This window comes from Lissotriton vulgaris, chromosome 10, assembly GCF_964263255.1.
Source record: "Lissotriton vulgaris chromosome 10, aLisVul1.2, whole genome shotgun sequence".
NCBI lineage: Eukaryota > Metazoa > Chordata > Amphibia > Caudata > Salamandridae > Lissotriton > Lissotriton vulgaris.
In genome coordinates, this window is record NC_141698.1 from 34,375,281 (window position 1) to 34,892,769 (window position 517,489).

General features: G+C 47.2%; 1 protein-coding gene and 1 pseudogene across 1 annotated transcript; both read right to left on the reverse strand.

The window, feature by feature from the left end:
• Positions 1-5,127: 5,127 nt before the first annotated feature.
• On the reverse strand, positions 5,128-255,102 carry LOC147684434 (chemokine-like protein TAFA-1). The gene is made up of 5 exons (XM_086942344.1): positions 254,287-255,102; positions 115,870-116,024; positions 40,097-40,237; positions 13,907-14,031; positions 5,128-7,204 (listed from the first exon to the last, which is right to left on the reverse strand). The coding sequence occupies exons 2-5, from the start codon at positions 116,012-116,014 to the stop codon at positions 7,187-7,189; spliced, it is 429 nt and encodes a 142-aa protein (XP_086798470.1). The 5' UTR covers positions 116,015-116,024; positions 254,287-255,102; the 3' UTR covers positions 5,128-7,186.
• A 222,612-nt stretch (positions 255,103-477,714) lies between these two features.
• Positions 477,715-505,753, reverse strand: LOC147684435 (uncharacterized; annotated as a pseudogene).
• Between the last annotated feature and the right edge of the window lie 11,736 nt (positions 505,754-517,489).

Here is a 517,489-nt window from a genome sequence, read left to right on the forward strand (position 1 = left end):
ACTGAACTTAAGAACTACCGCCCCATCTCGCTCCTCCCTTTCCCTGCCAAGGTCATAGAGAAGACCGTCAACAATCAGCTCGCCGCCTTCCTCGAGTCCAACGGCTCCCTCGACCCATCATAGTCCGGGTTCCGAGCCAAACACCGCACCGAGACCGCCCCCTCATCGCAGCCACAGACGACATTCGAACACTACTTGACAACGGAGAAACAGCTGCCCTCATCCTACTAGACCTCTCCGTAGCGTTCGACACGGTCTGTCACAGCACCCTCATAAAACACCTCAGCAACATCGGGATACAAGGAAAAGCATTGGACTGGATCATCTCGTTCCTCACCGGAAGAACCCAGAGAGTCCGCCTCCCCCCCTTCAGATCAGAGGCCACTGAAGTCATCTGCGGCGTACCACAAGGATCATCGCTCAGCCCCACCCTCCTCAACGTCTACATGAGCCCCCTCGCAGCCATCGCACGCCAACACAACCTCAACATCATCTCCTACGCTGATGACACACAGCTGATCCTCTCCCTCACCAAAGACCCAAACACCGCCAAAACCAACCTACACGAAGGGATGAAAGACGTAGCCGAATGGATGAAGAACAGCCGTTTAAAACTAAATTCAGATAAGACGGAAGACCTCATCCTAGGATCATCCCCCTCTTCCTGGGACGACTCATGGTGGCCACCGGCCCTGGGCACCGCACCCAAACCAACGGACCATGCTCGCAACCTAGGATTCATTCTAGGCTCCTCCCTCTCGATGACCAGACAAGTCAACGCTGTCTCATCATCATGCTTTAACATCCTACGTATACTCAAAAAGAGCTTCCGCTGGATCCCTACGGAAACAAGAAAGACGGTCACCCATGCACTTGTCACAAGCTGCCCGGACTACGGAAACACCCTCTACGCCGGAACCACAGCCAAATTACAGAAAAAACTCCAACGCATTCAGAACGCCTCCGCCCGACTCATCCTAGACATACCCCGCCACAATCACATATCCGATCACCTGAGAGACCTCCACTTGCTCCCTGTCAACAAGAGAATAACGTTCCGTCTCCTCACCCACGCACACAAAGCCCTCTACGACCTAGGACCCAAATACCTCAACACGCGCCTGACCTTCTACACCCCCACCCGCCAACTGCGGTCGTCCAATCAAGCCCTCGCCACAATTCCACGCATCCAGAGATCCACCATGGGAGGAAGATCTTTCTCCTACCTAGCGGCCAAAACATGGAATTCTCTCCCTACCCACATCTGCCTTACACAGAACCACCTATCCTTCAGAAAACAACTCAAAACTTGGATATTTGATAAATAACGTACCCCCTCCCTCAAGCGCCTTGAGACCCTTTGGGTGAGTAGTACGCTATACAAATTCTAACTTGAACTTGATCTCTTGAACCCAGACAGGGCAGAATATATGTGTTATCGATCACCACCTTTGAAAGACATCTGGCTTCTAAGATGATCCCGCCTATATCCAGGATGTTCAATGTTGACCAAGAGGCCTGGCGCCACGTCACAGTTTCAGTAGAATCGCAAATTTGACCTTTTATCACTGGGAAACAACGTACTCCTGATCCGTATTCAATATTCAAGACAATCGCTGGCAATGGAGATTGACCTCACGTGACTGCCTTGAACATCTGGTTTGGGTCCAGCCATCATGGACCAACTTGGGCCGCCGCGTTTGTATTGAAAAAACACACAAGATGATGGACGGAATGTTGCACAATGGCAAAACATTCACCCCAGTCACAGATCTGGGTTTAATCCATCGTTATTTTGCTCACCAAGCCACCACAGTTCAGACATGGCCATATGCAAATCAGTCTTGACCCTGTGCCTCATGGGAACAGTCCAGCCCGAACTGCCAAGCCATGTCTTCCCTGGACCGGAATCAAGCATCCTAGGACCGGTTTCTGGCTATCAGCCGTCTTCAGCCAGGATAGCTTGACTCCAGTGGCGTAGTGAGCACGGGACCCACGTCTGGGCATATCCTTCCCACATAGGGTGAACAGCAAAACACACAAGATTATGGTCTGAACTGGGGTTTGTGGAGTGCAAAAAAACGATGGATTTAGGCCCAGATCTCTGTACTGGGGCGAATGTATGACATTGTTCTGCATTCTGTCCATCAACTGTTGGTTTTGCATTTGTCACCCCGAGTGGGATGGGTATGCTCAGACGTGAGTCCCATGCTCTCCACACCACTGGAGTCAAGCTATCCTGGCTGAAGACGGCTGATAGCCAGAAACCGGTCCTAGGATGCTTGATTCCGGCCCAGGAAAGACATGGCTTTGCAGTTCAGGCTGGACTGTTCCCATGAGGCACAGGGTCAAGGCTGATTTGCATATGGTCATGTCTGAACTGGGGTGGTGTGGAGTGCAAAAAAACGATGGATTTAGGCCCAGATCTCTGTACTGGTGTGAATGTATGACATTGTTCTGCATTCTGTCCATCAACTGTTGGTTTTGCATTTGTCACCCCGAGTGGGATGGGTATGCTCAGACGTGAGTCCCATGCTCTCCACACCACTGGAGAAAAGCTATCCTGGCTGAAGACGGCTGATAGCCAGAAACCGGTCCTAGGATGCTTGATTCCGGTCCAGGAAAGACATGGCTTGGCAGTTCGGGCTGGACTGTTCCCATGAGGCACAGGATCAAGGCTGATTTGCATATGGCCATGTCTGAACTGGGGTGGTGTGGAGTGCAAAAAAACGATGGATTTAGGCCCAGAGCTCTGTACTGGGGTGAATGTATGGCTTTGTTCTGCATGCTGTCCATCAACTGTTGGTTTTGCGTTTTATATTCTGACATTATTCAGAGTGCTGCTTCTAATCCATGAACTGAGAAAGCGATAAGTGATCATAATGTGCCAATTCCCTGCCCTGGTTTGCATATTCACTATGGGCTTAAATTTCTCACTGAGCGGAGTGGTGATTTGCAGGTTGTCGCGGGGGATGTACCCTTTTCTACTACATGTGTAGTTTTCTCCGTACTTGTCGACTCCAGAGCAGCAGTGAGGGTGATTCTTCAGAGGTAGTCCATCGGTACGTATCCCATCCAGAGTTTTAGGTCTCTCCACCGAGAGGTATTCAAAATCCTCTGATGCATCATTTAACCCCTTCGCTGCGGCGGCTATTCCGCCGCAGTGCTAAGGGGTGGGGGGGGCGGTGGCGGTCCCATGCTCGTGACGGAACTGCTCCGTTACGGCCCGCGGGTGAGCTGTGCTTGTGACGGAACGGTTCCATCACGGCCCTGCCCATTCTTTAGAACGACAGCACAGGCGCGGAATTCGCGCCGCGGGGGCCGTGACGGAACCATTTTGTCACCAGCACAGCCCACCCGAGGCTCGTGACGGAACGGTTCCGTCACGAGCATGGGAGGGGTTAAAGCACAAAATAAATTCAGCAGAAATTAAAGAATAGCTGTTGACTTAAAGCACTAATAGGTGATTGTGCTGGGGTTTAGGTCGTGATTGTGGTTAGGGTTATGGTAGGTGTAATATTTTGGTCTAAAGTTGGTATTCAATTTCGAAACAGTTTCGGGTTCAGGGTTAAAGTGCAGGGCGCAGAATAAGAGTGATGTTAGGCTAATATCTACAGTAGAGGTGGGCAGAATTTGCGTAGTCGCGCTATGCAAAGCTCTGCGAAACGGTAAAAAATATCTGCGAGCACGTAGAGTTCCGCGAACACGCGGAATTGCTTGTTCTGCCCATTCGCGATGCTATTTTCCTGTTCCCGAAAGCTGTTTGCATGCTCGGGGACAAATATCTTGCAAACACGTATTTTGAAAATGCAAACAAGCAAAAAAATTCTGCGAAGCTGCGGATTGTGCAAATTTTGGCAATTCCGCGTTCTCCGGGGAAAGCGAAATTACCCAAATTCCGAGAGCGGAACGGAATTTACCGCCCAGGGCTAGTCTACAGCTATGATTAGGCTTACATCTAGGACTAGGTTTAGAGTTAGGGCTAGATTTTAATTTACGGTTTGAGTTAATCTTATATCCAGGGTTAGGTTTAGGACTAGATTTGAGGTGGCTTCAGGGTATGGCTAGAGGTCCGCTTGTATCTAGGTTCAAGGTTACGGGTAACTTTGACACAGCTTCAGGGTTAGTGTTTGCGTTCAGAGTTTAGGCCCATGATGTAGGATTCAGGTTAGAATTACGGCTAGAGTTAAGCGTATGTCTGTGGTTAGGTTTTGGGTTAGTGCTGGATATTGGGATGGTTTCAGGATTACAGTTTGGGTTCAGATTTAAGGAGCAAGGTGTAGGATTAGGGACACACTTATGGCTAGAGTTAACCTTATGCCTAGAGTTAGGTTTAGGGTGAGATTTCACAATATGTTCAGAGTTAGGGTTTAGGTTTAAAGTGAAAAGTGTATCATTATGATTCATGGGAGGAGTTCGTAATTTATTTGGAATAATGTTGAGCTGTTTACAATCAAATTATTTTTAAATTAGGTGGGATGCTATAGCAATGACGTGCACAAAGCAAAGCTTCCACTCGGAACGTGCCTAACAAAAAAAATGAATGTGTCCTCATGTAACGCAACTGGTGCTATGTAAAGCGCTTTGATACCCGATACCTTCGGTCAAATTCATGCTATATAAAACTCTGTAAAAAAAAAAAAGGAACACCTGTTTGTATTGCCTTTCCCAGGTTTTCATTCCAGTTCACCAGTTACACTTGGTTTCTGATGGAACCCATTGCAGCACAACGTTTTACGAAGAATGGCCCTGATACATACAGCCATAAATAAACAAGGTGCATTGCACTGGTTAAATAATCACACTGAAACCAGGCACCTCTGGACTCCAATTACCAGTTCCAAGATGCAACTGGAGTTCACCGGGATATTTTCCATGTGAGTGCCTAGATGCAAGAGAAAACATTTGTAATGGCCAACTGGAGTTTCTACAACACTTACAAAGCACAGTTGAGATTTCACAGCAGCCTCAGTCTCACCGCTCTGAGTAACACCCACAAAGACACTCACCTTTCCTCAATTTAACAAGAACATATTCCTTTTAAAGAACCACAAAGAAGCTCAGGAGCAATTTTATCAACATTGAAAAATAAAATAACAGAAAGCTAGAAGAACAACAGGTTGTGTCTTCACGGCGCCAGCGCTGTGGTTCGGAGTGCCGGCCTTGTGTGATCGCCCACACCTTCAATCTGATGCGTTGTGCATTGTTTCACTTTTGCAGTCCCAGGAAGAGCCTTCACTCTGAGCAAGAGGACCCCGCATCTTGCTGATGGTGGTAATGAGAGGGAAAGATCGACGACTCTTCGATGAGTGGCTCGACCTCATGCTTGTGGATCCAAGCAATAATAGTTGAGGGTCACCACATCTGTTATGATGTTTGTCCTTTGGTGACGAGAGCTCACCATTGTATGTCGCTTCGCTTGGCACTCTGTACCAGACCACCGTGTCCTCAAGCACGTCTTATAAATCTATCTTTTACAGTTTACGGCAGGGTTGGCAGGGTGTCTGCTCCTCAACCTGGTCATTCGGCCAGATGTCACAGTCCATAACAAGGCCCTGATGTCTTCTTGACACTTTGTGAACCATCGAGAACCCGTAATCAATTGGCATAATCAAGAACTTAGGAGACCCCCAACAACATCTTGGCTTTTCATTAACCTTCAAGTGCTAGGCATTGTGGCTCGGTGTCAGAGGTTGGGAAATCACTGCATTTCTCAACTTAACCTCAAACTTTTAAAAACTTGACTTAACGACGAGGTCGATGGACAACGACCAATACTTGACTTAACTGCTATCCTCAAAAAACTGATCGTACTGTGACTTAGTCATGAACCTTAAAGATCCTGACTACATATTGACTTAATTGTGACCTTAACCAGGGTCCTGAGGGAACTTAATATTTTTTTAACTGAACTGTGAACTTTCAAGAACATTGTCTTAACGAGGAGCTCAATATCGCTTTAACAAATTTGAAGATAATCAGGAATTATAGGAATCTTTAATGATTCATGAATTATTCATAAATATAGAAGACCATTTTATTTCATTTATTTTATTTATTTATTTATGAAGGGCAGCAATCCTCCCATAGGGATATCACTGCACTGAAGTAGTGGGCACGTGGTGGTCAGGGCTGTTACGGTAGATTTCTATATCTTAACATAACCAGGTGTTTTTGAGGAGTTTCCCAAATCATCACTTACCCCCAAATTTGATAGAACTTGGACATGTCTTGATCAGCCATGAACTCTAGAGATCTTGGCTCATTGTTCCCTAACCCATGGCGTGAAAGAACTAGGTCAAGTATTGAATCGCACAAGAACGTGGAAGACCATCGACCTGTCTGGACATAGAAAAGAACTTTACAGAACGCGATTCATCCCAAACTCAACTATGAACTTCTAAGAACCTGACCCTGTCTTGATTAAACTATGAACTTGGAGAATGTTGATGTGTGGCGAAGGAAACCATGGCTTCTCGCGTTGTCGGCTTACTACATTCTTCTTCGATAGATGGGGACAGTGAACTGATGCCGTCCTACAGCAGACTCCAACTCTACAAAGAGGTTGAAAAACACAAAAACAGGAACGGAGTCAATTGTGAATGAGTCTTTCTTGACTTGTATGTCACTTGTGAATAAATCTATGGCTTCTTAAGCAGTCCTTGAGCGTTAGAGGAAGGAACAGCCGTATGGATTGTCATTGTCCCGTTGAAAGATCCCTCAAACAGTGAGCCGGAAGGATAGTCCGCGAAGTTCCATCTGAGGCAAGGTACAGTTTAGACCAATCAGTGCAAAGTGAGTGGGCACAAAGGAAGCCTCGTCTTGAGCCAAACTCCGCAGACCCCTTTCTGCCAGAAGGCCCCTGTCGCGGAAGGGTCTTGTCAGATGACGGAGTCACTGGCTGGTTGGAGAAGAGTTCCTACCACTCGAAGAGAGAGAAGGGATTGGCCATGCTCTCCAACGAGGGCCCCTCTCACCAGAAGCCTAGAAGGTCCACACAGGCTTCAGTGCACTATGTAGGCAGGATTGCTGGTTTTGTTGAAAGGCACTTCTGTGTCCACGTCCCCAGGGGACCTCTGTTGTCCATGTGCTGTGGTGAGAGGAAAGTGGGGTTCAGAAGTGCTTTCTGAGTGTGCAAAGCCAGTGATGTCTCCCTGAGTACGTCTGGAGGAGGTCTGTGGATATCTCAGTATCGCGGGTGAATCTGCAGAGGGGTAAAGAATGTGAGAAAGTGTTTGTTAGAGCACTTTACAGAGGCAAGGAGAAGGTCTTTCATACAAACTGTGCCTGAAGCACTTTACCGAAAGAATGATTGGATCTCCAGGAAAACTATTCCCCTAAGACTTCAGAGGCACAGGAATCTGAATGGAAGCTGTACCCTGAAGCACTTCACGGATAAATACACCACACCAACCATATCCAAACACTGTACAGAAACACAGCACTCTTAAGGCAGGCTCCTGAACGCACTTTACAAGCAGAGACCTCACACTGCCGTTTTAAATATATTCCAAAGCACTTTTCCAGCTATGTCTACAAGCACTTACTATACTCCTAATCCTGTCCATATAAACTGTTTGCCAAAGGACTTTTCAAATAACTGTATCACCAAGCACTTAAAAAAAAACGAACTGTATCCCACAGCACTATGTAGAGACACATCCCCGTGCATATAAGGTGTTTGCCAAGGCACTTTTCAAACTAACTGTATTCTCAAGCATGTAAAAGAGTCACAACCCCATCCATTTAACCTGTATGCCAAAGCACCTCCCAAACTAACTACTGAATCACAAAGCACTTTATAGATACAGAACGCCCTCAATGTGAACTGTGTGTCAAAGTACATTTCAAACTAACTGTACTCCAAAGCACTTTACAGAGAGACCTCTTCATCTATATAAACTGTATCTCAAAATACTTTACAAAAGCACACGAATGTTACAAGAAACTGTTTCAAAAATACTTAAGGAGACAATATACCTTTCAAACATACAATGTCCGAGCACTTTACAGACAGAAGCACCACACCACCGCCTGCGAACAGCACTGACGCACTTTACAGACAGCACCCTTAATGCAAAGTCTGCGCCAAAGCACTTTATGACTTTACGGATACAATACTCCTTCTGTATAAACTATTTCAAACACTTTACAGACAGAAGCACAACACCATCTATGCAATCAGCACTGAAGCACTTTACAGCCAAAGAGTACCCTTAAGGCAAACTGTGCGCCAAACGGATACAATACTCCTTCCGTATGAACTATTGCAAACACTTTTACAAACAGAAGCACCACACCACCTTTGCAAACAACACTGAAGCACTTTATAGACAGACAGTACCCTTAAGGTAAACTGTGGCTATATGTAAAAGACGTTTGGTATGTGCAAACCTCAAATTACGATTCAGTCACCTGTTATCGAATTGCAATTTGATTTAGCGATTCAGTATGTGAGAGAAGTGTGTTTAGGACGTGCCTTCTAAATTGAAAATTGCACTGGTATGTATCAATGTTTTGCGGCCGAATTACGTTTGCCAAGCTTTCGTATTTTACCAATACCTCGGAAGGAAACTGTTTGCGAATGGGACGTCCTCTTCGTGAATATTGAAACAAATATATTTTAAGAGCAGGCAGTGGCCCCAAGGACCACAGCCTACTTTAAAAAGATTAAACGTAAAGATGTAATTATATTTTTTTTAAAAGCATCCTTTTTCCGTTATTATAAAGCAATTTCAGACGCGGTGGTCTGCTGACCCCAGCAGGCCACCATCACTGTGATGGCTGCAATTCCAAATGGGTCGCAAACTAGCACCTACCTCATTTTTTATTGATGAATTATGTCATTTCGCGATCCACTAGGAATCACTAATTAAAAATTCTACGTTTTTATACACTACCAATTGCCATTTCCAATTAGGAAACCGCATTCCCTTGATTCTGTACAGATGGCCCTTTGCATCTTCACTGATACACCGTCCCTTTTGTAGATACAATACTGTGTATGAGCAGAGGGCATCTTTCATACAAACTGTACTTCAGTCAAGTCAAGTCCTAAACTTAGGCGAGGGCGGAGAAAGGATGGATGTGTAACAGGCCAGGACTGGGGTGCACTGGCGGAGCTGCGTGTGAATGACACTGCATAGCAGGAGCTGCTGCAGGACAGGACTGAGGTGCACTGGTGGAGCTGCGTGTGGATGACACTGCATAGCAGGAGCTGCTGCAGGCCAGGACTGAGGTGCACTGGCGGAGCTGCGTGTGGATGACACTGCATAGCAGGAGCTGCTGCAGGACAGGACTGAGGTGCACTGGTGGAGCTGCGTGTGGATGACACTGCATAGCAAGAGCTGCTGCAGGACAGGACTGAGGTGCACTGGCGGAGCTGCGTGTGGATGACACTGCATCGCAGGAGCTGCTGCAGGACAGGACTGGGGTGCACTGGCGGAGCTGCGTGTGGATGACACTGCATCGCAAGAGCTGCTGCAGGACAGGACTGAGGTGCACTGGCGGAGCTGCGTGTGGATGACACTGCATAGCAAGAGCTGCTGCAGGACAGGACTGAGGTGCACTGGCGGAGCTGCCTGTGGATGACACTGCATAGCAAGAGCTGCTGCAGGACAGGACTGGGGTGCACTGGCGGAGCTGCCTGTGGATGACACTGCATAGCAGGAGCTGCTGCAGGACAGGACTGAGGTGCACTGGCAGAGCTGCGTGTGGATGACACTGCATAGTAGAAGCTGCTGCAAGACAGGACTGGGGTGCACTGGCGGAACTGCGTGTGGATGACACTGCATAGCAGGAGCTGCTGCAGGACAGGACTGAGGTGCACTGGCAGAGCTGCGTGTGGATGACACTGCATAGTAGAAGCTGCTGCAGGACAGGACTGGGGTGCACTGGCGGAACTGCGTGTGGATGACACTGCATCGCAAGAGCTGCTGCAGGACAGGACTGAGGTGCACTGGCGGAGCTGCGTGTGGATGACACTGCATAGCAAGAGCTGCTGCAGGACAGGACTGAGGTGCACTGGCGGAGCTGCCTGTGGATGACACTGCATAGCAAGAGCTGCTGCAGGACAGGACTGGGGTGCACTGGCGGAGCTGCCTGTGGATGACACTGCATAGCAAGAGCTGCTGCAGGACAGGACTGGGGTGCACTGGCGGAGCTGCGTGTGGATGACACTGCATCGCAGGAGCTGCTGCAGGACAGGACTGGGGTGCACTGGCGGAGCTGCGTGTGAATGACACTGCATAGCAGGAGCTGCTGCAGGACAGGACTGAGGTGCACTGGTGGAGCTGCGTGTGGATGACACTGCATAGCAAGAGCTGCTGCAGGACAGGACTGAGGTGCACTGGCGGAGCTGCGTGTGGATGACACTGCATCGCAGGAGCTGCTGCAGGACAGGACTGGGCTGCACTGGCGGAGCTGCGTGTGGATGACACTGCAAAGCAAGAGCTGCTGCAGGACAGGACTGAGGTGCACTGGCGGAGCTGCGTGTGGATGACACTGCATAGCAGGAGCTGCTGCAGGACAGGACTGGGGTGCACTGGCGGAGCTGCCTGTGGATGACACTGCATAGCAAGAGCTGCTGCAGGACAGGACTGGGGTGCACTGGCGGAGCTGCGTGTGGATGACACTGCATCGCAGGAGCTGCTGCAGGACAGGACTGGGGTGCACTGGCGGAGCTGCGTGTGGATGACACTGCATAGCAAGAGCTGCTGCAGGACAGGACTGAGGTGCACTGGCGGAGCTGCCTGTGGATGACACTGCATAGCAAGAGCTGCTGCAGGACAGGACTGGGGTGCACTGGCGGAGCTGCCTGTGGATGACACTGCATAGCAAGAGCTGCTGCAGGACAGGACTGGGGTGCACTGGCGGAGCTGCGTGTGGATGACACTGCATCGCAGGAGCTGCTGCAGGACAGGACTGGGGTGCACTGGCGGAGCTGCGTGTGAATGACACTGCATAGCAGGAGCTGCTGCAGGACAGGACTGAGGTGCACTGGTGGAGCTGCGTGTGGATGACACTGCATAGCAAGAGCTGCTGCAGGACAGGACTGAGGTGCACTGGTGGAGCTGCGTGTGGATGACACTGCATAGCAGGAGCTGCTGCAGGACAGGACTGGGGTGCACTGGCGGAGCTGCGTGTGGATGACACTGCATAGCAAGAGCTGCTGCAAGACAGGACTGAGGTGCACTGGTGGAGCTGCCTGTGGATGACACTGCATAGCAGGAGCTGCTGCAAGACAGGACTGGGGTGCACTGGCGGAGCTGCGTGTGGATGACACTGCATAGCAAGAGCTGCTGCAGGACAGGACTGAGGTGCACTGGCGGAGCTGCGTGTGGATGACACTGCATCGCAGGAGCTGCTGCAGGACAGGACTTGGGTGCACTGGCGGAGCTGCGTGTGGATGACACTGCAAAGCAAGAGCTGCTGCAGGACAGGACTGAGGTGCACTGGCGGAGCTGCGTGTGGATGACACTGCATAGCAGGAGCTGCTGCAGGACAGGACTGAGGTGCACTGGTGGAGCTGCGTGTGGATGACACTGCATAGCAAGAGCTGCTGCAGGACAGGACTGGGGTGCACTGGCCGAGCTGCGTGTGGATGACACTGCATAGCAGGAGCTGCTGCAGGACAGGACTGGGGTGCACTGGCGGAGCTGCGTGTGGATGACACTGCATAGCAGGAGCTGCTGCAGGACAGGACTGAGGTGCACTGGTGGAGCTGCGTGTGGATGACACTGCAAAGCAAGAGCTGCTGCAGGACAGGACTGAGGTGCACTGGCGGAGCTGCGTGTGGATGACACTGCATAGCAGGAGCTGCTGCAGGACAGGACTGGGGTGCACTGGCGGAGCTGCCTGTGGATGACACTGCATAGCAAGAGCTGCTGCAGGACAGGACTGAGGTGCACTGGCGGAGCTGCGTGTGAATGACACTGCATAGCAGGAGCTGCTGCAGGACAGGACTGAGGACTGAGGTGCACTGGTGGAGCTGCGTGTGGATGACACTGCATAGCAAGAGCTGCTGCAGGACAGGACTGAGGTGCACTGGCGGAGTTGCGTGTGAATGACACTGCATAGCAGGAGCTGCTGCAGGACAGGACTGAGGTGCACTGGCGGAGCTGCGTGTGGATGGCACTGCTTAGCAAGAGCTGCTGCAGGACAGGACTGGGGTGCACTGGCGGAGCTGCGTGTGGATGGCACTGCATAGCAAGAGCTGCTGCAGGACAGGATTGGGGTGCACTGGCGGAGCTGCGTGTGGATGACACTGCATAGCAGGAGCTGCTGCAGGACAGGACTGAGGTGCACTGGCGGAGCTGCGTGTGGATGACACTGCATAGCAAGAGCTGCTGCAGGACAGGACTGAGGTGCACTGGTGGAGCTGCGTGTGGATGACACTGCATAGCAAGAGCTGCTGCAGGACAGGACTGGGGTGCACTGGTGGAGCTGTGTGTTGATGACACTGCATAGCAAGAGCTGCTGCAGGACAGGACTGGGGTGCACTGGCGGAGCTGCGTGTGGATGACACTGCATAGCAAGAGCTGCTGCAAGACAGGACTGGGGTGCACTGGCGGAGCTGCGTGTGGATGACACTGCATAGCAGGAGCTGCTGCAGGACAGGACTGAGGTGCACTGGTGGAGCTGCGTGTGGATGACACTGCATAGCAAGAGCTGCTGCAGGACAGGACTGAGGTGCACTGGTGGAGCTGCGTGTGGATGACACTGCATAGCAAGAGCTGCTGCAGGACAGGACTGGGGTGCACTGGCGGAGCTGCGTGTGGATGACACTGCATAGCAGGAGCTGCTGCAGGACAGGACTGGGGTGCACTGGCGGAGCTGCGTGTGGATGACACTGCATAGCAGGAGCTGCTGCAGGACAGGACTGAGGTGCACTGGCGGAGCTGCGTGTGGATGACACTGCATAGCAAGAGCTGCTGCAGGACAGGACTGAGGTGCACTGGCGGAGCTGCGTGTGGATGACACTGCATAGCAAGAGCTGCTGCAGTACAGGATTGGGGTGCACTGGCGGAGCTGCGTGTGGATGACACTGCATAGCAAGAGCTGCTGCAGGACATGACTGAGGTGCACTGGCAGAGCTGCGTGTGAATGACACTGCATAGCAGGAGCTGCTGCAGGACAGGACTGAGGTGCACTGGCGGAGCTGCGGGTGGATGACACTGCATAGCAGGAGCTGCTGCAAGACAGGATTGGGGTGCACTGGCGGAGCTGCGGGTGGATGACTGCATAGCAGGAGCTGCTGCAAGACAGGACTGAGGTGCACTGGCGGAGCTGCGGGTGGATGGCACTGCATAGCAGGAGCTGCTGCAAGACAGGACTGAGGTGCACTGGCGGAGCTGCGTGTGGATGACACTGCATCGCAGGAGCTGCTGCAGGACAGGACTGGGGTGTACTGGCAGAACTGCGTGTGAATGACACTGCATAGTAGGGGCTGCTGTAGAACAGGACTGAGGTGCACTGGCAGAGCTGCGTGTGAATGACACTGCATAGCAGGAGCTGCTGCAGGACAGGATTGGGGTGCTCTGGCAGAGCTGTGGTTTTGGGTCGCGGCATGGAATAGCCAGTGTATAATGGGGGGTCAGGATTGGGGTGCAACGGCAGAGCTGTGTTTTGGGTCCCGGCATGGAATAGCCAGTGTTTGGTGTGTGTGTGTGTGGGGGGGGGGGGGCAGTATTGAGGTGCACTGGCAGAGCTGTGGATTTGGGGCCGTGCCTGTTCTGAAATAGCTGGGGATCAGGATTGGGGTGCACTGGCTTTCATGTCCTGGTATACCCAGTGGCTGGTGTGTGGGGGGGGGGGCTGAAAGAGCTCTCTGAAGGGGGGCAGGGCCCTCTCTCGGCAGCTGAGCGTTCCCCTGAACCCCATGAACGCTTCAAGGCGCCCTCCTTACCTTGGTTGTTTTCACCCGGTTGCCCTGAAAACACATCCAACCCGAGTTGTCCGGCAGGGTCTTGCACTCCTCGCCGTCTAGACACGGCTCCATCTCGCACCACCACTTCCCGGTCACGATGGAGGCTGAGGGGGGAGAACAGAGATCGGCAGCGGTTACTAACGCCGGCCCCAGGTCCCTGGGTGCAAGGGGGGTCACTGCGCTGCTAGACTTCTTGGTCAGTGGATTCTGTAGGGTAATGGCGCTCCTGGGAATACGCAGTTAGTGTATACTAGTGTACAATTATGATTGCGGTGCGTAAGGGTGGGAAGAGCCCGCCTCCTCCCCAATGTGCGGATAACCACTGATAAACCAAAACAACGGTCCCTTGCACAGGCCGACAGTATATATTATGTATCATTGACAATAACAATAGTGATATTTGCACAGTCTTTGGGGGCTGAGTGAGTCTTTCTGCGAGCACGCCGGAGGCAGCCCTGCTACTGAACAGAGGGTTTCCGCTTACGGCAGCAAAGACTTGGTTACTGGCAAGAGGGACTCACTTAACCCCCAAAGAGAGGTTTTATGACACCACGTCATCATTCTTCATGATGGATTTATGACTTCTACACACATGATCCACAATTAAGAAAAGAATTCTGGAATACACTAAATCATGGACATGATAGTCACTGTTGCCCTATACTGTGCAAATATCACTGGAGTACTAGAACCCATTCTGGGTCGAAAATGCAACCGGAACTGAGGATCCACACAAAGAGATTAGAGGCCTGAAGGAGTCGCTGCACACAACAATTACCCACACCGAAACGTGTTGGCTAAGGATCTCAAGATTAAACTGAAGTGACTGTTTCAACGGAGGAACAAGATTGTTTTTTATTATTGTCAATGATACATAATATATAGTGTTGGCGTGTGCAAGAGACTGTTGTCACTGTGCTGTTCATCACTCGGTGGATGTAGAGGTGGCAGGATGCATGTGTGCAGCAACCCTGGGTCACCAGCCCTGCCCCAGATTGAGCTCGTACGGGGGAGGCCTGGGCATGTGTGCAAGAGATGCCGCTGTGCAGTTCAAATGTGAATGGAGTTGGCATATGAGGCGAACCCACTAAATACAATCCACCCAGGGTATAGTTCAGAGTGCCAGGGACCAGGACCTTCTGTGCAAGAGACGACACTCTGCTCTGGTTGTACGTTATAGATGCAGGGACAGTCTCTTGGGCTGTAAAGATGCCATGCTGCGCCATACATGTGTCAGCCTCAGGGAGCTGTCTCTTATAGCATAAAGATGTCGCAGCATCATTTATATATTAATTTGTGCAGCGTGCTGTCTCTTAAGGTGTAAAGAGGCCAATGTGTGCTCGTATTTCCTTAACAGGTGCATGGCCTGTCTCTTAGGATGCAAAGATGTCATGCAGCGCCAAATATATGTTAGCAGTCGCACAGAGCGGTCTCTTCTGGAGTAAACATGTCAATGTGCGTCTCTTCTGGTGTAAAGATGTCACAAGGCACTGACAATATGTGAGGTACAGTGAGGCTGAGAGGCGGCTACTGCCGTCACTTTGTGTTAAAATAGGTGAAGAGAGCTGTCTCTTAGAGTGCGGGTATGTCACTGCTCCTTGGTGAAAGGGAGGCTCTGTCTCTGATGTCATGATGCCATCATTATAAGGCAATAGATGATTGGGGTTTTCTGAGATGTCATGGTGTTATGTTATGTCATTGTCTTTTGTATGGCACACATCCTACAGCTGGTATGGCTTCTAGGGTGACCAACTGGCGTGGGTGCAAATTCAGGAAGGTATGTGTAAAAATTCTGGACAAAGGGTCAACATTTAGGACAAAAGTTCAGGACAGAAGGTCAACTTTCAGGACAAAACCTCGGGACGAAAGGTACGTTTTACAGCCACATGAGAGTAAGTTGTGCAATAGTATAAAAGTAAGTAAATAGAAAACCACTTGCGTACAGGTCAAAATGCGTGTTATGTTAGGTTGAGACAATCTTGCACTTCACTTTTTTTGGTATGCACGCAGCTTTGAGCAACTGTGCCGGTCTTTTTGTGGTACTTCATATGATAATCTATTCATACAGTCACTGCACTGGGTTGTCCAGTCTGATATTTTGCTTACAACTCATAGTCCTGAGCAGGCATGTTTGGTGATAGACGTGGTCGGGAAGATCTATTCGGATAGACTTTGTTACTAGCATCTCATATCTGAGTGCCATTGTGAGATGTAAAGCGGCACGCATAGATGAACTAAAAGGAGGATTGCTGGTATCAACCAACTTTAGGAAACACATTATGGGTGTTTCAGCAAGTGGAACTTAAAATTTGGAATCTGATTTTGCTTATGGGGGCTTCGCAGAGAGTTGCACTAACTGACGGAAATCACAAAGGTGCTTTTCCCTGTAGCTTTCTTAAAGAAGGCACTGTCGATACACTATTACATAGTTTATTAGTGACACCTTGCCTATTGCTACAAATACAATTCTGTCCTTCCATCTGTGTGCCCATCCATATCCAAACCTTTTCAACCATTTGCAAACCTATCCGCCATCTATCCTTCCATCCTTCAGTTCACTCAATCATCCCCCATCCACCCTTTCACTCATCTACCCATCATCTATCCACCCTTTCGCCCAATCCATCCTTTCACGCATCCATCTACTCTTCCACCCATCCATCCATTCATCCAACCATTTACCCTTTACCCAAGCCATCCTTTCACCCATCATCCACGTGCATAGCGTGCTCTCTGTCTTTTTGGAAACCAATGACTTGTTACACTCCTCTCAATCTGGCTTCCGCCCCAATTTAAGTACCGAGACGGCGCTTTTGGAGGTGTCTGAGGCCATCAAGGAGGCTCTGGATTCAGGAGGTAAAGCCATGCTTGATCTGTCGGCGGCCTTCGACACCGTCCCCCATGAGGGGCTCCTCGCCAGACTTTATAACATCGGTCTGAGGGGGACGGTGTTCAGCTGGTTTACATCTTTCTTAGCTGGCCGTCGACAAACGGTCTGGGCCTCCCCTAGCTCCGCTGAGATGCCGCCTTTGGGAGTCGGAGTTCCGCAGGGTTCTGTGTTGAGCCCGACTCTTTTTAACATCTTTATGACCCCTTTGGCGGCACTGGTCGAGTCTTTTGGGGCCCAGATCGTCTCTTATGCTGACAATACCCAGCTCCTCTTTACGTGTAGGAAAGGTGAGGATTTCGACGGAGAGAGCATTCGGGAGTGTCTTGGGGCTGTTTTTAATTGGTTTCAGCAGAACAGCCTCAAATGTAACTCTGACAAGTCGGAGGTGCTGTTTTTTGGTTGCACCTCAGATCCTGACTGGCAGGTATGGTGGCCGATAGATATGTTCCCCCAGCACAGGCGTCCCAGTTGGCAAAAAACCTGGGAATTAAGATCGATAATGGTCTGACGCTGAGATCTCAGATCCTCGGTCTTACGGGCACATGTTTCGGCATTCTCAAGATGCTCCGGAAATTTCTTCCTCTGCTCACAGAAGAGCACAGGAAGATTACGGTGCAAGCCTTAATTGGCTCCAGATTGGACTATGCCAACGTCCTTTATCTGGGTCTTCCGGAATATCTTGTACAGCGGCTGCAGGTGGTGCAGAACTCTGCTGCACGCGCCATTTTTGGCCTCCACAGGCGAGCCAGAGTGTCCGGCCTTTTGCAGTCGCTTCATTGGCTGCCTATCCGGAAGCGGATAGTTTTTAAGGCTTTGACCCTGGCCCATAAGGCGCTCTTGGCTCGGGATCAAAATATCTTCAGCGTAGGCTTGTCTTTTACCGCCCGGCTCGATCTATGCGATCTGAATCTTTGTTTTTTGCGGCGGTTCCCCGAGTAAAGAGGGCCCGGATTGGGGGGCGTTCCTTTAGACTGAGGGCACCACAGCTCTGGAACTCTCTGCCATTGGCCTTACGCGGTACCTCTAATCTGCTGTCTTTCAGGAAGGGCCTCAAAACCTGGCTTTTTACTCTTTGATATGTTTCCTTCGCTGTTAATAAATGTTTTTATCTTTGTTATGTTTTCTTCATATGAGCTGCCAATATAAAGCGCCGGGACACTCCAATGGAGTAGCCGTGCGCTATAGAAATTAAATTTAACATAACATAACATAACAGACAGATGGACAAACTCATCTATGGATGCTACCTCAATAAAATAAAATCTGCCAAAAAAAAATACATAAGGCCACTAACTCAAATAAAAAACTGATTAAAACACTAAAGGAATTCACCATCCCTTCCTCCTGCCAGTCTGAAACTCCCGCCTCAGTAGACTGAGTGGGCAGGATGAGAGAAGACCGACACTTTTCATAACTTCTTTCCTAATCAGACTGACAAATATCCTCACAATGAACTCGATAGCAATCAGTTCCTAAAAACCTATCTAAAATCTAAAAACCTTAGCCTTTTAGATGCGTCGGACGCCCCCCGGGCGTTCGACGTCACGGTGGACGTGTTCGTCGAACTGTCGGGGGCCGTCTGTTCTGCGCACGCGTCAGATTCGGCCGCACCCCGGCGGAATGTCCACCACGGCGAAAAGGCTAAATCTCCTTGAAGAGTTCACCAAACTCACTAAAGATGATGTTAGTTTTGCCCTTTTGAGCACCCTCTGTATTATTGTATATTTGAATTTTCTGGTAGACAGTCAAAATATCGAGTTGTTAATGTCGATGTACCATAATATCGAGTCCAAAATATCGATGGTACGAAATGTCGAAAACAAAAATATCGTCGTAGAAAATATCGATTTATGTGTGTGTTAAAAATATCGAAGACATGAATGTCGGAATCAATAATATCGATGGTGAAAATATCGATAGTTAAAAATATCGATATGTTAAAGTGATGTTTTAAAGTATGTTAAGTAATGATTTATTTATATGTTGTTTATATATAAGATCATTTTTATATATAATTTTATTATTTTTAGTAAGAAGTCTAGGAGCGGGATGTAGAGTTTATAGGGGATAAGGGTGGGTAGTGTATTAAAAAAGTATAGTGTAAATATGGAATAATAAATTTCGCATTTGAAGTAAATTTATAAATTTGCGAAATTTTAATCAAAATATTTATAAATGCGAAATTTTATATAAAATTATTGAGTATTGTTAAATTATTTGTTCCTTGATTTTGGATATATATTAATAAATTGTGTAAATATATCTAAATATTTATTTGTTTACTAAATAATTGTATATTAATGTTAGGAGCGGGATGTAGAGTTTATAGGGGATAAGGGTGGGTAGTGTTTTAAAAAAGTATAGTGAAATTGTAAAATTTTAAATTTCGCATTTACTTTAGATTTCAAAATTTCGATATTTATAAAAATTGTTTGGGAGTAGTCGAAATTTGAACGAAATTTAGGGAGTACATTAAACATTATGAATAATTTTTGTGTATGTACAAAAAAGATTTTTAAATAATAAAATATTACATTACATATTTATATTATTTTTACTATAAATTTAGGAGCGGGATGTAGAGTTTATAGGGGATAAGGGTGGGTAGTGTTTTAAAAATATATAGGGTAATTATATAAATTAAAATTTCGCAATTTCATATAAATTTGCGAAATTTAAAAAATTAAAATTAATATTTCGATATTTGCGAAATGATATCGATTTTATTCGAATATAGTATTTATTTTTTAAGTTTGCTGTTGTTTATGTACTAAAATATATTTGTAATTATACTATTTTCATATATTTTCTGAAAATATTTGACTAATTATGTTATGAGTGGGATGTATATTTTCAAGGGGATAAGGGTGGGTAGTGTATAAACAAAGTATACTCTAATTATAGAATTAAAAATTTCGCCTTGTATTTCATTTTAGTTTCGAATCGAAATTTTAAATAAATATTATTAAAATACGAAATTATGAACACTATTATGTTGTTGTTCTAATTTGAGGTATTTTGTGTATGTAGTAAAAAGAATCAAAAATATATAATGTAGTAGATATTAAATAAATAAATGTATCATATTTTTAGGAGTGGGATGTAGAGTTTATAGTAGGTCAGGGTGGCTAGTTTTATCAAAGGTACATTTTGTGCGTTTAGGGTCTTGTTTTTGTGTATGTGCGAAGGGGTATTTTAACTGTTCAGGGTCAGTTTTTGGTTTGTGTGTAAAGGGGTAGTTTTAGGTTTCAGGCTCAGTTTTTAGTTAGTGGGTAAAGGTGTTTTGTCAGGTTTCAGGGTCAGTTTTTAGTTTGTGGGTAAAGGTGTTTTGTGAGGTTTCAGAGTCAGTTTTCAGTTTGTGGGTAAAGGGGTATTTTTAGGTTTCTGGGTCAGTTTTTAGTTTGTTGGTGAAGGGGTTATGTTAGGTTTCAGGGTCAGTTTTTAGTTTGTGGGTAAAGGGGTATTTATAGGTTTCAGGGTCAGTTTTTAGTTTGTTGGTTAAGGTGTTTTGTCAGGTTTCAGGGTCAGTTTTTAGTTTGTGGGTAAAGGGGTATTTTTAGGTTTCAGGGTCAGTTTTTAGTTTGTTGGTAAAGGAGTTTTGTGAGGTTTCAGAGTCAGTTTTCAGTTTGTGGGTAAAGGGGTATTTTTAGGTTTCTGGGTCAGTTTTTAGTTTGTGGGTAAAGGTGTTTTGTGAGGTTTCAGAGTCAGTTTTCAGTTTGTGGGTAAAGGGGTATTTTTAGGTTTCTGGGTCAGTTTTTAGTTTGTGGGTAAAGGAGTTTTGTGAGGCTTCAGAGTCAGTTTTCAGTTTGTGGTTAAAGGGGTATTTTTTGGTTTCTGGGTCAGTTTTTAGTTTGTTGGTGAAGGGGTTTTGTCAGGTTTCAGGGTCAGTTTTTAGTTTGTGGGTAAAGGGGTATTTTTAGGTTTCAGGGTCAGTTTTTAGTTTGTGGGTAAAGGTGTTTTGTAAGGTTTCAGCGTCAGTTTTTAGTTTGTGGGTAAAGGGGTTTTGTGAGTTTTCAGAGTCAGTTTTCAGTTTGTGGGTAAAGGGGTATTTTTAGGTTTCAGGGTCAGTTTTTAGTTTGTGGGTAAAGGGTTTTTTTTGAGGTTTCAGGGTCAGTTTTTTGTTTGTGGGTGAAGGGGTATTTTTAGGTTTCAGGGTCAGTTTTTTATTATAGGGGTACAGGGAAAACATAAATTAAGATTATTTTTAAATTAAAATTATTATATTAAATTAATTTTAATGCGATTACATTATTAATTTTTAAACATTTCATTTTTTATAGTAATTAATTAATATTTAATGTCCTGCAGTTACTTAAATTAATTGTTAATTGGTGTTGGAAGAGTAAATTTAATATGTTCTGTGTTCTGCACTTACTCTAATTAAATGGTGATTGCATTTCTAATTGTAAATTAATTACTGTTTTTGAGAAGAAATTACCGAAAGTAAATGGTTATTGGAGTCGGAATATTTAAAATTTAATTATGTGTATTTCAAAAATTGATATTATATGTATATGGGTGTATGAATAATAATTTTTATAACTTCAGTGTATAGTATGTTATTTATTTACATGTGGTATATAGAAATAGATATAACATTACACTTATAATACATTTGCAAAAATTCATAAAAATGATTTTGTCATAGGTAATACAAAATAATGACACCAGTTTTCTTTCCAGTAAATTTTTTTATTCAACACTTGAAATATACGAACATATATACATTTTATTAAGCTATGTTTGGTATACATATAAAAAAAAATGGAGGACAATGTCTTTTTATTAATCACATTTTATAGTAATTTTCTTGACAAGTACTTTTAATTTGTAGAGAAAAAATGGTTAGTTCACATAATGTAATGTATGATATTATACATACATAATACTATTATTGTTTCTTAATAAAACATCAACATGTGTAATGAAAAACATAAGTCACTAATTTTTAATACATATAGTGATATACTGATGATGATATTAACATATGAACACTTTTAAAATTATAATATAATATAAATATCCTAATTAGAACATGGACATCATCATCAATGATTCTTTTAACATTACAATATTCTTATGTATGATTATTATTATTAATAAATACGTTTTAATAATAACAATTTTCACATATTAGTCATATTGTAAACATTTAAATCTGATAAACAAAAACAATATTACACATTTAGTTATATAATAATTTTAATAAATATTACATTAAATATTTTTATTTTTTTGTACTTAATGTAATAAATATTAAAAGTATGTAATATATAATTAATATACAGGCAAATAAATTTTATATTCACAATATACTATACAATTTTTTAAACATTACACATAATTTCGAGCCATATTTATAACAATAATCGACATTTATTGTAGTTCTTTTCACAGTTACATATAATTTGGATCGTTTCTTTTGTAACCACTCTTTGTCTTTTTGCGTTATTTTGGTAAATGGAAAGTCGCGGTTGGAAACAGATTCACTTTTGAGTAGGTACGAATCTACTTTTATATTGTTAAAGTATTGTAAATTATAATTAAAGGTTATATTTTGGTATTTTGGGGTTGAGAATTAAAGTATGACTATTTACATATAATGGAGTGGAATCAATACGTATTTTCGGTCACGCATTTTTGAGCCATTTAAAATAGTTGGAGTCAATGAGTATGTGGTATAATTTAATGAAATTATAAATTAATAGGAATATTATCTTTAAATATTCCGGGATATTCGTTAGTGTTATGTCGGTGGGATTGTTTAGCTGTTTTTTTTTCTCGTATTTTGAAACAGCTATTTCCGTTTCCGATAATTTTTTTTTAAGGGAAAGGAAGTGTGTTTCAGTTGTTAGAACGGAGATGATTTACATTCTGCCTTTATATTTTGAGTTCGGTGATATATTTATCACACTTTAAGATAACAGTCGTTATTGTAAATGGCATTTAAATAGTCGTTTAATTTGGATGATGGATAGTTTTTGCAGAGTTAAAGAAAACATAATTAATGAATCGTTGGATTAAGTGTTTGATATTTACACATTGTATTGTCGGATAAAGGATTATCTTTATGATGTTCTATTTAAAGGTAAGTTATAAATTTATGTTCTTTTATTTGGATGGAAGCAGTTTTTAAAAACAAATATTGTGATATAATAATACATTTATTTAGTCTTTTTAGAATAGTGTTAAAAAATAAATTAGACTAAATAAATATTTTTTATTATATTAAAATATGTGTTTTTTTAAATTAAGGATATTGTTTGATCTCTATCAATTAATTTAGTTATAGCAATTAGTTCAATGTTTTGGCTATCATTTTTAAATATTCCAGTCCTCTTGTTGTAGGATATAGTTGGACTTGCTGTTGTAGATATAAATACATTTGAGCAGTTTGTCTAGAGAGTTTTGGTTTCAGTTGTATGACTGATTGCTGTATACGTAGTTCCTGAAAGCTTTGCTCTTTTTGTATAGCTGAGACTAGCTTGTGTAATGTGGGTGTTGTACGTCCAGTAGAAGAGAGGAAGGCATTGTGCCAACCTTCAACAGCATTGTTCGTTTTTGCTTCTTGGTTGAGTGTTGGTAGATAGACATTCCACCAGGGAATAGCAAATTTTGGCTGGCGTCTGTGGCCTGACCTATGTAGTCTTCCTACCCAGTTGTCCTCAAAGTAATCTAAAAGTGGGGCAAGTCTTTGCTCATTTTGGGTGTAGAAAGGACTTTCAATTAACAAATTGTAATGTTCGGCCACATCAGTTACTGGTACATATGCCAGAGCAATGAGATGTTTGATCTGGTATGCAAAATTTATATTTGTTGCATACTCAACACTAAGGGCAGATTTTTGTAAATGTCTCCAGAGACATTGATTGAAATGAAAATAACATCCTTGAATGGATGTGTGTGGGTACGTTTTCAAAATAGAATTAATCATAGCTTGCTCGAAGTCTATGATGATTTTCATTGGGAAGTAGTCAGAACTTTGTTCCTTTATTTTTTGTAAGATTTCCGAGTAAGTAGTGGCTTGTTTGTTTGGTAATAAACAATATATGAAGGGGATACAGGTATTATGATATTGCCCATGAATTGTGTATAACTGGTAGAAAGGTTTTGGGCATATAGAAAAAGTACCATCCATCATCCAAGTAGTACTTTCAGTTAATTTTTTTATATTGTTATTAGTTGCAAACATGATTATTCTTTTGTCCTTGCTATGATTGTCATAAAATATAAATGGCTCCTCATTATGAGTAATTACAAGCTCTGGCGGAATTATGACTTCTTCAAAAGTTTTTGGAGTTGGTATATTGGGTCTACTTGCTTTTTTTGTTCTTGCTATTGTTCTTTTAATGGTAGCAATAGATGGTAGCTGACCTCTTGCTTCTTTGGGAACTTTAGGTAGTAATTCTTTCAGAATTACGTTGGTAGGTAATTCTGATCTGGTACTGAATTCCTTGATATTTTCAAGAGTGGATCTCACTTCTATTTCGGAGATGTTTGGTGGGTGATTATGTTCAGTGGTATTTATAACACTAGTTTCCCTTGTTGTAGCACGGCCATAGCATTTATTGGAGTAATATTTTGTACACTTCCAATTCACTTTAAGGTCTTTTTGTTTCTCTTGAGTATAAATGTAGCCCATATAGCATAACAAAAATTTCCCTTTCTGAGAAGTAATAAATCTTGCATCATCAGTCATTCTTTACTTCTGGTATCTAGAAAAGTTAATATACAAATATTAATACAATATGAAATGTATAAAAGATTTTAAATAAAGCTAGTATTCTTCTAGTAATTTACTTACCAACAGTAATGTTCTATTTATCGAAAGTAGATGCTTGTTCAGTTAGATGTTGTTCTTGTATTGCCACGGTCTGTTGAGAAATAATTAAGTATGTTATAGGAAAAGTTACCACTTTTTTGATTGGTAACTTATTTTTTACGTTATAATGTCTCTAAAAATAGTTTTGTTTATTGAATGTAAAAAGAGAAATTTCCAAGATTATACTAACAGATGCATAAAAAGAGTCATTTTTATTTCTAGTACATTCTATAGAGTTTATAAAGACTAGTTATGTTTTATTTATGAACTTACCAAGAGAATTATAGTAGTAGCAGAATGTTTGTTCTTTGATGTGAATTATCTGTTTTTTGTACCTTTGAGTTCTGTTTAGAGAGAAAGATGATGAAAATTACTAATGCGTTTATATGTAATATAAATAATACACATTTGTTATAAAACATTGTTACTTAATTGCTAAAATGAATCGGGGATGATACATGTATTATGAGTAAAAGCACAAAAAACATATTTAAGAACAGGAAGATTATACTAACAGATGCATAACAAGAGGCATTTTATTTCTAGTACATTGCATAGAGTTTATAAAGACTAGTTATGTTTTATTTATGATCTTACCAAGAGAATTATAGTAGTAGCAGAATGTTTGTTCTTTGATGTGAATTATCTGTTTTCTGTACCTATGTGTTCTGTTTAGAGAGAAAGTTGATGAAAATTACTAATGCGTTTATATGTTATATAAATAATACACATTTGTTATAAAGCATTGTTACTTAATTGCTAAAAAGAACCGAGGATGACACATGTATTATGAGTAAAAGCACATTAAAACATATTTAAGAACAGGAAGAAAATATTTTTTACACAGCATTGTAACTTTTTTTTCCAAAAAATTCTGCCAGCACAATATGTATTAAGATTTACAGGCTAAGAAACAAAGTATAGAGTTTTAAATTAGGCCAATAGTTGGCTAAGAACGCTAAGTAAATGTTAAACATATGTAGATACCTTTTTTAAATGTAAAGTGTCCTGTATCTTGAAGTAGAAGTATAACTTGATTTGTTTGTAGAGTCTGTTTAAAGGTAAAGTACATAAAGAAATAACAAATTAGGTTACAAATCTTGGTCTATAATTAATAGACAAAAAAATTAGAATTTATTAACAGAGTTATATGATTACTTACTTGTAGTTTTAGGACGAATTTTCTTGAAGAGAAGAATATAGATGGTGCTCCCAAAATTGGCAGTATGTGGTCACGAAGAATATTTCCTGCAACTTGTATGGCTGTTTGTGATTGGTTTATATAGTCTATGTGTAATTAAGTTTGCCATCTGATTGGTCAGATATGTAAAGACGAGTTACTATTGGTTAGTTTGAATTTTTTTTAAGTAAAACATTTAAGATATATCTTCTTATATAGTTTATGTTAAGGAATTAAAATGATATATTTATGTAAAATAAAAGTCTTGTTATAAATAAAGTTTATGTAAAATGAGTACTAAGTATTAAATAAGTATGTTTACTAAGAGTTTATATACAAATTGCGTCAGTTAGCGAAAACATAATATTGTACACTAAATGTTACTTAATAATTTGAAAATACATTAGTGAAGTCATTAGAAATGTGTGTATTACTTAGAGAATAGATTTATTGGTGTTATATATAAAAAAAGGAGTATAATTTAGCTATCGATATTTTGATATTGACGAAAATAGTGCTATCGAAATTTTTGTATTCGATATTATTGTAGTGTGGTATATGTAGTATTGAGTGTCGATATTATGGTAATCGAAAATAATGCTAACGATATTTCTGTAGACGATATTTTTGTGCATCGATATAGTTTGCTCGATATTTTTGTAGTTTACATGTTAAGTATAGGGTGTCGATATTAGTGCTATCGATATTAGAGACTCGATGTTATAGTAGGTCGATTTTTTGGAAATCGATATTCTGTCAGTGATTCGAATTTTCTATCAATGAAAAAATATATTTTTTGACATTAATTGTTTAACCCCTTGGCCGCGGCAGTAATTCCGCCACATCGCTGGGGGGGGGAGGTGGGGCTGCGGGGCACTGCCATGCTTGTGATGGAACCACTCCGTCACAAGCCACGGGCGCGCTGTGCTTGTGACGGATTGGTTCCGTCACGGCCCGCCGGCTCAATAAAACCGCCGCACAGGCGCGAAATTGCTGCAGCATGGGCGGGGCGGCTGCGCCGTGACGGAACCACTCCGTCACCAGTACAGCGTGTCCGTGGCTCGTGACAGAGTGGTTCCGTCACGAGCACGGAAGGGGTTAAGGGTACTGAATTATTTCATGATTTCTCTGAATGGGATCTTTTTGAATCATTCGCAAGTCGCATATGTCTTGATTTTGAAATAGGAACTAGGAACCTGAACCACTGTAGCATTCACACTGCACTGAAGAAAGGCGCACTGCTCTGAAGAGAGGAGGCACGCTGCTCTTGAGAGGCACGCTGCTCTTGAGAGGCACACTGCTCTTGAGAGGCACACTGCTCTGAAGAGAGGCACACTGCTCTGAAGAGAGGAGAGGCACACCACTCTGAAGAGAGGCACACTGCTCTGAAGAGAGGAGAGGCACACTGCTCTGAAGAGAGGCACACTGCTCTGAAGAGAGGTGTACTGCTCTGAGGAGAGGTGCACTGCTCTGAGGAGAGGTGCACTCCTCTGAGGAGAGGTGCACTGCTCTGAAAAGAGGCACATTGCTCTGAAGAGAGGCACACTACTCTAAACAGAGGCACACTGCTCTGACGAGAGGCACACTGCTCTGAAGAAAGGCGCACTGCTCTGAAGAGAGGCACACTGCAATGAAGAGAGGCACACTGCTCTGAAGAGAGGCACACTGCTCTGATGAGAGGTGCACTGCTCTGAGGAGAGGTGCACTCCTCTGAGGAGAGGCACATTGCTCTGAAGAGAGGCACACTACTCTAAAGAGAGGCACACTGCTCTGAAGAGAGGCACACTGCTCTTGAGAGGCGCACTGCTCTTGAGCGGCACACTGCTCATGAGAGGCACACTGCTCTGAAGAGAGGCGCACTGCTCTGAAGAGAGGTGCACTGCTCTGAAGAGAGGCACACTGCTCCGAATAGAGGCACACTGCTCTGAAGAGAGGCACACTGCTCTGAAGAGAGGTGCACTGCTCCGAAGAGAGGCGCACTGCGCTTGAGAGGCGCACTGCTCTTGAGCGGCACACTGCTCTTGAGAGGCACACTGCTCTGAAGAGAGGCCACTGCTCTGAAGAGAGGCGCACTGCTCTTGGGAGGCACACTGCTCTGAAGAGAGGCACACTGCTCTTGAGAGGCACACTGCTCTTGAGAGGCACACTGCTCTTGAGAGGCACACTGCTCTGACGAGAGGCACACTGCTCTGAAGAGAGGCACACTGCTCTGAAGAGAGGTGCACTGCTCCGAAGAGAGGCGCACTGCTCTTGAGAGGCATGCTGCTCTTGAGAGGCACATTGCTCTTGAGGTGTACTGCACTGAAGAGAGGGGCACTGCTCTGAAGAGAGGCGCACTGCTCTTGAGAGGCCCACTGCTCTTGAGAGGCACACTGCTCTGAAGAGAGGCGCACTGCTCTGAAGAGAGGCTCACTGCTCTAAAGAGAGGCGCACTGCTCCGAAGAGAGGTGCACTTCTCAGAAGAGAAGCGCTCTGTTCTTGAGAGGCACACTGCTCTTGAGAGGCACACTGCTCTGAAGAGAGGCACACTGCTCCGAAGAGAGGCGCACTGCTCTTGAGAGGTACACTGCTCTTGAGAGGCACACTGCTCTTGAGAGGCACACTGCTCTGAAGAGAGGTGCACTGCTCTTGAGAGGCACACTGCTCTGAAGAGAGGCACACTGCTCTGAAGAGAGGCACACTGCTCTGAAGAGAGGTGCACTGCTCCGAAGAGAGGTGCACTGCTCCGAAGAGAGGCGCACTGCTCTTGAGAGGCACACTGCTCTGAAGAGAGGCGCACTGCTCTGAAGAGAGGAGAGGCACACTGCTCTGAAGAGAGGAGAGGCACACTGCTCTGAAGAGAGGCACACTGCTCTGAAGAGAGGTGCACTGCTCTGAGGAGAGGTGCACTGCTCTGAGGAGAGGTGCACTGCTCTGAAGAGATGCACATTGCTCTGAAGAGAGGCACACTACTCTAAAGAGAGGCACACTGCTCTGAAGAGAGGCGCACTGCTCTGAAGAGAGGCGCACTGCTCTGGAGAGAGGCGCACTGCTCCGAAGAGAGGTGCACTTCTCAGAAGAGAAGCGCGCTGCTCTTGAGAGGCACACTGCTCTTGAGAGGCACACTGCTTTGAAGAGAGGCGTACTGCTCTTGAGAGGCATACTGCTCTGAAGAGTGGCGCACTGCTCTTGAGAGGTGCACTGCACTGAAGAGAGGTGCACTGCTCTGAAGAGAGGCGCACTGCTCTAAAGAGAGGCGCACTGCTCTGAAGAGAGGCACACTGCTCTAAAGAGAGGTGCACTGCTCTGAAGAGAGGCGCACTGCTCTTGAGAGGCACACTGCTCTTCAGAGGCACACTGCTCTGAAGAGAGGCGCACTGCTCTGAAGAGAGGCTCACTGCTCTAAAGAGAGGCGCACTGCTCCGAAGAGAGGTGCACTTCTCAGAAGAGAAGCGCTCTGTTCTTGAGAGGCACACTGCTCTTGAGAGGCACACTGCTCTGAAGAGAGGCACACTGCTCCGAAGAGAGGCGCACTGCTCTTGAGAGGTACACTGCTCTTGAGAGGCACACTGCTCTTGAGAGGCACACTGCTCTGAAGAGAGGTGCACTGCTCTTGAGAGGCACACTGCTCTGAAGAGAGGCACACTGCTCTGAAGAGAGGCACACTGCTCTGAAGAGAGGTGCACTGCTCCGAAGAGAGGTGCACTGCTCCGAAGAGAGGCGCACTGCTCTTGAGAGGCACACTGCTCTGAAGAGAGGCGCACTGCTCTGAAGAGAGGAGAGGCACACTGCTCTGAAGAGAGGAGAGGCACACTGCTCTGAAGAGAGGCACACTGCTCTGAAGAGAGGTGCACTGCTCTGAGGAGAGGTGCACTGCTCTGAGGAGAGGTGCACTGCTCTGAAGAGATGCACATTGCTCTGAAGAGAGGCACACTACTCTAAAGAGAGGCACACTGCTCTGAAGAGAGGCGCACTGCTCTGAAGAGAGGCGCACTGCTCTGGAGAGAGGCGCACTGCTCCGAAGAGAGGTGCACTTCTCAGAAGAGAAGCGCGCTGCTCTTGAGAGGCACACTGCTCTTGAGAGGCACACTGCTTTGAAGAGAGGCGTACTGCTCTTGAGAGGCATACTGCTCTGAAGAGTGGCGCACTGCTCTTGAGAGGTGCACTGCACTGAAGAGAGGTGCACTGCTCTGAAGAGAGGCGCACTGCTCTAAAGAGAGGCGCACTGCTCTGAAGAGAGGCACACTGCTCTAAAGAGAGGTGCACTGCTCTGAAGAGAGGCGCACTGCTCTTGAGAGGCACACTGCTCTTCAGAGGCGCACTGCTCTTGAGAGGCACACTGCTCTGAAGACAGGTGCACTGCTCTTGAGAGGCACACTGCTCTGAAGAGAGGCGCACTGCTCTGAAGAGAGGCACACTGTTCTGAAGAGAGGCACACTGCTCTGAAGAGAGGCGCACTGCTCTTGAGAGGCACACTGCTCTTGTGAGGCACACTGCTCTGAAGAGAGGTACATTGCTCTGAAAAGAGGAGCACTGCTCCGAAGAGAGGTGCACTGCTCTTGAGAGGCACACTGCTCTGAAGAGAGGCGCACTGCTCTTGAGAGGCACACTGCTCTGAAGAGAGGGGCACTGCTCTTGAGAGGCACACTGCTTTTGAGAGGTGCACTGCACTGAAGAGAGGCGCACTGCTCTGAAGAGAGGCGCACTGCTCTTGAGAGGCACACTGCTCTTGAGAGGCACACTGCTCTTGAGAGGTACACTGCTCTGAAGAGAGGTGCACTGCTCCAAAGAGAGGTGCACTGCTCTTGAGAGGCGCACTGCTCTTGAGAGGCGCACTGCTCTTGAGAGGCGCACTGCTCTTGAGAGGCACACTGCTCTTGAGAGGCACACTGCTCTGAAGAGAGGCGCACTGCTCTTGAGAGGCACACTGCTCTGAAGAGAGGGGCACTGCTCTTGAGAGGCACACTGCTCTTGAGGGGTGAACTGCACTGAAGAGAGGCGCACTGCTCTGAAGAGAGGCGCACTGCTCTTGAAAGGCGCACTGCTCTTGAGAGGCGCACTGCTCTTGAGAGGCACACTGCTCTTGAGAGGCACACTGCTCTTGAGAGGCACACTGCTCTTGAGAGGCACACTGCTCTGAAGAGAGGTGCACTGCTCTGAAGAAAGGTGTACTGCTCTTGAGAGGCATACTGCTCTAAAGAGAGTCGTACTGCTCTGAAGAGAGGTGCACTGCTCTTGAGAGGCACACTGCTCTTGAGAGGCACACTGGTCTGAAGAGAGGCACACTGCTCTTGAGAGGCACACTGCTCCGAAGAGAGGTACACTGCTCTGAAGAGAGGCGCACTGCTCTTGAGAGGCACTGCTCTGAAGAGAGGCACACTGCTCTTGAGAGGCACACTGCTCTGAAGAGAGGCACGGTGCTCCGAAGAGAGGTGCACCGCTCTTGAGAGGCGCACTGCTCTTGAGAGGCGCACTGCTCTGAAGAGAGGCGCACTGCTCTGAAGAGAGGCACACTGCTCTTGAGAGGCACACTCCTCTGAAGAGAGGTGCACTGCTCTGAAGAGAGGCACACTGCTCTGAAGAGAGGTGCACTGCTCCGAAGAGAGGCGTACTGCACTGAAGAGAGGCACACTGCTCTTGAGAGGCACACTGCTCTTGAGAGGCGCACTGCTCTTGAGAGGCGCACTGCTCTTGAGAGGCGCACTGCTCTGAAGAGAGGCGCACTGCTCTGAATCCTTCATGGCTCTAAAGAGAAGCGCATTGCTAGGAGGTCAGATACCAAGCCCTGCAGGTAAACACTTGCCTCACCCCAGCAGCAGCTAAGTGAATGAAGCTTTCGGCCATCTTGGCTGAGGTAGACATTGGGTGCCCAGCCCTGCAGGCAAGGTGAGGGGGCGGATATTGTACACACTTAGACAGGAGGAGGTTTGATGCAGGGAGCTACTGACAGGCACAAACAGTACAAAGCTAAAATAAACCCCACCAGCGCGACGCCTTCTGCTCACTGGTGAAGTCCTGGTTTGAGGATGGGAGGATTCCTGCTCTGATTCAATACTGCATGTTTTTGAGCGAGGCACGGCTGGGCGCTTGCTGGGCACAGCACCCTAACATGTGATGTCAGCGGTGGGATGGAGTGCGAACGCGTGGTACCAGAGATTGGTCACAAGGTATATCAGCAAGGCTGGAAGCCCCGCAGTGATGCCCACACAGGCAGTAGGGCGCGAGCGGTGATGTGCAGAAATGTTCTCACTTCTCCCGGAGGAGGAGGGTGGCATGTGATGGAGCCCAGTCACTGGGATGGAGATCAACATGGTGGGCGGCAGACGCGGCCAGCAGGCTCTGCTCTAGAAGCGGTGCCTTTACCTTGAGGTCGCGACCTTGCAGTCGAAGCTGCAGGGTTTGCTGCACATCCTCTGGGTCTGGAAGCACAGGTACAACCTTCTGGGCCTTACAATTCTCACTCCCTTCCTCCCTTACCCACTGCACCTTAAAGGGTTGATTCAACGTGAAGTGTGACCCATACTGAACATTACTTAGAAGGTACCAAGGTGATGGGTGCAATGCTTGAATCAATCTTTAACCACTGGTGATTACTCATGGCATGTTGCATATGCATATTGGCCTTGTCCTCACTCAGAAAAAGGACACTTAAGCAGGAACTGCTAGGCCATACACCTTAAGTGGAAACAGAACTGACCACAGACACGTTTCAGCGTAGGTGGTCATCATCAGTGGTGCAGCATTGAATCCCTATTTCACAGTAATCGCAGCAACCAAGTCTGGGCAAGTCCAAGCCACATTCACCGACTCGCCTAGGCACTACATCATCCCCCACTGTATTTTTCAATTGATTTAATTAGCAAGTCAAGAATTGCAGAGCAGCAAAGCTTCCGCAAATCTTGAATCAGTCGAAGTGTTGCTGTTCACAAGTCAGTAACTTGCTAATTTAAACAACTTAATACGTGTACGCCCAACATATTCAACCAAGACCTTGGTTCAACACTTATTAACACTGAGTTAGAACCAGATATTCATTAAAGATTGAAACATTTTTAGATTTTAACGTCATGCCACAGGATGTCCCAAAATTGTTTTTGACATATATATACCTCGCACTCGTCCAGCAGTATGGCATCGCAGCGCTTTTAGTAGTCTAGGGATGACTTTCCAAATGGTTCTAGAGTTTTCATCAAGGGCTTGATGATCATTCAGTTGGTGCAGATGTGCAGTCGGTAGGGTGTCGGGATGTGCCTCTTCTATTTGAGTGCGTCACATGAAATTAAACCCGTTTTTGTAAAGCACAAACAATTATTCAAGGGTGTCAAGGCGCTGGGGGCTGTCTGGAAGATTAAGCAAGCTATTGCCCACAACCGCTCAAACGGAGCAAAAGTTCCTGAAACCGTGGTGAGATGTGTTCCCGCGCAGTGGAAAGCCCATCGCAGAGGTCGCGTGGTCATTTTTCAGTTGCTAATTGGATATTTAGATGATAAACTGGTACTAATGAGGTGAGCCTCAGATAGTAAAACCATGAGTAAAAATAACAAAATAATGAAATAATACTACCACAGAATGTGCGGTATTATGCAGCATAATTTGCCTTTTCTTGCCACATAGCTTGGTCCTCCATGCCGGATAATTTGGTGCTTCCTTGTCGCATATTTCCAGACGCCCTGAGTATAATGGTGATTAGTACATGCAATCGAGGGACAGCTATGCAAAGCTGAGGCTGCACTCAGTAAATGCAGAGAGCGCTCGCTTTGGGCGCGAGAGGCTTCTCTCGCCAGTGGCATAGCAAGGTTACCAGGAGCCCAAATGAAAGCAAGGGACATGGACCACTCTGTCTCATGCAGGTAGAAAGAGACAGCATGAATGGGATAATAACCAGGGCTTTAAGTGGGGGGGGGTCTGTGGGGGGCTGAGCCCCCTCAGTTTTTTGGGGGGTGCCTCGAGAGGAGGTTCTAGGGGGCTCTCTTTTCGGGCCTCAAAGGTCAAAGGTAGGGTGAGCAGACGTCCAGGTTTTTGTTTGGTGTTACTAGTGTAGCATTAAAAAAGTTAGTAGTTTGCATGGAAACCCTGCCAGCAAGTAATGCGGATTGCGAGAGAGGTTTCAGCGCAATGAACTTAATTGCTAGTCCAACAAGGGCCTCTCTTCTTGTAGAGACCATTTCTTCATGCTTATGGGTACAACTCAATGGTCCTCCATTTGAAACGTTTGACGCAAAGCTGTTTGTAAAGAGTTGGCTGGCAAAAGGTAAAAGGTCTGCTGAAGAAAATTGTTGTGAGAAACCCCAGCAAAATAGACACAGTGAATATCTTCAAGGGTTTTGGGAAATCCTGCAATGGATTTCTAAGTAATGTAAATAATTTTTACATTTTTTTTAAGTGTTTGGTATTTTATGGCTTATACTTAATAAATATACTTTTTATCCTTTGCTGGATGCAACTTCATGATTTTCTTAAGCACACAATGTTAGTTATCTTGATTTAGACCACGCCCCTACTCGGATAGGCCACACCCCATTAAGAAATTTGCCACACCCCTTTTGGAGCACCCTCAGGTTTTTTTCCCACTTAAAGCCCTGATAATAATAATGTTAAAAACAGATTTATAGATCGCTTGGCTACTCCATTTAAGTGTTCCATCGCTACAACAAAAACTACGCATGTGGAAGGTAAATAACATACGGTGAAGAGCCAGGGTTTTTGAAAAAAATATTTAAGGATGCTGTTGTCGCTCAATAGTCACATAAAAAAACCAGACCAAAAAGTATGAAACAGTACGTCAACATAAGAAAAAAAACTAAATTAAACATATCAAACGAAACCTTCTCAACTATACGCAGACACTTTATAAAACAATGCTTAAAATATTGAGACTAAACATAGAAAAAGAAAATAAAACAAAACATATAAAGCTAAGAAAACAAAACATAGAAAAATACAACAAAACATATAAAACATAAAACCAAAACAAATAAAGCATAGCAGATAAAATAGATCAAACATGTAAAACAAAACGTGTACAAAACAAAACATTTAATACGTACGATAAAGTGTTCAACATAGGCAGGCGGACTTAGTTTTCATTCTTTTCATATCTCGGAAAGAGGGAGTTATCAGGATGCCTGAGAGGGAGGTACTGTGCAATGAGAAGTGGTCCGATTGAGTGACCTTTGACCTGCATTTCAGAGAGCAGCGGTCAAATTAGGTACCAAATATTGGCTCCATAATAGCTCCTTGGTTGGACTTTTCATGATTTCGTTTGGCAGTCGGGGACAATGCTTGTACAATGTGTGATTTAATTTTTTTTTTCTTTTAGCAAAGTTGCCAGGGCGCCCAAGCCTGACAGATTTTAATATGGAGGTGCAGATGGCATGTCCTACCCTCCACGCGGTGTGGGCGGGGCGCGAGACAGGCTGTGCTAAATTGTCAGGCTCCTGGAACGACAGGAAGTCGCGTATGTCAGTTCATTCTCTTAGCTCCCCCACCTTCCTTCTTTGCCATGCCTGTCCCGGGCTCTTAAAGGGTGGTGCGGCGGCCCCTGGAGTCCCACCTTCATTCATACCAAGGCTGCTTCAACGTCCTATGCTAAATTATAAGTAACCAGTGAGAAACTGAACAAATCGCCACCATACTTAGAGCAAATGAAGGCCTCAATGTGGGCGAGGCCGGGCCGGAAGTAGAGCGGAGCAATACCTAAGCACTATTTTGGGTGACCTGGGTGGCTGCAAAAATAAGGTATTTCATGGGGACATTTTAAAAGTGATTCGATTTCCCTTTGCAGGTGGCCTCTGCTAGGACAACTCAGTCTCCTATTGCACAACTGGCAGGTGCAATGTTCGGACTTCTGCCTGACTTTGACGTCACTTCCTGGTGCAGAGGTAGGTCTCCCCTTGGATCAGTATGAGGGGGAAGGCGGGCAAGTAAGCCTGCCTTGTTGCACATGTCTCGCAAATAATTTCTGAAGCAGGATCCTTGAAAAAGCATCAGTCTGCACCTTGGCCCTGGCTGCCTGGCCCTTGCTGCCTGACCCTGACTGCCTAATGCTTGCTGCCTGACCATGGCTCCCGGGCCCTGTCGCTCATCAATTTGACCTGCGGGCTACTCACAGACAAGGGAGTAGCCAGAGTGAATGAATGAAAAGTTTTATGGGACTATTACTTTACAATCATATGCAATATTTCTTACATTGATAAAAACATAGTTAAACTTCTATCTGAACCACGTAAGAAAGTTATATAAAATGTTTTTTCAGCTTATAAAAGAATTTTTGGGTAGCATTGACTGAGAGTAAATGTCTGTTCGTTGTCTTGAGGGCTTCATGCAGCCATGTTGGAAGGAGAGGACGGCTCTATACAAGCCGCTGGGTTGTCCAACCGCCTTTGCTTTAAAGTGACCAAGTGCCTTGTACAGCATAATAAACTTAATATTGGAACCACATGGCAAGTCTCTTCCCTGCTTGTTTACTTGATGCTCCCGCAAACCACACTGGTGTCGTCAGGACCTTCTGTGACGGCGAGCCGAGCACGCAACTCAGACATATACTTCCCAAATTTAGCCAGTTCTGTTGGTACAATGCAAGAGAACATGTAAATGTACATGTATTTATATAGCGCAAATCACTGACCGAGGTCAGTATCTAAGCGCTTGCTTAGGGAACCCGTCCTAGTATTCCCCTGTGAGATAACCCCGGCAGGGTATCCACAAGGTGAAACTGTGAGATAACCCCGGCAGGGTATCCACAAGGTGAAAGCCAGGCATCCCGCCGCGAGGGGCCGTTGTGGAGATTAAGCAAGCTATTGCCCAGAGTGTGAACCCGTGAGTCGAGAAGGCACCGGAGCGAGAATTATCGAGTCCGTGGAATTTTTTAGCCCAAGACCCGCTGAGGTGGGGAATTGAACCCTGGTCCAGGCCGATCTCAGCTTCCGGGTTTGCCGCCTCTAACCCCTGAGCCACACTTCTCCACATAGCAGATACAGCTTCTTTGCACGTCCAAGCCCCTTTGGATAGACTCATCGGCTTTAACAACTTCTTACGTAGCGGCAGGAGACCAGGGCTACAGCACACCAAGTGCAGCTGGGACTCCTTTCTATACTTACAGATTCCGCACCTGGTTATAGACGCCAGGGATTTCCCTCTGGGATTTAATTGAAGGGGCACCAGCCTGGCCCATTGAATATCGTTTAAAGCCTTCAGCCCCAGTGCTTGCTTCAGGTAAAGCTCTATTCCATTCTCTTTGTATGATGTAGTCAGTCCGGAGAGGCCTCCCCTAGCTGTATAGTTTGATCAGCCTGCTTCCCGTGATAACTGCTGAATTTGTTTTTTGAGTGCATTTTTGATTGACACATAGCTTAGCCCTTCTTGACCCCAGTTTTGTGTTTCCAGGCCAAGTATTTCCACAGCTTTTTGCCCGTACGTTTTCCATGGGTTGGTTGTCCCTTCATAGATGGCTTTAAGCATGTTCTTTACATTTCCAATAGGTGCTTTCAGAACTTGGTAATAGTATTTCGCCTGCATTCCCAGGCGTTCATAGTTGTGCTGCACCATGCGAATCAATCAGGCTGTTGCGGGTGTGCTTTGCTCACTTGAATATATGTTTCTACGCCTGACGTTGTGATTTCTCAAGCAGCCAGTCCATTTTACCTGGAAATATCTGCTGTGCTTAGCCCGCTTTTGACCTTATCTCGCATTGGATGACTCTTCTGAATGGTACCATCGTTGGACTCTGTAGCTTCTCATGGAGTTTGCATAGAGCGTAAATTGTTGACTGAGCTTTTGAGTTCATTTTTTGTAGACGTGAAGTCGCTTTCCCTGAGTCGCTAAGCCGTACTCCCAGATAATTATATGATCTTGTGGTGGAAATCGTTTCGTTGCCCACTGTCCATTTAAGTAATGGTTTTTTCGCACAACGCCCAAAGACCATCACTTTAGTCTAGTGTGGATTTATGAACAGTTCGTGGGTCTTCTTGTAAGTATTAAGGGCATTTAGTCCCCTTTGTAGGCCAATTTTGGTATGGGCCATCATTACCAGGTCATCAGCTTATTGCAATATTTGAAATTTTTTGGGGCCTATTCCAGAACTTGCAAGGTTGGCATTTTGAAGCGTCCTCCCCAAATCTGCTGTATATAAATTAAAAAGAGTTGGGGGAAGAACGCCGCCCTGTTTTAGGCCCTGAGTAGTATCAGAGAAGCCAGAGAAAGAAAATACCCCCCTACTTTGACCTATATATGACAATTAATATGCGAGTAAAGTTCGCCACCCATCCCTACCCATGAGGTGGGGAAAATGTTCAGAAAACAGTGCAAAATGATGAGTACTGTTCTATGATTTTAAAGGATTTTGGCCCAAAACTACAAATTTACAAGCACTGACTTATTTCTCTCATTCACCCTTTCCATCTTCTTGAAATTATTACTTTTATGCTGGTTTTCTTCTATCTTTCTTTTGTTGTTCGTGTCCTTAATTCTTTCCATCTTTCCATCTGTCCTTCTTTTTCCATCTGTCCTTTTTTCTAGCTTTCTATCCCTTTATTCTGATCATGCTCCTGTCATTTTTTTGCACCGTTTTTGCATTTTTTTTGTATTCCTGCCTTTCGTTAATTCTTTCTTTCACTTCTTTCCTTCTATTATCTCACATTTCTTCTTTTTTGATTTAATTCTCTTTTTGGCTTTCTGTCTTTCTCTCCTTCATCTTTTCATTTTTTATTTGCTTCTTAATTTTCCTTTCCACCCTTCATTCTTTCTTTTCTTCCTTTACACTTCCTTTTTTCTTTTTTCTTGTTTTACACTTTTTCCTCGTATTCTTTCGCACCCTCTTTCCTTCATGTTTCCTTTTTCCTTCTTTCATTATTTAGATTTTCCTTTCTTTCCTTTGTGCTCTCTCCTTCCATTTGCCTCTAACATATATTTTCTTTGCCATTTAAATAATTTATCTTTCTCTCTGCGACCCTTTTATGCCACTTTTAGGTGGTCCTCTTCCCGCAGCGATGTTATTATTGTAGTTTATTCTTGTGGAATTTATTTGTTACTCCTTCTGACGTGCGATGATCTTCCGGCCAGAGATGAAAGAAGGAACATAAAACAATTTAATCTGCTCCATAAGCACCCCCGCTTAAAGCTGGTATAGCAGGTGGTTCACTACACCCTTGCACCAGATTATGTAGCAGGTGCTTTAACCTTTTGAACCTTAGCACATAGAACACAGGATATAGAACACGCCACTGACATACCGGTTACACAGAGATGCCTGTGGGGCAAACTGGACACCGGATAACCCAGCGTTAAAGCAAGCACATCCCAGTGGGGTGGAGAAAACTGCTAACCCCAAAGAAATCCTATAAGAAAATAACATTAGAGTCGTGAACTCAGGCCTTGAGTCTGTGAAGCGAAGCCGATGACGTCTCAGGGGCAGTGGCGTAACGAAAGTTGAGGGGGCGCCCCTGCAAGGTACATTGGAGGGCCTTTCGCTCGGGATTTAATCTGGAGCTCTCGGGCCCGAGTATTGTGCTGATTAAATGAAATTAAATGGAATACCAGCATTTGTAAAGCGCACAGCTACCTCCGGAGTGGTGTCCCGGCGCTAGGGCCGTCAGGAAGATTAGGCGAGCTATTGCCCAGAGTCACATGGTGCTGGGCTAACCTGCCGCCAGAACCGGGGATCGAACCATGAACCCCGTGGTCCGGAGTCAGGCACCCTGGTCGCTGCGCCACACCTCTTCCTGATAGGGCCCCCTGCAGCTAAGAGGCCCCCCGCACTGCGGGTGCCTGTGTTACGCCACTGCTCAGGGGATGAAAAACAAGGCCCAAAGAGACATGGTCCATGAATCATGTCAGTGGCTCATGAACCAACCACTGATTGTCATCAGGTAAGGCTCACAGGTCACCCTCTACGTCTCCTGATGACCATCACTGATGGTTCGCCAACCAGAAACTTGGATCACCGACCACAAACCTCGACGCCTCGTCAGGGGTAGGAAGCCCTACATAAATGCAATTTAAAAACATTGCGGATAGACATCCTTCACAACCTATTGCAAAGAAATTAAAAAATACAAAATATACAACATTTAAAAAACTTACATTAACTAGACAGCGGAGGTAGGAAAACCAAAAAACACTGACATTTGCAGGTTAGGGTTATCAGCACCACCACAATCATAACTTACTCAAGTGCAAACTGTAGCCAAAAGAAAGCATGCACTTGGAATGAGTTAGGGGTAGGTAGAAATATTATAAAATGCATATTAATATTTTAATCATCTCAGAGGCAGGCCGCCATTTTGTTTCTTCTCCACTCACCGTCCACACACGATGGCTTTGCTCGCGTTGTGCCGGCCACTTTCCCCGGCAGACAGGAACATTTGACCGTTTGCGAACGTTCCTCGATGCGGTTTCGGTTGCAGCACCGATGGGCCGCAATCACCTCACAGGTGCCACCGCCTGCAGCGGATGAAAAAAAGGAGGGGGGCATAGGCATGATAAACTACACCATGTGCACGACCGAACATGCAATAGAAATAGAGAAATAGTAAAGCAGCCAGAATTTCAACCATTCACTTTATAGGTGACATAGCTTTGTGCGTTAAACACCAAAATTCAGGTAACTGGGTCTAATCATTATAATTATTATGAGTTTTGTAATTTCAAGGCGCAAATCACATTTCTGTTTGTAAAAAAAAAAAAAACTCGACGTAAGAGCATATTAAAAGGCCTGAATTACTAAAAAAATATTCAAAGAAGAGCATGCGCAAACTTTTTTTCAACATTTTTTTAATATTCGGGGACTCCGCTTGGCACAAACGTGAAGAATGTCGGCGTCACTCTGGCAATGTGTGAGCTGACTGCTAGGGCCTCCAGGGATTGACTGATCTTTTTCATGAATTTCCTGTAGGGGGCAGTAGTTGCCGACTAGACGCAGTAGATTCAAAGTCACTGCCACCTGCTGGTGGTTCCTGGCATTGCACTACTGGAGAACCCCTGCAGAGCGGATTCGAATTGTCCACAGTGCAGCAGGTGGGGAGACTCAAGATGGGGATTGGAAGAAGCACTTTTATTTTTTTAACCAATTTTTATTGATTTTTAGGTCATAATAAGCACATTATGCAATATAATTGAGTATGGACGTTTGCACAAAATGCCCGATGCATTAGATATCAAACTCTGACAGGAGTACATGGTTCAATATGAAATAATATTGGTGTCAAACAAAGTAAACCAAGTAGCAGATAATAATGACAATGTGTATATTGATAATGTCTGCATACATTATGTCTTGCAGTCCATCCATGGGTGCATCCTGCAATGTCAAGCATATAAATGTAATCAGAGTCCAAAGTAGCCCATCTCATAGCCCAGGGCCCCCACTCCTCCCCACACGAGAAGTAGGAACAGCAGTCCGCCAACCCATCCGGCATTGGAAGATGCACTTAGATGCACTTCTTACTGGTTGGGGAGTTATAAGAGTAAGCAGAGGGCATTCAAACTGTTCTCTGAAGATCACACCTCAAATAAATGTTCTAGTTTATTTACTCACTTTGCCACTGGATTCAAGCTACATTGGCTGATGAGGGCTGTTAGCCAGAAACCGGTCCGAGGAAGCTTGTTTCCGGTCCAGGGAAGACATGGCTTGGCAGTTCGGGCTGGACTGTTCCCATGAGGCACAGGGTCAGACTGATTTGGATATGGCCATGTCTGAACTGGGGTGACAGAGTGGGCTAAAGAACGGTGATGGATTAAACCCAGATCTGTGACAGGGGGTGAGTGTCTGAAAAGTTCCACTGCTCCGTCCATCATCTCCTTGTGTTTGCCTAGTTTATTTACTGTCAGGCTCCCATCAATGTCACATCATGTGAAAATTCACGTGATCATGTGACCTGTGATTAGGGTTGCCACTTTTCTTAGAAAAAATACTGGCAACTTGGGTATGTGGAAAACCCACCTGTGATGCATTAGGGCGCAAATTTGATCCACGCCACCCAGCTGTGCACATGGCACGATGAGCCAGTAGACCCCCCACCGCTGCGAAAGAAGCCATGAATCACCTGAGGTTGTGCAATGTGGGCGTCGCCCGCCCCTGTGCAGCAGCCGCCACCTCAGCGACAGAGGTGCTAACAACGTTCACAGAGAGGACTCACACTTCTGGTGTGCAGAAGAGTCAGTCTTCTAAGAATAAACCTAACAGAGATGTGCTTGCAGGAGAAATGGTGCATCCTGGGAGGAGCCAGGCTATCAGACACACCCACTCCCAAGAAAGGGGACCCCGGCCCCAACATCAGTGGGTGAAAGGCAGGGCCAGTGGAATTATATGTTTCTGCCACCATGATGTTTTCCGCATAACTATGGATTTGCTGCATTTGCCACATAACCCAATATCTGCCGCATAAAAGGCATATTTCTCAAAAAAATATTTCTAGCTGGAACCTATCAAACATTACTAAAAGTGGAGCAACTTGTGTTGCCGCACAATGAGAGGCCCTTCTCAAAAGTTGACTGGTCCCATTTAAATTGCCTATTGCTTTATTTGATTGTTAAACTTTTCCTAATAAGGTGGGTTTCTTGCCCAGACAGCGGTAACATGTCAAAAAGAAAATGTAACGCAGTAATACTATCACAAAATGTTCTGCACTCCGCCGCATATTTTGCCTTTTTTTTGCATAATTGAGTCAATTCTGCCACTTAATTTCGTTCTCCCCTGTCACATAATTCCTGTGGCCCCTGATGTGAGGTCACCAGATCCCTGTGTCACCAAAGAGGCATTGATCCAGTCCTGGGCCTTTCTTTAACAAACCACTGTTTTGGAGTATGCTAGTTCAATTGGATTTAATTAAGCGCTTAGGACCACAATTCCCAGAGTGCACATGGTTGTTGAAAGAAATTTCAGGGCTAACAAAATCTGTCTGTCAGCAATGACCTTGAATCATGGATTCGCATGGCAAAGCAATGCCGGATTAAACCCTCTGGAGGCCCCTAAGCAGTCAAAATACCACCCCCCCATCACAAATTATTTTTTAATACCCAATCTGCCAGAAGATGAGCTTTTAAGAGACAAGTTTTATGTGAATCTGATGTCTCTGGTTTATGTACTTTAAGTTGTAAATGGGTACATTATATTAATACAGTATTTTCTCTATGGAGCCTTTAATGTAAAGTTTTTGTTTCTTTGAGTTGATTCATTTGTTTCTATCTTATGGAAACAATATTTAAGAAAGCTTGGTTGTAATTTTCTTTCATGATCAAATCAACATTATCTTGATCCGTTGTCGCGGGCCCCTAAATGGAGTGAGGTCCATAGACCGGTGCCTACTTTGCCTATTTGGTAAACGGGAAGTGTGGTAAAGGAACGTTCTTTACAGGAAAAGTAGAAACACCATTTCTTCGACTGTTCAGCACTTCATTGTGGCAACCAGGAGAAGCTATGTAAGTAAATCTGCAAAAGCGCTAGGATTCCTTCGTGAAACTCAGCTTAAGCCAGTGGTTGCAACACAGAGATGAAAACAGCAAAGTAATAATGAAAAAAGGTGACGCAGCGGAGCATGCACCACCCACCGCCATTTTGCCCTCAACTTCAATGTGTTGGAGATTTCGCACACAAAACGTGTGTGGACGAAATCAAAATGATCACAGGTGTAGATGAAATCAAACCAGGAAAACGTTCTACTTTTGTGGGCATGGAATTCAAAACGTATCACGCGTCCATCAATGGCATTAAGATCAGGTGCCCCAAACATGGCACCCTTTGTGCAGGTTGAGCTCCATGACTTATGTGAAAATGCCTCGGTTACTTACTGGTAATCTTCATTACTCTGAGTTCCGGCCTTTCTGGTCACTGTCTTTACCAGTGAACCATGACTGCGGAGAGGAAGGCGGACGAGGAGGTAATGCCCCGGTTGCTATGTATATGGGGTGTGTTAGATGTTGCATGCTTTCTACGGTTGTGTTCAGAATGGGCAAGTGGGTCTGGTGCCCTGCTGATCTCAGTGGAGAAGTGCTTTGTGTTGTTTCTGTGGGTGTATCTCAGTAGAGGTGCGGTCTTCTGAATTTAAGGCAACCCTGCGCCAGCAGTCTGGAGTCATCTGTCAGTTTGTTGTCTTGCTGCATCTTATATTGCACTGGTTGTTACTGAACTTTCTCAGGTGTTTGGGATGCTGGTGGTGAGTGTGTGAGGCTGATTGCCTTCATCAACGTGACTGATGTGTACTGGTTACTGATGTAGTGGTTTCTTCAAACCCTAAGCTTGGGGTTAGGACTGTTGTAAACGTTGGGCAGTGTGGGCACTGCCTCTGTCGTTGCTGATTAGGGCAGTACTATCTTGGTAACCTACCTAACTTGGTGTACCGTCTTCCCTTGTCTCCCTCTTCCTAGGTTTCTATCCCATCTCAGTCCCAACAGTATGCGCCTTTCTTAAGTTTCTTAGTTCAATGTGTGTTTGGTCGCCCCTTCCTCTTTCTGGGTGTTCAGAGTTGGATGCTCCAGGATGGACTTCTTATTCAAATCTTCTTGTTTCTGTTATTATTCAGAAAGGATACCTTCTAGTATGTTCCTTGGCAAGGGCTTCGAAGCAACACGTGAGGTCAAGAATGGAGACTCGGAGGTTTTTGGCTGAACAACCATTTGTTTGATTGGATGGTTCCCTCCTTGGATGAGGTGAGATGTCTGATCTCCCAGCATCTATTTGTGTCCAGAGGAGAATGTGTGATGAGCTTGGATGGTCAAAGCTATCTGTGGCTTAATGTGGGTAGCGAGGACTTACACAGGCCCTTCGGTTAGGATTAACTTTGGTGAGGTGTGTGCTTTGGGGAGATCTTTGGTGTCTTAGTCTGTTGTATTGGTCTTTGAAGAAAATGGGTATTGTGTCTGGGTATGGTTAGTGCTGTGTCACCGGGAGCGTTATTATCTGCGATGTGACACGTGTTAAGAGCGGGACAGACTGTCTTGTGTTTGCTGGGAATAGATTAGTGGGTATTTGGCTGTGGGGTGTAGGTTGAGTTAATTTCTGTGATATATCGCAGGACTGTTGAGCTATGGTTGGCCTTTGGCTGGGTGCTCTGTTAGATCTTGTTGTATGCCTAACGCTGGTTTGACTTATGTTGTGAAGTTTTGTAGACTTTTCCATGGGGTAATTTTGTGTTGCCTTGACATGTTTTACTTGTAGTAGGTTCTTGTGTTTATTGCATGGTTATTTTGAATGATGGAGAGGATTTATGAATGAAGCTTGTAGTATTTGGGTGATTCGTTATATTAGGTGTCTGGTTTTAGGATGGAAGGTATTGTGGGCGATGGCATAGGAGGTGATATATATGTTGTGATTGTATTCTTGACTGTATCATTTATTCATGGCCAACCTATTCCATCCTGAATATTCAGTGTGCATGACTGGGGTTGTTATTTCTGGTTGCGTCAAGCAGACCCTAGGAGCTGGAGGTTGTGGATACCAAGGAGGGACTTGGGTGTGTAGGTGTGTGCAGGGGAGTGAAGAGCTGATGTACAAGGGTACGAGTGACGAGGCGTGAAGTAGAGAGTGCCTGTAGGGTAAATCTTGGGGAGCTGTTTTTGGAAAGTATTGGGTGATGCTGTGTGTGGTGTTGCGAGCGACGGTGAGGTGTGGGTGGGAAGATTTAAAGGAGTGAGTTGGACAAGGTGTGGATGACAATATTGAGGTGACCTGGTGGGGGGCATGTCTGTGGGGAACGGTGCAGTGTGGAATGAGCTGTGTGGTGATTGGAGGAAGAGAGGTAGGGTTAGATGTGGGTACGGGGAGGTAATTTTCTAGGGCTAAGTTAGAGGAGAGGTTGTAGAGACGGAAGATGAATGAATGAATGGATACGCACGTATATAGCGCATGGCTACCCAAGGGCATCCCAGCGCATACTGTAACACCAATCATTCAGTAGTAATCAAGCAAAGAGAAAGGTCTTCAACTGTTTCCTGAACCTAAGATGGTCAGCTTCAAGGCGGATAGAATCTGGAAGCTGATTCCACAGCCTGGCCGCCAGTCCGGGACCGTTTGATCTTCGGAACTGACAGCATGGAAAATGATGCGTAGAGGACTATACTCACATTAACTCTAGGGTGCTTTGTAGTGGATTTGGGTACCGTGGGAGGTGAGAGTGATGTGAAAGTGAAAGTCCAGAGAGTGTTTGGTGGTTGGGCAGTGGGGAAGAGTGGAACAACAGGTCTATTTAGGGGAGTGAGCTTTGGTGCAGTGGATGGGGAGAGGGTACAGGTGGAGGAGTTGATAATAGATCGTGGGGTGGGAGGAAGTTGAAGAGAGTGGATGAGAGTGGTTCATTTGAAGGGATCATAGAGACTGTGTTAGGTGTGTGTGGTATCACAGGCTTATCCCCAGGGCTTAATTTGTAAAAGAGTTGGAGTTTTACTCGAACGTCTGTGTTCGCTGCTATAGAATGTCAGGGGTTCTTAATACCAAGGCTGCATAGTCTTGAATCCACCTCATGCCTCTTTCATCCACCACCAGGCACTCCCAGACCCTTTATCGCACTCTTCCAGGAACCTTTTCATCCCTGCTTTCACCCTTTAACACTGTTTTTTTGTCTTTTCCTTCCCCTTCGTTCCCCCTTCTGTGTTTTTCTCTCTCTTGCTCTGGAGCAAAGTCTGACGATGAAAAATAAGTGTCAGTCCCAAAAGATGAGTGCCCGTGGGCCACCTACAAACACCGGCTCAAATTAAACACTGCTCATCTCTTAGGTTTAAAGTTCGGACTTCAAAGAGCCACATTGAGATGGTTTATGTCCACTGAACATTTCCTCCCAGAATGCAATTTGTAGTATGCATACCAAGCAGACCATGTTGCATGTATGTGTCTCTGCAGGGGAAATCTGCCCATATTACTTGAGCCCCGTAATAATAATGAAGGCTCCCAGTTTTCTATTTTTACTGATTTTTACAGATAAATACAGACAGAAAACAATGTGTTTAAAAGAAAATACAGACAATTGGGTTTCTTGTGTATGACTCTCCACGCTGTTCTTCGTGAATTCTAGGCCAACAGCTGAACACGTAGACAGCATGGGGAGGTAAAAAATGGGATTAGATGTCCTTAAATATAGGCATAGCTTAACATATTCGTATTTAATGCTAATATGTACCTGTTGGTGTAGTGTTTTGTTATTTTTGGCTGCCTATTTTGCTAAAACGTGACAGGCATCTGCATATGAGTGCATGTTTATTGTTAAATAAATGTGGAAATAAACCGTTTTACAACTCCATGTGCTCTCAAAACGCAAAATAAATATGGATAAATACCAATAGGATGGGTTGAAAAATAAATATGGATAAATACAGATGGAAATGTAAAAAATATAAATAACTTAAATTTGGGAGCCCTAATAACAGTATGCTTGCTCGGCTCAGCAATAACATCAGCAGCCGTCAATGCATCTGGAAAGACCAATGTATACGTCACTGTATGTAAATGTGTATGGGTGTTTTTACGTATTTCGCATTCTACAGTGCAACGATCGAAGCGCTAAGGAAAGCCGAACTAGTGCTTTTGAATTTATGTCTGCTTGGTTGGTGCTACAGCTTCTGGTAGCTCAGTATTTTGTTGCTGGCAAAGGGCGGGTTTCCCATAGATAACAGAGTCAGTAGAATGCCCTTTACTGAGCCCTTGGGCGGTGGGTTGTAATGGTACAGGGAGCCAACAGGTACCTTGGCATCTTCCCCTCCCGACAATAGACAGGTGCAGGGGTAAATACAAATAAATGTAAATCAAGTACTTGTATAGTGCACAAATCACCCCCAAAGGGGTATCTCGGCGCTGGGTGCCGTTGGGAAGATTAAGCAAGCTATTGCCCAGAGTCACATGGTGATGGGCCGCCGCTGTCGCCGGAGCCAGGGATTGAACTGTGATCCCCAGCATCCAGCGTCAGTCACCCTGGCTGCGGCGCCACACCTCTCCCAAGGCTGTGAGAGTAGTACCCAAGCTACCTGAGTGTTGCAGTACTCCTGTTCACAGCACCTCCTACAGTGACGGGTGTTTCCCCATACATTAGCACTCTAAGGGTACTTTGAGGATATCTGATAAAGAATGAGACAATAGCCTCTCCCCATTCCATGGTAGCCAGGATGCAGGGTACCAGGTCTGAGATGGCAAGTTTAGCCTTTAAGGCGTCATTAAATCTGCTGGGAGCTTAGGTGGCCATGAATGCCATAGCCCATGGGGTGGAGGGGAGGTGAATGCAGTTGTTGAGATCTAATATGGTGTAAAACAACTTATTAGGAGAAAAATCAGACTGACAGCACATCTGAGTAAATGGGGAAAGGTTGCTTTATTTGGGAGCAGGTTTGGCTCACACCAAAAACATTCCTAAACTTTTCTGGACAATCTATATGCCCACCCACCCTTTACACCCCTGTTCCTTTAAACTCATTTCTCTATCACTTTAAATTGTTGTCTATCCTGCTGACCCTGGGACAAGGCTTACTTCTTGACCCAACTTTCCGTCTTTCTCCTCCTCTAATACTCATTTCCTTCCTTTACGTTTTCTGTCACACCACCACCAGAACCCCCCCTCACTGTCCACTCCTCTTCCAGCCCCCCAGAACCCCCATCAACTTCTCTAAATAATTACTGATGCTCAGTAGTGACAGGTGAATTCTGTTGTGCCAAAACTATACAGACCATTTAAACACTCCACACGTCTACCCACTCCTATCTTTTTCTTTAGCAGTACCCCTAAACCTTTCTAACTCCTCTTTCCTGACCCTATTGATTGCCGAGGGCCTTCAGTCCCTCTCCAAACTCTCCTAGGCAGCAGCTCTGTTCATAATGCACCCTTCAGTCCACACCCATTGTAATCCCGCCTCTGCCAGGGCTCTTTCAACCACCCTTGTTAGTTCCAGGCCCCTGGACTAAACCAAGTCATTTTTTCCCAGGTGCATCAAGACCATGTCTAGTCTGAGCCATTTCTCCCTCATTTACCATAACATGGGTATCAACTGACCCCACCCTGTAACCCCCAATCAGGCCACCTCACTACCACTTCCTCAAATTTCACTTCCATCTGCTGGCTACAGCACCACCTACCTGCATGCTCCCCCCCTCACTTCACATTGGAGGGCCCACAAACCCATCTCTTTCTTTCTTAGTTTTGTATTATCCAGACTGCAGGACAAAGAACCATATGAGCTTTCAATACTCACTAACCTCTTCCTGGCCTCAAGTAACCCCACACACAACATTTCTTCATGTCTCCATTCTCCAGTTTTTCTTCGCTAAATCCTTTGCTCACTGCTCCCGTTCTGAATGAGTGTGTCCCCACTTACCATCCTCCATGTGATACTGTTTAAAACAGCGGGCCTGTTGACAAACGGCATTTTGTAATACGTTAAGTAGTACAACAGTTCTACTTCTTACTATAAAATTCAATTCAAAAACCTCCACCTCTCCCAGCTTTTCTATGGTAAGATCCGCACACATATAAGATTCCGTCTTAGTAGTAAATGTGAGAGTGATCGGGGGAGTGGCCGGAAACTGGGAAAAACATACTACTAAATGGGAGGCTTTTAGAGAGAGTAATGGAGGGTTTAAGAGAGGGACAGACACCCACCTACAAAAGAGTAAGCCCACTGCTATTCACAAATTGCACTCTACAGTTACTACAGCCAACAAAAAGGACCCAAAATAGTAGCATAATGTACTTCAGCTGAGACCTTAAATAAGTCCATCACCGCACATGGCCAGCCACTGGTACAGCAACACTCGCCCGTAGAAAATGGAGCCAGGACTTACAATAGACCATTTGGCAGCACAGGCTCACAATTAAGTGCTATTGTCTGCTTATCCCACCGGGGAAACAGTCAATGATTGGATATTGCCACACCAGCATCCACTGTGTATCCTTAAATCAATTTTTATAGGGTTTTCAATTATGAACAAATACTCAAGTGAGTTGTTCTGCTTTGTGTGTTCACATCACAATGTGAAACCCTTCAGCACGTAATAATTTGCAATCCCAAAATATTAGATGAGGGCAGTTTCAGGTTGGTCCTGATGAATGCCACGGATGCTTTTGGGTCTTAGAGGCAAGACAACGTTGACCTAATCAGATTCTACAGATGAATAGGACCAGTGAAGTTGTCCTTTTTTCATAATATTAGCATGGAAGTCATTTATTTATAAATACCTTATGTTAAGAACTTCTATAGGTAATTTAACTACCCCATCTATCCTTTTTGTGCCTAATCTCCCACTGCTGTTCCTCAAAACACGAATAGAGAATTCACAGATGAGGGGGGTTTAGGAAGCCATAATGGTTTGTTTGAACTTTGAGATAAAATATCTCCATTAAGAGCTCTGTAAGGATTCCCGTCGGGTATTGCACCCCCCACCAGATGAGGTGCAGGTCCTAATGATGAAGTATACCACCTCGGAGGGTGAGGGACCCTGGATCCTAATAGGAGAAGCCCCGTAACCACAGGCTTTTCCACACAATTGAGCCCAATGTTTTTGGTTGACTGCCAAAAACAAGGAGACCTGTACAGAATTTCATACTTTGTCTTATTGTGTCATGAACTGAGAGGTTGTATGACGGACCGACCAACCTCTCTTCCCCTCTTTACATGTTGGATATAAAATAGAACCCCATTAGCAATAATCTTAAAATGTAATAATTTATTTTGACTAAAAAAAAAACATTTAATTTTCGTTTGAAAGATTACTCATAAATAAAAAATATTATTTTATAATAAAATATTCTACTGTTAAGAAATAAATGAAACTTTATATCTTAAAATATAATGAAATTAATTAACATGAATTATATACATACATTTTTGACAAATTGTAATTAATAATAAATATAAACATTTTACCTTGGATGGGACTTTTCAATAAATCTTTACAAAATAATTTTAATGTACTTAAATTAATTAAATATCTAATTCAAAATTAAGTTAATAATGATGTAACTTTTCATTTTATTCTACATTTAATAAATATATAAACTCAATACATAGTAATATTTAATTTAAACAGATTTTAAATAATAGTTTTTAATGTTTAATAAACGTTTAATATTTCCCTATTTCACTGTAGAAAGCTCTCTGACCTGGTGACGCAGAACTCCACCTATATGTGGAATGTTAGTAGTACTAACTTAACACTTGTAAATTTGGTTCCATCCCCTATTTCGTGTGGGGGGGGTCTGGTGGGGGAGGTAGAGAAATGTAGCTCTACACTTTGTAGTACATTTTCACTCGGAAATGGTAAATAGCCAAAAGTAGGACATTTACTACAAAGTGTAAGAGTACATTTGCATGTGCAGGTTTACTCATCTTTAAATTTACCTTTGTGAATAGATCCCATTATGATTTACACCCTTAAACACCACAAGAGTAGAAACAGCAGAAGTTAAAGGGCTGCTTTAGAAACCCCTAAAGAAACTGCTGATCTAGACTCCTCTCGCACTCCTGGGCTGAGAGTATATTCCCGTTGTCTGGCAGTAGGTTTGTTAATATAAATTATGTGTCAGGTTCTCAAGCCTTCAAAATGAATGGTGCAAAGATTTTCAGTATTCCAGACTAAATACCAATCAGCTATTGGAATATTCCCTCTGCCTTAATGAAAAGGAACTGTTTGAGACAATTTATTTTAATTTGGTTGCACCATGTGGTCGTGTCTTAGAAATATGATTTTGCTTCCCCTTAAGTATAAATAGGTCTAGGAAGTGAAGCCAAGGTCTCTGCAGGGGCCGGAACCTGAAAGCCACACTAACCCAGAGAATAATATCAAAGCAAAGGCAAAGCCACCATTTTGTTCTGACCTTTGATTTGTATATTGTGGGGAAGGCAGGGATGTAGAAATCCTATTACTCAACGCCCAGGACATATTATTTGGGGGTCAAGGGCGACTAGTTTTCATGTGTATTTTGTCATTGGGACAAGTACACACACAACCTTTGGCTGCTAGCTTGCAGTACCACATTATAGATCAAGGAATGGCATTGTCTGAAGGTGAGGTAATATTTGTTTCCATGTGTTAATGCTGCTCAAAACGAATATTTATGGTTCGTTAATGCAAAGCCGTTATTATTAGGGTGAGCACTCCAAGTAAATGGTGTTAGCTAGTACTATAACTATTGACAGTGGTTCCAGTATAAACATGTGTGCACATGTTTTCAAAGTTTAGCAATATGAGGTTATGTGTAATGCTCCCAGAATTCTCTCTGATTAGATGCAAATATTTGCAAAGCTTGAAAGCAAGATTGATGATTCTTTGCTTTCAAAATAAAATGTTCACAAAAAAATGCAAATAGGAAAAAACAATTTCGCTAAACTACTGTAAAATATTAGGTACCATTTCTTTGCAGCATCATTTAGCAAAATGTGTTGATGTCTGCTAGCATTTCCCAAAATTCTTCGTAATGGAAAATCCGTGTAACCAGTTTCAATAAGACTATGGGAAACATCAAAATAAACAAGCACTGGCAAAGCCAGTAGGTCTGAAATTGGTAGTCAGCCTTTTGGTTTTGTCAATATGTCTTGTTTTTTCATGGTTTTTGTAAAACCTTATTGGTGAGTGAGCTGCCGGGCCCTACACAATATAAAAAACATTGGCAAATGCAAAAATAGTTTTTAGGCCCAAAAACACACATTTGGTCAGTAGTTCCTACCCGAATAAAACTACTATGTCTGACAATATGCTCCTTGTGAAAGAGTAGATTGCTGTCACTCACAGTGAAGCCAGCCGATACAGAGAGACAGAATTTTGATAAACACAAAAGGTAATGGTTAACAACAGACCTAATTAGGGGCCCAATTATTAAAGAAGTCTCGAAAGTGCACCTATGATATATGTCCTTGTATTAAGTGCAGATTTACGGCTTTCATGAATTCACAAGAATTTGTAGAAGTAGGCCAAGACATAGCACTCCTAGAACATATTTGTGAAGTGCATATAAGCATGAGGAAATCTGCATGTGTAGATTTGCTCATGCAAAAATCTGTTGAGTGTTTGCAAGTTCACTTTCCATCCAACCACTTTATCCCTACCCTGAAAAAAGGTTTACGTCTGTCATTGTCATGAGCAAATTTTCAACTTTTCTCAGTATGGGAAAAGATTAGAGAAGATTAGACTCAAAAGGGCATTCCAACCCTGGAACTATTGCTTACCACTACTTTCAGCCCCAGTGTGTAGATCTGCGGAAACGTGGCAACACAAGGGGATTGCCAGCATTCAAACACTACTATGGTATGAGCCCTGGCATAATCAGAGAGGCCATATCAGAGCTATTCTATAATGAGATTGCTGCCATAATTTGTCGTCGCATCACATGGCACAAAAGGGCCAAGTGGATTTTGTCACATGACAAGTAGATTTATGAAGCATCTTGCCCCATGGGCATGTAGATATTTCGTTAAATTCCACACCCCTGGGGGAGGGGAGGGGACTGTAACCTTTGTCCAGTGTGTTTTGGAGAGGAGAATTTCAAGGATGGACCAAGGACGATCACAAGGCATTTAGGCAGCTGTCATATAATGTTATCGTAGACCTGCAAATGAAAACAAAAAAATACAATGGGAGCCCATCAAGTGCATAATGGGCACAGAGACTGAAATAAATTACCCCTACATCCAAAGGGAAAGAAGCACAGAGGAACAGACCTTGAGGGGGACACGGGTGCTCCAGCCAGGGAGCAGTTCATGGCAGCGGGTGTGAGGCAGCGGAAGTGGGCAAGGAGGAAGGAGATTGACAGAACACAGACAGGAACCAATGGCACAGCAGGCTGTACACAGACAGGAACCAATGGCACAGCAGGTGCAGGGTCTCCAGTAAGCATTGAGTTGAATGTGATGGCAGATGGAAGACTGGTGGTGGCACAGCTCAGTGCCACACTAAGAGGGTTGTGGATAAGAGAACATACAAACAATGGTGGCAAAAATGTCAGAGGCACCCTCTGTGATGAGGGATGCAGGTTTTCAGTCCAGGGGCAGAGATAAATTAGCATGTACCCTCCAACGCCTAGGACAGAGGTGTTCGACAGCTGGCCATCTTGTTGAGAGGAGATACAGAAGAGGAAGAGTGGGTGAGGCCATGCCTCAGGAAGAGAGTCACAAGGAAAAGACAGGGGGAAGTAAGAGATTTGCAGTCAGGCAGGGATGGTGGCAGAAGGCTGGCGGAGCACGGGCCGCTCCCAGATCATCGGTAGTGATAGTACACAGGATGGACCATGGCCCAAGAGTGGGACAAGGTGCCCTGTGTGAACGGGGTGAGGAGTGTCCGACTGAGAGGACGCATGGCAAGAGAAAAGGAGAAAATGGAGGCATAATACAGGAGGAAAACACAAGGACAGACAAACAGGGAATACAGGTACAGACAGAGGGACTGATGTGATGGACCAAGAAGGGCTTGAGAGATGGAGCAGGGGCAGGAACTACAGATGGGGAATCCAGGAGAGCAGAGGCGACACAGACAAAGGGATGGCAGGGTAGAGGAAGAAAACAACAAGAAGGGGCAGGGACCAAACATGAGAAATATGTGAGGCAGCCATAGATGTGGCCGACTGGCCCATTGGGCGGGGACACATCTTGTCTTAAGAAAAAAATATGGGCAAATAAATATATAGATACATTCAAGTGGCTACATGTTGAGACAATTTGTAAGGAAAAATTGAAGGCAGAAGAGAGGGAATTGGCCAGATGGCCCTTAGTGCAGCCTAAAGTTGATACTTCAGCAGTGACATCAGCTATCTACGCTGGCGTGATTCACGAGAAGTCACCGGAGAGTTGTGTGGCATTGTTCAAGTATCTAGATCAGATACGAATGACCAGTATCAGCTCTGGTGGTTTGACCCGGCTGAGGTGCGGTGATGAAGTCCAGTCGAGGAGGCGCGTGAACTTAGTGATGTCATGGGGCAACTGGACAATAGATTTTGTCTGCAGTTCATGATTCCACCAAGGCACACACTGCCAGTGCATACAGCGAGCAGCTTACCCGTTCCCTACCGGACGTCCCACCGCGGGTGAGCTGGGAGCATCGAACAGACCTGGCCCGACTGGATCATGTTGAAGTTTTAACAAAGGGGGCTGCTATCACTTCCCTGGTAAGTTAGGACACAAATGCTAGAAATGCAGAGGAAAATACACTGTATTACATACAATATGTGGGGGCAGAGAATGTTCAGGGGGAAGGAATGGGGTTGGGCGACAGGAGAGGAGTCCTGTGAAAGGGCAGCTACTCTGGTAGGGCATATAGGAAGAGAATTTGGCTGAAGCAATCCCCAGACACGTCATCCGCATCCTTATGATTGGAGGGACTAACTTGCGGATTTAGAATACAAGCTGGCCCAAAGGAGGGACCCTGGATGGAGAACTCAAAACCCTGCATAGGACGGATGGCCGTAGAGCAATTAAAACTGTCGACAGAGGGTTTGAAGGGACACATGGAGGGCCCTTTCAACATGGCTCCCATTGAAGATTTGTTGATAGCATCCCTTTGTTTAACTCTGAAGACGGTTGAGGGAATTTACCCTTTTACACCACCTCTCATGGTGAGAAAAGCGTTTGTTGAATGTCTTCATTGACCAAACTAGGAGCACAGTAAAATATTCTAACAGTGGTGCAGCAATGCACCGATACGGAAATGAGTTGCAGAAATTGGAATGGGAACATACAGACATAGTGGAGAGGTGTGGTGCAGTGGCCAGGGCAGCTGACTTCGGAGCACAGGGTTCACGGTTCGATCCCCAGCTCCGGCGGCAGCTCAACTCAGCACCATGTGACTCTGGGCAATAGCTCACTTAATTTCCATGATGGCCCCCAGCGCCTCGAGACCTGTAAGGGTGAGTAGTTTGCGCTTTACAAATACGGATTATACATAAAGTCAGTGTTCCAGCTGCTGCTGGTGGATCTGGAAGGCTTTCAGCTGCTGTGAACTCAGTTTCAAAGATAATTCTTCCTGGACAAGGCAATACCAATATGACGTTTGGTAGCCTGCGCTACCATTTTTGGAATGGGTTGTAAGGCAACTGGTGAGGTCTGAGCAAGTGCTGCACTACCTTGTAGGTCGTAGGCTGGGTGGACCTGACAGTAGCGCACAAAAAGCTCATGTGCGTGTTTGGGACAGTGGCAGGCACACTGTGGGTGCAGTTGGCCCAAGAAATACAGAGCTCGAGCTCCTGATTGATTTTTCTAGGAACTGAGTTGAACTCAGTGGCCACGGGATCCTGGTTAAGGCTGGGCGGCAAACTCCGCTCCGCCGGCGGAGTGCACTGAGTTTTTAGTTCCCCAAAGAGAAATTGAGCCGACTGGAGACCATGTCAGAGAATTGTTGGGGAGGAAAAAGTGTGGGATAAGGTTCATTCAACAAGCTTGAGGGTCCTTAAGACTAGCCTGCAGAGTCCTGGGCTGCTTATGTTCCTATTCAGGGGGGACATGGCCTGGCAGTTCGCGTTGGACTGTTACCTCTGAAACAGAGTCAAGAATAATTTGCATATGGCTGGGTCCAAACTGAGGTGGCATGGTGTGCAAAACTACAAAGGACTGGGTTGCGGTCCTGAGCAGTTACCAGTGACTAAGATTAATTCAGGCATTCCATCCACCACTTTTTTATATACTATTTAGTGAAAATTGGCAGAGATAGAATTTTAAAGAAAGTGTTTCTGGGCGATGGGAGCAGAGTGGGGAAGAACTAGGAAGATGGATCAGGAAAGGTGGACCACAGGAAGAGGGCGCAGGAGGTGATGAAGGGAGGCCAATAGCTGCTGACGTACTAAAGAGAGTCAGACTCAGGTGATAGATGCGTGTGCATGTGTTTGGAGATTTAGCCTATTTAGAGCAATATTTTCTGTCATGTTTTTTGGAGCATTCAGAGAGGCAGAGGTGGAACTTAGGGAGGCTTAATGTGGGAAGATGTGCGAATGGAGGATGACAGGATGTGTCTGCGGGTGCGTAAGTGTAAAGCAGATCAGAGGGCATGAGGGGAAGAGGTGTGGATAAGAGCATCAGATGTGGCAGAGATATGTCAGCTGAGACTGGTGGCGCTTTGTGCAGCTGAGAGAGATGGATGTGTGCAAGTTATGGTTGCATCGGGATGGCAAGACTCTGTCTGCCAGATAGGTGTTGGAAGTGCTGGACTGTGGGGCTAATTCACAAATGTAAATTTATCCTGGGAAAATCTACACATGTAAATGTACTCTTACATTTTGTAGCAAATTTTCTACATTTTGCTATTTACCACTTCCCACCCCCAAAGCAGGGGGGGAGCCACATTTATGAGTGTACATTACTACTAGCAACTTTTGACTAGTAGGCAGAGTTCTCCACCACTGGGGCAGAGATATCCTTGTGGTAAGGTAGCGGGGAAATTTAAAAAATGTATTAAACTTTAAGACAATTATTGGAAATATTTTAATGTTAAATATTAATGTAAATTAAGTTTTTATATTTATACATATAAATGTAAATTAAAATAAAAAATACTACAGCTTAATTTTGAATTAAATATTTAATCAATGTAAAATTATTTTTGCAGGTTTATTTTTATCCTAAAGTAAAATGGTCATATTTGTTTGTTATGTATTAAAAATTTTAAAATGTTCTGAGTAGAATTGTTTTAAGATACATTTATTTTAAATGTAAAAAAGTTACTAAATATATATTATGAAGGAAAATATTTTATTTTTGTATAGAACATTTTTGAAACCTAAATTACATTAATGTATATTTTTTTAAAGTTGAAATAAATTGATTTCTTTTACATTTATTTCCTATGGAATTCTATTAAGTCCCAGCATTCATTATTTTCTGTGTGAGGGTGTTGCAGTAGCAATGGTTGGCCGTGTGGTGCTGGACTTAATCCAGATCGTTGCTGGAGAATATTTACTATTGTTTTGGGTCTTTTGGCTGTAGTGACTTTAGAAGTGAAGTTTGTGAATAGCAAAGGGCTTACTCTTTTGTGGGTGGGTGTCTGTCCCTCTTGAATCCCTCCTTAGCCCTCCCTACACCCCCTTACATTTGCCTAAACCTCTGCCATTTAGTAGTAAGTATTCCTCCTTTATCACCCACTCCCCCATTCCCTCCCTACTGAGTGGTAAATTTTGTTGTGTGAGGATCGACCCATAGAAGAGATATGAAAGGTGGCGGTGGTGATTTCCACTCGTTGGTTTGTGAATTGCATTTTGTGGTAAGTGAGTAGTACTACTGTGATACTACTTTAAGTACTACAAAATGCAGTTTGTGAATCAGGCCCACTTTCTCGTCCAGATATCTTGACCCCAATCAGTTGCTGCATCCATCACAATCGGGCTTTCGTCCGGGATACTGTACTGAATCTACTCTGGTAGAGGTCTCTGATGCTATTAAACTGACTATGGACATTGGGATGACAGCTGCCTTGTTGTTATTGGATATTTCAGCAGCTTTTAACATGATTTCCCATCCTATCCTGATGCAACTCTTGCAGGACATCCGGGTGGGTGGGACCGTGCCGGCTTGATTAGGTTTCTTCTTATCGAGCAGTTGTCATACAGTATAGAGGCCGTCATTTGCATCAGACTCCAACCCTGCTAAGATTTGGGTTCGCCAGGGCTCTGCCCTGAGTCCAACAGTGTTATTGTCTAAATGTACCCCTTGGCAACCCTGGTGCAATCCTTTGGTGTTCAGGTTATCTGTTACTCTGATGACTCACAGATCCTCTTAACTTTGGACTAGAACATCTTTATCACTCAAAACAGATTTGAGGCGTGCCTGTCAGTGGTGTGTCAGTAAGTGCGCTGGAGTAATCTCCAAAGCACCATGACTAAAACTGAAGTGCTGCTTTTTGGAAACCTCCCCACCCCCTTCCCTTGGGGTGGTGAAGTCTGGCCTAGCTCTGCTCCATCTTCTCCAATTTCTGCCACAGTGGTGCGGCATCAAGGATGGACTGAAGTTCGATAACAACTTGTCCTTCAAGCCACAGTTGGAGAGTGTAGTTGGGACCTCTTTTGGCCTTCTTCAGGTTCTGCAGAAATTATTGTTCCTGCTCCCTGCTACTTGTCAGAAGATGGTGGTCCATGCCCTCATAACATCTCAGCTGAGCTATGCCAATGCACTATACCGGGGACTCCCTCGGTGTCAACTCAAGAGACTCCAGTTCGTACAGAATGCTGCAGCCCGACTCCTGCTTAACATCCCAAGGAACATTTCTATATGGGCCCATCTCACGAAGTTGCGTTTGCTGCCTATTCAGGAGAGAGTGAAGTTCAAGGGACTGGTGTTAGCCCATAGAGCTTTCTATGGCTTGGGCCCCAACTATCTAAGGGCCATATTACCAAGAAAAGGCAATACATTATCGCCGCTTTTATCTGCAGGAAACTGCAGCTAAAGTGGCGATAATGGGCTTGATAATATGCCCTTGTGAATTCCCATAGAAGCCCAGGTTAACACCAGAACCTGGGCTTCTATGGGAATTCACAAGGGCATATTATCAAGCCCATTATAGCCGCTTTAGCGGCAGTTTCCTGCAGATAAAAGCATCAATAATGTATCGTCCTTTCTTGATAATATGGCCCTAAGAGAATTCCTCATTATAATCCTTCTAGAACTTTACGTTCTGCTGATGCATTGTTGGATGTGGTACGTAAGATGAAGAGGAAGAGACGGGGAGGCTCCTCCTGTTCTGCATTGGCTGCTGCAGGTTGGAATGCCCTTCCGCTGCACCTTTGTACTACTAAGGATGTTGGTTCTTTTGTGCGTGGCTTAAAGACCTGCCTATTCAGTTGTGCCTTTCAATTCATGTTCTTCTTCAAGAGATCAGTGGTCAATGAACTTGTAACACCTGGACACTCTATAGAGTAGCCACACGCTTTACCAGAGCCATTTTGATTTGATTTGGTCTCAGCTGGGTCTGGCATTATGCTGCCCTAATATCAAGGAACATGTCTTACCTATGCTTTGCAAGGGGGGCTCCTCTTAATTCCCACTGAATGGTCCAGTCAGCGCCTGCACAGATCAACAGGGATTTGCACAAAGTCAGTCAGCACAGGAACCTGTTTTCAGTGTAAGTTACCAGCCTCAAAGAACAGAGAGCATCTTTGTGGCACTCTCTTCAAAAGCTAGGGGGAAAGGGTTGGGACAACATGATGTGTATTCATCCTACATGCCAGACATCTTGAAAACAACTCCATATTAGGTGTTACGGGAGGTTGGCACTGGCCTTCACACGAAGGCCCTCAAGTGGGTAGTAAAGTACCAACCCAAGCATCCCTCTAAGAGGTAAGTCACCCATCCATTATTACATTGGTGTCACCTTCTTGTCTAATGGGGAGGAGTCTGATTATTGAGCTCTTCAGGGACTGGGGTGCAGGGACATAGACCTCAGTCCAAGAGACACCAAAAACACAGGCGACTATGAACCTGGAGAGACCTTTAGAGACAACAAAGGAAGCTGCATTGAACAGCTCCAGATTTTAATCTGACATATTAATAGTTGTTTCGAATCTGTACAGAAATAAAGGCAGTGAAAACTCTCCATTGTTAGATACAAGTCTTATACCCTGGTCTCAATGTTGGTGTTGGTCCTGATTCTTGTTCTATTTGAAAGTTGATTTGAAGGTTGTCCACGTACATTTAGAATTTGCGTGATTCAATAATCTTGGCCAAGGATCAGAGTGACAGGGGTGTAGACCCCATATGAGCATGTCACTGTTTGAAGGGGCTGATCTTGCTTTATTAAGTCCTGGCGAAGAGTAAAACAGCATCCATTTCAGTGGATGGCTGGGACTCACGCGTGGGGCTTTAGCTGCCCCAGAAGAACTACATGGTTGCCATTGCCCTAATGTATTTGCTGTTTTCAAAAACGTTTGTCTCTTATTTTCACAAGTTTTGACTGTTTCTGACAAGTTCCAGGTGGGTTGAAAGTTGATAGTTTATCTCTCTTCTGGTATCTTCCCCATGGCAGGGAGGTGGATGCAAGGTTCTCTCTGGGGCACCTGGGCTCACGGATGGCGCCCGCAGCATTAGTTAAGGTCGCCATCGGCACAGTCAGTCTTACAAAGACATTCTTGTAAGATGTGCATCTGACCAGACTTGTCTCCAGGGCCCAGTCCCTCAGTTAATGTCCAGAACGTCTTGTGAGCAAGCACTCAGTTTTATTCCTGGGGCATCTACCGTTTATTCTGGAAGCGACATACATCACGCAGAAGGATTTCCAGAACAGTATGAGTTTAAAGTATCATTCTGTCGTAATAGAATGTCCAGAATATCGAATATCATGAAGTTAAGTGTATATATGGGTAAGTAGAGATGCAATACTCTTATCTCCACATTGATGGTGCATTTGTTTTCCATGTACTGCATGCATATATTTGAGGCATGTTTTGGAAATGTGCTGACTGCACCTCGTCTTGAAGGGCTGTAGCCAGGTGCACCGCTTGGAATGGTGAGGGCATTAAGAGGACAGGTGAATCACAGCCTATTGGTGGATTATGAACTAGTGACATTTTTAATAAACTGATGGATAACTTGGGGTGCTCCCCGAAGCTCTGCAGCCCCCTCAAATACATTATATTGCATCCATAAAAGCTGCATCATCTCTACCAATTCTGGGTGTTTTGCATTTTGCTGTGTAAGGAATATGCATGCTACTAGTGCTGGAGACCCTTGGGCAAGACTTAGATGTGGGACTAACATCTCACTGTCTCCAGAGGAATGTGAATGAGATCTCTCCCGGGGCACAAATATCTTCTTGTTAAAACATGGGGCCACAAAGGCCTGCTCTGCAGAAGTGGTAGAGCCCAGGAGCCCATCACTTTGCCCCAGATGGACAGGAAATGGCCTGGGCCGCCGTGTTGTCTTCCACTCAGGGGCGTAGCTTCAGGGGGGCTGTTAGGAGTGTAACAACTCCACCCCAATTAAATGTATCCTTTAATAAATAGTTGGGTGCAGGGGCTTTCAGTTGGGTATGGTAAGATGTTTGTTCGATTTCACATGGAATTTTTAAATACTCACTCAGACAAAGACACACAGACACTTTTGTCTCTGTTTTGAAGGTCTTAAAACATGGTTATTTTACAAAATACTGTTTTAAATACTCACAATCCGCACTGCTTTACCTTTCCACTGGCACTTGAGCCCCCCTCATGCGTTGCTTCCCATGTAATAGTTAACATGATATGCCGCTGTGATTGTCGTAAACTCTGAAGATCACCCCCCCCCCCCCCCCGTCTTACTGACCAAGCTACGCCCCTGCTTCTCCTTAGGCTCCCACCTTTGTCCAGCAGTTTCCATAATTGGGTCAAGGCTCAGTCAAAATGTGTCCTCCATCCTCTCCAAGAATTTTTGCCTTTGTGAGAAAGTTGGGAACCAGTGCACACTGGACTCAGGTGACACAGATGCAAGATGCAGCTACCCGAAAAGAGGACAGTATTATACAAGAGCAAGACAGGGGGACATAGACACTGGGTCAGGGAGCCTCAGAACTTGGATGGGGAAGACTCAAAACATTAAGACGGGGAAACTCAGCAAGACACTGAGACCGGTGGACTCTTTCCCTGCGCTGGTGCACAAGCAGGCTGCCTAGGACGCCCATGAGAGACACTCACCTGTCCGGCGGGATCTCTGTGCTGTGAAATAAGCAGCCTCTGTATTGACTCCCATTAGCAGCACTGAAGGTCTGCCAAGCAGGCACTGTAGCACCCTCCCTGCTATGTTGTTTCTTCAGAGAAAACAAACTCCCAAAGCAGGAGTACCTTTTCTCTAAACATAAGGTCGGGATGCAGAAGGAGTTGTTTCCCTGCATGTTGAGGCCGTGCTACATTTTAATGGCTGCGCCACCATGCTGTGGACATAGCCAGAGAATATCAGCTGGGAGCCATATCTTAAACAGGGGGTGTGACCATCACTATGACATGGTGGTCTAGTGGCAGACATGTTTCCGGGTCAAGGGTCACCATCAGCTCAGGCAGTGGAGTCTCTACTGACAGTAACCTGGTGCCCCCCCACTAAAAGAGGTGGGAAACAGCTGGTTTGGGGGGGGGGGGGATACATGTCCCCTGGTGTGTGGTGGTCCTCATGCTCCACCTAGCCCTAAATGAGACCCACAGTCCTCTCCCTCCTCTTTCATGTTCAGAAGCAAATACAAGGGTCGTCGGACAGGAGGACACCAACACTGGGACAGTGGAACCCAAACTGACAACACTGGTAAAGCCATCCTCCTTTCCAGGCACAATCACAACCATTCAGAGGAAACCCCTTTTACATCACACCGGAACCACTATTCACACACATGTGGGATCAAGGAAGATCCCCCAAAAAACCTTCTGCTAGTGCTCTTGCTGTAGGGAACCTTACAAGGGGCAGTACTCGATGTACAGACACAGACAGGTGTTAGGTGGGACTCACAGACATAGCCCTCCCCTGAGGTGCTGCTTAGGGCAGCCCCAAACTCTGAGCAAACATCCCATTCCCTAAAGATACATGTATATCAAGTAAAGTCACAGGAAAACCCATTCCACAGTAAACTTTCCCCACTAGAGACACACATTTGGGGTTTGTCGAAGGGGGCAGCACCCAAACCCTATAGCAGGCTCCCTCCTGTCTACCCGTAGGTTTTAGGGAGGGATTCAAGACTGGAACCTACACCCTTTCTGGACCTTCCTTTAGGGAGAGCAGGTCGAATATACACTTGATTCGCTATAGACCAGGGTGTTGGGGAACGCTGAAAGACCAAACCTTTCTACCCAGTTTTTTCCATTGGCCAACCCACAACTCGCACATGGATCTTCTTTTCAAGGAAGGAAGAGGTGTGGCGCAGCGGCCAGGGTGTCTGACTCTGGACCAGGGGGTTCACAGTTCGATCCCCGGTGCCAGTGGCAGGTCAGCCATGTGACTCTGGGTAATAGCTCGCTTAATCTTCCCGAGGGCCCCCAGTGCCGGGAAACTACTTCGGAGGTAGCTGTGCGCTTTACAAATTCAAGGTTATGAACCCAAAACCATCTGCTGGGGCGGTAAAGACGAGACCCTCCATCTGGAAGTCATCATTCAGTTTGGGAAACCCCGTCTTCAGTTGCTGGTCCATAATGCCGCCATCATCAACAATCTACGGCCCTACGCGGAGGACGGAGGATCCTTTGGGTGCCTTGGTGACTATACGCAGATGTCCACTATGCAGGCAGTTAGACCGGTCTCCTTGAGCAGAACTGAGCCCCACCTTATTCACTGCCAGAGAAGGATGGGCCTCAGATAGTTCCATGTCCTGATGAGCCCCAGACAAGCCATGAATGCCAAGACAGAGGCCAAGCTCTTCATAGGTTGATGACCCAAGGTGTAGCGTATATACCTAGTGATGGGGTAACTGTCAAGGTATCCAGCACAAACCAGGAGCTCAGCTTCATTTTAAAACTTGTCAGCCCATATTTCATGAACACAGATAGGTGTGCTGGATTTTCCCAGAGCCGGCATCTCAAAATCAGACTGAGCTGGACAGGATTCCAACTCCAGGCTAGACACCCGGATAGCAGCTCCTGCAGCAGGCAGGGTGTGGGGGAGGAGCTCAAGACAAAACCTTCCAGAGAAGGTGAGCCGAGACACCTCTACCAGTGAGCCCCCCCTGGAGGAACCATGCCAAGAATCCAGACTATAGAGGGGCATAACAACGGGAAGAGGTGGAGCTGCAGAAGGGGAAACAGACTGCAGGCGTCCACCTTTACTAGCATGGCTCTCGGGCATGCTTGAACCTTCGGTCACCACTTGCAACATTTACACTTAATGTCTCATGATGGTGAAACGGGGGTTAGTAGAACTTATTCCTAAGGGTACATAAAACAGAAGCCCCATAGCTCATCCAATCACATGGCCACTTGACAGTCAGGAGCGAAGATAGTCTGCAAGGCAAATCCTCTCTGGCAATAAACAGCGGAGAGCTTAGGTACCTTTTGGCCAGGAGGCCTAACGCTTCCAGGAAACACTCCCACTGGCAACTGGGTGGTCTCTGGTTCAGAGGCCATCGGTGCAAGATGATAGCAATACGGGAGCCATAGATAGGGAATTGCAGGGCAACAAGCAGCAGTATGGCACTTCTGTAGCAGTGACATCTGGACAGCCTAAGTGTGATGGGTGTGTCCAAACATGGCTCCCATGCTCACTGTGCCACAGGACTCAAGCTGCACCATACTGATGAGCTCCAGTAGGCTGAATCTGCCTGGGGTGGCATCAGTGCTTAATTTGAGCCAGTGGGCTCATGTGCTCGGCACCAGCACTTAACTGTCATCACCGGAACTTATGACAGTCTACCACATGGTGGCACTGTTTGTCTAAATTAGAGAAGAACACAGTTTATTAATTCAATATACATTAAAAATGCCTAATTCCTGCTTCCCAAGCCATCCGTGTAGCTGTGGGGGCCTGGAATAGTCTGAATTGTCACTCTTGTAGGGTGTGATGGTTAGTAGTTGTGTTAATTCTGTCTTTGGCAGGTCCGGCAGGGGCGATGGGAGGTGCAAGCTGCAGTGGCCTCCTGACGAGGGGCGTGGCCCTTTTTATTTTAATTAGGCACTGGGTTGCATGTGGCTGAACTGTTCCCATGAGGAGCAGGGTCAGCCCTGACTTGCATAAGGTGAGCCTTTCTCTAAAGTAGCGCGGTGGGTGAAAAAGGATGGATTGAAATGCGCCCGAGCCAGTGGCTGGGGTTAATTCAAGCATTCAATCCATCACCTGATTATTTGTTGGAGACGACATTCTGGAGTGGTGTGGCTCACTGGTTAGAGGCGGCAGACCCGGGAGCAGAGGACGGCCTGGGACCAGGGTTCAATTCCCAACGTGGCAGGGTCGTGGACCAGGGTCAGCGGACTCGATAATTCTCACCTCAGTGCCTACTCTAACCAGGGAACACACTCGGCAACTCTGGGTATTAGCTTACCTCATCTCCACAACGGCCCCCCACATACGTCGGGGATGCCTGGTTTCACCTTGGAGATACCCAGTAGCGACCATCTCACAGGGAAAGCCAGGACGGGTTCCCCAGCGGTCTATTGCGCAGAGATACTCCTTCGGGAGTCGATTCTAGCGCGTTAGAAACCTGCAAAATTAAATTAAAATTACAGGGTCCTTCTGTTATAGAGCCCTGGGCCCCCCATTCTCTGGGGGCCCCAACAAGAGAACAACTCTCTTCAGTGTCAGCAACACATAAACCTGTTGCCAGCCGAAGCTGAGGAGAAGTCAGGCTGCCCAGAAGTTGGCATCGTGCCAACCCCTAAAACAGGAAACAAAACCAGGAACACAAAGGCCACTGATGACATTTCTCCCAGGCACTTACACCGAGCATGTAACATAATCATGTTGCTCTTTTTAGCGACTCCGCTCTTGGCAGATGGATCACCTCCTCTAAATATATCATTTTAGCTTCCCCGCTTCAACAAATGGTGCATTCCAGAGCGGATGCGACATCCCAATGGTACCGGAAGACAATGGAATCCGCCCAGGATCACACCGTGTCTCCAAGTGAGGAAGCTGGGATTGGAAGCGTTGAACTTCGAGGCGGTAAGGACCAGGATGGGTTACTTGTGGTCGGCCACTCCTCACCAGGGATGTCAGCAGCACACACAGGATTTCAGAAGCCGCCATGTTCCCTCTCGGATTCATCCCACGTGCAGCGTCGGCAGGAGGCGGCAGAGCCTTCACACCTCCGAGAACAAAAACAACCAAACACGCAGAGCAAAAACATGTAAAAACCGATTAAAAAAGGCCCGCTCTGCGCATATGGAGATATATTTGGAGAGCGACGTGGGAGGTGTGAAGTGAAAGCAAGAAACAACAAATTCGCGGCGCAGCGGGCCCACCTTCGGAACCAGGGAAGGTGTGCTGGCACCAGCTGGCGCACGTAGCGCGCAACGTGCGCGGGCGCGCAAGTGCTGGCCAATCAGAGGAGGCCACCCGAGCGCCGTGGGCAGACTGGACTTTAGGGAAACTTTGAGCGCTTTCGTCTACATGCTGCCTGGAAACTGCAGCGTTGTCGAAGATTCAGCAACAAAGCATGCAGGCTGGGTGCTCGAAAAGGCTGGTAGGGCTGGTGAGGAGTCTGCCTTATGCAGGGCACAAGTCCTGAAAAAAGAAGTGGGGGACGCTGACGTCACAACAGGAAGTAACGTCACGAAACGTGGCTTGCACCATCAGACTCATTGCCCCCCCTCGCTCACCCCTTAGATGCGATTGCATCGGAGAAGCCAGCGCATGAGCAGCGTTCTGATTGGGCTCCGATCTCGCCCCAGAGAGGCCAAAGAGTGAATGTGTGGCTCCATTTGCTACAGTTATCGAGCTCCCGGTAAAATAAGTGGGGGGACGCCGTCCACCCACGTGGTACCTCGACTCGAGCCCTGTCCTTATGCAAGGATTACAGATCCTTGTCTCCGAAGGGCCGGAAAAGGTGGGGTGTGTGGGGAGATCAGTTGCGTCAAATCCTGCGCTGTAGGCAAGAATTCCTGTTCAGACAACAGGTAAACAAGAACCCGGGCCACGTGCTTCCATTAGAACCTCGATCAGGAACAATGCACCCGTATGGAGAGAAGCTATCCACAACCACTGCGAAAAGCTCTGGGGCTGATTTACAATTTAGAGGGCAGAGGTAAGTTATGTTATGTTATGTTAAGTGTAGCTTGTAAAGCGCACTGACACCGAAGCTTCCTGGCGCTGGTAGACAGAACAGAGTGAGAAGGAGGCAAAAGTAACAAAATCTACGTGGGGGTAGGGAAGAGATAAGTTTTTAGCATTTTCCTAAAGTTGGGAAAAGAAGAGCAGGATTTGATGGAGAGAGGGAGGGTGTTCCAGAGTCCAGGGGCCAACTGGGAGAACCGGCGTCCGCCGAATCTCTTAGTTTTGCCCCTGGGGATGATCAACAAGTCAAGGTGAGCGGATCGGAGATGGCGTGTAGGACAGTAAGGGTGGAGGGTAGATTTCAGGAAGGCAGGGGAAGGGCAATGAAGTGCCTTGAAGGTAAGACAAGCCACCTTGAAGGCAGCCCTTCGCTCGACTGGGAGCCAGTGCAAATTCACAAGCAAGGGTTTAGCTGATTGCCATCTGGATGTTCCATGGATCAAGCGGGCAGCCTGGTTCTGGACGATTTGGAGGCGTTGAGTCAGGTATTGTGGTAGACCGTGATAGATGGCGTTGGAAAAATCCAGACGGGAAAGTATCAGCGAGATAACAGTTTGGGTGAGTGCTGCCGGGGGAAGGAAATGGCGGATTTTGCGGATCCTCCGAAGTTGAAACATACAGGAGGAAACCACCGCTCCCACCTGAGCCCTGAGAGAAAGCTCGGTGTCAATGATGACACCTAGACTTTTTACTGTTTTTGCAGGGACGGGGGGGGGGCCAAACTCTGGAGGCCAGAACTGTGGACCCCAGTAGGTGGAACTGAGTCCAGGGAGTAGGAGCTCAGTTTTACCGGGGTTCAGCTTCAATTGGTTCTGGTTCATCCAGAGTTGGATATGAGTCATGGCTCCATGAAAAGTTTTGATGGCATTTGGTGAATTGAGGGGGAAGATGATCTGGAGATCGTCAGCGTAGTTATAGGTGACGATGTCCCATTTCAGAAGTGATTGAATAAGTGGTCGGAGGTAAAGATTAAAAAGGAGCGGGGAAAGGGAAGAGCCTTGGGGAACACCACAGGATGTGGGAGTTTTTTTTGCAGTGTAGGGGCCCAGGCGGACCGCCTGCGTTCTACCCGTAAGAAAGGACCTGACCCACTCAAAAGCAACGCCCTGGATGCCCGCCTGGCCGACACGGTGGAGAAGGATGTCATGATCCACCGTGTCGAACGCGGCCGACTGTCTGTAAGTCTGTCAGTATGGTGGAGTACTTTACTCCCACCATGCTGAGGTGCCTCTTCCTGCCATTTTTAGAGCTGTCCACCAGCCCTGGCGACACCTCTGGACATTGTCAGTAGCCACGATCATAGGAGTTCTTGACAATGTATTAAAAGTTTGACGGATGGCACAGTCAAAACAATGGTACAGCCCAGCAAACTTTTAACATGTTTTTGTTTTTACAAAGACAAAACCCAAAAGTGAGAGTTCGTTTTTGAAGTAGAACTCACATCCTGGCAGCTTTGTCCCATGGTGTGGTGGTCATTTAAGCATTTATACTGCACGCTAGGGCCACGTTTCTTGGGGCGGTAAGGAAGAGTAAAAACTTCCCACTCTAAATTGGGCAGGTGGTGGAAAGGCCAAACCTCTGGCACTTACCCCATTGGACGAAAATGTCAGCATCGGAGACAGAGACTAGTCTTTGACATAATGTCCGCCCGTCTCTAGTTCAGGGGGGCGTGGCTTCAGTTTTATGGTGACAGTATTCCGTCAGGATGTATGTCGTTACAACGCATACTTTTACAAAGCAACATCCATTACAACGCATTCCATTACAACGCAACCATTACAACGCATGTCACTACAACGTATGTCATTACAACATAGTCATTACAACACATACCATTACAATGCATACCATTACATTGCATGTATGGTAAGTATTGAATAGTGTAGGGGTAAAAATTACTATTCTAACTCCAGGGGGTGCAACAGTAGGGTAAGTGTTGGATAGTGTGGTATGCGTTGTAATGGTATGCGTTGTAATGACATGCGTTGTAGTGACATGCGTTGTAATGGTTGCGTTGTAAAGGTATGCGTTGTAATGGATGTTGCGTTGTAAAAGTTTCGTTGTAAAGGTAGTGCGTTGTAAAAGTTGCGTTGTAAGTGTTGTTTCCCTTCCGTCACGACAGAGTACCTTTTCCGCTAAACTCTAAATGACCCCTGTGACACGCAACCTACTGACATACAACCATATTGATTATCAGGAATGGATCACAACCATTGCCCCTACACTACAGCACGGCCACCGCTGGTCTGTAGAGTGCAGGGAATAAACAATACCCGCTCCCCATCACACCGTGAGAACTTGTGTTGTACCGCAATGTCTCTGGCTCACACACCTTGTTGTGGCACACCACTCCGTGTGCCCTCCTCCTGGTGTGTCATGAAGGCATCCTGTTTCTGCATCTCTCAAAAATACAAGGCATGACATTTATCAGCGCCTGTGACCACACCAGCTACAGGTCACCTTTACTAAAAAAAACACACTGAGCAATCACAAATTCTCAGCACTGCTCCTCTCAGCCCAATCACGGAGAAGTGAACTGGCAGCGATCTTTATAAAGCAAGAGGCGGAGTCTGTAGGTCTGGGCCCACAAGACAACATTTTTTTGTTTTTTTGATGGCAGCAACTTGACCCAAGGGCATTAGAGTGCTTTACAAGAGCCCCAGCTTACATTACACAAGCTCCGACCCTGCATTTTCCCCCTTTAATTTAGGGAGTGGGACTGAGAGATTAAATGATTTTGCCCAGAATCACAAGATGTTGAGCTGACGCCGGGAATCGAACCTGGTTTTGCAATTCTAAAGTCGGCATCTCTGGCTGTTAGGACACATAACATACACAGACTGTAGGAAGGACACAATTCCAGGCCAGTGACACACTATTCACTGGCCTGATCATGCTATTCACAGCACTAGTGTCAGCTCACAGCACCTGCCACAGAACACACGAGAAGGCAAGACCGAGACAAGCACGGATCAGGTTTATGCCTGGAAGCCACACATGACAATATTTATTAACACTCAGGTGAAGAAGGTGTGACAATGTAATGTTCTCATTGATGGGGATACAGTTTGAGAGAGAGCTAAAAATTCATCATGATTGGCAACTTGAATTCGGATTGTGTCATGTTCTGCCGTCGTTGAAAGGGGTCTTGCAATCAAAACTCTTTCTAGCTGCCAAAACCTTATTATTCTCAAATGTTCGTGCTTAAGGCACACCCTTGAACTCTTGACACCGGAAGTGAAATAAGAGGCACAGAAGGGAAGTCTCGAGAATCATCACATAAGCAAAAGTGTGCAGTAAAATGTTCCAATTTCTCTTTGGTCGAAAGTGAAATGAAATGCAGCCTTTTAACCTTTCACCTTTTCTGCTATGCGAGATCTGAACACGTCATGCCCTGTCCTCCTCTGACGTAATTTCCTGCTAGTTAAAGGGCATTCCACACAGTGGAAGAAAGAAACACGCGCGTGCTTATTACCGGTAAATCTAGTAGGAATTAATCAACATTTTAGTAGGAATGAACAACATATTTTGTATGTGAAGAAAAGTGATGCCCTCTCTCGTTACTGCTTTGCGATTTTGTGTGTTCTTGGTGGTGTAATCTAAAGCTGAATTGTTAGGTTTTTTTCAGTCAATGTTCCGTCTTTGCGGGTTTGCCTGTTCAATATTGTATTTACATATATTTTTATTGCGGGGCTCACGGGAACTTGGAGTCCCGCTCCGAGAAAGAACGCTCGGCGGACGGGGAAGAGTGAACAGAGCTGTTCCTGCCGGTGCCATCTGCCGCTCCGCCCGCACACGCAGCCGGTGCCAAGAGGCGGCTTATGGAGCAGAGAGGGAGGCATCGGTGGCACGGAGCGGCGGGGAGGGAGGCCTGGGTGGCACAGAGGACGGCCTGAGTGGCACAGAGAAGCGGGGAGGAAGCCTCGGTGGCACAGAGGGCGAGGTCTGAGTGGCACAGAGAAGCGGGAGGACGCCTCGGTGGCACAGAGAAGCGGGGAGGGAGGCCTGGGTGGCACAGAGGGCGAGGTCTGAGTGGCACAGAGAAGCGGGGAGGAGACCTCGGTGGCACAGAGGACGGCCTGAGTGGCACAGAGAAGCAGGAGGAGGCCTCGGTGGCACAGAGGACGGCCTGAGTGGCACCGAGAAGCAGGAGGAAGTCTCGGTGGCACAGAGGGCGAGGTCTGGGTGGCACAGAGAAGCGGGGAGGGAGGCCTGGGTGGCACAGAGGGCGAGGTCTGAGTGGCACAGAGAAGCAGTAGGAGGCCTCGGTGGCACAGAGGACGGCCTGAGTGGCACAGAGAAGCAGGAGGAGGCCTCGGTGGCACAGAGGACGGCCTGAGTGGCACAGAGAAGCAGGAGGAAGTCTTGGTGGCACAGAGGGCGAGGTCTGGGTGGCACAGAGAAGCGGGAAAAGGCCTGGGTGGCACAGAGGGCAAGGTTCGAGTGGCACAGAGAAGTGGGAAAAGGCCTGGGTGGCACAGAGAAGCGGGGAGGAGGTCTCGGTGGCACAGAGGGCGAGGTCTGAGTGGCACAGAGAAGCAGGAGGAGGCCTCGGTGGCACAGAGGACGGCCTGAGTGGCACACAGAAGCAGGAGGAGGTCTCGGTGGCACAGAGGGCGAGGTCTGAGTGGCACAGAGAAGCAGGAGGAGGCCTCGGTGGCACAGAGGGAGAGGTCTGAGTGGCACACAGAAGCAGGAGGAGGTCTCGGTGGCACAGAGGGCGAGGTCTGAGTGGCACAGAGAAGCAGGAGGAGGCCTAAGTGGCACAGAGAGGAATGCCTGAGTGGCACAGAGAGTCCTGAGTGGAACAAAGGACGGCATGGGTGGCACAGATCAGGGGTGAGGGGTGGGTGGGTGGCATAGAGCAGGGGAGAGTGAGGCCTGGGTGGTACAGGGAGGAAGGCCTGAGTGGTACAGAGAGAAATGTCTCGGTTGCAAAGATAGGAAGGTCTGGGTGGCACAGAGGGGAATGTCTGAGTGCTGTGGCAGCAGGGGGCATCAGTTGGGAGTGCCTCAGAGGCTACATCCTTGACTCCCACTCCCACCCGGGACTCCCGTGCCTGCCTTGCATCTGCTTCCATGAGACCACGCCCTGCCCGAGGTCAAAGGTCGGGTGATGTCACTCCTTGAGAAGTCATTAGACCTTGGTGATGATACTGTGACCCGACCATTGGTCAAAGGCTGCGATGTCCCTTCAGAGACTTCTATGGCGTTGGTGAAGCAGCGCCCGGGCTTCTTGGCGCACATAAAGCGCTGCCTCACCCATCTTGGTCAGGAAGACGTCTGCCGCACAGAGATCTCTATTGTAGAGATGTCCCACTGGGGTCTTTGTGGTACATCCTTGTGCTTTCAGGGGTGTCTGTGGGCACAGGGCCTGGGCTGCTTGTTAGTATGACACAGCAGATGACAGTGGAAAGGCACTCTATGCGCTACACTGTGCAGTTTACAGGGAACAGGTATTTCACAGGTGTGTTTAGTAGTTGTACACACATTATAAGTCAATGGGTGCCCCAAATTGTCTCTGACCGTGCAGGAGATGTCGTTATGTCATAGCTATAAGTCTGTAGGTACACATCACACCCATTTTATCCTCCCTCCGTTGGCTTCCCATCGAGGTAAGATCTATCTACAAGACTGCCTGTATCACCCACAAAGCCTTGCACTCCTCCTCTCCTCGCTACCTGGCGAATAAACTGAAACTCGCTGGAGGCTATAGACCATCACGTAATGCGGAAATCTATTGCTTGAACCTCACACTTTCAAGAAGGAAAGGTCGATGGCCCAATCCTTTTCAGGCAACTCAGTGAGAATCTGGAACTCACTTTCGCCGCAGCTCCGGACCACCACCTCCTCCCAGGCCTTCAAAACTGACCTCAAAGTTCTCCTCCTTCAAAGACACTTCCAAATTTAATTCACGCCCTCTCTATTATCTGAAGGAAGTCCTTCCATTGCAGGAAATTCTGTTCTACATGACTATAGAAGTGCCTTCCCAGTGTGTTCTTGTGGTTTGAGTGTCTGCCATTTATTGCAGTATTATACTTCTACTTGTATTGTGTACTCCTTTGTAACATGCGCATGTCACTTTCCCTCTAGTAATGTATCGTTTGCTGCCTCTTGTATTTTGTTTGCTTTTGATACATGCACAATTGCCACCATTGCCTCATGTAACGTAACGTTTGGTCTTGTGTTTTGAGTATCTGCCATTTAGTGCAGTATTATACCTCTGTTCTTTGTACGCTTTTGTAACATACACACATGTCACTTTTTTCCTCTTGTAACGTATCGTTTGCCACCTCTTGTATTTTGTTTGCTCGATACATGCACAATTGTCACTATTGCCTTATGTAACGTAATGTTTGCTTTTGTAACATGCTCACTTGTAATTTTTTCTCATGTATCACTACTGTTCCTATTGTGAAGCGCTCTGACACCTTCGGGTAAAGTCTATATTAAAACGCATAAAATAAATAAATCAAAATAATTAAAAATGTAACAGATGTTGATGAACTCTAGGAAGAGGGTAATAGGTCCAGGGAGCATTCGTATATGGTTGCAACAAGGGGGTTACTGGACTGTTCCTAAACGTGACTGAGGGAAAGATTAGTTGGCGTGACCAAAGGTGTGAATGTGACACCTAAGGGCATCCATTTTGTTGGATGGATTGGCCTCACACACCCCGAAGGATGTCATGCTTCATCATCGGCGGTTGCTCCTCGTCGGGGAGGCGGTGCAATCCCCGACGGGCTCACCTCAAAGAGGGGCTCTTTGGCGGAGATCTTTTTCCAACTGCCTTATGGTGAGGTGCGGGTGTGTGGGCAGGGTGGTATGTGATAGTGATAAAGGGATATTAAAATGTAGCTAAGGGTACCGGAATGAACTTTATTCAGGGGGTCCCTCGCTGCAGTTAAAAACAGGGGGCTAGCTCACTAGGAGTCAACGAGTAAATTCAGGTGAACCTAGATGGGGCTAGTAGTGCAAAACGGTCGACATGTTTCTCGCAGTGGGCAGTAGTAACCCGCGATTCATCAGGACCTATAAAAGGTGATTAACCACATGCTAGTGGTTAATCACCGAGCTCGGCGGAGAAGGGTAGGTCAAGCAGCCGGGGCGCAGGAGACTAGAGTCTTGACTATATGACTCATCCCTGATGCCTCATCCCGCCGACCCCTCATGTGGCAGTTAGTTCTTGATAAATAGGCATAGGACAACTCTCACAGAGGTAATATACACACAAACCCACACATGACACTAGCATGTGGTTAATCACCTTTTATAGGTCCTGATGAATCGCGGGTTACTACTGCCCACTGCGAGAAACATGTCGACCGTTTTGCACTACTAGCCCCATCTAGGTTCACCTGAATTTACTCGTTGACTCCTAGTGAGCTAGCCCCCTGTTTTTAACTGCAGCGAGGGACCCCCTGAATAAAGTTCATTCCGGTACCCTTAGCTACATTTTAATATCCCTTTATCACTATCACATACCACCCTGCCCACACACCCGCACCTCACCATAAGGCAGTTGGAAAAAGATCTCCGCCAAAGAGCCCCTCTTTGAGGTGAGCCCGTCGGGGATTGCACCGCCTCCCCGACGAGGAGCAACCGCCGATGATGAAGCATGACATCCTTCGGGGTGTGTGAGGCCAATCCATCCAACAAAATGGATGCCCTTAGGTGTCACATTCACACCTTTGGTCACGCCAACTAATCTTTCCCTCAGTCACGTTTAGGAACAGTCCAGTAACCCCCTTGTTGCAACCATTGCCACGGGCACACACTGTGACTGGACCTTCCACTCCCTCGAGTGGTAAATGGTGCCCATTGATCAAGTGATCTCCCTTCTCCCTTCCATTTAGAAAAAGCATTCGTATATGGTCAGAACCACAGGAATTGTGCAAATCTGCGACTTCTGCTTTTTTTGCATTAGGGATTTGCACCCTCTTTTTGCCACATATTCCATCATCTGTCGCATAATCTGCAGATTTGAATGAAAAAAATGTTTCTTGCTCAAACAGATCAAAAGTTACTAAAAACATGGCGGAATGTGTTCATGCACTTTTGAGGACCCTGTGCAATGGTGAACTGGTCGTCTTTCAGTCACTTATTCATGTTTTGCGTTATTGAACTGGTGCTACTGGGGTGATTTATTTGCACAGACAGTATTACCATGTGTACACATGGCAAAATAATGAAGTAATACTATCAAACAAATGTGTTGCATTATGCTGCATAATTTGCCTTTTAACGCCGCAGTATTTAATCAACCCTACCGCACGATTTCGTGCTCCCCTTCCGCATAATTCCAGCAGCCCTGCTTATGGTGTATGCAATGTCCCATTGCACTATCTGTGTGTGCAGCCGAGCCTCGCTCTCTCCACGGTGCAATGCAATGCTCTGGCGAACCTGCGCCTTCAGCACCCTGGACAGCGCGTGCACCAAACACCTCCCAGTGCGTCACGGAGCAGGGCGCGAGGCGCCGGACCGTACCACAGCCCTCAGCGGGGGTCCCCACCTGCCAGTCACTTGAAACGTCTACTCCCTCGGCCCTCAGAGCTCGTTGAGAGGCCCTTGGTGAGGCACAGGGGTGTGGTGCGCCTGCCTCCGAGGTCACAGCGGAACCCTCCGGATTCCTTTCACCCCGAGGAGAGACAGGGGTTCCTTCCCACTCCCCCCACTTTCCTCCCTGGTGAAACCGACCTTGTGACGTCATGTGAGAGCCTTATAGATCAGTGATCCATATGTAAATAATGCAGTGCTTGCGTGACACTAAGTGGGCTGTATGGTGCACGATGATGCATGATGGTGCACAAGGAGAACAGGTAGTGCACAACAGTAGTTTGCAAGACTTTTGTACTGATGGATAACTTTAAGGTACTCCCAGGGCACAAGTCATAAAAAAAGAAGTGGGGGACGCTCCAAGTTAGGTGGTGTCACCGGAAGTGACGTCACAACAGGAAATGACATCATGACATTTGCTGTCTCCAATCGGAAATGCGTGAATACCTACAAGATACTAGTAGATGTATAATACTACAATAAGTGGCAGTCACTCAAAACACAAGAACACACTATACACAGGACCCATTCCTCGGATTACACGGTCATTACAGACTCGGGCCGTAGGCACTACGGGCATCTGTCAGGGTCCCTGTAAGTGACATGCTCGGCGTGTTGACAGGCTGTGCTCTGAGGAAGCCTCGGGTGCATTTGAAAGGCTATTATTCGCGCGCAGGTGCAGATTCGGGTACCGGCTCCATCTTTTGGGCGGGGGGACGGCGTCCACCCGGTAAAAACCCCGTAAAATAAGGGGGGGACGCCATCCACCAGCGTGGTACCCTGACTCGAGCCCTGGGTACTACCCACAGATGATCGCCTAAGGTTAAATCGCACATGTGCAATGCAATACAAGGTATCACTGGTACGACCTGGGGCTGGATTAAATCTTTTCTGGAGGACCGCATGCAGCAGGTCTGGCTTCACCCGCCTCGTCCTTGCCGCCAAATGTAGACACGAGGGTCCCACAGGTTTCTTTCCTGAGTCCTCTCCTCTTTAATATTTATGTCACACCCCTAGTTCAATTGGCAGAGGATCTGGGTGCTAAAATCACCGCTTATGCTGATGGCACCCCGCTTTTGTTCACTTGGAGTAAAAATGAGGATTCTGTTGAAGCTGACCAAAAATACCTGACTTCAGTTTTTCACTGTTTGTCCTCGGCGCAACTCAAGTGCAACGAAGAAAAATCTGAAATCCTTCTCTTCAGGAAGTTTCCTCCCAATTTTAGAGAAACACTCTGGCTGCCCAGCTCAGCCCTACCGGTGTCGATTGGCCTCCCCGTGAAAAATCTGGGGATATGGTTTGAGGAGAACCTCCCCATCTCTACGTAGATTAAGAAGCCGGCCGGTATGCGTTTCGGGCTTTTAAAAACTCTCTGAAAATGTCTTCCTCTCCTGCCTAGAGCGGCAAGGGAAACGGTCCCCCGAGCCTTTATTCTATCTCGGATAGATTATGCGAACGGGCTGTATGCTGGCATTCCAGACTATCTGATAACTAGGTTGTAGGTAGTCCAGAATGCGGCTGCCAGGCTCCTTCTCAATATTCCTGATAGAAATAGTGTGAGACAATATCTGAGAGCACTCCACTGGTTGCCTGTAGCGGAGCGGGTGAAATTAAAATCCCTTGTTATAATATAACCCATCGTGCGCTTCACGCCTTGGGTCCAAGCTAGCTCCAAAACCACTTTTCCTTTTGCATTCCTTCAAGACCACTCCATTCTTTGCACCTACTTCTGGCTGTGGTTCCCCGGTTCCGGCTACAAAGAATGGGCGGCAGCTCTCTCATCGTGAAGGCAGTTCTGGCTTGGAATGCACTCCCACTTGCTCTTTGTAGTGTTCAGGATCTTGCCTGTTAAAAAAAATTGAAAACCTTCCTTTTTAACTAAGCTGACCATATACATCATAAGGCTCGTGCCGGGACACTCTTGTAGTATCCGAGCGTGGTAGAAGTGGAAATAACATAACATAATATGTATGCTTTCCAATAATATCACATGTATTTAACAAGGACGCATAGGCAAAGCACTTCCGCACATTGTTCGCACTTGGTTTAATTTGGTTCTAGGTAATGATGCAGCCACTGGCGGCCCTCAACATTTTGAACAGATGCCACCCCGAGGCTGGGATTGCACACCGGCTTGTGCATGTGTATTTAAACCTTTTCAAAGAGTTTGCCACCTGTGTGCCTGTCTGGGGCCTAGTTACTTAGGCTGTGGCTGGGCTGTTCTGAACTACAATAACCTAGTAGATAACGGCTACTTCTCAGTACATGGAACACCTAAGAAGCTACACTAACAGCAGGTGTCAAAGTGACTGCAGCAGACCTCCTGGGAGGCTCGGTTGGAAAATCACCTAAGTGAGAATAGTGTCAGAACTCACACATTCACTCATTCATCCACCAAAACATGCCTCTCATTGGGTGAAGTACCGGCTCCAGAGATCTGTCTGTGACCTACATGCCACACATGCCTTAACTGCGCATGTCCAGTGAGAGATAAAAGCTTCTACTGCTGCACCCTGTTTGGTTTGTTGTTTGGGAAATGGAAGATGGCACTTGTTGCCTTCTGCGAGAGAGGGAAGCTTGCTTTGCTACTGCTGTGCTGTCCCTAGTCTTTGAGAAGTGAAGCGTGCATTGCTTCTGCCTGCTTTGTACCTGTCCTGTGATGGGGTAAATGTGTTCTGATGGTACCCCAGCTATGCCTGTCCTCTGAAGGAGGGAAGCGTGCATTGCTTCTGCCTGCTTTGTACCTGTCCTGTGATGGGGTAAATGTGTTCTGATGGTACCCCAGCTATGCCTGTCCTCTGAAGGAGGGAAGCGTGCATTGCTTCTGTCTGCTTTGTACCTGTCCTGTGATGGGGTAAATGTGTTCTGATGGTACCCCAGCTATGCCTGTCCTCTGAAGGAGGGAAGCGTGCATTGCTTCTGCCTGCTTTCTACCTGTAATGTGAGGGGGAAGCTTGTTCTGATGGTACCCCAGCTATGCCTGTCCTCTGAAGGAGGGAAGCTTGCACTGCTTCTGCCTGCTTTGTACCTGTCCTGTGATGGGGTAAATGTGTTCTGATGGTACCCCAGCTATGCCTGTCCTCTGAAGGAGGGAAGCGTGCATTGCTTCTGCCTGCTTTGTACCTGTCCTGTGATGGGGTAAATGTGTTCTGATGGTACCCCAGCTATGCCTGTCCTCTGAAGGAGGGAAGCGTGCATTGCTTCTGCCTGCTTTGTACCTGTCCTGTGATGGGGTAAATGTGTTCTGATGGTACCCCAGCTATGCCTGTCCTCTGAAGGAGGGAAGCGTGCATTGCTTCTGCCTGCTTCGTACCTGTCCTGTGATGGGGTAAATGTGTTCTGATGGTACCCCAGCTATGCCTGTCCTCTGAAGGAGGGAAGCGTGCATTGCTTCTGCCTGCTTTGTACCTGTCCTGTGATGGGGTAAATGTGTTCTGATGGTACCCCAGCTATGCCTGTCCTCTGAAGGAGGGAAGCGTGCACTGCTTCTGCCTGCTTTGTACCTGTCCTGTGATGGGGTAAATGTGTTCTGATGGTACCCCAGCTATGCCTGTCCTCTGAAGGAGGGAAGCGTGCATTGCTTCTGCCTGCTTTGTACCTGTCCTGTGATGGGGTAAATGTGTTCTGATGGTACCCCAGCTATGCCTGTCCTCTGAAGGAGGGAAGCGTGCATTGCTTCTGCCCGCTTTGTACCTGTCCTGTGATGGGGTAAATGTGTTCTGATGGTACCCCAGCTATGCCTGTCCTCTGAAGGAGGGAAGCGTGCACTGCTTCTGCCCGCTTTGTACCTGTCCTGTGATGGGGTAAATGTGTTCTGATGGTACCCCAGCTATGCCTGTCCTCTGAAGGAGGGAAGCGTGCACTGCTTCTGCCTGCTTTGTACCTGTCCTGTGATGGGGTAAATGTGTTCTGATGGTACCCCAGCTATGCCTGTCCTCTGAAGGAGGGAAGCGTGCATTGCTTCTGCCTGCTTTGTACCTGTCCTGTGATGGGGTAAATGTGTTCTGATGGTACCCCAGCTTTGCCTGTCCTCTGAAGGAGGGAAGCGTGCATTGCTTCTGCCTGCTTTGTACCTGTCCTGTGATGGGGTAAATGTGTTCTGATGGTACCCCAGCTATGCCTGTCCTCTGAAGGAGGGAAGCGTGCATTGCTTCTGCCTGCTTTGTACCTGTCCTGTGATGGGGTAAATGTGTTCTGATGGTACCCCAGCTATGCCTGTCCTCTGAAGGAGGGAAGCGTGCATTGCTTCTGCCTGCTTTGTACCTGTCCTGTGATGGGGTAAATGTGTTCTGATGGTACCCCAGCTATGCCTGTCCTCTGAAGGAGGGAAGCGTGCATTGCTTCTGCCTGCTTTGTACCTGTCCTGTGATGGGGTAAATGTGTTCTGATGGTACCCCAGCTATGCCTGTCCTCTGAAGGAGGGAAGCGTGCATTGCTTCTGCCTGCTTTGTACCTGTCCTGTGATGGGGTAAATGTGTTCTGATGGTACCCCAGCTATGCCTGTCCTCTGAAGGAGGGAAGCGTGCATTGCTTCTGCCTGCTTTGTACCTGTCCTGTGATGGGGAAAATGTGTTCTGATGGTACCCTATCTATGCCTGTCCTCTGAAGGAGGGAAGCGTGCATTGCTTCTGCCTGCTTTGTACCTGTCCTGTGATGGGGAAAATGTGTTCTGATGGTACCCTATCTATGCCTGTCCTCTGAAGGAGGGAAGCGTGCATTGCTTCTGCCTGCTTTGTACCTGTCCTGTGATGGGGAAAATGTGTTCTGATGGTACCCTATCTATGCCCGTCCTCTGAAGGAGGGAAGCGTGCACTGCTTCTGCCCAAAATGGAGCTGCTGTTGCCCCATCTTATAAACAAGCATTTGCAATGCAATAGGTTTCCCATTTATAAGAGTTTGAGCTATTGGCATTGTAAATGACAATGCCTTTTATTTATGTGCTGTTTTAAAACAGATAAATGAAAGGCATTGTTATTTACAATGCCAATAGCTTAAACTCTCTCAAATGCGAGACCTATTGCAAATGCGTTTGAGCTGTACATTTTTTATGAAAGCGTTAAGCTAGAGCGTGTCCTGCCAGCAACAGCAGGTAGGACAACGCTATTTGAGAGAACAGTGCTCGGAGGCTGTAATTAAAGCTTACTGAGTAACAAAACGCATACCAGGGGGTGCCACCATGGAAGGGTACAAAATGAGACAAGGCGGTACTAAGGAGGGACTGCTAAGGGAAGTATGTCGTTACTACGCATGCTTTTACAACGCATGCCTTTACCACGCAGGTTTTACAACGCAAGTCGTTACAACGACTTGCGTTGGGGGGCGCTGGATAGTGAATAGTTTAATTTACTATTCCAACTCCAGTCCCCGTGGATAGTAGGGAAGGTTTTGGATAGTAAATTAAATGATTCCCTATCCTACAGCGCCCCCCAGCGCAAGTCGTTGTAACGACTTGCGTTGTAAAAGTTGCGTGGTAAAGGTACTGCATGGTAAAAGTTGTCTGGTAAAGGTACTGCGTGGTAAAAGTTGTGTTGTAAACGCTGTTCCCCCTGCTAAGCCTATTGACCAATGAACAGCCACAGTTTACAGTGGACAATACCACAAGCCAATGAAAAATATGGGTGGAGAGTGGGCGGGGCTTCAATTCCCTATCTGAACACAGCATGCCTCGCAGAGCAGGACATGCGCTGCCCAGGCTCACCCTAAAAACAAAGGATATTTTGAATGTACTTTCATAACATGCCAAGCTCAGTCAGAAACGTTTGTTGAACTCAGGGCAAGGCCTAATTGCAAGGCCCTGACCCAGAGACTGGTTCCAATCACAGCTTCCCAGCTTCACCAAACTGTGCGGCCCTGGACAGTTCCTTTTCTCCCCAGAGACTCTTTTTTTAAGTCTAAGGTCCTCAAGTAGAACAATCCCAAATACACTTTTTAATTTAAAAATGTATACTTCAGCTAATAAATAAAGTGGCAGTCAGAGGCATGTGCAGTAGGTCCAGGCTGAGTTAAGACGTGGTGGCCTCACCCCCCGCTGTGCTGCATTTCCCGACAGGTGTAGCACAGATGGGGCATCCGAGAATTATAGGAGTCACTCGTCACTGCCTTACTACCACTGCACTAATGGCACTGGTAGTGAGGCAGGAGACGCTTTGGTGCTGGACACATGTTTCGCGGTTTTATGGCCTATGCTTTCCCACTGGCCACACCAGTCAGCTGCGAGTGTGGCTTTGCAGCGTGTGCATGTCCTGTTTCATAGCCAAGGCTACGATTACGGTGACTTTCCATCCGAAACATGCTGATAGCTTTGCAGATAGCACATTGTGAGCTCCCTTCAAATAGAGGGGGGTGCGAAAAATGTATACATCTCCCCTCCACCTCGTCTAAGGTTGGTGAACATGCCCTATGAAGCAGGGCTTGTTTCACAATATTTGATGTGAGATACCTATATTCCTGGGGAAGACACCCGACCCCATAGGGGCAATTTTCAAGTACTGAAACATGTTGATGGAAAAGAGAATTTGAATCAGTTTCCGGGCCCTCCTGTTTTTAGTTGTGTGGTAGGGACGCACCAGTGAAAGCATTTTTAGCTCACCCGCATACAACTTTAATACAGGTTTTAGTTTAACAAAGGGAGAGCGTAAATATCGACATTAGTGACATAATTTCACTCAAACAAGGGAGCCCATGAGTAGGAGGCTATGCCACTAGTGAGGGGCATTACTCTCAGATGCCTCCCTGTGCTCGATGTGTAACCTGCGGATGAAGCGTGCCACACCACGGCCGGAGTGGGAACAGAAACCAGCCCTGGCAATTCTGCTCGACCGGCCCACGAGGAGGGGTGCTACTGAGAAGAAGGGCCGGGGGGGTGGGGGTTTGCTAGTGTCAAGTACTGCTGACGCTTATGTTATAGGGGGCTGATGTAGCTTTACTGCTGCAAAACCAGCTCCCAGTCAAAAAACTGCCCCCCAATGGGTCAAATACCGGCCCCCACCCTTCCGGGCCACCGAGAAAATGCCCGGTGCCCGCTATGGTCAGGCCGGCCCTGTACCTCACGAGGCAGGGGAGGGTTCATCATTTTACGTAACTACATGTGCATGTACGGCAATTCCAAAGGCGATTTGCACTTCTTACATGTTTATGTCTCTTTCAGGAGAGCGTACAGCAGTCCCTAACCTCCTCTTTACTGTGTTAGCTTCCGGAGTGGTACCCAGTCCTGCATGTGTGAGAGAACTGTGTGTGGTTCCTTTTGGATCTGCCACGTGTCCTTTGTATTAGGGAAGGCTGAGCTGCTGTCGAGGACTAACTAGCCGGACTAGACTGGGCTAACTAGTCACGCATGAACCTGTGAAACGTGGCAGCTATTCAGTAACGCCCACCCCTTCAGCAAGCCTGAGGAGTTGCTACCAAGCCCCTTGACGCCATGACGCCATTCTTCTAATTCTGAGATTCTCTGTTGAAATTGTCCCATAATGCAATAAATTATTAAATGTTAGCCTAGGTCTGGCTACCTTGTGCTCTAATGACATGTAGCCAGGAGCTACCCTAACATTCTGGGGCATGTTCTCTGGGTGTTTGCGTCTATTAGTTCCCTGCCTGCCCAACATAAGGTTTGTGGCGTATTAAAGCCGCTGCAGGGAGCTGCCTTAGCGCATCGCCGTTAATTGCCACAAGAGAGTGCTACATTACAATAAAATTGTCTTGTTTCTCAATGAAAGGGAGCGCCTGAAAGGCAAAATGTCATCTCTTAAAATCCTTGCCCTGGACCACGCCGAGGGTTGCTTGTGACGTCATTGATGCCTTGTGCAACGTATTCCATGCGAAGCTAACCCTTTCACAGAAAACGGCCTCCTTCCTGAGAAAGCATCATGGATTCCCCGGCCGGTACCATATTTTCGGCCACAACTCTTAGACACCTAGGGACATATGTACAAGCCCCTATCGCCACAACAACATCACTTTTTCCGACGTTCTGGTGGCGATAGGGCCATAGCCTTATTTACAAGGCAACGTTAAGCCACTTAACATGGCTTAATGCTGCCTTGTAAATAAGGCCCCCTTTCACACTATGCTTAGCATGAAAGGGGTGGGCAGTGGGTGTTACGGTGGGCGTTCCACTGCAACACCCATTTATTTTGACGCTGCCCCCTATGTACAAGAGCAGTGTACATAGGAGGCAGCAGCTAAATTAGGACCAGGGAAAACCAGGTCTTAACTTGTTGAAACGAGGGGAGAAATGCATTATTTTACCTCGTTTTTGCTTTTTCCAAGTGTGTTGCACAAGGCAGCACACATGGAAAAAACAAACTGCCATGGATTGTTTTTGTACAGGAAGGTCCCCCTTCCTGCACATAAACAATCTTTTTAAAGAATGTAATTTTGTATTTTCCATTTGCAGCATACATAGAAGTGACAAATGTAATTTCAAGATTGTTTATGTGCAGGAAGAGGGACCTTCCTGCACATAAACAATCTTCCCCTGCATGTAGACACTCCTGCAATATGCTGCAAGGGTGCCTGCGTTGGCGCTACACTGCTAAGTGTACTGCAGGGGGAAACGCAAGGCTGCACCATATTCTTGTAAATATGGTGCAGCCTTGCATTTCAGAAGTGGCGGAGTGAGGCGTTAAGCCATGACGGCTAACGCGTCACTCATCCACTTCCTCATACATATGCTCTATAATAGTGTGGCTCAATGGTTAGAGCGGCAGACACTGATGCAGAGGTCTAGCCCGGGACCAGGGTTCGATTCCCCGCCTCGGCGGGTCTTGGGCTCAATATTCCACGGACCTGATAATTCTCACCTCGGTGCCTATTCCAATCATGGAGTCCCACTCTGCAACTCTGGGCAATAGCTTGCTTAATCTACACAACGGCCCCCACAATGCTAAGGATGCCTGGCCTCCACCCTGGGGGTGCCCAAGAGTGGATGCCTCACAGGGAAAGCCAGGACGGGTTCCACAGCGGTATTCGTACAAGCGCCTTAAGACCCTTGCGGGTGAGTAGTGCGCTATACAAGTATCAATTTACATTTACAATCTCATAACCCGCCTCTTCTATCTAACACTCCGAGGCCCGTCCATCCGCGCCCTTGCTATGGGACTCTGCACATACATTATGCAGTGACGTGTGTTCGCGGTTGTAGATTCCTGGCCTCCCTTCGCAGGCAGAAAGCCCACGGCGCAGGCCTAGAAGAGGTCTGCCTTGGCGCAGCTCCAGGGCGCATCTCTGGGGAAACCAGCCGGTGCTCCCGGCCTGGAGCTAACGATGGCTAACCTCGTTAGGCAGGTGCCAAACCTAAGATAAAATACCTGTTTTCATTTGTGGCTGCCAGTGCTTGGAAAAATTGAATTAACACAGAGGATCTTGGAGTTACAGTAAGTGGTGTCAAGTGCACTAGAGTGAGGGGGTGAGGCCGTGGCAGTGCTGGGCGGGGGTGGGGTTCTGCAGTTCTGCCCCATCATTGATAAACCTGTGGACGGCAGGGCTCGAGTCAGGGTACCACGCGGGTGGACGGCGTTCCCCCACTTATTTTACCGGGAGCTCGATAACTGAAGCAAATGGAGCCACACATTCACTCTTTGGCCTCTCTGGGGCGAGATCGGAGCTCATTCAGAACGCTGCTCATGCGCTGGCTTCTCTGATGCAATTAAATATAAGTGGTACGCGAGGGGTGGCAATAAGTCTAATGGTGCAAGCCACCTTTCGTGACGTCACTTCCTGTCGTGACGTCAGCATCCCCCCACTTCTTTTTTTAGGACTTGTGCCCTGGTGGACGGTACTTCTGCTATCCAAGACATGTTAGTGAGGTCATGAGAGACATCTGGGGGAGGGGGATCTGCTGTTCTGGCCCATCCTTCACAACATTGATGGTAGCTCTGCTGTCGACAGTAGGTGTCTGTAAGATCTGGAGATGCAGCCGGGTTCTGCTGTCCATCTGAACTTTGATAACACCTCGACGGTAGGTCTGCTGTGCAACAAGGGTTTCTATGAGATCTGTAGAGAGTGTTTGGGTCTTAGCTGTCTGGTCCCATCCTTGACAACACCTCGACGGAAGCTCTGGTGTCCAGGGAGTGTTTCAGGAAGATCTGGAGAGACAGCTTGGCTGAGGGTTCTGCTGTCCCGTTCAAGCCTTGAAAACATCCCTACGGTAGCTCTGCTGTCCAAGGCGTGTGTCTGTGGGATATGAAGATATAGCTGTGTTCTGCTCTCTGGTCCCATCCTTGACAACACTTAGGGCCCGATTCAAAGAACTAATTTAGGACTCCTAACTTCTGTGAATACCGAAATGAGTAAGTGCCTTCTGTAAATACCAGAATGGTAGTAAGTTTAGGATTTTGTCTTAAGTTAGTTTTGTGAATCGGGCACCTCGTCGGTAGCTCTGCTGTCCAAGGCGTGTGTCTGTAGGACATGAAGATATAGCTAGGCTCTGTTGTCTGGTCCTGTCCTTGACAACACCTCGTCGGTAGCTCCGCTGTCCAAGGCGTTTGTCTGTTGGATCTGGAGAGAGAGCTGGGGGTTCTACTTTGGGGTCCAATCCTTGATAAAATCATGACGGTAGCTCTGCTGTCTAAGGTTTGTATCTGTAAGATCTGGAGGTACAGTTGGGTCTACTGTGTGGTTCCAGCTTGATAACATATTTTTGGGCATGTCGTGTAATTTCTGGAAAGGCACCATTCGCCCCGGCCTACCGGAGACCACCTTTAGGGATGAGACCTGAAGCCCAGTGGAGGACTCTGCCCGGTCCAGGGAAAGTCTATGCAGATCATACGAAGCTTAATGCGGACAGCAGACCTGTTGGAAGTGCACAATCCAGTAGAACAACACATAGGCTGTGGCATAGCAAAGGTGCCAGGGCCCTGGTGCACGCAAGAATAATGGGGCCCTGGTGCATGCCAGTGTGCCAGGGGCCCCGGTGCAAGCAAGGGTGATTGGGCCCTGGTGCACGCAAGGGTGCTAGGGACCTGGTCCAAGCAAGGGTGATGGGGCCTGGTGCAAGCACAGGTGATGGGGCTGTGGTGTACGAAAGGGTGATGGGGCCTGGTGCAAGCACAGGTGATGGGGCTGTGGTGTACGCATGGGTGCTAGGGACCTGGTGCAAGCAAGGGTGATGGACTCCAACCTCTGGTTTGCTAGCAAAAAAAACTGCTACGATTGCGGTGTGGTGGGCCTCTCAGACATCTCAGCTCCAGTGCCACTGCACCTGCTGCACAATTAATAACCAGGGCTCGAGTCGGGGTACCACGCGGGGCACGGCATCCCCCTACTTATTATACCGGGAGTTCGATAACTGGAGCAAATGGAGCCACACATTCACTCTTTGGCCTCTCTGGGGCGAGATCGGAGCTCATTCAGAACGCTGCTCACGTGCTGGCTTCTCTGATGTAATCGCATCTAGGGAGTGAGCGAGGGAAGGCAATGAGTCTGATGGTGCAAGCCACCTTCCGTGATGTCACTTTCTGTCGTGACATCAGGGTCCCCCCCCTGCTTCTTTTTTTAGGACTTGTGTCCTGGTTTCTGTCATTTGGTTCTAACAAGACCCACGCACGTACGCACGCACACAGGCACTCACACACACTGTTGTCCTTTCTGCCGCACTTCCTGCTTGACCAAGACCCTGTTGGAGGAAGCACCTTTACTCCTCTGCACACTCCTGGCCCCGCCCTCTTCCTGTCATCCGAGGGGGGCGGGTTCAGCTTGTAAATGGGCCCTCGGCAGCGTGAGGGGATCGGCAGTGCCAGTTCCTATGCCAGAGGCTGCGGAATGTGTCCCCTTTAGCGAGCAGTGGGTGAAGGCCTCTGGTGTCTGATGAGTGACACCGGCTCAAGTAAACCTGTGTTAAGACGGCGACAGGTGTTACAGACTGCTGTTGGAAGTCACCACAGACCCTTCGTGGCATATTTGGGCTGTCTTGAACTAATACTAGGAGTTCTGTCTTCACACGCTCACCTGACATCCCTCAGTGACGTCATGCCTTGTCACCTGCGCCCCCCCCCCAGCGGGGTCTTTCACTTAGCCGTGACGTTGGTGTTTGTCGCTGAACTCTCTCCGCCCCTCCCCGTGTTCGGTGGGACATGTGCTTTCCATGTGTGCCTAGCCGGCCGCAGACCCCTCTAGGGTCGAGTGAACTGAGAGGGAGGCACGTTTCCACGTGTTGAGGTGCAGAAAACAAGGCATTCAAGACAAATGTTGTGTTTTTCACAAATTGCATTTAATTCCAAATTCCAAATTGCATCGTATGTTTGTATGTGTTTTATATGTTTTTATTGCATCTTTTAAGGTCTCAAATGGCCGAAATAAAGAATTTTTGGATTGGATTGGATTGGATTGGCATGCAGAACTGTGCACGCAGCACATGTCACCATTATTTGCGAATGCCTCTGCTGACACGTGATGGCACATTGAGGCGAGATCTATTGGCTTTACCAATGCTTGTTAGATTTGTTCCTGCATTGCACACCTCAGGCAGCAGCGCGGCCTCCCCAGTTTTTGTCTGGGCCCCTCTGCATCTTCCAGACTCTGCCTTTGGCAGCAGAGCTGATAGGATCCCGAGCAGTTTAATATCTTGTGTCCCCCCCAGGGGCCTCTCCTGAGTCTGATTGGAGCCTTCTGTGCACATGAGAGCAGGTGTGTAGTCATACTGCCCTTCCTTTCAGTAACAGAGCTTCCTTTCCTTTCAGTACCAGGACTGCCTTTCCTTTCAGTACTAAGGCTGCCTTTCCTGTCAGTACCAGGGCTGCCCTTCCGGTCAGTACCAGGGCTGCCCTTCCGGTCAGTACCAGGGCTGCCCTTCCTGTCAGTACCAGGGCTGCCCTTCCTTGCAGTACCAGGGCTGCCTTTCTTGTCAGTACCAGGGCTGCCCTTCCGGTCAGTACCAGGGCTGCCCTTCCGGTCAGTACCAGGGCTGCCCTTCCTGTCAGTACCAGGGCTGCCTTTCCTTTCAGTACCAGGGCTGCCCTTCCTGTCAGTACCAGGGCTGCCCTTCCGGTCAGTACCAGGGCTGCCCTTCCGGTCAGTACCAGGGCTGCCCTTCCTGTCAGTACCAGGGCTGCCCTTCCTTGCAGTACCAGGGCTGCCTTTCTTGTCAGTACCAGGGCTGCCCTTCCGGTCAGTACCAGGGCTGCCCTTCCTGTCAGTACCAGGGCTGCCCTTCCTTGCAGTACCGGGGCTGCCCTTCCTGTCAGTACCAGGGCTGCCTTTCTTGTCAGTACCAGGGCTGCCCTTCCGGTCAGTACCAGGGCTGCCCTTCCTGTCAGTACCAGGGCTGCCCTTCCTGTCAGTACCAGGGCTGCCCTTCCTTGAAGTACCAGGGCTGCCCTTCCTTGCAGTACCGGGGCTGCCCTTCCTTGCAGTACCAGGGCTGCCCTTCCTTGCAGTACTAGGGCTGCCCTTCCTGTCAGTACCAGGGCTGCCCTTCCTGTCAGTACCAGGGCTGCCCTTCCTCGCAGTACCAGGGCTGCCTTTCCTGTCAGTACCAGGGCTGCCCTTCCTGGCAGTACCAGGGCTTCCCTTCCTTGCAGTACCAGGGCTGCCCTTCCTTGCAGTACCAGGGCTGCCCTTCCTGTCAGTACCAGGGCTGCCCTTCCTGTCAGTACCAGGGCTGCCCTTCCTTGCAGTACCAGGGCTGCCTTTCCTCTCAGTACCAGGGCTGCCTTTCCTGTCAGTACCAGGGCTTCCCTTCCTTGCAGTACCAGGGCTGCCTTCCTTGCAGTACCAGGGCTGCCCTTCCTGTCAGTACCAGGGCTGCCCTTCCTGTCAGTACCAGGGCTGCCCTTCCTGTCAGTACCAGGGCTGCCCTTCCTTGCAGTACCGGGGCTGCCCTTCCTTGCAGTACCGGGGCTGCCCTTCCTTGCAGTACCAGGGCTGCCCTTCCTGTCAGTACCAGGGCTGCCCTTCCTGTCAGTACCAGGGCTTCCCTTCCTTGCAGTACCAGGGCTGCCTTCCTTGCAGTACCAGGGCTGCCCTTCCTGTCAGTACCAGGGCTGCCCTTCCTGTCAGTACCAGGGCTTCCCTTCCTTGCAGTACCCGGGCTGCCTTCCTTGCAGTACCAGGGCTGCCCTTCCTGTCAGTACCAGGGCTGCCCTTCCTGTCAGTACTAGGGCTGCCCTTCCTTGCAGTACCAGGGCTGCCTTCCTTGCAGTACCAGGGCTGCCCTTCCTGTCAGTACCAGGGCTGCCCTTCCTGTCAGTACCAGGGCTGCCTTCCTGTCAGTACCAGGGCTGCCCTTCCTGTCAGTACCAGGGCTGCCTTTCCTTTCAGTACCTGGACTGTTCCTGTTTCCCTTCCTCCGCATCCTGTCCGACTGATGCCAGCTCCTCTCCTGAACAGGGGTCCGCGGTCCCAGGAGACGTGGGGTGGGGTGGGGGGGGGGGGGACGTTGGGGGGGGGGGGGGGGGGCGGCTGCGCAGGCAGGCTCGCCCGTGGTTGGCGCCGCCTGCTTCCCTCTGCTCGGCTCTCTCTCCCACTCCCCCCTCCCGCCCAGGCGGGCGCACAGCCTGCGGCACAGCTTGGCGGTGGGAAGCCCTGGCAGGAACAGCGCGATGCCACCCTGAGGGTGGGCAGCTTCAGGCAGGCTGCGGGCCTCGGACACTGCCAGGGAGCCGGGGAGGGGGCGCTGCTGTTCCCAGCTCTACGAGATACAGTGGGAGCATTTATGTAGCGCTTGCCTCCCCCGACGAGGCGCTGCAGATATGTGTGGTATAGAAAAGACACAAGTGTTTGTTCAATGGAATCAAAACAGATCAGGTGCAATCCTTAAACCAGACATCGACACCCCTATTACGTTGAGAGAACAGTGGGAGGGGTGTGTCATGATGGTGAGTGGGGCTCGAATGGAGACTGCGCCTAAAACAATCACCCTGGGGGATATGAAAACAAGATTCGTTGTGTTTAAGGTTTCAGACATAGAATTTGCATGAAAGAAGGGGCAAAACCTGTGGTTCATAGTTTTATATAGCGCGCACTCGACCCGAAGGAGGTATCGGAGCGCTTTACATGAGCACCAGTTGCGTTACACAAGGACACATTCCGTCTTGTAGGCACGGGGCGATTATGTGATTTGCCCAGAATCACAGGATGCTGAGCGTCGTTGCCGAGACTCGAATCAGTTCCACATCCACATCTTCTCCCTAATTCTTTATGCAGCGAACTCAGCAAAACCAATAGGGGGCGCTGCAAACTGTGCTTTCTGTTTCCCCGGAGTGGGTATTCATTTCCAGCTGCTCCTCGGATCGAAAACCAAAGAGAGGCCCCGCAAAAGTTTGGGCCCTTGGCAGCTAAAATGGCTGCAGAAACTGTCTGTGGGTGCTGGTCTTCATATTTTTCTCCATAGTAAATGGAGTTCTTTGAGCACCAGGCCTGGGATTTATTTTTTATCACTCGATCGGGTTTAAAGACTCAGTAGATGCGCCTTCTTTGGTTTATGATTTTAATAATCGTCAAAAATCAAGAGAAAGGGATACCTTGTTAAGAGTGGCAAAGGGGTACCTGGGAGGTCCTTGCCAATTTACAAGGATTTCCGATTCCCCTGGCTGGTTTTGGTTAAAAGTAGACAACAATACTCATTCAGCTGGGTGAGGAGTACAACTTCCTACGGTTGTAACAAATGTTGGGGCAGATTTACAAGCCCCTTGCGCCACTTTTATGTCATTTTGAACATGGGAAAATGACGCAAAAGTGGCGCAAGGGGCTTGTAAATCTGCCCCGTGCACTTTAAGAGCAGGTTCTCAATTCTAATACCAAACATGTCTTAGTCGACTGATGTTGCGAAATTTTGGGCAGCACAAGTAGATGACACACACTTTAGAAATCCAGGTTCACACCTTGTGAAATCTCTTTTTGAAGTGGACAGCTGTGAATCAACGCAATGTTCAGCGCGTTTCACCCAGAGCATCTTTTAGAACAAATTGGAGTGTCGTGGAGCCCTTTTAGTAGGATTAATGTCGCCACAGCAAACAACCCCCCCCAAATATATAGCAAAATATCCCCCCAAATGTATGCCCCTTACTCAGTGATTCGCCCGCTGGAACATGTGGGTCTGCTGTGACAGGAAGTCATGTCTTTTTTGTGACTACACGAGTAGCCACTTCATGATAATGTGACACATAATTGGAGGGGACGTGGCCTAATGGCTAGGGCGGTCGATGTCAAATCTGGGGAACGGAGTTCGAGTCTCGGCAACGACGTTCCACAGGTGGACAAATCACTTCATCTTCCTGTGCCTAACAAAAATTAATGTGCCCTTGGGCAATGCAACTGGTGCTCATGTAAAGCGCTCTGATACCTGATACTTCCGGGTCAAGTTTGTGCTATATAAACTCTGGGGGAAAAAGTTGTGGCTTGCCGGGGAAAATATGCCCTTGTAAATTCCCATAGCAGCCCAGGTTAGATGTATGACCTGGGTTTCTATTGGAATTCTATAGAGCATATTATCAAGCCCCTTATCGCCACTTTAGCGGCAGTTTCCTGCCGATGAAACTGCGATAATTTTATCGCTGAGTCTTGATAATATGCCCCATAGTCCTCTGGCCCGTGCAGCGGGTGTGCGCCCATCAGTGGAGGTACACAGCAAGCCTTGGCGTAGACCATCTGACAAAGGGTGCACCGCTAGGGTATGATAACAAGGGGGGGATGTGGCTCTTTTATTTCCACAGTGTTAGGGTTTCTGGGGATATAATCCGAGGGGTGACGTACTCTCATCAAGATGTTGTCAAACAATGTGATTAAACCTCTCTGTCTCTGGAATCATGGAGGGACTTTGAGTATCTTCATTCAACAACTAATGTAAGCCCTCAGGCTCATAAGGAAACTAGGGTTCCTGACTTGATGTTTTGTGTGTGTTTGTTTTTGTGTGTGTGTGGTATGTATGTGTTGGTGTGTGTGTGTTTTGTCTGTATGGGTGTGTGTCTATGTATGTGTCTGTGGTTTGTGTGTGTACGGTGTTGTGTTTCTGGTGTTTTTGTGGTGAAGTGTGGCTACGTCTGTTTGAGGGGATGTGCGTGACTGTGATTGAGCGGGGGTGTATGTGTTTGAGCGTGTGTGTGTTTATGAGTGTGTGTTTTTTGTGAGTGTTTGAGCATGTGTGTGTTTGTGAGTGTGTGTGTGTGTTTTTATGAGTGTTTGAGCCTGCATGTGTTTGTGAGTGTGTGTGTGTTTTTGTGATTGTGTCTGTGTGTGTTTTTTTGTGAGTGTGTGTGTATTTTTAAGAGTATGTGTGTTTGTGAGTGTGTGTGTTTTTGTGAGTGTGTTTGTGGTTTTGTGAGTGTTTGAGCATGTGTGTGTTTATGAATGTGTGTGTGTGTTTTTGTGAGTGTTTGAGCATGTGTGTGTATGTGTGTTTTTGTGAGTGTGTTTGTGAGTTTGTATTTTTGTGAGTGTGTGTGTGTTTTTGTGAGTGTATGTGTCTGTTTTCGTGAGTGTGTGTGTTTGTTTTTGTGAGTGTGTGTGTGTTTGTGAGTGTGTGTGTGTGTTTGTTTGTGTGTGTTTTTGTGAGTGTGTGTGTGTTTGTGAGTGTGTGTGTTTTTGTGAGTGTGTGTGTTTTTGTGGGTGGGTGTTTTTGTGAGTGTATGTGCGTGTATTTGTGAGTGTGTTTTTGTGCATGTGTGTGTTTTTGTGAGTGTATGTGTGTGTTTGTGATTGTGTGTTTTTGTGAGTGCTTGAGCGTGTGTGTGTTTGTGAGTGTGTGTGTGTGTGTTTTTGTGAGTGTATGTGTTTTTGTGTGTGTATGTGTGTGTTTTTGTGTGTGTGTGTTTGAGTGTGTGAATGTGTTTTTGTGAGTGTGTGTGTTTTTGTGAGTGTGTGTGTTTTTGTGAGTGTTTGTGTGTTTTTGTGAGTGTGTGTGTTTTTGTGAGTGTGAGTGTGTGTGTGTTTGTGTGTGTGTGTGTTTTTGTGAGAGTATGTGTGTGTTTTGTGAGTGTGTGTTTTTGTGAGTGTGTGTGATCTTGGCTTGAGCGTCGAGAAGCCATGAGGCATAGCTTGGCTCCGACTCCAAGCTTCCAGCTATGACTGTGCCTGTGACCTGAGCTGACAGTCAGTGGGTAGATTGCTAAAGAGCACACTCACACTGTGGAGTGAATCACTTCTAGGCACACTGCCTCCCTTAGAACAGAGGATGTGACAGGAAGCCGAAGAAGCCCTCTTTCTAATTCATGAGTCTCCAGCTGCCGGTGCCAGCCAAGGACACTTTCTCACAGAGGGGTGTGGAGAATCCCATCTGATCCTTTTTAATTCAAGCCTGGGCAGCTTATAAGCTGCTCTGCGAGGCATGCTGTATTCAGGTATGGACTTGAAGCTCCACCCATCTTTTTAATTGGCTCCTGTTACTGTCTTTTCGAAATCGTTGCTTTTGATTTATGAATAGGCTTGGTAGTCCCTCCTTAGTAACGCCTTGTCTGCATTTGTAACCTCTCGTGAGGGCTGGACATTATACTTGTGTTGTTACACGGTCTGTTTTATCTACAGTCTGTGAGCATCATTTTCTTTAATAATTTTCCCCTATTCCACCCACGACGTGCTTTCCTACAACGCACCATGCTGCCCACTTTAATATTTTTATTAGCAATGGCGTGGTCTGCTTTAAATATAGCGACCACGCTCCGGAGACTTAAAAATTTTTTTTTTTTAGGTGAAAGCACCCCATACTATGCTTTCACTTTAATGGTGTCCACGCCCCTTTCTTTAGACGCTGCTCGCTGGATTCAACTTGCAGCGATCTGCGTCTAAAGAAAGGGGTGCGGCCGCTATTAAAGTAAAAAAGCTCAGCATGGTGCGCTTTAAACAATAAAAAACATTTGTTTGGGAACTCTTAGGTGATTGACAGGAAGACTGCCAAGCGGAGCATGAAGCCTGGGAGAGTGCATACTACGGCTTACTCCTGGGGTGCTGCTTCTAGGCACATGTTGGAACCTACATTAAGGAATTCTGCACATCACCTCCAGCAAAAACCAAGCAAACAAAAGGAGGGTGTTGGCCCTTTCCCAGAAAACCCTACACCAGCTGTTGGATATCTTCCAGCCAGGCTGAAAGGACTCTCTTGTGTTTATCTATAACCGTGCCCACTTAAATTGTTACACAGTTAACAAAAACACAATGGACTGGTCTGCGGCCCATAGTATTTCCCAGTGGGTGAGACTTATTCAGGCATCCGTTCCACCCAACAATCACATTTTAGTTTTTCTGAGTAAAAGTTGATGTTGTCCAAGTGCCCTTATCGCACCCCTATACAGTCCTACTTCAAGCAGCTAAGAACCCCGGCCACTGTCCTGCCCCGTGCGTGTCCTTAATGAATGAAGCAAAGAGCCATCTTGGAGACATTGGTCAACTGCCCCCCTGACGCCCTCAGCCACCTTCGCCCCAACAGCTGTGGACCTGTCGTCCAGCAATCAATGAACAACAAAATGGTGTACAGAGTTCCCCCGGGAGAGCTTTAAGAAATTTGGCTCAACCTGTAATTCTCTCTCATAATACCTAGACATAGGGTGAAGAAAGGGTCTCAAGTGTGCAGTGTCGACCCATATTCCAGAATGAAGAGGCACCTCACACAGGCTATCAACAGGACCACAACTGTAGCCCCAGTCGATAGTTGTTCAGCCTCATCATCGGTGCCTTGCTCCTTCGGCGGGCTGGCGGTGCAATGCCCGTCGGGCAGCGGTGGAAGCTGCACTTTTAGTGGAGATCTTTAATTCTGGGCCAGCGGGTGTGTGCGTGTGAGGGGCCAGAGGGAGTGTAATAGTGAGCGTGGTGGTGAGTTTAAAAGAAGTCAGGGAAGTCCTGTTGGTAGACAATTTATTGGTCAGGCTTCCTGCTTCAGTAAAATGAAAAAGGGGTACTAGGGGGTGGCAAGTAATGGGACCAACCCGTATTCAACCCTTTGTGTGCAAATAGTGGTCAACATGTTTCACGCCCTAAGGGCGATTCTTCAGGACCTGGGTGCTCATAAATTACTTGGTTCCTTAAAAATTGATTAGGACACCAGTATACGACCTGAATTAGTGTCGTATCGTAATGGTTCCACAGAGGGGACTTTCTGGAACCTTAGTGTTTCTTCCTAGAAACCTCACGGGCCATCCAAGTGGGGCCAACAGCGAGATGAGGGAGCCCTCTAGCGTCGCTGCAGACAGGCTACTGCACCTACCCCTCCCACAGGACAACAAGGTCTGGACAGCCGCCGGCACGCCGGCTGTCCAGACCTTGTTGTCCTGTGGGAGGGGTAGGTGCAGTAGCCTGTCTGCAGCGACGCTAGAGGGCTCCCTCATCTCGCTGTTGGCCCCACTTGGATGGCCCGTGAGGTTTCTAGGAAGAAACACTAAGGTTCCAGAAAGTCCCCTCTGTGGAACCATTACGATACGACACTAATTCAGGTCGTATACTGGTGTCCTAATCAATTTTTAAGGAACCAAGTAATTTATGAGCACCCAGGTCCTGAAGAATCGCCCTTAGGGCGTGAAACATGTTGACCACTATTTGCACACAAAGGGTTGAATACGGGTTGGTCCCATTACTTGCCACCCCCTAGTACCCCTTTTTCATTTTACTGAAGCAGGAAGCCTGACCAATAAATTGTCTACCAACAGGACTTCCCTGACTTCTTTTAAACTCACCACCACGCTCACTATTACACTCCCTCTGGCCCCTCACACGCACACACCCGCTGGCCCAGAATTAAAGATCTCCACTAAAAGTGCAGCTTCCACCGCTGCCCGACGGGCATTGCACCGCCAGCCCGCCGAAGGAGCAAGGCACCGATGATGAGGCTGAACAACTATCGACTGGGGCTACAGTTGTGGTCCTGTTGATAGCCTGTGTGAGGTGCCTCTTCATTCTGGAATATGGGTCGACACTGCACACTTGAGACCCTTTCTTCACCCTATGTCTAGGTATTATGAGAGAGAATTACAGGTTGAGCCAAATTTCTTAAAGCTCTCCCGGGGGAACTCTGTACACCATTTTGTTGTTCATTGCTGCTAGGACGAGTGCATTGGACCCCCTTAAAAATTGTCCTACCCCCTTTCCCCCTTCTTTTGATATCACAGTCCAGCAATCAATCTCCTTGCTGGTTGGGTGCTTTTGGGATTCACACTTTCTGGTTGGCAGAGGCAATACCCTAGCTAGGAAGACCCTACCACTCCCATCAGGGGTGGGTGATTACACTCACTGTATAACCTGTGCTCACCCTTGGGTAGCTTGGCACTGAGTAGTCAGGCTTATCACAGAGGCAATGTGTAAAGCATCAGCACCGCTCTCACTCTCAATAAATGCCTTGAGCGTCACAGAACAGACTGCATATGTCATGTATGTAAATAACGTTTGCATTCAACACACACATAATAATTAACACCACATGAACATCATGTATTTCTGGGCATAAATCACATTTGGAATTATTACTAGCAATACTAGGCCCAACCATGTTCGAATGACATCAGCAATAGGCACACCTGGGAACGATCCCATTCAACACCCTCCAAAGCACCCTAATGCGGTGCAACATGTTGTCCACCACAGGCCCACCCTAGCCATTCGAATAATTTAATATCACACAGTTAGAGGGTGCACCCTGGGTCACAACAATATCAGAAATATGTAGAGACACAGAATTTTACAAATGTTTAGCAGCACTACGGGCCGAGGCCGCACGGGTAAAACCAATGTCACATGTAACGCTTTTTCTAGCAAGACATCAACATGCATTCAATAGCAACAGATCTTATCCATCCAGATCAGAATGGTTTTGTTGCAGGCCGGCAGTTAGCAACTAATACTCATTTTCTTACAGAAGCGTTAGATTATTTTCAAGTTAAAAAAGTCCCGGCTTTAATTTTATTATTAGATGCGGAGAAGGCTTTTGATTTAGTAGTTTGGTCAACTTTATTTGTTATTTTAAAACACTTTGGTATTCCTGCACAAATTATTAGTTTAATTCAAAATTTGTACACGGGTGCCAGAGCAAATATAATTATAAATTCTGTTATGGTGGGCGCAGTGTCGGTTGAAAGGGGTACCAGACAGGGTTGCCCTTTATCCCCTATCCTTTTTGCTTTTTTTATTGAACCACTAGCCATTGCTATCCGCGAATCTGTAAATATCCCTCCACCTATTACATCGATGGCAAAAATTAAACTCTATGCTGACGACATTATGTTGATAATCAAGACGGATATCCATTCTCAAACTGCTGCTTTGCAGCTCTTCGAAGAATTTGAGGCTCTAGGAGGATACCGAATTAATAAAAAAAAAACTGAAATTTTAGTATGTGGAGGAGGGGAGGTAGTTTTACACGCGGATTTAGCTGGTTGTATCAATCCAAGACCAAAACGATACTTAGGGGTTATGTTTTCTACCCTGGTTTCTGAGTTATATACGTTGAATTTTGACCCACTTGTCCGAAAAGTCCAATCTTTATTTACTAGGTGGGGCTCACTACCATTCTCTATTATGGGACGGGTGGCACTGATAAAGATGTCTGTTTTACCACTATTCAATTTTTTATTTTCAGCAGTCCCATGTTTTCTACCCGGTAGTCTTTTCTCCAAAGTAGAATCCCTATTTTCGAATTTCATATGGGCTAAAAAACGCCCTAGGATAGCAATTAAGATACTTTATGTAGATACTGAGCTAGGAGGCCTATCTCTTCCTAATCTTAGAGATTATTACAGTGCATATTTTGCTCAGTATTTAGAACGATTTAAATCAGAAAAGCAGAATCCAAGTTTATTTATAAAAAAAATTTTTGATAAAATTAGCCAAGAGGCTTAAACCCCTGTTCCTTTGCACATTCCTAAATCACCCAAACTGACTCGATACAAGATAATGTATTGGTTTTTTAAACGTCGAGATGCCCTTCTAAAAAAATATTCCCTTCCGCAGTTTAATTCTAGAACTCCTTTAAGGAACGCTTTAATTTTTATGAGAATTAATATCGGATCAGATATTGTTTATCAATGGGAGCAAGTTGGGTTCACCACTTTATTTGACTTTATAAGACAAGGGGCTTGGTTGTCGCCAGGAGAAATGCAACAATTAATCCCAGGGAAGTTTATGTTACTTAACTCATATGCTTCGATTTTTAAAGCTCTAGGGCAAGTGGAAGTAAGAATGATTGATTCTCCTTGTCAGTTGTGGGATGATTTATTTCTCATTTCTCAGAATAGGAAACCAGGAGCGTGGAAACGATATTTAGTTCAATATACTGATTTGGACCTTAGCGTAAAATGCATTAAAAAATGGCAAGAACAAGAAAATCATGTTCTTACTATGAATACTTGGAACCGTATAAATAAATTGAATTTCAGTGTTCTCCGCTGATCTAATTGGAGGAGAATGATTTTTTTTACTAAATGGCTTCTTTATCGAACTCCCGCTGTCATCTCAAAAATGTATACCAACGTTAGTGCTGTCTGTTTTAGATGTAAGCAACACAGCCCTGCTAATTGGTCCCACATTGCAGCTCACTGTACTAAAATTGTTCCTTTTTGGACTGAGATATTCGAATACTTACAAAAGTTTTGTGGAATTCAAACTGATTATAATGTTAAGTTGATACTTTATGGATATGACAGTGAACTCGAATTGTGTGGACAGTCGGTTAAATTATTATTTATTGTGATGGCAGTTGCAAGGTCGTTGGTTCTGCAGAATTGGAAATCAATTCAAGCTCCTCTGTTTAATATTTGGTTTCAGAAAATGAGAAATGTCAGAACAAGCGAATTTTGTTATGCTAAGCGAATTGGGGGGGTAAGGAAATTTGATAAAATTTGGAAATCTTTTTTTGAGTAATTTTGGAAGCTGTATTATGTAATCTGATTTTGAATAGTTTCAATGTAATATATGCATTTTTCTTTATTATTTGAATTCGATATAAAACTTCAATAATAAAATGTGTTAAAAAAAAAAAAAAAAAAGACATCAACATGCAAGGCAAACTGCCGGCCAGTGTTGTGAATCACAGACGGTCAACAGACTGTCATTTCCACACACACGCACTCACACTGCACACCGATATGTGGTGCAATGAATATCAGGCAGGTCCGTACATAATGCGCTCACACACATAAGCACCCAGCACCCTAATGCAGTGCAACTGATACCCAGCAGATCAATTGGTAACACACTGCAGACCCTGTGGCCCCAAACCTCCCTCCAACTCACCCAACTATGCAACACCCAAGTTGGAGACACACCGTCCTCCCCTCTGGGCACCAAAGTCACTCTTAGTAAGGGTCAGAGGGAAGCAGATGGGGCTAGACTGCAGGATTAATGAAGAGGATGTCATCAAAGGGGTTAGGTAGCCACTCGAGAAGTTCACCAACAGGATGCGGAGCAGAAACGGGCTGAGGGCAATGGTCGGTCACACCAAAGGGGTCCACAAGGGCCTTCCGGCAGCAGCCCAGTTCTGCAGAGCACTAGGGGGGCTACGAAGTCTCTTGACCCGCTGCCGATCATTCTGGGAAGCGTTCCTCCAGCCCAGTCAATCACATTCACCCCCAGCTCCGAGCTGGACAATGCTGCCTGGAAACACGATGCCGTTGGGGAAGGCCAAGTGAGGAGGGGGCAGTTGGTACGCCGCGGTGAGGGCCAAATGGGGAACAAGTGATGAATTGGGAATGAAGCAGAGGGGGCTCTCAGAAGGAAGAGGCACCCCTTCAGGTACATGTCGATCAGACTCACACCCAGGCATAACCTCTGCTCCATTATGATACGAGTCGCACCAAACCATTCCAGTCACTCGCAACGAAGAGGTGCAAATTCCGTACCTCCCTGGAAATGAGGCACAACGTCTGGTGCACGTCTATATTGGCTGCACCAGGAAACTCCTGTCACAATGCCTGGTGCTCGATGATATGGGTTGCACCAGACCGTTCCAGTCACACACAATAAAGAGTTTCTAATTCCATACCTCTTTGGAAATTAGGCACAAAGTCTGGTGCGCATTGATATTGGTCGCACCAGACAGTTCTGGTCACACACACAGGGGCAAGTTCAGCAATGCCTCACGAGGTGGAATGATGCACTACTATGGAAACACGCTCACCTCTGAGGGTTGCAACCTGTGAATCGGACACTGAACGCAATGAGCATGCAGTTGCTGTGTCTCATGAAAGAGATGTGGGACGATCGACAAAGCGAACTGCGCATGGCCCTGCAACCGGTGAATCCACTCACCATCAACAAGATGCCTATGTGTGCCAAGGTCCCCACAATGTGGGGCCACATGCATTAGAAATGGGCAAGACTTCAGGGCTCCTCACAAGTGTGGGAAGGTGGATACCTGACTATGGTTTTCCCAGATTTTTTGCCTAGTGTTTAGCTGGTTTTCGACTTATTTGGCCTGGGATCCTTCTAATCAGGGCCCCAGGCTATCTGCTCTCAATGTAAAATGGACTCCATGTACTTTAGGTACATCTCCAATTGGATATTGGGTCACCTTATGAGCCCCTGTACAGTGTACTATAGGTACCCTGGGCATTGGTGCATCCAAGGCCCACCAGGGGCTGCAGCATATCTTTTGCCACCCCTGGCTGGCCATCCAAACTGACACAATTGGCTGATCTCTCAGCTGGGGCAAGGTCATGAAATCACCCCTTGCTTAGATATAGTATTCCTATATCTAACCTTATATCTAGACACATATACACCTATAAGTCACTCCTATGGCAGGCCATAACAATCCTGGATGCAGAGTGCTTGGTTTTATGTGAGATGAGGCTCTAGTATGAGCTGAGCCTGTCTGCAGCTTTCAGAACCATGTCCTTATAGCTGTTCTAGGATATAGCCATACCATATACTCTTAAGTGCATTATGAACCTCGCGGTTAAATGCTAACTCTGGTTTGGCTTTATCAAAACATGTCGTGTAAGGTGTCATACGCTTTGGAATACTACCCCCTCGCCAGTTCTGTCGACAGGGGTAGCATTCCACCCTCTAGGGGAGAAGACATGTTGTTCCTGTTAATCCTGGTTAAAGTTAACCAGAGCCTCAGCATCACAAAATGGATGCTGCTGCCACAGACACAAGTCTGACCTCCTGCTGCTAGGAGTCCTTCCAGCGAGGGAGGCTTGGACAATAGGTTTCTTGTCTTGGGAGGTGCTAACACCACCCCAGACAGGCTATAGTATATTGGGGCAGGGAGGGCTAAATGAAATGAGACACTGCCTGGGGCACACAAGGTGTCCCATGCATAGTCCAGTTCAAACCGGTGCTGGGTCACTCTAGTCCCAGCTCTGGCGCGAAACTGGACAAAGGGAAAGGGGTGTAACCACCCCCTTCCCTGGTCCCACCCATAGGAGGGACCTAGCAGGTAATCCAGCCCCTAAATTTGGTATATAGGTCGGAGCTGAGTCCCAAGACTTTAAATTAATCCTGACTGAAACTTGAAACAAAACTCTGGACCTTCGACGTTCTACTTGAAGATAGAAGACTGAAGAATCTCCCTTGTGGTCAAGGAGTGACCACCCTGGACAAGCAGGCACCATCAAGTGATCAACGGTTTGCTTTGTCAACGCTCCCGCTGGAGCCCGAGCACAGAGCTTAACAAGACCCAGACTTCCAGACTTCCTTCAGCCCAATCCACAGCCACAGCAAAGCTGAGACCCGTGGAGGCGACGCGAGACGTGGGACCGGCCATCTTGGAAAGCCTGCGAATTGCTTTCCGTGCACTTTCAGAGGCACCCTCGAAGTTGTGCATTGGGGATTGAGAAGCCCCAGCCCGAGCACCAACTGCACTGAAGACCAGCCCTCCACACTCCGCGAGTGCGGCGTGGGGCCCTTCTGCATTTTCCCGCTCGACGCGTCTGTCCGGTCACTTGCCTGTTGGCTAGTGGCCTCTGCAATGATGAAACCTTGAATATACACCACTGGCCTGGTTGCTCCAGACTGGCCCTTGCTTCCCTGAAAAGGAGAAGTCCATCAGACCTTGCTGGTCTGACCCAGAAGCCATCTTCGATTCCTGTGTGGGTTGCCTTAGCCAAGGCTTGTTGACTTCAATCCGGAATCCGACACTGCCGACAGCGAGATCCTTTATGGTACAGTCCGTGCTCATCTCCTGGTTGTCGTTGACACCTCCTGCTCCATGTGGCAGCAGAGACAAGCTTGAGGACATCGCCAGATTGCTTCCCGACATCGCCTGGTTCCTACCTGGTTTCATCCTGGTCACTGGCTAGTGACCCAGACTCTGTCCCCTCTGCTTTCAGGTACTCTTCATCCTCGATCCGCCCTTGGATCCAACCGGACACTTCTCTCCTGGTCGCCTGCAGCATCTTTCTTCAAGGCTCCATAGGATTCAGTGACGAAACCCGACACATTTTGACACCTATGCACCCGCTTCTTGTGGGTGAGGTAACACGAGTACTCTGGTGCTCCTGTGGGTATTGACTATCCTAGTGTCTAAGTTTCAAGTAGCTTTCTCCTAGTCCATCCGGAATTGCCCTAAAAGAACTAGTTTCCAATTCTTTCGTTCTCATTCTAACTCCATGGTAACTTGCGTGTGTGTAAAGACTCTGCACACGCCTCCCGTGGGCCTCCTACTTCCTATCCTTTGGTAGTACAGTGTAGCCCCAGCGATTCCCTAGGCCCTAGGCCTATCCTTTGTTCGTGACGTGTTTCTTATAACACTATTTTAGTATATGGTCTGACGTGCCCCTAGGGTGCTACTGTATATTGTGCAACTAATTGTATGATAATTAAGTATCTTTTTATGTGCTTGTGCCTCTGACCTCATAAAGAGTTCAGAGGGGTTGTGTTAGAAATAAATACATATATATTTTATATATAACCTGTGTGGTGTCCTTTCATTTGGTATTAAAGGGGTTACATATGATAAAACAGCTGGCTTCACATGCCCTCTTGAGTTTAGCCTAAGACTGCTTTGTCCACGTTACCACTAGGATAGCTGGTCTATAAGGTTGACTTTACAACCATCGCCATATGGGTTGTTTGGACTGGTGCAAGGTGCTCACTAGAATAGTGAAGATCATATACCAGGCCAATTTCTCACAACAAGGCGATCCGGTCTCCATGCACAATTCCTAGTTCTGCACTCGCCGCACTATCAGTTATGATCCAGCAGACAATGTGTGCACTTGAGAAATCACTGCTCTTTAGATCTCATGGGTAGACATTGTGGGACCCACGTAGGAGATCTTTGATGTCCCTGAGACCTCTGAAAAGAACAGGGGGCAAGCCAACAAGCCCTTTGAGAGCACACTTCAGGGTGCCACACAGCAGCAGGTAGTCAGACCGGGCCAGCCACTATTCAGGAAGGGCGCGCGGTCCCTTTCAATGGCAGTAATCCTTGGGCACAACAGATTCCTCTGGCAGTGTGCACCACGTAGTCCCAGGTTCTCCGGTCCCCACAAGTGTATCTCTGCCCTGTTGAAGTGTGGCACCAGTAGTTCTACTGTAGTGTGTCTTTGAAGCTGGGGGTGGTTCAAAGGGTCTCTCTTCGTACCACAGATGTCTCCCCTAAATTTCAGTCCTGTCTGCCATGAGGCAGTGGAATGTAGATCTTAATCTTTAAAGGGGCCAGGATCTGGCTCCAGAGGCCAAGTGTCAATAAACCTCTTTCTCCAATCTATCCAGCCCGGCCCGCAAATGGCAGAGGTCACTCGTTCCAGTTGCATCGCCAGTGTTTTTTAGCTGTCTCTGTGGAATGCCCAGATGTGCTTCTCCAACTCCAGTGTGGACTGGAGCCACGCACAAAGACACACAACAAATTTTAGAGCAGAGAAATTCCCACTTCCTAGTAGTGACAATCCTACATAAATTATGACAAAGCCACATTTACCACTGGAAAGGGGTTGTCACTGCAAATCCAATACAGGAAACACTACGAGGCTGCTCCACGGCAATCCACTATTGCAGCCTGAGATAAATTTCAACCATTTCCCATGTTTGCCAATGGGTGGGAATAGCAAGCCTCAGAGGTAGTGAAAACACACATGGGTATTCCGCACTACCTGGGGATGGAACACACATGTGTACCTGCGCTGCCTTTCACCTACCACTCACTTCAGCCCTTAAGACATACTCTTGGGCGCTTGGGGTGCCCTGGTGGTAGTGAAAGGTCCTCTCAGGGTGGCTGGTGATTTGAACAGGCCAGCCTGAGTAGTTGCGCAATTGGCAATGCACAGACCTGCACTGGCAGGTTGACACATGCTTAGAAACACCATTGTGCAGCATATACATCAGTCTACAATGGCAGGTTGGACACATATTTAGAGACACCATCGGTGCAAATGCGCCCAGCAGCCTGCAATGGCAGGCTGGACACCTGTTTAGAAACAAGCTCTGTGCACATGCGCACAGACATGTGTTTAGAAACACCATCTGTGCAAATGCCCACACCAGCCTGCCATGGCAAGCTAGACACCGGTTTACAACCACCATAGGTGTGAGTGTGCACAGACAGGCCTGCCCTGGCAGACCTGATCTATGTTTAGAATCCTTGGGTAAGCACCACGTCCTAATGTGTATAGGAAGGGTGCGCACACTTTCACACTGCGTTTACAGTGGGAATGTGCTCCAGGCCTTAAGGCCACAAAATGGAATTCAGCCACACCCGGGAATTGTTCATCATAGGGCGAGGCGACTCCCTAGGTAGGGAAAACTTACACAGGGGTTCGTCCCTACCTGGGCAATGCCCACACAGATGTACCTACTCGGCCACTCACCTACCCCGGTTTGGTGGTAGTGAATGGCCCCTCAGTTTTGGCTATGGAGTGAGGGAGGCCAACGTGAGCATGAAACATTTTTGACAGGCTATTCTGGTGGTGGCACAATCAGTGTGCCGTCCCCCTATTAGCCAGTACAGTGGGAAAGTGCCCAGAGTCCTAAGGTCAGGAAAAACGAGTTGGAAAAAACAGGTGGACAAAAAGCAAAAAGGTTTAGGGAAAACCTCCTAATTATGGCCATGTACAACAGGCAGTATGCAGGAGCCTGGCTGTGCTGGTAGGTCTGGGTGCCGGTACACTACCAAGAGATGCCACTGGCCAGTCATCTGTTCATGGGAGGCCACATGCTGCAAGCTGGCTACCTTCAAACCACAAAGGCAGTGCACGTTTGTGCACTAGGAGATTTTACGGTAAAGTTGAAGGCTATGCACACACAGACGTGCACCGAGAGCACCCGGTTCACCTAAAATGCAATAACCAGGTACACACTTATAGCCAAGCACAGAGACCAATGAGTTCAACTAAAATGACGTAACTAGGCACACTTACAGTCATGCACACAGGCCACTACATTCACCTAAAATGCAGTAACTAGGCACACTCACAACCATGCACAGAAACCACAGGGTTCACCTAAAATGCCGTAACTGGGCACACTCACAACCATGCACAGAAATCACAGGGTTCACCTAAAATGCAGTGTTGGACATGGACCTTATTAGGGGAAGTCACCCCAAAATGTTTAGCTTTTCCCTCCTAGTCTTTGTCGACTCTCTACGCCTGACCATAGGAATCGGGGCACCTTCCCGCTGTATCCTAAAAGTGCTAAAGCCTAGGCAAACCATGTGCCCGGTCCGTCATTGCAGACTGGTGTGTGCTCACTAGCATTTATGATGACTAAACTCATGATCAAGCTGCTGTGTGTATGCACCCACATCTATGGTGCCCATGATTGCGTGTGCAACCTGCCACGCAGGCTATGCGCGCGACCTGACCTCTCAAGGGCCAACATAGGAACTAAGATTTGTGCCTGGTGACTGGATTGTCTAGTGTGAATCCCAGAAATCTTGTCCACACCTAAGGCATGTGGTTCCCAGATTACAGGAACCCTGACACTCTGAAGCATCTTGTTGGTGGTGAGTGGATTCACCGGTTGCGGGATCGAAGGTGACCAGCTTCGTCGATTGTGCTGCATCTCTCTCATGCAACACGTTGACTGCATGCTCATTGCATGTGATGTCAGATTCAGAGAGTGACCCACGAAGGTGTGGGTGTACCCGCTGTACTGCCGATTTCTACCTAGTGTGGCTCTGCTGAACTTGCAACTGTGTGTGTAACTGGATTGGTCTGTTGCAACCTGATCATTGTGCACCAGACGTTGTGCCTCCTTTCCAGGGAGGTATGGAATTTTCAACTCTTCGTTGTGTGTCACCTTGAAAAGAACAACGACCGCAACACCACCACCCTTTTGGACAACCTCGCCAACCTCGGACTTAAACAACTTGTCACTACCCCCACCCACATCGCAGGTCACACACTCGACCCTATCTTCACCTCCAGCAAACATGTCTCCTTCAGCCACACCACAGCTCTCCTCTGGACTGACCACAGCTGCGTTCACTTTACCTACAACAAGCCCACATCCAACAACCACCCCCAACCCACTCAGCAAAGAAACTGGAATAAAATCACCATCGACCAGATCTCCTCCTCTCTTCTTCAAAACCCCCCAGCCCACTCCTCAAACCCAGACCAAGCAGCCACCAACCTCACCCAATGGTTATCCAACAGCGCCGACATCCTAGCACCACTGAAAAAACGACAAATCAAACTAGGCAGCAAGAAGGCTCCCTGGTTCAACGAGGATCTTAAGAAATCCAAGAAACTCTGTCGATCCCTTGAGAAAGCCTGGAAAAAAGACCCAACCACCAGCACCAAGGACGCCTTCAAAAACGCCACCCGCATACACCACCAACTGATCCGGAATGCCAAAAAAGCCGCTTTCAAGGACCGTCTAGATAACAACGCCCACAACAGCAAAGAATTATTCAACATCGTCAAGGAATTTACCAACCCCTCAGCCAACTCAAACGACATCACCCCCTCTCAAGCCCTCTGCGACTCCCTAGCCTTATTCTTCCACAACAAAATTGCAGACATCCACAACAGCTTCGACAACCAACCCAAAGACAAATCCACCCTACCCCTTGCAGGACCCCCACCCCCCCTGAACATCCTCAATGACTGAAAGCCAATCTCCACTGAGGACACCATCCGTCTGATGAACTCCATCCACTCAGGATCCCCCACAGACCCATGCCCTCACCACATCTTTAACAAAGCAGACTCCATCATAGCACCGCACCTCCGAGACGTCTTCAACTGCTCCTTCAACTCCGCAACCTTCCCGGAAAGCTGGAAGCATGCCGAACTCAGCGCCCTCCTGAAAAAACCCACAGCTGACCCCACCGAACTCAAAAACTACCGCCCTATCTCACTCCTTCCTTTCCCGGCCAAAGTCATCGAGAAAGCGGTCAACAACCAGCTCGCCGCATTCCTCGAAACCAACAAATCCCTCGACTCCTCACAGTCCGGCTTCCGAGCCAAACACAGCACTGAAACCGCCCTCATCGCAGCAACAGACGATATTCGAACTCTACTGGACAATGGAGACACAGTCGCCCTCATCCTCCTCGACCTCTCCGCAGCCTTCGACACGGTCTGTCACAGCACCCTTTTACAACGCCTCAGAAACGTCGGAATCCAAGGAAAAGCACTGGAATGGATCACCTCGTTCCTCACCGGAAGAACCCAGAGAGTCCGCCTTCCACCATTCAAGTCAGAGGCCACCGAAGTCATCTGCGGTGTACCTCAAGGATCTTCACTCAGCCCCACCCTCTTCAACGTATACATGAGCCCCCTCGCGGTCATCGCACGCCAACACAACCTCAACATCATATCCTACGCCGACGACACTCAACTGATCCTATCACTCACCAGAGACCCTAACACTGCCAAAACCAACCTGCATGAAGGAATGAAAGAAGTGGCAGAGTGGATGAAGCACAGCCGTCTGAAACTGAACTCAGACAAAACAGAAGTCCTCATCCTAGGCACCTCCCCCTCCGCCTGGGATGACTCTTGGTGGCCAGAGGCCCTTGGAAAAGCACCCATCCCGACGGACCACGCACGGAACCTGGGCGTCATCCTGGATTCCTCACTCTCGATGAACAGACAAGTCAACGCCGTTTCTTCATCTTGCTTCAACATTCTTCGCATGCTCAAAAAACATTTCGCTGGATCCCCACCGAAACTAGAAAAACAGTCACCCACGCCCTGGTCACGAGCCGACTGGACTACGGAAACACCCTCTACGCCGGTACCACCGCTAAACTCCAGAAAAAACTACAACGCATCCAGAACGCTTCAGCCAGGGTCATATTAGACATCCCGCGCAAAGAACACATCTCTGATCATCTGAAAAACCTCCACTGGCTCCCCGTCAATAAGAGGATTACTTTCCGGCTCCTAACCCACGCACACAAAGCACTCTACGAAATCGGACCCAAATGCCTCAACACACGACTGTCCTTCTACACCCCCTCCCGCCAGCTACGATCCTCCAACCAAGCCCTTGCCACTGTACCTCGCATCAACAAAACCACCATGGGAGGTAGATCCTTCTCCTACCTAGCAGCTAAAACCTGGAACTCACTTCCCACTCACCTTCGCCTTACTCAGAACCACCTAGCATTCAGAAAGCAACTTAAAACGTGGATATTTGACAAATAATTCCCCATCCTCCTTCAAGCGCCTTGAGACCCTCTGGGTATGTAGCGCGCTATATAAATTTTTTGACTTGACTTGACTTGAATTTCAACGTGCACTGATCATAGTGCCTCATTTCCAGGGAGGTACGGAAATTGCAACTCATCGTGTTTTGAGATCTGAAGTGTTTGGTATGACTCATACCAATGTGCAACCGACACTGTGCCTGGATTGCCTGGGCATGATCTTTATCATTGTATACCTGTCGGGGTGCCTCCTCCTACCGATAGGCTTCCCTGTGTTACTCCCCATTCATCGGATGTTCCCTTTTTAAGGAAGACCAACAGCATTTTCCACACCTGACCTCTTCCCAAGACATCTTGGCACCAGGTAGTTGCGAGAGAGATTGACTGGGTTGTAGGAATGCCTCCGAGAAAGTTTGGAATTGGGGCAATAGACTGCGTGACTCAACTGTGGTTTGAAACCTGTGGGTGAACTTCCCACATGGCTGCTAAACTCCCCCTGTTTATTTCTACCTGTTAATTAAACTTGCTAGATATACACACCTGCTCCCGAGGACCCAGACTAAGTGACTATAGCCATGTGCGGCCTCGTGTCTGCGAGGCAGGGTTGGTTATTTACCAACCAGGGGTATAGGACAATCGGGTTGACCTTTAGGATGGAGGGAGGCTGGGGCCACGTAGGCGTGGGCGGAAAATCCGTTCCGCTCGCGGATTTTGCGGATTTTCGGGAAATCCGCAATCCGCGAGATTTGCGAATTTCCCGCAAAATCCGCAAATCCGCGAGCAGCGGATTTTGCTCGCACTGCTCGCACTGTTCGCGTGAGTTCGCGCCCCGCGAATAAGTGCAAAATTGCAGAAATACGATTTTAGCAAAACTGAAAGTAACTACTTACCAGGTTCAAAAGTTCAGGCTCATCATTAGTAGCCATTTCCTGGAGTGCTTCCTGAGGGGCCCCTCCAGAGTTCAGTTGCCAGTTGAAACTAGTATGTGACCCTGCTCTGAACCTCAGAATAGTTACACATATGCCACAAAGGTCCTGAATTACAGCTAAGGGAGACAAGCAGGAGCCAGGCTGGAAGTTAAAATCCATTAATCAGCCCCTAATTCATTATTGTCAGTTGGGGCAGGGCAGGTGTTGTAACTAATTTTGCAACAATGAAAGCACTTAGCAAGTGCAAAAGATCACTAATCAGGGCGCACTAAGGAAGCAGGTGCCAGCTAAAAAAATATTCTGTGACACATGAATCAGCCCCAAATTAATTCAGGTCACTTGAGGCAGGGAAGGTGTGCTTTGCTTTGCCGAAAATAATGTACACTGGACAACCAGAGGGTGTGGTGATGAAACAGAGGGTGGCATGGGTGGGCCAGAGGGTGGCATGAGTAGTCAGAGAGTGGCAGTGGTGACAGAGAGTGGCAGTGATGAAGAAGAGTGTCCCAAACAGGCTGGACACGTAGAAACAACAAGTTCGCGAAACTTGCGACCCGACAGGTAAGTTCGCAATTTGCGAAAGTGTACAAAACCCTCGCGAACTGGCAGAAACACGGGCGAACACAAAAAAAAAAAAATCCGCAAATTCGCGGGAATTCGCGGATTTTGCGGATTGCGAATCCGCAAATCCGCAAAATTCGCGAACGCGAGATCCGCAAAATTCGCTCATGCTTAGGGCCACGAAGTCTGCAGAGTGTGTATCCATTGGTGTTCTGGGTACCAGTGGCGTCGCATTAGATTGCTGAGTGCTTATGTGTGAAAGAGCGTTCCGTATGGATCGTGCTGGATACCGGTTCCACCTTAGAGCAGTGCGGAGTGAGTGTGTGAGAGTGGGAGTGATAGTGTGTGGACCGCCTGTGATTCACAACACTGACCTGCAGTGCCGCGTTATATGTTGATTTTGTGCTAAAAACACCATATATCTCATATTGGCTTTACCCGCGTGGCTCCGGCCCGCGGTGCTGCTAAAAATTGTTCTTGTTTTATGTACATACATATTGTTGTGACCGGGGGTGTACCATATACCTGTGTGGGACTGTATTATCAGGATTGCCAGGGTGGGCCTGAGGTGGACAGCATGTTACACCGCAAAAGGTTGTTTCCTCGGGGGGGGGGATTAGGAATTGTCCCCACATACATACTGTTGACATCATAATCATACGAGTGGACTTTGTAATGCTTGTAATAATTCCAAATGTTTTTTATGCCCAAAAGTACCCAATGTCGAAGTTATAAAGACTGAATATGTGTGTTTAATACAAACGTTTTTACATACATCCTGTGTGAAGTCTCCATAGTGACTCTCGGTGTATTTATCGTGAGTGACCAGTGTTGCTTTGCTTAACACATTGCTTCTGGAATAAGGCTGACTGCTCAGTACCAAGCTACCCAAGGGGGAGCACAGGTTCTACAGCGGGTGTATTCACCCACCGCTGACGGGAGTGGTAGGATCTGCCTGACTGGGGGCATCCCTTCAGCCAACCAGAAAGGGCTGTAACTAGATACACAGTCACAATCATGTACAAAGAACAAACACTGTGTTTTTAAGAAATGCAGAACTAGGCACACACAACCATGCACAGAGAGCACCAGGTACACCTAAAATGTACATCATGCCTCTGTAAAATGTACATCAGAAGCTGTGCTACATCAAGTAAACACCTCTCCCTTGTGAGTCACAGTAACCTGCAACCCAAGACTCAATCATAGGAATAACAGGCAGGGCAGATGGATCCACCCAACTGCTGTCTGTGCTCTCACTGCCGCGGCCCACGCTGTGCCGGTCGGTGTGAGGGAATCCATCGCTGCTCCGTCTCTGCTGTACTTATGTGTCTGAAGGAAGTTTGAACTACACTGCTTGTAGCCTGTCTGAGCTTTGGAAGGGAAGCTTGCACCAAGGCTGTCCATGTCTTATGCATTACGTGTGTGTGTGGGAAGCTTGCACCAAGGCTGACCATGTCATATCCATTGCATGTGTGTGGGAAGCTTGCAATAAGGTTGTTCATGCCTTATCCCTTGTGTGTGTGTGTGGAAAGCTTGCACCAAGGCTGTCCATGTCTTATGCATTACATGTGTGTGTGGGAAGCTTGCACCAAGGCTGTCCATGTCTTATGCATTACATGTGTATGTGGGAAGCTTGCACCAAGGTTGTCCATGTCTTTTCCTTTAGAGGTGTGTGTCAGAAGCTTGTGCCAATGCTGCTCACTCTTTCATCCATCACATATGTATGTGGGAAGCTTGCACCAATTCTGTACATGTCTTATGCATTACATGTGTATGTGGGAAGCTTGCACCAAGGTTGTCCATGTCTTATGCATTACATGTGTGTGTGGGAAGCTTGCACCAAGGCTGACCATGTCATATCCATTGCATGTGTGTGGGAAGCTTGCAATAAGGTTGTTCATGCCTTATCCCTTGTGCGTGTATGTGGGAAGCTTGCACCAAGGTTGTCCATGTCTTTTCTATTACAGGTGTGTGTCGGTTAGATTGTTACAAATGCTCACTCTTTCATCCATTTCATGTGCATGTGGGAAGCTTGCACCAATGCTGTACATGTCTTATCCATTACGAGTGTGTGTGTATGTGAAGCTTGCACTGAGTCTGTCAATGTCTTATCTATTAACAGTTTGCATGGCTCAAGCACTTCGAATTTAATGGGTTTAATCTTTGGTGATACTGTTTATTAGGTTCTGGGCGTGCAGTAGGGTATCACTTGCTGATCCAAAGCATGTCCAAAACATTGAGAAGTAGCGCTCCCCCCTAGGGAAGGGTCCCCGAGTTGCACTGCAGAATTCCCACTTGGGAAATTATCCAATTATTCAATCTTGGTTAAAAGCCACTGTGACTCCATTGAATTATCTTTTGATGTTATTCTTTCATGAATTCTCTCATTCACGTGTATTCACAATCATCAAATTGTAGCTTTTCAAACATACCTCAATCAACGGGTCAATCAAGCCCGGAATGCAGTGGGATAAGTCAGTGATTTGTCTTATCCATTGATCCATTGATCGACATATATATATGAAAAGCTACAATTTCATCAATGTCAATACGCATAATTCAAGAACGAATAAAATTAAAAGATAACTAAATAGTCACAGTGATTTTTAACCAAGATTTGATAATTAGCTAACTTCCCCAAAGGGAATTCAGCAGTGCAACTAGGGGGCGCTTCCCTGGGGGGGCACTAATCCTCAATGTCTTATCCATGACATATGTGTGTGGGAAGCTCACACCAAGGCTGCCCATGTCTTATCAATTGCATGTTTGTGACAGAACCTTGCACCAAGGTTGTACATGTCTTATCCATTTTCATGTGTGAGAAGCTTGCACCACCCTTCATTCATTACATATGTGTGAGAGAAGCTTGCACTAGTGCTAGTCACGATTCATTCATTACAGATGTGTGAGAGAAGCTTGCACCAGTGCTGCCCATTGTTTTATTCATTACATATGTGTGAGAGAAGCTTGCACCAGCGCTGCCCACACTTCATTCATAACATATGTGCCTGAGAAGCTTACACCAATGCTTCCAACTCTTTATTCAATTACATACAAGTAAAAGAAGTTTACACCAGTGATGCTCATGCTTCATTCATTACATATGTGTGAGAGAAGCTTGAACTAGTGCTGCCTATGCTTTATCTATTACATGTGTGCAGCACCAGTGCTGTCCATGCTTCATTCATTACATACGTTTGAGAGAAGCTTGCACTACTCTTGTTTATGCTGAACCTGCTGACCGAGGGAAGCCTGCACTGCCTCTGCTCATCCTGTACCTTTTGGATGAGAGCCAGGTGTGCATCGTTGATGTGCCCTCCATGTAAGAGGGAACCGCGCATTGTTCCTGCTGTACCTGTTCTGTGCATGAACAAAGTTTGCATTTTCCACACTGTACATGGTATGCATAAGGAAAGCATGCACTGCCTTTACCCTGTCTCTCCTGTGTGAGTCTGAGGGAAGCTTGCACTGCCTTTACCCTGTCTCTTCTGTGTGAGTCTGAGGGAAGCTTGCACTGCCTTTACCCCGTCTCTCCTATATCCTGTCTCTTCTGTGTAGGTCTGAGGGAAGCTTGCACTGCCTTTACCCTGTCTCTTCTGTGTGAGTCTGAGGGAAGCTTGCACTGCCTTTAACCTGTCTCGTCTCTTTGAGTCTGAGGGAAGCTTGCACTGCCTTTACCCTGTCTCTCCTGTGTGAGTCTGAGGGAAGCTTGCACTACCTTTACCCTGTCTCTCCTATGTGAGTCTGAGGAAAGCTTGCACTGGCTATACCCTGTCTCTTCTGTGTGAGTCTGAGGAAAGCTTGCACTGCCTTTACCCTGTCTCGCCTGTATGAGTCTGAGGGAAGCTTGCACTGCCAATACCCTGTCTCTTCTGTGTGAGTCTGAGGGAAGCTTGCACTGCCAATACCCTGTCTCTTCTGTGTGAGTCTGAGGGAAGCTTGCACTGCCAATATCCTGTCTCTTCTGTATGAGTCTGAGGGAAGCTTGCATTGTCGATACTGCACCTGTTTTGTAAATGTAAAGGATGCTTTCATTGCTGCTTCTGTGCATGCTTGGAGACAGGGAAGCATCCATTGTCCATGCTGCAGCTCCTCTGTGTGTCGGAGAAGCTTGCCAAGTCTAGGCTGTGCTCGTTGTGTGTATGAGGGAAGAGAGCTGGGTCCCTGTGGCACCTGGTCTGTGTGTTAGGGAAGCTTGCCGTATTCATGTGGTGCATGTCATGTATAGATGGGAAGCTAGCAATGTCTATGTGGTACCTGGTCCGTGTGTCAGAGAAGCTTGCCGTGTTCATGTGGTGCACGTCGTGTATAGAAAGGGAGATAGCAATGTCTATGTGGTACCTGGTCCGTCTGTCAGAGAAGCTTGCCGTGTTCATGTGGCGCACGTCGTGCATAGAAAGGGAGATAGCAATGTCATGTGGTACCTGGTTCGTATATCAGAGAAGCTTGCCATGTCAATGTGGCGCACGTCGTGTATAGAAAGGGAGATAGCAATGTCTATGTGGTACCTGGTTCGTGTATCAGAGAAGCTTGCCATGTCAATGTGGCGCACGTCGTGTATAGAAAGGGAGATAGCAATGTCTATGTGGTACCTGGTTCGTGTATCAGAGAAGCTTGCCATGTCCATGTGGCGCACATCGTGTATAGTAAGGGAGATAGCAAAATCCAGGTTGCACCTGGCCTGTGTGTCAGGGAAGCTTGCCAGGTCTAGGCTGTGCTTGCTTTGTGTTTGAGGGGGGCTGTTCCTGTTCTGTGCAGGGAATGCTTGCCAAATCAATGCTGTGCAAGTTGCAAGTATGAGGGAAGCTTACCTTATCCAGGTTGTGCCTGGCTGCTGTACCAGCGAAGCTTGTCACTTATAGGCTATGAGCCTATGTCTGCTCTGCATGAGAGGGAAGCTTGCCTTGTCCACACTGTGTTTCCAGTCCTGACAGCCTGGCACTTGAACGACATTCACATGATGCTGCTAATACCAAGAGGAAGGAGGCACTTACTGATAACAGGCAGTTGGTCCCCCGGAGACTGGTACTCATAGTGATGGTGCCACTGAGGGGCAAAGTGCAGGTTCTGGGCCCAGGCATCGTGGGTACCGAAGATGGCGCAGACTGCGAGACAGAGACCAGGGATCCACCGCCGCATGGCCAAGGGGCTGGAGAGAGAAGGACAGCAGACGGGTCAATGAGTGTCCACCAGGCCCTCGCCGACCTCAATGGCGGGCCAGAAAGAGCAGAGAGCAGTGCCAAGGCTTTTCTGCGCACAGTATTACTAAGATTATCCCAAATTCAGTCAACACAAACAATATAGCGTGCTCCCAAGGACAGGGACAGCCACTCTTGTCCCTAAATATGGACCAGAAACCCGATCCTACACACAAAAAGGGGGCAATGCCCTGAGCACAACTCCTCATCTAATCCAAAGAAGTCCAGTCTTCCTTCTTTTCATATGTTGATTTTATTCCTGAAGTGTGATAACATCTTCAGCTTAGATACATGTAACTCTCTTCTGATCCTCTCTAGCCAACACGTGTTTCGTCAGTTAGCGACGCCTCCCCATCTCTGACTTCTTCAGGGCGATTTCAATATCCACCAACAACGTTGCACAGTACATGTACCATATTCCGGGAAAGGCAATAAATAACTTCATAAAAACGATTCCAACGTCTAAAACGTCATGCATGTTGACTACGCCGAATCGCCAGGGTGAAGAGAACGCCCGTTCATCGAGGCAATAGACTACACTCTGTTGAATAATCGGTTCCGGATGAGGAACTTACAGAATTTGACGTTGGAATCGTTTTTATGAAGTTATTTATTGCCTTTCCCGGAATATGGTACATGTACTATGCAACGTTGTTGGTGGATATTGAAATCGCCCTGAAGAAGTCAGAGTGCGGAGGCATCCCTAACTGTCGAAACACGTGTTGGCTAGAGAGGATCAGAAGAGAGTTACAAGTATCTAAGCTGAAGATGTTATCACACTTCAGGAATAAAATCAACATATGAAAAGAAGGAAGACTGGACTTCTTTGGATTATATGAGGAGTTGTGCTCAGGACATTGCCCCCTCTTTGTGTGTAGGTTCAATGGCGTGCCAGTCAACCCCGCATTAGCCCCGGGTACTTCATTAGCGTCTCACTCACTCCCATATCACTGGCTTCATGCACTTCAGTAAAGAGTCACTCACTCCCGCATCACTGGCCTCATGCACTTCACGGAGCCTCACTCACTTCTTTATCACAGGTTTAGTGCACTTCAATGAAGCCTCACTCACTCCCGTATCACTGGTGTCATGCACATCAATGGAGCCTCACTCACTCCCCTATCACTGGCCTCATGCATTTCAGTTGAGCCTCACTCACTCCTGTTTCACTGGTCTCATGCTCTTCAGTGGAGCCTCACTCACTCCTGTATCACTGGTCTCATGCGCTTCAGTGGAGCCTCACTCACTCCCCTATCACTGGCCTCATGCATTTCAGTTGAGCCTCACTCACTCCTGTTTCACTGGTCTCATGCTCTTCAGTGGAGCCTCACTCACTCCCCTATCACTGGCCTCATGCACTTCAGTGGAGCCTCACTCACTCCTGTATCACTGGCCTCCTACACTTCAGTGGAGCCTCACTCACTCCTGTATCACTGGCCTCCTACACTTCAGTTGAGCCTCACTCACTCCTGTTTCACTGGTCTCATGCTCTTCAGTGGAGCCTCACTCACTCCTGTATCACTGATGTCATGCACATCAATGGAGCATCACTCACTCCTGTATCACTGGCCTCCTACACTTCAGTTGAGCCTCACTCACTCCTGTTTCACTGGTCTCATGCTCTTCAGTGGAGCCTCACTCACTCCTGTATCACTGATGTCATGCACATCAATGGAGCATCACTCACTCCGTATCACTGGCCTCATGCACTTCAGTGGAGTGTCACTCACTCCCATATCACTGGCCTCATGCACTTCAGTGGAGTGTCACTCACTCCCGTACCACTGGCCTCATGCACTTCAGTGGAGTGTCACTCACTCCCGTATCACTGGCCTCATACACTTCAGTGGAGCCTCACTCACTCCTGTATCACTGGTCCATGCACTTCAGTGGAGTGTCACTCACTCCTGTATCACTGGTCCATGCACTTCAATGGAGTCTCAATCACTCCTGTATCACTGGTCCATGCACTTCAATGGAGCCTCTCTTAATCCTGTATCACTGGTCCATGCACTTCAATGGAGCCTCACTCACTCCTGTATCACTGGTCCATGCACTTCAATGAAGCCTCACTCACTCCCGTATCACTGGTCCATGCACTTCAATGGAGACTCACTCACTCCTGTATCACTGGTCCATGTACTTCAATGGAGCCTCACTCACTCCTGTATCACTGGTCCATGCACTTCAATGAAGCCTCACTCACTCCCGTATCACTGGTCCATGCACTTCAACGGAGACTCACTCACTCCTGTATCACTGGTCCATGCACTTCAATGGAGCCTCACTCACTCCTGTATCACTGGTCCATGCACTTCAATGAAGCCTCACTCACTCCCGTATCACTGGTCCATGCACTTCAATGGAGACTCACTCACTCCTGTATCACTGGTCCATGCACTTCAATGGAGCCTCACTCACTCCTGTATCACTGGTCCATGCACTTCAATGAAGCCTCACTCACTCCTGTATCACTGGTCCATGCACTTCAATGAAGCCTCACTCACTCCCGTATCACTGGTCCATGCACTTCAATGGAGACTCACTCACTCCTGTATCACTGGTCCATGCACTTCAATGGAGTCTCAATCACTCCTGTATCACTGGTCCATGCACTTCAATGGAGCCTCACTCACTCCTGTATCACTGGTCCATGCACTTCAATGAAGCCTCACTCACTCCCGTATCACTGGTCCATGCACTTCAATGGAGACTCACTCACTCCTGTATCACTGGTCCATGCACTTCAATGAAGCCTCACTCACTCCCGTATCACTGATGTCATGCACATCAATGGAGCATCACTCACTCCGTATCACTGGCCTCATGCACTTCAGTGGAGTGTCACTCACTCCCATATCACTGGCCTCATGCACTTCAGTGGAGTGTCACTCACTCCCGTACCACTGGCCTCATGCACTTCAGTGGAGTGTCACTCACTCCCGTATCACTGGCCTCATACACTTCAGTGGAGCCTCACTCACTCCTGTATCACTGGTCCATGCACTTCAGTGGAGTGTCACTCACTCCTGTATCACTGGTCCATGCACTTCAATGGAGTCTCAATCACTCCTGTATCACTGGTCCATGCACTTCAATGGAGCCTCTCTTAATCCTGTATCACTGGTCCATGCACTTCAATGGAGCCTCACTCACTCCTGTATCACTGGTCCATGCACTTCAATGAAGCCTCACTCACTCCCCTATCACTGGTCCATGCACTTCAATGGAGACTCACTCACTCCTGTATCACTGGTCCATGCACTTCAATGGAGCCTCACTCACTCCTGTATCACTGGTCCATGCACTTCAATGAAGCCTCACTCACTCCCGTATCACTGGTCCATGCACTTCAATGGAGACTCACTCACTCCTGTATCACTGGTCCATGCACTTCAATGGAGCCTCACTCACTCCTGTATCACTGGTCCATGCACTTCAATGAAGCCTCACTCACTCCCGTATCACTGGTCCATGCACTTCAATGGAGACTCACTCACTCCTGTATCACTGGTCCATGCACTTCAATGGAGCCTCACTCACTCCTGTATCACTGGTCCATGCACTTCAATGAAGCCTCACTCACTCCTGTATCACTGGTCCATGCACTTCAATGGAGACTCACTCACTCCTGTATCACTGGTCCATGCACTTCAATGGAGCCTCACTCACTCCTGTATCACTGGTCCATGCACTTCAATGAAGCCTCACTCACTCCTGTATCACTGGTCCATGCACTTCAATGAAGCCTCACTCACTCCCGTATCACTGGTCCATGCACTTCAATGGAGACTCACTCACTCCTGTATCACTGGTCCATGCACTTCAATGGAGTCTCAATCACTCCTGTATCACTGGTCCATGCACTTCAATGGAGCCTCACTCACTCCTGTATCACTGGTCCATGCACTTCAATGAAGCCTCACTCACTCCCGTATCACTGGTCCATGCACTTCAATGGAGACTCACTCACTCCTGTATCACTGGTCCATGCACTTCAGTGGAGTCTCACTCACTGCCTTTCACAGGCCCGATGCACTTCAATGGAGCTTTGTTCACCACTTTTCACTGGCGCTGTGCACTTCAATTCAGTCTCATTCACTGCATGTTATTATCCTCAAGCACTTAACGGGGACCCTGCTGCTCCAGTATTACTCGCCTCAATGGCTTGAGGAAGCCCTCCCTCATTGCCACAGAATTCACATAGTAAACTTAAGTGGAGTCTCACACCTTCACTCACTCACACTCACTCACTTACTCCCTAACTCACTCACTCCCATTTCACAAATCAGTGGTCTCTGACCCTTCCTCTGACGGTGGAAGAGGTGTGGCGCCGTGGCTAGGGCGACTGACTCCGGAATCTGGGGATCACGGTTCGATCCCCAGGGCCGGCGGCAGATTAGCCCAGCACCATGTGACTCTGGGCAATAGCTTGCTTAATCTTCCCGACGGCCCCAGCGCCTAGAGACCCTTACGGGTGATCGTGCGCTTTGCAAATGTGGATTATCCTTCCTCTGCCACTGGTCTCAGACTCTCAGTAGAGTCTCACTCACTCTCATACCACTGCTGTCATGCACCAAGGCCCTGATAGTTAGGTGGAGGGACATTAGCAGATGTCTTTAAGCATTCCTTTCTCTCTGCCTTTATGAGCTGTTTTTCCAGCCCTGGTTTTCCTGAGTGTGAGAGAACCTAGACTCATTCTCCCAGCTGGGATTTCTGGCTGCAAAAATCACTTGAGGTTTTGGCTGCAGCAGCACCCAACCCCCATCCTACATTTCTTCTTTAATGGGGGAGCATGCTAATGCCCCTCCTGCTAGAGAAAAATGTCCCCTTCTGTCTCTTAATTTCACACCCCCTCTCTCACCACCCACCCCATAAACAGACCTGCATCTACATTTACCATCTACTCAGAGAAGGTGGTACATATATGCTGTAAAACCTTATGGAATGGTGAATTCTGGATGGGTTTGAGACCAAAATTATTGGTCCAACATGGTACTGCCACATTTCATGGGATCAACTCGGTTGCATGGTACTGGGCGATTTCACAGGGCGCTCATGCTAAAATCACATGTGTCATTATCGTGGTCCCAGTACCGTGCAACTCATAATCAGGGTCTAAGGGAACCCTAACCCTCTCCGCTGTCACTCGTCTCATACACTTCAGTGGAGTCTCATTCGCGTCTACATCACTCTCCTCAAACGCTTTAAGGGAGTTGCACACTAGCTCTCCCAGTGCCCTCATACTCCTCATTGGACTGTCATCAAGTTTACATGCTTGAGGAGGGCCCATCACTGGCCTCACACACTTCAATACAGTGTCACTCCCATATCAAAGACTCGTACTCTTCAATGGGGCATCACTCACTCCTATATCAAAGTATCATACTTTTTAATGGACTGTCACTCACTCCCACATTAAAACCCTCTCACAATTCTATGGCATGTTACTCACTCCTCTATCACGAACCTCATACTCTTCAATGCAATGTCACTCACCTCTGTATCACAAGCCTCTTACACTTCTTTCTAGTGTCACTCACTCCCATATCAAAGCCTCATATTCCTCTATGGAGTGTCACTCACTCCCATCTCAAATATGCGTACTCTTCAATGGTGTGTTACTCACTCCCATATCAAAGCCTCATACTCTTTCATGGAGTGTCACTCACTCCCACAACACAAGCCTCTTACACTTCTATGAGGTGCCACTCACTCCTGTATTACAAGCCTCATACACTTCAATGGTATGTTACTCACTCCTTTACCACAAGCCTCTTATACTTCTATGGAGTGTCACTCACTCCTCTATCAAAGTGTCATACTCTTCAATGGAGTGTCACTCACTCTCACATAGCAAGCCTCTTACACCTCTATGGAGTGTCACTCACTCCTCTATCAAAGTGTCATACTCTTCAATGGAGTGTCCCTCACTACTGTATCACAAGCCTCATACACTTCAGTTGAGGCTCACTGGCCTCATACATTTCAATGAACTGTCACTTACTCTCATACCAGAAGCCTCACATGCTTCCATGGAACATCCCTCACTCCCATATCACAAGTATCATACACTACAGCAGAGTGTCACTCACTCCCATTTCAAGAGCCCATCATTTCCAGACATCACCTTTTCCATTGAAATGGCCACAAAATGTGCAGTGGATCGCATTTTTCTGATAAAACTGCGTAGTGCACACACTATCAAGTGTGGAAATCGGCTATCAGCAAATATTTACCCTTTACACATCACCAAATAAAGTGTCTTGATTTGTTTTGATCCTATTAAAACTGTTTCCATCACACTTCAGAATGTTATCAAATGTGCCTCGTTAGTGCCTTCCTAATTGCTGATATGTTACACTGGTATTTTACGGGAATTTAACTGCTGTGTGTTAGGAAACAACTGACACCCTACATCCTTTCCTCTCTCAGTCCCTGTACCCAGCAACATTGTCACATGGGTCACTTTAGAAAACCCTCTCACTTTGCAGTCAGAGAAAGAAAAGTGAACACCAATCTCCATGTTAAAGGAACAAGCAGCAATTTATCTGACGGCGCACCCTGGCACCTGACTGGCCTCTGTCTGTGAAAGCACAGCAAACGTGACAAGATAAAAATGAAAATGAAAGGCATCTTTAGTGCTCATTCACCTTCTGGACTCCAGCATGCTTCCAGTGCCTTTCAGAGAGTGTCACTCACTCCATATCACGATCCTCATACACTACAGTAGAGTGTCAGTCACTCCCTTTTTATGCTCCTCATATACTTCAACGGAGTGTCACTCACTCCCATATCACGAGCGTCAAACATTTCACTGGAGTGTCACTCACTCCTGTACCATGAGCCTCATACAGATCAGTGGAGTGTCACTCCCTTATTACAACCCTCATACACTTCAATTGAGTCTCAGTCACTGGCCCCATAGTCTTCAGTGGAGTGTCATTCGCTCCCATATCACAGGCCTCATACACTAGAGATTGTCACTCCCATATCACGATCCACATATACTTCAATCGAGTCACACTCTTTGGGTTCATACACTTCAGTGGAGTGTGTCACCTACTCCCATATCACAGCCCTCATACATTTCAGTGGAGTATCACTCACTCTCAAATCACGAGCCCCATACATTTTAGTGGCGTGACACTCACTGCCATATAACAAACCGCATACACTTTGATGGAGTCTCACATTTGTATATGCTGCAGTGGTCTCTAGCACTGGCCTCATACTCTTCAGTAGGCTGTCACTCACTAGCTTCATACACTTCAGTAACCTCTTACTCACTGGCCTCATACACTTCATTAGTGTCTCACTCACTGGCCTCATACACTTCAGTAGTGTCTCCCTCTCTGGCCTCATACATTTCATTAGCGTCTCACTCACTGGCCTCATACACTTCATTAGTGTCTCACTCACTGGCCTCATACACTTCAGTAGTGTCTCCCTCACTGGCCTCATACACTTCATTAGCCTCTCACTCACTGGAATCGTGCACTTCAGTATTGTCTCACTCTCTGGTCTCAAACACTTCAGTAGCGTCTCACTCACTGGCCTCATACACTTCATTAGTGTCTCACTCACTGGCCTCATACATTTCAGTAGGGTAGCACTCACTGGAATCATGCACTTCAGTAGTGTCTCACTCACTGGCCTAGCACTCACTGGCCTCATGCACTTCATTAGTGTCTCACTCTCTGGCCTCAAGCACTTCAGTAGTGTCTCACTCACTGGCCTCATGCACTTCATTAGCCTCTCACTCACTGGAATCATGCACTTCAGTAGTGTCTCACTCTCTGGCCTCAAGCACTTCATTAGTGTCTCACTCACTGGCCTCATACACTTCATTAGTGTCTCACTCACTGGCCTCATACACTTCAGTAGTGTCTCCCTCACTGGCCTCATACACTTCATTAGCCTCTCACTCACTGGAATCATGCACTTCAGTAGTGTCTCACTCTCTGGCCTCAAACACTTCAGTAGCGTCTCACTCACTGGCCTCATACACTTCATTAGTGTCTCACTCTCTGGCCTCAAGCACTTCAGTAGTGTCTCCCTCACTGGCCTCATACACTTCAGTAGTGTCTCACTCACTGGCCTCATACACTTCATTAGTGTCTCACTGTCTGGCCTCATGCACTTCAGTAGTGTCTCACTCACTGGCCTCATACACTTCATTAGTGTCTCACTGTCTGGCCTCATGCACTTCAGTAGTGTCTCACTCACTGGCCTCATACACTTCATTAGTGTCTCACTGTCTGGCCTCATACACTTCAGTAGTGTCTCCCTCACTGGCCTCATACATTTCAGTAGGGTAGCACTCACTGGAATCATGCACTTCATTAGTGTCTCACTCACTGGCCTCATACACTACAGTAGTGTCTCCCTCACTGGCCTCATACATTTCAGTAGGGTAGCACTCACTGGAATCATGCACTTCATTAGTGTCTCACTCACTGGCCTCATACACTTCAGTAGGGTAGCACTCACTGGAATCATGCACTTCAGTAGTGTCTCTCTCTCTGGCCTCATGCACTTCAGTAGTGTCTCCCTCACTGGCCTCATACATTTCAGTAGGGTAGCACTCACTGGAATCATGCACTTCATTAGTGTCTCACTCACTGGCCTCATACACTTCAGTAGTGTCTCCCTCACTGGCCTCATACATTTCAGTAGGGTAGCACTCACTGGAATCATGCACTTCCTTAGTGTCTCACTCACTGGCCTCATACACTTCAGTAGTGTCTCCCTCTCTGGCCACATACATTTCAGTAGGGTAGCACTCACTGGAATCATGCACTTCAGTAGTGTCTCTCTCTCTGGCCTCATGCACTTCAGTAGTGTCTCACTCTCTGGCCTCAAGCACTTCAGTAGTGTCTCACTCACTGGCCTCATACACTTCATTAGCCTCTCACTCACTGGCCTCATACATTTCAGTAGGGTAGCACTCACTGGAATCATGCACTTCAGTAGTGTCTCACTCACTGGCCTAGCACTCACTGGCCTCATGCACTTCATTAGTGTCTCACTCTCTGGCCTCAAGCACTTCAGTAGTGTCTCACTCACTGGCCTCATGCACTTCATTAGCCTCTCACTCACTGGAATCATGCACTTCAGTAGTGTCTCACTCTCTGGCCTCAAGCACTTCATTAGCCTCTCACTCACTGGAATCATGCACTTCAGTAGTGTCTCACTCTCTGGCCTCAAGCACTTCATTAGTGTCTCACTCACTGGCCTCATACACTTCATTAGTGTCTCACTCACTGGCCTCATGCACTTCATTAGCCTCTCACTCACTGGAATCATGCACTTCAGTAGTGTCTCACTCTCTGGCCTCAAGCACTTCATTAGTGTCTCACTCACTGGCCTCATACACTTCATTAGTGTCTCACTCACTGGCCTCATACACTTCAGTAGTGTCTCCCTCACTGGCCTCATACACTTCATTAGCCTCTCACTCACTGGAATCATGCACTTCAGTAGTGTCTCACTCTCTGGCCTCAAACACTTCAGTAGCGTCTCACTCACTGGCCTCATACACTTCATTAGTGTCTCACTCTCTGGCCTCAAGCACTTCAGTAGTGTCTCCCTCACTGGCCTCATACACTTCAGTAGTGTCTCACTCACTGGCCTCATACACTTCATTAGTGTCTCACTGTCTGGCCTCAAGCACTTCAGTAGTGTCTCACTCTCTGGCCTCAAGCACTTCAGTAGTGTCTCCCTCACTGGCCTCATACACTTCAGTAGTGTCTCACTCTCTGGCCTCAAGCACTTCAGTAGTGTCTCCCTCACTGGCCTCATACACTTCAGTAGTGTCTCACTCAGTGGCCTCATACACTTCATTAGTGTCTCACTGTCTGGCCTCATACACTTCATTAGTGTCTCACTGTCTGGCCTCATGCACTTCAGTAGTGTCTCCCTCTCTGGCCTCATACACTTCAGTAGTGTCTCCCTCTCTGGCCTCATACATTTCAGTAGGGTAGCACTCACTGGAACCATGCACTTCATTAGTGTCTCACTCACTGGCCTCATACATTTCAGTAGGGTAGCACTCACTGGAATCATGCACTTCAGTAGTGTCTCTCTCTCTGGCCTCATGCACTTCAGTAGTGTCTCACTCACTGGCCTCATACACTTCAGTAGTGTCTCACTCATGGCCTCATACACTTCATTAGTGTCTCACTCACTGGCCTCATACACTTCATTAGTGTCTTACTCACTGGCCTCATGCACTTCAGTAGTGTCTCACTCTCTGGCCTCAAGCACTTCAGTAGGGTAGCACTCACTGGAATCATGCACTTCATTAGTGTCTCACTCACTGGCCTCATACACTTCAGTAGTGTCTCCCTCTCTGGCCTCATACATTTCAGTAGGGTAGCACTCACTGGAATCATGCACTTCATTAGTGTCTCACTCACTGGCCTCATACATTTCAGTAGGGTAGCACTCACTGGAATCATGCACTTCATTAGTGTCTCACTCCCTGGCATCAAGCACTTCAGTAGTGTCTCACTCACTGGAATCATGCACTTCAGTAGTGTCTCTCTCTCTGGCCTCATGCACTTCAGTAGTGTCTCACTCACTGGCCTCATACACTTCAGTAGTGTCTCACTCATGGCCTCATACACTTCATTAGTGTCTCACTCACTGGCCTCATACACTTCATTAGTGTCTTACTCACTGGCCTCATGCACTTCAGTAGTGTCTCACTCTCTGGCCTCAAGCACTTCAGTAGTGTCTCACTCACTGGCCTCATACACTTCAGTAGTGTCTCCCTCACTGGCCTCATACACTTCATTAGTGTCTCACTCACTGGCCTCATACACTTCAGTAGCGTATCACTCCCTGGTCTCATACACTTCAGTAGCGTCTCACTCAGTGGCCTCATACACTTCAGTAGCACCTCACTCCCTGGCCTCCATTTTAGTAGCGTCTCACTCCCTAGCCTCGTACACCTCAGTGGAGCTGTACACTCGTACAGAGCCACATACATGACACATTAGTGCATTGATCTTCCATACAAACGGCAAGATGTACGACCATGACAATTTGCTACTCGCAAATTGGGTCCGATTGCGAGTCGCAATTTGCGAGTCGCAATTTGCGAGTCGCAAAATGCCATGTACCACAGTGTCTGAGACACTGTTTGCGATTCCCATTGGGGTCGCAAATTGCATGCCTCATGAATATTCATGAGGCACTTGCAATTTTCGACCCTATTGGGAATGGCTGGGCTCCCAGGGATGGTGGCCTGCTGGGCTCAGCAGACCTTCATGTCTGGGACTGCTTTTAAATAAAGCAGTTTTTTTTTTAAATGCAGCCCATTTTCCTTAAAGGAAAACGGATGCATTTAAAAAAAGAAATTGAAACATTTTAGTTTAATTTTTTAAGGGCAGGTAGTACTATATTGTATATTTTCCCTGCATTTGCAAAGGGCCCCTTTCCATTTGCGAGTGCATTACCATCCTCTTGAAGAGGGCGGTATATTGCAAAATTGCGGTCGGAAAACATTCATACATGGGGTAGAGAGTTGCTATTAGGAAGGGTGCCCTAGAAACGCCCCTTCCTAATAGCGAGTCGCAATTCTTATTTAGCGAGTCGCAAATAAATTGCGACTTGCTAAATAGGAATTGTATATGGCCCTATTAGTTTTTGCATGCGCAAATGGCCCGCTAATCTGTTTGCACATGCAATTTAGGGTCGCACATCTGGCCCATAGTTCTGAACACGCACAACTATCAGGGTCATATGGGGCAACATTGATCAAGCCGCAGTGGTGTTGCTGCCAGCTGCAGGTCAACATATAATCCGCTTGTTAGAATGTGAGCACGAATGAGGAAGTCCCAATGACTTTTTGATGTTTTCGGGGTTCCTGGGCTCCCCCCCACCCATCCCCCCTCCCCCGCCCCCCTTCTCCCCGCCTCTCCTACAGGACTCAGTAATTAGAGCGCTGTCTGACCCTTAGAAGGATAGGCGTGTTTACTCAGAGCAGGTGGCAGGCTCAGGTGTCCAGGATCACAGAAAAGTCTGCTGTGAAGGGGGATTTCAAACCTGTAGAAAACTTAAAATACAAACAACAAAATGAAGAACTTTCGGTAGGACCCACTTTAGTGAGTTGGAGAGCAGACCAAGTGAAGGGCACCGAGCTGGCCTGTTCGAATTTTATATGTTCTTGTAAAGTTGAATTATTGAAATTTAATTTATTCTGAGCTTGAAAATGACATCCGATTTTACTTGCCCTGAAGAGCGTTAAACATTTTGAAGTAGGCGAAACCGACCTTCTACAAGTTTGTGTCGCGTTATTTGGCCTATCGGGACTTCAGCAAAGCGCACAGTGAAACCAAACTGCTCTGGTGCGTAGAGCCGCATAAATGATTTAAAACGAGAACGCAGCACGACTTCCTGCCGGGAGAGTGCACTCATTGGGGTCCACTCTGGCGTTATGCTGAATGAAGAGTCTGAGCGAATGTATGACATTACAACGCATACCTTTACAACGCATTTTTTACAATGCAACATCCATTACAACGCATTCCATTTCAACGCATGCCATTACAACGAATATTTAAAAACTACCTTTACAACGCATTCCATTACAACGCATACTACCTTTACAACGCCTACCATTACAAGGCCTACCATTACAAGGCCTACCATTACATTGCATGTATGGTAAGTATTGGATAGTGTAGGGGTAAAAATGACTACTCTTAACTCCAGGGGGTGCAATAGTAGGGTAAGTGTTGGATAGTGGAAGGGTACTATGCGTTGTAATGGTATGCGTTGTAATGGTATGGGTTGTAATGACTGCGTTGTAATGACATGAGTTGTAATTGTATGTGTTGTAGTGTCATGCCTGGTAATGGTTGCGTTGTAATGGCATGCATTGTAAGGGATGTTGCGTTGTAATGACTGCATTGTAATGGTAGTGTGTTGTAAAAGTTGCATTGTAAAGTTTGTTTCCCATCTGAGCACTAGGGTATTCAGTAATTGTGACTGCTGTGTACATCCTCACATAGGCAGATTATGTCTTTCATTTCTATGGACCTGACTTGCTTCTGTCCAGTGGTGGTGGGTCTTGTTTCTGTCCAGTGGTGGTGGTGAGCCACAATTGCTTCAGGGGGTCTCAGAGGCCGCCCCTCTTGTGAGTCATGGGTTTACTCTGGCACACATTGAAGAACAAGCAAACCTGAGATAGGAAGAGCAACAGAAGAGTTCCATCTCCGGCCAATCAGAGTAAACAGGGTTGACTGACAAGGCATTTGGACCAATAAGAAATGAGAGGACTGGGATTTTAAGGATGCCCTAAAGGATGGGTTCAGCAAACTCGTGCGGCACTAGAAACCCCAGAAAACCCTCAAACACAGCTTGGTTCAACGTCATCTCCATTAATAGACCCCCCTAGACTTAATTCTAAGGCTGTCTCGGCCAAGGCCCACTCTAACAAGGTCCACTCCTACCCACAAGTCCAAGAATACCCATGACAAGCCACCAGTTGAAATATCTCCATACATGTTAATGTTAACTGTTATTTATATAGCGCCTAATCACCAACAGGTCTCTTAGTGCTTAGACCACAAGGCAGAGGGTGCCAAGACAACCAAAAGTCTGGAGAAGTTCAGATCTAACCAGGAGTTTAAGGAAGGTATAAAAAAAGATTCTGCAGTATCTAATACTATTTGAATCACTTCTCATCACATTTAGGCACAAAGGCAATTCAACTAAAAGTCAAGTTACTTTCAGACGCAGTCGCATTCTAAAAGGTGAAAAGGCCAGCTATACGACAAAGGAAATACAGGACTAACCAAACATCAGTAGAAGTCCAGGCCTAGCCACGACGCAAAGAGGTTAAATGCTAGCTACATGTCCAAGGAAATCCAGGACTAACCAATGTGAACGGAAGTCAATATCACAGCGGATGGGCGGATCCTCCATCTTGAAAGCTTATAAATCCACCCCAGAGACGCCGATGTGGGGTGCTCATCCACGCGGGCCCATTCGCAGCAGGCAAGAACCATTTTGAACCTCATTTAACTTTAGATGGCGTTACTAAAATCTCAAAATGGTGGAAGTCCCCTGGCCCTTATACAGGACAAATCCAGCATAGATGTATGGGGTCCCAGGTCTCTATATCTTAACACACAAGATGATGGACGGAATGTTGCACATTGGCAAAACATTTACCCCCAGTCACAGATTGGGTTTAATCCATCGTTATTTTGCTCACCAAGCCACCCCAGTTCAGACAAGGTCATATGCAAATCAGTCTTGACCCTGTGCCTCATGGAAACAGTTCAGCCCGAACTGCCAAGCCATGTCTTCCCTGGACCGGAATCAAGCATCCTAGGACTGCTTTCTGCCTATCTGCCTTCATCAGCTAGGATAGCTTGACTCCAGTGGCGTAGTGAGCACGGGACCCACGTCTGGGCATGCCCTTCCCACATAGGGCGAACAGCAAAACACACAAGATAATGGATGGAATGTTGCACAATGGCAAAACATTCACCCCCAGTCCCACGGGACCCCTGTGGGAAGGGTATGCCCAGACGTGGGTCCCGTGCTCACTACGCCACTGGAGTCAAGCTATCCTGGCTGAAGACGGCTGATAGCCAGAAACCGGTCCTAGAATGCTTGATTCCGGTCCAGGAAAGACATGGCTTGGCAGTTCGGGCTGGACTGTTCCCATGAGGCACAGGGTCAAGACTGATTTGCATATGGCCACGTCTGAACTGGGGTGAGTTGGTGAGCAAAATAGCAATGAAATAAACCCATATCTGTGACTGGGGGTGAATGTTTTGCCATTGTGCAACATTCCGCCCATCATCTTGTGTGTTTCCCTATATCTTATAACTGGTTAACCTGCTTGGTCCTCCACCAACACCATCTACATGGAGTGGAGCTGAGATTGCAGCGACATTCAAAAGGGGCTCTCTGGATGATCCTGCAATCTATCACCCAATCAACCTGATTGATTCCATACAGAAGGATCAATGGTAAACATCTAGAGGGTCATTTGGATGATTGGATAAATGCAAACAATATGATTACTCTTTTTCATACTGAGGGAGAAACTGAGCACCTCTGACCAGGTGTTTCCACTTCACGTATTCATGGAAAAATATTTTACCAGGAGCAAGGAATCCCGGTGCATTGGGTTTGTTGTTCTAAAATGCACCTTCGCTAGTGTTCTTAGAAGCAGGTTTTATGGGTTGTTCCGCAAGATACTGACGTTCCACCCAATCAGGAGAGGCCATTGAGTCTAACAATCTCCTACGGTGGGAGCCTGATGGTAATTCCTCTAGTGCCTTCGCAGAGGGTTTCAATTTGTCTAATGCCCCAGAATGTGTCAGGATTACCAAGACAACACTATTATTTACAAATGCTGCTGCTATTATATCCAGGACCCCTAGCGGCTGATTGGGCTTAGGGAGGGTCTCAAAATTCGAGTACTTGGGGTCAGCTCGAGTGGCAAAAAGAAGTGGTGCCGTAAACTCAACAAGGATGCCGCTATCCTTGGCCAAAGAGGGGCATCCTTAAGGCATTCTTTGCTAGACATTGAGGAGTGGCACTTTTCTCGACCCATAACATTTTCAGCGCTAAGGTTGTCTGTGCAGCCACATTCTCAGAGGAACTGTTGGGACACATCAATGGAGAAAAATTGGCTACCATGGACAGCCTGTTCTCAAAATGGCTGTTTGACCCACCAAAATCTACCCCCACACTTCTTCTCTGTATGAATTTGGGATACGTTTCTACCATTTTTTTAATCACTCTAAGATTTTTGGGTTAGAGTCTGCAGTTCTCCGGCTCATACAATTTACAGAATATCTTGGATGGACCTTTTTGACGACCCTGGAGGTCTTCATCAGTCCTGGGCGGGTTTCGTACGCAATATATGCCCTTTACCACGATCGTCAACATGCCCACCTAACGATGTTACCACAATCCTCATGCTGATGGATCAATATCATTGGTGGTCTAGGGGTCAGCTGCTGAGAACCAAGGAGCAAACCCAGCTGGTTAATCAATATTTCCTATTGAAAAATGATTGAGCAGCTGAGTTATTTGTCCACTGGAGAGGACATGAAAAGTGGGTGATAAAATCACTCTTCATGAAATCCCGCCCTTGAATGCTACAGGTAGTCGATGTTTCTGGATCTTAGGGAGGCGGGCATAGAAACCGTCATCTGTGCTTCTTGTGAGCGCAAGACTAAAGTTGTTCCTTGCTTTTTCTTACTTTGCCTGGCTTATTAGGGTTATTGCAAGAAATGGCGCGTCCTCCTCTTTAGGATTGGGAAGGCAGGATTAGTGGATTTTAGAAGAGCTCCGAAATATCTGAAATCTTCTCCTTTTTCTGCTTGTTTTATATGCACTTTCCAAAAATTTGAACCCTTCCTAGAAAAGGTGCAATAAATGGATGGCATGTCTCTTGGTGGTAAAGCAGATGCTAGCTTATAGGCCCAGGACATCAATTGTATTAATTGAATTGCAGAAAATATTGCTAGCGAAAGACTGTGGTCTTATATTTCTCCTTTCCTGGGTCTTGTTTCAACCATGTACATTTATTTTGTGATATCTCCAAGTAAATCTATGTTATTGTGATAACTCTCGGATAACCCAGTGAGTGGGTTAAGATAATTCAATCAACTATTAGATTTAGTGCAATGGAACACTGCATGCTGACTGGTGGCGCCTCCACTCGGCATCTTCGTGTACATTGGTCTTCGGTATGAAGGCCATTGACGCAATTTTTATCCTATTGGTTAAGATTACAGTTCGTGTTATTGAACACTGCACATTGATTGGTGTACACACTGCATCTTCGTGTACATTGGTCTTCTGTGTGACGGCCATTGATGTAGGTTTTATGTTATTGGTTAAGATTACAGTTCGTGTAATTGAACACTGCATCTTGATTGGTGAATGATTTGCATGTTTGTGTACTTTAGTCTTCAGCATTAAGGTCTCTGGATGAAGTGTTGCCTCATTGGCTAAGTTCAGAGTTAGCACAAGTAAATACTGAACGTTGATTGGTGAATACTGTGCATGTTCCTGTATGTTAGTCTTTAGTGTGTTCTGTGAAGCTCCCTGGATTAAGTGTTACATCATTGGCTAAGATCAGAGTTAGCGGCATTTTGATTGGTGTAAGCCTTGCATGTTTGTATACCCTAGTCTTCAGTGTGAAGGTCCCTGTTAAGTGCTACATCATTGGCTAAGAGCAGCGTTATCATCATTTGTCGCTGGGATTCAGTGTGAAGGTCCTGTTAAGTGTTACATCATTGGCTAAGATCAGAGTTAGCGTCATTTTGATTGGTGTAAGCCCTGCATGTTTGTATACCCTAGTCTTCAGTGTGAAGGTCCCTGTTAAGTGCTACATCATTGGCTAAGATCAGCGTTAGCATCATTTGTCGCTGGGATTCAGTGTGAAGGTCCTGTTAAGTGTTACATCATTGGCTAAGATCAGAGTTAGCGTCATTTTGATTGGTGTAAGCCCTGCATGTTTGTATATGCTGAGGTCCATGTTAAGTGCTACATCATTGGCTAAGATCAGCGTTAGCATCATTTGTCCCTGGGATTCAGTGTGAAGGTCCTGCTAAGTGCTACATCATTGGCTAAGATCAGCGTTAGCATCATTTGTCCCTGGGATTCAGTGTGAAGGTCCTGTTAAGTGCTACATCATTGGCTAAGATCAGAGTTAGCGTCATTTTGATTGGTGTAAGCCCTGCATGTTTGTATATGCTGGGGTCCCTGTTAAGTGCTCCATCATTGGCTAGATCAGAGTTAGCGTCATTTTGATTGGTGTAAGCCCTGCATGTTTGTAAACACTGGTCTTCAGTGTGAAGGTCCCTGTTAAGTGTTACATCAATGGTTAAGATAAGAGTTGATTGACAGGCCAGGGGTACCCAGGCAGGGGGTGGGTGCACAGCCATGACCTTCAAAGGTCCCAGCTGACACAGAGGCGAGGGCCATGACCTATGGATCCCACATGGTGGAGGGTGGTGGAGAGAAGGGAACAGCCATAAATCCAGGAACAATGGAATCAATCCCCTTCAAAGCTGGGGTCAGAGGGTTGTCAGGCACCATTGTACTGAGCAGGACATACATCACGCGTGTGAATGCTTCTAAGAGCACCGGTCGATCCCGTCAGCTCCACCGCCCCTGAGGGAGCATCCATGTGTGAGCAGCAGTGATGCGCCACCATCCTTGTTCAATTTATCAGACATTGCTTTGTGTATCTTTTGTTTCATTCCTCTCCTCTGCTCTTCATCCTCTACAAAACACATCTCTCCCTCGAGCCCCTTCCCACCAATCAGAGGATAGGAAAAAAGCTAACCTTGAGTAGTGGGACTGAACTTTTTATTTTGCCATTCGTGCATTTTGTTAGGTTCCTTGCTTTACCTTCACCTGAGCAAGGGTTTTTGCACATCAAGCCATCATTCTCACTACAAGCGTCAACTAAGCCGCACTCTAATGAAATTCAGCTGAGCTGCAACATGATTGCAGAATTTTCTCTGAAAGTTTACATTTTGTGGGACTTTTCTACCCACAACACTACTGGGAAGGAAAAGACATTTCAAAGTAGTTCTTAAGTAGGCACATTTTGTTTACTTTGACAGATGTATGGAATAAATTGTCGCAGCTGTCACGAATGTGGAAAATTGAACAGTTTGCAAACTTACAAAGTTTTCCACAGGCCTTTGTTAAGGGTACAACTTGACACCTCTTACTCATAATAATACTGGACACTGTGAGTGAAAAGAGGAGCAGGGATTGTGTTGAGATTTTATTCCCCTCCTTCCACTTGCGAAACACTCCACAAGAGATGCAGCCCTAACTCGTGGCTTTTTGGGGTCTTACCCTGAGAAAGTTTCTGTAATTCCATCTGCTATTTATAAATTAACTTCCAGAGCCGAATGTGACCTCAAAAAGGTGGCGACGCCCCCAAATGGAACAGAATGGGGTGCACTCTCAGGTTCACCCTGAAAAACGTATTGGCCAACTTGTGTTTACAAGACATCTGGAAAACCTAGCATATTCGCCCACATGGAAGAAGGCAGCTCATTGGCCACAACACCTTCAGCATATGCCAGAGCCTGGGGTCCAATGCCAGTTAAAGGGGGGCATCACTGCAGTCTCTGACAGTTGCACAAAGTTACAAAGTGGAATATCAAGAGGAAACTAATTTTACTTGGATGTATGATGGTACAACGCGTGCTTTTACAACGCGTACCGTTACGACGCAGGTTTTACAACGCAAGTCGTTACAACGACTTGCATTGGGGGGCGCTGGATAGTGAATATTTGAATTTACTATTCCAACTCCAGTCCCCGTGGATAGTAGGGAAGGTGTTGGATAGTAAATTAAACTATTCCCTATCCTAGAGCGCCCTCCAGCGCAAGTCATTTTAACGACTTTCGTTGTAAAACCTGCGTGGTAATGGTACCGCGTTGTAAAAGTTTCGTGGTAAAGGATGTTCCCCATTTTACTTTGTCTTCAGAAATCTCCCTGGCTAGAGCTCCCTTCTGTCATAAATACACTTCAATCCTTCGGCACTCGGAAAAAGCAGTTGTTGTGTAACCTCTCTCCTGCCTCAACTCTGTCTCAACATCAGAGAATCTTTCCGACCTCTACCCCTCCCCCTCTCATGCTCCACACCATCCTATTGGAAGGACCCCTCTTCAATGCCCACTGTGCCCCGGGACAGGCACCAGGTATACTCTGGCCAACCCCGGTCCACCCGCCCCATGCTTGAGAACCTCTACCCTGGTAGCCGCCGCCTACTCTAACACATGCCCATAAAAAAGAATCAATTCCACCAGCTCCCAAGAATGAGGCTTTGATTGGGAGCACCCAGGTGGGGGTGTTTTACTTACTGAGCGCTCTCCATATTTAAGGGTTTGGATTGGATGAGATCTGATGCCAAGGAGCAGCAGGGACTTGACATAGAACATTTTTATTGTAGCAGCATTATCCTAAACATGAGGGGCTGGACTCAAGAGAGTATAGTGTGTGTAGGGGGTGGAGCAGAGACCACATTAGCCAGCCAGTGATTGGACAGAACAAACAGAGTTAGTTTTACATACACAATTCAAGGCGTGAGAAGGTAAAGTGACTCGCCAAGAATCCAACACTACGTCTGCTGGGGTTAGAGCCCCGGTTTCCTCATTCTAAGGCCATTGACTTTGCCACTGCACCATGTCTACGCCCATCACACTCATTAGAGCAAAAAAAAACAACCCCAATGACAAAGACGTGGACACAACAGCAGCCTCCATCTCACAGCCTTCCCCCACTCGCGCGCCTTCATCCAACCCTAGATTAGATGACCGAAGACAACAGCATCAAAGATCTTAAAAGGCACCTCCTATGAGGGTACCACAACCCCTATAGGCATCACTGACACACTCCGCGAGGACATGTTGCAAGCTGGCCTTGGCTCAGTGACTGACTCTCTACTCACATGCACCGCAGCCAGTGCGGCCTTTCCTACTACAAGCCAACAATCGAGATTGCCTTCTCAACTACCGCCCAATCAATCATCGCCCCTTCCTAGGGTAAATTACTAATAGGATGATGGCCCTCCAGTAATAAACCCATATGGACTGCCATCTCACCTCTTATCCCAACCTCCTTAAAAACCTAAGCCTTGAGAATGCTTCAGGGTGAAATAGCCAGAGCGAAACACGTGTCTGCGGATCATTTCATTATAAGCTGAGTGGTGGGTAAAACTTCTGCCATATTACATTATATATTAACCCCTGCATTCCTTCTGAAAGTAAAGTAGTGTCTTTTTTAGAGTACACAGATTCTGTTTTTGTCTTTGCCAGTATAAGTGGGGAGTAGGGTCTCACCTTGAGGGTTCCACCCAGCACCTACAGCCTTACTGAAGGTAATACCAGGAAACGCCGGTGCAGTGCCAGCCGCAAGGTCAGTGTAAGATTCTTACAACCACATTGACTTAGTTTTCTTAGTGGACATTTCATCTGCTCCTCAGTGGAACCATTTGATACTCCCCAGCAGCAGTCAAAACACCAACTCCTGGAAATCTACCCCACAAAATGGGGAGGGGGGGGGGGGGGTTGTATTATTAAAATCCACAGATTTAGGTCCCCTAACATTTTTGGGGTGTTTCCCAGCATATTGGGGGCCTTCTACCCTATGTGAAAATCATCCGCTCTTCCAGGGTGGTCCTGCCATACATGGCGACAAAGCTGCCACTGTAAATGGGGCAGCGAAACCCAATGGTCACCCATCTTGGCAGTCTTTAAACGGCATCATGGCAGAGATGGTGGCGTCTCCACTAGTGGGATCACCGCCAGAGGCACCGGTGAAGAGGCCACTGTAAAATCCTCTCTCACTGCCATCCTCCAATCCAGGCCTAAGCTCAGAATCACCTCTTGGATAAAGCGAGCTGCCAAAGTATGGCATGAGTTCTAACTTGCCGCATGATCCCAGAGAAAGAGGTGCCCGTTAAGGGACTGGGTGACAGGAGAGCAGGCGACGCACCCTATTGGAGTTGTCTATATAATATGAAGGGATCCACTGACTAGGAGGCCACTTAAAGTCCTTTTTTGTACATCTGACCCATTCTTGTGTCCTTCAGAAAGGCCCAGGTGTTGAGACGGTGAAGGTCACGGGACTGGTCTGCGTGCAGGGTAGGGTGACATGCTGCCTTGTACCAGGAGTGTCTCCCTTCCTTCTTCAGGATGCCAAATAGGCCTTTGTGAACATCCAGCAGATGCCAATGTGTCAAACTCTCCTTTAAGTGGAAACAAGGACTTATCGGCTTCCGTCGCCGCATACACTCCTTGTTCTCCCAGGAGGGGCCAGAGAGGGCAAGCTAGCTAAGGACCATGTCTGCCTCTGTTGTTTCCTATATGCTTCTGCAAGTCCAGGACAGGGGGTGGGTGAGGGGGCCTTTGTCCATCTCTATATAGAACTAGAAAAAGAAAGAACTGATGGAATGTCACCAATCGACTGTGAAAGAAAGGAGGTGCTCAGAGATGGGAGCGACCAATGATGACATGTTTTCAAGTGAATTTGTGATTCCTAATCGTTCATTGGCCAAGCAAACAGATGTGCCCTCGGATAAAATACAGCTGCCATGAAAGTGTCACATTAGACCAGTGCCTAGAGGTATCAGAATCCAAGCAGCGCTTCCTTTTGAGGTGTTCTGTTGTGCGCCAGTCCGGTTGGGACCCCTGCCATCCGTTTATCAAAGTACACAGAGGGGCATATTTATAAGGGTTTTGAATTGCCCATGCGCCACACTAGGGGAGAGGATGTAGCCTAATGGCTAGGGCGGTTGATCTCAAATCTGAGGAACTGGGTTTGAGTCTCAGCAATGACGCGCAACATCCTGTGAATCAGGGCAAATCACTTAATCTCCCCGTGCCAACAAAATAAATGTGTCCTTGTGCAACACAACTGGTGCTTGTGTAAAGCGCTCTGATACCTGATACAGTCGGGTCAAATTTGCGCTATATAAAACTATGAAAAAAAAGGGCAACTGAAACCTACGTTGGATTTACTAAGGCACGGAAGACCACCCTGCGTGGCCCCTTATGGCTGGATACATCCACAGCAACACAACACAGTGCTAATGGCTGTCTTGCAATGCACTGCACCCGGGAGGTGGTCCATGGGTGGAGGGTGGATGGATTCTGGTGCAGTTGCAGATTTACCATCAGTGGTAAATCAAGGAATGCGTGAAATTGCTTCGCGTCCCGAGGTAAGGCGAAACAGGGAGACATATCTTTGTTTCTCCTCGTAACTTCTTCTTTCTATGTGTGCTGCATTCTCCAGCCCACACGGAAAGAGGAATGTGCCTCCCAGGATTGTTGTGCAGGAAAGGATACCTTACTGCACAAAAACATCCCTGCTTACAACGCAGGCACCCTTGCACGATGGTACAAGGGTACCTGCTGGCACTGGGGAGCACACTGTGCGCCAGCTTTATAAAATGACAGGAATGCGCCCTATTATTTTAACCCCTTCGCTGCGGGGGATATTCCCCCGCTGTGCTGGGGGATAGGGGGGTGCGCACAGCGCTCACATGCTTATGACGAGCTGAGGTCGTCATGAGGCAAGGCACTCCTGTGCTCATGACGAGCTGAGCTCGTCACGGCCACACCCGTTCCCGCGAAACGCTCAGCACAGCAGGGGAATTATCCCCGCATGCGAGCGTTCCATGGCTCATGACGAGCTGAGCTCTTCATGAGGTACGGCGCTCCTGTGCTCATGACGTGCTGAGCTCGTCACAGCTGCACCTGTTCCCGTGGAACGCTCAGCCCAGCAGGGGAATTATCCCCGCATGCGAGCGTTCCACGGCTCATGGCGAGCTGAGCTCGTCATGAGCACCGGAGCGCCGTGGCTCATGGTGAGCTCAGCTCGTCATGAGCATTCAAGGAGTTAAATACAGTGCATTCCTGCCCTTTCACTATCACGCGCCGCAGAGCTGCAAATGACTTGCTGCGCTGCGTGATCATTTCATAAATATGTCCCAGAGTAGTAAAGATTTGCTGTGGCCGGAGCTCCCTGCCCGACTGTGGGCACCCCATAGTAATGAACTCATTAGCATTTATGTTGCAAATAATAGTAACATACCTATTTTAAGATCTTCATAGTAGGTGCTGATTACTGTTCTACTTAAGGGTAATAATTGTATCAAGGACAGGTGGTGGGCAGATTAAGTTAAAGCCTGCAAGGGTTCATTCTTACACTTTGAAGGTTACAGGCAGGTGCTTGCGTCACAAACTTACCCACTGAGCTGCTTTGCCTGGTTTGGAACTTGTAGACTGCTTATAATACAAGGATCTCTACAATCAACGCATTAGCCCACTGAGCTATCTTATTGGAATACGAATCTATGTTCTCCAGGCTATGCGCGTGCTGTGCAGAAAACCAGTGACACTCTAAGATATTTTATAACTTTTCAAAACCTATGAGCAGCAGGCTACACAGAGACCTCTGCAGCAAGCACTCGAACCACCTGAGCTGTCTTACAAGTTTTATAGCTTGAGACTCGCTAAATGCTCATCTCTTCACCGCTTGCCATCTATATTGGTTTTGTGCTGTGTTGATTGTGTGTGTGTTGTCTGACTTAATTTAGAAGTTTTGCTACTTCTCTTAGGTCGTGTTGTTTGAGGAGTGGCTTGTGCTGTTGGGTAGGCACTCATTTCCCAGTTGTGTATCTCTGGTGTTGTACTGTGTTCTGATTCTGGTGTCTTACTAGATATGAGAGGGGAGGATGAATGAGGAGTTGCTTAGTAACGCAGCGCCTGGATACCCCTTGGGTGATTAGCGCGCCCTACAGATATTAATTGATTGATTGATTAGCCTGCAGCCGCAGAAATAACCAGACACCTACATAGACCTGGAACCATATACAATGCCTGATGTTAAGATTTGGTCTGAGGCTTCTTGGTGCTTGATGTGTGGCTGTGCGAGTGCAGGGGTGTGCAGTGGACTGGTCGAATAGCTTTGGCGCCATGTGTGAAGGTTCAAGATGGTCTGAATAAGCTGTTCTGTTAGCTTCTGTGGGACATTGTTTTGTGCAGAAAGGGAATTGATGTTGGGACATCAAGGGCCCGATTCACAGAACTAACTTAAGACAAAATTCTAAACTTACCACTTTTGGTATTCACAAAAGTTAGGATTTTGTCTTAAGTTTGTTTTAAGACTTACTTAAGACAGACTTAAGACAAAATCCTAACTTAAGTCTGACTTAAGTCTGTCTTAAGACAAACTTAAGACAAAGGGCCATATGTATCAAGCCAAATTGACTTCGCAAACTCCCAAATTCTCAGAATGTCAGCATTTGCGAATGCAATTTGGCGTAATGGTATGTATCAAGAAAATCTGCTTGTAAAATAAGGAATCGCAAAATTTGCGATTCCTTATTTTGCGATTGCATTTAAGGAATTGCAGATTTTGCGATTCCTTAAATGCAGTGTAAGAAGCCCAAAAAAATCGCAAATTGGCCTTAAGGAATCACAAATTACCACCAACTTCTAGTTAGTGGTAAGTTGCGAATTCCTTGAAAAATGCATATTTTTGCATTTTTCAAAGTGCCATGTGACGCACATACATGCCCTTAGGGCATGTATGTGCGCCACATGAGCACCCATGCATATTTCAGGGGTGCAACAGGGTGTCCTTTGGACACCCCTGCACCCTTGAAAATATTCTCAATTTGCGATTAGCAAATTGCGAATCGCAAATTTTCCATTCATTCCTATGGGCCTCCTGGCCCATAGAAATGAATGGGAAAGTATTCCTTAATTGCGAATTCGCAATTTGCGATTTCGCAATTAAGGAATATTAAGAAATCGCTAAAAAATTGCGATTTTCTTGATACATAGTAATTAGCGATTCCGAAATAGGGATTTCTTAAAAATCGCTATTAAAGAATCGCTAATTACTACCTTCATACATATGGCCCAAAATCCTAACTTCTGTGAATACCAAAAGTAGTAAATTAAGGATTTTGTCTTAAGTTAGTTCTATGAATCGGGCCCCAAGTCTTTGCTAACTGCATTGATTTGCTGGCATGTTGCACGAGTGAATGCGCCAGGTATTTGGTTTCTCTTAGTTGTTATGTCGTATGTCTGGCAATAAGCCCAACTGTAGGGATGGTCAAGTTGGAGTTTCATTGACCAGTCTGATTTCTTTTCTTAATAACTTCTGCACCATTTGACAAATCCAAACAAAACTTTCAGAAGAAAAGTTAATCCGATTTGGGCTTGGCGTGGCGAGTTTGATGGGCATCCATCAGTGAGTAGAAAGGGGGTAAAAAAGCGACTTTCCAATTTTTTACCTCTCATTGCTCTCTGCTGCAGAACTGTAAGTTTAACAGACCTGCCCTAAACTTGGTATGAAAGCAGGCACTTCACCCAAGAAAGTGCCTACGTTCGGGTTGGTGTAAATCTGCTCAGTGGGGTGTTGGCAGAGAAATGTGAAAGTTGCACTTCAGATTTCAATGTTCTTCTTTTTGGAACCTCCTTGACGCAATATATTGAAAGGAAGGGACATGGGCAGGCGATATGCGGAGCCCTTTCCATGATGGTGTCTGTACAGGGACTGCTGCCTGAGGTTCGAATTTAAGAAGAACTTGAGTCTTTTCCTGTGATGTCAGTTCCTGTTTGAATCATATAGAATGGAGGTATTGATAAGTGATGGATTTATTGCAACACGCCCTCTCCCTTACTTTTCCATCTGTTCATTGCCAATTTGCTTCTGTTATTTCAATGATTTCCACTCCCCACAGCCAGAGCTCCCTCTGACCCTTCCAGAAAGACGCTGCTTTCTTATTTTCCCTTCCCTGATCTCAGGGACAGTCTTCTACCATGCTCATCTTCTTCTGCATGAATGTTCCTCTTCAATGAGGAGTTACTTGATTGTTAGGGAGTTTTTTTGCACTTTGTGACTTTTTGCTCCTATCTGGGACCCTCCTAAGGAGACACTTGACATCTTTCACGTGTACTATTCATTGCAGGGTTGTAGCAGGCCTTTAACAAGTGTCCATAGTGCCCAGCCCCTGACATTTCCTTGTTGTTTGCATGACAGCCTACTGCAAATACACCTGACATGATGACAACTAACTAGAGAAAAAATATATATATTAACCCCTCCCCGGCTGGTGACGGAACCACTCCGTCATCAGCCGCGGTCGCGCTGTGCTGATGACGGAGCGGTTCCGTCACGGCCCGCTCGGCACGCCTGCGTGGCGCGGTTTCCGCGCCTGCGCTGAGCGTTCCATTGAGCGGGCGAGACCGTGACGGAACCGCTCCGTCTAGAGCACAGCGCAACCGCAGCTGGTGACGGAGCGGTTCCGTCAACAGCATGGGCGTGCCGCTCGGCCCCCTGCCCCCTTAGCACTGCGGCGGAATAGCCGCCGCAGTGAAGGGGTTAAGAGGAATCTTTTAAAATAGTGCTAGCTGCATCTGAGCTATTTAATATTTTTGACACTTGACACACAATTACAATACCAACAGATGTGTGACAAATACCACAGTTTTTCAGCTGGCCCGCCACAGGCACCTCTATGTTAATCTGACCGCATCAACAAAGTTATAAATCCAATTTAGGCATAGGCTGGACAGGGTCACAGTAGAGCAAGGATGTAGATAGTCACTCCATCTTGTCCTATTTATTCAGCATGCAGAATTCTTTCTACTCCAGAATTTTTTTTTAATTGCTACTACAGATTAGAATTACAGACATGGATCAATCCAGTATTCGATTGATGACTAAGCTATATTTCTTGCACATATGAACAAGACAGCTTGGTAAGCTTGTGTTGTGACCTGTCCATTGTCCACTAAGTAAACCACCTTATCTCAATATGTTTCTACATTGAAAGACTTTATTGCATTTTAGGCTCTTGCACAATTCATTTCAAGTGGACAGAATTACAAATCCGATATCCTGTGGGCATTTGTTACAATACCTTCTGTGAGCATGCTGCCCTTTCCGTAGAGACATGCTTTCTACATATAATGTTGCTCGGACAAGACGTGAATACAATCTGTACAATCTAATTACAACATATCTCTTTCCATAAAGCAAGGCTGCCAGTGAACTTCATTAGGTGGGCTATTTGAGACATTCACTTGTGCTGTCATGGTATACATTAGGATAACAATGGTTGCAATAATCTCTTTTACTCTTAGGGCCAGATGTATCAAGGAACCAATTTGCGATTCTGTAATAGCGATTTTTAAGAAATCACTATTTCAGAATCGCAAAATGGTATGTATCAAGAAAAACCCTTTTTTTTCCGATTTCTTGATATTCCTTAATTGTGAATTCGCAAATTGCGAATTCGCAATTAAGGAATACTTTCCCATTCATTTCTATGGACCAGGAGGCCCATAGGAAGGAATGGGAATTTTTTCTCAATTTGCGATCTCAATTTTCTAATCGCAAATTGAGAATAATTTCAAGGGTGCAGGGGTGTCCAAAGGACACCCTCTTGCACCCCTGAAATATGCATGGGTGCACATGTGGTGCACATACATGCCCTAAGGGCATGTATGTGCGTCACATGGCACTTTGAAAAATTCTAAAATGTGCATTTTTTTCAAGGAATTTGCAACTTACCACCAACTAGAAGTTGGTGGTAATTTCCGATTCCTTAAGGCCATTTAGCAATTTTTTTTGCCTTCTTACATTGCATTTAAGGAATCGCTAAATTTGCTATTCCTTAAATGCAATGTCAAAATAAGGAATCTCCAATTTTGCGATTCCTTATTTTGCATTGGATTTTCCTTCATACATATCATTTTGCGAATTGGCATTCGCAAAGGCCGAAATTCTGCGAATTTCGGCCTTTGCTAATGCGAATTTCAATGATACATATGGCCCTTAGTTCCCACATGATTAACACTGTGAGGTAAGCATAACTGAACACCTCTCAGATGCTTCCCTTCAACTATAGATATACAATGTGTGGGTTTCTTTTTCCTTAGAGCTGTTGATATTATTATCACTTACAATGGTAGTGATGAAGCCACTTAAAAAAGTATACGAAGGGCCGAACCTTTGTTGAGTGTAGTCGTTTTAGACTGAAAATGCCATATGATGGAGCTCAGATCTAAACAAAAAAGGAGTATACCTCATTCCTTTTTCATGCTGTTTTTGAGCTAATACGGCCAAAGCCTATCATTTTAACCTATGTGTGCTTTTCATAGACATTAATGCCCAGATGCATCAAGCATTTTTGGAGTCGCAAACGGTGCGATTCCTTAAAATCGGCCGTTTGCGATTCCAAAAATGCTTTTTGAGATGCATCATTTGTTTTTGTAGAAAATCGCTAATTTTGCGATTTTCTAAAATGCGATTGCATTTAAGGAATCGCAATTTTGCGATTCCTTAAATGCAATGCATCATTTTAAAAAAAATTGTGAATTTTCAAATTGCAAGTGCAAATTACCACGAGGTTGAACCTCGTGGTAATTTGCAAAATTGTTTAAAAATGCACAAAAATGCATTTTTTAAACTGTTAAGTTACAGACACACATGTCCTTAGGACATGTGTGTATTTAACTTATAGGTAAAAGTGCATTTCATGGGTGCAGGGGGGGGTCATTTGGACCCCCCTCTCCACCCTTGAAATGCTTTGTTGAATTGCGATTTCAAATTGCGAATTCGCAATTCCCATTCATTCCTAGGGGCATTTCAGCCCATAGGAATGAATGGGAATTGCGAATTCGCAATTTGAAAATCGCATTTTTTATGCGATTCTGTAAAAATTGCGATTTTTACCGAATCGCAAAAAAAGTGCGAGAAAAATTATGCATACCATTTTGCAATTCCTAATTTGCGATTCGGTAAATTTCGCAAATTAGGAATCGCAAAAAAGTAGTTTGATGCATCTGGGCATAAGTGTCCATAGCATATCTCACTCACTTGAGTATTGCGCCATCAGTGCATTATTGTTTGTAACACCCTTGTAAATGTGTTATATATCAAGTTTATATAATCTCTGGATTGTACAGAAGTGAAACCATTGCAACTAATTCAAATGCCCAGAGTTCCTCCTGTTGGCATCATGCAGAACAGAACTAACAAACTGAGACATTGATTTAGTTATTTTAAATGACGTAGCTGGGCATTTATCTGGGCACCTGCTACTTTTAAAACAGCAAAATTCCTCTACAATGAACTTGAAGGACCTCCCACCCGTCTTGCTAATGTACTTCAAATGCCCAGGTTCCTAGATATGCATGGAAGCAAACACCTCCATTTCAAAATCCAGACTAGCCCCAGAACGACCCAACGCGGCACCCTCGCCTACAGACCGGCCGGACCTTGAACCGCGTTCACCACCCCCATCGTCGACTTCATCCTGCCCCACGCCGTCGCCTCCACGGACTACATACTCATCTGAGACCCCAACTTCCACCAGGAAAACCTCAGCGACCCCAACTCTGCCACCCTCCTGGACAACCTTGCCAACCTTGGACTGAAACAACTCATCACCACCCCCACCCACAAGGCAGGACACACCCCCAACTCCATCTTCGCAGGAGGTAACAACATCTACTTCAGCCACACCACGCAACCCCCCTGGATGGACCACTACTGCGTACACTTCCATGTCGACAAACCCACCACCCCCAAGCCTGCACCCCACCCACCGCGAAGGAACTGGAGCAAGGTCACTAAGGAGCACCTCAACTCCAACCTCAACAGCGATGCCCCCCCCACCTCGACAGACGCCAACACGCAGCCGCAGCCAAAGAACCTCACAGATGGATCACCAACTGTGCAGACAAGCTAGCCCCCCTCTGCAACCCTAACAGACAGGGCCCCAAAGAAGGCCACCTGGTTCACAGCTGACCTCCAAAAATCCAGACGCACCTGCAGACGCCTTGAGAAGAACTGGAGAAACGCCAAAGCTTTGGAAGATCGCACCACTTACATACATACATACAAGAATGCCATGACAAAATACCACCAACTCATTAGATCCAGCAAAAGGACCTCCATCCAAAACAAAATCCAGGCCAACTCCAGCAACTCCATGGAAATCTTCAACATCATTCAGGAATTCATCAAGCCCTCCGCCCTCACAGGACCTCTGCAACAAACTCGCTTCTACTTCTACATGAAAATTAGATCCCTGTACAACAACTTCAACAAACAGACTCCGGACACCAATCCCACTCCTCCCCCAAACAACGACACCAGCCCACCATCCTCTCTTGAACCCCAGTCACCACCAAAGACACTGCATCGACCATGAAAGGCATTCACTCAGGAGCCCCAACGGACCCCTGCCCTCGCACATCTTCCATTGCACCCGAACTACGATGCACCATCTGCGCCACCTTTGAAGCCGGCACGTTCCCCGACGACTGGAAACGTGCAGAGATCAAGCCCCCCCTGAAGATGCCCCAGCAGATCCGACGGACCTCGCGAACTACTGACCCATCTCTCTCCTCTGTTTTGTGGCCAAAGTCACCGAGAAGATCGTCAATGTCCAACTAACGAAATACATCGAAGGGAACTCCATCCTCAACCCCTCCAAATCAGGATTTCGCAGCAACCACAGCATCAAGACTGCCCTACATGCCCCCACATACGAGATCCGCACCCTCGTCAACCAAGGCCACACTGCAGCTCTGATCCTACTTGACCTCTCTGCAGCCTTCGACAGCGTCTCCAACTGCACTCTCACCACCAGACTCCACAACGCTGGCATTCATGGAACCGCCCTCAACTGGACCCGCTTCTTCCTCACCAGCAGAACCCAAAGAGTCAGACTTCCACCCTTCCTCTCCAAACCCACAGAGATCAACTAAGGAGTACCCCAGGGATCGCCGCTCAGTCCCACGCTGTTCAACATTTACATGGCCCCCCTCACTGCCATCGTCAGACAGCATGGATTCAGCATAGTATCCTACGCCGAGACCCAGCTCATCCTCTCCCTCACCACCAGACTCAGCTTCCAGGAAAGAAGGAAGGACTTTGTATCCTGGATGAACAGCAGCTGCCTGAAGCTTAACTCAGAGAAGACAGAAGTCCTCGGACCTTCCCCCTCTGCATGGGACAACACCTGGTGGCCAACCGCCATCAGCAGTCCCCGTACCCCCACAGACTATGCCGGACCTCTGCATCATACTCGACTCCTCCCTCACCATAAGCCGACAGATCACCGCCATTACCTCCACCTGCTTCAACACCCTTTGCATCATTCGTAAGACCTTCAAATGGATCCCCCCGAATCAAGGAAGAATGTCACCCACGCACTCTAAACCAGCAGATTGGACTACGGAAACACCCTCACCGGAAGAACCCAGAGAGTCCGCCTCCCACCATTCAAGTCCGAGGCCTCTGAAATCATTTGCGGCGTACCTCAAGGATCTTCACTCAGTCCCACCCTCTTCAACGTATACATGAGCCCCCTCGCGACCATCGCCCGCCAACACAACCTCAACATCATCTCCTACGCGGACGACACTCAACTGATCCTTTCTCTCACCAAGGACCCCAGCACCGCCAAAACTAACCTACACGAAGGAATGAAAGAAGTCGCCGAATGGATGAAACAAAGCCGTCTGAAACTGAATTCAGACAAAACGGAAGTCCTCATCTTAGGTACATCCCCCTCCGCATGGGACGACTCCTGGTGGCCGGAAGCCCTCGGAAAAGCACCCATCCCGACAGACCACGCACGGAACCTTGGCGTCATCCTGGATTCTTCACTCTCCATGAACAGACAAGTCAACGCCGTATCCTCTTCCTGCTTTAACATTCTTCGCATGCTCAGAAAAACATTTCGCTGGATCCCCTCCGAAACAAGGAAAACAGTCACCCATGCTCTAGTCACGAGCCGACTGGACTACGGAAACACCCTATACGCAGGCACCACCGCTAAACTCCAGAAGAAACTACAACGAATCCAAAACGCCTCAGCCAGGCTCATACTAGACATCCCACGCAACGAACACATTTCTGGGCACCTTAAAGACCTCCACTGGCTACCCGTCAATAAGAGGATCACTTTCCGACTGCTTACCCACGCACACAAATCACTCTACGACATCGGACCAGATTGCCTCAACTCTCGACTGTCCTTCTACACCCCCTCCCGCCAACTTCGCTCTTCCAGCCAAGCCTTCGCCACTGTACCTCGCATCAACAAGACCACCATGGGAGGCAGATCCTTTTCATACCTGGCTGCCAAAACATGGAACTCACTCCCCGCTTACCTCCGCCTCACCCAGAATCACCTAGCGTTCAGAAAGCAGCTTAAAACGTGGATATTTGACAAATAATCCCCTCCCCCTCCTAAGCGCCTTGAAACCCTCTGGGTATGTAGTGCGCTATACAAATTTTATGACTTGACTTGACTTGACCCTCTACACTTGGATCAACAAATCTCTACTCCGCAAGCTGCAGACCATACAGACCACTGCAGCTAGACTCGTCCTCGGCATCCCCGACACAAACACATCACCCAACACCTGTGAGGCCTCCACTGGCTCCCCACAGACAAGATACTCACCCATGCATACTAATGCCTCCACAACACCGGACCCCAATATCTCAATGAAAGAATCTCCTTCCAAGTACCCAAGAAAAACCTCTGTTCCGCCAGCCTTTCCCTCGCTGGAATCCCATGCATCTGCAGAGCCAGAACGGGTGGAAGAGCCTTCTCCTACATCGTGGCAAAGACCTAGAACGAGCTCCCAATCAACATCAGACGCGCCCCCACTCTGCACATCTTCAGGAAGACCCTCAAGACCTTACAGGTGAGTAGCATGCTTCACAATTCCCTGATTGATTGATTGATTGATTGAGCGCTTGGAAGCCCCTTAGAAGAGCAGTGCCACACAGGACTCGGGCAGTATCAATGTCTCAACTTTGGCATCTCAAACACCACTGAAGTTTTTTTAACTTGCACGTAGGAGATGCTATCAGGTCTGCCAGGGTAATCGAAGTCAATGACGATATACTGACTCATGCCACCTAATTTTGAACAACGTTGTAGAGACAAACAAAACTGGGAAAGAGTATTCATGCTCCCATACAACAAGGTTTGAGTTACTAAAACTGTAACTGTGTTTTTTCGGTATAAATTCTTGGTTGAGGAAGTTTCACCTGATCTGAAAAAAGTAAATGATCAGATAACAGCAGCTCCACCTCAGTGTAGGGTGACCAGATTTTGAAAACTAAATCCGGGACATTTTGTAAAAATAGAAGAAGGACAATAGTTTAACATCAGCCAAGGGGCACAGAATGACAGCGCTCATCAACATAGAAACACAGACGGGGTACTATGGAAATTAAACGCTCATTTTAAAGCCGAATATTTTACCTGCTTATTGAATTGCTTTCTGCTAATAGCTACTTGCTGATCCTGCCTTGAAACATATAAAAAGTCCCTCCCACTGTTTTCAGCCGGCCCTCTCTAAAAACCCGGACATGAGCCAAACCTGCTGGGACAGGTGGTGAAAGACGGGACTGTCCCAGCAAATCTGGGACGCCTGGTCACCCTACCTCAGTGTCAGATGTTCGCAGTTTCCTAGGGATGGTAACATAGAGCAGTTAATTCATAGGGAACTTAACCTTACTAATAAAATCAGTGAGAGAGCTTTTTAAAGGAGGCGTGTGGCATATGCGTTCCGTTCCGGAAAGGTGTTATCATTTATTAACATCAGAGTGACACACACTACCAGGGTCCGAACAGGCGCTACACGCGACACTGACATATTTCTAGTGTTGTAAAATAAGCCCCAACAAAACCCTCAGAAAAAGTGGTAGGTTGTCGGCCGAGGAGAGTGACCCCTTCATGTACTTTGCAGGGGGCCCCCTCAAGTTTCGTTACGTCACTGCATAGTCCAGGCAGACGCACAGCCTCCAGCAGGAGACAGTCCCACTCAGTTTGTCCTAATGACCCAACACGTTCTAACACGATACCAGGAAAGATCACACATCCTCGTTCCTTAACACTAATAAGCGTTGTCAGCTGACTCATCCATCAGGTTATCTGACCCCACAACCCTCACTGAGCTAGCTGTCGATGCCAACCCGACAGGGCTGGCTGCTGTCACTCTCCAGCAACAAGAGGATGAACTGTGGGCCGTTGTCGCTTCAGGCATTCGAACACTTACACCGAGCAAAGATCTTTTCACATCGAGAAGGAGGCAATAGCGATTTATTTTGACTGTCTACATGTTTCGCGCTATATAAAACGTTATAAATAAATAAATACATTTGTACTGGAACCAGCTGAAGGCGTGCAATGACCACAAGCCCCGAGTTGTGTTGTCCACAGCCCTTCATCCAAGCCCCCTACTCACATCGAAAAATGTATTTTACACATCTAGGAGTACTCTGTGCAGCGAGTGAGATGGTTACAGCAGGTGACTCGCAGCCAGACCCTCTAGGTCTCAAAGGTATAGTGGTGGACACTTTTAAGCAACGAGTGCCTCACTTTTGCTAAAGCAGCTACACATGGGTGTCGCGCAGATATCTGTTGAAATCTCACCCACCGATCTTCTTAAAACTATCATGATTTTTTTTTCACTCTGTGTGAGGACATCTTTAGTAAAAGGCTGAGGACTCTTGCTCAGCACTCCCTGAAAACGGTATACTTTGTGTCTACGTCGATCCTTCTCTCCTTTGCTAGACTAGGGCCCGTCCACACACAGGGACAGCCAGGACAATGATCACACAACAACAGCTCAGTGCCCCAGGGCCCTTCCGTGGCCCCACGGTATGGCATACATTCCAATAGACTTGATTCAGGCGGGAGACTACCGATTTTCCAAGCCAAAAATGGCTTTATTTTAGCTGTCTCCCGCCTGAAATTGCATTTTCTACAATAGAAGTCAATATGGAATTTTCATTCTCCCGATTTCTTATTTTAAATCTCCCACGTCCCAGTCCTAAAACGTTGGCATGTATGGTATGGTGTGCGGAGTGCAGCAAGGAAGCTCCACTGTCGGTAAAAGTAACAACAACAAAACATGAAAATTCTCCTTGTGTTTTCCTCCCTGAGCCCAGTGCCCCCCGCCCTCAGCCGTCACACTGTAGTCCCGTCTGGCCACGTGCAGCCGGCGGCCATCTTTCCGGCGTCACGCGCACGTTTGCCCGCGCGCCATCGACGTGTGAAAGAGGCGCGCGCCCCGGGCCTTTCATGAAAAGCAAAAACCATAGATATAGACACAGACACTCCGAGGCTCAAAAAGAAGAAGAAAAAAACATCGGGAAACAGAATTTAATTAATCAGCTAATTAATAAAGTAAGTGGATGTGATCTGGAGGCCCCGAGCAGCTGCAGCGAGATGGGGGGTGGACGTGCTGCTGTGTAAGGGCTTGTAGACGAGGGAGGGGGTATATGTGCAGAGCCGGGGATATCTGTGTGCCCACGCCGCATCCCATGCCTGCCCTGGACAGTGAGGGCTTTACATGTCACATCATAGCTGCCAACTCTTCAGATATGTGATATTTCCATGGCTTGAGTGTGTGTAGGAGTGACATCCCATTGCTAAATGTGTGACATGTCAAGTGACACTTTAACACAAGTTAAACCAAACTACGAAGTCTATTAAAACAGACTGACAGCGGAAATGATCCCCATTTGAGCATTAAAGGTCTGGAAAAGCCCTGTTTAGGGGCTAAATAGTCCAATGTGAAATCTCAGCTTCACCAAACTGTGGGATCCTAAGCAAATATTTTATTTCACTGTTCCTGCTTTTTCTTTATGGTCACATATTGAAGCGCCTTCAAATATGTGAGTCCGTGGTAAGCGCTGTACAAAAAACATTCTTGTGTTTTATTTAATGGAACGGGGCCAAACAATACTGAACTTTCAGATACAGCTTCACGCAAAAACTGATGACATATTCTTGCTTGGGAACAAAAATCCTTTAGATGACGCTGTGCAGAGAGAGAGAGAGAGAGACAGAGTCAGTCAGAGATAAAGGTAAAGAAAGGTAGGCAGAGAAGAGGAAGACAGGTTGAGATACAAAAATAGAGGTGGAAAACCGAGGACATTCATTTGCTCATGGGGCCCCTTGAAAGTTGGGGGCCCCGGGTAATGTCCTACTTTGCCCATGCCTTAAAATGTGTCTGAATGTGCTGCCTCTGCATGTGAGGCTCAGTTTGTCCATGCTTCTTGAGTAACCTGTGTGAGTGCAGGCTGCGGATGAAGCCTCAATGCCACGCTGCATGTTTGCATCGAGGCCTGGAGAGGCCTGAGTGCGCCATGATGCTGGAGATGCACGAATGCGTGTAGGGGGCTGATAAACCCCAATTCCACACTGCATGTCTGTGAGCCTAGTCATGCTGCTTGAGACGCTGGTGTGAGTGTAGGCTGCTGATGAAACCCCAATGAGAGGCCTGAGTGCGCCCATGATGCTGGAGACGTCGAGTGTGCGTAGGGGGCTGATGAAGCCTCAATGTAAATGTTGTAGTACTTGTATAGCGCCCGAATCACCCCACATGGGGTCTCTCCGGCGCTTGTACGCATACCGCTGTGGAACCCTTCCTGGCTTTTTCCCTGTGAGGCGCCCAGTCCTGGGCACCCCCAAGGTGGAGCCAGGCATCCTAGCGCCGTTGGGGCCGGTGTGGAGATTAAGCAAGCTATTGCCCAGAGTTGCAGACTGGGACTCAATGATTGGAATAGGCACTGAGGCGAGAATTATCAGGTCCGTGGAAATTGAGCCCAAGACCCGCCGAGGCGGGGAATTGAACCCTGGTCCCGGGCCAGACCTCTGCATCAGGGTCTGCCGCTCTTAACCTTTGAGCCACACTGCACCTGATGACTGTTTACTATGAGTCCAGGGAGGCCTTACTGCTGGAGAGGCCTCAGTGTGCCCACGCTGCATGTGTGTTGTGAGCCTGGTGAGGCTTCATGGGCCCACACCCATGTCAGTGAGCCTGGAGAGGCCTCCGTCTGCTTGTGCGCATCAACAATAACACACCGATCAAAATGGGGACCCAAGGGAATATTTAGAGACCTAAACTCTGGGAACATTCCCTAACAGTATATAACAGCACAAAAGTACCAGAGGGTCTGTAGATAGTGTAAGTTAATGGTGCAAATCACCGCCTAGCAAAAGAACTCCCTACCTGACTAAAACATAAAAATGGTGGTCTAAGACACCTAAGCAGGTGGTCAAAGATACCCATCAGTCACCACTCGGAACCGCCCTTCATCATTGGGATTCCTCTGAGACCATACGCCCAGATGTACTGTTCTCGGGAAGGAGGTGACCAAGCTGGTAAATGGTCCTCTCCGCTGAGATAGAAGGCAGTATGGTCTTACCACTTCCCTATAAGGATGAGTTATAAAAAGTGAAGAGACCACAAACGTGCAGTGCAAAAAGGAGAAAGTGAAAGAGATGAAAAAAGTGCATTAAAATTGGATGAGGGAGTACTGAATGATTTTATTCTGGTGATACTCGCTCTGCCAATATTAAAAATTGTCAAGACAGTTTCAAAATTAGCTGTCTAGAAATAGTACCAGGTCGACATGTTTCAGCAATGAGGGACGTATACACCCTCCCCACTAGGAGGGGAGGGCGGGGGGGAGGTTGGGAGGTGCCACTGAGCTCTTTGCCAGGGCCGGTTTCTGGCCTTTTTTGTTACCGAGCCTATTTTTGCAGCTATGCCCAAAACCGGCACCCACCCGTACGGCCCACCGGGGGGTTGCCCAGTGCCCGCTATGGTCAGTCCGGCCCTGGTAACGAAGCCGAGCCACAGTAATGCCACATTCTACAAGAGGTTTACTTAAAGATGAAACTTGGCCTTGCCTCTGACCGTGTGATGGTTGCGTTGATGGTTGTGTACAGATTGTGATAAAGTGTTACTTTGCAACGGTGTCTGCCATGCTGTCGAGAACGTGCTGAGAGTGCCTGGAGGCTGCAGAGTGGCCTCTAGGCTCACCTAGCTCCCTGGTTTAGTTACTCTAAGAGACCTGCTGTTGATTGTGCGCTCTATAAATCCCAGTTAACATAACATAACATACTGGTGCCTTGTAATCCCCTTCCCAGAATGCAACTCTGATGACTAGGCTATGGAATAAGGGATGTTCTAATGTGGTGAACTGCGGGTCTTGAAATCCACCGAAACCTGGCTTTCCTCTACCAGTTATGAAGTGTGAAGAGAGGAGTGTGAGTGTGGACCAATATGGTGTCTATTTTCATAAATGCATGAGTGTAGCCACCAATCAGGAGGGAGGGTTACAAGAACATTTTTAGTAAAACCACAATAGGCAAGCAGTATAGTACTTTTAAAAAATCATGGCAAGAACGGTTTAAAAAAAAAAGTATTACTATGTGAAACTGCATTTGAGGATGTTTCTTACATTGGATTCCTTCATCCAAGATCCATGATATAAATTGTCCTGGAGAAGGTGGGGCCCAGCGCCATATCCACAGAAACGCGTTGACACCCCGAACAAGGGTTTTTCTAAAAATTCCTTTATTGAACTGTGTTTTTACAAGTTGTTTTTAATTGTATTGAAAATTGTGTGCATTTGTGATGTGGAAATAACGAGCACTAGGCACTGTATTAAAAATTGTAAGGTTTATGGTCATAGCGTTCAAGCATATATAGCTTCTTTTTTAAAAGAACAAATAATAAAAAACTGATGAATTTTAACAAATAGTTCTACGCCAAACTATTATTACCTTTGTGGTTCTACTACTAGATGGGATGCAATATACTAATTCTTTGTACATGGGTAACTAAGAGTGACTGTGAGAGGGACAGTCCTTTCTTTGAATGTGGGGACATAGTGTCTCTCTAAATAACGACTAAAAACCCAGGGAATACCTTAATATTTGTTGTCTTACTCTACCCAGTTCCCTTGGGTCTAGAGGGTACTCTCTTTTCTTTATAAGATTTCCTCTACCAGTAACATCCCATGACACTGTCAACATTTGCTTCAAATCTTTAATGTGCGTAAATGTAATGTAAACAAGAGAGTAAGTGAACAGCCTGGTATTACTGACCCAACTACAGGGTCTCGTCGCACCCCGTTGTCTGTAATCTGTTTATAACACTACATCATATTACTCTGCCTTTGAGATGTTGCTTGGATATGTTCTATAAAGCGCTTTCGACTGAATCTTGGCGCTAAGTCTCACTTTATAGAAATATAAGTTCGTGGTGACCTTCCGCTTCGTCACCGGCCGGGCATTACTGAACCCTGCTCCGCAGACTGACCCTGATTACTGAACCTCGGTCCCCCACTGACCCTACTAACAGTTCCAGGGCCGCGGATGTCTTCCTAAGAGCCCACCCTCCTCCGGGCCACACCCGGCCAGCCCCATCCTCCGCTGCGGTGACGGACGGGCGCCCCCGAGCACGCCGGAAGTGCCGGCCGCCTCTCGTCGCCACACTATATATCCTGCTCCATTAGTCTCCGAGGCGTCTCCGCGGCCCCGGCGCCCCATGCGGGATGGCTTCCCGGGAGCAGCGGGCCTTGACGGCAGCCGCAGAGCTCCGGGGAGAAGATCTGATGGCGGCGCTTAGCATTTAATTAAACCCGCTGGGACCGTGGTCCTCCCGGGCGCCCAGGAGGAGGACGACAGGGAGGGAGCGGGGAGAGGCGAGCGGAGGGGGAGGGATGCAGAGAGAGAGGGAAGAGGAGGAGAGGGGAAGGAAAGAGAGTGCGGGGACTGAAAGGAGGAAGAGCGAGGATGGGGGTGTCGGAGAAATAAACTAAAGGAGGAGAGGGGAAAAGAAGGACACGGGTGTGTAAAAGAGTTGCACGAGATTTCAGAGAGAAAAAACGAAGGAATAAAAAGGGGAGCGGGGAAGAAAGAGGACAGACATTGAAAGAAAGGGAGAGAAAGTGTGTGGCACAGGATCTGAAAGAAAGATATCAAATGAGGAGCAGGCAAATAAACAGGACATGGTAGATTAGAAGAGAGGAAAAGAAAAGTGGCACAGGTTTTCAAGGAGAGGAAAGGAAAAGAGAAGAAAGATAGAACACCACAGAAAGAAAGAGAGGAAGAGGAAGAGGGTGGCAGGGGACTTGACAGACAAAAATAAAGGACAACAGGCGGAAAGGGTGACGAAAGGTGAAATAATAGAGAAACAGAGTGGCAGACCATTTCAAGAAGAGAAGGGGAAGGATAACAAGAGGGGAAATGGAGAGAGGACTCATAAGGGTAAAACTGTGGGAGAGAAAAGATTAAAGGAGAGAAGGAAGAAAGACTAGAGATGACGGGGTGCAGGAGAGGAAAAGAGGGGCATGGTTTCAGGGAAAGCAAAGGATGAAAGGAGAGGAGGGAAGAAAGGACACGACAGGGTGAAAGAGAGGGGGAGAAGAGAGCAGCACGTGATTTCAGAGAGAGGGAAGGATGAAAGGAGGACAGGGCGGGTGATAGAGATGGAGGCAAAGGAGTAGGGAGAATTTCAAAGATAGGAAAGGAAGGAAGAAAGGAAGGTAGAGATAAGAAGAAGAAGCAAGGGTTCCCTGTGGGGTGATAAGAAGGGGACAAGAGAACAAGAAGGAGATGAGAAGAGACAGCAGGACATGTGTCAGCGCGTGGCACCATGGGAGGCTCAGAAACCCTACCTGCGGCTCCTGCAACAGCTGCCAATCATCATGCAATCACTTCTAAACCTGCAGACATGCGGTTTATGAGTATGGCTCGGGGAGAGAAACGAAGGCTGGCACACGTATAAAGAGGGGAGCACGCAGGCTTCAGCTGGTACAGGAGTGAAGAAAACAGATGGGGAGAGAGAAGAATCCGGAGAGAGAGCTCGAGGAAGACAAGGGAAGAGCGAAGAAAGAACAGAGCAGCTCAAAGAGGGGGCGCGAGGGCGGCGACGAAGAAGAGAGAAGGAAGGAGTGCAAAAAGAAGGGGAGAGGGCTGAAGAGCGCGAGGAAGAGGAGCGAAGGAAGAAGAGGGAACGAGGAAGTGGAAATGAGGAAGGAAACGAAGAAGGACATAAAAAGGAGGAAGAGGAGACTTAAAAAAATGACCAATAGAGCCACAAAACAGCTTTCTGGGTTCATCAACAAGGCAGAGTTTGCCCAGAAAAGGCAGCTTGGGCAGTACTGCCTTCATACTCTGTCTGGTCCTCACAAACTTACCTGGCCACTCACCTTGCAGCATCTACGCAACATGCATTATTATTATCTCGCCCCTGGGTATACCCTTCCAAGGACTGTGGGGCATATTATCAAGGGGGGTTATCTCCGCTTTTTTGGCTTTAAAAGCCAAGAAAGCGGAGATAACATTATCTCCCTATTACCTAGCTGTCGCTAACACCAGTTAGCGACAGCTAGTAAGAGATAGCGACCATCTTGGGCCCCACTTTGCATGTCAGTGATATTTATCACTAATGAGATGCAAAGTGGGCGTGCCAAGATGTTAGCGACTGAAAACAGTTGCTAACATCGCTATCTCCTATTACCAACTTTTGGAGATATTTGTACTAAGCGCGAATATCTCCAAAAGCTAACACCTGCCCTGAGCAGTTCTTAGCCATGTTATCCAATGGGAGGTGGATAACATGGCTAAGAGCATTTGCTCGGTAATGCATGAATATCGCTTTCAGCGATATTCATGCATTCCGGCGATTTTTATCGCATTTGCGATAAACCTTGGTAATACCAAGGTTTATTTGCGGTAATAATCGCCGCAGCTCAGCGGTAAATTTTTGTCTCTAACCAAGCAATAGCGATAATTATCGCTATTGCTTGGTAATATGCCCCTGTGTCCCTTCTTGGAAGCAGTCATAGCCAGACACCAAATGCCGCCTTTGGTGCTACAGCCAGGAAACGCCTCCTTCATTTCTTGTCCACATGTTCACCCCTTTTACCCCTTAAGTGGAAACTGTTAGCCTGCTTTAAGGGCCCTGCAAACCAGGTCTTGTCGTCCTGCAGTAATAACTCTTCAAAACGGGCACACTATTCAGTTCGCATGTAAGACACTTAGGTTCCTGCAGCATGTGGTTAAGGTGCTTCCACAACAAATGCTGGCCTTTGCCGGTGTCCCTGTGGCTGCTTCCTGATGTAGGACGGATTGTATCATTGTTTTTAAACTGTGTTCCCTGTGAGAACATGTTCTAAAGATGTAACACAGTCATTATCTTAGTAAATGCGCTGCAGCCACTTTTCTAAAATGCTTCTGTTGACATCATACTCGCTTTACATCCTGCAATGACTTCAGTCAGTTGACAAAAAAATTATAATTCATCATTTACTTAAATTGCCATAGTACTAAAAAAGCACTTAATATAGGCACTTTGCACAGTTCATTTGGCACTTTTGAACGTTGTTCGATCTTAGCATGCCACAATGGGTTGTTCATCTGCCCTATTTGCGAGGGGTTTTAATGGATACATTGCACTATCATTTTAGCCCTTTTTCCTTTATTCTTGGTTTTTTATTGCATTTTAATGTGTTTATGTACATGTAATGGTTTTAATTAACTTGACATGATAATAAATACACTGAAAACATTAAAAAAACAAAAAAAACTTCTAAACCTACAGACATCACAGTTTATTGGTCTGGCTCGCAATAGAGAAAATCAGGCTGGCAAACATTTAAAGAGGGGGGTACAGAAGCTTCAGATGGTATATGAGTGAAGAAAACAGATGGGGAGAGAGACGAACATGGAGAGAAAGTGCGAGAAAGACAAGGGAAGAGCGAAGAAAGAACAGAGCAGCTTCATGAGGGGGGCGAGAGGGCGGTGCCGGAGAAGAGAGGGAAGGAGTGAAAAAGAAGGGGAGAGGGCTGAAGAGCGCGAGGAAGAGGAGCGAAGGAAGAAGAGGGGACGAAGAAGTGGAAGTGAGGAAGGAAAGAAAGAAGGACATGATAAGGAGGTAGAGGAGAGGGTAGGAGAAAAGCAAAGTAAGCGAGTAAGTAGGGGAGAAGGAAAGGAGTACGAGAAGGAAAGAAGGAAGAACTGACAGGACGGAGGATAAGGAGCTGGAAGGGGGGAGATGGAGGATAGAGAATCATTGAGAATAAAGGAGGAAAAGGGCGGAAGAAATATTAATAGGTGAAAAGAGCTGACAGAGTATGGAATAAAAAAGTAGGCAAGACTAAGAACGAAAGAGAGAAGAGTTTAGAAGGAAAGAGCACATGGGCGGGGTTCTCTCATGTCTGAGGAGCTGTGTGAAGGCTTCTTGGCACCGCTCACATCCGTTTCGCTGAAGCCGCTCCTGTCTTTGGAGCGCGCCTCGGTCCCTGGCAGACCGTCACTCTAACAAGATGAGCGCTTCCTGGCCCCGTCTGTCTGCCACCCTGTGCGCCACATTGTGTGCACCGCTCCGGCTGCTCCGCGCGCGACCGGCGTGCCAATGTGTGCTTCCGCCCCGGGCTGCCTGAACACAGAGCTCCGCTCAGGGTCGGACTGGCCATAGCAGGCACCGGGCATTCCCCCGGTGGGCCGCACGGGTGGGGGCCGGTTTTGGACCCCTGGGGGCCGTTTTTGCAGCATAGCTTCAAAACCGGCCCTGTACCAAATTCGGCCGAAAACCGGCCCCGGCAAAGAGTTTGGCGGCACCTCCAACACCCGCCCCCCCCTCGAGTGAGGACGGGGGGCCGGCCGAGAACTTTGCCAGGGCCGGTTGTGGTTCCCAGTCCGGCCCTGGCTCTGCTGCCCGGGCTCCTGTGGGGCTACCCAGGGCTTTAAGTAGGCCGGGACCTGCCGGCTCTCAGCACCGGCAGTTCTAAGAATCAGGTGTTGAGCCCTGTCGGGCTCTCCGTTTTTAACCTCAGGGTTAAAAACATATATCTTAGCTCTGCAGAAGTGCTGCTTTTGATGTAACTTTAAAGAAACTCTTTATAGTTCTTTCACAGTCTCACCATTTCAGAACGGAAGTTTTTTCAATATTCTATACAAAGGAGCACTAGTTGTTGCTTATTTGTCTTATGCAACTAAAAACCATTGACAAAGCCAATAGTCCTGGCTTGTTGTAGGTGTAATGTTACTTCTTGTATCATATATCTGGACGCAATGACAGAAGCAGCAAAATACCAGTCGGGCGGCACACTTTGCTAAGCACAGATTTTAAGCTTATGTGTTTTTAAACCACACCCTTAATGACACCAGCCACTCCCCTTTGAGAGGCCCGCAGTTTTTTCATCCCACTTAAAGCCCTGGGTTTTACCAGAACCATGCTGCATTACAGCCTGGGTGGAGAACATGCCCAGGCCCCCATTCCCCATCTGAGTGCCGACCCACGGCAGCCTGCATGAAGAACATGTAAAGTGCGCATGAGGGCCGACCAAACAGTCCTTGCACACTTAGGAGGGGGCTACCACTCCTCCCCTGCCCTGCAAGCAGAGCAGCTGTCACGCAAAGCTGTTGCAGAGGTTAAAATATTAATAATATTACGCAGGTGTCCCCAGATTCCAACACCGATTCAGGGGGGTCCCCAGGTTCCGTTAATGATTGTGTGGGAGTCCACAGTAGTAAAACAAGTTAAGAACTTTGCTCTATGCTACTTTAGGAGTCAAAATTGCGACTAGCCAAACCACAGTTCTCTCCAGCATGTGCATTAACCACCAGAGATATCTTACCTTCATCATTATTCCCTGAGATTTACCAGGCACATGAAACTCTCTGCAGCAGGTGCCTAACCCAGTAGGATATTTTACAATGCAGTTGTTTTAAAATGCCAACATATCCCCTTACAGCTGCTTCACCATCACAAGTCAATTTTTATGGCATATATTTTTTTATGAAACAAACTGCACGGGCAGCATCTCCCCTACAAGAGATATGTCCAGAGCACTTATTGACTTACAACATGAAGCGGGAAGTCTAGAAGACGGCATCTCTAGTGCAAAAAGGAGATATCTCTCCGAGCAGCTATTAACTTACACCATAAACCAGAGAGCGCTGAAGGTGATATCTATCATAAAATAAGAGACCTATCTCGGAGCAGCTATTAACTTATATCATAAAGCACTTACTGTGCAAGGTGATGTCTCACGCGCTAAGGGGAAGATCTCTGGGTATCTATTAATGCAATAATGTACTAGCTGCACGCGCTGACGTGTCTTGGAGCCCGTCCAGGTTTCCGCTAGCAACACAATTTATTCAGAACTCGTCTTATTCATCTCAGTTCCTGGCGGAAACGTAAACCTCGAGGAATTGGCACAATTCTTCTGAATTTCTGGTTCCAATACAAAGACCTGGAAACTCATGCCAAGATGGAAATCGACAACTTACCCATAAGGCTCCTCGGAGCGAAAGCGCTCATGGAGGAAGTGCAAGCACCGACTGAAATTAGATCGCGACACGAGAACCTCTAGGATGGATGAGAAGGCCTTCCGTCGGTGTAGGTATGAAATATCGAGTTACCATGATATTGAAGCCAAAATATTTAGACCAAAAGATTGATGTATGTGTAGGTTTACTATAGTTAACTGTGTTTTTTTTTCTTTCTCCTTTTTCTCGATTATTATGTTTATTTCTTTTGGTCCTCTCTACCAATTTATTGTGAAGCGCTCTGATATCCTTCGGGATCTTGTTCGCGCTATATATAAAACTTTATAAATAAAATAAATAAATAAAATATATATACATACATCTGGGCCTGATTCGCAAAGGGCCTCCTCACTCGTGGTTGAGGCCCCACACTCGTGGGGGAGTCTCCGCTCTTGGGGCGGAATCTGCACAGTGAGAATTCTCATTGTGGAGATTCCGTTCGAGCGCGGAGACTCGCCCACGACTGCGGGGCACGCGACAAGTGCCGAAGCTCTTTGTGAATCAGGACCATTGGCTGTAAGAGTAAAAAAACAGCAGGTTAGAGCTCAGACTCAGAAGACCTGGAGGAGAGTTCCAGAGTGTGGTGGCATCCCATGAGCAGGGCAGGTGTTGGGCATGTGAGGTTATAACTGATGGACTTTCAAGCAAGACAGTGTCTATGCTTTGTAGTCTCACTTGCCCCCCATATATTGTGAGTAGGTCAGTTATTTAAGAGGGTGTGTTTAGATGGGGGACCTGGAATGTTAAGACATCCTAGTTAGAATTTAGTTCATTTCTCTAAAGGAAGCTACTCGATTGCAATGAGGATGGAAACATGTGGTTATATTTTTCAATGAGGATATTGGTCTGGCTGGGGCATGGAGGGTGGTTGTGAGTGGAGTGAGTGTGAAGTGTAGCACCTATTAGTAATGCATTGGTAAAGTCCACTCTCAGTACAATCAGAGCTTGTGTTGCAGAGTTGATTGGATGACAGAATAGTTATCTTGAGAGCCTGCAGGTGGAAGTTTGCATCATTTGACACTCTATTTGTAGGAGGTATCAAGAAGTGGGGTGGGTCTGGAGTGAATCTCAGTGACACCACAACTGGGAGAGAAGAGGTGTGAAATCGGTAGATGTGAGTTCCCTAAGAATTTCTGGATCAAAGTTGTGTTCAGGGTAAAACATATAAGTTCTGTCTTTTTTGGGTTTAGGTGAAGAATTTTTTGTCGTGAGTGTTTGAAACTTGATAAACATTGATTGCAGATTGGTGCTATCTGGGATCGATGAGGTTTTAACATAGACCTATGCGTCATCAGCGTACACGTGTTCCATACTCTGATGCCTTTTCATGCAGATCTCATCAGTTCAATGTATAAGTTGAAGAGCATGGCTAGTGAGACTGAACCCTCAGGACACCAAAGTGGAAGCTGAAATATGGCAGCCAATTGGAATTGTAGATATATGGGGCAACTTTCTGCCCCAATGCCAACAGGGCAAGGCACTCTACCAGTGAGCACGCAATCTTGAACGATCATTCACGAACAATGAGGAAAATGGTTTTCAAGAGGGTGTTCATCCCCTTTCCCTATGAAGCCAATTGGAATTGCCTTGCTGAGAAGCGTTTTTAAAGCTAATAGGTCTCACCTTTATAGTGTCAGTACCAAGCAATTGAGTTTGGCGATGTTTGTTCGTAAAGCATAGTCAAAACATTTATAGGTAAAAGCATCTCAAAATACTGGAGGAAAGCGAACCTATATTTAAGTATCGAAACTGTACATTGAATTCAATATTTACAAACATTATAAAAGTTATGGTTTATTGTTCAAATAATTTTCATACAAGAAACCATGAACATAATATATGCAGCCTGTTGCTTGTGATCCAGCTTAAAAATAAGAAAGAGGACTAGTTGCAGATGCATAAAAGAAAATAACAGTCCTCGGAGACTGTGAAGAAGGACGTATCAGAATATCATGGAAAACGCTAGACAATGGCCTAAGGTGAAAGCCTATGCACTAAAACTAATGCTATGGAAAGAAAAGACATCAAATCAGAAGCGAGCACATTTGAATGACTAGAAAGCCATCCAATGATAGGCAGTGGGATGACCAGACAGCTAAACTCTGTCTCTATACAAGGCTAACAAGCATTTACAATGCAATATGTCTCACATTTGCAAGAGTTTAAGCTATTGGGATTGTAAATGACAATTCCTTTTATTTATCTGTTTTAAAAACAACATATATATAAAATGCATTGTCATTTACAATGTCAATAGCTCAAACTCTTGTAAATGCGAGGCCTATTTAATTTCAAAGAAGCAGCTGCCATTGTCCCAGGCTGCATGGAAAGTGAAAGTGTGCATGGCGCGCTGAATGTTGCAGGAAAGCATGTCATGCATACAGTAGGAACTATACATACATCAATGCATACATCAATGCTTAGGAGATTCATCGTCAATCCTGAATTTTTCAAAATCCCATTGTTCATGACGAGCTCAGCTCGTCATGAGTGTATGGAGGTGTACATCATGACGAGCTCAGCTCGTCATGAGCGTCCAAGGGGTTAAAGAAAATAGAGCTTACAGAGTAAATCAGACATACCATGTAACAACGGAAGTAAAAGGGCCAGTCCTCATAGGAAGTTACAAATTAAGGCAAGGCGGTACTAAGGATGTACTAACAAGCCTATTAACAAATCAGAAGCCAGCATTTACGAAGGACAATGACACAACCCAATGACAAATATGGGAGGAGAGTGGGCGGGGCTTCAAGTCCATATTCAAATACAGCATGCCTCGCAGAACAGCGCATGCACTCCCAGGCTCGACCTAAAAAGGAGGCAAACAGTTTCAGCACTGTTTCCTGGATTCACTTGCAGTGTTCCATAATGGGCAGTCGGCGCCCATGGTCAACTATATTGAATGATGATATATAATCTAACAATACCAGGAGACATGAGACTTCTCCATCCGGTATCCTGTGAATTGTGCCCAGAATTTCTCTGAGTTTGTAGATCTCGTGGTTAGGCGTAGATGGACATGACGCATAGTAAGGTGCTGGAGCATTGTCTCAATACATGAATTGAAATAAAAATCTTGACTGGGTGCTGACCTCTCAATTTATTCTTGTCGAAACTTTGATTATGCTGCTAAAATTGTTCACTTCTATTCTAGCCATAAAGATTTTTTATTTTTTTATGGAGGATTGGAGAATCCAACAAGCGTTTTAGTGCTATGAATTTCTCTCCTTCTCTCATTCAAATCATCTAGGAAATATGCTTGGCTGGGCTCCTTCGAAGTTGTTTTACTTAAATTGATCCAGGTAAGTTGACTCTTGAGGCAATGATTCATTGCAGTTAGGGAACATGTTGTTGACGTTAGTTAGAGGTGGACTCTTCCTGGTTTGACGCGGGTAGTGTTGCTGAAAAACATTGATGCTTTTAGGGCGGAACTTGCTTATGTTTACTCCACGGAATTCTACAGAGCTACATAAAAATTCTGCATGACCCCATGAAGTTCCATCTACCACTAATTAATAATATCAATGCCACGACATTGTTCACGCTAACCGAAAAAAGAGACACAAAAAATCCCCGAACTGAACCAAAAATAAGAATCCCAAACTTCTTTGGGGGTGATGCTGTGTGTGTTCCATATCTGTATAAAGGAAACCTTAATGACACGGCTCGGTGATAGTTAACCGCATCGTTGCTAGACTATATTCCCGCTGTGCGCTGGATTTCTCAAAATCCCATTGTTTGTGACTAGGTCAACTCGTCATAAGCACAGGGCAGTTAAAATCCTTGTCACAAGCATGGAACTGGTTAATGAAAAAAACAGACACTGTAATGTACATGCTGTATCTCCCTTGGAAACATTTCTATTGCTGGAATGAAAGCTATTAAAATTCATATCTTGGTCCGGAGTATATTACCCAATCTATAAAGAAATCAAAAGCTTTGTGTTCACAGATTTTAAAAGTAGCGTGAGAAATGATTAATGCAGTGGGAAGTGTTTAGCGGAGATTCGACGCCCGCACTGTCGGTGTTCATGTGAGGAGCACCAACTTCCAATCGTTCTTAGTGCACGTCTCACAGCATCGTCATATGAGGACACTGCTGTGTGGGGGCTGATATCGCTGAAAGATGGTAGAGGGAAAGTCACCACTCACCATCTCAAGAAATTTTGTCTTGGTGCCGATGTGCCTCTTGGATTCCAGGATGAACGGAACCAGCAAGGCGCCTCCCAGCAGCAGGGCGCGAACACTGCCGCCAACCAGAACCCCAAGACGGGCATCCATCCACACTCCATGCTCCGTCCTGCACACGCTGCTGCCTGTGACATGCCTCTACCCTTGGCTGAGTCACTCACCATAGTGGTGCAGCGAGAGCTGCTATGGGTCACAGGCTACATGGCCATGGCTTACCCCGCCTTACATTGGCTCCATAAGCACCGGCACATGTTGCTGATGAAACTGTACATCAAGGGCTGACTTTCAGCTGAGTGCAAGAAAACGTAAGATCTCAACAGCCATTTTAGAGTGGTACTTACTTTAAATTTAGTGAGATAACTCACCATTCTGGCACAGATCCATTTTAAATACCTCCTTTCTGTTATGCCTTTCAGAGTCAGGAAACATTGTAATAAGCTGAAAAGCAACTTTCTTATTGCCTTTGCAAGTATTTCAACTATACAAATCTGTTTTTTAATTTCTCGGAACTAAACGTGGAACTTACTACTATGAAGAAAAGTTTTTCTTTATGGGAGTGGGTTTTCTGTCTCATTTTAACTCTATTTTATAGTAGAGATATTGTTCTTATACACTGCACCATCCTATGGTGTCAGCCATCTACCGGCTCCTAATCGGAAAGTACTTGCAGTCCTTCTTTTATATCTTTAACACATTTCTTTTGTTAATGACCCTGCAATTCCCCGACAAGACCAGAGATAAATGGTCCATGACTGTGGTTCGTATACCTGACTCCCCAGACATTATCAGCACAATTTGCAATCAATAACTCTCTACATTTTATCGTATTTCTTTTTTTATTATAGACGAGATATTGGTTTCTGGTGGGCGGTAAACTCCGCCACATGCCAATTTGCAGAGTGGTTGCCACACTCCACTGTCCAAGCGGAGCGCGGAGTGGCAAACCTCCAAAACTCTACCATCAGAGCGGAGTTTACCACCTACCCCTACTTTTGTGTCCCCAATAAAGCCTAAGGTTTGAACAATACACTACTGGAATGTCACTAACGTTTTCTGCAAGAGTAAGCGGAGCTTTATTCAATTTGGAGGTGCAACCTGCGCACTGTTCTGTACTTGATGCGATAGGGCTTAGCAACTAACCTTTACAGGCAATTAGTGTGTGTGTGTGTGTGTATGTGTGTGAAAACAGCATCATCACATACTATGCAACACATACCATTACAACGCGGTCATTACAACGACCTTGCTGTTATATTGCGAACCATTACATCGCAAATCGTCACAACGACTTGCTGTAGAGGGCAGAAGGTGTTGGATTTACATTCCAACACCTTCTCTGCTGTTGCACAATCTTGAGTAGGAATAGTAAATTATGCTATTCCAGCATCTAGCGCCCCCTACAGCAAGTCGTTGTAATGACTTGCGATGTAATGGTTCGCGATGTAACAACGCAGTCGTTTTAACGACCGCATTGTAATGGCATGTTTAGTAAAGACATATGTGTGTGTGTGTGTGTGTGTGTGTGTGTATATTTGTTGGTCATCATGCTCACATGCTACTGCTCCAATCATCCCTAAAGCTAGCTCTGTTTTTATTGAGATTAGATACTATTTTTTTCCGTAATACGCCCTGTACCAACACCAAAACTGACAAACCTTCTTCGAAACAGAATTAAACACTGGCCAACGTACGATCTCCCATGCCACCCTCCAAAAACTCAACCATAGACTCCTGTTTGAGTTATCCGAACATTTAATTTTGCATGAAGCTCTGGAACTCAAACCGGGACTCCAAGTTCCTGATGCTATCCTAAAAGGACGGCATTCAATAGCTTGTAATTTTGCTGGCAGTGTGAACCTGAAGCAACTCAAGCCAGAGTCCCCTGAATTACCTTCCTGCCATTACAGACTGTGCCTGCCCATCACTTCCTTGCTGAGTCCTGTGGCAGGTGTGTGGTGCCAGTGTGCGTGTGCCTCTGCTCCAGTGCTGGCCAGCGCCCTAGGCGACTTTCTATAGAAGAGCAGCCAGTCTCTTGTGGTTCACAGGTCAGCATTTGGGTTTGCAGGTGTCAAACTCACGTCAGCGTGTCATCTGTATATGACATCACTGAGCTACAAGCAGCATGAACCGCTTGAAACGTATCGAGTGACAGAACATGGATATATACAGAAATAAAGAATACTGGAATGGAACAAAAACTTTTATAAAGAAACCTGGAAAATAAAACCTCAATAGAAAAATGTTCAAATAGCATTAAATGCGCTACAAAATGGAAACTACAATAATGAATACTATTAATGGAGAAAGTGTATTTCACATCCTTCAAATATCCTAACGGTAACCACAACTCTTTATCTTACCTTCATTAACAACAACCAGTTCCCTAACTATTACCTCTAACCCATACCCTAATCCAAACTCTAACCCTGGACCTTACTCTTAATCACAACCCTAACGCTGTCCTTAATCCTAACACTACCCAAAAACCAGACAATGTCCTTCACCATTACTATTGCTGATACCCCTTACACAATCCCTAACCCAACCCCCAAACCAAACTCTAATCCTGGCCCTTACTGATACCAATATCACCAACCTTTTTTCTAATGCCAACCCAAGCCAAACTCTAACCTTGGTCCTTACTCTTATAGTAACCTTGAAAATTGTTCGATATCTAATCCTAACCATAACCCTAAACCAAACTCTGCCATTGACCAGCACTATTAACAATACCTATCACTCAACCCGTAGCCTAATTACCCCAACTAAATCCCTAATGTTAACGCAATACCAAACTCTGATCTTGACCATGACTATTACCAATAGGTTTAACCCCGTCTCTAGTCCTCTCCTAAACCTTGCCATAAACATTGTATAAACTCCAACCCAGTAAGTGTATGTTACGTTGATGTTTTATTAATAAAGAGGTTAACTTTATTTTATTTTCACTGTTGCAACCTAAAAATCCAATTCCATGTAACGACTTTCTATTCTTATAATTTTGTTATTGAGGTTACTTTATTAAGTGTTTTAAAGAATGATATATATTTTCATTCTAAGTCCCCCTAAATTATGACGGAATATATTACCACTGACGCTCTTGTTCACAATACAGACTATTAAAAACTCATCTAGCGCCCACAGGTAAAAACACTCAAGTAGCAGATTCTCTCAGTCATTCACGCGCTATGAACCACTTGGAGTGCAGTCAATGCTCTAAAATACCCCCTCACTGCTAATAATGTTCTTGATTTTCAAGACATTCCCACTCATGCCTGATGCAGTATGAACCTGTTCAAACTCATTAAGTGGCCACTAACATTAATACAAATACAGACTGGTTCAGCTTGTCTATGTACCTGCTTCCATTATAACCCTCTCATCCCTCAACCATTCAATTTGGTTACCTTTGGAATCATAAAAAAACATAGTCCAACCCATCAACCTCTGGGAACCCTGCTGGGAAGACTGGTATAAAACAGAACCTTTGCCTGATTGACCAGCAAAAGAACCGCTGAAAGGGTTTCAGCCTATGAGGAAACACCGCTCAGTTTATTGGGTCTGGCTTGACAACACAGCTGCCTGCTAAGACGTACATAGAATGGGCATTGGGTCCACCCAGAGGGTTATTATTCTCTCACCTCACCCTATTGGCTGTTTGGTGTATCAATCCATCTTCTATAAGGTGCATGCTTTCCAGTGCCTGAGGGATTATTTCTCAACTCAACAGTATACCATATTATAGCTTATTAAATTCATAATTTCACTAATGCATTTTATACAGAAAGCAATCGTTTTTATTTTTGTTTTTTTCACTACAGCTGACTTTTTTATGTTTTATTCAGGCTTCAAAATGCAAGCCACGCCTAATGGCTTTCCCCATACCTTTTTCGGAGCTCCAGCCTGCCTATTTACAATAAGATGGAAAGGAGGTGGCGTTAGGGCCACTGCTGCTAATCTTGGAACTGGGTAACCAGGTCCGAGACCCAAACTCTGCTTCACATCCTACGATTCTGGGCAAATCACCTCATCTCCCTGTGCCAAAAAAAGAGAATCTGACCTTGTGTAATGTAAATAGGTGCCCACGAAAAGTGGTCCAATGTCCTTGGGCCGAGTTTGTGCACTATGAAAAGGCAACACAAAAAAAGTAAGCAAGCACAAGGGTAAGAAAGTTTTGAGTTTGGTTGGAGGTGTACACAGTAGTTGGGCCTTTTCTCTACAGAATTAGGGAAACTGGATGTGTACTTTTTCTGTGAGTTTTCATTATGGTTTGTTAGCTGTTTTTCACAATGAATATGTACCACAATCATTGGGGGTTATGCATACCAGTGTTTTTTTATGTCTCACCTAAGCAGCGCTTGCACTGTCTCTTCGAGACGTGCAGTATACAGGTATGGAGTTGAAGAGCCGCCCATTTTCTGCCCATCTTTTCAATTGGCTCCTCTTACTGTCCTTTGTAAATGCTGGCTTTTGATTCATGAATAGGCTTAGTAGTCCCTCCTTAGTACCTTCTTTTCTCCTTTTGTAACCTCTCATGAGGACTGCCCCTGTAATATATGTTGTTACTCTGTATATTTTATTTACAGTCTGTGAGCACTATTTTCTTAAATGACTTTCTCCTGTTGCATGCACGACATGCTCTGCTGCAACCGCTTGTCTTTTTTTAAGCATCGCAGCACCCCGCACTATACCTTATCTTATGTTTTTGCTTCAACAATGGCGGCCACATGACTAACACTGCACATGCCCTAATATATTTGTTTAATAATGCAGAGCGGCACAACACATTTTATTTAATGGTTTTTTGCAGCCGTGCTTTGTTATGTTTTTTTTCCACCAGTGCGGCAAGCTTCAGGTTCAACAATGGCGGCCCCACCTTTCTTTTCTCATGCATGGCTCGCTCAAAACAATCTTCACACTGCACACAGCGCGGCATGCTGCGCTTCAGCTTGCACAATGGCGGACATGCGGCTCAATCTTATTCTTCCTCTCCCATATCAGAGCCCCCGTTCCGCCCCCCTACACTAACTTAAATATGCACAGGAGCCACGCTTTAGGTTTCAGCACTATCAACTATTGTATTTGTAAATAGGAAAGAGGCAGCTGTGCTGCAACATAAAGCGAGGTGCCCTTGTTGTTTTTATGAAAGAGGGCGCCGCACTTTATGTTGTTTGAAGAAATAATAATCACACAACAGAACCAATTGTGTATCTTTTGTATAACTGCCCAGGTTCTGAGGGATACTGGGTTACCCCATAGTTACTAAACTAGCACTTTATGTTGCAGCACGGCACCCGCTTTTATATTTATAAAGACAATAGTTGAAAGTCTTGCAAATGCAAAACCTATTGAAGTGCAAATACTTGTTTTTAGATGTGTTACGGAGGCATGAGTTCTAATCCCAGCTTCTCCTAGTGATACAAGTAGTTGATCCTGGCTAAATCACATGAGCTTCCTGATCTTCAGTGCCCTTCATTTGTCAAACCAACTTAAATAGTTTCTCGAGCGCCATTAACCCCTTGGGCGCGGCCACGATTCTTCGCCTGTGCGGCCGTTTTAAAGAGTGGGCGGGTTCATGACGGCCCCCAGCCGTCCTTAGCACACGCCCACCGTGATGCATGACGGCTGGGGGCCGTCATTAGCATGGAAGGGGTTAATCAGTATGTAAAATTAATGAGCGTTTACTTTCAATGAGAAGTCACCTCCTTTTACAAATATAAAGGAACTATCCCTACTTGTGAACAAAGTTTGTCTGTATTGCACTTTTGAAAAGAAACATGACATGGGGCTCGGGCTCTGTTCTGCGGTGGTGACGCTGTTGAATGGAAATTGGCACACAAATGTTTCACGGTTTGCATTAAAAAAAACACTCTGTTTATCCGCGCTTCAGCGGCACGCCGCGCTTCAGCCTCAACAATGGCGGCCGTGCAGCTCGATCTTATTCCTCCTCTCCCATGCTGCAGCCCCCCATCCCGCCCCACCCCCTGCACTAACTTAAATATGCACGGATGCATGCCCTGCTTTAGGTTTCAGCACAGGCACTGCGCTTTATGTTGCATCACGGCACCCGCTTTTATATTTACAAATACAGTAGCTGAAAGTCCCCTATACTTCTACAAACCCAACAGCCCGCACCTAATATATATAACAAAAAAATTAAGTTATTGCACAAGTTACATAATTAGTAATCATTTAAATCATTATTATTAACTTAATAATTAATCATGAATTAATTAATAAGGTTATTATTACCTAACTTCACACCTAATTGCCCTATAAACCTAATATATAACTTAAAAATTATAATTATTACACAATTAACATAATTAATAATTAATTAAATATGTAATGTGAAATTAATAATTAATTGTTAATTAATATACTTAATTAACTTCCATCCCTACAGTCCTATAAACCTAGCAACCTGCTACAAAACTATAAATTACTATTAGTAATTAAAGTGGAAATTATAATTCACTTAAAATTACAAACTATTAGCAATTATACAAACACATAAAATCGATTTATGAACTAAAACACATAAAGATAATTCAAAAACGACATTTTTCACAGTTATATTATTAAAATCGATATTGAGAATGACCATATTCTTGACAACGATATTTCTGCATTACAATATTTGTGTATCACAATATTTTCTTTCCGATATTTCCTCAACTCTATATGTAAGGCTAGATGTTTTGTCCACGTACCACGGTTATAGGCTGACTGTAGGGTGACTGAGGACCGTCAGTGAGGTAGCGGGATTAGAATGAGTGATGTGACTGAATTACCACTGAGAGTCGAGGAGCTGTAGCTCACAAACAGCGGCAGGTAGACACCACCTACAGTTTGACACTGTAAAGGTGTTTATTTTAGTCCCTCCTGAATGCTTACCAACCATCCTATGAGGTTCAAAACATGACAACACGGAAGTGTTCAATGAACATAGAGGGTCTAAGGAAGGCTAGTCATGTGTACACCTGCCACAGAAGCCCCGAAGGAAAGCTTCCCTCAGAGTTGAGGCATGCACAGTTCCATATTTTAATTCTATTTTATATTTTATTATACATACCATTTTATGTTTCTGCTTCTCGCACTGCCAGAAAGCAGAAGGGTTTGGTTGGGGGCAGGCGGGTCTGCTCGAGGGTAGACGAGGAGTGGCTTGCCCAATGCTGCAGGCCCTGACTGTTTGGTCGGCCCTCTGGGGGCGACCAAACCAGTCATGAGCATTCTCCCTTTTCTCCATGTAAAACAATGGCCTCCCCATAGACACCTGTGTGGCCGGCGTCCCTACCAATCACAACGCTGCCATTGCAGTGTTGTGATTGGCTTTGGGGAGGGGATGGAGGCTGCCTGCTTCCTGATCCTGCAGAGGCAAGAATGAAGGAGCAGGCTGAGCGTTGAAGATGCGTGACCCAGGAAAGGTACCTTTAAAAAAAAAGATTATTTAACCCCCCCCCCCCCCGCCTCCACGGCCAGCTCTTTCCCTCATGATCACTCGCTTGTCCCTCGCGACCACTCGCCCGTCCCACCCACCCCGTGCGACCACTCATGAGCCATGCTGGCTGCGACTGGCTAAAAGCTGGTCTAATAAACAATGCCTGTGTCTTCTGGTGTCACTGGGGAACAATATTTATGAATGATGACAGCCCTGCAGGGCCTGTTAGGCTGTTCATCCAAACGAGGGTTAAAGAGTCACACAGCCCAGGCCAGAATGAACTGAATTCTGTACAATATACTTGTATATCGTATCTCACAGAAAGATGTCTGTCCTTGCGGAAAATAAAAAGAGTATTGGACCCCTGAGAGAATGTGCAGACATTACTTCTCAGTTAAACTACTAGATGTTGAAGGGAGCTGCACCTGCACACTCCATATCCTGCATTTCTTAAAGGGGCCATCCAGTGTACAGAAACAAGCAAGTATTGGCTGGAAGTTAAAATAAAAAAGCGCTATGACATGGCCAGCCCTGGCCACGTCAGAACACTTTTTTTTTATTGCTGGGGGGTGTGATGGAGCAAGGTTTCATACATAAAGAAACTTGCTTGTACTCAATCCCCTCGGAATAACATGTAATTTATTAATCAACATGTTTTGTATTACTAACAATTGCATTAAACAACATTTTAGTATCATGGGGAAGCTTCCCTATGTGCTTTTACTAACAGTAACACGAGTGTCTAAATATGGCCGTCGAAAATGCGGGAACTCTTCTGCACATGCGTCTGCCACATCTACGTGGTGTGACGTATCTCTGCTTTTGGTGGGAATTCTTGCAGCTGCTTACTAGTATTAAAGATGGCCGCTTCATGTCTCTCACACAAATGCACCTGCTCTTGCTCGAACTAAACTTTGTATGTTCTGCTTAACTATTAATGCTATAGTTAAAATAAAGTTATGGGGTTAGAGTAGAAATAAGTGGTATACAGTGCATTCATTTATTTTCGTATTCTAACATGTCTCTCTTTGACTTTATTAATAGCTCTTAATGGGCCTGAAGGGTGACTTGAATCGCCATATTGAATTCCCTCTGCGCATGTGCTAAGAACACTGAGAGACCTCGAGCGGTGGCATTGAACTCTTGCTAAAGACCGTCTTGTCTGCGATGCGCCTGGGAAACTGACCCCATGACCTGGAGAAAGGAAGACAACTTGCACATTTGTTCAACATTGTACATTAAATGAAATAATATTGCTGGGTGGAATAAGATCCATGGGAAAGTAAATTATGGGCGGGAACATTGATCAACGTTATTGAATAGAAATGATCTCATACTGGTAAGGTCTGATGACCTCTCCTCGCCTTTCTGAGCAATCAAATGAAGGGAATGAACAAATTTGCAACACTGGGGGGTGGTACTTTGCCCTGGAAATAGTACAACTAAGGTAGGCTCAGTTAGTTAGATTGTCCGACTTGTCACAGACCTGTCACTGACCCAATGTATGCTGAAGGAGAATCTAGAGCAGAGGGCTGGTTGAGCACTCTGTCAGAAGAATTGGGGTTTTCCTGAGGGAGAAGAATCGATTACCCAGTCGGGGTCCGAGAGTAGTAGGGATCATATCTCCTAGGCAATCTAGATTGCCTAGGAGTTATGGTCTCTACTATTTGTTCCCTGTCCTAGGAATTGAACTATTTACTGTTCAGGGGGTCCTTGTTTTTTCTCAATCGGGGTCCGAGAGAAGCCAAAGAGGAGTGTAACGCTGGCGTTGCACTTAGCTGAGGATACCTGTCCTGATCAGCACCTGTCCTGTCCTGTTGGCACCTGATTAGTCGGGAGCCTATTTCCTTGCCCAGCCCGTGGCCAGGGTTGGTCTTTGCATCCTTCTAGGTAAATATAGTCTGTGTGGTATGCCCTTGTACCGTTTTCCCTTTCCACCCTTCCCAGGTACCAATGCCTAAAAATATATCCCTTAAGTGTTGCAGAATTATTGCTTTAATAATTATTTTCTTACTCGAAAAGTCTTTAACTTCACTACTGTGGCTGTTGACTCATAAAATATTGCATAGATAAAGTGTTTAAAACTTTCCAGAGTCTGTGGTTATTTCATGAAGGCAAATGTTATTCTCTGCCCATTATGCTAACACCCTTGATCCTTAGGACTTAGAGCACAGGTGACAAGGATTGGTAAGTCATGGTGTACAGGTATAAGTCCTAAAAGTGAATAAAATTCTGATAGGCAGGAAGTTGAGGCTGGATTACCGGTTCAAGGTGTGAATGTTTATGGGCCCAGGTGAGTATGGTAAACTGAGCAGGTAATCTTGCACCATCAGGTGTAAAACAAAATGGATAGAACGGGTTGGGGCGACATGATGGGGAAAAATGCTATGATGTGGCCAGCGGTGTCCACTTCATTAGAACATTATTTTGGGCATGGCCGGAGAGTGGGGCCTCAAGGTCAACGGAAGGAGGAAGGGAGGAAACACTATGACCCGGCCAACAGTGTCGACGTCACAGCATTTTTTTTGTCATAGCGGGTGCTGGAGGTAACACGTACAACGGAAGGAAAATGTATGGGCAACCTGCACAACAGAAGGAGGGGAGTGCTATGACGCAGCCAGCGGTGTCTGTACCATAGCACTTAATTTTTTTTTATGGCTGGTAGACAATACAGAGAACGTTGGGGCAGGGCAACAAGGACAATGGAAAGAAAGGGTAGGGACAGGGCAGGAGGGACAACTGAAGGGAGGATGGGCAAAGGTAACATGGGCAACAGAAGGGATGGTAGGGGCCAGGCAACACCGATTAACAAAGGCAGGTGGGTGTGTTGGGGCATGCCAACACAGAGGACACAAGTAATGCGTTCATGCTGCAGGGGAGGGACAAATACACAAAGAGGAAGGAAGCCCACAGCAGCTGATGAATGAAAGCACACATATGAGAGTCACAATGTAGCCAACCAGTGGTAAGCAATGGGTGGGATCTAAGTCCACTGATAGAAAACAAAAGGCCTTGAAGAGACAGCATATGCGCTGTCCAGGCGAGACCTAACAACCACTTGTCTTACTGAGCCCTCCATCTCTGACAATCACCAACAATAGGCCTTGTAGAATGTTCTTTGTTTGTTGTTGAGATGTATTGTGACATCATTTTCCGAATGTTCCCTTTAAAAGCAGACAAGTTGAAGCTGTAACAACTGGAACAAAAACCGAATGGTAATCTGGTACAGGATCAGGGGTATTTATGGCACGCGTAAGTTATATTGCCTTGCCTCTGGTTAGGAGGAGCGTAGGCCGGAAGTACCTCGGCCAAGGTGACACTGGCCACATTGGAGCTTTTCTATCGAATTGTACAAAAAATGTTCTTAACTTTAGATTTTGTTTCGGTCTTGAACATAATTTCCTTATGGGGAAATGATGCCTCAAATCACCACCGTAAACTTTAAGATAAGCTTCCCTGGGGTATGCAAACATCCCCTGACAGATGAGGACTTTCCGTGCCAGTATGCCATGGATTCTAGTCGGGGAATTCTTCCAGAAGCGAGAGATGGCCTACCTGAGGGTTACCTTGGTGCCGAGGACTGCACGGTGACGGGAACTAACTTCAGATATCTGTGAAATGCTAGGGGGTTCTCTTGACCCAGTGAGGTGGTGGCTGTGAGTTATCCTAAACTCAGAGCTGACAGTTCCACCACAATACACCGCCATCTTCCCTCTGCACCCATGATTCTTACATGGCAGGTGTTTAATGGTACGCGTTTAGCGGTGGGGCTAAGACAATGCTAAAGTGAGCAATGTCCCGCTAGCCCATCCGCCCTTTCAGTAGTAAAGAGGGAAACACGATGGATGGAGGCTACTGCCTCCCTCTTCCTAGTTGTAAACTGGGCTGCCGTGCTTTTAGGCCAGAGGGTGTTCAGTCCCTTTAGCGGTCCGTATGTGACCCGTTAAGTAGCAGGTCACGAGTTAAGGCATTGTTATGGCTGTTGCTACTAGTTAAAGTTCCACTACTTCATACCTTTTAAAAAACAGGCCAGCTCATGCTTTTAATTTTGACTTTCTGTAACTTAGAGGTGCCAAGACTGCATTTAAAATGTTAAGAAACTTTATCTATACACATTGAAGCATAAACTGGATAAAAGAAGTGTCCTGAAAGCTAAAAACCCCCATGGAAATCTTTTAAATACCCGTCGACATTTCACAGAATGAGTTGCCGATCAAGACTGCCAGCTTCCAGAGGATTTAGATGTAGCCCCAACAATGAAATAAAAAGAAATTGTGCCAAAAGTGTCAATATACAACACAGTTTTCTGGACATCCGGGGTGTGGAATTTTATAATATAACTACTTGTCCAAGGGACTGGTTGAGTCAGTAATCTACCTATCCTGTAAGTAAGTCCACTTGTCCTTCCTTGTAAAATTGCAGAGTTCTCATATTTTAGATCTCTGATAACAGACTCTATGTTTATGCTCCGGGTCATATTGTGTCAAGGTATTGATTCTAGTGATGATCTTGTCTGATTTTGTCACCTTTTCACAAATATACCTCCAGGGGCGGGAAGTGGGTAGGAAGGGGTAGTTCCAGGGTTTAAATGCCCGTGCGCCTGTGCACACGCACAAAATAACATATTTAAGGGTAATCACCAACTCCTCCCCAATCTCTTCCTACAATGGAAAAGACTTGAAATATAATACAACTTCGAGGGGTGTGGGAAAAGTGAATTTGTAATCACTAAGCAGAATTTCACATCAGCAAACGTGGGTGTGTGTATGTGTGTGTGTGTATATATATCTGCCCTTGCAATAACTGAATTCACAAAACGTTTGCTACGATTTCCAGACCTACCTCTATAAGCTCTTGCAAATGTGTTCAGGTCTTAAATCTGTACCAACACATAGGACATATACCTGAACTCCACTTTTGGGCAGTCTTTCCCAACCTGGCCATCAAGTTTATTCTCATGTTCCCCATAATGTTATCAATAATGTTTTTACACTGATTGTCCATTAATAATCAGTTTTTAATATTGGCTTGCATCAAACATGTACTAAATGATGCCTCGGACAAATATCATTTAAAGTTGTACCATAGTTAGGAAAACATTTTTTAAGTTGCCAATTTGTTTTGTGTACATTTTTGTCATGCCCATTCCAATGGGCTCAGTTTGTTTCAGTTTCCAAATGTGCAAATATCTTTATAGTGGAACCAAAGTTAGTTATGTACGCTAAGCTGCCTGCTCTCTGAATGTCATAGCAGTCCTCACACTACTAATAAAGGTTTTGCATTAATGAATCATATATTCAAGTTTGAACATATGTGTGCAGACACAAACCTTGCCTTGCTGGCAGACAATGGCGGTGTGAACTGGCAGCTATAGGTTTGAGGCTGCAATGGGCTGAGCCTGCTTGGCCAGTGGACAAAGTAAACAAGGAAACTTGTTGCCATTGGCCTCACAAAGTATGTCTACAGTGTCATAGGAATTCCACACCCCGAGAGTAGGAGCCAGATTGACAGACAATGGAGAGATGCATCCATTGTAAACCGAATTTACTGGAAAATCCTCTATGGCGCCACACTGTCTACCCAAGTTAATCTGGTGCACTTGTATACATGTCTGCTGATTCTAAGCCTGTGAATTAGTGTTAGAAAATGTTCCACCTGCAGATGAGATATTTTGTGCATGCCGCTTCAATTTATGTGCTCACAAACTTTGTGAATCTGGAAATACTGACTAAAAAGCCAAGGGGCTCATTTATGAGGCCATGCGTCAGTTTTGCGCTTCCGATGCGTCACTTTTTGTGACGCATCGGCGGCGTAAAACATGCCTCCTGATGCACACTATTTACAAAGTGACGCATCTAATCAGATGCGTCACTTTGTTAACCCCTGCGCTACATTATACCTGCGTCAGGTATAATGTATGCAGAGGGGGCGTTCACCCGCCGAAAGCCTCGTAATAGTGACGCAGTGAAATCTATGAGATTTCACTGCGTCACTTTTAGGACGCTGTTGCGTCAAAATCTTGCGCCTGCCTCACAGCAGGCGTAAGACTGACGCAAGCCCTTTCACATGGGGCTTTCCCCATGTGAAAGGAAGCATTGCTGGAGTTGCGTCACTTTTGTGACACACTCCAGCAATGCGTCACTTTTGCACCTACAGATACGTCAGAAATACTGACGTATCTGTAACTCCTTGCGACATGATGCGTCATATTATAAATATGACGCATCAATCATGTCGCAAGGAGGGCGCAGTGAAAAGTGACGCATCGCTGTTTTCACGCAGCGATGCGTCACTTTTCATAAATGAGGCCCCAATGGTTTTACTGGACGTTCTGGAAACAAAGGCCGGTTCTATACCTTTGAAGCCTGGCACAGCAAGGAAGAGTGTTATTTCTCCACAAATCATGTATGTGTCTGTAAGAAAATTGTGACCATTGCAATCCTGGCAGATTTTAGACCTGGATATGGTGAAGTTTCCTCAGCCTGACATTGTCCCCTTCTCCACTAGGCCACAGTCAACCCTGCACAAGATGCTCTATTGCAGTAATCAATGCACCAATCACAGGCAGATCACCATCAATCCCAGAACATCCGAAGACAACATTGTTGTTTTTATTGGCGGCCAGCTTGAATGTTGCATTAGGGATATAAGCGATTGAGAAGATGGCGAATATTTAGACTAAAGTTAGCACGCTTTCGTCCAGTGGGCTTCTTGGTTCTGTACCTCAATGGCTTGTGAGTCAGTGGAAGATGTACATATAGCTGTTGCTCAAATCATATTGTTTAAAGTCATACGACAGTCAGGAACCAGGTGCACAACAGCCCCATCTCTGGCCGCTACATTATGGCACAGCGTAAAGAGACACCAAATAGTAACATTCAATCTGGTTTTTTCAGGACATCCACTATGCATAGAGTTGTCGACAATTTACATCTAAAGATGCTCAAGGAAGATAATTTGTATGTACGTCGTCATTGTGAAAAAACAAATGTGATCACTATTGTGTTCGATTAGTCTAGTCCTTTTTTCCAGGTTTGTTGTACCTTCTTTAACCTGGAATGAGAGTTAGTAAGCGTTGTGGTCAGCCATTCGTTTGCTGTAACAAAATGCAACTTTGAAAGCCTCAGCCATTTAGGCTGTACTAGAAATAGAGTTAGGGCCGAGGGCAGATTGAAATGCAAACTGAAGCCAGTGTGAGAGAGACAGTGGCTGCCGCTGAAGGGGCTAAACGTGGAGTTAATCAGGGAACAAAAGCAAATGAACTGAAGCATATTCAAATGCAGGAATTAGAATGTGCTCATTCATGAGCACGCTACACATTGGAGCGATATGTATTTTCATGAATACAGAATGAATTTTATTAAGAAAACTTTGGACAGCTTTCAGCATGGAAACAAAAAGAAAACAATCAGAAATTTAGGAAAACTCAATCAATAATCTTTTTTCAGTAACTGGTAAAGACAGATGAATTTTGGCTTTTACGGTTTATCAGTCAATTCTTGTATAGGCAACAGTGTCAAATAAGCAGCAAGGCAGTCTTCAAAATGCAGGAATCCAGTAAATCTGCCCTTTCACTGAAAAGTATGCATTGAATATAGGTCTTGTTAAATACCCTTTCGTCTCATGTGCTAGAGGATTTAGAAGATTCTTCATTTGGCATTAGATGGATCAGCAAGGATTTAATTAACAAAAACAGGGCTGAATAATAGAATTTGTAGATGACGCCATCCAATTACTTCAATCCACCATGATGCGAATATTTGGTGAGTTGTTCGCAGCTCGGCTCTCACCTCCTGTATTAACTACTACACAATATGACCCATCATGGTTTAGTAATGACATGGCTTAACCAATAAACTTGATGATGCCTCTTACAGTTGCTTAATATATCTCCTGTCTAAAACAGAATATGCTCTAAAGCTTCCTTGTTGACTGCATTCCACCTTAGAAGCTTTCATGCAACAGTCACCTTTGCTACAAAAAATACAACCCCTGAAAAAATAGAAACAAGTAACAGAGAAGAAGAATAAACACTTAGAATTAAACAATATTTGAAAATCTGAGTCAAAGACTACCAGGAAATGCATGGCTCATGGATATTAAGAATTTCAATAGTATTTTTAAAGAAGGCTGATAAAACATGGAATCCATACTTTGCTAGAAGAGTAACTCAGTTCTTTGGAAAATATTTATGTAAATGTTGTTTGGTAGGTTGTATGATGTGATAAGCATTTGCATAGCACCTTCTGCCGTAAGTATTGCACTGATGCGCTTTTATTAGGGCGCCCTTTTCATCAAAGCTTCATAAACTGAGAGTTTTCAATAAATACATTTCTTTTTTTTACCATTCCTTAAAAGCAGTCATCATATTGTAACTTTTCTCACAACGGGATCACATTTAACCAACCAAAAATAGTTGCTAACATATCACTAAAGCCCCCTTGCATAATTCACACCTTAAAAGATAAAATAGCGATAAATGATTCATTACCAATATAGTAACTCATCATACACCTTTGAGTCAATTCCTCTTGTCGAGTACAACCCTACGTGCAGATCGAAGCCTTTAAGAAATCAACTTCAACTGGCAAAAGACATACGCCAACATTATACTGACTTACTCAAAAAAATGAATTAGCCTCTCTGAGGGCTCGATTCACAGAACTAACTTAAGACAAAATCCTAAACTTCCTCTTTTTGGTATTCACAGAAGTTAGGATTTTGTCTTAAGACAGACTTAAGTTAGGATTCTGTCTTAAGTCTGTCTTAAGACACACTTAAGACAAAATCCTAACTTCTGTGAATACCAAAAGTAGTACGTTTAAGATTTTGTCTTAAGTTAGTTCTGTGAATCGGGCCCTAAGACATCTTTCAATGTCTGACCCACTCAAGCCTCCCATAGACTTAGGAGGGATGTTAAGGTCTCTCTTTAGCCATAGCATGAAAATCTATGGGTTCTATTTTAGTTTCCCAGGTGGACAGTATTCATCCAATAACCTTATATAGCAGATCTAGCTCAATTTGAGATCTTGACAAAAGCAACCACAAAAATGGTCTTTACTCAATTACTCTTCGCCAGGGCCCCCTGTCTTTTACAGCAGTTTCTAGACAGGAAGTTTCCTTGCTGTGTACTGTCGTTCCATCGAACATGCCTTTACATACTCGAGGCAAGACATTATCTCCATTGCATCCATTTTGCACACACGTGTTAAGACTTGACTTGACTTGAATCGCTTGACGTGAATCCCACCGCAAGCAATAAATAGCAGAACATGTCACTTTTACACAGTGGTTAATTTGTAAAGAAAAATAATAAGGGCTAGGGGTCTCGTTAGGAGGCAGTTTGCACCATCACATTTCTCCTGTTAATGCCACTTAAACCAGAACTAACTACCACCATGAAAGTGGGGAGAGGGTGTGGCCTAATGGTCAGAGCTGCTAACTTCAAAGCTGGGGAACCCGGTTTGAGTCGTGTTCGGGTCGGCTTCGGCTCAGCATGCTGTGATTCTGAGCAAATTACTTAGGGGCATATTAACCACGGCCAGCGATAATTATTGCTGGTGGTGCTTAGTGATAATTATATTATCGCAGGCTATCTCTGAAATGTATCGCCCTGGTTGTGCGTTATTAACAACGCGTTACCCCAGTGCAATAAAAATTCCAGAGAGAGCGAGGTTATCGCCCTTTTGCAGGGAACATCATTGGTTTTCCAGCAATGTTCCCTGCAAAACGGCGATAACCTTGCTGATACGACCCACAGGGTCGTATCAGCATAATCCACTCCAATGTTGGGGATAAGCGTGGGCGGAAAATCCGTTCCGCTCGCGGATTTTGCGGATTTTCGGGAAATCCGCAATCCGCGAGATTTGCGGATTTCCCGCAAAATCCGCAAATTCGCACGCAGCGGATTTTTTTGGCGGCGCGCGGCGTTGGTGATACAATTTTTGCGGCGCGCGGCGTTTATCATCGTTTGCCGAGTTGTTTTTTTCGATAGTTTGCGAGTGCTGCGCCATTTTGGATCTTGCTGTGTGATCCCGCGGGAATTGGCGAGCGCGATTACGTCATCGCGGCTTGCCAGCGAGAGTTTGTCAACGCGAGTACGGCGAGATCACGTCTCGCGGTACTTCGCAATTGCGAGATTTGAGATGCGGCGCGCGAAAATATAAATTTGCAATTCTGCACAAGAAATCCACCAGCAAGCAGCATAAACCTTCTAGAAATGATGATTTTTATGTGAATAACTCCTTAGTTTGACATTTGCCTGCACTTTTTTAGCGAGGAGTCCATTTTGGGGAGGGGGGCAGGGGGGTGGGAGGAAGGAAGTGCCCCATAGTCTTCAACTTCCTGTTCCTGTTCAGCAGGCTCCTCCCAGTGCTTTGTCCATCTCCTGGTCACTTTTCATTCGGATGTGGACCTGGAAGGATTACCTTTTGTGGATGCTGCTGGATCTTTGGATTTGAGGCCTTTTTGACTTTCTTTGGATCACTGTTGGATTAGAAATTTTACAAGTAAGTTTGTTTGGGGCATTACAGTTGCTGCAACTAAAATTTTGGGATTTTCGATTTTTGGGCTGTTTTGGGGCCTTTTCCCAGGGGTACTCAGTGGTGGGTGGACTGATTCTTTCTGTGGGTTGTCTTGAATTTAAACATCATGGAGGCCATAGATGAATTGGGATTGTGCTGATTTTTCTGTGTTTTTCGATTTTTTTTTTTTGTAAAATTTTGTGTTTTTCGATTTTTGACCTGTTGTTGGGGCCTTGACCAGGGGTAGTGAGTGGTGCATGGGGCCTAGTCTTTCTGTGGGCTGTCTTGAATTTAAACATCATGGATGGAATGGGATTGTGCTGATTTTGCAGTGTTTTTCGATTTTTGGGGGTGTTCATGGGGAGGGACATGCCATGTGGCTGGTGGCCATTTTGAGTGCAGCTACAGGCACTGGCCATGTGCTTGGCAGGCAAGTGGCCATTTTGAATGCAGGCTTTGTTGTTAGGCCTCCAACCATTTTGCCTACTTTTCAACCTTTATTTATGCCAGGGGTAGTGAGTCTTGCATGGGCCTAGTATTTCTGTGGGTTGTCTTGAATTTAAACATCATGGAGGCCATAGATGAATTGGGATTGTGCTGATTTTTCTGTGTTTTTCGATTTTTTTTTTTTGTAAAATTTTGTGTTTTTCGATTTTTGACCTGTTGTTGGGGCCTTGACCAGGGGTAGTGAGTGGTGCATGGGGCCTAGTCTTTCTGTGGGCTGTCTTGAATTTAAACATCATGGATGGAATGGGATTGTGCTGATTTTGCAGTGTTTTTCGATTTTTGGGGGTGTTCATGGGGAGGGACATGCCATGTGGCTGGTGGCCATTTTGAGTGCAGCTACAGGCACTGGCCATGTGCTGGCAGGCAAGTGGCCATTTTGAATGCAGGCTTTGTTGTTAGGCCTCCAACCATTTTGCCTACTTTTCAACCTTTATTTATGCCAGGGGTAGTGAGTCTTGCATGGGCCTAGTATTTCTGTGGGTTGTCTTGAATTTAAACATCATGGAGGCCATAGATGAATTGGGATTGTGCTGATTTTTCTGTGTTTTTCGATTTTTTTTTTTTGTAAAATTTTGTGTTTTTCGATTTTTGACCTGTTGTTGGGGCCTTGACCAGGGGTAGTGAGTGGTGCATGGGGCCTAGTCTTTCTGTGGGCTGTCTTGAATTTAAACATCATGGATGGAATGGGATTGTGCTGATTTTGCAGTGTTTTTCGATTTTTGGGGGTGTTCATGGGGAGGGACATGCCATGTGGCTGGTGGCCATTTTGAGTGCAGCTACAGGCACTGGCCATGTGCTTGGCAGGCAAGTGGCCATTTTGAATGCAGGCTTTGTTGTTAGGCCTCCAACCATTTTGCCTACTTTTCAACCTTTATTTATGCCCAGGGGTAGTGAGTCTTGCATGGGCCTAGTCTTTCTGTGGGTTGTCTTGAATTTAAACATTATGGAGGGCATGGATGGATTGGGATTGTGCTGATTTTGCAGTGTTTTTCGATTTTTTTGTGCTCTATAACTGAACTGATGTTCCTCTGTCTTCCATTTTTTTTAGGTGCACAAGACTCAAGAGAACCACCAGTGCCAGGAAGAAGTCCTGCAGCGGTGTGTGTGTGCAGCATAACGTCACGCGACGTCACGTCTGGCCTCAGACAACTCTACAATTCGTGCAACTGCGGCCTGCTGTCTGACCTGCTCTGAAGAAGATGGCCCCAAAGAAAGTTCTCCGTAGCTCCTCTAGCAAGAAAGTTGCTAGTAAGGAGCAGAAGAAGCAAGTTACCAAGGAGGCTGGTGTGTCACCCGCCACTTTTTTTGGGAGCAAAAAAAAAAGTACGCCTGCAGCAGCAGGATCTGCTGGGGACCAACCTGAGAGCAGCACCCCTGCTCCATTGGGTTCAGTGCCTCCACCACCACGCCAACTTAAGTCAAAGCCCTTGAGTGCTTCAGAGGCAGTCAGTGTACTTCTCCAATCACCATCGACCAGTGATGTTGGCTCATCGCAAGAAAGTAGCAGCAATGTCCCTGAATCAACACAGGTTGTTGTAACTCATCTGACAAGTGTTGAACAACCACAGCCGCAACAACAACACCATGTGCAAGTACACGCCCAAGTACATGTGGAAGGAGAGGCAGCAAAAGGAGATGCGCAAGCAAAGGTGCATGGACGTTCACAAGTGCCCACAATAGTTGTTCCTCCCGAAGTAGGGGCACATTTGGAAATCGACAATGAAGCTGAGGTATCATTGGAAGCCACTCCTCCTGATGATCATTCATTGTCTTCCACATCCCTAGCAAGGAAAAGATCAAGGGGGGTGTCTACATCTTCTTCAAGCCCACCTCGTTCTGGTGCAAGTGATCTGTCTTGGGAACCACGACAACTGCGGTCTGACAGTGAGGCAGAGGCACACCATGATCTGCCACCGGTACCTAAGCGTAAAAGGAAGGTCGTCCAAAAACTCAAACCTATGGAGTGTGATGAGGCTCAACAAGAAGTGACAGATACTGCTGGTGATGAAGCCTCTCACGATGACGACGAGGCAGTCATCACAAAGGTCACTGCAGCCCCACCGGGCATGCAGCAAAGAGACATTTTGACCCTATCCCGAGAAGCTGCTGAGCGTGATGATGATGTCGGCGAGGAGGCAATGGAAATGGAATCATTAGATTTGGAGTTAAGTAGTACACCAAAACCTACCGCTTCCATATTTCTTCCTCGCAAGAAGGTACCCACCTCGTCCTCGACCTCAATTCGTGGTGGTGAAAGTGCAAAACGTACTGAAGTTCGGCAATCCACATCCTCCACTTCATCTGTCATTAGCAGCAGGACCACCACCACCAGTATCGCCGCCTCCTCCGGCCCCCGAAGACATTTCAAGTCTCCAGTTTGGGACTTCTTTAGTGTTTGCCCAAAAAAGGAAAACGTAGCCATTTGTAGCCTTTGTAAGCTTCGATATAGTCGTGGTAAGCTTGGTTCTAACTATGGTACCGGAGGCCAGAGAGGTCATCTTGAGAGAAGGCACCCTGTCGAATGGTTTCCGCACCTAGAGGCGGTCAAGAAAGCCGGAATTGCACGTAATGAAAACGTTGATTTGTCATCTGCTGATGACGAGGAGGTAGAAGAAGACGATTCAAACACTTCACTTACACCCAGTTCCCATGTCAGCAGCACACCCCATGGGAGCCACACTAAGAGTGTGGGAGAGAGTGAGACATCAATGCGGAAAAGTTCATCAGCGAGCGTAACTGGGTCGAAGAGATCATCATCATCCCGTAAATCATTGGTCCAGGGCAACATTAAAAAGATGTTGTTTACAGAAGCGCAATATGAACGCAACCACCCAATGACCCGTCTGTATAACACTAAGCTGGCTAAAATGCTAGCTCTGGACCTTCTCCCTTTTTCTTTTGTAGAAGGGGTTGGTTTTCTAGAATTAGTGACAGTGCTCTGCCCTAAATGGAAGGTTCCTAGCCGGTTCTATTTTGCCCGAGTTGCGGTTCCAGCACTACATGAAGATGTTCTGAAGGTGATTGGGGCAGCTTTGCAGAAGAGTGCTGTTCACACTATACATCTGACAACAGACATGTGGACCAGTGGCGCAGGCGCTGATTACATGTGCATCACTGCACACTGGGTCTCTTTTTCAGGGGCTAAAGCAAAGCTAAACTCAGGTGTTGACACTAACATTGTTTTTAAAGGTGCTCGGAAACATGCAACACTAGCCATGTTTGGTTTGGAGAAACGTCACACAGCAGAAAACATTTTGGATGTCTTTAACACAAAGGTCCTTAACTGTCTGTCCCCACTAAAACGCAAGGTTGGTTATGTTTCCACAGACAATGGCTCCAATATAGTTAAGGCCATGAGGGACGGTTACTATTTCAGAGTGCCGTGTTTGGCGCACTGTATAAACCTGGTTGTCCAAAAATTCTTGGGTAATAAACGCAGTGCAGCGTACAGTGTATTGGAAAACTGCCGAAAAATTTGCAAGCATTTCAGGCATTCTTTTAAGGCCCGCAAGCAGCTGAGGAGCATGCTATATCAAAGTCAAATGCCAGTGAAAGCACTCATCCAGGAGGTGGTAACACGTTGGAACTCAACCTTCTACATGCTTGAGCGTCTGTATGAGCAGTATACGCAACTCGATCAATATTTCTTGAAAGAGGGTATAGAGGAGCTGAGGATGGGTGGGCCGCAATGGAACATAGTTGAAAGCCTAACACGCATGCTTCGTCCTTTTGAGGTCTTCACACGTGCAGTCAGCAAGGAGGACTCTAATTTGGGAAAAGCTATCCCATTGTTGTACATGCTGGAGGACCAACTGAAGGAGGTGTGTTCTGTGTTTCGAAAAGATGACAAAAAGAAAGACTCTTTGCTTCTGGCTGAGAAATTATTAGAGCTCCTACAAGGTGATGAACGTCTTCAAAAGATCCACTCAGAACAGCATTACATTTGTGCTACTATTCTGGATCCACGCTACAAAAAGGCGCTGGCAGGCAGAGCATTCTTTCCTTTTGCTGATGAAGATGTTACAAAGTACAAACGTTGGCTAGCCTTGTCAGCCAAGAAGTTTGAAACAGAACGGCTGGAAATTGAAGGAAATGGCAGTACATCAGCAGGCCATCCCCAGTCAAAACAATCCACTTCTGCACCTGTGGCTGTGGCACAAGTGACCTCTCAGCCGTTAAAGACACCGGCAACCGCATCATCTGCACGAAAGACAGCAGAAACATTGGAGGCTGAAGAGGATTGGCTAGCTCTGCGTGGGTTTGGTTCTCAAAAGGCCAGAGGCACAGCAAGAGCTACGCAAAGTGGAGGAACCTTGGAGGAGGACCTTGAGTCGATGGTGAAGGACTATCTGAATGACTCCACAGAGGTCTATGTTAATTCTGACCCATTGGCGTATTGGCATGGGAAAAAAGAATTGTGGCCACAGCTCACCAACCTGGCTTTAAACTACTTGTCTTGCCCACTCGCAAGTGTGTCTTCTGAACGGGTTTTCAGTGCGGCTGGTGGGATTGTAACTCCCAAACGGAGCCGCCTCTCGCCCAAAAATGTGGAGAGGTTAACAATGATCAAGATGAATCAGCACCTCATACCACCAGATATAAGAGTACGAGAGAGCGTGCCGGATGAAGAGGAGGTGGCCAGCACCATAGATGAGGGAATTTCTACTCTGTCAGGTGGCACTGACCTCACCCGGGCTGAATTCGCAGAGTATGATGACGAAGCCTTATTCTTATTCCTGGACCGTGATTCCGACTTCGAGCCCTGAAAATGAGACAACGAATCAATAACTTTCTTTTTCATCCTTATTCACTTTTATTCCTGTGTGTCTGTCTTTCTTTGTTGTGCACAGTTAATATAATTCAAACTTTAATCAGATAATCACAAAGACAAGCCCATCAGCAGAACTGTCTTCACTTGTTTGCTAATTTATTTGAAGGTGCCGCAGTCTGCATTCCTCAGGTTCACAAGTTCAGAAGAACATGCTCCTCTATCCTCCTCCTCCAGACTCCTATTTCCATCAAAGCAGAGGGCTGGTTTACGCCCAATGAAGAAAGACTCAGCACTTGTGGGGGTGTTGTTCTACCTCTTTGCAGGTGAGTTGACGGGTCTGGGGCCATTGCTGGGAAGCACTAAAAGTGGTTTGTGCCAAATCCGAGGCGGAAATTTTTTTGTGTTTTTGATGACTTGCTTGCCTTTGAGGTGCTCTTAGGGGGGGTTCCGTCTGTTTGTGGGTGAGTTTCATGGTCTGAGAGCATTGCTGGGACACTCTAATCTTGATTGCATTTGCTTTTCAGGAAATCCGTCGTGCCAACCCCGACTTATGGCCCAGCTACGCAGCGCGTTTGGACCGAAGGCCCAGAAATATTGCAAGTATGAGAGTTTGCTTTTGGCCTGTTTGGGGGTGTTATACTTCTTGGCGGGTGGGTTGCCGGGTCTTGGGGCATTCCTGGGAAGGTCTAATACCGGGTAGAAGTGGTTGGGACTAAATCCAGGCCGATTTTTTTTTGGGCTATTTCTGACATTTTGCTCTATGTAGCGTTTTCGGGGGCCTGTTTGGGGGGCTTCCTGGTGTTTGCGGGTGAGTTTCGTGGTCTGGGAGCACTGCTGGGACACTCTAATCTTGATTGCATTTGCTTTTCAGGAAATCCGTCGTGCCAACCCCGACTTATGGCCCAGCTACGCAGCGCGTTTGGACCGAAGGCCCAGAAATATTGCAAGTATGAGAGTTTGCTTTTGGCCTGTTTGGGGGTGTTATACTTCTTGGCGGGTGGGTTGCCGGGTCTTGGGGCATTCCTGGGAAGGTCTAATACCGGGTAGAAGTGGTTGGGACAAAATCCAGGCCGATTTTTTTTGGGCTATTTCAGACATTTTGCTCTATGTAGCGTTTTCGGGGGCCTGTTTGGGGGGCTTCCTGGTGTTTGCGGGTGAGTTTCGTGGTCTGGGAGCACTGCTGGGACACTCTAATCTTGATTGCATTTGCTTTTCAGGAAATCCGTCGTGCCAACCCCGACTTATGGCCCAGCTACGCAGCGCGTTTGGACCGAAGGCCCAGAAATATTGCAAGTATGAGATTTTGCTTTTGGCCTGTTTGGGGGTGTTATGCTTCTTGGCGGGTGGGTTGCCGGGTCTTGGGGCATTCCTGGGAAGGTCTAATACCGGGTAGAAGTGGTTGGGACAAAATCCAGGCCGATTTTTTTTTGGGCTATTTCAGACATTTTGCTCTATGTAGCGTTTTCGGGGGCCTGTTTGGGGGGCTTCCTGGTGTTTGCGGGTGAGTTTCGTGGTCTGGGAGCACTGCTGGGACACTCTAATCTTGATTGCATTTGCTTTTCAGGAAATCCGTCGTGCCAACCCCGACTTATGGCCCAGCTACGCAGCGCGTTTGGACCGAAGGCCCAGAAATATTGCAAGTATGAGAGTTTGCTTTTGGCCTGTTTGGGGGTGTTATACTTCTTGGCGGGTGGGTTGCCGGGTCTTGGGGCATTCCTGGGAAGGTCTAATACCGGGTAGAAGTGGTTGGGACAAAATCCAGGCCGATTTTTTTTTGGGCTATTTCAGACATTTTGCTCTATGTAGCGTTTTCGGGGGCCTGTTTGGGGGGCTTCCTGGTGTTTGCGGGTGAGTTTCGTGGTCTGGGAGCACTGCTGGGACACTCTAATCTTGATTGCATTTGCTTTTCAGGAAATCCGTCGTGCCAACCCCGACTTATGGCCCAGCTACGCAGCGCGTTTGGACCGAAGGCCCAGAAATATTGCAAGTATGAGAGTTTGCTTTTGGCCTGTTTGGGGGTGTTATACTTCTTGGCGGGTGGGTTGCCGGGTCTTGGGGCATTCCTGGGAAGGTCTAATACCGGGTAGAAGTGGTTGGGACAAAATCCAGGCCGATTTTTTTTTGGGCTATTTCTGACATTTTGCTCTATGTAGCGTTTTCGGGGGCCTGTTTGGGGGGCTTCCTGGTGTTTCTGGGTGAGTTTCGTGGTCTGGGAGCACTGCTGGGACACTCTAATCTTGATTGCATTTGCTTTTCAGGAAATCCGTCGTGCCAACCCCGACTTATGGCCTAGCTACGCAGCGCGTTTGGACCGAAGGCCCAGAAATATTGCAAGTATGAGATTTTGCTTTTGGCCTGTTTGGGGGTGTTATGCTTCTTGGCGGGTGGGTTGCCGGGTCTTGGGGCATTCCTGGGAAGGTCTAATACCGGGTAGAAGTGGTTGGGACAAAATCCAGGCCGATTTTTTTTGGGCTATTTCAGACATTTTGCTCTATGTAGCGTTTTCGGGGGCCTGTTTGGGGGGCTTCCTGGTGTTTGCGGGTGAGTTTCGTGGTCTGGGAGCACTGCTGGGACACTCTAATCTTGATTGCATTTGCTTTTCAGGAAATCCGTCGTGCCAACCCCGACTTATGGCCCAGCTACGCAGCGCGTTTGGACCGAAGGCCCAGAAATATTGCAAGTATGAGATTTTGCTTTTGGCCTGTTTGGGGGTGTTATGCTTCTTGGCGGGTGGGTTGCCGGGTCTTGGGGCATTCCTGGGAAGGTCTAATACCGGGTAGAAGTGGTTGGGACAAAATCCAGGCCGATTTTTTTTGGGCTATTTCAGACATTTTGCTCTATGTAGCGTTTTCGGGGGCCTGTTTGGGGGGCTTCCTGGTGTTTGCGGGTGAGTTTCGTGGTCTGGGAGCACTGCTGGGACACTCTAATCTTGATTGCATTTGCTTTTCAGGAAATCCGTCGTGCCAACCCCGACTTATGGCCCAGCTACGCAGCGCGTTTGGACCGAAGGCCCAGAAATATTGCAAGTATGAGAGTTTGCTTTTGGCCTGTTTGGGGGTGTTATACTTCTTGGCGGGTGGGTTGCCGGGTCTTGGGGCATTCCTGGGAAGGTCTAATACCGGGTAGAAGTGGTTGGGACTAAATCCAGGCCGATTTTTTTTTGGGCTATTTCTGACATTTTGCTCTATGTAGCGTTTTCGGGGGCCTGTTTGGGGGGCTTCCTGGTGTTTGCGGGTGAGTTTCGTGGTCTGGGAGCACTGCTGGGACACTCTAATCTTGATTGCATTTGCTTTTCAGGAAATCCGTCGTGCCAACCCCGACTTATGGCCCAGCTACGCAGCGCGTTTGGACCGAAGGCCCAGAAATATTGCAAGTATGAGAGTTTGCTTTTGGCCTGTTTGGGGGTGTTATACTTCTTGGCGGGTGGGTTGCCGGGTCTTGGGGCATTCCTGGGAAGGTCTAATACCGGGTAGAAGTGGTTGGGACAAAATCCAGGCCGATTTTTTTTGGGCTATTTCAGACATTTTGCTCTATGTAGCGTTTTCGGGGGCCTGTTTGGGGGGCTTCCTGGTGTTTGCGGGTGAGTTTCGTGGTGTGGGAGCACTGCTGGCTATATATACTTTACTTTGCAAGAGGTTTGAAGCAAATCCATGGTGGCTGAGGGGACTTAGGGCCTAGCTGCAGAGCGCGCGCGGAGTGATTTGGGAAATTTGTGAAAAAGTGACTAAGTCCCCATTTTTGTACTTTTGCTCTTTGGCTGTTTGGGGGTCTTCTACTCGTTTTCTCCTGGGTTGACGGCTCTGGGGCCATTGCTGGGAAGCTCTAATACCGGATAAAAGTGTTTTGGACCAAATCCCAGGCGGAATTTTTTTTGTGTTTTTGATGACTTGCTTGCCTTTGAGGTGCTCTTAGGGGGGGTTCCGTCTGTTTGCGGGTGAGTTTCGTGGTCTGGGAGCACTGCTGGGACACTCTAATCTTGATTGCATTTGCTTTTCAGGAAATCCGTCGTGCCAACCCCGACTTATGGCCTAGCTACGCAGCGCGTTTGGACCGAAGGCCCAGAAATATTGCAAGTATGAGATTTTGCTTTTGGCCTGTTTGGGGGTGTTACGCTTCTTGGCGGGTGGGTTGCCGGGTCTTGGGGCATTCCTGGGAAGGTCTAATACCGGGTAGAAGTGGTTGGGACAAAATCCGCGCGGAAAAGCCTTTAGTTTTGGCACTTTTTGTAACTTAGGGTTCGTTAGGGTTAGCCCTAGCAGCAGGATTGCATGTGTTTCGGGGTGTTCTAGATTTTTCAAACTGAGTTCTGGGGTCTTAGAGCACTCGTGAGAATGTGTAATTTTGGTTGCAAGTCATTTGAAGAAAATCCATGGTGGGAAAGGGGGGATTTGGCATAGTTAAAGAAAGCCTTTGCCACTATTCTTAACTTAGGGTTCGTTAGGGTTAGCAGTATTTCTATTGCATGTGTTTGAGTGGGGGGGATTTCGAGTCTTGGAGCGATGCTGGCTATGGCTACTTTTGCTTGGTTGCTTGCAAGTGGTTTGAATGCAATCCATGGTGGGTAATGGGTAATTAGGGTACTTCGGCCTACTTTTACTTTCAAAGTAAGTTTTGTCACCAGTTTTCTGCTAGGCCTCGTTTTTTGAGATTTGATTGGGGGTCTTCTACATTTTTGCGACTGGCTTTAGTAAGGGTCTGGGTGGGAGCACTGCTAGGAAGATCTAATTTTGTTCTAAAACACAGTTTACAGTACACCTAGCTTGAGGGGCAAGATCCGATACATTAATTTGCCCATACATCCTTCAAAAGGTGACTCAGAGTACGCACTTTCAAAAACATTGTACTGTCTACTAGGAAAAACAAATTGTGACTTTTTGCACTCCACAGCCTACATGCCTTATATTTATTTATCAGTGGTGTTGTAATATTATATCACTTCCTGTTTTTCGTTGAATAATTACAGGCCGGGTTTCAGTCTCTGCAATGGGGAAAAAAGGATGGAGTCAGGCTTCACAGTAGCGAGCCACAATTCAGCATCAGGCAGGCAGTGGACAGGGTGTCTTCTGGTGACCAACATCGATGGACGAAGCGTCGGCTGCAATGGAGGAGTGCCGCTAATAGGAGGATTTTTTTTCTGCGGGCAACTTACTTACCACTTCCAACAGGACCACTACAACCACATAGATACAGTATCCCTTGCCTTTTTCTCTGACTGTGACTGCATTTCTTGGCTCTCTCTCTGCTTCTACATTGATCCCTTAACACATCACTTAGTCCACTCCACTATCACATCTGCACCACACATAGTCATTTGTAAGTGCTCCTACGTAATTCGCAAGTCGCAGCACGCCCCAGGCCGTAGAGGACTGGGATGGCCCCAATGATGAAGCATGTCACCAAGGGGCAACCCTGGTGAGTGAGGGGACACCTAGAAAAAAAGCAATTTCTCCTTTTCTATCTACTATACCTTCTGTCAGGTTACGCAGCCCCTAAGCGCCTACCGTACTATGAAACTACATTTCCCATGAGTAGGCGGGAGACTTGCAGACTATTTAGTGAGACTATATGAGAGTACCCTTGTATGTTAGGACAGCACTTCACTGATGCCTGTCTTGTCTTCTGTTACAGGTATCCTTTCCCTGCTGACCCTACCTTTACCCATCCCACATTTTTTATTTTAGTTTGTTATTTTTCTCCCCCGCCTAATGCCTCGAACACCCTGTGTTTACACTTCTGGGTGTTGGTGACATTTGGAGGCGGAACCATATTTGCATCGACTGGATCACGGGGAGTAAACCTGACACCTTCCAGACCAACCCCATTGAGTGTTGTTGTGAATGGATTTATAGTGACCAGCAAGGCTCTCAGGTATCTGGCTACAGAGACCTTATGTTGAATATAGTTATCAATATTTCCACCCACGCCCTGTACTGTCGCATTCTTTCTTCCACAGTTGTCGAAAGTACTAATTACTTTTAACTGACATGCATGCAGTTACAGTAGTGTATGCACTTTCAAAGATTGAGGGATAGGTTTGTACCCAAAGATTTGTTTATGTTCACAATTGTTCGTCCATGCTGTGCTACTTTTTCTTGTCTCCCAAAACCTTTCCCAAAAACGCCCGTACCCATCCATTTTTCAAAGCCTAACCCTCTTCCCCCGGGCTGTGTGGTTTTGATTGATGTGTGACTAAATTACAGCAATAAATCCACACACTTGCTGGGGAGGATAAGGTGATAGCAACAGGCTGGTGAAGAAATCCGATGATATATTCTTACTCTGCTTGACAAAGACCCATGGCTAATGTCAAAGAACTTCAACCGAATTAGTTATACTTTAACATTTGTTAGGCTACAACGTGGCACTGTTCTAGTGTACTTCTGTCACCTGCTATATTCTGTATTGTACCTTTGTATTGCTCAGGAGGACAAACCAGATTTCATTTTCTTTTTTTCATAGGCAAGCAACTGCCACTGTGTCACACCAGTAGTACCACCGCTATGAGGAAATTTTATCCGCCCAGGATTGCCAACCTTATTTGCTGTTTCCCGTGGAGCCAGCCCTGGGCCTAGCCCTACTTGCAAACAGAAATTACAGGTAAGATAGGCGTTTGGTTGGAGGTAGTATAATGGAGTATTAGGAGAGACGAGAGATTTGATTGACGGTAGTACTACTAAAGTCCTAGGACTATTCAGGAAAACAAACTTACTGTTATGTTAAACCCCCACCCACCAGACTCAAAAGCAGTAAAAAACAGGTATGGTCAGATAAAGTTTCAAAAAGTATATTTTTATAGCCCTAACAAAAGAATCTCCCGCAAGACCCTCCCTAACCCCAACGATTGTCCTTCAAAAGTCCCCAAAAATCACAACTCCCAATTCCCACCCCCCAAAAGTCTCTAAAAAAGGGGTAAGGGACACTATGGCAGGGTGCTGTTGGAATTAGCAGCCAGGGCATCATGCTCCTTGCGGAGGGTGGCAAGTTCGAAGCGGAGGCCCTCCACCACGTTCTTATAATTATGGACCTCCTGCTCCAGGTAGGACAGTCTGAGGGATAAGCGGCGCCGGTGTGCCTTGCAAATCCTGTGAGGGGCAGCTGCTTTCTTTGCTGCTGGGCGGTGGCGTTTGGCTTTGGTAGCCCGGCTCCGTACCGCTGGAGCACTGCGCTGGCTGGCAGCCCGCACGGAGGAGGAGGCAGCTGTCCCAGTGGACGTTGTTGTTGTTCCAGACTGCGTCTCCTCCTCCTCCAGGGCCACCAGCCGCCGATATTCAGCCACAGTGGCATCCAGCCTCCGTTGCCGGGCCATTCGAGCCTGCTCCTTCCTCCTTGATGGTGTCTTGGATTTGGAAGGAGCAACTACATGAAAAAAGAAAGACATAGTCTGTAACCAATGCTCCTTAAGATTAACACAAAATGATTGAGCAGAAAGTTGTCACAGTACAAGTAGCAAATTGAAAGCACAGTGCATAACTATTGAGGACAGTATCTATGTAACCTCCGACTTCTTCATCCTTGCTCTAACATTAGTGGGAGTTTAAGGAACAAATTCTACGAGCACTATGGACTTCTATTACAGTCGACTATGACAGTACACCACTCTTATTCTTCTTCTTCTCTCTTGTTTAGGACAATTGGTACGTTATCTTATGCAAGCCGGCATAATGCCAGCGCAGTGAACTTGCACCCGAGAAAAACAGACGCACACCATGGTGAGTGAGACAGACTTGCGTTACTGTACCGGTCCAGTACATGCAGGTGGTGAAGCTCTTACTTTTCTATTACGGGTGGCACTGAGAATACTCTGTTAAAAGGGCTACTGCTTAATTAATTTAGCTTTCACCCTACAGTGCAAATGAGTATTAGAAAAGGAAAATGAAGAAGCTAAATTATCTGATTATCTATCACTTCACATGGGATGTATTTGATGACATATGGGATGACTTTAGGTGCTTTGCTTATTATTGAGTGAACAGTGATACCCCCACACATGAATGACGTACTACTACTAAACTAAAGTTATTAAGGGAGGTAGGGAGTGCCCATCGTAATAACTGGATATATGCTGTGCTTGCAGTTGCAATACAAACTACTGCTACTATTCATGGTAGTCTTTGGACAACGTTACAACTTCTTTTCCTTGCCTTTCCTACACTGGAACGGACGTGCGGGTGCGGTGTTACATGCTCTTCAAAGTAACACTTAGTTCATCCAGTGACCGTCTACTCTCTCTAGATTCACATATGCTATCTAAGAGTCAGATAGTACCATGAATGATCCAGGCATCCATCCATTCAAAGTATATTGCAGACATACAGTTTCTGTCTCACCCACCCAGGCTGTTCTCCTTCCACCCATCCTTGCTTCATCATTCACCCAGCCATGCACCATACCATTTTCTTACCTTCCCAGCCACCTCGGGGACCAAGCAAACACATATCATTCTTCTTTGCCAGTCATCATTACATTTCTCGTGCTTCCACACTTACTTACACCCTTCTTTCGCTTTTCGTTCATCCCATCCATCAAGTTCACCTCAGATCTGATTGGGATTCTTCTCGCCAAAAACTTCACAGCTAAGTCGAAGTACATTTAGAGGAGGCTACTACCTGCTTTTTTTATAATACACCCGTGCAGAAAGCACACTCTGCAGTCTTCAATCTCAATGACTAAGGAATGTATAGCTTACCTCTGCCCGCCACCACCGTGTGAACCCTCACAGGCATGTCCTTTTCCGGCACTTGCACCGCCTCCTCCCCAGAGTTGTCCTCCTCGTCCAATGCCACCACCTCCGCGCTGGCCCCGTCTCCAGATGTTCCACCTACAAAGTACATTTAATAATGTTAGAATACACCACTCACTACTATATAATATTTGGTCTAGGAGGAAGAAAGAAATGTGAAAAAAAGTGTACAATTTAATAATTTTTGACTGTGTACTCTAGAGTAAAAATGTCCCTTTTTCCAGGGAAGGCTGTTGTCTTGCTGCACTTTTTGGCACAACTGATGAATGTTTGCTTTTTACTTTTTAACTCGCACCACTTTTTCTCCTAACAGACAGAACCTTGACTTCTAAGAACACGAGCAGGATCAAGTTCAAACCAGGTGAGAGCTCGGCTCGACCACAAGAAATGTGTCCAATTAATCGTCAGCACTAAGCACTTTTCCATTTTCAGTTACACGTTCACTTTTATGACAAACTTGAATTTAATAAATGTGTTTACTTTTAATAAAGCTTTTAAACTTAAATAGACTCTGTGGTTTTTGGTCCTCCAGACTAGAGTGGATGAGCTAAAGGTTTTCGAATTTTTGCAAGCATGAGTCCGTGCCTCTGCCATCGGTGACTTTGGGAGCTAAATGACTCTGCCACACTATCTAGTCAGTAAGGAGATTGGGGGTTCAACTACAAAGTCTGTTATCACTGAGGTATGTGGAAAGTCTAACAGTTACAGCACCTATTATAATTGATAAGCTAAGCGATGCATTATTTAGTGTCCATAGTTCTGTTTGTGCAGATTTGTCCCTGCAACAGTAGTAGAATGGATTGTCCTATCCAAACCAAAAGTAAAGTAGTATCTTATTATTTCTTGGTGGTGGTCATTCACCTTTTTATTGTTGGCAATGGTCAAAGCATAAACATTTAGAATACTTGAAAAGACATTATGGACAATCCCAGAGGACTACACTCAGTGCATAGAGCTATTGCTGACTAGAATGGGAGTCCAATGGAAATGCCAAATGTGCAATCTTAGTTAGCTACACAGACAGACTAATAAGAATAATCTAGTAATACCACACGGAGTCATAGGGATAAGAATTTAGATCCTGTCTACAAGAAGATCAAAGACGATTTAGAAAAAATCGCATGAGGAACGCTAGGAAAAAATAAGTACTCTATATTAAAATTAAAACTTACTGGGGCCAGCAAAGGAGCCCTCGACTGCCCGGTCCTGGCCTGCATCGACAACAGCACCCTCCTCCTCCTCCTCCTGTGTCCTCCTCTTGCCCCTGGGGGAAGCTGATGTACAACATGAAAGAAAGAAAAACAGAAAACATGGATGATATTTATTTCTCAACCAAATCAAACATTTAAAAAAGAACTAACAAAGTAACAAAATATTTTTGCGAAATAGCAAATAGGGAACGACTCCACGGGATATATTATTGACCAATCTCATGTGGTCGACTACGTCATTACTTTAGTATTGCTTGATTTGCGGACCGTCGAATTGGAAACTACCCTATGTAACTCACTAAACAAAGTACTAAAAAGGTTTGCCTAGGATTGGCAGGCAGCAGTCCGCAGCACGCAAAGTGACAGCCAAAGTCCATCGTGATTGAAGATCAGCGACAACACTAAAGTTTCCTACTACATTCACCAGTCATTAAAATACTCAAACTATTAATCCACCACCACTATTTCTTCTTATCGCCATGTGTACAAAGGAAGGACTGGACTTGAGTCTGTAGGGGCTGATTTATAAGGCCCTTGCGGCTCTTTTGCTCCATTGTTGCGTGACTTTTGTGACGCAGCGACAGCACAAAAGAGGCGCAATGGTGCGGCGTATATTAACAACGTGACGCATCTGGGAGATGCATCACGTTGTAAAGCCCTGCGCCAATAGGGGTGTTCCGGCGCAAGGGAGGGCGTTCCTGCGCAGGAACGCATCCTAAAAGTGGCTGAGGGAAATCTACAAGATTTCAATCAGTCACTTTGAGGACAATGATGCGTGACTCAAACCCTGCGCCTGCTTGAAGCAGACGTACGGCTTGACGCAGCATTGGGGAGATAGGGCACCCCAGAGAATTGATGGAGCTGCACCATCGTTGCGACGCAACTCCAGCAATGCGCCACCTTTACGGCACAGATGCGTAACGCTTTGGTGACGTTTTGGGCCCATGGCGCGCCGCATTGTAATACGGCGCACCATGGGTGATGGTGGCGTGACGCACAATTACTGGCGCATCCCTGCAACTTTGCAGGGATGCGCCGGTAATTAAAAATCTGAACCTTAGTGTGTAGCATTGCGCAGTTCTTTCAACTACACTCATACATAATTTCACAGGCCAATGAAATGAACACAAAATCTAAAACAAATAAGCATAGTAGCAACACTACTGAGAAGGAGAGCAGTGTACCTGAAATGCACAGAAGATTTTGAAATAAAATGTACCTACAATGTAATGAGCAGCATTATTGCTCTTGGTAAAAAACAAAAATTTGCAATATAATAACACAGCAGGAGAAAACATAGTAGTAAAGACATAGCTACTACTACTCACCAAGCCCGGGGATCTCAAGGCCAAGGAGGTCGAGCAGATCTCGCTCACGGGTCAGGACATCCGTCCAGCGGTGGGTGGCCTGGTTGTAGGTGCGCCAGACCCGAGAGTGGTGGTAAATGGCCTGGCACACCTTCTCCCACCGCTTCCGGCGCTCCCGGGCCCCGTACCCGGCACTGATCTTGCCGCCTCCCATGATGGTCCTGGGGAGGCGGCGCTGAACATAAAAAATGAGTTGGGCCACCTCCTCCGGGGTAAAGATCTCCCGTGGCATCACTAGCTCCCCCCTCAAACGCCCGCACGGGAGCCGGACACGGGGTGCGGGACCCTTCCCCTTCTCGGGATGCTTCCCGGCTCCCTTCACCATGGTCTGGGCGGAAAGGAATAAAGAAAATAGAATAGGGAAGAGAAGAAAAGAAAAGAGTTTACAAAAGTAGTTTAAAATTAACCAAAAGTAGCAGTAAACACAAAAATATAGGGCTAGAAAAATAGAGGGATAGATAATAAGTAAAATAGATAAAAAAAAACTTCAAACAAGCAAAGGATGGCAGAGATTGACAGAGGATACAAAGACCATGCCCAGAACCATAGCAATGAATGAGAAACAAGATGGCCGCGCCCGTTCACGACCGCGCGGGTAAGTTCGCGCGAGATTTTCCTTGCGAACACGCGCGAGACTGTACTGGCAAACCGCGGACTTTGCGAGATTACACTTCGCGCCCGGAAACGGAAATACGTCAGGCAAACAAGATGGCTGCGCCCTTGAACGACCGCGAGGGTAACTTCGCGTCTTGCGCTACGAGCGGCTTGCAAAAACGCACAAAACCTTGCCAACTAACACGCCGCAAAAAAAACAAATTGCATATTCGCACGAATTTGCGGCTTCTGAATCCGATCTTGCGCGTGTTCGCACCCCGCGAACCCCGCGAAATTGCAGAAAAACGAGTTTTTCAAAAGTGAAAGCACTCGGCAGGGGCAAGAGTTCAAACTCATCATTAGTAACAATTCCCGGTAGTGCTTCCTGACTGGGGCCCCTCCAGAATTCAGTTGCTAGTTGCAACAATTGTATGACCCTGCTCTGACCCTCACAGCAGGCTCATACAATAGCTACAAGTAGGCCACAAAGAAGGTCCTGGGGAAAAAAAATGCACTGCAACAGAAAGCAAAATTACAGATAAGGAAGCAGGTGCCAGACTGGAATTTTAAAACAGTGACACATTAATAAACTAACCCCAAATTAATTCATCTGAGTTGAAGCAGGGATGGTGTGCTTGCTTTTCCCCCCCATAATCTACAGTAATGATGAACCAGAGGGTGGCATTGATGTAACAGAGGGTTGCAGTGGTGAAACAGAGGGTGCTGGGAACCTGTGATGATGAACCAGACGTAGAAACAACATAATTCGCGACCGTTGCGCGACGAAATGTAAGTTCGCAATTGCGAACTGGTACGAAACCCTCGCGAACTGGCAGAAATCCTTGCGAACACAAAAAAAAAAAAAAAATCCGCAAATTCGCAAGAATTCGCGGATTTTGCGGATTGCGAGTTCAAAAATCCGCAAATTCGCGAACGCGAGATCCGCAAAATTCGCCCATGCTTAGTTGGGGATAGGTAAGTTTGCATTTTAGCAGACGTTAGTTTTTGGAGAAAACAGCTGTTTTCTCCAAAAACTAACGTGTGCTAAAATGCTGGGGCATTTGTTAGCTGACCAAATCTTTATATATTAAACAAGATTGACTTCTTATTCATACTGCTGCACAGGCAACCACAATATGTCTCAGCGTGAGCCATACATTCAGCATGAAATGAGAATACAAACAAACACACATGTTCAAAAATGGCTCTGCTGATGTGGGAGCATGTTGCTCCTTACTTTTGGAAATTGGGAGTACACTGATTTCTTAATAGATAAACATGTAACCTTCATTTCTGACTGGAGTGTTTCCCAGTGTGAAAGAATGTAGATTTTAAATGGTGAGCATATCTTTGTTTTAACCTATCCTGTGTTTACAGCTGGTAATTGACCTTAATGAAAATGTGTCATTTTCAGTTTAAAGTCTCTCTTTAGCAAGAAAAGTAGAGCGCCCTCTTGTGGCACGCACTGCTGATGTCAGTGACGGGGACAAGCCCCCCTTCAGCAATAACAGTAGGGGGGCCTCTTATGGCGCCTCACGTCCAGTGGCACCAGGGAGCCCCCCTGCAAGGTAAGGTGAATGGTACTGATTCTCTTAATGCACTCCTGCTTCTGAGTGTTTTATTTGTTTGCAGCTGGCCAGCTCAATGGGGCCCCCTTTGAGGTGAAGGGTGTGAGCCCCCCCCACTTCACCGCGGGGGCTGCTGTTGCCTCCGTTACGCCCCTTAATCATGTCAAGGAATCAAGGGACTGACACTTCACCCTTTTCTTAGGGGCTTTGAGAAAAGGATGACCCATTCCAGAAGCCACACTGTCTGTATGGGAAGTAATATGGGACACAGAAAGGATGCTCCCTAGAAAGAGTGCCAGAGAACAAGAAGGAGAACCCAAAGGCATGAAAACTGCCAGGCTTAGAGTGGAGCTGACGGCCAGGACTGGAGCAGATCCGAAGTAAGGTCAGGACTGGAGCTAAACTGGAGAAAGAAGAGGATTAGAGCAAAGCTAGGGTAAAGCCAGGACTGGAGCAGAGCTGGAGTAAGAACAGGACTGGAGCAAAGCTGGAGCTGGAAGGCCGGAGCAGAGCTGGAGTAAAGCCAGGACTGGAGCAGACCCGGAGCTGGAAGGCCTGGAGCAGAGCTGGAGTAAAGCCAGGACTGGAGCAGAGCTGGAGTCAGGCCAGGGCAGGAGAAGAGCTGGAGTCAGGCCAGGACAGGAGAAAAACTGGAGTAAAGCAAAGCTGAAGTATGCCAGGACAGGAGCATACCTGGAGTAAGAACAGGACTAGAGCAAAGCTGGAGGAAAGCCAGGACTGGGGCAGAGCTGAAGTAAGAACAGGACTGGAGCAAAGCTGGAGCTGGAAGGCCGGTAGCAGAGCTGGAGTAAAGTCAGGACCTGAGCAGAGCTGGAGCTGGAAGGCTGGGAGCAGAGCTGGAGTAAAGCCAGGACTGGAGCAGACCCGGAGCTGGAAGGCCGGGAGCAGAGCTGGAGTAAAGCCAGGACTGGAGCAGACCTGGAGCTGGAAGGCCGGGAGCAGAGCTGGAGTAAAGCCAGGACTGAATCAGACCCGGAGCTGGAAGGCCGGGAGCAGAGCTAGAGTAAAGCCAGGACTGAAGCAGAGCTGGAGGTGGGCTGGAGCAGAGCTGGAGTAAAGCCAGGACTGGAGCAGACCCGGAGCTGGAAGGCCGGGAGCAGAGCTAGAGTAAAGCCAGGACTGGAGCAGAGCTGGAGGTGGACTGGAGCAGAGCTGAAGAAAGCAGGCCATGAGTACCAGGAGGGAAGACAGGGCTGGAGCAGGAGGATCAGGAGCAAAGAATCAAATAGCAGGCGCATGCCAGAGGAGCTGCGCCTCACTGTTACTCTGTTCGGATGCTCTTGGGGCACTGTTTCGAAAGGAACCACCTTGCAGGAAAAGGGTGGTCTCTGAACAGAAACCACCTGAAATGAAGGGTCTGATTCAGACGTGGACATCCTGGAATGGTGTTGAAGTTTGGTGGCCATCTTGGAGTGGAGTCTGTGTTTGGTCGCCATCGTAAAATGGAGTCTCCCTAAAGGAGACTTGCCCTGGAGCTTCCTATTAACAGCCATCCTCCTTGGTGGTCAAGTACCTTAAGGTATCTCTGATGTCAGTGATGGCGACAAGCTTCTCTGAAGCAAGAATAGTAGGGTGCCCTCTTGTGGCAATCTGTACTGTGGATCAGCCACTGCAGCGAGAATAGTACAGCACCCATTCGTGGCACATATCTGCTGATGTCACTCACGTGGGCAAGCATCTCTCCTATCTCTCTTCTATTCCGACCATCTCTACTGTCAGAAGTAATCCTCTGCCTTATTCCACCAGCCCCCCTCTTACAAGTACAATACCCCTATCACCCCTCATAGCCCTATCGCCCCGTCACTAAAACAGTCTCGTCAGAGTTGCGCTGTCTGCTGCACAACTGCAGATCTGCAATGAAACACAAACTGGAAATCTCTGACACCATCACCCTTCAGAATCTCGACGTGCTCTTCCTCACAGAGACCTGGTTCAATGACACCTCTCATTCTATGTTTGATCTTCTGCTACCCACTGACTGCTCTATCCTTAGAAATGACAGAACAGACAAGGTTGGGGGAGGTGCTGCAATCATCTTTAGAAACTCCCTGTAACTGAAGGCTTTTCCTAACAGCTCCTTCCGTACATTGGAATGCCTATCTCTTGAGCTTCCAATCCAACACTGCTCACCCCCAGATTTTTATTTTATTCTTTTTATTTTTTTATTTTTTATTAATACACCTTCATTTGTGCACTGAGGGTTATGCAAAGCCTGTAACCTACAGCTCACCCCCCAGATTTCATGCCATTTACCACCCTCCTGGTGGCTACTCTTCTTCTTTTTTGAAGGAATTCACCGACTTCATCAGCAACCAATACTCGCAAAGTGACAGACAGATCTTCCTGGGAGACTTCAATCTCCCCTGGGGCTCGCTGGAGGATCCCTCTGCTAGTAGGCTTGCCACCTTTCTCTCAGCAAACGACCCTATCCAACACTGCACTCAAACAACACACTCGAAGGGCTCAATTCTGGCCCTTGTTATATCTAAAGCAGACATGTTTACTATTGCTATCCCTATTCATGTAGACTGGTCTGACCACTTCCTGATCCCCTTCGCTCTTCACCTATCACACGCTATAACTCTTGGCAAACCTAAAAGGACTACTACCTGGTTCAGTAACACCAAAAACAGTGACCTTGATACTCTCTGTGATTCTGTTATGATATCACTTCCAAGGCCAGACCTGAACTTGGACGACAATGATCTCACCTCCCAATGCCTCTCAGTCCTTGCAGTCGAAATCGATAATGTCGCTCCTCTTCAAAGCAAAAGGAAAAGGTTTATTCCCTCAGCACCTTGGTTCAACAAATCCCTGTATGAAGAATGGAAGAGCCTGAGAATCCTGGAGAAACAATGGAGACAAGCTCCATCCACCACTAATCTTGCTACACTACATTCAGCAAGATCCAAGTACCACAAACACATCTTCCTTTAAAAAGCATGACACTACAAAACCCTCCTTGACTCAGCCAACAACAGACCCAAAAAACGTATCGATCTTTTAAAAAATCCTAACTGCTCTCCCCCAACACTCAAGCTGGAGGATTCTCCAACGAAAGAATTCGCTATATTCTTTGATGAAAAAGTTAAATCATTGGCAGATCAGGTCATTCATCCTACCCCCCTAGAGGAGCGCAAATCCTTAGTCATTTGGCAGAACTTTGATGCTATCTCTGAAGATGCCGTCCTCAAATGCATCCTCTAAACAAAGCCCTCCAACCATTCCCTTGACCCCATCTCTAGTGACATTGCCATTGACTTCTACACCCATAGTCTTTAATATTGGACCGGTCTCGTTAACCTCTCCCTCAGTCAAGGCTTCCTTCCTATTACCTTTACAACGGGACAGGTTACCCCTCTTCTTAGAAAACCCACCACTGATGCGAACGACCTCAACAACTTCCGCCCCATCACTAACCTCCCTTTTCCTGCAAAAATCACAGAAAGATGTGTAGCAAAACAACTTTACTGTCATATTAAGGACAATTCTCTTCTTGGCAACTTTCAGTCTGGTTTCATTCAAAACTGCAGCACTGAAACAGCCCTGCTGCAAGTGATTGACGAGCTGCGCATACTCGATTCAGGGGAGTCTTGTTTTTTTTTTTTTTTTTAAATTTTTGAAAACCTTTATTGAGCACGATGCATAAGACAAATACGGGCCTACAACCATCCGGCCGGCCTCGACACTTCTGTAGCTCGGTTGCAAAGTATACATCCACTCGGAGCACGTCAGCATGTAGAAGCTTACGATATGTGTTACAGTAAATCCACGTGCCTCAAGTGTCAGGAAGTAATAAGGTTAATTTTAAATAATTTTATATATAAGGAGATACAGAAGCTTAGAACGGATCAGTGTACAGTACATACATTCACGTAATAAATGGGCAACGTCCATCAGGAGATTCCACTTACAATTAACATATCTAAAATGGCGGCACAAATCCAGGATATCAGGATGACAAAACATAGTGAGGTGTGTCCCCCAGCCGTTACACTCCTAACACCAATCCCACCCACGATCCAGGAAAAAGCATATAGAAAGAAAAACAGAAAAAGTGAAAAAGAAGGCCCATAGAAACAAAAAACCAACCGATGAAGACCCCCCACCCTACACGCATGCCGAGGCTATGGCCTACCCCCCCCTTAGCAGTGTGTCTGTCGCCCCAAAAAGAGAACCCGAAATATAGAGTACAAGCGAAGAAAGAAAAGAAAAAGGTCCATAAATGCACGGTAGCACATAGGGAGAGAGAGAAGAATACACTACCCTACTACTCCCAGGAAAAGGAAAAGCGGGGAGGAGCCCACCCAGCAACCGAACCCCCGGCTTCCCTCACCGTCAATGTCGCCCGCGCCATACACAACACAATGACAAAAAACTGTACTCCCAGTAGATCAGAAGCATTAACACCCGGTACCTCAGTTCAGTACAAGTCCCCCCTCCAGCAGATGAAATAAACAACAGGAGAAATCGACAGTAACGTGCAGCAGAAAAACAGGACATTAAAGACTACTCAGCCAATATCACAAAACAAGTTTCAGTCCAGGTCCTCGCCAGCCGATCCAATCAATACGACATCAGACAATCCATCAACCCTGTCCGGACCGGCAGAATTTCTCCAGGCCTGTCCATTGCTGCGAGGCGCCAGTAACCAGGACAAAGAAACAAGATGGCCGCTTACGAGGAGAGGGGACAATGAAGACACCTTGTGCCGCAGAGTCCCAAACAGTGCAAAAACATGCCCCAGGGGCTCCAATGATAGGGGCAGCGAGGGGGACCGGTGACGAGGAACAGAAGCTGCCGGGCCCCGGTGGATAGTTTGTAGGCAGAGTCGTTGCATCGAAAGTAGAGGGTGCCCCTGCAACTGTAACATCGTCGATGGACTGACTCGGTACCTTGTAGCCAGGAGAACTCCTCACCGCCTTTTCTGCATTCGGCAACATTGTATCCCCTCCAGGTCGGAACAGGGGCGGCGGGGGATCATCCAGCCGGGCTCGCCCCACGTCTGGGAGCGCTTCATCAAGTCTCCGGACCAGTGCCCGGGCAGTGCTCCGTATTTCAGCCTTCAAGTCCATGAGAGCGGCCAGGATGTCGCCGCAGGTCGGGTCGCTCCTTGTCGGAAGCAGGTCCGCAGTAACACCCCGTTCACTCGATGCGGTCACCGGCACCAGGGCATACGGGCCTCCAGTCACTGCAGTCCCAGGATCAGCCAACGCCTCGGCAGGGAGAACAGGCGCCATGTCCATGCCTGCAGCGCACAATAAATGGCGATACGGGGTTGAGAGCGGCATCAGAGGAAGCAACAGTGTAGCCGCCGGGGGAACTCCGTGAGCAACTCGGAGGCAGCACAGGATGGGAGTCCTCCACGTTTCCCGTGGGTAGCAGCCGTCCACTACGGGGAAGACGCTCCAAGATGGAGACCGCCCGCGTCTCAATGGAGTGGCAGGGGAGAGCTAACCGTGGGGGGGCTGCAGCGTCGTCTACGCCACAAGCTGCGCGAAGGAGAGTCTGACCCAGTTGGAAGGGTCCGACTCCGGTCGTCCGGGCAGCGCTCTACGCCTCCATGGTCTGCAGCGGTTCGCCAGCTCGTCTCCCCATCCACGTCTCTCGGCGTCCAGCGGCGGCCATCAGCGCAGGGTACAGGGGGAGCGCCGGAGGTCGGAAAAACACCGAGTCTGCCACCAATTCCGCAGGTAAAGGTACCGGGAGAACGCCAGTCACTTCAGCGCCAGTATTTCACTGTGGTAGGACGGCGCAGGTCAGGATAAATGATCAGGATGTCCAAAAGAAACCAGACGGCTTGCGGAGCCGGGAGCTCAAGCGTCCGTCCCGTCCGCCATCTTGGCTCCTCCCGGAGTCTTGTTTTTTGATTCTTCTAGACCTTTCAACAGCCTTTGACACTGTCAATTACAAATCTATCCTTAACACTCTTCAATAGAGAACAGGTTTGGAAGGCACAGTGCTTAAATGGTTTGCCTCTTTTCTATATGACAGATTCAAAATGATCAAAATAGCGAACAGTCTCTCATCTCCATTGGCGGTGGGTCAAGGCATCCCTCTAGGCTCTATCCTTGCACCCACTTTGTTCAATCTCTATCTAGAACCATTGGGAAATCTCCTTAGTAAATCTGGGATCCTCTACCATCTCTATGCGGATGACACCCAAATCTACCTCAAGGTTTTCTCCACTCATGATATCTCGTCCCTCAACTCTACTCTCCACTCCATCCAAAACTGGATGTTAACTCATCAACTCATTCTAAATCCCTCCAAAACCGAATTCCTCCTCCTCTCTACCTCAATCTCTCCCCCTCCTGTTCAATCTGGGATGAATCAGCTGAATCTACTTAACAGTAAACCTATTGTTGTCGACAGCGCAAAATCCCTTGGTGTCGTACTCGACAAAAAGCTCAATCTTCTCTCCCACTTCAATTCCATTGCAAAGAATGCTCGATACCAACTGCGCCTGCTGTGGGGATTCAACGCTTCTCCCGGAGCAAGACATAAAAGCCCTGGTCCAATTGCTGGTTCTCTCCAGATTGGACTATTGCAATTCTCTTATTACTGCCTCCCCAAATCCCACCTTTCCCCTCTTAAATCCGTTCTCCATTCAGCGGCTCGTTTGATTTTTGGGGCCAAAAGAAGTGACCACATGAGACCCTTGTTGTCTTCCCTCCGTTGGCTTCCCATCGAGGCAAGATCAATCTACAAAACTGCCTGTATCACCCACGAAGCCTTGCACACTTCTTCCCCTCGCTACCTGGTGAATAAACTGAAAATCTCTGGAAGCACTAGACCGACTCGTAATGCGGAAAAACTACTGCTTGAGCCCCACACTTTCAAAACGGAAAGATCAATGGCTCAATCCTTCTCAGGCAATGCAGTGAGAATCTGGAACTCGCTTCCGCCACAGCTCCATACCACCACCTCTACCTGGACCTTCAAAACTGACCTCAAATCTCTTCTCTTCCAGAGACACTACCAGAACTAATACACGCCCTTTCAAGTCCTCCAAGGAAGTTCTTTCACTTTTGTAAATTTGTATTCTTTGCCTTTTACAAGCGTCATCCTATTGTGTTTGTGAGTGACTGTCTTCTATTGCGGTATTATACCTCTTCTTGTATCTCGTTTGCTTCTGTAAAATGTACTTTTGTAACATTCCTCATGTAATGTAAATGGTCCTATTGTAAAGTGCTCTGACACCTTTGGGTAAAGTCTGCGCTATATAACAATGCATAAATAAATACATCTCCTGAAAGAATGGCAGCGCACCCTCTTGTGGGATGTCACTGCTGACGTCACTCTTGTGGACAGCATCCCTCCTGAAAGAATGGCAGCGTACCTTCTTGTGGGACGTCACTGCTGACGTCACTCACTTGGACAAGGATCCTTCCTGACAGAATGGCAGCGCATCCTCTTGTGGGACGTCACTGCTGACGTCACTCACGTGGACAGCATCCCTCCTGAAAGAATGGCAGCGCACCCTCTTGTGGGACATCACTGCTGACATCACTCACGTGAACAAGCATTTCTTCTGAAAGAATGGCAGCACACCCTCTTGTGGGACGTCACTGCTGACATCACTCACGGGGATAAGCATCCCTTCTGAAAGAATGGCACCGCACCCTTTTGTGATACGACACTGCTGACATCACTCACGGGGATAAGCATCCCTTCTGAAAGAATGGCAGCGCACCCTCCTGTGGGATGTCATTCGCGTGGACTGGCTTCTCTTCACCCGGCCTGGCTAACAAATGCTGTTCCGCTGCCCATGGCATTGAATCGGATACTGGCGGCTCGGAAATGTTAACTGGAGCGTTTCCACCTCATGCCTTGTTCTCTGTTTCTGAGAATCACATGTGCCACCAGGGGCCAAAACTGAAAACCAGCGCTACAAGATGCCAGAAAAGCAAAGCAGCTTTGAACGACATGAAAGGTTCTGGAAGATCAACTCTAGCGCATGCACGAAGCAAGAAACGATCCGGGCAACAATGGATAAGGGGAACGTTGCAATGCTGGTGCTGTTGGACCTGTCGGCGGCATTCGACACAGTATCCCACAAGATCCTTCTGGACAGGCTTAGACAGCTGGGAGTGAAAGGGACCACCTTAGCCCGGTTCAGCTCCTTTATAGAAGGCAGATCACAGAGAACTCACTTGCATCCATACACCTCCACTTCTCGCCCCCTGATATGTGGAGTGCCTCAGAGGTCGGCTCTCAGCCCGACCCTTTTTAATATCTACCTCCCCCCCCCCCCCTCGTCCCTTTAGTAAAGCAACACGGTGTTGAGGTCATTTCATACGCCGATGACACGCAGCTTGTGTTCTCGTTTCAAGACTGCTCCGAGATCGCATTCTCAAACTTTAGGCAGTGTCTCATGGACATCTCAACATGGATGACAGCTTACTGCCTAAGCTAAACACGAATAAAACTGAGCTACTGTTTTTTTAATTAACTTTCCCTCCCTTCACTCGATCTCTGGTGGTCCGCAGAGCTCAACCCCCCTCCCAGTTCCGTCGGCAAGGAATCTGGGTACCACCCTGTCATGCAAGACCCAGATAAGCCATGTCTCCTCGACCTGATTTTGTAAAATGAAGGCCCTACGGAGATTCCTTCACTTCCTACCCATGGATTGCAAGAAACCAATAGTACATGCGTTGATCACGTCACAACTTGACAACACAAACAGTCTGTACTCGGGTCTGCCAGCGTACCGGTTTAGGAAACTGCAGATTGTGCAGAACGCGGCAGCCAGGCTTATCAGAAACATCCCACTGAGGCATCACATCTACCCTCATCTACGTAGCCGTCATTGGCTGCCTGTCAGGAGAACTGAATTCAAGGCACTGACGCTAGCCTTTAGGGCACTCAGTGATATCGGCCCTCAATACCTAAGGAAGAGAGTCCGAAAATACCACTGTCAGTCCAGAACCCTAAGATCTAACCTTCTTGAGCGCTGTGTCACCCCACACTTCTCAAGATCCAGATTAAGAGGCCGTTCCTTCTCCGTCAAAACTGCAACGTTGTGGAACTCCATGCCGGAACACATCAGAAAGAGCAAATCAGAACCCACCTTCCGGAAGCCTTTGAATGCGTGGCTCTTCAGCGTCCCTTAGCTTCTTGTGGTTCGGCAACTCTAACTCACCCTCCGCCAGCGCCGGGACACCTCCGTTGAGGGTAGCTGCACGCTTTAGAAGCTTAATTACATTACAAGCAAGAGGGCATCTTTAGAAGAATCAGTCTAAACAAGAAACAGTTTGGCCACCTGAAACATTTTTGATAGTATAAAAAATTGTAAAATATGCTTTGGCATCCATAAAAGCATATTTAACACAGTTTCATTTGCCACATATTTCGCCAAGAGCACTGCGTGCTGCCAGAGGAACCATGCCACAAATCGAGAATTGGGTCTGCACTATTCGCCTTTAATTGCAATTGTTACACACCTTAGCCTACTTTTCTAAGATGTTTACAAGACTTCACAAGCATTGCCAAAGCCAAAAGGATGACATATGGATGGTATGCAGATAGAGGAAGCGCAAGTTTTACAAACTTCTCATCTGTTGTTCTAAAGCAGAGACAAAAAGATTCTGAAAAATAAATGCTACAGTAAAAGAACGTTTCTTTATTTTCTGTTGCGCCCTTTAGTCAGATGCTTTTGTCAGCGCTCCCTCCCTGGTGCTGCAGGGCCTCTCTCTGCCTTATTATGAAAATAGTGGCCATCTTGGAATGGTAAAACAATGGTGGAGCATGGTGACTACCATTCCAACAGGGCCACTTACCTACAGATTGCAGATACAAAATAATGCCTCGGCCAATGGAGGTAGAACGACACACCCACAGGGCCAATAGAAAAATGGTGAGACTAAAATACTTCTCTGTGTTGAGCCAAGATGTGAATAACAGTTTCTCAAGCCAATGGCTGCAGTCACTGGGCCCAAAGAACTCAATGATTTAATGAGAATGACCCAAATCCCCTTAACATGAATATTTCCTACTATAGGGCAGATTTACTAACATTTTGCACAGGGTTTGCATCACAAAATGTTCATGTGGGATTTACTTTCTATCCCAAAACTTGTTCTGCGCTTGAAAGTCACATTAAAGAGGCGTTCCATGGTTGGTACTGGGCATTAATATGCAATCACCCCTCGTCTTTGACTCAACGTCATATCTACTGTAGGCAGGGCTTAGTGCCAAATAAAAACACATCTTTGAGGCGTGCGTTAAAAATGAAATGAAGCAGTAGAAAAAGACATCGACAAAATGAATGACGTACACACCTATATGTTCCACAACCTTACAAAAGACAAACAAAAGCCACTAAGGGAACTACGCAACCTCCAGCCAGTAATCATAAAACTTGCAGGCAACAGAGGCATGATCGTTATGATGCCTACACAGATATATCGGGATGAATGTATCCTACGGGTATACCCTACGGGTATGTAGTGCGCTATATAAATGCCTATACAATGTACAAGACTTCAATCCAATCCAAGAAAATACCAAAAACTTGAAAAAGATCCCATGGTGGACATAAAAGAAGATATTGCATTTATATTTAAGAACTCAACAGATGGATTTCCAAACAAGAAGCAGAGGGGCATATTATCAAGGGGTTTTATATCCGCTTTTTTGGCTTTAAAAGCCAAGAAAGCGGAGATCAAATGATCTCCCTATTACCTAGCTGTCGCTAACACCAGTTAGCGACAGCTAGTAGGAGATAGCGACCATCTTGGGCCCCACTTTGCATGTCAGTGATATTTATCACTAATGACATGCAAAGTGGGCGTGCCAAGATGTTAGCGACTGGAAACAGTCGCTAACATCGCTATCTCCTATTACCAACTTTTGCAGATATTCGCGCTAATCGCGAATATCTCCAAAAGCTAACACCTGCCCAGAGCAGTTCTTAGCCATGTTATCCAATGGGAGGTGGATAACATGGCTAAGAGCATTAGCTCGGTAATGCATGAATATCGCTGACTTTTCAGCAATATTCATGCATTGCGGCCGATTTTTATCGCATTTGCGATAAACCTTGATAATAGCAAGGTTCCTAAGCGATAAAAATCGCCGCAGCTCAGCGTTAAATTTTTGTCTCTAACCAAGCAATAGCGATAATTATCGCTATTGCTTGGTAATATGCCCCCTAGTTCTTATGGGAAAAGGATCCTTGGATACCATATTTTTACAATTATATATTACCTAAAGTACAGTTCTATATTGCCTAAAGAACAAAAATGGAAACACCCACCTCCGGGTAGACCCGTAGTGTTGGGCATTGGCTCAGCTCTAGAGCCCTCCCTAAGTTTGCTGAGCATTTTTTAAGACCTTTGGCCATGGAAATGCCATTATATGTAAAGGATACATAAAATATGTAATATATCCTAGAATCTATACCGTTCAATAAGGTGACATTCTTGTGACTGGATGTAGAGTCCTTGTACACAAGCATCCCTCAAGAAGAATACTTAAAGACAATAGAACACTATTACAGGCAAAACCTTGAGATTCCACTGCACCAGTTGAGTTTATCTTGGACTTTGCCCACATGGCGCTGACCAAGAATGACATTTTTTTATCTACAAGTCCATTGCCCTTTGATGTGCAGTACATATGTGCCAAGCTTAGCCTGCATCTTTGTCCATCATTTTAAGATAGTTAATATATATCATATCAGTAATGCTCTCCTCTCACACATAGATTATATTTTCATCAGCTAGAGAGGCTCCAATTAACATCCTGTGGAATTCACTAAATAGATCAACAGAATTGACCCATAGCTAAAATCCACCATCAATGTCAGTAAGAGAGAGTTAGCCTATCTGGGTCTTTTAATTAAGGCACAAAGTGATCATGTAATAGGTGAAGTGAATCACAAAAAAACAGAAATAAATATCTTACAAATATGTGGCAGCTTTCACCCAAGATCACTAAGAAGCAGCCTCTCAATTGAGGAATTCTTAATACGCAGAAGTAACTGTTCCAAACAAATCTGATTATAAAAGGCATGCAACTAAACTATCACAGAAACTTTTGGAAAAACAATATCCTTTGAAGATCATTAACATGGCCAACATGTGAGCCAGAAACAATTATAGGGAACAGTTGCTGGAAACCCATCGGAGAAAAGAAATTCTCAAACTCATATGTGTGACCACCTGCAGCATTCATGCTAACAAATAGAGAAACATCATCATCAAACCATTGAAAGACTCTTACATCAGGACAATTGACCTACAAAAAACCCATGTTCTTGTTTAGGCGTGGAAACTCCTTGAGAGACTACTTAATGCACACACGTCCAAGGGATCGCACCCCAGATAGGACCATTAGAACGTGATGGGATATGAATCCAGGGCTTGGCCATTACCCCTCTGGAGGATGTAACATACTACATCCTACAGAAAAGAAAAAGGTGCTGGGCGTGGGTCTGAAGACCTCTTGGGAATTAAAGAACTATGCACATTGTAACACAACAAATGTAGTATACATATTAATTAAACGTGCACGTGCAACCTGAAATATGGATAAAAGTTGACTAGAAGACCAAAACCAGGATTAATGAGCATCGGAGTAGTTTTCGCAGTAAAAAATAAAACCACAAAACCAAGACACAGTTGGTGGAAAAGCAGCACAGCGAGGATGACTTCAAGTTGTACGTAATTGATAAGGTGAACAATCCTGGGTTTAATGTAGAATACGAACTGCTGCATTTGGATCAAAGCTGGAATGATAGTTTGAAAATTAGTTTGCAAGGACTTAATGATGAAGTGTGCTGGGACCAAATGTAAAATATATGAAAACATCTAAAAAAACGTATTTGGTGCTGGCGCCTTTGCCATTTACGAACAAGCGATTTAGAAATTTCATTTAGCGTGTTTCTTTCAGAAATCATATTGATTGCTATAATAGATTTTAATATACTAATAAGTTGAAAGAACATTGTCATCTTATAAATACAGTAAGTCAAAGATAACACAGGAGGACCCCTCTAATTCTAGGGGGCTGCGAAGTATCCAACTAATGATACATCCTTTACTTGACTAATACCTATTTTTCACGATACATACACCATTCGTATTTTGAATCTTAAGACATAGGGTTTAGGCTTTGTATTATTATCCATCACCCCACGTAATGACAACAAACATCCAGTTACATCAGAATGATTATCTTTTCAGAACTGTTTCATCACACAACAATATTAGAGAATATTGAGTATTGTTCTAGAAAGAAAAATCATGGTACGTGTGACATCTGACCCATTGATTCAATTTCATTCAGGCATGTCACTGTTATACTTAATAAAATTAGGAAAGACCTTTTTTATCACCTTGCCAGTATATATTATTATATTTCTTGTTATCGAAACTACAATTCCCATAATCCACTATCCTGATAGCGGCACTAAGTTGACAGTGTTCCCCTTCCAGCTTAACCCTCAAGGTACAATAGTGACTACAATTCCCAAGATCCCCCTCAAAAGTTGCTGCTATGGGGTCATTTTTCATGGACACAAAAATCAACAGAAAAAAATCAATAGACAAAAGTCCACTGCATAGACGAGGGCAAAATTGGTAGGAAGACCGGTAGGAGGAGGACCTCTTCTGATGTTTGATTGTCTTTAGTTTTTTCTGCCTAGATTTAATAATTTTGCACTTTCACAAAGTCCCATTCCACGGTGCGGAATCGGTTAGACTTGTCCCAAAAACACTGATACAAAGAATCTGGCACTTAATACACACTTTACAAATAAACAAAAAAAGTGCTTGCTAGTATGAACCATGTTTTAACATTTGGCGTCAGCCGTTACTATGCGACACAGAAACACCCTTCTTTCTTATACTCTTGTTTTCATTGCGATCGAAAAAAGATTGATTTTTGTTTTCCAAGACACTATAATTAGCAGTTAAATTTACACTACAGAACACCAACAAGTAAATAAAAATAAAAGAACAGCTATATCGAAGTTGATGGTGTTAAATCTTAATTTTACGTATTTTTTTATTCAGTGTGTGACTGCAGGGAAGTGTCTCCTCGCCACGACCATGATACCCCGTTAACCCATAATAGGGGTATGTTAGTGCAGTGAATGTGCTTTTATCACACATGCATGAACACTCTTGATTTGCAATTAGCGTTTGCTTGCAGTGTGTTATGGTTACGATTACAGTACACCTGGCACTTTTAGTTGTGATATATGAGAGTTGTGGTGCTTACACAACACAAAACTGGTTTGCTGCCTCTACATACAAATACCTTGCCAGATACATTTTTTGGACTCCTTCAGGCTTTCAACCATGCTTTGAGAGTGTTTAGGCAGAAAATATTCAGGACAGCCCTGAAGAAGGCTGTTTGACCCATGTGGGAAGGATATGACTGAAACATGACAGCTATGTATACACAAGAATGAGGAGATAGTAGGTACAATGATTGCCAATACCTATCCATATTATTGTTGTTTTTAATCATATCTGGGTTACCCAATCAATAAAGGAGAAAACTCAATGGGATTACCCAAGATATTTTTAGAAATGGATCCTTATCTATATCTAGAACAAATGAATCAAGAACTCCCGACATACGGGTGAGTTTGTCGTGGTTTATATTATCCTTACCATGGTGTGGTTTGGTGCCGATGATGAGGCATGCCACGATTGTGTGGGTGAGGTGACCTATTCAATTACCTTGGCTACTTGAAGGTTCCTAGAGAATAACACTTAATCTTACTCTTCATTCCCAAAACTCTTTGGAGTCACAGGATTGGTCAGAAAAATTACATGCAAATGTCAATACCACACACTTAGTGGAATTCAGGGGGTATTCATGGACATTTTTAAGCTAATTCTCCACATTTACCTGAATATATCAATGACATCAGAAAGGTGAAAGTGTAAGTGTTACAGGAAGTATGAGAATAAGTGTAGAGGACTCAAGTTTTCACAGGGTATGGGAAGAAGAACAGCTTAAGGAAAATATTTTTAGTGTGAAAAGGAAAGATTTTAAAGGTAATTAAGAATGTGCCCAAGTTTTCTAGACGGTTAGAAGCTGCACCTGGATGGATAGGAAAGTTTACTAACTTTCCCAAACAGGTATAACTTATGAACAGATGTTGAAGAAACCTGTGACTGGCGTCCTTTATGGATTTCTTGGTAAATTGTGGCCTTTGGTTTGAGAGTCTCATGTTCCTGACTTCTTCACGCAGTTCCTTCTCAGGACAAGCTCTAGGAGTCTGACCTCATCCTCTCTCTGAAGGCCTATTTTAACTTGGCTACAATCAGATGTCCGCAGTGAGCTTGCATTCTCTCATAGCATAGGCCTGGGTGGTAAATTCCGTTCCGCTCGCTGAATTTGGGTAATTTTGCGTTCCGCGGAGAACGTGGAATTGCCATAAATTCCGCGATCCGCGGCTTCGCTGAATTTTTTGCTTGTTCCCGCTTTCAAAATGCGTGTTCGCGAGATATATCTCCCCGAGCACGCAAACAGCGTTCGCGAACAGGAAAAAAGCATTGCGAACGGGCGGAACAAGCAATTCCGCGTGTCCGCTGAACTTTTGCATGCCCGCTGAGATTTTTTACCGTTTCCCAGAGCTTTGCGTAGCGCGACTACGCAAATTACGCCCACCGTAACCCTGTTATTTAAAGACCATTCATCTGCACCATAAACCAAGCCGCAGCTTTTAGCCTTTCTGAAACATGTCATGCTTTAGACTTCTTGAGAAGATAGCCACAGCCAACAACTTGACTTTATTAGAATGCTTGCATGTCACTGGATGGGGTATTGGTCCTGCTTGTCAGCCCCTCCCCACCCCCTCGGCCCCCTTGCAGCTCAGAGACACTCCTCCACACTCAGCATCAAGATCACAACCCAGTGCATCTGATGTGGCCTGGAGAAGGCTGGCAACCTGCCACCCCCATGGAAAATGCCACATTATCAGGCGATTGCACGGCAAGGCTGTAGCACGATCCAATGCCATTTCCTAAAACTTTCACCTATAGCTAACTGGATTATTCTGTGTGTGCTTGTACCACCTTTTGCAATTCAATCTGTGCTCAAAAATATGTATGCTAAAGACAGAAGAACAGGAGTACTCCTGTTAACCCAGTCGAGACCCGGGTAAGTATGCATATAAAAAACAATGTCTCAACCAGTAGTCATTCACAAGGCAATTTAAACAAGATGAATTAATCAAAAGAAACGAAGGAAACGGCGTCGACTACCCAGCGTTATCTCTCGCTTTAATGTGGTCAATCTAAATAACTTAAAGCCAAACATTTATCCTGTATATATTTTCTTTTGTGTTATTGACCACCATTCTTGTTATATTTTTGCGTCATTCACGCAAATGTACTTCATCAGGCTTTGATAGACGGCATTTTGTACACGAACGGAGAATATGCCGGTATGGATAGAAGGCAATAATCCTTCGAAATTCAAGAACTAACAGACGCTAATGGAATACCGGCTTATATGAAGTACATTAGAAGATTGCTTCTGTGATCTTCAAGAGCTAATTCCAACCCTGATGAAGGCCGTTTTTGGGCGAAACTCCTTGTCTGGGCTGATGCATTTGATTGAAAATTTAAAGAATAATGGAAGAAAGGAGATTTCAAGACTCCTTGCACTATAATTTGGTGTGAACTGTGTGGATCTGAAGAGGCTGTTTATAATTTATAAATGTATTATACTTTACTACATGCTCCTTTTCATTATTTCATCTTTTTTTTACAGCATCATGCCATCCGGGGCCCATGTGAGCTCCTTGCAATGCCTGCTGGGACACTTCCAGACTATGCACACTCCCCTGGTGTCCCCAGGGCTCCTTCACAGTGACACACGCACCACATGGTCACTTCTTATGACGAATGGTGGTGGCTCATAGGGTGACCAACCGTCCGTAAATTTCACGGACAGTCCGTAATTTCGGCCGCCTGTCCGTTGTCCGTGAAGGATTCTATAACGGACGCCATTTGTCTGTAATTTTAACCGGCACTGGTTGGACCAACCTAAAGCCGGCACAGCTTCCACCCACCTCCCTTCTTGACTCCGATGCTGCTGAGGTCGGGTGTAACAGACTCCGATGCAATACCAAAGTCAGATACCCAGCAGCATTGGAGAGGCACAGCGAGATGGCAACCCTCACACCTTCAGCCCTTGCTGAGCTGTTAAGAGATGCTTCGAAGGTGAATGAGAGGGAGGGGCTGCAACTTCAGGAGCAGGGGCATCTATTCAGATGCAAACAGCCCTGAATGCGTCATGTCTCTGCAATTTAGAGGGGCCTCACACATTCCCTTTCTGCTCAGGGCCCCAAACATCCTAGAACCGGCCCTGATTACACCGAGGCAGCATGTGGTTCTCTTCACAGAGCGTAATTACTGTCACTAGATTGTAAGCAAACCTCGGTTCTTCAAATATGCAGTCTATAATGTAAGAAAATAAAGAAATGGCACAATCGCACCCACACTGATTGACAAAGTATGGAGGACAATCAGTTAAATCAGTTATCTTGGAGTATCTCCTTTAAGTACTGTTCATCACAGTGGGGGGCTAAACTAACATTTTGGAAAGAGAGCCTGTCTTCTCGTTGTCTTGTCCAGGACGGGGTGAGGAGCCCTTCCCCACCCTGGAAGAGACCAAGATGATACTAGAATACTGCATGCCCACCCCTATGCCCACCCCGGTGGATCACGCTCCCCCTCCTTTGATGGCTCCTGCCCCCAACCCCAGTGATGGCTCCTGTCCCCCCATGTGGTGGCTCCTGTCCCAGCCCCGCCTGTGATGGCTCCCACCCCCCACCTGTGGTGGATCCTGCCTCTGCCCTGGGTGGCTTCTGTCCCAGTCCAGGAATGGCTTCTGCAGCTCAAAAAGGCTCAGCTCAAAATTAATATGAAAAGGTGGGCGAGTGAGTGAGTGAAGGGATGGGTGGATGGCTGGAGGAATTAGTGAAAGGGTAAATGGATGAATGAAAGATTGAATAGATGGATAATGAGAGAGGATTGATGAGTGAGGGAAAGGATGGAAGAGAGAAAAGGTAAATAGCTGGATGTATGGGTGGAAGGGTAGCTGGATGGGTAAAAGGGTGGATGGATGAGTGAAAGGATAGATGAGTGAAAAAGTGGATGATGAGTGAGTGAGTTGGTGGATGGATGAGTGAAATGATGGATGGATTGATGAATTGATAAGTGCAAGGGTGAATGGATGGACGGATGAGTGAAAGGGTGGATGTAAGGATGGATGAGTGAGTGAAAGGGAGGGTAGATGGACAAAAGGATGAATAGATGAGTGAAGGAATAAAAGGATAAATGGATGAGAGAAAGGATGGATGAGTGATAGGGTCAATGGATGGATTCATGAGTGGATGAGTAGATGGATGGGTGGGTGGATGGATGGAAGGATTGCTAAGTGAAAGGGTCGATGGAGAGAGAAAGGGAGGATGGATGGATGACTGAAAGGGTGGATGGATGGAAGGATGAGTGACTGGGTGGATGGATGAGTAAGTGAAAGGATGGCTGGATGGGTGAAAGGGTAAATGGCTGGATGGATGAGTGAATGGATGGATGGGTAGAAGAGTGGATGGATGAGTGTACAGATGGATAGGGTGAAAGGGTGGAAGGATGGATAATGGATGGATGAGTGAAAGGATGAATGAAGGGATGGAAGAGTGAAATTATAGATGGAAGGATACAAGATGGATAGGTTTGCAAATGGTTGAATATGTTTGGATATGGCTGGGTTTACTTATATACTATTGCGCGACCTCTGATGTGTCTGTAAAACTTATCCAATTGTCCTGAAGTTTTATCCTGAATTTTGACCTCCTGTCCTGAATTTTGTCCCTTTGTCCTGAATTTTTACCCTCACCGTCCTGAATTTGCACCAATGCCAGTTGGTCACCCTTGGTGGCTCACCAGTGTGACGTTGCGAAACTGGGAGCATATGCAAAGTTGATGTAAAGTTCCTGTCTGTGACGCCCATCCAGGTGACTTGAGTTCTGAGACCTTTGCTGAGGTCCGAGACCTCCAGGGCTCTAGAAGAGTACATGAGCTGTACTCAGAGCTTGGCGTGAGCTGATGGTTGCTAGAGGTGTGTGTGTGTGAGGAGGGCGGCCACTCATTGTCAGGATTTATTTTTCATCATTAGACTTTGCCCCGGAACAAGGAAATAAAAGACAGAAAAGGGAAAAGAAGAAACAATACAAATATATTGATTATAGGGAGAACGCAGATAGGAAACGGAACAGCAGGAGGAGCGAGATAAAGGGACTGGAAATGCAGGGCAGAAGAAGCAGGAGGTGGAATCAAGACAGGAGGCCTTGGTGTTCAACTCCTTTTTTTTTTAAACAAATGAAGCTGTGGCTTCACTTGTCCACCCCCCTTCCCTCCCTCCCAGGCCGGGGCCTGCGCCTCTTCCGCGGCTGCCTCCTCCGTCGCTGCTCACCTCCTCGGGTGCTCAGTTACACATCAAGCATTGACACCTATATAAATACATGATGGCACACCTGCACGCGGCGGCGCGCGCCCTGCAAGTCTTGTGATGGGAGATGCCAAGACTGAGCAGTGGCGCGTGCAGCTGCTCTGTGCAGAGTGTCCTGGCCCAGGCCTGCCAGGAGGGTCCGAGGTAGGGGTCGCAGAGGAGGCGCACGCCCCTTCTTCACTGGGGGGGGGGGGGGGAGCTGGGCGGGTGTAAAGTGGCAAGGGCAGTGCCGGGTAATGCGAGGCCCGTGGTGCTGCAGGGCAAGGACGGACTCCCCGGGCCCTGATATGACGTCAGAGTGTAGGAGATGGGCCTCGAGTCCCCCTTCCGGACCCAGAGTTCGAGTCCAGGCTCCGGCACTTGTTGAAAGGTTGTGGGCTTCTGGGCACATCACTTGCCCTGCCTGTGCCTCGAGTTGTAGTCAGACACGGAGCGCTGTTGGCGCTGTCCAAGGGCTTGCGCAACGTTTACGCCGCCGTTGCGTGACGCAACGGCGCGGAAACGTGGTGCATCCCTGCGCCCTATTTACAACGTGACGCATCTACGAGATGCGTCACGTTGTACAGCACTGCGCCATGAGGAGGCGTTCCTGCGCAGGGGGGGGGCGTTCCTGCGCAGGAACGCCTCTTGAAAGTGGCTGAGTGAAATCTATGAGATTTCACTCAGTCACTTTCAGGGCAATGCTGCGTCAAAACCCTGCGCCTGCTTGAAGCAGGCGTAAGGCTTGAGGCAGCATTGAAAGAATAGGCCCCCCCAGAGCATTGCTGGAGCTGCGTCGCGCTTGCGACGCAACTCCAGCAATGCGCCACATTTCCGGCACAGATGCGTCACGCATCTGTGCCGTTTTTGCCCCATGGTGCGCCGCATCATAAATGCGGCACACCATGGGTGGCGGAGCTGTGGCGCACTGTGGCGCATGTTAACTGGCGCATCCCTCGGGATGCGCCAGTTAACATAAATCTGCCCCAGAATGCAGACAGAACCCATGAAACACGAAATAGTCTGACTGTTTCTGTCTATGTAACCTGTTTTCAACTGACTTTTTTTTCTTTTTTCAATATGGCTATTGTGGAAGTTTTTTATTATTATTTTATTGGATATTTGAATGATGTTGTTTGATGAATGTCTGTATTCTCGATGGATCTCGAAATAAATAAATATATATATTAAAAAATATATAAAATATATAAATATATATAAAATCATGAAATAGTGTCAGTGCTGTGCTTGCACATTGACTAGCTGGGCGCTGTGCTTCAATAAATACTGTCTGGCTTAGAGCTGTGATAAAGCATAGAATACTACGGGTCTGTGCGTCACAACCTGACGGACATAAATGAGAAAATAATGAATGCCGTGATCCCCTTACCCGGCTCTGGTATCCTCCCCCGAGCACCCCGAGACCCCTTCTTTCTAATTATGAAACCCCTGGGCGGCCGCCACCCCCGACCCAGCCTCGCCCCACCTCTCTCTTTAGTCATTCATCTACCCAGAATCCTTCGCGGCTCTCCCGCTCCTGTGGCGATGGCTCCCCGTCCCCGTGTACCGCCGCTAGCCGGACTTCCTTGTTTCTCGGCTTCTGTATGTCAGTTGTTCTCTCAGCTCACTCACATACACTCCTTCAGTTTAAAACGCCCCCTGTAAGCTGAGCTTTACCAGTTGAGACTTTTATAAAAAAAACTTCTGGATGATAACTTTGTAAATGTAATATCTTTTTAACTTTAATGAATGTAATTAATAATGAAATTATGTGTGCATGAATTGGAAGATTGTTTTTAACTTTGAGCTTTAATGGTTGTTTATTCAATCGAATAAAGCCTTCTGTGACTGTGAGTGAATCAGCTCTGTCTCTAGGGTTCTGAGTGGTCCCTCCCTATAGGTGGGTTACCCCTGCTACGGACCCTCATACACCCTCCCCCCCCATGGACATCATCTCCTCTGGGTGGTGTCTGAATTTGTTCCTGTGCTGTTGACAATCCTATCTTGTTCTCTCTCCCCGAGGACCCCCCCCCCCCCCCCCCCCCGTGAACCAAAGCCCTCGATCAGCCTAAAGGCATGACGCCAAGGGTGTCTCTCTGTTTATTCATGTCTCCTCAGCAGCTCCTACCCCCTCACCACCCAGGCATGCCTTTTTTTTTGCAGTTTTATAAAGCGCGAACTTGGCTCAAAGGCATCAGGGCGTCAGGGCGCTTCACATGAACACCAAATTACATCCCATAAAGTCCGATTTTTTTAGGTCTCGCGCCTGCGATGCATATGGCGAAGCCATATGCCATCGCGCAGGCGCGATACTATTGTTGCGGTGTCTGCTTCCCAGGAGATAGGAGATGTCACGCGCACGCTCTGGAAAGCGATCGGCGCCGGCCGCGCGCGCGCGTTTCCAATCTCCTGTCTCTCTGGGAAGCACACGTGGAGTGGGTGTCTGCAGGATATTTTTTCCTCACTCATCTGACTCTCCTCCAACCACACTGGGGCGTTCAACCAGTCACCTTTGCCTTCAATTTTTTTTTTACCCAGTTCAGAGGTTTCCCTTGTGCTGAATATCTGCAGATTCAGACCCCTTTAATCTGGCCGTCCGCATCCGCACATCCCCTGTCTAATCAAAACGCCATGTGCCGGTTCCAGCTTCCAGACATCCTTTGATTATGAAAGATATCTCTTTTTTTTATCTCCGGCATTCCGACAGACTCGACCAGATTTGCACCTTTGCAGCGCTGCAGCAGCCCCCGGAGAAAAGCACTGAGTTCTATTTGTCACCTGTGCCTATGCAGGCCAAGGCGGGTGGAGGGAGCCCGTTCCACCCGCTCCCTTTACAGAGGGGCCTCGCGCTCTTCGCCTGCGCCGGAATGAGGCTGAGGGATGACCCCGGCCCTGCACGGCAGATGCCTGCGTTGCGTTTACAAACAGGGTCGGATTGGCAACGCGGGCATTCGGGAAACGGCCGAAGGGCCGTTGTCTCAGTGCCCTCTGTGGGCCGGTTTTTTTCTCCCCTTTTTCAGTTCACAGAGAGTGCTCTCTGCTATCTGCTCTCTGTGAACTTGGGAAGGGGAGAAAAAAAAACGGCCCACATAGCGCACGGAAACAGAGACAGAAATGAAAGCGCTTCACTGTGTGCCATGCAGTGATTATTCGCTGTGGCCTCACTTCACCCCCTGCCCCTGAAAAGCAATCACGCCAAGGGTGGGCTGGGGAGCGGTGATTGTCTGCGAAAATCGGCCTCCCTGGGGGCCAGGTGTTGCTCAGGCCTTGAGCCATTTCCACCTCGGCCCCCCTGGGGCCCACGCAGCCGAGAAACGGTGTTAATCTTAACACCTCGCCCACAGCCCCTCAGATTCAGGGCACAGTGGGCGAGGAAGAATGGGTCTGGCTGTGGGGGCTAGGTGATGTTTTGAACTCCCACCATCTTCACCTCAGCCTTCCCCTGTCTACCATTGTGCTCCCCTGCCAAGACATTGCCCTGGGGCCTGGAGGGCTGGGGAGGGCTGATTAATTTACTAATTGCAGGGGCCATACTGCTGTTCATGTGCTCTTGAGCTAAGTAGGTTAGTAATAGCAGGGGCTTCCCTTCTTTTCAGGTGCTCCTGCACTGAAGTTCTTGAATAATTTTGTGACAGAAAGGGGCCTTGCTGTTTTTTTAAGTTGCTCAGCATGTAGGCCATTGTCACCTTGGGCCTGTGTCCTGCGCAAGAACAGTATCCTCCCACTTTCATTCCTTATCTTTGCATAGGCATAGGTGGCCTAACGCCAGAGTTGCAGAGATGGGGATTCAAGTTTGAATCCCAGGGTCTGCTCAACAGCCTGTGATTCTGGGCAGATCACTTCCTCGCCCAGGCCCTTAAATAAAAAATCAGATCATGTGTACTGTAATTGGTACTCATGAATAGAACTCAAATAGCCTTTGTCTTGGGCTGAATTTACACTACATAAAACTGTCAAATGGTAAGAAAATTATAAAAAATAACCATTTGTTCATGCTTTATGATTCTGCAAAGGGACCATGATAATTAAAGAGGACACTTTATAAAAACATGTCCATATTTTTAACACAGCTTTTCCGATACAAAATTTCCATTTCATGTGCCAGTTAACAATTTAACTCTATTTTAAAGGCCTAATCCAAAATGCAGACAAGGGGCATATTTCTCTATATGCCAAAAATATAATTTAGTAAGTTTTGGTTAGTTTTTTTTTGTAGTTTGTAGGTCATTCTGACAGTAAACACCCATTATCCCGAATCTTTCTTGCCGCATACCATCACTCCGCATACTTTTATTACGAATCTACTAGGACTCCGCAATGCCGGTATAACGCATGGCATTACATTTTATATGCTTTTACCACGCATACATTTACAACGAAACTCGTAAATGCATGAATGATAAAAGCATGTTTTTTTGTATATGTTAGGATAAGGTAAGTATGGGTATATAGGGTATATGTTTTGGGGTTTTGAGGTATATGTTTTAGGGTGATTGGGTATTTTAAGGGTTCAGGGATAGTTTTGGGGTACTGGGGTATTTTTAGGTTTCAGGACTAGGTTTTGGTTTTGGGGTACAGGGGTATTTTTAGGGTGAAGGGATAGGTTTGGGTTTTGGGGTACAGGGGTATTTTTAGGGTTCAGGGATAGGTTTGGGTTTTGGGGTACAGGGGTATTTTTAGGGTTCAGGGATAGGTTTGGGTTTTGAGGTACAGGGTATTTGTAGGGTTCAGGGATAGGTTTGGGGGTACAGGGGTATTTTTGGGATTCAGGGATAGGTTTGGGTTTTGAGGTACAGGGGTATTTTTTGGATTCAGGGATAGGTTTGGGTTTTGAGGTACAGGGGTATTTTTAGGGTTTGGGGTTTGGGGTAAAGGGATATTTTTAGGGTTCAGGGATAGGCTTGGGTTTTAGGGTGCAGGGTGTATTTTTAGGGTTAGGATGGGTTATGATTATGGGGTGCATGGGTATTTAAAGGGACCATGGTGGGATTAGTTTTTAGGGTATTGCACAACTTTTTCTGGTTGGTTGTGTTTTGTTATCATGCATGTGGGCCCCAGAACATGCTTCAGAGTTGGTGCTACATAATGTGTCTTACACATGGAGGACATGCGAAAAATTGTGAGGGATTGTTACACGGTTGGAATATTTAAAACCAATAGCACTAGTTGTTTGCAGGTCTCTTGTACCATGATTCAGAGAACAGAGTGTGTGTATTGCTTCTTCTATATAAGGAGGAAATTATTAGATTTCCTCCAATGGAATGGTGAAAATCCTCAGAACATCGCATTGGTTTTCATTGTTGCTGAAAGAATGGCATAAGTAAACATAACTAAAGCTACAATTGCAAACACAATGCCCGTATGGTTTATTGTGATATTGTGTGCTAGCTCACAAAACAACAACCAAATCACCCTTACCACTAAAAATGTGAGAAATAGGCAGGTTGCACACAGAATTCCACGTCAAATGTTGTTGCAATTTAATGTACACAATTTACCCAAGGAATGATTTTGCAGCATTATTCCAGATTGTATTACATTATGATATAGGCCTGAACATAGGTGCTCACAAACATTTTGCCAGGAGCAACAACATCTGGTCTGAGTTATGACCAAGAGCTATGTTGATACCAGATGAGTTGCAGTTGGGGGTAAGGTGAGTGTAAGGGAAGTGAGGCATATACATCTAGTTTCTGAATTGCACAATGTGATACCAACAACTTGGCATTAATACTGGTTTCGTATCTTAATCAGATCATGTGATCCTAGGCAATTGTTTTATTTCACTCCCCATGGCCCAGACTTTAAGGCAGCAACAGATATGAATAAAACTGTGTTTTTTGTATATAGACATCACCTGCTGACTGTGAAATAAATGTATGACTAGATTGTACAGATACATTTTTTCAGCATTCTTTACACCCCAGACTGCCTTTTCCTCGTTTGTGAATTCTTACTTTTGTTATTACATGTTCTATTACCAGAGATTCCAGTCTTACCCTTTCTCCTTGACTTTGTACTAGATTTCTGGTTTATGTGATGATTAGAGTCTAGGACATAGCTGGTTAGGAAAGAGTATCCAACGACATTGTGCAGGGCGTTAAGACTGCAAGTAAGTATTCAGTTATCTGAACAGCAGTGCTCCTAGTCTTTACCAGTGTTACTTGCTCTGTAAGCTTTAAAAGGCTTAATTTACTAAATATTTGTCTACAAATTAGACCTCAAAGAGTAACCAAATGGTGTTTCATGAAAGGGCATGCCCCTCGAATGTGGGCCACGCCCCTTAAATATAGACCACGCCCCTTAAATGTAGGCCACGCCCCTTAAATGTAGGCCACGCCCCTTAATGTGGGCCACTTTTTCGTCAGTGCCCGGGCCAAATTGTGATCCCAATCCGACCCTGTTTACAAACATTGTAAAGCGTGGCCGTTTAAAACTCCCCTCCCACCTAGCATTCCCTTTATGTCACTCACTACTATGGCTGCTGCCGGAAAGAAGGCAGCCTGCGGGCGCACGAGTTAATACAGAGGTTTTCATAATGCACTTTTTTTGCACAATCTCACTTTCTGCATGAGGCCAGACATTCAGGCTAGGAGACATGAGTCACTTCCAGACTCTTTTTACCATATATCACAGTGCCTTGAAAGCACAAGGAATCAGGCGAAGAGTCAGCTGGAAGGCACCCTCAGCCCCTTCACTGGGATTGCTGCTTCCTTAGAGGGTGAACGGATGCGATCTCACCGGCCGTAGCTACTGCTCTGGTTATCTAGATGTTTTACATTGGAAATGGCTTTAGATTTTAACTTTACTTGAAATGATTGAATTTAAAATATGAGTACTGATTTGCAGGAAAACTATTACCAGCCAGAGCTGTTATTTGTTCCTTGAGTTGGTGATACATTTTTTGCTAAAGCCAGCATGTGAATGTGCAGCCAATTAACTTGTTTTCATAAATTACAATTTCCTTATGTCTGGCATGGGTAGTTCAGTCAGTTCGATTTTCTATGGGTCCTGGAACAGTGGTTGTAAATCTGCATTAAGGGATAAAATCAAAACTACAAGTACCAGTACGACAGTACTTGTTTATTTGAGTGTTTCTTTTTTTGTTTAAAAGTTACATGGGAATTACTTTACCTAACAAGCACTTCACGTTTAAATGGTACTCTCCGAAGACCGAAGTAGGGGTAGAGTGTATTTATTTGGCGCAAGAGGTACTTTTTTCTGCTCTGGTTTGTGTCTCTGTGTAGCAGAGTTATGTGTACAGCGTTGACAAGCTCAGTGGTATGTTACATGAAAAGCGCATTAATCTGCAGAGCTGCCAGTGTTTTGTTCCCAGGTGTTCATTCCCGCTGTGGCCTCAACATAGAGACTGTGACCAGGTAGTAATATATGACAGGGTGACTTCAATAACATAGTGTGACATCACCTAACCTAAAATGAGGTTTTAGCATGAAATAAATAACACAGCATCATACAACTACACGCAACATCATTCAACTGCACATAATTATACTCTACACAATACCACCTAAATACAGCCCACATAAACCACTGTCACATAGCAACACTCCACATAGATACTACAGACTATGCCACACAATTCCAAGCAGCATAATTCTACTCAACTCTACAGTTTCACCCCACACAATTCAACTCCACACCTTTCCATTTCACACCACATAACTGGACCAAAACCACATCATTCAACTCAACAACACAATTACACAACACACCACATATATCCAATCCATAGCACAAAATTCCACATCATGCCACAAAATACAACACACCAAATAATTAAACTCCACGACATACCACACCACAACAAAAAATACCATTACACATAATCACACTTCATAACTCACAATCCCATTCCATATATTTCCAGTATGCTCAATAACACATAATTAATATCCACACAATTCCACTGCACACTATGCCACTGAATTCCACTACACAAATCCACTCCACACCACACAATTCCACAACTAACAATACCAATTCAACCCACATAATTCCTCTTCACACCACATGATTCATCCACTCCAAACAAAAACATATGGCTAAAAGACATTGTCATTTACAAGACCAATAGCTCTAACACTCACAAATGCGAGACCGTTGCATTGCAAATGCTTGTTTAGGCTTGTGGACGATTGAATGATTTGTCCAGAATCACAGGATGTGGAGATGATGCCGGGACTCAAGCCTGGTTTCCCAGCTCAAAAGTCGACAGCTCAGGCCTTAAGGCCATACCTCCGTCTCTCCCATCCCCCCCCCCCCCCTTCCAGGAACCTGCCAGTATGGCAGTATGGTTTACCACTAGACTGTAGCTAAAATGCTTTATCGCACTTACTACCACATCAGGAAAAAGTTGAAGCATCTCATCTTCCAAAGGCCCGAAACGGCCTGATCAATATATTGGTCATGAGCAAGGCTTCTGGAGTAATGCGGCAAGAGAGGACCAAATTATGTGGCAGAGATGACAAAATGATGTGACATGTAAAGGTGAATGATGTGATGTAATGCAGCACATCTTGAGGCAGTCTTACTTCATTAATTTGTAATTTTCACCCGTGCTAACACTGCCTTAGCAAAGGTTGACCTCGTTAGTACCATTTAAACACAGACATACAAGAATGAACTACTGACAGGTGACCAGTCAGTCTTTGAAAAGGGCCTCTCACTGTGGACAACACACGTTGCTGCATTTTTTTCAGGAACTATTGATCCATTTGAACTAGAAATATTTTGTTTGCTAAAATCTGCAAATGATGCACCAGGTGATGGATAAAGTGACAAATGCGGCACACCATTCTTATCCGAAAAACGCGGCAGCCGCAGCATTGCAAAATTTGGGTGGCCCTGGTTATGAGTAAACTGAGCTACTGCAAGTTATTCCCCAGGAGACCCCGCCCCATTCATACATTCCTGCTCTATGGCAAGAGCATCAGGTTTGTGATTCTGCCCAGAACGGCTCTCAGCTCACGTGACCAGCGCCATCTATCGGTCAAAGCAGGGTGCAGCACGAAAGTTACAATGAGAACATTTATAGAGCACTGTTAACCCCGTAATCTTATGTATCAGCAGATAACTTAAGGCCGCTTTATATAGCGCTCGTATAAAGCAGCAGGTATCTTAAAGTCATGTTATATAGCTCTCTAGTATAGCAGAAGATATCAGAAAAAGAACTGGCAGTGGAACCTAACAGCACCTTACCCGACTTTCAACTCTATTAAAGATGTCCCCACTAAACTAGGTGGGAGCTGTGTGCACACTGTTCTGGTTCCCAACCGGGACTCAAAAGCTTTTTCAAAAGAAGCAAAGGTGCACCACCCAAAGAAGCACTTATATCAACATAACAGAATCAATTGTCCATATCCAGACAGCAAAGATAGTCTTCGGTATTTCCTTTTTTTCTTTCTTTATTTTTGTCTCATTTCCATTCAGGATAAAACACAGTGTTCAACACAGCGAGCAGCCGACGCGTTTCGTCCTTATACAGGACTTCTTCAGGGCACTAAACTAAGATGGAATCGAATCCCTCTGAATGCTTGTAGGAGACAAGGGGGGGTTAGTTTCTCTTCAGAGAGCAGTTCCCCATCCAGCAAGGTATTGTTTTTGAACTGTTGCACTTTATATATCTGGGCAACAACGAATAACAACCACCAGCAGATCCACGTCCCACAACAATACCGTCTATTGTAGCCCAAATTCAATATACGTAGTTCGACATTTTTTTTTTTTTTAACGGTACAATTGCATCCCGAGCACTGTACGCATTCCCTAAATACAGGTCAACTCCTTGTGATATAAAATATTGTATTACACCTGGAGGAAAGAAATAAAATTCTATTTGGAAGAGTCATGTGACACCCTAAATATACTGTCACTCCACGTGGTTTGGGGCAAAAGCAATAAGAGCAACCACCTTACCCCAAACGAATCCAGTAAATGCGGGCGTTCCATTTCTGGCCAACTCAATAAATGTCAGTCAGCGTGGCATGTACATAAGGCCACGACGCTAGTCTTGCCGTGCATGCGGGCGATGTGGGACGGGTCAGCGAACCGGCAATCGGCTTGGTGTCACTTATGCACTTATGCACTAGACAAAAGAAATATATTTTGCCTAATCAGCTCGTGTCACTCATGCAATTATGCACTAGACAAAAGAAAACAATACTGTTCAAAGAAAGGCGAGAAAACGAAAGTAGCACTTCACTGGCAAACTTTGTAAAGTGGCTCTAATGTGTTGGGGGGTGAATAAAAACAATAGGGCCTCTTTGGGACTGCTCTGTCGTACTTTATTTAGTTATTGATTTCTTTTTCATATTTTGAACCTTTTTTTCTACTTGTCCCGAGGCTGCACTTTGGAACAGAAACATGTCAGAAACAGACATTTCCAGCAAAAGTATTTCTTTCTTTTTTGGATCCGTTTCACATGCAAACAAATTAACCCCTTGGGCGCGGCCTCGATTCTGCGCCTGTGCGGCACATTCCGATCGCGGGTGTGGTCATGACGGCCGGGAGCCGTCATCAGCACACGAGCACTGTGTGCCATGACGGCTCCCGGCCGTCATCAGCATGGAAGGGGTTAAGGAAAGTAGACTAAACAGAGGTGTAAGAGATGTTTATTAAAGTCAAGGTTTTCAGCAATTGAGGAGCAACAAGAGAGAGACATAAAGAGAGGGAAAAAGAGTAAGAGGAAGAAAGGGGGGCAGTGGCAGAGCAGGAGAAGTGGAGTGGTTAGTGCTCTTCCGAGTGGCTTAGTCATGCCAGCAGGTTTATCAAGGTAAGATTAGGAGTCGAAGTGCCCACTAACCATTCCACAGACTTAGTAATGTTTAATTCAGTCTCATATTTTCAGAATTGAAACATATTCAATTTTCAATTCTGATTATTCACAATGAAATCGTTTTGTATCTGATACTACAAACAAGCATTAGCAAACCCATTAGGTCTGCCTGGTTTTTAGCCATATGTTCATTGCTGCATGATATGTTTGGAGGCTATAGCAAAAAACTCAAGAGAAAGGCACCCAAATACTGCCTGTTAATGTTTTAACCCTTGCCCTTAACAGCATAGATCGCGTCTGTCAGATACGAAGCAGGTGACGAACGGCAGTGGATGGCGAGAGGAAGAGGAGACAGAGGGTAAGAGACGTTCATTGAAGTCACGGTTTTCAGCAAGTGAGGAGCAGCGAGAGAGACAGAAAGAGAGGAAAGAAGAGAAAGAGGGGGCAGCTGACAGTAGCAGAGCAGGAGAAGTGGACAGTTTGACCACTAATCTTACCTTACAAATTCTGCTGGGCACCCGGATCTCAGACGCAGCTGAAGCACGCTACTTTACGGCTTTGGGACCCAAACAAGCTAGTTTGCGTCCTGAGGTGGTGCTAGTATTGCATCCTCGGGTGGTGCGTGCAGCACGGTTGCACTTACACACACGGGCCAATCAGGGCCAGTCAGGGCTTTAAGTGGGCTGGGTCTCACCGGGTCTGAGCACCAGCAGTTTTTTTAAGGAGGCCTCGAAACGGGTCTCAATTGGGCTCTGTTTGGTGCCCTGGCACAGGCTGCCTGTTTTTTTTCTGGACTGCAGTGACCGCAGGCACATCGGTGCGCGTGCTCAAACTGCGCACTTCTCACTAGTGGGGGTTAATGCATGATGTCGTGCCAGGTGAGCGTTGTTGGGGAAGGGAAACCTTTAAAGAGAGTCATTTTCTCTTTGGATGTCTCTTCTCTTTTCGGAACAAAGGAGCAGCAACATTGTGGTGGTGTCACCAGGGCTTTAAGTGGAACCTTTAGATACAAGCCACAGTTGCTGCTTGTTTATCTTATGCAACTAACAACCATTGACAAAACCAATAGTCCTGACTTGTTGTAAGTATGATGTTACTTGTTGTATCAATTCAATTTCAATTTCAAAATCTTTATTCGGATTTCAAAAATCCATAAAAGCACACTTTAAAACAATTGACATTTACAATTACAGTTACAATAGGTGCAATAGACACTATAAGGTACATTATTAGTGCATTTACTACGTCGCGCATTTCAAAAGTGCAAGAAAGAAACAATAGTCATTAATAATTCATGAGTATTCCATACTGCTACGTGCATTAAAAATAACTTTTAAAAAACAGCTTGTCCGAAATATGAGTTCATCATCCTCCAGTTTTAAAAGCATCAAATAAGACTGGTTCAGGGAAATGGGTCTACATTTTTTAAAATATGGAGCTAAAAACCATTTAATGTATTTCATATAAAACTTACACATGAAGAAGAAATGTACATCATTTTGTTTGCTGGTGCCGTCACAGGGACACGGAGTCTTGTCAGCTACGGTGTGTCCCAGAGGAAAACAAAGTAAAATTTTTACCGTTCCTGCTTTCAGTCTAAACAATAAAGATCTTTCCCAGTAGCACATTGGTAGAGTCAAATACAACGGAAGTTGCTGGGTTAATAGACCATTGTTAATATAGGACACAACAGTTTGTTTCTTTATCTCTTCTGACAATCTTTTTTCCCTGTAACTGGCATACAGTTCAAGTTGGACTACCTTTTTGTCTGCCCTCTGTATACAGGATGGGTTTTCAAAGAGGTTGCCCCTGTCTATACTAGACAGACTCTCTTGTATGCCACGGAACCATGGGATCTTATTCCATTTATCACAAGCCAGACATTCCCTCAAGATGTCATGTGTTAGGCTAGCATATTCGTTTACCCAGATAGCTAGCCAAAATAATGCAGGCCTGGCTGCAATAAAGTCACTAATATAGGGTGCATTCAGCTCCGAGTGACAGATAAACCCTGACGATGAAATGGGAGCCCCCAGTAGCTTCCTACAGAGCCGGTTTTCTTCTCTTTGTATTGAGGGGGTTTTTACCGACCCCCAAATTTCGGCACCATAAGTTGCCACTGGGATGCATTGGAGCCTATAAATCTTTAAAATTGCTTTAGTTGCTCCAACTTTCCTCGGTTTGGGGAGAGATAAAATTGAGTTTATGGCCTTTGAGAACTTGCCTGTGGCGTGGGCAATATGCCCACTCCACAGGCCGTTCGCAGCAAAGACCATACCTAGATATGGGAAAGTTTTAGTTAGGAGCAACTTGTCAGCTCCTATTGTGATAGAATTTAATTGCTTAGCACCCGGCCCACAAGACATGATAAATGATTTTTTAAAATTTACTTTTAAATCCAAATTCCCCATATATGATGCGAAATCCCTGACTAGTGCCCGTAGGGCGTTGGGTGTTAATCCCATAAGCACAGCGTCATCCGCGTATAAAAGGCACGGTAGTTGCTGATCTTTAATTTTAGGGACATCTTGGGTAGCCTTTTTTAAGGAGTCTCTCAAGCCATTTATGTATATAATAAATAATAGGGGTGCTAAAACGCACCCCTGTCTCACCCCCCTCTCTACATTAATTGGACCAGAGAGTGTACCCTCCATGTCAATCCGTACTTGTGCCTTTGTATCTTTGTGTAAATAGGCAAGGAAGTGTACCAGGGGGGATCCAGGCCATACGACAATAGAATCGACCACAATTTTGACCTGTTTACCAGGTCAAATGCGGACGATAAGTCCATGAACGCCAAGTAAATGGGAGACGCCTTAGCAATATTATATTTGCTAATTAAGAGGTTTAAATTTAAGCATTGTTCGATGGTTCCCACCTTGCGTCTAAAACCCATTTGGCAACGGTCAAGTACCCCCATTTCCTCAGCCCAATCATTAACTCTATTATAGAGTACCCTACCCAAGATCTTTAAGGTATTGTCCAAGAGCGAAATAGGCCTATAATTTGCGGGCTCAGATCTTTCGCCCTTTTTATAAATAGGCACTATTATGCTCGTGGACCAAGTTGCGGGTATTGGGGCAAACGGTAAACTATTAAAAAGGTTGACAAAAATATTTCCCCAGAGTTCTGGGTTGTGCTTAATTATATCTATTGGGAAGCCGTCGGGCCCAGGTGCCTTGTTGCCAAGGCTCTGATTTATGGCCACGATGACCTCCCCCACAGTGATTTCTAAGGATTCCACTGTTCCTGGGGTATAATCCTCTAAAACCACGCCAGGGCTGGCATATATTTTAGAAAAATGCAATTCCCATTGCTCGCTTGCTATGGTACAGCTGGTCGGAGTTAATTGCTTACCCATATCCCGCATCTTTTTAACGGCAGGCCAAAAGGTGGTGCTGCTCCCCAGGGTGGCAGCAGTTGTTAGTGCCTCCCATTGCTCAGTTAGTAGAGCAGCCTTCCTTGAGCTTGTAGCTGTTTTATAATTTAGTCTAGCGGTCCTCACATCTGTTTTACTTCTCGGTTTACAGTTTAAAGCTCTACGAAGAGCTTTATTTGCTGCCGAGCAGTGACGATCGAACCACCTTGGCTCAGGGGCGGTTTGTTTGATAGGGACACTTAAGAGGGATTTAATAGTAATGCAGAGTTTAGAAAAGTCTTTTACTATTCTGCAATGGTTCCCATCATCCAGAGAACATGATTCAAGTAACGGACCATGGTTGCTTATGATAGTGTCCGTTACTTGTCCACTATTTACCCCCCGCCATTTTAACCTCAATTTGTTAGTTGAAACCGTAATATCCCTTGCCCCCAAGGATCGAACAAGGGCATTCGGGGGGCCTAAGCCAATGTTGACCTCTAGAGCGTTATGGTCCCCAAAGGCAGTTTCAAGGATGCCAACCTTATTAACTCTATCTGTTAAGTCAGAGGACATGAAAATATAATCCACTGTACTAGAAGAATCTCTTCCTCTAAAGGTTGGAATATAGTTAAGTGGCTCCTTTTTGTCAACATCCATTATATCTATTAGGATGTGTTCATTAAGGAAGCATTCTAATTCTTTGCCCCGTTTGTATGCCCTATCTATTTGTACATTGTTCGTTTTTGATGTTATGAACTTGGCATTAAAATCTCCTGCCAATATTGTCCTGGTGCTTATTTGATAATGGAACTTTTCCTCTATTTTAGATAGTTCTCCGAAAAGATCAATAAAATTCCTATTCGGAGTAGAGCTAAAATCATTATTATAAAAGTTAATAAGATAGTATGGTACCCTTCGAGTATACTCAATTATTTGAATATTTGGATTTTTTGAATGAATCAATTTTATGGATCCTCCTATGCTTATCTTAAACCCTGTCAGTAAACCTCCAATTGGGCGGCCAAAGACAGGCTTTCTGGCATTGATACAGTAGCAGTGGAAACCCTCTATATGCACCGCTGTTGTAGCCCAAGTTTCCTGGAATAATATTATATCATTTCCGGAAATAACCTTTAACCATTCAGGATCGGAAACCCTTTGCTGTAATCCAGCAACATTCCAGCTTATGATCTTAAACTCTTTATTATGCTCCTTTGGGTATTCACTACCTTCATGTATTCCCAAATCATGGGGTGTGGCACGTTCTTCTTTTCCATAGAGCACTGGTTGCCCCAACACACCCAATGCATTGACCAATCCTTGTACTGGTGTGGCATATATCTCATCTATTTGTATGCTTCCTGCCTGAGCTTCATTGATATTTTTGTCCCTAACACTGGCATCTAATAGGTTATTTTGAAATTCGAGTGGTAATGGGAGTCAGTCTACCATATCCAAAGTATTAAAGGCATCGAATCTATTGGATGTAGAGAACCCCCAAGTTGGATCCTTTACTAAATGGGGTCTTCGGAAATTCCAATGATTGTTATTATTATTTTGCCTATGGTTATTTCTCCCCCATTCTCCCCAGTTGTTTCTCTGTCCTACCTGGGTCCACCCTTCATCTAAACCACAATCATGATCATCATAGCATTGTTGTCTGGGATTTCCTCTTGGCGGGTAGAAGTATGAAAGGTGCCTTGTCTCAATGCCCTCGGTATATCCCTCATTAACCCAGGAACAAATATAATCCACTGTGCGAGGGTCGTTGAAATTAATAATAACACAATCACCTTGAACTCTCTTTTTTTCATGGCCAACCCAAGGTACTCTCCGTACTGTCAGGATTTTACTTACATAGTATGATGGTAAAGGCCTATTATTATTCAGCCAGTGTGTAACCTTGTTAAGAAGCGACCAAGATGGCTCATCTATATTATCGGGGGTCTCAGGTACTCCTGTCATCACTACAACATAGGGACTTGAGCCTGGGGGTAGATTGGCTGCAAATCGTTTATTCTTCCCTTTGTGCCACTCATTTCCCTTATTTGCCTCTTTGGCTTTTTCTTTCCCAATGGTGGAATTATCCCCTGCAGTATTTTTGTTATTGTCTTGGGGTTTTGCAGTTGGGGTTTGTACCATTGGTTTTGTTGTCAAGTTCTTAGCCATCGGGAGTGCCTTAGAATTAGTTATGGCAGTAGGGGGTGGATTAGTTCTTGGCGTTGGCTGGGGAATTTTTTGCTGAGGAGGGGGAGGAGGTTTTAGGGGTTTAGCTGGGGGTCCTTTAATTATGGTGCTTAATTCATTCAATTGTTTTTCTATTAGTCCCAGTCGTGTATCTATGGTAGCAAGATGAGCAGTGACAAGTTCCCCAACCTTCATTATTAATTGACTGTTGGAGGTACAATCTTTACACAACAGGGCTAGGCTGGGCATTTCCCCAGCACATACAGAATCTGCAGTCCCTTTTTTACTCCCTTTCTTAAGGCTGTTCTTTGCTTGGTCCTTCCCCTGCTTTTTCTGAACCTGAGGATTCCCCTTAGAACTAGGTACATTTGTGGCTAACTTTTGTGGCGGTAGTTTTTGTACAGCCCCCTCCCTCAGACCTCTCAGATTTCTTGAAGTAATAGTTGAGTCATCCAGAGTATTACTACTGGTAACTATGGGTATGTCAGGAGTAAGGTTAGGAACAGATCGGTCCAAGTTTATGTTTAATGTGTCATTCACGATAGAGGTATTTTCAATATTAAAGATGGCTTGCGATGCCTCAATCATAATTGGGTCTAAACCATTGGCAAGATTTACCAACGGAATGGACTCAGTTACAATATCTAACTGTGTGTTAAAGTCCTCTATCAGATCTAAATTTGGTGACTTCTCCAGACTCAGTTGTAATTCAGATAATGACTGAGTAGCAGATAAATCAACAGTGTTTGGCATGCTGTGTATCTCCACTATGGCAGCAGGTTGATTAAGTATTCCAGGATCTCGATGGGGTGTTTTAGCATTGGCTAGCAGACCCAATGATGACCTTTTTGCTTCTGCCAACTCTAAAGAAACGCGTCGATTTAATAAAGATATACCCTGGTCTATTGCATCGTTTGCTTTCGCAATAAAATTGTCAATGGGTCCAATCACCTTGGCTCCTCCAGCTGCAGTTTTGCTCCGGCTGCCCCTTGTGGACATGGTCGCCGTTTAAACAGAACAAAACAAAAGCAGAAAAGTATATGTTACAATGGATAATAAGTTATTACTTATCCTCACAAATCACAGGATCCTAGTGTAAGGGGGGTGGCCCGTCCCGTCCCCGGTCGTCCACGGACGGCCACAGACGGTCCCGCCCTTGTCCCGGGCTTCTCCCGCGCGCTCCCGCGCCGCGGGAACGCTCTGTTTGCTTTATAGTGCCTGGGATAGGAAGGTGAGGGGCGTATCCTGCAGGGAGAGCGCCCAGGTGTGTTGCTTGTGGGCGGGCGGTCAGGCGGGCGCTCCTGGGACAGGTAGTCCTGCGCCTCCGCCTCCGCCTGCTCGCAGCCCTCACAGGATACTTTGGTTCTTCTGCTCGCCCCTTAATTAATCCTTCACAAAGCGAGTTACGACGTGATATGCAGAAACGCAGAAACGGGAAGGTTTTTCTGCAAGTCTCCCCTGTCGATCAGCAGGCAGCAACCAGTGCGCGAGGGTGAAAGTGATCCCGCTGTAGCTCCAATCCGGCAGCCTTTTTTACTCCACAGTCAGTTGGGGGCGTATCCTGCAGGGAGAGCGCCCAGGTGTGTTGCTTGTGGGCGGGCGGTCAGGCGGGCGCTCCTGGGACAGGTAGTCCTGCGCCTCCGCCTCCGCCTGCTCGCAGCCCTCACAGGATACTTTGGTTCTTCTGCTCGCCCCTTAATTAATCCTTCACAAAGCGAGTTACGACGTGATATGCAGAAACGCAGAAACGGGAAGGTTTTTCTGCAAGTCTCCCCTGTCGATCAGCAGGCAGCAACCAGTGCGCGAGGGTGAAAGTGATCCCGCTGTAGCTCCAATCCGGCAGCCTTTTTTACTCCACAGTCAGTTGGGGGCGTATCCTGCAGGGAGAGCGCCCAGGTGTGTTGCTTGTGGGCGGGCGGTCAGGCGGGCGCTCCTGGGACAGGTAGTCCTGCGCCTCCGCCTCCGCCTGCTCGCAGCCCTCACAGGATACTTTGGTTCTTCTGCTCGCCCCTTAATTAATCCTTCACAAAGCGAGTTACGACGTGATATGCAGAAACGCAGAAACGGGAAGGTTTTTCTGCAAGTCTCCCCTGTCGATCAGCAGGCAGCAACCAGTGCGCGAGGGTGAAAGTGATCCCGCTGCAGCTCCAATCCGGCAGCCTTTTTTACTCCACAGTCAGTTGGGGGCGTATCCTGCAGGGAGAGCGCCCAGGTGTGTTGCTTGTGGGCGGGCGGTCAGGCGGGCGCTCCTGGGACAGGTAGTCCTGCGCCTCCGCCTCCGCCTGCTCGCAGCCCTCACAGGATACTTTGGTTCTTCTGCTCGCCCCTTAATTAATCCTTCACAAAGCGAGTTACGACGTGATATGCAGAAACGCAGAAACGGGAAGGTTTTTCTGCAAGTCTCCCCTGTCGATCAGCAGGCAGCAACCAGTGCGCGAGGGTGAAAGTGATCCCGCTGTAGCTCCAATCCGGCAGCCTTTTTTACTCCACAGTCAGTTGGGGGCGTATCCTGCAGGGAGAGCGCCCAGGTGTGTTGCTTGTGGGCGGGCGGTCAGGCGGGCGCTCCTGGGACAGGTAGTCCTGCGCCTCCGCCTCCGCCTGCTCGCAGCCCTCACAGGATACTTTGGTTCTTCTGCTCGCCCCTTAATTAATCCTTCACAAAGCGAGTTACGACGTGATATGCAGAAACGCAGAAACGGGAAGGTTTTTCTGCAAGTCTCCCCTGTCGATCAGCAGGCAGCAACCAGTGCGCGAGGGTGAAAGTGATCCCGCTGTAGCTCCAATCCGGCAGCCTTTTTTACTCCACAGTCAGTTGGGGGCGTATCCTGCAGGGAGAGCGCCCAGGTGTGTTGCTTGTGGGCGGGCGGTCAGGCGGGCGCTCCTGGGACAGGTAGTCCTGCGCCTCCGCCTCCGCCTGCTCGCAGCCCTCACAGGATACTTTGGTTCTTCTGCTCGCCCCTTAATTAATCCTTCACAAAGCGAGTTACGACGTGATATGCAGAAACGCAGAAACGGGAAGGTTTTTCTGCAAGTCTCCCCTGTCGATCAGCAGGCAGCAACCAGTGCGCGAGGGTGAAAGTGATCCCGCTGTAGCTCCAATCCGGCAGCCTTTTTTACTCCACAGTCAGTTGGGGGCGTATCCTGCAGGGAGAGCGCCCAGGTGTGTTGCTTGTGGGCGGGCGGTCAGGCGGGCGCTCCTGGGACAGGTAGTCCTGCGCCTCCGCCTCCGCCTGCTCGCAGCCCTCACAGGATACTTTGGTTCTTCTGCTCGCCCCTTAATTAATCCTTCACAAAGCGAGTTACGACGTGATATGCAGAAACGCAGAAACGGGAAGGTTTTTCTGCAAGTCTCCCCTGTCGATCAGCAGGCAGCAACCAGTGCGCGAGGGTGAAAGTGATCCCGCTGTAGCTCCAATCCGGCAGCCTTTTTTACTCCACAGTCAGTTGGGGGCGTATCCTGCAGGGAGAGCGCCCAGGTGTGTTGCTTGTGGGCGGGCGGTCAGGCGGGCGCTCCTGGGACAGGTAGTCCTGCGCCTCCGCCTCCGCCTGCTCGCAGCCCTCACAGGATACTTTGGTTCTTCTGCTCGCCCCTTAATTAATCCTTCACAAAGCGAGTTACGACGTGATATGCAGAAACGCAGAAACGGGAAGGTTTTTCTGCAAGTCTCCCCTGTCGATCAGCAGGCAGCAACCAGTGCGCGAGGGTGAAAGTGATCCCGCTGTAGCTCCAATCCGGCAGCCTTTTTTACTCCACAGTCAGTTGGGGGCGTATCCTGCAGGGAGAGCGCCCAGGTGTGTTGCTTGTGGGCGGGCGGTCAGGCGGGCGCTCCTGGGACAGGTAGTCCTGCGCCTCCGCCTCCGCCTGCTCGCAGCCCTCACAGGATACTTTGGTTCTTCTGCTCGCCCCTTAATTAATCCTTCACAAAGCGAGTTACGACGTGATATGCAGAAACGCAGAAACGGGAAGGTTTTTCTGCAAGTCTCCCCTGTCGATCAGCAGGCAGCAACCAGTGCGCGAGGGTGAAAGTGATCCCGCTGTAGCTCCAATCCGGCAGCCTTTTTTACTCCACAGTCAGTTGGGGGCGTATCCTGCAGGGAGAGCGCCCAGGTGTGTTGCTTGTGGGCGGGCGGTCAGGCGGGCGCTCCTGGGACAGGTAGTCCTGCGCCTCCGCCTCCGCCTGCTCGCAGCCCTCACAGGATACTTTGGTTCTTCTGCTCGCCCCTTAATTAATCCTTCACAAAGCGAGTTACGACGTGATATGCAGAAACGCAGAAACGGGAAGGTTTTTCTGCAAGTCTCCCCTGTCGATCAGCAGGCAGCAACCAGTGCGCGAGGGTGAAAGTGATCCCGCTGTAGCTCCAATCCGGCAGCCTTTTTTACTCCACAGTCAGTTGGGGGCGTATCCTGCAGGGAGAGCGCCCAGGTGTGTTGCTTGTGGGCGGGCGGTCAGGCGGGCGCTCCTGGGACAGGTAGTCCTGCGCCTCCGCCTCCGCCTGCTCGCAGCCCTCACAGGATACTTTGGTTCTTCTGCTCGCCCCTTAATTAATCCTTCACAAAGCGAGTTACGACGTGATATGCAGAAACGCAGAAACGGGAAGGTTTTTCTGCAAGTCTCCCCTGTCGATCAGCAGGCAGCAACCAGTGCGCGAGGGTGAAAGTGATCCCGCTGTAGCTCCAATCCGGCAGCCTTTTTTACTCCACAGTCAGTTGGGGGCGTATCCTGCAGGGAGAGCGCCCAGGTGTGTTGCTTGTGGGCGGGCGGTCAGGCGGGCGCTCCTGGGACAGGTAGTCCTGCGCCTCCGCCTCCGCCTGCTCGCAGCCCTCACAGGATACTTTGGTTCTTCTGCTCGCCCCTTAATTAATCCTTCACAAAGCGAGTTACGACGTGATATGCAGAAACGCAGAAACGGGAAGGTTTTTCTGCAAGTCTCCCCTGTCGATCAGCAGGCAGCAACCAGTGCGCGAGGGTGAAAGTGATACTTGTTGTATCATATATAGGGATGCAATGACAGAAACAACAAAATACCAGTCGGGCGGTACACTATGCTAAGCACAAACTTTTAGCTTATGTGTTTTTAAGCCACGTCCTTAATTGCACTGGCCACGCCCCCTTGAGAGACCCCCGAGTTTTTTCTTCCCACTTAAAGCCCTGGGGCCAGTCATGCTTTGTGTTTCGTTGTCCATTCGCTTTGGGCTGGCTGCCAATGGTGATAGTGTCGTGGTGATGCCGACACTGCTGAGGTGCCGCCCCAGCTTAAAAAATGCACACAACGGGCTAATAAATGCCCCAAAAGTAGCCACCCGCAATTTGTTTTTTTTACTTGTACAAATGGGAAAAATGTTGCCCATCTGTGCGAAAAATAGCCCAATCTGGCAACACTGCGCATAGGCGGCATAAGCGGACCTCGTGATCTGTTTAACACTGTTATCTCTCTTCTATTTCTACGAAGATTAACATTGTGGAAAAGAAAGGACAACAGTGTTCAACAGTGCAGGCTTTTCAGAAATGCGACTGGTGTCCATTTCAGAGCACAAATGGCGCCCCCTGACCTTGGCACCGGGAGCGGTGGCACTGCACGCACTGCCCAAAAGCTGGCATTGTCTTGGGGTGACCGGAGAAAGGGCTACTTAAGCAATGAGCCATGCCTGTGAGTGATTAACTGGTTTGATGGTGTGTGAGGCCCATTCTGTTATTTTTGGATTGTATATGAGGTCTTCCTAGGGACAAAAAGGTGGTAGAAGCCCAAGGGAAGGTGATCTCTTGCAGAGAGACGGCCATTGACCTGGTACCTTCTATAAGGAGCTCCACAAAAACGAATTTCGGAAATTGCACTCAATATATTTGTTGTACTACAATGACCATAATGCTTTCTCATTTGCTACTTAGTGAAACCTCTGGATATAATGAGTTGTGAAAGATTAACTGTATGACATATAACTACATGGTCCATACCAAGACTAGAAATAGAGGAAGGACTATTTGAACCATGAACTTTACCTGTGATTTGCCGGTTTGATGGTATGTGTGTGCCCCAGAAGAACACCAGTTCTGCATAAAATGTTCGTGTGCACGGAATGCTATTAAAACTGCAATTTCGTCATGGAATGTTGATAAACCTGCAGCCCTAAGTGAAATTGTTGTTAAAACTGCACCTGGGTGTGAAAAGTCATCAGAGCTGCCCTTCTATGTGGAAAGTTGTTTCAGCTGCACTTGTAGGTGGAATGCTTCTGGAAGCACCTTTTAATTATATGGTCTCACAACTGCACGTGTGCATGGAATGCTGTTAGAAGTGCACGCGTATGATGGAATGCTGCTGGAAGCACGTTTTTATTAGATGCTCTCACAACTGTTCTTGTGAAAGGTCATGGAATTCTGTTAGAATTGCATGAATGTGTGAAATGCTGCTAAAGGTGCACGCATATGTGAAATGCTGCTAAAAGTGCACACATATGTGAAATGCTGCTAAAAGTGCACGCATATGTGAAATGCTGCTAAAAGTGCACACATATGTGAAATGCTGCTAAAAGTGCACACATATGTGAAATGCTGCTAAAAGTGCACGCATATGTGAAATGCTGCTAAAAGTGCACACATATGTGAAATGCTGCTAAAAGTGCACGCATATGTGAAATGCTGCTAAAAGTGCACGCATATGTGAAATGCTGCTAAAAGTGCACGCATGTGTGAAATGCTGTTAAAAGTGCACGCATATGTGAAATGCTGTTAAAAGTGCACGCATATGTGAAATGCTGCTAAAAGTGCACGCATATGTGAAGTGCTGCTAAAAGTGCACACATATGTGAAATTCTGTTAAAAGTGCACGCATATGTACAATGCTGCTAAATGTGCACGCATATGTGAAATGCTGTTAAAAGTGCACGCATATGTGCTAAAAGTGCATGCATATGTGAAATGCAGTTAAAAGTGCACACATGTGAAATGCTGCTAAAAGTGCACGCATATGTGAAATGCTGCTAAAAGTGCACGCATATGTGAAATGCTGCTAAAAGTGCACACATATGTGAAATGCTGCTAAAAGTGCAGGCATGTGTGAAATGCTGTTAAAAGTGCACGCATATGTGAAATGCTGCTAAAAGTGCACGCATATGTGAAGTGCTGCTAAAAGTGCACACATATGTGAAATTCTGTTAAAAGTGCACGCATATGTGCAATGCTGCTAAATGGGCACGCATATGTGAAATGCTGTTAAAAGTGCATGCATATGTGCTAAAAGTGCATGCATATGTGAAATGCAGTTAAAAGTGCACACATGTGAAATGCTGCTAAAAGTGCACGCATATGTGAAATGCTGTTAGAAGTGCACCCATATGTTGTTAAAAGTGCATGCATATGTGAAATGCTGCTAAAAGTGCACGCATATGTGAAATGCTGCTAAAAGTGCACGCATATGTGAAATGCTGCTAAAAGTGCACGCATATGTGAAATGCTGTTAAAAGTGCACGCATATGTGAAATGCTGTTACAAGTGCAAGCATACGTGAAATGCTGCTAAAAGTGCACGCATATGTGAAATGCTGTTAAAAGTGCACGCATATGTGAAATGCTGCTAAAAGTGCACGCATATGTGAAATGCTGCTAAAAGTGCACGGATATGTGAAATGCTGTTAAAAGTGCACACATATGTTAAATGCTGCTAAAAGTGCACGCATATGTGAAATGCTGTTAGAAGTGCACCCATATGTTGTTAAAAGTGCATGCATATGTGAAATGCTGCTAAAGGTGCACGCATATGTGAAATTCTGCTGAAAGTGCACGCATATGTGAAATGCTGCTAAAAGTGCATGCATGTGTGAAATGCTGTTAAAAGTGCACGCATATGTGAAATGCTGTTAAAAGTGCACTCATGTGTGAAATGCTGCTAAAAGTGCACGCATATGTGAAGTGCTGCTAAAAGTGCACACTTGTGTGAAATACTGTTAAAAGTGCACGCATATGTGCAATGCTGCTAAATGTGCACGCATTTGTGAAATGCAGTTAAAAGTGCACACATGTGAAATGCTGCTAAAAGTGCACGCATATGTGAAATGCTGTTAGAAGTGCACCCATATGTTGTTAAAAGTGCCTGCATATGTGAAAGGTTAGAAGTGCATCCATACGTGATATGCTGTTAAAAGTGCTCCATACGTGGTATGTTGCTGGAAACATGTTTCAATTAGATGCTCTTACAACTGTACTTGTGCATTGAATGCTGTTAGTAGTGCGCACACATATGTGGAATGCTTTTAGTTGTGCACATATATGTGGAATGCTGTTATAAGTGCACACATATGTGGAATGCTGTTAGAAGTGCACACATATGTGAAAAGCTGTTAGTAGTGCACGTATATGTGGCATGCTGTAAGAAGAGAGTGCAAAAATGAAATGCTGTTAGTAGTACACGCATATGTTGAATGTTGTTAGAAGTGCACACATATGCGGAATGCTGTTAGTAGTGCACACATATGTGGAATGCTATATGTAGGGCACACATATGTGGAATGCTGCTAGAAGTGCATGCATATGTGGGATGCCATTAGAAGTGCACGCATATGTGAAAAGCTGTTAGAAGTGCACACATATGTGGAATGATGTTAATAGTGCTTGCATATGTGGAATTCTGTTAAAAATGCATGCATATCTGGAATGCTGAAAGTAGTGCACGCAATGTGAAATGCTGTATGAAGAGCTCACATATGTGGAGTGCTTTTAGAAGAGCACGCTTATGTGGAATGCTGTTAGAAGTGCATACATATATGAAATGCTGTTAGAAGTGTACACATGTATGAAATGCTTTTAGAAGTGCACACATGTGTGAAATGCTTTTAGAAGTGCACACATGTGTGAAATGCTTTTAGAAGTGCACACATGTGTGAAATCCTGTTAGAAGTGCACACATATATGAAATGCTGTTAGAAGTGTACACATGTATGAAATGCTTTTAGAAGTGTACACATGTCTGAAATGTTTTTAGAAGTGCACACATGTGTGAAATACTTTTAGAAGTGCACACATGTGTGAAATGCTGTTAGTAGTGCACGCATATGTGGTATGCTGCTGTACTGCACTTCTATTTGAACTGAAGCTCTGCATGAAAGGTTGTCTGCTGCAATGACCACTATGAGGAAAATTGTTTGTCCTGCACCTATGTGTGTCTGAACTGTTGTGTTCTATGTGGAATGTTGTTAGAACTGCACCTCTTTCTGGAATGTTGTTAAAAACGGTCTTAGATGTTGTCTTTGGAATGTTATTGGAACTGCATCTCTGCATGGAATGTTCGTAAAGGTGAGCTTTATATGTTGCATGTGGAATGTTGTTAGAACTGCACCTCTGCAAATAATGCTGCTACAACTGACCTTATATGTTACATGTAAAGTGTTGTTAGAACAGCATCTCTGCATGGAACAATGCCCAAACTGATCATATATGTGGAACAAAGGGTGGTGACTGGGAAAATTGGCACACACACAATACTGGCACAAAGTAGTTTTCTGAAAAGAGTGAATATGTTATTGTCCATATATCTTGATCGGTGCTCGGGAGGAGGGCGAGCCACCCAATCTTCATCAAGTGGAAAAGAAAACTTCTCCTCAATGTTAAATTAGAATCACCAAGCACTCAATGAGTCAAACGAGGCGCTGTAATTAGAATATCCACTGTTCTTTATTCGAACATTCAAACACTTCACATTGTTGTTAAGTTCCTTGCCAACACGTGTTTCGCCTGTTATTTAAATTTTAACAAGACTTCATCAGGGCCTTAAAAGTAATCTCAATGTACCCATAAATTACATTGGGTGCTGTATCCAGTTAGTGACTAAGTAATCTAGTATTCCAAAATAAATGTTGCAAGTGATTATGGTATATCGTCAATGCATCATTGTATCATAAAGAGACAATCGTTCCCGTCGTGTATCGGGTCTGTGGCGTTCAGCGATCTTATATGTGGAAGGTTGTTCAGCCTGCATAACTGTCTGAAACGTTGGTAAAAATGGCCATATATGTTGTATGTGGAATGTTGTTAGAAGTGCACCTCTGCGTGGGATGTTACTAAAACTGGCCGTGTATGTTGTATGTGGAATGTTGTTAGAAGTGCACCTCTGCATGGGATGTTACTAAAACTGGCCTTGTATGTTGTATGTGGAATGTTGTTAGAAGTGCACCTCTGCATGGGATGTTACTAAAACTGGCCTTGTATGTTGTGTGTGGAATGTTGTTAGAAGTGCACCTCTGCATGGGATGTTACTAAAACTGGCCTTGTATGTTGTATGTGGAATGTTGTTAGAACTGCACCTCTGCATGGGATGTTACTAAAACTGGCCTTGTATGTTGTATGTGGAATGTTGTTAGAACTGCACCTCTGCATGGGATGTTACTAAAACTGGCCTTATATGTTGTATGAGGAATGTTGTTAGAAGTGCACCTCTGCATGGGATGTTACTAAAACTGGCCTTGTATGTTGTATGTGGAATGTTGTTAGAACTGCACCTCTGCATGGGATGTTACTAAAACTGGCCTTGTATGTTGTATGTGGAATGTTGTTAGAAGTGCACCTCTGCATGGGATGTTACTAAAACTGGCCTTGTATGTTGTGTGTGGAATGTTGTTAGAAGTGCACCTCTGCGTGGGATGTTACTAAAACTGTCTGAGTATGTTGTATGTGGAATGTTGCTAGTCTGCACCTTTGCGAATAATGTTGCTACAACTGAACTTATATGTTGTATGTAGAGTGTTGTTAGATCAGCATCTCTGCATGGAATAATGCCCAAACTAATCATATATGTGGAAGAAAGGGTGGTGACTGGGAGAATTGGCACACACACAATACTGGCACAAAGTAGTTTTCTGAAAAGAGTGAATATGTTATTGTCCATATATCTTGATCGGTGCTCGGGAGGAGGGCGAGCCACCCAATCTTCATCAAGTGGAAAAGAAAACTTCTCCTCAATATTAAATTGGAATCTCAAAGCACTCAATGAGTCAAACGAGGCGCTGTAATTAGAATATCCACTGTTCTTTATTCGAACATTCAAACACTTCACATTGCTGTTAAGTTCCTTGCCAACACGTGTTTCGCCTGTTATTTAAATTTTAACAAGACTTCATCAGGGCCTTAAAAGTAATCTCAATGTACCCATAAATTACATTGGGTGCTGTATCCAGTTAGTGGCTAAGTAATCTAGTATTCCAAAATAAATGTTGCAAGTGATTATGGTATATCGTCAATGCATCATTGTATCATAAAGAGACAATCGTTCCCGCCGTGTATCGGGTCTGTGGCGTTCAGCGATCTTATATGTGGAAGGTTGTTCAGCCTGCATATCTGTCTGAAACGTTGGTAAAAATGGCCTTGTATGTTGTATGTGGAATGTTGTTAGAAGTGCACCTATGCGTGGGATGTTACTAAAACTTGCCTTGTATGTTGTATGTGGAATGTTGTTAGAAGTGCGCCTCTGCATGGGATGTTACTAAAACTGGCCTTGTATGTTGTATGTGGAATGTTGTTAGAACTGCACCTCTGCATGGGATGTTACTAAAACTGGCCTTGTATGTTGTATGTGGAATGTTGTTAGAACTGCACCTCTGCATGGGATGTTACTAAAACTGGCCTTGTATGTTGTATGTGGAATGTTGTTAGAACTGCACCTCTGCATGGGATGTTACTCAAACTGGCCTTGTATGTTGTATGTGGAATGTTGTTAGAACTGCACCTCTGCATGGGATGTTACTCAAACTGGCCTTGTATGTTGTATGTGGAATGTTGTTAGAAGTGCACCTCTGCATGGGATGTTACTAAAACTGGCCTTGTATGTTGTATGTGGAATGTTGTTAGAAGTGCACCTCAGCATGCGATGTTACTAAAACTGGCCTTGTATGTTGTATGTGGAATGTTGTTAGAAGTGCACCTCTGCATGCGATGTTACTAAAACTGGCCTTGTATGTTGTATGTGGAATGTTGTTAGAACTGCACCTCTGCATGGGATGTTACTAAAACTGGCCTTGTATGTTGTATGTGGAATGTTGTTAGAAGTGCACCTCTGCATGGGATGTTACTAAAACTGGCCTTATATGTTGTATGTGGAATGTTGTTAGAAGTGCACCTCTGCATGGGATGTTACTAAAACTGGCCTTGTATGTTGTATGTGGAATGTTGTTAGAAGTGCACCTCTGCATGGGATGTTACTAAAACTGGCCTTGTATGTTGTATGTGGAATGTTGTTAGAAGTGCACCTCTGCATGGGATGTTACTAAAACTGGCCTTGTATGTTGTATGTGGAATGTTGTTAGAAGTGCACCTCTGCATGCGATGTTACTAAAACTGTCCTTGTATGTTGTATGTGGAATGTTGTTAGAACTGCACCTCTGCATGCGATGTTACTAAAACTGGCCTTGTATGTTGTATGTGGAATGTTGTTAGAAGTGCACCTCTGCATGGGATGTTACTAAAACTGGCCTTGTATGTTGTATGTGGAATGTTGTTAGAAGTGCACCTCTGCATGGGATGTTACTAAAACTGGCCTTGTATGTTGTATGTGGAATGTTGTTAGAACTGCACCTCTGCATGCGATGTTACTAAAACTGGCCTTGTATGTTGTATGTGGAATGTTGTTAGAACTGCACCTCAGCATGGGATGTTACTAAAACTGGCCTTGTATGTTGTATGTGGAATGTTGTTAGAACTGCACCTCTGCATGGGATGTTACTAAAACTGGCCTTGTATGTTGTATGTGGAATGTTGTTAGAACTGCACCTCTGCATGCGATGTTACTAAAACTGGCCTTGTATGTTGTATGTGGAATGTTGTTAGAACTGCACCTCTGCATGGGATGTTACTAAAACTGGCCTTGTATGTTGTATGTGGAATGTTGTTAGAACTGCACCTCTGCATGGGATGTTACTAAAACTGGCCTTGTATGTTGTATGTGGAATGTTGTTAGAAGTGCACCTCTGCATGGGATGTTACTAAAACTGGCCTTAAATGTTGTATGTGGAATGTTGTTAGAAGTGCACCTCTGCATGGGATGTTACTAAAACTGGCCTTGTATGTTGTATGTGGAATGTTGTTAGAAGTGCACCTCTGCATGGGATGTTACTAAAACTGGCCTTGTATGTTGTATGAGGAATGTTGTTAGAAGTGCACCTCTGCATGGGATGTTACTAAAACTGGCCTTGTATGTTGTATGTGGAATGTTGTTAGAACTGCACCTCAGCATGGGATGTTACGAAAACTGGCCTTGTATGTTGTATGTGGAATGTTGTTAGAACTGCACCTCTCCATGGAATGTTGCTGAAACTGGCCTTGTATGTTGTACGTGGAATATCGTTAGGACGTTCCGAACCGTGCAGTGTAAATTGCAATGTTCTTAGAAGTAGTGCTGCTTATGCAACCGGCGCCATACAGAATGATTAAAGAAGTGCCGTGATACCACAAACACGCTATGAAGTGCAATGAACGGAGAACCTTCTTAGAAGTGCAATCATATGAAGAACGCTGTTAGAAGTGCAGTGAAACAGGAAACACTTTTAGAAGTGCAGTGAACAGGAAACACTTTTAGAAGAGCAGTGAAATAGGAAACACTTTTAGAAGAGCAGTGAACAGGAAACACTTTAAGAAGTGCAGTGAACAGGAAACACTTTAAGAAGTGCAGTGAAACAGGAAACACTTTTAGAAGAGCAGTGAAATAGGAAACACTTTTAGAAGTGCAGTGGGCAGGAAACACTTTAAGAAGTGCAGTGAAACAGGAAACACGTTTAGAAGAGCAGTGAAATAGGAAACACTTTTAGAAGAGCAGTGAAATAGGAAACACTTTTAGAAGAGCAGTGAAATAGGAAACACTTTTAGAAGAGCAGTGAAATAGGAAACACTTTTAGAAGTGCAGTGAACAGGAAACACTTTAAGAAGTGCAGTGAAACAGGAAACACTTTTAGAAGAGCAGTGAAATAGGAAACACTTTTAGAAGAGCAGTGAAATAGGAAACACTTTTAGAAGAGCAGTGAAATAGGAAACACTTTTAGAAGTGCAGTGGGCAGGAAACACTTTAAGAAGTGCAGTGAAACAGGAAACACGTTTAGAAGAGCAGTGAAATAGGAAACACTTTTAGAAGAGCAGTGAAATAGGAAACACTTTTAGAAGAGCAGTGAAATAGGAAACACTTTTAGAAGAGCAGTGAAATAGGAAACACTTTTAGAAGTGCAGTGGACAGGAAACACTTTAAGAAGTGCAGTGAAACAGGAAACACTTTTAGAAGTGCAGTGAAACAGGAAACGCTCTCAAAAGTGCAGTGATAACGAGAACGCTCTTAGAAGTGCAGTGATAACGAGAACGCTCTTAGAACTGCAGTTATAGGATACGAAGAAGGCTTTCAGGTCCAAGAGCTTCATTTCACGGCAGTTCTGCCAGTGGTGGCCAGCACAGGTAAGTGCACTGGGGCAGGGGTGGGGCAGGGTGGAGGGGAAGGCGACAGGCAAAGCGATAGGTCAAATTAAATAATTGTAAAAAAAAAACACTTACCTTGCGCTTGACGCGGCGAGCGCAAGGTAAGCGGTTTTATTTATTTTTTAATTTAACTTTACCAGGCGCGCAACGCCCATTGGGCTCAAATGGCTTCAGAAGCAAAGCCCTGTGTGTCACACTCCCACAACACGGCGCTATGTGTCACACTCCCACAACACGGCGCTATGTGTCACACTCCCACAACACGGCGCTATGTGTCACACTCCCACAACACGGCGCTATGTGGCACACTCCTGGAACGCAGCGCTATGTGGCACACTCCTGGAACGCAGCGCTATGTGGAACACTCCTGGAACGCAGCGCTATGTGGCACACTCCTGGAACGCAGCGCTATCTGGTACACTCCTGGGACGCAGCGCTATGTGTCACACTCCCACAACACGGCGCTATGTGGCACACTCCTAGAACGCAGCGCTATGTGGCACACTCATGGAACGCAGCGCTATGTATCACGCTCCTGGAACGCAGCGCTATGTGGCACACCCCTGGAACGCAGCGCTATGTGGCACACTCCTGGAACGCAGCGCGATGTGGCACACTCCTGGAACGCAGCGCTATTTGGCACACTCCTGGATCGCAGCGCTATGTATCACACTCCTGGAACGCAGCGCTATGTGGCACACTCCTGGAAAACGTAGCGCTATGTGAAACACTTTCAGAAGTGCATTGCTATGTGGCATGCTGGTAGAAGCGCAAAGCTGTGTGCCACACACCCACAACGCAGCGCTATGTGGAGCGCTCCTTGAAGTGCATTGCTGTATGAGGCGCTCACAGAGGGAAGTCCTGTGTGCAGTGTGCTACACTCCTGGAACGCGGTGCTATGTGGAACTCTTTAAAAAGTGCATTGCTATGTGACCTCCCCCCCCCCCCCCCCCCGCCCTCCCACCACACACACACAGAAACAGTCCGATGTGCCACTGTCCCACAACGCGGCGCTACGTGGGACGTTCCCAGAAGTGCATTGCTATGTGGCATGCTCGTAGAAGCGCAATGCTAAGTGCCAAACTCCCACAACACGGCGCTATGTAGAACGCTTTCAGACGTGCATTTCTATGTGGCATGCGTACAGAAGCACAGTCCTATGTGCCACACTCCCACAACGCGGCGCTACGTGGGATGTTCCCAGAAATGCATTGCTATGTGGCATGCTCGTAGAAGCGCAACTCCCACAACGCGGCGCTATGTAGAACGCTCCTTGAAGTCCGGAGCCCTTGGCCTCGCAGCGCTCATTCACACAGACATGCCACTTACCGCTCTGGAGCCGGGGTGAGAGTCTGGCGCGGGGTCCCCGGTCCAGGAAGACCTCGGTGCACGCGGAGCCCCTCCCGAAGCGCTGAAGTGCAGGGTCCGAGCGAGGGCTCAGGGCAGCATCTCCTGTCTCCGCTCTTGTCTCTGTGGTCTCCAGAGGAAGACCGCCCGGGAGTCTCTCTCCTGCCCGTAGAGACGGCCGGTGTCCAACCCCCGCACTGACCGGGGAGTTCAGGGCAAAATGGAAGGAGGAAGAGAGGAGAGCCGCAGAAAGAGGAGAGTGGTGAAGATTGGGAGAGGGTGGAAGAATCGAGGCGGAGAGAGAAGAGACGCAAAAAGAGAGACTGCTGCTAAACGAGGGAGAGGTGTGAGTGACAGGACGAGAGAAAAAAGAATGAACGAGGGACGGCGAGAGAGACGCCTGGAGACGGAAGAACACGAAAGAATGAGAGAGGAAGAAGCAACGGAGACGGAGAGAGGAAGGAAGAAGAGGGAATGTGGAGGGAAAGTGAGAAGAGAAAGTGAACAAGAAAGTAAAGGTGGATAAAGGAAAGAAAAAGGAGGAAACAGAAAACGAGAAGTGGAGGGTGAAAAGAAAAGGAGGGAAAAGAGGAGAGATAAAAAGAGTAGCAGTAGAAAGGGAGGGCGAGAAGATGGTTAGGGGGCGAGTTCTCTCGGTTCAGGGTGGTAAGACCCCCACAGAGGCACCGAGGACAGGCTCCAGGCATCCAGTGGAAGGGACCCGATGGATGCTGGCCGTGCCCTGTGCCAGGCGGTGCCCCGTGCCCCCTGCCGTGCCTCCCGTGCAGGAATGCTGTCCGTGCTGCCGGGCTCCCAGGGATGGCACAGGCGGCGCTCCCACGGTGCCAGCCTCCAAGAGCGACTTCCTGCTGCTGCCTGCGCGATCCTGCCAGGCCCCTCCCAACCACCTCTCTCCTTCTCTCTGACACCGCATCTCACTTCGAGCAGAGACATCCCTCTCCCCGCTCCCCCTCTCTCCCAAACTCCGGCGGCACTCCAAATGTACCCTTCCCTCTTCCCCTGCCCACCAGCCTCTTACTCTCCGACACTCACCATCTCTCTGCAAGCACTTCAACCCTCGCCACCTGTCTCTTACGCTCTTACACTCTCTCTACAAGCACATCAACCCTCGCCACCTGTCTCTTACTCTCGCCACCTGTCTCTTACTCTCTGACACTCTGCATCTCTCTACAAGCACATCAACCCTCGCCATCTGTCTCTTACGCTCTTACACTCTCTCTACAAGCACATCAACCCTCGCCACCTGTCTCTTACTCTCGCCACCTGTCTCTTACTCTCTGACACTCTGCATCTCTCTACAAGCGTATCAACCCTCGCCACCTGTCTCTTACTCTCTGACACTCTGCATCTCTCTACAAGCGTATCAACCCTCGCCACCTGTCTCTTACTCTCTTACACTCTCCCTACAAGCACATCAACCCTCGCCACCTGTCTCTTACTCTCTTACACTCTCTCTACAAGCACATCAACCCTCACCACCTGTCTCTTACTCTCTTACACTCTCTCTACAAGGACATAAACCCTCCCCACCTGTCTCTTACTCTCTGACACTCTGCATCTCTCTACAAGCACATCAACCCTCGCCACCTGTCTCTTACTCTCTTACACTCTCCCTACAAGCACATCAACCCTCACCACCTGTCTCCTACTCTCTTACACTCTCTCTACAAGCACATCAACCCTCGCCACCTGTCTCTTACTCTCTTACACTCTGCATCTCTCTACAAGCACATCAACCCTCGCCACCTGTCTCTTACACTATCTATGGAAGCACATCAACCCTCGCCACCTGTCTCTTACTCTCTTACACTCTACACGCACATTAACCCTCGCTACCTGTCTCTTACTCTCTTACACTCTACAAGCACATCAACCCTCGCCACCTGTCTCTTACTCTCTTACACTCTCTCTACAAGCACATCAACCCTCGCCACCTGTCTCTTACTCTCTTACACTATCTATGGAAGCACATCAACCCTCCCCACCTGTCTCTTACTCTCTGACACTCTCTCTACAAGCACATCAACCCTCGCCACCTGTCTCTTACTCTCTTACACTATCTATGGAAGCACATCAACCCTCCCCACCTGTCTCTTACTCTCTGACACTCTCTCTACAAGCACATCAACCCTCGCCACCTGTCTCTTACTCTCTTACACTCTCCCTACAAGCACATCAACCCTCGCCACCTGTCTCCTACTCTCTTACACTCTCTCTACAAGCACATCAACCCTCGCCACCTGTCTCTTACACTATCTATGGAAGCACATCAACCCTCGCCACCTGTCTCTTACTCTCTTACACTCTACACGAACATCAACCCTCGCTACCTGTCTCTTACTCTCTTACACTCTACAAGCACATCAACCCTCGCCACCTGTCTCTTACTCTCTTACACTCTCTCTACAAGCACATCAACCCTCGCCACCTGTCTCTTACTCTCTTACACTATCTATGGAAGCACATCAACCCTCCCCACCTGTCTCTTACTCTCTGACACTCTCTCTACAAGCACATCAACCCTCGCCACCTGTCTCTTACTCTCTTACACTATCTATGGAAGCACATCAACCCTCCCCACCTGTCTCTTACTCTCTGACACTCTGCATCTCTCTACAAGCACATCAGCCCTCACCACCTGTCTCTTACTCTCTGACACTCTGCATCTCTCTACAAGCACATCAACCCTCACCACCTGTCTCTTACTCTCTGACACTCTGCATTTATCTATAAGTGTATCAACCCTCACCACCTGTCTCTTACTCTCTTACACTCTCTACAAGTACATCAACCCTCGCCACCTGTCTCTTACTCTCTTACACTATCTATGGAAGCACATCAACCCTCCCCACCTGTCTCTTACTCTCTGACACTCTGCATCTCTCTACAAGCACATCAGCCCACGCCACCTGTCTCTTACTCTCTTACACTCTCTCTACAAGCACATCAACCCTCACCACCTGTCTCTTACTCTCTGACACTCTGCATCTCTCTACAAGCACATCACCTCTCGCCACCTGCCACTTAATCTCTGACACTCTGCATTTATCTATAAGCGTATTAACCCTCACTACCTGTCTCTTACTCTCTGACACTCTGCATTTATCTATAAGCGTATCAACCCTCACCACCTGTCTCTTACTCTCTGATACTCTCTCTACAAGCACATCAACTCTCACCACCTGTCTCTTACTCTCTTATACTCTCTCTACAAGCACATCAACCCTTGCCACCTGTCTCTTACTCTCTGACACTCTCTCTACAAGCACATCAACCCTCACCACCTGTCTCTTACTCTCTTACACTCTCTTTACAAGCACATCAACCCTCGCCACCTGTCTCTTACTCTCTTACTCTCTCTACAAGCACACCAACCCTCACCACCTGTCTCTTACTCTCTGATACTCTCTCTACAAGCACATCAACTTTCACCACCTGTCTCTTACTCTCTTATACTCCCTCTACAAGCACATCAACCCTCGCCACCTGTCTCTTACTCTCTGACACTCTCTCTACAAGCACATCAACCCTCACCACCTGTCTCTTACTCTCTTACACTCTCTTTACAAGCACATCAACCCTCGCCACTTGTCTCTTACTCTCTTATACTCTCTTTACAAGCACATCTACCCTCCCCACCTGTCTCTTACTCTCTTATACTCTCTCTACAAGCACACCAACTCTCACCACCGGTCTCTTACTCTCTGACACTCTCTCTACAAGCACATCAACCCTTGCCACCTGTCTCTTACTCTCTGACACTCTCTCTACAAGCACATCAATCCTCACCACCTGTCTCTTACTCTCGCCACCTGTCACTTACTCTCTGACACTCTGCATTTATCTACAAGCATATCAACCCTCACCACCTGTCTCTTACTCTCGCCACCTGTCACTTACTCTCTGACACTCTGCATTTATCTACAAGCGTATCAACCCTCACCACCTGTCTCTTACTCTCTGACATTCTGCATTTATCTACAAGCGTATCAACCCTCACCACCTGTCTCTTACTCTCTGATACTCTCTCTACAAGCACATCAACTCTCACCACCTGTCTTTTACTCTCTGACACTCTCTCTACAAGCACATCAACCCTCGCCACCTGTCTCTTACTCTCTGACACTCTCTCTACAAGCACATCAACCCTCACCACCTGTCTCTCACTCTCGCCACCTGTCACTTACTCTCGGACACTCTGCATTTATCTACAAGCGTATTAACTCTCACCACCTGTCTCTTACTCTCGCCACCTGTCACTTACTCTCTGACACTCTGCATTTATCTACAAGCGTATCAACCTTCACCATCTGTCTCTTACTCTCGCCACCTGTCACTTACTCTCTGACACTCTGCATTTATCTACAAGCGTATCAACCCTCACCACCTGTCTCTTACTCTCTGACACTCTGCATCTCTCTACAAGCACATCAACCCTCACCACCTGTCTCTTACTCTCTGACACTCTCTCTACAAGCACATCAACCCTCGCCACCTGTCTCTTACTCTCTTACACTCTCCCTACAAGCACATCAACCCTCACCACCTGTCTCTTACTCTCCGACACTCTGCATCTCTCTGCAAGCACATCAACCCTCACCACCTGTCTCTTACTCTCTGGCACTCTGCATTTATCTACAAGCGTATCAACCCTCACTACCTGTCTCTTACTCTCTGACACTCTCTCTGCAAGCATATCAACCCTCGCCACCTGTCTATTACTCTCTGACACTCTCTCTGCAAGCATATCAACCCTTGCTACCTGTCTCTTACTCTCTGACACTCTCTCTGTAAGCATGTCAACCCTCGCCACCTGTCTCTTACTCTCTGATACTCTCTCTGCAAGCATATCAACCCTTGCCATCTATCTCTTAGTCTCTGACACTCTCTCTGTAAGCATATCAACCCTTACAACCTGTCTCTTACTCTCTGACACTCTCTCTGCAAGCATATCAACCCTTGCCACCTGTCTCTTACTCTCTGACACTCTCTCTGCAAGCATATCAACCCTTGCCATCTGTCTCTTACTCTCTGACACTCTCTATGCAAGCATATAAACCCTCGTCACCTGTCTCTTACTTTCTGACACTCTCTCTGCAAGCATATCAACCCTTGCCATCTGTCTCTTACTCTCTGACACTCTCTCAGCAAGCTTATCAACCCTTACAACCTGTTTCTTACTCTCTATCACTCTCTCTGCAAGCATATCAACCCTTGCCACCTGTCTCTTACTGCTGACACTCTCTCTCTAAGCATGTCAACCCTTACCACTTGTCTCTTACTCTCTAACACTCTATATACAAGCATATCATTCCCCGCCACCTGTCTTTTACTCTCTGTACTCTCTCTACAAGCATATACACCCTCACCTCCTGTCTCTTACTCTCAGACACTCTGCATCTCTCTGCACGCATATCAACACTCGGCACATGTCTCTTACTCTCTGACAATCTCTACAAGCACATCAGCCCTCGCCACCGGTCTTTTACATCTCTCCTGCCCACCTATCTCTTACTCTCTGACACTCTGCATTTCCCTACAAGCATATCATCCCTTGCCACCTGTCTCTTACTCTCTGACACTGCTTCTCTCTGCAAACACATCAACCCTCGCTCCCTGCCTTTCACTCTCTGACCCCGTCTCTACAAGCATACCAACCCTTGCCACCTGTCTCTTACTCTCTGACACTCTCTCTAAAAGCATATCAGCCCTCGCCACCTGTCTCCTACTCTCTCACACTCTGTGTCTCTTCAGTAGAATGTCATCCCATCTCTCTTGCCCAACTATCTTTTACTCTCTGACACTCTGCATTTCCCTACAAGCACATAAATTCGTCTGTGACCGACCGGTAAATGGGTTTTCAGATGTAGGGGGCCTATATTTTACTGATTCTGTAAATTTACCGAATCAGTAAATTTACAGAATCGGAAAAATACCGAATCGCTATATTTACCGATTCGGTAAATCCACATGTAGGTGGCACTCCTACGAGTGCCACAGGCCCTTAAGAATCCGTATTTTACCACCCAATCCTATTGGGTGGTAAAATACCGAATTCAGGTGTGCATGCACACCTGTGCAATGTGACACACAGACATGCCCTTAGGGCATGTATGTGTGCCACATGGCACACAAGTCCGGAATTGGGGTGCTAGAGGGTGTCAAAGTGACACCCCCTGCACCCTTGCTGCAATCGGTAATGCCCATTGATTCCTATGGGCTTCAATGCCCATTGGAATCAATGGGCATTACCGAATCGGTATTTACAGAATCGGTAAATACCGAATCTTAACGATTCAGTATTTACCAAATCTGTATTACCTACATCCCCCGCTCTATTTTACCACTTCTTAAATACCGATTCAGTATCATTCGGTATTTAAGAAGTGGTAAAATTGAATTACCTACATCGGGCCCTTTATGTCTATCCAGTAGCATGTCATTGCATCTCCTCCTCTCCAGCTCCTCATCTCCACCTGTCTCTTCATCTCTGGCACTTTCTATCTCTCCAGTACCATATCATGCCATCATCTCCTCCCCACCTCTCTCCCACCCTCTTGTACGGTTTAGGGCCCTAGGCCCTCATGCAACAGTAAGAATGTTGCAGACACATATAGTTACTGTCTCGAACTGGCCCAGGGCACATGCACCCAGCCCACTTTATTAGCAGGGTCACCTGCCCTGTGACACCTGTGATGGATCGGTGTGGGGTGAGTGTGGAAGCCAGCCCTCAAGGGGTGGCTGGTGGTAACTCAGTATTTTACAAACACTAGACCGTGACCAACCGGACACTACATCCCTCCCAAACCTTATTGACGATTGAGAACAAGTCCAACCTGTGGGAGGAAAAAAATAACAAAACAAAAACTCCACTGAGCCTACTCAGGTTGTTTACATGACAGGATGAGGGGAGGGGTGCAGCTGGGAGCACCTGGCATCATGGCACGCCTCAGCAGTTTCACCAGACTCTGGACACGAATGGCAGTGTGGATGACGTCCGTCCGTCCGTGTTGTTACAGTTCACCTGGGCACTGTGGGTCCTGTCCCACCTGGTTTCACTGTGTGGAAGTCTATTTACAAAGTTCAGTGTGATGATGCATCTGGAGCAATGGTGGAGTCTACTGTTGGACAGGCCACATGAAGGGCCGCTCTCCCCCGGCTCAACCGGGCCCGAGCCCAGCCACGCAAGAGACTACACACCCCCATTGCACGTCCTCCGTCCCCTCAGGGACCCCTGCCCTCGAACATGTTAACCTCGTGGGTCCGATCCTCTGCCGGCCCACGCGCCCAGCCCGGGCCGCCATCTTGGACACTTCACCACGAGGCCGCCTGGCCCCCGATCGACCTCAACCCTGGGCCTAGCCGGCCTCAGACATTCCGGCACCACCCTCCACCCAGGAGGTGAGCGGGCTTCTTGGCAAGTCAATGGGAGAAAGAGGTGCCGATGGCTCTCCCCCGCCCAGTGCCGCTCGCCCATCGCCTCCCCGGGCGCTGGCTCCACCCCCCTGCTGGGTGTCTGGACTCCCTCATCCCGGACCTCCCGACCTCCAAGTGCGAGGGTCCGGACATCAAAGCACACCAGCCCTATAACTGGGGCAGCTCCAGAGCAGGAAGGCAGTTGTATCTTGGAGTCGAGAGACGTAAAGAGGAACTCATCCTGGACGGACTACTGGCGCTGCCGTAGCTCTGTCTTGTGCACCATCGTCCTGCCTGTTGGCGCTGCCACAGCCGTCGTAACCTTCATCTTCGTCGTCACCGGGACCTGCAGGCTCCGCCGCGGACCGTCGTCCTTTCTTCATCCATCTCGGGACCTGCTTGGCTCCTCCACGGCCCGATCATCTACCACGCCGAGCTCGAGGATTGAGAGCTATTTTGAACTTACTGGTAACTAAGACTGTCCCGCTACCCTTTTCCTCAGCCCGAGATCAGAACCGAGGGGACCCCTGAGTCCAGACCTCCTTGTATCATACTATCGTAACCTAAGAATTGCATATAAAGTCTCGTTAACCTTCAACCTTGTGTGGTGTCCGTCTGTGGGGGGGAAGTTACCTTTCTGTACAGTCGTTGGAGACGGCTCTCCCTGGAGACCTCTCCCCGTAATCTCGGCCGACCCTCCCGGTCCGTCTAACATTGGTGGCCAGCGGCGCGATCCGAATCACCGCATAACGTACAGAGAGTAGCTCACCCCACAACGAACCACAATGACAACTAAAGAAAGCGGATCAACTGAGAAGTTCCAAATGGAAAAACTAGAGGAGTACAGCCATCGTGAACTGAAGCAGTTCTGCATCGAACTAGGTATCGCTACCACCGGACTAAGCACCAAGGACGATTTTAAGCATGCCCTAGAATCTTGGGCAGAGACCGGGGATGTCGAAGCCCCCGAGCAAAGCACCGCGAAAAATACCAACACGGCCCCGGAAGGGCCAAGAACCAGTCTCTCGCAAGACGAGATCCAAGAAAGAGAAAAAACCCGACTACACGAACTAGAAATGGCCCGACTCAAGATGGACGTAGAACTCAAGTTGGCCGAACAAAAAATAAACTTAGAGCACCTGCGTCTCCGAGAAGAAAGAGAGGAGAAACAGAGGCAAAGGGAGCTCGAGGAAAAGAAACTGGCGTACGAGCACGAACGGAATCTAGCCGAGATCAACCTGCGCAAGCAAAATAAAGAGTTAGGGGTGCCCGACAGACCGCACACCCCAGGGACCACGGAGAAAAAAGTACACATCCCCAAGGATGTTGTCCGAGAATATTTTCGAGAAGACGACATCCAGCAATGGTTTAAGGCCTACGAAATCGCGATGACTGCGCACCGGATCGATAGAAACGATTGGGGAGCCGGCCTATGGGGCAAATTCCTCAATGAGGGTCGCGATACCCTGTTACAGCTCCCAGACCACCAGATGACCTCCTACGACCATATGAAAGCGGCCCTCCTCACCCGCTATGGCCTCACGCCCGAGATGTACCGTCAGAGGTTCAGAGACTGCACACGCATCCCGGGTACAACTTGGGTGGACTATGTAACGTACTTTAGCCGAGCCTTCGAAGGCTGGATCAGAGGGAACAACGTCACGACCTACGAGCAGCTGTTCAATCTGATGGTATGGGAGCACCTGTCCAACAATTGCTTCATTGAACTACGCCAACACCTCCTCGACAGCAAGTTAACCGATCCCCGGCAGCTCGCAGCCGAAGCTGACCGGTGGGAGATCACCAGAGTGGGCCGGAATGGGTCCTACGAGCAGAACAGGAACAACAATGGTCACCACCGACCCAGAGGAGGAGGAGGGGGCCAAGGACGAGGAAGAGACAACACTCCGGCCGCCCCCGCTACCAGCACCACCCCCCCGGCCAACCGGGGCAGCACCCCGGCGCGACCGGGGTATAGAGCCAATGTTACATGTCACCGATGCCAACGAGTCGGCCACTATGCGAACGACCCAAACTGCCCGCAGTATCAGAGTCCGAAACCCCGCCATGTGGCCGCCGCGGCACTAGGAGAAGAACAGATCTCCGAGGAGCAAGAAACAGACGAGCAAGAGTATCAAGAGTGGGAGCCAGCCGCCATGACTCTCGCGTGCTTAGGGGGAAGAGACATGGTCCCGCGGGTCCCCCTACCCGCTAACACCCAGAAGTACAGCCAGTGGGTGAGCATCAATGGACAACGGGCCGAAGCCCTTCGGGACACCGGGGCCAGTGTGACAGCCGTCCGCTGTCATCTGGTGACCCCAGAACAATATCTACCGAACATTCTCTGCCCTGTGCGATCAGCCGACAACTCAGAGAGTCTGTGTCGGATGGCCTGCGTCCCCTTTGAGTGGGGAGGGGTCTCCGGCATGTTGAAAGTGACGGTCCGAGACGACGCCCCCGTGGACTGCCTCCTCGGAAATGACCTGGAAAGCTCCCCGTGGGCAGCCGTGGAGCGAAAAGAACACTTGGGGATGTTGGGCGTCCCGGACTGGGCGTGCGTCACCACCCGGTCCATGGCCGCCCGTGCCAACCATCACCCGGAAGAACCAGAATGGCCGGCGCCACCTCCTCCGGTCGCCCCAGCCGAGACCACCGACCATGACATCCCCCTCGAACTTGCTCAACCCTCCGACCTCGCTAACCTTGACCAGTGGGCTCAAGAAGGGGGACCCACACAAGAACAATTTCGTCAGGAACAGAAGACCTGTCCCTCCCTCGAGGGACTCCGACAACAAGCGCTCGCCCAAAGCGCCGGGGATACCTCCGGAACGCATTGGGTCTACTGGGACAATGACCTGTTGTACAGCGAGCAACGAATCGCCGAGCTGGGGGCCAACCGAGTACTAGTAGTGCCCCTCCGCTTCAGAGACTTCCTGCTGAATCTGGCCCACGATGTCCCCCTGGCAGGGCACCTGGGACAAGATAAAACCTACAGCCGCCTGGTGACCCACTTCTTTTGGCCCAAAATGAGAAACGATGTGCACCAGCATTGCCGATCTTGCCCCACGTGCCAAGCTAGTGGGAAGAGCGGCCGCAAACTAAAGGCCCCCCTGCAACCCTTTCCAGTAGTCACGACCCCATTTGAGAGGGTCGGAATAGACATTGTGGGACCCCTGGACCCGCGTACAAGACAAGGTCATCGCTTCATCCTGGTACTAGTGGACCACGCCACCCGCTACCCTGAGGCTATCCCTCTCCGGACTGTGACAGCCCCAGTGGTCGGCCGGGCCCTGATGGGGATCTTCTCCCGTGTGGGGTTCCCCCGAGAAGTCGTCAGCGACAGAGGCACAAACTTTATCTCGAAATACATGAAGTCCCTCTGGCAACAGTGTGGGGTCACCTACCGCTTCACGACCCCCTATCACCCCCAAGGAAACGGACTTGTTGAGCGGTTCAATCGCACGCTAAAAGGGATGATCGGGGGATTGGAAGAGCCCCTCCGTCGCCAGTGGGACGTGCTGCTGCCGTGCCTCCTCTTCGCCTACCGGGAAGTCCCACAGAAATCCCTAGGCTTCAGCCCTTTCGAACTACTATATGGGCACCCAGTGCGGGGGCCGCTCAGCCTGATCAAAGAAGGCTGGGAGATGCCTCCGGCCAAGAGTCCCCCAGATGTCTTCAGGTACCTCCTCACCCTCCGCAACCAGTCCCGGCGGTTCAGAGACCTAGCAAAAGCCAACCTAGAGGCCAGTCAAGAGGACATGAAGAAATGGTATGACCAAAACGCCTCATCAATTGAATTCGAGCCGGGGCAACAGGTATGGGTAATGTCCCCCACAGAGCCATGCGCTCTCCAAGACAAATGGACGGGACCCTTCAAAGTAATCGAGCGCAAGGGTCCTGCCACCTATCTGATCGATATGGAGTCCTCCCGGAATCCGCTCCGAGTCCTCCACACCAACCGGCTGAAGCCCCACTTTGCACGAACAGAACTCAGTCTACTGATGGCCACAGACAATGGGGTTGAAGACGACTCCGAGCCTCTCCCTGACCTCTTGCGGGCCCAAGAGCAAGACGGCTCCATGGATGGGGTCAGACTCTCGGAGACCCTCACCAGAGAACAACGCCAAGAGTGCCAAGCCCTCCTGTCAAAGTTCGCCAGTCTGTTCTCCCTCACCCCAGGTGTCACTTCCTGGTGTGTGCACGATGTGGACACCGGAGACAGCCCTCCTATCCGCCACCGGGCCTACCGCGTACCTGATCGGGTACGGGCCTGCATCCAGGCGGAAGTAGCTAAGATGCTCACGCTCGGGGTCATCGAGCCCTCGGACAGTCCATGGGCCAGCCCGGTCGTACTGGTCCCCAAAGCAGCCGCCCCCGGAACCACACCAGAACTCCGGTTCTGCGTCGACTACCGGGGCCTGAATGAAGTCACCAGGACGGACGCACATCCCATCCCCCGGGCAGATGAACTGGTCGACCGAATGGGAGCTGCCCGCTACCTCAGCATCTTCGACCTGACAGCAGGTTATTGGCAGATCGGCCTCACACCCCGAGCACAAGAACGTTCTGCCTTTTCCACCCCCGATGGCCACTATCATTTTACGGTCATGCCCTTCGGCATGAAAAATGCACCAGCAACTTTCCAACGGCTCGTCAACCAGGTCCTGGCGGGGCTCGAAGAGTTCAGCGCCGCCTACCTGGACGACATCGCTGTGTACAGCCACCATTGGACCGAGCACCTCCACCACCTCCGAGCAGTACTGCAAGCCCTTCAGCGAGCTGGCCTTACGATCAAGGCCAGCAAATGCCAAATCGGACAAGGGTCTGTGACCTACCTCGGACACCAGGTGGGAAGCGGCCTAGTGGCCCCTCTACAGCTGAAAATTGCCGCCATCCAGAACTGGCAGCCCCCTATCACACAAACCGAGGTGCGAGCCTTCCTGGGCCTCACGGGCTACTACCGAAGGTTCGTGAAAGACTATGGTACAATAGTGGGGCCTCTCACCGAGCTCACATCGAAGAATTCGCCCAAGAAGGTGAACTGGACCCCAGAGTGTCAAGCGGCCTTTGAACAGCTGAAGGCCGCCATGTGTTCCGCTCCTGTGCTCCAGGCCCCAGACTACAGCCGGGAGTTCGTCGTCCAGACGGACGCCTCTGACCAGGGCATTGGGGCAGTGCTGTCTCAAGTGAACAGCGAAGGCCTTGATCAACCGGTGGCCTTCATCAGTCGGAGGCTCCTACCACGAGAGCAACGCTGGAGCACCATCGAGAGGGAAGCCTTCGCTGTGGTATGGGCCCTCAAGAAACTCCGGCCCTACCTTTTTGGTACCCACTTTCGGGTACAAACTGACCACCGACCCCTGCAGTGGTTGATGCATATGCGGGGGGAAAACCCAAAATTGATACGCTGGTCCATCTCTTTGCAAGGTATGGACTTCACCGTCGAACACCGGCCTGGGTCAGACCACGCCAACGCTGATGGCCTGTCCCGGTTTTTCCGCCTCGACGAGGAGAGTCCCCAAGAGGATGGGTAACTCTCCCCGCCTTCAGCTGGGGGGGACGCATGTTGGACAGGCCACATGAAGGGCCGCTCTCCCCCGGCTCAACCGGGCCCGAGCCCAGCCACGCAAGAGACTACACACCCCCATTGCACGTCCTCCGTCCCCTCAGGGACCCCTGCCCTCGAACATGTTAACCTCGTGGGTCCGATCCTCTGCCGGCCCACGCGCCCAGCCCGGGCCGCCATCTTGGACACTTCACCACGAGGCCGCCTGGCCCCCGATCGACCTCAACCCTGGGCCTAGCCGGCCTCAGACATTCCGGCACCACCCTCCACCCAGGAGGTGAGCGGGCTACTTGGCAAGTCAATGGGAGAAAGAGGTGCCGATGGCTCTCCCCCGCCCAGTGCCGCTCGCCCATCGCCTCCCCGGGCGCTGGCTCCACCCCCCTGCTGGGTGTCTGGACTCCCTCATCCCGGACCTCCCGACCTCCAAGTGCGAGGGTCCGGACATCAAAGCACACCAGACCTATAACTGGGGCAGCTCCAGAGCAGGAAGGCAGTTGTATCTTGGAGTCGAGAGACGTAAAGAGGAACTCATCCTGGACGGACTACTGGCGCTGCCGTAGCTCTGTCTTGTGCACCATCGTCCTGCCTGTTGGCGCTGCCACAGCCGTCGTAACCTTCATCTTCGTCGTCACCGGGACCTGCAGGCTCCGCCGCGGACCGTCGTCCTTTCTTCATCCATCTCGGGACCTGCTTGGCTCCTCCACGGCCCGATCATCTACCACGCCGAGCTCGAGGATTGAGAGCTATTTTGAACTTACTGGTAACTAAGACTGTCCCGCTACCCTTTTCCTCAGCCCGAGATCAGAACCGAGGGGACCCCTGAGTCCAGACCTCCTTGTATCATACTATCGTAACCTAAGAATTGCATATAAAGTCTCGTTAACCTTCAACCTTGTGTGGTGTCCGTCTGTGGGGGGGAAGTTACCTTTCTGTACAGTCGTTGGAGACGGCTCTCCCTGGAGACCTCTCCCCGTAATCTCGGCCGACCCTCCCGGTCCGTCTAACATCTACTTTCTTTAAAGGCGCCCTGGCTCGTGGAAAGCAAGCCTCCAAAAACAGATGATGACACTTCGATGCTTGGAGAGTTTTCCTTGGACGCTGCGATGCTTCTCGGTGCCCGTTGGCAGAGCAAATCTAGGCTTCCCTCTCTTACCATGATTCCCCTCTCATCCATGAGGCCCTTTACCCCGGCTTCCAAGGGGCTGTCTGGACTGCGCTGTAAGTCTCCCAAGCGGCGCAAAGGGGCCCCAGGGGAGCCACCTACAGGACCACATACAAGTCCGTCGGTCCGCCATGAGGAGGATTGTTCTAGGATCGGTGTACCCGTGCCATCCAAACTCTGGTGCACGGGCATCCACAGGATAGTCTTTGGGGTGACCAAGTCTCCATATGTGCTTTTCATGCTTCCCCATACCTGTCGTGGAGCGGCTGCAGACACATCTCTCTTGACGGGGATCCCCTCTTTTACAGGGAATATCTTGAAGCCTTTGCCCCTGGACTGCCAGGGGACTGTGTGGGCGGTGCGGGGCTTCTCATATGCCATGCCAGGGGGTCACTGACAAGCTCCGCACAGGGCCACATTCAAGCCTCTTGTGCAATTGCCTGGGTGAATGGTACATTGGTCAATATCGCTCTCTTCAGCAGGTGTCACGGTCACTGAGGCACCAAAGATGGCCTCTGGGTGGCTAGAGTCCCGCGGCACCAAAGATGCCTTGTTGACCTCTGGGTGTTTCACGGGCACAGAGCTAAGAGGAGTGCACATACCTCAGCCAACTGGGCTGTGCAGTCTCCAAGGTAGATGCAAAATCTCTGTTTTTCATTGTACCTACGACAATAGCACCGGCTGCTGAATATGCCTGCTTAGAACCAATGGCTGGTTGAGCTGAACCATCAGTGTAAATGAGACATTTGTACTCATCCAGTTGAAGAATGGAAGAAGGAAGCGGGTGAACACAGGTCACATGTCCCGGGCAGGCCCACTGTTGTTTTCCCTAGGTTAGCATGAGCACGGTCAGACTGTCCTCTGCTTTGCACACGTTACTCTATAGACATATTTTGCTTTGTGCCACACTGTACTTTCACCCAGAACACGCTGTTGTTTTTGTGTTCTGTTCTTTCCTGGGATTTAGTCTGACCATGTAGACAAGGTCAAACAACAATGCCCCTTGTTATTTTGTTGTGGTCAGGCATTAGCACCTAGACAAAACACACCAATGCAGCTGTGGTTTGGGAACACGTACTTTTGCCATATAGGTATGCACAGATAGGTAACATACACACTTGGAGCGGGATCATTCCAGGGAAGAGATCGTGACAGCACCTGAGATGTAAAACTTTCATCTGTGTATACTAAGGTACGGGGTCCGCTGGAAACACCCAGAGATCTTCTGAAATATAGTCATTTTTCTTCTGTAGAAGGGGATGGAGGTTAGGTTATACTGTTGTATATAATGACAGCTCCATTTATGATTTATGGTCTACTTTCTACGCTAACCGTATTTGTGTTAGACATTTTCCTACTTGTTGTGACACGTATACTGCATACTAGAGCACAATAGTTTTGTTGTGTCTCTGTCAGAATTTAGTGTGGACTAGTACGAGTGTGAGAGCGAAATGGCGTGTCCTGTAACCGCGATTCTTGAGAGGGTTGGGAGTATTATGTTTTGAGGTGTCTAATCACTTGCTCCGCTGTCAGTGAGTAGGTGGGCAAGAGAGACACAATAGCTAGTCGGTCCCGGGCTTATAGGTACTTAGGTGGTAGGAAGACTCAGTCCCTGCCTACTAAGGTTCCCTAATCCCGAGCATAGTGACTCCGCAGAATCCCTGCAATAGTCCTACAGGGAAAGGGACAGGAGCTGCAAGAGGTCCACGATGAGAAGACCTGTCATTATGTTATGTTATGTTAATATTTATTTATTAAGCGCTCGTACGCCCAAGGGCTTCATGAGAAGAAGAGTCGGGTCCTATAGAGAGGACAGGACGCAGGGAGGTCCCTGTGAAAAGAAGATCACAGAGAAAGGCCTGGTCAGGAGAGAGAGCAGAAGAGAATCCGTTCTAGGGCTAGGACATGACCAGCAAGGTCCAAGTAAAGTGCATGTCACATCGAGAGGCCTGGTCAAAAGGACGAAGAGAAGAATGGAAGAAAAGAAGACGGGAAGGAGAAGAAGAGTGTGGCACGAGGTCACAGTACTAGATTGCAAAGAAGATGAAGGAAGGAGAGAAAGGTGTTTACAGTTACCAGTGAGTGTCGACATCATTAAGTGCATCACTAGGACCATATAAGGATCACCGTACATCTAGAGCGGAGTGTAATTAGTCCAAAATTCTAGATCTCAACTCCGCATAATGTTCTACTACTCCGATGTAAGTAGGTACTTTATCCTTATCCCCTGGCATGTACAAAATTCATGTAATTTCTTTCCCCATAATTATGCAAGATTTCATAAAACTTACGTGAAATTTTGCATAATAACACAAAATGCAAATCTACATTTTGCTTCAATTATTGATAACGGATGCATTTCACACCCAAACGAATTGCACGAAAAACACAAACGCCACCAACAACAACCCCTCATGATCTGGTTTTTCCCATTGCTCCCTCACTCTTGCGCTATAATTTTGCTGCAAACTGTGGCAACATTTTGTGATGTGCCATAATGATGTAATTTTGTGAATTTTGTGTAACAAGCATAATGTGAACTTTCCGAAATTATGCCAATTACACAGCATAATGTAAATTTCGTCCGGGCCTATTCCCGGTGATAGCTCGGCATTTTGAGGTGTCCGTCATGTCTACAGCCACTTTCGTAAATATGGAGCGGCCACTGGAACACCCCTGGTATGACGTACGACTGGCAGAGCCATGTGATTAATAACAGCTTTGGGAGATGTTTATAAACACAGGCAGCCCCTTGCACCATGATAACTGTGTCAGTGGTCATCTGTACCTCCTTGTCTAAGGCACTGGTGCTCTTATGAACCAATCCGCAGGTAGAGAATGGTCAAGAGAGTTGGAGCCACAAATATACCACTAACTTACCATCTCTGAAGGGTAAGTTATCAGCCCTTTCAGGCTTGGCTCATTGTGTCCATTCACACCCTGATGCCAAAGATGCCTTCTTTGAAGTCCTAAATGCAGCTCTCACCCTCTATCCCACTGTGGTCCTTGGTGACAGCAGTGCCCTTGCACACTTACTGTCCCACCAGCTTCTTACCCAACCCTCAGGCTGCTCAACCTTTAACATGGCTTGGGAAGGTGGGAGGCAGACGCCATGTTCCTTGACCCCAATGACATCACAGGAGGAGACGCCATACAACCTACTGTATGGCAGCATCACAGGAAGTACCGTAACCCAACCTGATGACATCACAGAAGGGGACGCCATACAACCTACTGTATGGCAACATCACAGGAAGTACCATAACCCAACCTGATGACATCACAGGAGGTGACATTATACAACCTACTGTATGACAACATCACAGGAAGTTTAAAAGTAAAAGGAGAAACCCTTTTTATGAAAAGGGAGGGGTTAAGTATTGTGAAAACAAAAATAAGGGTTCCCTTTTCATGTATTTTAAATGAGGGACTTAAATCTCTAGGGGGTTCAGACCAAGGACAAAGGGTAAGCCATGCGTTGTATCTAAGGTTGCATAGAGATTGACAAATTTACATTCAATTACAAATTTCCTTTGTTACTATAATCTTAAAAACCAATACATCAAAATAGATGAGAATGTATACACCAAATGGGATTTTGCTGCAAAAATATTTTTATTATCTGTTCATTTAAAATCACTCAAAAATGAGCTGTAGGTGAGTCGCTTTAATCAATGGGCGATTCTCAACTGGTACAATAGTGTTGTGGTTTCTTTTTCTACGGATGTACCTCTTAGTAGGAGTGAGTTTTAGTAATTTCCTTCCACTACCGGGCCCTCTGGGTCAGATATAAATATTCCTGGATTTCATTTTTAAATGAATCCTAAGAAGGACGGTCGTTCCTTTCTTTGCCCACTCGGATTTTGGGTTTTTGCTCCTTAGACAGTGTCTTTTAGGTACCCGCTCTTTTTTAGCGGCGGTTTTTCATTAAGGGCAGTGATTCCTATTGAGTTTTTAGGATGTCTTCTTAGCATCGTACGGGCGTTTCCATGGACCGTCCTCCCGGACTCACCTACAGCTCATTTTTGAGTGATTTTAAGTCAAATATTGTCCTGAAGAAGGTGACGACTCAAATCACCAAAATGCTGCGTCGACATATTTTGTGTGATAAACTGTTGTATAAAGAATTTTTAATGTATTTTATGAATAAATGTGATAATTTTTAATACTCAAATTTGGTATGAACAGATAATAAAAATATTTTTGCAGCAAAATCCCATTTGGTGTATACATTCTCATCTATTTTGATGATGTATTGGTTTTTAAGATTATAGTAACAAAGGAAAGTTGTAATTGAATGTAAATTTGTCAATCTCTATGCAACCTTAGATACAACACATGGCTTACCCTTTGTCCTTGGTCTGAACTCCCTAGAGATTTAAGTCCCTCATTTAAAATACATGAAAAGGGAACCCTTATTTTTGTTTTCACAACATCACATGAAGTACCATAACCCAACCTGATGACATCACAGGAGGTGACATCATACAACCTACTGTATGACAACATCACAGGAAGTACCATAACCCAACCTGATGACATCACAGGAGGTGACATCATACAACCTACTGTATGACAACATCACAGGAAGTACCATAACCCAACCTGATGACATCACAGGAGGTGACATCATACAACCTACTGTATGACAACATCACAGAAAGTAACATGGCATTTGATGATGGAACATCACATGATGTGGCACCCATTAAGCAAACAACACAGACCTGGAACACTGCTCTGTGTTTCACAGCAGGAAATGATCACTACATCAATTCCAACATTTGGATCAAGGACTTATACTTTAAGAGTATGGGGCCTCTGCAACACATAGGTACACCTTTGCTTCTGTGGCTGATATCCGCTGACACTGACAGATCCCTTTCAGCCTCCTCCCTGCCACACACAGCCCTGAGCAGAGTGTCCAGCATCTCTCATCTGACCTGACCCCTCCCAGATGGGCTCTTCTGCCTCTTGTCCTGCTGGGATGAAGGATTGAGGCTGAGTAGGTGCTGTGAGAGGGAGTGCAACTGTTCATTCAGAGAGCAAGCAATAAGACAACATGGCGGGCTGCTGATGTGGAGAGAATAGGGAATAGCCCAATGAGGCTAGGAAGGCTGCCCATCTTCAAATATTGAGGAATAACACAATGGGGCGAAACGTTCATCATTGGTCAACAACAGGGAATAACACAATATGGCCGCCACTGCATATCTAGCAAGAATGAGGATAATAATAATAATAATAATAAAAACATTTATAGAGCGCCTGGCTGCACAAAACTGTGTGTCCCCGCGCTAACTGCTTACAATTCATAAACTGAGGAGGATGAAACCTGAGGGAGTAAAAACAGCAAATTATTTGGGGAATAGAAGAGTTTTCAATTTGGCCCTAAATAGTGTTTCGGAGGGTTCCATCCGAAGAGGAAGTGGAAGGGCGTTCCAATATTTAGTGGCCAAAAAACGGAAGGATTTACCTCCCATTTTGGCTCTCGTAATGCGAGGGAGTTTGAATTGCATCATTCCTGAAGATCTTAAGTCTCTTAACGGACAATGGATGGTCAGAAGACTTCTAAGGTAGGTGGGGCCTTTATTATGAGCTATACGATGGGCATAGCAGAGGCTTTTGAATCTAATTCTTTCCTTGACAGGAAGCCAATGTAGCTTGGTTAAGGCTGCTTTGGTAGATGTTCTTCTCGAGAGGCCTAGCACCATTCGAGCCGCTGCATTTTGAATGCATTGTAGCTGGTGTAGGCCTTTTTGATTGAGACCTATCAGGAGAGCATTTCCGTAGTCCAGGTGGGGAGTTATGAGAGCATGGACTAATGCTTTTCTAGCTTTGGTGGGAATAAGGTCGATAATTTTCCGAAGAACCTTTAGTGTGCCGAAGCATATTCCTGTAGTTTTATTAACTTGGGATTTGCCAGATAAATCCGAGTCTAGCATGATCCCTAGGTTTCTTACCGATTTAACGGGACTGGGTAATTCTCCCAGTTCACTGGGCCACCATGCGTGAGACCATATGGAGGTTTCCTTCCCTACCACCAGTACCTCTGTCTTGTCGCCATTTAAACGGAGACAATTGTTGTCCATCCAGGTGGCTACAGCCGCCATACAGTTGGAGAAGTTGGCGGCATAGTCTTTGCTGTCCGGTGTTAATTTGAACATTAATTGAGTATCGTCCGTGTAGCTTACAATGCCCACGCCAAAATTCTCTACAACGTGTGCCAGGGGTTCCATATAGATGTTGAATAAAGTAGGGCTCAAACTGGAGCCCTGTGGAACCCCATGGTTTACGCTGCGAGGAGATGACTTAAAGGGTGGGCAATACAGCTGGAACGATCTATCAGTAAGGAAGGATTCCATCCAGGCAAGAGCAGATCCTGTCACACCTAGATCCGAGAGGCGAGACAACAGCGTGGAGTGCAGCACGGTGTCAAATGCTGCACTGAGATCGAGCATGACCAACGCTGCCGTCTCGCCTTCGTCCACCATCTTACGGATGTATTCTGTGGAATACAGGACTGCGGATTCGGTGGAATAACCTGGTCTAAATCCCGATTGGGATGGATGGAGTAATGTTTCTCCCTCCAGAAATGCCATGAGTTGTTTATTAACTATTTTTTCAATAATTTTGGCACAGTACGGGAGAAGGGAGATAGGTCTCAGGTTTTTAAGCTGCGAAATGGGGATATTTGGTTTTTTCTTTAAAGGAATTACTTGGGCTATTTTCCAAGCCTCTGGAACCAGACATTCCTGAAAGGATAGCGTAATCATATGACTGATATGATTAATAAGTGTGCTTTCCATAATGTCCTTACTCCTTTTCTGCGGGCACACATCATTAGGGGATCCTGAATGTATTCCATTTATGATCTTAAGTAGATCCTTTCTGTCAGGTGTAATGAATTTGTTAAGTGTGAGATTGTGTGTACAAGGAGCTTTAATAGGTACATTAGTATTAGTCAAATTAGTAGATTTAGTAAAAGTAGAATGGATTTTCTCTACTTTTTCTACAAAATAATCTGCTATTTGTTCGCATATTTCCGAGGAATAAGTGTCTTGGGTATCTAGGCGTGAGGAATTTGTTAGTTCTTTAAAAATACAGAACATTTCCTTCCTAGGATTATTTGTAACCCTGGGCGGAGTTCGCGGAGTGGGGCTTCACGGTGCTACGCGAAGTGGGCGAGAAACTACGCCCACCTCCGCACTCCGCGTAGCCCCACTCCGCAAACCCCACTGGCCGCCAGCCCCGCCACCCGCCTCCCTCCCGCCCTCCCTAACTACTTTGAAATAAAAGAATCAAATAATTTAAAAAGCACTTACCTTGCCGCCGCTGCCCGCCGCGTCCCCGGGGCTCACTATCTTCCGTCATCTATACTAATGCGCATGCGCGGGCGGCCGCGCATGCGCATTTTCTCGTGAAAATGCGCATGCGTGGCCGCCCGCGGATGCGCATTAGTATAGATGACGGAAGACGGAAGATAGTGAGCCCCGGGGACGCGGCGGGCGGCGGCGGCAAGGTAAGTGCTTTTTAAATTATTTGATTCTTTTATTTCAAAGTATTTAGGGAGGGCGGGAGGGAGGCGGGTGGCGGCCAGCTACGCTCCGTCTGCGGGGCGTGCGTAGTGCCGCCTGGCTCCGCCAGCTCCGCAAAATGCGGAGTAGGCCGCACTACGCACACTCCGCAGACGGAGCGTAGCTGGCCGCCCACCGTCAATTATTTGCCTCCTCAATTCTGTTTTAAAGAAGGCACTCTTCTCTTCTCTTATCAATTTATGATATTCTTTAAGCTTAGTTGTGTATTCTTTCTTAAGTTCCAGAGTATAGCTTTTTCTCCATTTGCGCTCCACTGATTTACATTGAGCTTTAGCAAGTTGGAGTTTTTCAGTGAACCACGGCTCAGATTTTCTTCTTCTAACTGGAGGTTTGGTGGTCCATGGAGCTATTTTGTCCAAAGCTTTACTTTGCCAAAGTTCGTAATTGTTCCATGTCTCTTGTAAGGATTGCCCCATAACAAGAGGTTGTTCGTCTAATGAGCTTTTGAAACGGTCCGGGGTATAGTTCTTCCAATTGCGGCGTTTATGAGAATACGTTTTAGGAGGTACAGGCATAGTGAGACTAATAGGTATTTCAAAATTTATCATATAATGGTCAGACCATATTAACGGAATAGGAGGGAATATGTCGATCCCTTCCCAACTAGCAAATATTGGGTCTAGAAGATGTCCATGTTGGTGGGTGGGATTAGTGGACAATAATTTTAAGCCCAATGAGTTGAGTGCAGTCTTTAGTGTTTGTGCTTCTTTTGCATTAATATCTTCAAAATGAAGATTCAGATCACCTAAGATCATAAGGTTTTTATGTCTTATTGCCAGCTGGGTCGTTGCTTCTATAAGTTGATCACAAAAAGGACCCAAAGATCCAGGGGGTCGATAAATAAGTAAAGCTGTTATCGTATTAGATGCATCTAATTTTATGGAAAAAACACCGCATTCACTGTTAGTGATAGTTTTAGTCTGTAGAGTGCACTCGAACTCTTTTTTACAAATGAGTGCGAGTCCCCCACCTCGTTGTTTGTACCTGTCGATTCTAAGAGGACAGTAGTTGGGTGGTATAGCTTCTAAAATGTCGGGGGAGGATGACTCTTCTAACCATGTTTCAGTAAGGAACATTGTGTCAACATCATTGTTTAATAATAAGTCGTGGATTTCCGATTTATGCTTTATCATGGATCTGCAATTTAACAGTGTCATCTTCAATTTAACTATTGGTTCAGTGGTATTGTTTAATGTAGGAAGTGATATGTTACATATATTGCAGTATGCAGGTAGCACTTCAGGGTTTATGGTGTGGAAGCAAGCTTGAGAAATATTCTTACCAATAGTAAGGAGGTCCGTTTTGGTATAATGTATGCTATGCTGATCTGCGTCAGATGTTTGTTCTGTGCGAGCATGGAGTCCTGCCCCGCGCCCCGGTCGATCGCGGACGGGCGCAGACGGGCAGGACTCTGGCTTGACTCCGGCGCGCGATCGGCGCGCCCGCAATGCGCGTCCGCTGCGCGGAGCCATTGACGTATGGTTATATGCACTCGGTAGCGCGACGTGCAGTGTGAGCCCTCAATAGATGGCCGCTTTCTATTTCAATAGCTCCGTTAGTCCCCAATGATGACGGTCAAAGATTCGACCACACCCCCAGAGCAGGGCAAGAATTAAGTCGTCAGACTAAAGAGCAATGCAAATTTAAAAGAAGATCGCCTTTGCTTTGATGTCCGATTAGGCAAGCAGTCAATGCTCGAACAGAGACACGCTAAGGGGCTAAGGGGAGGGAAAGGACACACGGGGAAAAGGTAGTACAATTTAAAACAGCAGCGAGGTAATTTTAAAATAAATGATCCTCCCGGCTCAAGCCTCAGGAGTAAAGTGCAAGCAGAGAATAACAGGAGGAATAACAAACCATGCATGTCACTGTTCAAGGTTCTAAAGTGGAGGAATAACAAAGTAAGGTCATACAGGCTGTTCCCTTTTCCCCCACTCCAAGCTGGCAGGAACACACTGGGGAGTAAAGAAAATGGGGAGTAACCCTCAGGCCAATATGGAGCTCCTTGTGCTGTCTCCAGCAGGTGGAGGGCATATGCTTAAAGGTGTGAGGGCGAGGTGACCCGAATGGCGGGTGCCACCTCCCAAATGTCAGTGATTCAAGAGGTTTGTCAGGTACTCTGTTTCTATTGCAGACATGCAACCCATGCGTTGCACTGATCAACCTTTGCACACAATCCTAGCCTCCACCACATTCATGCATCACATTCAGGAGCAGGCTCCAGACCCAGCTCTGCCATGCTGCTGCATCGCTCCAGTTCCAGCCTTCTCATGGCTTTTTGCTCTTTTTCACTGCTTTCTCTTTGCCTATACCGTCTTTTGAGAGCCTTCTCACTTTTCCCTCATTTTCAATGTTTTGTCTTTGCTTTCCCCCCTGTTTTTTGCTTGCCTTCTCCCCCTTTTTCCTAATTTTCAATGTTTTGTCCTTGCTTTCCCCCCTGTTTTTTGCTTGCCTTCTCCCCCTTTTTCCTCATTTTCAATGTTTTGTCCTTGCTTTTCCCCCTGCTTTTTGCTTGCCGTCTCCCCCTTTTCCCTCATTTTCAATGTTTTGTCCTTGCTTTTCCCCCTGTTTTTTGCTTGCCTTCTCCCCCTTTTCCCTCATTTTCACTGCTTCCTCCTTGCTTTCCTATCAAGGCCTGGTGGTTCGAATGAGCTTCTGAGCCCTGCAAGTGCTTGGATACCCTGTTGGGTGATTAGCTGAGCTTTACAAATCCATATTGATTCATTGATTGATTAATCACCCCCTTCATAGACCCTTACCCTCAACACTGTCCATTTCACACGTACGTTAGCATCCAAGCATCTCCCATTCCACCAACATAACACCCATTTCCAGATAAAAAAACCCTCCTAACTCAATATATGAATACCTGAATTCAAGTCATTAAGACTTCTGGAAATCGCATTGTTTGGCAATTTTATTAATAATAATACAGTAGACGCTCAACCCCCAGTGTCCTTTTCAGGCTTTTACTGTTCGTCCTCAAGCTGCAGACCTGGATCGTGACAACCACGAGCACTGAAGACCAGAACAGTCGGGCGCCCGTCCAAATGGAGGTACTCAAGCTTCCAAACGTACCTCTCGATGTCGGTCATCTTCAGATCCAGGGAGTCCAATTTTTCCTGTAACATTTTCAAGATTAGATTAATACTCAACACCGTTCTCACCACCTCATCCTTTGTAGATCTTGATGGTGCTCACCACCAGCTCCAGTCATTTCCATTCCTTAGCCCCGCAAACAAAATTCATCCCAGTTGTCAATCGGCCAAGTGCATCCTGGCTTCATATGACCCTTCACTCCCCTGTTGATGACTCCAATCCCTTTCATTCAAGATCTTGACCTGTCTTTCCTTCCTCTTCAACCACTCTCTCATCTCAGGCTCCTTTCCAGACTTTTTTAAATCAGCCGCTGACGTTCGATTGACCAAACCCCCCATTGCTCACCCCTCGTTCATGTCTAATCACCAGGGCTCTACAAATGTGAAAAGGTTTGATTTTTCTAAACATTTGTGGAGGTGTCAGAAAACTTTGGGGCATATTATCAAGGGATTTATCTCTGCTTTTTTGGCTTTAAAAGCCAAGAAAGCAGAGATAAAATGATCTCCCCATCAGCAACAGGGTGCTAACACGCAAATTCGCATGTTAGCACCCTTTTTCACTACGCTTCCCTTTGCATCTCTAATGAGATGTAAAGTGGGCGTTCCAGAGAAAAATAATAGGAGAAATGTCTCTAAGCGACATTTCTCCTATTATCAAGCTTCACGCTAACCCTGTTAGAGACAAAAAAAGCAGCGCTAACAACGGTTAGCGCTGCTTTTATTACACCTGGTATTTTCCTGACTTAGCCATGATATCCTATGGAAGGTGGATATCATGGCTAAGTTTGTGAGCCCCTATCATCAAGCTAACGCCAAACTTCAAGAGATTATTGTTGGTTTTCCAGCGATAATCTCTCATTTGGCAGTTAGCGTGAGGATTTTTATCACCTCAGAGATAAATGTTGCTAATAGCAAGTTATCTCAGCGATAATTCCCGGCGATGCTTAGCGATAAAAAAATCGTTGCAAAGCCTAGTTAGCGATAAATATGGCTACTCGTTGGTAATGTGCCCCTTTGCATCTTCATCTACTTTCATTCTACTTTCCGAAGTGTTATGCCTTGGAGCCTGAGAATCCGGACTATTGAGTCGATTTGTTCACACAGATCCTCGATCTGTTGATGAAATGGTTCGGCAGAAAATAGTTAATGCTATTTTTCTCTGTGATGTCAGTGTGAACTAAAAAGTATACTTGGGTAGGAAAAATTCTGCAGACATTTGCATGCCGGATATGGTGATACAAAAATATTAGAGCCACGAAACCCACTCCCAGAATGATATTGTACTTGGTTGGTTTTCATTGGGAAAATAATGTAAGTCCCTGACGCCAAGTTTAGATGCTGTGTATTGCACCCAACAACACTTGAGGGATTGATATGTATCCGGTGTGATAAAGGGCTCCTATTCCAAGTTTTTGAGGAACAACATGAAGATTTTGTTGCTTGCCACATCAAAATTCCTATGTCTTGGTAAATACCGAATTAGTTGGCCTGTTAAATTCTGGCAGGTTTGAACCGCACCGGGTACTTATTGGGTACTGTAAATACTGCATGGGCGAAAGCAAAATGGCAAACTTTCTGAAAATTGGCAAAACTTTGTTGGGGAAAACTTTCCACACTCCTAGTAATTACCACAAAGCACTTAAATGCTCCTTTTTGCCTAAACACTTGTCGCATGGGTAGTAACCAGCTCACCCGCATCCTCTCCTACTTTTACCTCATGGAATCCGTAAAATTTGGCTTTCACAAATTTTCTATGACGTAAAAGACCTTCACACACATCTCCAACTTTATCACCTCTGCACACCACAAAGACCTCTCCGTTCTTATTTTCATCAACAACTCAGCAATGTTTGATATGGTCATGACCTTCGCCTCCCAGCGGATTATGGGAAAAAACATAAACATAGTTCTACTGCCCTGCCTCCAATCACATGTTTGCCAAGTGCAGGAAACAGTGCCAGCTCTGAACCATAGTATTCAATGCCACTCATGGAACAACTATTCGCCGCATCCTTCAACTAGCCACCCACCACACCACTGCCCACTTCGTACGCTCCACCAGCTTCTACCTTTTCAGTCAACGCATGCCCAGGTGTGCCCGCAAGGCCCTTTCCTTCAATGTCCAACGACTTGCCGTAGGGGGCGCGCTGGACTTAGGAATAGTATAACTTTTCTATTCCGACTCCAGTTTGTGCAACAGCAGGGAAGGTGTTGGATTGTATATCATACATCAGCACAAACCCTACAGCAAGTCGTTGAAACGACTTGCGATGTAATGGTTCGCATTGTAACAAATCGGTTGTTGTAACAACCGTGTTGTAATGGAATGCTTTGAAGTGTGGCTCAATGGTTAGAGTGGCAGACCCTGATGCAGAGGTCTAGCCCGGGACCAGGGTTCAATTCCCCACCTCGGCGGGTCTTGGGCTCAAAATTCCACGGACCTGATAATTCTTGCCTCAGTGCCTATTCTAATCATGGGTCCCACTCTGCAACTCCGGGCAATAGCTTGCTTAATCTCCACAACGGCCCCCACAACGCTAAGGATGCCTGCCCTCCACCTTGGGGGTGCCCAGGAGTGGACGCCTCACAGGGAAAGCCAGGACGGGTTCCACAGCGGTATTCGTACAAGCGCCTTGAGACCCTTGCGGGTGAGTAGTGCGCTATACAAGTATCAATTTACATTTCCATTCAGTGTAAACGATGTCCCCCGTTAAAACATGCGTGTTGTCAACCTCAAACATTCATGCACAGGACAGCCCTGTACTCCTCCGAGTCCCCACCTACTGCTTCGGACAGCGCCACCAGTCTCCTCAGTAATGGGACCGGAAATGTGTAAAACTGCTCTAAATACATATGAGAATTGTATATTATATCCTATATGAAGCCAGCGTTTTACCACTCAACCATCCAAGCTATATCTCTTCTTCAAATAAGTAATTGTGAGCAAATGTACCGCCTTGAAGCCATTAGAAGCGCTTTGTTTTGGGGATCTTCTGAAGACTCCTAGTTGGATAAGTACCCCGTCGATAACTTACAGGACCACATAACCAGTGCCGCGTGATGCCCCCACACTTCAGTGTGTACCTCCAGACTCACGGTGCTAGGACCCCACCACAGCTACCGTGTGTACATCTTTAAATACTGCATACACACTTAGAATCTCAGGTACACAACGTCTATTTTCTTTCGGTGCGTTTTTTCACGCTTGCACCTTGCACACCCGTCCCGCCATCATTGCAAACCCATTGCACTGTCCCAGGTTCAGCCGCCTGACCCTGGGTGCTCACGTGCTTCACCCCAAGGGTGTGCAGCGTGGACACAGATTATTTCTATGCTTGCAGGATACATTCTATGACTATTTACTGTATTTTATTATTTGTTGTGTTTTTGCGCTCCATATTCATCCTCCTGTTTTTTCGCTAGCTTAGTATTTTTTCTTTCGATTAAGAGCTTTGTATATCATCTTCACATAGATCTCTGTATGCTATATCTTGCCTTCCACTTGCGACTTGTAAAGTGCTCTGATACTCGCAAGAGTCTTGTTCGCGCTATATAAAACCTTCAAAATAAAATAAATAAATACACACATAAGACAGATTTACAGACATCAAAACTCAGTAAAATACGTTACATAAGCAATAGTTGTCATGAAAATATGAAAGATTGGAGCCCCCGAGCCCCAAGACAGCGAACATGAGTGGCTTCTTGTTCCTCATCGGTGTAACCCACCCTCTCCCCCCAGCTGTTCCTTACAGAAACATTAAATAACACTTTCTAAGATCCTAATCAATCATTGGTCCCAGGGAGCAGGAAGGAAGCAGACACAGGATGTAAATTATTCATCTCGTCACAGATTCCAACACTCGCTTCTTTTGTGACGAATTAAAAAGGATACACAGCAAATAAAGAAAGGCGTGGATTAAAAACACCAATCCTGTCGCACACAAAGGAGACAGCCCCCAGCATGGACACCCACCTGTCTGCACGCCTGCTCCCAGCTGATGCACAACCTACACGTCGCACATACAAATAGCTACACCTCCTGGCTGAAACAAACCTTACATAAGAGGATTGAAAGTGTCTTCCCTTAAAACTGGAATATTAAACCCAACACTGAGGGTTCACCACTGCTGCTCCTCAAGTATGACAGGTTCTGGCAGCCCTGAAACAGCTTCCACCCGGAAGGTCAGTCCTCTCTTTATCTCGCTGCTCTGCTTTGACCCTCTTACCTGTCCAACAGGACAAGAGTGGTGCCTCATCTTAGGTAACCCCTGCAGATCTTCACCCCCATGTCTCAAAGAGGGGGGACATCATGAACAACCCCCCCAGAGCTTATGCGGGCCTTCCTTGGAACCGTAGAGGGCACGCGGCAACTGAACGAGTGCAACACGGGCCATCCTGTCCTGCTAAACGTGTTTCAGTGTCTTGCACATGGTTGTTTGAACAAGGATGTCACGCTCGCCCTATTACCACAAATATCACTAAGACAAATCAGAACCTGACAGTGCAGTGCCGTAAGCTCAATTTTTCAGGTGAGATCACTTATAAACTTATAGAATCGCATCCTTGTTCTCTCTACCTCTAGTCAATTGGCAGACATTATTGAAGCGGGTTTATAAATATGATTTGTGTGAAGGTTTTTATAATACTGGCACATGCGCACCTTAATGTTTAGTTCTTTTATATCAGAAGACATTTTTGCCTTGAACAAAATGGATATCGAAATGCGGCCAGCCCCCATCCTGTGTTTTGCTGCTATAACAACATTACAGTACCGCCCTATAGACAAGCGGTTATTTTTACTGTTAGCTCATACAACATTTTGTCATCTAATAATTGGCAAGATTCAGTCTTAGTCACCTTCATCTTGGGTATCTAGTTCTTGGCCTATATGCGCTATCTCTTTACTTACACGCTCTGTCTTGAATTCTGTTTCCTCGAAGCCCACTCCAGGGTACTCCCTAATGTAAATTCAAAAACTGTTATGTTTTTTAAAAAATTTAGAACTATGACTATTGTAGTAATCAGAAAGAGACTTCTTGATGGTTAGATCCAGTTTATTCCTTGGAGACAGCTTACACAACCACCACGAACAGATGCACAGCAGTAACTGATAGTAGTAGAACATTGCACTCCCAAGGATCCCTAAGAATCCCCAGGTAGAAAGAACCAAAACAATTCTGAATAGAACATGGGAAGGGAAGAACAAGGATAAGAGGAGAGTAAAGCACGGAATGGAATACTACACACCTTCCCCCCTAAAAAAACAAAAAAAAAACAAAAAAAAAACTTAAAGGTAGTAATCATGCAACTTTACAGGAGTATGTTTTACACGAATGCTTTTCCTAAGAGAGGAATCATCATTAGGAATCACAGGACAAGGTATGGGAACATTTCCACTAACAGGATCGTCGACATGGCTAGAAGATGGTTCAGTGATCTGGCTGCTATTGTCAGGCATGGACGGACTGCAATTACCAGGCACAGGAACAGCACGATCAACACTTTGGTTCTCACAGTCAAAAGAGTTAAACAAAGGAGAAAAAGATGCATCATTTTGGTCGCACAAAGGCTTAGCAGTGTTACAATCATTAGAAGGGGATGGTGTAGAACAGGGTTCAGTATTAGAAAAATCTGAACCTTTACATAGAGAAATCCTTCTAAAATTCCATATTTTTCCATCCTCAACCCTCACAGCCTTTGAAAATACTTCAATAACCTTGCAAGGGTCTGACCACTTACTCCACTTATTGTCAAAAGCTCTGCCTAATTTCACGCGGACAAAATCACCTACTCTGACCTTCTGACCGGAGCTTTTAGTGGACAAAAAATTGGCTTTCATTCTTTCCTGATATCTCAAAACTCTGTCCTTAACACAAGCAGGATCTACAGAAGGATCAGCAGGTATCTTAACTTTCATCCACCAAGGCAGGAGTTTGGAACCAGGCTTTCTGCCTCTAAGCAATTCAAAGGGTGAAAACCCTGTGACGGAGTTGGGTGAGGTGCGGTAAGACAGTAAGGTGGAACGCAGGGTTTTTTTCCAGTCTAGATTGCTTTTAACAGCCAGCTGAATAGACTCTTTGATGACACGGTTAAAGCGTTCCGTCTGACCATTGGCTTGCGGATTATAATTCAACACCCTTTTGTGCACGATGCCGCACCTCTGGATGAATGACAAAAATTCTTTGCTTATAAATTGCGGACCATTATCCAATACAATCTCTGCGGGGATTCCTTCTCTGCAAAAAACCTCATCAAGAAATTGAATAATTTGAGTGGAGCCAACTTTGTCGACAATTTTTAGCTCTGGCCACTTTGAAAAATAATCGATAAGGACCAGGCCAAATACATTTTGATGGGAAAACAAGTTAAGAGGACCAATTATGTCAATGCCCAATTTCTTCCAGGGGCAAGAGACAAATTCAATAGGGGAAGTGGCAACAGACAAGGGTTTGACAGTCTTGTCACTTTTATCACAAGGGGAACATGAACGAACCCATTTGTCGACCATTCTGTCTACACCAGGCCACCAGTAGAACTCGCGGATGCGTCTTTTGGTGCCCGACATGCCCATATGGCCTTCATGGGCCATGGAAATGATTCTTTCTCTCAAGGAAAAAGGGGGAATGATTTTATCGCCACGAAAAACAAAACCTTGGTCGAACATAAGTTCATCATTTACTTTGAAAAAAGAAAGAATGTCCCCGGATAAGTATCGCTCTTGAGGCCAGCCATATTGTAAATGTCTGGTTAAAGAAGCAAGGTCAGAATCATTCGCCATGGCTTCCCTCCACTCAATTTCGGAAATGCTAGAAGAAACACCAGCTGGACCACAATCGTTGACATCATCGATATTAGAAACAACATCTGATTCATTGTACCAACTAACAGAGAGAATAGAGTTGGGTAGGGGCAGCCTGGACATGCAGTCGGCGTGCACGTTTAGCCGCCCAGGGACATATTCAACAGTACATTGAAATTCTTGCAATTTGGCTGCAAGACGTGCTAGGCGCGCTGTTAAGGTCCTGCCACCACCAGCTGCCAGCATATTGATTAGAGGCTTATGATCGGTTCTTAAACAGAACCTGGTTCCCCAAAGAAATTGCCTAAAATGTTCAGAGGCCCAGGTACAAGCTAGTAACTCTTTTTCAATTGTGGAGTAATTGAACTCAGCGCCCCGCAAGGTTCTTGAAGCATATGACACAACGTACTCTTCACCTCTGTCTTTTTGCATTAAAACTGAGCCTAAGCCAACATTGCTTGCATCCACACACACTATGCATTCTTTTTCTAAATCGAAAGGTCTTAGGAAAGGAGCATTAATAATTTCTAGTTTCAGTAACTCAAAAGCATGTTGCTGATCGCTATTCCACACAAACTTCGCATCCTTCTTCAATAACACCCTGAGGGGATGAACTTTGGAAGCATAATCTTGGACGAATTTGCTATAAAATTCTGTGAGACCAAGAAAGGAAACAAGTTGATCTTTGTTCAAGGGAGCAGGGGCTTTGGATATACTCTTGATGTGGTTGAGTTTAGGTTTGATCCCCAGCGCTGAAATCTCATGGCCGAGGTATTCGACCTGACTTTGTCTGAATTTACATTTCGATAATTTAAGTGTCAGCCCATAATCTTGTACACTTTTTAAAACTTTTACCAAATTTTTATCGTGCTCCTCAAAATTTTTCCCGTGTATTAGGATGTCGTCCTGGAAGGCGATTGCACCCTCACATCCTTCTAGAACTGTCTTCATGAGGCGTTGGAAGACGGACGCTGCACTAGCTAAGCCGAAAGGCATACGACAATACTGAAACAAGCCCTCAGGTGTAATGAAAGTGGTTAAAAATTTAGAGTCTTCGTGTAAAATTACCTGATGGTAAGCGCTGGTTAGATCTAGCGTGGAAAAAACACAGGCGCCAGCAAGGGTGGAAATGAGCTCGTGTATGTGGGGTAAAGGATGTCTGTCAATCCAGATCTCCTTGTTTAGGCTGCGGAGATCTACACACAGACGAAGCTCGCCGTTGCTTTTAAGGGATAAAACAACGGGCGAAACCCATGGGGATGACTCAACTGGTTCGATGATCTTTTTGGAAACTAAATCAGATAAGATTAACTTTAATTTATCATGGTAGGCCAAGGGTACATTTCTGACCCTATGCCGGACGGGAACAGCTGATTCTTTAAGGATAATGCGGTGTTTGAAATTAGCGAAAACCCCCAAATTGTCATTGAAAATACAGGAGAAATCTTTTTTTAATTGAGAAATAAAGTCATTTTCCGGAGGAACAACATAGACAGGGGGAGAGGCATTGGGATCAAGTTTGATTCCTAAATCAAACTGATGGGGCCAGCATAGGATGGATGCCCCTTTCGAGGAGACGTAAACCTTCCCCTTAGTAGTTCTATCTTTAAACCTGATCTCCGCCCACATATAACCTTCAAGGCCTATCTTCTTCCCAGTGTACCCTCCAGGGTGTATATCAGGTGGTAAAAGTTCCTTTGAGGACCAAAACTTGTCAAAAACATCCTTGCCAATTATGGTGTACCAGGCACATGAGTCGATAAGCATGGAGATTTCTACACCATTAATAAGAATAATGTCACTTGGAAAACCTTTGCACTCAGTATCACCAACACACAACATTGTATTAATTTCAGAGGGTTGTTCACAGTCATCATACTCCTCATGTGATAAGAGATTAACTTTCTGCGAGGACTTACACATTTTGGTGAAATGACCTGACTTTTTGCATTTCACGCAAATTTTGTTCCAAGCAGGACACCCTTTATAATTTCCCACGTGATCATTAGCACCGCATCTATAACAAATTATGGGAGACCTTCTTTGGAAGGGTCTATTGTCCCTGCCGAAGTTGTCCCTTTTTGTGGAATTGAAGGTAGGTTTCCTGTAATTTGAAGGATTCCTGACTAAAGAAACCTCAGGAATAGTTACTTTAGTTTTGGTTTCATGGCCTCTTATTTCGTTAACAAACAATTCCGATTGCTCAATACCTTTGGCAATGTTTAGGACAGCATTAAGAGAGGACTCAGTGCCCATCCACAAACGTTCCTGTATCTTTTTACTCTTGGTACGCATCATGATTTGATCCCTTAAAACTTGGTCAAAATCAATAGTTTCAAAGGAACAAGAACTAGCTAGAGTGCGTAGAGCAGCTACATAGGTTTCTATGGATTCATCTTCTTTTTGAATTCTAGAATAGAATTTAAAGCGTTCCATCACAGTATTAATTTTCCTTCCAAATCTGATGCTTAATTGCTTAACAACCACTTCAAAAACATTTACATCACCAGCACCAGTATTGTCAATAGGTGGTAGACTTTCCAATTCTTTGAGACCGGCACCACCTAGACAATTTTTTAATTTTGGGGGAACAGCCGTCTTCTTCTACCACATCTACATAAGCTAAAAAGGTTGGATACCAAAGGTCCCATTCTACTTTGGGATCACCAGCCGAAGGTAAGAAATGTGCAGGTGAAATTATGTTATTCGACATTTTTTCAAAATAGTATTAAAAACACCCAAAAGAAAGAAAAGTAGAAATAAATGTCACAGTTATTTGGTTGAATAAATTGTCAAAAACACAGTTGTATAATAATAGCAATGAAGTCTGGGGTACCTTCTCTTGTGAATGAAGATGCTCAATACAATTCCCTTGTGAACAAAACTGCAACCAGGATGTAAATTACAGAACACAATAAGGCAAGATACATAAATAACTGTGGTGCTGATCAATATGAAATGGTTAAATTACACAAATAGTTGTGGCGTTAAAAAGAATTTAAAAAAACGGGACTCGGATCGGAGACTGTTGTCATGGTGATTCAAGATGGTTGCTGGAACGCAGCGCTGTGCGTAGAACGACGCTGTCCAATGACGCAGGTACACGCAGAGGCGGCGTGTGCGGATGACGCGTCTAATCCAGGAAGACGGTGAAGGGCTTCCAGCAGCGAGTGGAGCGCACGCGAAGACACAGGTGAGACTCGTGTGCTTTTGAAAGATGCACTTCAATAATAAAGGCGTAGAGAAAGATAGAAATGCCACAAAAACACCAGCAGGACGGGGATTTCACACGGAGGTACAGCAGAGTAGGTATAAGATGAAATTCCCCAGGTTGTGAGCGCGGATCGCTCAAATTCTCAAGTATGAGGGAAGATACGCAAAACACAGGAAAACAGCCGCAGGTGCAATCAAGGCACATCAAGTGAGAAATACTGCCGCTGGTGTTATAATTTAACACATAAAGAATTTTAAAAGTACCTTAAATGAGTCCACACTGCAAACGGTGAACGCTGTCTCCAAACTGGATTTTCTTTTTTTTTTTTTTTTTTAAATAAACGAGGAACTAGACGGGTCCTGTTGAGCTTCAGGCTTGATATCCCATCCTCGTCGCCAGAATATGTAGTAATCAGAAAGAGACTTCTTGATGGTTAGATCCAGTTTATTCCTTGGAGACAGCTTACACAACCACCACGAACAGATGCACAGCAGTAACTGATAGTAGTAGAACATTGCACTCCCAAGGATCCCTAAGAATCCCCAGGTAGAAAGAACCAAAACAATTCTGAATAGAACATGGGAAGGGAAGAACAAGGATAAGAGGAGAGTAAAGCACGGAATGGAATACTACAACTATGTATGTACCTGCAATTAATAATGTACTTAGGTAGAAAAGTCTGTAAAAATCTGTATTAAAGACTGTCTATTCTAATTTTAATTTTAGATTAATTATATGACGGTACTTTCCTGACGAAGACACTTGGTGTCGAAACGCGTTGAAGAAACCGTCACTACTTCACCCTTACCATCATTTTTAAATTTTATGTTCATGTCTGTTTTAATGATTATGTATATGGTTTTTTAGAAAATATATGCATTTTTGTGTAATTTGTATTAAGAACATTATTAAATACTCTGATGATTTTTTATAAAAATCGTTTTTTAGTAAAGTGTAATTTTTAATTTGCTGGTTTTCATTGCACTATGGAATTTTGGTTTGCCTGGGGTTGGTACTTGTCATTATAAGTCAGCCAATCATGAGTCTCCTTTACTTACTGCCCTTCTTCTCAGTAGCGTAGCAAGAATGCCATGGGCCCTGGTGCAAGGAAGGAAAATGCTCCCTTTGACTGCTGTTGGGGTAGCATGGCCCGGCCGGACTGGTCAGCCGGGTAAGCGGGCAAACCCCGGGAGGCTGGAGGCCCAGGAGGCCAGTTTTGACACTTGGAGGCCGGTTTCAGCTCCTAGAAGTGCTGGCGTGTGTTACGCGATCCCGGCGGCAACTTGAAAGAATTTCTCTGGTTCTAGCGAGCATTAGCACGTCTGCACATTGGGGCCGAATTTATCATTTTTGCAGGGTTGTTTGAAGTTCCTAGTCCAGCCTTGTTGAGTAGTAACTAGTAAGTATATCAATTTGCAGGGTTCAATCTGCTCCTGAAGGCCCTGGGTCCCGGTGCCACTGCTCCTGCTGCACATTTGTAGACGGCCCTGCTTCTCCTCTTCATCTCCTGTACTACTAGGGTGAGGCTGCCTGAAGTTGCGGCAAAGAGTGGAAGAACACGTGGTCGACTGCTGGTAGTTGTGTGAAGGCCAGATATGGTCATAAACCACAACTCCTGTCAATCATCAGGTAAACGCCCACTGTGTGCTCTTCCCCTCACCCACTAGGTACAATCACCAAGCAAGCAGTGCTGGTCTATGCTAAACTTTCACACATTAATCCTAGCGAGCCCATTCATAGCACATATAACACATCAGCCCCCTGAAGGCACATTCCGCTGCACAACACCTGCAGACATCACAGGCACCATTGACACACATCAGCTGGGTGCAATATTCATCACAGCCCACATGCACCTTCATCGGGGCTGGACTGGAAACCAAACACAGCCCTAGCAAACATGTTCAAACCAGCCCCACTTTCTTCCTTCCTTCACTCCTTACATCCATCCGTTCCCTGACTGACTAATTCTCTCTCTCTCTCTCTCTCTCTCTCTCTCTCTCTCTCTCTCTCTCTCTCTGTTTCTCTCTGTCTGTCTCTCTCTGTCTGTCTCTCTCTGTCTCTCTCTCTCTCTGTTTCTCTCTGTCTCTCTCTCTCTCTCTCTCTCTCTCTGTCTCTCTCTCTCTGTCTCACTCTCTCTCTGTCTCTGTCTCTGTCTCTCTCTCTCTCTCTCTCTCTCTCTCTCTCTCTCGCTCGCTCTCTCTCTCTCTCGCTCTCTCTCGCTCTCTCTGTCTCTCTCTGTCTCTCTCTCCCCCCCTGCCTGCTGCAGCTAACCTCTAGGAGCTGTCGAAAGTGACAGAGGCACCAGGGGCAGTCCTGGGCTTTAAAATGCTGCCTCCTGCTCTTTTCTCCTTTTATGTTGTTTTTGGCTTAAAAATGCACTGCTCAGTATTGCTGTTGGACCATGTGGCCCGGCTTTTGTAAATTTGTCGCTCTCCATCACTTTGACTCACCCTTACCTAGAGCCTGTTACTCCTCCTGACTTTAATTCCTTTTCTTTCTCCATCTCTGTTCTTTGTCAGTGTTTTTACTGCAGCAATGCTTCAGACCTGTTTTGAAATGAGCTCAACTGGTTGAGAAAGAATACTTCTTTACCATATACACAGAGAGTAGCAGATCTGCCACGTGTCAGCACGATGGTGAACGTCCAAAGTGCCTAGCACTTACAGACCTGAGATATCACCCCAACACTTACATGTTAACCTATGGAGGCAACAGCACTGCAATGCAAATCTATGCATAACGACTGAATGCATGTGTTTATTTACTTGTAGTTTATATAAAACGCTAAAACCACAACATTTCCATTTCACAGTGACGCAGGAGGGAAGTAGCGAACCTTCACACCACCAGCCATGCTATTGGGGAGAGACTTAGAAGACGAAACAGGTGATTCAATAGGTGAAGTGTATGTCTGTATCTTTCTAAACGTGTAAGAGCCTTCAGGTAGAAGTTCCATGCTGTAAATGTGCCTGTCTGACCAGCAAGTAGGAGGCGAATATGCATGAGGGAGACCGCGGGAGAGGTCTTTTGGGGTCTAATAGGAATGGAAATACTAGGGGCCTGATTCACAAGAATAACTTACATTTTTATTAAGTTCACTATTGTTTGCTATTCACAAAGGTATTTTAGGAGTAGTAGCTTTACTACTGGCGAGACTCTGCGTATAAAAAGATGGGACAGTTCTATCTTATTTGCAGAGACTCTGCAGTTGTAAAGATACTACCCAAAAAACACCTTTGTGAATAGCAAACAATCGTAAATTTACTCAAAAGTGTAAGTTTACCTGTGTGAATCAAGCCCTCTGAGTGTAAGTTACTACTAGAAATAAAAACTATAGTAAGTCCAGCACTACACATGGCCAACCACTGGTCCTGCAACATCTTCTCATAGAAAATAATGGGTGTAGGGACTTAAAATAAAATACCATAGGAAATGATGTTCAATTAAATTATTTAAAAGAGTCACAAATATAAATAAACATACATTAATGTTAAAAACATACAAACATTAAAAAACTACATATTTAATATTTAGTTATAACATATTTTAATAATCTATTTTGAATTTAAAAAAATGTAACAAATTGTAATGAAAATATTGTAAGTAATTTTAGTTAATTCTAGACATCACTTTTAATAATTTTTCAAGCACATGAAAATAAATTCTTCATTCAGTGGCAATGATTTAAAATGTTACCTTCAGAAAAACATTTTTCCAATATAGTTCCATTATTTACAGTTTTGATTCAAATCAATTCATTAGTGCTGTAGTATTTTAAAAATGTTATTCTACATTTTATGTAAATATATAAAATGAAATTGCATTAATATGAACTTAAAAACATTTGATTATTTGTTTTTTGATTTAAATATATTTTTAATTTTTTTCCCTATGCTTTACCATGCAGGGATCTCCACCCTTTGCGAGGTGACCACACCAGCCAAGTTTCCTGTCAAAAGAGGTGCCATTTTAAGAAACAAGTTGGTACAAGTGAACAATGCCAAAGAAAGTAAAGAACATATGGGATACACCACTCACTGGTGGCCTCCAACTCTAGTGGGGCGGTACACATGTGACCAGTGCAGTGTTTTTAAAATGCAGTATACTTTAATGATCTTGATTTGTGGACACCTGGGATTCAGTCACTGCAGAGCTTATAGCACGAGCATATTATTTTTCCGAGAGGCTCTACTATTACACCAACAATTAAGGCAAGAATTTACAAACGTATATGCTACTTTAGTTTACCAACTAATTTTAAACATATTTTTGGGAACTATTTATTTGCAAAATCATAAATATGGAAGCTTGACCTTTTTTTCTCAGGAGCCAGCTACCACTGCTGACGAGAGCTAAAGCTGCCTAGTTCGATTCCATCTCATGCCACTTTCTTCCACCACCTCACACTTCCTGTGTCTTCATCTCACTCTTCCAGTTTCTTTAGTGTTCCTGCTTTTCCAGTTGGCCCCTATTTTCCTGTCTTTTTCTTCCTCCTTCCTTTTTTCTACCTTTTCTTTCTTTTTTTCGCTTTGGGGGCAAATTCGATGGTGAAAAATAAATCCCTGTCACCAACAAAGAGTGCCTGAGCCCACCACCCGCGACCACTGGCACAAATGAAGCGTTGACAATAGCAACGCGATGGCGGGTCTGAGAGGTAGGTAGTGCTACCGAAAACAAACAATTCATCGTGCAGTAATATGGCCACTCTATTCTGTACGCAAAAGAAATTGGTCTAGATTTCCTAGCACACAACTGTTGTGACGGCATTCTGCTGCGATGTGCACTCATTGTATGTGATGGCACAACCAGGCCACTTTGTTTAAAATATAGAGCACACAGGTATTCACACATACTGTGTACTGTTCTTGTCAAGAGGGAACTTCACAAAATCAACAGTGCGTTGTGGGCCAGACTAGGGCTTTCAGAAACTCTGAAAAAAGTATAATTCATTGTTCTGTGATAGGTCCAGTATACAGGCCATCCATGATTTTGGGATTTGCAAAAGCATCGCGAAATCTGCAGTTTTGTAAAATGGCCGCTCTCTTTACACATGCCTTCGAAATTCCTATTATTGGCGCAGTGTTGACTACAAAACCAAATAAAAGCACGGATCAGCGAGCTGGCGAGGCGTTTGTCTGCTCACCTGCTGCATCTCATCCCCCTGCCTGGAGGTGCCTGGAGAACACGGCTGCTGCTCGGTCCGCGACACCAAACAGCAAGAAAGTCTTGTCCCAGCCCGGCAGCTTACAGAGTTTCTCTGCTCCTCTACCCCCGCCCTCAGCACTCCCACCATCCACAGCCTGAAAGTGGATGGTGTGATTGCCGGGGCACAATTTGGAAAGAAAGTAAAAATTCGGGCCCGCGGGACGTTGGCATTGGCCTGGACCAGCTAGGGCACATTTTTTTTAAAAAGGGAAAATTCGGGGATTGATCTGTTCCTGCTGGATAGAGAGGGCAGAGTTTTGTGGAGTGTCAGTTTTAACTCACCATAAAGTACCGCAGAGGGTTAATATGCCTTCTGAAAAGACCAGATCTGTATTTTATATGGATAGCTGAGTGTATTAGTAAAGCCAGCCTTTACAGGCCCTTTATAGGGGCTATGGAGATATGAGGGCCACGTTTGCTGTGTGGTAGTGAGGGAATCAGATGAGGAGGTCCTGAATCGTGCCAAAAAGGATTAGTGCACCAGGCGCCACCAGCACTAAAGCCGGCACTGCCGCTGAGGACAATATTTTTTTTTTAAAAGAAAGAATTTGGGCCGGCCACCCTTGGGCATTTCTCTGACTCACTGGTATCAATTTTTGTTTTTTAAAAGAAAACACAAAATTTTAATTTTTGTGCTGCAAAATTTTATAATTTATGCCTCAATAATTTGATTATAATGCCAATTATCACCCCTAGCTTTCCTTATGCCAGAGAGCTCATATAAAGGGGTTAAAGAGGTAATTTTAATATACATTTAAAGTCATATACATTGAAGGTGGTGGGTAGATTCCTATATATTGCATCCATTAGATCACATTTTATTGCATGACAATAATATTGCATCTATTGCATCGACCTAAATATACCTTAAAGTAAGCATAGGTGTGTATAACAGATGAAAACAGTAGCTGATAGGATTACAGCGACAAGGTGGAGGTAAAATAGTAATAATATACTGATCAAGATGACGCAGTTGTAGGCCTGTAGTGGATGCAATTTTACTGTAGATCAATTTTCTCGTCCTTAAAATAGTGTCATACATCCAGCAGCCGCGGTCCGTGCAGGTAACAGCGGTGGGCGGTGGCGCCGCGTGGGGGGGGGGAGGGGGGGGGATTACGATGGACGATGCTGAGGGCAAATTAATTATTTATTTATTTAATTTTCCCTCTGCATCGTCCCTCGAAATCTCCCCCCACGCAGCTCCACCGCTGTTACCTGCACGGACCACGGCTGACATCCAGGTTGTCGTGATAAAGACACATTTTGTCTAACATGCAGGGAAGCCAAAGGTGTGAATCATTGTGAGATGTGTGGTCACGCCTTGGATAGAAAATCACATCACATCATGTGTTTCAACTGATGTGCTGCTTTCTAATTCTATGGAAGTGTCAGTTGTTTATATCAAAAACTGTATAATTTATTAAGAAGTTCCCCATACATGAATGCCTGTTTATCAGTTTTACAGGAGTTTGCAAATGTGCCCTCCATTGTCGTGATAGAGGTGCTTCACCCTTGTTAGAGGTGACAAAAGCTACAAATAGTATATATTTGACGGATTGTACGTAATGTGACCTCTGTTTTTATCATGTTGCGGTGCATGGTCAATGAAGAAGCATCACATGTCCACACACGCATTTAATGTTGTTGAGTGAATGCAATGAAATAGATGGAGGAAATGTGTTGTGGCTACACTATTCGCTAAAAGAGGGTCCAGATTACCAGCGGAGCATACTGCATTTTTCCACCACAAACTAATCACGTATAGGTAACGGGGGAGTTACATAATGCAGCTAGGTGAACGTTGCTCCTATAAGTTGTATATGGGTTAGAAACAACACTGAGACTATCAGTAAGTGTGGTTGTCATTTTAATTTCACTAGCAAAATGTGTGAAATTTCCAAATTTTGTGTGTGCATTTTGTTCCTAACCTTTGTGTAAGGAAAAGTTCAACTTGTGCGAGAAATAAGTCTTGCAGACTTCAGGTCATGTCCCCTCACCTGTGAAGGGCTGTCTGACAAGAAAACATCAACCGTGGGTACACGCTTCAAGCAATCTGTGGAGAGCTCCATTCCATTGTCACGAAGAACCTGGAAATACAATAACGTGAGGTATTTGAATCCCACTTTAATGCATATTTTCCAGCTATAGGATTTGCATCCACTGTCTAAGGCTGCACAACTGGTTTGGGTGAATTCCCGTTCAAATGTAGTTTTCAGGCTTCTCCTCAGACACAGCCTTTGTGCAAAGTGATGGTTCTGACAGCACCTAGCAATGGTGCTGGCTCCAGTCAGCAGTAGCCAAAACATGGGCACAATGAAGTGTGAGATCTCAGCACTTGGCTGTTATCAGGTTTCCTGAAGAGGAAGTAATCAGCGACAGGTAGAAGGATGGGCCTTGCCTATAAATGTCCTCACCTTGAGCAGAGAAAATGCAGTCCAACGCCTCAACCCTCCCACCTTCCAAATGACAGCGCTCAGGAAGAATTCATCAGCAGCGCTTTGAAATGAGGCCCTCATTGACTTTCAAAAGGTAGCCCTGCCTGCACCCACTGTCACGGATGTATGATGTTACAACGCGATCAAAACGATCGTGGTACATCACAACACATCTTTTACAACGCAAGTCGTTACCATGACTTGCGCTGGAGGGTGCTGGACTTAGGAATAGTTACATTTACTATTCCAACTCCAGCCTACGTACAGTAGGGAAGGTGTTGGAATAGACAATTAAACTATTCCCTATCCAACAGCACCCTCCAGCGCAAGTCGTGGTAATGACTTGCGTTGTAAAAGACGCGCCGTAAGGGCACTGCAGTGTTTTGACCTCGTTGTCATGGTTGTTTACCACTCTCACTTCAGTGCCTGGGCCTCCACCCGCCACCCACAAGAAGCAGGCAAAATGCCTCTCTGTCGAGGGAAGCGGTATCACCCGCCATCTTGTCTCGTGCTATAAGTCTGGGGCATCCCTAAAGGATCCTACTAGATGCAGTACTCGGACTCAAACAACACACAGAGTCCTTCGATCACACATGTCGCACACACTCACTGCACAAACACTTGACATGAGCACGGGATGTCAGTACAAGGTTCTGGGTTTCACATAGGAGCGGCGCTATGCATGAGTGGGGTCAGTAAGCTCGCCTCTCGTACACACAAGGAAAAAGGTCTGGTCACACTTTTGACACACAAACCCCAGTGAGAGGCCACCGACGCTTTATGTGATACACCCAGGGCATGGACAGTAGTCCACAGCCCACTAAGAGGGAAAGCTTAGTACAGCCTCCAGGTCACAGACCATGTCTGGACCTCGCTTTACCATGGACAGGCCTAGCCCGCTGAGCGCACACTAGACTAGGTTGATGCCAGGGCTAAAATAAAAGTGTGGCTACCAGCTGCACCTGCAGTGGGATACACCGCCCACTTGTGTACCGTCTGCACCAGCTTCGCGCAGCTGCTGGTTTTCTCTTCCTAGTTCGACAATAAAACGTCTATATTTTTATGTTGCGTGTTTTGTTGCAAAATTACCTTGAGAAATCGATTGCAGCGTCTCCTTTGTGACTTTTATAAGCAGCCATCATTCCAGGCTGAAGAGGGCAGAGGGAGGAAGGCGCAATCAATAAGGACATCTGAAGAGTGAAAAGAAATGAAAATAAAGATGTATTTCCTCTTCCCTACATTCATTTCCCTTTAAAATTGTGTGTGGGGAGCGTGGGGGGGGGGGGGCAATTATTTGTACTTTTGTTTACTGAGGTCTTGACACAAGGCAAGGGTGCCAGAGAGCTTCACATGTTGATAAACATAGTTAAAGATCCATACATGTACAGAAGATGTATACATGCATGTGATGGTAAAAGCTAAATTGCTTCCTTTTAAGGTCAGGCTCATCTGCAGGGTGTGGTGGGTGCAGCTATCTTGAGCTTGGATCAGCAGGCAACCAATGGATTCTTCTTCTCCGTGGTTTTGCCCAATGCCAGGGAGGTGCCCACACGTGCCTTAGTTGGCAGGGATTCAGGGACTGCACTTCTAGGTGAAGCTTTACTTACTTGGGAAGGTGACGGAAATGCCGGTCTTCCTTCCCCCTGAGGTATTTGCTTCCTCCAGTTACGGTCAGTTTCCGTGTGGCTTCCTGGGGTGTCCCACAAAAATGTCCATCACTATTTAAAAAATCCACACCTCACGTGCTCATCCACTGCGAGGCTCATTACCCAGCCACACCAGTCGTCTCCCACATTGATCATGCCACCGGTGTGCCACTTGCTGCTCATGGTGGTAGGGGTGGGGGTTAAACCCGAGCAGTACCCTGCGTTCGCACAGTTTTCCGCACTCCACAGACCATGGAGAATTCCGAAAAGCTCCACTCTGCTTCCTCGTCGGGCTCCCCAACATCAAGTTGGCGAATGAGGAAAATCCACCTCCCGGCGAGATTTTCCCTCACTTGTGCTCCCCACCATCAAGTTGGCGAGCGCGAGTGAGAATAATCCACCTCCTAGCAAGATTTTTCCTCACTCGCACTCCCCAACGTCAAGTTGGCCAGCGCAAGTGATAAAAATCCACCTCCCGGCGAGATTTCTCAAAGCGGGCGGTCGGATTTTTCAATGTGGGAGTTCGCGGGTGGTCGCGTCTGCTCACGTTGAAATAACTTCTGTTTGCATTGAGAAACTTGCCAATCGAGTAGGGAATCTACTAGAGCGGGAGAAAATAAGCAGCCCCTCTTGGCCTGTGCATGGTGCCATTCGTATTGATTTTTCAGCGCGGGACACACACCCGGCGCTGAAAATCAACGTGAACAGGCATGACCAACCGCACCCCGCCGCTTGCGGAGCTCCGCGTAGCACTGCAGAGTTTTTGGGTCACTTTGCCGAGTTCTGCGTAACTCCACGAACTCCGCCCATGCTTAGTGGTGGTGCAGTTCTTCTCGTAACAAATTCACAATCTTTCCGCCTGTCAACAATATTCTTCCACAATTGCGGTCAACCCCATGTGATCATGGAAAGGCGTTCTGGTCCGGGGCATGCATGTGACAACCAACTACATTCTGGGTGTTAAACAAACGAAATGCAAATACAAAGCATGCAATACAAAGAAAAGGTAGCAAATTAGGTTTTACTTGAGTGGAAATCTACAAAGACATATGATTTTTTGTTGTAGTTCATGAAATACCCCTTTTTAGGCAGTACTGCACAGAGATAAAAGGGTGTGGGTGTTCATGTTACGAGGGACGGGTGTCACTTAACCTATTAGTGGAGAAGTGTGGCTCAGGGGTTAGAGGCGGCAGACCCGGAAGCTGAGATCGGCCATGGACCAGGGTTCAATTCCCCACCCCGACGGGGGTTGGGCTCAATAATTCCACGGACTCGATAATTCTCGCTCCGGTGCCTACTCGACTCATGGGTTCACACTCTGCGACTCTGGGCAATAGCTTGCTTAATCTCCACAACGGCCCCTCGCGGCGGGATGCCTGGCTTTCACCTTGTGGATACCCTGCCGGGGTATCTCACAGGGGAATACCAGGACGGGTTCCCTAAGCAAGCGCATAGATGCCTGCGATGTGGGCGATTTGCGCTATATAAATACATTTACATTTACATTAGATCCAACAAGCTGCAGGGGTTGGAGTCCTGGGTGCCCAAGTTCCATTTGTTTCTTTGTGAGTACTGACCAATTTACAGGGCTCGGTAAGGTCACAAGCCCTAATAACTAGCTTCCAACCCCTTGCCTGCCCTCCTATGGACCTTGTCTCCCACCATGCTGCACCTATGTGGTCCTGGTGAAGGTCACGCTTCTCTTCCTCGACTTCCTGTCCTCTACTTCCTGTTCTGAACACTGCTGTCCTCCACTTCCTGTCCTTCCCCTTTTGCATCTACTTCATCTGCCCAATTTCCTGTTCACTTCACCACTTCCTCCTTTCTACTGCTTGTCCTCCACTCCTTGCCCTCCACTTCCTGTCCCAACCGGAAGTGGTGTTTAGTTTCTGGAACACCCATCTACTTCAGGGTCATAGGGTGCACTGATGATACCACAGTTCCTCTTCCGGTGAATCAAAGTGTCTTCTGTACTCTTGTCTTCTTGCCCCCGCACACCAGGAGCAGGTGCCATCTGGCTGATGGCTTTCAGTCCTTTGCGTCCTTGTGAGGTTTTGAGAGCTCCATACAATGTGTGTTTCCCATTAGAGGTATTGGTTAAGAGGTCAGAGCCCAATCCCATCTTTTAGGTTTGAGGCACAAGCCTGCTGTCCCCAGAAGCCTCCAACATGTAGACACAAGTCTTGGTTCCAGTTGGATTGCGGGTTCAAAGGGCGAGCCATTGGTGGGGGGCTCCCAGGATCTATGGCCATTCTCCTCTAGTTCTGAACTTGTGGTGGTCCACACACACCCACCACTAGCCACTTCTCGTCCACAGACTTTGCTGCTGCTATGAAGCTCTGTATAGTGCAGAACACTGCAGCTCCCATGTTGCAGAGTGTTGGCCAGCCCCGGTACAATACTCCTTGACTGCCGTGATCCACAGAGACCCCCACTCACCGAGACCGCCCTCATCGCCGCCACCGATGACATCCGAGCCCTGATGGACAACGGAGAAACAGCGGCCCTCATCCTCCTAGACCTCTCCGCGGCATTCGACACGGTCTGCCACCGCACCCTAGTACGGCGCCTCAGCAACGTCGGAATCCAGGACAAGGCGCTGGAATGGATCATCTCCTTCCTCGACGGGAGAACACAGAGAGTCCGCCTACCACCGTACAAGTCAGAGGCCACCGAAGTCATCTGCGGCGTCCCCCAAGGATCATCTCTGAGCCCCACCCTCTTCAACGTCTACATGAGCCCCCTCGCGGCCATCGTACGCAAACACAACCTCAGCATAATCTCCTACGCCGACGACACCCAGCTGATCCTCTCCCTGACCAACGACCCCGCCGCCGCCAGAGCCAACCTGCACGAAGGGATGAAAGAGGTAGCCGAGTGGATGACGACCAGCCGCCTGAAACTGAACTCGGACAAGACGGAGGTCCTCATCCTGGGCTCCTCTCCCTCCGCCTGGGACGACTCCTGGTGGCCTCCCGCCCTGGGCACCGCACCCAAACCGACAGACCATGCACGCAACTTGGGCTTCATCCTGGACTCCTCCCTCTCCATGACCAGGCAAGTCAACAACGTCTCCTCGGCATGCTTCAACATCCTACGCATGCTACGGAAGATCTTCTGGTGGATCCCCACCGAGACCAGGAAGACCGTCACCCAGGCCCTCGTCACCAGCCGACTGGACTACGGCAACGCCCTCTACGCCGGTACCACCGCCAAACTCCAGAAGAGACTCCAGCGGATCCAGAACGCCTCAGCCAGACTCATCCTCGACATCCCACGAACCAGCCACATCTCCGGACATCTGAGAGACCTTCACTGGCTCCCCGTCAACAAAAGAATCACCTTCCGCCTCCTCACCCACGCACACAAAGCCCTACACGACCAAGGCCCGAGCTACCTCAACAGCCGAGTCAACTTCTACGCTCCCAAACGCCACCTCCGATCAGCCAACCACGCCCTCGCCGCCGTCCCCCGCATCCGAAGAGCGACTACAGGAGGAAGGTCCTTCTCCTACCTGGCCACCAAGACCTGGAACTCCCTCCCTCCCGACCTGCGCCTGACCCAAGACCACCTCTCCTTCAGGAAGAAGCTGAAGACCTGGCTGTTCGAGCAGTAGCGGCTCCCCCCCCCTCCCCCCCCCCCCCCCAGCGCCTTGAGACCCTACGGGTATGTAGCGCGCTTTATAAGTGTCACTGATTGATTGATTGATTGATTGACTCACCTCCCTGTAGAGCAGTACAGCAGGTACTTTAGTAGCTAAGTAAGTAACGGACACTTGTTAGAGCACCCACGTTCACCTGACAGGTATCTGGGCGCTATGAAACCTTTCCAGGAGGCGTCCTGCAAATTTAGCTCACTTCTAAAAAATGTAATGAGTTTCAGTGGGATCTTGGAGGAATGGACGGTTATTGTGGAAGCAGTCAGGGCATCGAGAGCCATATTATCATGAAAGGGCGATACATTATCGCCGCTATTATCGGTAGGAAACTGCCGCTAAAGCACCGATAATGGGCTTGATAATATGCCCTTGTGAATTTCCATAGAAGCCCAGGTTCTGGTGTGAACCTGGGCTTCTATGGGAATTCTCCAGGGCATATTATCAAGCCCAGTATCGCTGCTTTAGCGGCAGTTTCCTGTTGATAAAGCGGCGATAATGTATCATCCTTTCTTGATAATATGGCCCCTGGTTCTTTCTGATCCCAGTCAGATTTAGACTCGCTCTAAGGGGAGCAGGGACAGAATTCCAGAGCTGAGCTGCTTTGACCTGGAAAGCTCTTCCTTCTGGTCAGACTCTTCTGAAATTCGGAAGGGGCGCACTGTTGTGGGGTGCAGAGACCTCAAGGGTGACTGGGATGAGAACCTTCACCCCACTAGCGCTGGTCTGATGGCAGAAACTGGGGGCCACATGTCTAGTAATTCTCAATCAAGGAAAAGAGCTGAGTCGTGCTCATGGCCTAACTTGAGCCGGTTCCCAAGGAGACTTGTCGCAAAGTGCACACAAGAAGGTCTTTTTAGAGAGAACCAGGACTTGGGGGCTCTAGCCAAGCGGGGACTGCAAATGCAGGCGACGTCATTATCCTACGTGTAGACCGCAGGCACTAGGGAGGGAAGCATGGGTGGGCTCACGTGTCAAGCTGCACAAGGCTTCTTGCCTTTTAAATTAGACTTTAGTGGGAGGAGAAGGGGGCGGGGCATCTGTCAGAACTAAGAAATCAATTTGCTACTATCTGCTTGATTGGACGCCAGTCCCCGGAGCCCAGCGGCCTGATTGAACCCCAGTGAAAGCGGTGTCTTCCCCCCTCTGCTCACCATGTCCACAATCTGTTTACGCATCGCGGTCCTCAGCGATGCAGCAAGCGCAAACTCCCACATTTTTCTGCGCTCCAATAGGCAGACGCTCCTTTCAGGTGCAAGCCGCTCAACTTTGGATCAGTCTGCCTCTGGCACTCAGACAGATGCAGGACCTTCTCACTTATAGAACATCTTTGAAAACTTGGTTATTTCAGCAATAGTACATGATTCTAGCTTTTGATAGCACACTGTCAGCCCTTTCAGGAGGTTTTTAGTGCTGGGACACTGTCAATATATGGCATTCTGCATTTGCGCCAATACCCAAACCATAACCGTCGAAGACCCACTGATCCAAACATGGACCGACCACTGTCTAATCCCTTTTACCCTAACCACCAATAAGAAAAGGTCTAACTCCGTCAATCAAAAAATCGTAGTCCCTATGCAAAGAGACTGGAAAAAGCTTGCGAACTCACCAAATCTTCTGCTTACCGCAGAAAAATCTACACCTTCACTGTCTGGAGACACAGGATCCGACTATAAAATATTTTGCAACTGGATCTCGGAGTGCTGTGGTACGGCCAACTCAGAGAAAGTCAGGAAAAAGCAGAACAGAAAATCAGCACCCTGGTTCTCCCCCGAAATTAAAGCAAAACGTACAGAGATCAGATCTCTCGAAAAGAAATGGCGTCGTAACTATGATCCAAAGGAAGCTCTTGCCTATAAAACCGCGAGGAAAATATACCACTCCATGATAAAAAACGCCAAAAAAGACCACTTTCTTCAAAGAATTAACCGGTCCAACAATAACCAGAAACAAATCTTTAAAATTGTTGACGAGTTCATGAACCCCAGAATCCTCAGGCAAGAAATACCACCCTCTCTAGCTCTCTGTAACAACATAGCTGATTATTTCGAACAAAAAATACTTAAACTCACCTCTGACTTCCCTGACCCCTCTGTACATCCCCCCTACTATGAAACATTACCAATCAACAACAAACCCCAGTTGAAAAATGTTACTCCTATCAGTCTCGACGAATCCCGACAAGCTATCCTCTCCAGTAAATCTGGTTCCCCGTTCGATCCATGCCCCCCAACGCTGCTCCACTCTCTGGTGGACACGGTAAACCCAACCATAAACTCCATCATAAACTCCTCCCTATCTACTGCAGCCATTCCGGCTGAATAGAAGCTCGCGGCAGTCAAGCCTCTGCAGAAGAAACCCCTACCTGACCCCACCACGCTTTCCAACCTTCGCCCCATCTCACTGCTCCCACTACTGTTTAAATTGACCGAAGCAGCAGTCAATAAACAGTTGACAAAACATCTAGAGGAAAACCACCTACTCCACCCCAACCAGGCTGGTTTTAGGGCAAAACACTCCACAGAGTCAGCCCTCCTACATACTGTAGAAACCCTCAAGATGGCACTGGACCACGGGAAAAAGGCCGTCCTGATCCTGCTTGACCTGTCGGCGGCCTTCGACACGGTCTCACACGCCGTGTTGATAGGCCGCCTGACAGAGTCAGGATTAGCAGGAACCACCCTCGAATGGCTGAAAAACTTTCTAAGCCATAGGAGACAAGTAACCGTGCTAGGAAACTACTGCTCGGATGAAAAAACGATAAAAACAGGGGTACCGCAAGGCTCAAGCCTGAGCCCGGTGTTGTTCAACCTCTATATGACCCCCCTGATAGAACTCATCACATCCTTTAACATCAGCACGATATCTTACGCTGACGACACCCAGCTTATCCTAGTACTGGATAACAACTCCTCTATAGCAGAGGAAAACTTACGAAACTGCCTGACGGCAACCTTTGACTGGATGCGAACAAACCACCTCAAATGTAATTCAGGTAAAACTGAAATCCTCCCATTCGGCCAAAACAATTTTTTCCCCCCTCAAATTGGTGGCCTCAAGACGCCGAAGTTCCCCCCAACACCATCACGTCGGCTCGTAACCTAGGGATAAGGTTTGATGAAGCACTATCTTTTAAGCAACAAGAAGGTACTGTGGCAGGGTCCTGTTTTAATATCATTAAAAGTCTTAGAAGATTCTTTGATTTCCTTCCCCTAACAGCCAGAAAGACTGTAGCAGTAGCCCTCATCACATCCCGCTTAGACTACTGCAACAGCATCTATGCAGGCGCAAACAGAGCTGTTCTGCACAAATTACAGATAGTTCAAAACGCCGCTGCTCGCCTGGTGCTACGACTACCCAGGAAATCATCTGCTTCAAAAGCACTCAAAACCCTGCACTGGTTGCCCATCCACAAAAGAGTGCTATTTAAAATCCTGCTCATTACTTTCAGAGCCTACCACCAGTCAGGACCGACATACCTGTCCCAAAGGTTTGGAAGATACACTCCCCCACGATCACTCAGATCATCCAACCTCAACCTACTTGCAGTCCCCAAATTCAGACTAACCACAAAAGGTGGTAAATCCATCGGAGTACTGGGAGCCAAGGCTTGGAATAAGCTCCCACCACAAATGCGCCTGATTCAGTCCGAAAAACTGTTTCGTAAAATGCTCAAAACCAGGATTTTCAATACCGAAGACTCAATCTGCTTAGCGCTAGTCTAAATCCACACTTTTACTCATAGACCAGGATCTATAAGTAGGATCTACCTTAGCAGCTGCCCTATTCTTTCTCTGTCGAGACAGTGATGTCTAGCGCCAAGATGCTCCTTGGAGTGTAAGCGCGCTCTACAAAAACCCATTCACATTCACATTCTGGTCATGTCCAGCCCTTTAAAGGGTCGCCTTAAATCTTCCCAGCAGATTGGAGTTCACACAGCACCTTGTAAGCACATGCCATTCCAGGACTGCTCGAGTATTCATCCTCCAGTGTCTAGAAACTGCTTTCTAGCTGTCTGGTGTGCTATAAGAGCAACACCACTTACCCCAAAAGGCACAGAAAAGGTGCAGGAAGTTGATATTTGCACAGCCACCTTTCAACACCTCTAGACAAGTACAGGGAATATGGTGGTGCTTCTAGTAGCCACAACCCTAGCCAAACACCTATGGTAAGTCCTGTCGGCAAACAAACAAATCACTGACAGAATATCGACGACCAGATTATCGACGACAAAAATATCGGACCCGAAATATTGATGTCTACAATATCGAATTCCTATCTGCATAATTGTAAGTACAAAATTAAAGAAAAAAAATATCATTGTAAAAAATATTGTTGTTTAAAATATCGTTTTTTCAAAATGTCAAAAAAATAATATAAAATAAAGTAAATATTACTTATAATTAAAAAAACATAGTTGCAATCATTAGAAAATGTTCTAATTCATAAAAAATATATAATGTTAATAAAGTTAAACATACACATGTATACAATGTATTATATAAATGTAATTTAACATATTAAAAAATAAATATTATAATAAATTATAAAATATTAGAAAAATATACAAAATTATAAATATATATATATAAAAATATATATATACATATACCAGTAAAATAAATTACATATATAAAATAATGTAATTTCTTTTTTTTAAAAATATTTTACAATTACATTTCACACTACATTCACAGCAACAGTAAACAAAAAGTTAGATAGCGGAGATGATAACATTACTATTCCCACTCCAGAATGTGCTCAGTATGGAAAGTGTTGGATAGTGGGTGGGAATAATTTACTATTCCCACACCAGCAAATAAAACAGTAGGGAAAGTGATGGATAGAGTATAAGAATGATTTACTATTCCCACTTCAGGAAGTGCAACATTAAAGAAACTGTTGGATAGTGTAGGTGTAAAAATTACTATTACCAGTCGATAGAGTGCAACAGTAAAGAAAGTGTTGAATAGCGTTGGCATAAAAATTACTATTTCCACTCCAGGGAGTGCAACAGTAAGGAAAGTATTAGATAGCAGAGGGAAATAACTTACTATTCCCACTTCAGGGAGTGTAACAGTAATGAAAGTGTTGGATAGCGAAGGAGAATAAATTACCATTCCATTTATCTCATACCAAAGGAAGGGAAAGATACCAAACAATGCGAAAACTATAGACCCATATCGTTGGTTAGCATAGACTATAAGTTATTTGCCAAAGCACTTGCTGCGAGGTTAGACCCTTTTTTACCAGATTTACTAGGCCCGGAACAATCTGGCTTTGTTAAAGGACGTTTTATATCTGATAATACTAGACTTTTATTTAATGTTCTATCTAAATCTCCACGCATCCAACATTCCTTGGCAGCAATTGCATTAGATGCTGAAAAAGCATTTGATAGGGTCGAATGGCCATATCTTTTTTACACACTCAAATGGTTTGGTTTTGGCCCCAAATTCATTTAATTAATTTCCTTCCTTTATTCTAACCCTCGGGCTGCAGTCTGCGCTAATGGTTTAATTTCTCCCTTCTTTAATTTAGCCAGAGGAGTTCGTCAAGGTTGTCCCCTTTCCCCGTTTCTCTTCAATTTAGCTTTAGAACCCTTCCTCTCTAAACTCCGTCAAAATCCGGACATATCTGGTTTTCAGACACCTCAGTGTCATATCAAACTCGCTGCTTATGCAGATGACATTTTACTTTTCATGTCTAACCCTACTGTTTCCGTGCCTGCTTTTCTCCAGGAAGTCCATCATTTTTCTCTGATTTCTGGTTATAAATTGAATAATGACAAATGCGAAATTTTACCCTTAACAAAATTTACCTTCAAACCTGATTATGCTGCTTCTAATTTTACTTGGAGTCCCTCTCATATTAAATATTTAGGTTTGCATTTTACTCCCCTAGTCGCAGACACAGACTCCCTTTGGCTTAATAAATGTATCCAAAAACTTACAGACTTAACCACTAAATGGCATCCCCTTTATTTGTCCTGGTGGGGTCGCCTCGACACCATTAAGATGATGCTGTCCCCCATAGTTCTCTATACCATCTCTAACATCCCAGTTCTTATCCCTGCAAAAGTTTTTTTAGGAAAATCAACTCAATCCTTTCTACTTTCCTTTGGAGTAATAAAAAACCTAGAATGTCCGCTCTTAGATTAATACGTCCTAAGTCAGAAGGGGGTGTTAACTTTTCAGATTTCCCCACATATCATAAGGCTTTCCTTCTGCGGCAAGCTTCTTTCTGGTTACGTGACCAGGATGACGTCTCTCCTTTATGGGTGTCGCTTGAGCGTCTCTCCCTTTCTCCTTTCTCCTTTGCTAAATACTTGTCTTTCTCTCGCAAACCACTCACATTATCTACCCCTATAATTAAATTCACTACTAGGTTGCTTTTATCCTCCACCCCTGATCCTCCTGCTACACTCACTGAGTTTCTCAACTCTACCATTTGGCATAATAAATATCTATTAATAAATAACAAACTCTTTTATTGGAAATCTTGGAGGCAGAAAGGTTTAATTTGGATTTTTCAGCTCTTCTCTAATTCCACTTTCCTACCCTTCTTGACTCTTAGTAGTTCTTTCAACTTGCCTGCTTCTTTTGCCAGCAAATATCTTTTGCTCATAAAGCGGTAATGGTACATCTCACCCATTTCGCACAACTCCCGGCCCACCATCCCCCTCTTACCCCCATCCCACGACTTCACTCCTTTTTACACACCACTTCCTGTCCCATTTCTCTGTGGGATAAAATTAGGACCAAACTTCGTAAATCATCTAGAGCAGCTAACATAACCCAAACTTGTTTCTTCATATACAATAGACTGCTCTTTACCCCACATACTTTGAGCAAGCAGTTTTTCGTTGTTCCGGACGTCTGTTGGTCTTACTCTTCCCCACAAGCTACTTTATTTCACATGTTATTGTCTTGCAAGATTGTTCATGCTTTTTGGGTACAAATTTGGTCCCAAATCAATACAATTTTTCATACTCATATTCCCTTTTCTTTTACCCACATCTTTCTAGGAAGTATTTCTCCATGTTCGGATGATGTTGAGCTTAACGTTAAGATTGTTGATTTACTAATAGCTGTTGCTTTCCAACAGATCACAGCTAATTGGAAGAATTTTTCAAACATTTCTTTTAAGGCATGGTGGTATATTTAATGCCATAATCAGAGACTGGATACTGCTTTTGTATTTCCTATTCATTTGGCAACAAAACGTTTGTACCTTTGGCTTCCTATCACTTTATACCTTGATGTATGTGCTAAACGTTCATTTCAATTGTGCCCAACTGAGCAAGAAGCCGCTAAGCCTTCTTGATTGACCTACACGTTCCTTTTTCTTCATTACCTGCTGTACTATATTTTTCCTGTCATTTGCTGTATTCGGATTATTATGACTCACTTGTTCCTTTGGAGTTTTCTGTAATTATTACTTTATTGCACTTCTTTACTTGATTGTTATTATTTCTCTTTTATATTGCTTTTCCCCATTGTAATGACACCTCTCATTTGATCAATACACTTTTTATGAACTGGAAAAAAAAATTAACAAGCATTTTGAAAACAATACAAAATACATTAATTCACACTATTAACACTACAAAAGTATTGTAAATAAATAATATAATAAACCATTTTAAAAAATATATAAAAATTAAATTACTTCACAGCCTACTCCCCTATCAACACACAACCTGCTCCTAAAAAAATAACACAATTAAGATATTCACCAATTAATTATTAATAATTAACAACAAAATAATAAATAATTAATATCAAATACATTTTAAAAATTAGTAAAATAAAAAATGTAATACATATATATGAATTCATAAAAAGTATTAATTATGTAATTATAATTAAATTACTTCCCACCCTATTCCCCTATAAACCCACAATCCATTCCTAATTTTTTTAATTTTAAATATTTACTAATACATTATTAATAATTACCTACCAATTAATAACGAATTATTAAATGATTACACACCGGCACGAAAAGGCAGTGAAAAGCTGCCATAGTACTCCCTCGGTCGTAAAGAGTCGCCCGGGGGAGTACTGAGGGATTTCCGGACTGCGGACGGGCTCTCTGAGCCTGTCGTCCGCAATCTTGAAATCCGAGTCGGATTCCTTTCTGACCGAGCCTATCGGAATGGCTCGCTCGGAAAGGGATCCGGCCGGCACTGACCGATTCAGTTGGAAGGGCTCCGAACATGGCCTAACCTGGCACCCGTGCCCTGACCAGACACCTCCGGGCCCGAACCTACCTGGGCACCCCTGCCCTGACCAGACACCTCCGGCCCGAGCCTACCTGGGCACCCGTGCCCTGAGCAGACACCTCCAGCCCGAGCCTACCTGGGCACCCCTGCCCTTACCAGACACCTCCGGCCCGAGCCTACCTAGGCCCCCCTGCCCTGACCAGACACCTCCGGGCCAGAGCCTAACCTGGCACCCGTGCCCTGCCCAGACACCTCCAGCCCGAGCCTACTTAGGCCCCCCTGCCCTGACCAGACACCTCCAGCCCGAGCCTACCTAGGCCCCCCTGCCCTTACCAGACACCTCCGGCCCGAGCCTACCTAGGCCCCCCTGCCCTGACCAGACACCTCCGGGCCAGAGCCTAACCTGGCACCCGTGCCCTGCCCAGACACCTCCAGCCCGAGCCTACTTAGGCCCCCCTGCCCTGACCAGACACCTCCAGCCCGAGCCTACCTAGGCCCCCCTGCCCTGACCAGACACCTCCAGCCCGAGCCTACCTAGGCCCCCCTGCCCTGACCAGACACCTCCGGCCCGAGCCTACCTAGGCCCCCCTTCCCTGACCAGACACCTCCAGCCCGAGCCTACCTGGGCACCCCTGCCCTTACCAGACACCTCCGGCCCGAGCCTACCTGGGCACCCCTGCCCTGACCAGACACCTCCGGCCCGAGCCTACCAAGGCACCCCTGCCCTGACCAGACACCTCCTGGCCAGAGCCTAACCTGGCACCCGTGCACTGACCAGACACCTCCGGGCCTGAGCCTACCTGGGCACCCCTGCCCTGACCAGACACCTCCGGGCCTGAGCCTACCTGGGCACCCCTGCCCTGACCAGACACCTCCGGCCCGAGCCTACCAAGGCACCCCTGCCCTGACCAGACACCTCCGGCCCGAGCCTACCTGGGCACCCCTGCCCTGACCAGACACCTCCGGGCCTGAGCCTACCTGGGAACCCCTGCCCTGACCAGACACCTCCGGGCCACAGCCTAACCTGGCACCCGTGCCCTGAGCAGACACCTCCAGCCTGAGCCTACCTAGGCACCCCTGCCCTGACCAGACACCTCCTGTCTGTCCAGACACTGCTATTGCACTCCCAAGCAGCCGCCTCCAGTTCTGCCCTAACCCGCTCCTTCCCCGGCTGCGCTCCCTTTTCAGATCAAACACCGGGCTCCCTGTGTGCATCGTCTCGAGTGTAACACATATTTGAACATATGCATTTTAAAGCGGAGTCATCTCCTCCCGGATGGCGGGTTGGCGCGCTTTCCTGTCAGGATTGACAGGTGCCTCGCAGCGCTAGGAGCACAGGGTGCTCGCGCGCGCTCCGGGGCCCCCACACATGCCCCCAACACACACATGTCCCTCCCCCGATGACACAGCGCGGCCCAAGGTTGCTCTTTTTGACTGCACTTGACTGAGAGTCAATAACATTGAATTTGGAAAACAAAAAACAACCTCGGCCTTCGGTCTCTCGGTTTCCAAAGCTACCTGCGCTTTCTTCCGGCTCACGGTCCTTGTCGGCTCTCCTCAAACGCCCCTCTTTCTACCACGCTCTCCCCGCTTCTCTTTCCCCAGTCTCTCTCTGAACTCGCATTTCTCCTCTCCCCTCTCCGAACTCGCATTTCTCCTCTCCCCTCTCCGAACTCGCATTTCTCCTCTCCCTCCCTCACTCTGGTGTTCAATGAGTACATGCCTTCTTTTCCCCCTCGCCCGCTCTCTTGTTTCAACCCAGGCTATCCATGTGTCCACGGGAGGACGGGCCTTTAAATCTATGTTTGCCTCAAGAGCTGCGGCAACAGGCAAGAACGAGCAGGGCCCTGGCCAGGAAGACGGTAGCCATAACTCGCAAAGACTCGCCCTTGGCGGGAGCTGCTGGCCGTCCTGCCTCTAAAGTGCTTTATTTCTTGAAACTCCATCACAGTTAGACTGCTGTTCATCATCACGAGAATCACCCCCCTGGGGGCCCCACAAGGGCCGCCTCCTTTTATGTGCCCATATAATATTTACCCGTTGACATGGTCAATAAAACACTTGCTAACCAGCCTGGGGAAGAGTGTAATAAACAGCGAAGAGGAAGTGACGTTTCACCGGCAGGGTTACCAACTGGCATGGGTGCAAATTCAGGACGGTGAGTGTAAAAATTCAGGACAAAGGGTCCAAATTCAGGACAAAAATTCAGGACAGAAGGTCAAAATTCAGGACAAAAGTTACGTTTTACAGACGCATCAGAAGAGGTCGCGCAATAGGTATGCAAGTAAGTAAATAGACAACCACTTAAGTACAAGTGAAAATAAGTTTATATTAGGCTGAGATAATTGTGCACGTCATGGTTTTTCAGTATGCGCGCAGCTTTGAAAAAATGTGCAAGTCTTTTTGCGTTAACAAAACTGCCCCCCCCCCCCCCCCCCCCCCACACACACACACACACAACCTTTCCAGCCTCCCAGGGAAACGCCCTATGCCCGGTCCGGACAGTCCGGCCTTGCTACCACCCTCCAATGGTGCCCCTCCTCTTCACATAGACCCTCTCTCATATGTATTTAATTTTTTTTATAGTGCTGCTCATCCCAAGTAAGAAGGACAGGGTGTCGGAGTGAGTTACATCACACACATGATATATAGACACAATGACTCATATAAATGTGAAAGTCAATCTATAGGGAATGTACTTAAGATGATGGGGGTTACAAAGTGTAATCATTCTTTCATCCATCATTCAGTCTTTCACCATTCACTTTGTCCTTCCATCTGGGTGCCCATCCATATCAATATTCAACCATTTGCAAACCTATCCATCATCTATCCTTCCATCCATCCATCATTCCACTCCTCTATCCCTCCATCCATCCGTTCACCTTATACATCCGCACACTCATCCATCTACTCTTTCACTCATCCATCCAGCCATCTACCCTTTCAACCCTCCAGCCATCCTTTCACTTACTCATTCATCCACCCAGTCACTCATCCTTCCACCCATTCACCCTTTCACTCATCCATCCCTCCATTCATCCTTTCACCTTATCCATCCGTGCACTCATCCATCCACTCTTCCACCCATCCATCCACTCATTCATCCAGCCATCTACCCTTTCACCCATCCAGCCATCCTTTCACTTACTCATTCATCCACCCAGTCACTCATATCCATCCACCCATTCACCCTTTCAGTCATCCATCCTCCCTTTCTCTCTCCATCCCTCTTTCATTTAGCCACCCATCCTTCCATCAGCACGGCGCCCTGAAAGATCACAGGCCTGGGGCATACTGCCTCCTCTGCCCTCCCATTTTGATGGCCCTTCACATTAGAACATGGAATTTTGGAAAGGGCTTTCATCGTCCACAAGAGAGATCCCACACACAGCTTCTCTTTCTTATCCATTGACAGGGAAACAACTCTTCGGAAGCTCCCACCCTCCCTACACCTATCCTTTGCCCCCATATGTGGTGGCTTCTGTGAGAGGCCGGGGTCTTTGCATACCCAGGTTCATCTATGGGAAGGCACCAGTCGGGGAGTGTGGGGTTTAAAAGCCTGGAGCACTGGCGTAGCTAGGGGGGTGCGGTGGGGGCGGTCCGCCCCAGGCGGCACTATTTTGGGGGCGTCAGCTGCGTGGTACTGGTGGCCAGCCCAGGATTTACTTAGGCACATAGTCGAGCAGCACTACACATGTCACATGTATGTAAGTGCACTGTGCAAGTTAGAATAGGACTGCACTTTTTCATTCAGTTTCTCTTAAGCGTTTCAATGGCCGACGTTGACTGAAGTGCTCCCAAAAAAGTCAAATATCCTCCTATGTTCGTCCCGCCTGTCTCTCTGCTCTCGACTCCGTCCTCGTGTGCTCTGGTATGCGAGGCTCACTCCCAGTGCCGCAATAAGCAAAAATTCAGTTCATTACATTTTGTGGACTAGCAAGAAGGACCCCAAACATGTCTCACGAGGAAACCGGAAGCACTCCCACAGCCACAGAGGAAAACCGACTGCTGGGTAAATAGAACAGGGAAAGAAAGAAGGAATGTTGGAAGAAAAGGGTGAAAAAAAGTAGGGATGATGGAGTAGGAGGATGAATGGATATGTGGATGAATGAGTGGGTGAAAGAAGAAGTGAATGATGATGGATGGACACATGAAAGTATAGTAAAGGTATGGGTGGATGGGCGAGTGAGTGAATGGATAGGTGGATGGACAAGTGAAAGGATGGCAGAACAAATGGATGAATAGTTGAGTGGATGAATAGGTGGAGGGACAGCTGAAAGGAGGATAGAGTAAAGGGCTGGATGAGTGGGCGAAAGATTCGTGAATGGAAGTCGTAGTGGATGGATGATGAATGAATGGCAGGGTGAATAGATGGGTGGCAAAGTGAATGAATGTATGGATGGATGGCAGATTGGATGGATGGCCAAGTAAATGAATGGATGCATGACAGCGTGAATGGATTAAAGGCAAAGTGACTGAATGCATGATTGGATAGCAGAGTGGATGGATTGATGAATGAATGGCAGGATGGATGGCAGAGTGGATAAATGGATGGATGGATGAGCAGATGGATGGCAGAATGGATGGATGGTGGAGGGGATTGATGCATGGCAGAGTGGATGAATGGGTGGTTGAATAGCAGAGTGGGTGGATTGATGGATTAATCAATGGCAGAGTGGATGGGTGGTTGAATGAATAGATAGAAGAGTTGATGAATGGATGGGTGGCAGAGTGGATGGATGGTGAATGGATGGCAGAGTGGATGGCTGAGAGGGTGAATGACAGAGTGGATTGATGGATGGATGAAAGAGAGGCTATGAGGATGGATGGATGGATGGCAGAGTAGGCTGATGGTTGGCTGAGTGGATGAATGGAAGAGGTAATGAATTGATGAAAGGATGTCAGTTGATCGATGAATGGCAGAGGTGATGGTAAGATAAAAGAGTGGAGGGTGGATGGAAAGAGAATGGATGGCAGAGTGAATAGATCAATGGGTGGCAGAGTGGATGGTTGGCTTTTAGACTGTATGGATGGGTAGATGGATGGCATAATAGATGGATGGCAAATTGGATGGATGGATAGATAGATAAATGGATAGAATGGGGAAATATTGAATGATGGATGAAAGAATTAATGGATGACAGAATCTAAAGGTGAAATCGTGGATGCCAGTAGATGGATGGAAGGGTGAAAGAATGAATAAATAGATGCATGGATGGAAGAGATAATGAAGCTGTTCTATTGCTATAGCTTTGCTCATGTTTCTAAATACTGTCGTTGTTTGGTAGAGTGTGGATGTAGAGTGTGGCCTATGTGGGAGTTGTTTTGGTGTTGTGCTTGATGTCTAGCGGGTGGTTTTACTGCTGTGGTCTTGTAGCAGCAGTTCAGTATGGAGAGGTGTAAGAGGAGGAAGGGAAGGAAGGGATACATTTACTTATGCATTTAGCTACCATTTTAGTGCTGGTGGGCCTTCATCAACTGAGACTTGACCTTCGAGGTTTGCTCTAGGCTTACACCGCAGTTTCACACCCTTTCTTATGCAGTGGAGTAGAGAGTGGCGTTGTAACTTAAACCCTGCCAATCCACCCCTGCTGCTCGCTGAAATTTTTCACCAGATCCACCCTCCCCGCCGCTACCTGCCATGGGCGGCAATCTGGGGGATAGCCCCGGGCGCCAGAAGCTCTAGCTACGCCTCTGGCCTGGAGGCTGTATAGCAAGCCCTCCCGGTCTACTCTGTTTGTTCCCCTCCCATGTCTGCACATAGTGGCAACTATTCATACGCCAAACCCCTTAAGTTAAGGAATGTCAAAGGTGCAGTCAGAAAAGACTAAAATATTAAATATGACGGACAAACAAATGCATCTTTGGTCAATTTGAAACTCCTGATAAGGACTCTGAGGTGGGTTTCGGGCTGGACTGAAATGAAGGGTGGCTGACTGGTAGCCTTTCTGTTTCAGCTCTGCTCCCGGGTTGGTCACGTCATGGGGTCATTTGCTGCAAGGCTGGTCATCAAGCTCGATCACGGTTAGGTCTACCTGGGATCAGGCATCAGTGTGTCCATTCCCGCACATGACCTTTATTAGTTGTACACGGATGTTGCAAGGTAAAGAATTGATCTCACTGTATGCGACGTCACCCGTCGCTCTGACCCGTAGTGCAGTTGCCTCCGTGGTACCACAGCTGCCAGGAAGGCCCATGCAAGTGCGACACGTTTATCTATTTTGTTTCCAGCCAATGAAACACTCCAATGCTGGGATCTTGATGCCCATATTTATAATGTTTTGGGCTAAAAGGCCAGAACTGGTTTAGTGTTTCATACATGACATGGGACCTTTCGACAGCTTTGGCTGGGTCTCGTCATAGGTTCTACTTTGTAAAAGCCCCGCCCTCCGTACACTGTCACTTTGAAGCCACACACTCACCACTGGCCTCAGAGCGCTACACTTTGCAACTCGGCGGTACAAGAACCACATTCCATGGGCCTTTCCCCCCAACACACGGAGGCATGCCCCCCAGAGTCCGGTGCTGTTCCTGCCCTTTACACCCCACTGTGGCACTCCGTATGCTTCGGATCAAGGTCCCCAGGAGCCCTGTTCTCCAAAGCCATGGCACTGCCGGCCTGCTCTTCCCAGCACTGCCCCCTGCAGGCCTATTCGTGTCAGTAATGTTCAGTCACTCTCCTCCTCACACCACCCGCAGAGGACACATCCAAATACCGCCTCGACAGCTAAACGGCCAAGCCATACCTGTCACTCACAATCAGAGGCGCAACGATAGCCACATTTTTCGGCGGGGGTTGGGTGGGGGTGGGGGGGGAGGTGAGGGCTACTACAAATTTCGGAGACGTGGTGGGGGGCTAATTCTTTCAGCAATAGGCAGGGAGTGTGGAGATGAAGGGGCGGAAAAAACAACACAGCCTCGTTAACGCGTAATTGGTCTTTTAAAGACCTGTGAAGTACTCAGGTGGGGCTATGTGTGCACTCAGAGCAGTGCGAGGCGCCCCATCAGAGCTGAGGGTTCTGTCAGGGGAACAGTGATGTTCCCCAAGCCAATGCCCAAAATTACGGACAAAGGGCGTCCGTAAAAGGGATTCTCACGGAACAACAAATTACGGACGGTCTGTGAAATTTACAGAGGGTTGGTCACCCTATTCACCGGCTGCTGGTACGGAAGGGCTCAGCATGGGTTGGGAAGCAATGACGCCCAGCACCGACTCTTCTGAGCCTCTTCTGAGCTGACGTTTGTCCTCTGTCAGTGACATAGACTGCCTGAGGTCGAGGGGTGCAGAGATGATGTCCAGTGAGACATCCCCACGAGCCTGCAGCATCCCTGGCCCTCCCAGAATCACAGGGTACCACATCTTCCCCCATCTAGCCCAAGGGAACACAGCTGGTTCCTTTGCACTCTAAGGACTGGGGTTGTATCCTATTGACCGTGGCTGACCACTCGGGATGTCAAAGATGTGAGGTCCCATATTTCTTTTAAACCACAGGTAGTCATGTCATAGCCCAAAAGCACCCTAAACTCAGCTAATATAATGCGTGACCCAGAACTCTGCTCTGCCAGGCTGTTTCCAGCCCAGTCCGAGCCAATAGGAACCTTTCTGCACCAACCAGATCAACGCAGTCTCCTCCGCGTGCTTCCTCACCCGTTGCATGCTCCAAAAGATCTTCAGATGGCTCCCCGTCAACACCAGGAAAACCGTCACTCAAGCCGTAGTCACCAGCGATATGGACTACAGCAACGTACTCTATGCAGGAATCACCACCCAACTCCTGAAGAGACTCCTGATGATACAGAACTATGCTGCCAGACTCATCCATGACCTCCCCAAACGGACCCACTTCACCACTCCCCTCCCCCACTTCAGGAACCTTCACTGGCTCCCCATCCAGAAAAGATGCCATTTCAATGTGCTAATACATGCCAGCTATAGGGCCCTCCACGACCACGGACCAGCATACATCAACCACCCGTTGAACCTTCACCGACACTTGAGACACATGCGCTCCACCTCTCCTTCCTCGCACGCGTTCACTGCATCAGCCGAAGCTACAGTGGAGGACGCTTCTTCACCCACCCTGCCGCCGAGTCCTGGAACGACCTTCACCGCCACTTCCGAACGTCATCTGCTCTCCTGGGAATTCAGAAAGGGACTCAAGACCTGGCTTTTTGACTGACCCCAGCGAGACTCTCGAGCCTGGATCCCCTCGCCGGTGATTAGCCACGCTTTGCAAATCCGGATTGATTGACCCAACTCTTTCCCTAGCACTATCCCAGCTGCTCTCCCTGGTGACTACCAGTGTTTGTTGGAGGGTCCAACCTCCCGCAGAGGGATGTATGTCGTTACTACGCATTCTTTTACAACGCATGCCTTTACCACGCAGGTTTTACAACGCAAGTCATTACAACGACTTGCGTTGGGGGGGCGCTGGATAGTGAATAGTTTAATTTACTATTCCAACTCCAGTCCCCGTGGATAGTAGGGAAGGGTTTGGATAGTAAATTAAACTATTCCCTATCCTACAGCGCCCCCCAGCGCAAGTCGTTGTAACAACTTGCGTTGTAAAAGTTGCGTGGTAAAGGTACTGCATGGTAAAGGTTGCGTTGTAAACGCTGTTCCCCCAGCGGAGCCGTTTTCTGCTCCATCTTGACCCTGGATGGAACATTGTATTGAAGGGCGGGGTATGCATATTTTGCAACAATCAGTAAACCCCAGCTATTAGTTGTAGCAGTAATGAAATGGCTCTCACCCATGGAGTATGCAGTTTATATTTCACCCTCCCCGCCTGGTCATCCCGAGTCCACAAGCATTCGAACTATCTCTGTAGCCCGTACAGTTCCAGACATATAGTCATCTTTAGGTGTGGTGGAACTCTAACCATACTATCCTTTTTCCAGCCGAGGGTGGTCAAGCCTGTGAGTGCCCTTAGTCACATGGGTGAGTCCATTAGTTGGTACCACCCGGCAACATGTTCGTTACTGCTGTCCCACTCTAGCTTCACCCGCTTCCTAAAACTTTCTATGCTTTAGTGTATTTACCTGGCCTTTGACTTGAACTCTCTCCCAATGGACATTGACTTCCAGACCCTGGTAGCCATCTTAAATCTTGGAAACGTCGACACTGAATAAGTGACTATGGAACCCTGACATTAGTGGACCTGGCTGAGACCCTGTCTGGGTGATGGATGTTCAGAACTAAGGAATGTTTGGATGGGGTTTTTTCTGGACACCCATCTGTAGGGGTTCAAACCCAGAGAGACAAAGACACCAATGCGAAAGGACAGCCATATCAAGTATGATACATACATCACATTTCACGCCTGCCGCCTCTTTCCTGTTGAATTAGACAGTGTCACTAATGTAGTAAAAACCCCTGGACCAGAGCTAGCCCCTCAAGTCATTGATTAACATTGTAGGTAAAAAGTTCAACAGCTCGCCTCTGTGTGAACATTGGTCATAGGATGCTGTCAGACACCTTTTGTGCAGCTACAGGTGAAACAGAGGCTACTGGGCCCGAACTGTGGTGGTTTAGGTCTTTTGAAACTTGCGTCCCAGAGTCCATCCTACTACGGCTCTGCAAACTGGGTCCAATGCTACTCTTTCTGCACGAAGTGCCCCTGTTCTGAGTCCAAGTGTTCTCAGGGAGGCAGCATAGGGGGCAAGAGCTCAGAACTCAAAACTTTGAGAACAATGGAGAGGTGCACTCCCTAGTTGGAATGACGTCAATAAAGAAGCTCAGCCAGTGTCTTCGTTGCAAAAAATATGTAAATCTTTATTTCAAACAATCCATTGGATTTGTGCAAAGCATCAGCCAACGCGTTTCGCTCAAAGGTTGAAGTTCTTCAGGGCAAGCGTAGCAAAGGGCAATTATGGTGAGTGTTGTACTTGTATTGCAAGGTTCTATGGGCCTGATCCAGCCCAGACCCTGTTCCGGAATACAATCTGATGATTTCCATCTCAACCAACAGACTCAAGACTGTAATGTCCAGCCCAGTGCTCGTGTTTCATGCAAAAAGAAACTACTTATAATTTCCCAGCTGAGATCAATGCTACAGAATTCAAAACCCTGATGCTCCTTGTTTGCAGAACATCTCACGGGTGTCACGGTACACTGAAATGTAGTGTCCATTTAAGGTAATAGACAATGCTGTCAGAAAAGTTCAGGTACCAGAATTACCAATACTGGCTGAAATGTCTGCATGGAATTCCCGCCATTACAAGTTAAACCGTGCGGAATGAGGAATAACTGTCGGCCAGTGTTCCACGCAAAGTGCTCAATTCTGGGGTTCAACACAGACATTTAGCACTTGGCCTGGGCATATAATTTAAATTATGTTGGCGTAATTCATATCATTTCAGAAATTTCTTGTTAGACTTGTCGGGCATAATTCCTGAAATGATGCTAGTACACAATGTTGCGTAGGTACTCTTCCTTCGGTGGCAAAATTATAGTGCAGGAGCGCAGGAACAACGCAAGCAACCAGAAAACGAGTGGCTGCTGTTCAGAGCAATTGTGCTATAATATTATTATGATATAGTACTAAAGGACGGATTCGCATTTTTTATAAATACTCGCAACTTTGCGTCATTTCCCCAAAATTTGGTATAATTATGTGAAAGTAAATGATGCGAACTTTGCGCACCTCTGTTTACCGCCAGCTCTAAACAGGTTCTAAACACCTGCAAGGGACTTCTGTGAAAGATGTGGCAGGAAGGGGGAGGCAGGTGGGGGATGGGGAAAATGTCTCTTGCCATGGGGAAGCCATGTTGGGCTGAGGGTCTGGCTGGGGCCAGGAATCTCCTGCGGGCCTTTCCCAAAACGATTGTGCTGACAACAATGTCTGGCGGGTCAAATATGGTCTGTGTATGCACGCCCTGGAAGGCCTGGGTATGGGAATGCCCCCCACTTAGATGGAGAGGAATTCCACATGGGATCAGGGCCTTAGCAGTGGGTGCAGGGCTCCAGTTGGAGGCTTCAACCGGAGGTATTTTATGGCTTCCTTTTCAAAATTGTGACTAACATGATTCCCTGAGGATAAAAAGGAACCTTCTCAGTCATAATGGAATTATTTTATGCAGGAAAAATAGGTAACATATACAAAATGATGGGGCATATTACCTACAAACAGCGATATTTATCGCTAAGTAGGGTTAGCGGCAAAATTATTATCGCCGCGCTTCACCGATTTTTATCGCAGAGATAACTTGCTATTAGCAAGGTTTATCTCAAAAGCGATAAAAAGCAGGCGAAATGCGTGAATATCGCTGACAATACAGCGATATTCACGCATTAGCATGAAACAGCTCTTAGCCATGTTATCCACCTCCCACTGGATATACAGGCTAAGAACTGGTATTAGCAGGCGTTAGCTTTTGGAGATATTCGCGCTTAGCGCGAATATTTCCATCGCTTTGCCTTTGTAGGTAATAGGCGATAGCGATGTTAGCGACTGTTTTCAGTCGCTAACATTTTAGCACCCCCACTTTGCATATCATTAGCGATAATTATCGCTGACATGCAGAGCGGGCCCCAAAATGCTCGCTATCGCCTACAAGCTGTCGCTAACTGGTGTTAGCGACAGATTGGTAATTGGGAGATGAAATTTTCGCCGCTTTAGCGGGAAAAAGTCCAGCTAAAGCGGCGAAAAAGCCCTTGGTAATATGCCCCTATGTTTTTATTTTAAACAACGTGCATATCTCTATAATCCGTAGCAGGAAATTCACAAAAATCAATATATGATTTTTTTTTAACTTAAAGTATGCTGATGTCACAGACAAATCAGTATGACAGCGCGGGTGGAAGCTTGGGTCGAGGTCTTTGTGTCTGTTACTTTTTAAAACATTTTTGATCAGTTTTATACAGCGTGAACAAGACCATTTCTGGTATCAGAGCGCTATATGTTGAAAAAATAATATAGAAGGTACACAGAAGTTACAGATAGAATCTTAGGGTGATATCACAAACAAGCCTATTTCAGGTAACTGGGCTCAGTAATATAGTTTACTTGTAATTTGTAGTGAAAGGAAGATCGGCAAAGAACATAGGGTCCGATTCACAGAACTAACTTAAGACAAAATCCTAAACTTACTACTTTTGGTATTCACAGAATTCACTTACTACTTTTGGTATTCACAGAATGCACTTACTACTTTTGGTATTCACAGAATGGATTTACGACTACTAACTTTACGTCCGCACCCGGGCCGGGTCCGGCCTGGAGGCGGAGCTTCCAACCTGGAGGCGGAGCTTGTGTCTTAGAGGTGGAGCTTGCAGCTCGGAGGCGGAGCTTCTGGCCCAGAGGCGGAGCTTCTGGCCCAGAGGTGGAGATTTCAGCCATGGCTAAATCCCCACCTCTGAGCAGGAAGCTCCGCCTCCGGGCCACAAACTCTGCCTCCAAGCTGGAAGCTCCGCCTCCGGTCCAGAAGCTCCGCCTCCAGGCCGGAATTTCCAGCCCGAGTGCGGACGTAAAGTTAGTAGTCGTAAATCCATTCTGTGAATACCAAAAGTAGTAAGTGCATTCTGTGAATACCAAAAGTAGCGACTGCATTCTGTGAATACCAAAAGTAGTAAATTTAGGATTTTGTCTTAAGTTAATTCTGTGAATCGGGCCCATAATTGGTAATGTCATAAAGATAAACAACATACTTGCTGTATTTTGATGTTGTGAGTGTTCTCCCGATTATAAGCCGGGACCAAAAAAGGCGAGAGCTCAACTTATCCTGGACTGTATAGGTAGTCGCAAAACCCCTTAATCTGGAGAGGTGGTGGGGACCGGTTTATTAATTTATTTAGCCGTTTTTGCTCTTCCCTTAGAGGGTGACAGAGTGTTCCTCAACAGAGGCTTATTAGACGAGGTATCATTGTAAATTGAGAGAAGGGATAAGAGGTCTATAAAAAAGTAGCCATCCATCATGCACCAATCAGCACACAACCAGATTATACAATAGTTGAAAGCAATGCGTTGGAAACAGTTTGAGGAGACATATAGGTGTAACAAATATTCAAGACTTACGTTCTTATTTAGATCTCACCGGATGAAATACTCTGTCACAAATATGAAGGATATCCCATCTGCCGTATTACGATTGCCATAGGATATAATACGATTGTAATACGGCAGACGGAATATCTGTTACGTTTGTGATGGAGTAGTCTCCTCCTCCAAGATCTAAATCAGGCCATTAGGGCCGGATTTAGAAGTCGGCGGAGGGAATACTCCGTCACAAACGTGACGGATATCCCATCTACCATATTACGATCGCCATAGGATATAATAGGATCGTAATACGGAAGACAGAATATCTGTCACGTTTGTGACGGTGTATTCTCCTCCTCCAAGATCTAAGTCAGGCAATTATGGCCTGATTTAGAAGTCGACGGAGGGAATACTCTGTCACAAACATGACGGATATCCCATCTGCCGTATTACGATCGTCATAGGATATAATACGATTGTAATACGGTAGACGGGATATCTGTCACATTTGTGATGGAGTATTCTCTTCCTCCAAGATCTAAGTCAGGCCATTAGGGCCTGATTAAGAAGTCGGCTGAGGGAATACTCCGCGTCACAATCGTGACAGATATCCCGTCTGGTGCATTACGATCTCCATAGGATATAAGGGGATCGTAATACGGCAGACGGGATATCTGCCACATTTGTGACGGAGAATTTCATGGCAAGACCGGAGGCTAGCATTATGCATAACCTTTTATTCCACCACTCCTTGCAGCACTTAGAAGTATTACATCACCAAAAAACAAACTTCTAGAACATAGAATGTTCAAAAACAATATAACACTGAACACAGCAGCCATCTTCCTCTTTTATTTAGCTGCTCCTTGCAGATAAGTACTATTGTTTTACTCTGAATTATTTCATTATCTAATTTGTGAAAGTATGAGTGTTTTATATATGGGAGTTTACTCGTTAAAGGAATGAGTGTTTTATGTTTTGAGGTTTACTCGTTTAGTTATATGTTGAGGTGTACGAGTATTTAAATGTATGTTTGAACGTGAGCGAGTATTTAAATGTTTGTTTGAACGTTGAAAACCCAATTTTCGGGTTGGAAGTGTATTTGTTCCGTTTCATTTGCGCGGTGGTTTTTTCGATCGGGAATATATATTTTTTAGGCTCAAGGTAAAGATTCGTTAAACGAGCTCGTAGGTTTAAACGAGCTCGTGAGGCATCTCGTGAGGCATCTTACCTGTCTGTCTCGCGTTGGCTCGAGCGAGTCCGCGAGGCGGGGGGGAGACGCTGCGTGTTGCGAGTGTTTCTTCTTGTTTTCTTCTTGAAGTTGGGGGTCGCGTCATCGCGCATACGTGCGTGATGACGTTTTTCGGCGGCCATCTTGGTTGAGGACTAGTCTGTATTGTGGCGTTTTCTTCGTGACGCGATCGATTGTAACTGACTTTGAGGTGAAGTTGGAGTCAGAAGGATCGCGGTTAGGAGGTCAATAGCGTTTTTTGTTGGTATTATGGAGGTTATTGTGGAGGAACAAGGAGAGGGGTCAGGCGAGCCTGATTTGAGAAAGATGATTCAGGATGAGATTAAGAGTTCAATGAAGGATGTGTTAAAAAGTGTTTTTAAAAGGAAAAGAAAACTTGACATTGATGAGGAGGAGGAATTTTGGTCAGTTAATGAAGATGAAAATAGTGAAGTTGTTAAAAAAGGAAAAAAGGCAAAGAAAGTTAAAAATGTGGATGTTGAAGTGAGGTTTTTAAAAGGATCTGGTGGTTCAAGCGCCACAAGAGATGGAGGTGTCCAGAGCGGCATAAAAGAGGGTGTCCTATGCGGCACTAAAGACAATGAGGAATCTTCTGAAGAGATTTCTGATGAAAAAGAGAGTGATGAGGATGAATTCATTCTTGAAAGTTATGATGATGATTGGGACATGGACAGTGATAAGAATGAAAAAGAAAGGAAGGAAAAGGGCTTGGTTAAAGATCCTCAGGGAGAGGAGATGTTTAGTCCAGATTTGATTAGACATCCCAGGAGTGGTGATTGGTGGCCTCTGCCACATGTTGCAGAGTTTATTAAACTATGGATTCGCAGGCCTTTGGAAAAAGAGGCAAGGGCGGTCATGAAGGCAGAGTGTTCTAGGCCTGTTTTGGATGGAAAGGCTTGTTTAACTCCTGATTTGGACCCTGATCTTATAAGTTTTTTATTTAAGATGGGTCGTGATCCTAGAAAAGGAGTGGAGAAGGCTCTGAAACAGTGTGAGGACAGGCTTTTGGACATACTAGGGCCCTTGGCTAGAATTCTAGATATGGCTGAGGAGGCAAAGATGAAGAAGGTTGCGGTGGATTTGGATCTTTTGAGAGGTTGGTCTCAAAGGGCGGTTTGCTTATTGGGGAACGCAAACGCTGCATTGATCTCTGAAAGAAGAAAAGGAATTCTTATGAGGATTAGCCCAAAGTTGGCTGATTTTTCGAAGAAAGAGCCAACAGATGATCCAAAAGGGTTTCTGTTTGGTGAAGGTTTAGTTAAAGGTGTTGGCAAATATGTTGCTACCTTTACAAGTCTAGATAAGGCCCAATCCAGTCTAAAAAGAGTCTTCAACAGAGGTGTTTTTGACAGGGCTGGGGGAAGGGGCCGTTTCCCTAGCCGAGGTTTCTCGAGGGCCCAATATCAGTCAAGTGGTAGAGCTGCGTTCAGAGGCTTCCAGTCTGCGACAGGATTTTTCCCGCAAAGAGGAAGAGGATTCGGAAGAGGGCGGCAGCCAAGGGGAAGAGCGCAATTTTCACAAAGTTCCTTCAGTAAGTATGAAGACGAATTTTGTTTTTTTCCCAGACAAGGTAGGGGGAAGGTTGAGATTTTTCGAGGGAAATTGGGAAAAGATTTCAACAGACAGTTGGGTTTTAGGCGCTGTGAGAGGCTATGTTGTGGAACTGGTGGAAAATCCAGTTCAATTGAGGGAGCCAAATCAGTTGGTGTTCGATGGAGAGCTAAAAGAGATTGTAGGGAAGGAGGTGTTGGAAATGTTAAGAAAAGGTGCAATCGAGGAAGTTTCAGAGGAGTTCAAGGGCTTTGTAAGCACAATATTTTTGGTGGAGAAAAAAGGGAAAGGATGGAGGCCGGTGATAAATTTAAGGAATTTAAATCAATTTGTGGTTTACAGACATTTCAAGATGGAAGGAATCCATCTGTTAAGAGATATTTTGCAGGAAAGGGATTGGTTGGTGAAGTTGGATCTGAAGGATGCGTATTTCACGATTCCGATTGCGGAGGAGAGTCGCAGGTTTCTTCAGTTCAGATGGTTGGGTCGCTTGTACCAGTTCTCTTCTCTTCCTTTTGGTCTGGCATCTGCTCCTTGGTGTTTCACGAAGGTTTTGAGGCCTGTGGCGAAATTTTTGAGAGAGAGAGGTGTTCGGATGATTATGTATCTAGACGATTTTCTCCTTATGTCCCAGAGTCAGGAAGAGTTGAAGACTCAGCTTTCGTTTTGTATGAATCTTTTGGAGAATCTAGGTTTTATAGTAAACAGAGAGAAGTCTGTTTTAGTTCCATCGCAATGTTTGGAGTTTTTGGGATTCAATGTGAATACTGTGGAGACAAGTTTAAGTTTGCCGGAAAAAAAGGTTCAGAAGATAAAGTCAGAAGTAAAATGTGTTTTGAAAAAAGAATCTGTGAACTTGAGAGCTTTAGCAAGAGTGATTGGTTTGTTTTCTTCTTCAATTCAGGCGGTTTTTCCTGGTCCTCTTCATTACAGGGCTTTACAGCGTTTGAAGGCGGATGCTCTAAGGAGAGGTTTGTGGTATGGAGATCAGGTTATGATTTCGGAAGAGGCTCGGGAGGAGTTGTTATGGTGGTTGGAAAATTTGGAAGCCTGGAACGGTCGTGCAATTTTTGGAATTTGCACGGATTTTGTTCTGGAGTCAGATGCAAGCCTTTTTGGTTGGGGTGCTTGCTTAGAGGATCAGGAGACTGGCGGGAGGTGGTCTCAAGAGGAGAGATCGATGCATATAAATGGTTTAGAGATGAAAGCAGGGCTCTATGCTCTGAAGAGTTTTGGAAGGAATTTGAAAAATTTCAATGTGTTATTGAAAATGGACAATGTTTCTGCTGTCCGTTATATAAATCGATTGGGAGGAAGCAGGTCGAGGAATCTTTCTCTGTTGGCGAAGGAGATTTGGAATTTTTGTTTAGAGGAGAAAATAGGTTTGAAAGCAGAATATTTTCCAGGCAAGAGCAATGTTGTTGCGGACTGGAATTCAAGGTTTTTAAGAGATTACAGCGATTGGATGTTGAATGTTCAAATTTTCAGGAGAATTGTAAAGGAGTGGGGTCCGTTGGAGGTGGATCTGTTTGCTTCGAGGTTGACTTTCCAGCTGGATCGGTTCTACAGTTGGAGGCCGGACCCATTGGCAGAGGAAGTGGATGCATTTCAGCAGAATTGGAGGAAGAATCGGTGTTACGCTTTTCCCCCGTTTGCAATGATTCAGAGGGTGTTGCTGATGGTGAGGAAGCAGGAGTGCGAGTTGGTGTTGGTGACACCGTTCTGGGCTGGTCAGGTTTGGAGGATGTGTTAATAGGAGAAGGAGGTATGTTTCATCCTTTGGTTATGGAAGGGGCGTTGAGCCTTCTTGTTTGGAGGATATCAGGAGAGAAGAGCAGTTCGGAAAGCTTTCGGAGCAGGCTCAGGACTTGCTCAATGAGTCATGGGCTCCAGGTACTAGGAAAAGATATTTGGGAGCATGGAAGAAGTGGTCATGTTGGTGCTTGGAAAGGGGTTTGGATCCCGTGGAAGCATCTGCCATAGAATTGGCTAATTTCCTGTCTATTTTGTTTGGTGAAGGATTGGGTTATCGGACAATTAATTGTTATAGGTCTGCTATTGCAGCTGGTCATAGTTTGGTTGGAGGTTGTTCGATTGGTAGGGAACCTTTGGTTTGTAGAGTTTTGAAAGGTATTAAGTTGAAAAGACCGCCTAAGCCTAGGTATAATGGTATGTGGGATGTTAATAAGATTTTAAATTTGTTTGAGAGTTGGCCAGCTAATAAGTATTTGAGTCTTAAGCAGTTGTCAGGAAAGTTAGCGAGTCTTTTGTGTCTTATTTCTTTCAGGAGAGTTGCTGATGTGAAGGCATTGGATATTCGTAACAGGTGCTTTACTCCTGATGGGGTCCTTTTTAGTGTTACTAAAAGGACCAAATGCATGTCTAGTTCTATTTTTTATCCTAGATTTTTGGACCATCCAAAATTGTGTGTGGCCATGTGTTTAAAAGAATATGAGGCTAGGATGAGTGAATTTAGAAGGGATGGAGATGAGTAGTTGTTGATTTCTTTTGTTAAGCCATTCAGACCAGTTTCTTCAGCTACAATTGCTAGGTGGGTGAGATTTTGTATGTTTGAAGCTGGCGTGAGTTTGGCAGAGTTTGGTGCTCATTCAGTGAGAGGTGCTATGGCAAGTAAAGCTTTTTTGTCTGGAGGTCGTTTGGAAGAGATTTTGCATGCAGCTGATTGGTCTAGTGCGGATGTTTTTGCAAAGTTTTATTTGAAACCTTTGGGACATGTGTCGTCTGTGGTTTTATCACAGCTTTGAACATGCATAATGCTAGCCTCCGGTCTTGCCATGAAATGTAGATTCTCCAAGTTTGTGATGAGAGAATCTGGATTTCATTAAAGACACGGAGGCTAGCATTATCCCTCCCTCCCTCCCCTTTCTTTGGGTGAGGTTTGGGGGGGTTGTTATTTTAGTCAATTTTAAAGTTTTTTGTTGGTTTTAAAAGAAAAAAAAAAAAAAAAGAGATGTGTATATATTTATATTTTATGTTGTTTTTCAGATGAGAAGTAAAGGTTTTTTTGGAAGAAGATCGGCGTGGAGTTGGAGTTTGTTTGGTTTCTCTTCAGGAGCAGCGTAAAAGAGGAAGATGGCTGCTGTGTTCAGTGTTATGTTGTTTTTGAACATTCTATGTTCTAGAAGTTTGTTTTTGGTGATGTAATACTTCTAAGTGCTGCAAGGAGTGGTGGAATAAAAGGTTATGCATAATGCTAGCCTCCGTGTCTTTAATGAAATCCAGATTCTCTCATCACAAACTTGGAGAATCTACATTCTCCTCCAAGATCTAAGTCAGGCCATTATGGCCTGATTTAGAAGTCGGCAGAGGGAATACTCCGTCACAAATGTGACGGATATCCCATCTGCTGTATTACGATCCCCATAGGATATAATAGGAGTGTAATACGGCAGATGGGATATCTGTCACATTTGTGATGGAGTATTCTCCTCCTCCAAGATCTAAGTCAGGCCATTATGAATTTGAATTTGAATTTAAAAACACTTATAAAGCGCACGTACACTGAGTCAGTTTCATGGCGCTGGTGAGGTCCCTGAGTGAGAGCAAGAAGAAAACTAATTACCAAAGGCCTGCTGGAATAGTAGCGTTTTTAGTGACCTCCGAAACTCCATATAGGAGGAGGCGAGTCTTAATGATAGAGGGAGGTCATTCCAAAAAGTAGGTGCAAGTACAGCAAACTTCTGCCCCCCTGCCCGCTTCTTCTTAAACCGTGGCGTAGTTAGTAAGGCCAGGCTAGAGGAGCGGAGGTCCCTAGAAGGAACATAGGGAGAAATTGCCGAGTTGATGAAGGCAGGGGCAGTGCCCGCTCTTGCTTGGAAGGTTAGACACCCTAACTTAAACCTAGCTCGTTGTTTTATAGGGAGCCAGTGTAGGCTCCTGAGCAATGGGGTCGAATGATGGGACCTGGATAAGCCAAAGACCAGTCGGGCAGCCTGGTTCTGTACCAACTGCAGGCGCTGCAGAGCATAAGCGGGGGCTCCATTGTAAATAATGTTGCCATAGTCAATTTTTGACAGGACCATGGCCATTAGGATCAGCTTTAATGCAGAGGTGGAAAAGAATCTGGCAACTTTCCGGATAACTCGAAGTGTGAAGAAACAAGAAGAAACCACAGAGTTAATATGTGAATGGAATGTTAATTGATTGTGAAGCGTAATCCCGAGAGTTTTAACTGAACAAGAAGGGAGGGGGGGGGACCAAGTGAAAGGGGCCAGAAAGAGGGGGACCAGGGGTTGGCAGCGCCGCCCGTCGCCACAAGTTCTGTTTTATCCGGATTAAGTTTTAACTGATTGATGTTCATCCAGTCTCGGATAAATAGCATGACGGACTGGAAACTGCCAACTCCTGAAGGGGAAGAAAGATCAAAAATAAGTTGTAGATCATCTGCATAGTTATATACAGTGACCTCCATATTCTGTAAAGCAAACACCAGTGGGAAAATATAAAGATTAAATAATAAAGGGGAAAGAGCAGACCCTTGGGGAACACCACAGTTGACATTACGCAAAGGAGCCGAGAAGGTGCCTAGATGAACTGTCTGAGTACGGTCCATCAGGAAAGACTCGACCCAAGCTAATGCCAACCCCCTATCCCCGCCGCCCTGACACGAGAAAATAGGATGCCATGATCCACAGTGTCAAAGGCGGCGGATAGGTCTAATAGGACCAGTATCTTGGGGGCGTTGGCGTCGAGCCCCTCCCTAAGTTGGTCCATGACCGAAATCACCACCTTCTCGGTTGAATGTCGTGGTCGGAAGCCAGCTTGACATGGGGCCAAGTAATTGCTGTCCTCAATAAAGGAGCTCAGCACCTGAGAGACATGTGCCTCAGCCACCTTTCCCAAGTAAGGGAGCAGGGATATGGGACGGTAGTTAGCTAGGGTAGAAGGGTCAGCCCCAGGCTTCTTTAAAATGGGGATGATGGTGGCAGATTTAAATGCAGTGGGGACTAAACCTTTAGAAAAGGTGTCATTTAAGACAGTGAGGGCGGGGGCAGGACAATCCAGGAACACCTGGGCCAAGATGCGGGCCGGACATGTGTCAGAAGGAGACCCAGATTTTACACGTTTAAGGAGCGGGGGAAGAGACTCGCTAGTTAGCTCCGGAATGTAGGTGAGACCCTGGGTGTTCTGGGGCGAGGAACAGTCTAATAAAGGGTTGGATGGGGGAGAATATGTGCTTTTATTTGTGCAACTTTATCAATGAAAAACTCATTCAGTGAGTTGCACAATGACTGGGAGGGTATGATCATAGGAGAAGGCCTGTCTGATAGGGCTAACTCATGGACAGTTGCAAAGATTTCACGGGGCTGGCATTCTGCTGTCAATATGCGTTGTGAAAAATAGTCTTTTTTGGCCTCTTGGATGGCTTTTTTATACTCTGAGAGTCGGGTAGTATAGTTGATTTTGCTGACAGGGCAGTATTTCAACCTCCAAGCCCGTTCTGCTTGACTGACCGTTAGCTTAAGTGCTTTCAGAGCAGGAGCAAACCACTTATTAGCATGATGGTGGTGGTTAATAGTAACCTTCTTTAGTGGGGCCTTTTCATCACGAAGATGGGTTAGCCAACTATCCAAAGTGGGCAACTGAAGTTGGGGAGGTGTATCAATGAGATCAGGGCAGGTGGCAATTAAAGAATCGCAAAATGCAGGAATATCAACACGATTCCAACTTCTAGCCCAAATGGTTTTCGAACCAGGGTTATGGCCTGATTTAAAATCGGCGTAGGGAATACTCCACGTCACAAACATGACGGAGATCCCATCTGCCGTATTACGATCGTCATAATATATAATACGATCGTAGTACGGCAGACGGGATACATGTCACGTTTGTGACGGAGTATTCTTTTTTTTTTTTTTTTTTTTGGGGGGGGTTCAAATCTGCTTTATTGGAATAAACAGAGTATGGTACACAGCTTGGGTTGCCCACATCCCGGAGGCCGGCAGCAGGAGAAGATGAACAATACACAGCCCAGAAGCCGGCATCCCGGGGGCCCGGCGGCACATTACAGACTTATATGACGCTGGATCCGCATCCGGTGATGTAGGACAAGTGAAGATGAGCAGCAGTCGAACAGATTTTTTTGAGCGAGAGAAGAGTCTCACTACTGTTTTGTAGATTGTAGAACAAGAACCAAAACACCCCAACCAGGTAAAAACAAAGAGGCAGTGTATGACCGTGTAGTAGTGACGAGTGATAGTGGTGTACTGTGGTAGTCCGGGCAGGTAGTGGCGTGTGGGGGAAATTGTGTCCAGAACTTCCTTCCCAGTGCCGTAGAAGTCAGCAGAGTTTCAACTTAGGAAATCGCAGGGTGTCTCGGGATATCGCCCGCCAGAGGTGTGAAATCGTGTCGTGATGGCGAGAGAGGGTGTACAAGCACAGAGAGGAAGAGGGGGCAGACCGGTCTAGGCAGGGCAACCCACATCATCAGGGAGTCCGTGGGGGCAGGCGGGCACACATAGAGAGGGAGGGCCAAAAGCCACATCGGGAGCTAAAGGTTAAGTACTGGGAGAGGGTCCAGGGTGCTGCGGAGTGACAGGTACGTCACCCGATTGCGCGTCTTCGTTTGAGCGCCTGAGCAGGTAGTGCACCAGAGCATCCCAGATGTCCCTGGGCCGGCATGAGAGAGGCAGTAGCTCAGCAAAGGTGGTATGCTGATCCTGTCAATATGTCAAATCCGCAAGCCAGTCCTTGAACTTGGGCGCCCATCCCCTGCTCCAGCGGCACGCAACACGCCGCTTGGCCAAGAGCAAAGCTGTGTCAACGAATTTTCTGCAATCTCTAGGCAATTGCATCGTGTAACCGAGGACGGCTACAAGAGGGTCCGCAGGGATCTCCTCTCCCACCATCTCCGCAATGGCCTCCATCACCTGTCGCCAGTAGCGGGCAATCTGGGGGCAAGCCCATGCCAGGTGAAGAAAATCAGCATGGTCGGCGCGACAACGCTCACAACGATCATTATCAGCCAACCCAAATCTATACTTCCGGACCGGCGTGTAATACATCCTCTGAAGGAATTTGTAGTGAATAATTTTCAATCTGCAGCTGGCAGAGATGCGGGAAGTCAGTGTACAGCAGTGTTTCCACTGGTCATCTGAGATGTCTATGGCAAGCTCCGCGGACCAGTGTAGTCGGGCAGCAGAGACCTGTACCGGAGCAGCACCGCGGATCTGGCGGTAGAGCCCAGAGACCAAATGGGTCCCGTCTTGCGATCCCAAGAGGAAGTGCAGCGGTGGCAGGATCGCAGGCTCATCGGGGTAGTCAGGCAGGATGGCACGCATCCCCGTGCGTAGCCGAATATAGTAAAAGAGTTCAAGGGGCGTATGCTCATGCGTTTTAAAAAACAGGTCAGCGGACTTGAAATGGTGCTCGTGAAACAGATCACCCCAGCAGGTGACAAGTAGTTTATCACAGAGTTGACAGAATCCCAGTTCTGATAACAAGGAAAGTTGTGGATGATAGGTGAGCGGTAGTCTGGGGGAGTAGGGCAGCGGGCATAACAGTCGCCTAGCGATACGGCGCCATGCATCTAATGTGCAGGAGACCGAGGTATTCGACGTAGTGATGGATGTCTCAGGACAGTGTAGCAGGCCGTTGAGCGGGAGTGGGTGCACAATCCAGTCCTCCACCGCTATATGCGGCATGAAGGGAGTAGGAGCCATCCAGTGGTAGGCAAAATGCGCCTGCGCGCACTGATAGTATGTTTCAAAATCGGGGACATCGAATCCTCCCTGGTCGTAGGAAAGGGTCAGTGTCGACCACTTTAAACGGGGAGAGTTGCCACCCCAGAAAAGCCTGCGCAGCTCCGTACGGAGTGTCTTGAAAAAAAAGGCACCAGGGTAGTAGGGGATATTAAGAAAAAGATATAGAAAGCGGGGCAATATCACCATTTTTATGAGTGAAGCCCTCCCAGCCATGGAGAGTGGTAACGTGATCCATCTATCGACGGAAGCAGTCAACTTGGTTATGGCTACCCCATAATTGGATCGTAGTGTCTCGTCCTTATCACGAGAAATACGAATTCCCAAATAACGAAGATCATCGCGGCACCATACCAACGGGTAATCAAGAGGGAAGGCGTGCACCGCATCCGTAAGAGGAAACAATTGCGACTTGGCCCAATTGATGTGAACACCTGACACCCCCCCGAAAAGGATGAATTCCCGAAGCAGGGGATTGAGGTGCATTTCAGGGTATTTGACATACAGCGTGATGTCGTCCGCATAGACGGACACATCAATTTGCCGCTGCAGGCATTGTACCGCTCCCGCTCGGTGTAATTGACGTAAGCGACAAGCAAGTGGTTCGACCGCAATAGCAAATAACAGAGGAGAGAGCGGGCATCCCTGACGGGTGCCTCTCGTGAATGTGATAGGTTGCGACAGCCGTCCATTAATCAGTACCTTTGCCGTGGGGTCCGTGTATAAGAGGCGAACCCAGGCTAGGAACATTTTAGGGAACTCCATGCTAGCCAGGACCGAGAAGAGGTAGGGCCATTCGTCAGAGTCGAACGCCTTGGTGGCGTCCAGGAACACAGCCGCCACTGGGACGTCAGGGTGGAGCGTGCGGAGCAGGGAGAAGAGGGTGCGAAGATTATGGGATGTGGACCTGCCCGCAACGAAGCCAGATTGGTCAGGCAGGACAATTCTGGTCATTAGCAGCGAAAGCCGTGTGGCCAGAATCTTGGCGAGGATCTTAACATCGCAGTTTAGGAGGGAAAGTGGACGGTAAGAGTCACAGGAGGAGGGATCTTTATCCGGCTTCAAAAGGGAGGTGATAACTACCTCGCGCATAGAGCAGGGTAGTATCCCATCAGCGAGGGACTCGGTAAAGACCTCTCGGAGCACGGGCGCCATAATGTCGATATAGGCTTTGTAGAACTCAGCTGGTGGTATGCCATTGAGCCCCGGAGCCTTACCATTTTTGAGGGACATGATGGCCTCGCGAACCTCGTCCAATTCAAAAGGTGCCGCAAGAAACTCCCTGTCCCCATCGCTAAGCCAGCACAGCGCCACGTCATTGAGGTATTCAGCGTATGGCGCGTCCACCTCTGCCGTTAATGTATAAAGTGAAGAGTAGTGTGTTGTGAAGACGGAGAGTATCGCATCCGATTCTCTGATGGTGGCACCGGACTCATCGGTAAGCTCTAGTATAGTGTTTTGCACCCGTGATGGTCGTGTGATCGCAGCAAGCACTTTTCCAGGCCTATACCCCTCACAGTATTTCCGGGCTACCCAGTGTTTACCCCGATACTTCGCTTCTCTGGCCGCCTCCTCCTCATATTTGGACAGTGTCTCTCTAAAGGTCGCGTGCAGGTGTGGGTCAGTGTCTAACGTCATGCGGAGCTCTAGAGCCCGCAGGTCCCTTTCCAGTGTGGTGATGGTGTGTAGGATATCACGCAGTACCCCGTGGCTTTTTGAGATGCAGAACCCCCTGATAGTGACCTAGAAAGCCTCCCATATGTGTTCAACGGACTCCACCGAGCCCTTGTTCCTAGGAAAGAAATCCTCAATCTCCTCACCCAGCTCAGTGCGAAATAAATTGTCGAGAAGCACATCAGGACGCAGTCTCCACTGTGGCCGCGGACTGTCCCACCCAGGAGTTTGGAACTGCAGCTTCACAGGGCTGTGATCAGAATAGGCTCTAGGCAAATGGTCCACCCCCAACAATTCTATAGCAATGTCCCTGTTAACCAGAAAGTAATCTTAGCGCGCCCATGTCCCGGTGTGTGATGTGAAGTGTGTACCCTCCCGTCCAAGGGGATGTAGGTGTCTCCAGGCATCCAATAGTCCACCCTCCTCCACCACTCCCTCCAATGCCTCCCTGGCCCTGGGCTTGTAGGAGCTAACTTTCAGAAAAGAACAGACGTCCAGAGTCGGTGGACAGTAAGGATGGTGTCTTATTTTAGTGTTGGACAAATGGGCATCACCATTAAAGATTATGATAATTATCAATACTCGAGGGGCATGATTACCATGGAAAAGGCAAAAAATTACACACTTATTGATAATGCAAAAGGCACACACTTATATAGTTGTTTATCCCTTTCAGGAAAATTACGTATATGCTAGTTTGTAGAGTAGACACGGGAAAGTGACAGATTCTTAAAAAGTTGATTCAGTTATCTTGAACCAACTACTGTGCATCTGGTTACAACACTACGACAAGTATTAAACAGTTTTTTTCATTAAAAGCATATCACCACATGTGTTTGGTAACAGTATATACATTTTATTACACTTTACAAAATATTAAAAAACACTTTGAAAACATTTAGCAATAAACATGATCATCACAATGTCTTGAATAAAATGTCACAGAATCAAAAGGTCGACGCGGCGTTTCGGCTTTCTCTAGTACACCTTCATCAGGACTGATTCTTGTTGTTCCAAATGGATTTATTATCCACGTGGATGGAACTAGTTGGTTCCACGGGGAGTCCTTTCTTTGAAAATTTGGACCACTGGTGGATTTGGCTTTGCTAGTGGTTATTCGCAAAGTTGCTCTGTCTCATAATCGTGGGTTAATTCAATTTCCACTGCTTAGAGATCGGCTTATTCTAGAATATGGTAGGAGACTTGATATCCTCCTTCTATGCCTTGAAAAGGCTCTGTTCTTGCCGTGTATTTAGCTGCCAGGAGGAGCCACCGTTTTATAAAATTGATCGTCTGGCACTGTTCTCCCGTGGGAGCCGGAGTACTGGCTGCAAAAAAACCCAAAACCTCTTTCAATTAGGTGAGGATGTTTGCCACACACGATAAATGTTTCGCGATTCTCCTCTTCTGTTTGATGATATCAATATAGTTGTAGTCGGCCTCCCTGCTCCTTCCTTCCTGGCAGCCCGTCCTTGTTCTCACCGCACGGCGTTCAGTGGAAATGCTTGTAGGAGCTAACACCATCCGCTCTGTCTAGGGGGGGCGCCAGGTTGAAATCACCACCCCAAATGATGTGTCGCGCCTCAACGGCAACAATCTTACCCCACAATGTGGAAAAAAAGGCAGGTGAATCAATATCGGTGCATACATTGATACAAATAAATAGACGTCATGGCCCACCCTACCCCACAACAAAGCATAACGGCCCTCTCTGTCTACCGCCTCCCCAAAGCGGTGAAAAGGCACTCCGCGGGCAATGAGCACCGCCACACCCCTTGCATAAGTCGAGTAGGAGGAAAAAACACGGGTACCAGCCCACTTCGACGCAAAAGAGGCATCACCTTGTCAGGGTCTGACAGAGGTGCCTGCCTAGGAGTTAGAACTACATCTACCAGAATGCCTTGCATGGAGTGGGTTGTCTTCAGAGAGCATAAAGTCCTAGGGAAGCCTGCAATTGGTGCTCGTGATTTGTCATATTGAATGCTGTTGTTTGCGGACGCCCTGTCCCCGCGGATCTGCTGGGAAGGCGTGGTTCGTTTTGCTCTGCGGCTGTGGAGCAAGTTTGAGTTGAGATGAGTGAAGACTGGGACGCTCGTCATCGTTTTGGCGTTTGTTACCCGCGAGGTGCGTGAGACGCTGGATTGCCCCCTCGGCGCTCTTGCGGTGATCTTGACAAGAGAGAAGCGAATGAATTAGGAGACGCAGGATTGCCCCCTTCGGTTCACTCGCATAAACGGTAATAGAACCGTGTTACAGATACCGGCTGGTGCTTTGTTTCTTCATAGGCGCGTGAGACGCAGGATTGCCCCCTCAGCGCCTTCGTGTTGTTCTTTCTATTACTCTTTAGGTGTGTAGGTGAAGACGCTTGGATATCCCCCTTCACCGCACACAGAGATTGTGTATAGTACATAGAGTCAATTAACGAAGTACAGGAGACGCTGGGATTGCACCCTCCTGTTGCTCATAAACTGGATATTTCTTGAACAATTCTGTCAAGCAGGAAAAAGCCGGTTGGCTACATTTAAGTTTGGTTTTTTCATCTTATTATTCAGGAACATTGGATGTTGTATATTCAGTTGGGTAAGAATCCGGGGAAGAGGCGGATCTTCCATTAGTCCAACTGAGAACACTTTACAGCTCCCCTTCTCATGGCACCTGGTGAGTGATTGTGGGTTGTATGAAAAGGAATCTTACACATGAGACATAGGGGGTTGCAGGAGGGCCTTAATTGTTGTTTCATTTTCTTACCCTTAGTCCGAGAAGGGATACAAACAAGGGAAGGGTCGTCTCCTGAGCATTATCAGGCGAGGGTCCTTATATGTACCAGTGAGATTGAACTAGGAAGACAAGGGAGTGGTAGGTTAACGTGTTCCTCTTATCGTTTCAGGTCCCTATCCTGGATGTTCCTGTTTCCTACCTATTTTCCATCGCCTGACTGCCTTGCACTCTGAAGGTTTTAATTGGAGTGCAGGGACGTCTGGAGGTGGACCCCATTTGAGCATCTTTCCGACCCTGAGGACCAGCAGCCGTGACACACCTCGCATAGGCAGATGCGTCTCCTGCAGCATGGCAACCTGCACATGATGTCTATCCAGGTAGGCAATAACATTTCTGCATTTTTTAGCATTGTTCAATCCTCGGATATTCCATGATAAACATGTCAGTCGCGCAGTTGCATTCAAAGCAGCCATGGACATAGCAATAGTAGAAGTGAGAGCGCCCGAGGGGGCCACATTATGAATCCACATCCACCCCCCCAGTACCAAGACACACACCAGGTTAGCAATTATACACACAGTCTAAGCAACGTTAACCTCATGAAATCCAGCCCCCCCCACCCACCCCAGCATCCCAATCATGCCAGTAGCCATGGAAGCCCCCACGCAGCCCTCCCACCTCCCCCCCAACTGTAGCAACGCAAACAGCCAAAAACGCAACAAGGCAATGGGGAACACCCGACAGAGGTACATCATAAAGCGCGCACTGCCACTATCCGGCCCGTAGCTCCAGAACTATACCGCCCTCAGTGGAGACTAGGCCCGAGAAAGTGGTCCTTGGTGCACGTTACCACTGGGGTGCAGGGTCCAGACAGGTCCATCGCTCTCGTATCACCCCAGCTATTAAAGTCTGAGCTGCTGCTAGCAAGTAGGTCGGTGCAGTGCATATGCAACTCAAAGTATGTAGGGTTAGTTAGTCATCGTGGTGCACTGGAGGTAGGTCAGCATTCTCCTGTTCGTCTGCAGATGCACGTTCGTCCCTGCGTGCCCTTCGGATCGTCTTCAGGAAATCCTCCGCTTTCTGCGGGTTGGTGAAAAAGCGTTGCTTGCCTTGGTGGGTAACTCGGAGCTTTGCAGGATACAAGAGGGCATAGTCTATTTGGGCCTCCCGCAGTTTTTTCTTCACTGGAAGGAACTTGCGCCGTTCATCCTGAACCATCGGTGTAAAATCGGGGTAGATGGTAAAGGTGATACCGTCGTACTGCAGTGATCTTTGAGTCCGAGCAGCTCTGAGGGCTGTATCGCGATCGCGATAATTCAGGAGACGAGCAATTATAGGCCTCGGTGGCAAACCAGGCTGGGGCATAGGCGCCAGGGAGCGGTGGGCCCTCTCCACAATGAACTGAGGCGAGAAAGCCTCCTCTCCGATTGAGCCTCCAAGCAATTTCTCCAGGTATAGCTCCATCCTACCCGTGGAGGTGGATTCCGGCACATTTGTAATGCGGATATTGTTCTGGCGGCCGCGTGCTTCTAAGTCCTCATTCTTTGCCGCTATGACGAGAAGTAGATTGTCCATTCTGGCCAGCTGCGTCGTGTGGGTTGCAGTGACATCAGTGTTGTCGGAGATCCTCTGCTCCGCAGTCGTAATACGCTCTTCATGGCGGTCGACCTTGTGGACTAAGGCGTCCAGTCGAGCCGTGACCCCATCTACCTTCTCCACAACGGTGGCAAAGCCCTGACGCATCTCCTGTATCAGGTTGGTAAGGTCCACAGCAGGGGCAGGAGGCGGGGTAGGCTGCGGAGATGGCGCGCTAGGCCCCAGGTTCGTCTGTGTCGATGTGGCGCTTTTACGAGCGCTGTCGAAACTCAGCTTGGGTTGGCGAGTCTCCCTCCTGGATTCATAGCGCTGCTTGGGGTATCGTAGCGCTTCTCCCAAACCTCTGACATCATTGGTATTTGGCTATTTGGATCTGCACTCGCTTTGTTTGCGCAGCGCTCAGCATTGCTCTGCTCGTGGTGTGTTTTCCATACGAGCGGTGATTTAATCATAGTTTGGCCAGATTTGCTTATTGCATTTGACAAAGGTGTGCATTGCTCTCACTTGATTCGATCTGTTGCTGTGCCCGTGTCCCAGCGCCAGCTCGCACTTCCCGGTCCTGGTGTTTATCTCCCCTTCCATTTTGTTGTGCCTGCAGCCCGTCCCTCCCCCTACGCTCACGCCTCCCACCTCCCCCTCCCCCCCACGAGATACCAGGGACGTCCCAGCTGTTGAACCTTTGTGACTTGCCTGACTCCGTGTGAGGCGGCCGCTCCACCCTCCCTCCTGGATTCATAGCGCTGCTTGGGGTATCGTAGCGCTTCTCCCAAACCTCTGACATCATTGGTATTTGGCTATTTGGATCTGCACTCGCTTTGTTTGCGCAGCGCTCAGCATTGCTCTGCTCGTGGTGTGTTTTCCATACGAGCGGTGATTTAATCATAGTTTGGCCAGATTTGCTTATTGCATTTGACAAAGGTGTGCATTGCTCTCACTTGATTCGATCTGTTGCTGTGCCCGTGTCCCAGCGCCAGCTCGCACTTCCCGGTCCTGGTGTTTATCTCCCCTTCCATTTTGTTGTGCCTGCAGCCCGTCCCTCCCCCTACGCTCACGCCTCCCACCTCCCCCTCCCACCCACGAGATACCAGGGACGTCCCAGCTGTTGAACCTTTGTGACTTGCCTGACTCCGTGTGAGGCGGCCGCTCCACCCTCCCTCCTGGATTCATAGCGCTGCTTGGGGTATCGTAGCGCTTCTCCCAAACCTCTGACATCATTGGTATTTGGCTATTTGGATCTGCACTCGCTTTGTTTGCGCAGCGCTCAGCATTGCTCTGCTCGTGGTGTGTTTTCCATACGAGCGGTGATTTAATCATAGTTTGGCCAGATTTGCTTATTGCATTTGACAAAGGTGTGCATTGCTCTCACTTGATTCGATCTGTTGCTGTGCCCGTGTCCCAGCGCCAGCTCGCACTTCCCGGTCCTGGTGTTTATCTCCCCTTCCATTTTGTTGTGCCTGCAGCCCGTCCCTCCCCCTACGCTCACGCCTCCCACCTCCCCCTCCCACGCTCCGCCCCCTCCACTATCCTTTTAAGACTGATGAGCCAACGCGCAGCGTCCACGCGCTACGGACACGCCGAAGGTGCGCCAAAGGTAAGCCCGTCTACGCCCGTCCGCGCCTGGACCGCGCCCAGCGCCAGTCCCTCTGCCCATCGCGCTCCCCAACCCTCCCGCATTACCTATGATGCCGCCTCCCTCCTAGCCCTCAACCCCGGCCGCTCCCCCAACTGCGTCCAAGCCGCTCCTGGACACACCCATGGACCATTCTCCTGCTTCTCCTGCAAATTCATCGGCTCCGACAACACCTCCGCTACGACCACTCCACAGATTCCCGACCCCAACCACCTTCAATGCATCCTTCTCAACACCCGATCGGTGCACAGGCACGCCATTGACCTATGGAACTTACTAGACTCCTTCTCCCCAGACGTCGCCTTCCTAACTGAAACATGGATGAACGCTTCCTCCGCACCAGACATCACCATTGCCATCCCTGAAGACTACAAGATCACCCGCAAAGACCGTACCACCCACACAGGAGGAGGAATCGCTATCGTTCATAAGAAATCTATCCGCATCTCAACCAGCTCTGACGCAAACCTCGCCAACTCCGAACACCTTCACTTCCAGATCCACATCGACCCCAAGACCACACTCAGAGGCACCCTCCTCTACAGACCACCAGGACCCCGCGCAAAATTCAGTGAAGACATCACGGACTTCATCACTCCTCACGCGCTCCCCTCCAAAGACTACATCCTTCTGGGAGACCTCAACTTTCACCTCGATAAGATCAACGACCGCAACACCGCCACCCTCGTGGACAACCTCACCAACCTCGGACTTAAACAACTGGTCACTTCCCCCACCCACATCGCAGGCCACACACTCGACCCCATCTTCACCTCCAGCAACCATGTCTCCTTCAGCCACACTACGGACCTCATCTGGACTGACCACAGATGCGTTCACTTCACCTACAACAAACCAAAACCCAGCATCCACCTCCAACCTACCTTGAAAAGGAACTGGAACAAAATCACCACGGACCAAATCTCCGCATCGCTCCTTCAACACACCCCAGCCCCCTCCTCCAACGCAAACGAAGCCGCCGCCAACCTCACCCTATGGCTATTCAACACCGCTGACACCTTAGCACCTCTGAAAAAACGTCAAAACAAACCTGGCAGCAAGAAGGCCTCATGGTTCAACGATGATCTCAAGAAGTCCAAGAAACTCTGCCGCTCCCTTGAAAAGGCCTGGAAAAAAGACCCAACCACCAGCACTAAGGACGCCTTCAAAAGCGCCACCCGCACTCACCACCAACTGATCCGAAAAGCCAAGAAAACAGCATTCAAGGATCGACTTGACAACAACGCCCACAACAGCAAGGAACTTTTCAACATCGTCAAGGAATTTTCCAATCCCTCGGCCAACTCCAACGACATCACCCCTTCTCAAACCCTCTGCGACTCACTAGCCTCATTCTTCCATAACAAGATTGCAGACATCCACAACAGCTTTGACAACCGACCCGGAAACCTTCCCACCCTACCATCTGCTGACCATCTTCCCCCCGTGAACACCCTTAACGCCTGGAACCCAATCTCCACTGAGGACACCATCCGCCTGATGAACTCCATCCATTCAGGATCCCCCACAGACCCATGCCCTCACCACATCTTCAACAAAGCAGACTCCGTCATAGCACCGCACCTCAGAGACGTCATCAACTCTTCCTTCAACTCCGCGACCTTCCCAGAAGGCTGGAAACACGCTGAACTCACCGCCCTTCTGAAAAAACCAACAGCCGACCCCACAGAACTCAAAAATTACCGCCCCATCTCGCTTCTTCCATTCCCGGCCAAAGTCATCGAGAAAGCCGTCAACAACCAACTCGCCGCCTTCCTCGAAGCCAACAAATCCCTCGACCCCTCACAATCTGGCTTCCGAGCAAAACACAGCACTGAGACCCCCCTCATCGCAGCAACAGACGACATTCGAACTCTACTGGACAATGGAGACACAGTCGCCCTCATCCTCCTCGACCTCTCTGCAGCATTCGATACAGTCTGCCACAGCACCCTTCTACAACGCCTCAATAACATCGGAATCCAAGGAAAAGCACTTGAATGGATCACCTCGTTCCTCACCGGAAGAACCCAGAGAGTCCGCCTTCCTCCATTCAAGTCAGAAGCCTCTGAACTCATATGCGGAGTACCTCAAGGATCCTCACTCAGCCCCACCCTCTTCAACGTATACATGAGCCCCCTCGCGGCCATCGCACGCCAACACAACCTCAACATCATCTCCTACGCGGACGACACTCAACTTATCCTATCACTCACCAATGACCCCAGCACCGCCAAAACTAACCTACACGAAGGAATGAAAGAAGTTGCCGAATGGATGAAACAAAGCCGTCTAAAACTGAACTCAGACAAAACAGAAGTCCTCATATTAGGTACATCCCCCTCTGCTTGGGACGACTCCTGGTGGCCGGAAGCCCTCGGAAAAGCACCCATCCCGACAGACCACGCACGGAACCTTGGCGTCATCCTGGACTCTTCACTCTCAATGAACAGACAAGTCAGCGCCGTATCCTCTTCCTGCTTCAACATTCTTCGCATGCTCAGAAAAACATTTCGCTGGATCCCCTCCGAAACAAGGAAAACAGTCACCCACGCTCTGGTCACGAGCCGACTGGACTACGGTAACACCCTCTACGCAGGCACCACCGCCAAACTCCAGAAGAAACTCCAACGAATCCAAAACGCCTCAGCCAGGCTCATATTAGACATCCCACGCAACGAACACATTTCGGGTCACCTTAAAGACCTCCACTGGCTACCCGTCAATAAAAGGATCACTTTCCGACTGCTTACCCACGCACACAAATCACTCTACGACATCGGACCAGATTGCCTCAACTCTCGACTATCCTTTTACACCCCCTCCCGCCAACTACGCTCTTCCAGCCAAGCCCTCGCCACTGTACCTCGCATCAACAAGACCACCATGGGAGGCAGATCCTTTTCTTACCTGGCTGCTAAAACATGGAACTCACTCCCCGCTTACCTTCGCCTCACCCAGAACCACCTAGCGTTCAGAAAGCAGCTTAAAACATGGATATTTGACAAATAATCTTCCTCCCCTTCCTAAGCGCCTTGAAACCCTCTGGGTATGTAGTGCGCTATACAAATTGCATGACTTGACTTGACTTGACTTGACTTGACTTGACTTGACTCTGGAGGCAAGTGATGGGCCAAGATGAGGGATGGCAGAGCAATTAAGCGCAAGGTCAGGTCCCGCAGGGAAGATGCAGCCAGCAATAGGCAGGAAGATCACAAGCTCGGTATGCCTCAATATGTAGCAGTAGAGGCGCCGTCAAGGAAAAGCGCTATGCAGCCTCCAAGCGCTAAGAGGTAGTAGTTAAATGTCCAGCCAGAGGCACGTGGTCCTAGTAGTGGGCACTCGCAGCACAGAGCCGGGTGAGGGAAAGGCCAGGGCATCTATAGCGACAGCGGGCAGCAGGGTCCAAATCAGAAGGGCAGCCAGTGGCAGTTAGCAGCAGGGTATCGTGACTCACTGGTTGGCGCCGCATAGGAGAGCAGCCACGCAGCATGTGCACAGCCAGCAGGGCCTCCGGCACCCGACGTGATATAGTGAGCTTCAGGCGAGTGAGGCGGGACGTGACAGGGGCACACCGCGCAGGGGGGCCAGCCCCGACCCCCGGTCAGCAGGTCCAGCGGTCCGCGCTGTACAGGCCAGGATCCGCGGCAATGCGGGTGACAAGCACGACAGTCCGGAGGTGCTGCAGCTCCACCCGCCGCGCCAGGAGCGTCCCCCCCTCAGCGCCAGCAAGGTGAGTCAGCGGAGGCCGGGGGAGGGGGGGACCCAAGGCGAAGTCCTCAGCAGTCGCCTACCTGCGCGGTCGCCCCCGCACGCCGTCCCAGGAGGATCCCGAGTGCGGAGTCCCAGTGTGGCCTGGAAGCCTCGTGGCAGTCCCCGGGGTCGCGTGACCGCAGCGGCCGGGTGTCTGTCTCCTGCAGCTTCAAAGCGAAAGTCGGGCAGATTTCAGCAGCCCGTAACTCCGGCTCCAGTGCCCGCAGCAGCTCTAAACTTGGATCGAGTGAAGAGTACAATGTCTGGATGTGGAATCCGGTCTTCTGGGGGTGATACAGCACCCCGTGGCGCAGGATCGAGGAAGGATCGATTACCAAGGAGCGGGAGCTGCAAGTCTAGGCAGCCATTCCGCAAGCGCGCCCTCTAGCGCCCCCCTTGTGACGGAGTATTCTCCTCCTCCAAGATCTAAGTCAGGCCATTATGGCCTGATTTAGAAGTCGGCGGAGGGAATACTCCGTCACAAACGTGACAGATATCACGTCTGGCGTATTACGATCCCTATGGGATAAAATGTGATCAGAATACAGCGGACAGGATATCCATCACGTTTGTGACAGAGAGTTCTCCTCTGCCGACTTCTAAATCAAAACGCAAGAGTTTTGGAATAATCAATAAACAAGAAAAGAACAATGACAGCGGAGGTATAGATTCTATAAACTTTGTCAGCAGTATACAGTGGTCCTGAAATTCAGAGTTTTATACAGTTTCAGCAAAGAGGATTTCTGACCAGTTATGTGCGTAAAGTAATTAGGTTGGACTTAATAGATGAACACCGGCGAAAATTGCTTTAAAACCACCGCATTAGCTGACACAAGGACGAATTATTCGCTGCCATCCTGTTTACTGTAATCATGTTGTAACAGCCTGCTCAGCTCTCTTGCTTCTGACGTACATAGCCTCCTTTTCATGTCTGATATGTCTAAGTGAGAATTCACAAATGGCTAGCTTACTCTCTGGAATGTACATTCTTTGTATCTTTTTGAAGATACTTTTTCCTTCTTTCCATGAGAAAAGCAGCTGCTGTTCTAAGTTTATGTTACGTGTGCCTCATTCCAAGAAATCTATGTTGAAAACCTATAAAAAAAAGTAATGGAATTGGGGTGTGGTTAGCAACAGATGTTCTTTACTAGGTGACGTGCTGTTGCTTTTATTAACAAGGTGCACTTTTGTCATTGTATCTTCCAGGGAGAGTGTAGGAGTGGTTTGTGCTCTCTTCTCTGACAGAGGCATCACTGAATATCCATGTCGGCTAGTTTCATCTTTTTCATCAAATGTTGTCAGAACCCCGTTCCCGGGACCACGGGGCACGCAGGCGTTACTGGGCCCAACTGAGGTGGTGGAGGCCTTTTACCCCTGGTATCCGAGTCCGACCTACCATGGATCCTGCTCCACTGGGTCAGACGCCCCCTTCTGCACCTGACTCTCGGCTGGGTAGCGCAGCTCGAGCATTCCAGGCTCCCTAAGGGGGAGCTCAGATACAGTTCAGTGAATGCGACTCATAACTCAACACGCGGACAGCGCGGCAATAAATCAATGTCCAGTCAAATGCTTGTCTTTGTATAAAAAGAAACATTTTTGTTCTAAGTCTACACGTGAAAAGGTAAACAACATTCAAGAAGGAATAGCACAAACACAGTCCCCTTCCTGCTCCAACAAAAACGCAATCCGTGAGACAGGCCTATTTCATGCCGCACATGCATGAGCCGTGTTTGCCCATAACAAGAAAATCAGCATTAGGGATCCAGACAACAATACAGTTCGACACTCTGGGCAGGGGTACACATCTCTCACCATGCAGAGGACTTTTCCATCCCAACAGATGTGATAGTTTCTCCGCTGATCCTCCCACTGAGGGAGGACAAAGCAGCAAATGGCTTAGAACCGCCTTTGCAGAAGGTAGTAACAATGATTGTGGCTCAGGTAGAAGGTTCACTTTCCATGTGAACTGCACCATCCATGCAGGATTCAGGACCATGCAAATGACAGAAATGCATGTCTCGAATACTGATGACCTCACATGAGTTATTTTTTCTTTTTTTGGAAATATGCATTTATGGAAGATTTAAAACAAGCATAAACATTTGAACAAGGATAGTAGTACACCATAAAATTGAGTATCAAAAAATTCATTTATCAACAATAGAATAGAATGATGGCAAACATGTAAGCCGATAAATGTCCAAGCAGAGTATAAGTATATAATTAGATAATATAAATATGTAAAGAGACCTCCAGTCAATAAAGCATAAGAAAGAGAATGAAAAAGGAAGAAGGAGAAAAAGATAATAATAATAATCCATATTTGTAAGACGCAAGCATATTACCCCTTAAGGTTTCAAGATGCTGGGGCCCGTCGGTGGGATGAAGTGAGCTATTGCCCAGAGTCACATGATGCGGATCTGTGCTGCCGCTAGCAATAGAACCGTGAGCTCCGCGCCCCCGGAGTCAGACGCTCTGGACACTGCGCCACACCAAGATATGCATAGAATCGTGTAAATATATAATAAATAGCTACAAACAGAATATCCTATAAATAGTCAATAAGAGTCATAAAATATATTAATAAATAGATAACATTGTATTACTAATGACAAACAGTTTATAATCATCAAATCTGTATAGATACAAATTCAATAAGTTAATTCAAGGAGGTTTTGAAACTTCTTCAGTAATAATGTCTAAAGATGTGTTCTGAAGTCTAATGTTGTTATAGGTGACCACTTCTGTTCTTGCAGAGCAAGAGGAGTTATATATGCTCTGTCTAATCTATGATTAAAACACACGCATACCATCACATTTATATTCGACATCCATGGCCTTTTTTTCCAATGTGAAGCTATTTGATAAACATCTACAGTAATAGATTAAACACTTTAGGTGGGTGAAGCACATTGTCCCACCCAGAGGAAAGAGTCCCCAAAAATATATTAGATACAGAATAACGAATGTTGACATTAAAAATCTTGTTAATATGCTTCCAAACACATAACCAAAATCTATGTGCATAAGTGCATTGGAATAACATATACTTTAAATCACTGTGTTGTCTGCAGGTGACCAGCAATTATCTTACGAGAGAAGCTTTTGTTTCCCTAAAACAACGGGTGTTATTGGCAGTCAATTATTGATTTAATAAAGTGTTGCTGTGGTATTTGCTGCTATAGGTGCCTTATGTAGTTTGTTCTATCTTCTGTTCCAGCAAACTATAGAATAACTCATGTGTAAGTCTTCTACTCATTGTACTTCAGAATAGATTTAATTTTCCCCTCAGAAGGGAAAAGTAGACGATTAAATAACAGGGTCGCTTTGTCGCGGGTTTGTAACAAAGACAACTTCCAGTGATCAGGAGAGTTTGGTATGATATCACGTATGAGCAGTAAAAGAGAGTCACTCATCTTCTGGAATAATACAACATATTTATCCACATAGGAATTTATTATTAAAAAGAGATTCTGCCGTAGAAAAGGGCATAATTTCATTATTGAGAATGAACTGTCCCACCAAGGTAAAACCTCTATCTCGACAAGACTTCCAAAAATTATTTTATTCTTCAATTTCATCTTTTTTGTTATACCACAAAGAGGAGTTCATAAGGTTTGTCTTATATGACATGGAATGACTTCTAGCCAACCAGAGAGAGAGAGAAAGTTAGGAGATTGAAATTTCCCCCAGGCGGGAGCCCATGTTGAGAACATGAAGCCAACGGGGAGCAAGTTAGTAAGTAATGTCACTGGGTTAATATTGTCACTGTCTCCATGGGTGGGGTTTGGCACCTCACTCTGTAGTTCATACCTCTCATTGGTTTACTAAAACAGTGATTTTCATACTTGCGTCATTAAATTCCATATAGTTGTAAGTGTGTGCCCCCCCGAATATCGAAACTACAATATCGATGGGACACAATATTGAGGACAGAATATCAAAAATAGAATATTGACAGGTAAGTAATTCTAGATTTTCTATACCTTACTGCACATATATGTGCCTATTTGATACATAGATCTTCAAGTTACGCAGATGTGGATTTAGGAACAGTAAAATATATACTTCCCTACATGCACTTACCTTTCGATATTCTGTCCTCGATATTCTTGTATCACAATATTGTTTGTCGATGTTCAGTAGAACAAACCTTGTACGGTTCCATAACCTAAGCCTCTCCTTGCTGCTCCTGATGGAGGCACTTGGCATGCCCACAACTTATGTTTCCACCATGAAATCTAAATCCATCCCTGGATGGCTGGAGGTGATTGTCAGGTGAACAGTCCCAAGACGTCAAGTGGTGGCCCAAGGGTTGAAGAGACAGCAGGAACGTGATGGATGGAACTACTTGAGTTAATCTGACCCACCAACATTAAAACCCCTCTTTGTGCCCCCGAGCCATCTCTTATAGGGTCAGCCGCTTCTCTACCAGCACTCCTTCCCAAGTCATTCTCTCTCCATCTCTCTGAAGACATCAGTGATGAACACCCAAAGTGGTTGCCAGGACACTCCTTGGAGTAACAGAGGGCCCGATTCAAAGAACAAACTTAAGACAAAATCCTAAACTTACTACTTTAGGTATTCACAGAAGTTAGGATTGTGTCTTAAGACAAACTTAAGACAAACTTAAGACAGACTTAAGTTAGGATTTTGTCTTAAGTCTGTCTTAAGTCTGTCTTAAGTTTGTGTTAAGACAAACTTAAGACAAAATCCTAACTTCTGTGAATACCAAAAGTAGTAAGTTTAGGATTTTGTCTTAAGTTAATTCTGTGAATCGGCCCCAGAGCTCTTTAGAATTGTCCTTTACATTACATTACATTGTCCAGCTTCATAGCCATGCACTGTCTAGAGAGACATGGCGAATATGTTTCATAAGCAATTTTAACCCCTCTTCGCAGGGCCAGTTTTGGAAAAACTCTGCAAACAATATCACATTTTATAAATGCAGGTTTTAGATAATATCTTCAGATACTAAGAAAAAAGGTACAATCTAGTAAAATATGCCCAGTCGTACATTTAACTCCAATGGACCAATCACAGTCCTCTCTATTACGCAAACAAATGTTTCCATAATATTGATAACAAAGAAATACAAAGGCGACAAATTCAAAATCAGGAAATGCCTTATTCAAGAAAGGTAATAATGATGAAAAATGATAAAGAACATTAGGACAATCAAAATTGGTTACTTTCAAAATGAGGGATTGTGTAAGGGTTACAAATAGGGGGACGGTTAGCATAAGGGAAAAGTAAGTGTTTTGGTAAGAGGCACTGTTACTAGTAGTGTTAGGATAAGTATGAAGCTAAGGGCGCAATCATAGTTAAAATTACTGACAGGTACTGGTGGGCGATGTGTGCTGAGTGGCACTCCGTGGAGTTCCACGGAGTTTAATTAAAACTTCACTCCGCTCTGCCCTGCCAAGTCCCTCCTTACAATATAAAAAGCCACTTACCTGCTCTCAGGCGTCTCTAGGCTGCCCTCCTTGCTGTGGACTCTCCTCATGCCACCATCCTCGACACCGTTCGCAAACCCCTACGTTTTATGTCTTGCGTGGAATGCCTATGCGCAGTCCACGCAAGACAAAGCGTAGGGGTTTACAATGAGGAAGGGCCCGATTCACAGAACTACCTTAAGACAAAATCCTAAACCTACTACTTTTGGTATTCACAGAAGTTAGGATTTTGTCTTAAGTTTGTCTTAAGACAGACTTAAGATAGACTTAAGACAACATCCTAAGTGAAGTCTGTCTTAAGTCTGTTTTAAGACAAACTTAAGACAAAATCCTAACTTCTGTGAATGCCAAAAGTAGTAAGTTTAGGATTTTGTCTTAAGTTAGTTCTGTGAATCGGCCCGAAGAGAACGGAGGCAAGGAGGAGAGACCACGGCGAGGAGCAAGGCAGCCCAGAGACGCCAGAGAGCAGGTAAGTGTTTTTTAAATGTTATTGGGAGAGGGACTTGGGAGGGTGGAGCGTGGTGCCGGGGCTAACTCCCATTTGCAACAGAGTTGGGGTTTAGCCTGAACTTTGCGTCCCCAACGGAGCGCAAAGTTGGCAAAATTCTGCAAACTCCGCTGGCGAGGGAGGTCCCTGTCGGGGATTAGTAAGCGAAAGGAAGCATGGGTAAGGGTTAGGATAATGGTTAAGGATGGGGAAGTGTCATTACTCAGTCATTGGTTTCAGATATATAGACCCTTATTACTAGTTTCCCAAATTAAGGTGTAGGGATATTGAAGGGCCGAAATCTCCACTTCCGGCGGGTATCTCTGCACCTAGAGCCGAGGATTTCACGACATTTTCTATAAAACGGGATGACGTATTTAAGGGGGAAGGTAAATGCCTCCCATTCAGAATTCTGAACATAGAAATGAGGCATAACATGCAGAATTAGATCCTTATTACAGTTTAGCTGATGGGTATCCTGTCTCAAACATGACGGATACCCTGTCCGCTTCACCACAAGTGCGTTCGAATACATCTGTCATATTTTTGACGGAGTACCAGTCCGCAAAGCTCTAAATCAAGCACTTGTGTGTCTTTTCCCTAAAATTACATTTTGGGAGGTTTTTTTAAGTTTAAAGAGCTTTATTAAAGAGTATATACAATGTAAAACATCAGTACATAAGAAGAAGGCATCAAAAAGAGTTAAGATTTAAAAAAATATATAACAACTGGAAAAACAACCCCAATAGGGGTAAATGAGCTTTACTAAGGGAAAACATTTTGGGAGGTTTGATCTACTGGAAAAATCGTGAGGGTGAGATAGCTACCACTCAATTTGTAATTCCAATATCTGCGCAAACTTGTGTTTCCACAAAGATCATAATTCCACCCAGAAGTTGTGATCAGTCCATAGCGGTCATTTATGGAGGGTGTGAAGGGACACCAGTCATGGAAGTTCACAATTCCCCCACTTTGGTTATTGTCCGAGATTCAACTTTTTTCCCATTTTCATGCGTTGTCAGCGACCAGAGGCCTATTACCAGGGCTCCAATGACAGTCAATGACTATGACCATAGCTCAGAGGTACACATGCAATGGAAGCCCAATCTGGCCAACCACAGAAGCAGCACAACTGATTTGTGGTGACCCATGCCATCAAAAGCCAAGAACTAGGACCAGAGCTCGGCCACACACGCAGGGCCGGCTTTAGCACTGGTTGCGCCTGGTGCGACAATCACTTTTGGCGCACCCACGCCTCCTGACCGCCTCCTCAGATTCTCTCCAAACCACCGGGCAAAAGTGCCCCTCATCTCTCCAATCATGTTATTGCTAAACACAGTGCCCCTCACCCTGAGGTCAGCGCCCCCTCTACAGGTCAGCGCCCAGTGCGGCCGCACCACTCGCACTACCCTAAAGCTGGCCCTGCACACACCCATCGTTCACCATTAAACACAAGTTGCAGCCAGTGCAGGGAACAGGGAGGAAAGACCTCACTCATGAAGTACTTCTTGGCAAAGGGTAGTTCATAAATTAGAAACAGAGAGCACTGACCATTAAGTAAGAGGCAAACTGATCAATATTTTATGATTAAGAGAGGAGTTGATGCAACACGAGGCAGATGAAAAGGTTTTAAAAGGAAGGGGAAGAGCAAGCATCTGAAAGATGGCCAAAGGCCCCAACAACATCAAAAAGTGCAACCAGGAAGTATGCTCTGGCGGTATGAAATACAAAGCAGAGAAAAAGTACAAAAACTCTTAGGGGCGCTTGTCCAAGATGGCGGTCGAGAGGGACATCTAAACACGAGCTCTGACCCGCCGCAGTTTTTATCCGCCTTCATCTCCCTCTCAAGTTGTGGCGATGGTGTGAGGGTACCTGTACCCCATCAGCAAAACCTGGGGGTGTGTGTCCGAACCCAGTTTGATGCCCTTTTCACCCCCGATGGTGCCCGTCTGGGGGTCACAACTACCTGCCTGAACGCTGAGACAGAAGATTGGGACATGCCAAGAGCAGCAGTGGGTCCTCCCTCATCAGGAAGGTCAAGCAGTGGAGCCTGCAGGAGAGGGCCCGGTTGTGAATGGGGATTGCACATATGAGGCACGTTGATCGGGGAAGACCAATGCCCCGATAAGCAGTGCCATGGGGTAGGGCTTGACCTCCGCAGACGCCCCCCTCCCATGCCGGAGCTGTGAAAGCAATGCTCATCTCAGGAGGCTGGGGTTTGGCCCAACAGACTGTAGCTCATTGTCTGTGTTATACGTTGCACCCCTTTAATGTTACCATGCACTGCTTACTCACCCGGCCCTGATGATGCATGGGTACCGCCCCATCAGTGTCGGCTCCTCCACTATGGCGGAGGAGCGTCGCCCCACTGAACAAAAGGAAAACTAAAATGATAATAACTATTGCTATTACCATCTTAGTCTTCCTTTGGAGTCAGTGGCTCTCGGGGCAGGGGGCGGCTGGACGCAGCAGGGGAGAGGAGTGCTTTGCACTCTTTAAGCGGGCATGACTGCCTGACCGGCCCTCTCGGGCTGGCCAAACAGCCATGCACACTTTGCATCTTTCCCACCGGGCTGCATTTTGTAGCCTGGTGAGGAACATGCAAAGTCTCCCATTCCCCGTCTGAGCCACGATCCATGGAGCTCGGACCAATCACAAAGCTGCATTGCAGCATTGTGATTGGCTCAGGGGAACCTGGGAGCCGGGTGCTTCCTGTTGCTGGCCAGGACTGCAGGAAGAAAGAAGAGGATGGAGAAGAGAGGAGAAGCGGCGACTGACCATTTCAGGTATGTTTTTTTTTCTTCGTCATAGTCCCTCGTCCCCTGTATCCACGCCCCACCCCCTTCCCACCGCTACTGCTCCCCATGTGACTGCTTTGGGGAACGAGGACAGTAGCTGTTCTTCTGACCAAGGTATTGTGTGCATATAGTTATTACTAAGACATGTGCTCCTCTGGTCCTACAGGTACCACTGCTGGTTCCTTTATCCAGCCACCTTTTAAACGTTATGGGCCCGCAACCCATTAACAGGTGCTGCACTGTGAGGGATGAAACTCTCCCTGATACCTACCCTTTTGCTGACAGCCTCCATTCACAAAATATTTGTGGCCTGACCCTGGTGCTTCCTTTCCAGTTGCACAGTGACACTAACCTTCCTGTTTTATCTTATGCTAGCTAAAATAAAGACATGGAAAGGAGGAGACGGTGTCCACATGCACACATCCATTGACTAGGCACAAACGCTGGTGCAGGCCCTCTTGCAAGAACACACCAAAGATTTTTTAGAACTCTTAGCAGCGGTCAGTAGCTTTAAGTCCACCCAGTAACCTAAAATGGACTTAATGATGGTCAATGTCAGATTCTTGAGAGAGGATCATGAGAAACTAAAAGACGGGATGCACCATACAGAAAAGGAATTAGTCACCATTCGCCCTTTTGTAACAGACTAGCAACAACAGATTGAGACATTACAGAAAGAAGTTGTACTCTTGAGAGCCAGGGCAGATGATTCCGAAGGCCGCTCATGGAGGAATAACATGAGGCTGGTGGGCCTTCCTGAGGGGGGGAAGCCTGAGTATGGACTTGTATCTGGAAACATGGCCGATGGAGGAGGTATTGGGAGGAAAGGTCTCCAAGTTCTTCTCAGTCAAAAAGAGCGCACAGGGTGCCTGGTGGTTCTCCTGCACCAGGGGCACCACAGAGCTAGGTGGCTGCGAGGCTCTTCAATTTCAGAGCTCGGGACTATATACTGCAATTAGCTTGTGCCAAAGGTCCCTGGTATGTCAACAACAGCTCTTTTACCATTTTCCCGATTACACCATGGATGTACGCAGACAACGGAATGCATTTTGCAATGTGAAACAGCGTCTTCACAACATGGATATCAAATATGCCCTGTTTTTCCTGGTAAAATTGGCAGTCATTTCTGGCGCTGAGCACTGTTATTTACGACGCCCAGGAATGCATGGTCCTGGCTCTTGCTGCACCAGCTCCCTGACTTGTGTTTTGCAGCAAGAGGTGTTCACCACACATGACTCATATGGCTTCCAGGGACTATACAATATTGAAATGGAATTTGAGGGGTATGGGCAACTATAGTAAGTGTCATAGGATCTACTCATACCTCAGGAGGCATAATGTTCAGTTTGCGTGTCTCCAGGAGACCTATTTAACTGCAGGGGAACTCACCAAGTTCTGTAAGCGCAGGTAGGGCATTGTAATATGCTCCACTTGCATACGCTAGGGGTTTTTACTCTTTTTGGCCTCTGGAGTACCATTCTTGAGCACATATTGGTGGATCCGGAGGGCCGGTATGACATCGCAGAAGGCACAGTAGTTGGTGAACCTCTCACACTTGTGGTATTGTATGCCGCGAATGTGGGCCAGCCTCTATTTTTTAGCTCTTTCACATTGGCTGTCCTCCATTCTCCGTTGTCCCCAAAATTCTGGTGTGGAGACGTTAATTGTGCCCCAGATTTTGCATTAGATAGGCCCACTCCCTCAGTTCCAGGTGCACAATCTCACACGAACACCTGACAGCCACATCAATGGGCTTGTAATATGCAGGTTGCTGAGGTTTGACGCTTCTTGTCCCTGCTTACCTGCAAAAATGTGTATTATTCTCCAATCAGGGACAGACTGTCTACCCAGGTGTTTTGGCATGCTGCCGAGTGATGTATTCGCGGCGGGGGCTAATTTCGTTGATGGAGACCTGCGTGTGCTTCGAAATAAACAAAGCAAAACGAATTTTGTTCAGCACACGCAGGTCCCCATCAACTAAATCAGCCCCCAGCTCGACAGCATGCCAAAAACGCCCGGTAGCCAGTCTGGCCCTGTCTCCCATACATGTACTCTCCATGAAAATAGACTTGATATATGGTAGCCATAACATTATCTGACCACTGCCTGTTGCTATTGTCCTTTAATTGTGGTAGACTTAACCCGGTGATTCCCACTTGCCGGCTTCAACCATGGGCACAGGTGGATACTCCATTTCGAACTCATGTGGGTAAACAGATCGAGAGATACTTTACAGAGAATGATGGTAAAGCCATGAACAAAGGGATTGAATGGGATGCATTTAAGGTAGTGTTGCGGGGGTCATCTATGTCCACACAGTTTGGCATAAAACGAGATCTTCAAATGGAGATGATCAATACAGAGGGCCACCTGCGGTCTGCTGAATGGGACTGGGTAAATTGGAGGACATTCGGTCCCACTGTAGGGAGGCCTCCCAGCGATTATCTACTTTTGATTACAAAGAGTACACTAAACATCAACATGCCTTGCTGGATAAGGTCTGTAGCTTACTGGCTTGGCTGCTGCATTCAGATCGCCCCCATAACATCATAGGCTCAATTCGCACACCCACGGAGACTGTAGTAAACTCTCAATTGGCCATTAACAAGGAATTTGAAGCCTATTACAGGGCGCTTTACCAAGCGTCCCATTGGGGGGGGGGAATCCCGATGCAATTACAGCATACCTACGCCCCCTTGTCATGCCCCCTCTTAGTACACTGTTGAGGCAGGAGCTGGACACTACCCTGAAGCTCAAAGAAGTCAATGTGGCCATCAAGCAGATAGCTAAGGCCAAAACTCCCGCTAATAATGGGCTACCCATAGATTCTATGCCTCATGCCAGGACTCCGTCGCCCCGCGACATTTGGAGATATACTGGAAAGCCAGAGACCAGGGCAGCTTATCAGACAGCATTCAGGATGCCTTTATAACAGAACTCCTGAAATCCGGGAGAGACCCACTTGAGGTGGCTTCCTATCATCCCCTTTCATTACTTAATCTTGATTACAAGGCACTGAGTAAAGTCCTGTGAATAGATTGACCCCCATGAGCTATTCAGTGATCCATTCGGATCTGAATGGGTTCATACGGAGCAGGAACACGTTTCTGAATCTTCGCTGGCAATTCAGTGTTATGAAGTGGGCATGTCCTACCGATACCCATAGGTGGATAGCCTCACTAGACTTTGAAAAGGCGTTCGACACCCTGGGGTGGCGTTATTTACAGGAGGTATTACTGAAACTAGGAGTGGGACCAGAGTTCTGCAGATGGGTACGGGTCCTTTATGGATGCTCTGTTGTCAGAGTGCTTTCCTCCAAGGCCATCTAGGATATGTTTGCTATTGAACGTGGCACTTTGCAGAATTGCCCCCGCTCTCCCTTGCTGTTCGCCACCTTGGCCATTGAGCCTGTATGCTTCGGGAAAAACCGCATATCTTGAATTACCCTATGGGTCACCACCCTAATATAGTTTCAATGTATGCGGACAATACCTTAATTTATCTACAGGATTCAAAATCGGCCCGGGGATGCTAAAAAAAAAGTGGCCCATATTTGCATACTGCCTTTCCTCAAAACACTGCTTCGGCGAAATTTTATTTAAAAAAAAAAGGAGGGGATACAAAAAAATGCACGGATTAGTTTGCAGTGGTGAAACACACCTGAAAACAAGTGAGGCCACTTCTGCTCAGGCCCCTTGCCCCGTTAGGTATGCATACATTAATGGGCCGGCCCAGCAAGAGAAAGGGAGCGACACCTCTGCCTGTTGCTAAATGTGAGTTAATGAGCGCTCATCTGCCTCCAAAAAGGCCACTCAGGCACCCACTTGGCCACTGGCTGTATCCGAACAACATCGACACCACCCAAATCTGCCCCCCAGACTGCTCAAAAAAGCAGCCCACAGTTGGAACTCGGCACCGGCCCCATGGGCGTTGCCCAAGTGCCCGTGTTACCAATCCGCCGGTGTACACGAAACTCCCGATTTATGTTTTCACAATTTAATTATTTACACCACACTTACCTTTCCCCGGACAGAATTGCAATAATGCACCTGGGTGCCTGAGCGGCATGCCCCAGATGTCAGCAGACTGGCGCAGAGTTTCTCCATATGGTGTGACTTTGCCCTGCAATAGTGGACTTCTAGCAAACTGTAACCTCCTATATATCTAGTATCACTGCCTCCATTTTGCCACGTGACCCTGTGCTCTGCTTTCTTCATTCCGGGGTAGTTACGTAATGAACCAAACAATTAAGAGGGTTTTAGGGTCTGGCCCTTGTATTGGCACAAAGACGTAAGGCCATGTCCTAGAGGGCGATGACAGCCCCTCTGATTACTACATGGCAGAAAGTATGTGATCCGTTGGGCATCTGCAGAGCTTTCGGTTCGAGTGGACAGGGGCGGCTCTAGGCTCATGGCGGCCCTGGGCAGGGAGCGCAGGTAAAGGGCCCCAGAAGAGGGGGTTACGGGCGGGGCGGAGCGCAGAGGCCAGTGAAGAGGGGGGGGGGGGGTCCGGGTGGGGCGGAGTGCAGAGGCCGGTGAAGGGGGGATGGGGTCAGGGTGTTTGAAAGTGGAACAGAGCCGGAGGCCGCCAAATCCCTTCCAGGGGCCGCCACGCAAATATGTGTCCATCCTCAGAGGATTATTATATTAAGGATATATATTGGCGTGGCGGTCCCTGGGGTTTGGTGGCCCTGTGCAGGTGCACAGCTTGCACATGCCTAAGGCCGCCCCTGGAGTCGATGCCAGAGCCCAAGATGGGATGTGTAAGCTCAAAGAACAGTGGAAGGATTATTTGACTAGTGTGAGTGCAATCCTTACCCGTCCTGAACAGCCCGAAAAGGCCCAGCCATGCATCCAGCGTTGCTGCCCTCGAGGTAGCCTGCCGCTTGAGTGATATTGCTTTTGTTTTCCTGGGAACTGGGTGGCAGAATGAGGGTAGTGGGTGTGGGTAGACGAGCGGTGTTGATTGTTTTGTTGGCCCTTGTTTCTTTCTTATTGGGTTGCATGGTTTTATGCTTGTGTTAACATAGGATAATGTTTATCCTTTCAGTGTTATATGGATATATTGCTGCACAGGACATCAATGTAAACAGTTAAGGTAACAATATTGATAATGTACAAAAAGAAAAATGACAATCAATCAACAAGGACCGAGGGGTTACTTGAAAGCAGAAACCAACTACAAGATTTACAAAAGTACAAAATGTGTTTTATTCATAATCAATTCAATAATAAAGAAATTCAATCATACAGTTTCAGTCATGTCTACAGTCATACTCTCATATAATCCACATAACATTTTAAAACAACGTATAATAGACAGACAGTCGTACAAAAACTTATATAGATAATTATTTTGATAAACAAACAATGTGGCACAATAATGTTTCACAGTTGTGTTCTACGCGCGTTTCGGCACTGGGGGAGTGCCTTCGTCAGGAAAGCCACAATATAACCAAGATGATATCCTATTTTCACGGGAATGGTCGCCCTGAATTGTCTCTTAATAGTATAGCATACAGTCTACTTGGAGCTGCATCAATCGCTACTTAATAGATTATTCATCGAATTTGGAGATCTAAAAGATGGATGCATCTCACATAACTCAGAGGTAGATACAATGATGTAATATAGAAAAGTCAAGTCGATAATGAAGAACGACAGTATGTTCTCAAGTATAACGTAACATATTAGGTCGATGAGCAAATATGTTGTGTAAAAAAGGAACCAAGAATAGGGCGATGATTACGATGTAAACGATGTCTATTATAAAGGGTAAATTTGAGAGTTGCAACATGTGCAGCGGATGAAATAATCCTCCTCACGCTTCGGTAGTGCGCTCGGAGCGGATGGTGGGTATGTGAAGACTGGTAAGAGAGTCTACCATGGTGGGCATCCAAAGACTGTTAAGAGAGTCTACCAAGGTGGGTATCTGAAAACTGGTAAGGGAGTCTACCAAGGTGGGCATCCAAAGACTGGTAAGGGAGTCTACCAAGGTAGGCATCCAAAGACTGGCAAGAGATTCTACCATGGTGGGTATCCAAAGACTGGTAAGAGAGTCTACCAAGGTAGGCATCCAAAGACTGGTAAGAGAGTCTACCAAGGTGGGTATCCAAAGACTATTAAGAGAGTCTACCAAGGTGGGTATCCAAAGACTTAAGAGAGTCTACCAAGGTGGGCATCCAAAGACTAGTAAGGGAGTCTACCATGGTGGGTATCCAAAGACTTAAGATAGTCTACCAAGGTGGGCATCCAAAGACTGTTAAGAGAGTCTACCAAGGTGGGTATCTGAAAACTGGTAAGGGAGTCTACCAAGGTGGGCATCCAAAGACTGGTAAGGGAGTCTACCAAGGTAGGCATCCAAAGACTGGCAAGAGATTCTACCATGGTGGGTATCCAAAGACTGGTAAGAGAGTCTACCAAGGTAGGCATCCAAAGACTGGTAAGAGAGTCTACCAAGGTGGGTATCCAAAGACTATTAAGAGAGTCTACCAAGGTGGGTATCCAAAGACTTAAGAGAGTCTACCAAGGTGGGTATCCAAAGACTATTAAGAGAGTCTACCAAGGTGGGTATCCAAAGACTTAAGAGAGTCTACCAAGGTGGGTATCCAAAGACTTAAGAGAGTCTACCAAGGTGGGTATCCAAAGACTTAAGAGAGTCTACCATGGTGGGCATCCAAAGACTGTTAAGAGAGTCTACCAAGGTGGGTATCTGAAAACTGGTAAGGGAGTCTACCAAGGTGGGCATCCAAAGACTGGTAAGGGAGTCTACCAAGGTAGGCATCCAAAGACTGGCAAGAGATTCTACCATGGTGGGTATCCAAAGACTGGTAAGAGAGTCTACCAAGGTAGGCATCCAAAGACTGGTAAGAGAGTCTACCAAGGTGGGTATCCAAAGACTATTAAGAGAGTCTACCAAGGTGGGTATCCAAAGACTTAAGAGAGTCTACCAAGGTGGGCATCCAAAGACTAGTAAGGGAGTCTACCATGGTGGGTATCCAAAGACTTAAGATAGTCTACCAAGGTGGGCATCCAAAGACTGGTAAGGGAGTCTACCAAGGTGGGCATCCAAAGACTGGTAAGAGAATCTACCAAGGTGGGCATCCAAAGACTGGTAAGGGAGTCTACCAAGGTGGGCATCCAAAGACTGGTAAGGGAGTCTACCATGGTGGGTATTCGAAGACTGTTAAGAGAGTCTACCAAGGTGGGTATCCAAAGTCTATTAAGAGAGTCTACCAAGGTGGGCATCCAAAGACTGGTAAGGGAGTCTACCATGGTGGGTATCCAAAGACTTAAGAGAGTCTACCAAGGTGGGCATCCAAAGACTGATAAGGGAGTCTACCAAGGTGGGCATCCGAAGACTGGTAAGAGAGTCTACAAAGGTGGGCATCCAAAGACTGGTAATTGAGTCTACCATGGTGGGTATCCAAAGACTTAAGAGAGTCTACCATGGTGGGCATCCAAAGACTGGTAAGGGAGTCTACCAAGGTGGGCATTCAAAGACTGGTAAGAGAGTCTACCAAAGTGGGCATCCAAAGACTGGTAAGGGAGTCTACCATGGTGGGTATCCAAAGACTTAAGAGAGTCTACCAAGGTGGGCATCCAAAGACTGGTAAGGGAGTCTACCAAGGTGGGCATCCAAAGACTGGTAAGAGAGTCTACCAAGGTGGGCATCCAAAGACTGGTAAGGGAGTCTACCATGGTGGGTATCCAAAGACTTAAGAGAGTCTACCAAGGTGGGCATCCAAAGACTGGTAAGGGAGTCTACCAAGGTGGGCATCCGAAGACTGGCAAGAGAGTCTACCAAGGTGGGCATCCAAAGACTGGTAAGGGAGTCTACCATGGTGGGTATCCAAAGACTTAAGAGAGTCTACCAAGGTGGGCATCCAAAGACTGGTAAGGGAGTCTACCAAGGTGGGCATCCAAAAACTGGTAAGAGAGTCTACCAAGGTGGGCATCCAAAGACTGGTAAGGGAGTCTACCATGGTGGGTATCCAAAGACTTAAGAGAGTCTACCAAGGTGGGCATCCAAAGACTGGTAAGGGAGTCTACCAAGGTGGGCATCCAAAGACTGGTAAGAGAGTCTACCAAGGTGGGCATCCAAAGACTGGTAAGGGAGTCTACCAAGGTGGGCATCCAAAGACTGGTAAGAGAGTCTACCAAGGTGGGCATCCAAAGACTGGTAAGGGAGTCTACCAAGGTGGGCATCCAAAGACTGGTAAGGGAGTCCACCAAGGTGGGCATCCAAAGACTGGTAAGGTAGTCTACCAAGGTGGGCATCCAAAGACTGGTAAGGGAGTCTACCAAGGTGGGCATCCAAAGACTGGTAAGAGAGTCTACCAAGGTGGGCATCCAAAGACTGGTAAGGGAGTCTACCAAGGTGGGCATCCAAAGACTGGTAAGAGAGTCTACCAAGGTTGGCATCCAAAGACTGGTAAGAGAGTCTACCAAGGTGGGCATCCAAAGACTGGTAAGAGAGTCTAACATGGTGGGTATCTGAAGACTGGTAAGAGAGTCTACCAAGGTGGGCATCCAAAGACTGGTAAGAGAGTCTAACATGGTGGGTATCCAAAGACTGCTAAGAGAGTCTACCAAGGTGGGTATCCAAAGACTGGTAAGAGAGTCTACCAAGGTGGGTATCCAAAGACTTGTAAGAAAGCCTACTCTGTGGATAGGCCGAAGGAGCATCAATATATAGATTACTAAAGGAATGATTTGAAACCCTCTAGTACAGTTCAGGGTTCGGGGAAAGAAGTAAAGAACGGGGAAGAGGAGCATGCGAAAATACAAACTTGAAAAATATAGACTGGAAAAGAAAGTCTTTAAAACATAGTCTGATAAGTTATATTTGTACGTCTGAGCTATGGCAGTAGATATTGGCTGAAATTGGTAGCCATGGCAATAGGGGTCTGGTCATTGACCATGCATAAAAGTGGAAGAAAGTTGAATCTTGTACATTGACCAAGTTTATGGAATTGTGAAACACCATGACTCCTCCATCGTTAAACATTATCCTAATCCTTACCAATATGCTCTTTCTCTACCTGCAAAAATGCAGACTAGATAACATTCCTCAAACTCAATTCCTATCTGTTATATAACTGAGAAAATGTATTATTCTAACGCCAGTCCGAGCATATTTTTGTGCAAGAGCACAATTGTTGGCTTTGGTGAATTGTACCATTTTTGTAGGAAAATGTATTTATATAATCTTTTATTTTGCTCTCTAACTGTTCTTCCGATATTTGTTTTTGCAGTTATATTTCTGTACTTACATTTTCACCCAATACCATTTTGTTTCAGAGATTTAGGATGAATAGGAAAGATTTAGGAGTCACCCCTCCATGTGGCCTTGATTCACTCGAAACCCGCACCCTCCAGGACCATCTCTTGAATTTCCATCCTACTGTTCCACCCTTCTCTCCTCCCCACCTCAACGTCATTCTCCCATCTCCTTTTCCAGACTTTAATGCTTTATCATTATACTTCTAATTCACCCATTAATTTCTTTGTGGAGTGGCTCATGCCTTTTGTATGTCTCAGGCAACTTTCAGGAGATTGCCAGCTCATTTATTCTCCATCTCTGCTGAGGGATAGCCCAGTGGCGACCAAGTTAAAAATGTGAGCACCTTTCATTCAAAGTTTCGACATAAATGTATCCTTCACCAGGTGAAGCTGACAAGGTGGTGGCATGTACTTGTGACCGGGCTGAGATAACGTGACCCTTGTCACCACCTCCATGTCAGGTACCAGTGAAGGCCAATCTTTAACTAAGGAGGCCATGAGACCCCATATGTGCTTGACGAGGAGACCCGCTAAGTGGTCCACCTCCACCACTAAAACTCGACGTTCTGAAGTTCTAACTCCCATTGACTGGAGCACAAATGGTGCCATGTCCCCTTTAACTGAAAGCGCTTTGTAGCTTAGAAGGAGCACAGGCCCTATAGAACAGCCACACCTAAAAGAAATGAACATATTAATAATGCAATACTTTTATTGTTCAGAGAATCATGGGTTTGATGAGAGACTGGATCTGATAAAGCTTGGATGCTCTCCAGTTGTCTGGATGTATCATGTTTGGGGGTGCTAATCTCCCATTCCTTCAGCTCCTTTCATACACTAGAACACCCTAACCTATCAAGAATTATACCCTCAGATGGAAATGTTGGGTTACTTCTGACAGCGGGTGCACATGTTCTCCCCTCAAACTGAAATTCTCTGTTTTTAGGTCGAGCCTGGGCAGTACATGCGCTGCTCTGTGAGACATGCTGTATTGTGGTAGAGACTTGTAGCTCCGCCCACTCTCCACCCATATTTTAAATTGGCTTGTGTCATTGTCCGTTGTAAATGCTGGCTTCGGATTCGTTAAGAGGTTTGTTAGTTCCTCCTTAGTACCACTGTGTCTTCATTTGTAACCTCCCATGAGGACTGGCCCTTTTACTTCTGTTGTTACATGGTATGTCTTATTTACTCTGTAAGCGCTATTTACTTTAATAAATATCTCCCACTGCAGACACAACATGCTTCCCTGCAACATTCAGTGCGCCATGCACGCTTTCACTTTCCAAGCAGCCTGGGACAATGGGGGCCGCTTATTTGAATATAGGGTGACCAGGCGTCCCGGATTTGCCAGGACGGTCCCCGTTTTTCACCAGCTGTCCGGTAGATTTTGAGAAATTTAGCTCATGTCCCGGTTTTGGAGAGTTGACTAAAAACAGGGGAGGTGTTTTTTAATGTTTTACAAAGCAGGGATAGTTAGCTGTTGTTCCAAGAAAGCAATTAATTCATAGGCAAGCTACTGGGTTTAAGAATTGCATCTTATGTATGTTCTTACTGCCTGTTTTGTAATTCTCTGCTGAGGAGCACTGTCATTCTGTGCGCTTGCTTGACGTAAAGTTATAGTCCTTCTTCTATTTTTGTGAAATTTTTCTTTGCTTTAAAATTCTGGTCACCCTATTTGAATAGGACTTGCCTTTACAAGAGTTTGAGCTTTTGGCATTATAAATGACAAGGCCTTTTATTTATGTGTTAACTATCAAAACAGATAAATAAAAGGCATTGTCATTTACAAAGCCAATAGCTTAAACTCTCGCAAAAGCGAGACCTATTGCATTGCAAATGCTTGTTATGAAGTGTGAAATAATGGGGCCAGACTGTTTAAAAGTGCTCCCAGTTTGGGCAGCTAAAATAACTGAGGAAGAAGGAAACACCTGGTTTGCCTAGGATCACACTTTTTGTGCCAACTGAGAAATTGGTGTTAAGATTACAGCTCCTGCCTCATGTTCCAACGCTAACATTTTATACTAGAAATCTTCAAACTGTGAGGTGAGCCCTTCCCTAGGAAGCGGGAAGAGATGACCGGGGTGCAGGGGTCTTGTAAGAAAGAGGTCTGAGGCTGCCTCGCTCACGTCACAAGTGTCTTTAACAACGACATGTTACTTTAAGAAATAAATGAAGGGTCGCTATTGTGCAGTGACTCCATCCCCCATGCGTCTCTTGCATTGAATGTGCTCCTGGTTATTGTGAGCAGCGCAGGTAAAACTGTGAACATTTGCGGCATTTTTCTATTAAAGTCTCCTGCAAACACCTCTAGAAGCGTTCGCCTTTCTCACCTGCTATTCAAATTACTTGCAGAATGCAATACTGTTGCATGAAGCATTATAAAATACATTGGGGCATATTAGCAAGAACCTCGTTAAAATTATGGCCGTTTTAGCGGCAGGAAACTGCCACTAAAATGGCGATAATGGGCTTCCTAATATGCGTTATAGAATTCCAATAGAAGCCCAGGTTAAATGTCCTGCACATCAAACCTGGGCTTCTATTGGAATTCTATAACGCATATTAGCAAGCCCATTATGGCTGTTTTAGCGACATGTTTCCTGCTGGTAAAACTGTGATAATTTTAACGAGGTTCTTGCTAATATGCCCCATTATTTTTACTGTTTTTATTATTGTTATTAAATGTTTGTTGGGAGAACTGAATATGAGCTCCCTACTACCGCTTCTTGTCTCCATTTCTTGGAGTAAATGCTCGACGTACCCGCTACAATTTTAGCTTATTCATGATACGTAGCATTTTACATATAATCGTCAGATAATATCAGCTGTTGTTTAAATCGGGGTGGGGGGGAGCACCAAATTAGCTGACTGAAATATGACAGTATATTTATACTATCATTTACTATAAAATGTTTAAAGTGCAGCTTCCAATCCAGGGGTAGGTAGGCTCGCTACAATACAGCAAAGACAGACAATATATGAAATACATACATAAATACATAAATTGAAGGCTTTTTCTTTAGACTCTTGACTGCTTCTCCTTTCTCTTAATACCTGTCTCTGAGAGGAAGAAGTGAGAGGCCCCTCCCCTTCCTCTGTCTGCCCCTCCCACTTCTGCACTTCCACCCAAGGACACTCAGATGGGGCACCTTTGAGGCTCATAACGCAGAGGGATGAGGCCCCCCGGGGTGGAGATAAGTAACACATACAAATCACGAGTGGCAGGTGCAGGTGCTAATTGGACCCCCCACCCCCTTTTAACCTAAGTGCAGATGAGCACATCTGTCTCTCCCAGGACAGTTCTGCTTCTCTCGGGACCCATCCTGTAGAACGTCATACTGCGAGAGCAGCCGTTAAGCATTGAGAGGGATATTGCCAGCTGTGGAAAGTGTTCAAAATGGCCGCCCTCCCCACAAGCAAACATGCCATTAACCACATACCCTGGCTGCTTTTTAGTTTGGAGCACAGCAGGTTTGATGTCAAATGCATACATGCCAACGCCCCCGATTCAGGCCGGAGACTACCGATTTCAAGGCTAGTCTCCCACCTCCCGAGTCCTGCATGCAAAAACCTAATTTCTCTGTGGGCTTAACCCCTTCGCTGCAGGGTGTTTTCCCCCCGCTGTGCAGGGGGGGCGCGTGGCGTGGCTGTGCTGGTGACAAGCTCGGCTCGTCATGAGGCACAGTGGAGCTGCACTCATGACAAGCGGAGCTCGTCACAACCACACCCGTTTTTGGAACGTTCAGTACAGCGGGGAAATAATCCCCGCGTGCGAACGTTCCAACGGCTGTGACGAGCTCAGCTCGTCGTGAGTACAGCTCAACTGTACATCATGACGAGCTGAGCTCGTCTGCAGCATGGATGAGGTTAAGCTGACAGGTCCTGGTATTGTGTAACTCGGAGTACACACTGCCAGTAACCTGCTCCTGCAGGCCAATGCACAGCACTTGCCTCACGCTCTCTCGGTCTACCATAGCGCTTTTTCCATGCTTCTGACAGGTAAGTATGGAAAAAATGCACATTTGGGTTTCTAATATTCGATCCGGCAGCAGCAGACTTGCAAAACCCATATATGACACTAACCCGATTCAGGCCCCAATAAAAATCAATGGGGGAAATACATTCACCAGATTTTTTTTTTTTAAAGAAATCTCCCACTTTTCTCTTCTAAAATGTTGGCATGTGTGAGCTGTTGGGGCATTGAAGGAGAAGCATTGTACACCCTTTGAAAGGAAGGGGTCAGTGTTGTCTACGCAGCAGTAGGAGCAGGGACTGAAAGAGGCGATGATACGTGGCAGGGACGTCATTGAGATGGAGGCAGGCCTGGCTCCAGGATTCGGGATCTGGGAGGTCCATGAAGAAGCATGGGTGGGCCATGAAGAAGCATGGGTGGGCCATGAAGAAGCATGGGTGGGCCATGAAGAAGCATGGGTGGGCCATGAAGAAGCATGGGTGGGCCATGAACAAGCATGGGTGTGCCATGAAGAAGCATGGGTGGGCCATGAAGAAGCATGGGTGGGCCATGAAGAAGCATGGGAGGTCCATGAACAAGCATGGGTGGGCCATGAAGAAGGATGGGTGGGCCATGAAGAAGCATGGGTGGGCCATTAAGAAGCATGGGTGGGCCATTAAGAAGCATGGGTGGACCATGAAGAAGCATGGGTGGACCATGAAGAAGCATGTGTGGGCCATTAAGAAGCATGGGTGGGCCATGAAGAAGCATGGGTGGACCATGAAGAAGCATGTGTGGGCCATGAAGAAGCATGGATGGGCCATGAAGAAGCATGGGTGGGCCATGAAGAAGCATGGGTGGACCATGAAGAAGCATGTGTGGGCCATGAAGAAGCATGGGTGGACCATGAAGAAGCATGGGTGGACCATGAAGAAGCATGTGTGGGCCATGAAGAAGCATGTGTGGGCCATGAAGAAGCATGGATGGGCCATGAAGAAGCATGGGTGGACCATGAAGAAGCATGTGTGGGCCATGAAGAAGCATGGGTGGGCCATGAAGAAGCATGGGTGGACCATGAAGAAGCACTGGTGGGCCATGAAGAAGCATGGGTGGGCCATGAAGATGAATGGGTGGGCCATGAAGAAGCATGGGTGGGTCATGAAGAAGCATGGGTGGGCCATGAAGATGAATGGATGGGCCATGAAGAAGCATGGGTGGGCCATGAAGAAGCATGGGTGGGTCATGAAGAAGCATGGGTGGGTCATGAAGAAGCATGGGTGGGCCATGAAGAAGCATGGGTGGGCCATGAAGATGAATGGAGTTGTATGGCGTTTGCCAGATGTGCGAGAGCTGGGTCTGGGCGTGCTGGATGGCCTTGCCATGGCCCCCTCTCTCTATTCACCTCACTGCCCCTCCTCCTCTCCCTCACCCTTCTGTCTCCACTTCTTCCTTCTCTCTCATCTTACATTCACTCTCCTCTGTGGCTTTGTCTCACTCTCTTCCTCACCCATCACTTTAATTCCTCCACATCACTGCCCGCTCTCACTCTTCCTCACTATCCTTCCGCTCTTTGCTCACCTTTCTACCTCTTCCCCTCACACTCCTTTTTATCTCCCTCTCCTCCCTCCTTCACCATCCCCTTTTTTCTACCTCCACCTCCTCTTTCTTCACCTTAATCTCGACTCTCTCCACCTCACCGTCTTTTGTCAGCGTTGACTGCTGCTTCCGATGGTGCAATCATTTCTGTACCTAAAGGAATCCTGTAATGCTTTTACACGAGTGTTTGTGCTTGTGTGGGTGTGCATCAGTGGACTTTGCACTCTGTCTGCCTTGTACCTGTTTTTCACTGGCAGCTCTCCATATGTTGGACAGCAGCACACTCAAGGCCCGATGTAGGTGGCAAATACAACGGCCGAATTCGGCCGTTTCCGACCGGTATTTGGCATCTTGAGATGTAGGGGGCCAGATTTTACAGATTCTGTAAAATACCGAATCGGTATTTTTTCCGATTCGATAATTCCCAGATGTAGGTGGGACTCTTCTGAGTCCCAAAGGCCCTACAAATTCGGTATTTTACCACCCAATCCAATTGGGTGTTAAAATACCGAATTCAGGTGTGCATGCACATGTGTGCATGCACACCTAGCCATGTGACAGACAGACATGCCCTAAGGGCATGTCTGTGTGCCACATGGCGCACATGCCTATTTTTGGGGTGCCAGAGGGTGTCAAAGTGACACCCCCTGCACCCTTGTGAAATTCGGTATACCGAATCGGTAATGCCCATTCATTCCTATGGGCTTCAAAGCCCATAGGAATGAATGGCATTACCGATTCGGTATTCGGTATTTACCGAATCGCTAAATACCGAATTCTTCCGAATCGGTATTCCAGCACATCTGGAATACCTACATACCGATTTTTAATTACTGAATTAGTAAAATTCGGTAATTAAAAATCGGTAAATCTATTCTACCTACATCTAGCCCTCAGTGCCTAATTTGTAAAACATTAAGTGCCAGGGCCCTCACCAGGAGCCACTGCAGCTTGCACCACCCATCGCCCCTGCCAACGACATCACCAACACAGCTACTGACTATGACACCCTACAAGTGCGACAATTGAGACGATTCCAGACCCCCAAAGCTGTAAGATTAGCAGGGGTGGCAGATAATAGTAATTTTAACATATATTGAATTCGTAAACCACTGTTGTTGTGCTCACCCTAAATCAGACGGACATCCCACCTTGTTGGAGACTGTCATAAGTGCCGGCGTTGCCAATTAAGTGCCAGTGCTGAGCACCGGAAACTACCTACTTAAATTAAGCACTGGCCGCACTACAAGCTTGTCAGAAATTGTGCTCAATATTCCACAAGCTACCCAATCTTGCTTGATATGTTTTTGTCGTAAATTTATTTGACATGTGTTCTTGTAGGATGCAGGATTGTGTCCCACGTTATTGCTGTGTTTGTATTTATGTTCTTTGATATTTTTTATTTATTAAATTGACTGTCCGGCTGGAGACTCGCATTATAGTACTGATTCAAGTCTATAATTATCCAACTTACTTAACTGTTTTGTTTAAGGACCACTGTTCTATTACTTAACTGATTCAAAGCACACGGCCTCCCGCCACCATCTCCTACACCCATGCAGAGCAGACCACCACCCACTCCAGCACCAGATCTCTCACCAGGAAAGCTGCAGGAGACCCGCCAGCACGTAGTAGTATGAAAGCAGACACCAGCCAATTGAACAGAAGAAGATGTATGTGAAACACCATCAGCAGCACTAAGTGAAACTTTCTCACGTGTGATCTGGATGGCGTGCCTGGTGAACTGCCCACACCCTTATTTGTGAGCTACCTTTTATTGGTCTTGCATCTTGCCTCAGGGTGTCAAGCTGCAACCAATGGCTCGAAAAAGAGGAAGGCGGCCTGGCCAAGGGCCTCGAAGTGTGGCGCAAGGGCTTCTAAATGACACAACAGAAGAGCCGGACTGAGAGCACAAACCAGCCCTGGTAATTTGGTTGGGGGGGGGGGGGTGATAGTGAGTGAGAAGACAGTTCTGCAGAAGTGCTGCAATATTGGCCCCCTGTAACAACAAGCATTTGCAATGCAATAGGTCTTGCATTACTGATAGTTCAGGTATTGGTGTTGCAAATAATAATGCAATGCCAATAACTCAAACTTTCAGTAATATGAGACCTAATGCATTGCAAATGCTTGTGTAGTGAGCCAGGAACCAGCATTGTATGTCTCAGTGCAGTACTGCAAGCTGCTCCTAGGGGTCCCTAGTGAGCAAGGCACCAGCACTGCATGTCTACAAAGTTGGAGTTATCTATACTACTATTATAAAGATAGAACACAAACCTTTTGGCAAGGTAAACTCGGGAACCACAGCGCCAATGCACACACCCAATACATTGTTGTAATCCTCAGGGTGTGCAGATGGACATAGGCTATAGAAAATGTAAAAAAAACGTAAATTATTATTATTATTTTTTTTTTAAAGTAGTGCCCTGAAAGTAGCGCCGGCCGCGACACTGACGGTCACGACGTAGCGCTGGCGGCAACGTATGTGATGACGAGGAGGAGCGGCGGTGAAGTGAGGAGCTCGGGGAGGAGCGGCGGCTTAGGTAAGGCTCTGGGACACGGGAGGGAGACGGTGCGGGAGGTTGGCCCGGAACAACTGCGGTAAGGCTCAGGGTCTGGGGGCAGCATTTCAGGCTTGCGTGCACTCCCGCCCCGGCCCCCGGCAGCCACGACATTGTCCGGGACACAGACAATGTCGTGGCGGGCGGGGGCCGGGGCGGGAGAGGACAAAAGCCTGAAATGCTGCCCCCAGCCCCCTTTTGCCCCGGGCAACGCTGGGGCGGGCTGCTAGTTGGCATTATAAATGGCAATGTTCTTTACGTAGTGATGTTCCAGGGTGCAGCACCATATGTGGCCAAAAGGGGTCCTCTTTTGGTCACATATGATTCTGCACCCTGCAGAAGAGATTGTAAAAGTCCACCCTACCCATAATGCATTTCATGCAAAACAGTACTACAAGTACATTCAAATAGCTATGTCCATATATAAAATTAGTAGCTTTGAAATGTGACAAAATATTCATTACATTCATTTCAGATTCGTTTGTACTCTGTGTGGAGCTGATGAAGGGACCTTTATAGATGGTCTTATATAAATGTGAGATGTTCTAGTGAGCGAAGTAACCACTGCCAGCCTGGCTTAGGACCAAGTGTGTGTCCTGCCTGAAGCCTATTAAGAAAATAGTGCCTTGAGGCTGTAATTAAAACCTAGGGAGTAACAGCACATGGAACAAGGGGTGTTCTTGTGGGAGGATACAAGAAGAGACAAGGCGGTACTAAGGAGGGACTACTAAGCCTATTGACCAATGAAAAGCCACCATTTACAAAGGACAGGGACAGAAGCCAATTAAAAAGATGGGAGGAAAGTGGGCGGAGTTTTATGCCCATAATCTGAATACAGTATGTCTCGAAGAGACAGCGCAAGCACTGCCTAGGTGAGACCTAAAAATGGTTCTCATCGGCCAATAATGCCCAGTGCATCCTACTGGCAATCCGGTCCTGCCTCTGGTAGGAAATGGTGCCCCTGATGAGTAGAAACTGAGTGAAAATGGAGGGGCACGAACCATGGGACAACCCTGCTTCTCTGTGGATGCCTCCCTCCCTGCAAAGGGGGTGGGGGGGGGAGGGAGCAGAGACCACACAATGTCCAACCACGGGGGCGAGGAGACTGGCAGGTGCACAATTTGAGAACGACTTTGAAGTAAAAATAGAAAGGCGTGTTTCTTCTAAACAGAAAAGCCTGCAGCGCCGTGCCAAAAACAAGCAATAATTTAGTGAGCGCAGCATATGTTGGGAGGCAGGAAATGACGACATTGTTTTACAACCGCGGCCACAACGCGAATTCACACCGGCGCTCACAGGGTCCGCTTACACCTCGCATAATTTATGAGTGTCTGATTTAAAATATCCTGTCCATAAATTATGTATGTTATTGTCTACGCTTAAAAGATATATGGGACAGCGTAGACCTGGCATTACACCTGCTTTTCTAACCCCGCCTTCTCATTGGCTCGTCTGTTTCCTGCGTGCACAAGATGAGGTAATTAGGCAAATGTCATGTTCTACTGTTTAAGGTTTTTCTATCCAACAACAAACATTTTTGCCCGGATTTTCTGTTGCTCTTCATTCTACAAATAAAAGTAACAACAGCAAAAAATAAAAAGTTAAATAAATAACTGTTTTATTTAATTCTGTATTTTATGTTGAGTATTTTTAAGCACGAGCTGGGAGCAGAGAAAAGTCGAACGGGATGCTGAGTAAGGGCAAAGCCTGGTTTGCAAAGGTGCCACGGAGAGTGTTAAGATTGTGAAAACAATTGAATCTGTGGAATATATTTCTAAAATGCTTCCCAGAGTTGCTCAGTTTTCCCGCGGTTGCAGGATTTACATAGCAGTTCATGGGCGATCGAGGTTCCAGAATTGATTACTTGAGAGCATATGGGGGCATATTATCAAGAACGGTATGATGTTACTTGTTGTATCTTATATCTGAATGCAAAGACAGAAACAGCAAAATACAAGTCGGCAGCACACTGTGCTAAGCACAGATTTTTAGTTTACGTGTTTTAAGCCACGCCCTTAATTACATTGACCACGCCCATTTGAGAGACACCCCCCCCCCCCGTTTTTTCATCTTACTTAAAGCCCTGCGCCTAGCCCTATATTGAAACCACAGCTATCCAAAGTGATTCACTCGATCATGCAGTAATAACGGAGACTGTGAAAGTGGCATCTCATAGCCCTAGAGTGACGTCATCCGTCGTCCAGAGACTCTCTTACCATCAGCTTAAATGCAATTAGGGAAAAACATTGGGGCATATTATCAAGGGGGTTTATCTCCGCTTTTTTGGCTTTAAAAGCCAAGAAAGCGAAGATAATATGATCTCCCTATTACCTAGCTGTTGCTAACACCAGTTAGCGACAGCTAGTGGGAGATAGCGACCATCTTGGGCCCCACTTTGCATGTCAGTGATATTTATCACTAATGACATGCAAAGTGGGCGTGCCAAGATGTTAGTGACTGGAAACAGTCGCTAACATCGCTATCTCCTATTACCAACTTTTGGAGATATTCGCGCTAAGCGCGAATATCTCCAAAAGCTAACACCTGCCCTGAGCAGTTCTTAGCCATGTTATCCAATGGGAGGTGGATAACATGGCTAAGAGCATTAGCTCGGTAATGCATGAATATCACGGACTTTTCAGCGATATTCATGCATTGCGGCCGATTTTTATTGCATTTGCGATAAACCTTGGTAATACCAAGGTTTATTTGCGATAAAAATTGCTGCAGCTCAGAGGTAAATTTTGTCTCTAACCAAGCAATAGCGATAATTATCGCTATTGCTTGGTAATATGCCCCATAGCTTCTGTTTTTTGGAGTAAAGACCCCAGAAACCTGGCACCTGCTGACGCCCCCCCCCCCACCGAGCACCATGCGAATTCTGTGAAGAATTTAGGTTTGATGACCGCCTTTCTTTGGTACCTCAGGTAAATGCTGTAGCAGGCGCCTGAGTTGGACTCTTGCTTGTCCAGGGAGAGGTTTTGCACTTTCTATCTTTCACTGCCAGGAACAGGTGATACCAGCTTGATCATTGCAATGCCTGCACCTGGGTGTTCCGGATTATCTCATTAACAGCCTAGAATGCAGCTGCCTGCGCTCTCTTGGGACTGCCTCTGAGATACCAGGTATCTGCTCACTTGCGGGCTCTGCACTGGCTTCCTAGAAGAAAGCGACTTCTATATAAGACCCTCGTTCTGGCTCACAGGGTCCGTAACCAGACTGGCCCCGGATATCTTAGGGCAAAGATTTGGGGGCATATCATCGAGGCGATATAAAATTATCGCCGCTTTTGCGTCCGTTTTTGGACGAAAAGCAGCGATAATTTTATCGCCTAATCAGCAAGGTCACGCTATGGCGTGAAACCTTGCATCACCGCCTGTTTACTGAACGCCCAGCTTTGCATCTCTAATGAGATGCAAAGTGGGCGTTCCTGCCAGAAATAACTGGAGAAATGTCGCTAAGCGACATTTCTCCAATTAACAAGGGGCTCGCTAACCTGCAGAGAGAGAAGCAAAGTAGTGATAATCTGTGTTATCGCTACTTTCCTTACGCCTACTTCGAAACTGACTTAGCCATGATATCCTATGTAAGGTGGATATCATGGCTAAGTATGCCTCGCCCTATCATCAAGCCAACGCCAAAGTTTGTGAGATTATCGCTGGGTTTCCAGCGATAATCTCACATTTGGCATTTAGCTCTTGGAATTTTATCGCTTTTGAGATAAGCGTTGCTAATAGCACGCTATTGCAGCAATAAAATTCCACGTTACCCGGCGATAATTATCCTAGCGCTAAGTGCGCTTAGCGATAATTATCGCCGGTGCTTGATAATATGCCTCTTGGTTCTATGCTACTTCCAGATGTCTTCGCTTCACCAGTACTTTTTGACCTATAATTCTTAGGATCCGACGATCTTGGGCCGGAAGCAGATCCTTCTGTTTTTTTAGGGTCATCTGCTTGGAATACACTGTCCCCTGAACTTCGGACCACCCAGGTATCTCTGTGTTCAGGGAGAAACTAAAGACCTAAAGACGTGGCTTTTTAATTTAGCTTAAATCTGCCTTGGTCTCCGACCTAGTAATTATGGAAGTGCAGAGCGCCAGGACACTCTTCGGAGTAACAGTGCGCTATACAAATGCCCTTCCATTCATTCATTCATTCTTAGAGTTCTGTGGTATCATCACAGAGACCGCTAGCTACGTCACAGAGCCCTCAATTGAAACCATGGAGGACTATTGTCTTGTTTTGGCAACTGAATAGCACTTCTCTACCCTTGGAGAGCCCAAAGCGCTTTCTTGGTGACCGAGTTAGTAGCGACTCCATGCTTATATTGTATCTAGCACTTAGTACCTCTGATGAGGCTTTGTAGCGCTATGACTTGATTCGGAGTAATGGGTGAAATGAAGCTGTTTGTATTGTGGCGTGTCTGGAACCCGCAGGGTGGGCTGCTGGAGCTTTGGGTGACGTCACAGGGCCCGCTAGGGCGAGGACAGAGGGCTAAGTAGTAATTACAGAAATGCTTTAGATGTCACAGAGCCCTAGAGTGATGTCACAGACCCCCGATAATGATGTCACAGATCCTTCTGCTAATGACAGAGGGCCATAAAGTAATGAGAGAAATGCTGATATCACAGAGCCTTATTGTGACGTCACATATCTCGATACTGATGTCACAGATCCTTCTGGTGATGACATAGGACCATAAAGTAATGAGAGAAATGCTGATATCACAGAGCCCTGGAGTGTCACAGACCTCCGATAGTGACGTCACAGATACTTCTGGTGACGACCAAGGGCCATATATTCATGACAGAACTGCTGATGACGTCAAAGAGCCCTAGAATGACGACACAGTCTCTTATGTGAAGTCCCGGGTCCTGCATTGCCCTGTAGCGTATATATGTTGTGTAGTCTTTTTCAAGCCCACTTAACACGATACGGCTGTGTGTTGCTCTGTTTATTAAACAGTCGCTTGTTATCAGCTGTTCTGGATTAGGGGAGTGAAGCCCCTCTCCCCCCAACTTCCGTCTGCCCCGCACCCTCCCCGAGCATCACTTATTTATAAAAGGAAACTGTAGACAGCAGAAGTGTCTGCGCGGAATCAGGTTAGGGGGGGCGCATGTAATTAACACATCTAAGAGGCTCCGTGAATGTATAATGCCACAGCTTCTCTCACAACTCTCCTCCCGTGGCAAGCCCACCCCGCCCGCCCGCCCGCCCCCGCTGCCAGGGGAGCGAGCCGCTCCCGTCCCCCCTCGCGCTTCAAGGCTTCGGGGCCTCGCCCCCCTGTACTTACAGGCGCTGAGGCTGCCTGCCTCCTCACAGGCTGAAGTAAGAGTGAGGCGGAGCGCTGCGGTAAGAGGTCTGAGCCTGTGAGATACATGCAACCTGAGGGATAGCTCTGCTGTCTGAAGCCTGTGAGATACACGCAACCTGAGGGATAGCTCTGCTGTCTGAGGCCTGTGAGATACACACAACCTGAGGGATAGCTCTGCTGTCTGAGGCCTGTGAGATACACGCAACCTGAGGGATAGCTCTGCTGTCTGAAGCCTGTGAGATACATGCAACCTGAGGGATAGCTCTGATGTCTGAGGCCTGTGAGATACATGCAACCTGAGGGATAGCTCTGCTGTCTGAGGCCTGTGAGATACATGCAACCTGAGGGATAGCTCTGATGTCTGAGGCCTGTGAGATACATGCAACCTGAGGGATAGCTCTGCTGTCTGAGGCCTGTGAGATACATGCAACCTGAGGGATAGCTCTGCTGTCTGAAGCCTGTGAGATACATGCAACCTGAGGGATAGCTCTGCTGTTTGAGGCCTGTGAGATACATGCAACCTGAGGGATAGCTCTGCTGTCTGAAGCCTGTGAGATACATGCAACATGAGGGATAGCTCTGCTGTCTGAAGCCTGTGAGATACATGCAACCTGAGGGATAGCTCTGCTGTTTGAGGCCTGTGAGATACATGCAACCTGAGGGATAGCTCTGCTGTCTGAGGCCTGTGAGATACACGCAACCTGAGGGATAGCTCTGATGACTGTGGCCTGTGAGATACATGCAACCTGAGGGATAGCTCTGCTGTCTGAAGCCTGTGAGATACATGCAACCTGAGGGATAGCTCTGCTGTCTGAAGCCTGTGAGATACACACAACCTGAGGGATAGCTTTGCTGTCTGAGGCCTGTGAGATACATGCAACCTGAAGTATAGCTCTGCTGTCTGAAGCCTGTGAGATACACACAAACTGAGGGATAGCTCTGCTGTCTGAAGCCTGTGAGATACATGCAACCTGAGGGATAGCTCTGCTGTCTGAGGCCTGTGAGATACACGCAACCTGAGGGATAGCTCTGCTGTCTGAAGCCTGTGAGATACATGCAACCTGAGGGATAGCTCTGCTGTCTGAGGCCTGTGAGATGCATGCAACATGAAGGATAGATCTGATGTCTGAAGCCTGTGAGGTGCATGCAACCTGAGGGATAGCTCTGCTGTCTGAGGCCTGTGAGATACATGCAACCTGAGGGATAGCTCTGATGTCTGAGGCCTGTGAGATACATGCAACCTGAGGGATAGCTCTGCTGTCTGAAGCCTGTGAGATACATGCAACATGAAGGATAGCTCTGCTGTCTGAAGCCTGTGAGATACATGCAACCTGAGGGATAGCTCTGCTGTCTGAAGCCTGTGAGATACACGCAACATGAAGGATAGATCTGATGTCTGAAGCCTGTGAGGTGCATGCAACCTGAGGGATAGCTCTGCTGTCTGAGGCCTGTGAGATACATGCAACCTGAGGGATAGCTCTGATGTCTGAGGCCTGTGAGATACATGCAACCTGAGGGATAGCTCTGCTGTCTGAAGCCTGTGAGATACATGCAACCTGAGGGGTAGCTCTGATGTCTGAGGCCTGTGAGATACATGCAACCTGAGGGATAGCTCTGCTGTCTGAAGCCTGTGAGATACAGACAACCTGAGGGATAGCTCTGCTGTCTAAAGCCTGTGAGATACATGCAACCTGAGGAATAGCTCTGCTGTCTGAAGCCTGTGAGATACATGCAACCTGAGGGATAGCTCTGCTGTCTGAGGCCTGTGAGATACACGCAACCTGAGGGATAGCTCTGCTGTCTGAAGCCTGTGAGATACACGCAACCTGAGGGATAGCTCTGCTGTCTGAAGCCTGTGAGATACATGCAACCTGAGGGATAGATCTGCTGTCTGAAGCCTGTGAGATACACGAAACCTGAGGAATAGCTCTGCTGTCTGAAGCCTGTGAGATACATGCAACCTGGGGAATAGCTCTGCTGTCTGAAGCCTGTGAGATACATGCAACCTGAGGGATAGCTCTGCTGTCTGAAGCCTGTGAGAGACATGCAACCTGAGGAATAGCTCTGCTGTCTGAAGCCTGTGAGATACATGCAACCTGAGGAATAGCTCTGCTGTCTGAAGCCTGTGAGATACACACAACCTGAGGGATAGCTCTGCTGTCTGAAGCCTGTGAGATACATGCGACCTGAGGGATAGCTCTGAAGTCTGAGGCCTGTGAGATACACACAACCTGAGGGATAGCTCTGCTGTCTGAAGCCTGTGAGATACATGCAACCTGAGGGATAGCTCTGCTGTCTGAAGCCTGTGAGATACACACAACCTGAGGGATAGCTTTGCTGTCTGAGGCCTGTGAGATACATGCAACCTGAAGTATAGCTCTGCTGTCTGAAGCCTGTGAGATACACACAACCTGAGGGATAGCTCTGCTGTCTGAAGCCTGTGAGATACATGCGACCTGAGGGATAGCTCTGCTGTCTGAGGCCTGTGAGATACATGCAACCTGAAGTAACGCTCTGCTGTCTGAAGCCTGTGAGATACACACAACCTGAGGGATAGCTCTGCTGTCTGAAGCCTGTGAGATACATGCGACCTGAGGGATAGCTCTGATGTCTGAGGCCTGTGAGATACACACAACCTGAGGGATAGCTCTGCTGTCTGAAGCCTGTGAGATACATGCAACCTGAGGGATAGCTCTGCTGTCTGAAGCCTGTGAGATACATGCGACCTGAGGGATAGCTCTGATGTCTGAGGCCTGTGAGATACACACAACCTGAGGGATAGCTCTGCTGTCTGAAGCCTGTGAGATACATGCAACCTGAGGGATAGCTCTGCTGTCTGAAGCCTGTGAGATACACACAACCTGAGGGATAGCTTTGCTGTCTGAGGCCTGTGAGATACATGCAACCTGAAGTATAGCTCTGCTGTCTGAAGCCTGTGAGATACACACAACCTGAGGGATAGCTCTGCTGTCTGAAGCCTGTGAGATACATGCGACCTGAGGGATAGCTCTGCTGTCTGAGGCCTGTGAGATACATGCAACCTGAAGTAAAGCTCTGCTGTCTGAAGCCTGTGAGATACACACAACCTGAGGGATAGCTCTGCTGTCTGAAGCCTGTGAGATACATGCGACCTGAGGGATAGCTCTGATGTCTGAGGCCTGTGAGATACACACAACCTGAGGGATAGCTCTGCTGTCTGAAGCCTGTGAGATACATGCAACCTGAGGGATAGCTCTGCTGTCTGAAGCCTGTGAGATACATGCAACCTGAGGGATAGCTCTGATTTCTGAGGCCTGTGAGATACATGCAACCTGAGGGATAGCTCTGCTGTCTGAGGCCTGTGAGATACATGCAACATGAAGGATAGCTCTGCTGTCTGAAGCCTGTGAGATACATGCAACCTGAGGGGTAGCTCTGATGTCTGAGGCCTGTGAGATACACGCAACCTGAGGGATAGCTCTGCTGTCTGAAGCCTGTGAGATACATGCAACATGAAGGATAGCTCTGCTGTCTGAAGCCTGTGAGATACATGCAACCTGAGGGATAGCTCTGCTGTCTGAAGCCTGTGAGATACATGCGACCTGAGGGATAGCGCTGATGTCTGAGGCCTGTGAGATACATGCAACCTGAGGAATAGCTCTGCTGTCTGAAGCCTGTGACATACATGCAACCTGAGGAATAGCTCTGCTGTCTGAAGCCTGTGAGATACATGCAACCTGAGGGATAGCTCTGCTGTCTGAGGCCTGTGAGATACACGCAACCTGAGGGATAGCTCTGCTGTCTGAAGCCTGTGAGATACACGCAACCTGAGGGATAGCTCTGCTGTCTGAAGCCTGTGAGATACATGCAACCTGAGGGATAGCTCTGCTGTCTGAAGCCTGTGAGATACACGCAACATGAGGGATAGCTCTGCTGTCTGAAGCCTGTGAGATACATGCAACCTGAGGGATAGCGCTGCTGTCTGAAGCCTGTGAGATACATGCAACCTGAGGAATAGCTCTGCTGTCTGAAGCCTGTGAGATACATGCAACATGAGGGATAGCTCTGCTGTCTGAAGCCTGTGAGATACATGCAACCTGAGGGATAGCTCTGATGTCTGAAGCCTGTGAGATACATGCAACCTGAGGAATAGCTCTGCTGTCTGAAGCCTGTGAGATACATGCGACCTGAGGGATAGCTCTGATGTCTGAGGCCTGTGAGATACACACAACCTGAGGGATAGCTCTGCTGTCTGAAGCCTGTGAGATACATGCGACCTGAGGGATAGCTCTGATGTCTGAGGCCTGTGAGATACATGCAACCTGAGGGATAGCTCTGATGTCTGAGGCCTGTGAGATACACGCAACCTGAGGGATAGCACTGCTGTCTGAAGCCTGTGAGATACATGCAACATGAAGGATAGATCTGATGTCTGAGGCCTGTGAGATACATGCAACCTGAGGGGTAGCTCTGATGTCTGAGGCCTGTGAGATACACGCAACCTGAGGGATAGCTCTGCTGTCTGAAGCCTGTGAGATACATGCAACATGAAGGATAGCTCTGCTGTCTGAAGCCTGTGAGATACATGCAACCTGAGGGATAGCTCTGCTGTCTGAAGCCTGTGAGATACACGCGACCTGAGGGATAGCTCTGATGTCTGAGGCCTGTGAGATACATGCAACCTGAGGAATAGCTCTGCTGTCTGAAGCCTGTGAGATACATGCATTCTGAGGAATAGCTCTGCTGTCTGAAGCCTGTGAGATACATGCAACCTGAGGGATAGCTCTGCTGTCTGAGGCCTGTGAGATACACGCAACCTGAGGGATAGCTCTGCTGTCTGAAGCCTGTGAGATACATGCAACCTGAGGGATAGCTCTGCTGTCTGAAGCCTGTGAGATACACGCAACCTGAGGGATAGCTCTGCTGTCTGAAGCCTGTGAGATACATGCAACCTGAGGGATAGCTCTGCTGTCTGAAGCCTGTGAGATACACGCAACCTGAGGGATAGCTCTGCTGTCTGAAGCCTGTGAGATACATGCAACCTGAGGGATAGCTCTGATGTCTGAGGCCTGTGAGATACATGCAACCTGAGGGATAGCTCTGCTGTCTGAAGCCTGTGTGATACACGTAACCTGAGGGATAGCTCTGCTGTCTGAAGCCTGTGAGATACATGCAACCTGAGGGATAGCTCTGCTGTCTGAAGCCTGTGAGATACATGCAACCTGAGGAATAGCTCTGCTGTCTGAAGCCTGTGAGATACACACAACCTGAGGGATAGCTCTGCTGTCTGAAGCCTGTGAGATACACGCAACATGAAGGATAGCTCTGCTGTCTGAAGCCTGTGAGATACATGCAACCTGAGGGATAGCTCTGCTGTCTGAAGCCTGTGAGATACATGCAACCTGAGGGATAGCTCTGCTGTCCGAAGCCTGTGAGATACATGCAACCTGAGGGATAGCTCTGCTGTCTGAGGCCTGTGAGATACACGCAACCTGAGGAATAGCTCTGCTGTCTGAGGCCTGTGAGATACATGCAACATGAAGGATAGATCTGATGTCTGAGGCCTGTGAGATACATGCAACCTGAGGGATAGCTCTGCTGTCTGAGGCCTGTGAGATACATGCAACCTGAGGGATAGCTCTGATGTCTGAGGCCTGTGAGATACACACAACCTGAGGGATAGCTCTGATGTCTGAGGCCTGTGAGATACATGCAACCTGAGGGATAGCTCTGCTGTCTGAGGCCTGTGAGATACATGCAACCTGAGGGATAGCTCTGCTGTCTGAGGCCTGTGAGATACATGCAACATGAAGGATAGCTCTGATGTCTGAGGTCTGAGGCTGTGATAGCTCTGCTTCCTGAGGCCTGCGTGATCTGTGAACCTGGTGATAGCTCTGCTGCCTGTGCCTGTGAATCTGTGTAACCTACTGTCTGAGGGCTGAGTCTTTATAATCTGAAGAATAATTCTGCTTTCTGAGCCTCGAGCCTGTAAAATCTGTGTCTTTCAGAGATAGCTCTGGTGTCTGAGGCCTCAGCCTGTGAGGCACGTGGTCCCCTGAGTAATCACTCTGAGATCTAAGCTCAGAGTCTATAGTCCTTGTAACCTGAGGGGTAGCTCTGCTGCCTGAGGCGGTAGTCTTTGAGATCGGTGTAACCTTTGGCACTGCTTTGATGCCTGAATCTGTGAGACCTGTGTAACAAGAGAGATAGTTCTGCTGGAGAGGCAGACACCTGTGTAACCTTTGCAACCCAAAGGATAGTTCTTGTGCCTGGAGCATCAGCCTGTGAGATTTGTGTAACCCAGGGGATAGCTCTGGTGTCTGAGGCCTGAGTCTGTGAGATTGGTGTAACTCGGAGGGTAGCTCTTAGCCAATGAGGTTGGTGCAACCCAAGAGACAAGTCTTTTGCCCGAGACATCCTGTGAGATGCATGTAACCTGAGGGATAGCTCGGATGTACATGGGGAGAGCTCTGACGTCTCTGGCCTGATCCTGTGAGATTCATGCATTATTTATTTATTTTATTTGAAAAGTTTTAGAAAGTGCGAACGTGACCCAAATGGGTATCAGAGCGTTGTACAAAGGAGCGAAACTGGAATGAGGAAAAAGCATGAGTACAGCATCATAGCGGAACATGTGAGGTACATGAAAAGCAACAAAGTCCTAGTGGAGCAGGGGAAAAACAAAAAAACAATGTTGAGCCAAGGTAATCAGCCCATCTTGTGGGACATTATAAAGTTCCAGAAGAGCAAAAAATCTAATAATGCGCGTGAGGTGCACAAAAATAGACCTTTTGAACAAAAGTATAAAAGAAAGTCAAACCGGAGATGGAAGTAGGTTAGGCCGGCTCCTGGACTGATGGTGTAAATGGTCATTCAGGAGTAGCCATTTGACATGTTTTTTGAATGAGGCGGTAGAGGAGTTTGATCTGATCTCGGGAGGAAGAGCGTTCTATATTCTTGGGGCAAGACCTGAGAAAGCTCGATTGTATGTTCTTTTCTCATTGAATTTGGAAGGTTTGAACTGTAGGGTATTAGAGCATCTTATGTTCTAACTCGAGCCCGATAGTTTAAGTTTTTTTTGTCAGGTAAACGGAGGTGTTGTAATGAATAGCTTTGTGCATCAGGCAAGCTAACTTGAAACGGATCCTTGCCTCGATGGACAGCCACTTTAGTTGAATTAGGTCTGGTGTGATGTGGTCATGTTTTCTGGAGCCCGTGATGAGTCTGGCTGAGAGTTCAGAGTGGCTCTAAGAGGTGCCAAACTGGCTTCTTTGGGTAACCCAGCTAGGGTCACCAATCCATATTTCAGGTGTGAGATAACTAGGGATTGGACTGCAGACTGAATGTCCTCAGAGGTAAGAATGGCTTGATTTTGCTTAGAGTGTTGAGATGATGATTGGCACCCATAATAGTGGCACTGATGTGATCTTGCATATCCAGGTATTTGTCCAGAGTTATACCTAAAGATCTTGCAGAGTCAACAACATGAGGGGTGCAGTTGAGCGCAGTAAGTTGTTTGAGCCAGTCTTGAGTGGGTGCAGAGTGATTGCGGGGGGGCGGGGCAATCAAGAGGAATTCTATTTTGAGGGTACGTAGCAAAAGATGATTATGAGTTAGCCATTGTTGAGTTTTTAGAAGCGCAAAATTCAGAGTGTGTATGTCATCTGGCGAAGTGATTTTCAAATACAATTGAGTGTCATCGGCATACATATGGTATTGAATGTTAGAGCGGTTCGGAATTTCGGAGAGTCGTTCAATGAAAAGGTTGAAAAGCGTGGGCGAGAGTGTGGAACCTTGAGGCACTCCAATTGTGACCGGGGTACGGGTTGTAAGGGAGTGGTTAACTTTGATTCTTTGCGTTCAGTTACGTAGGAAAGAGGCAAACCAATTTAAGACCGGGCCCGATAGCCCCATCCCTTTTTGAAGAAGAGCAATCAGGTTTTCATGTTTGACGGTGTCAAACGCTAAGGACAGATCAAGAAGGATCCTTAGACTGGGTACATTCTGGTCAAAAGATCTCAAGGGGTCATCAACGATGTGTGTTAGGGCTGTTTCTGTACTGTGACCCGCGCTGAAACCTGACTGGTCGATGTCAAGGAGCTGAAATCTCTCGATGTGGTTGCAGAGCTGTGTGCGAACGCATTTCTTGAGCAATTTAGCTAAAGTTATTATATCCGTAATTGTACGGAAATTGTTAGGATTCTCTAAGCCAGCATTAGGCTTTTTTGGGATGGGAGTGACTTGCCTCATCTTGAGGCCATCAGGAATCCTACCATGCATGAGAGACTCATGAATAATCAAGGACAAAAGTGGAAGAATTGTCAATTTGAATTCCTTGAAAAACTTGACGGGTAGAGGATCATTGAAGTGATTGGAAGGTTTTAAAGAAGCCATAGATTGGAGCAGCTCCGCTTCATCTGGAAGTAGAAAAGAATTCCAAGATGCATTGTTTTCAGGAGGGTAACCCATGGGGTAGGGAGTAGGTGCTCTCGCCACTGTGAACACAGCTGAGGGTGCGAGAGAGTTCAGAAGCAGTAAATTAGGTGCAGCGTGTTGCAATTCAAGTTAAATTTTTCTTGCCTTTTCAGTGAAGTGTGCTGAGAAGTCCTCCCCACTGGGGCAAGATTTGGGTGCTGAAATTTGATTGGTAGAGTGCTTAGCTTATTCTTTAATGATTTCAAATAGTTTCTTGGATCTGTTTTGGCGCTGTCAAGCTGTGCCATTATTATTATTATAGAGACTTTTGTAGCGCGCTCTGTTACTAAAAAATAGTATCCTGGCGCGAGGTGGGTGAGAAGCAGAGCAGAGTGAGACCAGTGAAAAAGAAAGGGGAGAGTCCCTATACAGTGATGTTAAAGAAATGGGTCTTCAGTCCCTTTTTAAACACAGTAATGGATGGGGCTGTTCTAAGATGGAGAGGGAGGGTGTTCCAGGCCCTCGCCGCTCTGACAGAGATGGATTGGCCACCAAGCCTGCTATATTTAAATTTTGGTACAGTCATTTGGTAGAGGTTAGATGATCTGAGAGGACGATTGGGAACATATAAGGAGAATCTTTTCCTCAGATAGACTGGGTCAATTTGATGGACAGCTCGATAAGCGAGGACAAGGATTTTAAATTAAATCCTATGCGCAACTGGGAGCCAGTGAAGTGTGCGGAGGGTTAGACGAACACTTGAACTTTTTGGAATGTTGAACAGGAGCCGTACAGCGGCATTTTGGATAACTTGGAGACGGTGGATCAAGTAGGCTGGTAGGCCACAGAAGAGGCCATTCGCGTAATCCAATCTGGATAGTATAAGGGCGCGAATGACAGTCTCCTCGGCCTCTCTCGGAAGGAGCAGGAAGAACCTGCGTAGTGTTTTAAGTGTGGAAAAGCAGATCCCCGTGAGTTTTTTTAAGTGATCCTCGAATCTGAGGTTATTGTTAAACCAGACTCCAAGGTTTTTTGCAGGGCCTCCTATGGATTTGGGGCATGGTAGATCGGCAGGCCAAAGGGAGTCGCCAAAGTTGTCTGGGAAGGAGCCATATAGCAGGATTTCGGATTTGCTTTTGTTACATTTTAGTTGGGCGAGGGCAAGCCATCGAAAGTGATCCGTTTTAGCACTGCGGATATGTTTGTTATAAGCGCTTCTCGTCCTCCTTAAGTGTTTCAGGCTTGTAATGGCGGGTGCGTTTCTCCATAATCTTCCTGAAAGCCTTAGTTTGCGACCTTCCTCATTTAGGGAGCCATTAAACTAGGGTTTGGATTGCTTGATCGGAATCCTTCTGAGTTACTACGGAGCAATTGTGTCGAAAATATTTATCATGGTGAGGATGTAATGGTCCGTAAGGTCATCGAGGTTGGTCATGTTAGAGGTGGCGGAAGAAGATTCTTGCTAACGAATGTTAGATCATTGATATTGATGTCTCTCAGATTACGAACCAGCTGTTTGGTTTTGAGCGGTTGACCATGTCTGACCAGAACCTTTTCCAGGAAGTGTAAAGAGATTTGGTAATGATCCGACCAGTCACAGGGTGTAATGTCATCAAGGTGTATGATGTCTCTAGCTACGATAAGATCAAGGGTGGAGCCCTTGTTGTTGGTGGGTCCATTGCAGTCCTGGGTGAGGCTGAGGTCCGAGAAGAAAGCCTTGAAGGAGCTCAATAAGGGGTCATTTGTGTCGTTCTAATGAAGGTTAAAATCCCTGAGAAAGATATGGCTGGGGTGTTGGTCCAAGCATGAGGTAATGGACTCCATAGTTGGCTCGATGAAGAGCAGATTATCACCTGGGGATGATACATCGTGTGGAGTATGCAAACAATCTTGTCATTGTTACAAATTTCGATGTCTAGGTGTTCACGGGAGGACATCATAGCAAATTGAGCCTGTTTCAACGTGAGGATGGAGCGATAAATGCAAGCAATGCCACCCCCATTTCAACAGGTCTATCGAGTCTGATAATGTCATAATCAGGAGGGACTAAGGGCCGGATGTAGGTCGATCGGTAACGGCCGAAAATCGGTATTTTCGGCCGTTACCGACCGAGATTCACAAAATGGTATGTAGGGCCACATATTTTACCGAATCGGTAAATTTACCGATCGGTAAATTTACCGAATCTGTAAAATACCGATTCGGTATTTTTACTGATTCGGTAACAATGAGATATAGGTGGGACTCTTCTGAGTCCCACAAGCCTTACAGAATCGGTTTTTTACCATGAAATCCAACTTCATGGTAAAATACCGATTCCGGTGTGCATGCACACCTGTGCCATATAAGGGCAGGTATGCCTGCCACATGGCCCCTGAATATTTTTTGGGGGTGTTAGAGGGTGTCAAAGTGACACCCCCTGCACCCTTGTCAAAATCGGTATTTACCGATTCGGTAAATACCGACCGGTAATGCCCCATTCATTCCTATGGGCTTCAAAGCCCATAGGAATGAATGGGGCATTACCCCTACATCTGGGCTTAAGATCTCAAGAATTAGGGAGGAGGAGTCTTTTAGCCAGGTTTTGGTTAGTATCTGGAGGTCCAACTCTTGCGCCATAATGAGGTCAGAGATATCCGCTGCGTGCTTCACCGCTGACCTGCAGTTGTGAAGCATCGATCTGATGTACGAGTTGGTTGCTACCGCGTCTAGGTGAGAAGTGGTGACGTGTAGTAGATTATTCTTGTTCACAGATCTCAGGTTAACATTTGGTTTTCTAAACGGGTCAGAGGAAATAGTTTGGCTGTTGATTGGTGAGTGAGAGGAGACACAAAAAGAGCCGCTGTAAGATGGAAGAGTTGAATGAGTGTCATCATCAGACAACTGGGGCATAGACCGATGGGGCCTGGAGTGGTGGTTTGGAAGAGGCCGAGTTCTCCAGAGTAGGCTGAGTGGGCTATCGAGAGAAGAAAGTTTGCCCGCAGTGTTTAACACTCACCGGAAGGCTAGGTTGATCGGTCACAAGGGATGGGTCGAGTTTCCGAAACTTCTCCGTCTTCGAGGAGAAACGTAAGAGGGTCTGCAGGTTATCTTTAACAGGTAGGAGATCCTGCTTGGGGTCGGCCAGCTTATCCTCAATGTAGGGGAGGCTGTCACTACCAGCGGCCGGACTAGGAGTAGAGTAGGGAGAGGGGAGTCGGACGACAAAATATTTCCCTCACAGGTGCGAAGGGACAAGTTGCGGGAGGGGACGGGATCCAGCTTGAGTTCAGTCCTATTATCCACCAAGGGGGAGGGTTAGCTTAGAGGACGTCAGGTCTCGGTGCAACTAGTTGAAGAGACAACCCTTGAGGAGGATTGGTGGTGGGCAAAGCGGCTTTATCCTGTGAGATGGGGTCAGTACTGGGAGAGGAGATAGCAAGTTGAGGGTTCATAGGTGAAGTACTGGGGAGTGAGGCTGGGTGAAGGGTGGGAAAAGCACTCAATTTGGTATTCCGGGAGACTTGAGTTCGATTATCAAGGTTAGGTTTGTAGGTATTGCACTCACCACCTGTGTCGGGGGATATGTCAGACCGGCTTGGGGGGGAGTGAGGGGGAAGGGGAGAGGGGGAATGCAGGGGAGGAGGAAGCAAAAGGTTCTGCAGCTGAGGGGAGACTTTGATCATGTAGACTAGCAGGGGCTATATTATTATTAAGTGACCTGAGGGATGGCGCTGCTGTCCGATGCTGTGCGATCTTTAGACCCGGAGGGGTAGCTCTGCTGTATGAAATTGTGAGATTAATGTAGCTTGTGTGATAGCTCTGCTGTCTGTTGCCTGGGCCTGTGAGAATAATGTATCCTGAGGGGTGGCGCTGCTGCCTGAGCCTGTGAGCTCCCTACAGCCCGCAGGGTAGCTCTGTTGTCTGAACCTGTGAGCTCCCTACTGCCCGCGGGGAAGCTCTGCTGTCTGAGCCTGTGAGATCCCTACAGCCCGCGGGGTAGCTCTGCTGTCTGAGCCTGTGAGATCCCTATAGCCCCCAGGGGTAGCTCTGCTGTCTGAGCCTGTGAGATCCCTACAGCCCGCAGTAGCTCTGCTGTCTGAGCCTGTGAGATCCCTATAGCCCGCGGTGTAGCTCTGCTGTCTGAGCCTGTGAGATCCCTATAGCCCGCGGGGTAGCTCTGCTGTCTGAGCCTGTGAGATCCCTACAGCCCGCAGTAGCTCTGCTGTCTGAGCCTGTGAGATCCCTATAGCCCGCGGGGTAGCTCTGCTGTCTGAGCCTGTGAGATCCCTACAGCCCGCGGGGTAGCTCTGCTGTCTGAGCCTGTGAGATCCCTACAGCCCGCGGGGTGGCGCTGCTGTCTGAGCCTGTGAGATCCCTACAGCCCCCGGGGTAGCTCTGCTGTCTGAGCCAATGAGATCCCTACAGCCCGCGGGGTAGCTCTGCTGTCTGAGCCTGTGAGATCCCTACAGCCCGCAGGGTAGCTCTGCTGTCTGAGCCTGTGAGATCCCTACAGCCCGCGGGGTAGCTCTGCTGCCTGAGCCTGTGAGCTCCCTACAGCCCGCGGGGTAGCTCTGCTGTCTGAGCCTGTGAGATCCCTACAGCCCGCAGGGTAGCTCTGCTGTCTGAGCCTGTGAGCTCCCTACAGCCCGCGGGGTAGCTCTGCTTCTCTGTTGCCTGGGCCTGTGAGAGTTATGTAACCTGAGCGATGGCGCTGCTGTCTGAGCCTGTGAGATCCCGACAGCCCGCGGGGTAGCTCTGCTGTCTGAGCATGGGCCTGTGAGATTAATGTATCCTGAGCGATGGCGCTGCTGTCTGAGCCTGTGAGCTCCCTACAGCCCGCGGGGTAGCTCTGCTGCCTGAGCCTGTGAGATCCCTACAGCCCGCGGGGTAGCTCTGCTGTCTGAGCCTGTGAGATCCCTACAGCCCGCGGGGTAGCTCTGCTGTCTGAGCCTGTGAGATCCCTACAGCCCGTGGGGTAGCTCTGCTGTCTGAGCCTGTGAGATCCCTACAGCCCGCGGGGTAGCTCTGCTGCCTGAGCCTGTGAGATCCCTACAGCCCGCGGGGTAGCTCTGCTGTCTGAGCCTGTGAGATCCCTACAGCCCGCGGGGTAGCTCTGCTGTCTGAGCCTGTGAGATCCCTACAGCCCGCGGGGTAGCTCTGCTGTCTGAGCCTGTGAGATTCCTACTGCCCGCGGGGTAGCTCTGCTGTCTGAGCCTGTGAGCTCCCTACAGCCCGCGGGGTAGCTCTGCTTTCTGAGCATGGGCCTGTGAGATTAATGTATCCTGAGCGATGGCGCTGCTGTCTGAGCCTGTGAGCTCCCCACAGCCCGCGGGGTAGCTCTGCTGCCTGAGCCTGTGAGATCCCTACAGCCCGCGGGGTAGCTCTGCTGTCTGAGCCTGCGAGATCCCTACAGCCCGTGGGGTAGCTCTGCTGCCTGAGCCTGTGAGATCCCTACAGCCCGCGGGGTAGCTCTGCTGTCTGAGCCTGTGAGATCCCTACAGCCCGCTGGGTAGCTCTGCTGTCTGAGCCTGTGAGCTCCCTACAGCCCGCGGGGTAGCTCTACTGTCTGAGCCTGTGAGCTCCCAACAGCCGGCGGGGTAGCTCTGCTGCCTGAGCCTGTGAGATCCCTACAGCCCGCCGGGTAGCTCTGCTGTCTGAGCCTGTGAGATCCCTACAGCCCGCGGGGTGGCGCTGCTGCCTGAGCCTGTGAGATCCCTACAGCCAGTGGGGTAGCTCTGCTGTCTGAGCCTGTGAGATCCCTACAGCTAGCGGGGTAGCTCTGCTGTCTGAGCCTGTGAGCTCCCTACAGCCCGCGGGGTAGCTCTTCTGCCTGAGCCTGTGAGATCCCTACAGCCCGTGGGGTAGCTCTGCTGTCTGAGCCTGTGAGATCCCTACAGCCCGCGGGGTAGCTCTGCTGTCTGAGCCTGTGAGATCCCTACAGCCCGCGGGGTAGCTCTGCTGTCTGATCCTGTGAGATCCCTACAGCCCGCGGGGTGGCGCTGCTGCCTGAGCCTGTGAGATCACTACAGCCCGCGGGGTAGCGCTGCTGTCTGAGCCTGTGAGATCCCTACAGCCCGCGGGGTAGCTCTGCTGTCTGAGCCTGTGAGATCCCTACAGCCCGCGGGGTAGCTCTGCTGTCTGAACCTGTGAGCTCCCTACAGCCCGCGGGGTAGCTCTGCTGTCTGAGCCTGTGAGCTCCCTACAGCCCGCGGGGTAGCTCTGCTGTCTGAGCCTGTGAGATCCCTACAGCCCGCGGGGTAGCTCTGCTGTCTGAGCCTGTGAGCTCCCTACAGCCCGCGGGGTAGCTCTGCTGCCTGAGCCTGTGAGATCCCTACAGCCTGCGGGGTAGCTCTGCTGCCTGAGCCTGTGAGATCCCTACAGCCCGCGGGGTAGCTCTGCTGCCTGAGCCTGTGAGATCCCTACAGCCCGCAGGGTAGCTCTGCTGCCTGAGCCTGTGAGATCCCTACAGCCCGCAGGGTAGCTCTGCTGCCTGAGCCTGTGAGATCCCTACAGCCCGCGGGGTAGCTCTGCTGTCTGAGCCTGTGAGATCCCTACAGCCCGCTGGGTAGCTCTGCTGCCTGAGCCTGTGAGATCCCTACAGCCCGCGGGGTAGCTCTGCTGCCTGAGCCTGTGAGATCCCTACAGCCCGCGGGGTAGCTCTGCTGTCTGAGCCTGTGAGATCCCTACAGCCCGCGGGGTAGCTCTGCTGTCTGAGCCTGTGAGATCCCTACAGCCCGCGGGGTAGCTCTGCTGTCTGAGCCTGTGAGCTCCCTACAGCCCGCGGGGTAGCTCTGCTGTCTGAGCATGGGCCTTTGAGATTAATGTATCCTGAGTGATGGCGCTGCTGTCTGAGCCTGTGAGCTCCCTACAGCCCGCGGGGTAGCTCTGCTGCCTGAGCCTGTGAGATCCCTACAGCCCGCGGGGTAGCTCGGCTGTCTGAGCCTGTGAGATCCCTACAGCCCGCGGGGTAGCTCTGCTGCCTGAGCCTGTGAGATCCCTACAGCCCGCGGGGTAGCTCTGCTGTCTGAGCCTGTGAGATCCCTACAGCCCGCTGGGTAGCTCTGCTGTCTGAGCCTGTGAGCTCCCTACAGCCCGCGGGGTAGCTCTGCTGTCTGAGCCTGTGAGCTCCCTACAGCCGGCGGGGTAGCTCTGCTGCCTGAGCCTGTGAGATCCCTACAGCCCGCGGGGTAGCTCTGCTGTCTGAACCTGTGAGCTCCCTACAGCCTGCGGGGTAGCTCTGCTGCCTGAGCATGTGAGATCCCTACAGCCCTCGGGGTAGCTCTGCTGCCTGGGCCTGTGAGCTCCCTACAGACCGCGGGGTAGCTCTGCTGTCTGAGCCTGTGAGATCCCTACAGCCCGCGGGGTAGCTCTGCTGTCTGAGCCTGTGAGATCCCTACAGCCCGCGGGGTAGCTCTGCTGTCTGATCCTGTGAGATCCCTACAGCCCGCGGGGTGGCGCTGCTGCCTGAGCCTGTGAGATCACTACAGCCCGCGGGGTAGCGCTGCTGTCTGAGCCTGTGAGATCCCTACAGCCCGCGGGGTAGCTCTGCTGTCTGAGCCTGTGAGATCCCTACAGCCCGCGGGGTAGCTCTGCTGTCTGAACCTGTGAGCTCCCTACAGCCCGCGGGGTAGCTCTGCTGCCTGAGCCTGTGAGATCCCTACAGCCCGCGGGGTAGCTCTGCTGCCTGGGCCTGTGAGATCCCTACAGCCCGCGGGGTAGCTCTGCTGCCTGAGCCTGTGAGATCCCTACAGCCCGCGGGGTAGCTCTGCTGTCTGAGCCTGTGAGATCCCTACAGCCCGCGGGGTAGCTCTGCTGTCTGAGCCTGTGAGATCCCTACAGCCCGCGGGGTAGCTCTGCTGTCTGAGCCTGTGAGCTCCCTACAGCCCGCGGGGTAGCTCTGCTGTCTGAGCCTGTGAGATCCCTACAGCCCGCGGGGTAGCTCTGCTGTCTGAGCCTGTGAGCTCCCTACAGCCCGCGGGGTAGCTCTGCTGCCTGAGCCTGTGAGATCCCTACAGCCTGCGGGGTAGCTCTGCTGCCTGAGCCTGTGAGATCCCTACAGCCCGCGGGGTAGCTCTGCTGCCTGAGCCTGTGAGATCCCTACAGCCCGCAGGGTAGCTCTGCTGTCTGAGCATGGGCCTTTGAGATTAATGTATCCTGAGTGATGGCGCTGCTGTCTGAGCCTGTGAGCTCCCTACAGCCCGCGGGGTAGCTCTGCTGCCTGAGCCTGTGAGATCCCTACAGCCCGCGGGGTAGCTCTGCTGTCTGAGCCTGTGAGATCCCTACAGCCCGCGGGGTAGCTCTGCTGCCTGAGCCTGTGAGATCCCTACAGCCCGCGGGGTAGCTCTGCTGTCTGAGCCTGTGAGATCCCTACAGCCCGCTGGGTAGCTCTGCTGTCTGAGCCTGTGAGCTCCCTACAGCCCGCGGGGTAGCTCTGCTGTCTGAGCCTGTGAGCTCCCTACAGCCGGCGGGGTAGCTCTGCTGCCTGAGCCTGTGAGATCCCTACAGCCCGCGGGGTAGCTCTGCTGTCTTAACCTGTGAGCTCCCTACAGCCCGTGGGGTAGCTCTGCTGCCTGAGCCTGTGAGATCCCTACAGCCCGCGGGGTAGCTCTGCTGCCTGGGCCTGTGAGCTCCCTACAGACCGCGGGGTAGCTCTGCTGTCTGAGCCTGTGAGATCCCTACAGCATGCGGGGTAGCTCTGCTGTCTGAGCCTGTGAGATCCCTACAGCCCGCGGGGTAGCTCTGCTGTCTGAGCCTGTGAGCTCCCTACAGCCCGCGGGGTAGCTCTGCTGTCTGAGCCTGTGAGATCCCTACAGCCCGCGGGGTAGCTCTGCTGTCTGAGCCTGTGAGCTCCCTACAGCCCGCGGGGTAGCTCTGCTGCCTGAGCCTGTGAGATCCCTACAGCCTGCGGGGTAGCTCTGCTGCCTGAGCCTGTGAGATCCCTACAGCCCGCGGGGTAGCTCTGCTGCCTGAGCCTGTGAGATCCCTACAGCCCGCGGGGTAGCTCTGCTGCCTGAGCCTGTGAGATCCCTCCAGCCCGCGGGGTAGCTCTGCTGCCTGAGCCTGTGAGATCCCTACAGCCCGCGGGGTAGCTCTGCTGTCTGAGCCTGTGAGATCCCTACAGCCCGCGGGGTAGCTCTGCTGTCTGAGCCTGTGAGATCCCTACAGCCCGCTGGGTAGCTCTGCTGCCTGAGCCTGTGAGATCCCTACAGCCCGCGGGGTAGCTCTGCTGCCTGAGCCTGTGAGATCCCTACAGCCCGCGGGGTAGCTCTGCTGTCTGAGCCTGTGAGATCCCTACAGCCCGCGGTGTAGCTCTGCTGTCTGAGCCTGTGAGATCCCTACAGCCCGCGGGGTAGCTCTGCTGTCTGAGCCTGTGAGCTCCCTACAGCCCGCGGGGTAGCTCTGCTGTCTGAGCATGGGCCTGTGAGATTAATGTATCCTGAGTGATGGCGCTGCTGTCTGAGCCTGTGAGCTCCCTACAGCCCGCGGGGTAGCTCTGCTGCCTGAGCCTGTGAGATCCCTACAGCCCGTGGGGTAGCTCTGCTGTCTGAGCCTGTGAGATCCCTACAGCCCGCGGGGTAGCTCTGCTGCCTGAGCCTGTGAGATCCCTACAGCCCGCGGGGTAGCTCTGCTGTCTGAGCCTGTGAGATCCCTACAGCCCGCGGGGTAGCTCTGCTGTCTGAGCCTGTGAGATCCCTACAGCCCGCGGGGTAGCTCTGCTGTCTGAGCCTGTGAGATCCCTACACCCCGCGGGGTAGCTCTGCTGCCTGAGCCTGTGAGATCCCTACAGCCCGCGGGGTAGCTCTGCTGCCTGAGCCTGTGAGATCCCTACAGCCCGCTGGGTAGCTCTGCTGTCTGAGCCTGTGAGCTCCCTACAGCCCGCGGGGTAGCTCTGCTGTCTGAGCCTGTGAGCTCCCTACAGCCGGCGGGGTAGCTCTGCTGCCTGAGCCTGTGAGATCCCTACAGCCCGCCGGGTAGCTCTGCTGTCTGAGCCTGTGAGATCCCTACAGCCCGCGGGGTGGCGCTGCTTCCTGAGCCTGTGAGATCCCTACAGCCCGCGGGATAGCTCTGCTGTCTGAGCCTGTGAGATCCCTACAGCCTGCGGGGTAGCTCTGCTGTCTTAGCCTGTGAGCTCCCTACAGCCCGCGGGGTAGCTCTGCTGCCTGAGCCTGTGAGATCCCTACAGCCCGCGGGGTAGCTCTGCTGTCTGAGCCTGTGAGATCCCTACAGCCCGCGGGGTAGCTCTGCTGTCTGAGCCTGTGAGATCCCTACAGCCCGCGGGGTAGCTCTGCTGTCTGAGCCTGTGAGATTCCTACAGCCCGCGGGGTAGCTCTGCTGTCTGAGCCTGTGAGCTCCCTACAGCCCGCGGGGTAGCTCTGCTGTCTGAGCATGGGCCTGTGAGATTAATGTATCCTGAGCGATGGCGCTGCTGTCTGAGCCTGTGAGCTCCCCACAGCCCGCGGGGTAGCTCTGCTGCCTGAGCCTGTCAGATCCCTACAGCCCGCGGGGTAGCTCTGCTGTCTGAGCCTGCGAGATCCCTACAGCCCGTGGGGTAGCTCTGCTGCCTGAGCCTGTGAGATCCCTACAGCCCGCGGGGTAGCTCTGCTGTCTGACCCTGTGAGATCCCTACAGCCCGCTGGGTAGCTCTGCTGTCTGAGCCTGTGAGCTCCCTACAGCCCGCGGGGTAGCTCTGCTGTCTGAGCCTGTGAGCTCCCTACAGCCGGCGGGGTAGCTCTGCTGCCTGAGCCTGTGAGATCCCTACAGCCCGCCGGGTAGCTCTGCTGTCTGAGCCTGTGAGATCCCTACAGCCCGCTGGGTAGCTCTGCTGTCTGAGCCTGTGAGCTTCCTACAGCCCGCGGGGTAGCTCTGCTGTCTGAGCCTGTGAGCTCCCTACAGCCGGCGGGGTAGCTCTGCTGCCTGAGCCTGTGAGATCCCTACAGCCCGCGGGGTAGCTCTGCTGTCTGAACCTGTGAGCTCCCTACAGCCCGCGGGGTAGCTCTGCTGCCTGAGCCTGTGAGATCCCTACAGCCCGCGGGGTAGCTCTGCTGCCTGGGCCTGTGAGCTCCCTACAGACCGCGGGGTAGCTCTGCTGTCTGAGCCTGTGAGATCCCTACAGCCTGCGGGGTAGCTCTGCTGTCTGAGCCTGTGAGATCCCTACAGCCCGCGGGGTAGCTCTGCTGTCTGAGCCTGTGAGATCCCTACAGCCCGCGGGGTAGCTCTGTTGTCTGAGCCTGTGAGCTCCCTACAGCCCGCGGGGTAGCTCTGCTGTCTGAGCCTGTGAGATCCCTACAGCCCGCGGGGTAGCTCTGCTGTCTGAGCCTGTGAGCTCCCTACAGCCCGCGGGGTAGCTCTGCTGCCTGAGCCTGTGAGATCCCTACAGCCTGCGGGGTAGCTCTGCTGCCTGAGCCTGTGAGATCCCTACAGCCCGCGGGGTAGCTCTGCTGCCTGAGCCTGTGAGATCCCTACAGCCCGCGGGGTAGCTCTGCTGCCTGAGCCTGTGAGATCCCTCCAGCCCGCGGGGTAGCTCTGCTGCCTGAGCCTGTGAGATCCCTACAGCCCGCGGGGTAGCTCTGCTGTCTGAGCCTGTGAGATCCCTACAGCCCGCGGGGTAGCTCTGCTGTCTGAGCCTGTGAGATCCCTACAGCCCGCTGGGTAGCTCTGCTGCCTGAGCCTGTGAGATCCCTACAGCCCGCGGGGTAGCTCTGCTGCCTGAGCCTGTGAGATCCCTACAGCCCGCGGGGTAGCTCTGCTGTCTGAGCCTGTGAGATCCCTACAGCCCGCGGTGTAGCTCTGCTGTCTGAGCCTGTGAGATCCCTACAGCCCGCGGGGTAGCTTTGCTGTCTGAGCCTGTGAGCTCCCTACAGCCCGCGGGGTAGCTCTGCTGTCTGAGCATGGGCCTGTGAGATTAATGTATCCTGAGTGATGGCGCTGCTGTCTGAGCCTGTGAGCTCCCTACAGCCCGCGGGGTAGCTCTGCTGCCTGAGCCTGTGAGATCCCTACAGCCCGTGGGGTAGCTCTGCTGTCTGAGCCTGTGAGATCCCTACAGCCCGCGGGGTAGCTCTGCTGCCTGAGCCTGTGAGATCCCTACAGCCCGCGGGGTAGCTCTGCTGTCTGAGCCTGTGAGATCCCTACAGCCCGCGGGGTAGCTCTGCTGTCTGAGCCTGTGAGATCCCTACAGCCCGCGGGGTAGCTCTGCTGTCTGAGCCTGTGAGATCCCTACACCCCGCGGGGTAGCTCTGCTGCCTGAGCCTGTGAGATCCCTACAGCCCGCGGGGTAGCTCTGCTGCCTGAGCCTGTGAGATCCCTACAGCCCGCTGGGTAGCTCTGCTGTCTGAGCCTGTGAGCTCCCTACAGCCCGCGGGGTAGCTCTGCTGTCTGAGCCTGTGAGCTCCCTACAGCCGGCGGGGTAGCTCTGCTGCCTGAGCCTGTGAGATCCCTACAGCCCGCCGGGTAGCTCTGCTGTCTGAGCCTGTGAGATCCCTACAGCCCGCGGGGTGGCGCTGCTTCCTGAGCCTGTGAGATCCCTACAGCCCGCGGGATAGCTCTGCTGTCTGAGCCTGTGAGATCCCTACAGCCTGCGGGGTAGCTCTGCTGTCTTAGCCTGTGAGCTCCCTACAGCCCGCGGGGTAGCTCTGCTGCCTGAGCCTGTGAGATCCCTACAGCACGCGGGGTAGCTCTGCTGTCTGAGCCTGTGAGATCCCTACAGCCCGCGGGGTAGCTCTGCTGTCTGAGCCTGTGAGATCCCTACAGCCCGCGGGGTAGCTCTGCTGTCTGAGCCTGTGAGATTCCTACAGCCCGCGGGGTAGCTCTGCTGTCTGAGCCTGTGAGCTCCCTACAGCCCGCGGGGTAGCTCTGCTGTCTGAGCATGGGCCTGTGAGATTAATGTATCCTGAGCGATGGCGCTGCTGTCTGAGCCTGTGAGCTCCCCACAGCCCGCGGGGTAGCTCTGCTGCCTGAGCCTGTGAGATCCCTACAGCCCGCGGGGTAGCTCTGCTGTCTGAGCCTGCGAGATCCCTACAGCCCGTGGGGTAGCTCTGCTGCCTGAGCCTGTGAGATCCCTAGCTCTGCTGCCTGAGCCTGTGAGATCCCTACAGCCCGCGGGGTAGCTCTGCTGTCTGAGCCTGCGAGATCCCTACAGCCCGTGGGGTAGCTCTGCTGCCTGAGCCTGTGAGATCCCTACAGCCCGCGGGGTAGCTCTGCTGTCTGACCCTGTGAGATCCCTACAGCCCGCTGGGTAGCTCTGCTGTCTGAGCCTGTGAGCTCCCTACAGCCCGCGGGGTAGCTCTGCTGTCTGAGCCTGTGAGATCCCTACAGCCGGCGGGGTAGCTCTGCTGCCTGAGCCTGTGAGATCCCTACAGCCCGCCGGGTAGCTCTGCTGTCTGAGCCTGTGAGATCCCTACAGCCCGCGGGGTGGCGCTGCTGCCTGAGCCTGTGAGATCCCTACAGCCCGTGGGGTAGCTCTGCTGTCTGAGCCTGTGAGATCCCTACAGCTAGTGGGGTAGCTCTGCTGTCTGAGCCTGTGAGCTCCCTACAGCCCGCGGGGTAGCTCTGCTGTCTGAGCCTGTGAGATCCCTACAGCCCGCGGGGTAGCTCTGCTGTCTGAGCCTGTGAGATCCCTACAGCCCGCGGGGTAGCTCTGCTGTCTGAGCCTGTGAGATCCCTACAGCCCGCGGGGTGGCGCTGCTGCCTGAGCCTGTGAGATCACTACAGCCCGCGGGGTAGCGCTGCTGTCTGAGCCTGTGAGATCCCTACAGCCCGCGGGGTAGCTCTGCTGTCTGAGCCTGTGAGATCCCTACAGCCCGCGGGGTAGCTCTGCTGTCTGAGCCTGTGAGATCCCTACAGCCCGCGGGGTAGCTCTGCTGTCTGAACCTGTGAGCTCCCTACAGTCCGCGGGGTAGCTCTGCTGCCTGAGCCTGTGAGATCCCTACAGCCCGCGGGGTAGCTCTGCTGCCTGGGCCTGTGAGATCCCTACAGCCCGCGGGGTAGCTCTGCTGTCTGAGCTTGTGAGATCCCTACAGCCCGCGGGGTAGCTCTGCTGTCTGAGCCTGTGAGATCCCTACAGCCCGCGGGGTAGCTCTGCTGTTTGAGCCTGTGAGATCCCTACAGCCCGCGGGGTAGCTCTGCTGTCTGAGCCTGTGAGCTCCCTACAGCCCGCGGGATAGCTCTGCTGTCTGAGCTATGAGATCCCTACAGCCCGCGGGGTAGCTCTGCTGTCTGAGCCTGTGAGCTCCCTACAGCCCGCGGGGTAGCTCTGCTGCCTGAGCCTGTGAGATCCCTACAGCCTGCGGGGTAGCTCTGCTGCCTGAGCCTGTGAGATCCCTACAGCCCGCGGGGTAGCTCTGCTGCCTGATCCTGTGAGATCCCTACAGCCCGCGGGGTAGCTCTGCTGCCTGAGCCTGTGAGATCCCTCCAGCCCGCGGGGTAGCTCTGCTGCCTGAGCCTGTGAGATCCCTACAGCCCGCGGGGTAGCTCTGCTGTCTGAGCCTGTGAGATCCCTACAGCCGGCGTGGTAGCTCTGCTGTCTGAGCCTGTGAGATCCCTACAGCCCGCTGGGTAGCTCTGCTGCCTGAGCCTGTGAGATCCCTACAGCCCGCGGGGTAGCTCTGCTGCCTGAGCCTGTGAGATCCCTACAGCCCGCGGGGTAGCTCTGCTGTCTGAGCCTGTGAGATCCCTACAGCCCGCGGGGTAGCTCTGCTGTCTGAGCCTGTGAGATCCCTACAGCCCGCGGGGTAGCTCTGCTGTCTGAGCCTGTGAGCTCCCTACAGCCCGCGGGGTAGCTCTGCTGTCTGAGCATGGGCCTGTGAGATTAATGTATCCTGAGTGATGGCGCTGCTGTCTGAGCCTGTGAGCTCCCTACAGCCCGCGGGGTAGCTCTGCTGTCTGAGCCTGTGAGATCCCTACAGCCCGCGGGGTAGCTCTGCTGTCTGAGCCTGTGAGATCCCTACAGCCCGCGGGGTAGCTCTGCTGCCTGAGCCTGTGAGATCCCTACAGCCCGCGGGGTAGCTCTGCTGTCTGAGCCTGTGAGATCCCTACAGCCCGCGGGGTAGCTCTGCTGTCTGAGCCTGTAAGATCCCTACAGCCCGCGGGGTAGCTCTGCTGTCTGAGCCTGTGAGATCCCTACACCCCGCGGGGTAGCTCTGCTGCCTGAGCCTGTGAGATCCCTACAGCCCGCGGGGTAGCTCTGCTGCCTGAGCCTGTGAGATCCCTACAGCCCGCTGGGTAGCTCTGCTGTCTGAGCCTGTGAGCTCCCTACAGCCCGCGGGGTAGCTCTGCTGTCTGAGCCTGTGAGCTCCCTACAGCCGGCGGGGTAGCTCTGCTGCCTGAGCCTGTGAGATCCCTACAGCCCGCCGGGTAGCTCTGCTGCCTGAGCCTGTGAGATCCCTACAGCCCGCGGGGTAGCTTTGCTGCCTGGGCCTGTGAGATCCCTCCAGCCCGCGGGGTAGCTCTGCTGTCTGAGCCTGTGAGATCCCTACAGCCCGCGGGGTAGCTCTGCTGTCTGAGCCTGTGAGCTCCCTACAGCCCGCGGGGTAGCTCTGCTGCCTGAGCCTGTGAGATCCCTACAGCCCGCGGGGTAGCTCTGCTGCCTGGGCCTGTGAGATCCCTACAGCCCGCGGGGTAACTCTGCTGTCTGAGCCTGTGAGATCCCTACAGCCCGCGGGGTAGCTCTGCTGTCTGAGCCTGTGAGATCCCTACAGCCAGCGGGGTAGCTCTGCTGTCTGAGCCTGTGAGATCCCTACAGCCCGCGGGGTAGCTCTGCTGTCTGAGCCTTTGAGCTCCCTACAGCCCGCGGGGTAGCTCTGCTGCCTGAGCCTGTGAGATCCCTACAGCCCGCGGGGTAGCTCTGCTGTCTGAGCCTGTGAGCTCCCTACAGCCCGCGGGGTAGCTCTGCTGTCTGAGCATGGGCCTGTGAGATTAATGTATCCTGAGTGATGGCGCTGCTGTCTGAGCCTGTGAGCTCCCTACAGCCCGCAGGGTAGCTCTGCTGCCTGAGCCTGTGAGATCCCTACAGCCCGCGGGGTAGCTCTGCTGTCTGAGCCTGTGAGATCCCTACACCCCGCGGGGTAGCTCTGCTGCCTGAGCCTGTGAGATCCCTACAGCCCGCGGGGTAGCTCTGCTGCCTGAGCCTGTGAGATCCCTACAGCCCGCTGGGTAGCTCTGCTGTCTGAGCCTGTGAGCTCCCTACAGCCCGCGGGGTAGCTCTGCTGTCTGAGCCTGTGAGCTCCCTACAGCCGGCGGGGTAGCTCTGCTGCCTGAGCCTGTGAGATCCCTACAGCCCGCCGGGTAGCTCTGCTGTCTGAGCCTGTGAGATCCCTACAGCCCGCGGGGTGGCGCTGCTTCCTGAGCCTGTGAGATCCCTACAGCCCGCGGGATAGCTCTGCTGTCTGAGCCTGTGAGATCCCTACAGCCCGCGGGGTAGCTCTGCTGTCTGAGCCTGTGAGCTCCCTACAGCCCGCGGGGTAGCTCTGCTGCCTGAGCCTGTGAGATCCCTACAGCCCGCGGGGTAGCTCTGCTGTCCGAGCCTGTGAGATCCCTACAGCCCGCGGGGTAGCTCTGCTGTCTGAGCCTGTGAGCTCCCTACAGCCCGCGGAGTAGCTCTGCTGTCTGAGCCTGTGAGCTCCCTACAGCCCGCGGGGTAGCTCTGCTGCCTGAGCCTGTGAGATCCCTACAGCCCGTGGGGTAGCTCTGCTGCCTGAGCCTGTGAGATCCTTACAGTCCGCGGGGTAGCTCTGCTGTCCGAGGCCTGTGAGATCCCTACAGCCCGCAGGGTAGCTCTGCTGCCTGAGCCTGTGAGATCCCTACAGCCCGCGGGGTAGCTCGGCTGTCTGAGCCTGTGAGACCCCTACAGCCCGCGGGGTAGCGCTGCTGTCTGAGCCTGTGAGACCCCTACAGCCCGCGGGGTAGCTCTGCTGTCTGAGCCTGTGAGCTCCCTACAGCCCGCGGGGTAGCTCTGCTGTCTGAGCCTGTGAGACCCCTACAGCCCGCGGGGTAGCTCTGCTGTCTGAGCCTGTGAGACCCCTACAGCCCGCGGGGTAGCTCGGCTGTCTGAGCCTGTGAGACCCCTACAGCCCGCGGGGTAGCGCTGCTGTCTGAGCCTGTGAGACCCCTACAGCCCGCGGGGTAGCTCTGCTGTCTGAGCCTGTGAGCTCCCTACAGCCCGCGGGGTAGCGCTGCTGTCTGAGCCTGTGAGACCCCTACAGCCCGCGGGGTAGCTCTGCTGTCTGAGCCTGTGAGACCCCTACAGCCCGCGGGGTAGCTCTGCTGTCTGAGCCTGTGAGCTCCCTACAGCCCGCGGGGTAGCTCTGCTGTCTGAGCCTGTGAGCTCCCTACAGCCCGCGGGGTAGCTCTGCTGATCCGCCCCAGGCCTGGCCCTCCCGGCTCCGGATCGTAAAGCTGCCAGGCGGCCGATCCCCGCTAATATGTCTCCGCTCTCCGCCCCGGTGCTCTCCGGGCGCTCCCCCGGCTGCTCCCACATTAGCCGGTAATTGAAATGTGAATGATGGGCCTGTGGACTCGAGGGGCCGGAGGGGGCCCCGGCAGGAGGACGGCGTCTCCATCGGGATTCAATTATCCATTCACAGCCAGATAGAGTCAATTGCATTTACATTACAGCCCCAGCCTTTCCCGGCCCGCCCCCCCAAACCTCACTACCTCCAACCCCTTACAGGACCCGTGATGTTCCACCGCCCCCCCCCTCCCCCCCATTACAGGAGCACCCCTGGGTTCCCTACCTTTCTTAGCCTAACCACGCCTCCTGCCCTTACAATTCCCGTGGATTTCCAATGCACCCCAAAATAGCCCCCCTTCCACCCATGTATGGGACCCATACCTTTCCCATGCACACTCCCAGAGGCGCAAGTACAGCCAAATTTCGGGGGGCTAAGAAAAAATTTCGGGGGGGGGGCTGAATTTTTAAGCAATAGGCAGAGTGGAGCTGCAGGGGCTCTTAGAGGGAGTGAAACAACTGCAAGGCCTCATTCACATGCAAATGGTCTTTTAAAGACCTGTGAAGTGCTCGGGTGGGGCTGTGCTTGTGCCCGGGAAGCTGTCTCATGGGCTGCCACGCACGACGAGGGGGAGGGGGGGGGGCTGAAGCCCTTTGAGTCCAATGGGTGTTGCGCGCCTGCACACTCCCCCTCTTCTTTACAGGTGCCTTTCACAGGCTTGCGCCCCAGTTTTTCACAGGACCCACGCTTCTCCATCGCACCCCTTCCACTACAGGGCTCCCCCTTCCCAGAATAGCCCCCTCCCATCCATTATGGGACACAGACCTGTCCCATGCAGCCCCATTCCTTTACAGGGTGCCTTTCCCAGACTAGCCCCCCCCCCCCCATCTGCCCTTTACAGGACACATGCCTTCTTTCCCATGCACCCACATTCCTTTACAGGGTGCCTTTCCCAGACTAGCCCCCCCCCCCCCATCTGCCCTTTACAGGACACATGCCTTCTTTCCCATGCACCCACACTCCTTTACAGGGTGCCTTTCCCAGACTGCCCCCTCCTTCTGCCCTTTACAGGACACATACCTTTCCCACGCAGTCACAATCCTTTATTTATTTATTTTATGCATTTTTATATAGCGCAGACTTCACCCGAAGGTGTCAGAGTGCTTCACAATAGGAACAGTAGTGAAACATGAGGAAAAATTACAAGTCAGCATGTTACAAAAGCAAACGTTACGTTACATAAGGCAATAGTGACAATTGTGCATGTATCAAGACAGAGCAAACAAAATACAAGAGGTGGCAAACGATACGTTACAAGAGGAAAAAAAGTGATGTGTGTATGTTACAAAAGCGTACAAAGTACAAGTAGAGGTATAATACTGCACTAAATTGCAGATACTCAAAACACAAGAACAAACGTTATGTTACATGAGGCAACGGTGGCAGTTGTGCTTGTATCAAAAGCAAACAAAATACAAGAGGTAGCAAACGAGACATTACAAGAGGGAAAGTGACGTGTGTATGTTACTAAGGAGTACACAATACAAGTAGACGTATAATACTGCAATAAATGGCAGACTCTCAAACAACAAGAACACATTGGGAAGGCACTTCTATAGTCATGTAGAACAGAGTTTCCTGTAATGGAAGAACTTCCTTCAGATAATAGAGAGGGCGTGAATTAAATTTGGAGGTGTCTTTAAAGGAGGAGAGCTTTGAGGTCCGTTTTGAAGGCCTGGGAGGAGGTGGTGGTCCGGAGCTGAGGCGAAAGTGAGTTCCAGATTCTCACCGCGTTGCCTGAAAAGGATTGGGCCATCGACCTTTCCTTCTTGAAAGTGGGGGGTCCAAGCAATAGATGTTCTGCATTACGTGATGGTCTAGAGCCTCCAGAGAGTTTCAGTTTATTCGCCAGGTAGCGAGGAGAGGAGGAGTGCAAGGCTTTGTGGGTGATACAGGCAGTCTTGTAGATAGATCTTGCCTCGATGGGAACCAAACGGAGGGTGGATAAAATGGGTGTGATGTGTTCGCTTCTTTTGGCCCCATATATGAAACAAGCTGCTGAATGGAGAACAGATTTAAGGGGGGACAGGTGGGATTTGGGGAGGCCAGTAAGAAGAGAGTTGCAGTAGTCCAGTCTGGAGAGAACCAGCGATTGGATCAGGGTTTCAAGGTCCTGCTCCGGGAAGAAGCGACGAATCCCCCACAGAAGGCGCAGTTGGTATTGAGCAGACTTTGCAATGGAATTTATGTGAGAGAGTAGATTGAGTTTTGTGTCGAGTATGACACCAAGGGATTTTGCGCTGTCGACAATGATGGGTTTATTGTTAACTAGATTCATCTGATCCATTAATGATTGAACCGGGGGAGGTGAACGTGAGGAGGAGAGGAGGAGGAATTCAGTTTTGGAGGGATTCAGAATCAGTTGATGAGTTGACATCCAGTTTTGAATGGAGTCGAGCTTAGGATGGCGAGATCGTGAGTGGAGGCCACCTTGAGGAAGATTTGAGTGTCGTCCGCATAGAGATGATAGTGGAGCCCGGATTTACTTAGGAGATTTCCCATTGGTACTAAATAGAGATTGAACAATGTGGGTGCAAGTATAGAGCCTTGAGGAACACCTTGACCTACCGCCAAAGGAGATGAAAGACTATTCGCTACTTTGATCATTTGGGATCTATTAGAGAGAAAGAAGCAAACCATTTAAGCACAGTGCCCTCCATGCCCATTCTTTGTTGGAGAGTGTTGAGGAGGTTGCTGTGATTGACAGTGTCAAAGGCTGCAGAAAGGTCAAGGAGAGTAAGAAGACAGGACCCCCCCGAATCGAGTATCTGCAGCGCGTCATCAATCGCTTGCAACAGGGCTGTTTCAGTGCTTTAGTTTTGAATTAAGCCGGACAGGAAACTGCCAAGAAGATCATTGTCCTTGATATGACGAAAGAGTTGTTTTGCTTCACATCTTTCTGTGATTTTCGCAAGAAAAGGTAGGTTAGTGATGGGGCGGAAGTTGTTGAGGTCTTTCGCATCAGCATTGGGTTTTTTAAGCAGAGGGGGGACCTGCCCAGTTTTGAATGAAACAGGAAGGGAGCCTTGACAGAGGGAGAGGTTAACCCAAGTGCTCCAATAGGAAAGAGTATGGAAGTCAATGGCAATGGCACTACGGATGGGGTCAAGAGAATGGTTGGAGGGATATGTTTCGAGGATGCATTTGAGGAGGGCATCTTCGGAGATGGGGTAAAAGTTCTGCCAAATGGCTAAGGATTTGCGCTTCTCTGGAGGGGTAGGATGACTGACCTGATCCACAAGTGATTTCACTTTTTCGTCAAAGAATATAGCACATTCAGCTGCTTTCTTTATAGAATCCTCCAACTTGGAGGTTGGGGGAGAGCAGTTTGGATTCTTGATGAGATCGAAGAATTTTTTGGGTCTATTTTTGGCTGAGTCGAGGAGGGCTCTGAAGTGCATCGCTTTTTAAAGGAAGAAGTGCTTGTGGTTCTCGGATCTTGCTGAACGAAGCATGGCCAAATTATCGGTGGTGGGCGCTTGTCTCCATTGTTTCTCCAGGAATCTTAGGTACTTCCTTTCTTCATAGAGGGATTTGTTGAACCAAGGTGCTGAGGGAGTGGGCCTTATCTTTTTGCTTTGGAGAGGAGCGACAATTTTGATTTCGACTGCAAGGACTGTGAGGCATTGGGAGGTGAGTTTCTTAACATCTAGGTTCGAGTCTAGTCTTGGAAGTGATAGCAAAGCTGATTCACAGAGGGTACCGAGGTCAATATTTTTAGTGTCACAGAACCAGGAGGTAGCCCTCTTAGGTTGGCCGAGAGTTATAGAGTGTGATAGGCGAAGAGAGAATGGGATGAGGAGGTGATCAGACCAGTCTGCATGAATGGGGGTAGCGATATTAAGCATGTCTGCTTTAGAAATAACAAGGTCCAGGATTGAGCCCGTCGAGTGTGTTGTTTCTGTGCAGTGTTGGATCAGATCGTTTGCAGAGAGGAAGGTGGCCAGCGAATTCGCAGAAGAGTCTTGAGACGAGCCCCAGTGGAGATTGAAGTCACCCACGAAGATCTGATTGTCACTTTGCAAGTATTGGTCGCTAATGAAGTCAGTGAGTTGCTCCATAAACGAGGGGCCGCTACAAGGCGGGCGGTAAATGGCATGGAATTTGAGGGGTGAGCTGTGGTGCAATTGAAGTTCAAGGGATAGGCATTCAAAAGTGCGGAAGGAGCTGTTTGAAAAAGCCTAAAGTTGAAGGGAGTTTCTAAAGATGACTGCAACACCTCCCCCAACTTTGTCAATTCTGTCATTTCTAAATATAGAATAGTCTGTGGTTACTAGGAGATGAAACATAGAGTGAGAGGTATCGTTGAACCGGGTCTCTGTGAGTAAGAGCATGTCAATATTGTGAAGTATGATGATGTTGGAGATTTCAAGTTTGTGTTTTATTTCAGATCTTCAGTTGTGGAGCAGACAGCGCAGCTCTGTTGAGACTGTTTTTCTGACGGGGGCACTTGGGCTATGAGGGGTGATAGGGATGTTGTACTCATACGAGGGTGCTCGAGAGGGTTTAGGTGGATGAGTGGTTCTGACAGAGGAGATGGTCGGAATAGTGTAGATAGTAGGGCTACTTGGAGATGAAAGTGGAAGAAGGGTAGCGTTCGAGGGCTTATGTGAGTTTTGCAGACGACAGGTTATGCTTGGCTATTATGGAGTGTGGGGGCGAGGTGCAACTCGTGGGATGGAGAGTACATTCATTTTTATATATTTATAAATAAATATATAGCTAAGTAAAAAAGCTGCATCACTATTAATTATTTCGATTTAAATAATTAGTGTAAATACAACAACTTGAATGCATTTATTTGTCAGAAGTTTTTAAATGAAAAATAAGTTTCCACTTAAAGTAGAAAATATATTTATCATGCATTAATAAATATGACAAGTGATGTATAGAAGTTATTACAAGCAATTTAGTTACATTTTATTAAAATGTATTATTACATTAATGTTTAAATGCAAAACATTTTTTAAGTATGTTAGAATTCAATTAAAGATATGCACTTTAAAAAAATATATAGTTAACATTAAATTATATTTATTTATATGTTTATCTATTTCAAATAATGGACTGTAATATTTTTTCTATTGTGTTTCTCTATTTTAAGTTCCTATCTCCACTATTTTCATCAGGAATGTGCTGCAGAACCAGTGCCATGTGTGTTTCTGGATCTTCTCTAGATCTGAGCTGGAGTACTCTACTACTCTTTTGGGTCCCTTTTTGCAACTATAGAAGTGCAATTTGTGAATAGATATGGGCTTATTCACTTGTGGGTGGGTTGACGTCCATCCTTAAACACCCCCCTTATCCTCCTTAAACCCCTCTTTACTCCACCCTTACCCCCTCCCCTTTATTCATAAGTATTCCCTGTTTTTCCAGCCACTCCTCTGTGTCTCTCCCGCATTTACTACTAAAAGTTAGCCAGGGAGGAGAATAGCATTTTGTAGTAGGTTTGTAGTACCGTTGTAGCAGTACTAACATAATACACAGTGCAGTGTGTGAGTAAGTCCAAGAGTCTGGAACTCCGTCAGCGCAAACCTGAGATCTGATCCCAACCACACGCGGTTCCGTAATCTACTAAAGGCTCAACTACTCGAACGGGCCTTTAGCAGAACCCAACACAGGAGAGGGGCTAAAAGGGGACACAGCTCTTTAAAAAAAACTCCCTAATATACCAATAAATAAATAAAACACATTACAATCAAATGGCTTTTACGTCTGTGATATGGCTGCCTCCAAACCCTTGGGGTGTTCGCCTATGAGACCGGTGAAAATAAGTGCACTGCCTCCGATATACCTATTTCATTAAAGCGATCCAAAAATAAGTTGGCATGTTAGCAAACTATCTATAAACTAACATGCAAATATTCAAGGTTTCTATTCAAGGCTAGGGGAGGTTAATGTTTGCAGGTCAGGCCAATTGGTGTACGTGTAAGAATAATTAACATAACATTCTGTTCATGGGGATTCCAAGCCGCTAAACTATGAATTTAATTTTTTTTTAAAAAAAACATTCAGGGAGGGAAGGGTTTAACTCCCTGGCCTCTTTAATATTAAATAGCTGTGGGTGGGCGGGAACACGCAGACTAATTTGGATTTTTTTTTCTTTTACTGGTATGGTACTGACGCAAGGACTGACGCAAGGACACGCTTTCTACCACTATTAAAAACTGAAGAAAGACCACAAGTGTTTGAATTATGTTGATTATATTGCAAGCACCATTTTAGAGAATATCGCATTACCATAGGCCGAGGGAGGGATCCTGTCCTTCCAGACATATAATATTAATGTAAATACCGCAGTGCCCTGCAGGGCTTACTCACCCTCCCAGAGCGCTTGAAACCATAAAAATATTTGCTGCCCTGTGGGACACTGCACGCCCCACAGGGCTGGGATAAGTAAATGAAATGCAGCTCCATTTCCTGCAACTAAAACATGGCACTAGGGGACACCAAATGTGAAATTTGGTGTCTTCTAGTGCCATTTTCTAATGCAGCGATTGTAGGCAGTTGGGGTCAGAGGGCTGCTTCTTAAGTAGATTTGCTGCTTCTCGAGTAGATGTGCTGCTTCTCAAATAGATTTGCTGCTTCTCGAGTAGATGTGCTGCTTCTCAAGTAGATTTGCTGCTTCTCGAGTAGATGTGCTGCTTCTTAAGTAGATTTGCTGCTTCTCGAGTAGATGTGCTGCTTCTCGAGTAGATGTGCTGCTTCTCGAGTAGATTTGCTGCTTCTCGAGTAGATTTGCTGCTGCTCGAGTAAATATGCTGCTTCTCAAGTAGATTTGCTGCCGCTCAAGTAGATTTGGTCATTCTCGAGTAGATTTACTGCTGCCTGAGTAGATTTGTTGCTTCTTGAGTAGGTTTGCTGCTTCTCGAGTAGATTTGCTGCAGCTTGAGTAGATTTGCTGCAGCTCGAGTAAATTTTCTACTCAAGCAGCAGCAAAATCAACTTGAATGGCCACACACTTTTACACACCGCAGGATGCCGTCACACTGATTTGTAGCACTGCTCACACTACTGGTGGTAAATTTCAGTGTGAGCAGCACAACATGTATATTTTCCACCCATTGGCCGAACTCAGCAGAATCTTGCGAAGTTTTTATGTGACTCCACCGAATTCTGCTATGTGAAACTCCTCGAGTTTTCCCCACTCCTAATATAGACCTTATTGAATTCAATTCCTTGGTCTAGATTTCACCCCAACGGCATCGGCCTTAGATCTCTGGAAAGAGTCTAAATCCACCTTATATCATCCAGGCTTTCTACAGGACTTTGCTGATTCTACAATTCACATTTACAACACACTCAATGGAAGCTTGTCCTGTGGTCAAGAATTAAACCATGAAGGTTATTTTGTTTTACCAGAGATGGACCTGTGCTCAGCTTTGGATTTTTAAAGTTGAAATATAAGTTTATGGATCTGGAAGGGAATGGATATACCATATTGTCTGAGGTCCTGATGGCCATGATGAAATGGCGCCCAAACCTGCTCCTGTGAAAACATCTTTACTCCGACTCCTGGACCACTGCAGCATCTCTCCACGCTCAGGTATTGTCTCTGGACAGTCCATCCTTCTGTTTGATTGACTAGACCTTTCTTGAGGCTGTCAGAAGACTAGACTCTTGAGTTTGTGGAATCTTTTTGTAAGTTTTTTGAAGTTATAGGGTCTTGTTGTGAACTTTTACCAACTAGGTCAATCAGGGGTACGTCAAATACAGCCCTTATGGTTACCAATGAAAATACATTAAAGAAAAAGGGCTCATGTTTGGCATGTTGATCCTACATGGTCAGTCTGATGCAGGTGAAGTACCAATCTTAGGCTGACCAGCCTTTCTAGGCACATTCTACGCAATATATGTCCTTGGTTGTGGGAGCGCAGATGCTGGGTTAAACAAATCTGGTAATGTAGGGATCTGGTGAGCAAAATAGCTTCTGTGTTTGAAAATGCTTTTCATGAGAGTAGCTCTTGGTTGCTTGGCGTCTAGAGAAATGTTTAGGGATTTGAAAAGCACGAGGCGCCCAAACAATGAATGCTGGATTTAGGACCTGGACTCCAAGCAGCCGTAGGAAAATTCTGTAAAAAGAAAAGGGCACATGTGGGGTAGTTGAAGAAATCTCGTCATCCTTTCTTGAATTAGATTCTGGTTATCGTATGTTAATGTATTCCTACGTAGGAGTAATAGCTTATGCTAAGGAGAACAGAAAGGAAATATTATAGCAAGTCGAGACTTAAGACACTTGAAGGAATATGGGGGGTCTGGGCAGCAGCTCGGAAAGCACTGGCAATCTCCAAATATAATCACCACACCCCACTCTGGAACTCTGGTCTCTTTCCTAATTTAAGTAATGATGGGTCCTGGAGACACTGGGCGGGAAAAGTATTCTGACACTGGGGCAAGTTATTGTCAGGGATGAGTGCAGAACTCTGGAAGAATTACGACAAAGGTACTCCCTCCAGGGTATACAAGATTATAAATATGCTCAGGTGGTCAGTACAATTAGATCAATAAGGCCCCGAATTATCTTAAGGAAGAGGTGCAAGATATTGGACTATCTGAAGGTGGGTGAACCTAGAATTAATGGTGTGTACAGGCTGTTTTTGGAGGAATCCCAGGTCGACATGGGCAAAACCGAGGCAGCCTGGGCTACAAAGCTGGAGGATCCGGATATTGACCTGGACAGAGCCCTAGAAATGGATAGAAGATTCCTACGCTCCTCCAATTTAAGAGCTCAACACTTTAAAACATTATTCAATCTTTATTATACCCCTTCTAAACTTTATGATTGGGGCAAGAGGGAGAACAGTAATTGCCCCAGATGCTGCAAAGGCCCAGCTGACATTATCCATATGTTTTATCAGTGCGAGAAACTAGAATCAATCAAAATAGAGATTGAATCATTTTGGCCAGGACTGCTGGATGCTCAGATAACCTTGTCGCCGACACTCATGATTATAGGATAGCAAAGTCAATTGAAATTAAATACTGAGACTGAAGCTTTAATTTTTATCTCCACAGCTGTACTCAGAATTTAAATTTCAGCATCTTGGAAAGATACTGAGGCCCCAACCTTTCAAATGTGGTTATCCAGATTATTGGGTATACATAATGTGGAGGCGGCCTTGTATCAACTCAAGGGTAAAAAATTAAGAGAATTGGGGATGAAGATATGGGCACCAGTGGCTGCTTGGCGCACTAGTAGATTGTAGCAAACTCATTGATCTTCAGAATTATGGCTATGGCAATGTCCCTAATGCTCTTACTTGTTATATTTACTTTTTTCCTTTTCTGTATGTGTTAGCCGGTACTATGTTTTTCATATGCATATCAATATCAATATCAATATCTATATCAATAACATCTCATGATTCATAACAATCAACTTCTATTGGATACTAGCAAGGTAATTCGTTAACCGACCTCTGCACACCATGCTTTTTTTAGTTTATTTTATTTTATTCATTATTGTCAATTTTTATGGTTTACCTACACTGTATAAAGTCCTTCCCAGTCAAATTTACTCATACTGCTTTGTTATTATGTTACATGAATTCTCAATAAAACATTTTTTTTAAAAAAAGGAGTAATAGCTCATGCATGCACATAGCCCTACTATCATGATATGGTTGCAGCTTCCCAGGAGTAGACCTGCAATCTTTTTACAAGTCCACAAACTGTGTAAATTTACTCTGAACAAAGGATGCACGTAAAGTGTCACCGTCTAAGCCATCAATTCCTTCGGGTTTTTGACCCGCACCACTTATGCAAATGTCAAAGGATACAGGATTGGATCCCAAAACTGCGAGTGGAAGTAACCACGCGTGTGATCGATAACTACTGCGTACTGCATTGGGTCTGAGTTACTTTACGTGTATCCTGGACTGGACAAGCATGGTGATGCATTTGACAGATGACTAGGTCCTGATGAGGCCCAGCTAGTACTCTCAGGTCGAAACGTCAACACGCCCTCCCTTACTTAGCCTCACATTGAGTTGACTTGTTGTTTATGTCTACAGATGGATACAGTCTCCTTAAGATATTTATTTAACTAAACCTCAAATTTGGGATCTGTATGGTGTATATATCTGATCACTTCTTATGCGCACCGTGTCGTCTGCGTAACGTTCTCACTGTGCATAGTACACTATACTTTGATCAAAAGAATGACAGAATCAGAAGCAAAGAGAACAAAGGCTGTGTTTGAATCCCTCCCTTAGATACATTCCAACTCCATTACTGAATGTTCCATATTAAAGAGAGCTAATATGTGTCAGTGATTACACTACCTTAGAACTGCACCACAGCTATTGATCTGAATGAGTTCCTCGGGACAATTATTGTTATTAAGTGTAATTACTCTGGTCTCCTGGCATAGAGGGTCATCCTTGTTTTTGTTACACATGCCTGATGCTTTGGAATAGTTGTGACGTCAGAGAGCACGGCGGGTGGCACCCCCGCTCTGTCACTATAGTATACATTGCAGGATTGGTGGGTGCTGATTGGCTGATTTGAAGTCTCACCGTCATTAGGATGGAAAAGCCTGGCTATGACCTATGATCAGAGTGAATTCCTGCCACGGACACCTCTTAGAGGTCTGCTCTGCCTTGGCGGATGTCCAAGAGGCACAGAATACTTAAAATACCGCATTTCCAGATGTTTTGTTTCTCAGTATTGACTTCAGGCATTAAAATATAATGCTCGAGCATACCTCCGGTACAAAAGTCACGCGAGATACCGCTGGGGTGCCATTCGCGCAGACACTGTCTCCAGGCTGCAGCTCGCGTCAGTTTCACATTCAGTTTCGAGAGGAATCAATCTCCCGCAGGAGAAAAATTATTAAATAACACAGACATGACTATAGATAAAAATCCATCACACCCTAAATCGTATATACCCTGGGACATCTCACTCTGAAGAATGCTATTATGGTCATGTGACCGAGGTGACATCATCTACCGCCTAGGAGTGGGCGGTGCGGCGCTTTGAAGAGGCACCGACAGAGAGGAGAAAGAAGCGCTAGATTGTGGCAGGCCCCTGGCGTGCAGCTGGGAAGCTATCCTATCAGGATGCTGGCTCACCGACGATACGACGAATAAATAAATATGACGTGGCCCGCGGGCGCATCATAATATGAGGCACGTCATATCCTGGCAACAAAAGCAGCCAGCCAGCAGCTGAGGAGGCTCCGCCTCTTTAAATGCTATGTCTCCCTACCCGCCTTCTACATTAGCATGGCGTCATCGTTTATCCGGAAATGATGTAGACTGCGGAACGCCACTGGAATTGTGCGATTCTGTGGCCATGGTGTTTTCCGCATTATTATGGATTCGCCACATACTCCACCCTCTGCTGCATACTCTGCAGATTTTAACAAAAGAAACAAGTTTCCAGCAGTGGAAGGCCCTTTACAAAGGTTGACCGGCCATCACTCAGTTACTTATTGCTGTATTTGGTAATTAAACTAGTACTAAGGGGTGAAAACTTGGCACAGATAGTGTTACCATGAGTAAAATGCGCAAAATCATGAAAATAAACTATAACCACTTGTGCCACATTACACCGCATAAGTTACATTATCTTCCCACATAATTGAATCAATCCTGCCTCATAACTAGGCCCTACCCTGCTGCTTTATTCCAGTGGCCCTGAGTATGTGACTACTACTGTTGCTAATACCACTTGGTGAAGTCTGCGCTCTATTGCACGGTTAAATAAATAAAAAAAGTATGGGGGTGTAGAGAAAGGTTCATATATGCTGGTAAACACACAAAGGAGCAGAACAGGTCTGGGAGCGGTGTGTGACCACAACAGTAACTAAGGGGCAGGGGGCAGCATATGTGAACCCATGTTGCTGTAGGTTATGGGAAACATTAAGCTAGTACAAAACCCATCAGACCACCCATGTGGTGGAGTTCACGTCACGTGGGAATTGCAGATCAATCCATATCCAAACGCGGCCATATAGTGCCGGTATGGGAATGGATGTCGGAAAACTAGCAGCATGTTTGCCATGTGGTGGACTGGACAATGTGCAGTGCTCAAAAAAGAAGTGAAAAATAAAATTGACTACCCAGACTCTGAATGAACGTTTTAGACAGAAGTTGGTGTGTCAAGGGGTTAAAACTACGCCTGGTGAGACAACTACCATATGGCGCTGCGAGCAGTACGGTCAACATGTTTCTGCCTTGAAGGGGAATTTTTGCCCCAGGCATTCTTCAGGACCTAATATAAATCAGCTACTGCAGACATAACTGTAATGGTTGTGTACAGAGATGGGATTACTGGTAGAAGGATACATATCTATCAGGACCCTCAGACAAAGATGGGAATACTGGTAGAAGGATACATATCTATCAGGACCCTCAGCATTTGGATGTCCACTTGTGGGAAAGAAGGATATCTTCTTCCTATCAATAAACAAAGAGTTATTGTATAGCAACATAAAGTTAAACATACACACACCCCAGCCTCCAGAGAGACTGTATAGACAACACACACATACAGGAATACTTTTCATTCTGTATATTAAGGAAGCATAATAGCTTGATCACTGTGAGGCATTTCCTCAAAGTGATACTCACCCAGCATTGTGTGGGTGACGACCTCACCTCACCCGGCGACCGCTCGGGAGAATGAGGCCCCGCTCTGTGGTGTAGAGAAAGGGACACAGTGAACACACAGTACTACGGTGCCCCAGCCAATTGCACTACACACAAACCCAACAAAGGTGTGATAAGTACCCAACCGGCAAGCCTAGTCCACACATATAACCCCTACCCAGAAGAGATGGCGTGGTAAAAACCTCTAGAGATGGTTAGGAGAGTCTTATAATAGTGTATGGACCCCTCATATAATGAAGTTTTAAGAAGACTCCATGGGAACCAGTCAAAAACAAAAGGTACTGGTGACAGGGACAGACCAGCAACCAACCGGAAGCTGGTATCCTCAAGGCAGACCCTTCACAGTATCTAACAGTATCATGATGTGGCTATTGTCAAAATGAGGCCCTTACAGTCCCATGTAGTTACCCCTAAAGATATCCTAATCACATAATAGGACAGCGCAAATAGACGAGCTTGGACTAAACAATTAAACAAGCTTAGACTGCTCTGTACGGATTCAGAGAGAAGAGAGAAAGTCTGAAAGAGCAATCACCTGTCCGTCGGTGCCACCGAAAATGAGCCAAGCGGACGTGGAGGCGCTCAGTGGGTCGTTCCCCACCCTTTAAATAATCTCCAATCGTGTGAAAGCTGGCGTGGTGGACGGAGCGCCCTTCTGACCAAAACTCCCAAAACAAAACGCGGCGCGAAATGTAACTGCAACGCGCGTGCGCACTAGGTGAAATACGCGCAGATGAGGTTTGATATAACTTTATGTTGCTATACAATAACTCTTTGTTTATTGATAGGAAGAAGATATCCTTCTTTCCCACAAGTGGACATCCAAATGCTGAGGGTCCTGATAGATATGTATCCTTCTACCAGTATTCCCATCTTTGTCTGAGGGTCCTGATAGATATGTATCCTTCTACCAGTAATCCCATCTCTGTACACAACCATTACAGTTATGTCTGCAGTAGCTGATTTATATTAGGTCCTGAAGAATGCCTGGGGCAAAAATTCCCCTTCAAGGCAGAAACATGTTGACCGTACTGCTCGCAGCGCCATATGGTAGTTGTCTCACCAGGCGTAGTTTTAACCCCTTGACACACCAACTTCTGTCTAAAACGTTCATTCAGAGTCTGGGTAGTCAATTTTATTTTTCACTTCTTTTTTGAGCACTGCACATTGTCCAGTCCACCACATGGCAAACATGCTGCTAGTTTTCCGACATCCATTCCCATACCGGCACTATATGGCCGCGTTTGGATATGGATTGATCTGCAATTCCCACGTGACGTGAACTCCACCACATGGGTGGTCTGATGGGTTTTGTACTAGCTTAATGTTTCCCATAACCTACAGCAACATGGGTTCACATATGCTGCCCCCTGCCCCTTAGTTACTGTTGTGGTCACACACCGCTCCCAGACCTGTTCTGCTCCTTTGTGTGTTTAGTCTGATTATTGGGGAGTGAGCAGACAGGTCGGTAAATATTCCCCCTGACCCTCCATACCCTTTTGTTTGTTAGTATTTAGAGCAACTTTTTAGTTGCGGGTCTAGTAAATTCGGATGCAAACAATTGTTTTGCGTCCTAATAGCTCCCCTAACTGAGGTGTGTGAGCTTTCCCTTCTGTCTACCTGGTCACCATCTTTACCCCTGTTCCCAAGACACTCTGATGAGAATACATCTGATGATAATGCTTTCATAGTGATTTAAACCTTTTAATAACATTGTTCTTGGGTCATTAACACATTTGAGTCATCTATAAATAACACGGTATGTTTCTATGAAGCACAGCTGAGGTTAGTGCCACTTGTACATCAGTGAAGCTAAATCCACAGAGTTGTTCTGCTGTGCTCATGATACTGGACACAGAACGGACCCGAGTACATTTTTTCCAGAATGCAACAATGTACAACATGAGGGGAACAGCACTGACGCGGTCTTTCTTATGCCCCACAGCATACATGCCCCCCGCTTCGATATTGGATAGCGCATGCGCGAGAGAGTAGTGTCTCGTTTCGCGCGTCTGTTTGTGGTTCTCGTTGAACCTTTTCCCGGCGGATAAACAATGCCAGCAACATGTACGATGCCGGTAATACCAGCGACGGACCTTAGAATGCTTTAGTGGCTGATTTAACTGGTTCGTTATATCAAACCTCATCTGCGCGTATTTCACCTAGTGCGCACGCGCGTTGCAGTTACATTTCGCGCCGCGTTTTGTTTTGGGAGTTTTGGTCAGAAGGGCGCTCCGTCCACCACGCCAGCTTTCACACGATTGGAGATTATTTAAAGGGTGGGGAACGACCCACTGAGCTCCTCCACGTCCGCTTGGCTCATTTTCGGTGGCACCGACGGACAGGTGATTGCTCTTTCAGACTTTCTCTCTTCTCTCTGAATCCGTACAGAGCAGTCTAAGCTTGTTTAATTGTTTAGTCCAAGCTCGTCTATTTGCGCTGTCCTATTATGTGATTAGGATATCTTTAGGGGTAACTACATGGGACTGTAAGGGCCTCATTTTGACAATAGCCACATCATGATACTGTTAGATACTGTGAAGGGTCTGCCTTGAGGATACCAGCTTCCGGTTGGTTGCTGGTCTGTCCCTGTCACCAGTACCTTTTGTTTTTGACTGGTTCCCATGGAGTCTTCTTAAAACTTCATTATATGAGGGGTCCATACACTATTATAAGACTCTCCTAACCATCTCTAGAGGTTTTTACCACGCCATCTCTTCTGGGTAGGGGTTATATGTGTGGACTAGGCTTGCCGGTTGGGTACTTATCACACCTTTGTTGGGTTTGTGTGTAGTGCAATTGGCTGGGGCACCGTAGTACTGTGTGTTCACTGTGTCCCTTTCTCTACACCACAGAGCGGGGCCTCATTCTCCCGAGCGGTCGCCGGGTGAGGTGAGGTCGTCACCCACACAATGCTGGGTGAGTATCACTTTGAGGAAATGCCTCACAGTGATCAAGCTATTATGCTTCCTTAATATACAGAATGAAAAGTATTCCTGTATGTGTGTGTTGTCTATACAGTCTCTCTGGAGGCTGGGGTGTGTGTATGTTTAACTTTATGTTGCTATACAATAACTCTTTGTTTATTGATAGGAAGAAGATATCCTTCTTTCCCACAAGTGGACATCCAAATGCTGAGGGTCCTGATAGATATGTATCCTTCTACCAGTATTCCCATCTTTGTCTGAGGGTCCTGATAGATATGTATCCTTCTACCAGTAATCCCATCTCTGTACACAACCATTACAGTTATGTCTGCAGTAGCTGATTTATATTAGGTCCTGAAGAATGCCTGGGGCAAAAATTCCCCTTCAAGGCAGAAACATGTTGACCGTACTGCTCGCAGCGCCATATGGTAGTTGTCTCACCAGGCGTAGTTTTAACCCCTTGACACACCAACTTCTGTCTAAAACGTTCATTCAGAGTCTGGGTAGTCAATTTTATTTTTCACTTCTTTTTTGAGCACTGCACATTGTCCAGTCCACCACATGGCAAACATGCTGCTAGTTTTCCGACATCCATTCCCATACCGGCACTATATGGCCGCGTTTGGATATGGATTGATCTGCAATTCCCACGTGACGTGAACTCCACCACATGGGTGGTCTGATGGGTTTTGTACTAGCTTAATGTTTCCCATAACCTACAGCAACATGGGTTCACATATGCTGCCCCCTGCCCCTTAGTTACTGTTGTGGTCACACACCGCTCCCAGACCTGTTCTGCTCCTTTGTGTGTTTAGTCTGATTATTGGGGAGTGAGCAGACAGGTCGGTAAATATTCCCCCTGACCCTCCATACCCTTTTGTTTGTTAGTATTTAGAGCAACTTTTTAGTTGCGGGTCTAGTAAATTCGGATGCAAACAATTTTTTTGCGTCCTAATAGCTCCCCTAACTGAGGTGTGTGAGCTTTCCCTTCTGTCTACCTGGTCACCATCTTTACCTCTGTTCCCACGACACTCTGATGAGAATACATCTGATGATAATGCTTTCATAGTGATTTAAACCTTTTAATAACATTGTTCTTGGGTCATTAACACATTTGAGTCATCTATAAATAACACGGTATGTTTCTATGAAGCACAGCTGAGGTTAGTGCCACTTGTACATCAGTGAAGCTAAATCCACAGAGTTGTTCTGCTGTGCTCATGATACTGGACACAGAACGGACCCGAGTACATTTTTTCCAGAATGCAACAATGTACAACATGAGGGGAACAGCACTGACGCGGTCTTTCTTATGCCCCACAGCATACATGCCCCCCGCTTCGATATTGGATAGCGCATGCGCGAGAGAGTAGTGTCTCGTTTCGCGCGTCTGTTTGTGGTTCTCGTTGAACCTTTTCCCGGCGGATAAACAATGCCAGCAACATGTACGATGCCGGTAATACCAGCGACGGACCTTAGAATGCTTTAGTGGCTGATTTAACTGGTTCGTTATATCAAACCTCATCTGCGCGTATTTCACCTAGTGCGCACGCGCGTTGCAGTTACATTTCGCTCCGCGTTTTGTTTTGGGAGTTTTGGTCAGAAGGGCGCTCCGTCCACCACGCCAGCTTTCACACGATTGGAGATTATTTAAAGGGTGGGGAACGACCCACTGAGCGCCTCCACGTCCGCTTGGCTCATTTTCGGTGGCACCGACGGACAGGTGATTGCTCTTTCAGACTTTCTCTCTTCTCTCTGAATCCGTACAGAGCAGTCTAAGCTTGTTTAATTGTTTAGTCCAAGCTTGTCTATTTGCGCTGTCCTATTATGTGATTAGGATATCTTTAGGGGTAACTACATGGGACTGTAAGGGCCTCATTTTGACAATAGCCACATCATGATACTGTTAGATACTGTGAAGGGTCTGCCTTGAGGATACCAGCTTCCGGTTGGTTGCTGGTCTGTCCCTGTCACCAGTACCTTTTGTTTTTGACTGGTTCCCATGGAGTCTTCTTAAAACTTCATTATATGAGGGGTCCATACACTATTATAAGACTCTCCTAACCATCTCTAGAGGTTTTTACCACGCCATCTCTTCTGGGTAGGGGTTATATGTGTGGACTAGGCTTGCCGGTTGGGTACTTATCACACCTTTGTTGGGTTTGTGTGTAGTGCAATTGGCTGGGGCACCGTAGTACTGTGTGTTCACTGTGTCCCTTTCTCTACACCACAGAGCGGGGCCTCATTCTCCCGAGCGGTCGCCGGGTGAGGTGAGGTCGTCACCCACACAATGCTGGGTGAGTATCACTTTGAGGAAATGCCTCACAGTGATCAAGCTATTATGCTTCCTTAATATACAGAATGAAAAGTATTCCTGTATGTGTGTGTTGTCTATACAGTCTCTCTGGAGGCTGGGGTGTGTGTATGTTTAACTTTATGTTGCTATACAATAACTCTTTGTTTATTGATAGGAAGAAGATATCCTTCTTTCCCACAAGTGGACATCCAAATGCTGAGGGTCCTGATAGATATGTATCCTTCTACCAGTATTCCCATCTTTGTCTGAGGGTCCTGATAGATATGTATCCTTCTACCAGTAATCCCATCTCTGTACACAACCATTACAGTTATGTCTGCAGTAGCTGATTTATATTAGGTCCTGAAGAATGCCTGGGGCAAAAATTCCCCTTCAAGGCAGAAACATGTTGACCGTACTGCTCGCAGCGCCATATGGTAGTTGTCTCACCAGGCGTAGTTTTAACCCCTTGACACACCAACTTCTGTCTAAAACGTTCATTCAGAGTCTGGGTAGTCAATTTTATTTTTCACTTCTTTTTTGAGCACTGCACATTGTCCAGTCCACCACATGGCAAACATGCTGCTAGTTTTCCGACATCCATTCCCATACCGGCACTATATGGCCGCGTTTGGATATGGATTGATCTGCAATTCCCACGTGACGTGAACTCCACCACATGGGTGGTCTGATGGGTTTTGTACTAGCTTAATGTTTCCCATAACCTACAGCAACATGCGTTCACATATGCTGCCCCCTGCCCCTTAGTTACTGTTGTGGTCACACACCGCTCCCAGACCTGTTCTGCTCCTTTGTGTGTTTAGTCTGATTATTGGGGAGTGAGCAGACAGGTTGGTAAATATTCCCCCTGACCCTCCATACCCTTTTGTTTGTTCATATATGCTGGTACCTCATCAGTGCTTCGAATGAATGACTGGATTAATGTCTCCTTGGGAATAACAAAGATGGAAGGGGGTTTGACTGAGTTAAAGCTGCCCTCTCAGTGCCACAGACTTGGCCGTGACTGCTGAGTCCATCTCTGAGCAGCAGCCACGCAGAGGACCTTGGGAGTTACACGAACCCTCCAAAATCACACTTCCCTCCTCACCTCTGTGCCCCCAGAGAGTAGACTTCCTTTCTACTTCCTCAGTGAAAAGCACAGCTGCCGAATCCGAACACCTCCCATAGCACGTTCAACCACCGAGGTCCTGGTGTGAGTCCTGTAACTAAAAATGCAGGGTGTAGGTCTCCAGAGGGACAGACACGCGCAGGAGGAGACCTCAAAACGAGAATTAAAGATTGTTTTATGAAGAGGGGTCTGGCTTGTGCAGGGTTTGGAAACAGAGCATATCCAATAACCACTCTCATGAGAAGGCTCTGCTCACTGGAGACACACACAAGGGAGCCCGAAGACCTTTGACCTCATAATGTAAGGCCTTATTTACCCTCCCAGAGAATGTCCATAAATGCTCAATTCCTGTCGGACTGTCCGTGTCATCCTTCACTCAAGGTCACCTCCACCGAACCAATGACTGCAGAGCTATGTGTAACCTCGGGGTCAGAGGTTAGAAGCCCAATCTTCCATTCTCCTACAGTCAATAACATCCCAACTATAAATAACAATTTCTGTAACAACTGCACTTCCGGTGCCCTCCAGGCACCCGCACCACGGTACCCCTTACGGCGCTGTGATAACTGCACTTCCGGTGTCCTCCACGCACCCATAGCACAGTATCCCTACGCTGCCATAGCTGCACTTTTTGTGTCCTCCAGGCACCCGTAGCACGGTACCCCTGCGATAACTGCACTTCCAGTGCCCATCCAGTGCAGCGGCCAGGGCAGCTGACTTCGGAGCACAGGGTTCACGGTTCGATCCCCGGCGGCAGCTCAGCTCAGCTCAGCACCATGGGACTCTGGGTAAAAGCTCACTTAATTTCGACGAAGGCCCCCAGCGCCTTGAGACCCACAAGGGTGAGTAGTTCGCGCTTTACAAATACGGATTTATTTATCCCTATGCTGAGATAATTAAACTTGCAGTATGTCTGCGCTTCAATAACTGCACTTCCCGCTCTGTTTTGACACTTACCCATCAGGAAAGGCGTAAATGGGTGTTCGTGCCCAACTGGCTCACACAGGCACGCCTCCACCCGCCGCTCTTGGGCCCCTCTTCATAACTTACCATCAGGTTCGTCACTACCATAGAAGTCATTCTGGGCATGGACGCCCTCTAACTCTCAATAGAACAAACTAACCAAAGATTGCACTGACATCCCGCACAGATGCGCCATACACTGCGGTGCCACCGCGCTCACCACAGCATCTTAGACCAGGACACACAACAGAATACAGGGCTCCTTGGCACATCGAACACAGGCCAGACAACCAGTGGCGCCGGAACTAGATGTGTGGTAGGAGCTGCTGCACTCCAAGAAAAGTACAAAAAGTTGAGCTAGGGAATAAACAACGAAGAGGCCCTTCAGATATTTTTCTTCCAGCAGGATTTGTTGTGTTTTCAAAGACAGACGGTCACTTATCCCTTGTGTCTTTAGTGAGATCTTGTAAGTGGCCAGCAGCCCCCGCCCTAAAGCTTGCAACATACAATTAATTGGCTATTTCGGCACCCAGAAGTATTCAACCCCACCCCTGTCTTACATGCACTTCTGCTGTGCAGTGTACATGCTGTCTTCCTGGCAGATGTGCAGACACTTCATTGCAACCCTACAGTGTCACTCATGGAACACCAAAGCCGTTTATCCACAATGGATTGATGGGTACGCACTCAGACCTGATTTGATTTGTTTTTGCAATTTATAAAGTGCGAACAAATGCCTGAAGCCATCAAGGCGCTAATGCAGTTAGTCTACTGATGAGGGCAAGAGGTGCATCCCTGAGCTAAAAGGGACATTGCAAGGCAAAAAGCCAGGTCTTCAGGACCTTACGGAAAGGAAAATGAGCTTCCTGGCTGGGGAAGGAGTAAGGGAGAGTATTCCGAAGCTTGGATGCAGCCACAGCAAAATCTCTCCCTCCCCAATTGCCCTCCGAAACCTGGGAATAACCTACAGATATTTTCCAGCAGAACGCAACTGTCTAGATGGTATATATCTAGGCTATCCTGTTTTAGGTTTAAACCTTTAATAACTGATTAATCCCCACCAAAAGGAAAATAGATCTCACCAGTATGAACATGTAAACACTGAAAAAACACCTTTGCAACCGTAAACTAATACAATTCAAAGAAAGGAAAGGGTTAGTGAAAGAGTCATTATTATTTCTTCCTGAATGGGCCAATACAATGTAACTTTGTTATACAAGTCAACAGCAAGAAAGACTGGGCTAACATTGTTCTGCTTGAGTATTGTTGTTTAGGGATGTCACTAAAATATTGTTTATTTTTCCTTTTGATTTCTCAGTTTTGAGGTCTTTGGTCTAAAGATGCAGAGTTTAGAAGCATGTTTTAGGTATTATTTAATTATTTTATACACTCTAGAGAATCAGAAAATATTAAAATCAAATTTGACATTTTGGCTGTGTTCGATTCTTTCACTGATAGGTAAAATGGCTGGTTTCATAAGAATCTTTTGCCAATATGTACCATAACATTTACCCACAGACAGAGAATGGGTGAAAACCTTTGATACATCAGTCCTCTTTTCAAGTGAGTCAGTATTGCTAGTAGGTGAATTGCCAAACACCCCAGGTTTTGAACATTCAATTCAAGGTGTAGTGACAGGTATATGTGAAAAGATTGCTGTCTCTGATCATCCGGGATAGTGGTGGCATGACACCAGATGTTGGAAAACATGGAACGCAGTGTCACTTGGAATGCTGTGCAAAACGTTCTTACCAAGTTCAAAAAAGGTTGGAGTGATATTGTTTATATTTGCAGCAATTCATCCACGTATTTGTGATGACTTGTCAAAATCGATACCTGAGCTGAAGTTCTTCCCTGTAAGAGATCCTTGCCACTTGCTAGATGGTATGCTTCCGAGTTAATGAAGAATGCTATTGACTTTGTAGTCCATTCTTGTGTACTGTTTCGTTATGTGCGGGAACCAAAACGCAAATATTGTTCATTTTGTGCTTTGAGTGGCATCAGAGAAAGAGTCATCCCAACTGTGTTATTTAACGGATGGTTCTCAGTCCTTGACGCTGTAAATGCTATATTATCCATGTGGTGACTGTTTACAGAATTGTTGCTTAGTGATGATGCCAAAGTTAAGAAATGTGAGGATCTTCGGTTGCATATTGATTGTGATGTGAAAAAAGTACACTCAACTGCATTATTAGATTTTTACAGGAAAACATGACTGCTGTAGTGGACATAATAAAAAAAACTAGAGCCTGAAAACACCCTTGTCTACTAAGTGTTCAGTGTAATTGGTGTAGATGTCCTTGAGAGTAGGCTGGGCCACAGTTTTAGTGCACTGCAACATGGCACTTGGTATTTTGAGGGGCAATGCAGTACATTTTATTTTGCAGTGCATGAGAAATGACTGGCAATGACAAAGAGATATGTCCCTTCACCAACCATGGCATTTGAAGTCGAGGAAGCCTCAATGAGGTACTCTGCACACGGTCTAAACTCCTTCCATAAAGGGGAATTTTCTCTGGACTTTGAAAAGTACTGCTTCATTTTTGACAGCTTCAATAACTGAGTGCATACGCGTCTAGTTCAACGCAAACGTAGCAGAACCTGTCCCAGTGAATCGCAAACTTCTGTTGCGCCAGTATTGGCATGAAAAGCTGTCAGTGGCCAGAGTTAGCAAATTGTGCACTGGCTGTTTTGGCGTTGCCTGTCTCAAGTGTCAATGTCGAGACAGCCTTTTCACAGATAAATGTTTACATGGGAAGGAAAGAGCGAGCGCACATGACCAAAGACTGACTAAAGAAGTATTTGATGGTGTACTATAATAAGTGAGATGTGTAAAAATGTATGGGGACCTCATATACCCTGAATGCACAGTGTCAATACACATGCACTATCAGTGCAAAAAGCAAGCAATAATAGAAGCAAAACATTTCTTAAACACAGGAAAAACACTTGTTGTTGTTTTTAATTGTGCAAAAATGTGTAACCACTGTGTTTTTAAGATATTGAAAACACTGAAAAACCCCACCAGAATTTACCAAAAATAGAAACTGAAAACAGGAAAGTCTTTGTGTATATATCATTGAAAGAGATGCTTCACTCCCTCAGGGATGTATTGTGAAGTGCCTTATGGACAATGCAAAAGACTTTGAAGGTAATTCGTATAGTGGCAGCGAGGCAATGCAGTTCATGAATAGCAGCAGAGAGTGAATGATATTTAGGAAGATCCAGAATGAGTCTTGCTGCCGCATTCTGGACAAGCTGCAACTTGGCTATGACTGTCTTATTAACCCCTTCCGTGCTCGCATCGGCCGTTGTCCGATGCAAGCCCTCCCTTTCTGGTGCTGCGCACGACCGTTGGCCGACGCAGCCCCGCCCACCCTTTAGAACGCCCGCACCGCGGTGGAAAGTTCGCCACGGTAAATGGGTTAATGTCCAGGTAGGGCGTGTTGCAGTGATCCTTCCTGTATATAATCAATGCCATGGCCGCTTGTTTCCTGAAGGAAAGCAAGGAAATGGACACACCTTCCTAAGTTTCTTAGGGGCATATGTATGAAAATCAGTTTTTACTATTCTCAAATAGCGATTTTTTGAGAATCGCTATCTGTGAATTGCAAAACAGGATGTATTTAAAAAATCGATTTTTTTGTGCGATTTCTTACTATTCCTTGATTGCAAAATCGCAATTAAGGAATACCTTCCCAATGAATGGGAAGTCATTCTCAATTTGCGATTCGCAATTTGAGAATCGCAAATTGAGAATAATTTCAAGGTTGCAAGGGTGTCGTAAGGTCACACTGATGTACCCCTGAAATGAACATATGTGCGCATATGGCACACATACATGCCCTAAGGGCTTGTATGTGCGCCACATGGCACCTTGAAAAATGCCAAAAAGTACATTTTTGAAAGAAATCGCAAATTACCACCAACTTGAAGTTGGTGGTAATTTGAAATTTCTTAAGGAGAAATCGCACAACTTGGGTGCTTGTTGCATAGCATTTAAGGAATCACAGTTTGCGATTCCTTAAATGCTTACGCAAAATTAAGGAATTGCAAAATTTGCGATTCCTTAATATTGCGATGCGATTTCGCTCCTACATCGCGTTTTGCGAAATTTTTGTCGCAAATGCCGCTTTTTAGCGATTTGCAGCATTTGCGACTAAACATTTGTTCCATACATATGCCCCTTAATCACCCAGAAGCAGGATGATACCGTCCTATTAACCTGGGGATTAAAGGACAGGTTGTTATCAACCCAAACACCAAGATGTTTTGCAGAGTCAGCAGGGCTGGGAAGTTGACCTGCCTACCTGTAAATACATTTCAGTGTGTGAGGAAGGGCGCTGCCTCGGAGGGAGCGGGGCCTCCTTTTAAGAGCTACCTAAAGGGCGCTCTGCCCTCCACCAAGTACACCACCCCCACCCCATAAAAAACAAAGGGTCCTTGAAGCTGTTGTCAATGTCCTGGGGTGTTTACATATCTTTTAACGGTTACAACCTCAAAATAGGAGCCAGAAATCCACTATATGCAGTGGTTCCCAGCTCACCTTGCCTTCCACCATGTGATTTCCTCTCCTCACCTGGTGAGGTGATCGTGTGAAGGGAGCCAAAATCATGTGACACACAATGGTGCTGTGTGAGCTGGTGAGTGTGAGACTCACCTAACACAGGAAGACACCCGTTCATTCACGCCACAAGAGCACATCTTCACAAGCAGAATCAGACTTGTGTCCTCACAGAAACCTTACACAGCCATGCACAGAGAAATTAAAGTGCTGTGATGCCCTACCAGTGGCAGTCTGTGTGCTACACACATGCACATAACACAAACCTGATATAGAGACAGGATGAAGAAAGGGAACAGGGACAGTTATAGGGACAAGAGATACAATTATAAAAGATTAAAGTAAAGGTTTCCTTAAAAATTAATGCTTTCTAAGGACACTTTTCAGAACAGGCTGAGTGGGTGGGACCCAGTCACTCCAGCAGCTAAGGACACTTTTCACAACAGGCTCAGTGAGTGGGGCTCAGTCAACCCAGCAGCTAAGGACACTTTTCACAACAGGCTCAGTGAGTGGTGCTCAGTCACTTCAGCAGCTAAGGACACTTTTCACAACAGGCTCAGTGAGTGGGGCTCAGTCACTCCAGCAGCTAAGGACACTTTTCACAACAGGCTCAGTGAGTGGGGCTCAGTCACTCTAGCAGCTAAGGACACTTTTAACAACAGGCTCAGTGAGTGGGGCTCAGTCACTCTAGCAGCTAAGGACACTTTTCACAACAGGCTCAGTGAGTGGTGCTCAGTCACTCTAGCAGCTAAGGACACTTTTCACAACAGGCTCAGTGAGTGGGGCTCAGTCACTCTAGCAGCTAAGGACACTTTTCACAACAGGCTCAGTGAGTGGTGCTCAGTCACTCCTGCAGCTAAGGACACTTTTCACAACAGGCTCAGTGAGTGGGGCTCAGTCACTCCAGCAGCTAAGGACACTTTTCACAACAGGCTCAGTGAGTGGGGCTCAGTCACTCTAGCAGCTAAGGACACTTTTAACAACAGGCTCAGTGAGTGGGGCTCAGCCACTCTAGCAGCTAAGGACACTTTTCACAACAGGCTCAGTGAGTGGTGCTCAGTCACTCCTGCAGCTAAGGACACTTTTCACAACAGGCTCAGTGAGTGGTGCTCAGTCACTCTAGCAGCTAAGGACACTTTTCACAACAGGCTCAGTGAGTGGTGCTCAGTCACTCCTGCAGCTAAGGACACTTTTCACAACAGGCTCAGTAAGTGGTGCTCAGTCACTTCAGCAGCGAAGGACACTTTTCACAACAGGCTCAGTGAGTGGTGCTCAGTCACTTCAGCAGCTAAGGACACTTTTCACAACAGGCTCAGTGAGTGGGGCTCAGTCACTTCAGCAGCTAAGGACACTTTTCACAACAGGCTCAGTGAGTGGGGCTCAGTCACTCCAGCAGCTAAGGACACTTTTCACAACAGGCTCAGTGAGTGGTGCTCAGTCACTCCTGCAGCTAAGGACACTTTTCACAACAGGCTCAGTGAGTGGTGCTCAGTCACTTCAGCAGCTAAGGACACTTTTCACAACAGGCTCAGTGAGTGGGGCTCAGTCACTCCAGCAGCTAAGGACACTTTTCACAACAGGCTGAGTGAGTAGGGCCCAGTCACTCCAGCAGCTAAGGACACTTTTCACAACAGGCTCAGTGAGTGGGGCTCAGTCACTCTAGCAGCTAAGGACACTTTTCACAACAGGCTCAGTGAGTGGGGCTCAGTCACTCCAGCAGCTAAGGACACTTTTCACAACAGGCTCAGTGAGTGGGGCTCAGTCACTCTAGCAGCTAAGGACACTTTTCACAACAGGCTCAGTGAGTGGGGCTCAGTCACTCTAGCAGCTAAGGACACTTTTCACAACAGGCTCAGTGAGTGGGGCTCAGTCACCCCAGCAGCTAAGGACACTTTTTACAACAAGGTCAGCAAGTCTACTATGGTCACTTTTCACAGCAGGCTCAGTGAGTGGTGCTCAGTCACTCCTGAAGCTAGGGACACTTTTCACTACAGGCTTGGTGAGTGGTGTTCATTTACCCCTGTCGCTACGGACTCTTTTCACTACAGGCTCAGTGAGTGGGGCTCAGTCGCCCCTGCCGCTAGGGACTCTTTTCACAACAGGCTCAGTGAGTTGGGCTCAGTCACTCCAGCAGCTAAGGACACTTTTCACAACAGGATGGGTGAGTGGGGCTCAGTCTCCCCAGCAGCTAAGGACACATTTTACAACAAGCTCAGCAAGTGTTCTACTAAGGTCAGTTTTCACAAAGGGCTCAGTGAGTGGTGCTCAATCACTCCGGTCTACAAAGCTCACTTTTCACAACAGGCTTAGTGAGTGGTGCTCAGTCACCCCAGCAGCTAAGGACACTTTTTACAACAAGATCAGCAAGTCTACTAAGGTCACTTTTCACAGCAGGCTCAGTGAGTGGTGCTCAGTCACTTCTGAAGCTAGGGCCACTTTTCACTACAGGCTTGCTAAGTGGTGTTCATTTACCCCAGCCGCTAGGGACTCTTTTCACTACAGGCTCAGTGAGTGGGGCTCAGTCACCCCTGCCGCTAGGGACTCTTTTCACAACAGGCTCAGTGAGCGGGGCTCAGCCACTCCAGCAGCTAAGGACACTTTTCACAACAGGATGAGTGAGTGGTGCTCAGTCACTCCAGCCAGCAGCTAAGGACACTTTTCACAACAGACTCAGTGAGCGGGGCTCAGTCACTCCAGCAGCTAAGGACACTTTTCACAACAGGATGAGTGAGTGGTGCTCAGTCACTCCAGCAGCTAAGGACACTTTTCACAACAGGATGAGTGAGTGGTGCTCAGTCACTCCAGCCAGCAGCTAAGGACACTTTTCACAACAGACTCAGTGAGTGGTGCTCAGTCACTCCAGCAGCTAAGGACACTTTTCACAACAGGATGAGTGAGTGGTGCTCAGTCACTCCAGCCAGCAGCTAAGGACACTTTTCACAACAGACTCAGTGAGTGGGGCTCAGTCACTCCAGCCAGCAGCTAGGGACTCTTTTCACTACAGGCTCAGTGAGTGGGGCTCAGTCACCCCTGCCGCTAGGGACTCTTTTCACAGCAGGCTCAGTGAGTGGTGCTCAGTCACTCCAGCCAGCAGCTATGGGCACTTTTCACAACAGGATGAGTGAGTGGTGCTCAGTCACTCCAGCCAGCAGCTAACAACACTTTTCACAACAGACTCAGTGAGTGGTGCTCAGTCACTCCAGCAGCTAAGGACACTTTTCACAACAGGATGAGTGAGTGGTGCTCAGTCACTCCAGCCAGCAGCTAAGGACACTTTTCACAACAGACTCAGTGAGTGGTGCTCAGTCACTCCAGCAGCTAAGGACACTTTTCACAACAGGATGAGTGAGTGGTGCTCAGTCACTCCAGCCAGCAGCTAAGGACACTTTTCACAACAGACTCAGTGAGTGGTGCTCAGTCACTCCAGCCAGCAGCTAGGGACTCTTTTCACTACAGGCTCAGTCAGTGGGGCTCAGTCACCCCTGCCGCTAGGGACTCTTTTTACAGCAGGCTCAGTGAGTGGAGCTCAGTTACTCCGGTCTACTAAGTTCACTTTTCACAACTGGCTCAGTGAGTAGTGCTCATTCACTCCAGCAGCTAAGGACACTTTTCAAAAGAGGCTCAGTGAGTGGGGCTCATTCACTCCAGCAGCCAAGGACACTTTTCACTACAGGCTCAGGGAGTGGTGCTTTGCCACTCCAGTCTGCATAGGACAGTTTTCACAACAGTCTCAGTGAGTGGGGCTCAGTCACTCCTGCAGCTAAGGACACTTTTCACAACAGGCTCAGTGAGTGGTGCTCAGTCACTTCAGCAGCTAAGGACACTTTTCACAACAGGCTCAGTGAGTGGTGCTCAGTCACTCCTGCAGCTAAGGACACTTTTCACAACAGGCTCAGTGAGTGGTGCTCAGTCACTCCAGCCAGCAGCTAAGGACACTTTTCACAACAGGCTCAGTGAGTGGTGCTCAGTCACTCCTGCAGCTAAGGACACTTTTCACAACAGGCTCAGTGAGTGGTGCTCAGTCACTTCAGCAGCTAAGGACACTTTTCACAACGGGCTCAGTGAGTGGTGCTCAGTCACTCCTGCAGCTAAGGACACTTTTCACAACAGGTTCAGTGAGTGGTGCTCAGTCACTTCAGCAGCTAAGGACACTTTTCACAACAGGCTGAGTGAGTGGTGCTCAGTCACTCCAGCCAGCAGCTAAGGACACTTTTCACAACAGACTCAGTGAGTGGTGCTCAGTCACTCCTGCAGCTAAGGACACTTTTCACAACAGGCTCAGTGAGTGGTGCTCAGTCACTCCAGCCAGCAGCTAAGGACACTTTTCACAACAGGCTCAGCGAGTGGGGCTCAGTCACTCCTGCAGCTAAGGACACTTTTCACAACAGGCTCAGCGAGTGGTGCTCAGTCACTTCAGCAGCTAAGGACACTTTCACAACGGGCTCAGTGAGTGGTGCTCAGTCACTTCAGCAGCTAAGGACACTTTTCACAACAGGCTCAGCGAGTGGGGCTCAGTCACTCCAGCCAGCAGCTAAGGACACTTTTCACAACAGGGTCAGTGAGTGATGCTAGGCGGACTCATTTTGGAAACAATCACTCCACACATACTGTTGTCTCCTCTCTAGAGTGGAGGAGAGAGGAGCCTTGGGTGGGGTGAAATCAGGATATGTATTTGCAGGCGGTGCTCAACATCTCTCCATTTTCATTTCACCATTATAGCCCAGGGTGAGCCATTAAGTATATTGCTCTTAAATATTTCAGTTCCTAACATCTATATAATTTTATGCGAACTGTAAAATTGTTGATGGCTTCAAAAGGTCCAAAGCTTCTTATCTAGATCCACTCACAATGAATACAACATCAGTAATTCTGTTTCAAAGACCCTCCTGGAGGAGGATAGACTCACCCTGCAGATGGAAGAGCTGGGTGTAGAACAGATGGAATAAGTGCCTGAGACAGGGGGCAGGAGGAGTCTATGAGAGGGGGGGGGGGCAGGCTCAGATGGGGTGCTAGAGCGATGAGTGCCCGGGGCTGAGGGCTGAGGGGTCTATCACAGATGGGGTGCACCTCAGGGAGAGGGATGCTAGAGAAATGACTCCCCGGGACACAGGGCTGAGGGGTCTATCACAGATGGGGTGCAGCCTCTGAGACAGGGGTGCTAGAATGATGAGTGCCCAGATAGAGGGCTGGAGGGGTCTATAACAGATGGGGTGCAGCCTCCGAGAGAGGGGTGCCAGAGCGATGACTCGCCAGGACGGAGGGCTGGAGGGGTCTATAACAGATGGGGTGCAGCCTCCGAGAGAGGGGTGCCAGAGCGATGACTCTCCAGGACGGAGGGCTGGAGGGGTCTATAACAGATGGGGTGCAGCCTCTGAGAGAGGGGTGCTAGCGCGATGAGTGCCCAGGACAGAGGGCTGAGGGGTCTATCACAGATGGGGTGCACCTTAAGGAGAGGGGTGCTAGAGAAATGACTCCCCGGGATAGAGGGCTGGAGGGGTCTATAACAGATGGGGGGCAGCCTCTGAGAGAGGGGTGCCAGAGCGATGAATGCCCAGGACAGAGGGCTGAGGGGTCTATCACAGATGGGGTGCACCTTAAGGAGAGGGGTGCTAGAGAAATGACTCCCCGGGACAGAGGGCTGGAGGGGTCTATAACAGATGGGGTGCAGCCCCTTAGAGAGGGGTGCTAGAGTGACGACTCCCCGGGACAGAGGGCTGAGGGGTCTATCACAGATGGGGTGCACCTCAGGGAGAGGGGTGCTAGAGAAATGACTCCCCGGGACAGAGGGCTGGAGGGGTCTATCACAGATGGGGTGCAGCCTCAAGAGAGAGGGGTGCTAGAGCGATAAGTGCCAGAGACAGGACTGGAGGGGTCTATAAAGATGGGGTGCAGCCTCCGAGAGAGGGGTGCTAGAGCGATAAGTGCCCGAGACAGAGGACTGGAGGGGTCTAGAACAGATGGGGTGCAGCCTCCGAGAGAGGGGTGCCAGAGCGATGAGTGCCCAGGACAGAGGGCTGGAGGGGTTGTTGATGGGGTGCAGCCTCAATAGAGGGGTGCTGTAGCGATGAGTACCAGAGGCACGGGGCAGGAGGGGTTAACGACAGATGCAGCCAACCCTCGGAGGGCAGAGCTAGAGCGAAGCACCCAGGTCCAGGAGTCTGTGATCACAAATGTGCGAAGGTGCCTGCCAGTGTAATTAAATAAGAGGCTTGCATCACATCAGGGAATCAGGAGCCTGACTAATGGAAGGAGGAAGGAGCCATTAAGAGAAGAGAACCAGGGTTTATTTCTGAGCACTACTGGGCATTCTTAGAGGCTTGTGTGAGTGTATGCATTGGCATGAGTGTGGCCGGACATGGCCGGAGGAGTTGCCCGGAGGCAGCAGACTCGGAGGTGACTGGCGGGGCTGTTCCGCCAAAATTATTGAATCTTTTTGGTTCACTAGGGTGCTCTGATGGGGGTTGCATTACCAGCCACCCATGAAAGAAGCTGAGTCTACCTGCCGCAGGAGCTGTAGTGTTGCCTCAACCTGTGAGGGTCTTACTCCCGTTCTGGTCTGCCCCACTGCTGACCCCAGGAGAACCGCTCTCCAACACCAGAGTTTGGCCTAGCTCTTCACCCAATTGCAGGCGCCATTTTGCTCGGTTTAGAAATAAAAGAAATACTTAAATGACTTGCCCGTAACTCAGAGCAGTGTCAGTTGCGCAAGAGTAGGAGCCGCTCTGAGTAAGAAGGCTTACATTTCAATCAAAGACAAACAACGGACTCTACAGAACCTTTGCACATGGAGGAGGATACACTGCATTAGATTAACAGAAGATATATATGTTTTTGTGCCATGGATAGGCATGTAGGGGTGTACGGCTGACCCCCCTACCAATGCCTTGTACCCACTCCGTTCATATACCTTTAAGAGGTGTGGACCTAGAGAGTGTTGGTAGTCAGGGCAGCCATCTTGTATTGTTGTTCATATCTCCATCTCCTACATCTCCATGTTGGCATAGACAAGGAAATAGATCTGGTGGCTACAGTTTCTTCAACAGATCATAGATAATAAAGTGGGACTAGAGCCAATTTGAACTCAGACAAATATATAGGACTGGTGGAAAGAGAACTTACTTTAGGTCAGGACATAAACACCACATTTATCTGGATTCTCTACCAAAGCAAAGTGTTTTGAAGCCAAACCTCAAAGCCTCAGCCAGAGAACACTTCTGCTTACTGACCTCTTATTTTTGCCTGTCCCATCTGGGCACACTTGAATTATGAGTCTTTGCTTTCTTTTACTTTTCCAAGCTCCAATTGCCTACCTACGTGACTCTCCCCTCTCCCACCCTCACCCTTCCCACACTACCATAGGATTATGTCTACCAAGTGGATAAAAGCTGGAGCCAACTACTACAAGATTTATTTACCAACCCAACCCTTTCAAGCCTCTGAAAAAAGCTCACAAACAACACCCCTGAACAATTTCCTGACACCCTTTTCCTTTTTTTCATTCAGTACCACAGTGGCCGGCACGGGAGGCTCAAAACTGATCTCATTTTCTTCACCCACAACATCTCGCCTTGGATTATTATCTGCCACAACTCATTCAACGTGACCTCGTCACCCAGAATCTCACACAGCTGCCAAATAAAAGTCTCCCCTTTAGACTACTTCAATGGACCAATCACTATCTCCTTATAAAACAACGGTAAGGTCACGATTCAAGCTTAAGACACCTGTCGATCTCTGTGTGACCACATATTTCCATCCCTCCTCACTCCCCCTGATACTCCATCCCCCCTCGACTCAACAACGGACTCCATCCTCCCTACACATTCCCCAGTCCCAATCCACCGGGGTAACATAAGGCCGATCCCCTAGGAGGTACAGGTTTCCACTTTGGCCCACCCGCTCCCTTCTATCCCAATAGCCTTCTTTCCTCCCACTCTCTCCGGCCTGGACTTCACCCTCAACTCTCCACCCCAACCATTGGCCATCACTCTCATCTCCCACAACGCACCATCCTGGGACTTCGAAGAACCCGCCTACCCCAACCGGGACAATTAACCCCTTATCCAGATAATACTTCCAACAATCACATTCACATTTGCCCTCTCCTCCATATGATCTTCCTCCTTTTCTATCCTACCTACCTTCTCCCGCTCCCATTCCTCTTACCCTGAGTCTATCACATTCCCCACACACCACTCTCCCCCTCTTCATTCCCGTACAGCCACTCAACCCTATCTTACCCCATGCTAACCCCTACCTCTCCCTTCTCTCTAATCAAGAAGAACTATATACATTCTCCATATATCCTCCTGGACACTCACACAACCACGCTCATGTGCTGCCACCCCACCTCTCTCCTTTCACTTCCAACTACTCAGATCGTTTGCCTCAATCTCCTCCAATCCCATCCCACCCCTCAAACCCACATGCCTTCGTCCTACAACAGCTACCACCCATCCTCACCCCAACCACTACATAATATGTCTGTTTCTATCAATGAATGCCCTGAGAACTTCATTTAGACCACAGCAGCACCCACTCTCACCTCCAACCAACACCACTTGACTTTGCGCCCTCAACACCATAATCTAATATCCTCCCTCATCACCTTACTCCCCCACTCTGCCTTTTAAAAAGAAGACTCCCCAGAACCTGCCGCCCCTACCCAGCATCATAACATTCCCTGCAGAGCTCTGCACATCCTCAAAAACAAATTAGACCACCTCAACTCTACAATCTCCCAGCTTGAAGCCACTATCTCCGACTTAAACTCTAAAATGTCATCTGAATTTGACTCCATACTCCCCTTGGCGGGAACACAGTACCCTAAACACTTAATCCCGAGAAGTACTCTTCTCTCGCACCCCAAAAGAGCTGTGCACAATCTCTCCCAAACTGAAATGTCTAATTTACTTGCTAGCTATAATGCCTCTATTTCCCCTACCAGCTCCTCACCAGACAACACAAAACAATTCACTATACCCACTATACCCATGATCTCCCTGGTCCAAACCAAACGGCAGCCATTTACAACCCAGGCACCGACCTCTAGGAACATCATTCCTAACATCACGAAAGGCTCTGATCCCTCCTACACCGAAACAGTCACATCAGAGCTGCGTTGCTTCACAACTGCAGATCTGCAACAAAACACAAGCTGGAAATCTCAGACACCATAATTCACTACAACCTTGACCTACTAATCTTCACTGAGACTTGGTTCAATGACACGTCACAACATTATCGATTTTCTGCTCCCCCCTGACTAGTCCATTATCAGGAATGATAGGCTTGATGGAGTCAGGGAAGCGTTGCTGCCATCTTCAGAAACTCCCTTCAATGCAGGGAATTAGTTACCCAGTAGCTCCTTCTCTACACTTGAAGGTCTTACTCTGGAACCACATGTGTAGCACAACTGCCCTATCAGGATTAATGCCATTTACAACCTACCAGGTGACAACACCTCATTTACTGAGGAATTAATTGACTTTGCAAGCCACCAATCTTTACAAAGCGATAAACTAATCTTTCTAGGCGACTTTAACCTTCACTAGGGCACCTCAGAAGACGTGGATGCCAATCATTTTGCCATATTTCTCTCCGGAAATGATCTTTTACAACACAACTCTTAAGCAACACACTCTAGTTGTGTTAGGTTTGAAAAGTCCTTTACCGTTATACACGGCTATATTAGGTTAGCAGTGTGCAGCTAAATTAGGCATCATTCATATTCATTTTATGCAACCCGCTGAGTTATCTCTGCAATGTGTAAGCTTCAGTTAGCGCGTGTGACTCCATTTTGTATTTCATAATCACTATTAGGCTGTGTCTGAATTAGGCCTCATTATTGGTATTTCTTGCCTCAGCAAAACACTGTATTCAGTTATTATTTCGCCTTTCTGTTCAAGGTTGGACTCTGACTTACTAATGAATAGGCTATTCGGCCCTCGCATGCCGATCCCTGTGTGTAACTCTGCTCTCACGTTAGGAGACACCGAGCCTCAGCGAGGCAACCTTGAGACAGTGATAGCGTGTACCCATCTAGCAGGTGGTAGCCCATCCTTCTGTGCCTCCTTTGTTCATGTTCGGCCTGAGTCGGTAACCTTCCACTGTGGGCGTGGTTGGGGGTTCTTGGAGGAATGATTATGCATTGCAGACTGTTAGGGGGCCAGTCCCTCAGCAAACATCTTCGGGTGCAGGTCAGATTGGACTCCTCTGCAGAGTATTACTAATAAATAGTTGTTTGTATTCTCTAATGTCTGCTCGACTCTTCATTTGTACAGAACGCGATTAGGTGGTTGTAGATGACCCGGTGGCCCTTTTCAGGTCACTTCCTTCAAGGGGCTGCAAGCTTGACCTTACTATTTCCAAACTGACCGGCTCACAGTGGATAAACCTATACCAGTTGACTGGTCCAACCACTTCCTCATTCCTTCCTCACTTCTTCTCTCACAAGTACCAATCCAAAAAGGGCAACTACCTGGTTTCGCAACACAAAGAACATCAACCTTAACACTCTCAGCAACATCAGCAAGAAGGTACCACCAGAAATCAGCCCCGGCTCTGACATCAATGGCTTGACTACTCACTGTTTCACCAGTTTATCTGTCTTGATAGGCGACGTAGCTTCTCTACAAAGCAAGAAGAACAGGCCCACACCCTCTGACCCATGGTTCAATAACCTTCTATGATTAAAGGAAACATCTAAGAATCCTGGAGGAGAAATGGAGACAATCAACCTCTGTCAATAATCTTGCCTTCCTCCGACACGTAAGATCCCGTTATCACAAATATGTCATTAGAGAAATATCAAATCACTTTAGAACCCTCCTCAATTTTGCCAACAACAGACCAAAGAAACATTTTGACCTAATCAAAACGACCAACAACCCCACAGCATCTTCAACTATCAAATCTGACGACCCACCCAAGACAGCAGAAGAATTTATACAATTCTTCAATGCAAAAGTTAAATTGCATCTTGATACACATCTAAACTAGCATGGGATATGCAAATCTAAATTCTCCTGCCACAGTTTTGACATCAGCACTGAACATCTTGAAAACCAAACCTTTGAGTCAGTCTCTCAACCCTATCTCTATTGACATTGCTTTAGACCTCTACATCCACGCGCTCCTCTACTGGACAAATCTGGCTAAACTTTTTCTCAGCCTGGGATCCATACCAGACACCCTCTAAACTGGTGACCCCACCTCTAAAGAAACCCTCCGCTGATGTGGGTGACCTTGACAACTTCTGCCCTAACACCAGCCTCCTTTTCCTCACCAAAATCACTGAAAGATGTGTAGTGGAGCAAGTCACCCAACACCTCAAAGACAAGGATCTTCTACATGAATTTCAATTTGGCGTCAGTCAAGGATGCAGCATCAAAAAGGCACCACCACAGGTTATCGACGATGCCCTCAACTCCTAAACTGAAGCAGCTCCTGCCTCCTGATCCTTCTTGACCTTTCTGCAGCCTTTGATACTGTAAAGAATCACAAAAACAAAGAATGGGATTTGAAAGTGTTGTACTTAAGTGGTTTGAATCTTACCCCACGGGGAGATCTCAGATTATTAAAATTGAAAAGTGTCCCTCAAGGCCCTATCTTCGCTCTAACACTTTTTTATCTCTACATTGAACCGCGGAGAACCTTATTAAAAGAGGTCAGCTTCCTTTATCACCTCTATGCTGATGACACCCAACTTTTCCTCAAAGTGTCCTACAACAATTCGGTTCACTGACAGAATTTCGAACACACAAATATTGTGTGGACAGAATAGCGTGTCAAAAATATCGAGGACAAGAATATCAAGTAGGTAAATGCAAATAGATAGGTATAAATGTACTACTCTTAACTCCACAACTACATACCTTGAAGATATATATATATCGTCAAAGTACACAGATGTGGAGTTATATATAGTAAAACTTTACTTACCCATAAGAAATTACCTTCACGATATTCTTGTCCTCCATATTTTTAACACGATATTCTGTGCCACGATATTTGTGTTTTCGATATTTTGTCCACATACCAACAATTCACTTCTCACCCCACTCTCAACTCCATCCAAGATTGGATGACGTCTCATCACCTAAAACTGAAGCCCTTTAATACTCAGGGGCATATTATCAAGGGGGATTATCTCCGCTTATTTTGGCTTTAAAAGCCAAGAAAGCGGAGATAAAATTATCTCCCTATCACCTAGCTGTCGCTAACACCAGTTAGCGACAGCTAGTAGGAGATAGCGACCATCTTGAGCCCCACTTTGCATGTCAGTGATATTTATCACTAATGACATGCAAAGTGGGCGTGCCAAGATGTTAGCGACTGGAAACAGTCGCTAACATCGCTATCTCCTATTACCAGCTTTTGGAGATATTCACGCTAAGCGCGAATATCTCCAAGAGCTAACACCTGCCCCTGAGCAGTTCTTAGCCATGTTATCCAATGGGAGGTGGATAACATGGCTAAGAGCATTAGCTCGGTAATGCATGAATATCGCTGACTTTTCAGCGATATTCATGCATTTCGGCCGATTTTTATCGCTTAGGAGATAAACCTTGATAATAGCAAGGTTCCTAAGCGATAAAAATTGCCGCAGTTGGGCGATAAAAATATCACCGCTAAACCAACATAGCGATAGTTATCGCTAGTTGTTGGTAATATGCCCCTGAATTCCTTTTTACCTCTACCTCAAATGCTCCACCTCCTGTTCAATCATGGATGAACAATCTTAACATTTTCAGCAGTATGCCCGCCATCGTTAAAAGTGCCATATCCCTAGGTGTCATTCTGGACAAAAGACTTAACCTCCAATCCCAAATTAAAACCAAGGCCAAGAATGCACTCTTCCAACTGCGCCTTCTCTGCGGAATCCTATGGTACATTCCAGAGCAAGGCCTGAAAACTCTTGTCCAATCTTTGGTACGCTCCAGACTAGACTACGGGAATTCTCTCCTTACAGGCCTCCTCCCTAAGACCCACCTGTCACCTTTAAAATCCATCCTCCACTCGGTTGCACGTTTCATCTATGAGGCCAAAAGAAATCACCATATAACACCTATGCCGTTAACTCTTCCCTGGCTTCCTATTGAAGCTAGCACTATTTACACGACTGCTTGTGTCAGCCATAACGCCATTGATACTTTCACCCCTTGCTACCTAGCAGACAAAATCAAGATATCAGGAGGCATATACAGCTGAAAATCTGATCCTCAAATATCCAACTTTCAAAAGGGAAAGACTTATGATGCAATCTTTCTTAGGCAGTGCGACTAGAATGTGTAATTCGCTATCTCCAAACCTTCGCACCACCATCTCGTTTCAGATCTTCAAAACGGACCTTAAAACCCTTCTCTTCTGGAGAGACGCTTGAGTTTGGAGAGTTAGGAAACAGAAATTGCAGTGCAAGACTAAAGGGCACTTGAAAATAAATTTAATTTTGATGATGAAAGGCCTCCTTTCCAAAATTCTGCTCCTACTGTTACATACGATACAATAGTGCACTTTTCTGGGGGGAATTCGTTGACTTGAGCAACCTCCTTGAGGTCCGGTTCACACTGAGCCAGTGATGTACACATGATTTCACAGTGCCTATATACCTTCTATCTAAAATAGCATATATGAATACTTATTTTGAAAACTGTTTGAAACCTGATGTTTAAAGATTCTTGCCTTTTATCTAGAACGATGGTCCTCAAAGCAGGGCGGTTTCCACACTACTGCACCTACAACATGGCAGAAAGAGGTCTGAGCAGCCTGCACCTGACTATCAATGGCCACACCTGACTGGGATCAGGAAGAGAGACAAGGGTGACTCCTTCTAAGGGACCCTTCACACTCAGGTATGATGAACTGCAGTTCAACCAATCGCTCCTACCATCCACCAAATTGCACTTTCAGGAAGGCTAATTAGAAGCCCTCTGGGTGAAAAGGACCTGATCACGTTTCTAAAGGGAAGTCTGTCTCCTCTTTCCCCACTTCAGTTTCTCAGTTCCCTCCCTCCAGTCTCAAGAATGTCAGTAACATACATACATCATCTGGAAAGGATGCTCACCTCCATCTTGTGTCAGGGGTTACCAGACTGGGAACCACAGGCCTGTGTCACTCTGGTTCACTCAGGCACTCAGATGTGTAACACCAGACTACACACCTGACACACAACATACATAACCCATGCGCTCAGGATCTTAGGTCCAGTATTCGGGCTGTAGCAGTGGAACTTTATACAGGTGGGGCAGTAGGCATCCACTCCCACAGGTAGAGGCAGAACCAGACTGGCCATAGCAGGCACCGGGAATTTGCTTGGTGGGCTGGAACGGTTGGGGCCGGTTTTGGAGCATTGGGGGCCATTTTTGTTACTCGGGGGTCAGTTCTGCAGCAGTGGTTCAATGCTGCCACCTCTAACAAAAGCAGCAACAGTGTTTCCCACCAGCACCTTCCTCCCCCCGCCAGCGGTAATTTACCGAATTCTTAAATACAGATTCGGTAAATTACCGAAATGTAGCCACCCACATCCCAAATGCCTAATACCGGTCGATAACGGCCGAAAAACCGACCGGTATTAGGGTTCCTACATCTGGCCCCAAGCCTGGGGCACTGGAATTATGCGGCAGAGGAGGACCAAATTATACGGCAGGGTTGACTAAATTATGCAGATAGGCACCTCAAATTATGCATCATAATGAGACACATTTTGTGATAGTATTACTTCATTGGTTTGTCATTTTTACACCTGGTAACGTTGTATGGACGAAGATTTCACCTCATTAGTACCAGTTTAACAACCAAATAAATACAGCAATAAGCAACTGAAAGCTAACTAGTCAAATTTTGAAAACAGCCTTCCAATGTGCAGGAACACTGTTTTTAGTAACTTTCGGTCCGTTTGAACTAGAGACAATGATTTCCTTAAAGTCTGCAGATTATGCAGCAGATGACAGAAAGATTCTACACCAAATGGTGCAAATCCATAATTATGCTGCGGCTGCAGAACTGCATAATGTCAGCAGCACTGACTATCCCATGAACAATATTTATCATTGCCCCATCACGGGGGCGTGCAGGGTGGCAGCTGGCTCTGTTTCACCCAGTTCCCACTCATGCATGCGTCCTACCTGTACAGGTGACACAATTCCTAGCAATGCAAACTCCTCTGCCCTGCTCGGCTTTGACCTTTTGGGAAGAAAGATCTACAGTGGCATCTGCTTGAGTAGCTGCAGATCCATAGCTGTCCACAAGGGGCACTGTGATGTGGTCCTAGGTGCTGAGGAGGCCACAGAAGAGGACCACAATTCCTCCTCACCTCTGCCTGTGAGCTGATACTTCTTTCATGATATGAACTAGTGGAGGCCGCTATTTAACGGGTGAGGCGGGCGGGGCGGGAGGGGTTAATTGAGCACAGAAAAAATTAAAAACATTTACCATCAGGCCGGCTGGCCGCCACCTCTCGCTCCTCTCTCTGCTCCTCGACAGCCAGAACCCGGAAGCTTATGACCCCCCTAGCCAATCTCAACGCTGCAATGCTAAAAAGAGCGCTTTGGTTTTAGTGAGAAAAAAACAGAGGGGCAGATCTACAAGAAAGTGCTGCCGCCCGGCATTGTGTCGGTGCCACTGCTCATTGCGACGTTACACATTGTGCCCCAATCTCACCCTGTTTCGCTTTGTTGTTGTTGCTGCCATTTTGTTGCTGTGCCGTCCCAGCCCGTCTCTCCAACCCGCTCCCGCCTCCCAGCTGCTCCTCCCTCCCACTGATAGTATAGGATAGTCCCGTTCTTGTGAAGCGCTGTGACCGTCCTGACCCGTGCAGAAGCGGTCGCTCCTCTCACTCCCTGATCTCCTGGGTATCGTAGCGCTATATCACTGACTGCTGCCAAAGAACCAATTGCACATTGCACGCATTGCGTTTCAAACTGTTTGTGCCTCTTTAACATCGTAGCGCTCTATCACTCGCATTGCATTGCTCGACTTTAAAAATTGTTTGTGCTTTAAAATTATTCATAGCGCTCTACTGCTCGCATTGTAATTAGTGCCTGATTGTGTCGGTGCCACTGCTCATTGCGACGTTACACATTGTGCCCCAATCTCACCCTGTTTCGCTTTGTTGTTGTTGCTGCCATTTTGTTGTTGTGCCGTCCCAGCCCGTCTCTCCACCCCGCTCCCGCCTCCCAGCTGCTCCTCCCTCACTCCGCCCCCCCTCCACTATCTACATATGTCAGAGCAACACACGCGCAGCGTTCACGCGCTGCGGTCGCGCAGGTAAGCCCGTCTACGCCCGTCCGCGCCTGGACCGCGCCCAGCGCCAGACCCCCTGGCCCCCGCAAAACCCACTCCACCCGCATAACGTACGACGCCGCAACCCTCTTTGCACTCAACCCCGGCCGTCTCCCAGTCTGCCACCAAGCCGCCCCAGGACACACTCATGGACCCTTCACCTGCCACTCCTGCAAGTTCGACTGCATCAAGACCCACACCAAATCCACAAACTCCAAACAGAGCTCCGAAACTAACCACCTGAAGTGCATCCTGCTCAACACCCGCTCGGTCCACAGACACGCCATAGAACTTTGGAACCTACTCGACACCACATCGCCGGACGTCGCCTTTCTTACAGAAACCTGGATGAACGCCTCATCAACGCCCGACATCGCCATAGCCATCCCGGACGGCTACAAGATCATCCGAAAGGACCGCATCAACCAAACAGGAGGAGGCATCGCCATCGTCCATAAGAACACCATCCGCATCACGACCAGTTCCGATGATAACCTCGCAGCCGCCAAACACCTTCACTTCCAGATCCACACCGACCCCAAGACCACACTCAGAGGCACCCTCATCTACAGGCCACCAGGACCCCGCTCACAATTCAGCGAAGACATCACTGACTTCATCAGCCCACACTCCCTCCCCTCCGAGGACTACATTCTACTGGGAGACCTAAACTTCCACCTGGAAAAGAACAACAACAGCAACACCACCACCCTTCTGGACAACCTCGCCAATCTCGGACTCAAACAACTTGTTGACACCCCCACCCACTATGCCGGGCACACGCTCGACCCAATCTTCACCTCCAGCAAGCACATCTTCTTCAATCACACCACAGCTCTCCACTGGACGGACCACAGCTGCGTTCACTTCAACTACAAAAAGACTACGACCCACAACCACCCACAACCAATTCCCCGCAGAAACTGGAACAAAATCACCACCGACCAGCTCTTCACATCGCTTCACCAAAACCCTCCTACCAAATCATCGGACCCAAACCTAGCAGCCACCAACCTCACACAATGGATCACCCACAGCGCTGACGAATTAGCACCCTTGAAAAACCATCAAATCAAGCAAAGTAGCAAAAAAGCCCCCTGGTTCAATGATGACCTTAAGAAATCCAAGAAGATCTGTCGCACCCTCGAGAAAGCCTGGCGAAAAACCCAACTACTGACAACCTAGCTACCTTCAAGAACGCCACCCGCAAACACCACTAACTGATCCGATCCACCAAGAAATCAGCATTCAAGGATCGACTCGACAACAACGCCCACAACAGTAAGGAACTATTCAACATCGTCAAAGAATTCCCCAACCCCACCGCCGGCACCAACGACATCACTCCCTCCCAAGACCTCTGCGACTCTCTAGCCTCGTTCTTCCACAACAAAATTGCTGACATACATAACAGCTTTGGAGACCAGTCCGGACACCAGTCCACCCCACCCACCTCCGAACTAAAACCCCCCGCCAACAACCTTTGCACCTGGAACCCAATCACCACTGAAGATACCATCCGCCTGATGAACTCCATCCACTCAGGATCGCCAACCGACCCATGTCCCCACCACATTTTCAACAAAGCAGACTCCATTATCGCACCCCATCTCCGAGACATCATCAACTGCTCCCTCAACTCCGCTACCTTCCCGGAAAGCTGGAAACATGCCGAACTCAGCGCCCTCCTGAAGAAACCCACAGCAGACCCCACTGAACTTAAAAACTACCGCCCCATTTCGCTCCTCCCATTCCCTGCCAAAGTCATTGAGAAAGCCGTCAACAGTCAGCTCGCCTTCCTCGAATCCAACAAATCCCTCGACCCTTCACAGTCCGGCTTCCGAGCCAAACACAGCACAAGACCGCTCTCATCGCAGCAACAGACGACATTCGAACTCTACTAGACAACGGAGAAACAGCTGCCCTCATCCTACTTGACCTCTCCGCAGCCTTCGACACAGTCTGCCATAGCACCCTTATGCAACGCCTCAGCAACGTCGGAATACAAGGAAAAGCATTGGACTGGATCATCTCGTTCCTCGCCGGAAGAACCCAGAGAGTCCGCCTACCCCCTTTCAAATCGGAAGCCACTGAAGTCATCTGCGGCATTCCACAAGGATCATAACTCAGTCCCACCCTCTTCAACGTATACATGAGTCCCCTCGCATCCATCGCGCGCCAACACAACCTCAACATCATCTCCTACGCAGACGACACCCAGCTGATCCTCTCCCTCACCAAAGACCCAAACACCGCCAAAACAAACCTACACGAAGGAATGAAAGAAGTAGCCGAGTGGATGAAGAACAGTCGTCTAAAACTGAACTCGGACAAAACGGAAGTCCTCATCTTAGGATCATCTCCCTCCACCTGGGACGACTCATGGTGGCCACCAGCCCTGGGAACCGAACCCATACCAACGGACCACGCACGTAACCTGGGCTTCATCCTGGACTCCTCCCTCTCGATGACCAGACAAGTCAACACCGTCTCATCATCATGCTTCAACATCCTACGTATGCTCAAAAAAATCTTCTGTTGGATCCCCACCGAAACAAGAAAGACGGTCACCCATGCACTGGTCACAAGCCGACTGGACTACGGAAACACCCTTTACGCCGGAACCACAGCCAAAATACAGAAAAAACTCCAACGCATCCAAAACGCATCAGCCAGACTCATCCTAGACATCCCCCGCCAAGCTCACATTTCCGGTCACCTGAAAGACCTCCACTGGCTCCCCGTCAACAAGAGAATAACGTTCCGTCTCCTCAACCACGCACACAAAGCCCTCTACGACCTAGGACCCGAACACCTCAACATGCGCCTGTCCTTTTACACCCCCACCCGCCAACTACGGTCGTCCAACCAAGCCCTCGCCGCAATTCCTTGCATCCAAAGATCCACCACCTGGAATTCTCTCCCCATCCACCTCCGCCTTACACAGAACCACCTCTCCTTCAGAAAACAACTAAAAACTTGGATATTCGATAAGTAAAGTACCTCCCCTCCCTCAAGCGCCTTGAGACCCTCTGGGTGAGTGGTGCGCTTTACAAATTTTAAACTTGAACTTGAACTTATTCCTGTGCTCTCCCCTGCGCTGGTGCACAAACAGCTGCCAAGCGCCGGCGCAGGCACCCTTGCATCATGGTGCAAGGATGCCTGCGCCATGGGGAGATTTTTTTTGTGCAGGAAGGGGCCCCTTGCCGCACAAAAACAATCACTAAAGGCTTTTTCCTCTTTCAATGCGCGCTGTAGAATGCAGCACGCATTGAAAGAGGATAGAACAAGCAGAAATCAAAACATTTCTCCTCGTTGCGCCTCGCTAAGCCACCTCTAGGGTGGCGTAGTATTCAGACGCATCTCTAGATTTACGATTCCTCGTAAATCTGGAGATAAGTCTTGTTCCATGGGTGTTGCGTGGGAACACCCACAGCAACACCCATGGAACGCCCCTTCACCGCAAACTGCTGCGTGTGAAGGGGACGTATTTACAAGAAGAAGAAAAGTCACGCAGGGTGGCTTTTCCTGTCCTTGTAAATATGGAGGAGCCCCCTGCGCCACCAGTACGTCACGAAAAGTGAGGGGTGCAGGGTGCTTGTAAATCTGCACCAGAGAGTCTGTGAGCCGCTCTGTAATCGGTTCAGTAGCAACTTTTGTCACTCACAAGGCTGGGAGTGGATGGCAAGACTGGGGGGGGGGCTTCAAATGCTCCACAAAGCCCACCCACCACCCCCATTTCTGAAAAAAGATTCACACTGTGCATACCTTTACACTTTAATACACTGCCCATAGCATGTTGGTAATCCTGTATTTAATTCAATTTTTAAAAGTGAATATAACTGCAATATTTGAATTGTTACATATCTTTATAGCTGCCAATTTTATAGAGTAATTCTTTAAAAATATGTTTGCATCTGGGGTGGGCCTATGCATATCTTTACGCAAGGGAGCATGACGTTAAAACGTTTGAGGACCACTGCTTTATACTTCTTTCCTGCAGCATCCCCAGGTGGAGAGCTGCAAGCACATTAGGACCCAGGAACCAACAACCTGGTGTTTGCCTCAATATGAACACATCTGTGAGCTGTTCTGGGCTCGGGGTAATCTATCGATTGTTCTTCCTGAATCCCTTCCACTCCCCACTAGTTGGATTATTACAATATATTTCATGCAGCTTTGGAAAGCTCTTTGCCTGTCCCAACCCAAGAGAAGCACATTTTATGAGCATCAATACTTGGATCAATAATCCGGCTCTTGGCACATTCTAAATTGATTACATTTATGTGATAAATGAACAAACATTTCACTGGCGAGTTGACTGAGAACCGTAATTGCTTTTGGCCGCTTTAAAATGTTCCATAAGTGAAACAAATGTATTTTATTTGGGTTGATTATATCTACATTTAGCCCGCGCCTTGAGCTTGTGCAACACACAGCTTCACATAAATGTGTAACATTGGAAAAGGACAAAGTTTGAGAAAGGGGGCGAGGGCAGAAGGAGAGAGCAGGTTAGCATGGAGGAAGGGGGTGATGGCAGAAGGAGAGAGAGGGTTAGCATTGAGGAAGGTGGTGAGGGCAGAACGAGAGAAGAGGTTAGCATCGAGGTGGGCGGCGAGGGCAGGAGGAGAGGGGAAACAACCTTTACAACGCAACCATTACATCGCACTACATATACAATGAAGGCATTACATCGCAACATCCTTTACAACGTATGTCACTACAATGCATCCATTACATTGCATGTCACTACAACGCATGACACTACAGCGCAGGCATTACATCGCACGTCATTACAATGCATAGTACCCCTACAACATCCAACACTTACCCTACTGTTGCACCCCCTGGAGTTAGAATTGTAATTTTACCCCTACACTATACAACACTTTTCCTTAAATGCAATGTAATGGTATGCATTGTAAAGGTATATTACGATGGAATGGAATCAGGTCTGCTTGAAAGTGGTATTACTTTTTTATGCAAATCACTGTCTGCTATTGTTAGTAGAAAGGGCATTGCCCCAAGAACCATGGAACGCCCCTCTGATGCTCAAAAACCCAGAGGTGCATTGATATGGGGGCGACGGCAGAGGATTAGAGGTCCCAGGGCGGCCAAGGGGAGCATCATGATGAAAAGAGTGCGTTGGTTTTAGTGAGTGAAAACAGAGAGTCAGGAGGAGGAGCTTAGCGCGCATCCAAGATGGTCGCGTGAGCTGTGAGCTCCCGAAACCCTCGCCGCCTCCACCGACTATCCTGGCATAAATCCTGTTTCTGACGACGGGTTCTTCTAGCTACGACTCTCCTGATCTGAACGGCCTTTTTCAGAATTTGAATTGGATGCCGGACGCCCGACATACTCCTTCCCGGAGCCTAGAGGCCTACACCGTGGCTTGTCCCGGGCCTTGGGCATCAGGAGCACCCCTAAAGTAGTTGAACAACAACGGCCTGTGGTAGGGGACAGCTACCCGGGGTCTACTTTCGGTTTCGTTTTTCCCTGGCCGAGAAGATTGGAGGTGGCTGCTTGGTGCTCGAGCCGGCCTGTGACTGCAGTCCCCTGATTGATCTCCACCAACGCCCTGTATTTCGACCTCTTGTGGTTTTTCCTTCGAGGGAGCCATTTACACCAGGTCCCAAAAGCCCCGGAGGGGCGCGCAACCCACCATGGCGGCCAAGTCTGAGAGTGATAAGCGGTCCCTCAAGAATGCAACTCGTGGTGGCGGGACTCAAACCACCATTATGGACAGATTTGCGTGCAATAAGGGCTCGCCCAGCGGGACTGATAAAACCCCGGAGGACCTTGGTGGTGGCCCCCCGGAATCGGAGGAGCCGACTCTTCGAGATGTAATGGGCGCCATCGCCAGCATACAATCGTCGATGGGCCAACAGTATGAAACCTTGGCAGCCAAGATCGACACAGTGGCGGTGGACGTGGGCCTGATCAGGGCGGACCTGGCCAAAACCAACGAGAGGGAGAAGTCGTTGGATATCAAGACAGCCAGTCTCACCACGGATGTCTCCGAGCTCCAGACTGAGATTGGGACTCTTCGATCCTCTAGCGACCAGTTTGCCCGCCGGCTTGAGAATTTTGAAAGTCGCGCTAGGCGCAATAATATACGCATAGTCGGAGTACCGGAGTCATCAGCCGATCAATCCACGGACCTGCTCGTTGAAGACTTGATCGTTAACCACCTTGCCCCTAAAGGCCTGAGTAATCTATTTGCGGTGGAGCGCGCCCATAGAATTCCGGGCGGCAGACGCAAGCAGGGGACGGCCCAGCGGCCCATCATTGCGCGGATCTTTAACTACAGAGACAGAGACGCCATTTTGCAGGCTTCGAGGACCAGCGGTCCCACTAGATTTGAGAATGCATCCATCAACTTTTACCCTGACTTTACTCCTTCGGTGCAAAAGCAGAGACTAGCGTTTACCGGGGTCAAGCGGAGAATAAGGGATCTGGGCATGAAGTATGCTATGCTCTTTCCCGCCCGATTGCGCATCGAACATAATGAGCGGGTGCTCTTCTTTGACATGCCGGAGGTGGTCAGTGACTGGTTGGACACACTATCTATGCCACGGGACAATGCGGACCAATCTAGAGGTGCTGAAGGCGGCCAACGGGACCAGGAGGAATAGGGGCACCGGTGTGTGCTGCCATTGTATTGTGTTACGGTGGATTGTTCTCCTTTTTTGGGTCGATGACTTTTCTCTCCAAGATGGGCCCTAGGGCGGCGGGGAGTTCGGGGACTTTTCCTCCTCCGGGGGTATTTTCCTTTTCTATCTGTAGTTTAGTTTCTGGGGTAGGGCGACAGGCACACTGCTGAATGGGGTGGTTTTTTGAGTTATTGCAGGGGTGCAGGGTGGGGGGTTGTTGTTTTGGTGTTCAGGGGGAGGGGGGATGGGTTTTCTTTTTTCTGTTTGCACTGCTTTTGGAGCTACGTATTGTTGCTTATTCTGTATTTCCTTTGTGGGGTTCGGGGGACCCAACTACTCACTTCTGGGATGGGGGGTAGGGGGTTGAGAGTCTTGAGTTGGAATGTCAACGGCTTGGGGGACAAAATAAAGCGGGGAATTGTACTCCAATATGTGAAGCACCACTCTCCTGACATTGTGCTACTGCAAGAAACGCACCTGGTGGGGAACACGTTCCATGCAATGAATCGGAGGGGCTACAGGTTGGTGGCACATTCGGGGTTCACTTCGGGCTCCAGAGGGGCTGGTATTATGATTCGTAGTTCCCTTCCCTTGGAGATTGATGACACGATCTTGGATGACAAGGGGAGATATGCAGCGATTGTTGGGAGGTGGGAGGGAAGAACGGTAGTCGTCCTTTCGGTGTATGTCCCCCCGGTTTGCAGGCCACCACATTTGTCGACCTGGGTAAATTGTTACTGGGGCTTCCCGAGGGGCTTCTAGTGGTGGGTGGGGACTTCAACTCGGTGGTTGATGGCCTGGTAGATCGACATCCTCCCAGGGCTCTTACACTATTGCAGTCCTGTCTTAGTGGGTTCTTGGATACGTTTGGTATGGTGGACTGTTGGCGGATGCTTCACCCTGGAAAGGCCCAATATACTTTCCACTCCGGGGCCCATGGGAGCTTGGCCAGGCTTGATTATCTCCTTGTGCCCGCAGCCCAGGCCACGACGGTGCGAGAGGCCCGACATTTGCCCAGAGGTATTTCGGACCACTCCCCGCTATGGATCCATATAGATCTCCATTTGAACGCAGGAGGCCGGGTCGCCCCAATTAATCCCTGGCATCTCCGTGTCCCAGAGACTAGGGCGGGGATTATTAAAGCTATAGATCACTACTTTGCTGATAATGTGGGATCCGTGTCATCATCTGTGTCCCTTTGGGAAGCTTTTAAAACGGTGATACGGGGCCAGGCGCTGTCACTTATCGCTAGCTCTAAGAAGCGCCACAATGAAGAGGTTGAGCAGTTGGAGGCCGATATAGTAGCTTTAGAGAGAGATCTCGAGAGTGGGGTCACGCGTGAAAAATTGCATGTTCTGCAACTGAAGCAGTCTGATTATAAAGCCTTGGTCACGAATGCCGCAAAAGCTGTGAGTCGGGAGCAACTGGGCCGTCTGTATGATGTGGGCGACAAGGCGGGGAAGTTGATAGCTTTATTGGACAAAAGGGAGAGATTGAATCGTGTGGTGCCTGTGATCGAGCGAGTGGTTGATGTACGTGTGACGGATCCGCTGAAGATTGTGGAAGAGTTTGCTTGTCACTTTCAAACGGTGTATGCGCAGGTCTTGGAACAGCCAGATGAAGACTCCCATCTTTTGCTTAGGGATATTGCCTTGCCTGTCCGATTCTGATAGAGAGCTAATGGAGGCGGATTTTTCCACTGATGAAGTAGCGCTCGCTGTTCGCTCCATTCGCTCTGGTAAAGCTACGGGACCAAATGATCTACCCATCGAGCTGTACAAGTTGTGTCCGGACAAAATGGCGTCGTATCTCCGCTCGATGTTTCTGGAATCCAGGGAGAGAGGCTTGCTTCCCCGTGATCAGCGACTAGCGTCTATCGAAAAAAAAAAAAAAGAAAACAGAGAGTCAGTTAGCCGCTCTGTAATGGGTTCAGTAACATCTTTTGTCTCTCACATGGCTGGAGTAGGTGTCAACGCTGGGCTGGGGGTGTCTTGAGTTAATTTGACAGCACTTTTCAGTGCAAAACTAAAGTACATACAAACAATATTTTGCGCAGGTTTGCATTACCTTTGTGACGCAAACGCATTGCGAAATGTTTATTAACCTGGGCCTCTATTCCAGCCAAAGCAGAGTACGACATGGAGGACGGTTCTAGCAATCATACGACGAGGAGATGTAAAGACACTTACTGCTGCCCATCATAGCCTTACGAATAGGTGATCCGTTAGAGTCTCCTGAAGGAACACAAGCCAGTGTCGATTCTTATTCCTGGTTAAATAAGGTAGACATTAAGGTGCAATCTGAACAGGTGTGTCTTGCTTTTTTTTTTAAAACAGATTTTATTTGTCAAAATAACACATATGATGCAGACCTCTGAATTCCAGAGACAAGTGTCTTGAATTTTTATGAAAGAATAGCAGGTTATTGTTGAGTCTTCGATTGACAAATCTTTTGAGTATCCCGAACCTTATGAATGGAATCGAGAGAATGACTGGGTAGCGAGGCCTCTGCCCGGAGAGTTTTGAGCACCACATGGGAACTATAAATCCTCATTCTTGCTTGGAAGTGTTGGATGGAGAAGACCCACTCACTTACCTACACGGGCCTTTAATCCCAAATTTTATATTACCCTGTCCTACTTCTATGTCTTCGTAGTCAGAAGAAACACACTGTGAAAAGAGATTATAAAACCCACACACCTCAATTTACACCTACACTTGGGTGTAGAGTTTCACACATTTGGAATTCTCAGTGGTGTGGTTTCCAGGATCATCCTGTGATCTACAAGATCACACATTCCCAAGGTTCATTTTGAAAATGTTTGATAATTCCAGTTAATGCTGCTGCTAAGGCATTTTCGGGCAGATGTATCAAGCCTTTTGCGATTCGCAAAGTCCGGAATTCTGCGAATTCTGGCCTTTGAGAATCGCAAAAGGCTTTTTAGCATTTTTTGACATGTATCGAAAAATCACAAAGTAAGAAATCGCAAACATTTGCGATTCCTTATTTTGCTTAAGTATTTAAGAAATCACACATTTTGCGATTCCTTAAATGCGATGTATGTAGCTTTTTGAAATTGCGAATTTGGGTTAAGAAATCGCAAATTACCACCAACTTGTAGTTGGTGGTAATTTGCGAATTCTTTAAAAAATGCCCTATTTGGCATTTGTGAAGGTGACATGTGATGCACATACATGCCCATAGGGCATGTATATGCACCATATGCACACACATGTAGATTTCAGGGGTGCAGCAGGGTGTCTTTGACACACCCCTGCACCCTTGAAATTATTCTCAATTTGCGATCAGCAAATTGCGATTCGCAAATTGAGAATATTTTCACAATCATTCCTATGGGCCTCATGGCCCATAGGAATGCATGGAAAATTATTCCTTAATTGCGAATTCGCAAAATGCGAATTCGCAAATAAGGAAGACTAAGAAATGGCTAAAAAAAAAGATTTTCTACATGCATTCCATTTCGCGATTTCTAAATAGCGATTCCTTAAAAATCGCTATTTAGAAATCGCAAAATGAAATCTTGATACATCTGCCCCCATGTGTGAGTAGTTGGACATGGTGTACACTCCAGCCTGTAGAAAGGTCTCATATGATACATCTGCACTTACTAACTTTCTTTTCTGTTTTTATCCACAGGGATTTTTCCCCATGGAGATGCCTCATCTCCAACCCTACCTTGGTCTTTACAGGAGTAAATCCTAACCAGTGCCAGGACCAAGTTCACATGTTTGTGGCTGTGATTGGACTTTCTTGGCCTCCCTGTCCTGAATTCCCCTTACCTGCCCTGGAAAAAGATTAAATACCCAGTAACAGTACAACATCCTCGACTAATATCACATGTGAGGTATTCTTTTTATGGGGTTACAATAATTTTTCTGAATACCGAATACTATCCACTTGTGAAAAACTGCTGAACTCTCACGACCCTTTGTTTACTCTACTATGCACTGCACTTTCCTACCAACATATCTGTAATAACAACATTTATTTTAAGTTATTACAAAAGGACACCAAGCGCTATAAAAAATCAATAAACAAGTATTTGTGCATGTAAGGGGACTAGGTTTGCTACCCAAGCCCTGTTTCCAGTGGCTGGGCTGCAGACTGGTAGAAGAGATCTGTGTGATCAGGGCTCGAGTCGGGGTACCACGCAGGTGGATGGCGTCCCCCCACTTATTTTACCGGGTGGACACCATCCCCCCTTGCACACTGCTGGACTTCACTCTTTGGCCTCTCTGGGGCGAGATCGGTGCCCATTCAGAACGCTGCTCACGCGCTGACTTCTCAGATGCAATCGCATCTAAGGGGTGAGCGAGGGGAGGCAATGAGCCCGATGGTGCAAGCCACCTTTCGTGACGTCACTTCCTGTTGTGACATCACTTCTGGTGACAGCGTCCCCACACTTCTTGTTTTGGACTTTTGCCCTGTGTGTGATTAAGTAGTCTTCTAGAGGTCCAGAGCTCTGCTTGCCTCTGTTAGTTGTGCTGGGGAAAGCAGCATGCATTGCCAGCATGGCTATGAGCCATGGGCTTTGATTAGCATGTTAAACCTGTGACCAGTAGACTCTGTTAGAGCCAGCAGCTGTCTTCACACTCCAAGAAGGGGACACAGCTCCTTTGCCCTGCCTCCAGCCCCTGGAAATGCTGTGAAATGCATCATTTCCCAGCTGTGGGTAGGGGAAGCTCAGATTCTATTAATGAATCATAGGATGCAGAGAGGGATGCACGAGCCTCGCCTCCGGTTCCTGACACAGGATCCCAGCCTCTTGCCTGACAGACGCCTCCTTGATTAATGTGAGAGCTAAAGCTAAAATCGTGTCTAATGGTGGTCTCTGCTAATGTGTGGGGGTGTTATAGCACAGGCCTCGTTCATCAGCTGACTCTATGTTGCAGGAGCAGAGTGACCTAGAAGGGAAACTGCTTCCTGTCCAGCCAGGGTAATGCCTCTGAAGGAGGAGTGTGGTGGTCAGTCACATGTCCAGTGTGTGACCCCCCATCCATACTGATGGTACTGACCTCTTGGGAAATCTTTCTATCCCCCCCAAAAATACAGTTTAACATGATGAGTGTACTAATCCTTTCTTCCCACACTTGCACATGTAAAGAACAGCCCAGCCTATGGTAGGTGGAGACATTGAAACCCCACCCCCGGCTCATCAGCCAATCACAGCGCGTGCTTTCAGAGATGCTAGTGCTCGACAACGAATGTAGGACGTTACAACGCATACATTTGCAATGCATGCCTTTACAACTCAGTTTTTACATCGCAACATCCTTTACAACGCATTCTTTTACATCGCATGCCATTACATCGCATTTTCAAAAACTACCTTTACAACGCATTCCATTACATCGCATTATACCTTTACAACGCATGCCATTACAATGCATACCATTACATCACATTCAAGGTAAGTGTTGGATAGTGTAGGGGTAAAAACTACTATTCTAACTCCAGTGAGTGCAACAGTAGGGTAAGTGTTGGATAGTGTAAGGGTACTATGCGTTGTAATGGTATGCATTGTAATGACTTGCGATGTAATGGCTGCGTTGTATTGACATGCGATGTAAAGGATGTTACGATGTAATGACTGCGTTGTAAAGGTTGTTTCCCCTCGACTATGGGTAATGGCACTGACTATGGGGCCTCTGCCTACTGTGAGGACATGGCACTGATATGAGACAATTTTTACTGTTGCATTTAGTAAATATGCTCTAAAAATACACGCTTTGCCACTATTTAGACCAAACATTCAATGACGAGCTCAGGGAAGCACGCTGAACTCCAATGAGTTATTGTCATTACATTTCATCAACTCCAAGGGCCACATTACAGATAGGGTGCACTGTCTCTGTTTACCTAAGTATGCCAGGCACAAACGGGGACCGTGCGCCCTGTTACATACAATGTGCTGCCGCAAGGCAGCCGCTAACGCATCCTGGGGATTGGGCATTAGGGAAAGGCAGAGCGGCGCTTTAAAATGGCCGATCCATCTTTCACAGTGAAGGCGGCACCCGCTGCACTTCAGAGGGGTACAGAGCTCCCCCTACAGGTGGGTGCTGTGCAGGCTGGTGCAGTAAGGGACTGCGCCAATCTGTAAGCGGATGTCTCTAGGGGTTCAGCTCCCCGTCAGGGAGTGCCCTCGGGCGATGCACTAACTGTACTCTTGACGGCCCTTTTAACTCTCCGCCTGTGACTACAACACAGTGCGGGCTCCGAGGCGAAGTGTTTTCCTCATTTGCATGAGGCCATGCCCCTATGCAAATGAAGGAACACCCCCTTAACCCCTTCGATGAGGATGACAAAGCCAGCTCGTCATGGGCGTTACCTGCGCTGCGCGCATGACGAGCTGGCTTTGTCACAAAAGCCGCGATTTTCAAATTTCAGCACGCAGCGGGAAAACCCGCTAGCGCGCATGCGGTTCAGATAGTGCAGGTGCTAAACGTGTGCTGACACTATATGTATTAGAAAAGGATCCACACAAGCGTCTTCAGTCCCCTCTGTAATACTACAGTGCATAGAAAATGGGCGCACACGCCCCTTGTGTCATCAGTGAATTGTGTGTAACACGGTACCTGGGGCTGCATAATGTAAAGTGTGCAATGTCCCTGCATGTGCCAGGGCACACCTTTCAAGAGGGGGAAACAACCTTTACAACGCAGTCATTACATCGCACTACCTTTACAACGCAGTCATAACATCGCAACGTCCTTTACATTGCATGTCATTACAACGCAGCCATTACATTGCATATCACTACAACGCATGTCATTACAATGCATGTCACTACAACGCAAGCATTACATTGCAAGTCATTACAATGCATACCCCTACACTATCCAACACTTACTCTACTGTTGCACTCACTGGAGTTAGAATAGTAATTATTACCCCTACACTATCCAACACTTACCTTAAATGCAATGTAATGGTATGCGGTGTAATGGTATGAGTTGTAAAGGTAGTTTCTAAAAATGTAATGTAATGTAATGGCATGCGATGTAAAAGAATGCGTAGTAAAGGATGTTGCGATGTAAAAACTGTGTTGCAAAGGCATGCGTTGTAAATGTATGCTTTGTAACATCATACATTCCTAATGAGGCATGGCAGTCATGAAGAGTGACAGTGCATCCCATTACATGTAATGCACTGTTCTCAGGGCAAACGCAAACCACAGCTCCCCTGGGGCAACGCATGGGTGGAAGGGGGAGCAGCTGTTTGAAGCAGCTGCTCTGTCTTTCTCAGTGCAGGCAACACCCGTCCTGCTTTACAAGGGGGGCAGAGAGACCCCTGCAGGTGAGTGTAGAGAGTTACTTCACCTTCCAGCAGAAGGACGTCTGGATGTCCATGGGACCCCCCCCCCCACCTCCCCTTTGAGAGGAGTCCCTCTTGGCTGACTGACTGTCCCCCAACTCTGTGACATACAATAAGTGCGCCTCCTGGCGGCCTCTTTGCCTCTTCACCTGCATCCATATTAGGGCCTCATCCCATTCAAATGAGGGAATGCCTCCTGAAGATAGTGCCGGTGGTATATGCGCAATCTGCGCCACAGAAGTGATTGCACAAGCATCGGCTGCCCCTTCTGTGATGCTGCAGTGCCAGCAGAGCAGAGAAAATAAACATGCATGCCCCTTGTGCCCCAGGGGCACTGCGTGTAATAAGGCCTCTGATGTTCTTAAACTTGTATACAAAATTCGCTGAGTTTGCTGAGTTTTCTCCACTCCGCATTACGCGGATCCCACGGAGTACTGAAAAACTCTGCTCTGTGTAGTGGAGCTTTTTTCCTCGCTCGCATTTGTCAACGTCAAGTGGGCGACCGCGAGCATGGAAAATCAACACCCCGGTGAGATTTTTTAACGCATTGGTCAGGTTTCTCATTGCGAGTGGTCGCGTAGGCTCGCAACAGCTCATGTTGAGAAACTGTCCATTCGGGTTAAGAAAGCTGCTGCTCGAGTTAAAATCTACTGAAGCGCAGAAAAGGAAAGCAGGGGCCGCTTGCGCTGTGCATGGTGCCATTCGCAATGATTGCACAGTGCGGACAAGCATCCGGCATTGTGCAATCACCGTGAACTGCATTTTTCTATCGTACTCCGGCGCTTGCGGAGCTCCGCGCAGTGCAGCGGAGTTTTTTTGCAACTCTGCGAACTCCGCCCAGGGTTAGATACAACCAAACACCTCTTTATTCCCCATCCCTCACAAACACACTGCATATATGCGCACTAATCCTGCAGGTACAGTGCACTCATGACTAGCTGGCAGTGCGCTTGTACCCAGTGCCAGCTTTAGGGTGGTGCAAGTGGTGCCATCGCACCTGGCGTCACGTCCTTGGGGTGCTCTATTTTAAATATCTGACAGGCTTAAAGACACCCGTTGCTGAGTTCTATGTGTGAACAATATTCAGGGGAAAACAAAAAGATAACACTGGTGATTATTGTGCCCACTGGAGAGATCTGAGTGTGGTGTCGTGGCAGTTTTGACTCATCATATCGTAGTATAGAGGATTAATGGCCAGATGCAAAGCACAACGTGCAATATATTGTTTTTAGTGCAGACGACTCCGACCTCTGTTACATTTTAAATATTGACATTGTGTTTATACAGAGAAAGCAGTCTTATCATAATGCCCACTAGCAAAGTTCCAAAAGATCAAGGCAGCAGACCAGGTCAAGCACTACGAGTTCTATCGTTCTAAATTCTGGATGGTGCAAACTTCTTCCTACACCTGCTACCAATAGGTGTATAAATCAGAGATACACAAACATAAGATGGAAGGTGCACACAATTAGAGTCCAAAAAAGAACGGGACGCCGCTACGAGCCAGATCACTGAACCCGAGCACCCGACTACAGGTGCTCGGTGGTTATTACCACGAACACCGTGCCACACTGCAGACCGGTGTCCTCTACTTCTTCACTCTATGCCCTTACCGGAGAATGATATTACAAGGAAAATAAGAAATCTCCCCTGGGAACCACTAGACTCCCCGGCGGGCATTTGCTCAACTTTGAAACATCACTGTATCAAGTCCCTGAAATCTGCCATACTCTGAAAACTACTGAACTTAACGTTGGGATACCTACTGGGCTGACTCACTCGTACCTAGTGTGAACACCACCTTTTAATATATGAAGGTTATATGCCTTTGAAGAACAATTGCCATCAGCTGTTTGATCCACACGGTTTTGTCCGAATAGGTTTACAACTTCAAACTGAATTGATTCGCCCTGACGAAGTTCCACAAGGCAAATGGAACGAAACGCGTTGGCTGCGCCTGTATCTGACGAATATTGTTAAATAAAGAAGAAGATAATGCCCACTAGCAAAGATGGTATGTAACTCTTGTCCCTTGAATCCCACATTGTTTTAAATGTTTGTTATAGATAGTTTTATAGATTTGTATGATTTATTGTCTCTGTATCTTGTGTAAAGCACATAGGGCCGCATGTATCAAACAATTTTGCATTCGCAAACGGTGCGAATCGGTAATTTCGCCAGTTGCAAATGCAAAATAGCCTTTCAAGATGTATGAAAGGCTTATTTTTTTGTTGTAGTTTTATATAGCATGAACTTGACCCGAAGGTATCAGGTATCAGAGCACTTTACGTGAGCACCAGTTGCGTTACACAAAGACACATTCATTTTTGCTAGGCATGTGGAGATTAAGTGATTTGCCCAGAATCACAGGATGCTGAGCGTCCTTTAACCCGGTTCCCCAGATTTGAGATCAACCACCCTAGCCTTTAGTCTTCATCCTCTCCAGAAGAGATTGCGATTACCTAAATTGCGACTACAAACATGGAATCACATTTTGCGATTCCCTTAGCACATTTACTAAGCATTTTCTAAAGGCAAACTGTGCATTTAGAAAATGCTATTACCATGGATTCCAAGTCGATTGTAACCATGTGCAAATTTTTTAAAATGCACAAAAATGCATTTTTCAAGTGCACTGTAGCGCACAGGCATGTGTATTCTTTACATACATGTGCACATTTTTTTTGGGCTGCTTCAGGTGGGCACCCTTTCTATTGGATTACCTAATTTGCAATTACCAATTAAGGAATCACAAATTAGGTAATGCAAAACCATTCACACTTATGGGCCTTTAGATCCATAGGAACGAATGGAATACTAATACCTAATAAAAATTACTTATTGTGATTGCAAATCTTTCGGAATCACTACTAGGAAATAGCTTTTTTCCTACATACCATTTTGCATTCCTTAACCCCTTGCATGCTCGGGACGGCCCCCGGCCGTCATGCGTCATGGTCGGCGTATGCGGAGGACGGACACATTCCGTCCGAATCCCGCCCACTATTCAAATCGCCCGCACAGAGCGAAAACTCATGCCGCACGCAAGGGGTTAAATAGCGATTACCTAAAATTTGCTATTTAAGTAATGCTAAATGGATTTTTGATAAATGTGGCCCATAGACACTCTACATTGGGAGAAAATGGGTGACAAAAGAGATGAAACCTATATTAGAAGGGGAGGTGGAAAGATGAGGGGCACCGTTGGCGGGTGGCAGTGAAGGAATCCATGGAGAGGAAGGTCATGGGGGAGGGGTCAACAAAGACTGCTGCCCTGGGCAGCATTAAATCCGGCCCGGCTTGTACCCAGTGTCGAGGCCTGGTGACGCAGACGGATCCCTTGAAGAAGGCAGTTGTGTCCTGCTAGGGTCAGTGATGCTGTAGCGTGTGCATCCCTGCCATGGCAATGGCTTCTTAAGGAAGGGCTGCACAGCGGCTGCAAAATGGCGGCTAGCCCTGGTGAAGCATCCCTGGCCCATGGACACTGGGGGACTGGGCAGAGAGGAAGAACAAGGACCGCGCAAGAGTGATCCATCAACTGTGTCTGCTGTATACTGAGCAATTGTTTAATAAAAAGAGTTTTAAAAAAAAGAATGAGCTGGAAGCAGTGGCGGCTGGCACAGGTAAACACGATGAGTCGTGGCGAGGTGGTTGGGCGGAAGCAGGGATGTGTGAAGCTGACATACAACGGAATAGGTGCAATTAAATAAATACATATCACCTACTCCATAGTCTGTCGGCTTCCCCCCTCCCCTGCCCTGCCCCACCGCGCATACCTGTGCCGACCGCCGCTGGCTGGAGGGCAACCACAGGTTGGAGACAAAGAGTTGGGACTGGCTTCAGGAGTCTCCATATAAACCTCATGGAAAAACCAAGAGTTTCTCAGCCTCAGGGACCTGAGCTCCTTCCAGGCCCGATGGTCTGTGTCCTCTCTGGAGCAGCATCCTTTCCGGACCCCCCACCCCCCACCCTCGGGAGGCGGAAGGACATTGGCAAAGGAGCTTCACCTGCATGACCTGCTGAGCCATCACTGAGGAGCTGTCTATCTATTGGTTCAAAGAGCAGGTGGGCGGGATTAGTGTGAGTCTTGATATTGACTTGGTCTAAAAAAGAGATGCACAAATCAATGTTTCCATCCAGCTCTTTGCACAGACTTCAATCTATTTAGCATGGACCGTCGAGCACGGAGCGTGACGTCTATTATTGTCAATAACAATGAACATATTGCAGATGAAATATGAATCAGGTGCTTGGGGAAATCCCTCATAGCAGACAGAATCTGTGATTTATTTCATGATAATAAGATTCAAGATTCAAATCATGTGATTTTTATATCTCCGGGCTGACACTTTTCTCGTTGTTACTTTTTAAATCCTCTGTTTGTAAGATCTAATATCCGTTCTATTGATAAAGGTCAACAACTGCTATTTCTCCAAGAAAAGGCAATGTAGAGGCAGGTTTACTAAGATTTTACGCCGTCTTTCAGACACAAAAGTGACGCAAATCGACACAAAATCTTTTTTTTCCGATTTACTTTCCAGCGCTTAACTTGTTTGGCGCTGGAAATAGCGTCAAAGTAATGAGAAGCAGCGCAAAGAGTATGTGGTTTTACCCAGGGAACAAGTCCTAAAAAAAGGAGTGGGGGGACGCTGACATCACGACACGCAGTGACGTCACGAAAGGTGGCTTGCACCATCAGACTCATTGCCTCCCCTCGCTCACCCTTTGGATGCGATTGCATCAGAGAAGCCAGCACGTGACATACAGCTGAGCTGAGACACTTCATGTGTACTGTATTTTACAGATGAAAGGAGGTGTCACTGCGGCCGTGAACAAGCACGCGCATTAGACTCTGGCAGTAGTTTGTTATCGAGCTCCCGGTAAAATAAGTGGCGGGACGCTGTCCTCCCGCATATTACCCCGACTCGAGCCCTGGTTTTACCGCCACAAGTAATATCCCACTCATAATGAGGACTTAAATATACGTTTGTATCCTGTAGCTGCCACCACTATACCGCCGAAGGAACGGAGCAGGAACTCTTTTGCCGAAGGAACGGGCCAGGAACTCTACCGCAGAAGGAACGACCAGGAACTCTACTACGGAAGGAACCGGCCTGGAACTCTACTGCTGAAGGAACGGACCAGGAACTCTTCTTCCGAAGGAACGAGCCAGGAACTCTACCGCCGAAGGAACGGACCAGGAACTCTACTGCCGAAGGAACGGGCCAGGAACTCTACCGCCAAAGGAATGGACCAGGAACTCTTCTGCCGAAGGAACGGGCCAGGAACTCTACCGCCGAAGGAATGAACCAGGAACTCTACCGCCGAAGGAATGGAGCAGTAACTCTACCGCCGAAGGAATGGACCAGGAACTCTACCGCCAAAGGAACAGAGCAGAAACTCTACCGCCAAAGGAACGGATCAGGAACTCTACCGCTGAAGGAATGGACCAGGAACTCTACAGCCGAAGGAACAGAGCAGGAACTCTACCGCCGAAGGAATTAAGCAGGAATTCTACTATTGAAGGAACAGAGCAGGAACTCTACCATTGAAGAAACAGAGCAGAAACTCTACCGCCAAAGGAATGGAGCAGGAACTCTACCGCCGAAGGAACGGAGCAGGAACACTACTACCACCGAAGGAATGGACCAGGAACTCTACCACCGAAGGAACAGAGCAGGATCTCTACCGCCAAAGAAATTAAGCAGGAATTCCACTGCTGAAGGAATGGAGCAGGAACTCTACCACTGAAGAAACAGAGCAGGAACTCTACCGCCGAAGGAATGGAGCAGGAACTCTACCATTAAAGGAACTGAGCAGGAGCTCTACCACTGAAGGAACACAGCAGGAACTCTAGTGCCAAAGGAATAGAGCAGTAACTCTACCGCCCATAGAACGGAGCAGGAACTCTACGGCCGAAGAAACGGAGCAGGAACTCTTCTGCTGACGGAACAGAGCAGGAACTCTATCGCTGAAGGAACATAGCAGGCACTCTACCACCAAAGGAACAGAGAAGAAACTCTACAGTCAAAGGACGGAGCAGGAGCTCTACTGCCGATGGACCGGAGCAGGAACTATACCACCGATGGAACGGAGCAGGCACTTTACAGCTGAAGGGACGGAATAGGAACTCTACCGCTGAAGGAACAGAGCAGGAACTCTACAGCCGAAGGAACACAGCAGGAACTCTACCGCCAAAGAAACAGAGCAGGCCTTCTACCATCGAAGGAACAGAGCAGGAACTCTCCCATCAAAGGTACGGAGCAGGAACTCTACTACCAAAGGAATGTAGCAGGAACTCTGACATCGAAGGAACGGAGCAGGAATATTATACAGTTGAAGGAACGGAGCAGGAACTCTACCACTGAAGGACCGGAGCAGGAACTCTACCGCAGAAGGGACAGAGCAGGAACTCTACCGCCGATGGAATGGAGCAGGAACTCTACCTCCAAAGGAACAGAGAGGAACTCAGGAACTCTACCACCAAAGAGAAGGGGCAGCTCCTCCAACAGTGCTTGTAGGAGATCACCTTGAAGCTATCACCCAGGAACTCTACCAACCAAGGGAAGGAGCAGCTCCACCGGCAGTGCTTGTAGGAGCTCACCTTGAAGCGGTCACCCAGGACCTCTACTGCTGAAGGAACGGAGCAGGAACTCTACAGCCGAAGGGAAGGAGCAGCTCCTTCAGCAGTGCTTGTAGGAAATCATATTCAAGCTCTCACCCAAGAACTCTACCGAAGAAGGGAAATAGAAGCCCCTCCAGCAGTGCTTGTAGGAGATTGCCTTGAAGCCCTCACCCAGGAACTCTACAGATGAAGGGAAAGAGCAGCTCCATTGGCAGTGATTGGAGGAGATCGCCCTGAAGCCCTCACCCAGAGACTCCACCGCTGAAGGGAAGGGGCTGCTCCTCCGGCAGGGCTTGTAGGAGATCATCTTGAAGGGAACCTCCAGGAACTCTACCAACCAAGGGAAGGAGCAAATACTGAAATGTTTCTTGAAGGAGATCAGCCTGAATCTTTTTACTAAGATCTCCACTCCTGAAGGAAGGAGCAGCTCCTCTCGCCCTGATTGTAGGAGATCAGCATAGGCCTCTTAACTCTACTGCTGTAGGGAAGGAGAAGCTCCTTAAAGGGTGATCATTGGAGGTAGACCTGAAGCTCTAACCCAAGAACTCTTCTTCTCAAGGAAGGAGCAGCTCCCCCATCAGTGCTTGTAGGAGATAGACCTGAAGCTGTCACCAGGGAACTCTACTGATGAAGGGAAGGGGGAGCTCCTCCGGCAGTGCTTGTAGGAGGTAGACCTGAAGCTGTCACCAGGGAACTCTACTGCCGAAGGGAAGGGGGAGCTCCTCCGGCAGTGCTTGTGGGAGATAAGCTGGAAGCTCGTTCCCGAGAGCTCTACCACTGAAAGAAAGGAGCAAATCCTCTATCCCTGCTTGTAAGAGGTCAGCCTAACCCTCTAAACTCCACCCATGAAGCAAAGGAGCAGCTCTTCGAGTAGTGTCTGTAGATCAGCCCGGAAGATCTTCCCCAAGAACTCTACATTTGAAGAGAAGCGATCCTCTCACCGTGCTCCTAGGAGATCGACCTGAAGCTGGTACCTAAGAACTCTTCCGCCGAAGGGAAGGGGCAGCTCCTCCTGCCCTGTTTTTAGACGATCAGCATAAACCTCTTACCTCTACCAATGAACTCTACTGCTGTAGAGATGGAGCCCCTCGTCTTATGGTGCTTGTAGATCGTCATGAAGAGTTACCTAAGAACTCTGCGGCTTAGCGGAAGGGCGGGCGTCTTCGGCCATGCTTGTAGGGGAGCGGTCTGGGGCTCCTACTTTAGAGTGAAGCTTTTACTCAAGAACTCTACCCGTGAACCCGAGAAGCAGCTCCTCTGAGGGTCCCCATTAGAGATACACTCAGCAGGTTTTTCTGTGTCCTTTTTCTGTTTCCTCTGCCGCTTTCACAGGTGGTATGACACCTATGATCTCTTGCCCTTGGGGTAGTAATGTTCCCAGTCCTATGGAGCTCCCCCCCTCCCCCAGATGCCAGGAATCACACAGTCCACCAGCCTAGACAGGGACAGGGTGAGTCAGTGAGCAGAGGAGTAGTTAGAGAGCAGGAAGTAGGAAGCGATGGGCCCATTAGAAGGCGAGAAACCCCTGGACCAGTCTGTGCCGGAGGGAGCCTGAGAGCAGCCGGTTCTCTCAATGAATCACTGCGTGCCAGGTGCATTTCTAAGTGAAATGAGTAATGAGTATTGATTTTTCATCTTTCCTGTGGATGTGCCAGTGACGTCGACCTCCATTGGTCCTCCCCATCACCGGACGGACTCCGCCGCTCACCGAGGCAGAGAGGTAGTGGGGGCTCATTATACAGGCACCGGTGAGACCTGGGGTTGGGTGGGGTGGAACCTAGGATTTTACACTGTTTGTATAAAAATAGACCAGACCCTTATGAACGAAGAGACACCCATTTCATTTGCAGTAGTGACATTTCTTTTTTTAGAGTAAACCAAGAAACCATGGAAAATTGTACACTGTCATGTGAGGCACAGTTCAACCCTCTGTAAGAACCTGTATAGATCCATGACTTTATATGTCCCTCTAGGGCACTGCATAGGATCATTGAGGTCGCACAGTGGGAATCTACAGCACTGGATGGGTTTGTATGAAGCACTGTAGGATTCACTGTTGCTGGTGCTGAATAGGTCCCTGTAAAGAATTGAGCAGGGTCACAAAGGGCACCATATAGGTCTATAGGGGGTAGAGTATAGGTTTATCTATGGTTCTCCATACAGCCTCTGCCCCTAGCTGGGTTTGACCTGTAATATCACAAAAGGGCTGGGTTTCACTGAGGAAGATACCAACTGTATTAAAACCTAAAGGTGAGCAAGAAAAGGGTTGGTAAAATTTAAAAAGTTTAATTACAACAGGGTGTCTGAAGATGTGGGTGCCTAGAGCTTCTGCCCCACATGGGAGGGGGTGACATTTTGCATCAAAGTAGAACTGTCTCTGTTCTCCACCCTAAAGGGTGGCCTTTCCTATCTCAGAAGGACTGTCTGGAGTATAATTACATTTAATAAAATTAACATCAAAATACCCCATTCATTAAGGGGGAAGCTTGTGCTCTAGACATCTTACAACTGTTGCCCCTCATCTCAAATGTAATTTAATTTAAATCTTCTTGAAATGAAGCAGAAACCTCCTTTCTTGTTGTAAACATATACATTAAATTAAACTATGCACTCATCCTCCTTTGGGCACAGAAGAGTGGAGGGCAGGCTTGGTCATAGGGCAGGCCCGCCATCTTGCTTGCCTTTGGATACTGGGCTACTTCTCATGCTGCCCCCGCAAAGTATTCTGTAGTTGGTTTTACCCTCCCATATATTTAGCCTATTAGAGGTTGCAATTTTTTTATTTATCACTTATCGTCTGATTTGGATGTCAGGATTCAGAACCAGATTCAAGATCCACAATGTGCTTATTGGACCAGCTCCAATGCTCATCACCGATGACACAGTGCAGAGATTCAGGGAAATCAGAGGAAACAGGGGAATAAAACTAGCAAAACTCCAAGTATTATGTGTGGCTTTATTTTTTAAGATTTCCATCTGTATTTATCCATATTTATTTTTTGGCCATTTTTTCAGTATTTATCCCTATTAATTTTTTTGCCCATCTTATTAGTATTAATCCATATTTATTTTTGAGCCTTCGTATCAGCATTTATCCATATTAATTTTGAGTTTTAAGAACAAATGAAGCCATACAATTGTATATTTCCACATTTATGTTACTGATAAACCTGCTCTCATACTTAGACGCCTGTCGGGTTTTAGCAATTTAAAGATCCAAATGCAACAATAGACCCACAGGTAAATATTAGCATTATACTACAAATGATTGTTGCTGGAATATAAGGACATTTTATACTGTTTTTTAACTCCCTGTGCTGTCTCTCTGCTCAGCTGTTGACTGGAACTCATGATAGTGAGAATGGAGAGTCACTTAAAAGAAGCCACATTTTCTGTATTTTTCTGCTTTTAAAATTAAATGCAGACACAAAACGCATTGTTTTCTGTCCTTATTCACCTGTAAAAATCAGTAAAAACAGAAAACTGGGAGCCTTATTTATACACAGATTTATTTTTAGCTTTGTCACCAGAGGGGGAGAGGCACTTTATAGGTTTTATTTGCATGTTGGCTGTTCTTGGTTTTCAACTGGTTGGCCTTCCTGTCCCTTTCACTTAGACGAACCCTACATTTTCTGTAAGCTTTGTCTATATCCTGAAGTAGGGCATGTTTGCCAAGTTCTGCTCCACCAGCAACGCGTTGGACTTTTCCATGGGCTTTAAAAATATGCTTACAAAACAGCAGATGCGTCTTTTCCGCTTACATCATGTCCAATTGAACACTGTCTTGGTTCTTGGCATGTCCCCAGACATCACTGCCAAGCAGGAGAATTGGTTTAATGATGCAGTCACACAGAGTAAGCCATCGCTGTGCTGGCTGATGAATACCAGCGCGTTGTCCTTTCAGCGTCTTTGTGACTTGTGGAACGGTGAGCATGGCTCATTGTGGGTTCCAAGGGCTTGTCCCTGAAATATAAAGAGTTTTTCTCACTGTTGTTTCTTTTTTTTGATAGATTTTTTTTTACCTTGTTTTATTTAGGTTGCAAAGGGCTTCCAGATGTTTCCAGATGCCCAGGCTTTGTTCTAATGCCTCTTTTGTAGATGACAGGAGTACCACGTCATCAGCACAGAGTAGGAAATTTGAGCCAGATGCATCAAAGGATTTTAGCCATTCTGTGTCTATGGGAAAATGTGTTCATACATATGGCCCTTTATCTTTTCACCCCTTAGAAACAGATCTGGGGATGATGTTTTAAGTGTGAGTTGAGCTATCAATGCAGGTAAAGCTCTCATGTTGTCTGTTCTACATTTGGCAGGAAAATCCCTTTATTATTCCCACAAAGGCGTCTTGTATGGTTGTGAGGTGGTGCCTCATTGTCATGTAGCTCTACGCTGCTTTAAACACAGCAGCAGTTCGTCACCGGAGCTGGTTTGGTGATGGGAGAAGTTTCAGGGATTGGAGAAGTCGTCTCCACCCAGAGGCATCACCCCTGCGGTAAGCAGCTAAGTAGCGCCCCAAGACTGGATGACTTCGGGGGATGGTGATAACTTCTCAGCTCTACAGCTCACGGTTGATGTAAGATTACTAGAGGGGGCTTCTTGGCGCTTCCAAAGGATACCTTTGGTACAGTTCCTGCATTCGTTGGGCGAAGACCTCCCTTTCCCAAGGTGCCGGCCAAGCATCCTGAAAATGTTGTCCTGGGAAAGCTCTCACTTAGTTCAAATTTTTGTGTTGAACTTTTTGGCAACCATCTTTTTTAGCCTCCATTTTTAGGGGAGATTTTGAAGAGATGGATCAAGTCCACGTTGTCAACTTGTACTAAGATTTCAAACTTTTTAAAACCCCAGGTATGTTATAAAGTACAAGCGAGCGAGAAAGAGCTGGCATGTGGGTGGAAACGCCCTTTGGTCCATGGGCATCCGTTGGTTCTCAGGCCTTTTGTTAAAACTTTCAGCTTCAACAACATGACCGATCCCAACGAGGCCAACCAGCATTGTGTTATCTTATCCTGGAGAGCTTTGGATGGTAATAGCGGATAGGCGCTTTCTTTTGAGGTGGAATACAAGTCAATGTGGTCTCTCTATCATCAGAAGAAATGTGCACCATTCTGTCACTATGCTTGTGGCATACAACTTTGTTTGATCGTAATACATAAATAAAAATAATTACTTTTTAAAATATCGTACTTAAATGAGAACTTATCAAAAAAACTACTTGAAAACACATTATTTTAGTTTGAAAAAAACACCTGCATAAGAGAAACTTTAAACAGTTGATAAATATAAAATGTTAAAAACATAATTATCAAAACATACAGTTAATTCAGTTTCTGTAAATTATTTAAATAAGATTTAAATACATATCGAAACATTTGTAAATTCCTTACTAAGTTACATAAACATCTGCAAAGTTATTGTAAAAGTTAATAGTCCATTTTTTTTAAAAAAAATGTCAAAAATGTGCTCTTTTAATTACAATCCTGCAAACATTGTAAAAAACTATACATCATTTTGTGTATATGAGATTGCATATCCTTCATCCAGTCAAAAAAGCATTATTAAAAAAGCAGGTGAGGCGGTGGGGAGGATTGTTTAAATTTGCCACTACTATCCTAGAAAAGTGCACATATCTGAGGAAGAAATAATTACTATTCTAACTCCAGTCCCAGGAAGACTGGGGAAGTGCATAAACTTTGGTTAGAGAGAGTGGACAACACAGCAGAAATAATGTGCCCTTTATGAATAAAGAAAAAAACATTCCATTATAAATAATTGCCCCCAAGGCAATAGGATTTATCGCCAGAATACCCATTTGAAATACTTTGTAAATTCACTAATTTTGTTCCAGAGAAACCGCTCTTTCTTTTATAAAAGACACTCTTGCCCCCTCCCCCAAACACTAGCTTTGTTCTGTCGGTAATTAAATGTATTTGTCCCCAAATTGCATCTTGTCATTCTTCTATGAAACACGCTAACTCTGCCCACAAACACGAGTGATTCATTTTCAGTATCTAAATTTCTTTTGATCAATCATAAACTGTTTTCCCTCCTGTCTCCTCTGTTTTTACAACTTTGCATTAAAACCCTAAATTGAAACCTTGCCTGTGTCTTTTAATGAAGCTCAGTGGGTCAAGCCGCCACTCCTGAGATCCATAGGAGACCTGCAGTGAAACACTGAGATCCGGGCATGGACATCAAGGCTACTCAGTCTTCTAACTTCAGAGAAATGGGGTTCAGTTTAGACTGAATATCAACTGCATACTTTAAATTAAAATGTATTTACCATCACCCAAGTATGGATTAGTCACTGCTCGTTGGTGGTTTTGTTTCTTGCTATTATTTACACTTAACCCAAAGTCTAAAGAAAGCCCTGTCAACTGCAAAAGTGGGAAACCTTGGAATGGAATTTGACCCTTTGCTGACCTTTATCCCTAAAATCAACCAGTTAATCTAAAGCATCTTTTACTGACTCTGGGCCATATGTATCATTGAAATTCGCATTCGCAAAGGCCGAAATTCGCAGAATTTCGGCCTTTGCAAATGGGAATTCACAAAATGATATGTATGAAGGAAAATCCAATGCAAAATAAGGAATCGCAAAATCAATAGGAATATCAAGAAATATCAAGAAATCGCTAAAAAAATGCTTTTAGGAATATCAAGAAATCGCTAAAAAAATGCTTTTTTCTTGATACATACCATTTTGCGATTCTGAAATAGCGATTTCTTAAAAATCTCTATTACAGAATCGCAAATTGGTTCCTTGATACATATGGCCCTAAATCAAGAATCCAGCTCATGACCTAATAACTTGCTTTTGGCTACTCCAGGACTAGATATACAAAGCCTGTATGAGATCACAAACAGTTCGATTTGCATAATCAGGCTGTTTGTGTACGCAAAAAGATATTTCTAAATGCACAACCTCAAATTGTCATTCTGTAATCTGCTGCCAAATCACAATTTGGGTTGGCGAATCGGTATTTGGGAAGGGCTTGTTGAAGGTCTCCCTTCCAAATACTAATTCGCTTTGGTACGTAGGAATGCTTTTCGACCAAAATGCGGCTGCAAAACATTTGCACTTTACCGCTAACTCAAGGTTGGTGGTAAATGTTTGCAAATGGGAAGGGGTGCCCAAAATATTTTTTAAGAGCAGTCTAAGGATCCACTGCCTACTCTGAAAAAATGAAACTTAAACACTTTTTTTCTTTTCAAACGCATCCCATTTTTCTTTTTTTAAGGAAAAAGAGCTGCATTACAAAAAAAGATTCCTTTATTGGAAAAAAAAAGAAATCACAGACATTGTGGTCTGCTGACCCCAGCAGGACACCATCCCTGTGATGACAGTGAATCGTAGTGGGTCACAAATTGCGATCTACCTCATTAATATTCATAAGGTAGGTCTATTTGCGAACCACTATGAATCGCTAAATAAAACTCAAAGAGTTTCATACATTAGGAATAGCGATTTCCTAACCGTGATTTACAAAAAATTGCAATTAAATGAGCAGTGTTCCTAATCTTTGTGCATCTAGCCACAAGTCCTCTTGATACAATTTGAGGTCTTGTTAAGACATTTCTATCATATATTCTATTTTACTCTTCCTCAAACTAAATAAAAAAGTTGCAAAAAGTTTTAAACCAAAACACTCAGCTCATTCAACTGAAGTCGCAATCAGTTGACGGAGAACATGTGTTAACCTCAATTTAATTTCTTCTTTAAGTATAAGTCACACAAAGTAGGAACTTCAAAGAACTCTTGCTCATCTTCAAAATCTTCCACACAAGCACCTCACTCTCTAAACTGAATTACTTCTCACTCCAAACCTACATAAACAATGCGTTCTCACCTTGTCACTGGACAAAGTAGAACATTTGGATCCAAAGTTGAATAACCATAGAAAGTACTCTCTTCATTTAAATCAATTCCCCTCCGATCGAGGGGTGCACAGGACAGATGCCTGGTGGACGAAGGTATCTCCTGGCCCAATAAGAGTAACTTTATGTGTCTCAATGTCAGCGGTTATAATTGATGAATGACAATTTGAAGCCAACATGGAGTCCCAGTCCTATCACCAAATTCTTCAAAATAACGCTTTAAGTATCTCATGTCTTTCTTTTCTGTCCCTTTTCTTCAGTTGAGCCTTCCTCTGCATGAATTCACTGTCAAAGTGGGAACTGCTTGCATCTTCCCTGTAGGAAGCTCACTCGGATGGAAATGGTGTAAACACCGAAGGTTACTGAGAAGAAATCTGTGTTGTGGGTCGACTTTTGAATGTGTTTATCATGGGCCGAAAAGGCAGGGCGTACCAGCCGAGAAATTGGCGTATCAATATTGGATTCAGCAAAGTTCAAGGAGATGTCGTTGTGGTGGTCCAAAGCCACACGTAAGGGTCTGGCGACCAGGAACCAACTTATTCACAAACACAGCTGGCCTTATTGAGCTCATTGAGTGAATGTGCAAGTGGAGGAAGTCTCGGCATCATTCAGTTGATGAGTGGACTTGGCTGGGTTAGGAACCTCACTGTCTATCTATGTGGGGTGGAGTCCTTTGGGTGAAGGTTGGCATCCATTGCCCAAGCCCTTTGGGAAGAGACCTAGGCCACCCCAGAGGCCATTCATGGGTCCAAGTTGCAAGAGTGGGTGAGGGGGCACTCAATTAAAGCTTTATCTTCAGTTAGGGAGGCTAAAACTATATATTATGATTCATGACATATTATGCATACATTGTACACTTTAGACTATATGTTGCTTCTAAACAAATTTGTGTGAAAGATAGCTTTGGGTTGGTTATATGGTATGGAAGAGACATTTCTTCATTCATTTTGGGTTTGACAAGCCTAGGAAGAGCAATGGAAATTAGGTTGGAGAGGACTTTAGATAATCATAATGTTAGAAACACAAAGGAAGCTTTGGACTGCTCCCACCAATGAAATCTGTTTTAGAACTGTAAACTTGCACACTATGTATAGAGATAATGGATGTGGTCCAGAGGAAAGGTGATTAACTAATATTTTTAGATTCCGTATATTAGGAACAGCCCCTCTCTTTTATAGTATTTTGTTTTATTGTATATTATAATGGCCTGGTTGCTGATTGCTAACAAAACAGTTAGAATTTTAGAAGACAATGCAAATTTCAAACACAAACGCGACGAGTAGTGGATAGAATGGATACATGTTTATAGAAGTTTCACAATTCTCTTTATACTGTATATATTTACTCATCTTTTTTTGTCAGCAGGCTGCAATAATGTGACAGTCTCTCCTGCTGCAAAAAGTAATAAGAGAGGTGTGGGTCGTAGGGAAGCGCAGTGCATCGTACAGTGCCTGGAGCCCTAAACGCAAAGACACAGTCGAGCTCACCAGAGGCACCCGGCGGAAGGGTAATATTCACGAGACAGTCTGAGATTATTAACTTTTTCCTTCAGCATGCAGCATAGAAAGCTTGCTGGGAAAGATCTAAGTATATGGAAAAACAAGCATTGGAAAAGCCAATAGGTCTAGCTTTTGGAACCTGTTACTTTGTCTATGGCTTCTAGTGGTGCTCTACAGCTTCAGCTGCTGTGCAGCATGGGCAAAATAAACAAATAAAAAAGGCGCAGTGACGCGACCGGCCTCGTCATTTATCACCGCGTCACCATACATTCACGCTTACAAAATGAAGTAGGCACCATTTTTTTTATTTACCTAGGAAGACAGCAAAAGAGATCATGGGGTAATGAAGAATATGGGCAAGAGAAAGCAACATGTGGTGCACGAGAGGTTGAAGAGCACAGACGAGAGAGAGAGAGCAACACAAAGTGTGGGGAGGAGGAGAGAAGCACACGAGTGAGACAGTTGGAAAATACATGCACTCTCATGGAGGGCTTAGCAAAAAGAAAAACGTTTCCTAAAAGTGAGCACTGGAAGTAAAAAGGCTATGCCCAGGGGAGGTACATGTACAATGTGGACAAGGCAAACCATTGAGTAAGAAGCATGCAAATAAGAGTGACACTAAAGCCAACCAATGGTAGGCAGTTGGTTGACTTTAAGTATCTCAGTGGCATATTACCAACGAGTAGCGATATTTATCGCTAACGAGGCTTTGCAACGATTTTTTTATCGCTAAGCATCGCCGGAAATTATCGCTGAGATAACTTGCTATTAGCAACGTTTATCTCAGAAGTGATAAAAATCCTCACACTAACTGCCAAATGAGAGATTATCGCTGGAAAACCAACGATAATCTCTCAAAGTTTGGCGTTAGCTTGATGATAGGGGCTCACAAACTTAGCCATGATATCCACCTTCCAGAGGATATCATGGCTAAGTCAGGAAAATACCAGGTGTAAAAAAAAGCAGCACTAACCGCGGTTAGCACTGCTTTTTTATCACTAACAGGGTAAGCGATATCCTTGATAATAGGAGAAATGTCGCTTAACAACATTTCTCCTATTATTTTTCTCTGGAACGCCCCCTTTGCATCTCATTAGAGATGCAAGGGGAAGCGTAGAGAAAAAAGGGTGCTAACATGCAAATTTGCATGTTAGCACCCTGTTGCTGATAGGAAGATAATTTTATCTCCGCATTCTTGGCTTTTAAAGCCAAAAAAGCAGAGATAAATCCCTTGATAATATGCCCCTCAGTTCTCAGACCTAAACCACAGCCACACCCTCACTATGTGATAAACAGACCTAAAAAGCTCAAATGCACATCTGGAACCTCAGAAGACCTGGACTGATATTTGGATGTGGCCATGTGTCCTCAATGGGGCCTCTTGGGGCTGCCATGCTAGTTTGCTCTGTAAATTGTAGGAACATTGCATCTTGGAGAGAAAGGAAGTAGGGACGTTTCATCGTTTACCTGGACTGGGATCTGGAGGAGTGACAGTGCTGATAGAGAAGTATGTTGTAGGAAGGTTGAGTTTTAATTTAAAGCAAGAGAGGAAGCTTGCATGACCTCTCTCTAGGATTGTGTCATTGCACCCTGCCATGGGGGCAAGCGACGACAGGTCTACTTGAGAGAAACAGAGCATGGGTGGTTCTCTCCAGGCACTGGGACAGAGCCTCTAGAGATCTGGGGACTGGATGTACAGCTCAAGGCCAGGCCATAGCAACAAGTTGAGATGTTCTAGGGGCTACCCTGACCCCTCGATCATATTCAGTGAACACAGATGGGAGGAAAACAAAGAGGAATTGAAGTGGAATCCGGACCCGTGAACTTCTAAGTCGCAGTGAGTTCAAAACATGCTGCCGGTCACCACTCCCAGGACTATCAACAAAGGTGTGTGAGATTGAGAGCAGAGGTGGGACCACGCTTGATAGTCAGGGGGTGACGTGATCCAGGCCTCAACCTCAGTGACTGGCGGCATCCTCAACCATGCATGGGAGGCAGGAGGGTTAGACTCTCATAGTGGCTCACATGTCCCCACTATTGCCTCACTGCCTGTTCTGTACAGGTTAGAGTAGATTTAGTACATATACAGCCTAATGTTCACCCTGAGGGGTATCTTAGGTGCTAAGGATAACCAAGTGATCCAATCAGGCTCATATTGAGGCTCATGTTGAGTTTGTTGCCCGTGTGCAGCAAAATGTTAAGGATCCCTGTGTGGCGGAGGTGGGCAACAATGAAGTGAGTCGCTGCTGCACTGATGGCGTCATCACCCGTGTGCAGGTTGTAAGTCGGCACCCTATAAGCTATGTGGGACTGCAGTGGAGAGCGCTGCTGTGCCGATTGGTCCATAACCTGTGTGCAGAGCTAAGTCGGCGACCCCGTATCCAAGTGTTGCTGTGCCGACCAGGCCGTTGCCCAGGTGTGGAGCTAGGTTGACAATCTCATCTGCCAGGTGGGGCGGCCGTGAAGATTGCTACTGTGCTGTTTGGGCCATGGCCCATGGGCAGAGGAAGAAAGATGGCTCTGTATGCCAGAGGGGGCCACTAGTACCAGGGAAGGAGTGTGGTCTGGTTGAGATATCATCATGAGGAGTGGGCTGCAATAGTGATCCGAGTGGGCCGAAGCCCTGACTGAGGACATGCCCCCCTTTTCCACTTGTGGGGAGGTTCCCAAGAAATGTGCCAAGCATCAAAGAGGCATCTAGGACTCCCCTGGCTGCTGCCTCTGCAGGTGCATGTGTAAGGAACCCAAGACGCTCAACTGCTACTCCTACCAGACTGCGAGCGAGCAACTTACCAGAGGCAGCCACTGCAGTGCCCACTTAGGGGCGGCGCTCAAAGACTCTGGTGGCGCAGATTTGTTCTTTTACAAAATACAAGGGCATATTGTCAAGGGGGTTTATCTCTGCTTTTTTGGCTTTAAAAGCCAAGAAAGCGTTGATAAAATTATCTATAACACCAGTTAGCGACAGCTAGTAGGAGATAGCGACCATCTTGGGCCCTGCTTTGCATGTCAGTGATATTTATCACTAATGACATGCAAAGTGGGCGTGCCAAGATGTTAGCGACTGGAAACAGTCGCTAACATCGCTATCTCCTATTACCAACTTTTGGAGATATTCGCGCTAAGCGCGAATATCTCCACAAGCTAACACCTGGCCAAAGCAGTTCTTAGCCATGTTATCCAATGGTAGGTGGATAACATGGCTAAGAGCATTATCTCGGTAATGCATGAATATTGCGGACTTTTCAGCGATATTTTTATCGCTTAGGAGATAAACCTTGATAATAGCAAGGTTCCTAAGCGATAAAAATCGCCGCAGCTCGGCGATAAAAATATTGCCGCTAAACCAACATAGCGATAATTGTCGCTAATTGTTGGTAATATGCCCCTGATTTACGGGCCAAAAGAGGGCCCTGAGGGGACTTCCCCGCCATACAGCTCTTCACTGCTAGAACACTTTACAAAAGAGTTGGAGTGCGACTCCTGAGACTCAGACGACTAGTGGGGCTTAATGTGAATCTCCTGTACAGTGAATAGGGCATAACCACTAACACTAGTGATAGAGGAGTGGGATTCAGAGACCCGCCTATCGAAACACCAGAGCCTTGACCTCGGGGGACTGAGTGTATTTTTTTGTGAATGATCCATTTTACTGTGTGGCCGTATATAAATATTTATTTTTTCATTAAAAAAATGATTTAGCGGGACAATCATTTATTCCTGCTGCTGAAAGTATGTTGAGTTGTGAGAGTATGCTCCCCCCGAGAAGCCTTGGACTGCTCGACCCACACCACCAGTGAGAGTCAAGTGCTTACGGGGGACTTGACCCGGTTGCTCAGGATCCATTGTAGGTGAGGCTCCATGACATCAGGAGTAAAAGGCTTCAACTCCCAGTGTTAGGCCCGGTAGCTCCTGACTGGCCTGTGGCCCTCTGAAAGGGGTTCTGACAATGTAATTTGATGTGGCCAGCAAAACAAACAGCACCAGACAGTGAATAATTGCAGGCTGATCAGCCTAGCAAACCACACCAGAACAAATGGGCTGGCTAATCGAGCAAATAATACCAGACCACATTGAACATAACTAGCGGCTGACCAGCCCAGTAATTAAGTCTAGACCCGACTGAGGATGCTAGCCAGCAAACCAAGAATACTAGTCTGGACTGGGGATCTTTTCAAACTGGCCAGGCAAGTAAACAATGCCAGGTGAGATGAGGATATTTACAGGCTGACCGGCCAAGCAAACAACATCAGACCCAATGGGGGACAACTACTGATGGGGCAGCCAAGCAAGCATCCACACAGGCAGCAGAGCCAATACTCTAGATAGAGTTGCTGAGAGGGGGTGAACAGTGTCGATAATTTACACTTTTGAGCCCATGTGAATTGCTGTGTCACCTGCTGGATGGATTGAAATACGCCTGTGGTGGGTTTATCTGCCCATCTTGCCTGTAGTCCAACCGCGAGCTGAGCGTAGATGGACGGCTTGGCTTAGAGTTTGTATCTGGGATACTGTCAGTTACCAGGATGTAGATTCCATCTTGGGAGATGAAACCAAACAGCTCAGAAAGTGCTGCATAAATTAAACAAAACAGAAATAGGGAGCCCTGGGGTGTTCCTGTTTCAGGTGAATCCTTTCCGGTGACACACTCCAACCCATCAGGGACACTAATCCGCCCCCTCCCCCCTCACCTTCTTTTGTATTTAAGCATTTGATTAATGTCACACTAGCCGCATTCAGACAGGAAATTAATTATCCAGTTACCTTCTGAGAGCTGAAGTTAGACCTGCACCAGAACAGATTTCACGCCGTGAGCTTCCAGCAACATGTCAAACTTTGGAATAACACAAGGTGTGTTTTCTGCGCTTGAGTTCAGTTACTACAGCAGCGGCACAAGTCCTGGTATCTGATAAATGTTTGTGATAAACTCTGAATCCTGGTAAATTCTACTTGTCTGAACCTGAGGTTGGTTAGAAAACAGTCGACCCAAAACACCACGAGGAAACCTCTACAGAAGAGTGGCACAGCCTCTGACTCGACATGAGTGCCCAATCATAGAGGTGCATCCAAAGGAAACCAGCCCAAAGAGAATAATTCAAAATATTTTCTTGCGTCTTTAATTTTCTTCCCAAAGTCCTTAATGTCACACAAATGAGTACAATCACAGCCTCAGCCGACGCGTTTCGCTCGAACATCGAACTTCATCAGGGCGTTTTATGTTCAAGCAATCTATTCTTGTACACAATCCAGTAAGGACAGGTGGTATAAAGATTCCAATATGGTAAAAATTAATTATCGTATTATATCCAGTTGTATCTTTGTATGCCTCAGTTCCTATAGTTTTTAGTGTAATCGTTTTATTTGTTGGGGCAGTGCCGACCACAATAAGGATTCACTGGACACCGCATACAACTGCCCTTTTCTAACCATGGTTGGTGAATAAAGGAGTTCTCGCTTGTAGATTATGTTGTATTACAGATGTGCTCCTAGGGGCATACTCCACACTCCACCCTCCCGACCCCTCGAGCCAGGTCTTGTGGCTCAGCGGACTAATGCATCCACTACAGGGGCCTGTGTTCGACCTCATGGTAACAGGTTCAAATCCCGGCAGGTCTACTCTGCTATTCATCCATCTGAGGTCGATAAAATGAGTACCATTGAGTTGGGTAACAACAAACATCTGTTATTCAGCACCAAGCGACCTCTGGGTGAATGTGCGCTTTACAAATACACATGTTATGTTGAGGGCTTCCGGGTTTCCCAAACTACGCGCCTTGAAGCCCTTGGGGGCTTGGTTCATGCTTTACAGCGCTTTGAAATTAAACTTAACAACCCCCATCCCTTCCCTTAGGCTCCCTCCTCCAGAAAGGACCACTCACTGCAGCAGGCGCTTACCTTCCCGCTTCCCTGCCAGGCGCCAGCTCCCGACCACACAAAACCGAGAGAAAGCGCGAGCGCCAAGCAGTGAGCAACAAGCACAAGGCGCTACAATGGAGCTTACAGAAGCCAAGAGTAATAAAAGAAGGGAGCGCTATTAATGCTGCGATTCTGAGGATGGAAACTCTACCCGTGGGTGTAGTGGGGTACAAAAGGGGGTGGTGATGGACGGAGCATCTGAATCAATCAAACACTCACACCCAGTCAAAAGATCTGGGTTTAATCCATCACCGTTCTTTAGCCCACTCTGCCACCCCAGTTCAGACATGGCTATATGCAAATCAGTCTGACCCTGTGCCTCATGGGAACAGTCCAACCCGAACTGCCAAGCCATGTCTTCCCTGGACCGGAAACAAGCTTCCGAGGACCGGTTTCTGGCATTCCAGCCGTCTTCAGCCTGGCTTCCTTGAATCCAGTGGTAAAGTGAGCAAGGGATCACGTCTGCTCATACCCTGCCACACTTATGGCGGCCAAAAATGGTACAAAAGGGGGTGGTGATGGACGGAGCATCTGAATCAATCAAACACTCACACCCAGTCAAAAGATCTGGGTTTAATCCATCACCTTTCTTTAGCCCACTCTGCCACCCCAGTTTAGACATGGCTATATGCAAATCAGTCTGACCCTGTGCCTCATGGGAACAGTCCAGCCCGAACTGCCAAGCCATGTCTTCCCTGGACCAGAAACAAGCTTCCGAGGACCGGTTCCTGGCATTCCAGCCGTCTTCAGACCGGCTTGCTTGAATCCAGTGGCAAAGTGAGCAAGGGACTCACGTCTGAGCATACCCTGCCACACTTATGGCGGCCAAAAGCGGTACAAAAGTCTGTTCCCATGAGGCACAGGGTCAGACTGATTTGCATATAGCCATGTCTGAACTGGGGTGGCAGAGTGGGCTAAAGAACGGTGATGGATTAAACCCAGATCTCTTGACTGGGTGTGAGTGTTTGATTGATTCAGATGCTCCGTCCATCACCACCCCCTTTTGTACCGCTTTTGGCCGCCATAAGTGTGGCAGGGTATGCTCAGACGTGAGTCCCTTGCTCACTTTGCCACTGGATTCAAGCAAGCCGGGCTGAAGACGGCTGGAATGCCAGAAACCGGTCCTCGGAAGCTTGTTTCCGGTCCAGGGAAGACATGGCTTGGCAGTTCGGGCTGGACTGTTCCCATGAGGCACAGGGTCAGACTGATTTGCATATAGCCATGTCTGAACTGGGGTGGCAGAGTGGGCTAAAGAACTGTGATTGATTAAACCCAGATCTCTTGACTGGGTGTGAGTGTTTGATTGATTCAGATGCTCCGTCCATCACCACCCCCTTTTGTACTGCTTTTGGCCGCCATAAGTGTGGCAGGGTATGCTCAGACGTGAGTCCCTTGCTCACTTTGCCACTGGATTTAAGCAAGCCGGGCTGAAGACGGCTGGAATGCCAGAAACCGGTCCTTTGAAGCTTGTTTCCAGTCCAGGGAAGACATGGCTTGGTAGTTCGGGCTGGACTGTTCCCATGAGGCACAGGGTCAGACTGATTTGCATATAGCCATGTCTGAACTGGGGTGGTAGAGTGGGCTAAAGAACGGTGATGGATTAAACCCAGATCTCTTGACTGGGTGTAAGTGTTTGATTGATTCAGATGCTCCGTCCATCACCACCCCCTTTTGTATCACCACCCCCTTTTGTACGGCGTGTGTGTAGTGGGGGCACGGTGGGCGGAGGTGGGGTCACACAATAACCTGAAACACAGAACTGCCGCCACGGCCCATTGTTAATAAAACAGAATACTAAGAAAACATTCTTTTGCAAAGTAATAATATCTTTTGTGGTCCAGGCACCAAGAGAGCGATAATCTTGCATTATTCCTGTAACAGTTTCCTTCATTGAGATTAAACAAAAGCAGGATTGTGTTTCAGTAAACTACTTTATTCAGTCTTTGTTGTACGTAAACAATGTTCTTCGAACTTTCTTCGACAAAGAACCCGTGTGCGGTCTGTGCCAGGGGGGCACATCCAGGCAGGTGGCGCAGCCGGCGGCCGGGTGACCCCGAGGATGGCGGAGGCCTCTCCAGTGCACAGAGCCCCTCCTGTGCGGCTGGTTGTGTGCTGCAAGGTGTGCGCAGCGCCTGGAAGTAGGACGGCCCCTCTGGGAGCTGCTGCCAGGATCAGTGAAGGCTCCGCGCGCAGCCACCTGCTTCCGAGCCAGCCTTCCTCCGGGCCTCGCGTCAGGTGGGCGCCCTACTTTGTGAGCATTGATTCGTGTGGGGAGGGGCCGCGGGGACGACCAGGCCGGGGGGGGGGGGGGGGGGGGGATGTCGTGGAGTTGTCTCATGCTGTGTTAATGGTCAGTCGCAAAGCGTTCATCCACCGAAGTGTCACGGGTCTGAAAAGGTTGGCACACGAACTCAACGCAACAATTTGTGTCGGTGGTTCCGGGTGGTGGGTGGGCGGCGGCTCGCACCTTTGGAGACCTTGGCCCGATTCTCATCATCAGACCTTGGAGAGAGAGAGAAGGGAGAAAAAAATAGGAGAAAAGTAGGGAAAACAGAGCACAGTGGGAAAGCAAGGGTGCAGAACGCTCAGAAGTGAGGTAAAGAAACAGAAAGTGTGGCTGGTGGAAGAAAGAGGCATGAAGGCATCAAGACTGGCAGATGTGGCATTGGGTCCCTGGCATCTTAAGAAAGACTTGGTGGCCCTGCCCTCAACGGGGAAACTGAATGTTAAGAGACTGGTGCCCGACGTGCCTGTCCCGCTCTGAACATGCAGAGGATCACAGCAGTGTCAATTATCTGACTTACAACCACAGTCGGACTGGCCCTAGTGGGCATCGGGCGTTTCCCCTGGAGGCTGGAAGGGCGGGCGGGGGGGGGGGGGGGGGGGGGGGGGCAGTTTTGCAGCAGTGGGGGCTGTTCTTTTTTTTCCTTTACTGGGGGCTGTTTTTGCAGCGGGGCTGCAATCTCGGCTCCCAGTAACAAAAGCAGGGCATTGGACTGCCCTTCCCTGGCTAACCTCAAGGAATCCCCTACCTGACCTGGTCGAGAAAGGTTACATTTGCTATTTATCATTTAAAAATAGTCGACACTGGATTGGTCCTTTTCATGTTTGATGATCACTCCTTTCATGCAGGCTAAAGTTCAGTTACTACAATAATAGAACCCAGGTAGTGGTGGTTTAGACAGCTGCACGGTTCGAATATACCTCTTCTGAACACCCTAGATCTCCGTGTCGCGTGGCGGCTTCCAAAGGGCTTATCAAAGTGCCCTTCCCACCACTTAAGGACGCATATGGGTAAACTTCATTTACAACGCGGTGTTTACACCGCACGACCTTTACCACGCTGCCATTACAACGCAAGTCATTACTACGACTTGCACTGGATGGCGCTGTTGGTTAAGGAATATTGTGATTTTCTATTCCAACACCTTCCCTACTGTTCCGTGGGCTGGGGTTGGAAAAGAAAATTATAATAATCCTCAATTCGCGCCCTCCAACGCAAGTGGTTGTAACGACTTGCGTTGTAAAATCCGCGATGTAAAGTACTGCGATCAAAATGACCGTGTTGTACTATCCTACATCCACGCATAGACTGAGATACTGCCCAACGTATCATGCTGCCGCAGCTGGAGGAAGTCATTGGTTCACATAATCACCAAGTAGAGAACATAGGACTGATCGGAATTATAAGATTGGAGATACTTATCTTACACGTCATCGCTTTTTCAGGACTACCTAATGAGCTTTTCTACTCTACGCAAATCGCTTTGGATAAATAAATCTCGCATAGACAAGTACAATTTCCAGCAGAGAATTACATTCATCTGGCTTTCGGGGGTATAACAAGTCATTTTACAGGATCGGGGGGGGGGGGGGGGGGGGGCAACTTATCCTCTCAAGCAAGGTTTTACAATGTATTTCCTTTTGAGAAATCTTTAACCAGTTGTTGACGTTTTCTAACTACGAGTCATTTAAGCCTTCAGGAAGTTACGTTCAGTAACGAAACACGTGTCGGCTGCCTGTATCGTTTTTCGGGATTAAAGCACAGAACTTTCAACAATAATTTTGTATCATGTGTTGTTAATAAGCATTGTATTGAGAAGAACTGTATCAAACAAGATATTAAAACACTAAAGGAATGCCACATTTTTGATGTTCTCTTCTTATACATAGGTATTGGTACTGTTCATACGAGTGATTAATAGTCAGGACTCTCTAAACAGGTCAGGACTGGGAACAAACTCCCTTAAAAGCACATGCTATTATGATAACAAGTATTGGAGTGCCGAGGTACAACCAATTTTCATAAAGTTCAGTTACTGATGAGCTACAAATTAAATATTTGGAAAATTGACAATACAAGCTTTGCTCACACATCTCAGGGGCCTTCCCAAGGGAGTTCTGCCTTGTAAATCTGGCCACATCACATTGCCATGTAATCCGTTTTAAAAAATACTAACTTGAATATTAAGTATGGTGAGTTTTCACAAATCTCGACTCGGAAGGATGAGCGACTGAGCCAGCCCTGCAGGGATTATCCCTGTAACCTCCAGGCTTGAAACCACTTACTCCAGTTTGTACATGGATACATCTAGCATGTACTGTGCCTAGCTAAGCATAGCGCTTGCATTTTGGTTTACAGTATACTGGGCAGAGAATTGTTTGAACATGCTTCCAGGTGGTACCAGCCTCGAGGCAGATGAGGACACCCCCAAACCTTCCATTGTTCTCTCCCCTTTCTTGCCACAGTCTAACCCTCTCCCTACCTCCATTTCTCTGCCCCGTTCCCTGTCCAGTCCAAGTCCCATTCATGTATACCTTAATCTCTGGTATTGTATTTGTCATATTGCCTGAACTTTACTTTAAATCACCTTTTTCTTTGACACAATGATCCTCATGTAAAGCGCTCTGATACCTCCGGGTCTAGCCAGCGCTATATAAAACTCTGCAAATAAATAAACCCTAACAGTTCCTAAGCCCGTTGCCACTGGTTGACGCACTGGGACCCACTGTTCTTAAGCGACGAGCGCCAAATCAGGAAAAAGAGTTCCTAGTACAGTGAGACAGTTAAAGGTACCTTGTGTATGTATTGACCAGAGTAAAAGCACAATCCCGCACTCAGGTTTGCCCGCTTACCCGTGCCTGAATACACCGACTTACACATGATCAGATCGTGATCACCTTATCAATATGAGAAAATGCTAAACCCCTTAGTGGTGACTGAGCGTTTTTTGTAGGTGAATTCTGGTACATGGACATCTGCACCTATTCCAAACTCAGCGCATAATTTGAGCTGGTGTTTTCCGGTGCTCGACACCGGCCCTTAATTTTTAGCATCGGCTCTAGTGACAGTCCACCAGATGGTGGCGCTGTCGGTCTAATTTTGACATTAGGACAACAACAGTGTTCAATTAGCCAATATGCCTTAAGAAAGAATGACACCTTTTGCTCACACCATTGTTATAGCTTTGGGGGCTTGGGATAGTCTGAATTGTCACACGTGTAGGAGTGCGACGGCTAGTAACTGCGTTGGTACTGCCCTGGCAGTGTTGGCAGGGGCGATAGGTGATGCAGGCTGCAGTGGGCTCCAGAAAGGCCACCGGCAGCTACTTTTTATTTTATTTTTACAAATTAAGCACTGAAACCACGCTGGTGCCATCAACATCCTGAAGCAGCCTGGTAAGGTTGGCACGGCTGCCCTGGCTTGCCTCCTTTTAGGTAGTGTGCATGAAGCTGTCTCTGATGCCCGCTTTCAGATTCCGACCAGTGAGCGTGTTTGTTCGTTTTTTAAATCTTTAAATAACTCCGTCTACATGTGAGTGTTTGTCGCTACTGCTATGTTTCCGTTTACATGCGTGTTGTCCCTACTGCTGGGTATCCGACAAACCGATCCATAAATCTATTTTGACATGGCATTGCCCGTCTATTTGCCTCCTTTTATATAATTGCATGACTACCTCACATGTCTGTAAAATTCACCCTTTGCCTGAATTTGGACACTTTGTCAGGGGTGTTTAAAGACGGTGCCAGCGTTTGCCCCCATGGCGGGGGTCTCCCTCCCCTCCCCGCATGTGCCCGGATTCTGGGCTGGATCCCTGTTTAAAGCGCCTCGAGCGTGGTGTGTCCTCCGTTACTTGCGGTTACGTAGGTACTGTCATGATTACATTTACTAATTCTTCCTCTGCAATAACGGGGGTGGGGCCGAGGGAAGGGGGCGCGGGCAGGGCGATGGAATAAAGCGCTTTCAATCTCAGCCCTCCCACGAGGAACGGGGCCGCTCGAGGCCTAGAAAATGAAACCCAATAAATCACCGCCTCGGCGCAAATTCTGCAAAGGAAAGGGGCCGCTGGGGACACGCCGCCATGTCCGCCCGCCCGTTAAAGAGGGCTTCTGGGAAAGAGAACAATTGACAACCCCACCCCCACAATACATGAATACAGAGCGCCCTTCAGGGCACGAGGTACAGAGCCCCGCCCAGGGCACGGGGTACAGAGCCGCCCTCAGGGCACGGTGCAAAGAGCCCCGCCCAGGGCACGGGGTACCGAGCTGCCCTCATGGTACGATGCACAGAGTACGGAGTACAAAGCCTCACCCAGGGCAAGGTGCACAGAGCCTGTCTCAGGTAAAGAGGTACAGAGATCCCCTCAGGGCACGGGGGACAGAGCCCCTTCATCAAGGCATGGTATACAGAGCACCCATCAGGACATGGCGCACACAGCCCCCTTAGTGCACTGGGTACGGCACCACCCTAAGAGCGTGGGGTACAAGGCTCCCCCTCGGGGCACGGGGTACAGAGCCACCCTCAAGGCAGGGGAAACAGAGTCCCTGTGAGGACACTTATGTAACAATAAGGTAGATTATCACTTTAGTAATTCGAGTTTGCACACAATTTACTTTTAAAGACAGTCTGCAGAGCCTCCCTCTTGGCATGAGGTACTGAGCTCCCCCTCAGGACAGAGGTACAGAGTAACCAAGGGCAGAACATTATGCTACGCTTGCGGAGTGTGCGGAGTTTGCGCAACAACGCGCTACGCAAATTGCACGTAGCACAGTGCAAAAGCGTGTAGTGTAGCAGGCATTTTTTGCTCGCTCGCGGTCCTCAGCGTAAAGTTGGCAACCCCGAACGAGCAAAATCACCGTTCCAGCGAGACTTTTTCCTCATTCGTGATCAGCAACATCAAGTTGCCGATCGCGAGCGTGGAAAATAAACCTCCCTGCGAGATACTCAACGCGGGGAGGTCAGGTTTCTCATTGCGAATGGTCGCATATGCTCGCGACCGCTCGCGATGAGAAACTACCAGTCCGCATTGAGAAAGCTGCCGCTCGAGTACAAATCTACATGAGCGGCAGAAAACGACGGCTTGCACTGTGCACGACGCCATTTGCAATGATTGCACAGTGCGGACAAGCATCCGGCACTGTGCAATCAGTGCGAACAGCATGTTCCCTACCGCACTACGCAGTTCCCATAGCTACGCGTAGCCTGCGTAGTGTGAAGTGCACTTCGCATAGCTACGCGTAGCGCTACTATGCGAATTTCGCCCAGGGTTAGTACAGAGCCACCCTCAAGGCAGGGGAAACAGAGTCCCTGTCTATGGAACAAGGGGTTTGAGCCTCAAACTATCATACAGGGGTATAGAGTCCCCCTCCACTCTGTGGCACAGGGATACTGAACCCCTAGCTACCATACTGAGGTATGGAGACCGGGTGGAAGGGTACAATGCCCTCGTCAAGGGCCTCCGGGTACCGAGTCCCTAAATGTGATACAGGATACAGTGCCCCCCAGAGCACCGGAATACAAACCTCACCCCAAAAAACACCCAAGCCATTCCCTCCTCCTCCCTCAGCCACAGAGATCCTGCCTGACTGGCACCGAAGTGCAGAACAGCTTTCAGGATGCAAGGCTACAGAGCACCATACACAGTACTCACTAAGGGGTACAGGGTACTCTCTAAGAAACCTGGGTACAGAGTATCCTTCGAGGGCGCTGGAATACAGAGCAACACACTAGGGCACTGTCTGGGGGTACAGAGTACCAGGCCCACAGCCTGAAGTATATCTTTAAGGGGACATGGCCGTCAGCTATGATCACATATTAAAGCTGTGCTCTATAGATGCATTTGTTCCGAAATACTGGTTGTCCTACTAAATATCGACCCCCGGAATATCGCTGTACAAGAATATCGAGAACAGAATATTGAAAGGTAAGTGCATACATAGGAAGAATAGATGTACTATGCCTAACTTCACTAATTCATACCTGGAAGATAGATATACCATGGAAATACATATATGGGGAGTAAGGTATAGAAAATATACACTCACTGAACTGTCGATATTTTGGATTCGATATTCTGTCCTCAATATTCTGATTTTGATATTCTTGTGCACACCATGTGATTCTGTGTGAAGGAATGTGTGGATTTTTTAAAAGGTACATTTTAAAGCACGCTCAGTCAACTTTCCACAATCTAAATTTAAAACCTATCAATTAGTTGGGATTTAAAGTAGAAGGGTGTAAAGTCTGGTTTGCAACTTTGTGTATTTTCTAAACTATTTGAGGTTTTTAAATAAACTGGCCTAAGCCCCGAGTCCCCCCCCCCCCACACCTCTTACCTCATGTGGTGGGTATCCGGCCTCCACACTCAAAATGTCTCTGGTTCAGGATGTCCTATCTGGTACATTCTGCATCAGGGAATCACCACACTTGGAAGACCCAAAATGATAAACCTTACGTCATGTAAATTTAGGAAACTTCATCCGCTTCGTCAAGTGTGGATTTTCCTAATATCAACCAACTAAGTCCGTAAGTGAACTTTTAGTTTAACTCACCACTAACTTAAAATAACTTTATGGAGAGCTTGGAGCATATCTATCAAGAACATTTTGCGAAATTAGTGGCAAATGGTGTGTTGTAAGCATTTTACGGTTGCAGCAAAGGTCTAAACTAGATGCTCTGATTATGGTATCCTCAAAATTAGGTCCAAGGGGAAGGATCCTCAGCGTATTTACCTTGGCAGGACTATCTCGATATTAAACCATTTTAATATCTGGTATAGCAGCCCTCTGTGACATGGCAGGTCACTGTAAAGATGGCTGAGGTATTTGCAGCCCGACAACAAGCTGATTAACCTAACACAATATATGGCTCCTGCAAACAGAAAAGCGACCTTTAGAGCAGCAGATATCTCACCAGGGTTTATGTCACAACAGGCCAATATTGGCTGAAACATTGTCAATCAAATGTAAGTTGTACCTGGCTTGTGATGACTCTGCCCCAGCGTAATAGGCCAATCAAAGCGCTATGCCATATTGGAATCTGGGGTTTCTTGACTGGATATTGCTTCTGAATGGCTGGTGAGTTTAGGTAACAATGCATCCTGAAGAGGAACGGTCATGAACGTTGCTGGCTTAAAAATAGGATGACTCTATGCCCTGTAAAGTTGTGCAATCTTTGCACACAGTAAATTCCTGTTTGCCATAACATATACGAAAGGTATGGACTTGGCCCTTCCCAGAGTGCCATCCCCAAACTTTTTGCCTTCACCCTCCTGTCTTCTGAACTTGATGTTGTTGGCTTGCAGGACCCTGGACACTTTACCACGGCTAACCATTGCTAAAGTGCTTTTGCTCTCTCCTTTAAACACTTTGGGGCCGATTCACAGAACTAACTTAAGACAAAATCCTAAACTTACTACTTTCGGTATTCACAGAAGTTAGAATTTTATCTTAAGTTTGTCTTAAGACAAACTTAAGACATACTTAAGACAAACTTAAGACAAAATCCTCACTTCTGTGAATACCAAAAGTAGTAAGTTTAGGATTTTGTCTTAAGTTAGTTCTGTGAATCGGGCCCACTGAAATTGGCTTACACCAAGTTGGCACATTCAATATATTTGTAAGTCCCTAGTAAAGTGGTACTACATGTACCCAGGGCTTGTAAATTAAATGCTACTAGTGGCCCTGTAGCACTGATTGTTCCACCTTCCTAAATAACCTTCTAAGCATGTCTCAGACCTGCCACTGCAGTGTGTGTGTGTAGTTAAAACTGACATTTTGATCTTGCAGGATGGGCCGCCTCTGACTTGATGAGGGGGAGGAGCTGTCACCTACCATACTTGCTCATCACAAAGGTTCCGCCTGGCCACACTCACAAAGACTTGACACACACTATTCTTTTTTGACCACAGACAAGCTAATGCCAAGGAACGACAGGAAGGCAGAAAATTCCGAAACCCTCTGGGGGTGAAAACTCCAGAACCTTCTCCCACTTCAAAGCTGTCACCAGGTATAAATATTGGACCCTCAGGTCCAACTCTTCGGTAGACCTCTGGACCTGTGGAAGACTCAGAAGGACTTCTGTGCTGCTCTGTAAGAAGCATAGCCACTCTGCGACCCTGCTGCCTGCTTTCCTGGTGATTGAGAAAAAGGACTAGGCCTGCATTTTGATCCCAGGAACCATCCGAGTGACTCCAAGTTGGGTGGACTCCTGATCAGAGCCTCAGGGACAGAAAAACATTCCAACTACCTTGAACCCAGCAGCTAAACTTTACTTGGTGTGAGTGTTACCCCTCAAGAGGTGCTATCCCAGTCCTGGACCACTGGAATTGGGCCCAGCTTCGGTCCTGTAAGCAGAACCAATGCAACTCAACGCATCTCCTCGCAGACCACATCGGCATCACCACAGTGTGACGCATCGTCGACACGCAAAAAAATGGTCAGGGGTTCTGCCCACTTAACCCTCCCGTACCTGAGCAGGAGACATCCAAGGATGAGAAAGTAGCAACAAGGGGTACCGAAGAGATTAATCCAATTTTAATTCTCAAACAAGAAACAGTTAATTATCTTGTGAATCAAAAATCAAACATGAAGAAAATATATATGTAAATTCATCAACACACATATGAGCGGACATCAAGGGAAGCACAACAACCACCAGTCTATATACAAAACATCACATATACATCATATACAAATATACACAATATACATCACATTTACAATATCAAAAAACGTTTCTATGTACCCTAAACACAAGAAATATATAAAAATATATATATATACATCCCAAATCGGATAAGTACCTCCACGTAATTTACAATAGAGTGCACAACACAATGGTAGTCCCAAAAAACAAAGCACCTGGGGGTTAACACATCAACCCAGTCTATATTTGTATTGGTGCAAATCAGACAACAAAAAAAAAAAAAATTTTGAATTGTAACAGGGGACTCCAGTCGAAGCAAAAAGGTGTCGACGCAGTCGCGGTCGTGTTTCAGCCTGATGATGTAGGCTTCATCAGGACAATGGGTACTCTATTCTTCAGGGTCCTGGCAAATTCTCGGACTGATATCGGCGGCTAGCACACACAACCACCCACACGGAGGTGGGGTGGCGGGACGGGAATCAGTATCTAACCCCAGTATCCGGAATTATTCCTTATATATATACAATGAGTCCACTCGGATGAGGGAAGAGGAAAACAGGTGTGGCTTAAATCACACGTACTTTCTGCAATCAAGGATGCGGGGCAACATGGACAATCAGTATTCGCTGCAGCATGAGTCAAACAACGGGACGGGAAAGCAGAACCAATGCAACTCAACGCATCTCCTCGCAGCCACATCGGCATCACCACAGTGTGACACATCGTCGACACCGGACTCCACATCGCAGTCTCCTCGGAACCGCCACTGTGGCATGCACCCCCGATGCAGGGCTTCGAATCCCAAGCATCTTGTCTACAGCATCCTTGACAACGATGCAGGAATCTGCATTGCAGCTCGGCAGCTCCCTCTGATCCACCGCTGCACGACACATCCTTGACGCAGCATTTCGCTTTGGTCCGCAAAACAGGATTTAAGGTACTATGCTAATCAGGCCAAACTGGGTCCCTGTAACTGGCCTGCACTCCATCGCAGACGACCTGAACTTGAGACTTTGTCCCGGTCTAGCGCTAGCAGATAACCACTGTTGCACTTTGTGCTTTTAGGAACAGTTTTTACTTAAATCTTTAAAATTGCATATTTCCGGTTCTACTATTTGGATTTTTGTTGTTTTTGTGTCAAATACTTTGTTACATTTTACTTTATGCTTCTAAATTGGTGTGGGATTTTCCATGTGTTGTTTTCACTTTATTACTGTTTGAAGTACTACATAAATACGCAAGTTACACCTGACTGCTTTGTGCCAATCTACCAGAGGGTTAAGCCCAGGTTAATGTGGGGTTTCCTGCTTGAGTGGGGTCTCACCCACCTCGACCAGTAACTAAATTTCCAACAAAAGGCATGAAGGGAGCTCAGCCAACGCCCACTGAATTTTTGGCCTTTCAGCTGTGACAGTGAATTAGTGTTGGTAGCACCTTTCATGTCAGCTTCTCACACACCACATTGTTTTATCGCAGAGGTCCATCATATCCCCTCTAGTATTCAACATCTACCTAACCCGCTTACCTAACCTGATTACATCATTCAAACCCACCTGTTACAACTATGCAGACGGCACCAACATCATTTTTAAAAATAGTAGGTCTGTATGGTTGCATGATGGAACAATGAGTTCCACAACCCCTCATTCCTCGACCACACGGTCAGAATGACAACTGAGTCTTAACTGTGCATTGCTCTACCACGCATGCCTTTATCACAAATTCTCGTGGTAAAGGCATGCATGGTAAAGGGGTATGCATGGCTAACTCTCGCCCTCCCTCCCGCCCTGAGGTGCAAATACCTCTACCCCCTCCCTATCCCCATGCCATGCCTAAAACGCTGACCCTTATCCCTGTTCTTTACCCTGACCCTGGCCAGTCCTGACCCAGCCCATAAAACTGCCCCACCCTCCCCTAAGCCCTAAAAACTACCCTGACTACCCATTCCCCCCCTGGTCTGAGGCCTAATACACTAACCCCCAACTAAAAAAACGACCTCAACACTCCCCCAGCCCTACAAACTACTCCAACCACCCAGCCCTGAAAACTTGCCCCATCACCCAGCCCTGAAACCTAGCCCCACCCGACCAGCCCCGAAAACTAGCCCCAATTCCCCCCAGCCCTGAAGCCTGGCCCGATTCCCCCAGGCCAGAAAACTACCCGACTCACCCCCAGCCCAGAAAACTACCCGAATCCCCCAGGCTACAAAACTACCCCCGACCAACCCCCAGCCTACAGAACTACCCCGACCCCCACAGCCCACAAAAGTACCCCCACCCACCCCCAGCCCCACTCACCTCACCAAGGATCTCTTCCTATTTTCATCCGTCAGTAGCTACACTACCCCCAACCTATCCCCCAGCCTACAAAGCATTCCCAACCCATCCCCCAGCCTACAAAGCATTGCTCTATGCGCTCTGCGGAGAGGCCAAGCATTGGATGGGCACTTATTCAGAATCCCTTCGGTACCCTCTGACACTGTGAGAAACTCACACCGCCTTCAGCTTGAACTTCACAGCTCTCAATCGTAACCCGTTATAAACACCCACCCACAACCTGAACTTACGCAAATATGCACTCACTGTACATATGTAAGATGTTACATGAAAAAACTACATAAATATATTCTGGAAAAATCAAATACTCCTAGGGAGTGTGAGTGAGTGAAATGGGAAACGGAAACAGGAACAACAGCCCTTTTGCTGAGAGGCCTGTGTCTGTTCTTGCTGGCTTTAGTTATGTCCCAGGGCTGAGGCACATGGGGGCTGCAGGGGTGAGGTCAGTTACAGATGAGGCAGGGACACCCATTCTCTAAGGGACGCCACCAGTCTGAATCACTTTTAAATCTAAGATTTCCTAACCCTGCCTGCAGCAGACACCCGTGGGGCGATTGAGGAAAGCTCAATCAGACATGCAAATTCACGCGATCGCCAGTAGGTGGCGACTGTGCTTCATGTTAGAAAGCTTTTCAGGCACAAAGCGACGGGGAATTATGCGCCTTTAGGTTTCGTTCAGATGGTGGGGTCATCTGAAAGATTTCACATGGAGAAAGGCGCCCCTCAATTCCGGCGATAAGCAAAAGGCAACAATTATTTTAAAAGGCTCTCATAATTTGCAAAGGTGCATTGCAATGCAATATTGAAATAGCCCGTCACACCTAGGGTTGGCACCTTTGGAAAAGAAAAATATTGGCCATTTGTTGTTTTAAAGAGTCTGCAAAGGCCGGGGTGTGATACAAAATACAAAATAGGATTGAAACTAAATCTCACGTATTCAGTTGTAACAACTTTTCTGTCTTTGTTTACTTTGATTATTAGTCAGGGGTCATTAATAAAGCTTGTCAAAGACATGAATTCAAAAGTGCTTTCAATTTATATTTGCTGTTTGAAGTATGTAAAGGTAAAGACCCAAATTACCGGCTTTAGATGATGTTGCTTCTGTTTGTAAAACCAGGCCATCAAAATACCGGTGGTGCTGGTACAAACCTGGCCAGGTGGCGACCCTATACATACCACTGACAGGGTGGTTGGCATTCTCATTTGCACCGGTGCTGCCGCTTGGTTTGCGAGTGCGGGTGCGAACAGCGCACCCATTGCACAATGACAAGCGGGAGGTGTCGGGTGGGAAGTGGCAGGTTTGTAAACATGTTATTAACGCTGCGCAGCAACGTTGCTGCCTCTGCTCATTAAGTGTTAAGGAATAATGGCAGAACAGATGCTTCGCACACACACGGATGTCTACTCATCTATTTGGTGATTATCACATATAGAATTATAGGTAGGTACTAGTGAATAAGTGGGATGCTTTTCAAAAGGGATCTGAGGGTCACCAAATATGCAACAAACAAGAAGCTGAAGGTGTCGATGATGTCACTCAGAACCTCGAGGTGAAATACATGAATGTTATTTACTGTTCCTCATCAACAGTTTTATGGTATGTACGGCCCGCCCACATCACCTACCCTTGCTTTCATCAGCTGTGCAGAGGCGGAGAAATCATGGTGCAGGTTTTTAGTGCTGCTGGGAATTCAGTCAGTTTCAAGGAACTCTTTAGTCTTTGTAACTGAGCGCAGGGCTGGCTTTAGAGCTGGTGGTGCCCGGTGCGACAATCACTTCTGGCACTCCCATGTCCCTTGACCCCCTCCTCGGATTCTCTCACTACCACCTGCAAAAGTGCCCCTCATCTCTCGTATCATAAGATATTGCTAAGCACAGCGCCCCCCTGAGGTCACAGCGCCCCCCTCCACAGGTCAGCGCCCAGTGCAGCCGCACCAGTCGCACCGGCCCTGACTGCAGGGATTGATTGGTCCACAGTCCTTGCTTGGCTGAGTTCCAGTGATGAAAAGCAGGTCAGTGTCCCACTCTGGCTGAAGGTTGTAGACATTGACACAGCTCTTTTTTAAAGGTCTGCATGTAATGAGTAGTGGTGGTGAGTAGAACTTGATGCTGAAACTGGGATTGTGATCGCAGAGGGGATTGGTTTGAAATGAGAGGAAGTGGAGGTAGAGTTGCCCTTGTAAACCAGCATGTTGAGGTGTGACATGACGGGATTAGGTTGAGGAGCAGAAAGCTGCGTGTGTGAGGGAGACAGAAACCAGGCAAGGTGAGCGTGAGATGGAGAAGACTGGGAGGCTGCAGGAGCCAGGAGGGGTGCATGAGAGAAAGGACGAGAGCTGGAGGTATGAGGGAGGTGGAAGTGTGGGGTAGAGTGATGGCTGGAGGCTGCAGGGGTAGGAGTAAGAGGCACAGGAAGGGGTCACTCAAGCCGAAGAGAGAAGATTGAGGCAAACGCAGAGTCTATGGGTGGAAGAAAGGGGTTGGGAGAGGCGGAGAGTCAGATGGTGGCGGCTAGGGTGCGTTATAAATGAGGAGTCGGCAGGCTGAGGTTTGGGCATTCTAGGAGGATATAGAAGTGGAAGTGTGGAAGGCTGAAAAAGAGGAAGGGGGTAGGTGAAAGGTGGAAAATTGAGATGGGATTTGGGACTGGATGTACGGGAGAAGGTATAGACACATCAGGGAGGGTGGATGTGACAGTGGAGGTAAAGTGGGGTACTCAAGTAGGGAGAAAACCATCTATTGCTCGACCGTCGGAGAAGGCGGGAGTGCGGGGACCTTTTAGAATATATATTTGTCTGGATGTTGGCATGGCAAGGTCAACTTTAAAGATCCAGGGCCACGTGTGGTGTAGCTGCTTTGGACAGGACCGGGTGAACGCTTTATAAAATGATTTGGATATTTTGGTTGGATCAAGGTGGGCACGTACTTGGGTACCAGACTCGGTTTGAGGAGTGGAGGTTAGATCTGGAACAGCTTAAATACAACTCCCAGGATGCTTTAGGTTCCATTAGAGTCAGTGGTTTAGAGGTTTTGGAGATCGGTGAGGGTCTTAACTAGGGATGGGTGAGAGACGCACCATTAGAGGCAGCAGGGGGTGTTAAGAGAAAAGTCTGGTTGTTTTATTTGCAGAGGTAATGGGTTTAGTCTTCGCTGCAGGCTCTGGATGTGCACAAAGGTGTCTCGGTGGGGTGGGTTAGGGCTGTAAGCTTTGCTGTGAATGTTGGACCTGCAGCAGCTGAAGCTAAGCCCCCAGACTGTATGGAGACCCCATTTGTGAAAGGATCATAGGTCTGGGAATGGCGGAAACTGGGTCACCAGAGGTAGGTTGAGATTGATAAAGTAAATTAATGATACAGAGAAGCGAGAGGGAGACAGGGTTAGTTTTACTTTGTTCTCTAACATTTCAACACAGTAAAGAAAAAGACCTGAAACAAGAAACATTAATTCAGTAACAACTGATGGTTTTCTAGGGTAAGCATTACCCGTTTAAAAGGCAGAGACCCTCTCAGTAGTCGCGGCAAGAATCGTCTGGTTAAAATGGGTGAAGACAAGACCCTTGTCGTTTATAAAGGTATGCAAGCATGTGGAACACAACAACTTGACCTTACCAGGTTACTGATACATTTATATGTGGTAGTACTGTAGTTGTACACACATTAACCCCTAGTTTTCATTTAGTGGCAGTTACCCGGTCTTCCGCGTTGGTACCCCTGGCACTTGCCCCACTACCCCTGGTCCCAGTGGGCATGTAGGGAGCGGCAGGGCCGGGGGTACACCCGTTTATAAGAGCTATGCTTGCATTCTGCAGTGATCAATCTTGCCCCTTCCCTATCCAATAAGCAGAAACTACAAGAGTGATGTCACTTCCGCTACCACGAGCATTAAGGTAAATTGATGCCCATTAAAACCCTGTGCACTTTCTATGATTTTTTGTCACACATAATAAGCATCTTGAAAACGATTCATCTCGGACCAGAGTGACACTGCCACCTGGGAAGGAAGCTTAACTCTGCAGATGAAAAACTGGCAGCTTAGAAACCGTACAATGAGACCTGAAAAATGACATTGATGGGTAAGAAATGGTCTTTGTTCCTCCTTGGATAGGAGCAGTGAAGGGCTCTGGGCCTGTGCTCGGAGGCGGGTGCACAAAGGCACTCAGAGTGAATATCTCTTCTGCAATGAGAGAGCATCACTGGGGCAGACAGGGCTGAGACAGGCTCAGGGCCCCCCCGGGCTGCCCTGGTGCCCACTCCATGCCGAGCCCCAGGGCTAAACCTGTCCCCCTGAGCAAATCAGCCTACCAGGTCCTCTCACTGGTGCCAATGGGATCCAGGGCTCATTAGCAGTCACAACTTGAAGGACCAGATGGGGGGATGAAAGAGAGAGAGGGAGAAAGGGAGAAAGAGAGAGAGAGAAAGCGAAAGAGAGAAAGAAATAGAGGGAGAAGAAAGAGAAAGGGATAGATACAGGGAGAGAGAGGGAGAAGAAAGAGAAAGGGAGAGATACAGGGAGAGAGAGGGAGAAAGAAAGAGGGAGAGAGAGACGGAGAGAGGAGGAGAAAGAAAGAGAGAGAGAGGGAGAAAGAAAGAAAGAAAGAAAGAAAGAAAGAAAGAAAGAAAGAAAGAAAGAAAGAAAGAAAGAAAGAAAGAAAGAGAGAGAGAAAGGAAGAAAGAAAGAAAGAAAGGAAGGAAGAAAGAAAGAAAGGAAGAAAGAAAGAAAGAAAGGAAGGAAGGAAGAAAGAAAGAAAGAAAGAAAGGAAGGAAGAAAGAAAGAAAGGAAGGAAGAAAGAAAGAAAGGAAGGAAGGAAGGAAGAAAGAAAGAAAGAAAGAAAGGAAGGAAGAAAGAAAGAAAGGAAGAAAGAAAGGAAGAAAGAAAGAAAGAAAGAAAGAAAGAAAGAAAGAAAGAAAGAAAGAAAGAAAGGAAGGAAGAAATAAAGAAAGAAAGAAAGAAAGGAAGAAAGAAAGAAAGAAAGGAAGGAAGGAAGAAAGAAAGAAAGAAAGAAAGAAAGAAAGAAAGAAAGAAAGGAAGGAAGAAAGAAAGAAAGGAAGAAAGAAAGAAAGAAAGGAAGAAAGGAAGAAAGAAAGAAAGGAAGAAAGAAAGAAAGAAAGGAAGGAAGGAAGAAAGAAAGAAAGAAAGAAAGAAAGAAAAAGAAAGAAAGAAAGAAAGAAAGAAAGAAAGAAAGAAAGAAAGAAAGAGAGAGAGAAAGGAAGAAAGAAAGATGAAATAAATGAAAGGGAGATAGAAAGAAAGAGAGAGAGAGGAGAAAGAAAGAGAGAGAGAGGAGAAAGAGAGAAAAATAAAGAAAGAAGGAACAAAAGAAAGAAAGAGAGAGAGGGGTGAAAGGAAGAGAGAGAGGGGAAAAAGAAAGAAAGAAAGAAAGAAAGAGGGAGTCATTGAGATCTACAATCGGGTCCTGCTTGCTGTGATGGAAGGCACTGACCATATGGTCAGTATTGGGCTCGTATTCCCAGCACCAAAGCATCTCTAAAACATGGCTACCACAGCCCAGGGTCACGGGACAAAATCTTACTGCCTGCAGGAAAGCGTCCTCCCTGGCTCTTTACCCTGGGAGCGAACAGCCAAACTCCCCGCTGGGGGCGGCCAAGCTGGATGCGAGGTGATGTATGTTATTATTTTACACACCCTAAAAGTTTGTTTGACATATGAGTTATCATGCAAACACCGGCGTCCCTGGAGGGGGTTAGATGGGGCCATGCTGCAGCTCTATCTGTCCTGCCCCCCCACTTCCCTGCCGCCCCACAACCACAGCTGTTGAACCTGCAGGAGGTGACAGAAAAAGCACGCCTGGCATGCAAGCACTGCCTTTGTCATGTTTTTAGCCATGTTGCCGGTAGCGCAGCTGTACAGCATGGCTGAAAGTGAGAAATGTTTTCCAAAGTGCAGTGTTGCAGTCAGTGCTGGCTGTGTAATGATGCTTTTTAGGTCCAGCCTAGGCAGCAGCATGCGCTGTCTGCAAGACCTGTTGTTATCTCCTCTATCGGCTTTTGTCGTGCCCATGAATTGCCATTTGTTTGTTGTCGTGCCATTTAGAAATATGGTGTTTTTATTGGTGCATTGGGTCTGATTATTCTGCCTTTGCGTCCTTGGGCCACGCCCAGGTGATTTCACTCATTGTTTGCTTGCGTTGGCCATCCCATATCTCCCGCTGTTTCTCCTGGTCATCCGGATTTGCCTTTTTATTTTGTAGGATATCAACATCATTTTAGGCTTTCAGGCCGTTTCACGGAGCAGCGCTCTGTTCAGCACCTGCAAAGTGGCAATTTCTGTCTGGTAGCTGTTGAGCTATGGCAGAGGCGCAACTAGAGCCCAATTTCAGGGGGGGAGGGGGGCTCAGAAAAAATTTCGGGGGGGGGGGGGGGCTAATTCTTCCAGCAATAGGCAGAGTGGAGCTGCAGGGACTCTAAGAAGGGGTGAAAAACAAAGCCTCATTAACAAGCAGATGGTCTTTTAAAGACCTGTGAAGTACTCAGGTGCAGCTGTGTGTGTGCCCAGGAAGCTGTTTCAACCCGGGCTGCCACACACGACGGGGTGGCTAAAGACCTTTGAACTCAATGGCCGTTGCACGCCTGAGCTATGCCAATAGCTCTAACTCAAAAAAATGCAAGACCTATTGCATTTCTAATGCTTCTTTAAAACTGCTGGCTGGATGGCAGGACAGAGGCTGCCTCCTATGCAAGGATCTTGTAATGCAGCCGAGTACACAGACAGGCAGTTTGCCAGCCTAGCGATAGACTTTGGGTGGGGTACCAAACAAACCCTGCAGGTAAAGCACAGCTCCAGCGCTCCATCTTGTCCTGGGAGCAAGGACCTTGTCTATGTCACTTTTTGGGCAGAGCTGGACAGGCGTCCAACACCAATCATGCTCTGAGTTGGATTCAAAGCAGTGCTTAATTTGAGCAAGTGTTAGCAGGTGGGGCTCAGTGGCACTCATACAGACAGCCGTTATGAGTTAAGGAATAGGACGGTTTCTTAATGCGAGCTGGGTTGCCACCTGGCCAGGTTACTACCGGCACCACCGGTATTTGAATGTCTTGCTGGCACAAGCATAAGCAAAATCACCGAAAGCCAGCATCTGTAGACCTTATCTCTACATATTTAATAACAAATATAAATATAAAGCACTTTTAAATGTGTTCTAGAGCTGAGAGAACGATCTCTGACTGATAAATAAATACATTCAGGAAAGTCATGTTACAAATGAATATATTTCAGTTTATTTACAGCCCTTTCTTCAGTATAATCTCCAGGCCTTTGCACGCTCTTAAAACTACAACAAATGGCTGGTATTTTTCTTTTGGAAAGGTGGCAACCCTAAATGCAAGAGACGTCACTGTAGTGGTATATATTAATAGTTGCGAGGGGTGGGCGGGGTGTAAACTGATGCTGTGACAGAGATTTCCTCACAGCTTTCAGCAGACATGTGTTCGACACCTTGTTGGCGTGTTGGGGATGTGTTTCCCGCTCTTTTACAGGTAGAAGGACCGGCATGCTGTCACCCCCTCACGCCCCCCCCCCCCCCTCGCTGTCAGCAGTCACTTGACTCTCATTTTGGGGGTGTCGACCCTGCCTCACAACGGTTATCGCAGGAAACAACCCGCCCCTGCCGCAATGTTTTAATTAGTGCAAGCTGACGTCATGGAGGGGCGAACAGCAATGCTCACCAGGAGGTGCGCGTGAACGAGAGAGATAGGAGCACAGACACCAGGGCACGTGCAAGGGGAATCTTTCACAGGGGGGAGGCCCCGGACCTCTTCCCCCATGACCTCTTGTCCTGACCTTGATTGGGGTCAATGCCACTGCCCAGTTAGTGTTAAATAAAGCGCCATCAAAACACCTCAACAGTATCCAAGCGCTGGCAGTGCCCCTATATAGAGGTGTCACCTCGCCTTTGGAAGCATAAGCAGTCCTTAATTTGTGAAATAAATTACCACAGGGGTCCAAAGACACTGTTAATGATCCAGACACCAGTCTACCTCGTGCCTCTCTCTTCCATCTGCAGAGGTGGCGAGCCAATAAATTAATACGGTCCGCTCTGTCTCCAAAAAGCCTGGGCAGAGCCGAGACCTGAATATATTTGGTAATCATTCAACAAGCATCATGTTGGAAATGATACGGGCTCCTCAACATTAAACAAAGTGTATTTCTTTAACACTTTTCCTTAGAACATGAGATACTGGGTCAGATGTACGAAAATGCATCTTTCTTATCACCCTTTGTTTGAGCCCAGAAGCGATGGTTCAGGTAGGGTTAGCTAAGGGCTTAGGGAGGGACTTGCACCTCCCACACGCGAGCAAGCACAGAGCTATCCACCAATTACACGTCTAAAGTTACTGTAGCCAAAAAGAAACCCAATAGAGTGGTATTGTACAATGGTGATGTTAGCTACACAATGTACAGTGCTCCACAATCCATCGCACGATTGTCCTATGTAGGGACCACAAAATGGTGCACGTTTTCACTCAGAGGCTCAGAGGTACGTTCTAGCCCGTGGGAAGGAAAGGATGGAGCCGAACGGAGCAAAATATGTGAATTATGTGCCATGCTTTCTGAAGCAGTTATGTTTTGTCACATTACTTTTGGCTTACTCACATAGTTACACTGACCAATGTTCTAAATTGTTTTAACTCCTCACATAGGTACCTTGGGAGAAGGAGGAGACAACAGCCTCCAGTGTACCGCCCATTCCCAGACCTTCAGACCATGTAAGAAATGGTTGTCATCAAGAAGTTTTGTTTAAACAGGCAAACAATGCAGGATTTCTGTCATCAGTTGGAGCCTGATCTCCTTCCTTAAAGCACTCATCCCACCGATTGTGAGACTTTTGGCAGTATTGCATTTTCTGGGCACAGGTTCCTTTCAATATTCTGTGGCAGTATTGAGCTGGGTATGGATTACATCACGGATAACATCAAAACCCAGCCCATTCTCTTATGGCACCGAGTTTGGACCACGGAGCAGTGTAATTTGACCCGCTCACTCATTATGGACTGCCTGGGCCTGGCCAACTGGACAAAAATCCCCTGGCTGGCCTATGTGAGTAACTTTTTTAAGGATATAAATATGACCATGTATTTCTTTGAGCCCTCAACCCTGTCAAGCATTTCAAGAAAAAAACTAAAAATGTTATGCTTATCACATATGAGGGAGCTCCGCATATCCGAAGAAATTACCAAGACTTCCAATATCCAGATCCCAAGTGTTCAATCTGCCTTAGGCATTCAACCCTACTTGAAATATCACCTAAATGCATATGAAAAATATCTGTTGACCCGGTTTCGTTTTAATATTTTCTTTCGTATTGTTTCCTTTCCGAAAAAGCAAGATTGGTCAAAATCTATTACTAAGTGCCCAAGTGATGATATTTCGGATCAATCCACAATCCATGTTACGCTATTTTGCAGATTTTATGAATTACCTCGAAAGCGTTGGATTATCCCTCTATTGTCATCTATGGGTATGAGATCCTGTCGTCCCGCTTTCCTTGCTCTACAATACCTAGACTCTGAATTTATTGCCAAACGTGTAGCTGGTTTTCTTAAAACATGTATAAAATATCGGTGTAAATATGACTACATTGTCTTTTAATGCACTCACACTTTACCAACAGTCTGTATAATAACCCCGTATGATTTTAACCTCATAATGCATCTCTTATTTATGAAAACTTTGTATTTTGGTACAACCCTTTCCGCCGTCCAATTTTTATATATTGTTTGTTTTAATGTACTTTTTATGGTTCCTAAAAAAACAGTATCTGGTGGTATGCCACAACAAATGTGCAGTGGTGTACTACAAGATGTGATTTCAGCAGTGATGAGACACATCGACAACTACATGTTGTTCCCCATATGTGAGGATTTAGCCAATGTGAACGTTGACTTCTATGGGTTTGGTCGCATCCCACATGTGGTTAGAGCCGTGATGGCACCCATATTGCCTCAGTCCCACCGCAAGCCAGGGAACAAGTTTACCGTAACAGGAAGCTCTTCCATTCTATCAACGTGCAAGTGGTCTGCTTACCTGATTTGTGTATCTCAAACGTCGGTGCGCGGTTCCCAGGATCAGCCTATGGTTCCTTCATACTGCGAAATAGCACCATACCCGAGGGCCTGGCTTGTTGGTAAGTTTGATCTATCCTAACTTTGTGTGGGTGATGTCAGGTAGTATGAGCAAAAACTGTGTAACTTATTGTTGAGCGGATGTCTGTCTTGCATCTAGGAGACTCAGCGTATCCCAACTGTCCATTGTTGTTTGTACAGCTGGGGAGTCCAATTACGCCTGGAGAAGTCTACGTCAATAAGGTCCAGGGAAGAACACGGCGGTCAGTGGAGCAGCAACATGTCCATGCTTACACAAGTAGCTTGTTTTGGCATTGTAACATTCACATAGGAGCACATTTATGCATTGCTAGATTTGGAGATTTACGACAGCAGACAATGAGTTTGTGACTTGTGTATTTATTAAAGTGGTAAAGGTGAAGAGATACATTGTCCAAAAACAAACAGAAAAAAGTGAAATAGTCAGTCATGGTGAACGAAACCATAGTTGTAGATGCCAACTTGCCTGAAGTTCAAAGTCCAACATACTACTCCCATCAGAAAGAGAAAAGTGTCCAGAAATAGTTCACAGCGTGAATGTGTTACACACATTGGCGGAAATTAGGGTTGAGGTTTCTTGATGGGAGGGGCGGGCGTCTTGCCATCCCCAACTCCTGGATTTTTCCATGGACGTTACCGCTTGCGAACATGGGGAAGGGGTCATGAGCTGCAGGGACAGGGGTGTCTGGAGGCGTGTCTTCCTTTGGCAGGGCCTCCCTTCCTGTGGCTGCCGCAAATGTAACTGGCCCAGATGTAGTTGGACCACAGGAAGAGGTAGATGGCGGTGGAAAATCCCTGCCCAGGGTTGTGTTGATTTTCTGCAGCACCCCAATTATGGAGCATATGTTGGAGTTGTGGGTGGCCAGCTCCTGGTGTATGTTCCGCAGCAGCTGCTTCATCTTCTGGATTACCGTCAATACTCTGTCCATCACGTCTTGGGACTCATGATAGACTGCCAAGACTTGGTCGATAGTGACCTGGGTGTGAGTGGCCCCAGTGGCCTCACTCTGTCGTCCCACAGTACCCCTCCCATGACCCCTGTCCCCACACGCCTGTGCCCTTGGCCTGGGGTGCCCTCTCCCACTGGGTCCTGCTTCCTCTGTGAATGGGCTGATGATTCTCACCTCAGAATCCACACCTGGGGGGCACAAGATGGTAGGGACCATGCTAGGTACTCAGGTTGGGGGGACTGGGGTGGACTAAGGTGTTGCAGCTGGGGTGGGATGTGTTGGTGTTGGCACAGTGAGACTTACTGTTGCCGTCTGCCCAGGCTGACCAGATGGGCCAGGACTGTCATCCACATCCAGGAGTGTTGTCATCACTGAGGGCTTCATCTGGGGGTGGAGTCGGAGTCTGTTTGGTGGCCAAGCCCAGCCCAGGTGATGTGCCGGATCGACCTGTTGTAAAATTGAGAACATTGTTATTGGTTTAAGTGTGGAATCCACATCCAAATGTTTTGTGTCACAGTAAGTAGAGACTTAGGAAAATCAAAATAGGTAGAGATTACTATTGTGATATATTTCTGTGGTAAAGAACTTGTTAGCCAGACCCTCCAGGATATCGAGATTTCGCGATTTGCCGCGAAATCGGCACTTTTGCAAAAATGCTGCGATTTTTACAAAAGTGCCCGCGAAATCGGCACTTTTGTAGAAATCGGGGCATTTTTACAAAAGCCGCTATATCCTGGGGGGTCTGCTTTATGTGGCTATCACCTGTGAATTGGGGTAGCAGCCAAAGACATCCAGTGCTGAGTTTTCCACGCCACGCCCAGCCTTCACTGCCTCGCCTGTCTGCCCACACCATTCATGGAGCATTCGAACAAGGAAGTGTTTGCCTTAGAGAAGCATGCTGGCGCGAGCTGCCTGTGTGTCACCCTGATGGAATGCTTCGCGGGCTTGGAGACGTAGCGCCATGCAGAGATGTCTGTACCTCAAGATAAACAGACAGAACCGCTCAGCCGAGAGAGCTGAGGCGCACACGGGACGGGGTATCTGCAGAGGCGCGCTGAACAAGGGATGAAGTCAGAGGGTTGAGCTCACCTATTGCAGACCGTTTCCCCCTGGGAGTGAGCCATGGGCAAAATCCTAGAGGTGAGAAATTTAACACGGGCGTCAAGTGGCCCCATGTCATGGGTGGCAACTTCAACCAGTCCCCGCTTTTAAATCGGCGACGATTTGCAGGCTGACATTTTGCAACGAAACTACAGGTACCAACATGCAGTTCGCTACTGTTTAACAAGTGGCCGTCGGCTTCACACAGAACCAACAACCACTTGGCGGTTTTGACTGCTCTTTCTCTAGTGTTTAGGTCTGTCGAACGGGCATCCGGTGGGATATCAGGTCGTGTTCAAAATACACTGTATTATTTAACGTGCTTACTAATAAAAGGGGCGAAAGGTATAGCCATCATTAGTGCAGCAGCTACAGTGGCACCAAGCTCTAAGCTATTGCAAGACACAAACTGACCTGCGATGGTACGCCTCTTCTGGCGCAGGGCTTTGCAACGTGACGCATCTGGGAGATGCGTCACGTTGTAAATACCCCGCACCATGGTGCATCTTTTGCGCCGCAGCTGCGTCACAAAAGTGACGCAACGGCGGCGTAAAAGCAGCGCAAGGGGCTTGTAAATCTGCCCCAAAGTGTCTACATTGAAAAGAAACCAAATATATATAGCTTCATGTTGTTAAATATCTAAAAAAACGAAGATATCTGTGTTTGTTGTAGGAAAAATTGCCGCTAAATTTCCATATTTGTGACGCTAAATTTCCATTTTTGTGCCGCTAAATTTGCAAATCCATGCCGCTATATCCTGGGGAATCTGGTTAACAAGATATTTGGATTCATATTTGGAGACATTCAATACATGTAGTAGAATTGAGCAGCTCCTTTGATGTGTTGATATGTTGCATTTTGGATTAATGAGTGAACGTGACATTTCACAAACATTTGAACCAGCAGAGTGAAACATGTGTATTTGACCATTCCAAGGCCTAGTTGCGAACAATTTAGGTGAACACACAACTTGGTTGTATATTTAGCATTAGTCATCATGTGAGCAGTGCAGAGTCAATGGGTCACCTGCCACTTCTAATCAGCGTATTTAGCTTAATGCCTTACCAATGTTTGAGGTACGCATTTTGTATGGTGTCACTCATGCCGTCAATAGCTTCAGTTGAGGCGACCACGACAACATCAAGTTAAGTAAGCAGACATGTCAGAGCATTGTATGTAGATTGCTCACTCCATGAGAAATGAACATCAGTTGTAACTTTGCAGACAAGTGAGAATGGGCAAAATCACTATTGCATCTTCATTTCTGTTACAGAAACAGGGCATTAAGGTAGTTGCAGTCATTCAATCTCTACTTCCCAACATTTGACAAATGGTTAACTCCATGAGAAGTGGGGGTCACACTTGAATACGGGCACCAGGTATACGGGAGCCACAATATGTGTTAATCAAGTATCAGTATTGGCATGCATGTTGTTGCTAGGTCACTTTTAGAAAGTGGGCATTTCTCTCTGCTCATAACTCTTACGTGCTTTGCAGCTTGACTCCAATCCACGTCTAGGGCAGAGTGACAGTTACACTTTGTGCACACTTTCCAGACAGCCATCACACAGGAGAGGCTTGGTGCATCTTCACACTGACAGCCTTCCTGGACTGGGAGAGAGGGAGGCGGGCGTACTTTGCAGTTGTATAGGCTGTGTCCTGCCCTCACACAAAATGCTGATTTACCCCCACTGATGTCTGGAGCCAGAGCTGGGTTGAAAGGAGTTGTGTTACATGTGAAAGGAGTTCTTTGAAGTTGCCTCTTCAACAAAGACAATTTTGAGTTGAAGTACAGGTGCTCTGATACATGATTAGGAGGAGTCGGAGAGCTGGGACTCGCTCCGATCACGACTTTCCCTCTGCTCCGCTCTCTCTCCCCGTTCCTTTTAGGTGCTGGGCCTGCGTTTCCCTGGCTTAACCGGGGCCAGGCTGCGTGCCACGGTGGTGAAGAGCTGAGAGTCCATCCCCTGAGTAACTGGAAACCAAGGCTGGGTCTTCATTCTATGGCTTGCACAGAGCAAGGCTGAGCTGAGGGGGAAGGATACCTATGGGGAAGGGCCTCCAATAGACTCTACGGCCAGCTAGGACCACCAGACAGGCTGAAGGGACAGCGACCGTAGCAGCATCTGTGCTAAAATATCTGAGACAAAGTATCTGAGCTAAAGTATCTGCCCAAGGAGCTCCACTCCAGCCCCACCAAGCATCAACGATGGATGTAGACGCCATGGCTCACCCCAGCAACACCGAAAACAACATGGAATGGCACACAAAGTCAAAAAGAGGACGCGACTCGTGCCCAAACCCACCGGAAAAAGCCACAAAGCTTGGCTGCGCACCTCCCAGATGTGCTGCAATTGCAACCGCAAACTGCTTTCAGGTTCTTCAAAATGCCCAGGACGGCGATGCCAACCCTCAAGACCACGAGCAACCAGGAGTGGGAACGTCCTCAGGTCCTACAAAGCGACTGAGGATCCCTCCCATCATCATAAAGAACCTGCCCACTTACAAGGACCTTGTGGGGCTACTGTAGGAACACTGCACTTCCACTTTCACAATCAAACCCTGGCAGGATCATGCCAAGATCATGCTCACCACACCAGAGAACCACCAGCATACTCATGGACCAGAAAATAGAATATAACACACCTTCTTAATGACAACTGCAAAAGCCCAGCTCTTCGTAATACAGGTTCTCCCAGTAAACGCATCCCTTGGGCACATCACTCAGGATTTAGCGGAACGTGGACTCCCAGTTAAAAATATCACGCAGAAATTTCCCCTGTTCTCTGAGCAGTCACAAGGCTCTGCAGCTGCACTGTCACCACAAAAGCGCCCAGGGGTAAACGGGGCCCAGTCATGTGGTACAACTGCTAATGCTTGGAGCACACCTCTGCAATCTGCTACCAGAAGCCAAGGTGTGTACGCTGTGGAGGCGATCACACCTCCAACAAATGCACCAGGAACAGAGAAACCGAACCAGTGATATGTGTAAATTGCACAGGAAACCACCCGGCAAGCTATCACGGCTGTCCCTACCTGCAGAAAGCAAAAAAGGACGAACCACACAAGCAACTCCCCCAACCACAAAAGGATTCTCGACACTCACCAGCAATGGAGCAGGGTCAAAGGAAGGCAAACACCCACAATCCCGGATTGCCAACCAGGATCCCAACCTGCACTCCAATCAACAGCCATAGTGAAGCATGTGTGGATGGAAGGACATATGCAAAGGTTACAAGACCCAAGCAAGACAGCCCATCAACAACAGCTGCCCCAGCATCATCCTGTGAAGTAGGCACAGCCATCAACTGGCAGGAACTCATTGTAAACATTGCAAAAGTAGTCGCAGCCATGAACATCCACCCTGTGGTGACAACGGTGGCAAACCTCATCACTAGACTTTTCCACACTGAAGAAAACAACCACCATGGCAGCCAAACCTAAAAGAAACTCCCTCTTCTTGATGTGGAATGCCAACAGCATTCAGAAGAAAACCACTGAACTCCTACACCTGATGGAAACTAAGGATGTGAGTATAGCTCTTATTTCCGAGACCCATCTAAAAGGAAACACCGCACAGATCACCCTACTGGAGCCAAGGGCAGAGGAGCAGCAGTGATTGTCAGCACAAAGGTGAAGCACCACCTGTGGGGAGTATTGAAGAAACTGGTATACAGATATCAGCAGGCCACCTACGGTTGATTGCCGCCTACTCACCCCCAGAACAGCTACACCCAAAGGACCTAGATGCCTTACTGGACCCCAGAAGTGTGGCTCAATGGTTAGAGCGGCAGACCCTGATGCAGAGGTCTAGCCCGGGACCAGGGTTCAATTCCCCGCCTCGGCGGGTCTTGGGCTCAAAATTCCACGGACCTGATAATTCTCGCCTCGGTGCCTATTCCAGTCATGGAGTCCCACTCTGCAACTATGGGCAACAGCTTTCTTAATCTCCACAACGGCCCCCACAACGCTAAGGATGCCTGGCCTTCACCCTGGGGGTGCCCAGGAGTGGACGCCTCACAGGGAAAGCCAGGACGGGTTCCACAGCGGTATTCGTACAAGCGCCTTGAGACGATTGCGGGTGAGTAGTGCGCTATACAAGTATCAATTTACATTTTTTACATTTAACATCCCAACATTAATTAGAGGGAACCTTAATGTCATGCACCAGGGCTGGAACTCTCTCACTGCAAACAGGAAAGGACACGCTCTACTTGCCCACTCAAGGAAGAGGGACTCTGTAGTGGCCGGCCCAACTCGCCCAACACACTACACAGGTACTGCACGGTATAATGGACTTAGTCATCATGAAGAATCTGTTCTAGCCTATGGAGCTGGAGACTTTGACAGCACTGACGTCCAATCACAACCCAGTATTGATCACAGTTGGAGACGTGATTGAAAATCAACAACAAGGCACCAAGCACAACTTCAAGAAGGCAGACTGGAGCCAATACAAGAAAAGCTAGGAGGAAACACTGGTCCCTGGTCCCTTACGCTGCATTGAAGACATTGACCAAGCGGTTCACCACTTCACAGCTGTAGTCCACACTGCTATTGAACGCAGTGTTCCCCAGGAGAAACTTCAATGCTGCTCCATCTACGACCTCCAGAGCGGCATCAAGCAGTCAATAGCTGACAAGAATAGAGCCCGGAGACAGTGGCAAAGGTATCGCACACCTGACCTGCTGAAGAAGTACAACGAGCTGACAAGACAGCTGAAGATGCAAATAAGCCAACACAGAGGTAAAACCGGGGAAGCAGCTACAGCTAGCTTGAAGGACTCGGACTACTCTCTCTGGAAAATTACCCGACGCTTGACTGGAAAGAAGGAACCAAACCCACCAATACAAGGAAAGACACACCTGGCATGCAGCAACAGGGACAAAGCTAAGGTCTTTGCTGACACGCTGGAGGCATCCTTTAGGCCTAACCAGGCAAGCAAACTGGCAGCAGAAGTTGAGCAAGAGGTCACCAAGCGCCACCTCGAGCACCCGCCGGAAACAAAAGCTGCAACCATTGCGGAATGCTCAACTGACGAATTACTGGCCCTGGCAAAGACACAGAAAAACAGCAGGGCTCCAGGAAAGGACAGAATAGCCAACAAAGCCATCAAGATGCTCCCAGATGCAGCAGTGGATCGTCTTGCTGCGATCTTCAATGTGTGTATGCAACACCAGTACTTCCCTAATGCCTGGAAATAAGCAAGAGTCATCGTTATTCTCAAGGCTGGGAGAACCCACTACGAGATGCTGAAAACTACCGCCCTATAAGTCTGCCATCAGGCCTATCTAAGCTCTTCGAAAAAGTTATTCTCACTTGTCTCACCGACTTTGCATCGAGTGAAAACCTGCTCTCCAAAGAAAATTTGAGTTACGGAAAGACCACTCAACAAATCACAAACTTCTCAGAGTTGTGGACATCATTAGCCATGGATTCAACATCCATAAGTCTCCTCGAGTAGTCTTTCTGGATGTAGTCAAAGCATTCGACCAAGTATGGCACGAGGGACTGCTTTACAAGCTTATCAAGCTCCCGTTTCCAAGATAACTGGTTAAATTGCTGACTAGCTACTTGCCAGAACAGACCTTTCATGTGGCGGTACAAAAAGAATGCTCAACATCACGCCTTATTCTTGCTGGAGTGCCTCAGGGATCAATTCTTGGACCTTTCCTCTTTAATCTGTTTACAAACGATATCCCCACAGACTTAAAGAAAACAGATCTTGCTCTTTACGCCGATGATGTTGCAGTCATCTTCAAATCCTTCAGCGAAGAAGAAGTGGCTAAGAACCTCAAGACAAGGCTCATCAGACTCTCCGAATGGTACGGCGACTGGCAGATAACCCTGAACAGAAGCAAAACCACAGAAACATTATTCGCCAGAAAGCTGAACAGGAAGCATCCAGAGATCCTCCTCAATGGAGAGGAGATTAAATGGCAAACCAACAGCTCCTACCTAGGGGTGACTCTGGACTCCAAACTCAGCTGGAGAAACCACATAGAGAAGACTTGCCAGAAAGCAACAACCAAACTGGCTGCATTGAATCCACTGAATCACAGATGGTACCCTACTCTAGTTTGAGATAACACGTAATAACCCTGAGGAAATTAATTCGTGAAGTGACCTAAATATTCTCCACTGGGTAGTGGGGAAGGAAAAATTCCTTTTTGTTTTAACTACCCTCACACACCCTAGTGGTATCCTACTTCATCATCGGGTCGCTCAGTCCCCTGAAAGACTGGGTGGGCTAAATCGTATCTCAGGGAGCGCTTGGAAGAATAAGCCGAGGGGTCTTTGCAGAATCAAAATCCTCAGGCTGTTCCCGGTATCCCTTTATTCTTGGAACAGGGATATTAAAAACAAATAAGCATATACAAGGGTCAGTTGGATGTGTTATTGGTCCAATGACCCTAGTGCCAACATGTTTCAGCCTTTCTATTAGTCTGTCAAAGGTCCTAGGCTTTCTTCAGGGCTGTATGGATGCTGGGGTTCCCACTCTGGTATGAGTAGAAGATAATTAATCACCCTACGGAAAAAAGGGAAGAAAGCTGCTCCTTTAGTAAAATTAAAGATACACTTACCTTCAATGTTTAAGGATGTTATTCCTTCTTCTCCATCCCGATTTGGTAGAGCTAACACATCAAAGGGGTTTGTAGTTCAGGGGGTAGCCCTGTAGTCAGATCGTCGTGAAGGGTCCTGCCACGCTACTAAACCTACTTGGCAAGCCTGGGGATTTGTACCAAGTAGGTTCAGAAGCAGGGCAGGACCCTTGACGATTCCTGCTTGCGGATCACCACAGGAGAGTAATCAACAAGCAGGGATCCACCCACTAGGCTGCACCCAATCCTTGAAATAGGACAATTCAAAGGGTTTCAATTGTTCTTCTCAATTCTTCTTTTTCCTCATTGCCTACCTCGGAGCTTCCAACACGCTTGGGGGAGACGCGGCTGGGGGACTAGACAGCAGGCAGTCACCCCGGGGGCACGTGATCAGAGGACGGAAGGTTGCAGGTACGAGGAGGCTTCGCAACCGCTAGGTTTTAGGTGAATCTCGAGTGAAGTTGAGAATTGGAACCCCTAATAGCCCTGAAGAAGTTGCGAGATGTTTTAGCAACGAAACATGTTGGCAGTACAGAATTGATCATGGTTGGACGAAAACCATTTTTAATTGGGGAAGCTTGCAGCATTCAATAAAGCTGTGTCAGGCCAGCAAGCTTCACTGGTTTTTAATGGAGAGAATTATGTTTTCAGATTATCACATGGGTCCAATGGGCACTTATAAAAACACTAGGCACTGATAGTCTACTTTTATCTACGTTTCACTATCACTCTTCACCACATTTTGTTTGAGATTCTTCCAAAAGGAGAATACACATTTTTCTTTTTCTTTACACAGAGAGAGAGTAAACTATGATGATAAGTGGGTAAGCTGGCGAGTACCAGTCTGCAGCCCCTTTGGTGTTACTACCGTGAGGTACCCTCTCTCTTTTCTCATACTTTTTCACATTGCCTCTGATTATTTTTAGGTGGGATTTAGCCTCTGGTTGGTTTTAAGGTATTGATTGATACACCGTGACAATTAGAGAAGTGAAAGGGATCCTACTCTAGGGAATTGAGAAGAATATTGAAAACCCTTTAAATTGTCGTATTTCAAGGTTTGGGTGCAGTGTAGGTGAGGCCTGTTGTTGTTTATAATACTTTGAGTGGGGGTGGCCTTAACCTTTTCTCCCCCTTTGAATCCTATTTTGTTGCTATCCACCCACTAGGCACCAGGAATAGGAATAGGGAGCACTCCCCAAAGACATCATTTGAAAATTCAGTCTTTCTGTCCTCCTGGGGAGGCAGTTGAGGTAGTTACCCCCAATCTGCTCCTCGGCAACAGAAAGCCCACTAGACACCAAAGTAAAATAAAAAATAGATATATGGGGGTGGGGGCCGGCCAATTTAGGCATGGGCATGCCCCACGCCGACAAAAATAATGTGACAGTCCTTCTGTCCCATTGGAGGGCAGTTGGGGGATTGGCACCAAACTGCCCCGCGGGAGGGCAGAAAGCCCACTAGACACCTGGAAATGTCATTTATTTAAAAATAGTATAGGGGTGGGAGCTGCCCACCCTGGGAATGGCCATGCCCCATCATCAACAACGGTACACGCAGTCTTTCTGCCCCCCTTGGGGGCAGAAGTCCACTAGACTAGAAAATAATATATATATAGGGGTGGGGGTGGCCACAATGGGCATGTCTAAGTCCTCACCTGTAAATAACGTATGGTGGCAGTCTTTCTAACGCCCTGGAAGGCAGATGTGGTGGTTGGCAACAATCTGCGCCAGTGATGGGGGAGGGGGACAGAAAGACCACTGGACTCCAGAGAGTGACTTAAAAAAGATTAAAATATGGAGGAGTGGGCATCCCACCATGGGCAAGGCCATAACCCACCCTGACAAGAGTAAAGACACCCTTCTACCACCCCCTCACCCCCCACCCCCCGGATGGCAGATTGAGGTAATTAACCTGATCTGCCCCCTAGATACCATGGTCACTAAAAAATTATAGGGATGGGGGCTGCCAACTGTGGGCATGGCCATGACCTACACCCTAAAAAAATATGGTGAGAGTGTTTTTGCCACCCCGGACAGCAGATGGGGTGGTGATTGCTCCGAATCTGACCCCCCAGGAGGAGCAGAAAGACCACTAGATACAAGGGAAACAAAATAGGGGTGAAGGCTACACACGAACGCATGGCCATGCTCCCACCCCAAAACGGCAAATGCACTCTTTCTGCCCCCCTCACCGGAAGATTGGGGCAATTAACCCAATTATCCTCCTACCCAGAAGGGGCAATAGTGTCTTTCTAACCCCCTAAGGGCAGGTAGGAGTTGTATCCCAATTGGAGAGATTTCCCCAAATATGCCCTGCAGGGTCATACCTTTGGGGCGAAAGAAAGTGGTGCAGGTGTTGCACTCTTACATTGGCCATAATCCCGCCCCCTAAAAAGGAACAAACCAATCTTTTTGCCCCCTTGTGTGGCAGGAGGATTACCCCAGTTTGCTTCTGGTGCTCAGAAAGCACTCTGTATTGCAGGATTATATTTTATAATGAACATAATGGGGTAGTTCTGGCCCAACCTAACGTCAGCCCCACCCTCACCCCCAAAGCCTTTACAGTCTATCTGAACCCCTTTGCCTAAGAAATCCCATCTCAATGGCAAACGAGAGGACATTTGAACCCTTTGGGTATTGTTATGACATATGTTCCAGGAGAGTGTGGGGTATGCCCAGTATTGTCCCACTTGCAATGGTGAAGGGCTGCACTTGTTGGGGTTGGGTAGGCTGCCACTTGGGAAAACCTACCAGACGGAGACAGTTCTGAAAACTAGACACCTGGGGGAGTCCAGGGGGTGTGCTTTGCGTGGATCCCACAACATTTTCTTACCCACAATGCCCTTCAAACTGCAAACTTTGACAAAAAAACACACTTTCTTCACTTGTCTGTGAGATAAACTTCAGGAATCTACGGGAAGCCATACATATCCTACCACCCAGTGTTCCCCCAAGTTTCCCGATAGCAATGGTAATGCACTTGTTTGGGTGGGCCAAGAGACCCTGACACAAAAGACCCTGAAACGCTACGTGGAGAGATCAACAATAGGAATAGCTGTGTGATTTGTAGCCATGCTTCGTTACTACCCAAGGAAACCTATAAACCAGAGAACATTTTGAAAACTAGACAACAAGGGGATTCCAGGGTGGTCTGCCTTGCTTAGAGCCCATGAGGTTTTCTTAACCTCAATGACATGCAGACCTCAAAGTATGTCTGAAACCACACATTTTCCTTACACTTCTGTGATGGATACTTCAGATAAAAATGATCTGCCACTTGTGTGGCTGGGACCTGTGCCTGTGAGAGGAATGGCTCGCTCTAAGGTCAATTGGATCCCTTGTGTCTTGTGATGTCACGTTTGTGGTGAGATACCCTGAACTTACAAACCACAAAAACACCAACCTCTTCAAATTTCTGTAGAATGTCCAGTCACTAAACTGCAAAAGCCTTCACTAACTTTTATTCTATGCAGTGATCTAGATGTGTTCACACTAACTCGCACACTCACATACTCACTCACTCATTCACACACCCACAAACCGTTGGTCCACAAACAATACATGTCAATAAAAATTAATCTAAAAAACATTTCATTAGCACACATAAATACATCCTAAAAACATATTTCATCTAAAATCCCACTATTGCCTAAATTGCGGATAGCTATTTATTAAAACTCGTTAAAAAGATATAAAATGTCTTCACTTTTTGCATATATATTTCCCCATAGCCACGGCATTATCCAAATGGGCCATTTGAGCCATCAGTGTCACAGCCTAGATCCTTGTTTTAATCTCATATTTCATAAATATCGGTTTTAAAAACATAATACGTAAGTCCAAGAGCTTCAGACAATTGAATAAAATATGCGGCATATCACATTTGGTCCCCAGAGAGCAAGTGCAGCTTCCCGTCTTGTTGATCATGGCACACTTTACCGGATTGTTCATATAACAAGGGTGTACCCCAATTCTTACCCTCAAAACCTCATTTCGTAATTGGCGGTCCAGTAGCTTATCAATGTAGGGGAAGCATTGATCATTATTCCATGCATCAGTCATAAAACGAATCAAAGTTTTATTTACAAGATAGTTTTTGTCATGTGCATAGGATATTTCATTCCCCATCAACCTGAGTATCTTTTTATCAATATTAGCCACAGATGCAGTAGGGCACACATTAACACCAATCTTATTGCATAGCTTTGTTAAAGTCCCCCTAATCTCTCTTGCCCATTTTAGTTTGCTATTCTGTATTTCATTTTTACACCATTGAGATATTTTGGTGATTACGCCTACTTCTAGGCGTTGCCAGAAGCGTAATAGGGCCATACCAACTTGAATACCTCATGAAGTCAGTCCTAATTCCAGTCTTACGGCCTGAACCATTGCTGCCTGGGGGAGAGTGAATAACTTTTTAAAGTTTTTACCTTCTTCAACATCCCAGTTTTCCTTACCACTTAAAAATAACAATTCTGCGCCGTACAAAAATTGCGGAGGTACAATAGCGGAATATGCTTTTAGTACTGGCCTATCAGTCATTGCACCATAGGCTTTATTAAACAATTTCAATCCGCTAATCGATTCAGAGGTGCTTAATTTAGATGCCTCTAAGTGGGTATTCCATTTCAAACTTTTCACGCACCATAGCCCCAAGTATCTATACTATACGATTCCACTTTTTCCGACCCTATCCACCATGAGAACTCAGTTTTCCTCCGGCCAAAGCTGAAGGTTTTGGTCTTATCCATATTTATCACAAGTTTTTTCCTTGAGCAGTAGTCATTAAATGCATTCAATTTTCTTTGCAAACCAACCTCGGTCTGGTCCATAATCACCAGATTGTCGGCATAAAGTAAACATGCGATCTGCTTGCCGTTTAATTTCGGACTTGCCCCAACTGCACTCCCCAAAATTGATGGCAGGTCTGCTAAGAACAAGGCAAACAGCAGGGGAGCTAATACACATCCCTGTCCCAGCCCATTTCCAATTTCTATTTTCCCAGATAAGCTACCATCTATGTCTAAAATTATCTGAGCCCAGTTTTTAGTGTGGAGCATTTGTAGCAGCCGCAGTATATCATTCGGAATACTTAAGGCCTCCCACAGCAGCTCACGATCCACTAGATCAAAGGCTGCACGGAAGTCTACAAAACAACAAAATACCCTGCCCCGTGTTTCCATTGACTTCCGTGCTATAGCCCAAAGCGCAAAGCAATGATCAATTGTGGAATGGCGAGCTTTAAACCCGCCCTGTTCCGGGGGGATGATCTGGTTTTCCTCTGCCCAATCTTTTAATACATTCAATACGGCTTTTGCGAATACTTTTCCCCCTATGTCTAGAAGGTTTATCAGCCTATAGTTTTTTGGTATTTTGTGGCTACCCTTTTTATGTATTGGCCTTATAATTGCGCCCTTCCAGCTTTCTGGTACAATTCCCGTATCCAGAATTACTAGGAACATCTTTGCCAAAAACTCCGCCCACCATTCTGGACTCGTTTTAATTATCACTGCCGGGAGGTTATCTGGTCCTGTGGCACGGATAAGGTTCAAACTCACTATAATTTCAATTATATATCTTGAGGTAAAATATTCCTTTGTATCGTCCCTCATCTGTGGCCAATCTTGGGTTCTTGGCATTGCTTGTGTCGGTCATCTTCCATAGATTTCTCCCAGATATCCTACCCAGTCATCTTCGGGTACCATACAAACCAAGGAACCTGTTTTCCTACCCACACTTTCTTGGACTAATTTCCATAACCCTCTCAGATCTTTGGTTTCAATTACCTCCAACATGTTTGCCCAACATTTATCTTCATACATTCTTTTTTTATTCCGAATTAATGTTTTATACATTAACCTTAGTTGCTGAAGTGCCTGGTGTGGATGTATGACATTACAACGCATACTTTTACATCGCAACTTCTACAACGCATGCCTTTACAACGCATAGTGTTGAGGGGTGCTGGATAGTGAATAGTTTAATTTACTATTCTAACTCCAGTCCCCGTGGATAGTAGGGAAGGTGTTGGATAGTAAATTAAGTCTATTCCCTAACCTAGAGCGCCTCCCAGCGCAATGCGTTGTAGTGGTTTGCGTGGTAAAAGTTGCGTTGTAAAAGATGTTTCCCGCCTGGTGTAGGTCCACCTTAAACATGGCCCTTAGTCTTCTCTCCTTCTGTCTTATACGAGTCTTGGCTACCCTGCACTCTTCGTCGAAC

What these genes read in the sequence shown, in the direction of transcription:
- LOC147684434 (XM_086942344.1), bottom strand. Translation starts at nt 116,014, where the DNA reads ATGCGGCGGTGGATCCCTGGTCTCTGTCTCGCAGTCTGCGCCATCTTC. An exon ending in GGACCAACTGCCTGTTATCA is followed by an intron (nt 40,238 to 115,869) that starts GTAAGTGCCTCC and finishes CATCCGCTGCAG; the next exon opens with GCGGTGGCACCTGTGAGGTG. An exon ending in AAAGCCATCGTGTGTGGACG is followed by an intron (nt 14,032 to 40,096) that starts GTGAGTGGAGAA and finishes CTCCCCCCTCAG; the next exon opens with CCTCCATCGTGACCGGGAAG.